At 32.6% G+C, this 549,269-nt stretch overlaps 4 protein-coding genes and 1 non-coding gene across 13 annotated transcripts; 1 reads left to right on the top strand and 4 right to left on the bottom strand.

Moving 5' to 3' along the window:
- Positions 1-10,531: 10,531 nt before the first annotated feature.
- bur (GMP synthase burgundy) lies at positions 10,532-62,622 on the bottom strand. 2 transcript variants are annotated; one of them, XM_035364666.2, is made up of 16 exons: positions 62,441-62,622; positions 61,325-61,427; positions 57,347-57,438; positions 56,670-56,784; positions 53,454-53,551; positions 53,240-53,343; positions 42,873-43,066; positions 42,298-42,463; positions 39,236-39,387; positions 34,505-34,565; positions 33,831-34,049; positions 27,037-27,152; positions 26,749-26,874; positions 26,416-26,534; positions 15,744-16,047; positions 10,532-11,603 (listed from the first exon to the last, which is right to left on the bottom strand). In XM_035364666.2, exons 1-16 carry the CDS (start codon positions 62,518-62,520, stop codon positions 11,502-11,504), a joined length of 2,151 nt encoding a protein of 716 aa, XP_035220557.1. In that variant the 5' UTR covers positions 62,521-62,622; the 3' UTR covers positions 10,532-11,501. The 2 variants fall into 2 exon arrangements, with proteins under 2 accessions (XP_035220557.1, XP_035220558.1); XM_035364667.2 differs by having other exon boundaries at positions 62,348-62,584.
- A 29,656-nt stretch (positions 62,623-92,278) lies between these two features.
- On the bottom strand, positions 92,279-138,879 carry LOC118193558 (protein LZIC-like). Of its 2 annotated transcripts, XM_035364665.2 has the most exons (6): positions 138,658-138,879; positions 136,506-136,641; positions 124,857-124,955; positions 105,881-106,058; positions 100,972-101,055; positions 92,279-92,481 (listed from the first exon to the last, which is right to left on the bottom strand). In XM_035364665.2, exons 1-5 carry the CDS (start codon positions 138,756-138,758, stop codon positions 101,009-101,011), a joined length of 561 nt encoding a protein of 186 aa, XP_035220556.1. In that variant the 5' UTR covers positions 138,759-138,879; the 3' UTR covers positions 92,279-92,481; positions 100,972-101,008. The 2 variants fall into 2 exon arrangements, with proteins under 2 accessions (XP_035220556.1, XP_035220555.1); XM_035364664.2 differs by lacking the exon at positions 100,972-101,055 and having other exon boundaries at positions 138,658-138,876.
- A 513-nt stretch (positions 138,880-139,392) lies between these two features.
- On the top strand, positions 139,393-184,474 carry LOC118193557 (vesicle-associated membrane protein 3-like). 4 transcript variants are annotated; one of them, XM_035364662.2, is made up of 7 exons: positions 139,393-139,544; positions 146,387-146,492; positions 152,286-152,364; positions 162,404-162,483; positions 165,327-165,378; positions 175,216-175,243; positions 175,345-177,215. In XM_035364662.2, coding segments are annotated over exons 1-6 (336 nt in total). In that variant the 5' UTR covers positions 139,393-139,542; the 3' UTR covers positions 175,233-175,243; positions 175,345-177,215. The 4 variants fall into 4 exon arrangements, with proteins under 4 accessions (XP_035220553.1, XP_035220550.1, XP_035220554.1 ...); XM_035364659.2 differs by lacking the exons at positions 175,216-175,243; positions 175,345-177,215 and adding an exon at positions 181,466-184,474; XM_035364663.2 differs by lacking the exons at positions 152,286-152,364; positions 175,216-175,243; positions 175,345-177,215 and adding exons at positions 151,250-151,328; positions 181,466-184,474.
- Positions 184,475-197,428: 12,954 nt separating this feature from the next.
- On the bottom strand, positions 197,429-489,956 carry LOC118193555 (uncharacterized). 4 transcript variants are annotated; one of them, XM_085821089.1, is made up of 7 exons: positions 489,720-489,956; positions 412,400-412,488; positions 353,501-353,690; positions 281,882-281,969; positions 248,041-248,135; positions 216,787-217,069; positions 197,429-203,672 (listed from the first exon to the last, which is right to left on the bottom strand). In XM_085821089.1, the coding sequence occupies exon 7, from the start codon at positions 203,379-203,381 to the stop codon at positions 199,869-199,871; it is 3,513 nt and encodes a 1,170-aa protein (XP_085677215.1). In that variant the 5' UTR covers positions 203,382-203,672; positions 216,787-217,069; positions 248,041-248,135; positions 281,882-281,969; positions 353,501-353,690; positions 412,400-412,488; positions 489,720-489,956; the 3' UTR covers positions 197,429-199,868. The 4 variants fall into 4 exon arrangements, with proteins under 4 accessions (XP_085677215.1, XP_085677216.1, XP_035220547.2 ...); XM_085821090.1 differs by lacking the exon at positions 248,041-248,135; XM_035364656.2 differs by lacking the exons at positions 353,501-353,690; positions 412,400-412,488; positions 489,720-489,956 and adding an exon at positions 305,258-305,279.
- A 5,308-nt stretch (positions 489,957-495,264) lies between these two features.
- LOC118194689 (U6 spliceosomal RNA) lies at positions 495,265-495,371 on the bottom strand. Its single transcript, XR_004759132.2, has one exon. It is a non-coding gene; the product is annotated as a U6 spliceosomal RNA (small nuclear RNA).
- Positions 495,372-549,269: the final 53,898 nt, after the last annotated feature.

The raw sequence follows: 549,269 nt of genomic DNA, 5'->3' as shown, positions 1-549,269 counted from the left end.
ATCATTTTGTAATTTAATTTTAAGGCAAAAATTATTAAAGTCCACTAGAATTTTCATGAAGATTTATGTATTTCCAGAGTTTTACAAAAGAAGTATGTTTCAATAACTTATTTTTAAAAGAGATATAAAATATTGTATGTTGCATTTTATCAAGATACACTATTGTAGCAATTTATATATACTACACATGTGCATCATGAAACCAAAAAGTTGACTTTTAAAGTATTCCTCGTATTCTGCAATGTATGAATTTTAAGTTCAAGGCTTGCCATTATTTATTTCATTAAACTAAACTCAGTGGCACAACAGCCCTAGTGGGCCCCGATATTCTGCTATCATGACCTAGGTGCATTAGCATATGCCCTGGACAGGTTGTCAACATGTCACAGGACCTCCGGTATTTAGTTCCCAAGCGAACTTGGTACTCATTTTATCGACTCACAGCAATGAAAGGCTGAGTCAACCTTGCTCAGCCTGGGGATTGAACCCTGGATCTGTGGTACAACCTGCTAGCAATTGTGCCAATGAGCCTTATTTATTTCATTGTAAGGCATAATAAATATAAGGTCATCTGGAAAGTTCTGCTGTTTTTCGAATCAAAACACATTTTCTTATAATTATTTTATTATTCCTGTAAGGAGTGAAGCAGATGTTTAAACTCTTCTGCTTGCATTGTATAATTCTAGCATGTGCTGTGACATAATGTTTTGTTTCACTGCAGTGCTATCATTTTTGTAATATTATTCTCTTTTATTTTAAAAAATGAACTGTAACATGTGCTGTATATGAACAAAATTCTGTTTCTGATAACACAATTCAAAAATGGTTTGAGAAGTTTAAACATGGAAATTTCAGCTTCAAAACTGTTGCCCACTCTGAATGAGTGCCCTCTACAAACAAGGAACTGTTAAAAACTATTTCTGAAAATCTGTTCTATGGTTCAGAAACGATCACACAAACTAAATATTCTAAAAAATACAGTATATGGAAGAAGACTGGATATAGAAGCCACTGTATGTATAAGCACCCATACTTTCAACAGAGCAGCGTGAGCTTACTCGAGTTTTGGCATGCAAGTCTTTGCTGAAAAGAAATAAAGAAGCTTCTTTTTTTAAACGATTCATTACTGTACATGAGAAGTGGTAAGAAAAAGATAAAGTAATCAAAAGGAACTTCCTTTTAATAACAGGGATTGCATTCCAAAGTAGTAATGTATTGCATATGATGTAACTACAGAGGAATTATATGTATTTTGAATTATTTTCATCAAATCGGACAATAAATTTAGAAAAAACCTTTTCCAAATGGCTATTTTAAAAGTAAAAATCATATCCAAAGCATCTAGAACTGACCAGCCATCGAGGAGATGTTTTCCATCATGATTATACTCAATCCAACATTTTGATGAATGTCAGACAAAAATATATTGGGTATGGTTGGAATTTTTCGTACTATCCTCAATATTCTCAATTTAATACAAATATCTCAATTTTTAAATATCTTCATTTTTTTCATATGAAAATCATATCATTTTATTTATTATTAATCATCAATCATTTATTATTAATCATCAATCATTTTATTTTTAGAATGAATATAAATATGTTAGCAATTGGGGACATATCTAGAGAAATTGGGAGGGGGGCATTTAAATGCATTGGAAGGTTAATTTACAAAGTTGAAATTTTCAATTAAAAAAGTAAAAATGAATGTGTCATTTAAAACATTTTTATAACTGGAAGTACATAACTACGATCAGCAGTTGCAAAAATAAAGGCTGGATAAGGAGTTTGATAGACACTTGTCTATATGATACTCAAATTATAATGCAAATTCTGATTTTAAAGCATCTGCCAGGATATTTTGACAGTGATTGGCTTTGATTTTCTCATATAGAGTAGGTTACCCAACCAGGTAAATATTGTCTAGAGATTATCAACTGTTATTACTCATGAGGTGGAGCAATCTACAGTGAATGAGGACAGCCCATGAGTGGATCAAGATACTTAAAACTCATGCCAATAGGGAGCCATCCCCATTCTTCACAATTGGCAAGAGGCAATCTAATATATATGCTTCTGTGGGTGTTTTCCAAACATAAATGTATCCAGTGCTCTGAAATAGGATGAATGCTGTTTTGTCAAACCAGATACTTATTGCCACTGCTGTGGTACTCAGCCTTCATGAGCTGCACAGCACTGTGATGAACACTCATGAACAATTTATGGCTTGCCATTCTGCCATAAATAAATAGCATGGAGTTCCATTTGGCAGTTTGGCTGAAGAAGTTCTGGAGATGAGAGTTAATTCAGATAGCAATTGCTTCTCGGTCACTATGCATCAACATCTGTCTATCCTTATTAGTCACCTATAGCTTTGCCTTTTGTCCATTGTTGTGGTTTGAAAATGCCATCTTATCATGTATGCTGTTATTGTGATCAATATTATGATCCTTGCCTACCCAAAAAGCTTTGCTACTTCCATAATTGCAGTTCTGGCTAAATACACTCCAACAATCATGTCTCTTCTGGAAACCTAACAGATTTAACATTTCAGTGCCTCTCAGAGTTTCATGGAGACTCGTATCATCACCTCAATGCTACTTAAGTTAGACCTCTAATGCAGAATTGAAATGCAACACACACATTCGCTGGAGTTTGTACCCTCATCAGTACATGTATACTTATATTGCTTTATATTAAAATTTGATGGATTGTTTACATCAGATCATTCTTTCTGAACTCTTTTACTTCTATAAGTATGTAGAATTTTCCACATATATGTACTGATGCATCTGAAAATTCCTTTTAATTATAGTTATGCTTATAATTTGATAACCAGTCCTCAAATATTTCATTTTTTCGTGCGAGTAATTATAACAGAATATTTACACCCAAATACTTGAATTATACTTTTTGGGATGCTGATAACCATTGCATAACTATACGGTATGGGAAAATGTTATATTATTTAAGCTACTATGATAAAAGAAACAAATGCCAAGTATACTGCCATTAACAAAATATGCATATTAATAAATGGATGATGTTCTCAAAATGTGAAATATGATAATTATTTTAGAATAACAGCTTTCTTAGCTATTTTCTTTTCCAAGTAACTTCCTATGGCTATTTTTACAAGTTTCTAAACTTAAAATTATAAATTATATACAGCAGCCCGTCTCAAAATTTTTACCACAAAGCAAAAGCTCTACAGTAGTATGTCTAAAGATGCTAAACACTGATAATATTCCTGGTGATAAAAGTGTAATTTAAATAAAACCCAGTTTCATAGTCTTCCAAAAGGAATGTTTTTGTGAAAGACTTTACAGGCAAATAGTCTAATAATATTTTTAACTTTTGATATAACTGATATGTACACGTGTCAATCATTTATAGAGGATTAAAATTGCTTTTCAAAGTGCAACAGAAATGAATAGAAATTTTCATGCTCATTTAATGGTGCGACAGGTTAGGATATTTCAATATAGCAAAGCCACAAGGATTATCTGCCTAAGAGGAAGGTAGACAACTTTAAGAAAAACTGGCTTGTACTCGTGTTACCTACGGAGAAAGCATAAAAATAACCATGCAGTCAGATCATTAATGGTGCTAAGGGGAGATAAAAAGATACTGCACCTGGTACTTTTATTACTCACATTTACTTGTGCAAGTCCCATAACTATTTGTAATTACTGTCTCTCTGTAAAACATCTACCATACGAGAACTTATTTATATAAGATCATTTGAATTTTATTAAAATATTTAAAATGACTAATTCTAAGTGCAGCAGAATAAATTGTAAGTTATGTACTTCATGCATAAACTAAACTGGTCCTTTTTGTACAGCTTGGCCATCAAAACAAAATAATTACTGGATAATGAAATCTGTATTAGGTATTCAAAATAATTTCTACTAGAATTTTCAATAAGCCCCATTTCTAATTCAAAATTACATTCCGCAAGATTATGATGTTAGCGTTTTGAACGTAAAGCTCGATTTAATTTACTGTTTGAATTTCAGAGACTGGATATCGCAAGCCTCGTTTTTTTTTTTACTCATCGTCTATTCTGCAAATGCCCCAAGACCTAACGGAACACTTAAGATGTATAGCAATTCACTCTCTCACATTCTTGATATAATTAATTTTGTTCAGAATAATTTGTAGGAGTGTGTTTGTATTTTCTTTTGAAAAAACTGTACTTGTATGTCCTGTATAGCTTTGTGCACACGAGTGTATAAAAAAATAAACATGCCCAAGTCTAAAAGCATGCTCTAAAAACTGCTGAATTGCATTTTATTATAAATTATATAAATAAGTTGAGTTTCAGTGAGTACCTTATGTAATTTGTTTTGCATGTATATAGTCAAAGACATCGTTTCCATTGATCAGTTTTTTTGTTTTGTGCACACTGAGGATTTTTTTTTTATTATATGCATATTTTCTTCTATTCTTTTAAAAATTTATTTAAATTTTAGAACTAAAAAATCTGATGTGTACACCACGACTTCCTTGTACGGAATATTAAATTATAGGCATTTTTTCTTGTATTTTGTTTAAACTTATTGGATTGAATTAAATCTACTTTGCCGACTGTGCATAAATCACAATAGCATAAATGCATTCTTTAAAATTCACTCTCTTTGTTTACCATAGAGACACTCTGGCACTAGGTTCACTTAACAGTATTATATTGTGTTCATATTATAACTCAGAATGCACAAAATTTATGTCATTCAAAGAATTATCTAATCATTGCCACATGTTCTATTCAAATACTATAATAAAGCTAGAACGATGTATAAAAGAAATTAAGCAAACAAAAAAAAGAAAAAAGAAAACACAGTTTTTCACATACGATTGAGTATTTCTCATTCAATTAATTCAGTTCTCACTTTGCGACAAGGCAAAAATACATAAAAACTCAAAATATCTGTATTAAAAATTACGAAGTAAATCTTAACTTATTTCCTCGAAAAAATTCAAGAAAGGATTAAGCATGATTTAATTCGCTATAATAAATGAAGCCGTTATTTTTGTTGTTGCGAAGCTACGTTTCTCTGGATTGGCAACAAATTCACTACTCTGCTGTTTCAAATGTAAACATGGAATGGCTGCTATCAAAAAAATTATTAGGCTTTGCGGCACTTAAACAACTTTAAAATTATCGATAATTTTTATAATTTTAAAAATATTTAATACAGATTTATTAAAGGCATAAAAACCTTAACCGGAAGATAAGAACAACATAATCATTTTTAAAGCAAAAAATGTATAAGAGTAAAGAAACAGAGCTGGGTAACAGAGTGGATATATATATAAATATATTGATATACGTTTGGCGTGGCCTTTTAAAACCAAAATACGAGGTGCACATCTACATGTTATAGCAGTACTATATACAAAATTTCAACGTTCCGAGGCTACTTGTTTTTGAGTTATGCGAGATACGTACGTACGTACATACATTCGTATAGACGCCACGGAAAATTCTCTTCAGAATTCATTTTAAAGCAGTTTTATAATTTTTTTGGAGGAAAAGTCTTTTATTCTGTCCTTACGTACAGATATCATGCAAAAACATCGTTAAATTTCATTCGAAAGCGGTCAAAATGGATATTTTCGTTGAAATATGCTGCCTGAAACTTTTCACGATTACAATACTTCCTTTTTACTTCGTACAAGGAAGTAAAAATGGATAAAGAACATGTTACAAGTACTAAGCAGAAGAAAGCTGTTTTAACCAGAACAAAAATTTTCATTAATCGAAGGATTTGAACATGGGGAATCAACAATAATGCTTACCAAAGAATGTCAAACTGGCATTCAAACTGTTCATGATATTGTTAAAAAAAAGTTAGAGGCCTTTGCGAGAGATTGTAAGTTGTCCTAAACAAAAGAGCATAAGCTCTCTACTTGCGAAAACTCAGCTTTGGTAACGTGCTTTAATCAGAAATGAGCAGAAAAAGTGCCAATCAGCAGTCAGCTTGTCAGTATGGTTTACAAGATTTAAGCAATGACATGGTATTCAAAAATTCATCAATCTCTGAAGAATTTAAGAATCATCCGTATTCATCAATTCAAGAATTCATCCGTAAGAGATATTCAAAGACTGGTTAAGTTTTCCCTTTTTTATTGTAATAATTTACAGGGAGATTTTTCATTTTGGTCCCTTTAAATGATCTAGGCTTTTCTTTTCCGAGATGAGTACAGAAATATTCGAAGATTGGTTCAAGACTAAAGGGTTCCTGAAATGAGAGATTTTTTAAAAAAGTCATGGGTTACCAGAAAAAGTAGTACAGTCAAAAGTCGTTAATTCGGACACCCATAATCCGGACCTCAAAGCTAAAAACTCTGCGCATGCGCCGCGTTGACACATGCGCATAGGCATTTACGCGTGCGCGTAAGACCTTTACGTGCACACGCGTTTGCGTGTGCGCAAGTGTAGAATACGTTTCCGCGTTTGCGTTTAACGTATAACGAACGGTATAAGCTAAAATTATACAATTATGTATTTCAGTTAATGTTGATGCTTGCGTTATTCCTTAATCTTCAAATTGGATGCAGCTTATTATTTTTTGCAGACTGTAAAGAGCAATTTTATAAAAGTAAACTTGAACTTTCGATTATGTCAATTTCCGATTCTGGAGCTCCCAAAGGATCTACAAAACGAAAGTATGTCTCGAAGTCCGTCAAACAAAAAGTGGAATTGCTGCAAAAAATGGATAAAGACATGAAGAAGGTGACAGAGAGGTTAGTGAAAACGAAAAAATTTCGATTGACAAGTTAGTCGGTATTCTCGGCACAGCAATTACGGGACTTGAACAGCGGAGCTTTTTAACTGAACAAGAAATTATGTCTGTTTATAGAATTAAAGAGAAAGTATTATCACATAAAACGAAACAACTTACTTTGAAAGAAATGTTTAATAAAGTAAACAAATAAATATTAAGCTTCTTTTTTTGTAAATTTTGATACCCTTTAGATCATAATTGTTCTTTATTTCCTAAAATACGGTTTCATATTTTTAATTTTAGAATTTGTGTATGCCATCTTACGAGATTTAAACTGATGATCTATAATCCGGAAAAATCGATAATCCGGAATCGCCGAAGTCCCGACGAGTCCGGATTAACGACTTTTGACCGTACTGTTATTTGATAATACGTCTTCTTATCCAATCAAGACCGTTTAGAAAACAATGGACAGTCTAATGATGGCTAAATTATTATTGCCAAAATGTTACCTGTTTAATTTATCATATGGACCAAGGTGCAATATTATCAGTGAAATGACTTTACTGTTCTGGTCTTTTCATAAGTCTTGCTGAGGAAGATCATGAATTAATGAAGTTCTGAAAAAAATTTATTACAATGGATGCCATATATGCGGTAGCAAAAACTTGGTTGAAAGTAAAACCAGTAAAGCTGGTTTGATCACAGAGATTCTTCCATTATAGAATTTGGAGATTTATCTAATTGTGAAGAAGGTTAAAGTATTAACTAAAGCTGTATGCCAAAAAAACTTAAAATGTAAACTTCTTCAAAAATGTCAATCAGAAGAATACTGAGGAACAATTCAATTGTGATTCATCTGACCCCAGCTCTCGATGTTTGAATATGAAAGATATCATTTCAACTGCCACAGGAACTAAACAAGCAGAAAGTGATACTGATGATTACATTTGTTCCTAAACAGCAATGACTTATGTTGAAACTCTATTAGACCTCGACGACCAAAAGGAATTCAAATACAGTTATAAAATAGCACCTTAAAAAATATGCAGAACAAAGCTACTGATTTTTTAAGGAAATAAAACGCATGCATGAAAATTGATAATTTGGATTATCTGTAGCCTGTTTCCCTGGCATTAGCCTGGATAATCAATCCACAGTAAGCTATATGTAGCAACAGTTCCAGTTCCGTGTATTTATATTTCTGGATAGATAAAACCACATTTCTTCAATCATTATATATTGTGTTCTTATGTGATCATATTAAGTGGCGAAATGCAATAAATAGCATGACTCCTTTTACTATTGTAATGTAATGTGATTTAACCTGCAAGAAGTTATATAACCAATATGAGTAATCATATTAGATCTAAAAGGCATGGTAGTACTTTTATATGATCTGTTTTCTAACTAAATTAATTCATGTTTTGTTAATACTACTATCTATAATAAAATGAGATTATTATATGAAAAATATATCCAGCTTTGTACCAAGAATGGCTTCAAAAATACAAATATCCACGAGTGATCATACTGCCCAAACATATCAATAATTTGTGCTATGAGAGGACAAATGTAGGCTTTTATTTCTGTTACTTCATGGCATGAGCATTTCTATTTTTCTGAGTATAATGAGCAATCACCTCCCTTGATAGAAATATTCAAATAATCCCACAAGTTACTGATAAGTCTCATCAGTAAAATGTTGACAGGAAAGCAAATATTTCTGGAAATTTCATATTTTAATATATCAAAAGCATTTCTCATATTTTCCAAGATTTTTTTTTTTACTTTGTTCCACTGGGTAGTGCTGTGTTTTTCTGACATAAAATGAATGAGATTTGCATTACATTTTTTTAAATACAAATTCCTCTTTTGATCATAAAGGTAAACATCAAAGTGTTCCTTGTCAACTATTTCTTCACTGCCTTTCTTTACTGATTCTTGATAAATTAAAACTTATGTTATGTCTCTAAACATTTTAGCCTCATACCAGAAAAGTGATGTATTTATGTCTAACACTATTTATACTTAAAATTATTATTTAAATGCAAATGCTTGGTCTGAAAGGTCTGAGAAATTAGTGTATTTCTATGCATATTTTTATACCTTTATTTTCATGATATTTTTGGAAGAAAAAGTAAAATTACTATTTTTTATATGAAAAATACAAGATTAGACAAGGCCATTGAACTGAGAAGTGTAGCAAGTTATTCAAGAAAGACTAACATATAGCTGGAAACTTCTTGACTAACATATGGCTGGAAACTTAATCTTACCATCACTTGATGCTTCAGTTAAGCATTTCAAAGACTTCAAAATTTTATGCATAATGGATAAAATTTTTAAGTCTGAAAGTTTAAAGTTGTCTTTAAAGTTGACTAACTTTTGAAAGTTTTTTAAGTCTTTTAATCTTACCATCACTTGATGCTTCAATTAAACTTTTCAAAGACTTAAAAATTTTATGCATAATGAATGATTGGACATAAAAACAGCTTACTGTGTAAATGTAAAATACAATGGCTGGGTGCAAGAAAGATGAATAATGGGGTTGTCGACTTAACAATAACAATTGAGGAAATGTTTCAAAAGGATTTCCAACTGTATAGATGGTTTTCATTATAATTTAATATGGAAAAATGCTAAAAATATTTATGACTGTATATGTCAGACAGGAAGAACAATATAAGAAAATTACATCTATTAATATTTTGATTTAATATGGTGAACAGAGTTCATTAAGCTTTGTAATAATTTTTTCCCTCCTTATCTTTCATTTATTGAAAAAAACTGATTGTTTTGAATATGTATGTTACATTTTGAAGCATTAAATCTGCCCTCTGAAATTATGAGGTTCATCAATCAAAGGACTCTGGAAGAATATATATTTATGTAACCAAACCTTTTAAAATTTTATATATTTTTTTTTATCCCAATGTTGCATTAGGGGAAAAAAAAAAAGCACATAGTTTTACAAAGTATGGTAATTTTTGTTTAAACCAAGGTTATGAAAGAATTTTTTACTATAGTACAAGGAAATTTTGATGACTGATTTTTAAATGATCTGTTTTTATTGAGAATAGGAATAATTTGCAGTCTACATTTAAAACATCTGAATATATTTAACCCACAGCATATTCTCATAAGTTAAGATCCAATGATTTTATTTTCTGCTAGTATTTTGTTTTATAGTAAGTTTCTAAAAATTATTTAGGCAGCAAAAATACTTGTCAATATTTTGTATTGTTTGTAAATTAATTTCTGCACTTCTAATGCTCTGAACTACATATACTGCATTTTGTCAGAATACAATAAAATATTCTATGTTTGAACGATGATGTTCACATATAGGTGGTTTCTACCATACTTATTCTTAGTCAATCAAATCTGACAACTTGAACACACACCTTCATTCACAATAAACATGCATACTTTTAAAATGATTATTATTTAACAAGTAGGAAAAATTCCAATATGATAACCTGAATGGTAAAATGTAAAAGTCCCACACCTACAACAGAGCTGAAGCAATAAATTTAACTGTGTTTGTAGCATAGTGCTGCAAAAGATGTTTCTGGGCATGCTAGAATGACTCGGTGTTGTCCAGAATGGAAATGGAAATTACTTTCAACATCTATTGTAACAAAAACAACATACATCCATTATACAATAAAACTGATTCAATTATTACTATTTAAATTCTAACAATACGGTTTTCTATCCCACTTATTTATTTATTTATTTACTGGACATTTCAGAAGGGTACTCTTTGTTCAATAAATTTGAGACCATGAGTATAGCAAACGTTTCTTTATTATTATTTTAACAAAATGTTTGCTGCAACAGAATTTGTTTATGATTTACTGAATTACTATTTACAGAGTGCAAAAATTTTCTGCACATATATAAACATTTGCACAGGCTTGTTGTTAATTATGCCTTCAAGCTCCTATATTGGTATTTTTGTGCATCTTCTCAAAAAGATGGAATTATAAACTTAAATGCATATTTGAAGAAATATGTCTTAAAAAGGCAATAAATTAGCAGTTTCTAAATGTCATGATTTCCAATCTGTTCCATACATTTAATTCGATGCATTCTTCCAAACACAATCAGCATCTTAAATACACATTCAAAGAACTATTTTCCTGAAAAGACACCATAGAAATACCTTCCAAATTGTCCTTACTTCCATTGTTCCAGCATATGTAATAGTAAGGTAAATTTATGGAATTGAAATAATTCTAGATAATTACTAGAAAATTGCAATAAATGTCTCTTCAAAATTAAATTTTAGTAGATTGGCAAATCCAGTTTATATGTCGGAACATATTTTTGTTTTACTCTCCTTTTCCCAATATAAAATAGAATATTCCATTTTAAAACCAAACTTATAAATATGAGATACATTAAGATTTATTAAATTAAGGTGCCTTAAAATAAGAACCAAAACTTTCATCTTATCAAAATTAAATAACAAACCAAAATAGAAGTTGCATTCTATTTTTATAACTAATTAGAGCAATGGAAGAAGGTTATCATAAACAGCTTTGAAGATTTAATTTTGTTACTGCTGTATGCACATAAAATTCGTAATTGGAAACAAGTCATTTTTCATAATGTATTTCAAAATAATTTTTTTGGTTTGCTTTTTCAAGTTCCAGCTGACTACATATTAAAAGTAAGGCTTTATATTTACATTTTTTTTCTCTTGAAATCTTTAAAGATAAGCCCACACAATTATATTAAAACTCTAGGGAAACTTTCACTCCCATTCTGTAGTTCCAGGAGGCTTAGGAGTTAGGTCATACAGGATTCTTGATATTCCGGGAACATTTAACATCTCAGCAACCATTTTTTTAATAACCTGTAAAATAAAAATCAAAAATTAATTAAATATGCACATTTTTAAAGTTACTAAGATAAGTCAAAGTTAGTTCATTAATTTTGAATGATTTAAGTTATACTGCACTTGAACAGTACAGCACTTCACAGAGTAATAGCATTATATGTAAAATGAATTTATTTAATAAAATCAGTTTGACTATTTATTTACAGCCTAAGCATGTTACAAAATGTTGAGTGCATTAAAACTGTCAATTATGTTTTGAAATAGGAGATGAAATACTTTAGGAAGATGGATGTATGTAAAAATAATGAAAAAGTAAAAGAATACAGAATTTCTTTTCTCAAGTTCACTTTTTCTGACCATAAAAGTAAGTTTGTAATGTTTTGCAATCATCTAATAGTGTCCACTCTTGGTAGATGTTAAGTGAATTATCGCCGAGTCTAAAATAACAACTGAGCCTTGAGAAGGGTGTAAAAGTCTTTTATTTAAAACTACGAAGAACAGAAGGCACACCTGATGCTTACAAGCTCAACCTGCACTTATGATGAGATAAGATAACACTGAGTTCAAATCTAAAATTAAATTAAACAAATGTTAAATAAACTAACAGCCAAAAGCTACACAGATCAATTTAATGCATAGTCGGTTCATTTATCTAAGCGGCCACAGATTCAGTACTGGTAACAAGGCCAAAGACTGTGCTAGCAACCTAGTAATGTGACCTTGAGAGGAAAGACACGCTTTGTCTCAAAATCCATATATGCAAACTAATTTGCATTCTTGCAGGAAAACTGAAGGAAGAAGTGACAATAAAGGCTAGTGATGAGTCAGTACTACCGAACCGGGTATTTTGTAACGGGTACTGAAAATCGGTACATCCAAGTACCCGTTACTTCAGTACCGAAATTAGTACTTTTCGGTATTCATTACTTCTGTATCGAAACGGGTACTTTTCGGTATTCATTACTTCTGTACCGAAACGGATACTTTTCGGTATTCGTTACTTCTGTACCGAAACAAGTGCTTTTCGGTATTTGTTACTTTGTAATGAAAATACGCGTCTCTTCTCGGTATTTCGGTATTCGTTACTGGAGAATCGATGAGGGTTCAGCTCACTTCGGTTTTGGTACGAGGACAGTAGTATCTGGTTGTATTTGCAAAATGGTGATATGCGCTCCTTGTGTCCATGAATGGTCTGCTCCTCAGACACTTCCGTAGTTGACATGTTTTCTGATATTCAAAATCTTACTCCGTACAGATAAAATCAAACACGTGGTGACATAGCAGAGTTCCTTCAGTGCACAATATCACTAGCTGCGTGTTTCGGTACTCCAAATCATTACTAGGGCACTTCGGTACTCCAAATCGTTACTAGGGTACTTTCGTACTCCAAATCTTTACCAGGGTACTTCGGTACTCCAAATCATTACTAGGGTACTCCGGTACAGCAAACCGTTACTAGGGTACTACGGTACAGCAAACCGCTACTCCGGTATTTCGTTACTTCGGTACTCCAAATCGTTACTTGGGTACTCGGTACTTTTCAAAGTAACAGTTACTTGAGTAACGGGTATTTTGTACCGGGTACTTGTCTGTACCCGTTACTCTCGTACCGGGTACAAGAATGTACCGAAGTTGCCCATCACTAATAAAGGCCCAAAACATAAAATAACTGGTTAATTAACATAACGGAACCTTACAAAGTATTTCATTTGATTTTCATAATAGGTATTGACATTTTCATGCATATTTTCCCCTTATGTCATAAAAGCAATTGTTCTACTTTCATTATTTATAGTAATTTATATTGCAAAACTGAAGAATTTAAAGCTAGGAATTATACAAATGTTTAAAGTCGTATGACTATTCTACAAAGTCATAGGAAATGTAAATACATGAAACTGATAGGTACTGGTTGCAAGGGTTGAATACAAAACTTTTTTTAAAATGCATAACTCTGCAGTTGTTCATGTGAATTGTCACTTTCTAGTTTGCTATTAACACGTTGTGAAATTTTCAGTTAGATGATTTCCAAATATAGTGGTGATAGTAAGAAAGTGAGATACCTAATAACACCATGTTTCCCAACACACATATTACATATCTATAAACGCAGAGGGACTGCAATTTGGTTTTATAAAGACCAATCCTTTCAGATAGCTCTCCTTTTTTCTATTTGGTTGGCTCTTCAGAATTTACTTAGCATTGTGGCAGCTTTTTTTAATTTTCAAAATTATTTTCATGAAAACCATATGTACATTTTGAAAAATCTTTCCTCAAAAATATTTATCATTTATATGTGATAATATTTTTACTTTCAAAATGAAACATTTACAACTTTAACCCTCTTAATTTCCAAAAATGTATCTTAAGATGCAAAATCAAAATTAAAAATTTAGTTTGTCACTAACCTGCAAAATGCTTAGATGTGATACATAATCATACAAATAAACCGTAAAATGTACTTTCCATCAATATTGCTTTGTTTAAAAACTATAGATTAGTATTCCTATTGTTAAGAGGACCTTTTTAGTTTGTTTAAAAATAAAAGCAAAAACAAAATTGTTGCATTTTATTACGGAAAAACATTTAATGGCTGCCTGCCATAAAAAGAATGCTTTTCATGTTACATATGAGAACACCTCAAAAATCCTATACAGTAGCTGGAAACCAAACTCAGGAGAAATTATCACTCTTCAACGACATTATCCATTTTATTACTGGTAGGCATGTGATGACTGTAATCCACTGCAAATCAATAATTACAAAATAATAATGAAGTTAATCACATAAAACTTTGCTAATTATCCAGCCTCTAATTTTATTTTTCAGTTCAATATAGAACTTTCTCTTTATTTAGCCTAAATGTTAACCCATATTCTCAAAATATAAACAATAAATGGAATGAATTTTCAAAGCAGAATAATTACAATAATTCTGAGATAGGAGAAAGGAATATTTTTTTTTTTCTTTTTTATATTAAGATTATAGATGTGTTAAACATTTCAATATATTTAAGTCAAATTTAGTTTTTAAAGTTGATGTATTATTATTAATAATGCATAGAAATAACAAAGCAAGAAATTCTCTCCCCCCTTTCGCTTCAGCATTTTTTACATAACCAATTAAAAAAAAAAGTATTAGAATATTAAAAAATTTTTTAATACAGTCAAAAGTCTTTAATCCGAACTAGTTGGGTCTTCGGCGATTCCAGATTATAGATCATCAGTTTAAATCTGGTAAGATGGCATGCAGAAATTATAAAATTAAAAATATGAAACTGTAATTTATGAAATAAAGAGCAATTATGATCTAAAAGGTATCAAAGTTTACAAAAAAAGCTTAATATTTATTTGTTTACTTTATTAAACATTTCTTTCAATGCGCGCATGCATAAAGCATACATTACGCTTAATTAATCGAAATTAGAAAATGGCAACCAGAAAACTATTTGATCTGTATTCGTGATATTTATAACGACAAGGAATTTGATTTAAATCATATCAAAGACGGAGTACATTGAGATGAAATACTACATTTAGTAAGGAATTATAAGCCGAATAAAATAAAAACATCTGCCCTGAAGATAAGGATAGTGCTGACAGATCAAATTCCAGTTAATTGCGCGCCGCGACGTCCCCCCCACCCCCCGCACAGCAGCGTGAAATTGATAAACAGATTTCGGAATGGTTAGAGAAACAAAGGATATGCCTTTATCCATTTTTTTGCAGCAATTCCACTTTTTGTTTGATGGACATCGAAACATGCTTTCGCTTTGTAGATCCTTCGGCAGCTCCAGAATCGGAAATTCTTTTTGACATAATCGAAAGTTCAAGCTTACTTTTATAAAATTGCTCCAACAGTCTGCAAAAATAATAAGCCGGATCCAATTAGAAGATTAAGAAACAATGCAATCTGCAACATTAACTGAAATAGATAATTAGATAATTTTAGCTTAACTTATACCGTTCGTTATACATTAAACGCACATGTGTAGACGTATTATGCGTTTATGCACGCCCAGAAAGTTTGTAGCTTTGAGGTCCGGATTATAGATCATTCCGGATTATGGACATCCGGATTAAAGACTTTTGACTGTATTAAATACATTTTACTTTCAGAAAAGAGAATTCATAGAAAAAATTAAAATATACTTACATCTAAAGGCAGGTGCTTATTTGGAGTAGCTGGTATACCTGTCATAAAATCATGAGTAATAAATGTCCTGATTACAGCAGACCTCTGGCAAGAGGGATTTCTTGAAACTACGTCTCTATCAAAATGTATGGGTATAAGGATAATAGGCATTTGAGATATACTACCCATATGACCACTACTTTGCAATATAGAATGTGCAACATAGTCAACTTGCCGTAGAGTACTTAGAACAATAGGTGTCAGAAATGTTGGAGTTATATCATGAACTGGATATGTTACAGGAGGACCAAAGATGAAACACACCCTAAAATGAGAAAATAAATAAATAAAGGAAGCAGAACTAGTACTTAAATAATGAAAGACATCTAAAATCAATGAATCCAATTACAAGTTAAAAGCAAAAAAATAATATGCTCATTTTAAAACCTAGTAATTAACTTATTAAACAGACAAAAATGGCCAGTATTAGAAAACTTGTCTTAATCAGTAGAAAGTAAAATCTGTTTTACAGCAGACTGCCTGAAGTCTCAAACTGTCAAATTTGTTACCCTCCGACATGTCTCTGAGAGGGGAAATGCATGTATGTTTAGATAGTAACACATATGCATTGAGATATCTAAGATATACTCAGTTAAACTTTTATCAAAACTGGCAGCCACTTATTTTTCTAAATGCTAGCTGATCGCAGATATTTGTGAAAAATTTTGACCTTCGACTCCTCTGTTAACTATTTATCAAAATGGAACTGCTACTTTCAGTAGTTCTCATATTAATTTAATTTTTCATCAATTTTTATTGATTGACCACAAAATTTATCTCTTCTATGTTATTCATAAAGGTAACTTCCTAAATTATTAACTTCCATTTTTAAATACATATATTTTGGCAGTATAAGAATGAAACATGGACAATGACCTCAACATACCTAACAGCACCCTTTAGAATTACAGAAATACCTCAGCTTTGCAAATGAATTCATTTTAAATAGTGTATTTTTGTATAGCAGAAGTTTGTGAAATAAGATATACAATTTTTAATTTGAATTCTATCTGAGATGAAGTCATAGCAGTGGTAAGCTAATAGACTATCAGTTTGTGTTAATAGGGAAAATTTGGATAATTTTCCAGTTTGACTTTTGATTTCTGCTTTCAAAAGTCAAGTTCATAATATCAAGGTCCTATAGAGTAGACACTTGTAAAATGAGATATGATCAGCTTTTTCTCTATAATCCAGTTTCCCAGCTAACATGGTATGTTTGAAAAATTCCTAACTGGAAGGTTTTTTTTATAACTATAGCCTTCAACTTAATGTTTTATGCATAATATTGTTGATTAAATTTATTTTTAAACATGCTTTGATAAATGACCTATTTCTCCTAGAGTTCACTGAAAATATCTAAAAATCACAGTTACATGTTATTTAAACAGGGTTGCCACTCAAACAGGAGAATGAAATTCCCTGACTTTTCCAGGTTTTCCAAGTATGTTTCGAAAAAATTCCAGTCTATCCACGTAATGTACGTTGGCTGTGCTAAGAGGTAAATTAATTATGGTATTACTTGTACTGTATAGCAAATTCACTTAATTATTCAATAAATCCCAGAGGAAATTTATTCTTAATTATTCTTGGTACACTTTGTTTGATAATTTTGTTTACTTTTCCGCTTAAAAAAACTAAATAAAATTTAAGATATATACAGTGGATAACAACTGTACATTTTATTTAATTATTACTCATGATCATCCCCAGTTCAACACGAGGCTAATGCGGTTTTTATAAATCACAATGCAATGCTAAAAGTTAGGTTAGATTTTAGATAAATTTAATTTGTGTGAGGTGTATTCTTAAAAGGCACCTTAACACTTGAAAACACAAATATTATTATAATACGAGTTGTTTTCTCCACTGAAGATTGAGATTAGAATCTGCCCAATCTGGAATAAAATAAGGCTTTTTTTTTTGCAGACATTCTGCAGCTAAACGAAAGAAATCTATTTAATGATATTTTTTAACTAAATTGAGGTATTTTATATTTATTTCGCAGTATACATAAGGAAAAAATATGTGCATTAAATTTCGTGATGTCATCATACTGCTAGAATTAATTTCAGGATTATGCCAGAGAAAATTTCCTGAAATTTGGAAATATTATTTACTAATGATAAATAAATTTAGAGGGAAGAAGCAACATTAAATGATATGAATAACATAAAAATAAAGATAATTACTTAAAAATTTAATTAGAATAATCAACGATATTTTAGCGAATATAGTTATATTACATGGTTATCCTAGATGATTACTATTTTTTTATTTTACTGCAAAATGACAAGGTATTTATTAAAAAGAAAAGAAAAAAAAAAAAAAGATTTTGCGGTAAAATCCTAATATACGATACGGCCTTCGCATGATTTTGAAAATTGTCGCCAAGAACAAAATGACCCGTCTACTGCTCATCATCATGTCGCCAAATCCCGCTGTTCCATACATGGAGATTATTCTAACCAAAAGAACATCTATGTAAAAAGCGGAGGCAAAATTTGCCAAGGGATTTGGCGACGGAACCTGGCAGCCAGAATTTCCCTCTCTGCGATGTGTACAGGAAATTGAGAAACACGTGTTAAGAAGAAACATTCTTAGACAAAAAAGAAAACTACGAAAATCCATTTTTAAATTATTACGAAAAATCCAAGAAGAAACGTTTTATCAAAGAACGTTTTTTGTTGGATTTTTCGCAATAATTTTAAAAACGGATTTTCGTAGATTTCCCCCCCCCCTCAATATAACTAATCCATGAATTAATTTACTTGCGCCAAAAAATATTTTCTTTTCCTTTAGAGTTTAAGGAAATTTTAAACTATATTCATTTTATGAACTCTTGATAACATGACCTTCGAACTTCGACACCAGTTTCGAGCTTTGGCGACAGATATATCGCGAATGCACAGCTGTTTCCCGCTATGATGGAATGGAGAAACGTCTGTTGCAAAGAGGTTTTCCTTCTTTACAATACATATTTTTTGATTCTAACTTTCATGGTACCGTATAGTAGGATTAAACCCATTTTGTTTTATACGAGAACAGGTACTTTCTTTAGTTCATGCACTGCACATGCGATTCTCGAGGTTACTGGAAACCAAAAGTTGCGGGAAACTTGTTTTGCCTTTCGAAAAAGACCATCAAATTGGAGCTGCGAAAATTGGCTCTATGCCAGCTGCCCGAATGACACTCGCGTGATACACAATTCGCCAAAAAAGTGATCTCTTCCGAAGTCGGTGCAAAACTCGCCTTTTTTGGCGAGATCGTTGTATGAAATTCCTGACTTTTCCACATTTTGACTAAAACACTTAAATTCCCTGACTTTTCCCTGAATTTTTTGGTCAATTTCCGAATTCCCTGACTTTTTCCGGTTTTCCAGGTAGTGTGGCAACCCTGTTTAAAGCAAATTAATTTCTCAGTATCACAAGTAATCTTAAAATGGCAAAATCTATGGAATCAAAATGATTCTGCAAATATAGTTTCAGTTAATCAGAACATTAGAGCCCAACAATTTTATATAATGATAGTCCTCCACATATGAGCCAATAAAATAGCTCATGTTGGGCACAAATGAATGCCACAGATGTCATGAATAAGATTTATACAGGCATTTAGTGTTTGCTTGGTCAAGCAGCTTCTTTAATTCCTCCAAGTCACAACCTGAAACAGCCTAAATTTATTTTGCTGCCCCAATAAAATATTTTATTCGCATGATATCAAAAACAATTTAAGGGCCAAAACAATGCTGAAACTCTTTCTCATATTCAATATACCATTCTTGAATAATTCAGGTTATACAGTTTTACACGTTATTCTACAGAAAGAAAGCAGCCCCTTTGCTTTCTGTATCAATTATCACTTGTACTGTATTTTATAACAATTAACATTTTAAGTTAATTTCACCCTGCAATAAATGAAATACACTGGATCTGATAATAAACAAAAAGGAAACAATTTTAAGGATTCCGAGAAGAACATTAAATATCTGTACAGCAATTAATTCTGAACTGGATATAGAGTTCCAACTTTGAAATGAGAAAGCACAAGTTGAACACAAACCACAGTTTAAACTATGAAAGAAGCCTTTTACATTATACAATTTTAAGGATTCTGAGAAAAACATTAAATATCTGTACAGCAATTAATTCTGAACTGGATATCGAGTTCCAACTTTGAAATGAGAAAGCACAAGTTGAACACAAACCACAGTTTAAACTATGAAAGAAGCCTTTTACATTATAAGGTATGTCACCCGCCTTCTTGGCATGCCTTTATGGTGTAGTGGTCCGCACGCTGGTTGCATATTCCAGAGGTCTGAGGTTCAATTCCCGTTGAAGGCGTTGCTAATTTTTCATTTTGCCTGCTTCCAAAAATATACCCAATGTCTCTACACTAGCGCCCAAACTAAAAAGGTGCTTGATATGATTCTCCTCACCCAGGATTTGGAGATTGGGTCCCCTTAAACCCCAGTCGCCCTTTAAAAGAGGGAGTATATAAGGTATTTCTTCTGCCTTCTTGGCATGCCTTCATGGTGTGGTGGTCTGCACACTGGGCGCGTATTCCAGAGGTATCCGGTTTGATTCCTGGCGAAGGTGTTGCCGAGTTTTCATCTCTTCTGCTTCCAAAAATTTCCTAATGTCTCTCCCCCTTTATCATGCAAATATAAAAGGAACAGAGGTATTCATCAACAATGTTACTTCCCCCTCTTCATTATTTTTGTTTTAATGATTAAAAATAATATCAAAACTGAAGCTCTCTAATCTCATGCTGCATAATTCTCACATTAAGGGTCTTTACATCTCTCCCAAACTTCTACAGTGATGATGCTTATTAAAGTTGTCAGGTTACATGAAATAACATATTTTCCTTGTTAGCAGTTGAAGAAATTAAAGTTAATAAGTTTTACACAACAGAAAATAAATCAAAAAGTGACTTATAAAGCTTAACAATTTAAACATTGATAAAACTTGTTAGATTTTGAACATTTATAACTTGTAATTTTATCACAGTATACACTTACATTCACCAGCAGAAAGAGTTCTATGCTATAATAACTACCATGTGCTTAATTCATTAAGCAATAAAACTATTTGTTAGTGATTTTCATTGAATTACCTAAAAATAGCACAAAACTTCAAGCAAGAATTTGAAGGGGGGAATGCTATGACTAATGTTTGTGATCATTAAAATTTTTTCATTAATTCCAAATCATGAAAAAAAAACTAAATTTCTGTTTTATGAATGAAGAGAAAGATCTGAGAAGAAGTATAACACACATACTCAATATTTTGTGAGATAATACAAATTAAAATAATAAATAAAATTTGCATAATTACTTTTAAAATTTAATATGGTTAAGTCAATCAATTATTAACAAAGATGACACAGATGGAGCAGCAAAATGTTTTATAAGATACTAGATGAATTTACATTTAGATTAGATTAGATTTGAGAACAGTATATATCTTTTGAAAACCAAAAATATATAACATAATTCTATAAAATTATTTAATTTTTAAAATTAGTTACAGTGGCTTACATTTGTTTTCAGACACTAGTATTTTTCAATTTTATTTGCAAAGTAAATAAATACTGGTGAAATAACTTTATTTTCTTTTCACATATATTATTGATTAAAAAAAAAAAAACTGCTTGTTCTGAAAAAAGTTATTCAAAACAAATAACTTGAAACAAATTGTTTATATTTAATAAAAACTTGAAAATAACTAGACAGTTAATATTTTGGTGGTTAATCTATAGCTAAGAGGTCCGGTGGCACAGCGACTAAACACTGGGGGTCCTGCGACAAGCTGACCACTTGTTCAGGGCATATGCTCAGGCTTCCCAGGGCCTACAGTCAAAAAAGCAGATTTTGGAGCACTGCAAGTCTTGGCCCACTACAGCTGTTGCGCCACTGTGTTTAGTTTAGTTAAACCTTTAGCCAAAATTGGATTTTTCATGCACAGAAAAATTGCTTTTAGTTTTTCTGAAAAATGTCATCTTTAGTCGTTCTCGAACTCACTCCATATATGTTCAATAGGATTTCAGTCTGGAGAATACAGAGGAGTTTCTACAACTTTAGGGCAGTTGTATAATCACCCCAAATTAACATTTACGGCTGTATATTATAGTTAGGAGCGTTATCCTATTAGAACATGAACAAATTTTGCAGAAATGGCTGCTACAAAACGTTTAGCGATTGACAGAGAGTATATTCCTGATGACTTATCAGATTCTGAAAGCGATTTTAGTTTTGATAGCAATAGCGATATAGATTTTTCGGACTGCTCCTCAAATAGCAGATCATGATTCAATAAACTTGCAAAGCGTTACGCATTGGTGCAAAATTGATATGAAGATTATTCCTCCTCCAGTTCCTTTTCGTGGAAATTTGGGAATTACTGTGAACATAGCTAACAGTGCAAGTATATTGAATTATTTTGAATTTTTTTTAATGATCAAATATTACGAATGATAGTCCAAGAAACCAATAGATAACACTGAACAATATATCAATAAAACAGTTTGTAAAGAAGGATCACGTTGGAAAAATTGGACAGACATGAATGTTGATGAACTGAGACTATTTTTGCCAATTTTGTTACTCCAAGGAGTCATAAAGAAGCCAGAACAAGAGTATTATTGGTCTAAGTGCCAAATATTATCCACACCAATTTTTGCAAAAGTAATTGGAAGGAACAGGTTTTTATTGCTCATGAAGTTTCTTCATTTTACTAATAATGAGGGATTTGATAAAGATGGACACTCATGGCCGAAATTGAATGAAATTTATGAACTAATGGAACATTTTCAAAGCAAATTTCAAGAAGTCTATATACCAGGGAAAAATCTTAGTTTAGATGAGAGTTTGATGCGGTTTAAAGGCAGGCTCAAATGGAAAATGTTTATTACCAAAAAAAGAGCAAGATTTGGTTTGAAGTTTTTCATTCTTTGTGAAGCAGAAAGTGGATACATTTCAGATTTCCTCATATACACAGGTGATGGAACAGTGTATAATCTGAAATACACCCAATATCTAATATCCACCAAAATTGTTTTACGCTTGATGGATTGATTCCTGGGAGAAGGTTATTGTGTCACTATTGGTAATTTTTATATGTCTCCACAGCTTGCAGACATCTTAGTTACAGAAAAGATGGACACTTATGGGACAGTGAATAAAAACAGAAAAGACCTCCCTGTTAATTTTTCAAAAGAGAAAGTCCCTAAGGGTAAAACTGTTGCTTACCAAAGACGTAAAGTTATGGCCTTGAAGTGGCAGGACAAGACGAATATCTGCTTTATGAGTACTATTCATGATGCAAGCTCTAATTTGGTGACATGTAAATCTAAAAAGACTGTTATGAAACCAGTTGTCATTTGTGACTATAATAATACAATGGGTGGCGTCGATTTATGCAACCAAGAAATGTCTTACTAACCTACGCTCTGAAAGCAATAGGGGAAGTATTATATAAAAATTTTCAGGCAGTTTTTAGATCAATCATTGTGGAATGCATATATTCTTTACAAAAAGCAAAACCCAACACAAAATATAAAGCTTTTGAAATTTTGTTTGCAAATGGTTGAAAAAAGTATCCAAAAGTATTCTGATAGAGATAAAAGCGATTGTCGTGGAATACCGAGTCCTACTCTGAATCCTTTCAGATTGACATCTCATCATTTTGCAAGCCACTACCACCTAAACCCATAAAAAGAGAGCCTTGAAGACAGTGTGCTGTTCAAGAAAAGATGCAAATGGGAAAAAAAAATTCAAAAAGAAACACGAATCTGGTGCAAAGACTGTGAAGTTGGACTTTGCCTTGAACCTTGTTTTGAACTCTATCATACTAAACTGCATTTCTAAGGCATTTTTTTCTCAGTGCTTTATATTTTCTTAAATTTTATACATTTTACTTTTTGTATTACGTAATAAATAGAAATTCAACTGAAATTTATTACAAAAAAAAAAAAAAAAAAACCTTTTTTGAATGATAGCATCTGAAATTGGTTTTTCTGGCAACTTAGTTTCTCATGATAAAAATCTATACAAAATATTTTCTAGAAAGTAAAAATGCATTTTTCAATTCTCCAATATATATAGATTCAAAATATGGGGGGGGGGAACAGCAATTTTTTAAGCTGTTTCGGTTTACAAATTGGGCAGTCAGAGGGTTAAATAACTTAGTTTGTTAACCAATAACAGGCAGATTAAATTTAAGTGATCTTACATTTTGCCAAATGGTAACAGACATGAATGAAAAGTGAAACAACACACTTAAAGAGAATCAAAGTAAAATCATTATTTTGAGACTAATAGCCTTTTAAACAATAACATATGCAAATTATTACTTCATTTAAGATTTAAAAAATAATATATTATGGCACTGGAACTGCCATCTAGTGAAAACATATATAACTTAAGAGAGGATTATAAAACAACAATTCTAAATTGCATTTCCCAAAGCTCATATACCTTTGAAATTAATAACACTTACTGTAATTACATATCTAATCTACTAGATATATAATTACAGTGTTATTAATTCATTTATTACTTCCTTATTACTCATTTATTATTATTGCTTTATTTACTTATTACTTAAGATTTTAAAAAATAATATATTATGGCATTATGAGGAACTGCCATCTAGTGAAAACTTATATAACTTAACCAGGGATTATGAGACAATTCTAAAATTGCATTACCCAAAGCTCATATACCTTTGAAATTAATAACACTTACTGTAATTAAATATCTAATCTACTAGAAACATTCTTTAACTACAGATTTAGGTGCTTTTCTCAACATTGGCTTTTATATCATAGAAGTGAAGCATCTCATGCTTCATTTCTACTACAAACCTGATTCTTCACTCTTCTGTAGAAATGAAGGGTTACATGCCGTGTGCTATTTTTAAATGATCTAGATTTAATGGAAGCTAAGTTCTTGGCGATGCTTAAACCCAATATAGTACAAGTTCACAGAAAAAGTATCTAGCATCAAATTACAAAACTAAAGCCGTGCCCCCTTATTCATTGACTTGATACCCATGGTTTATATAAAGGGAGAGGGGACTTTGAATTACAGACCAAGTGATAATAAGGTTACAAGACAAAAACCAGCAGCTTATACATGTAGAATACTGTTGTCTAACCACACTAATCATGGACATCTGCATAATTATTTTTTAATCAATATAACTAAATATGGGGGGATGATAATGGTCACTGCAGAACCTTAAGTGTATTTACAGCCTATGCCCACTGACTGCACATCTCTCTACTATATTGCATCTACTTTTCTTCTAGAAGTCTCTTTATTCTAATTAGTGCAGAAATAACTATATGATTTATCACTACTTATTTGATAAAGAATGAATATGATTTCTACCATCCTTTGAAACAATATACTATACAATATAGTATATTCTCCTTATTTCTTACTCATCTTTTGTATATTAAACTGAAACATAAAAGTTTCTTACTTTCATATGTACAAGAAAAAAAGTAAAAAATAGATTGCGATATACAGCATATTTAGCAATACTTTAATATCGCAGTATGTAGTGTCTTTATTATTACTTTATTTAATGCTATTAATGTCTTAACAGCAAATACTTAATAATTAAACTTGACTGTATTTTAAGCACATTATAAGAATATCTATTTTTAACAGCATTTGCAGTTATTTTCAGCTTCACATATCTACAAAAAATCTGGGAATGTATTGCACATAGATACTAATGTATACATCATTCACTTAATTCATTAAAAGTCAATACAGACTTTATAAATTAATGATAAGATTCCCCTGACTGCATCATATTGAATGTAAAAGATTTTAAGTTTTTGAAAGACACCTCAAAGGAATAAAATTTAACTTACATAAAACTCAGACTTATATAATAAAGTACCTTCAAGAATAATAGCTTGAAAAAATGCCATACAAATGGGTTTTCTATTTAATTTAAACAAGATTATATTTGATTAAATTAAAGCAAGATACAAACATTTTGAGAAAATTTAATTTTTTAATCATTTACAATACTATACTTAACTCTTTCACATTGATATAGGACCAAAGCTCTTTTCCTTAAACATTGAAAACACCCATGTATACAAATTTCTCTAGGAATGCTTTTCCTTTCCCCGTGACAAATTTAATACTACTGCGCTAACAATAACCTACTTAAGTAAAGCGACAACTTCTTTCTTGGATGCTTTCACTCTAAAGTTCCCCCTTGGGATGGGATTACAACTTCGGGCATCAATAGCTAAACATTGATAGTACACAAAGGAAAAAGAAGGGAAAGACATTAAAATAACAAAACTACTTTTAGTCACTTCAAAAGAATTATTGGCATGTCATTTAACAACTCCTGAAAGCAATGAGCAATGCAATAACGTGATTGGGGGAAAGAACTAGGTAGAAATGGTTCAGGCAACCTGCCAATGTCTGAATGGTCGGGCATTTGGGGCAATATCGATACGAAACAGTTAAATACTAATATTACCTTTTCAATGCACTCTTCATATTAAAATACAAAATTTAAAAATACTTTTATTGAATTAGTTTACAAACAAAATTTACATGAATGGTACACACTTAACTAACAGAACTGTTTCTCACCTGTTTACATTATGACAAACACGAGGGATTATTTTTGCTAATGACATTAAATCCTCCCATTCAGTGATTTCTTCTTTTGAAGATAAACCTACAACATAACTATAGGTTCGTTGATCACCCTAAGAATAAAATAATGAATTAAAATTTAAAGTGATGATATGAAAATTATAATAGACTGCAAAAATTAAAGTAACACGTTGAAAGAAAATTTTAATCAAATCAATTTCAACTCAAAGCAAATTTTAAAAAATATAATCAATTATTAAAACAAAGAGAAATTTTTATCTTCTAATGATCTTAAATTTTAAGATGTTATAAAATAAAAAAATTTACTTGTACTCCAACACTTTTGATTGGTAAAAGTGTAGATGTAAGCTTATATTTAGTTGATACAGCTGACAGAAATGCTTGTTCTTCTTCTGATGTGCTATCCTTTATTTTATTAATAAGAGTATGTTTCTGTATAACAAAGAAATATCAATTAAATGCATGAAATATTACGAAAATTAAGCAACTGATTACATAAATAAAATGATACCAGCAAATAAATTTTTGCTGCTCATAAAACAAGTATGCAGGAATTTCAAAACAAAAATATTTCGTCTACTCTATCCAACTTACTTTTTCTACAGATGTTGCATATTCTATAATAACTTTAATAAGAACACCAGTTTCAGAGAAAAATTTATCCATAAATGGCTCATCAGCACAAATTACTCGAACAGCAAGACCTGGACCTAAAGAAAACAGTTAAACAACATTTAAGCTACACATAAACGAAATTGAACTAGATCAACAGCTCCCAAAGCTTGGGTTACGAAAAAATTTTTAGATCACGAAAAGTTTCAAGATATTATTTTTCTTACTGCACTATTATCTACAAGTTACTATGAATTAATATATAATTATCAATTAATCATAAGTAGCTATACATGCTTTATTATTTTTTCATCACTACCAAATTTTTTTCAAAGAATCTATCCCCTCCAAAGCAATTATATGCATGAGAGTCGTGATAGATTACACCTAGGTCATGAAGCTAAAATATTTGGCACCATTGATCTAGATCATCATGAAAATACCTTACAGGTACGAAAAACTTTTGATTAAATAGAAAGTTAAAGCTCTTATTTTCCGCATCATCATCATACTTTAATGACAAAAAAACTAGTTTTATATGATCAAATTAAGGAGATATTTGGAATTTTATGTATAGTTAGTTATACATAGTATTAGAATATTCAACCACACTATACCTCTCATAACTGCCTTACAGCAACTTCCCAGTCTGAATGTTATTGCCCACCAGGAGGCACTGAAGAGGTGTAAAAGAACATTGAAAAGGAAGTGGGTAATATGAACAACCTACCAAAATTTGGACAATAAAAACACTTTTGAAACACACATTTACATATTCCTTGATTATAAAAATATTACAATTGTGGATCTTTATCCGATTCATATAAGTTGGCACATCACCTGCATTGGTCCAAATTGCATGCAAGTTCCTTATTTTCATTAATATTATTCACATCATGCCATTAAGATAAAATTCTAAAAATAACAGGTATTTATGTATTAGCACAATCACCTTTCTGCAGTTTAGTAATTTTTTACTGAAGAAACAGAATAATGACTTGCAACTACAAAAAATTTTTTATTGCTACAAAAATTTTGATGCATATAATTATTAGGAGAGTGAATAAGTTTATGCTGTTTTCAACAGATGGCGTTAGTAAAACTGTGTGCATGTAGTTTAATATGGTGATGCATCTATATGAAAGTATATAGGCTAGCTTAAAGTTTAGTGCTTGTCCTTTCACCAAAGTGCAAAACAATTTCCTTTTTATAGCGTTAAATATGACAAATTTCATGGCAGTAAAAACTACAGCTGAAGGGCACAGAAGTCTTGTCAAGACTTACGGTAACCATGCTCTGTCAGAAACAACATGCACAGATTGGTGCTTTAAAAACAATTATTTTGATTTTGAAGATCGAGAATATTCTGCCAACCAGAAAAATATGAAGATGAAGAATTGAGTCATTGCTCCATGAAGACTCATGTCAGATGCTAGCGGTATTTTCAGAATCTTTAGCTGATTACAAAACAGTTCCAAAATGTTTCAAAGGATTAAAAGTGATTCAAACGCAATGCCACTGGATGTCGTATCCGTTGGACATTTAACAACATCTTTTCATGTGTGAACCAGCTGCTTCAGTGGCAGAAAAGGGGAGTTATTTTGCATTGTATCATGACTGGTGATAAAAAATGGATATACTACAATATGTGCGCATTTAATTACGGCAAAGCATATTAGGGCTATCTGCCTAAGGGGAGGGATGCCTTTCATGGAGGACTTTCTAAGGGAAACTGGCTCGTATACACGTTACACATGGGGAAAACCACGAAAACACCCATGCAGCCAGCCCGTTCGCGGGATTCGAACCTCGGACCGAACTACCAGTGTTCAGCGTCTTTACCGCTCGGCCGCTGGTGGGCTACTATACTACGATATGAATCATGAGGTAAGCCCAGCTATGCATCAACATCATCAGTAAAGGCACATATCCATGTTTCCAAGCTTCTGTTCTGCATTTGATGGGATCAACTGGTTTGCAGCATGGCAATGCTAGGCCACATGTTGCAAAACCAGTTAAAAACCCTCTTGAAAATGCTTAATTGAGAAGTCCTACTCCACCTGCCATATTCATCAGACATTGCCCCTTCTAATTATCGCTTGTTCCCATCAATGGCACATCACCTGATTCAGCAACACTTTCATTCTTATGAGTAGGACAAAAAAAAAAAAGAGCCGACTGCCTCAAAAGATGTGTCATTTTTCTAATGTAGGATTCAATTGCTGTCTAAAAGTTATGTCTTAAAATTTTTCAGTTATTTTGTACTTTTTCCAACTTAATCTTTATTTTAATTTAATTCAATAGACGTTTAGGGCAACTATTATTGCATTCCATGATCTTTTTACAGTAAAATAGACTTACTCCAATTCTCTATGTTTGATCGCAATGTTATTCCTTTTTTAATCCCTCCCCCAACCAATGCCTGATTTGCAAGTAGATGCACTTCCTTTACAGGTTCACCATTGGACAAGACGACCAGTAGCTCCGCCCCCTGCAAAAAAGTACCTCCAGAGACAGCGCCTTTCTACTCAGAGCTCTCGCCATTCTGACGATTGCACATAGCACAAGATATACCTTATTGCATGTTTAGGGTAACGGTAGGGAAATTGCATTTACACCACCGGATATCTTTAGGAGAACTATCTCAAGGCCTGCTGTATCTGAAGGCTCAAACATCGCACTTTTACAAGATTTTTATCTTAACTACGAACTTCGTCCTGTTAGGGTAGAAAAGTTATGCCATTTTCGCACGTGCTCGATACAGGATGTGGTTTTATCACTCGGGTGACTGCTGACAAGTGTTTCTAACACCTGAGTCTTCAATTGCTACCAGAAAATGCTATGGGAAAAAATAATGGCTAACAATGGACAATACTTTTTAGTCATATTTTTTACTAATTTTTTTTAAAACGCATTAATTTTCACAAAAAAACAGTGAAAATTGATTCAACAACCCAATACATATTTTACATTTTTATTAGATATTTATTTCAGAAATCAACCATATACTTTCAAAATATACATACAACTTTCATTCCTTAGATCTGACAGAAATTTCAAGTACTGTCTAACCACACTAGAAAGAGCAGTTTGGCTGAGAACCAAGATGGGTCAGTTTAAATGAAGGGGTGTGGGTGAAAAGTGTGGGTATTTTTCTCCTTTGGAGGTCGTAGCAGTTGTAACAGCTTTAATATTGTTATTAATCGCTCACAATTTGAAATAGATGAATAATAAATAACAATAACAATAATAATGAAAATGCAGGCTCAAGAGCTGCATGCATTTTCTCGTACAAAGCATGTAATTATTTTTTAAAAATAAGTTTTTATACCTTCTCTTGTTTGTATGTCGCCATTTTTTTTTTAGTGTAAAATAAAAGTTATTGCTGTGTTCTATCATTGGAGTTTACTTCAAATTGTTTAAGAAATAGCACAGCGTGTGAGTGAAAAGCACGGGTATTTTTTACTCTCAGAGGTCGGGGGTCATTTAGTGCTTTTTCTTACAATTGCTGAGCATCGCTGTTACTGACCTTCTTTTACTTTCAAATCTTCATTTTTACGATGAGTTCTAGTGTTCTAGAAAGCTCTACAAATAAACCCTTCCGCAGCGATTTTAAGAAATTAGTGCATAACGTGATTAAAGTTTGTGATGAAGAATCACAATTAGGAAGACTGACCATCCCAGTTTCGCAGCCAACACGCAGAGCGAGTAAGATGACTGGAGTTTCTATTGTCAACATAAACAGAATCTGAAAGTAAAGAAAATGTTGAATTCTCTTTCCCTAAAAAAAGGAAAAATGAGAGAAATTGTTGTAAGTACAGGCTTAGATAATTTTGATTTGGATATTTTAGGACAAGCAGTTCAAGACTTTTATGTCTTTAAAGAAATGAAAAGAAAGTGCCAACTATAACCAAACTGCTTCCTATATTAAAAGACACAATCAATTTTCCTTGGCAAAGAGAAACGCTAAGAAAGATTCTCCAAGAAATTGGTTTTATCTGGAAAAAGTCCCGGAATAAAAGTAGTGTTTTATTAAAAAGAGCTGACATTGTTTTGTCAAGAACAATGTATTTGAAGAATATTAAAAGGTACAGAAGAATCCCGTTCCCTAATTTACATAGATGAAACATGGGTGGACAGCAGTTTAACGTTTGGAAAATGCTGGCAATCAAATGAAGTCAGTGGGATTTTAGAAACGTGAAATGCCGCTCGACGTATAATAATTTTATGTGCTGGTGGTGAGATGGGTTTCATTCCCAATACTAGTTTAATTTATAACGTGAACTCTGAAACTGGCTATTATCACAGAAAAACGGGCAAACGAGAAGTTAATTTCAAACCTACCGCCAAATTCCGTTATAATTATTGTTAATGTACCTTATCATTCGGTGCAGCTAAATAAAACCCCTAATGCCTCCCCCAAAAAATGATATAATGCAGTGGCTGACAAAAAACATTTCTTTTTGACTGAATTTGCGAAAAGGTGGTGCGAAAATCTGCTGGATTTAAGTGAAACAAAATGCTCTTAAAGTCAAAACTTTCAAATTTGATTTGTATAATGAAAGAAAAAGGCCATACAGTTCTGCGACTCCCACCATATCACTGTGACATAAACGCCATAGAAGATGTACGGGCTGAAGTAAAAAATTATGTTCGAAGTCAGAAAACGACTGCAGATATAATCATGTTGAATTTATTACGTTTCACAAATGAGGCTATTGAAGGTATTTCGGTGAAAAATTGGAAGAAGTACCGTGATCATGTAAAGAATTTAGAAACTGAATATTGGAGAAAAGATGGTATTAGGAATTGTGTGAACTATTGAATTTTACTGTCAGCGACAATTCGGATTCTGAATTCTCTACGAATTCCGAGGACCCTTAATGCAGTGTCACCAAAATAAGTGCAAAGGCGGAAAAAAGGTATGGTATGTCTAATTAAAACTAAAATAATTTTTATGCAACATCTTCTCATTAAACTGCTTCTTTTATTTATAAATCATTTGATTATTAATAAATGTAATTTATTAAAGAATATTTAACAGATAAAAGTTTTTCTTTCAATGTTTGAAAATATTAAAAATTAACTAAGATGCATTATCTAAATTATTAATTTGTTATCTATTAAATTATTATTAAAATAATATTATCTATTAAAATATTTACAAACTGATGACGAATTGTATAAGGGCAAATAGTTTACTATTACAGTTCTTTTAATGGTTTTTCTTTGAAATGTCACGATCTGATGTTTCTATGCCTTTTAATTTAATTCTATAATTTTAAAATTTCACGGTACATCACCTTAAAATGTATAAAGCGCAAACAAAAATTTTCTGTTGCGCAGCACTCGAAAGATAGAGCGTGAAATGGAAGAACCATTTAAATCTAACCGGACTACTGCACTCAGCCCTACATTACAGATAGATATGCCCATTTCTGCCCCAAACCGGATGTTTACATAAATCTGAAATATGTGGTTGGACAGTAATTACTTTAGGAATGTTACAAACACACACTTTAAAACAATGCAAAGCAACTGTTATAAACACAAACTTTAAAACTGAGTTTAACATAAAAAAATTAATAAAATCTGAAAGGTTTCAGATTTTAAATTACGTCCAAAGGGGTGTTTTTTTAATGTTTTGTGTGTTAATTTTATTTATTAAATATCATGTTCTTTGCACTTAAACCATAAAATTCAGTTCAACAGCAATGTCGAAAAATAATTTTAAAATGAAGACATCTTTAAAATTTACGATACACAGTTCCACATGCTGGAGATACAAAGGTTTTTTCCCTGTAGAATGTTGCCATTACTCACTTTTAAATTGTTGAGTTTGTTAATCAAAATTTCGTTAAAGTTTTACAAAATATGAAATCGATAATAAAACAAATTCCAAATCTCAAATTTGGGCTTTCAGATGCCCATGTTCACAGTAAGATTATGTCATTCAAAACTGGACGGCTCTAGGTACTATTGTTTTATCACAATGCGAGAAACATACATACATTTATGCAGATTCTTCATTATTTAATTTCTTCAAATATAATACAGAGCGATAGTATTTGGTGGCAACGATTTGAAAAGTGATACATCGTTTATAGGGTTCCAACGCAAAATCGCAAAACGAAAACAATAGTCATTCAGGGGCATAGCCCCTTTGGACTAACACGAAAAAAAAAAAAAAAACTGAAAATCAATAGAACTTGGAATTTAAAAAAAAAATAATAATAATTAGAAAATGATGTTGCTAGTTAAAATAGAGCTGTTATGTGCATGATTGCTAGAGTTTGATGCACCTTGAAAATTAGGTAAATTTTACTAAGATAGTTGCACTAATACTGTAAGTACCAAAGGTACATTTTTGTTAGTTAAGTTAAAATGAAGATATCTTATTAAATATTCTAATGTTAATACTACTATGCATCTTACTGTAATATGTGAATTTTTTCAAAGAAATAATAATTTTGATAGTTACTTGTAGGTTACCTACGGCTACTTTTCATTTTTTATGTTCTTACTATAATCATGCCCTTCAGAAATTAAATTATTCACATAATTTTCACCTCAATAAATTGGTAAAAAAGGGGGGATATATGAAGAAATACAGTAGTAAATGTTATAAAAAATAACTTTAGATACATCAAAGAAATAATAATAACTTTAGCTACTTAATGGTAATTTTGATATAAAGAAGGAAACCAATAATATAATGAATAAAGTAACATCATGAGATATTTAAGTAAAGAAATGCTAGAAAATTTTTTACCTACCTGGGAATGGATGTCGTTGAACCACTTCATCAGGCAAGCCTAAATCCTTTCCCATAATTCTAACTTCATCTTTATGGAAATCTTTTAAAGGTTCTATAACACGTCCCTCTGCTCTCAATGTACGAACTAAATCTGTATCATTGTGATGTGTTTTAATAGCATCAGCATTACAACTTGCCAATGCTGAGGCACTCTCAATAAGGTCTGGTCTGAGGGTTCCTATATGCATTTAAAATTATACATTAACACAAATTTGTAGAATAAAAATATATATATCAAATATCTAAGCAATGAAAGCAGATATAAGAAATATCTTTTTTTCTTATTAACAATGTAAAAGATGGAAATCAAAATTTTAAATAATTTTATCGCTGAATTCAATTAGCATGAAATTAGGATCGAATGTATGCATTAAGTTTGTTCATATTCAACAAAAATATCCATTTAAATGTTTATTTATAAAATTATGATTATTTAATTAATTAAAAAACAAGAGTAAAACATTTTACACATTAAAGAAATATAAGCAGAATACATATACTAACATTATTTGCAGATAAACAGAGAATATAGACTTACAAATAATACAACAAAAATGAAGCTTGATAAAGGTACATTTTTAAAATATAACTTTTTTTCTACAAGTATTTGAATACTACAATTAATTTACTTACCCTGGCCTAGCAAAGTCTCTTCGGGTTTTAAATTAAGATCGGCAATAATTTCATTTGCAACCTAAATAAATGAAATGATTTCTATATGGCTTTCGATATTAATAAAATCAATGCATATGTACTAGTGAGAGAAATCAAATACACACATAAAGTAATTTATTTACACAAATTTGTCCATACATACCATATTGCATTTGCATACATACACAGATGCCAGCCTTTGACAAGAACTACCATTAATATTTAACTGAATTATGATTGTGACACTCAAGTGTTCGCCAGATTTGGAAGGACAAATTTAACAGCAAACTGGATGTTACATTATATAAAAGGCATGACTTTCAATGTACATGAAACAAAAGATTAAACAGTAAAAAATTTAAATACATTTCTCCAAGGAGCTGTTCAGAACCTGATACTCAACTTTGTTGTACCTTTTTCCTGCAGCCAACTCATCAATTACATGCTTATTCTAGTAATAAATAGTGCTTTGAGTAATTAATTTCACTTGCTGCACAAAAAACATTCAGTGTGTTAGTGAATAAATTGAGCTTAAAACTAAATTTGATTCTTCTGCACAATGCTGAATCTTTCAGTTGGTGGATTGCCATGCGGAACTAACAAAACAGCCAATATTATTGAATCAACCAAAAAGTTCTATGATTTTTTTATGATAAATACAAATACATAAGAAATTTTCATAGAATCAAACAAGTATCATTTTATTTTATGACTTTTTAATACCTCTTTGGCAGATGGAAAATTTTTCTTTCCCCCTCCCTTTTTTTTATTTATTCATAAAGAATGACTTTGTTTATTAATAAAGAAATTATTAACATGCTAATTCAGAAGTCAAACAACAAAATTCAGCGTTAATTTGCAAAATTTTCACAGTGAAATCTGTGAAAATTTTGCAAATTAACGCTGATTTTTGTTGTTTGACTTCTGAATTAGTATTTATTCGGCGTGTTATTGTGTCTTAATTATTAACATGCTGTTTGACAGTTTTTGAAGAAATGAACTCCAGGCCATTTAGACATGTTGAAGTCACCTGAAGAAATGAAAACCCGAGAGGAAAGACTACGTTGAAAAAGATTTTTAAAAAATGAATTCCCATGCAGATTCAGCCCGATTAATGTAGAGAGTTTATCCATAAAAATACTCATCAATTGTTTAAGGTAATAATATGCATATAAATACTGCAGAAAATGCAGAAATTAAATGTGCTACAGTTGAGAGATTTAATAAGATTTTCAAAGAAACCATTAGAAAATATGTGGATGCAATTGGAAGTAAACATATATAGTCATGTTAGATAAATTACTTAAAAATTATAATTCATATCATCGATCGATAAAAATGACCCCTGTTGAAGATTCCGATAAAGATAACGAAGCTCTAGTTATTAATAATTTATATTAGCCCAGAGAAATCAAAAAGGCCAAAATTTAAAATTGGTGATTCGTTCGTATTTATAAATTTAAAACGGTTTTTAAAAGAGGATATGATAAATCCTTCGAAGAAGAGTTAAGTACAACAGATCCAATGAAAACTCAAGATGAAATTTATAAAACTGAGAAACTAGTGAAAAGAAAAGGGAAAAAAATTTTTGTTAAATGGTTAGGATATTCAGAAAGTTTTAATTCTTGGATAGATGAAACAAATCTTTTAAAATTTTTTCTGTTCAGATTATTTTTATTTTAAGCATTTAGATTTTTTAAAATTAAAAATTTATTTAACACAGAATTTATTCTTGTTATTTTTTAATTTGATTTTTTATCATCATATTATTTGAAATTCTAAAAGTCATAAAAAATTAAATTTAAATATGTTGTTTTAAAAATTTCACAATCACATTTAATACTTCATTTTTAATTTTTTTTATTTTGAAGATTTGAATCTCTTTCACGGTGCTCTTGTTCAATTATTGTTTTTTTTTAATATGGAATTTGTTCTGATAATTTTTATTAGAAAAATCTTGATCCCAATTTGAAAAATTGAGCCTGTAAATAAAAGGAGGTTCGGAAATTTATTAAAATGGCTAAGTTGTGTATTTCTTTATAACTCTTTATTTCTTTTATATGCTTTATATTATAAAAATGACATTTCCTTTTTGTTACCCTTAATTTCTCCTCATGTGATAAGTTTTTATCTACTCACATGTACTCACTAGTGACAAAGACTTAGTTGCACACAGCACAAATGGTGACTGTACACAGCATGTATTTTCTCAAAGGTAAAAAGAAATTAATGTTGTATAATCGAAAGAAATATCAAATTCATTCATGAAAACTGATAAAATGTATATAATAAAAAGTCAAATGCTATTTTATAAAATTTTTAATTCAGCCTTCCAGTTTCAGTTGCCAAATATTCAAAGCAGGTTTTACACGCATTTCCAGATTCTGCCACAGTAAAAGAAAATTTCAATCAAATGCAATTTTTAAAAGAATTTTTTCTATTACCAAAAATAAATAAATAAATAAATAAATAAATAAATAAATAATATGTACTGCATTTCAATCAAATTTAGACATGAAACTCATAAAACTGTTCTCATTGGAAAAGTATACCTACAGATAGATAAACGAAGAACCATATTATATGAAAAGATTATCCGATTCTGAACTTACACTTGCGAAGCATGCTACTTATAAATCTTAACATTCATAATTTATATATGAATTATAAATATTTTATTGATGATTACACATATTTTTTGCCTCTCTATAATGTAATTTTCCCTTCATTTTATTTTCTTGCAGAAATCAGAATCCCCTAACCTCATAAAAATATATAAGTATATATGGATTCTAATACACTCTATGATTATTTGAGATTTAAATATTGGAGCTTTAATAATATAGTGATATAAAATGAAAATTTCTATTTAAATATGTTACAAGAAGTATTTTGAATGCTTCAGATTTGTTATATTTGGGATATTTAGATTTCTTATATCCTAAATAAAAAATGTATTGATTTAATGTATTTAATGTTAATTAAAAATTAGCAAATCTTTATCTAAAAAAATATGCCTTCCATGCACATTTTCAAAGTAAAAAAAGAGTCATTTACACATTTAAGTACTGACAAATTTTGCTGTAGGTTGAAATCTATGCAAGTACATTTATCATAACATTTTTAATAAAAATACACATTTACTATTTTAACAAGCAACATATTGAAGCCTGACATAACACATGCATGTGAAGTTGGCATGTCAGTTTGAGTTGAAATATATCTACTATGGGGCAGAACAATTTGGGAATCAATCGTAACAGCAGTACAATCACAAGCTTTGATCTTTCACATTTGTTCATTTGCATAAAGAAATCATGCAATTCAAACTGCCATTTTCTGTAGCAATTCTTGTCACATATGTAATTCTATCACAGAGAGCACATATCAGTAATAATTACTGAAAATCCATAATAGTCGCATCTCTATGCATACAGTACACGAAAGCACAAATGAAGCACACCAAACAAGCTTTTACAAAGGTAAATGTACATTAATCTAAAATAAAACTTGAGGTATTTTAGATTAATGTACATTTACCTTTAATGTACATTTACAAGAGATTTTGTATTTTTCATAAATACAAAATATTCAAAACTACTGAGTGAAAATGCATGATTTGACATCACACCCAAGTTAAGCATAAATTTTATAGCATTTTAATGAAATAACATAAAATTAATATATTGGCATGAATATAAGACAGCTTCACATTTTCAAAGTTCTGTACAAGAAAAGGAAGATTTTGCATGCAAAATGATCTCACACACAAGTTTTGAAAGTACTGAATGTGTTCTTCGAGTCTATATACTATACTAACTAAAATTAGGTAATTATGTATTCATGAATTATATAAAATGGCATCTAATTATTTACATTGCTATAAATTATAAATATAATTGAAAAGCATTTGCTGTAATTCATTAAATTTACACAACCACAATTAGGAAAATTGACCAGTAGTTGTTCTGTGAAAGAGGGGATTCTTATTGTGAGTTAAAATTAAAAAAAAAAAAAAAAAAAAAAATCTTAAATTTTTCTCGCAAAGGAAAATCCTTTTTTCACGAAGGAGAATCCACTTGTTACATGAAAAGCAGAATTTCTTGGTACTAAGCACTTGGGCACAGCACCTTTTTTGGCCCTAGGACTGTCAACAAGATTTGTTACTTGTTACATGTATTTAAGTAGACATATTGTTTTACTTATGATTTGATGAATGAACTCTAAAATAAAAACATAAAACCTATAGGAACTATCTGAGAACAATAAATCTATAACTATCCACTGATGCTTCTTAAAGAGATGAAACTTTCTTCAAATTATTCTTCTCATTTTCCAATATAGTATAGGGGTGTCATTCATTGAAATACTTTTTTACCATTAATATTCATTTAGGAACTTTCACAACTTTTGAAATTTTGATGCGTATGACTTTTGTATCACCCTGTATAAAACAAGTATAGCTTTTAGGAGGGCAATTTATCTATAAACGATTCATTATGGATGGTTTATTCACATTCATAAATTGTTGATTTTACAATACAGGAGAAAAATATCTTATATTCAGACTGCTGTGATATAAAAAAGAAAGCACAAGCTACAAAAACAACTATTAAAAAATAAAAAAATGATATATAAAAATAAATTAGTTTAATGAAAAACAGCATACTCAATCTAAGATACAAAAACATCAGATCGTTAAATGCTTACCCTCATGAAAGTATCGCCAATAATTTTTCGTTTTTCTTCTGGATCTGTAGTCATACATAACACTAGCGTGTCTCGTTTCCTACTATTTGGATCTTTTCTGTCGACAGGAACGGTAGTTGAGCCATTGTAGAAATTCTGGGATGCATTCAATACTAATATGGCAAAAAGGAAAATTAGTTTCAAATTACATTTACCAAATATATATTTGGCATAACAATTTAATACCTAATGAAAAATGTTCAGTTCACAGTAATATTTTTTTACACTGCAAAAGTAATTATTAATATAATTTAAGAGCAAATAATTTAAAGTAAAAATTTAAACATGTGATTCATAATTTCAAATTTTCAGTAGCATATCTGAATTTTGATGGACAGAAAAATATTATATTTCATATTTAAGAACTTTTTCTATAAATATTGGATATGGAAGTAATAAACTTAGTTTATATTTTAGGGTACCACTTGGATTATTGCCAAGTTGTTGCTTCATTTTATGGTAAGAGCATTTTACATTAAATGTTATGGAAACCCTATTACGAAGATTGGTTGTAAAGCGTGATTGCAGTGGTTTTAACTGTTGGGGAAAATATTTGTAAGGGCTTATTTATGAGTTGGATGTTGGTTACAAAGTACGTTACTTATTTTGTGCTTTACACCATAAAATGCCTGCTGGTGGTACGATTAACTTGAAGTTTCTGTACACTTTGGAATGGGAAAGAAAACATTGATCGACTGGTGTGTAAATGAAAAATGAAGATTTAAATGGCTTCGTTCACCTCTTGGTAAATTATGCAGCGAGATTTAAGGATTTGAAGATTTGAAAACCGGAGATCATATCAACACTATGGAAGGTATGTGGGGTGTAATAAAAAGGGATTTTTGAAAGAAATGTCACTGACATTCCGGCAGTATGTAGGATATTCTTTCATTTATATATTCATTTTACTTTTGCCAATTTATGCGGCGATGGCAGTATACAGATTCTAGTTTAGATAGTTTTAAGTAGTTTTTGGATGCTGTTAAGGAATTCTGTGTGTCACACATACTGAAGAAACAGAAATTTTTAAATAAGGTAAGTCGATATTTCCTTTTGTATTGCATAGATTAGATAACATGTATTTCCTTGTTTGATTTAAAATGCAGTCTATTGAGATTATATATTTTTTGTTTTAGTTAAGTTTCATTGCATTATGTTTTGGATGCCATTTTAGTGGGCAGAGTGTCGGACTTAAATAGGAATGGCACCAAAAAATCGCCAATTTTCACCAAGGTGTACCTTGAAATATATTTTTACTCCAAATTGCATAAATGATAATAAAATATTCAGAAATCTGAATTATAATTATCTATTTCTCTATTACATACTTTAACTTTTTGATAGTCATGAATGAGCTCAGCTCACATTCCAGCTACTATTCGAATTTTTGTAAGCCTCACAACAGCTTTCTTCTTCCCTGCTATATGACTCACTTAAAAATTACTCTGTCATTTTTCTTTTAGACATTGAAAAAAGTTGGGGCAACAACTTTAATACAAAAAAATTTCAACCATTTGTCACTACCGAAAAAATATTAAGAAAAGAAGAAAATGATTTTTGAATCTTGCACCCTTTCTTAGATATCGTTGTTGATGATTTTTAAACTGAATGCGTGTCCCAAAATGTTTCATTCTGAACTCCTACACCCAGAAACAACGTATGATATAGCAGTGCTCGTAGCCTAAAGAAGATTTTCTTTCAAACCTGCATGGCAGTTAATGTGTTAATGCTTAAAAAATGATGAAAATTATTAATTTATCAATGCTTAAGGCCAAAAATATCCCTGTTGCAATGTGAGTACAAATGAATCAGTTCGTAATACAAATTTACGACATATAGCATGTATTTGGGAAAAAAGAATTGCTGGTACTCTTCTGTTATCGGGACCGGATTCAGAAACGTATCCATGTATATATGCATGCATGCATGTTTGTATATATGTGTAGACACAAACATTCATTACAGAAGAGTACTGAAATGCTTAATCTCGCATATATCAAAGGGTTAAATAATTATTTAAAGGTAGAAATTGAGGTAACGGATATTTTTGGCCTTAAGCATTGATAAATTAATAATTTTCATTACTTTTTAAGCATTAACACGTTGACTGCCATTCAGGTTTGAAAGAAAATCTTCTTTAGGCCACGAGCACTGCTATATCATACATCGTTTCCGATTGTAGGAGTTCAGAATGAAACATTTTGGGACATGCATTCAGTTTAAAAATCATCAACAACGATATCTAAAAAAGAGTGCAAGATTCAAACATTTCCTTCTTTTCCTAATATTTTTTTGGCAGAGACAAATACTTGAAATTTGTTTGTATTAAAATTGTTGTCCCAACTTTTTTCAATGTCTAAAAGAAAAATGACAGAGTAATTTTTAAGCGAGTCATATAGCAGGGAAGAAGAAACCTGTTATGAAGCTTACAAAAATTCAAATAGTAGTAATGAAGAACAGTCTAGATTTTTCAGAAAGATAATTATAAACAAAATTATATCTACAGATTCTGATTTGCGTGCTGATAAATGTAATGTAGATACAACTAATCATATTTACAAGAATTGGTTGTTTAGGAAGAAAAAAAGTTGATACTGAAGAAAGGACAATTCAGTTTAGTGAATGGAATGAATTTAGCTGTCAGCAATGATAATTTTCATTTCTTCCAACAAAACAATTATTTTTTCAAATACCTACTTTACCTCGCATATACTCAAAGAACTGTCACCCGAATACGGATGGTGCACCCTGATCAGAATTTTTGCAATCACCTGAATACGGATGAAGCGGCAGTCAAAGTATTAAAAAAGTAAGCTTATTTGCTGTATATTGACTGATTTTAAACAAGTTTATTTTTCATTACTTCCAATTTTCATAATGAGTACTGTATTTTCCTACTTTTTCCCATTGCTAAAATACGGCATTTAAAAAAAAAAAAAAAAAAAAAAAAAAAAAAAAAAAAAAAAAACAATATTATACATACAAAATTACACACAAGGCACATAAAACAAAACAAGCCATACCTCTTAATTTTAAACCCAGCTTCTTGAGAGAGAGTTCAACCTGCAAACTTTCATTTTTTCTCATAAATCCATTGTCTATATGAATAGCTATCACTTGATCTTCTTTCAAAGCTTGATGTAGTAATGCAGCACACACTGTAGAATCTACACCTCCACTTACTAACATCTTGAAAATAAAAATGAAACAAATTCATATTAGTCAGTTTTAAAAATACTTCTAAATGAATATAGCAGATATATATGTTTTTAAAATTTTACAGGACAGATTTCAAAATTCTAATCAGATGACTAAAATTCTGCGCAGCAGAAAATGCTATTAGTAAAAATAAAAGGGGGGAAGAAAAATAGAAAAAAGAAAAGGAAAAAAATCTTAGGAATATTAAAAAATAAGATTTTCACATTAAATAATTTCAGAAGCATATATCATATAATCAATATAAATTTATAAAGCCATTCAGCACAGCACATAATTAAAAAAAAAAAATACTACTCTGGGGAGGGACTTCAAAACTCTACTGATTTCAAGCTGAAATATTATTAATAAAATGTAATTTATCATAAATACAAAAACTTACTAAAACTTTATTTTTCCCAACATGTTTCTTAATATATTCAATACATTCAGCTTCACGAGACTGCATGGTGAAATTTCCAGACAGGCCACTTATATTATATAGAAAGTTCTTCATAATAAGCTTCCCATTTGTTGTCAAATCAACTTCTGGGTGGAACTGAACACCATATATCTTCAACTTTTCATTAGAAATAGCTGAAACATTATAAGAACATTACAGAAAGAGAAGCAACTGTCTTTAATATCAGGTTAGCAAATCACTGTCAGAAAAGTTTGTTTTGAAGCAAACTAAACTTTTAATAATGATCTAAATGTTGCAATAAATCTAAATGCAGCAATCAAATATACACTGAGCTACCATTATTAAGTTCTAATATAAAGAAAAATAGACTCTTAATCCCAATTGCATGAAACTTCTTTAACCATTTACTGAAACTATTAACAGTTACAAATACATAAAATACTTTAAATGCAGTCTCCAACAAAACAATAAAACATAAGGGTGAACTTCATTCTAATTTTGTGTATGTGCATGCACATAACAACAGAAAACAAATCATCTTCCAAAGTAAGAAATTCTCATCAGACGCATTCCATAAAGACAGAGCTGGATTTAGACTTGATAAGGCTCTTATCTATTTGAGAGAGGGGGCCCTTTATAAGTCTGTTATACTATATAATTTTTTAGGGCTTCCAAGAAAGTGGGGGCTCCAAGCTATAACTTGTGTAGCTTATACATAAATTGTGCACTGCATGAAGAACTGAATTATATAATATTCCTTTATCAAGTCCTGTTACTATACAACACTTAATATGGCTAATATGAATGCTTAGAATTTTACTTAAATATAAAAAATCTAGTATGGACACCACATGACTTCCTTGCACTAGCCTATTCAATTATATACATTTTTTTGCTTCACTTCATTTAAATCTATTTTCTCAAATTTCATTAGAGATATGTTTCTCATTAAATCAATTCAGTTCTCAATCCGCACAAGGTAAAAATACATAAAAACGCAAACCACCTCTATTAAAAATTGTAAAAAGGAAAAAACTAAAACACCAAATATAGTTAAAAATGGCTTAAAAAATCACTTTTTCAATTAAAATTAAGAGGTTTTATGCAAAAACAAGCAATTCAGCAAGTGGGCAAGAAAGACACTGAAGTTTGTGCACCAACTGACTTAATTCACTAGAGCAGCCCTAAATCCCCAGATGTGGAGGGAGATCACAAGACATCTATTTCTACATGAAGAATGATGCCACATCAAGAATACACTCTTTTGCATGATTCAGGTTTGTGAAGTAGAGAAATTCTGCATGAAAACTTTTAGCATGTATATCTTCCCAATACAGTCTTGTGTTTATTGTAAGTCACTGTGTAATATATGAGATTTCAGTCTGCAAGTCTATGTTAATATTTGCAATACTTTTCACCTAATAATTAACATTTTGAGCTTGAATTTCTACACAGTATTAGGGGAAAAGTTCACATTTGCTTATCTATATATTATTCAAATGAAGAATGAAGGGATTTAAAATTATACACCTTTTTTGTAATAAATGTGACATCCTTTATTATTTTATTATATATCTGAAAGAAATCTGGTTTACATACAGATTATTTATATAGTGTTTGGATGGAAGAACTATCATGTAATATATTTAAACAGAAGACATACTGGAAGGTGCTTTTTTTTAATAGTTTTATATGTTCATAATTTTTTATCTGTACATAAGCTTGTTCTAAATAGTTTTTAAAAATATATAGCAACCACACTTTAAATCAGAAATTTAATGACACTATTTAAATTTTAAAATGAATGAACCTCCATGAAAATGTTAAGGTGACTTCATTGAAAGTTAATATCAATTTAAGGCTTAGAAATGAATTCAAAAATAGATCCCGTGCTTTTCTAATGTTTCTAATGTGGATACAAGCTATTTTCCCTTAGAAAGTTCTCCATAATGACATCCTTCCTCTTAAGCAGATCGCCATATAGAAATAAATGAAACCCAGCTTTAGTAAGCATGTAATATTGTTACTTCCTTATTATTATGAGCCCCATTTTGTAAAGGGGCCAAATTTTTTGATAAATTGCAAATGTAAACCATCTTCAAACATTTAGCAGTTCTAACAAGAATTATTTAAGGTTTGCTTCTGATAAGAAGAGCTTTAAGTAAACTATATTATATTTTCTTATTGTAAATCTTAATAATCACTCATATTTCTCCCATCACAAAAAGACCTGTCAGTATTTCCCATATTCATGTAATTTACTTTTTATTTTACTATTTTAAAATTTTTAATTTGCTGAGATGTAAGGAAGATGCTTGCCACAGCTTTCTTTCAAGATTTACTTTGCATTCGAATATGCGAAAATGGCCGTTAAATTTAACTTTACATCACGGAAAGCATTTAGAGGTGCAATTGAAGGAAAAGTATATGTTTTAACAACTGGCTCAGTGGTTATGTTAGAATACCGTTTGTAACAGTGAAGTGATTTATTTAATGTTAAGACGAAAGCAGGAATACAAAAATAAGACTATTCACTGGAACAGTTCTATAAGAAAGATTTATTTTCTGCATATAATTCAATATTCAAATATGTGAACAGGTAAAACAGGCCATGAAAAAATTGTGGAAATCTGTTCATATGGAGAAAAATCAAAGCTGGCAAGATTCTTTCATAATACTGGACATTTGATAAGTTATGGCAAGAAATTGAGAAATTCTTTCTCACTCTTCTGAATAGAAAGAATCATACTCATTGTAAAAATTATCGAAAATATACAAGGTATAATGATAATTTATTCAAACTTTTGGTGTGCATATAAAATAAACTAAAAAAAGAAGCTGACAGATATTTTACTGAGAACCATAACTTTCATTTTGTTGATCTAACAACATCTGTTTGTACACAAAGTACTGAAAGACTATGTAGCTCCACTAAGTGGTGGAATAAAAATTGATGAGGCAAGTTTCACTATCACCATGAGTCTTAACTTGCAGAGTTCATGTGGCGAAAATATTTGGAACCATGAAATGTTTCTTATGCCGCCAGCTTGGAGTTTAAAAAATGGAAGCCGCAATCCTAAGAAAGTACTTTAAATTTTTTAAACTAAAGTTCCATTTATTTTTAGTTGGTTTGGTTGGCATATCAACATGTTTTGTTTTTGATGTAGCCCAATTATGAATGTTTCCAATTTCTTTTTTAAATTTAGTAGTGTGTCATTATAAAGTGTACCATATGTTTGCCAGTTTCTTTAATAAAACTACATTATGTAGCAAAAACTTGAAAATTTATAGAAGTCTCTTCACAGGAAATCCCTACATCTCCAACTGTCTGAGCAGAAAGAGGCTGTGAAGTAGATGGAGGATTTTTGGCTGGTGGTAAGGGCAGTCACTGCATTGTCCCTTAAATACATAATTTATCTATTTCTGTACAACTGTAATATATTTTGGCAGTTAATTTTTTTGACACTCCACCAATAAGCCATAAAAAGTACTGATGAAGCAGTGCACCATGTCATCTGAAAACATTCCTGTGGCAAACCACAATCTTGCAGTATTTATTGTGCAACCCAGATTTGTGTGTAGCATTCCTCTAGATGGTTTGCCCTTCTCTGGACATTTTCACTTGTGTGACTGCAGATTATGATCCCTCCTATGGGAACTATATTTTTTTTTTTTTTTTAATAGCTTAGTGGTGGATAGCATATTGCAGTTTTCATTGTCTTTGGCAAAATCTCAAAGTTGGCTTTCTGCATGCATACAGCATAATAGTGAATGAAGTCATAAAAATGTTTTAGTAGCAACTATTATAAATTTCATTTGAAAGTGTGCAGATAATGCTGAATTATGTAACATAAGGGGGGGAAGCAAATATACGGAAATGCAGTTGGTTACCATTTTCAAAAACTGTAGAAAATCTATTCTTAAGATCTGATTACAAAATAATAGAAAATACTGCTTATTTATATATTGTTAACCTGGTTTTATTCAAGTCCAGTTCCACTGTGAATTAAATCAATCTTATTGAGATTAACACAGTCCCAGTTTAATTCTGTATATTCTTTGAAAAAGATAATTTATAAGCTAATTTTTGCTGTAAAAGCTGATACCTAGTAAACTTGACAAAGCAACAATACCAATTAAAAATATGAAATCTACAAAATAGGGTTTAAAAAAAATAGCTTAAATGTGGCTTAAGTGCATAAAATTGTTGAATATCAATGGTTTAACTCAAATTCGAACCTTGGATGGCTTTAGGGGTATTTTTGGCAAGGAGTCAGTTTTATTGAAAATATCTGATACTAGAAAGTCTTACTAGAGTATTTTTTACATACACTACATTTTCTATATTTGACCAATCCTCAAAAATTATCACTAATCATTCTTTTGCTTTCATAAGATTTTAATTATGGGTATTTATCTTCTGAAAGATTTACATACTTTTCTTTAAACATGTTTTAACATATACTTTTGCAAATCAGTCACATCTAGTTGAAGCTCTTACAGAAAGTCTTCAATTATACAGTCAAACAGATATTGACACACAGAAATGTCTGTTGTGGTTATATCAAAATTTAGAAAAAACTACTGTAACTGTAGTATAAGTTCAGAAAATATATCCTTCACCAATGTTTTTGTAAATGAGGATTTCACTAACATTTTAAATTTTTTACAGCATGGAAAATGGTCAAATTTGTGTAATGTTAGAAGCGTTTCAAACAATGCAAATTTTCGGTGATTTGCCCAGTGACAAATTTACATATAAGCTGAACAAGTTACAGCTTAGGGCCCTCACTTTCTTCCCCCCCCCAAAATAATGTAACATATCCCATATTAATTATACAGCATATTAAAAACAATATATAATTTATACAATATTAAAAATATTGACTCATATCCATCATAAAAGGCCCCATATCTCAAATAGCTTAGGATTTCGTCAAATCTAAATACGGTCTTGGATATGCCTTTAAAATAAAATACATTGCACATACAAGTACTGTTTTGCTTGTAATTTTAAAATAAATTTGTTAAGATATCTCACAACATCTGTGGCAAATGCTCATTTTGAAAGAGCCATTCTCTGTTCAATAATAAAGACCGTATGCAATTTTTCTCATTTAAAAGAATTACTACAACTTCTCTTCATTCGAAGAATCTCAACAAAACATTTCCATTGCTGAGCCATCACGGACTCCGCACGACTTAATCATACTGCCTATTAAATTATATACATTTTTTGCTGCACCTCATTTAAAATTACTTCCTTAAATTTCATTACAGATATATTTCTCATCCACAGATATGATATTACAGATATATCAATTCAATTCTCACTTCATGGCAATGTAAAGATATATAGAAAACTGAAACACCAAATACAATTTTAAAAAATTAATTTTTTTCCCAGTTAGTTTCTATGCAAAAACAAGCTATTCAGTCGGCTGGCAGGAAGACAGATTTTTTTGTGCACAAAATTGAAAGTTACTTTTGATCTTACTGGAGGGGGGGGGGAACCCCACTGAATATGGTGCACAAACTGTCTTAATTCACTACATTACTAAGTTTCAAATGTACTAAATCTAAACAAATGCTGCTTCATTAGGCTTATTACCACTTAAACAACTTTTAAATTGTTGATAATTCTACAACTAATGCATGCAGGTTAACTAAAGGCATAAAAACCTTAACTGGAACATAAGAATAAAATAATTCAACCAATTTTTAATGCAAAAAACGCACAATTTCCCAATATATAAGAATAAAAATACTGAGCTCACTAAGCCAGGTAACATGGTGGAAAAATATATATATGTTTGATGTGGCTGGTAACAAAAAAGGGACATGTACAACTACATGTTATAGCAAAACCATATATAAAATTTGAACAGCTACTCATTTTTTAATTAAGCAAGATACAATATGTACAGAAGTTTAAAAAAAAAAAGAAAAAAAGAAAAAAAAAGAAAGGTACTTATGTATTAATACAACCAGGCCAAAATTCACATAAATCGCCAAATTTGGTGACCCTTCTTACGGCAACCCTACGTGTTATACGTAGTTTTTCGTAAAGAAATTATTTTTCTTACTGGTTAGATTGAATGCCCTGAAATACTTTAACTATGGGTATTTGGGATCTGCCTGCGAGTGAAAAAAGATGCTGTTGAATTGTTGCAGGGATATGGAAATATGCCGAACGAATGTACTTGTAAAAATTCTCATAAAATGAAACTGTATTTTGGAAAGCAAATCTTCTGGAAATGTAACGTCGAAGAGTGAAATCAACATTTGGGTGTGAGACCCGGAAATTGGTTTGAAGGTAGCTGAATTTCATTTGTGACAGCGGTGCGCTTCATTTATTGTTGGTGTAAAAAGTTAACCTCAATTAAACTTTGTGCAAAAGAGATGGGAATTGCTGACAAAGCATTTTATGGCACCAAGCTCAAGCTGTTAATGGCGAAAACGGTTTTCAATCAATGCTAAAAGCAATAGCCAAAAGATTTCCCCGAAAAAATAATTCTGCAACTTATTCAAATTCGAAACCGGAAAGGTTTAATTGCTATTTTATATTTTAAAACAAAATAATATAAAAAAACTGTATTAAAAATTATCTGTAATTAATAAATGTGTATTTTCTTTCTATTCATACTTTTTTACTCAAACTTATAAATCGCGCCAACCTGGCTGCGAGATTACGTAAGTACCAAAAAAGCTCTTCCGAATCTACTTTAAAAGGTCCCTCTTTTGGAGAAAAAAAAATCCTCTATTCCATCCATATGTACAGATGTCCCGCTAAAAAATGATTAAATAGATATTTCCATTGAAATACGATAGCCAAAATTTTTTGCGATTACAATGCTTACTTTACTTCGTAGAAGGAAGTAATTAATGAAACTGGAGAGAGTTCAGTCTGCGAGAGAGAATGCAGTTTACTACTGATGTACTAACTGGTTTAATAACGTAACAGATAAAGGTGCTTCCTAATAACCTTACTGGTGAATAATACAATGAATTACTAGAGGGTTTAAATGGTTAGCATTTTCAAAAGCCTACAAAATTTGCCCAACTAATCTTTTCCCCGGTTCAAACATATTTTTTCCAACATCAGTCATGATGCATTTTAACTGTACTGCGTTGGTGTTTCCTCAACTTTTCTCAATATATTTTCATTTGTGGTTGTTCCACGTAGACTATTCATAGAAGCTAACTCTTCAATCAACTCAAACTCAGTGCCGACGTCTCGAATAAACACCAGCAACTGGGCAGTATCAGTAATATCTGTCGACTCATCAAGAACGAAACCCATTTGAATTTTTATGTCCTGTCTTTTGACTCTTTATGTGGCTTTCGATGTCCTCAAGTCTTTAAAAAGTTGTTCACACCTAAAGATTGACAGATAAAAACATATGCATTTTTTCAGGCAAAATTTCTTTGGCTGCCACAGGAAAGCATGATTTAATTAAATCAACATCAGTAAATGGGTTTTTTTCCTGGCTAATAAATGAGCTACATGTAAGATGACTTTAGATACTGCTTCATTATCATTTTTTATTTTTACGAATAAATTGTGTTATAAAGATGCATTCTTAACTTTCCAATTTTAATGATTGTTCATTTTCTATGAGGTCCGAATACCGGGTTGTGTGCTTAGTTTGGTAATGATGACATATACTGCAATCTATTTGTACAGTTATTATGTCATCACGTATTAAACACATAAAACTTAGTCATTTTAATTCCACGAAAAAATAATTGGCACTCCATTCTGCTTTAAAAGCATGATATTCAAGGTCTCTTAATTTGATTTTGAGAGTAACACAGTAACAGTGGGTAATGAATAAAATAAAAAGAACAAAATATCCCAGAGTACCTTGACAGGCAATACCACGTGCACCATTACAGTAAAATGTCAATATGCTCACATAACGAACAGTGCACGAACATTTGCCTGTTCAGAATGCTTTTAAAAACAATTAAAAATGACAGAAAACAACAGTTGTGTCACTTGTAGTCACTATTCACAACTTTTCAACTCAACTGTCGGTCATTATGAGGTCATGGGTAATGAATAAAATAAAAAGAATAAAATATTCCAGAGTACCTTAACAGGCAATACCACGTGCACCCCTACAGTAAACTGTCAATATGCTCACATAACGAACAATGCACAAACATTCGCCTGTTGGGAATGCTTTTAAAAACAATTAAAAATGACAGAAAACAACAGTAGTGTCACTTGCAGTTATTATTCACAACTTTTCAACTCAATTGTCGATCATCACGAGGTCAGCAAACCTCATGATATAAGCCCAGACCTCATGATATAAACAATATACCACAAAAGAAAACCATCTCTATATTTATCAATCTTATTAACTAAATATATATATATAGTTTTTTTTTTTTTTTTTTTTTTTTTCTGACACCAGTTGTTACATTATTTTCTTCCTTCACGTTCGTACGGGGTTCATGTGGATTTGGAGTGAATAACGACAACACTTGATGAAGTATTGAAACACACTTTATTTACCAATATTAATCAGGACAGCTCCAAAACACTTTTACAGTCGTCGAAGATCCACAATAAACACGCTGGAACAATCAGCGACACAGCCTTCACACTGTCAGGCAATAACGGTGGAGACAGCTTCACTGCAAAGCACCAGAGTACAGCTCCTGACTTTGTTCCGTCGTTCTCGGAACTCTCGAGACTCTCCACGCTACAACTCGCGATACACGAGCACAGCTCCCGACTCTTCGGTTCAGTCGTTCCCAGAACTCAACACACTCTCTTGACGATGCACTAACCGCGATACACAAAGAGACTCCTTTGGTACACTTGACGACCCACTTGGCACTCGCTGCCCGGCTGTCAACTCGATCAACTTCACACGGACTAACTCGAGACTTGCACTAACTCGTAACTAACTGACTATCAGCTCGCTAGGCGAGGCACACACTGACTGCAGACAAGCAGGGTTTATATAGCTTTTGGCTTGTGTTCGAGAACATTCTGGGCTAAGCTGGTAAGAATTCGTTCCAGAAGGTTCTCCATCCGTCCATGGTATATCGCCACTTTTGTCGGCAAATGGGCGATTTCTCACCAACTGTGGCAACCCTACATTCCTTCGTTATGTAGTGGCAACCCTAAAACTGCTTTGCGGGGAAGCCATCTTACCACATCTGTACACTTCATAACAATATATATCACAAATGCAAATACCAGTGAAACAGGAAGTCAAAACAAATGTTGGTACACTACAATACAATAAGAGTAAAAACCGAAATGGGGGAAGACCTTTACCTAACTAACACACTAAGGTAAATCATTGAAACCTGTGTTACATTACAACTGGATATAAATCTCTAGATCTAGAGTTCCATCTTCGATAAACTCTCTTCTGTTATCACCGATTTTAGATAATTATGTGTTAGCTTCAAATCCTGATTGAAATAGTAATAACACCTCAAAAAGACAAAAACTGTTTTATTCCTCAAAAACCACTAGAATCACAAATTTTTAACAGCAAAAGACACACAAAGTTCTGATTTGAAATATCAAGTCCTTATATGCAATAAAAAATATAAACACTTCAAAAAGGAAACATCATTCTTAATTTGAAAATTTTAAAGGGCAAAATTAATCCGTAAATAATATAAACACACAATGCTCTGAACGAGAGACGAGATTTCCAAAAACAAACATAAAATACCATGTGAAATGATTCTATAATAGTGAGTGTACCTACAAATTTTTCTTTTGCTAAAGTCTTGTATTTGGCAATAGGATTATTAAAAAATGTCCATGACAACAGGGCTTAGGATTTTTTTTCACAGACAAAGAAAAAATATTTTTATCGTCCAAGTGAGCCAGTCAATGCCCTGCAATTTGAAAGAGTTCTCATTCTTGAAATCTTCACCGAAGAGCTCTTTTGTTACGATGGTAGAGGAATTGCACTCCTATGACAGACTCAAAAATCTGGCTCTATGAAGCTTGGATGTCTCACATCACACTTCCATTTCGAGTCAATAGATGTCGCCAGAAGCTAGTTAAAATAAAAACAACAGCAAGCCATCAATCAATAACTGTACCACAGTCAGCACAGGGGTAGACCTTGATCATGATAAAGAACATGCACCTCCCCTACCTAGGAAACTAATGAACGATGCCACTCGTGCCAATATGTGTTCAACGAGCCTAATTAAATACACCCAGAGCAGAACAAGAGCCCACCAGTGTGAAGATCAAGCATGTCAACACAATAATTCCTGTATTGGAAAGTTATCCATATTGAAAAAGAAACCATAAAACCTTAAAAATTGAATAAAATAAAAATCATATCAGATACCTGCAATATGATGGCCAGATTTTGCTATAACTTTAAATGTATCGGCAACTTTGTCCATGCTATCTCCATGAGTTAATAAAACTGTTTCTTCTTTATCTAAGCCCCTAAATATACAGAATATAACAACAAATCAAATAGGAAAAAATGGTAAGATCTTATCAATAGTTCAAATTTAGGTTTGGATAGATTTCAGTTATAAACAAATTTTTTTTACTTAAATAATGCAGATGATGTATCAACTTGAACTGTAAACTGTCCATCTTCTCTAGAATCTTTCTTCTGAACTGTTCCCCCAAAGTGTTTATTAATCATCTGTAAATATATACAAATTAATAGTTCAATTTACTTCCAAACTTGAATTAACCGACCAATTATTTGTGTAATCAATGTAAGTCTACCTGTATTCAGGCACTGTTTATACCCTTCACAGAAATATATTTAAATTTTCAAAGTTTAGCAGTAATAAAACTTTCTTAAGAAAATTTTGTTATACATTTTTAAAAATTTAAACATACATATATATTTAGATTTTTTAAGTGATATATTTTAATAACACATTTAAATGTTTAAAGCAAAGCAATTATTTTATTTTGAGCTATATCTATTATTTATTAGATAATCATAAATAAACCATAGCTAACTTTTTGTAACTTGTAGTTAGCTATCGTAAATTGCCAGATTCTGTTCTTTAAAATTTATTGGTGATTGGCTCAATTTTTGGATCATCTTAATAATTATTTTTCATTTAAAAATAATATAAATACAGTCAAAAGTCGTTAATTCGGACACCCGTAATCCGGAATGATCTATAATCCGGACCTCAAAGCTAAAAACTTTCTGCGCATGCGCCGCGTTGGCAAATGCGCACAGGCGTTTTACGCGTGCGCGTAAGACCTTGACTACTGCGCATATGCGTGTGCGCAAGTGCAGAATACGTTTTTGCCTGCGCGTTTAATGTATAACGGCCGGTGTAAGCTAAAATTATCTAATTATATATTTCAGTTAATGTTAATAATTGCGTTGTTCCTTAAACTTCGAATTGGATCCCACTTATTATTTTTTGCAGACTGTAAGAGCAATTTTATAAAAGTAAACTTGAAACTTTCGATTATGTCAAATAGAATTTCCGATGCTGGAACTTCCAAAGGATCTATAAAACGAAAGTATGTTTCGATGTCCAACAAACAAAAAATGGAATTGCTGCAAAAAATGGATAAAGTCATGAAGAATGTGACAGAGAGAGTGAAAACGAAAAAATTTCGATTGACAAGTTATTCGGTATTCTCGGCACAGCAATTAACGGGACTTGAACAGCGGAACTTTGTAACTGAACAAGAAATTATGTCTGTTTATAGAATTAGAGAGAAAGTATTATCACATAAAACGAAGCAACTTAAACAACTTACATTGAAAGAAATGTTTAATAAAGTAAACAAATAAATATTAAGCTTTTTTTTTTTTTTTTTTTGTAAATTTTGATACCCTTTAGATCATAATTGCTCATTATTTTATAAATTACGGTTTCATATTTTTAATTTTAGAATTTCTGCATGCCATCTTACGAGATTTAAACTGATGATCTATAATCCGGAATCTCCGAAGTCCCGACGAGTCCACATTAACAACTTTTGACTGTATGTAATTTTATTCAGAGAATCTAATACCTGGTTATACTTTGTTGTGTTTTCATATGCAAACCTACATTAGAGGGTAAAATGCATTTATATACTTAATGACAAATTTGAACTATAAAAACAAACAAGAAAATCTGTAAACTAATTTCCATCCTTTCTTTGAATCAACTTTATTTGTCAAATTAGGACTTCTATTGGGCAGATTTGATCTAGTTTTCACAAAGGAAGTACTTTCGTTTCTTAGACAAGCTACACAAAAGGAGCTTCCCTTTCCCCCATTTAAAGTTATATTTGATAAATAAGATAAATATATTGTTGATGCCTATATTAAATATATGAATGTTAATTGTATTTATCAATATCCCTCATATTATTCCATTTTCAGAAAGATTACAAAATGGAATGGTAAATCAAAGATATTATTAGCAGTTATGAAATCCAGACTAAAGATTTTGATTAACAAGAATATGACATGCAATGCAAATTTCGTCATATAATGGTTAAAAAGAAAACAATATGGACTATTAAAAAATAGTCCAAAATATAAAGACAGTTATTAGAAAATGTTTCCCTAAAAATTCTGAAAGCACAAAGTAAGCTGCTTCAGTATTTATAATTGAAGATATAATTTGATCCTAATAAAAATCACTAAAAGCATTAAGGTGCTTTTTGCACTATTAACAATGTGCCTTGGGAGAAAGTACTACTGAATATTGGTCAATAAATCCCTCAACTGAAGCACTAGTATTTTCAAAAACAAATTTTTCAAAACTTCTCTAATAGAGCATCAATTATTTTGGACAATTATTATACAAGTTACAACACAACCTATTTACACAGAACATTTAATTCTGTGAACAAACTGAAGCAAGATATATCCCAAAGTGAGAGTATTTTATGGTGCAGAAATCTAATCTACATAATCCAAGCAAGATCAACAAATATATATATATATATATATATATATATATATATTTCTCAAGGCTAGTGAGTGTAAAAAACACTTAAGTCAATCAGTAATGTAACATTTTTCTACCGGAAATGTATCGAGCTTCAAGACTTGAATTAATCAGTAATACAAAATACAACATCTTATTAATGAATATCTAGTAACTATGCAACTAAACCCTGGAAAGAGGTCAAACACACAGAAAATTCTCAAAAGGGTAGTTATGAAAATTCACTATAAAGCAACTCCAAATTCACAAAATGGGATTCAATTTCGTAAACCTATGAATAGATTGCAGAAATTCGCGAATGTTTAATATTTACAGAGAAACCTTGAATGTGCCATTTTACGAAATCATTCACAAATTCCGATTCAGGAAGGCCCATTAAACCAGCATGACAGAATGTGCACCACTAAACTCACAGTCTGTCCATCAATAATTTTAGGACTAGTGGCACCAAAATGACCAAGCATAATCTGCTACAGGAGATACTAAATTCAATGCAGCAAATTCTTTTTCAGAATGACATTTCTGATTTTCTTACTCTGTAATTCAATTTTTATTATTTTATTTTTCTTAAGTGAGCATGAGGCCCCAGAAAATGCACATGGAACATAGCTGGAAATCTTTGCCTCCCCAACAAGAAACAACAAATGTACATATAATTTGAAAACTTCAAGATTTAATGTATTTTGACTTGAAGATATTTAGAACGTTTACTTTCTCAAAACGTTTAACAGTAGGTCACCAATGTAATATTAACTCAAATTTATCTTAAGGTATTGTTAGAATTTTCACCGAGATTTTATTTTCACTGTTTAAATAGAATTTGATATGAATTTTTACCTGCATTCCATAGCATATGCCTAATATTGGTAAACCACACGTAAATATTTGAGGATCATGAGAACAAGCATCAGCAGCATTCACAGAACTGGGTCCTCCAGATATAATGATGGCTCTAAAATAAAGCACATGATAAATGAAATAAACATTGACACTAACAGTTTTGACTTAAATATTTCCTTTTCTTCTTTCAATAAGCAGAAAATCTATCAAATGTAACTTAGCAAAGTAATCATCCAATTGATAATAAGTAATATAATATTCTTCCTCTCTATTTCAGGTACTGTTCCACATAATACTTCCATACATGAAACACATTACAAAAATCATACAAATGCATTTACCCTATTCTGGATTACATACACAATAAACATACCATACAACAGTTCACTGATCTTCAGATTAACATTTTTACCACAATTTTTTTTAAATGCCTCATAGTAATATATAATAATGAAGCAAAAATTCTAATAAACATATAAATCACAATATAATTCTGGTACGTACAGTAATAAATACATTTTAAACAACCACAGACTTTTCTGCAAAAACTCAGTACTTACTTAATACATTTACTAGTTTAGTTGCATGGGATTAAAAATAATTAGGTCTTTATTAAACATTCACCTATTTTACATTTCTCTAACAAAATAATTTCATTTAAAGAAAATAATCACCTATAGCCTTGAGCTAATAAAGTTTCAGCAGGAGTATTCAAAGGAAGAATTTCAGTTTCAACACACAATTCTCTCACTCTCCTATCAATAACCTGAAAATGCGAAGTCGAACTGAATTAAAATCATTTGTAAAACAGTATAATTCTTCTAAATTGCATAAGTTTATAATTTAAAATAATTGCAAATGACCAACATCTCCATTTTCTATTATGAATTTTAAGTAATAATTATTATCAGAAATTTTTATTTCTTTAACAATGCTGTAAAATAATATTAGAGAAATTTAACTTTATTTTGGATAGTACTTCACTACTTAAAATATACGACACAGATAATTTTTCGAGGATAGTAATATTTTTTTCCCATTTGATTTTCATGAACCACTTCCATGAGTTACTTGAATACAGTAGTTATTTGTCACAGAATAATCAGTGTCTTAATAAATATAATGAAGAATACATATATATGAGAGAAATAAAAAGAATGCCAGCATTTAGTCTCATAAAATAAAAACCATTTATAAATACTATGAAAAGATTGATCATACAAATTGTGTTTACTAAACTTCATTTTTTTTAAATAATCAATAGAACAAGTTAAATTTGATTATTATTTTGATGAGAAATTTAATATTAATGCCAGTTTGATACTGAAATATTTTTACTTTATATATAACACTCAACTTCTTAAGTACTAAGATTTAAAAAATAATTAGCTAAACTGGCAGTCTATTATAAAAAAAAAAAAAAAAAAACTATATACTGAATAAGGAAAGAACTTTCCTTATTAAATTTCCTCAAAAAATAAATTCAATGAGAGATTTCATGCATATTTACATATCTATTATTAAATAATGAAGAATCTGTATATATATATTTTTCTCACTATGGAAAAAAAAGAGATTACGTAAATATGCCAAATTTTGAACATAAAAAAAAAAAAAAAGTTAACATTTCAAAGGATTCTTTTTAAGGTCTTACCTGCTTTCGCTTACATTACATCTTATCAATTTGCTGTTGGACTCATGCTAGTCGACTACTCTTTTCTGTTATTATTCTATTCTCCCATACAATGGAAAATGATAAACGATATGTGCTCATTTATGCATCTGTTCTTATGATTTATTAAAGTGATTAATTAAAAATACCGAATTTTGCATGAATTTAATGACATTATGATTAACAAACTGGATGATTTAAAAGCAATATGTTGCTACTCAGTACAGCAGAAAATATTTCAGTTTTAAATTTATTCAGAAAACTCAGATTTAAAAGAAATAAGATTTCATTGCCCAAAATAAAATACTTTTTTTTTCCACAAATTGTGCTACTATTTAACAAAGCATCTACTATTTAATTCTTTGCTCAAATTTAATATGCTTCTTTTTAACAAACCAAGCGATAACCCAACAGAAAAGAAATAAATGCAGTTCATCTCTAATATTAGCAATTACTAACTGAACCCGAGAAATTACACTAGCTGGACTAGCTAAAATCATTATATACTTTTTAGTTTTCATAATGACTATTCCTAAGCAGCTAGTTATGCAAGCAGCTAGTAATATAGAGAAAAGCCACACTGCCAGCTTATTCTATTAGAAGTTACAAAAAATTGAAACATGAAACATTTTCACATTTAGTAATTTTTAAATAACTACGATAAAAAGTTTATATATATGCATGACTGCTTACATATGAGCTATAATATGTTGACCCGAAAGACATGAACCAGTAGAGAAAAATGCCAACGTAAAATTTAGGCAAAAAGCAACCATAAATTATGAAAGACTACTTGATGATCAGACAGTAAAATCTCAATGCAAGATAAAAGAAAGGTTCTCTTCCTCAATCCCAATCTCATTAAATATGAGTAAGCAAAAGTAATCAACCACACAGAATTTATAAGCAATGGAAAATGGAATGAAATAAAAACAAGAAAGATAAGTACACAGTGATATTTAAAAAAAAAAAAAAAAAAGACAAAGGGAGGAGAAAGAAAATTTATAAGGAAGCAAACCACACAAAATACAAGAACATAAACGAACAAAATAGACAATAATTAATAGAAAATTTATTGTAACTTTAAGCATATTTTATTTTTCACTGCAGCACAATAAACTAATGCTAATATGCTCATACAATAAAATTTACCAAGGAAGCACTTCAGAGAACCCGGTAAATGTAAACATTGCCAACTTTGGCGATTACAGTTCAAACCTGGTAACCCGTTGGATGTATCCTATTCGCTTGTTCGAAGTTTGCAACCATTCCTCTTGCGTTTATTTTGTTGAATTACCACCGTTGTTTTTCGCATTTGCAGATTTATATTATTCTTCTCTTGTTTACTATTATTTTTTCTGAATTTTTTAACAACGAATAGATAGAAATATTTTCATAGATAGATGCCGGTACAGCTCTAAGAACCATGAGGTTTCCAACGTCTAAAATAATTTGTTTTCGTAGACTGCAAAAATGTGCATGTGCATTTTAAATAATTAAGTAATGCTTTTATTTTTATTATTGGTTATTGTCATCTAAAATTATGAGAATAAATCAATTTTTATGGCGTAAAATTTTAATAAGATAATATATTGTTAATGCTTTTCTAACAATAACCTTTCAGAGGATGGCAGGTGTGATATAAATAGATGATTAAATTGAAATAAAAAAAATATTATTGAGTACCTAAGATGACAGAATAGTTTGATGCATCACCATGGTCATCAAAATTAGCAAATCACTGCTGGTGTAAGGAATATATTGTTTTCTGTGTTAACTGGAATTTAAGACAAATTTTTTTTGTATATCATGTTTAACCAGTAAATTTCAGTACATTAATACTAATTTATATTTTTTAAATGATTTTTTATTTCCGTTATAAATGCTTATATATTGTCTTATGCTTAATAATATATTTTTTTCTGTGCTAACTCGAATTTAATACAAATTTATTTTCGTATATCATGTTTAACCGGTTAGTTTTATATCTACATGCTTATTATCTGTAAATTTTTACTACTATATGCTTAATATATTGTTTTATCTGCTAACTTGAATTTACATGCGCTAAAAATCACGTTTACGGCTCGCCTCATCGTCAATGAACCACGAGCTTGGCGAGTAAAAATGCAATGCCGCCAACGGGTTCTCTGTGGATGAAAACCCTTTACCAACAACAAAGCAACTATCAAGTATTGAATTTTAGAACTCACAAAGTACTAACATCAGAAAATGCATTAACTAAAAATAGTTAAATGTTCATAAGTTTGCAATTTAACCCATTTGTTACAAAAAGTTTAATTTAGGCAAGTTGTTTTATGTGATTAAATACACAAGACAAAATGAAAATAACAGATTTGGAATTTCAGTTCTCACATTAACCATTGAAAATATTTTGAAATAAATTTATAAAATACTACTTTTACTCTAATGATACAAGCTTATGACAAAGTACATAGAGCTAAATATTAAATACATTGATCTACTATTCTCAAGTTATTTTACTGAAGCATTAAAATTTCTTTAAACAGAATTGAAACATGTTATCTCCAGTGGTCAGACTAGTTACATATATAATTTGTACATCTTAAATATCAAGATTTATTATAAACTAGTTGTTTCTAAAAACTCTGGAATTAAGTTTTTCAAAATAACAAGCCTATTTGATGCACCTACATTTGATAGACTTTTTATTACTTGGTTAAGACTGAAGTTGAAAAATTTAATATTTCAGAAAAATGATCATTTTTAATAGTTGTTACTTCAGAATTCTAGCATAAAAATAAATGTACTAACATATCATTAGTTCTACTGCACCTGTTAATATGACAAAAAATTAACTAACATAAAAGTATACAGATGCAAATTCATATGCTTTACCAAATACTATATTTATAAACAATAAAATTAATTTAAAAAATATATTACAAAATTGAGAAGAAAAAATTGAACAGTAAAAGCTAAAATATTTTAAATTTACCTTTCCATACTGAGCTCCAGCATCCAATATAACAACTTTTTCAGAATGGAAAACTCCATTAACACAATTTCCAGACTTTGAGTCCTGCATGGTGCAGTTCTCCCTACACAAATAATATACATATTATAAGTTGGCAAAAAGGTATAGCACACAATATCCCAAATTCAGAAGTAATATACATGAATAATTACTACCCTTAGCTGAATCTATGAATTACATTCCAGAGACAAAAGAATGGGGAAATAATATAACAAACATCAAAAAAAAATTTTTTTAATCTATTTTAGCAAATTAAATAGCAATTCACTTGCCATTTGAATTTTAATATATGTATATATAAACAATCAATCCTCTGCTAAAAATCATGCAATGGGGATCATTAGAAAAGAAAGAAAGAATGAAAAAAAAAAAAAAAACTGCAGATAAAATTACCACGCATAACAACAGAATTCTAAATGAAAATCCACACGAACTTTTTATTTATATTGAAACAACTAAATCATACGTATAATTTTGATTTAAATAGAAAAGATGAAGAAATAAAACTTATTACAACAATAAATAAGAAAAACCAATTGGCTGACATGATACTGCACTTAATATAAATCCCGGAATGCAATAAAATTTAAATTAATTTGCAAATATAGCCTTTAACTTGGCTTAATTTCGATACTTTATCATACATAATGCTTCATGACAACACATATCCATAAGAATTAAGAATTACTTCTTACAACATTAATGCGGTCTTGGATAAATTTAAATTAAAGTACGGGTTTTCACAGTAAAACTGAATACTGCATAAAAGAATATGTCAGATATAATAGGCAACTATATTTAATTAAGAAAACACGTAAAGTTTGAAGCATAAAGCAGAACACAGAACTCATCTACAGTACAAATGTAGTCAGAGTTAAGATGACGCTGACATTAATAGTGTTTTGCAAGTCATTGTAACACGCCTTCACATAGCAAAATGAAGAATTTTAAGTTAAATTTATGCACAGAATAAAATATTAATACCAAAACGTTATTTTCACACGCCTTAGCGGTAGGAAATTCTATCAGTGTATCATTTTCCGTTAGGACAGTCCAACTTTGGGGTTACAATCTAACCTGTTTTTTTTCTTCAGACTGTCTTTATTCTTCCAAAATTTCAAAAGTTTTGGCCTGCTGCTGCGACATGCCGGCCACATAAAATTTTTTTGCGGTTTTTTACCACAATGTTTCTTTAATTCAATTCGCTGCTTAAGACTACATGCAGCACAGCACGAAACGCACTTGTCCAACTCCGTACATATTGTTGCCAGCCAAGTCGGATTTCGCTGTGTGAAGTAGTAGAACTTAAACCGTAAAACTTCTTAAGTTATTATTTACAAAGGGACAGAAATTGATAATATTATTACTATTTTAAATTTTTTTACTCATATTACTTAAAAATCATTCTTAAAATTTAAAGTACTTTACAAAAAGAGAACTAATTAACTATAAACTGCAAATCGGACGATAAAATCTTTCTTGAATCAATTTTAGTTTGCACAGAATTTTAACCATTACAATACCAACAAAGAAATACCAGCCCCTTCTAATTACTAAATGTTTTAATAACGTTCAGTAACTACATAACTTGATAATGTAAAGCTAGAAACTTTGTATGAAGCCTAAAAATTTTATTTCCAGCTTAAATTCAGTAAATTAAAGATGGGAAATTGCCTCAAGACCAATGAATAAAATTTCCCATTAAAATAAGAAAAAATAAAGGATAAAAATTGCGAAATTTTATTATTGAGAATTGTGTCTTACCAGAAAGAAGTCACTTAAACGAGTGAGATAGTTCTTCAGAATGAAGTGATTAAATAATTCAAGTGAAGTACTGATATGATAACCGTATCAGCTCGTACGACGTTTAGATCTGTCAAGTTAATTAAATATTAAGATAAATCTCAATTCTTTTTGTTTTCTAAACTATTTGTATAGATCTTGTACTAAATAGTGAAACATCAATTTTTCCGCCTAATAATTATTTTTTCTCTGATTTAAGCCTTGCTTGTTGCGCAATAAATACAATCACAGATCATCATTCGTGTAAAAGGCATACGGTCTGTTGAGGCCTTTCGCAGTCTATATTTCTTAAGTTCCTAATGGCATAAAAATGAGGAAAAAAATCCGAACAAGCGGAAAGTCTTAAAGCACTGGGTGCGGAATCTCACAAGAGAAAGAAGCAATAAATACAATAAAAATATCCATTCTTTGTAATAAAGTAATCTATTCAAAAGTGATGATTATTACTTGTTTATTTATTTTGAAATTATTACTTGTTTAGCTAAATATATTAATATTTCCATATATGAAGTGAATATGATAAAAAGTTACAATTTAACGTCAAATTCTATTAGAAATTTAATTATTTACCGTTTTAAAGATAGTAAACGTATTTGAAATAACTAAAAAATCCTTGGTGTAATGCGTTCAACTATCTTTAATGTTATAAAATAATGGAAATTGCCTAAAGTTGTTGAAAATGAAGTCTAAGCTCCATACCAAACTAACACCAAGAAATCAGAGATTTATCTTATTAAAAATCAAACTTCAAAAACTAGTGCTTTAAAATTTGAAGCAGATTTGGTAGAATTGTTGCAATAAATGTTAACTTAGGGCCTATGGATACAGTGGGCTATTAACAAGGAGAAAAAGTTCCACTCGATGGGGGGTAAAAATATGCTTACATTGACAAAATCCACGATAAGCAAAAATTTATCTCATTGAAACAATGTTATATTTGCATCTCAGTAAAAATTTAATATATTTGGGTTCCATGTACAAATTATTGTGTGACGAAGCCTAAATGAAGAATTTAATCTAAAACAATGCCTTGCGTTAAACAAGGGAAGAAAGGCATAGTGGTTCGGGAACGTTTCGCTGCTTCTGGGATAGGAAATTTAATTTTTATAGAAAATAATACGGATCAGTATAAAAGTACAAATATTCTGAGTGAAACCCGAAAACATTTGCAGGAAAACTTGGAGTGCAAAATAAATTCAAGTTCTTTCAGAATAATGATCCTAAATAAACAGTCTTAAAATTTCATTTGTGATTATTAGACAACTGTCCTGAAGTAATCAAAACTTCTCCATATTCTCTCCTACCGGACGTGGATAGAGTGAGTTGAAGAAAAGAATAGGGAAATGTTACATTACTTTCAAAGCTCATTTAAAAGCAGGAATTACACAGCAGGAAAAAAAGCAGAAATTCTAAAAGCAGTCATTCTTACGAGGAAATATAACAAAGTAGAACATTTTTGCACGAAAAACATTTGCTGAAACCAAGCCAAAGCATATGTAAAGTATAATTTTAGTTTAAAAATATGTAACGAAATATTGAATGTTTATTATTTTCATGCTCATATTAAATATAAGCTGTTTGTTCAAATACTTATATGAGTTCATGTCCAGAACTTTCTTATTCATTTTTTAATCAAAAACCTTTCGAATAATTTGTTTCACAAGCAAATTTTAAAGTTTAAAACTTGTATACGTGAAAGAAGAATAAGCTTACTTCACTTTTTTATTTCAATGGCGGGGCCAAACCGTCCGCAGGCTTTGACCGCTACTAAGGCCAGAAGCAATGGTCACTTTATTATGGAGGCGATTAATAGGTTGGGGGACGGACAAATACAGCCATGCCTTCGCGGGATTCGAACCCGAGCCCCTTTGCTATCTCAGTCGGTTTTCCTAACCCCTGTACCTTCTGGGCGGCTAGGCTATTTCACTAATATTTAGTTATTGGTACTTACAAATAAAACTGAAAAACAAATGACCGAAAACAAATATAAACCACTGTACACGATTATCTATGATTCGCATGGCTTCAATTTTCTCTAAAAGTAGATAATTTTTATTTGATTGTGAGAGCCCCAAATTAAGAAAAGTTTGATTTTTTTTAATTAATGCATATCAGAATATTATATAATATAAATAATAACTATATAATAAGTAAAATGTATCAGCAGCTTTTTTTTTCCTTTCTTAGGATGTTTTGCTTAATTAACTACATTAGATACTTGAAAATATTTGCTTAGAGAAGGATAAAATAATAGACAGCTTTTTGAGATAAGCTATCCCGTTTTTGCATTAGATATGTGACAGGTCTTATGAAAATATACCTCTCGAAGGCATCGGCCCTTCGTCAGATAGTACTTACATGCTCTACCATAATTCAAAATGGCAGCTAATTGGTCCAATCTTAATTGCAAGTACATTAAAAACTTACGCAAGAAATGTTTTGAATATTTCAGCCGATCTCGTGTTATTATTCAGTTTGTATGAAACAGAATGCAGGAAAACATGTGCGCATCAAACTATGAGCACATAAAAATGTATAATTTTTTATATAAAATGCAGCTGAGTCCATAAAAAAATAAGTGAAACTTATTCCCGTAGTTTCATTTCATTAAAAATGACTAGACAATAACTTCTATGGGTAATTGCTTTCAGCAGATTTGCGTAAAATGTATCAGTAAAAAAAAGGCATATATATAATAATTTTAGAGTTTATCGCAAATATTTAAATATTTTTTTCTTAATTTTTAACTCAAATCCAAATAATTTAAATAAAAGTGTATTCTCATTTGAATCACAAAGATATAAATACAGAAAACATAGCTACATGATTTTTAAACCTACTACAGAATTTCTTAGCTTTTTCAGGGGGCTGGAACATACATGTCCCTCACGTTCACCAGTTTAAATGTGTGTCAGGAAATTTCAGTAAATTGTGGAGATTTAAAATTTACTCTTTAATATGGAGTAGAAAGTGTATGACCCTGTTGATTTGTTTTACTGCTCCTTCCTGTAAAATAGCTGACTAAATGGCCCTAATACAGAAAACATTGGTCCCTATAGGCCACCCGAAAAGGTTGAGTGACAAAAACATACTGTAGCACAACAGCTAGGTTTCTTTCTACGAAGTAGTTAGACCTCCCGCTTGAGACGATATTTGAGTTATCGCCCTCTCAGTTCCAATCATAAAGCTTAAAAGATACCAAAACGATACATAAGATAATAAATTAAAATACTATGATTATTTTTGAAGTAAAACTTCAGCTTTAAGATTATAAAATGCTATTTATTCTGCATGCAGTCGTCAGCAGTGCTACAGAATCTATGATAGGAGTGATTCTGTTGCGGACTGTATTCGGAAATAACAAAATCAACTACCTCAATAAGTAGTTTATTAGAAAGCAATGCATATTTGCTTAAAATTATAAAAGTGTTCTTTTAGCAAATAATCCAAAACCCTGATTGAAATTCCTATAACTGAATGTATATATTTCACTATAAAAGCAAATTTAAAACAATTCTTGCCTTTAAATGCTAAACAATATAATGTTCAGAAAGAAAGGATTAGAAAATACTTCTTCATACAGAAATACCCAGTTATAGATCTTGCTCCAAAATTAAGTTTTTAAAGAAATATAAATACTAATAAACTGCACTGTTTATACACTGACTACCAATAAGTATTTGGACACCTGTGATAGAAAAGAAAAACTAACTTTTTTCAAAATCAATAGTTGGTAGAGCCTCCACGAGAGGTAATTACAGCGTGGACCCTCCGGAGCATACTTTCCACAAGTCTTTGTATGACAGCTAGTGGTATTTTCTTCGCACTCGGCTTGGAGAAGACATAGTAGTTCCTTCACCGATTTTGCACGGGTAGTGCACCCCTGAATTCGGCGATGCAACTCGTCCCAAAGGTTCTTGATAGGGTTCAGGTCTGGACTCTGGGCAGGCTAGTCCATTCGATGAACTCCATTGGCACCATACCAAGCCTTGGTTAACGTCGAAACATGACAACTGGCATTGTCGTTCTGAAAATAACAGGGGTCCAACTCGTAAAACTGCCGCAACGTAGGAAGCACATTGTGATACAAAATAGTGCAGTAGGCATCGGAGTTGAGCTTACTATGAATGGGGACCAAGGGTCCCAGCCCATACCAGGAGAAACACCCCCAGACCATAATTCCACCTCCGCCGAACTTGACTGTTGGCACAAAGCATTCTGGCAGGAGACTTTCTCCAGGTAGACGCCAGACCCAGACCCTACCATCCGAACGGTAAAGTGTGAACCTTGATTCGTCACTCCAGAGAACCCATTTCCACTGATCTACGGTCCAATTTCGATGTGCTTTGCACCACATTAACCGAGCATATGTGCTTCCTTACGGATGGTATTCATTGAAACAATACTCCCGGATGCCTGTTGAAACTCCTCGCGGATGGGGGCCATCGGTTGGGTGCGGTTTTTTCGAATTTCTCTGGACAGCACTCTTCGGTCTCTATCTCCCAGTTTCGTTGGTCTGCCGATTCGGGGCACATTCCGACAATCACCGCTCACCTTCCACTTCTTAATCACATAGGCCACTGTCGATTTTGGGTACTTCAGATCGCTAGATATGTCCCTTAAGGATCGGCCACATTTGTGATACCCGATAATTATATCTTTCTCGAAATCTGAGAGGTCCGGACCGTGAGGCATCTTGCATGCGACTAAAGCCTATGCTGTTTCCTACACGATATATACCGGCGGAGTCCGTGACGTACCTTAGGACCCCAGATATCGTCATTTGCATAGGTGTCCAAATACTTATTGGTAGTCAGTGTATAACATACACTTTATCAAGAGCAAAATATACTTAATAATTATTCCATAAAAGCTTCCAATAGTTACGACCAGCAAATAAATTTATAATTAAAAAAAAAACGTATTCTCTGACTACTATAGCTAAGGCCGTCAAATATCCTTCAATCATGGCTCAGCTAAGCATTTTAATTCTCGACATACTGATAAGAAACTAAAGATTTTAAAGGAAATGTTTAATTTAAAAAGTTTGGAAATCACGTGCAATGATAATTTAGAACAAGATAAGCTTTTAGAGAATGCGAAAATTCTATAAAAATCGTTGATTCATTATCAAGTTAATCTTTGGAATAAGAATGTTTCACCTTTATCCGATAATTGATTCCAGAGCTGAAGGACTTAAAAACTGGTTAAAAATTTAAGAGAAATTCTTCTTTTCTTAATCAGCAGGTAGAAATTATTTCGAAATAATGTAGCAGAAGAAACAACAGAAAAAGCTGATTTAAGTGTGAATAAAAATAAAACTAAAATTTATTATATACTTAACGAAGCAGTAATTCGGGAAAACTAATTAACTGCGAAACAGCATTGTTTTACTGCTTCATCTTATGCTCTGAATTCTGCTTCCCACAATGATGTTTGAATCGAAGTCCGAACTTAACACTAGGTTTTGTTAGCGTTACTTTTGCAATTTATATTGAACAAATACCGTCTTGACAGCTGATATTGAAGGTGCATTCCTGCAGATAGCATTAGCTGGGATGAGAGAGATGCTATTAGATATCTGTGGATTAAGAATAATACGAATATGAAATCAGAAGTTCTTTGAGTGACGCGGGTCAGTTTTGGATTAAGATCGAATCCATTCTTGCTAAATGCAATGATGAAACACCACATAAAACGTACAGAGAAGTTTACGCAGCCGTATTCCGCATCCTGAATAATAAATTATATATTGATGACCTTATCCACAGTTTGCAAGTTGAAGAACCAGCCTTTGAAATGCATCAGCAGGTGCAATTTACTCTGGGAAAAGCAGGATTCAACATGAGAAAGTGGGAAACGGATATACAGCTACTTCACTACAGATTCAATGAGAAAACTGTTTCTGCTATGCTTGACCCTATAATATAAGATTCTTGAATACTGCTGGAATTCAAAAGACAACTGTAAAAACATTGATAACGAAAAATTGATGAATTCGATATATGAATTCAAATTGTCTAAGAGAGGTGCAATAAGAATTGTGAGAAAGATATTTGAGCTCACTGGACTTGTTTCTCCGTTCACACTTTGAGCAAAAATGATACTTCCAGAAATTTGGTAAAGGAGACATGATCCGTTACCACAGGATTTGGCGAAAATTTATGAAGACTTGCAAAACTTAAACGAAGTTACATTATTGCGACATTTATTTGCATTAAAGGAAACACACAAAGTGACAAATTCATTGTTTTGTTGATGCAAATCAAAGAGCGTACAGAGTTATGGTTACAGAGATTCACAGTAAGTAGCCTCAAAATCAAGAATGGCGCCAAATACATGAAATTATATTGCCTAGATTAGAATTTGCTGCAGTTCATGTAGGAGCCAGATTACACTGACTACCAATAAGTATCGTCATTTGCATACACCTATGCAAATGACGATATCTGAGGTACTAAAGTACGTCACGGCCTCCGCCGGTATATATCGTTTAGGAAACAGCATCGGCTTTAGTTGCATGCAAGATGCTTCGCAGTTCGGAGCTCTCTGATTTCGAGAAAGGTATAATTATCGGGTATCACAAATGTGGCCGATCCTTAAGGGACATATGTAGCCATCTGAAGTACCCAAAATCGACAGTGGCCTACGTGATTAAGAAGTGGAATGTAAGCGGTGATTGTCGGAATGTGCCCAGAGTCGGCAGACCAACGAAACTGGCAGATAGAAACCGACGAGTGCTGTCCAGAGAAATTCGAAAGAACCGCACCGAACCGATGGCCCTCATCCGTGAGGACTTTCAACAGGCATCCGGGAGTATTGTTTCAATGAATACCATCCGTAAGGAAGCTCATCTGCTTGGTTTTCATGGTCGTGCTGCTGCCCATAAGCCTTTGATCACCGCGCTGCTCGGGTAATGTGGTGCAAAGCACATCGAAATTTGACCGTAGATCAGTGGAAACGGGTTCTTTGGAGTGACGAATCAAGGTTCACCCTTTACCGTTCGGATGGTAGGGTCTGGGTCTGGCGTCTACCTGGAGAACGTCTCTTGCCAGAATGCAATATGACGGGAGTCAAGTTCGGCGGAGGTGGAATTATGGTCTGGGGGTGTTTCTCCTGATATGGGCTGGGACCCTTGGTCCCCATTCATGATAACCTCAACTCCGATGCCTACTGCACTATTTTGGATGACAATGTGCTTCCTACGTTGTGGCAGTTTTACGGGTTGGACCCCTGTTACTTTCAGGACGATAATTCCAGTTGTCATGTTTCGACGTTAACCAAGGCTTGGTATGGTGCCAATGGAGTTCATCGAATGGACTGGCCTGCCCAGAGTCCAGACCTGAACCCTATCGAGAACCTCTGAGACGAGTTGCATCGCCGAATTCAGGGGTGCACTACGCGTGCAAAATCGGCAAAGGAACTTCTATGTCTTCTCCAAGCCGAGTGGAAGAAAATACCACTAGCTGTCATACAAAGACTTGTGGAAAGTATGCCCCGGAGGGTCCACGCTGTAATTACCTCTCGTGGAGGCTCTACCAATTATTGATTTTGAATAAAGTTAGTTTTTCTTTTCTATCACAGGTGTCCAAATACTTATTGGTAGTCAGTGTATTTCAGTACTTTCGAAACAATTGAAATTTCCAAAAAATACTAAATTTTATTTTTGTTAACTTTCTTGATTGTTATTCATTGGAGAATCAAAGTCTCGAAAGTTGGATGTGTTTGTTAAAAAAAAAAAAAAAAAAAAAAAAAAAAGATAGAATTGAAGAAATAAGAGCTTTTTCTAATTCAGATTGATGGAATCACTCTTCCTGAAAAAGAAACCCCGAGAATTTGTTATGTGGAGGAGACAGCTTATCTGAAGGACAGGAAACTCTGGCGGAAAGGACGATTTTGAATAAGGGAAGATGAAGATTATTGGCCGCCACCGAGTATTGAAACTTCTTATTTAGTTGATTTCTTAATCTGAATCGGAATAATCCACTACTTTTATTTTGCCGGTAGTGAATCAGAAACTCTTTCTGATGTAGAGACATTCAGCAAACTTAACAAAGTATTATAAATCATAACTTGAATACAGAGATTTATTAATTTGGGTTTAACAGAAGGAAAAACAGTGCCAACAAATTCTATCATTAGCTATGACGAAAGAGGAACACTTTTAATCGGAGAACGTCCCCGGCATGCTAGTACTTTCCCTCAAGAAGCACTGCAGATTTGTTATCACTTGTCAGAACTTATCATTGAGGATTACCATGAAAGAGTAAAATATGAAGGTGTAGGAGAAACATTGGCCCATCTTTAGGGAGAAGGCATGGATTTTAAAAGCAAAATAAAGAATTAAGAGGCCAGAAATTTTTCCCGAAGACAGTGACGATTCCTGAGCCACTCCGAGCATATACACTATCAGAAGAATATCTTTTTCAAAACTGGACTAAATTATATTTAGGCCTGTTATACATTAAAAATCAAAACACGATGAAGAAGACACGTACTGTTACGCCCTAGGCCATAATCAGAGCAATGCGTTTGGAATTCACACTTAACTTGAGTACTCAGTCATTTCTATTAAACCTTTCGAAAATCTGTTAGAAGGTGGTGTAGTGTATTTACTTACGGCAAAGCACAGTAGGGCTATCTGCCTAAGGGGAGGGATGCCTTCGTGGAGGACTTTCTAAGGGAAACTGGCTCGTATACACGTTACGCATGGGGAAAACCACGAAAACACCCATGCAGCCAGCCCGTTCGCGGGATTCGAACCGAACTACCAGTGTTCAGCGACTTTACCGCTCGGCCGCTGGTGGGCAATCTGTTAGAAGGAAAAGGATTTATTGCACAATTAATGGTGATAATGTAAAGATATTCCACAAAGCAAATCGGAAACTGAATTTGCTGCGGAAAATCATAAAAGATAAAGTGCAAAATTTGTTTTGGAATTTATTTCTCAAATAAAAATGTATCGTCGGAAAGACCATTTGGAGGGATTGTTTTGGGAATGATTTAAGGTGTCTCTGAGAAAAATTCTATGAAGAATATCTGTTCCATTTCAAGAAATGGAAGTTTTGTTAATCGAGAGAGGAATTATCAACTCCAGCCCTTCATTTATGTTTTTAGCCATTCAAATCAGCCTGAACTGCTTATATTTGGCTATTTCTTAATTCGACGACAGTCACTGACGCTTCCTGAAGTAAATAAAAACACTCTTTCCTCTCAGCCTCGCCTTCTAAAAATGAGAAGGTAAAAAGAAGATTTACTTGGAAAAGATGAAAATCCTCTTATCTTCTTGAACATAGGTCAACTCATCAGTCACGACCTGTTAACCGACCCACGAAACTTCGAGAAAGTACCACGGTTTTGATAAACGATCGTAAAGCACCTAGACTTTGATGGCGAAAGGGCATTGTGCATTCTGGACGTTATGTACCTGCCATGCTTTTTGGCACCGAAAGAGAAGCCAAACACATGGTGAGACGCAATGATAACGCCATTTGTGGACCAAGCCATTTGTGCATGTGTGTGCGCTTAATTTAACATGTTTAATTGTGTGTTTACACTTGAGCAAACCACCAAACAGAGTGTGCAGGTGCATAAGGAAAATATTTTTTTCTCCATCTTTTTTTAGAGCCTTTATATGTTACGATCAATTTCAATTACAACTGCAATTGTCGTAATCAATTGCAATTTATGCCTGTGAGTCGCAATATAAAATTGGTAAACTGATTCAAAAATTTCAGTCACAGTGGACAAGCTACCAGGTGACTCTTGTCTTCTGGGACGACTGATGTTTTAGATTAATGAATTCAGCATTCGCAAAAAATTTTGATATTCACGAAATCCCTTAAAATTCGCATTGCGATAATTTTACTAACCTAATGATAGAAAGAAAAATTATACATTCCCTCACACTTTTCCACGTTTATTATTCGCGTGTTTAATAGCTGTGTGATCACCTGCTTCTTTTTTTTATACATGTATTAGTCTACTTTTGGGGAATAAGAAAGAACATTACATTTTGAGATAAGTAAAACTTTGCATTGCTACGCTACCAACATAATAACATAATACCAGTAAGAAACGTAGAGAAACCTCGCGCATAAAATATCCGTGTTTGAAAATGCAGGCTATGTTAATGCTAATGGAACGCTTTGAAATCGTTAAGTTTAAAATTCGTTAAAGTTTTACAAAATACGAAATAGATAATGTTATTCAAACTTTGATGTCTCTAGGTACCATTATTTTTTCACAATGCAAGAAACATACATACATTCATACAAATTCTTCATTATTTAATTTCTTTAAATATAATGCAGAATTCTAATATTTGGTGGCAACAATTTGAAAAGGGATTTAGACTTTTATAGTGAACCAACGCAAAATGCCAAAACGAAATTAATAGCTCTTCTGGGCTAACGCCAGTTTGGCTTAAAAAAAGGGGTGGTGGTGGAGGGAAGGTAGAATCAGTGACCTTTTACTAATGCTTTGACATTGGTCAGGGCTAAATTAATTATTAAGCAATATAACAACGATTAAAAAAAAGGTAAAGTGAAAAATGCATAATAGACTTTTTTTTTTTTTTTTTTTTTTTTTTCAAGAGAAATTACGAAGTGCCCATCCCTCTCTTTTTTGTTTCTGTATTTTTAGGTCAACAAAGAGTGAAACTTGGAGTCTCATTCCTGGCGTCAGTTCACTTTTAATCCAATTTTATTGCTTTGAGGGATCTGAATTTAATGAGATTTTCCTTTCATCAAGAATGTATAGGGAACAAACAAATACATCTATTAGAGAAAGATGCTCTAGATTAGCGAATTTTATTTTGAATTACTTATGAAATTTGCTTCAATCTAAGACTTCTTCATCATAATTATTAGTATTAACTGTCTTTAAGAAATGAATAAGACAGACTAACAAAAAGACAGCATAATTAGGTTGTAAAGAATCATTTAGTTTTAAACTAACCAAGTTTTGTTCAGTTATTTATCTTTTTTACTTTACCTCATTTCCATTCTGTGCCAAAATGATATTTCGGTTTCGCGTGATATGCAAAGTTGGGTGAAAGATAATTAAGATAGTGTCTGAATTATTTCAGACAGAACGTGTTTTGCCACGTTGTTTCGCTGATTTAAGTTTTCTATTTTACGACCATGCATATTAATTGTCGATTTGTCTACGTCGGTGGAAGGGGTAAGAGCCAACTCGCGTTAATTATCTCTGTGCAGCTTCGGCGAATTGTTTAACTAAGTTTTCATTTTATGTTTCTATTTTCAGTTGCAGCTAAAAGTATTGGCTAAGTTTGTAACCACCAAGACTACTGTCTGTAAATTCTCTACCTTTTTGTCGTTTGACTTCTAAATTAATACTTGTTTGGCGTGTTATTGTTTCTTAATACATTATGTGTACGAGTTTCTATAAATAAGTACAAAATTTTCAGAGGGATATGAACGTAATCGTTTTTTCCGCTTTTAAATTTCAATTATTATTAACATTATTACATTATTACCTATTATTCATAATTTTGCACATTTATATTAAACATCGAGTTTTAACGAAAGTTACCCGTCACCGCAAATATTGTGTGTTCAAACAGTTCGCGTTGGTTAATCATATTTTGCAAATAATCTATTTGCAAGGGAAAAAACTTGCTCTTTTTTACTTGAGCAACTAGTTCTTCTAAATGTTTGGCGCAATCATCAATTCTCTGTTTAACTGTATTATTTGATAATGGTATCGCCGAAAATAAATATTTTTCCTTTATTCTGCATAAATTAGTTGCGACAATTTTCAAAGCGGGAAGTATTAATTTTTCTCCAGCAATATGAGGATACCCAGTTTCAGCTATTAATTTGGAAATTTGAAAAGATGTCAAAGTGAGGTTTTTATTTGACTGGTGAGGTAAGAGTGTATTTTTCATTCCCCCCTTTTTTTTTGAGCAGCAATCAATTTATTTTTTCTTATCAATAAAAAAGTTAATTGGCTTATCAGAGTACTCAAAATGGAGTGTGTTTAAAATGCCGTTTCAATTTTGACGGTTTCATACTTTCATTTGAAAGTTGCTCATTGCAAATAACACATAGGGGCAAATTATTTTGACTGCCACCGTCAGTGAACCCAAAACGTAAATATTCGTCACAATAGTTGCGAGTCCAAGTAGTTTTACTCTTGTTATTTTGGCGCTATATGCTTTAGGCGCAGTTTCTTTATTAGGCGCAGTTTCTTCACGATCAAGATGTTCAGCTTTGCTCGTGCTTGGTTAATTATCATCATTTAAATCTGTGGTTTTCTTGATTAACCATTTATACATTTTAAAAAAGGTTGAAAGCTTTAATAAAAATAATTTGTTTATCAATGATTTATAAGAAAAAGTATTTTTATTACTTACCAATATGAAGTTGCTATTAATAATAGGTAATAATAACTATTGTCAAATAAATAGGTAACAAAAATTCAAACATAACCTAGTTTTGATACACGTGAGCTTACGGCGCATGTACCGGAGAAGGCACTGAATAACAAATCGAAATCAGCCAATCAGAGCATCCGAATTTAAACGGTCCGGTAGGAAACAGTGGTAAAGGGTTGCCACTTGCAGCACTTAGTTTCGAAAAATATTAAATTTAGAGCAAAATGTTATAGATTTTTTGTGTTTTTACAATTTTTGCCACGACCCAGCTGAATTTTTCTGCGACCCGGTGCCGGGTCGCGAAACACAGTTTGGGAAACGCTTTGCTAGTCCTTGTTGACGCTGCCATCAAGGAAAACCCCCGAAATGAATTCAGGTGCAAAAAGGTAATGTTCCATCAAGATAATGCAAGACCACGTGTGTCAGCATTCACCGGATAGACTTTACAGGGTGTTTCATAGATCATGGGACAAACGTGGAGGGGTGGTGGAGCGTACTAAAACATGCATTTTTTGTATAGGAATGTAGGGTCTAAAGTGACGGGTTAAGGCAGGAACGGGAAAAAAAAAAAAAAAAAAGACACGAGAGAAAAATGTGTTTGCACGTCGTCTGCAACTAAGTCATTTCACCGTTTGAAGAGTATTGCATGAAAATAGTTTGCACCCATACCATTTTCAGAGAGTCCAAGCCTGGCAAGAGACAGATTACCCTCTTCGAGTTCATTTCTGACATTGGTTCTTGCAGGGAGTGTGCGGCGCAGGCGGATTTTCCATCGAATGTGCTATTCACGGACGAGGCAACTTTCTTCTCACAGGACGGTATCTTCAATAGCCACAACATGTACGTGTGGGCAACTCATAATCCACACGGCACACGTCGGCATACATTCCAAACCCGCTTCTCAGTGAATGTGCGGGAGGGTATTGTTAACGACTACCTCATAGGCTCATACCTCTTACCTGCACGTACAAATGGCTTGTGTTATCATATTTTTCTGCAAGAGGTGCTACCGGAATTGCTGCAGGATGTTCCGGCTGTCGTTCGTGATCGCATGTGGTTCCAGCATGATGGTGCACCAGGCCATAACCACGGGCGGGTCCGCGATTACTTGGATGGGACATTTGTGAACCGATGGATTGGCCCGTTCGATGGCCACCCAGTTCGCCAGATTTATACAGCTTGGTTTTTTTTATGGGGCCATCTGAAGAGCATCATTTACGAGACTCCGTTGACTTACTGGAGGACCTTGTTGCACGACTATCCATTGCGGCTGCAAGCGTGTGCGAAATGCCTGTCGTTTTCCCAAATGTTCGTCAATCTCTTCTGCGACGTTACCAAGCATGTATTACTGCTGATGGTCGCAATTTTGAACATTTAGTGTGAATACTGTATTGCTATGAAGAAGCACTTTGCGTTGATTTTGTACATAAACACATTTTCGATCTATCAAACACCCTGTATATGAATTCAAATGGAATTTTTTGTCACACCCTACCATATAGCCCCAAACATTGCTCCTTCGGACATCTACTTTTTTCACACCTGCAGTTACATCTTGCTGATGCTATCTTCACTTCTGCACAGGACGTTTAAAATGAGATTGATCTCTTTTTGGACTCGCGGCCGAAGTTTCTGGACCGAATGCTTTGAAAAATTATCCAAAATGTTGGCAGAAAATCATAGATTTGGGTGGCGCTGCTCTAAAGATACTGCTTTCCTTCCCCCCCGAACTTTATTAAGAACGTTTTTTGGGAGAAAAATTTCAACTTTCGTTACATATACTATGACCACAAAAATGTTGTTTTATGCTATTTATTATTTAATATCTAAGAAAACAATAGCCTAAAAATGCATGGAATTCAGTTAAGTATCATGTGAAACATACAGTCTTTCTCGATATGCTTTAGTGCAATGTGTGAAAGCGTTTTAAGTCCTTAAAATGAATAACATAAGCTAATAAAATTTATTTAATTTTAGTTATTCATCGTTCGCTATTTTACTAATTTATTTCTATTTACATTTCCTGGTGGACAACCACAGGTCTCTGGTACTTCTAATTTTAGAAATGAAACTCTGTGTCTTCTGTATCTCTTAGATATATACAGAAGTTGAAAAACAGTACAATTCCTTTCAACAATTGTTTGGATATTCTTACATCATAAAAAAAAAAAAAAAATTCGCTGATAAAAACATTTTTTATGACATAAAATAAACATGTACTTTATTGCCATGATAAATAATTAATTATATTACATAATTAGCCAGATCAACGATATTAATAGTTATCTGTGGCAAATAACTAGAAATCCATCAATTAACCGATTGTTCGTCGAAACAACCAAATTTGGATCAAATAAGTTTTAAACATTTTTAAGTAACCAATGTTACTCACTTAAGTAAGCAATGCTAATCACTATCGGGAAAGTATTCAGTGAAAATGAAAAAGGAAACAATTTGTTGCAACATCTTGCTTTGCTGCAATTGTCATGGCAACTCCAGTCACGAGTGTCAAGATATGCTGTATTAGCCATGTCTAAGGGAACATAAGATCTTATCTATACACACAGAACTAAAGAACTATGAGATAATCCACTGCTTCACAAACTGTTTATAGATTGTATACCTTGGCCAATGTTAAAAGTTAATGCACTTCCAAAATAAAATTTTCCTAGGAAGATTTTGAAAGATATTTATAGGTTATAGCAGGTCCAGCAACCTATAACCCCCGGGTAACCGAATGACCCATTTCATAATTTGAAGAGACCCATTTGAGTTTCGAAAATAAAGTGTAATTTATAAAAATAAATTACAAAACATAAATATGAAACGAAAACTTGAAGAATACATAAAAAAATAAACTGAAAATAAATAATAACAATAATATTTTTGTTTGATTACAAAGCTGCGGTAACGAACATGCATTTTTATTTTTAGCCCACAGGGCGTTAGCACACAAGGGCTATTAATTTTGTTCTGGCATTTTGCGTGGAATCACTATAAACAGCGTATCACTTTTCAAATTGTTGCCACCAAGTGTTAGAGCTCTGCATTATATTCAAAGAAATTAGTGAAGAATCTGCATAAATGTATGTATATTTCTCGCACTGTGATAAAACAACAGTACCTAGAGCCATTACATTTTGAATAATATAATCCTCTACTGAATATGGGCATCTGGAAGCCTTAATTTGGAATTTGTCTTATTATCGATTTCATATTTTGTAACACTTTACGAATACGAGCTTTAATTCACAAATTCGATGATTTCCAAGCGAGCAATGGCAACACTGTACGAAAAAAAAAATCATCTCCAGCGCACGATACTGTGTATCGAAAATTCTAAAGCTATCCTCATTTTTAAATTATTTGAGACATTTGTATTGAATTGAATTTTATAGTGCGAAATGCGAGGAACATGATATTATTTTAAGTGCGAAGAACATGATATGTAATAAATAAAGGCAACACACAAAAGTTAAAAAAAGCCCCTTTGGACGTAATATAAAATCTGAAAGATTAGTCTAATGAGGCAACAATTTTCCATTCTCATAAAGATGTTGTTTTATCACAGTGCGAGAAATATACATGCATTTATGCAGATTCTGTAGCGCATTATGCGTTCTGCAATATGTCGTGGCAAAAGACGATGATCGCCTTTTTAAGCTTCAAATCAGCATTAATCACTTTGTTCACAGTTGACGCTGAGCATTTTAATAATTGCGCAACTGTCCTCTGACTTGGCGGATTTTCTTTTAGCATTAAAGGTATTACTTTTGCAACATTCGAAACATTCCGTTTTTTCCTTGAGTAACTATTTGGAACAATTTTTTCACATGAAGCTAAATTTTGACGTTTTTATCCTTTGTTGTTGACAACATTACCTATCGCAGCATTTATATAGAAGAAACATGGCTTTCACAACGTTTTTTAATAACTAGACACGAATAATTTCCTTCTAAAAGATCGCAAACAACTTCCAACCATTGCTTCTTTAACAGCGACATTTTGCATGAAAACAAAACTGTCAAGTATCAGACGATAATTTATACTTTTAAAAACATAGTTGCAGTTAAGAAATAATTTCCAAGCAGAAGAATTTGCTTTCTTTTCTTTTTCTTTTTTAGCAAAGCAAAATAGTCTAAAAACTGTGCGAACAGCCTCTATAATGCTTGTTTAATAATACAAGAATAGTGTTTACCACGAATGAATCTAATAAAAAGAGAAAACAAAATTTTGCAAGTATAAATTTCATGAAACATTTGAATCCTGGCTTTTGAATTTATCATGCAAATGAATACGCGTCCGCCTTTTACAGGACTTCGATAAATATGCAGCCATCTTTTGGTTACTCTAGATCAGTGATGGCGAACCTATGGCACGCGTGCCACAGCCGGCATGCAGAGCCTCCTCAGCCGTCACGCGACTAAAATATTACTTTTTTAATCAATAATCATAATAAAATGATACTATGTAATTTAAGTAAGTGTTTTAGTCTGCTCTTGAACGTTTCACTTATTTACTTATCGCATAATACCACTGGCATTGGGCTTAAGTCTAGATATAAGATTTTCATATATCGCCATAGAAATGATACACATATTTATTGACCCAATTTAAGCCGTTTCAATTGTTTGGGCCAATCATATTACTTGTTACATGGCACAGAATACGCCAAAGTTGAAACAGAGTCGTAGCTAGGGTTTTCAGCGCCCAGGGACAACTGAATATTTCGCGCCCCCTACTGCTTGCCAAGAATGGAAAACATTTAATTCTAAAATGTCGTAACATCAGTTTGGCGCCCCTTGGATTTTGCGCCCGGGGACAGATGCCCCCCTCTAGCTACGCCCCTGAGTTGAAACGAATTCAAATTTATTTTGAATTCGTTTAATTGTTTGCTAAACGAATTCAAATTTATTGCAGACTGCTGGTGAGTTTTAATACTTTCATTGTTAAATAGATTCCAGTTTTCAGATCTAAGAATTTTGAAGTAACTCTTCTATTTATTTATTTTGAGGTAATAATTCTAATTTAATATCTTAAATGGAATGGCACGGGCACGCAGCCCCAAAAAGGTTCGTCACCACTGCTCTAGACCATAAATTCTCTGTACCTCAAAAACAAGACAAAAAGTTAAACAGGGAATTGTTGATTAAATGTCTTGGCGAATGTGTTTTGGTCACTTGAAGATAATCCTTGCGACACAGGACGCACGATACACAGCTCTTGACTTTTTAAAAGCTGATAAAATTACTTGACGACATTTTCGATTACAGACGTTTGAAGTTTTGTAATTTTCTTATCTGGTAGGAGAGAAAAAATGCTCATAAATATGTTGTGACACAAAAGATAAGATTAACATCGTCTTCTGACGTTGAACTTGGAAACTGTTTTACGTCTGCGAAAAACCGATTTGCATATAAAAAACCGATTTGCTTTGCGTGCGTACGGGTTCATAATGAACTGAATGCGCACAGAAGCGATGATAGCTTGATGAAATTCATTTGACCAAAAGAAACACTTTACAGTTCTGGAACTTTCCAGGAAAATACTCGTACAGCTCTTCTCAGTATCAAAGAGCATAATAAGTAGTCGCACTTCAAACTACTAAGACGTTAAACAAACGCGATACAAAGCGCATCTAAAGAGCGAAGCTCATGCGAAGATAACTCAATACTCTGAAGTCGACTCTGAGCTGAAAAATTGAGACCTGATATTTTTTCTGGGGTTTTACCCCGGCTGCCCAGAAATCTCTAGTACCTTCCATTTTTCGAAATTGCTGGAAAGCATACTTGGCGACTTTTTACGCTTTCTCGCCAAATTTGGTGACCCAAACCATCTCCAGCTTAGCGATATCTCGCCCATTTAGCGAAATAACCATTCGCTCAGTGCTGCATAGACTTGTCCTTGTAATATTATTTTTCCCGCAAAACTTCTCTTCTTTAGACTTTTCATGTTATATTATACAAAATTCGTAAAAATATATAATAAAAACAGTTGATTAAATTTTCTCCAATTGATAATCAGTTAGATTACAATTATTATTACATAAAAGTAGAGCCGCCCCCATGAGGACAAAGCGCCCTTGTGCAAGGTTCTATTTCAGAGCCCTCATAAAACATAGTGATCTACAAATTAGAACGTAATTAATTTCAAGAAATTTCTATTAATTTAGAGTATTAAATACAAGTTATATGAGTAAAAATATATCATCTAAAGTTTAGATTGTTTTTACTTCCTTGTACGAAGTAAAAAGGAAGTATTGTAATCGCGAAAAGTTTCAGGCAGCATATTTCAACGAAAATATCCATTTTGACCGCTATCGAATACAATTTAACGATGTTTTTGCGTGATATCTGTACTTAAGGACAGAATAAAATACTCTTTTCCTTCAAAAAAATTATAAAACTGCTTTAAAATTAATTCTGAAGAGAATTTTTCGTGGCGTCTGTACGAACGTATGTACGTACGTATCTCGCATAACTTAAAAACGAGTAGCCTCAGAACGTTGAAATTTTGTATATAGGATTGCTATAACATGTAGATGTGCACCTCGTATTTTGGTTGCAATCGGCCGCACCAAACGTATATAATTATATTTATATATATATATCCACTCTGTTACCCGGCTCAGTGATCTCAGTTTCTTTACTCTTATATGTTTGTAAATTGTACATTTTTTGCTTTAAAAATGATTGTATTATGTTGTTTTTATCTTCCGGTTAAGGTTTTTATGCCTTTAGTAAATCTGTATGCAATATTTTTAGAATTATCAACAATTTTAAAGTTGTCTAAGTGCCGCTAAGCCTTTTTTTATGGCGGCCATTGATGTTTACATTTGAAACAGGAGACTAGTGGATTTGTTGCCAATCTAGAGAAACTTAGCTTCGCAACAACAAAGATAACGCATTCATTTATTATTGCTAATTAATAATGCTTAATTCTTTCTGCAATTTTTTCGAGGAAATAAGTGTTTAAGATTTACTTCGTAATTTTTAATATAGATATTTTGAGTTTTTATGTATTTTTGCCTTCTCGCGAAGTGAGAACTGAATTAATTAAATGAGAAATACTCAATCGTCTGTGAAAAACTGTTTCTTTTTTGTTTTGTTTGCTTAATTTCTTTTATACATCATTCTAGCTTTATTATAGTATTTGAATAGAATATGTGGCAACGATTAGATAATTCTATTCTTTAAATGATATAAATTTTGTGCATTATGAGTTATAATATGAACGAAATATATAAGTTAACTGTTATATAATTATTGGATTATATAACAGTTAACTTAGTTTCCGTTATATAATTATTATATAAGTTAACTGTTATATAATTATTAATACTGTTAAGTGAATCTACCGCCAGAGTGTCGCTATGGTAAACAAATACTAGAGTGAATTTTAAAGAATGCATTTATTCTATTGTGGTTTATGCGCTGTCGGCGAAGTAGATTTAACTCAATCCAATAAGTTTACATGAAATGCAAGAAAAAATGCGTATAATTTAATATTCCGTACAAGGAAGTCATGTGGTGTACACATCAGATTTTTTAAATTAATAAAATTTGTTTGCTTAGATTCTAAACAAACAAATTTTGATTCTAAACAAACAAATTTGCTCAACTATTAAAAAAAATAAATTTGGTATAGTTAATGCGGTTTGCCTGTTATCACACTTTTATTCTTCTAATTTAAGTTGCTACAGAATTTTTAATCAGATTTTTTATATCTAAAGCATTTATAATGTCATTTTCTATCGATATCATTGACAAATAACACGTTCTTCTGACACTCAAATAATTCCTCGTTATTTTCAACTCTCTAAAATTTCTTTTCCCGGTAGTTATTTATTCATAGATAACGTTAACATAAATATGCAGTCCTATAGAAGTATTTGGAATATATCTTTTAATTTATATCCATATAACACTGTAGATACTGATTTTTATTCCTTAAGAAAATATTTCGTATAACATGGTCAACATTTTATAAGCTTTCCAAACGATTATGGCAACGAAAATAAGGATTATCTGCCTTTTTTAAACTACTCTAGCAGAGGTACCAGATTTGCATCAGTTAGTTCCATATGATAGAATTAAGGAACATTCAAGAGTTGTAACTATAATTTCTAGGACTCAGATTTATACTTTTGTACAGTTTGTATAAAAGTAGCAAAATAGCTTTTGAATAGTACAAAATATATGCAGTAAATTAACACGGATTTTGAATGTTTTAATACGGCGGTTATAAATTACCATTGTTTATTACAAAAACATCTTGTTGATCTTTCTCTCCCTTCAGGAAAATCTATTCTTATGCTTTAAAAATTTCAAACTTTTTTGTGATAGAATGAGCCTTCTTTAACCTTTTCCTCAGACAGAAAAATCAGACAGAAGTTTTTTTTTTTAGTCCGAAGGGGCAGTTTGCCCAGAAGGACTGACTATTAATTTCGTTTTGGCATTTTGCGTTGATTCACTAAAAGCATTGTTTCATTTTTCAAATTGTTGCCACCAAATATTATCGCCCTGTATTATATTTAAAGAAATTAAATAATGAAGAATCTACAAAAATGTATGTATGTTTCTCGCACTGTGATAAAACAACGGTATCTAGAGCCATCAAGGATTTTAAAGAGAGCAATGGTAAGGTTGTACAGAAAAAAACATTTTTATCTCCAGAGCGCGAGACTGTGTATCGAAAATTCTAAAGATATGCTCATTTTAAAATTATTTTGCGATATTGCTCTTGAACTGAATTTTATGGTTTATGTGCGAAGAGCATGATATTTAATAAATAAAGATAACACACAAAATGTTAAAAAAACGCCGCTTTGGAAGTAATTTAAAATCTGGAACCTTTCAGATTTTTATTTCTTTTTTCATTTTCATTTATTTATTTATTTTCGAATTCTTCCCTCTGGTTATAACTGTCAATTGATTTCAGAAGGAATAAAGTGATAATGAAGAACATACAAAGACACGTTTTTTCACACTAAAATGTATGAAGCTTTTCATTCAAACGAAGAAAAACGCAGTAATTTGTGGGGTGGGATAGAGAGAATTATAGTGAAACGATGCAAATAAACTTTCAGATTACAGAGATTTTGAATAAACGTATTAATTCAAATTTTCCCCGCAACAATGTGAAAAATTATGCATATCAAATTTTGACTTAAATCATTCAGTTATGTAAATCGTTTGATTAGAACTGGTCGTAAGATATGTTTTATTTTTTTCTAATGAAATTACAGTTGTGCACATTCGTCCTGCTTTCTGTTAAGATATGAGGTGCATTATCAGCTCAGCGTATTCCCAGAGTATTTGCATTTTCTACAGTTCCGATAGCCCATTTTCTTTTGTGATAATAGCCATTCTGCTGACGTCACGACGTTAGGAAATCATAGAAACGAATTTATTTGCCTTTCGTTCCTTATTTTGTGGATTAGCAAACGACGATTGGTTTGGAGTTGATCCAGACTGATTTTTTTTTTTTTTTTAAATTTAAAACATATACTAAAAAGTTTATACATTTAAACATGTTATACAAATTGTGGAAAGCAAAAGATGTAATATATATATTAAATTTAAAGAACAACTCAAATATTAAGAATAAAAGTATTTTATAAGAAAATTTGCAGCCGATTCCATAGGAAGATCTTGACTTTCAGTATGTTTATATATATATAGAGAGAGAGAAAGAGAGAGAGATAAAAAGAAAGAAATTTAAAACTAAATTCACAAAAACATGAACGAAACAGTGCATCCCTTTGACTCAGCCAGTCGCCATCCGATCTCTATGTCAATACGCTGAAAATTCTTTGAAACTATAGTTTCAAAATTTTTAATGAAGTTTTACTGTGGTTGTGAGAATATTTATAATTATTTTTGCATTTTATTTGCAATAATGTGAAGCATTATCCTGTTTCCGTGGATTACGACCAACTGCCAATGTTCTTCTTCTTTTAGTATTCTACAGTTACATTCCAGTGATTGAGTTGTTAAAGAATTCTGAAAGCTGGAAGTTTCGTCTTGGGTTCGGACCCAGACGAATGAGATAGCTGCATGATTGATTACCATGATTTTCCTTATGTGTAACGTGAATATGAGACAGTTTATTTCAGAAAGTTCTCTACGAAAGCATTTCTCTCTTCACGCAGAAGCTCTTGTGTACTTTTTCAGATTCAGATAACCTAAACATTAACAGTCCCATAAATCCTCAAAGAAGGAATCGAACAGTTACTCTGTAAAGTGTGAGATTTGGTACTATCTACCCCCCTCTCATATTTTCCATTAGAAAAGGTGCTACACCAAAAGAACTTTCAGGTTATCCAGTTTTTTCTTTTTTTTTTTTTTTTCCCTCCCTATTCTTCTTTCACGTTTTAGCTGCTTACTCAAAACGTAGGCAACATCTTTAAGACAAGTTGGTAAACTTCTTCAAATCCATTTTGCTTAGTTCACGAGCGGCTGAACAGTAAAAGCTCTGATTTCGGGTAGTTTGATCCAGATTCAAATCAAGACAAACGAGCTGGCCGTATTTGAAAGTTCCTCGTTTTCCTCGTGTGTAGTGTAATACCAGGCAGTCTTCTTTTAAAAAAATCATTCATGAAGACTGATCTCCTTAATAGGTATATAAGGTGTATTGCGCCCCAGTCTACCGCAATCTAACTACTTTGCAAAAAGCAATAATTTCCATCCCTTCCTTATTTGTAGCTGTAAGCTCTAACATAAATAGTTCAACTCTCTAATATGCTATCAATTAAGTAAAACGTTCATGTTGGATCCCCCCCTCTCTGAATGACTCACCGAAGTCGCTCGCGCCCAGTACTGGATGAAGGTATTATTGTTCCTAACAAAAGAAATCTCTAGCATCCTTTAACATGATACTGATCCCAGGAAAACACCACAACGCAAATTAATATTTGGATAAGTTTGGCGCTTCATGAAAATTAATAAAACTCGCATAATCGTGCGCTAGTCGCACTATCTGTGCAATAAAGTTTTGCTTCTTAATTAACCAAACTGAAATAAAAATTTATTATTGCACATCTCCTTAAAATGGCTCGCGTTCTGACGAAGCGCCTTACAGCGGGGCGCAATTTGAACATCTTCATAGGGTGGGCTTATATGGAAGTTTACTGCACTGCTTTAGATAGCGTAAACAATCTTTTTGAGTGAAAATGAGATAAAAGAACAATGAATGTACTGAGGACACTGACAATCAAGCTTATCAGATAAAGCTAAAATGTGGAGATTTATCTATGAACTGAAATTTCGCGTTGCCGACATACATCTTTAAGGTTTATGATTTATAAAAGATCATTAAAGAAGCATTGCAATTTCAGATTACCACGTTAAAGATTTTAGCATTAAAATTTTAAAAAGATTAAAAAGATTTACAATTAAGAATAAAAAGAAATCCAGTCTGATCTTGGTAGGAAGATTTCAATTTAACACTTACAACGATTTACGGGAGGCTTATTAGTTTAGGAATTAGTTCTCCAGTAAGCAAAGATAGGGAATAAAATTTTTGAATAAATTTTGAATAAAATAAAATTTTTGAATAAAATTTTATATTCAAAATGAGCTGTTCAAAGTGGCAGAGCCAAATGGTAGCTAAAAATTGCCGTGATATTATTTCATCATAAATTAATGTGTGGAAATTTGTGCCTTCATTAATGGACGCGATTGTAAGACGTGAAATACACGAGGAGCTGGAAATAGTAACATCTTGAAGAATATTTTTCAAGGTATTGGAAAAAAAAATAATAATAATTAAAAAAAGGAGGTGGGAAAAAGAAGGATAACACCTCAGCCTTCATTTATTTCTGTACAGATCTATTAAATTTTTCGGAGCATCAAAACATGTAAAAAATCGAGCTCTTGTCCGGGGGAAAGGATGTGATTCTTTATATTTTCAAAGAACACTAGAAGTCTATATGATCTTTAAAAACCACTTATGGATTTAACATAAAAAGTTCTAAAAATTATTCATAAGTTATTTTAAATAGCAGAAAAATTCAAACAATGGAAATAAATTCTTATTTAATTATGACAAATTAAAAGACGTCAATGTCTTTCACTTGCGGTCTTTCTTTTTACTTCCTTGTACGAAGTAAAAAGGAAGTATTATAATCGCGAAAAGTTTCAGGCAGCATATTTCAACGAAAATATCCATTTTGACCGCTATCGAATGCAATTTAACGATGTTTTTGCGAGATATCTGTACAGAATAAAAGACTCGTTTCCTCCAAAAAAATTATAAAACTGCTGTAAAATTAATTCTGAAGAGAATTTTTCATGGCGTCTGTACGAACGTATATACGTATCTCGCATAACTCAAAAACGAGTAGCCTCAAGAACGTTGAAATTTTGTATATAGGACTGGTATAACATGTAAATGTGCACCTCGTATTTTGGTTGCAATTGGCAGCACCGAACGTATATAAATATATTTATATATATATCCACTCTGTTATTCTAGCTTTATTATAGTATTTGAATAGAACATGTGGCAACGATTAGATAATTCTATTCTTTAAACGATATAAATTTTGTGCATTATGAATTATAATATGAACGAAATATAATACTGTTAAGTGAATCTAGCGCCAGAGTGTCGCTATGGTAAACAAATACTAGAGTGAATTTTAAAGAATGCATTTATTCTATTGTGGTTTATGCGCTGTCGGCGAAGTAGATTTAATTCAATCCAATAAGTTTAAATGAAATGCAAGAAAAAATACGTATAATTTAATATTTCGTACAAAGAAGGAAGTCATGTGGTGTACACATCAGATTTTTTATTTCCTATGACAGTGATTATGATCGTATCTGCAGTCTTTGAATTTCTGCAATATTATATCCAGTGTTTTTCTTCAAGCAAAAGGTTGCAACAATATTCTCAGATTTAGATCCCTCCTTGTTCTTTGAATTTTGCTAGCTCTGTCAACTCAACTATCAACTTGAGACTAACAAATATTCTTGATGGCCCATGAATTTGTCTTTGATGTAGTAAAAAGCAAGAACCTGCTGCGCTATGAGAACTTTGAATCCAAATTTTTTAATCAGAGAATGGTGTCTACCGCATTTTACACACAGATTTCTCAACATCATAATAAGTTTCTATGCAATTAGTTTTATAGGCAAACATGCTCGACGGATTTTTGGATTCCCACATTTATTCCAAAAGAATTCCCCTTCTTTCAATTATTATAAACTGAATTTAAAAGTAATCATTCTAGCCCCTGTCAATTCTGATTATGATACTAGTATCTTTGTAAATGAGCCATCTTTCAAAACAGAATAAGCAATTTATCAGATTATTACAATCATTCCGCCCACATTTTCAGTGAGACAGACATTTCAGATCTAGCATTTTCAGAAAAGGCTTTGCAGAAATATAGTTGATATTTCAAGCATGCAGTGATTAGGGTCGCCAAGTCCGCATACAATTCTTAACTCTTCAAAATTAAGCAATTAATACCTTACTTTTGGCTACAAACTTTACCAACTTAAACATCAGATTACCAGATATTATCTACGTTTTGCACTTAGGCAGCTGAGGCAGATGGTTCTATAATTAAACTATAGAAACTAGTTCAGCAAAATTTACAAATATAACGCCGATTCTTATTGTTCGACTTCTCCAATAACATATTACCTATGTTTACATGCATTGAATGCTGCATTCTTAAATTAAAATCTGCTAGGCAAAAGAAAATTTTACTGACATGGAAAATCCATCTGTAATGCTGCCATGTCCATAGAATAAGCTAAGACTGTCTGCTGACAAGAAGAATGTCAACTTCTCAATACAACATAACATTTTATCTTACAGGTTACAAAATGTTAGCAATGAAAAATGCAAACTTTATGACAAACGAAATATTTGAAGATTCTACAGAGCATAACAATCATTCAGCTTCTTCAATTGCATGGACTGTATTGTTTTGATAACAGCAAAGTACACTATGGTTATCTATCTATCAGAAGGGATACCTCTATGAAAGACTTCCTAAATGAAACTAATTTGTATTCACACCATACAAAACCACAAAAACTTCCATGCAGTTAGCCCGTTTGCCAGGATTTGAACTCTGATCGAGCTACAGTGTTCACTCAGCCACTGCTAGGACACAAATGGCATGACATTGATTCTTAGAAGGAATGCAAGCATTTTATATGCAAATTATTGTATTAAGATCTGTAATGATGTGCATTACACAATGAAAACTAGCCAATGAAGATCATGTTTAATTACAAGGGCTGAGATTACTAGATTGATGAATTGTTCAAGAGGAGATGAATAGCATTGTTTGGAGCATTTTAAGCAGAGCTTGAGTTAACCTTAAGATTAGCAGTAAAGGCTGGCTGTAGAATTACTGCAATAGCACAATACTATGTAGTTCAATAGTAAGTTCATTTATTTATTTTTTTTTACTTTTTTTTTTTTTTTTTAATTTCAATCCACCAGTAGTAAAATGTGAAGTTTAAAAGAGTTAGTGTGCTAAAATGAGCAAAATTTTAACTTTTTATAAAAATTCATTCTTGTTTTATGGTAATAAATCATAGAATAGATTATAAAAATATCTATGTACACTTTATGCACTCATAACATACTTAACATTAAATTTTTTTTAGCATTTGTAGATTATATAATTTGACTGACAGATTTTTTTTTTCAAATGTTGTAAATCCTGCAAAAAAGTTTTAAACTTTAAAAGGTATTTCTATTGCCTTCTTAGCATGCCTTTGTGGTGTAATGGTCAGTACGCTCGGCGTGTATTCGAGAGGTCCAAGGTTCGAGTCCCAGCGAGGGCACTGCTCATTTTTCATGTCACCTGCTTCAAAATAACCTAATGTCTCTACAACATATTAAACAAAAAACAGCACATAAATGAAACCTTGTGATTGAATCCGTATTATTCAAGGGAAAACAGTATTTATAATTGCGACTCTTAGCAAAAATATATTTATTGTTAGTTATTATTCCTATTTATTTCCAACTTCCTGCTACAAATGACTGCATTCTTAACCAGTTATTTATATATTGGAGATTTGTTGCACTTAAATACCTCTCCGCAAACACGTTTTTTGAACATAAATGGTACTATTTAGGACAGGTTGAGTCAATTTACCAATTTCACCTGTAAATTCTTGCTGATGCTTGCAAGCTTATTGATGTTATAGTAAAAAAATACAGTAAATCTTGAAAAATTTTGTTGGACTAAAACAGTAAGACATTCATTAAAGTTTTGTGGAATACACTCCTTTAAAGAAACAGAGAATGGACATATTGGTACTAGTATCTATTGCTCCTATACTAGTATATTGGTACTAGTATCTATTCTCCTTTAAAGAAACAGAATGGACATATTGGTACTAGTATCATTGCCAACTGAAATATCTGAATGGATTTTTATTCAATTATGAGTGTTATCACCTTAATTGAAACTTGTAGACATTCAGTGCAGATTTCTCATCATATGAGGATCAACTAACAATGCAATGGTAAAATTGTGCTGGGATATTAATTACACTTTGCTCAACTAGCACACTCCACTAACCTCTTTCTTAATTTCCAGATTTATTTCCATGCATGCATCTAAGCTTTCCATTCTTTTATAAAATTTCCGATATGTGTCTTTATCTTAAATTTTTCACAGATAATGATTAGTTCTCTATTAACTTTTTTTAATAACCTCAAATTTTTCCTTCACTATAGCTATGATTATTTTCTCAATATGTTTTATTTCATCAAATCAGTAATAATGATAAAAATTGCTTTCACTTTAGTTAATCTATCATCCATAGCTCCTACTGCAATAGATGAATTCCAAGCGGCAAAGATCATACCTATTTCAATCTCTTCTCAGTTTTCCCATTCAATGCCATTCATTTGAGATAACATTTCTTATGCCTTCTTTTAATTTTAGCCTTAGTAAAAACTAAATGAATTCAACTAGCAAAATGACATCACTGAGAAATTACTGAAAAACTACAGAAGCAGATAGAAGTGATTATTGATAATATCAATTTTATTTCTTCTCAGAATTATCTATGATAATAGTTCTTAATATTGCTGTATGTTAAAGTGATACTTCACTATTCTTAAACTGAATCAAACCATAGATTTTCACTTGATTTCAGCTATTATTTACGCATTAAGTGAATTGAAAGTGTCACTTAGTTTACATGTCAGGGAAAAGAAATGCACATGAATCCTTACATGAAAATATAAATGTTTCTTTACCTTAATTTCTGTTTTGATACATGAATACATAAAAAAAAAAAAAAAAAAAAAAAAAAAAAAAAAAAAAAAAAAAAAAAAAAAGCAATGAATCTGTTAATTGAACTATACTGACATATAAATAGTTTGCTTATTATGTCCACATACAAACAGACTGCTTATGCCTCACTCATGACATTTCAGAATCCTGAAGAATAAGAAAATTAATGGTTTATTACAAATAATTTCTTTATTTTATTAATCATTACTCATTTATCGCAGCTATGGTTATATGTTTAAAAGCAATACAATGCTGATTACATCTTGAACAATTGCATTACTCTTAGTCAAGTCTTCCTTAATTTAGCAGTCTACCTTTTAACAATTACGTGTAATTTTTTCATAACATTTTATATTAGGTATCAAATATTTTCTTCTCAAATTGAAAGCAATGTTTATATTTTCAAATAAAATAAACATACAAAAAATATTTTGACGAACAAATTTTATTTGTGACAAAATTACACATAGAAATTTATAAATAATTGACATAAAAGCCATCAAACATTGATAAAAAAAGGTTTAAAATTCAAATAAATTCACAACATATGTAAAATTACAATGCAGGGCAATAACAACTAGATTTTTTTCAACTGACTTGCAGCAGCTTCCAAGACCTTTTCACTCGTACCTTAAAATATAAAATAATTTAAGGAATTTTGACTTTAAAATTCAATAAAAGTGAAAGAACAAGAATAAAACTTGAAGGTAATAAACAAATTAAAAAACACAAGTTTGTTGTTTTATTAAAAAAGCTGCATTAAAAATTCTGAAATTCGTTTTAAGAATTAATCAGTATTTTAGCTATATTATTTCTCACTTTAATCTGGAAGTGATGCTTTCAGATATTTTTAAATATCGAAATCCATCAAACTTTCATCACTTCTTGAAGCAAGACAAATAAAGAAACGGGGGTAGTTTTCGCAAAAAATTAATTCAAGATAATTTTTTCTCTTCATGGGTTACATATTTGTGTTAAAAACATAATGTATATGATATTATACAACACAATGACATCCTTCAACTCCACTTCTCATCTAGTTTAATAATTTTGAGGATGAAAACAGATTAAAGACTTGGCAACTTCATTATCTCCATTGCAAAAGAGTGATCAATTTAAGATGTTTAATAAGTATCAGTATTCTACAATGTTTAACGAGTATCAGATGTTTTAATAAGTATCTGTACTAACTCAACCTCAATTATTTTCTAAAAGATTATATGTTGGTCGAAGAAATATAAATTTTTGCAGTATAAAATATTTCTATTCATGAAACTTATCTGTTTCTATAAATGGAATGCTGAACAGTGTTCTACTAAACTGTACTTTTTCAAAGATTTTTGTTAATGATACATTAAAAAACTTCAACACATACATGAGTTGAATAATGATTTATTTATTATTTTGTTATCCCATTTTTCCAGTTTCCGAAAAATATATGTCTTTAAATTTTAAAAATTTGATAGTAAAAAAATGAACATACATATCATTTAAATCAATCTATTTATCAATATTTAAATCTTTACATTTTTTTATATATTGTGCACCACTAAATTTCTTTTAAGAGTTTTACATAAAAGATATGTAAATTTATATTTAAAGAAGTATTAAAACATTATATGAAAAATATTGCATCAAATTTTTATACTTTTATAGTTTCCATTCAATATTAAAAGAACAAAATATACAAAATGGACTAGATGGATTACATAATAAATATTGAGGAATTGCCATGCAAATTATTTCATGCAAACAATTCAAACAATTAATTACATAGCTAAAGATGGACTTGCCAGTTTAACATGCATATTCTTTACCAATATTAACAAAATGACATTATGAGTGAATTAATAACTTTGCTATTACAGTGAATGAGCAGTGCATTGAAATGGAACATAGAACCATACTCAGTAAAATTTTGACTGTGTTGAGACTAATTTGTGTAACAGATGGCAGCACTTGTCACACTAATTTTTTAATTCTGTAACTGACCCTGTACTGTCTGTTAGAATGAAAGGCCTGCACATTAGAATGAACTGTGATGTAGTATAAGTTTGTACAAGGAGAAAAGTGTAATAAATGTAAATACCATTTTTGTAAATTCTTTTCTGAACTAATTAGACATGTACAGACCTGAGTAGTTCTTTTGTTTTTAATTGCCGTCCACAAAAAGATACACTAATAAAGTAAACAATTTTGTTTGTTTTGGAAATGAATATAGAGGGGTTAAAATTAAAACAAATTCCACTGCGCACAGCCTTTATGAACACTGCTGTTTTAGAATTAGACTTGGATATTCTAGTAGATAAAGAAACCATGTACAACAATTAGATGATGTAATACTTGACCTTCTATCAAAACCCAAAGCTTTGCAAGAAGAGTATATTTAATTTGTGATTAAGTGAGGCTTACAAGGAGAAGCTGATGAGCACTAAATCAAAAGCGTAGCAATTTACATTGAAACAGGAAATAAATTTGCTGATGCATTGATCTGTGAATGAAACCAGGACTACTGTTTCAAGAGTAATGTCAGTGAGTTTGAAGTTTTCAAAAATTAATTTGATCGAGTTTGACAGTGATCCCAGAGAATGGCTCAACTTCTGGAGTAATTTCAGCAAGATACAGGAAGATCCAGTTCTAGATGATCATTTGAAATTTGTGTATTTAATATAAGTCACCTCATCAAAGTCAGAAGTGCAAGAAACGATTCAAAATTAGCCCATGATGAATGAAAATAAAATTACTGAATGTTTAAAGAGTGGAGAGCTCTTTAAACATTCAACAATTGTTCCACAATGAGTAGCATTGGCCGACAGGATATTCCGTTTACATTCTAGTTTACATTCACAATCTATTGAATGTGTTAATAAATAATAATAATGCAACAAAGACTTCAGCCTATCTTCCTTATATGACAGTTTAGTAATAAAATTGCATGCTCTGAAATCTCTCCTATACAGAAAATAAATGAACTATTGTTATTTTTCCAATGATGAAATCATGCCTTTCCCCCCTCTCTGATATTTTGTGTATTTGGAAATGAGAATGGAAGAGTTCTTGTCATAAAGGAAGGAAGATCTCGAATCTATTCTTTCGTTTTTGAAAATAAAGCTATATCTGAGGAAAGAATTAAATTAGAGCATTTTTCTTGTAATAAAGCATAAAATCTTCCAAAAATTGTGTTTGTAATGAGTCTAATGTTCATACATATAACAATTTGTATATAAGATATAAATTTAAAGAGAAGGCTCCAGTTAAACTGTTTCAGGTTTCATGCATGTTTTGGGATAATCACATTCAATAGATAAACTTTTAAAACTAGTGTGTTTATATATCACAATAAAAAAAGAGATTCAGTTAAGAAGGGAGCAAGTATAATATACTTAAAAAGAAATCATACTTCTCATAAATGTAAATCAAAAGTTAAATGTTTAATCTATGGGGAAAGGGTAGTGGTAATGTGATAACAATTTCCTTCCTATTAAAGGAGAACAAACAAACCACTTTGGTAGAAGCAAAAAACAATGTCATTGTTTTGACTAGCTGAGTCATGAACTTGTATATTTTATCACAGATGTTGTTCATCAGAATAAAAAATGGGAATCGGGTAAAAATCATAAGAGAGATTATTGACACAGTCTGTGTGCAAAGTTATTTTGAATTGCAAAAGTATTGAAGTAAAATTAATTCATAAGTTATTAGGAGAGATAGAAATAAATGAAGAATTGCATTCTAAGTATACAGTACTTTTGAGTAGCATTGATAATAAATATGAATGTGCATTGTTTAAGTGAATCAGTCATTTGCTCTGATGTAAAGAAAAAATCTAAAGGTCCTTGGTTAAGAGAACCAAGTAAATATCATATCATTGTGTTGGATATAGAGAAAGACACTCCCAAAATCAAAAGTGACATTAAATTGCTGATAGGTTCTGATATCACAGTAAAATTATTTACAGAAATATTAAATGTTTACAAAGTAGTCTGGTCACAATGCAGACACATTTATCATGAGTAAGATTATAGGGAAGGAAACCTCTAATGTAAATGATTCTCTTGCATATGTTTCTTAGTTTATAAGCAAAAGATTGGCAGAAAATTTCTGGAAGTGCGATGTCATCGGTATAAATGCCCGGTTGAGTCTAAAATGAAAGCTGAAATTCATGAGAACACCAAGCAGTATTCTGAGGAACACTTAAAGCTAGATTTACACATGAGATAATAACTTGCATTACTTTGGAGAACACCTCTCAATTATTTGATAATAAAGAGTTGGCAGAAAAATATTTGACTAATACAATAAGGAAATTAATAGATTTGAATCAAATTACAGTTTATGGGAAGCATTTGATACTTATTTGAAGGAGCAAATTATTGAAGAGGTTACAGAAGGAAAAGTATGTAAAGGGCTCTAGATGCCTCATAGGCCAGTGTTTAAAGAATGTAGCAAAACTACGAGACTAAAGACCTCATTCAATTGAAACATTTAGTGATCGTTAGTCATGATACGTCATCAGTTGCGACTGATTTTGCTGTTTTGGTATTCAATTGAAACACAACGATCACTCTGAGCTCGTAATCGATCGTTCTTGTAGCAATCATTCTGAACCCATCATTCCGCAGTGAAAAATGATCGATTCAATATGGGGGCTGTGTTGCTTGTGCTTTCATGAGGACAGACTTCAAGTGTGCTAAGGAAAATGCTTTAGATCTACTGAGTGAGCAGCAATTTATATCACAGTATAGGGTGTATAAGGATCTTAGCAAGGGGAACCAACTTCATCATCTGTGTTGTATCCAAATTAAGGGCACTTGTTACAAGTGGACATTGATTTAGCATTGTGTTGTTTCCATTTGTGTTGATGGATTGTGACCTAATTCTGAGAAATATGCGTGGATGCACTGCATCAAATTATTCATATCATTCTGGAAATAACTTTAGTATGCTCTGTTCTCCGAGAAATGAAGAAATACGAAGAAAATGGGTAATTAATTCTTGTCCATTGGAATGGATTCCGAGCACAAGAAGCACTTCCCTTTTGAAGTAAGTTCAGCTTCGTATGTTTTCATAATTGTTAAAAAAAAATAAGTGTTCATGTTTCAGCGAAATGTGTATTTATTACTAATTAATGACAAATTGATTTATATGTACAAAATGAATATCAGAATGTATCTGTATAGTCTTTATCGCGAACGGATAAAGTTTAAATAATTATATTTTACATTTGATTTCAATTTTGTGTGTGATTATAACTATGAAGTGCACTTTTATTTAAATTTTAATGCGGGATTCATGGTTTAAAATTGTATGTTATTTTTTTACCCTATTATATTGTCGCCAAATCTGTCAGTTGACCCCCAATGTAAAAAAAAATGTAAACGTAGGATAATATGATTAAAATTATGCATTATATAATGTTTCCCTTAAAGTAACATAAATATATAGTATTTATATTCATTTTGAAGAAGGTAAGCATCAATTTAGGTATTTAATGAATAATTTTGACCGTATTTTATACATCATGTAGACTACATTTGCAGCTCTTTCATTTAACTGAAATTTCTGTCAATTCATTTCCAATGTACTAACATAAAATATGTTTTAAAATGCTGTACAAGTTTAGTCACTCATTCTTAATTTAATTCAGACATTTTTTCTTAATGTGTAATTAAAATAATTTAATAATATATGTTACTGTAATTTACTACTTTTGATTTTAATGTTTTCAGAAATTTGCTAAATCAAGTTTATTTTTGTGTGACCTTGCATCAGAGGTGCCAATAATAAATCTGTTTTGGCATTCACTGCTAAATTTTTTAATGAAAAACTTATTAATGTAAAAGAATGAAAAAATTATATTTACTTCCTAATTAGTGTCTTATGATATTGCAATAACTTAAAAGGCTTCTTATTGTTTCTTAAGTTACACAACTTGTTTTAATATTTTTTGTCATCTTTATGTTTTACTCTTCTATGTTATCAAATAAATATAAAAGGTATGTTTCTAATTAAAAATTCTTCCTTTCATAGCTGTGTTATATACCCTGATGTGATATGTGTTGGCATTTATTATATAGTTATAAACATTATTCATTATAGAGTTTTATGTATTTATTAAATATATGTAATTTACATCATTATGTATTATATAAATTTCCTTTTAGAATATATTACATTGTATTTTTTGAGTTGTTAAATGAACTAGGTACATTTTTCTTTTCTTTTCCTTTAAAAGGTCTTTTGAATCACTTTTTTTCAGTATGCATGTAAAACTTACTTGACCTATATTTTTCACATATATGTGAATGGAATGTTTCTTTTAGGTTAGCTGTTTTCATAAAGGAATAAAAATAAAATGATGCCCTTTGAAGACTTTTCATGGATGAAACTTTGAAACACTAGCGCTGAAAAGCCAAAGAGGGCACACCAAACTTGAACTGCAACCCTAAAGAATGGATACGAGGAGTCAGCCTGCACATTTAGTAGCTCTATCATTGGTTATTTCGAAACCAACGCAACTTCCAACCTCGTGATAAACAGCATCACGCATTAAGTAACCTCTGGCAACCCATACGAGTTCATCTGGGAGGGAAGTGTTTCAAATGAATACGTAAAATCACTCATTTTCAAAGGTGACCGCTAATGCTGGATGCAATGATCGCTGTTTGAGCGATCATTGCTATTTCAATTGAATGAGGCCTTAAGACTGTTTTTTGATGCTTCAGTACATGGCAAAGAACTTTCCTTACATAAATGTCTGGAGAAAGGTCCTAACCTGATTGAAATAATTCCAACATAGTAATATCATTTTAGGAAATATCCTATTGCAGTAATTTCTGACAATGAGAAAGCCTTCTTGCACATAGGTATACAACAGGTGGAAATTATCTATGTTTCTTATGGAAAGGTGCAGAAGAACAGAAAATGAAAATTTATAGGCTTTGTCATTTGGTTTTTGGGCTTAATTGTAATCTGTTTTTGTTAGTTGCTACATTGAATTATGACTTAAATTATGCCCTGAAACAATTTGCAACTATGGCCAAAATTTTGAAAGAATCCTTCTATGTTGTTCATTGCCTGACCAGTTTTAAGAATGTTAAAGGATTAAACATCTCTGCACTAGAATCAAAAATGTTATTGTCATTGGCAAAGTTTAATCTTAGATGATGGCAGTCAAATTGTGAAAATGAAAATAATCTCAAACTCAAAACTAGAAATGCTCATTTGCATTTTGGGGTTACACTGGGATTTAAAGGATGACATGCTTTCCTGTAAAATTGAGTCATAAAAGAAAAACGAGATTATTGCCCGAAAATTTCGAAAAGGAGTCCACGAAGAAGGTAAAAGAACTAGAGGTGTTGTCTGATGTCAAAATTCCTAAATGGTTTAATTGGTGATAGATTGGTTAATGAAGAAGTTAGTCTCCGTGTTTTCAGCGATGCCAGTAAGCATGGCCATGCTACCTGTATTTTTTTAAGAGTGAAGATTGAGAATCAGGTTTAGCTAAATTTTGTACATGCACATACTAGAGTTGAGCCTTTAAAGAATGTGTCCATCCCTTGTTTGGAATTATTGTCCTTTGCTTAATCATACCATGATTGGAAAGTGCAGTCATTTCTGATTTGAATATACCAAATTTAAAAATATTTTATTGGACTGCATCGACAACCTTTTGTGCTGGATCAATCAAGACGTACAGTGGAGAACTTTTGTTTGAAATTGTGTCTAAGAAATCAGAACACTTTCAAAAATAGAAGAGAGACACTCCTCTTTGGAGATGAATGCAGCTGATGCCCTTCTAGATGTTCTTCAGTTAAACAGTTTTTGCAATCAAAAGGGTGGGAGGGATGAGCATGGCTGTTAAAACTAGAGCAGACATGGTCTAAAAGCACCAACTTGCCGGACGAAAAAGTCATTAATTCAGAAAAACATAAATCAGTATTGACAACTCTTAACAAAGATTCTATGCCTGACAACTGGTACTGTAGGTACTTTTCATCTGTAAAGAAAACTGCATACATGTTAGCTTGGATCTTAGATTTTACTTTAAATTATGAAAAAATACTAATTAAACCTTCAAAAATTTGCCACTTTCAGAAACTGAAAGAATTGAGGTGCTCTTTTGTTACTGGTTCAAAAGAAATCATTTAAGGTGTGAATGATGATAAAATTAAAGACCTTAGACAAAGTCATGGTGAATCTATCACATGCATGTCATAAGTTACACGCGGACCCATTTTCAGTGACAAGAGTTTCCAGAGTCCTTGACAGAGACACAAAATAGAGAAAAAAAAAAAAAAAACTCTCACAATAACCTTGTTATTGCCCATATAGGCTGAGCTTACCTTGAGTGCATTCTTGGCAGGTGGATGACTTTATATGTGACACAGCACCAGGCTTATATTAGAGTTTTCCTGAATTTTGGCATGCCAAGTTCAAAAGGTTTGTCAACTCTGCCTTAGACTACAGTTGATTGTGATAATCTGATTAGAAGCCAAGACAAATATTGTTATTGATGATGTCAAGTTTCCTGTTATTTTGCCATGCAGTAAAATTACTAAATTTTGTCATGGAATTTCAGTAAATATTTTATTGCATTTTATTTTATATCTTCTAGTGTTTGTTTGAAGTATTACACACTGTACTATTAATAGATATATGAATTTACTTCCCAGTAAATTCAAGAGGGGATGTTAAAAATAATTTTATAATTTCCTTTGCAAACGACAGCACTTGTCAAGCTAATCTTTTATTTGCTGTGTCTTTTAACAGAGCATGCACATCAGAACCATGGTGCAGTGGTGTAGGAGAAAAGAAATATAATTAACATCAATACAATTTTTGTAAATGAAGTCTTTTCTTAACTAATGCAACATGCAGAAATACATACAGACTTTGAATATTTTTTCTTTAGCAGAGACCACATCAAGATGCATGGCATACTTCTAACTATTTGGATATTTGTTTACTATTATAAGTAAACAGAACAGAATTTTAACTTTTAAAACACAAGCATTACAGTTTTTTCAAATATACCTTAATATATTTCAATTTAAATGTGTAAATAAATAAATAAAGAGGCAGAAACATGACCACACAACAGCTATTGTGAGCACTTACTCATCATTCTCTTCACCAGAGCCTGCACCCCTTTTTCTCATGTATAGTGTGAGAAGTGTCTACAAGGGAAAACCGGAATTTGGACTGTTGAAAAAAGAATGGACGTTCGAGTTGGTTTTGATGTTTGGAAACAAACCAATTTCCAGAATAAATAACATGTAAATAAATAACATTGCATTCAAAGTCCAAACATGAAGATTTATTATTGAATAATTTTGACACACATCAATTTTACTTGCTCTCCTAACTGATTTATTGTGAAGACTGACTGATACCTATTGATATTAAGTGGTGCTCTGACTACGGGACTTATAGATTGGAATTCAATTATTGGGAAAAAGTGGATTTTTAAATCAGGAAGTATCTTCAATAAAGCTTGGGAGTAGGTCAGTACAAATATCCCTTAAATTTTTGACAATGGAAGAAACTCTATAGAAAAGTGGTGTTCTGCACACAAATTGCTTCTACAAAATTATTCTAAAAATATTGCAAATTCTTCAAGTAAACAAGATTGCTTAATTGATATTTTAAAACTGGCACAATTAAATGTTAAAGAATGCCACTCTGAAAGAATCAAATACTGACATTGAAAGTCAGATTAAAGAAAGATGAAATTGAAAGTGAAATTCTGAATGACACAGAATATGAAGTAACAATTATTTTCTTTAAAAAAAAACTGAATAGATGTATTAAACAATTAAACACTGCTAATTATTCAATTATTAGCATATATTAGCAATAATTATACATCTCTAAGCACAATTCCCAACATTTCGAATAAAAAAAAAAAAGCAGCCAAATAGTCCAAATTAGTTATAAACAAATCTTGTAGAGAATCTGAAACTACTCAAATTTTGGAACCTATATGAGAAGGCAATCCATAATAATGCCTCCTTATCTGACACTGAAAAATTTGATTATATAAAGTCCTTATCAGGTGGAACAGCAGCCAATGCCATTAGCAGATTTAGCTCAACTGTAAAGAATCATGCTGCTGCCATAAAATTGTTATAGGAATGTTTTAAAAGGCAGGATATGCTTAAACATGCTCGTTTAAATAATTTGTTGAATATCAGTGCTATAAAAAATTCTGATGATATACACAGATTACATAATTTATATGACAAATGTTAAACATAATTTTGAAGTTAGGAGCACTCGTATTGTCATCAAATACATATTGTGGTTTGCTTTGCATCACATTATTGAAGTTGTTACCAGCTGTTTTAACATCAGAATTTAGACAGATTCAAAATAAAATCTTGAATGTTGCATTAGATATTCATGGAATAGAGATTATGCAACCTAGTTATCAAAATAGTAATAAATTTAATAAGAAAAGCAAATATATAGATAAAACCAAAAATTTGAGGATAAATCACATTCAAGACTGAATATTGGCACAGCTACAGAATTAATTTCATTGGGTGATGATATATTTGTGTATATTTTACACCTGTGAGCATAATGGTCAGATGTGCGAATTCAAAATTCACATCAAAGAACAGGATTATTGAAAACACAGAGTACATATTACTTGAGTTTAGAACTGTAACATAAAATTCAGTATTGGCCAAAGAATGACTCATGTGTTTTCTACTGAGGAAAATACTATATAATTCCATTACGAAAAAACAGAAGTCTAAAATCAAAAATACTAAGTTAAATAAAGCAGAAAATGCTATTTCAAATCATATTGCAAATGAAAAAATAATTAGTATATAAGCAATGCAGAATTAACAGGTCAAATATTAAATAAACATATTATTGAGCATATGTTTGCTCAATAATGGAAGACAGCATCTTTTATTAAATGGAAGGTAGTCTGATTGTTTAGAGAATTATTTATTCATAATTTTGTATCAAAGCAGCCAAACATCAGATTCTGTCCAGTTGACAAAAATGTCAGCTAATAAAAAAAAAAAAAAAAACCATTTTGAATAGAAGGGAGTCAACTATATATGCATTAAAAATCGACAAAGTGTCAAATGCAGCTCTTGAATCACCTGTGAAGATTTTTGACTTTTTGACTACTGAAGTCCAGAAGAACTGCCTTAACAGGAATTCAACATTTAATAAAAATACGTCACTGCTACGTACAGAACAGTAATCTTCTCCATTGCAGTTTTCCAATGATTATTGGAAATCCATTTCCAATAATCATTGGAAAACTGTAATGGAGAAGATTCAGCAACTAAATTGTTCTTCAATGGCATTAGAAACAGAAATAGGATGCCTTTTGATGGAGAAACTATGCAGTAAGAATCAGAAGATACAAATTGAAAATCTTGTCACTTCTGCTTGCACCATGATGCTAATGTTGATTGAACACACAAACAGTAAAAACTTTGGAATTTTGATTTTTGGAACATTTAGGATACTGAACAAATTAAAAATTACCATGAAAAGGAACTAGCTGCCCTTGTTCATTGTAAAAGCATGGTTACTAGGCACGGTGATGGCCATTAGTTACGAAATTAGATTATCTTAGGTTGGAGAAATAGACTTAAACAAACAATTTAAACATAGCTAAACAACTATGCACAAACCCTGTAAAAAAACTGATTCGCCTACAGAAAACTGATGAATACAAAAATATTTTTTTTTTAGTGTAAAATAAAAAAGCAACTCAAGGTTCTGTGTTAAAAACCCAAAAAAACATCCATTATCTACCACTCTCAAAAAAAAAAAAAAAAAAAAAGTTGTTTTAGACATTAAGTTTACTATTCTACAAGCTTTTTTTCAGATATCTATAGCCAAAAACGATTACAATTTTCTGTGTAATTACTCTGCCTGGCAAAAATTCTTGACACTGATTTGTGCAAGAATCTTCTCAATTGTTAAATTACGCTTGTTTCTATTTGTAATGGTGGGAGCACACATTTGTAGAATCTGAAAATATATTATGCAAAGCTGTTTTTGTACTTGGAATAATATGGAATAAAAATGAAGACATGATGTTCTGCATTGTGAAGGATATTAAGCCTCAATTTGAAAACTTTACTAAAGGGAACATCTTGTCCATCTTATTTTGGCTGTCACACAATCTTATTTTGGCTGTCACACAATCTCTGAACTTAGAAAAAATCCCAAACTATTACTAGACCAAATCTCCTATAGCACTTGCAAGGATATAGGCACAGGTAGAAGTGGAAGGAACAGCAGAATTTCACCATTGGTCGTACAAGTATAGTCAAGACATTCTTTGCGGAGTATTTGTACAAAATAGAATTGATGAAATGCAGTCATTATCTTCAAGAAGCAGTTGGAAACAAGTGCCTGGAGATCTCAACCCAGCTGACTCACCTTCTTGTAGGCATCTCATAAAAATTTTGCTGAAATTTGAATGGTGGCAAAGTTCAGAATGGTTGAGGAAAAATATTCTAAAGTAAAGGTGATGTCTAGAAAAGGTATTCTTTCCAATTTTGCTTGCATGCTTGTAAAAGAAAAGTTGTACTTCAGGTATTTTTCAAGATACTCTCTTGGATGTTGCACTTTATGTGAAATTGGAAATAAAAAGAAAGAAATTTAAGGAGAATTGACAAAAAAGAATTAGAAGTGGCAGAAAAGATATTATCGAAGATTGTTCAGTTTGACTCATTAAAGGGAAACACTTACCTCAAAGGATTTTACAACTTTCTTGATAAAAATGGAAAAGCTCATTAGAAGGGATGATGAAGAAAATTTTTGATGCCGTATAGTTTTATCATTGAAGTATGAACTGACAAACAGACTGATCTTTGGGTATCACATACACGCTGGTGCCATTTCTACAGTACATTTTCACAAATCTTTGAAAGAAACTTTGAATTTTAAGAGAAAGGAAAAGGAAATCTGTTAGCAGAGTGTTATAAAAATGCATTTGTTGTAGAAGATATAAAGCCTACTACTCTCCATGAAGATAAAATTTAAAATATGTTAGGTTTTAAAGTTACAGGAGTTGATGCATCTGGTTCATTACATTTAAAGAAAGGGAAGAAAGTTTGGATTTTACCATTCATGTATGCAGTGTATTGTAGCGTTTTATTTAGAACTGTTAGAAAATTTGTTTACCAATGGTTTTCTTCTAAGGTTTAGAAAGTGTTTAGGATTTAGAGGGTTTTAAGAAGAAGGCATACAGAAACTGCCCACAGTTACAATGGAAATAATTTAAGGTGGAAATCTAGAGATCTATTGATTGAAGTCAAATCCATTGCAGCACATCTACTGTGAGAATTCAGTGGAAATAACATCCCCCACCCCAAAACACAGTTTGGTAGGAGATTGGTGGGAAAGATTGCACAAATAATAGAAAGATTATTGAGAAGAGTTCTTGATAAAGCCTGTTAGACATATGAAGAGTTGTTAGCTATACTTTGAGACACAGAAACTGTTGTCAATGTCTAAGCTCTGACATACTTGTCAGAAGATTTAGATGTCATTGCACCATTATCATATTCAGTATTTATTCAAGACCTGCAGATAAAGAATTCCTCATTTAGAGAGATCAAGCCAAGTTAGTACATTGAAGAAATGGAAATATCATCAAAGACTAAGACAAAATAAAAAAAGATTTTGTCATGAGTACCTTAGTGTTTTACTGTAGCAACCACATAAGAAAATCTTACATGATAGGTCTCAAGAAAGATGTTTAGTCCTTGAGATAAATGATAATAAAATGCAGACTGACTGGCCTGTGGGTCGAATTGCAGAAATGTAATCTGACCAAGAAAGAAAAGTTCAAGTCAGTAGAAATTTTGTTGCATCTGTCTTTTAACCATTCAACTCGTATAAGGATTAACTAAGTATAATCTTCAATATTCAGAATTGTTTCGATTTTCCTCAAAAATCAAAATGTTGGAGGATTGCTTTCCAATTGACTTGAACTATCTCATACCCTTCAACAACAGCTAATAAATTAATAACTTACCTCCTTCATTTGAGACTCGCTCAAATTCCCGCATAGAAGCAGTTGAATGATGCTGCAGAAAATCCATTTCTGCTGGACTTAAATCCTCTCCTAGTTTTTTTAAAGCAAAAAGTATCTCAATCTTTTGTTGATATGCAATATCTTTGGATAATTTTCCTATTTTTGCATCCCGCTCTAACTGTAAATGAGAAAATTCTAAAATATAGCTATGAAAAAATTTTTATATCATACTTTTATATTGTTACTTTGAATTAAAATGCATTTACTTAGATTTTAGTTTCCAGTTGTTTAATATCATACATACCAAAAATAACATTCAGATTCTTTTAAGGCATTTAGAAGAGAAAACTCTAGCCACAATAAAAGAAATACAACAGATACATATGTTGAAATTAAACTTCAAGTTTCTTTTAAATAGATAGTATGATTACTAAAAAAGGCAAGCCATTTCTGTCATTATCAAATCAATCAGAATAAACATGATTATAAAAATTGATGTTGTTATTGTTAAGCATTATGAAACTATAAAATTTCAAATAATGATTAAAAAAAACTGATGCACAGATGGGGAGTAGGCACCAAGTTAGGTATCACATATAACTCCTAATAACATATAACACTATAACATATCAATAAATTTCAAAATGGCAGAAAACAAACATTTAACAATATTTTCTTAAGAGTTTGTTTCATGTTCTTTCCCTCTTTCTTTTTTTATTTGTTTATTTATATTTATCTTAAATTCTAGAGAAATCACAAAAAACCCAAGACAGATTCTTGTTGCAGATATTATTAGAACACAACCTTCATCATCATAGATTTTATGCTAATTTAGTTGTTAGTGCTATTCTATTCAAAATAGTTTAATTAATTACACTGTAAAGAATATCACAAAATTATGCATCAAAATAATGAAATACTCCAGATTTACCAACAAAACACTGTAAGAATTGTCAAAGAAATGTAACTGTACAACAAGCAAAGACTAATATAGGATATAGAATTTAAATGTTTCAAGTTACTAAAACTGCAGAATTATATCTGAGAATCAACCTCTTCAACCATATAAAATTTACATACATCTCCAGAATAATTTTAATTTGCTTTTAAGTTAAAAATTTAGAAAACATTTATAAATAAAACTTTTCTCTACAAAAGATGCTTTACAATGCATGCAAGAGTAACATAATTCAACTCATTTCCTGCCTCCTGCCCTCCTCTCCCATCCAAAAAAATCAACATAGAACTTATTCGATGCTTTATTTTACACAAAAAGGAAATGTAATTTATTTTGTATCATATGACACACACACAAACATATATGTATTCGAAGTTTTGAAATGCTGCAAAAATGAATCAGCACAATCCCTTGCACACAGTCAGTTTTGTTTGTGAAAGGTCTGTGAAACACTTCACATAGAATGAAATTTTTTATTTGTTGTGTATGGTTGTTGCCTGACTGCTATAATTTATATATTATTTCATTTTACTTTTAATAATTTTCTTAATTATATGGCCTACTTTAACTGTTTTAATAGCTTTCAGAGTTTGGATTTGCATGTAAGGAAATCATCTTGTTTCCATTTCATAATGTGAATTTCACTTATTCAAAACTGGTCTAAAGAGCTCAAGATTTCAAAAGCAATATGGCTACCATTATCTAAAATTCTATAGGCACTTTTTGAGGTAAACTGCAATACTGTAGGGATTCTATGTATTTGCCTTATCTAAATGAATAAAATATCTAAAATAGAGGCCGTCACCAGCAACGTTCATATTTCTACTTCCATTCACTATCATTTGCAGATATGGAATTGTGATGATTTTTTTACAATTCTATAACATTTTAGAAGTAAAGAAATGAAAAATTTTAATTTACTGCTTGGTTAGTGTAATTTTTACTCTTCAACTGTACGTTCAAATAGCTATTTACCGAACATCTGCAGAAACATTAGGCTGAATTAATTTTCTGTCAATAAATCTTTTTTCTCATATTCTATAACAGACGGTGCTAAATGAGAGTATTTGTTTATTTAATTAAATATGTCAAAGCATACAAGGGCTATGATTATTTTCCTAAGGGAAATAATGCATTCTTGAACAGCTTTCTTTATAAGGGAAACATGCTTATATTCATGAGAAAAATCTGAAACCCCCCCTGCAGTCATTCCTTTCACTATGATTTAAATTTAAGTAAAACTACAAGTGTTCAGCAGTTTGTCCTCTCAACCAGCTGATAAGATTTAATCAAAACTCATGATAATGATTTTTCCAGTTTGGAAGCATTTTGCACCTTTTAATCTTTGACGGAAGGTATTTCTCTCTGCTTTTTCATTGAACATACTTCTAACTTTCCAGCAACATCTTTAGACAAAGTTGCATTACTGCATAGTGTACCACCATAGACATATTTTTACTTCAGAAGTCGTGTGATAACTACAACTTCTTCATATGGCCTCTCCAATGGTTGAGTGGTTAAAGACTACTGAATACTAGTATGGTGGCACCTTTGTATACATCCACTTTCAACTTGGTATATACATAGCATATTTTTAAAGTAAGGGCTGGTTTGTTGTATACAGTAATATGAGTTGTGCACTTGGCAACGAGCGCTTGTGTCCTGTTCTGGCATCCTTTGGAAACAACTGTGCTCAGTTGAAGCTGGGCAGGTAACTTGTATGGTCTGTCCAGCACTTAGTTATTTATACTGTGTGCTGAATACAATGGTGTTTATGATTTGACAAAAAAAGAAGATGCTATTAAGTTGGCTAACTCTGCAAAGGGGAAAATTAGTTAAGTTTGATTTTCTTAGTACTCTTGAGTTCAAGTCCAAGTGGAGGCTTTTCTGTACGTCCTGAGAAAGAGGTTATCTGTTAATTCTTATTTTGAGCAATAAAGGGTAATGAACTCTTCTTGAGTCTACGTTTCTGTTTCCTGAACTAAAGCGATATTCGCTTACCAGTTCTCAAAGTTCCACACACACAGCTGCAAATTCAAGGTTGGAACCCTGTAACTTCATTTAAAGGCAGAACAACAACGCACTAGTACAAAACTAGTTGTACTGCCCTATTTGCTTTCTTCTCAGATAACAGACCACTTAGTTTCTGAAATGTAGTGAGCCTTTTAGTAGAACTAAATACTAAACTAAAGCAGAATTTTGACAGTTGTAAAAAATAAAAAAAAATAACTCATGTGTTGAATCATTATCATTATTTTTAATTATGTTTCTCACATTTATACTAACACACTATTGATTTATAATAACAAGGGTAACCACCGTGAGGGTTGCAAGCTGTGTGCAACTCTCGCAGATAAACAGTGCGACTCATATGCAAATAAAATATATGTATGAAATACGGTAAAATAAAACTACTTAATATCAAAAATAAAGTAACTTGTTTATTTAATTTCTTTTTACAAAGTAAACATAAACTGAATAACATCTAAATGTAATTATTTTATTTAACTTCTTGTTAGTTAAAAAACTTAATAATGTTATTCAACATAAAATAAATAATTAAAAATAAAAATATTGTACTGAATCTATCAAACAATTCTGCTATGAAAATCTTTAAAAGTTGGATTTGCTTGTGGATGCTTTGGATGCACGCTTGCTTGTGGATCTATCCATCCAATTGTAAGGATCTGTTAAAATCTCTGAATCATTAGTAGTGGTATAAACTAAATCAGAACAGAAATTCATGTAATGCAGAAATATAAGAGGAACAGAAAATCATGCAATGCATCAAGGTTTCCAGTTGCGTCTGGTGTAATGCATCATGGTTCATGGTTAATATCATACAGAATTTAACACAAGTTAGAAGTTGATTTGACGTCCAAAATCATGAGAAATTTGTGGCAATAAAAGCTTTGGGAATTTCTAATAAATTTAATGAAAGTCGTAGTCTACAGGATGATTTTGCTTTTAACAAATGTTGAGAATTGATAAAATTTGAGGGCTACAGATATGTGGCTTGCTTCTCATGGAACAAGCATGCAGAAGAATTAAAGGATAATTTAGAAATAGCACAAAAACGATTTGAGTTGCTGTGATGTGGATTTTAGAAGAATTCAAAGTTTCCTGATCATTCAAGCTGTGACAGATCAACATTTACAAGAAGATATGATGGAAGAATTGGGGTACCTAAAAACTGAAAAACAGTACTTTTCATCATATCAAGCTGCAATATGAGAAAACAAAGACATCACAAGCCTTTGTTATCTTTGACACATCATTATGTGCAGGAAAACGTCAATAACTGCTTCAGGTTAAGGACCGAATGCAGCCGGGCATAAAAACTAGCATATTATGGATGCACACGATGGATTCTTTGCAATAAATTTGCCAGAACATCCTTCCATGTGTTAGCATTCATTATTTCTCTTTCAGGTTAACATCTTTACTTTTTCAATGTTTTCATCACTACAGGAAATTGCAGGCCTTGCAGTTTGAGCAGCATTTTGAGTGGAATTCCATCCATATTGAAAATGTTTAAACCATTCATAAATACATTTTAAAGAAATGGTTTTATTTTCATTTACTTGTTTCATAATGTCATCACTTTGTTTTACAGATTTACCAAACTTGAAACACAGTCTTAAATTTATTTACTGCTTCATGGAGTGTTATTAACACAAATCCACAATGCCTATTCCTAGGCCTGTCTAAACATGTTATGGAGTATTTTTTCCATGTTTCTTATTTGCAAACTACTGCACATACACATCCTATAGCATCATTCTCTGAACTTTATTGTCATAACTTAATTTATCTACAAATGTATGCATATAATCACCTGATTAAGAAAACACAAACATGACAAACAGAATAAAAAGCAGAAAGGAACTAGTAGAAATGAACTGAAGAAGCTGTAAAAATAAAATAGTGACAGCACTATTTTGTTTTTCAGCAATTTTGTTCAAGCCCTTAAACTGAAGTAACATCATTCTAATAACTCATTTAGCTAATGAAATGCTTAATAAATCAAATCATTATTAGTTGGAATATGATTAACAACTACTCTACCATAGAATGAATCAACATTCAGCAAACAAACAGAGCTGAAAACAAATTTTCTAATATTGATTTATCCTGATTCATATTCTTCATTAAATATGAGAAAAAAATGCTAATTATAAATATTTTATGGCTTTACCCACTCAGCTGCAGATGAGCCAATTTAGATCTAAAGAACAGAAAATTCATGGGGGGGGAGGGGAGGGAATTATAAAACAGGTAAACAATCACTAAGCTGCAATACAAAAAAATCTGATGTGTACACCACATGACTTCCTTATATCTGATATTAAATTATACGCATTTTTTCTTGCATTTCATTTAAACTTATTGGATTGAATTAAATCTACTTCGCCGACAACGCATAAACCACAATAGAATAAATGCATTCTTTAAAATTCACTCTATTTGTTTACCATAGCGACACTCTGGCACTAGGTTCACTTAACAGTATTATATCTCAGAATGCACAAAATTTATATCATTTAAAGAATTATCTAATCGTTGCCACATGTTCTAATCAAATACTATAATAAATCTAGAATGATATATAAAAGAAATTAAGCAGACAAAACAAAAAAAAAAAAAAACAGTTTTTCACAGACGATTGAGTATTTCTCATTCAATTAATTCAGTTCTCACTTCGCGATACGGCAAAAATACATAAAAACTCAAAGTATCTGTATTAAAAATTACGAAGTAAATCTTAAACATTTATTTTCTCAAAAAAATTCCAGAAAGGATTAAGCATGTTTTAATCAACGAGACATATACTGGTAGAGAGCTTATTGCAACCTCTAACCAGTTCCAACAATAGTGTCACGTGACACTGGTCGAATTCCGAAAGTACGGAAATACTTTACATTCATTTCTATGGGATGAAAGACGTCTGCTCTGCTTGGTCACATAAAATTTAAGAAAAAATTATTATCCGCTGCGGTGCCTATGTATGTAAAGAAAGTTTTATAAAAGGAGAACCTGTAACCTTTTATAGTTAAGTTACAACTGCATGATTTATTATTTTATTTCCAGTATTTTTGTCATTTTACTATCTCTGTTGAATTGGTTGGAAAGTTTCAGCCATGTTGTACAAGAAAATTGCCGCTGTATATGACATTTTCAGCATGTATTAATAGCATCAAAATGTATTAAATACTGCGACATTATTTACTGAAATCACCTTTTACAAATAATTGAATTTTATGTTCTTTTTCCGTGTACTCCGTTGAAATAGAAAGCTGCGCCGATTGGTGCTAACCTTTCTTCACCAAGTCGTATGCGTTTTGGTTTCGTAAACAAATACTAACTGCGATTTAAAAAAAAAAAAAAAAAACTATTATTATTAAATTACTGAGATAAGATTGTGCGATATGTTTATTTTGTTAAAAAAAAAGAAAAGCTAATTCAAAATCTATAAATGAGCCGAAAATTTGTATACTAGTGTATCTTAGCTAATAATGCATGAATAAATCCTAAATTTTTTTAATTTAAGCTAATGCATAAGAATGATCTGGTAAATCAGGAATAAAGTGGCAGTGAATTCGAACTTACCAAACATTATAAGGAATAAAATGGTATTAACTCGTAATGTCAACAGATTGCCTATATTTAAAAGTGCCACCTATTTATAACTTAATCACCTCAATATTTGATTACAGAGTTTTTCCTTTCATAGTAATATTTGTTTTATTTAAGAATTTTTAAAAACCTTTTTCTTTAAAACTATTTTTTAGCAACATAAATATATCATAACTATAGAATTTTCTTTAATTAATAATGAGGATTAAGTGTGTATTAAGATTTTTAGTAGGAGTTAAATTAAAAAGAAATAATCCTTGAAAACAGGCCTTAACTTTTGTTGCATACAAACAGTATATATATACAGTTTGTCAAAAAAAAAAAAAAAAAAAAAAACCATCAGAACTATATCTGAGTGAACTTTTGCAGGTTTGAATGAGGCTTTCATCATTATATCTTTACTAGTTTTCACTTTCTATTCATAAAAGCTTTTTTCTTTTCTGTGAAACTGTCAGTTTTATTTAAGCCCTGTATTTGTTAAAATTATATTTAAATTAGATTATTTTTTAAAAGTAAATATCACATTCTTTATATATCTATAAAGATTACCATGGTTTAACAACCTTTTTTTTTTTTTTTTTAATTTATACCATCTTTAAAAAAAATGTTTCAAGTCAAATTTCCCATATCAGAGTCATATATAGTGTATTTCATAAAGTTATTCATGTAGTATATAATAATGTTTAGTTTCTATATTTAGGCCAAATTGCGTGTTTTTGTTTTAAAAAGCTCATTTCTTATTTACAAATCAAAAATAGGAAATTTGGAATATACTTGACTACCAGTTTGAGTAGGTGATTTTTGGTACTTTTTCCTGATATACTTTAGGAAAAAAATTAAATAAATAAAAAATAGCATTAATCCACTTAAAATAAAAATATACTATTTTGTATGAACACCAAACTTTTAAATATGAGCAGGACATGCTTTTCAAATGAAAAGCTTTATTTCTTCATCAGATGCAAGTTGGATCCTTTGCAGCTGGTGAAAAACGAAAGCTTTTTGTTCAAAATGTGCGTCTTGCTCGCGTTTAAAAGACTGGTGTTCATACAAAGTAGTATATTTTTGTTTTACTTAATTTTTGAGTGTTTTTTTGTAATTAAATTACTAAAATACTGGTAGAGAGCTCTTTTGGGTTAATGGCTAGCCATACAAATCTGGGCTAAAATTTACAAAAGGATTTGTCATAAAAACAATATCTAAGTAGCTAAACAAAGTATTGAATCAAGTAGTTTCCATGGTTAATTTTATTAAAATGAGATGGATGAAAAGCCAAATTTTCAAACAACTTTGCTCATCTACAGAATCAGGCTACAAATGTTTACAATGTCATACAGTAGTGAGGTGGCTATCATATGGAAAGTTTTTACATTATATGTTGCCATTACAAATTTAATTACTGTTTTCCCCCCTTCAAAAAAAGTTTGGGGAAAACATCTGAAAAATGAAAACTGGTGCAATAATTTAGTGTATTTGGCTAATATTTTTGCTACTTTAATATTGTTAATATAAGTATGCAAGGAAACAATGAAAACATGCTTACATCAACTGACAAATTATGTGTAATGTGAAAAACGTTTACTATGGAAAAGAGAGAGGAGGAAAAAAAAAAGTTTCTTTCTGTGCAGGATACAAAATGGAGCAATCATTTCTTTAACAACTGAACATTTTAACAATAATTTTTTTTTTTTTTTTTTTTTTTTTAAATATTGGTACTATTCTGTAATTGGGACCAGATTCAGAAATGTATGTACATATGTGTGTGTATGTATGTATGTTTGTGCATATATGTGTACACATATAAACACACATTTGTGCTTACATATATACATGAACACAAACATACATTTCTGAATCCATTCTCCCTGACAACAGAACACTATCAAAATATTTTCCACTGTTAAACACTTAACAAACAGACTGGTGTGATACTTCTTTGACGAAATGAAGCAATTCCAATGATGGAACACAGCAATAACTTTTATTTAACACTCAAAAAAATGGCGACATACAAACAAGAAAGAGAAAACATATTCTAACATTTAAAAATAAATTACATTCTTCGTGCGAGAGTCGCACGTGGCACTCGAGTCTGGTTTCGAATATTGCCATTCACAAATAACTTAATGTTCATCTATTTAAATTATTTAAACTACAAGATTTTAATACTATTTAAAGCTGTTACAACCTCTCCCCCAACGGAGAGACTTTTTCCGAAGGGAAAAGTTCTGTAAAATTTGACAGTTTAATAAGCTCGGCTTGCTCATTTGCTTAAAGAGCAAAGGTTATTTCTCTTATAAATTTCTAAATTTCAGGCCAAAAAATTTTAAGTTTTAAACAATACTTTTACACTACATTTAAAAAGAAAGAAATGGAGAACGTTCAAATACATTAGTTGAGCATACATTAAACAATAAAATTAATTCTAAACGTGGTTACATACACTAAGAGTTACATTACTTAATTCTACTCAGAACATCTACGTTCTTGTGCAAAGATCCTTTGCGATGAATGACCTTAAAATTATAAGGTTGTAATGAGAGTGCCCAGCGCATCAATCTAGAGTTACATTTGGCGTTGGATTGTAGCCAGACCAAAGGATTATGATCAGTTTGAATCAAGAATTCTTGCTGACCATCCAGATAAAAATGCAGTTTCTTGATAGCGTAGATGATAGCAGCGCACTCCTTTTCAGTAGTACAATAATTCTTTTCAAACTTAGTAAATTTTTTGCTTATATACAAGATAGGATGTTCACGTTGTTCATCATCTAATTGGCATAGTACTATACCCATGCCATTGTCTGAGGCATCGGTTTGTATAATAAACCTTTTATCAAAATCGGGAGCATACAGAATTGGTTTCTTGCATAGCAACTCTTTTAAATTTTTAAAAGCTCTGTCACATATTTCAGACCATTGTATATTTCCTTTTTTTGTTACCCCCTTCAAAGCGTCCGTGAGGGGTAAAGCAATTTCCGAAAATCTCGGTATGTACTGGCGATAATACCCTACCAGTCCTAAGAAAGCACGTACTTCTGTTTTGGTTTTAGGTGTAGGATACTCCTTTACAGCCAGGATCTTTACTTCATCCGGGGTTCGTTGTCCTTGTCCCACAACATGGCCTAGGTATCTCACTTGATCTTGTGCAAATTTACATTTTGATGGTTTTAGTCGTAAATTTGCTTTCTGTATTCTCTCTAGAACAGAAGTTAAGTTTTTAAGGTGCTCTTCCCAGTTTTTTGAGTAAATGGCAATGTCATCCAGGTATGGTACAGCGAAACCTTCGCATGCAGCCAGGACTTTAGTCATAACTTTGCTAAAAAAATATGGGGCATTTTTTAATCCAAAGGGTAAACGTAGAGGCCTGAAACTTCCAAAACTAGTTACAAATGTTGCATATCTTTGGGCTCTTTCTGTTAACGGAATTTGCCAGTAGCCTCTAGATAAATCTAATAGGGTAATATATTTTGCTTTTGCTACAGTTTCGATACGTTCTTCAATATTAGGCAAAGGATAGTATTCAGTTTTAGTAACAGCATTGAGTTTACGATAATCAATACAAGGCCGAGGATCCTTTGATGAAGATTCTATCAAAATCATGGGAGATGTATAGTCCGATTCTCCCGGCTCTATAATTTTAAGATCGAGCATTTTCTGTATTTCCCCTTTGAGAATTTCAGTCTGTCGGGGTGACAGTCTGTATGGCTTTATTTGTATTGGTTCGTTATTTAATAGCTCAATATCGTGACAAACTAAGTTTGTTAGTCCAGGATTATTTGAAAAACAACCAGAATATTTCCATAAAATCTTTCGTAAATCTTCTATTTGCTCGGATTTCAACCTTTTCTCGAGTTCATTCTCTTCTATGATGTCCGAGAAATTTAATATACTTGGATTGGAAGGTAAACGAGGAATGTCCATTTCTAAGTCTCCTTCCACTTCAGTTATCATATTAATCATTTCTGGTCTTTTGTAATATGGTTTAAGCATGTTAATGTGATATACTTGATTTGGCTCATTTTGTTCCTCGAAACTTACAATATAATTGGTTTCTGAAATTTTCTGCTCTATTTTTCCAGGTCCTTTCCACTGTACTTCTAGTTTATTTTGACGATTCGTTGATAAAACAAGAACTAAATCTCCTCTAGCAAATTCTCTTTTCACTGCGTTTCGATCGTACCATGTTTTCCTCCGTTGTTGAGCTTCTTTCATGTTTTCCACGGCAAGTTCCTGGCATTTCTTCATTCGATTAATAAGTTTGAAAACGTAACTGACAACATTATTACTTTCTTCAATCGGTTCTAGCCACTGCTCATAAAGTAAAGTGACTGGCGTTCGTAGGTTTTTGCCATGAACTAATTCTGCTGGTGTAAAACCAGTGCTTTCGTGTGTGACTGTTCTGAGAGCAAAAAGAACTGATGGTAGATAATTCTCCCAATCCGAAGTCGCTCCTATACATACGACTCTTAACACCCTTTTTAGCGTTCTATGGAATCGCTCAACGGGATTACTCTGCGGATGATACACAGAGCTTCTTACATGTTTAATGCCGAAACGCTCCAAAAATTCCTCTGTCAAAGCACTGACGAAAGAGGTCCCCTGATCTGTTTGGAACACTTTTGGGAAACCCATACGACTGAAAATCTGTAAGAAAGCATCAATCACAGATGGCGAAGAAATGTCTGTCACCGCTACAGCATCTGGATATTTGGACGACATACACAGAGCTGTAATAATATATTTTTTTCCAGTCTTTGAAATAGGTAGCGGACCAACGGCATCGACATTTATTTTAGTGAATATTTCGGAAATTACTGGTACTAATGTCATTGGAGCCTTCTTTTTGTCATTTCCTTTTCCAGCGCGCTGACAAGCATCACAGGTTCTTACAAAATCTTCAGTTTCTTTGTAACACCTCGTCCAGTAAAAATATCTAGCAAGTCTGTCTTTGGTCTTTTTGACACCCAAATGACCAGAAGTTCCTTCGTGGCACATCTTTATAATTGACGGCTTGAGTTTTTCAGGTATAACGACAAGCTGTCTTTCAAAGCCCATTTTATCCGTCGTTTTTTTAACTAAAAGTTCTTTTCCTGTCAGACTATAGTTCTCATTTTTGCATGTACCTTCTTTAACTTCTTGGATGATTTTAGACAGTTCCTTATCAGCAAGCTGAAGTTGTGCAATTTCTTCTGAGTCAATTTTTACCAGTTTCATGAGAGCTTCATCTTCCGTATTTAGTTCCGGTAAATTATCTTCTTCTTCAAAAACATATCTGGATGCTTTATTTTCTTCCTTCATCGGTTCCAAGAGCTTCTCTTCAGCTATTTCTCTTTTCCTTTGAGCTCTAGTAGAGACAGCATTAACCTGGTGAGGACAACTATCAGGCTCCTTTCTTTGTTTATTCAACAGTGCAAAAGTTCGATTGCCTAATAAATACCTTCCTTTGTCGAGTTCATTTCTAATAATGGCAGCCTTAGTTATTACTCGCCCAAGATCGCAATTTAGTTCGATCTCAGCCAATGGTAAACAGGTTGGATTCAAGTCTAATGGCTGTTGCACCCACACATTTTCACCTGTCAGCATTTCCGGCGTGATGTATTTGCGACAAACTATATCAATACTAGCACCTGAATCCCTTAATATAGGAATTTTATGACCATTTACGTAACCCATACTAGTATAAGGTAATAGAAATTTATCCTCTGGTTTTGCACTAATTCTGTTAAGATTAGCAGGAGATTCAGTACTATTCTTAAGTTTTGGACATTGGGGCCTTAAATGTTGATAGGACCCACACTGATAGCATTGTGGCGTCTTTCGTTTTTCATATTTATCATCTGGACGTGGACTTCTAGGTCTATGAAACAAGCTTTGCGTATTAAATCCTGATGACATTTTGTTTTCAGTTTTATTTTTATTATCTGAACTCAATTTACCTTGAGTTAGTGCATTGTATCTTTCTTTCTGCCTATCCACTACAGGCTTTTTTTTAAAGTTTCCGCAAACGTTTTCATAGGCATCAAGTTTTTCAGCTAATTTTTTAGATGAAATCATCTCTACCCACTCATCAAGAAAATGATCTCGAATTTCAGGAGGAACTCGACGCTTAAGTTGGTCAATCACCATCAAATCTAGCAACTGATCAAAAGTCTTAACTCCTAGACCAGTCACCCATTCCTTGCAATAATTTTCTATTTCATAATTGAAATCCACCCATGTGGATTCGGTACTCTTTTGATGTTTCATAAGTTTCTGCCTAAACTTTTCCGGGCTTAGTTTAAACCGTCTTAACAATAAATTCTTTACGTGTTCATAGTCTTTAGCTTTATCGGAGGGTTCTCTAGCTATTAACTGGGTTACTTCGTAAGGAAGTAGTCCTAGTAAATGAGATACAAATTCTTCTTTATCAATTTTAGCCCATTCTGCTTGCCTTTCAAACAATAGCAAATATAGACTGATATCTCCTTTCTTGTCATCGAATTTCTGCATAAGGTGACGCAGCTCCGTTTTCGGCCGGATCTGTCCGGTATTTTGAGACTTTGTCTCTGCTTCAAGTCTTAATCTCTCTAATTCATACTGTTCTTTCCTTCTCCGCTCTTCCGCTTCTTCCTGTCTCCTACGTTCTTCTCTTTCCCTTTCCTCCCTCTCTTTCCGTTCTTCTCTTTCCCTTTCCTCCCTCTCTTTCCGTTCTTCTCTTTCCCTTTCCTCCCTCTCTTTCCGTTCTTCTCTTTCCTCCCTCTCTTTCCGTTCTTCCCTTTCCTCCCTCACTTTCCGTTCTTCTATTATTGTGTCTAAGACTCCTTTGACGAATACTTCATCATAATCTCTACTTTCAACAATTTTCTGTTTTAAATCGACTATTTTCAAATCTGCAGTCACATGAACTCCCAGTTCAGCCGCGAGATTTTGCAAATCTTCCTTACGAGTTCTTCCTAAGTAAGACATTGTTTCTATGTTTAAAATTAACGAACACTGTTTTCTTTATATTTCCTCAAAATAGCTCAATTCAATTACTTTAATTAATTAATGCAGTCAGGAATCACGAAATTAAATGCACTTTGTTAAGTACGTATACCTTAAAAATGAAATATTTAAATTATATGAAGTTCATTCTCTCTACCACATTAATTGTGATTAAAATAAGAATAATAACATAGAGCAATATATATATATGTCTACCGTCTGCACAACTAAAATGAATATTAAATATAATATCAAATACGGTAATAAAATAAGACAATTTAATATTAACAGGAAATAATAATCTGGTATCGCTAATATTGCGTTCAGTGATGAACTAATAAAATAAAGCAATTCTATATGAACAGGAAGTAATAATCTGGTATCACTAATATTATGTTCAGTGATGAACTAATAAAATAAAAATACGCACGATTATTCGATCTTGGTCGGTGCCTCCAAAATAATTATGACTGTGATACTTCTTTGACGAAATGAAGCAATTCCAATGATGGAACACAGCAATAACTTTTATTTAACACTCAAAAAAATGGCGACATACAAACAAGAAAGAGAAAACATATTCTAACATTTAAAAATAAATTACATTCTTCGTGCGAGAGTCGCACGTGGCACTCGAGTCTGGTTTCGAATATTGCCATTCACAAATAACTTAATGTTCATCTATTTAAATTATTTAAACTACAAGATTTTAATACTATTTAAAGCTGTTACACTGGATGAGATATCTGTTTGTTTCTACTGCCTTTTCCAGTTTCACTCTGAAAAACTGTTGATGTTGCTCTCTTCAGACTGTGGATTAAAACTGAATTTCATTGAAAATACTGAAAAATTTTGGATCTCTGTTAAAGACAAATATCTAAGTTTAGAGAGGAAAAAAAAAAAAAAAACCACTAAGCATATTATTTTCCACATCATATATTTGCAAAGCAGGACTTTTAACAATGGCTAATTTTAAAACAATGAAAGGCAAGAGCCTGGGAATTTTTTTTTAAAAAAAGAACTATAGGTATGGGGAGGTAATGTTATTGATCCAAAATTTCAATATTTGTAGGCGTTTCCCTTATTTTGCATAACAAATTTATTTTAAGTTTGATACCTTTACTGAACTTCTCAACTTCCCCTCAAATTCAAATTCTCTCAACAGGATGTAAATTTAATGGTAAGTGAAGTGCGTATTCAAAGAGGTGAATCTCTGAAAATTACAATTAGGATCCATAAAACATGCTTTTACTAATTTTATAATGATGTCTATCTATCAGCACACCTGTATCTGAGACACAATTTTTTTTTTTGTCATCCGCAATAACTCTTACACGAAACTTCCACAGATTTCTGTTTTTTGTATTTAAGCTTACATCAGCATGTACAGTTATCATAGTCAATTGTATGGGGGAATAGAATAATGAAAAATGAGTAGTATTTATATTTAATATTGAACTATAAAGTTTGTAAACAGGTAGATTTCATTTACAAATGACCAACCAGAGGTTGATAGTTTATTTAAAGCTCAATGTTATTCTGCCTATTCCCTGTCTTAACACGGAAGGTCATGCGCTGTCCACATCAGATTTTTTTCTCTTCAATACTGGAGTCAATTTGAAAGCAATGCCCTTTTCTTCCACTGGAATTATTTTTAAGAGCGATACTTTTAAAAAAGAGCAATGCTCTTTTTTTTCTGCTGTGCCTGATTTAAAAAAGTTTGTTCACTCCTACTTTAAAGCTTATGCTTAATTTTAGGTGTTCTATGAAAAAAAAGAGGGATGGTTTAGTAAACTCCCATACTGAGAATCAAAGAAGATTAAGAACTAAGTACATAGCCAGCAGGATGGGAAAGATACGATGTTTCAACCTGGCTTGAAGAAACTCTGTCAAGCCCTAGATGAGCAAACATACCAGCAGCTGCCCGAACATCTTCAGCAGTTAAGATACAATAACAGGCCGAACAAATATTAATTTAGAAGTCAAACAACAAAAATCAGCATTATATTTTCAAATTTTCACAGGGCTAGTTTCGATGGTTTTACCAAACTATCAACCTCAGCTGCAAAAGCGCAAATGAACGAGATAAGATAAGAAAGCATGGACAGGAGATAAGCTACTGGCGCCATCTGTTGATGAAACCAGAACTAAAACATAATTTCTTTAAAGTCTGAAGGCAAAGATGGATTGGAATTAGGGTCGTTAACTAGAACAGAAAGATTTTTTTTTTTTGAATGTGAAATACCTCTAAAAAATCCAGTTCACCAATGGAAGATGTTTTTTGAATAATTTTGGCAGCAGAAAAATTGAAAGTGTGATTTTTGGACCAACAATGTTGGGCAACAGAAGACTTCTGTGTTTCCTTTTTTCCAACATATGCCTCATGTTCCTTAACAAGAAATTTTAAGGCTCTCTTAGTTTGGCCAATGTAAATTAAACCACACTGGCAAGGAATCCTGTAAATACCCCAGGAATTCATATTCGGAATGGGGTTCTTGAGTATGGAACTCAGAATTTTATTGATGGGAGAATATACGACCCAAAAGTTAAATTTCTGAAAAATATGTGCAACTTTACAGCTAATTAATGGAAAGAAGGGAATGACAACAGAATTTTTATAATCTCCTAAAATAAGAGTGTGCCTTTTGGTGTGTTGAGATGAGAATTTTTTAACAGCTTGATTAATAATGTTGGGTGAAAAGCTCTTGTCAATACCTATTGCTTTTAAATAATTTAGTTCTTCATCAAGGGATAGTTTGGAGGAGCAAACTTGAAGAGCATGGAAAACATAGGAATAAAATGAAGCTAACTTTTGTTTAGTCGGATGACATAATTTGAAGTGTGGTGGAAGGCAAACCGATGAAGGTTACAGTAAACTGTAGTACTGAAGTGTTACGTGTGACCAGAATGTCGAGAAACGGAAGAGAATTGCAAGTCTCAAGTTCAAAAGTGAACTGAATAGCAGGATCATTGGAATTCATTATTGAAAGAATTTTATTTAAATCATCTTTATTACCTTCAAACAGGGTAAAAGTATCGTCTACGTAGCGGAATCATACCGGGAAGTTTAAAGTTTCAAACAATTTTGATTCATAATAATGCATCTTATCTAATAAAAAATATACCTTATCTTATCTAATCATTATATCTTATCTCGTACATTTGCGCTTTTACAGCTGAGGATGATGGTTCAGTAAAACCATTGAAACTAGTCCTGTAAAAATTTGAAAATATAACACTGATTCTTGTTGTTTGACTTCTAAATTATTATCTTCAGCAGTATTCTGCAGCCAGAAAAATGGAAGAGCGAAGCCAAAGTAGCATAAATGCTGTATTTTCAAGAAATGCCTCTCACTACATCTCCCTCCCATCCTTCCATCCCTGGATAATAAACAACATGCCAACTATTGTAACCCTGCAGCTTGACAAAAGTGAACCACACTTCTTTAATGTTTGTGGAGATAGGACCTTTTCAAAAGAAATTTGTCACTAGTTTTTTAATATTTGTTGCCTTTCTTTGTTCAACTATTGGCATGTTTTCCCAAGATAGACAATACAGACTCAGAGAATTCAGTAGCTTTCTGAATGTTGTCAAATCTTTGATGCTTTATTTTGTATAACCCCCCCAAAAAAGAAATAAGAATTGGAAAGAAAGGTCTTTAGATAAAGAAAATATACTCAGAATGTGCTTGAACATTTGATGTATTATTTAGATCAACATTATCTTCTTGAAAAAAAAAAAAAAAATCACGAAATTTCAAATTCAATTTACAATTGATCAGTAAGAGCACATTAATTGTTAATATTATTATTTTTATTACTGACATAACTGAACAAACAGAAACAATTCTTCAAAATTAAGAATCTCAGCTAACAACTGAAATTTATCTGAACTTACAATTATTTACTAATTAGATACAGTCCATCCAAAATAGTTTCATAAACAAAAATGACAAGTTACCTTTGTTCCAAATGCATTTAAATAGTCTTTTTTTAATTTTCTAAATTTTACAAAGTCACCATTTTACTTTGTGTTACTGTTGCCACTGGACCAAATTTTAATTTTTACAAAGCCTAGTAAGTAGCCAGTTCTCAGCAAACTGCCATTTGACCTGAAATATGATCTATAATTTATCTTTCAGATTAACAATTAGCAGATCTGCAGCTGTTTGGCGATGTAGGCGATGAAGAAGCTGTCTCCGACTCATACATCATGCCACGACAAATCCACCCCATTCGTACACCATGCACTGAGCACTTGCACTCACGTGTTTGTGCGAAATGACGCGGTAAAACCACCACTCACTCCTCCATACGATGGAGTAACAATAAATTACTTCATCGTATGGAAATATTTATTGTTACGTGCACTCCTCCTGTGCACGTAACAATAAATATTTCACCATTCTTGTGCGTGACAAGGAAACCGTTCTGGGAATAAACAGACTGAAGCCTGCCTTCTTTGAAGCTTCAAACACTCAGGTTCCTGTGACCAACGATCCTCCTGGTTTCCCGGACCCAACTGTTTCTCCAGATGATCCTCCTTCAATCGACCATACGCTTCCTCCCAGTGCTCCACCAGTTGTCACACAATCGGGAAGATGTGTGCGCTTCAACACCAGATATTTATGAACTGATCTTTTCATTGTACCTTTGGTACTCAGGATCGGGGGAATACTGTGGAGAACTCTTTATTATTATTATTATTATTTGACCACTGGCCCAAGAGAGGGCGCTACCAGCTTTCTCCCTCTTCTCCACCAGGGGAAAATTCGGACTGGTTACTCTGTTCCTGGCTGCCATCGGTGAAGCACGCGCTCTCTTCCGCTTCACTTTTGTGATTTTTCACATACGTGGACTTGCTAACTATAAAAATGCTTACCATGCGAACTGTAATCATTGTGACTGTGTATCAGTGAACATGTGTTAAAATATATACCTTTTTCTAGTGTTAAATAAAACTGTTAATATTACCAAGCCAAGCTACTATCGTTATATCTACAGCAACAACATACACCACCAAAAATGGCATTCAAAGACAAAAGCCTTAATATGTTTAAAATAAGGGAAATAGCAACCTTGGTTTCATATTGATTTTGAATAAAACTCTGTCAGTTTTAAAGGTAGTCTAACAGAGGCCCTGGAAGTTTTTTTTTTTTTTTTTTTTTTTTAAACTTAAAACAATTAAAAGTTTTTTTTTTTCAGCCTAAGTTAAAATTTCATTTAGACATTTTTCTCTATAAATTTCCCTCACCTTTGTGTTAAATTTAATAAATTATTAAAACAATCTTTCTTTCATATTTTATAACAAAATCTGCTACTTTCAGCTTAGCAAAATATAAATACATTGCAATAGCATATTAAAACTATACACCCATTCATTGATCTGTTTAGAAAACATATATGAATAAATTACCTCTGCTAACTTCTGTCTTAATTGTTCAGGTTGTTTCCGAGCAAAAAGCTGAATTATTTCAGGAGTTTGAAAAGCATTGCTAATAGCTGCTTGAATTGCCTGTAAATATTTACATCTGGATATTTTAAACATGCTGCTGCTTATATAAAATGAAAGCTTCATAAATAAAAATATACACATAAATAATTCGTAAATAAAAACATACCTTCAAATCATTCATACATAAACATACAAAAATAAAGGGATGCCCTCTGTTATGCCACTTCACTAGATATATCCTTAATGACATTAAAGACAGAAAACACTCTACAATACTATTAAGTTTGAGGTGGATATAATTTTTCTGTATTTTGATAATGAACTAACTATATTTTCAGTTTGAAATTTGATACTAATCACAAAAATTATAAATATTTCATTGAATAAGAAAAGTTTTCCTAACTGGTATATGAATTAATTACTTACATTAAGTTAAATAATTATAATGTATTAAAATTTTACCTTTGTAGATGTAGAAATTTTTCTTTCTTTTCAGTTTGTTAACCATTTGAAAGAATTATTGAATAACAAGTTTTAACTAAATAATGCTCTGTACTGTTCTGTTATCAGGACCAGATTCAGAAATGTATGAATATCTGTATTCATGTATGCATATACATGTATGTATATATGCATTTGTCTATATACACATATACATATAAGGACATACATACATATCTTTCTTAATCCAGTCCCAGCAACAGAAGAGTACCTAATACTCTAACAAATGCGTGCAAAATTACAATTTTGAATTTTTTACATATAAGTACAGTCAAAAGTCGTTAATTCGGACACCCATAATTTGGAATGATATTTAATCCAGAACTCAAAGCTACAAACATTCTGTGCATGCGTCGCTTTGACGCAAGACCTTTACGGCTGCGAATATGCGTAAGAATATGCGCGTAAGACCTTTACGGCTGCGAATATGCGTGTGCGCATGCGCATAATATGTTTATGCATGCGTGTTTAATGTATAACAGACAGTATAAGCTAAGCTAAAATTATCTAATTCAGTTAATATTGCAGACTGCGTTGTTCCTTAATCTTCGAATTGGATCCGGCTTATTATTCTTTGCAGACTGTTAGAGCAATTTTATAAAAGTAAGCTTGAACTTTCGATTATGTCAAATAGAATTTCTGATATATATTTACTAATATGTATAGGATCTACAAAGCGAAAGTATGTTTCGAAATCCATTAAACAAAAAGTGGAATTGCTGCAAAAAATGGATAAAGGCATATCCTTTGTTTTTCTAACCATTCCAAAATCTGTTTATGAATTTCATGCTGCTCTGCGGGGAAGAGGATGGTCGCGGTGCACAATGAACTGGAAACTGATCTGTCAGCACTATCCATATCTTCAGGGCAGATGTTTTTATTTTATTCGGCTTATAGTTCATTACTAAATGTAGTATTTCATCTCGATGTACTCTGTCTTTTATATGATTTAAATAAAATTCATTATAAATATCACGAATACACATCAAACAGTTTTCTGGTTGCAATTTTCTAATTTCGACTATGCGTGATGTATGCTTTACGCATGCGCGCATTAAAAGAAATTTTTAATAAAGTAAACAAATAAATATTAAGCTCTTTTTTTGTAAATTTTTATACCCTTTAGATCATAATTGTTCTTTTTTTCATAAATTACGGTTTCATATTTTTAATTTTATAATTTCTGCATGCATGCCATCTTACCAGATTTAAACTGATGATCTGTAATCCGGGAAAATCAATAATCCGGAATCGCCGAAGAGTCCGAATTAACGACTTTTGACTGTATTTTATTTTTCGATATTTATTTTAGCACAACTATGAATTGATGCAATGCAAATACCAAAATCCTTAAAATATATATTAAATATTAATTAAAAAAATTTTTATGTTTACATTTTTTAAAGATTTCTTTTTTCCTCTATGTACAGCTATACACTTGATGCAAATAAGTTTTTTACATTAATTTATATTTGTGACCAAGAGATGATAGTATATTTGGTTCTTTTTTAAACAGCATTTTGTGTTTATTTATAATGAATTCTTTTATATTATATAAACCCTTAGAACTACAGTTTCTAGTTTACTGAATGAAACTGTATTTTCAAACTTATTTATATATTTTTAAACTACTTAGATAAATTCCACCAATATTACATTCTCTCTCTATATATATACAATCCTCCATCTTTATACAGATATTTCAAAAGTAATTTTTTTTTTTTTTTTTTTTTTTTTGTAAAAGATACTTATAGCATTACCTCAATTTAAAATACATACAAGCGATTTTGATTATAACAGCCCAAATTTTTGTCTAACTCTCTAAAATCAAATCTCCTTGTATACTGAATACGGCTCTTATACACTCATCATTCTTCATATATTTTCTTTTTAATGAGAATTTAGATTATTTGAAATGAGTGTTTGATTTCATGGTACTTATGTATTATCCTGTTGATCATGAAACTGTTATCAAGCAGCATGATCTAGAGTCAATTATAAATAAATATGATGCAATAATGCACTCATAACACATGTGTTTTTGTTTGATGATAGATTCTTGATAAACCACAAGGATATAAATTCACTGTTATTGCTGTATTTTTCCCTTGTATTTTGAAAACATGATTAAAATTTGGGACCTGCCTTCCAGCAAGCAGTAGATTACTTCCGAAGTTATGGCATGCTTCCATAAAAAGAGTGTTATTAATGAACATACTATGGTCAGTTGAATATTACTGAGAAAACAGTAATAGATTGGAATAATTATCTGTTGGAATATACACATATAACATTCTAAACAGAGCTTCCAGTAAAATTAGAAGGTCTAACAAAACAGTAGAAATGGATGAAAATCTTTTCACGAAGTGCAAAAACAGACAGGGTTGAATACCGATTGCTTATTAAATAAAATGGCATAAATTCTTTCAGAATTCCACAGGGATGATTGAGACAACTTCCACAGTCAATGGGATAATACATAAGTACTCATTTCACTAATTAAAAGTGCAATTCTTAAAAAAAAAAAAAAAAAAAAAAAAAAAAAAAAAAAAAAAAAACCTGTTACACGTGCATTTCATTTTTATTTGGTTTCATTCTAAATTTTACACCTGCCAGCTTGAGTTAGTATTAGAATACGATCATATAAGACATTTTCTAAACAATAAAGCAAGAGATTCAACCAAAAAAGATACAATCACACAGACACACACCATCACACGCACGCACGCACGCACACACACACACACAGACAAAACAAAAAAAAAAAAAAAAAAAAGATCATTTATTTGAACAAAGCCATACTAATAAGTTCTTAAATCCTAAACATAAAATCAATTGAAATATTGTGATTTATTATGTAAATGTAAATGTGTGCACTTACTTATATTACATTATAAATAAGTACAAAATACATGGTGATTAGAAAATTTTTGTGTAATAGTACATTAAAATCATGCTTTAAATACATATAAATAATTTGATGTTAACATAAAGGTTAAAAAAATCTTTTTTAAATGCCTGCATAAATAGTACTAGTTAAGTACTTTTTGGGCACATCCCTTTTACATTGGGCTTGGCGAGAAATAATAGGTCATCAATTTGCATGTGAGGATATGACTTAAGTTTCTTCAGCTAATGAAACTTTTCTCTTTTGAAATATACCAGTTTTTTGTAGTTAAATATTTAATTTGTGCATTGTTTTAAAAATATTAATTTTTTGTTAAATATTTAATATGTTATTAATTTAAAATAACATGCTGAAAAAAAGTGTTGGAGATACTGAAGCAACAAGAATTAGCATAAATTTGCAAGAGTAGTTCTCAGAGCCATGCCTACATATTTTTTAACCAGAGGCAAAGAGGTAAATGAACACCCCCTATATTCAAAGCAAGGTATCTGACCACGAAAACATACAGGACACACTATATGTATATAGTAGACATATATAGACAAAGACTCTCATATTAACATTTAATTACAGCTTTATATATTCAGAAAAATGACACTTATAATGATTTATAATTCTTAAATGTAAGACATTAAAAATAGCAAAGAGTATTGAACAGTATGAATAGTGATGTAGCTCATATAAAACTATCACAATTTACTTTTCAAGTATTTTTAATTTCTTAAGTTTTCTGGCTTTTAATGAAGAAAGTTAACAATAATTAATACAAAACTAACCTCGTCACTTCATTCCTCAATATCATAGAATGGCCATGCTTGAAATAGAAAAGCTATGTTTGAACGAGTAACCATGTTGCCATAGAAAGGCGATATTTGTAAGATCAAGAGATCTTAAACAATTTTTCATTATAAATTTTCTGAAGCTCCTTCTTCCACTAGCAATGAAAAATTGGCAATATAAAATATTCTTAACACTATTTCCGAAGTCAGATAAGACAATTAAATTACATTCATGAATTATTTTTAAATGATTCAAACTTATAAAGTATATAACTTATAAGCACTTTATTTAATGTCTAAAATCATAGAAATAAAACATCCTTCTTCAGTCTCCCGATATCATTCAAATGAGACTTAGGTCTCATTTGAATGATATTGTTAGGTCTTCTGTTAGTTAGGTCATTAGGTCTGCTGCAACAAACTGCAAGCTGTTGCACTGCCACCCTTATTTAGTTAGACCTTAAAAAGCATTCCATGGTGAAATAATAAAGTTCCATAGCTCAAATTAAAGGAAGACAGTACAGAATTACTAATGTCGAAAGAATGGGGTTTTCTAATCACGTGGTCTATACAGTTCATTACAAAAAATAAATTAAACTTCAGTATGTCAGTTCTAATAATAAATTTAAATGTTAGAAAACAGTATGTACAGTATGAAAACTATGAAACCTTGGTACTTTTGAAAACAAATTAATGTTATTATTTATTTGTTTTAATTTTTTTTAATTCAACTGAGTTAATTTATATGTAATAGAAACTATGCAATTAAAAAATATCTTTCAAAGAAACATGACAATGGTAATGCAATAAAATAAATCAGATAATTTATATTTTATTCATTCTGAGTCATATTGTAATGTATTGTACTGTAACTGTCCTACTGCAATGTGTTGTTGTAATACTGTATGTTACTACTGACAGCACACTGCATAAAGCATAAATTCAGAGGTGCACTCCTGATCAAGAAAAAAGATACCACAGAAAGTTAGGTTAGTTGCTTAAGGAAAAGCAGTTCAAAGTCTGTCTGCCCATTGGAAGGGATGCCTTCACGGAGGACTTTTTAAGAGAAACTGGCTCATATCCATGTCATCTATGGTGAAAACCATGAAAACTCCCAAGCAGCCACCTTGTTTGCTTGGATTTGAACTCAGGTTGAACTACTAATATTTTGTGACTTTAGTGCTCAACTACTCATGAACAACATGAAAGAACATAAATGGAAATCAAAAAGTCAGCTATACAATACAGAGGATAAAAGCAGTTATGTATGAATACATGTTTTTAAATTATTATAAATAGTGTTAATAAATTACATTATTTCAAATACATTTTAATACATCTTAAAATATTTCAAAGTCGAAAGTTAACAATAATTTTTTAAAGAGAAATTTCTGACTTTTCTTAGCTAATATGGTGCTCCTTCTAATTAGTCACCTGAGGCTTATTACACCCTTACCCCAGTTCTGTTAGTTCTAAAGACTTTAACAGAATTTTCTTCTTCAGATGGAGGGATGAAAATGATGAAGGAGAAGCCTTCTGTGCTCATGCAGTAACAGTAGACCCCCCCCAAAAAGGACAAAAGCACCATCTATTGACATAAAGTGAAAACAATAATGAAATAAATTTTTTAAAAGATGAAGATAAAGATGAATTAGAATTGGAATCATTAACTAGAACTGAAAGATTTTTATAAATGTGAAATGCCTCTAGGAACAGACAGCAGAACTTGTTTTTTGTAAAATTTTGGCTACACATGTGGTTTTTTTAATAGTAGTGTAAGGTAATAGGAGATTTATGTGCTTTTTTCTTCTAACATATGTCTCATGCACTTTAGTGCAAAATTAGTTTGACCAATACATATAAAACCACATTAACAAAGAATGGAGTATATATCCCAAGTGTTCATATCTGGAATGGGATCTTTTAAGTATGGTACTGCAAATTCTATTGATAGGAGACAAAACAACATGAAAGTTAAACTTAAATAACTGTAAAATGTGTGTAAGTTTATAGCTAACTGGAGGGGGAAAAAAGCAATGAATACAGAATTCTTATAAACTTTCAAAATGACAGAATGCTTTTTATTATGCTCAGATGAACATTTTTTAATCACTTGACCAATAATATTAGGCAGAAAAGCTCTGTGAAATTCAGCTGCTCTTAAATAGATTCACATTTTGATGAAAAGCTAACTTAAAGGAGCAAAATTAGAGAGCACAGAAAACGAAGGAACCCCCCCCCCCCAAAAAAAAAGCCAACTTCTGTTTAGTTGAAAGGCAGGATTTGATGTGTGGTGGAAATTAAACAGGGAAGGTTTACAATATACAGTAGTACTGAAATGAAATACAGTTTGTATGACCAAGATGTCAAGAAACAGAAGGGAATTAGGTATCTAAGTTCAAAAGTGAATAGAATAGCAGGATTAATATAACAATGAATCCTGTTATTCAGTTGATTCTCGACCACTGGTACATGATGGCACATATGCCTTTTCTTCTTATATATGAGGTACCAAGTTAAAAAAAGTTTAAGATCCATTGACCTAAGGTCATACCTAGAAGAATCCATGCCTGTTGGCTACAGGCATCTGACAGATCCTTAACAGCAATTGCTGAACAACAGCTATTAGAAAGCTTCTCTTACGATTGAATTTTTTGGTATGTTTATATACATGTTTATTTTAAATTGCATATTATATCATATTAAATAATATAACAAATATAAATTCATATTAAATTTCCCATGCATATATGTATGTACATGTTTTCCACAAAGTATGAAATAGGAGAATTATTATGTACTTTACCTAGGCATCGTATATACAGTTCAAAGTCTTTAATCCGGAATGGTCTATAATCCAGACCTCAAAGCTACAAACTTTCTGCGCATGTGTAAACGCATAATACCTTTAAGCATGTGCATTTAATGTATAACGGACGGTATAAGCTAGGCTAAAATTATCTATTTCAGTTAATGTTCCAGATTGCGTTATTCCTTAATCTTCTAATTGGATCTGGCTTATTATTTTTTGCAGACTGTTAGAGCAATTTTATAAAAAGTAAGCTTGAACTTTTGATTATGTCAAAAAGTGTGCGTGTGTGTGTGTGTGTGATTATGGCAAAGCCTCGAGGGCTATCTGCCTAAGAGGAGGGATGCCTTCGTGGAGGACTTTCTAAGGGAAACTGGCTCGTATACACGTTACACATGGGGAAAACCACGAAAACGCCCATGCAGCCAGCCCGTTCGCGGGATTCGAACCTCGGACCAAACTACCAGTGTTCAGCGACTTTACCGCTCGGCCGCTGGTGGGCTATGCCAAAAAGAGTAAGGATTTACAAAGCGAAAGCATGTTTCGATGTCCATCAAACAAAAAGTGTAATTGCTTCAAAAAATGGATAAAGGCATATCCTTTGTTTCTCTAACCCTTCCGAAATTTGTTTATCAATTTCACGCTGCTCTGTGGGGGGTACGTTGCGGTGCACTATGAACTGGAAGTTGATCTGTCAGCACTATCATCATCTTCAGGGCAGATGTTTTTATTTATTTGGCTTATATTTCCTTACTAAATGTTGTATTTTATCTCGATGTACTCCATCTTTGATGTGACTTAAATCAAATTCCTCATCATTATAAATATCACAAATATACATCAACTAGTTTTCTGGTTGCAATTTTCTAATTTCGACTATGCGTAATGTATGTGCATTGAAAGAAATGTTTAATAAAGTAAACAAATAAATATTAAGCTTTTTTTCGTAAATTTTGATACCATTTAGATCATAATTGCTCTTTATTTCATAAATTACGGTTTCTTATTTTTAATTTTATAATTTCTGCATGTCATTGTTCCAGATTTAAATTGATGATCTATAATCCAGAAAAACCCCTAATCCGGAATCGCCGAAGTCCCGACGAGTCCGGATTAAAGACTTTGTACTGTAATTCCTAAGCATTCTATAGAAAGACATTCATTTCTCAAAAATACAGATATTCTTTTGAAAAAATAATGAAAGAGTACCATCAAAAATTTTTATTTCAAATACATAAAAAAAAGTGAAAGTTACACGAAACAAAATTTACGCCTTTATATCAATGAAAGTATAATTTTCACATAAAAAATAAGAAATTAAAACTAACCTATTTATTGCAACATGGTAGGCTTGAATGATATTTTGAATTCATTCATTATTTTTTTACACAAAGACATTTCATATTTCGGCATTTTGTTTTACACATACACTTGACAAATCCTTACTTTTATTGAATTGAGCAACTGCAACTAACCAGAGAGGAATTTCATAACCAGAAATGCCTTCAATTCTTAGAATTCTCAAGTTCTTAGAACATAAAATAAATTTTGATCTTCTATATAGTTGTTTTAAAATTCTTTCAGAGGTTCCAAGTCGGTAAAAACTATCCTCCATTAAATTTATTACAATTGCCAAAATATTGCATGCATTATTATATGCTTTCCTATTTATTGTGTATAATATGAATATGTATTTCATATTTCTAAAATAAATCCTTTATCTAAAGCGTGGTTTCTCAGTAATTTGAGGCAGAGCCCGAAATGAGACCTCTGATTAAAACAAACTGCACATTTTGAAAAGAACCAAGAACTTGGTCCAGTTTAGAGTCATGGCAGAGTTTTCAATCTCTATGCATTTCGTCGAAACTGAGAACGCATATTTTTTCTACAGAATACAAATATTCACCTCTTTCCTTCTTTAGAGTAAGAACATCGCTTTGAATTCTTGGATTACACTACAATTTAGCACACCATTTCTTTAATTTGCTAATACTAGGTAAAGATATTCCAATTTTTTTCTTAATTTTTTTTCCTTTCCAAAAATCATAGCTTTAAGATGACAGAGCTCTTATGACAATGCAATGTGAAATATCTTCACTAGTCCACCTGATTTTTTCCTTCTTTTTCAGTAGTACATTATTCTTTGTCTTTATAAAAATAGGCTTTAGACATTTTTTCAAATTCTCCGATTTGTGCTTCCCTCCCCCCCCTAAAAAAATTCGCTATTTGAGATTTTAATTTCTGATACCAATTTCTGTCTAGATGTTGTCCACCTTCTTTGCCGCTGAACAAACATTCTAAAATTTTTCTTTTCTCTATTTTTCAATGCTTTAATACAATTTTCTAATGATATTATTTTGTTCTTCAAATTATTAATGCATTCTTGTTTATCCTTCAACTTAGGGCATTCAGGAATATATTCCCTCCCCCCCCTAAAAAAATTCGCTATTTGAGATTTTAATTTCTGATACCAATTTCTGTCTAGATGTTGTCCACCTTCTTTGCCGCTGAACAAACATTCTAAAATTTTTCTTTTCTCTATTTTTCAATGCTTTAATACAATTTTCTAATGATATTATTTTGTTCTTCAAATTATTAATGCATTCTTGTTTATCCTTCAACTTAGGGCATTCAGGAATATCTACATTTTCATTTGTGAGTTTTATTTCAAAATCATTAAAATTTGATTTATTATTGTCATCATCAATTTCAATTTATTATTATAATCATAATTTACTTTCGACACAGCATTTCATTTCAACAGTTTCTTTTTGTATGAAATATGTTTCTTTTTGTATTCTTTTTGTATGATTGATATGAAAACAAGCGATTTTTCATATCATCTTCATAAACACTGCATAGAAAATGTTCACTGCAGATTTTTCCGCTCTTCACATTAATAGAATCTTGCCTTTGACATTTGTGTATCCATTTTTTCGTTGAAAGCAAAATCTCATTTGGATCCTTTGGTCCCATGAAATAAAATATCCTTTCGTACTACTATAAGTGCTACAGCATGTTACTAATGTTACTACAGCGCAAAAAGCCATATTACGTAAACGGTACTTTACAATATAAAATTTAAAATAAAAACTCACTAAAATTGCATATATATAAATTATTTTAAATATATACATTATAAGAAAACAGATATATATATGATTAAAATTAATTTGGGATATGTAACCTCTAGAAAATCGTATTGCAGCTGAATGAAACTACAGTTTTAAACGCGGGAAATCAGAACAGGTGGCATCACAGTGACGTCAGATTACTGCCTGTTAAGTCCCCCATTAGACTCGCGTCGGCGAGGAGTCAAACAAAGAAATGAGCTAGCCCTTTCTATTTATCCCTGGAGAAAACTTGAGGAGCAAATGTGTCATGCAGTATGTATGATAATATACACAGCTGCCGAATTTTAATACTTTTCTTTTGTAAACAATGATAGGTATATTGTAATGATACTTCTGAATTTAGAAGGACTGGCGAATATTGTTTGCGGATCGGTGGCACCGGTCTGTGCTATGGAGCTACAGAATGTCTAGGCAGTGAAATGTTTAATCATTTCATACATTGCTGGCCAGTTTTTGGAATTCTATAAAATACCTAAGTATTCTATAGAATACCAGATTTCATACTTTGCCAGAAATCAAATAAATTGTTTTATGTAAATAATTACTAAAATTATGATTTGCATGGTTTAGTCCAGTGATTCTCAAAAAATGGTATGCATACCACTAAAAAATCTGGTGAAGAAAAAGAACAATTGATAGAAATTTCCTGTGATTGAACTGTAACTGAAAATTTAAAAAATAACACTCTTGTTAACTTTTGACTGAACCAAAATAATAATAATAATAATAATAATAATAATAATAATAATAAATACCAAACAAAATTAAAGTGGATTCTAATTTAAGGTTCAAACTAAGTGAAATAAGACATAATGAAACTGATTTCAATTAAACATACCCAAATTTCACACTAAATTTTAGAATTAAAGTATTACAACTTAAATTTTGATAATTAAAATGGCAACTAATATATTAATCTAGCATTTTTATGTGTGCATATTTAATACAAATATCCAATAGTTTGTGTAAATGGCAATTGAGAAATTGAAAAATAATCATTGTAAAATGTAGTGATGGTACTAAAGTTTTCACGTTTTTGTTTAGATGGTACGTGTTAGTCAAAAGGTTGAGAACCACTGGTTTAGTCAGTTTCATTTTCACAACTTCTACAACATTAGGCAACAAATCACCCTTTTAAGTCTGAATTATGCCAACACCACTATAAGAAGGAAGTGCCACTTATTGTACACTTTATTAAAAATTATTTATATCAATCTACTTTTTTTTAATTGCATATCACTATACATGATGAACTTTAATTTAAAGTCAATACTGATATATTCTTTTCAAGGAAAGCAAAATAAAATAAAAATTAATATGAATCAAACAGATGTTAATATATTATGAAAGATTCAGGACAGTAAGATAAATAAACTAAAAATAATAAAACAGAATATAAAGTACCAGATAATAGAAGACAAAAGAAAAGAAAAAAAAAAAAAAAAAAAAAAAAGAGAGAGAGAGAGAGAGATACATTACCAACTGCAGGCTTCCAAGTTGATCAACAAGAGTCATATTACCAGATATTATTTTGCTCAGAGATATGTTAAACTCTTTCAGCTGCTCAATAGTTTCAGATTTAGTCTCTTCATATTCATCATTATCTAATTCATTTCTATGAAGCATAAAACAGAAAAATGTTACACTACTTTGAAGATAGAGATACGAAGTTTTGAAGATTTTTTCAATATTACAATGCATAATTTAAAAATATTTACATTCCTGATTATTTTGAATACACAATTACAATACCTAACCTAATGAAAAAATTTTGCTTTCTAAAAATTACATTATACATTTATTTATTTTAATATAGAATTTTTTAAATGCTATTATTTTATCTTAAAATGCATAATTATCTTAATTCTAATATAGATTTTAATCTCTTTGAATTAAAGACAGCATTTCTCAGTATGTATTCCTTATAGTTATAAGCAATAACTGGTAACTGGTGCTTAAATGTGGAATGATTATAAATAAAATATCTATTCATGAAGTTCTCTGGAATTTACACTAATCAACATATGTTGATTAACTTGATATATATGTCATTTAGATATGTAGAAAAGATATTTTTGAAAACAAAAGTTTAATTTAAATAAGCAGTTTAAGTTATTTGAATATGGCAAATCATAGGGCTATCTGCCTAAGGGAAAGGATGCCTTTTTACAGCATTTTCTGAGGAATTGTATCTGTATTCAAGTTCACACATAGAGAAAATTGTGAAAACCAATCATGCAGCCAGCCTGTTCACCTGGCTCAAACTACCAGTACTCATCAGTCTTAACTATTAAACCATCAGTGAGGCTATTTTACGAGCAAGTGAAAATATAGCACTTCGAAGAACAATTTGAACCAAGAAAGCCATAATTTTATTTTTACAATTTTTAGCATATGTGCCATCTTGAAATCATTGCTTGTTAGAACATAATCTTAAATGACTAATCACACAAAGCAGTAAGGAAAGAGCATCAACTGCCATGTCATATTATGTGGGGTAAGAAAGATATTCTCCTCTAATAAAATGAATGATTCAAAACAAGATTTGAGAAAGGGGGGAAAAGCATAACTATGATATTTTAAATACATCTATTAGGTTACATGATTGTTATGAATATACACTTTGTTATAAAAGTGCACAAGAAATATAAAACTTTGCTAACGTTTATAGATGACTGAGATGTTATGTATACATGGTGGACAAAACTAAAGTTGCTGTTTCCATATCTGTCTGAGAGAAATTATGCAGTAAGAAAAAAGACTATAATGTATTCAGGAATTTTCTTGAAATTCAAAATACTTTTATTTATCATGCTGGAAAAATATAAAAAAGTAATACCTAAAATTATCCCCCCCATACCCCCATATTAAGGCAGTGCATCTCATCAAAATATCTCCTCCAGAGGGATCCTTATGTGGTGGAGAAAAAATAAAATAAAAACATTCATTTGCATCACCTTCACTAATTGTGGCATTCAGTTATGTATTACTATCAATACTGCAACTTTTACAATATTTAGCAAAAACTGAAAATTGTTTACTACTATTCATAATATAAATTTATTGGAATCCTTTCACAAGTCAAGTTGCCCATGTCATGTTACTGGTTACAAAATGTGATAATTTACAAATTATGATAACTGATAGAAAAGAATAAAATGTTTGAAAAATGATGATATAATAAAATAGGCTGAAGAATTAAAGGCTCATGTGAATTAAATGAAGTTAAACAAAATAAAATATTTTAGGCTGACATGCCCCAAACCAAGTTCAAATACCGGTTGCATATCAACTTCTAGTTTTCTAAAGGAAGGAAAATATATTTTCCTAATACGGAAACAAATGCCTTTTAACTCGAATGAACTGTTTTCAGTCTCTATATAAAATTAAATACTTGACTTATACAGGTTTTAAAACTTAAGTTTGATATATCAATATTGAATCCAGACTTAAATTACCTAAAAAACCTTGAAAATTGCTACTTTAAAATTATGTCATGTATGATACACTTTTACCGGAATAAATGTGTAACAAAAATTATTTAAAAGATTTTTTTTAAGCAGAGAGATTTTAGTTATTATACTTTCTAAATTAATCGCAATATGAATTTAGAAAATGTTTAGTACAGTACTTGCACTCCTCCAGATCAGTTAGCTGAGCCATAAGTCTGTCTAATTGATCTTGAAGATTATGCTTCAATCTACTGGTTTCTAATAATCCACGAGACGCCATTTTTAGTATTTAACTGAAAAGCAACACTGGATAGTTAAAAGATTAGACACGAGGACGCTCTTTTATTGATAGATAGCTAGGTTAATTAACCATACAGCATAAACAAACAAACAGAGAGAAATTTAAAGTCTTTCTACCCGCTAGAAGAAATAAGAACGAAAATTAAAAACGAAATAAATTGTCATTAGCAAATATTGAAAAGTCAAAAATATTATAAACGAGTCCCAATTAATTCTTTTTTAAACTAAATGAATAATCTGTTGCAAATATTTAAATTAATAGTTTAATCTCTTAAATGCAGCTATTTTTTAAGAATTTTCTTTTAGACTTATTAAAAATTCTATAAATCTACTATTAAAAAACCATGCCTCTTTCATTTGTATTTTTAATTAGGATTTACGGATAACTTATCAAAAAATCTAAAAAATAATCTTTTTATTCTGAATCTTAAAATTTAATTTTTTGTTTTTGTTTTTCATCAAAATTAGTTGATATGACTTTTTATGTTGAATATCAATTTAATATATATACTCTTTATCAGATATATTGGGCGATATTTCCTAAACTTTTAATGCTAACAAATTCCCTGTATGAATTTTAATTACTTTAAAAGCATATTATATATTCATTATGATTTAATGTGGCAATAGTCTCTACATTTCTTTAATTAATTTAGTGGGCGACGTTGACCGCCATCGACGTTGTGAGGGTGAGAAGTTTACGAACTAGGAAGTGAAGATTGTTGGAGATTGTAAATTATTTGTTCCAATTTTTAAAGGGCACCATGTGAGTAACTTTGTTCTGAGATTTATATTTTTAAAGCTATATAGAAGCGCGTTAAAAAAAAAAATTAAAAGGTGATATCTCTAAACAAACTATCAGTATGACTCATGAGAAGAATGACACCCGGAAAATTTCTGCTACTGCATTACTTATGCACTATGTAAGACGGATAGCCGTTGACTATTGTATTGCGTTTTAAGGATTGTTAAAGAACTATTTAACTATTTTTAAAATGAAAGTATCGATTTTCAAGTTATTTTGTTAAACAAAATAAATTTGTATTGTACTTCGTCATTTAAATATCTCCGTTTCTTTTTATGTATTTGTTATTATTTTCCGGTTACAACATAAATAGTATTAAGAATATGTAATTAATGTATTACATTTATTCAGCATTTTCATAGTTTGATTGCCCGATATTTGTGGCATAATTTGTTTGATCAGGTTTTGTAAGGAAAATTATATTCGTAATCTTTAAGCAGTTTTAATAATTTGTGTTAATCTTTGGTTTAATAAAGCAGATAATTCTCAGACATCAGAAGTAGTCCCTTATTTTGAAGTTATAAGTTGTCATTTTTCTTTTTGTCAGTATAGTATGTAGTGCAAAATATGTGCATGAAATTGCATGACATTTATTTCGCATATAGTAAATCTTATCTTTTTTCCATTTTATAGATATTTGCAGCGCAAGTATTCTTATTCAAGAAAGTACAGTTTTTATACCGATTTTAATTTTCTTCAACAATAGTGTTAAAAACCCATAAAATGAGAATTTTGGTAACCTAGTGACATTTAGCTTTGAAATCAGTCAATTTAAAGTTTCCTTGAAATCATCAGATTATATTATCATCTAACATCAAATCTGCAATGGAATATGTTTGTTAACTACTGTATTGGTTAATTCCAGATTACTACTATAATTTGTTATTGATTTTTTATCTTTTGCACATAATAAAAGGTTTAAGAATATTTTTATTCATCTTGCTTCTCAGATAACAGTTTTTAATTTTTTAATAATATTTTTAATTTTCATGTAGTTGAGTCTGATTGGAAGATTTTAAAAAGAAATTCCTGCTGTTGTTATCATTTAAGTGGATAAAATTTGATATTTTCAGATTATTCACATCAAGTTTCAGCATTTGGTAGAACTGTAGTGTATTTGGCATATTTTTTAATATTATTTGTGACAACAACTAACCTGTACAGGCATATACCAGATACCTGTTTGAGTATATGTAAAATTATATGTTTTACTTTGAACTGTCATTTTGCTTAACAATATCCACTAGCTATGAAAAAAATATAAATGTTGACATTATAGATTATCTTTGCTCATAAAATTTCTAGTATTTTAAAGTGTTTCTTTTTATTATGATTCATGAATAGAATAAATGAGTCATAACAATAGCCAAACAAATGTTCCTGATTTTTTTTAAGTCAATAATGAGTTACTGACGTTTTATAGAAAGCAATGTGTGTAGTCAGAAAATGCCTAAATATTACAAGTTAATTGCAGCGAAAATGTATACGCAAAAGCGTCAAGTCTAGCAAACGCACCCATTTAACAGCGCGCCAAATCTAGCGTACGCGCTGGTTTCAGATTGCGTAAGTTTATGTAGTTCTATATTTCTTAAGACGCCATTGAAATACTAGTTTAATTTTTAAATCTTTTTCCGATATCCTATGGATTTAACAATTTGGGAGTTGCCCATGATGAAAAGTCGGCAATAGAATTTTGGGTAAAGTGCAGAATCGCTCACTGCTTGACGCGTTTTTAAGAATTGGACATACTCGGTATCCATGTGCACATCGACCTAGTTTCACTTAAAAAAAAATCCCAGAACTGCACAAAAATGGCACTGCGCAACCCTTGACTTTATCTATGTACACATCAACCTATTTTCATTTAAAAAGTAAAATAAAATTGACAAAAATCCAATTGTTTTTACCCTTGTAAAAAGTGACAAACAAATAAGTCAGCGATTCTGCACTTCTGAATTCCGATTCTGAATGTTTTCAAAGAAAAGGCATCATTCATTATAGAAAATTACATTTGAACAACCAATGAGATGAAATTATGCTTTAGCGATAAGTCGTCATGAAATTGCGATGCAGGCATCCATTCAGTTATGTTTAGCAATTTTTATATAAATTATAATAATGATCTGAAATAGTATTCACTCTTATGCTTCCATTCAGTCATGTTTAGCCTTTTTCATATAAATTATAATAAAAAAGTATTATATGAAATTAACCTTTCATTTAAATTAAAACATCAATCTTAGATAGTTATTGACTATTATACTTCCTTTCTTGCCGCAATTATTTTTTGCAGCATTGGCATCAACAATAGTTTGGCGTTTTTTTACGGCCCTCGAAAACAAATAGTACCATGTTCGAGAACATTCTGGGCTAAGCCGATAAGAATTCGTTCCAGAAAGTTCTTCATCTGTCCATGGCATATTGCCAAGTGGGCGATTTCTCGCCAAGTGTGGCAACCCTGCCTTCCTTTTTCAATTTATGGCAACCCTAAAACTGCTTTGTGGGGAAGTCCACATGTTCGGACACATGATCACAATTTTCATAATACAGTACAACCTTTTATCCCTCTTACATCCAAAGTCCAAGATCTGGACTTGTCAGGACTTTGGCAATTTTAGATCATCAGTTAAATCTAGTAAGATGAGATGTATAAATTATAAAATTAAAACTGTGGAAGAGTTTTTTTATGAAGCAATGAAACGTTTATGATCTTAAGAGAGCCAAAATTTCTAAAAAAGCTCAGTATTGATTTGATTGCTTTATTTAAACATTTCTTTCAATATAACATGCTTTAAGCTGCTTCATTTTTATGCAAATACTTTCTTTTTAATTTTATAGATAGACATATTTTCAAATTTCCATTATTCAAGTTCGGTTATTGCTGTGTCAGGAATTCTCTCTAAATTGTCAGTCAAATTTTTCTCATTCTCAGCAGCCTCTTACTTTTTTTACTATTGGCTGCTATATTTTCTGGATTTAGATCCATTTAATTTTTATAACCTCACTAGTTTATATTCTAAAGTACTTTCAAGCAAAGAGGTTATTGAAGAATTTACTGTGACATTTTAGCCCGATTTGAGTGCTCAGGTTGCTGTAAGGCAATCAAGCAGTTAGAAATCATGTGAAACTTGCAGAACTACGATAGTTCGCACCCAGTGCAAAGACAGTATAGTGAATGTACTTTCTGCTAAACTTGTTAATCATCTGTTGGCTTTGTCTGTGTTTTCTCAAGACCATCTTTCTTGTAACAGGCACAGGACGTTGCCAATTTCTTTTTTCTTACACATATCATTGCTTTGTGGCTTGCTTGTTTCCGTGTTTACTTGATTGTTCACGCATGTTGAATTAAAACAATTATACCTCCTGCTCAGAGAAAAATTTGTACAGCTGTTTAAGCTTTTAGCAGTGAAGAAAGCAACAGAAATTGGAAATCTTGCTGCAGCTAGAGAATTCGTTGATGAGAGATGGATTCGGCAGTGGAAATTCAGACAAGAAAAATTGGAGGAAATGCCTAAACATTAACATAACTAACATGTCTAAACATAAATACGTATTCATAAAAGATCTTGTCGGACTGCCATCATAACCTGACCGTTTTGGAAGACAGTTTAAGATAAAAAAATGGACGACAGAGCAAATAGAAAAGGGATTATCAGTGTCAACAATTAAAATTTATGTTTAAGCAAAAGTAATTGCTTAACAAATTGGCATTAAAAACTTTGTTGGAGGACCTAATTGGTATTTCACGTTTATGAAATGAAAGAATTATCAATCAAGATCAAAATAACAGTTTGGCAGCAGCTTCTCATGGACTTTTTTTTGGAGTACGTATCTAAGAAAATTATAGAATAAAATTTGAATAGAAGGCAAATAATTAATATGGAATGTCCATTACTTTTAATTATGCTCTGAGCAGAATTGTTTATTCAACAAGTGAAATAATTATTTCAGTATTAATAACCAGGAATAAAAAGATTTCATTTACTTGTCTTTTGGATTGTGACAACAATGGAGCAAAGTTAACTCCTGTGATAATTTTCAAAAGAAAAACAGTTTGGAAAGGAAACTGTGATAAAGCGTTCATTATTTGCATCAGCGAAAAAGTATGGATGTGTGAAGAAGCAATGTTATTTTGGTGAAGAGAAATTTTATTGAAAAAGGAAAGTTGCTTTTTCCAACCTCAGGGACTTGTAGTTCTCGATTCATTGTGATCCCTTTTAGTGCATACTGTAAAATCTAAACCAAAAAACTCATCCCCAATGTCTCAGTCATACCAGGCGAGTTTATGCAAATTTTACAGCCACTGGATCTCACCATCGATAGAATTTTTAAACGTGAACTAGGAAAGCAGTGTGAGAAATGGATGCAAAGTGGATTTTATTCCTTCACAAATTCCAGATGGACGAGGAGGTTGCCTTGTGGTTTGAAAAGCATGGCAGTCAATCCATTTAGAACAGAGTGATGAAAGTATTCTTGATGGTCATTTGTTAAGTTTATTAATTTCTGACACTGATGAATCAGCTTTTGAACGTTTTGTATAAATAAGGTAGTTTAATTGTAAAATTCTGTTCCATTACCTAATTTATGTATTCTTTTTCATGATATGGTAATTTGTGGTGATAAGCAAAGTTTACTGAAGCTGTAAAAATACTGTTAAAAAGTAGCTGAGTTCATTTTTGCAAGTTTCAAGGTAAGGCTTTGCCGGTGCAGTTTATTTGAAGAATGTGATTTTTTTTTTTTCTTTTTTGCTTAGTTATTGTGTATGCAGCATAGATACCAGAGTGACTTGCTTACCTGTCTGAAATTACGGTGCACAGCAATCTTGAAAACTGAGAGACATTGGAGAATCACTGAAAAAGAAATTGGAGAATTGCACTTTTTCCTCATTGTGCAAATTAAGTGTTACATATATTATCATTGCAGAGATGTTCATCATGCAATATGAATAAACTACCATATTTGATGCTTTGGTGCACATATGGTGACTAGTGCCCCATTAACAGAAAAGCACCGGAGAAGTAATTTTAAGAAAAAAATTATAACAAAATCTGTATGTTTGTATCTTTATTTTTATTAGCAGTTTTTGATATAGCTTTTGCACAAAATTAAGTCATTTAGGAAGTAGAGTTTTATAGAACATGAATTTTTATATTCTGTATTTTTAGGCAAACCACTGTATTTCTAAAGAAATGCAGTTCTTTTTCTCGTTCCATGATCCTATTAACCCTGAGATCCACTTAGATGAAAAAACAGTGATGAATGAGGGTGGACACTGAAATAGTGGTTAGCTAGAAAGCATATAAATGCACATATATTCAGACACATGTGTGCATGATTTGTCTATTGATGATTGTATGCTTGAAAATATGTCTAAAACCTCACAATTCTAACCTTATTGGAAGCTGGAGATACAGATTGTCAGAGAGTGTCCACGATTTTGTTTTATCATGTTTTGTGCATATTATATAATAGTAACTTATTTTTAAAATCTTTTATTTATTTATGTTTTATTTTATTTTTAGGCCAAAGGGCATTAGCCCAGAAGGGCTATTAGTTTCGTTTTGGTATTTTGGGTTGAAAACTTTAAATGTTTGTTTCACTTTTCAAGTTGTTGCCACCAAATATTATTGCCCTATGTTATATTTAAAAAAATTAAGTAATGAAGAATCTGCATGAATGTATGTTTCTCGCATTGTGATAAAACAGCGGTACCTAGAGCCATCAAATTTTAAATAATGTAATCCTCTTCCAAATATGGGCATTTAGAAGCCCGAATTTGAAATTTGTTTTGTTATCAATATATTATATTATTTCATATGTAATACTTATGTTATTTCATATTTTGTAATACTTTAACGAATTTTTGATTAATTCAATGATTTCAAAGCGAACAATGGCAACATTGCACGAAAAAAACATTATCTCCAGCGCACGAGACTGTGTATCGGAAGTTCTAAAGATATTCTCATTTTAAAATTATTTTGCAATATTGCAATTGAATTGAATTTTGTGGTTTAAGTGCGAAGAATATGATATGTAATAAATAAAGGTAACACACAGAACTTTTTTTAAAAAAAGCCTCTTTGGGTGTAATGTGAAATCTGAAAGCCGTCAGATTTTTTTTAAAATATTTTGTTAAAATTTTATATTTTTAATCTTTATTGTCTGTTCAGAATTATCAGTTTTTAACTAAAATGTAAGAATTTTGTAATTTTTATGCAAATGAGGCAGTGTTCTAAGTCTCTAATGCAATATACTTTATTTAATATTAGTTGTATCTTACCATAGTTTAGCAATTAAACTATCAAATTTATGTACATAATCCAAATATTGTATGGTATTTAATATTATCAGTGATTTTTTTTTATAATTTTAGAAAATTCTTAAGTGATGTTTTTGAACTTTCATATGGCTAGAATGATATTTAGTTTTTTAACCACTTGCGCTACAAAACCACTAAACACCACTTGCGCTTTTAACCACTAAACTTCACGGTTGCGGTGCTGTGTGATACAATATAACAAGCAGTAAAGTGTCTCATTTACGTCGCTCCGCGTCTGGGAGTGCAATTCAGAGCTGTAACTCGAGAAATAAACAATCTCGTGCACGTAATTTTCATCTTTGCGATAAATGCCTATCGACGTGGTGTTCACGTCGCTCGCGGTTTGAAACAAAAGCATCTCGATGCGCGTGGCATGTCTTTTTAGCGCAAGTGGTTAATAATTCACTTTCATTATTATAATCAAATACTACTCAAATATGTATACTTTTCATTTTTATAATAAAAAATGTTTTCAAAATAGGTCCACTGAGAAAAGTGAAGCTCTTTCTCCTCCTACGAGGCAACCAAATCCCCAACAGGCTGCAGCATCTAAGAGGTTGCAGCATACGCAAGCACAGGTTGATGAGGTAATTATTCTTTTTTTTAAATTATCATATTTATGATATTTCTATTAAAACTGCATTTTTATGCCATATTAAATTATCCCATTGCTTAATATAAGTTGCTTCCCCCACCCATGAATTTGTATTTATTGTGCCAGTCTGCATCTATTAAATAGTAACTAAATTATTAACTCCTTAGTATATCACTAAAGCACTGGTAACTGACAGATTTGTTGGTGCTTCCATATTACATCAGAGATTTAAAAAATTGTACTGTTAAAATATACACCAAAATGTGCGTTCTCGAAAAAGTTGCCAAACATTTTCTTTTATAAACATTTTGAGATTGTTGACATTTTTTTGCACAGGAATCAGGCTTCTACACTCATTTTCAAATAAAAAATATTCTAATTCCTTTCAATGAAATAAAGGATTATTCTGAACTATTTTTCTTAACATCCTGAACATAAGATGGGAGATCAGCACCAAGGAATTAAAACTGCAAGAAAATTAAAAATTATAATTGCATGTTGCCATTTGAGGTGTTATATTCTCTTCTTTTGTTTTCCCAGTTTTTTCCTCATTGTATTCATCTAGATTTTATTTTACAGATGTTCTTGATCTTCCATTTTTAAATTTGCGCTTTTATATTTTGAATTTTTTTAGACCCTCCTTTTTTTTCTGTTGTATGGATTTATCTTTTATGTAGTATTTCCACTTATCTCGTAGTTCCAAACTTCTACTCTTCTGTATGTGGAGCATGAGAAACTTAAAGTCAGTATTTATCCTATCCATTTAGATGCGTGATGTATGCTTTCCAAAGCAATAAATTTTGTAACAGCATCCTGAGACTAAATTACTTACTTGTGTAGGCTAGGACTTTAGAAAAATTATCCAGAGGATCTGTGTAATGTTTTTAGATACAACAGAATTTTTAATATATATGTATATATATTATATAAATTTTATGAAAGTTTTTATTCTCGTGATGAGAAAACGTTTTGGGAAATGTCAGTCATATTTGCCATTATACAGAGGATTTAATACAGGAAATGAAAGTATGTAAAATTCTAGCGTGGGAAGTATTTTAAGAAGCTTTAAATAACTATTTTTTGATTAAGAAAAAATTAATGGGGACTAGAACATGCTAAATGGCATTAATTTTTATTTATTATATATATTTTTGTTTTTAGTTGAGAGGATGCTTCTCATTTAAGTTTAAATTCTTTGGAATAAGATTAATATTGTACTGAGCATATTCTTTGTGAATTCTTTTCTCATTTAATTGAATGAACAGTAAAAATGATAAACTTGGGATAGGAATTTAAATATGATTTGATAAATCAATCAGCACAGGAATTGCATGTATCTTTGTTTAATGATGCATTACATAGTCCAATATCAGGACATAACGCGACTTTGGCGATTCTGAATTTGAGACTATTCTGATAATTGATCATCAGTTTAAATCTAGTAATGTGACATGTGGAAATTTTAAAGTTAAAAATGTGAAATAATGAAGCATTTGTGAATGTAAGGGAATCAAAATTTGTAAAAAAATCTCAGTATTTATTTGTTTATATTATTAAACATTTCTTTGAATATAAGTTTTTTAAGTTGCTTCATTTTTTGTACTAATATTTTTTTTTTTAATTCTATATCTAACATAATTTCTTGTTCATTTCCTGTAATTGCTGTGATGAGAATTTCCACTAAATTGTCAATCAGAATTTTTTCATTCTCAACAACCATTCTGTCACTTTTTTTCAGTATCCGGATTTTCTGGATTTAGAACCATACTATAGATTTCGCCATCTGTTAGCTGACTGATGATAGGGGCATTGCCATCAGAATGAAAAACTTCTGTTATGTCATCTTCATTTATTACTGTTTCTCCACATTTCTTCACAAATCCCATTAAATGAAGAATTTCAGTTTTTCTTTGCAATATCTGAAAATTTTCAAATTCTCACTATAATTATAAAGCTTAGCTAGTGTCTACTATATACTATTGATGATGTATTAAGATTGGCTGCTAAAGATGCATTGTTCCATTAAATTTTGACATGCTTCTATTATATGCTGATGAAGTTAAGTCTCAGTAACATTAGTTATTTATTATACTAATGGGTTTTTTCTGTACGTGCTTAAGACTTATCTGAGTCATGGATAAATAAATTCCCACATATACTTCAAGGATTATCCTAGGCCACTACTAGATATTTTGCGGCCTATTGCAGTCTCCGAGAGTCCTAAACTTTGCTACTAAGCACCTCCTTAAGTTCTAAAAATTTTGCATGCCCAGTACCTTCGCTAAATTCTAAAAGATTTTCTTAATTTTGTTGCTTGATGCTTCTAAATTATAAAAATTTTACCTTTGCTAAATTCTGCCACTCAGTGCAGTTACACCAGCCCTATCTTCAGTTCTGGGCATATCTGAAAAACAATTGTTATTCTCAATTCAAACAAGATTAAGTGTAACCTTTTAGCCTCTGAATTTCATTTACAAAATCTATATTTTGCATTATGGAAAGAAATTTCTGTTAAATTTCTCCTCCTCAACATTTAGTACTTAAATGTTGAGGAGGATCAAGTCTATGATCATCAGTAAGTGTAATGTTGATATAAAAAGTTACTGTGCTCTTTGGTTTAATGCAACAGTACTCAAACTTTTCCCCTTGCATACCCCTTAATGAGACTTAATTATTTCACATATCTCTTAATGAGATAGATTCCTTCTTCTGTGAGACCGACGGTAATTATAGAGTATCTCTAACTTCTCCCATAAGAATGTACGACCTGCTAACTCTTCGTCAGTATTCTTGCACTGTATCTTATAATTTTCTTTTAAAAAATATTTTACAACTAATAGCCTGCATTGCTTTGAACCCTTTCTGGCACAGTGTGCCTAGGTTGGGCACATCCAAAATATTGCCTCAGTACACACAGAGAAATTAAATGGAAAACCCTTTATAGGTTACTTTTAACCTACTTTATTTTTACTAGATGACAGTGCAACACAAACCAATCCATGCATTTTAGCCATGTTTAGTTTTTTTAAAGACCTTCATTTTTCAAAGAAATCTTTCAGATTTTTTTTAGGATTGACATTCATTGGATTTGGAATATCTTCTTTTTTCTTGGTACAAATCTCTGCAGATCAGTCATATTAAAAGCAGTAGTAGTAGCAGATCAGTCATATTAAAAGCAGTAGTAGTAGCAGATCAGTCATATTAAAAAGAATTAGATCATTTAATTTTATCTTCTGAAAATATTGAAGTGTGTTTTATACACGCAAAAAAGAGATTTCTTTTTAAACAAAATAAACTTTTATGCATCAAAATGTAAATAATATTTTAAGTATTTAACACAGAAGGCAAAAGCTTTTGATTAAAAAAGCTTTTTAATTAATAATTCAGTATAATACAGTCAAAAGTCGTTAATCCGGACTCGTCGGGACTTCGGCGATTCCGGATTATCGATTTTTCCGGATTATAGATCATCAGTTTAAATCTCGTAAGATGGCATGCAGAAATTCTAAAATTAAAAATATGAAACCGTAATTTATGAAATAAAGTATAATTATGATCTAAAGGGTATCAAAATTTACAAAAAAAAAAAAAAAAAAAAAAAAGCTTAATATTTATTTGTTTACTTTATTAAACATTTCTTTCAATGTAAGTTAAGTTGCTTTGTTTTATGTGATAATACTTTCTCTTTAATTCTATAAACAGACATAATTTCTTGTTCAGTTACAAAGTCCCGCTGTTCAAGTCCCGTTAATTGCTGTGCCGAGAATACCGACTAACTTGTCAATCGAAATTTTTTCGTTTTTACTAACCTCTCTGTCACATTCTTCATGTCTTTATCCATTTTTTGCAGCAATTCCACTTTTTGTTTGTTGGACATCGAAACATACTTTCGTTTTGTAGATCCTTTGGAAGTTCCAGCATCGGAAATTCTATTTGACATAATCGAAAGTTTCAAGTTTACTTTTATAAAATTGCTCTTACAATCTGCAAAAAATAATAAGCGGGATCCAATTCGAAGTTTAAGGAACAACGCAATCATTAACATTAACTGAAATATATAATTAGATAATTTTAGCTTACACCGTCTGTTATACATTAAACGCGCAGGCAAAAACGTATTCTGCACTTGCGCACACGCATATGCGCAGTAGTCAAGGTCTTACGCGCACGCATAAAACGCCTGTGCGCCTGTGCCAACGCGGCGCATGCGCAGAAAGTTTTTAGCTTTGAGGTTCGGATTATAGATCATTCCGGATTATGGGTGTCCGAATTAACGACTTTTGACTGTAGTTCATTTTGCAGGAATAAAAAATTTTAAATTATCAGATTAGGAAATTAGTTATTCCATGTAAATTGGTATTTTAAGAAGCTGTTGAAAGAACTGTTAGGAAAAAGATAAATTTTTGTATAAGTTGTCTATGTAAAGAATTTTTTCAGCCTTAAGCTGTTTATATATTAAAATCTTAAATAAAGATATATAACTACTGTTATTGTTAATGGGTCATATTTATAGATATATTATTCATACATCTTAATGCAGCAGCTCATGTTAATGCTGATTTTAGATTTATTTTAATTGCATGTTATTCACCGATAATTTGATCTAATAAGTATTATATATTAAATTTTGTTTATTATATTATTCAAAGGAAAAAGAATATTTATTTTTTTGTTTAAAAAATTATTTGTTCCAATTTAAATTGTAATAAGTAGCAGAAAAAATCTGGAGGAATTTTATTGCTGCTATAGGTTGTTGGAATTATGCGTGTGAATGTAGAGAAAGTTCTGGAACGTGATCAGAAGCTGTCTGAACTGGATGATCGCGCAGGTGAGCTGCTGTATAAACAGTGTACAAGAATGAACTTGGCATATTATTGTTGGAAAGCAAATATGCATTATAATATTTATAACTATTTTTTATTTCTTGCATAGTATTGTTTAATTGAAAATGAAAATCCCAAATTAACTATCCTTAGTTGTTTTGTACACACCCATTAGTACAGTATGTTATATTTATGGTTAAATGTATCTATAAAAGGTTATTTAAAAAAGAATAAATTATTGTGTGGAAAAATAGAATTAATTTGAAGTTGCGTCTGAAAGGGAAATTTGTAATCCAGTGTCGCATATTTCTGAATAGATTTTGAGCATTATGTGCTTTAACAAATATACATTTTAAATTATACCATTTTAATATTTTGAAGTAATTGCTTATAGAAAAATAATTATGTGTAGCAAAAAGTTTGAAAAAGGCAAGAGATTTAGCTTTAAAAAATTCTTAGTAATATACTATAATGCCAAACAAAATATGCATTTTCATTTCCTAGAGAGAGCAAGTGCCTGCTATAGATTACAAATTTTGTGCTGTAATTTAGGGAAAAGAAGATTCCTGTGTCATAGTCTAAAGAAAAGGAATATTATATGCTATATGTTTTTTTTTGTGAAAAACTTTCAGGCACACATGTTACATTTCTGTGTGCCTCTCTTCATGCAGATGGTAATTCTATTGCATTCTGTTTGGTTCATATTAGTTTAAGGTAATAAAACTGTGTAAATGTTCAAATGTAATATGCTGTATCAAGGTATACCATTGATTGTGAAAGAAGTAATGAAAAGTTCAATTTTATTTAAAAAATTATTGTAAATTTATGTAAAACATTTGCTTGGAGAAAAATGTTTCCAGTTTTTGCCAGGTTCATTCTTTGATAAAATTATGTCCTGTGTCTTATAACCCTTTTTTCATTTTTGTGCATTGCTGCGTTTTTGGATCACCTCCTTTAATTAGGTTGTGGATATCATGCGTACAAACGTGGAAAAAGTATTGGAAAGAGATCAGAAATTATCAGAGCTGGATGACCGTGCAGGTAACTTCTTTCATATGGGGACTTTTTTTTTAAACTGTTCTAAGAATTTAGAATAAACTTTGCAGGCTGTATGATTATCCTGTCCTTATTCTTGCATGTGTGCCAGAATTATAGTTATCTTCATATTTTTTCTTCCTAAGAAAATTCATAGTTGAACAATGCTATCTTTATTTAGTAAAATATGTGAATTTATAAAAATGTATAAAATAAAATGTGTAAATTTTCCAAATAGTTTTAACATGTAAATGATACTTTTTCTAATATACTTTTATAAAATTAACTAAATTTCATAGGTACATATTTTTATTGTACCATTGGATAAAGTAGTGAATGATTCAAAAAAAAAAAAAAAGGTGCATTTCCAGAATTTTTATATTATTTTAAAAAAATGAATTATGGTTTGCATTAACCAAACTTGGAATTTCTGAATGCTGCTCAAGTTTTTTTTTTTTTTTTTTTTTTTTTTTTTTTTTTTTTTTTTTTTTAAGTAGATTTATATAGTTATGAAATAAACAAGGTGCTCACATGTCATTTAGATTAACAAAAATTTTGTTCCCATCTCTGTCTTGAAAGAAATGCATTTTACTTTACAATTGCTATCAAAGCTATGAAAATTTGTCAAATTAGCAGTTTAATAAGCTGACTGGGATTTTTGTAATTTAAATCATGTGGGACATGAATAGAAGCATTTAAAATGTTCCTTGCAAAGGCATCTCTTTTAACCACTTATCAGTTTTGTCCTCTACCTCACACAGTGATTTTTTTTTTTAAGCCCAGCATGATTTGCCCTTATGTGGTGAGGTCATCATATTTCAAAACTCATATTTTTTCTTGTTGTGTCTAAGTTATTCTAGTTCCCTTTTTAATGCATAGAGGGCAGTAATGATCTGTAGAACAGAATTCCTTCCTTTTTTTGTGCTTTGATTTGTTGTGAAATGCACACTTTTGTTCAGGTGTTGTATACTACCGTGTGGCGTTTTTACTAACCAAAACTTATAACTATCTTGGTGGTTCAGTTTGTACGTAATAGGCGATGAAAGGCTTAGTTTTGAACAACAACAACAAAGAAATTTATTTTCATGATTACTGAAATAAAGTGTAGTGTTAATTGTGCCGTTAATTATAAGGGCCAGTTACTCCCTTACAAGCATTCTTACTCATAGTTAAGCACATCTACACTGAAGAGCACAGGGTACAGTTCCCTCTACAGGCATTTCTTAACACTCCCCACATAAACTCTTAACATAGAGTTGATAACAATACTTACCAATTTCCATAATTTGGATTTACATCAATCACATTGCAATAAAGTAATTACCATATTTTTACATGTGCTCTTCTAAACAAGTTTTCCATACAAAGCTTTCTTGAATAAACTATTAATACAAAGAATAGAGGAATAAATATACTATTAGCACATAACAATTAAAAGAACACAATAATGAAAAACAAAAATAAAGTTTCAATCTTATGAATATCATACTGTAAATTTTTAAATTTTAGACTCAGTCATTGAGCTCTAAATTGTAAATCAGTTGAACTGGCCTTCTTATTAGTCCACTGCCAGTTTTGATTGAACATGAGCACACTCTGCCATCCCTTCCAGGGAAAGTCTCTATAATTCTACCTAGAGACCACATATTTCTTGGGTAGCGTTCTTCAGAGATTAACACTATTTCATTTGGTTTGAATTCAGTTGCCTTTGAATTTTGCTGGCACATATTAGCAGATCTTAAATTTAATAAATAACCCTTTCCTCCAGCATTTCCAAAAAATATTTAATATATTCTGCTGATGTTTGAATTTTTTCACAATAGATTTTCTCGATCCTGATAAATCACCCTTAGTTATTCTAGTTGGAGGAAGGGATAGCAAACGTCTACCTATCAAAAAATGTGCAGGAGTGAATGGAGAGGGTTCACGATATAAGTAAGTAATGGGCCTAGAATTGATCATGGCTTTAATCTCAATGAACACTGTTTCCAGTTCATTGAGAGAGAGAGAGAGCGATGAACGGCCAACAATTTTTCTAAGACTTGTTTTGATCGTTCTGATCATTCTTCCTCAAAATCCTCCCCACCATGCTCCCCTTTCAATTATATATTTCCAATAAATATCGTGAGAAGAGAAGAATTCTTTACAGAAGGATCAGAAATGCAAGTCCACAGTTTTTTTTAGTTCAGTGTCTGTGCATTTCAATGATTTTGTGTTGCCACTGTATGTAATTGAACACAGTCCTTGTCGTGCTGTCTTCTAAAGGCCAATAAAAACACTTCCGTATTCATCGAAGTTACCAGTTCTAAATGAATAGCATGCGTTACTGCATAAGTGAATACTAAAAGGCAATTTTTATTGTTGCTTGCTCCCTTTAGTGAAAAAAGGTCCAGCATAATCCAATCCAGTTACCGCGAACGGTGGTGACTGAAGAATTTGATCTGGAGGAAGTGGAGCTACGTTTTGAACTGCAGGAGCGAACACTGTATCTTTTGCAAATCACACATCTGCTCAACAGGGATTTAATTCGCCGCCTGCCTTTGACAACCCAAAATTTTTCCCGCAGGTGCGTCAGAGTTGAATCCACTCCGGAATGAAATGCCATTTCATGTGCGTTGAAAATTAACAGATCGACGTATCGACACTTTGACGGAAGTATATATATGTATATATATGGAAGGTATCAAGAACCAACGCAGAGCTGTAAAGAACTTATTCTGATTAAGCATTTTTGCTAATTCAATTTTGAGTGAAAAGCAAATTTATGCAGTAAAATTAATAAATTATTTGAGTAATTGTCCATGTATTTTGTCCATAAATGCTTCTTAAAATTTCAGCAATAATCATAATAAAAAGTAAACATTTTGGGGACCGGTTTAAAAAAAAAAAAATTAACTGCTCAGTGGTTAATCTTGAATACTTTGCCAAAATTAAATTTCTTTCCTTCCTCTAGTGGTGGGGCAGCTGATCAATTGTGGCAGTTAGCATATTGGCCAGGTGGCCCCACTGACAGAACTGGTTTTGCTTCAAAATTTCCTTGATAGTGCTTTTCCCAGGGCTATTTTTGGGGCAAGTAAACTAATGTGTTTCAGTTTTTTTTTTTTTTTTTTTTTTTCTAAAGTCAGAGTTCAGGAAAGGGGGAGAGATATATATAACAAGTGAATGGTTCAGGGATGATAAAAGCGTGAATGAGTGATTTGAAAAAATTCAGTTGTCACATGTGTAGTGCTAGAAGTGAATAGATTCAACTTAAATATTATAAATGGCCTTCCACAGCATGAACAACTAATGACTTTTCTATATATGCACAATAGAAGTATATTGAATTACATGGATATGCTTGGCACAATCAGTTATTTCAAACAATTTACAGAGTTACCTATACAAAAATTCAAACACAGTGAAATAAGTTTAACGTGAAAACGCTTAAGACAAAATATTGGTCAGCACGAAATAATACAAACTAGTATGCATTTTCATGCATTTTTTTTTTTTTTTTTTTTTTTTTTCTTTCTTTCTTTTTCTTTTAACACGAAATAAAAATCGCTTAACATGAAAAGATTTCCCTTCTGGCAATGAATGAAATACGGAAAACACCAGCCACACAGGCGGGATTTAACAGGGGTGTGAAATGAAAGAGAGGTGGTTTTGCATGTTTTGTAGAAAGGAGGCTAACTAACTTTGAAATATCCTCGGAATAGCCTATGACTCGAGCTAATTTTATTTATCTAAGATACTTTCACCCTGTACTCCTATAAACGCCACACATTGATTTTTTATTAAATACATGCATATATACATATCTATGTAAGTAAAATGTACTCTAATAAACTTAATTTTGTTGAATATGTACACTGGTATGCAAAAATTAAGGATGAAGTCGAAAAATTAGCATATCAGCTGAACGAAGAGGCAGAGCAGACAGAAAGACCAATCAGGAAATTAAGTAAGGTGATGTACGATAGCACATGCGCAGATATGCAGGTAGACGTAATGGGGGGAGAGTCTGAGTAGTATAAAGCATGTTGTCGGTGTAAGATCAGTATTTCTGGCAAAGAGATTGTACGCCGTATAGCAGTTAAAATCACACCGAGTTGCTGCCTCAGCGAGAAATAGCGAATAATCAATCTGTTAGATGACATCTGGATGCTTTTACCCGAGGTAGAATCATTGGGAAGTTGGAGGAAGGCCGCAGTGTGAGAAGTGTGGCTGCAGAGTTCGGAATTGCTCACAGTTTTTCGTTCCTCGTTTCACGACTTTGGAGACAATTTCAAACTACAGGAACAGCTATCCGGGGGTTTAGTAGTGGTCGTCCACAAGGAACCACACCCACAGATGACCGGTATATTGCGTTACAGGCCAGAAGAAACAGGCGGCAGACAGCGGGAGAAATTGCTAGACACACGATACAGGCGACTGGACGACCGATATCGCGTTTTACCGTGTCCAAAAGACTGCACGGTGGTGGTCTGTTTGCACGACGCCCTGTACGGTGTGTACCTCTAACGCCTGCCCATCGGAGAAGGCGTTCTCTGTGATGCCGGGAACACCGGAATTGGAGAGACAATGAATGGGGACGAGTGCTCTTTACAGATGAGAGCAGATTCAGTCTGAGTAGTGATTCTCATCGCATACTCATCTGGAGAGAGCGGGGAAGCCGCAATCATCCCTCGAACATCATTGAAAGGGACAGGTATGGAGGTGGTGGTGTTCTCATTTGGGGAGGCATCATGCTTGGTAGTCGTACAGACCTTCACATCTTCGACGCAGGTTCAGTCAACAGGACCCGTTATTGTAACGAGATTCTTCCATATGTGCGTCTTTTAGAGGCGCTATGGGTACGCAGTTCCTTTTCATGGACGACAATGCACCATGTCATCGCACAGTAGCTGCCGAACAGCTCTTAGAGAGTGAGGATATTGAACGTATGGATTGGCCGGCACGATCTCCGGATCTCAATCCCATCGAGCACGTATGGGATTTTCTAGGCAAACGCTTGGCAGCTCATACCTTACCACCAGTAACGATTCCGGAGCTTCGATTGGCGCTGCAAGACGAATGGGCAGCAACGCCTCAACAACTCATTGACACCATCATTCTCAGCATGGGCATACGCTGTGAAACCTGCCTAGCAGTCAGGGGAGATCATATCCCGTATTAAAGATTGGATGTTTCTTGCTGGACACCCATCACAGGGATGTTTCGGCCTTCAGTCGCATTGCGCTCCATGCTACTTTTTCAATAAAGCTTCTTTTTATCCCTCTGATTTCTCTTTTAGTAAGTGTTGCTTACATTACTCATGTCCTTACGTATTGGGGATCTTACGGTATTAAATGTGTTGATTTGGAAAGCTTTTGTAGAAAGTTATATTGAAAAAATCGTCTCGTCCTTAATTTTTGCACACCAGTGTATATGGTTTGGCTTTGCACTTGATTTACTTATACTATCTGAATTTAAATGATATTGTAGAATAGTTCGAAAATCAAATCTTTTATATGTTTGCACATTTTTTAATTATTTTAACTTTAAATTTGCTTTTTACATATATACATGTTTGTTAATATATCTATCTATCTATCTATCTATATATATATATATATATATATATTGTTTGCAATATCCATTAACATGAAAAAATATTTCAATCCCCTCAGTTTCATGTTAAACAATTTTCACTGTAATACATTAAGTAAGGTAACAAAAGATTAATTTACAGTAACTGATGTTAATTTAAAGGTATGTCAAATACCTACACATTTAAACTTAAAATATAATACTAAAACAAAATACAGTTAACACAAATACAGAACATGTAGAGGTTGCGCTGACAATATCATTGGCAGCTGAGAGTTATTCCAGCTTGTTTGAAATATTAAATGCAATATTCATGCAACTGTGTATTCATTTTAGAGCATAGTAATTTTTAGCCCATGCACACTGCTAGCTGTTGTGCAGTTGAACGCATAGTGATCCAGTCCCCCTGCCATCCAGAATGAGCACTGGTTGTTTTCACATCATCTAAAGTGATGCAGATAAGTTGTTCAAGGCCAGTGCCCTGTTAAAAACTGTAAGGTGAAGAGAGCCCATTTTGGAAAGCTGACCTACTTTTGTGAAACAAAATTGTTTTGAAAATTTGACTCTTTTGCCATTAATCTCTGTTTCTTGCATATGTTGCAAGGATGTCAGTAATTCTTTCTTGAGCTCAGCTTTTTAGAATAAACTAGGGAGGGGCACATCAAGTGTGCATACGGGATGCTCAGTCACTGCTCTTTTGCTTCTTGCATCTGTAATTTCGTTGCCCAGTATTCCAGTATGGGCAGGTACCCACCGGGGTTTGGGTTTATAGTTGTCTGATATACTAATTAAAAAGTTTTTTGTGTCCTTGATGAGTGGATTTTCATGTTATGCGTCTTGCATTGCCTGAAGGCAGAGTCTGCATATATATATATTTCTGAACAGTAGACACTAATTTGACTTGTCTGCATATATATTCAGATAGTCATAGACAAGATGCTAACACAACCTAAGAAACTGAGTTGTGCTACCTGAGCTTTCATAGTAAAGTCTTTATGATCTGGCTTCTACGTAGTATGCAATATCCACTACCAGTGCTGCATTCTCCTTCTGACCCATCAGTGTAGATTGTGGTAGTTTTGAACCAAGCTGGAGATTTAACAGTTATTCGAAACATTAAATTCAGCCAGTTAGGAGAGTGGCTCCAAGATACTTTGCTGATAGTCATTATATACATAGGTCCTATCCCACACACTTGTTTCTTCGAGTCTGAGCACATGTACTGTTGCGTTCTTGGGCAGTATTGTCAGATGCAGAGGAGGCAGTTCTGGAAGCACATTTAATGAATTAGTAGGTGAATTTTTACATCCCCAGTAAATGCTTAGGATGTGCCGAGCATAGCAGATTCTCCATTTTGGTGGTGACAGTTATGTCTACATTGAGGCCCCATGTAATACAGTGTGCTCTACAACTACTGTGTACCGTATCCTTAGCATCTTTGAAGAAACCCCCATGTCCGAATGGCTGTCTGAAGCATGGACTGGAATAACCTGTGTAGTCATCCCTTGACCTCTTTCAGGTGTAAGATCTAATTGAGTGTCATCAATTATGACCCCCAAGGTATCTCATGTTTCTAAATATTTTTATTATGAAGTTTGATGCAGGACATTTGGAGATGGCACTTCTCTTCACTGTGCAGACAAGCATACCTTGCGTTTTTGTATTGGCATTAATTAATGGTCATTGGTTTATTTGACCATGTTGTTCATTGTTTTTTGCACTTTAGTCATGTATGTACTGTGACCAAAATTAACTGAACCTTTATGAAAAGAACTTGTTATGTGCATTAAGACTTTTATAATATTGTTTTGGCTTTTTTGGCTTTGTGTTTTTAGACTGCAGCTTATACAAAAGCATAATCTTTACATAATTCAAGACTGCAGTTTATATAAAAGCATATAATTGTTTTTATTTCTTACTTAAAATAAAAATTTCTTATTTTTTAAATTGTCAAATGCTATCCATTATTGCAGTAAATATCGTTGTTTTAAGTGTCCTGCTCATGCTTTTGTTTTTCATACTTACTTTTTTTTTTGTATATCTGATACCACTAGTGCTGAATGATTAAAGCAATGGAGCACTCTGTATTTGCATTTCGCAGTTAAGTTGCAGCAAATAAATTTTAGTTTTGAAAATTACATCCTTTGAATGACTACCATTTTGCTTTTCACACTGATATGCTCTTTCTGAAGAATAAACCATCACCTGTCATATTGATTCTTGATTTATATCTGCAATTTCTTCACAGATGTTTTCCTTCAATTGCTCAATCGTTCAAGGATAGTTTTATTATATTTTCTGTTTCAACTCTAGAGCAGCTAAGTCAAGAAATCTAGAGCAGCTAAGTCAGGTCAGCATGGCAAACCCACGATTTCAGAGTTTTGCAAAACTATCCTTCTTCTAAAATTTTGTCTTAAAAGTCTGAAACTCCAAAACTTGCTTGACAACTAAACTCTTAAGCCAAGTTTTTGGAAGAAGGATAATTTTGCAAAATTGTTCAAGTGGCTATCATGTGTTCCTGACATAATTGCCTCTGGCTGACCTTGGAAAATTGGAAAGCATATACCATAACAATCCTCAAACCATTCAGCAATTGCAGGCCAACATCCATGAAGGTATTGCAGAAATAAGCCAACAAACATTATGAGATATGATGATTTATCTACTCAGAAAGAGTGGCAGTGTGAAGAGCAAAATGATGGTTGTTTAAGGAGTGTATTTTTCAAAGATGAATAAAATTTATTTCCGAGAAGTGTGTTTTCTGATTATGAAAGAATAAATGTATATTATTGCTAAATAATAAGTTATTTCATTTTAAAATGGTCTAGTGACTTTCAGGCCACCCTGTACATAAGTAACAAAAACACTGAGTGAAAGTGTGAATCCTATGTCACTGTAATAATTTGCTTCTTGCCTTGCATTTAAAAAAAGTTTCTCCGTGGTAATTTATTTGTGGCATTTTTAAGAATATATATACAAAATTTTATGATCCATAATAAGAAAAAAAATTATACTTTTGCTTTTGATAATGCAGCAAAATCTATTGAGTTTTTATATATCTGCAGAGTAATATTGATGTTATGAACTTAAATATACTGCAGAAAAAATTTTGAAACCAATTATTTGTAAATGCAAATGGTATTAATGATTCATGGATGACTGATACACATTCACCATTATATTTGTCATGAATATATATCAGCTCTTTGTAAAGGATTAAAAAAAATCAAAATTTCTGGATCAGTTCAGTAACATGTATATACACATGTGATAATGCTGTGTGTGTTCGTGTATGTACAGTAGAAGCTTTCATGGCAGTCACTGCCCTTAGAGACTCTCTGAAAGTGATCACTAAAGGTGTATATAAACCTCAGCACTTTCATCACAGGTAATATCATTTTTTGAAGTAGTGGTGGACCAAACTGATTCAAAGAATGATTTACTGTACTGAGTGAGAGAACATGATTCTATAAAAATGGAGTGTTAGCTTATTTAGATTTCAACCACTGAGAACTCTTGTTGGATGTGTGCCACGGCAGTTTGATTCCCATTTTAGGGGAGGGAGATTCTCCTTCCATGTTAAAAGCGAGTTTATATTTTTAACATTTCCCAAATTTTTGAACATTTTTTTTAAAATTCCAGACTTTTATTGGTAGTCCTATATGAAAAGGAGGTTTTAAGGAATTTCAAATGTGCAGTTGAAAGAATCAATTGAATAAGTCAGACCTTCAATTGAATCAAGCTTGCTGCATGTTCGATTCTTTCCACTCTTGCTTGATTGTCACACATTGCTCTCATTCACTTCTTTTTCCCATCTTATTCATTAAGCTTATTGTTAGTTCCATAAAAAATTAGTTCAGTGAAAAAATGGCTTTGATCTGATTACATAAAAGAGTGGTTTTGCCCATCTCTGTTCTAAAGTCAGTCATCTTTTTAGAGAACCGCAACTGTCTGCAACCTGGGAGGTAGTTGTCTGAGGGAATTTTCACAATATATGTATATATTCTTCCAAAATTCTTGTTTAATTTTAAAACATTTGAGAAAAATCTAAATCCTTTTTGAAAATATTTATCAAATATCTTCTTTTCTGCTTGTTTTTCTGATATTTTAATTTTTTTTCAAGATGTACATTGCTGTTCCTTTATTTTGGAAATAATTACTAATTTTTCACTTTCTTGCATAGAAATAATGTCCACATTATTTACAAATAAAATGACCACATTAATCACAAGCTGTAAAGCTCAATAAGCCAAGTAAAATGAATTAGGTTAATGAAATTTCTTTTAAGTATTCCAAAACTAAAATATCCCAAGATTTAAGAAATTTAAGAAATATATCTAATGTATCTTAAGATATCCCAAGATGTATGTTAAAAAACCTTCATTGGTTTGAAGCACCCAATTTTAATAAATGAATGATATCTTTTTGCTTTAAATTTTCTAATTTGCATTCTTATTGGTGCTGTTTGTAGATGCTTTGCAGCAAGGTGCATCGCAATTTGAACAGCAGGCTGGAAAACTTAAAAGGAAATTTTGGTGGAAAAATTGTAAGGTAAGCATTTTATCACTGTAATCTTTAACATTTCACAATGGAAGAAACTGGAACATTGAATTAAATATATATATATACTGTTATCTGAATTTATAAAAAGTAGTTTTATATACGTATTTCATCTAAAAATTTAAAATACTGTATAATTTCTTATACTCTTCGGTAATTTTTGCATGCACTGAAAATCAGTTTGAGATAAAGTTATAAAAAACTAGCTTTTGAAAAATAAATTATTACCACATTAAATGTTAACATTTTCTATGAATCACAGTTCTTATTAATTGCAAATTCATTAGTTACTCATAATAATTTTGGTTTTCCCTCTTTGCTTTTATATCCCGTGCAGTGCAGTTTACAGTAGCTTACAATAATTACTTTTTAATAACTGTGTTAAATTGTTTTGTGTGGGTCATTGATTAATCTGTGGGAGGAATAATAATAACAAGATTATACTGTTCTGAAGTAGGGAGTTCTTGTCAATGAAATATCTTTCATGGCATAGAAATTCCAGTAATGGTGTAAAGCATAGCTGGCAGCTCTCTGTTTTTCGAAATATCTCCCAGCCTTCTGATTTTTAACTTTTTGGCTATACTATGGAAAGTGTTCTCTAGCAATAAATGAAATCTATTGAATTAATGAAACTTAAATTGTCCTAATTCCATTTTCCCACCCTAGTTATTTTCAGTATAATTTGGCTTATTAAATTTTATTTGATCTGAAATGTTTTATGTATTGTAGATGTTTGTCAAACATTTTATGAAATTTTGACCAATGTTTAATCAGTTAATGTTTGTATTTTATTTAATTTTTATATTATATTACTAAGCTAATCCATACTCTAGGTTTTCCCAATATAAAAGTGAGAGAATGCTGTGAAATGATATTTGCTAAAGAGCATGAATTTTAGATGTTTAATTAATTATTAATTTAATTAATTTTTAAATCCCTTGCCTATATGGATGATGAAACACAAATTGAGTAATTGAAGATTTAGGTTTTGGGGCAACTTTCCCTTGATAAGTCTGTCTCCTGTCACAAGCTGATCACTTGCCCAGGGCATATGCTGATGCACTCTGGAGCCCAAGGTCAAGATAGCAGATTTCGGGGGCACTGCAGGCTTTGGCCCACTAGGGCTGTTGCACCACTGAGTTTAATTTATCATAACTTGACCTTATTGGTATTCTACATATTGAAACTTTATTCAAATGTATAGAATTCTTATAAATTGCAGATTTTAAGAAAGTTGAAATTTTTTTTTTCATTCATTGACATAGAATTTTCCTTTGTCATCTATTGTACTTGCAGGTAAGGTTATAGTTTGAAGTTTTGGGATTAATAAATACTTAGCATAATTAATGTGAAGTTCTGCTGCGATTTCAAAGATATTCAGTCTGTGATTATTTTAATATTTCAAATAACAAATTGACATTGTATTTCACAGGTGATTGCTGTTTTGATGTTTTCTTTCATTTGGAACTCTGCCATTCTCTGAATATTATACTGTAGATTATTTTGTTTTCAATCTGAATAATATATTTTTTAATAACACAATTTTTATGATAAAGAGGAAAGCTATTAATTTTCAAGTTCAACAATTTTTTAGAGAGAAAAAAAAATAGCCTGAAAGAAAAAAATAAATGTTTTATGATTTCAGTTTCATTCAATTAAATGTTTTAATTTTATTTATAAAAATTAAAAATGTCCCATCACTTTTGTGAGACATTATACATATAGGTATATAATCAGGAATAGAAAGAAAAATTGTAGTTTAAAGCTAAACAAATAGCATTACTCTGAAATTTTATTGGCATATTGCTGTAAATACATCCATTTGTGTATATGATTGGATAGTTTCTTTTCTTTCTTTTTTTAAAAATCTTATTGTTTTATTTTTAAATTTTAGCATTTTTATTGTTTTAATTAAAATTTTTTCTCCTTTCATTTTCTTTTAAACTTATAATCAAACCAATCCAGGTTCATAGAATTACTGCAAGGGGAGTATTTATTATTTATTCCACATTTCATTCCCCCCCCCCTTCACTATATAGTACTGGTAGCCAGCCTTCATGTTAGTAAGAGCCGCATGCTGAAATTCAGGAAAGTTCAAGAGCTGCAAGTAGATTTTCCAAAAGCCACAAGTCCATATTTATGTCATTTAAAAGTAGTGAAACAGGTGTCAAATTGAAAGAAATATCTGATAACTTTGTGAAAAGAAATTAAATAAAATACTTAGTACTTTTGGACAGTGAGTAGTTTTAGTTTACTATATTTAATGCATATATTTTTATTGCATAAGAGCTGCACCACTTTTGTTGCAGAGCATCAAGAGAGAAGAGGAACATGGCTAAGTAAAACACAAAAATAGTTTTAATTAAAATACATACCAGAATACTTGCTTTGCCTAATTTTGTATCATAACGCATGTTAAGTTTGCAGGATACTTCAATGTTTTATCTGAAACAAAGAATGCTTGTTATTATTTTTCATCCTATGTTCTAAATTTTTTAAATTTTATAACAGAAGCCTGAGTGTATTTAAATGTTATTCTGTTTAATTTTAGATGATTGGCATTATGGTTGCTATTGGTGTAGTAATCGTAATCATTATTGCAGGTAAGCAAGTTTTCAGTGAGCTGCAGGAAAAAGATGATTTCCTGCTACAGGCATGAAGAAAATTTTAAAACTAATGCTCATTTGAATTGCACAGATCTTCAGTATGTTTATGTGTTTATAAAGAAGTTAAATGTTTAGTGCCATATGCATATATTTAAAATTTTCTTCATGCGTGTAAGCTCACATTTATCTTTTTTAATGTTTCTTTAATTTTCTTTTCTGTTGTTTCAGATGTGGGCTATCATAATCGGAGTAATTATTGTTATAATTATTGTAATTGTTGGTAAGTTTTATTTAGTTTATTTTTTGTTTATGATTTCATTTCATATTTCTTTGTTCATTTTTGTTTCTCATTTTTATTTTGAATTTACATGTGTATTAAAACATTATCAAAGTTATGTTATGAATTCCTAAAATTATTTAACTTCCTGTACATAGTGAAATTAATCAGCATTTTAGAAAAATGAACTTTGCTGTATTTGTAGGTTATCCCCATTCTACACACACACATAGAACATAAGCTTATTGATTTGTCTTATTTTCAGTTTTTATATCCAGTTTTATCACAAAATCTAAAAAATATAATTTTGGTGCCAACAGTGACTAAGACCATTAAATATTAGTAGTTTAAAAACTCTAATTGAATTCCCAGCAAATAGGCTGGCTGCTTGGATTTTCATGCTTTTTTCTATGTGTTATATAAATATGAGCTAGTTTCTGTAAAAAAAAATCTTCCATGAAAGCATCCCTACCCATAAGTAATTAGCCATTAAGTGCTTTATCTTAATTAGTTTAACAACTAACCTACCAATATATGATTTTGTGTATTCATCTTATCATTTGTACTTCAATGTTTCTATGAATCAATTGATTTCCTTTTGAAAGTATAATGAAAAAGTGTTTTCTTAGTTTGTAATTGCCTTTTAATCAATGTAATACATAATTTTATCATATACATTTGCATCTTTTCTTTTTTTAAGAAATTTTTTGTTTGTTCACCATAACTTGACCTTGAACATTAATGAATTTCCTTTTTCAATGAGCATATTTTCGTGACTTCTTGTGTAAGGAAAAATTTGTATGATAGTAAAAATTATCAGTACTATCAGCACAGAACAAATCTTAAATTGGCATAGTTCCTAATTCAACCCGGAGCAACTACATTATTTGAATCACAGGCATTATTATGCACGTGATATAGAATGCGCATACACTCTGCAATTTCTTCCCCCTCTGGTTCCAGAAAGAACATGAATTTATGTAATAAATTTAAATATTTAAACGATATGAATTTTTATATAATGGATATAAGGAATTATATATAAGGATATGAATACATAATGAAATATATACACACATACACAAATATAAATACAGTCAAAAGTCGTTAATCCAGACTCGTTGGGACTTCGGCGATTCCGGATTATCGATTTTTCCGGATTATAGATCATCAGTTTAAATCTGGTAAGATGGCATGCAGAAATTACAAAATTAAAAATATGAAACCGTAATTTATGAAATAAAGAACAATTATGATCTAAAGGGTATCAAAATTTACAAAAAGAAAAAGCTTAATATTTATTTGTTTACTTTATTAAACATTTCCTTCAATGTAAGTTGCTTCGTTTCATGTGATAATACTTTCTCTTTAATTCTATTAAACAGACATAATTTCTTGTTTAGTTACAAAGTTCTGCTGTTCAAGTCCTATAATTGCTGTGTTGAGAATACCGACTAATTTGTCAATCAAAATATTTTCGTTTTCAATGACCTCTGGGTCACTTTCTTCACTATCGGAAGCGAATTCTAATGACGAGGAACTTGAGTACATCGAGATGAAATACTATACTTAGTACGGAATTATAAACCAAATAAAATAAAAACATCTGCCCTGAAGATAAGGATAGTGCTGACAGATCAACTTCCAATCCGCAGCGTGAAATTGATAAACAGATTTCGGATTTCAAAACAAAAAACTTTGTAGATACAAATTACATATTAGTAAATATATATCGGAAATTCTATTTGACATAATCTTTCTAATCTATCATAATCTGATAATGACGTTTCTGCCCCCCCCCTGCTGCAGAGCAGCGGGAAATTGATAAACAGATTTCGGATTTCAAAACATACTTTCGCTTTGTAGTAAATATATATCGGAAATTCTATTTGACATAATCGAAAGTTCAAGCTTACTTTTATAAAATTGCTCTAACAGTCTGCAAAAAATAATAAGCCGGATCCAAATCGAAGATTAAGGAACAACGCAATCTGCAACATTAACTGAATTAGATAACTTTAGCTTAGCGTATAACTCCGTTACACATTAAACGCGCATGCGCACAAACATATTCGCAGCCGTAAGGGTCTTACGCGCTCTCGTAAACGCCTGTGCGCATGTGTGAACGCGACGCATGCGCAGAAAGTTTGTAGCTTTGAGGTCCGGATTATGGGTGTCCGAATTAACGACTTTTGACTGTATATGCATATACACTGCTCGACATTGAAAATGCAACGCCAAGAAGGAGTGGTCAGAAAGTGATGAAATATGGAAAAAAAGACAGAGACAGCAACAGCAATAAGTGATCTTTATTTCAAAATGATAGTCAGAATACAGAGCGAGAACGGCGTCGGCTCAGTAGGATGTAGGGCCACAGCGGACAGCGATGCATGAAGAAACACGTCTAGGCATAGAGTCAATAAGAGTGCGGATGGTGTCCTGAGGGATGGCTCTCCATTCCCTTTCAACCATTTGTCTCACTTCATCTTCTGAATGAGGCAGGGGTAGAGTCTGCAAACGCTGTCCAATCACATCCCACACATGTTCGATTGGTGACAGGTCAGGAGAGTACAGTGGCCGGGGAAGCATCTGTATACCTTGCAGAGCATGTTAACAGATGCGAGCACTGTGTGGTGGGGCCTTTTCCTGCTGAAAAATTGCGGTTGATCTTTGGATTATGGTAACTTGGCGTTTTTTTGGCGAAAATGTGGCGACCAACTCTGCTACAGCAACCCTCTATTTTTTTTTTTCACCACCATTTTGTCTTCACGAAGTAAAGACATGTTTCTTTTCTTTTATTTACTCAACACTTTTTCCAACAATCTACTAGCCGAATTACACTTATGCTAGAAATTTTATGTAACAAAACTGCTTAATCATGACAAATATTAACTCCAAAATTGGGAAAAAGTGCACAATCGCAAACTCCTTGCGCGTTTTTCAGAATAGCACATACACATAAACCATTTACACATCGACTTATTTTTACTTAAAAAAACATCCCAGAATTGCACAAAAATGGCATTGCGCACACTCTTAACTTTATCCATCTACACTGCTATTTTCTCATAAATTACAAAAATTTGCACGAAAATGCAGGTAAATTTTCTGAATCTTTAAACTCTGTAAAAAGCACATATATGAAATTACCTGATCACGAAAAAGTATATACCCTTTCCAAGGATGAAGATTTCGTTGTATAAAATAAATAAAATATCCAAAAACTTTTACCTCTAAATTATCTATTATATTATAAACGTCACCAACGAATTTCTACCGCAAACATTAAAAATGGTTACAAATACTTAGTGTCAAATATTTAAATTCTTTCCATGCACGTTTACTTTAACTGAAACGTATACCAAATTGCTACAAACATAAGATTCACAAAATAACTATCATTTAATTAAAATATCACTAAACCATGTACACGTCGACTTATTTTTACTTAAAAAAAATCCCAGAATTGCACAAAAATGGCATTGTGCACACTGTTCACTATATCCATGTACACTGCTTTTTTCTCATAAATTAGAAAAATTTCACGAAAATACATGAAAATACTCAACGTATACTACTCAAACGTATTCCAAAATACTACAAACATATAACTCACAAAATCGCGATCATTAAATTAAAATATAATTAAATTAAAAAACACTACTTAAAATATAAATAAGCACATACATTAAATTAATAAAAATTAGATTACAATCCTAATTACTTTAAACTAAATCATTGCTAATAACAATTTTCCAATAATACCATATTAATTTATTTACTTCTTACATTTAGAACAATGCATAAAAATAATATCCTCAAATGATTAAAAATACTAACTTACCTAATCTTCTTCAGAATCTTCATTACGTGGCACGCACACTTCCCTACAGAAAGAGTTCCAATCGGCTGCAGTACTACTGCTGATTTTTAAATCCGAAATCCAGTAGTCAACTGGCAGTCTATTTACCCAGTAATAAGAAATTAATAAAATTTCACCCATACTCAAACTACTTTTAGCAAACCACGTATCCTTCCTTACACTCCGTTTCACAAAATGTCCATTTTCACCAGATTTCTTGCACCGCCATTTAAACTTTATCTGTAATATCCTTCCTTTCACATAATCTCAATTTATTATTATTATTATCAGATAAACGCATTAAAAATTTAGAATTCACTTTACATAGCACCATGCAATTCGAAAATTAATCAACACTATTTCACACAACACAATGAAGCTGAATACAAAATAATATAGTATTACAGATATTTTTCTAAATTTTACCCCCTTTTCCGATTACAGAAGTGTAATTCGTCCATTAATGTCACATGACATATCTCATGATCTCTCATTTCCCTCACACAAAATAATGCGTAATCGGAACTGAGTACTTCTCACATTATTACCAAAGTCCTAGGTAGTAACCTTTATCGCCTCCAAAATGTCGCGAAACTACCTGTTACCATATTCCAAAGATCAGCCAAAATTGCATTAGGCAGCCCCTGAAAGTAGGGGATTGCCACCGGCCACAGTATATTATCCAAGTATCGTTGGGCCATCATAATGCCCTGAATACGAACTAGAGGTGACCTGGAATCGTAGGCAATAGTGCTCCAAACCATTATTCCCCATTGTCGTTTGGTGGGGCGTTCCACAGTTACTGCCGGATTAAATCTGTCTCCACGTAGACGCCACACACGTATGCGGCGACTGCCACTGGATAAACAGATGCATGACTCATCTGAGAACACGATGTTTCACCATTCTGTCATCCACATCGCTCCAATCCGGCACCATTCTAAACGTTCGTGTGTATGCTGTGGGGTCAATGTCAGTCTTCTTAACGGACGCCTTGAGTGCAGGCCACGTTCAACCAATCGACGGGAAATGTTTCTGGTCGACACGGGATCATCCAGGGTATCTTGCACATGCTGCAGAATCGGCATACAAGTGACTTGCGGGACCGCCACAGCTTGTTGGTGGATGCGTCGATCCACGTGTGCAGATGTCACTCTGGCTGCTTCTGCACCCCTCCTTCTACCCACATTTCCTTGTTCCAACCATGTTCGGCATAGCCGATGCACAATGCTCGCATCCATGTGGGTATCAGCTGCGATTTGACATAAGGACCAGTCCGCCCTTCTCAGTCCAGTCACCATACCCCTCGTAAAATCGGCTATCTGCTGGAAGTGCCTTCATTGACGGTGGCCTGGCATTCTCTCCTATTACACGCGTCCTCCAGGACAAAATCCAACTTTCTTTGATAATTCATCTGGCAGAAATAATGTCACAGATATTGCCCATTCCTTCCTTTACTTCACGTGTGTCGGAGAGCTACGCATTTCACATTATTCGCAGTGACGTGCGTCTACTCTAAAATTTGCATAAATTTCTGACCACTCCTTCTTGGTGTTGCATTTTCAATGTCGAGCACTGTAAGAAAAATAAAAGATATGTAAAAGATTAAATTAGCAACATAAATTAATTTCCCCTCTGTATTTTAAAAATAGTAATCTCTATTTGCACTGCGTCATTTTGAGACTAATCCGTGTCGTATGATTCTTGCGTAATTCTGATGATGTAAATGGAACTAAAACAGCCAATAATCATTTTACAGCAACATTAATTATCCAATCAAATTGCATTGAGAACCAAAGCTAACTCACTCTGATTTAAAATTTCATTGTGAACATAACACACTTGCTCATTACTCGTTGGCCTAACTGGTCTGTTATCTGCTGCTGACTTCTTACTGCTAAGTTATCAAAAATGTAAACCTCTTTCTCTGCCTATGCTTACTAGCTAAAAGACATCTCTTGCTTGGCTGCTTCTGTTAAAAATGTAATGCATCATCATCAAAATTGTGGGGGTGTATATTGACTCTATTGTAAATATACCACGTCCATAGAGCAATCAACAAGTAATAAGATATTTGATTATCTCAAGTGATTTTGTGATTCTTCAAACGTTCTCCGCATCTTCTACTACATAATTAAGATTTTCAGTGATTTAGCCTCGATTTGGTCGTGATGACAAAATAATGGCTTCCCTAGTCAAGGTTTTATCTCTTATCAAATTTCTGCAAGAGTCTTGGAGCACAGTTAGTAGCTAGCATCTGAAATTACAGTAATAAAATGTGTATCTCATTTGATTGCTTTGTAGTCCCATGCATTTTTGTCATTTTACCGTCAAGGGTGTTTAAATATTCTGGAGTGTGAACATTTTTATCTGAATGTTTTAAATGTTTGGAAACTTACTGACATACAATCATGGAAGTTTTGTAAAGTATTCATTTTGACCATAATTAAACTTTTAACACAGTATTTTAGTAATCTAGTCTGTAATTACCTGAAATTAAGATACATTATTTAAATGTACAAAAATTCAGGAAATTTTCTCCATGTTTAGGAAAAACTTGTTCAGTCATTAGATGAACTAATTCATAAGAAATGATATATTGTCTGACCATAAGGTCTTTGTTTTTATTTTAGAAGACCTAAAAATTGATGTTATGGGAGGGGAGATAAAGCAAAATTATGAAATGTAACTGAAAAAATAATTTGCATGGCTAATTTATATTTTTTTTAAAATTATTTTCTTTTAATATTACCTTTTCCCCCCCCCCCTTGTTTTTTTTTTTTTTTCCCCATCTCCAAATAAATTTCAGTTTACTCTGAATTATAATAGCTCACTCCCAAACATATTAGCAAAGTTTGCTGCAAAATAAAATGCTGCAAAGCGCCTTTTATGATAAGCTGATCAGATATTTCCCAATCTTAAGATCCACAGTATTTGATCCTTATGCATTTGAGGTTACGCGAAAATACCTCACAATGCAAGTCCCCCCCCCCATTTAGAGGAAGATCCAGAAAACTTTTTGATTAAACCACGCAGAGAAAAGAGGATATTTTCTACCAAAAAGATTTTTAATTCAGGAATAGGGCATTGTTGAAAAATAAAAGTAATAAGCTGAATGTATGAGTTATTAGTAACATTCAAATATAAAAAGCTTTCCTTGTTTTTCTCTATATTCTTTCTCTGCTCTTAAGAAAAAAACTTGTAACATCTGTGAAAAATAAAGCATTTGATATCATTTTGAAACTGCAGAAGTTGTTATTCTAATGTATTTCAAAAGCTGTATAAATTATGACTTCTGTTTTGTAAAAATATAGTTTACCATGTTGTAAGTTTGGAAATAACTATTGAATATGCACAATTATTGTATCTATTAAGTGATGATATTTTATATTAATTGTTGCATAAAATATGAGTATAAACTATACTTGACAAGCATTAATGCAAAGAACTGAAGAGTCTTGTTGACATGGGTCATCTGTAACTTCAATAATGTTGAACTTCTTTGCATTAAAGATTTCATAAGATTTTGGCACATAACAAACTGACCAATACACTGTAATAAATTCCTTATATATATATATATATATAAATTGCCTTATAAACTAAATAATTATGTGTAATGATTGTTCGTTTAGTTCCAAACACAATTTAAAATTTGTTTTCCATTTTGGAGATTTTGTCCTTATATTCATTTCAATATCTGATCAGCTTATTCTGTAGAGTTTGAAATTCATTTAGCATGATTTTATCATTCATTAGCAGTGCTATTTATTATTATGGAAGAATTCTTTTAATAAGTGTTTTAATAATATGTGATTTTAATCAAGATATTTAGAAAAGCATGAATTAAAGTGTCTTTAGATTGATGTGTCTTATATGAACATATATTTGAATAAGCATCTCTGGAATTTAAAAATAAGAGGTATGTGGAATAAGTAAGTGTGGTTTAACTGTTAAGAAGTTCTCTAACCACATTGCTTCTGTTATATTGTAAGTTTTTTATAAATAAAAGCCCCCACCCCAGAAAGGATGTCTTTTTCTGTCTGTAGTATTTCTGAATCATTCATTTAACCACTTAAAAGTTACAGCATATTTAAATCAAATCTGAAGATATTCTTGATCATTATATTGGGAAATAATAAAGCTGATTATTGAAGTATATATTAAAAATATTAATTTTATCCATGCAAAAATATAAAGAAGTAGTGTATCTTGGCTCTGAGACATTAGAAAATAAGTGAAAATTTCATGTTTATATGTGAGAGATATGTTAACAATATCAAATGTTGTTGCCTTCCTCTGCATTAAAATTATTAGGGAATGCTGTACTTTTGTTATTTAAAAAAAAAAAAAAATAGAATGATTGAATTGTGAAAGTATACCGACACCTGAATAAAATTTTGGAAACCTTTTTGAGACTTGAAAATTTCTTCTGTGAACTAATATCAATTGAAATTTTAAAAAAAGTACGCAAGGTGGCGTTTTAATAATTTTTACGATCACCTTCAAATGACCACAGGCTATATAATTATAAAGAGCAGGTGAAATAGCAGATTCAGATCTGGAGAGTTATTAAAATACTCTTAAAATGAGATAAAAATTAAATGAGTTAAAAATCAGTAATGGAGAACACCTTAGTGTGCAGCATCAGAAAATGTCAAATTCTTAGGAATGTATGGTGAACTTCATTGAATGACTCTTCATTGAAGCCTTTCATGAACCTTGCAGTAGTAATGTTGGTTTAATTTTGTTCTTGAGTTAATTCCTTGTTGAATAATCTCTTGACTCAAGTCAGAATTGCTCTGGTTTTGAATTTTCTTTGTTTTTGATGCATGAGTTGCTCATACATAACTCTTGCTTTGACATGAGATAGTTTATTTCCTGGTCATGTTAAAAAAAAAATCTAGGATTTGTTAGCAGCTTTGACTTTCTTGGGAAAATTCTTGTGTGTTGGAGAAAATTCAAGCACTTTTTTTTTTTTTCTGTTCAACAGTGGGTAATATTGTGGATCTCCCCTCCAAATTAGAACCAGTTTGGTGGTTGTCTAACCTAGACATTAGATTTATAGGTTAAAATTTTTTGCCTAGAAATGATATAAATTTAACTAGTTGTCTTTACTATTCAAAGGTTTGGTAGCAAAAGACTTTTTTCCCCCCCCTCACTCTTATTGCATTTTTAGCAATTTTGGACAAGCTTTTCTAGTTGTCCAGAGTGGCTGTCATGTCAGCAGTTTCTTGGCTTTCTGGAAAGCCTTTGTTCTACCTGGAGACTTGTTCATGTGCTTGGTATGCTTGTTTTATGTTTTTTAAAGTGTCCATTTCATTTTCTTGAAGCTTCACATTGTTGAAAAAATAGGTGTAAATAGGCATATCTTTTACAGCAAAGAATAAAAATTCATGCATTTATCTCTGTTCGTATGTTGATGTTTTCATAAAAGTGTACCAGTTTCATAAGCTTTGTCATGATGCATGTATTTAATTTGGGTGATTTTTATATTACTGACATAAAAATACTAAAACTTTTCCCAAAAATAATATGAATTTATTGATTGGTGCAAGTGTGATACTTAATAATTAGAATAAAAAATAATAAAATGATGTAAAAAATTTGATTTCTCTTGAAAAAATGCAGTTCTTTTTTATACAGCATGAGATTCTCCTTTGAGCTGTACTAAGCTTTTCCATCTGAAATCAAAAATAAACTCGGGTTTAAATTTATTTAATTTCAAGAAGTATTAATTTATTAAAGTCTGGCTTTATTAATTCATAAAGGGAGGTAGAAAATTTCATTCTCCTGGTATTTTAACTTTGTTGCTTTGATACTCTTTTTTTTTTTTTGGTGTATTCAGTTGTGCAAAACATATATGATGTTGCTAAAATAAATCTATTCATGCTTTTCTTTCTCTTTAAAATTTTATTTTCTTTACTTATCTCGAAAGTATCTATCTCTGTTGCTTTAAAACCTATTTTTTTTTACAGCCTCTCTTACTTGGTGAAAAAAAAGGGTGTAAATATGTTTATTTACTGTCAAATTTGCTGAATTAATCACTTTTCTGCTAATTTCTTTTACTGCTTTCATTTCTAACTAACTGCACTTTAATTTTTCAGCATGGGTGTATTCTTAAGATAAATGAGCTGATTTGGTTTCCACACCTTATGTGCTCACAGAATAACATCTACAGATCTTCACAACCTAACAAAAGAAAAAATATCGTGCATGTCTATTGTTTTTTGTCTATGTGTATTTTATTATGCATTTTGCTAGGTATAAGAGGTTGATGTTTAACAGTGTTACGATGATATGAAACTATATGCATAAATTACACATAGTGTTAGCAATTATACAAAAGCAGAAACACAGCTATGCTGTAATATTGTGCAGTGAATGTTAGCATTAGGTTAGGGATTAAGAATTACCACATATGTAAAAAGGTATTCAGTTTATATGACGTTATTTATATTTAAAGGATTCAGAACATATCGTTTATATAATAGTAAAAGAAAATCAGAAAACTAAATTTTTGATTGCCCTTCAAAAGGCGTTTAATTTTTCAAAAAGTTATTCAAATTTAATATAAGCTATTAAAGAACATAAAAGTGAATTTATTTTTGGAAAGAATTAATTTTACTATTAATTTTTATACTTGTAGCTTAGATTTTTAAAATATGAAAACAGCATTTTATGTGATGAATATCAATTGAAATAATATTGTATACAGTTGTAATTTCTTACTTTCTTTTTGATAATCTTTATTAATTCATAATAAAATATAACACCAGGAAATATTTATAAAAATATTTTGGATCTAGTTTTTATATCGAATATTCAATAAAGATATCAAAAAAATTTTGGAGCATGAAATTTAAGCCTCTAATTTTACAGTTAAGATTGAAATATCTTGAATTCTAGTGAACCTGTTGTTATTTCTGTGAGAAAACTTTTATGTAAATAGTTGGTGCTTGTATTTCTGATTCAAAGAACAGAGTCTAATTTTAGGAGTGTGAATGCAGAGTTTAGTTTTGAAATATTTATGACTGTATTAAATGTGCATAAAATTATGCTATGAATGTTTATGTGCATTCAAACTACGAGTTTCATGCCACTGTGTAACCATGTATTTTTTTAACATTTTGAAGGCCTCCAAAATTAATATTTAAATAATACATTGTGTTATTTTTCTGACTTGCATTGTATTTTCTAGCTTTTGCTAAGCTGTGTGACAGTAAAATTTTTTAACTGTTTGAAAATACTTAAATGTCAGAAAAAGTGTTAAAAGTTTGGCTTTTTAGCATTATCCTTTTTATACTCTGTCTTCAACTGAATGGTTAGTGTTCTAGTGTGCATGCAAATTTAAATGATTTTGTGATGTTCATAAGTATTTGCTAAAAGAGTAAAAAAAGCAGTTAAACAATTTCTTACCCCTTTCAGGACTATGATTAATAAAAATAAAGTATTGAGTGCCCAAAAAGTGTAAAACGAGCAGAGCGGAGGTATATTATTAAGTATTCTATTTCTTTTTCTTTGTTCTGTGATTGGGTTATAGAGATATGTACTTATGAACAGTTTCTATGACTTGGGCAGAAGTAATGATATATTGTTACATAGCACAGCAGACATGCTGTGTTTTTCAGTGAATAAGAAGCTTTTTAAGATATCAGATGCTGCTAGTTAATTTTTGTGTACAATGCATTTTCACATTAGTCCTCACTGTATTGGCAGTTTTACAATTTTTACATATTGATGGTTTTACACTATACTTATTCTTGTGCGGCCTTTTTTATTTCTATTTTTAAATGAATGTTTTATATTTATTAAATATTTTTGGCTTCCTGCATTTTTACTTTTAGAGTAGCTCTATATTTTGAAGTTTCTTACTATGCTGTGAAGGAACTATACTTTGTATATAACATAGTTGGTATCCATTTATTAATATAGTGTTCTTTATCAGAAGTAAAGAATTAATGAATCTACACACACACACACACAAAAAAAAAAAAAAAAAAAAAAAAAGAAAGAAAGAAAGAAAAGAAAGAGAAAAAGGGGGGGCAGTTCTATATCTCCTGTTCTACCTAGCCGGTTGACGAAATTCAAATTGCATTTTTTGTCTCTGAAAAGTGCAGCATAGGCTATATATTAGATTTATATATAGCATTATTCTAACATAGGTATTTTGACACAAAGTTTGACTTTTTCTGAAATAACACATCAATTGTTTTTCCATATTTCGTTTCTAGGACTCGTTGCCTAGATATTGAATTTTGTCATTTTTGGTGAAAAATTTATGGAGAAATTTAAAAGTTTATCTTGGCGCATGTTTTCAAGTTTGCGCCAAGAATAATTCACTTGGCGAGATTCTTAACTTATAGCAAACTATTTTTCTTTCCCTTTTCTCCTTGTGCATGAGAAAAAAAATGTACATCATTCATTCTTTCAAATAATTTTAAAAGTGCATAAAGCATATTTGGCATTATTATCAATTATAAAAAATATGCCAAATTTCAAAATGTGCCAATATGTAAATTCATATATATCTTAGGAAATTTTGAATGAAAAACTCTAATTTTTTGCATGCATGCTTAGAAATAAATCTTCTTTAAGATGATAATAGACATTTTATAGGTCATAATCCAAAATTATTTTTGAAAAAATTATAAAAATTACTTTAAAATACAAATTTAAAAAATAAATAATAAAAAATGGGCAAATTTTATTTGGAATAAATCTAAATTTCGATATGTGAAAGGAAGAATCAAATACATTTAATAAAGAAAAAGATATTAATAAATATATACCAAATTCAATTAACATTGAGAAGGTAAAATTTTGAGAACTAATTTTTTTTAAAATCTACTAGTGCGATTTTTTACAGAATGTGGCAGTTTGATGTAATTTGAGTTGTAGAATCGAAATATGGAAAAAAATGGCATGTTATTTCAGAAAAGGGCCGATTTTGGGTCAAAATATCTGTATTAGAGCAATGCTCTATGTAAATTTAATACATATCCTAAGTCACGCTTTTGAGACATGAAAAACGCAAGTTGAATTTCGTCAATCGGCCCAGTAGAACGAGACGCATAGAACTGTCCCCCCATTAATTTTTTTTTTTTTTTTTTTGTGCGTAGTGTACAATGCTTAAAAATGTAAAACATGCCGTCTGGTATGGTAAGACAATAGCATCAGCATATTGAAATTGATCCTTACTATTTTTCCAGTCATCAGAGCTATTGTTAACAAAATTGTGATATAACTGATGAGTGTCATTTGTCAGTTTTAAACTGTCTGCTGCCAAGGTTTGAATCATTAGTTAATCTTTCCTTTATGACTGAATATCTGAATATTGTAATTTATTCATTACTTTGAAAGTGCTTTTTGTGGATGCCAGGTGGAACCACATTTTAGTTTTGTCTTTGTAGTACATTTGGGATTTTCTCTCTTGGAGTGCTTTCCAACCAAATTTAATGTAACTATTTTTATTCTTGGAGGTACCTAAATTTAAACCTCAAATAGTAAACTGTTGCTGAATTTTTGCATAATGCTATAATAGTGTATAAGATGCATAAAAAAATAATAATTTTTCCTCCTTTCTTTTCTAAATATTTTGGAAATATCAAAATCCATTTTCCTTTACATGATTACATTCCTGTTTTCTTTCTCTCTCTGTATTATTGTTTAATAGTTTCCTTCATGTTCCTTTTTTTCACTTTTTAGGCACTTAATCACTGTTAATATTCTTTATATTTAGTTTATAATTATGTATTATATAACATGTGTAAACAGTTTTTGTTTGTATTTTGTTATAAAACATACTAAATTTAATTATGGTTTATTTAATTATTCTGTATTGAGCTTAATGTTTTAAGTTATGTTTTTATGACTGTTTTAAAATAATTATGCTATAATACTAAAATAATCTTTTATTTCTTTCATTTAAAAAAAATTGAAGTTTTCTTTAGAAATATTTCATAGATGCCTCAGCTTTCCATGTTTAGTGGGATATAGGCATGAAATGTAATTAGGGAAATGTATGTGTTTCAACTTTGCATGCATTCTTATTTTCTGATACAATCCAGTTTATATCAAATATTCTTTGTATTAAATATATGATATTCTTTTATGGCAATTGTAACTTTTTAAATAAACAAAGTTTAATTTTTGCATTTGAAGTGAAGGGGAACACCATTTGAACCTAAGCTGTGTACTAAATATATTTCTATTTTCTGATTGTATCTTATTAAATATGGGCATGATTCTTTCGCTGAATTTTTATATGGAATTGTATCCTCTAGTCAACTTTTGTGTGCCATTTCATTGTACGAATTTAAATTCCAGGTAACATGAGATGCCATTTTAGTAAGAAAACTGCTGATAAACGTACCCCTTTTTCTCTGTCACATAACACATGTATATATGTATATGTATAACTATGAATACATATATATATATTAAATGTAGTGAAATAAATTTTCTATGTGCTCTTGGGTAGTTAATGTGCATATATACAACAGATGTTTCTATAAATGTTTATATTTTAAATTTTGAGAAAATTATATTGACGTGTTTGCAGTTTTGATAAACTCACTTATTTTTAAAGACAGAATTTCATATTGATTTTGTATAGCTACTCTGAAATAAGGGATTAGATTTTAAAACATACATTTATGATAAATTTGTTGCATACTCACAAATTGGCTTCTGCAAGCTAACATTTAAGTAAAAAGTATTCTTTAACTTTTAACAGTTGAAATTTGCATATCTAATTGGATTTGAAAATTGCATATTTTTAAGAAAATTTATGTATAAAGTTTGAAAGTGTGGAAATGAAATGCTTTAAACTATAAAGATAATTCTTCAATAATTTTCTTTATAAAAAATGAATGAACATATCCAAATCAAATATCATGATTTAATTATGTATTTGTAATGGTTATTAATATAACAGTTTGTATATTATACAGTGATCTTGTGATAATTTGTTTGATAGTTTGTATGGGTATTTTTAAAATTCATTGAATTAATTTCTGTGCATGTCAAGCAATAATATTTTTTAAAAAAATTACATTAAATTTTTTAGTTATAAATATTTTAATGATTTTTCTCAACACAACTTAATATTTACAACATAATATACAACTGAATCATTTACTTTCAGTTTCTGTCTTTTTTGGTATAAGTTAAGAGGATTAAGGAAAGCATATCACTTAACTTCTAGGGTGTTCAGTGTATTTAATTCTGGAAGAGAACATCTGTTAAGTAGACGAGGAATACAAATTAGAATTGTGATTTAAAGTGTTAAACCATATATGGAAGGAATATTTTGTTTAATAAATTAAAAATATATGCAAGAATTAATGCATATATTTAGCTAATTAGAATTTGTTGTCAAAATAAGAGGTTAGAAAAATATATTAATCCTCTATGTGGATTAACATTGGGTTGAATTAAGTATATTTATCATCATGAAGCTCATTTTATTTAATGCTGAGCAAGTTATGTATCTTTTATGAATTTTTTAATTGACCAAAATTAGAAATATGATTCTTAGATCCTTAGTTGCTTAAAAGGATGGCAATGAGTTTTAAACATTTCAGTGCCTAAAATCAGTAGAATAGTGGCCTTTTTCTTAATTTAAATTTCTTTTAATGTATGGTGTTAGAAGGAATGTTATAATTTTTGATACTTGTATATTTTGCCGTTCACCATAATAATCTGTGGTGGAGATTTCACATAATTTGTGGCAGTCGATCGGGGGAGGGGGGGAGTTTGAAGAAACAGATCATACTTTATTTAATTAGCAACAGATAAAAGATATGAATATATAGCAAAGGAAAACTGATCAAGGTTATATAAAACTGAGTGTATCTTATGAGTGATGTCCTGGTTAAAAAATTACATTGCTTGGTGACAGTTTTTATTTGTTGAAAATGGTCAATGAAAAAATGCAGAGCTGCCTAATTTTTAAATCGTAGAACTTTTATTAATTTTGCAAATTTAAGTTTATTACCGTATGTATATTTCAGCAAATTTGAACTATTTATTTTTCATTTTTAGTATTTTTTTAAGTTTATCTGTTTTGAAGAACATTTAATAAAATAAAATTTTAATAATTTTAGTTATAGTAAATAAGATTTGAGATTTACTGTAATTAACTCCTCCCTGTTCAGCTTTAAGTTTGCATGATTATTTTAAATGTTGCTTATATTTGTGTTTATTTTGTTTTTTTCCTTTCAGTTGCTAGTGTATCTTAAACTTATGGAATTTGATGGCTTCCGATTAGTTTTACTTTGCTCGCAATGCATGCATACTGCTCACAGCCAATTTGAAAGGGATGATAGAAAAAGTAACTCATTTTCAACAAAATTAAGCTGATGTGATGGCATTTTTAGCCATAAATCAGTTACTTCGCCGTCTTTTTATAAAATAAACATATTCCCATTTTGATTTCTTATGAATGTTTTTACAAATTTATCTGTAGCTTTGGATTAATAAATTTCTTGGTTAACTTTCTTTTAGAAATGTTAGACATTTGAAAGCTGTGGATGATTCACTGTACTATTAATTAGTTTTATATGAATTGAATGTAATTTCAGCAGTATTTTTTGCCCTTTACATTTTCATTTGTTTTACAGCATAAAAATTATTTTAATTTCTTTGTAAATGTTTTAAATTATATTCTTATTAACTACTGTTTGAATACAGTTATATTAATATGCATTTAAATACTTTTAATAATTATAAAACAGCTTTTATTCCTAATATTACAGAAATCCTTTTTTTTTTTTTAAAAAAGAAAGTGATTTTATTTTTTGTAAAGATATTATGTATTTTGTATATAATAATCATAAAGATTGTTAGTGTACTGAAGAGAGTTATAATATGATGTTTGTTCAAAATATCTTATTTTTGACATTTTACTGCTACTATTAATTTAACTATCAGACAAATTAAAAATTCTGCCTTTAGTGTATTAGTGAGTATTATGTCAAAAATTTTTTATTTTGATAGCTTTGATATATATATATATATATATATACACACACACACACACATGGAAGGATAATCTTCTCTTCCTGTAAAAGAAATTTGAACTTCGAGAAAGTGTCTATTCCAGTTTATAAATTTCATCAATTCTTTACAAAAAATGAAAAGTTAAAAGTGGGTTCATATAAAAACATTTTTAAGATATTAATGTATTTATTTTAAAACTTTTATAGTTCTGCTAATTAAGTCAAATTCATAGACATTCCTAAATGTGTTGAAATATATGTGTTTAATATTGGAAATGGTGGCTTTTGGTGTAAGTATATCTATGTCAGACTTTTTACTTTGCCCCTCCTCTAATATCAGCTTAATCTAGCATAACTTCTGTTTTTTTTTTTTTTTTTTTTTAAATTTGCTGTTACCTTTAAGTTAGCAAAATATATGTTAAATTTTTCAATTATCCTTTATTTTTAACTTATAACTGGATATGCATATGCATTGGTCACATGAAAGTTCCCATTTCTTTAAAAATAGGGGTGCTAGAGGTTTGGTATAGCAGTAAATAGTAAAGCATTATAATGATTAATATTTATGTGAATTTTGGACATAACTTTAAAATGTGTAAATATATACTTTGCTATATTATATTAGAGAAAAAATTGTCATGATTTACAGAAATTAAACTAAAAGATATCATAAAAACATTTTTATATTTCATATGTACCACATAATCTCGTATAATTAATGAAAAAGGATGTTACAATCCTTTATCCCATCACTTTTAATACTATGCAATTTATCTCGCATTACTATGACAAATTTTAGCATTGTCTTTATAAGAAACATTTCTTGCAATTGTGACTAGAAATATAAATTAAAATTTCTGCCATCACTTACAAAAATTGATCAAGCATTTTGATAATATACTTTGTTTCTATTTAAAATGCTTCCTATGTATGTAGTCATTTCATTCATGCAAAGTAATTATTGCATTTTTTAAAATTTAGATTTTTTAATTTGGGGGTTAAATTTGATTGTAGAAATTTGGCAGAAAAGTTACATTTGTTATTGAATTCTCTCCTACATAATCAGTACTGTGCGTAATTGTCATAATTGTGTGTGGCCAAATGTGACATTAGACATTTGACTTAATTTGTCATGTCCTTTAAGTTATGACGTGATAATGCACTTTATCTTCAAGCACTTACATATGATAAGTAAATCAGTGACTGAGTATCTAGGATTCCTAGTGCATTGAAAGTTGAAATTAGTCTTGGAAGTTTAGATTTTCAACTTTCTGAACATTTAATTTTTAATACTGGTTTTTGGTATTTAGATTTCTTTTGAAAGGTTCGGATAACAAAATGCTGCAAGTGCTCTTAAAATACTTAGCTAAACAAAGGGTTTCCTTTTAATGCAGGAACAATTTTTCTGTGCATGTGTTTACAAAAAAATGCAAACACTTTAATCATGCATATCTTATATATCAGTAGAATTCAACTTTTTATGAATCACATACAGATAATGAAGTAAACCATTGACTTTGTATCAAGTATTGATACTAGGATATAGATTGGTGAAGCACAGCTTCTTAAAGCAAGGCAGTATACCACTCTTATGCTGTATGTGGATAATTATTTTTTTATGCGTTTTTCAATGATATTGTGTAAAATATTTGTTGTATACATGATTATTAAAAAATTAAGGAATAATTAAAAACACTTATCTTGAAATGTTTATATATGGAGACCTTGCTTTATTTAAAAATATGACTTCATAACTCTTTGTATCGCATATAACTAAATATGGTAAAAAATATTTGGAATGCTTTTTAAAAGTTGAAAAAGAGTTTCAAGTTATGATTTGGAATTCTTGTTTGGCTGATAAGTATTGGTTCCATAGCTGTTGAATAAAAACAAATTTTTTTACAGTTTCTGAAATGTTTTTATTTATTGCTATACAAATTATCTCTGAACCCCTAATTATTTATTGTATTATGTGCTATGTGTAAAGGGTAATCTATTATAGATGTTGGAAATAGACTGGTTATATTATTTCGTACTATACAGTTCTTTATTTAATGTTAAGTTCCAGTTTCACTGCAGAATGTACATAGGATAAATTAGCTGCTAATTTTTGTTACGGAATATGATAATTGGTGTTTTTTTGTTTTGATGTATAAAAACTATAAATCAGTATTATTTAAATAATCTGATTGTATATTATTTGATGGATGTTAATAAATGAATTTTCCTGAGGGTTTTTTTTTTTTTTTTTTTTTTTTTTTTTTTTTTTTTTTTTTGTCATTTCAGTGAAGTCAATTTTTGTTATAATTTCAGTTACATTTGAAATTTTCATTATGATTTAGTGTTTGAGCTTTTCTGAAATCATTATTTGAACATATATATATTTTAATCCTTGAATGAGGAAAAAATACAAGTGATTCATTCAAATTGCCTGGATATGTCTTCAAGGTAATACTTTTCGTATTAAGACACTGTGTTAAATAATGGGGTCGGTAATTGCAAAAGATAGTAATTAAAATGAAAATTGGCCTTTAGACATTTAATATACTTAATTGATGCTTTCACCTTCAAGCATAAGACTTACTATATAATATGTCTAATTTCATTTCGAATAACAGAATCATTTTATTTCTCTATTTGATTAGTATGTGAAGAATAGTGATAAATTATGGGAGATAATTGAATAAAAAGGCTGAAATTTTCCATTTCCTAGATGATGATAAAAATAAAGAGCTTGCATTATTTGATGATAGGAATGATATTGAAAATTATTGTTTTATAGAAGGGGAAAATTTGATTCTTCAGCATAATTATTAAATATATTTGGTAAAGAATAAAAAAAATTTTTTTTATTGTATCAATTTCAAGTCAGGTATATTAAAACAGGGTTCGTACGGTCCTTAAAAGTCCTTAATTTTGGCCAAACTTGGCAGAAGGTCCTTAATTTTAATCATCTGAAATTTCTGTCTGTTTTTACGACTGCCATTTTGAGCATGAATTAGCATTTTGGAGGAATATTTTTGGCAATTCACTGACATATATGATTATCTTTTGAATGGGTTCATGGGTTATAATTTTTTTCTATTTCTTATATAAATAATGGGATACTCAAGTTTCTAAGCAAGAAGTGAAACATAAGCATTTGGAAATTCGTTTTTTTTTTTTTTTTTTTTTTCCAATAAAGAGCTTTTAAACAACTTTTCGCTTTTGGGGATGCAAATTCTTTTATTAAACGGTTCTAAATTTGGCAACTTATCAACATTTTGAGATCAGTTTCTATAGAAAATTTTTAATTCTGAGATCTGAGAATTTTTCGATGATTTTTTTAGAACATTATAACGTTGATAAATGTCATTAAAATAATGGTAATGTATTGTAATTATTTTTAAGAAGCAACATTAAAGTAAAGCATTTTTTTTTCACTGCCATATTATAAATTCCATTTTGGCCACTTATACAATATCTTGAATCTGAAAAAATAAATGAAGTATAATGTTATAAAGCACAATTTACGAAACATTTCTTAGCAAAAGCAAAATAGCTATGCAATTAAAAATATTTTCTTTTTAATTTTTATATGGTAAGAGTTTTCCCATGTTTATTGACTCGGAATATGCATCAGTTTTCTCTCTGAAATTAATTTTACATTTTTCCCCACTGATTTTTTTTTTTTTTTTTTCTCAAAATATTTCTGGCTTTTTGCTGTTATAGAATTCGTACGAGTAATTTTTCTTTAGGATTTTAGACATTGCAGCTTGGAAGGTTTAGAAGAAGGCAAGATTTATAGACCCACAATTCTAGAAATATGTGACAAAATTTGAAATGTCTCCATGGTATCAACATGTAATGGATCAACTTGGAAGGTTTTGAAGAAGGCATATTTATAGACCCACGATTCTAGAAATATGTGACAAAATTTGAAATGTCTCCATGGTATCAATGCGTAATGGATGTATTTTACAGAAAGTTTACAATGAATTTCTTAATTTTTGGAGAACGTCTGGAAGAATTATGAAAACATTGTATTTGAATGTTTTAACTTCTGATACTAGAATCTTTTAACATGTTTATATTCCCTTTATTTTCTCTACTTTTCACTAGACTCAAGCATGGAAAATATCAAAAATGCTTCTAATCTTATCACATGGGCAGGCATTACAAAAAGAGATTTTTTTATTAATAAAGAAATTGAAAACTTACAATTTAAGATTCATCTAATATGTCTTAATGATCGTCATACATATAGCTGGCACTAAGCATTTTCCCACCTGATCCAATCTCTGTGGATCCTAAATTCTGCTTCCAATGCCTCCTCTAAATTCTAAAAGTTATGTTATTTCTAGATTTTGTTGTTTGGTGTGTCACTAAATTCTAAAAATTCTGCCACATCAGCTCTGTAATCTGCCTTTACCATATATATTTCATATTTCTTCTAAATGTTCATATTACTAAAAAAAATTAGCCACTTTTTCTATACATCCTAAATGCGTTTAGTGGTTTTTAGAATAACAGAAATCCTTAATTAAATCCAAAAATTCTAAAATGAAAAGGAAACATGTTTAAGAAAGAAACGGTATACATAAAACAAATTATTCTTCAAAGATATGTGCAGTTATTATTATTATTATTATGTAAATTACCCAATTGTTTATGATCTCAGCCTTTACTATAATTTCCCATTTCTATTTCCTTATATGACAGAGTTACTGAGCCAGATTAAATTAAATTGTTTAGTCTTTGACCACTACTCCACATTTTTAGTTTAAATTTGACTGTTCTTGTTTAATTACGTCACCATGAGCTGTACTTGATTTTGTTAGCATCAGAACGTGCCTCTTTATGTTCTAAGTTCTTTTTAAATAAGCCTCTTATTTAAACCTTTGTCTGATATTATAGTTACTTTCAGACATAGCGATAATATGTTTCACGTCTGTCGGGGGTTTTGGACTATTTAACTTTTAGTAGATAAAGTAAACCTTCATAGGTACATTATGGAGAGGTTGACAAGTTAGGAGATAAAGCATGCAGAAACTAGCGAGGGCATTGTTTTGCATTCTAACACAAATCTGTAATTTTTAGAAAAGATGCTTAAAGAGAAGGAAATCGATATAAACTAGCCAAAATGTTTGGGAAGGCTTTAAATTAAAATGACAGATAAATATTTTGTTGAGTGTTTTTAGCTTTTAATGTGTAATAATCCTAATATCGTTTAAGAATCAATGCCATAAATTACATGTATTTTAAGCTATGAAATTTGATTAAATTTTGATTTTAATAGGGCTTTTTTAACAAATTTTGTTAAAAAATAAAATTTAATAGTGGTCATGTAAATCCATAATGACTAAGGATATCAAACTACCTAATTTATAACTAACTGCTTACCCTTAAAAATTATCTCTACATATTAAAGTGAGTTATTGCCTTTCATTAATACCCACTGTGGTCACAAGATAAAATACAAAAATGTAAAAATTCGAGTAAAACTTATTCTTTGCATCTAGTGAGACTTAAAATAATATAAAATAACTTATCACCTCTGGTGCTTTAATGGCTTATTGGAACCTTAAAGTATATTAACTGGGTTATAATCCCTGGAATTCTACACGAACCTATGACACTAACTGCATTAAACAGAGCCTGACTAACTTTCAACACTTGCCAACCATGCCTACAGCAGGCCTTTCAGGTTTGTTTTAATCAGCAGGTCTCTCTCTAAACAAGTAGCAGCAGTGACAACATTCAGTCTTTTGTTATGAATCATGCTGATTATGATCTTACTTCTCATTTTAACCTATGCCATTTGACATAAAATCTACTTGCTATTTACTAAACCTCTAGACTGACCAAGTATGTGACATCATGAGACATTAAAAAAAATCAACATAAAGCTGTTAGTAAAATGTAAATGTCACTTATTTCAAATATGTCCAACTATTATAAGTGTAAAATATTTAATGCTACTTGATAAATTGTTTAAAGTTTATTTCATTTTCAAGCTTATTAATAATTATGTTAATTCATGTTTAGTAATAATGCATATTACTTAGGGATCTATTTTATTTTTAGGATGGTATTACAAATGTGAAATGCTGGCATCGATAATATTTTTAATTGAATTTATTCAGTTTGCATTTGCTAGTAGGTCCTTAATTTTTTTCATTAATGGTCCTTAAAAGTACTTGATTTCTGTGTGCAGAAATGTGTATGAACCCTGTAAAAAAAAAAAAAAAAAAAAAAATTCAGCTTACTGTGCCTGCAAAACATTTCAACGTGCCTATTTAATCTTTTTCAGTTGTTTTAAAGTACTAAGTTTCTAAACTAACAATGAATTCTTTGTGAAACATTTTCTGTTCAGCATCACCAGCTGGAATCTTGACATATAGATGTGAAGAAAATTGCTCACAATAACAGTTTATTCAGTATGCATATGATTTAATAATTTAATACAGTGTGTAGAAAATTTAATGATCTTACATTCCTCCTTTTTTTCCCCACCCGTATACTAGCTCCTTTAAAATTTGAATGGTTATATAAATGCATAGCTGCAACAGTACTTTTATACTGAAATCATGAAAAGCAAGAATAAAATATCTCCAATTTGATTTGTATTTGATAATGTCATATATATGTCAATATGAAAAGATAACTTAAGCAGATAATCATAAATTAACCAATTAGTTCTGAAAATTAATAACCAGCCTTTATTTTCATAGAAAAACAAACGTACAAAAAATTTGTTTAAAATTATTCATAGTTCAAGTAATTTATTTGAATATTGATCATTTTTATTTCTGTAAAGATAAAACATTTCTTTATAATATGTTTGTGAATTTTCATAATAATTTAAATAGTGAGAGAGTAAGCAGAAATCTATTAAGCTCTTGGACTTCGTACTGAGCTAATCTCTAAAGTAGATTGAAATTAGAAAACTCTTAATATTTGGTATTTATAGTTCATTCATTTTCATATTTCACAGATTTAAAAACCTTTTTTAGCAAGCAAATTGTTACTTGCAGTTTTTCATCAGGCTAAAAGATTTCCCAACAAAAAATATTGGTAGGTGATTCTGGGGATTGTGAATGCACTCGTGACAATATGAGTTACACAGGCTGATATTCCTTTATTTGATATGCGAATCTTTGCTTTCAAATTATATTTTTTAAATTTAAGATCAAGGGAAAATATGTAAAAAAAATAAAGATGAGCATACTAAATAATAAGTAAATAAAAAAGTATTGAAGATAAACATTCTAAATAATCTTGCTTATAGAAATTGTATAGTTTATGTAACTTTACTTAATCCTCCCCCCCCCCAAAAAAAAAAAATTAATGAAACTCACTAACACAATATTCATTATCAATGGCTTCTAATTTTTTTTTTTTTTTTTTTTTTTTCTATACTTCTATAGTTAACTGAAGCTGGTAAGTAGAACATGATTACAGGAAAAGCTTGCTGATGCAGTCTATCAATATAACTCATGCAGTGTGGAAGTAATTTGTAGAAGTCTTTGTGATTGGTAACTGCAGCAAACAGATTGAATCATTTACCTATGGCAAAACATATTATGACCATCTGTTTAAGAGATTCTTTTGAAGAAAATATTTTAGGGAAATGGACTTTATTTGTATTTTGTTTGGGAAAAATCTAGGAAACTATTCCGCTACACTGTTTCATTACCTCAATAGAACCCAGTGTTTTATGGTCTATCCAGTCACAGGTCTAAGGTTGTTTTCATTAATACCCCTCGCATGTTTTCAATAATCAAGTAAACGAAACTTTTTGAAGGTACTTAACCACACAAGTACCAGCAGAACTGTGAATAATTTTTAATGCAATTACTATGTCATAATTTTTATTTCTGATGATTTATCCTACACCTCCTTACAGCAAAAACTAATGTGCACTAGAATCAAAAACTGATTGCAGTGATTAACAAATCTGTATTTGGTTCCTTATTAACTGAAAAGAGATATGGACAAATATCAAACTGACTACAACTTTTATTGGTTTAGTTTTGTTAAGGCAAAAAAGGTCAATGTTTGGTTTATTTGATTATGGCAAGGTCAATGTTTGGTTTATTTGATTATGGCAAAGTATGCAAGAATTATCTAAAAGATATGCATAAAACAGCTAGGAAAGACAAAATTGAAGTCGGGAGTAAAATGTTGCAGTCACCAAAAAAAATAATGTGAGAAAACTGAAACAACAATAAAAGTTAATTCAGAAGTCAAACAACAAAAACAATTTTTGTTGTTTGACTTCTGAATTAGTATTTATTCGGCGTGTTATTGTGTCTTAACAATAAAAGTTATCGCATGGGATGTGTAAAGGCAATGAAAAAGCGGGGATAGTTTCATACTCACATTATACATGTGGAAAATGCCCATGCAGCCAGTTCTTTCGCTTGAAATCAAACGCTCAAACTGATCTCTTGAACCATCACTCTTCAGCAAATTTAATATTTGGCTGCTGGTGGGTGCTTGCAAAGAGTCGAGGATAAGAATAAATTATGAACTTTCTACAAGGAAGTGACCTTGCAGTTGAATTGTTCAGGGAGAAAATACAAAATATGCGGGCAGCTAAGCAAACTCTGATTGCATCTATAAGTGTTTCTTACCATCCATATTTCATTTGCTACCATTGAAAATTTTACGGCATATTGTGCCTAAGACAATAGCACTTCAGCTGAAGAAAAGGAAGTTCATTTTTAATTTAACAGAAATGGAAGTTCATTTTTAATTGGTGCCATTTAATACCATCAATAACTACTTTTTTAGTGTAATTCAGATTTGTGTTGTGTAAAGAGTATCATACGGGTTTAATATCGGATGATGATTTCAATTTATGTAACTAAGCCAATAAATCTGTTGTTACTGTAGTTACTTAAATCTAAACAGTAGCTGAATGGTTAAGAGCACTGAAAGCTGATACCAGAGTACCCTATATTAACGAATGCTGGATATTTGCATAATAAATGATTATATTAATTGAGGAATTAAGTAAGTAAAACATAACCAACATTAAAAAATAACAATGTTTTAAATTGGGGGGGGGTTAGTTTGAAGTAGCTTTTGAAGAAAAACTTGAATCAGTTTGAGAGTGGGTCTCTCTTCTTCAAGAGCAAAAAAAAAAAAAAAGAAGAAGAAAAAAAAATTTTTTTTTAAATTGGGAAGATATACTTTTGTTTCGTATTGAAGGCAGCAAGTGAACTAAAGCAAGCACGAACTTAGTGTCATCTGTTGAAGAAAACTGTACAAATGTGAAAACTTATAAGAATTCTGAAAGCAGTTGTAAGGACCGAATTAGAATTAATATTGTTAACAATCGTTGACAGATTGCGCTACATTGTGTTTAGGTGGATCCAGGTCCTTCAAATTTCTTTCTTTCTTGAAAGAATATATTTCCTGATGGAAATAGCCAGCCCTTTATGTTCGCCGATGTATTCAATTACAGAAGAATCTGCTGGGTATAATTAATTTTTCTACCAGTAATAATATAATAAATGAAGAAATCAAGTTTACAGTGCAAACCTCAACAAAATGAAAACGTGCTAAAGAATTGCTTTATAGCATTATGAACAGTTAAATGTTGAAAAACACTAATTATTTTACAAAATTTTCATCTTTGGAGACAGCGAAACTGAAAGGAAAAATCCACATTTTCCTTTTTGTTTCAATGAGATATAATAGAGCTAATTTAGACCAGGTTTTGCTGAAATTAGGTTCTTTATCACATAATCCATTTTCTAGATTCAAACTGGACGTTTGATAATATTAACTATTCACCTATCAAACAGGCTGAACATGGAAATAAGCAGACTTAATAATCGCAAGGCCCATGTAGGGAAGTTGTTGCGCCAGTTAACGACTGTGGACAAATGCCATAGTTCAATAAGCTTTCTCTCACTTTTATAGCGCATAATAAATAAGCGCTGGAATAATGACTAATTAGTGATAAATGTATGAAACCTGGAAGATTTTGAATTCTAAAGTTATTGAGGTACTGCAGACAGTTTGTAGACAACTCATTAAAAAATATTATAGATCGCTTCATGAGGTCTAAATTTCTCTAAACAAATATCTGGAAAACAATATAGTTAGGAATAGAAAATACAATCCGGGGGGGGGAGGCAGTTGTGTATCTTCCGTTCTACTGTGCCGATTGACGAAATTCAATTTGCGTTTTCTCGTGTCTTGAAAGCACGACTTCAAAATCGGACTTTTTCTGAAATGACATGCCAATTTTTATCCATATTTCGATTCTACGATTCAAATTATGCCTAAATGTTAAATTTTGTCAAATTTAGTGCGAAATTTACGTAGAAATTCAAAAATTTCCCTAGGCACATATTTTTCAGTTTGCGCCAAGAATAATTTACTTGACGAATCTTTTCCGTTTTTACATTGTGCATGAGCGGAAAAAAGTGACATCTTTCCCTATTTTCAAATGATTTTAACAAAGTGATTAAACCACACTTGACGTTATTATCGCTTTCAACAAATACGCCAAATTTCAGAACACGCCAATATATAAATTCACGTATATCTTCGGAAATTTTGAATAAAAAAATCTAAAACTGGTATGCTTAGAAATACATGTACTTTAAGATGATGGTAAAATTTTTATAGATCATAATTCAAAATATTTTTCGAAAAATTTATAAAAATTTTAAAACTAAATCGTAAAAAATGGGCGAATTCTATTTGGAATGAACCTAAATTTCGAAGTGTGAAAGGAAGAAATAAGTTTAATAAAAAAAAAAAAAAAAAAGATTAATAATTATACAAATATCAATTAACATTGAGAAGCTAAAATTTTGAGAGCTAATTTTTCAAAAACTACTCGTGCGATTTTTACAAAACTTAGCAGTTTGGCACAATTTGAATCGTAGAATCGAAATATGGGGAAAATTGTCATGTCATTTCAGAAAACGTCCGATTTTGTGTCAAAATACCTATATTAGAACAGTGCTGTATATAAATCTAAATTCCTAAATTATGCTTTCGAGACATTAAAAACGCAAGTTGAATTTCGTCAATCGGCCCAGTAGAACGGGAGATACAGAATTGTCCCATTTTTTGTTTTGTGCAGTGTATCTCATACTAATAGTTAACAGTTCTGTATCCTCAACAAATGGATTGACTGCTACCCACTTTTATCCTCAGTTTTTGCTTTCTCACTGTTCATGTCAAAGTTTATGTTTTAGCAAAATGAAACAATTTCTTCAAGCTTTTTGCTAGATGTGGAACATAAAATTAGAAAATAAAATATTTCTGTACAAACGTAACTTCGTAACTAGTAAGTGTAGCATAGCTGGGCTAGATACAGTAATTATAACTATTAAAAAATTAAATCGACACGATATTATTAAACCACATTATAGAAGCTAGTAGTAATCCGACAAAATATTTAAAAAATTTTAATGGACATATTATTTATTATTTATTTTTAGTTGATAAAACAAAAGTCCTATTACTTTAGTTAGCATTACTTTTTATTCTAATATGTTTTACGTTATTTATATTCAGTTTGTACTATAATGTTATTTCAAAATATATGTTAAAGTGTACAGACTGAAACGTGATGAAAAAGTATTAATTTTATGTTGTAATCATTCAGTTAGGTTAGCTTTACGAAAGGCATCAAATGTCCGATCACTTTTGTGAGATACTATATGATTACAATAAAATGTATATTTTTAAATGCAGAACAGCATTAAATGTCGTAACTATATATTTTTGAGTTAATAAACAATTACAAAAAATACGCCTGATACGTTTTACGGAAGAATTTCTTTTGTTTTATTGAGAAGAAAATTTATTCTAGCAGATTTAGACTTAGCTTAATAATTTTTGTTTTTAAAGAACAAGAGATTACGATTTTCATATCAGGTTTCCTTTCTTTTCATTAAACTTAAATCTGAAAAAAATATGAATTTAATAAAGCACTACCGTGTCTTTTTTTTTTTTTTTTTTTTTAACAGTCTCACCAGCGACAAATCGCTGAACACCGGTCGTTTCAACCTGGGTTCAAATCCAGGCGAATGGGCTGGCTGCTTGGGCGTTTTCACGGTTTTCCCCTTGTGTAGCATGAATACGAGCCAGTCCATTAGAAACTCCTTCACGAAGGCATCCCTCCCCTTAGGCAGATAACCCTAGTATGCTTTGACATAATAAACTAAACCAAATCAATCTTTTTAATAAAGATGACGCCCAATTCAATGATCATCTGTTTAAATTCGTTGTAATTAAAGTAACATACGGGGTAGTTCACATATGATTATCCTAGTCATTGCATATGTTTAGCTTATGTATCGTGTAGAGACATTAAGTATTTTTTTGGAAGCAGGCAAGATGAAAAATTAGCTACGCCTTTGCCGGGAATCGAACCGAGGACCTCTGAAACACGCGCCCAGCATGCAGACCACCATACCACGAAGGTATGCCAAGAAGGTGGGAGAAATACCTTATAGATGTTTTGATGATTTTTATGATCAGCTTACTAATCACTATTTCTTGCAGAACGCATGGTTTGGCAGATCCTCTTTCAGCTGAATAAGAGACTGTTTCTGCTCTTTTAATTAAGCAAATATAAATGAAAGATATAGTCAAGACCTCACATGAAGGCAGTAGGTGAATGCTAAATAAGATTATGCAGAGCTGTCTTTTAAACATTTACTTGCACTACAATTGGAAATCATTGGTAACTAAGATGCTATGAAAATAAGACAGTATAAAACACATGAAATTCTTGTCGAAAATGATATGTTTTTAAGACCTCTCTGCTTCTTGTTGGCTTTGTTTAATTTTCGTTAAAAGAGACCCAACGTCGCTAACTCTATTATATGTATAACTACTTTCCAACTTAACTACGCCATTAAATTCTGGCATAGTATAAAAATAAATAATATTTCTGATAAGGTATCAAGGATATTATTTACATATTTTTCAAAGAAGGAGAATAAATCCTCCTCTCCTCTACAACTAATCGACAGTAACAAAAGTATCCCAGTCCCGTTATCCGGCCAAAGTCCTTATCCGGCGTTTATTTTCGCACTCGCTGGTCGTAGTCATTTACTTCCAGTTAGAGAAGTGCTTTAAATAACGAATATATTCATGTTTTGGGAATGCCAAATTAAAATATATATATATATATATATTAATTTTGGACAAATAACGAAATCTAACTTTTAATGCGGTCTGCCGGTTACTATGCTTATATTTGGGAACGTTTTATACTCATTATGAACAAATAAAAAAATATGGGAAGTTTGATTTCTCTACGACAAAAGTTCACAGAGATATTTAATTTAAAAATTTGGAATTTTTGATGTCATTTTCAAATTGCCTTGCAGAATCGGTAAATTAAGTTAGAATAATTGGAGTAAATAAGTTTAAATGAAGTGCAGCAAAAAAAAAAAAAAAAAAAAAAAAAAAAAAATGTATATAATTTAATAAGCTGTACAAGGATGTAGTGATGTTCACATCAGATTTTTTCTGAATGCAAAATGGATATATTTTACAAATTCTTAGGACGAAAAATAAATATTTGGGACTGAAAGGTATCACACAGAACGATTTTTTACTCATTCTGGTGCTCTAAGTTCTGCACAATAAATGAAGTATTGCCGGGAACCCTTGTTCGTTATTCAACACTTCACTTAATTTCAAACAGATTCTGAGAAGTTACGTTTTGTGAAACTTTTTCGCGTGTTCAAATCAAGGTATAATTTGGTAGAAATAATTTATAAATATTCCAAGACAGCTATTATATAAATGGGATATGACTCGCGGCTAATCGCAAAGTTTTCTGCTTTCGAATTAAATATTTAGTATGACTCTAAATTTATATTTTCATGAATCAGTTGCACAAATATCCAGATACGTTGCTACCGGTCATGGAGACCTAAGCACATGTAGTTTCGTCCTTTGCCGTACAGGTTGGTTACCTGGGAGTTTTCGTCTTTTTCTCACCTGTAAAGTAAACGTGACCAATTTCTCTAAAAAGAGTTATATGATGGCAGACCTTCAGAAGCAAACAGAAATTAAAAAGCATACTATTTAAGTGTAATCAATTATCCTGCATTCATAACACGTTTTCCCTTCCCCATAAATGTGTTCCGTTTCGTTAAGAATACAAAAATAACAAAACAACTGAAAGATTTAAAACATTACAAATAAATAACAGTAAAATAAACTATTTTTCATAAGTGAGAGCTTTTTTGACTGTAATAATAATCTTTACCACTGTTTAAGAATTAGTTTTCATGAGCTTGAAGTTTTATTCCAATATGAAATAAATGTTAGTTCTCTTGAGCTAACCTCTAATTCAATTCAAGAAAGCTATTAAGGTATATAAACTCTATGAATTAAAATTTCAATGTATTTTTTTTAATAGCAAATCTGTATGTCATACAGTTGGAGGAAAATTGCTTATTTTTATGTTTTTATCCAATAAACTTAAGGATTATTTACCATAAAAGTTTTATAAATAAACGGCAATATGAAAGATTAATATACCAACACAGGATATTTTATGCCGCGGTCTTCCTGGTGCTTCCTTCCTTTTTAAGGAATAAAAATATTCATAACTTTGGTATTTTTCTGCCAGTCTTTATTGATAAAAATATAGTAATATATTTACTATTTTCTCATAGCAGCATTTTTCTTAGCAATAAATGATAGATTCTTCACTAACTCACACATAACCAGTTTCTGAATATATATCAAAATATATGAAGTAATGAATAGTTGGAATTAAGAATAAAATTTATTTGTATAGTAATAATTTTTGATGTGTAAATCCTATGTGATCAGATTCAGTCAGATTCTATTAGAATCATTCAAAATTTTCCATTCCTAACATTGCAAAATACCTTTTGCTTGTTTCAGAATTTACAGTTAATATCAGAGACATTATAGTTTTCTAATCGATATTTCTAAAAAATGTTCTTTCTCCATCAGAGACATTATAGTTTTCTAATTGATATTCTAAAAAAATTTTTTTTTGTCACCGCTTTTTGTAACATCTTATAAACAAATAAAAATTTTTATTATTCACTGAAATGGCTCTTAACTGTAATATATGCATATTTATGTAACTTTCTGAGGTTCTACAGAGACTAAAAACATGTGTTAGGTTTCAGGAAGTGTGTGAGTGTTGTATAATAATTGAATCACATACAAGTACTGAAAAATCATATATTAAATGAAAAACACTTTTAGCTTGTGCAATTTATATAACTATCTAGCAACATACAAATTCTTATATCTCTCTTTAACAAAATGCAATATAACTAAAATAATATTTTCACTACCTTTGACTTTACATATCATTTACAGATCTATTTATATTGATGGTAGTGTAAGTAATTTTATAAGTGTGTTGTAACATTATGTACAGGTTATTTTATATATTTGATCATACACATTGAACTCCGATACACTGTAGAAATGTTCACAAAATTCTCATTCAAAAGCTCACAGATACATGAACGTATTGCAACAATTGGTTCTTTGCGTACAAAAAATTGTTTACTCATAAACAAAATCTATAGGCACACGGCAATATTAATTTTTTTGTTTTTAAGTACAGGATCAAAAACTTCTGAGAGAAATAAATGTCATCTATATTTTGGGCTGAAAAAGCGATCGAAAATTTCGATTCGCTCGGAGAATGGTGTTATTTACAAGGAGTTTACATATAGGGAAAACAATGCCAATAAAAACTTTCTATGTTTGAGCGATTTGTAGAATTTAAGCTCCTAACATATGGATGACCTTATTTTGATCATACTGTTACAGAAGAGTCTAAATTTTTAAACTTTTTTAATTATAATATAATAATAATATAATGAAACATCTAAACATCTATTGTACTGTTATCATACGAAAACTTAACAACATCAAATGAATTCAATTTATATAATTTTTAGGAAACTCTGTATACAGCAATTTTCTGACGTCTAGAAAAAACGCGATATGTCAGATATGTGCTTTTTAAGTATTATAAATCACAGGCTTCCATATATTATGCAATTAAAATAAATTTTATATGATAATAGCATAATTTTTTAACTATTGTATGATGGTTAATTATAATTCAGATTTATCATTTACCAATGCAAACTCAAAAATATCTATGCATCATTTTCTTCATCATATATGAAATATATCTTTTTTTTTTTTTTCCTCAAGTTAAACATTAAAAACCAACATCTATTAACTACAGGAAAAAAATATATGTCCTTTAACATTGTCACTCTACTATTTATAATAAAATTTACTCTTTTTCAAAAATAAATTACCTTTTTATTCTCTAAAAATCTTCGAGTGATTACATGCTTTTTTCGATATTTTAATAAGTCTCGTCGCCTATGTATATCGGAAACTGTCACTGTACAGCTATGTGTACTTTTATCCACACAGGTAAAATAAATTTCTTTTCTCAGAAAACAGCAGATTCGCTGGTAAAACTGGAAAAGCCAAAAGCGCGATGTTCTAAGCGAGTTAAACTAACAGAGAGACTGCTAGATTTCTTCATTCTATCTGATGAAGTTTTATGAGGCCTTTCAAATAACTTTTAAGACTGCTTTTCACTTAGTTATTTAAGCGCTTCCCATTTTTCCATCTTTTACTGTAACTGTCGTATTCAGTAATTGCTACTGATTGTCGTATGATTTGATCAAATTCAAATAGATAAGACAAATTTAGTACAAACGTTAAAGTATTTAAAAATACTTTTAAATACATTCAATTATTGTGTCTATAGATTTTACATTTGCATAGTTATAACAATACAAATAAGAATAAGAGTCAGAGATTATTGTCACTTATTTGTGGAAAAAATAAGTTAAAATGACAAAAGTTATATAACATGAAATAACGTTATATATCCTAAGATTACACATGACACAAAAAGACTTCATTTGAAGGATTTATAATCAGTTTGTCAAATATAATATTAAATCATTAAAAGCACCTTGTATATCAAGAATACAGGGTAAAAGGAAAGAATATTTTAAAGTCCATTTTTAAATATTGTCAGAGATATATTATAAAAACAGATTGAAAATCAGATAGAAGATCTCATATACTTATCAAAATAAAGGCATACAGAATTTTATATGACTGCATTAAAAAGGGAAAATAAACACACTCTTTACAATTTATCTGTTTTTTTCCTTTTCTTAAAAGTAGCAAAAACCAGCATTCATGTAAGACAATACATGAAAGAATATATTAAAAATTAAGATAGGATTTATAATACTTTATGAACAAGTAAAGCAGTAAAAATTTTTTTTAGACATATGAACACGCTTGCCTTTCACGTAACACTATGTATGTATACTTAAATAAAACTATCAGCAGTCACTTACCGTTAAACAATCAGACTGATTTGCTAAAAGTCGGTATTCGGAAGACTTTCTGTGAAATGAAAATTGTCTGCATGTAAGACCCTTGAACTAAAAGTGAATTTTGTATGTTTTACAGAAATGGTGAATACAAATAGATAAATGCTGTTACAACACGTTCACTTTCATGTTTCACACATTTCGGAAGACCGCACATCGCTGTCAGCGTCCTTTATAAAGTAACAATCTATCACTGCAGACCATAAAAGCACGTCAAACATTCAACGAGTAGTAAATGACTCCATCTTCTTTACGCGACCCCCCAGTCGCTATAGTATCAGGCACAGGAGCATGGTACAAAGAATCAGATGAGATTTTAGGGGATGAGCTAGCCCCCTCAGGAACTCCTCTTTCGTCTTTCGAAGCTATGGGATGAGGAGGAACTTGTAACATTGGGGGTGATACTGCTGGTAATGGAACAGTTGTTATTTGTAAAGTCTGATGAGCTGCTGAAGGTGCGGGTACATTATGGCATATTCTCGAATCAGGTGGCATCCATCCTTTCGTGGGCAATGTCCTTGTACTTCCGTACATGCTCTCAGCGTAAGAATGGTACCTGGTATCCGAATGGGGCTTTCGATGAGTGTAAGGTATTGTCGCGCTTCCGGGGAGTTCTGTCAAAGCAACTGAAGCCCTATGAATGTGCATGGGTACTTGAGTTCTACCAGTTTGCTGTGAAGGTCCGTAAAGTTGAGACTGACTGATATTTTCTGGTCTCCATTTTGGATCACGGTTCCAAACTCTTGACTGATCAGCACTATATGAAGTAGGTCTCGGATGATGTAAAGGTGGTCCCTGTGCAGTTTCTTCGAATACTGTATAAGGATCTACTTTGTTTGTACCGTGGCCTTGAATAGTTTCGGACGGGTTGGACTGGATTTGGCTTTGAACTCCGCGTACCGAGGGCCTTCGAGCGAATCCAAAAGTCGGATCATCTTCTTCTTCAGCCACACTGTATCTTTTACGTATTCTTTCTATTCGCTTAGAATCCTGCTCTACAAATTTTTCTAACTCATCTTTATTACCTGATGTTGGAGTTGCTCTGCTTACATCAGGCAAAACATTAACTGGATAGGCAGAAACACCACCATTCGGACATCTAATATAATCAGCTGGTACTTGTGATGGTCGAGAACTGCTGTCACCATTCCTATTTACCATAACTCTTTGAATCACCCTCCAATCACGAAAATTTCTAGGCACAGTCATGGAGGTCATGGGTCGATGCTCAGGCCACTGTACCTGTGAAGTCGGATGAGACACCATACGATTAGGAGGATACGGGGATGTGTGCGGCATTATTTGTGGTGAATGTCCTGAAAATGGCATTCGTTGACGGGGTAAAGAAGGATGATGAGTTGGAGGATAACCATCATGTCGCACGTAATAGCCACCTTTACTATTATGCGGCAGAACAAGTCTCGGCTGCATTTGATAAAATTGTGGATGCTGATAATTCAAAGAAGACTGGTTGCCTATATCGTCCTCAGATGAAGCACTGTGACCCATAGAACCATTAACAGGTACACCACCAGTGGAAAGAATAACATCTGGGGGTTTGGAATGAAAATTTAAGGGTGCATCAACATCTTTGTGTTCATCAATTGTTGTCAACCATTTGAGTTTCTCTACTAGAGATTCTTGGGAAAGCAAAGGCGATTTAGGTCGCGGATATTTTGCTCCTGGTTGTTGACGACGTTTCGCTTCTATTCCTCTAAACAGGGAACACTGCAAAGCATTCTTTTTTATAATTCTCCTAATCTTTGAATTACCATGAGCCATACCTCTGAAGCTCTCTTCATCATAATCATCAGCATCTTCCTCATCATAACCAATGTCATCTAATCTGATTTCTTCTTCCACTTCACCACTACGAGAATCGGAAGAAGTAGAGTCATCAGCATCTTGAGGTGGATCTTGAGAATTCCCACTATTAACTGACTGTTCACCAGAACTTTGTCTGCTCAAACTTTCTTCATTGACTTTATCTATCTTAGTTGAAACTATTTGTGCATTTTTGGGCAACAGCGATTCCCGGGGCAAAGGACGTGGTTTTTCATTTGAAGACAGGTTATCCGAATTTTCTCTGAAGACCTCGTCATAATTTTCTTTTTTCTCGCTCAAGATAGCATCACAGTTATCGGCAGACACTTCAGGGACATCGATCTCTTTGGCTTTATCAGGGAAGTTATCATTCAGATCATTCGAATTTTGTTCATTTTCTTCATCACCTAATCTCACAATAATTGTGTCCTGAGATGATATACTACAATCACTATCAGCTTCAGAGAGAGTTCTTGAATGAGTTTGACTGTTATCGTCATCTTCTATTTCGCGATCCACATCTTCTGATGAATTCGCGAATTTTGTAGATGAGAAAATGTCACCATCTTCAACTGTACCTTCTCCTTCAGCAGAGGATAACAGACTAATTAATTTTCTAAAAAAATTATCGTCAAAAGCTCCATTTCTAGCATCATTAGAGAAATCACTGTCAAGCTCATGGAATACGCTGTTTAGTTCTTCATCAACAGCAAATTCCCTCTCCGCTTCCAGAAACCTTTCAAAAAGTTTGTCACTTTCTTCACTGGACTCTTTCTGAAGCTGATTAGAGTCAATACTATCATTTTTAATCTCGTCAGCGGCACTGTCGATATTTTCCGTTTCGAGAGAAACAGCGACGTCACTGCGATCATCTACTGTTGATGAGAGTTCTGCCACTTTGGCATCTAGAACATCAGTAATAACCATTTCTGGGGAACAATTATCATTCGCTACTCCATTTGTTAATTCATAACTATCAGAATCATTCTGAGCAGGTTGGTCAACATTTTCTACGGGTACGCGCACTTCGGGAGCGGACATTTCATCAGGATCTCGATATTCGGCGGGAGGTTCAAAAGGAGGCACATCCTGGTATTCTATCGGAGGTTCAAACATATAAAATACTTCTGTGCATACTATTTCAGGCCCTGTGGTGAGGGGTATTAATTGGACATCTTCACTTTCGTCCGAATATAACGTAACTGCTTCATCAAATGTCACTCTACCTTTTTGCCTATTACTACATTTACTACTTTTCTTTAAAAGGGATCTCAATTCTTTCGTAGTGGAATTTGGCTCGCGAGAGCCATCGGCGGCGGCATCATCGAAACTGACCTGCCTTTTGACCGCGTGGCTCTTAGAAATCGCGGAAGCTTCGGAATCACTCATGTCCGTTTCGCGCGAATGTTGTGGAAGTTGGTTACTCACCTCCACTGGGTTGTCTCCGGAACATAAATCAGAATCCTTCTGCTCGCTGGAAAGATGGCTGCCCGACGTCGCACAGTGTCGCGGCGGTGGCATACCGTTCGTCCCGTTGACGAATGCAGGAGTATTACAGTTTGCCGGGGCTTCCCCCGTCGACGTTTCGGTCGCCGGCACATCATCTTCCAGGAACTCCTCCTCTTCGTCTATGAACTGAAAGTGTTCGCAGTCAAACACGGATGTCAGGGAAACATCGCCGTTCGTGTTGTTTTCGCCAGTGCCGCTCGAACCACACCCACCGCATCCCGGCGGTGTCAGCTGCCGTTCGGGGCGGTCGATCGATGATCGCTCGCTGTCCTGCGCAATGGGAGGCAGCCCTCCGCCGTTCACGGAGCATCCTGTCCCTACCCCGCCGCCGCTCTTACCTTCCGCGGAAGTGAACGCATATAGCGAATGGTCCACTTCCGTTTCGATCTTCATCTTCCGGTGACGTATCTCCTGTGAATGACCAAACAAAAATCTCTGCAGGTTATTTTTTTATAAACTTCAATCGAAATGGAGACCAATGCTTATTGTATTGTCACTTGTTCTCTTGTATCGAAGTTTTACGAGAATTTGATTCTGAGCGATCTGAATTTAACGATCACATGCATGTCCCCTTTTTTTTTTGCCTATTTTTTAAATACGTGACCTCTGATGGTCACATGCTGTTAGAAAATGATGGCAGTTTATCTTTTCTTCCTCACGTTAATGAAAATGTTGGCGAAATTCCTGAAAAATCATAAAAACAGACATTCAAATATGATAATTACCATTATTTTTATTATATATAAAGAATTATTTATTTACATAAAAATAAATTTAATATTGATAGGTATTCATAAATTGTATGTATGTTAAGGGAAGTTTTTAAATATGAATTATACAAAAAGTATTTAAACAAATATACTACAAAATATTTCCCAATAATAAAAATAGAATACAGCTTTTATATTATAAGTGCTGCTAAGAATGTGTGTAATAGAAACAGACAGGGTAGTTAACATAAAACTGAATATTCAGAAGCAAAACAATTTTTAATTATAATTTATTTAAGAAAATAAATATGCAATTTCTTTACATAATTAACAAAGCTTTATCGATAAAAAATATGCCATCGATTAAAAATATTTAGGGACGAAAATCTGCCAGCACGGTTCTGACAAAATGTTTTTTTGGCGTAAAATAAGCAAGCTTCATTATAATCTGTGAGCAATGATGAGGTAAGCTTTGAAATGTGACACAAGATGATAAAACATTTAAATAGTTGATTGTTTTCCAATTAAAATGCACTATTTTAAATATCAGTCTGAAAAACAAAATAATCTTAAATTAAACTATGATTGCATTATTTATTCGCTCGATATATTTTATGAAAATAATAAAGAAAAGAACTTTATTATTTCTATTACATTACATAACTTCATTATTTCTTGAAAGAACAGTTTCTTTAAAGGCAAATATATTATAATTAAGAAAAAATAATGCATCCAAAAGGAAGAAAATTATATTGCAGATGAGACAAAACAGATGTTGAATATCGAAGATTATTTATTAAAGCAGTAATTCCAACCACTCAGACCATATGCTTCTGAGAAAAAGAAGAAGAGAAAGGGGTAAGGGGATGCTAAAAAATGTGCTAATTTTGACTGTAATGTAACAGAGAAAATAAAAATAATTCTAAACTTAGGTTATTTAAACGTCTCCACTAATAATACAGAAATACTTTCAGTTACCAGTTCAGACACTTAACGCTGCAAACTTTACAAATTGCTATTAAATTTAATACTTAAAGGACGAGGGTTCAACAGCGCGATTTTTTTATATGTTAGCTGTCAAGTACTCGTAGACTTTACACATAAGAGAAACGGTTTGTGTTTAATTGATTATGCCAAAACATGCGAGGGATGTCGGAGTGACGTCTTCGTGGAGGACATTTTTAGAGAAACTGTATCGTACTCATCAAAATCACGAAAACGCGCCCTCAGTCAGTCTATTCTCGTGATTTGAACGTGGGATGAACTAACAGTATTCAACGGTCTGGTGAGTCGTAAAAGAAATCGAAACAAACTTACAGATGCAGTATTAAATATGTCCTCATAAAATCCACTTAGTCGGTAGTAGTATCCACTTAGTAGTCGGTTTTCATAATAATTCTGGAAGTCACTTCCTGCTACTAGTACCGTGACTAGCTCAAATATTCTGAATAACGTCATTACAAACTAGTGACTAAAAATTAAAAATCATTCCATCTGGTTTTTACATTTTTAACCTCTAAATTACATTAAACCAGTGTTGCCAGAAAATTTTCAACTAAAGAAGAAAAAGAAGACTAAAAAAATCGCAAATGACGTCAGAGATCACGTTGTTTTTGTGACGTCATAGTTACGCATGCTCACATGACCTCTGACGTCATCACAAATTTACCGTTTATTGGTTCTGTAAGTTACAGACTGTATTCAATTCTTAGTCTTTTTAATTACATATCTTAACTTTAACGAAAATTTTAAAACTATATTGCTCATTTTCAATTGTTTAAATATCCATTTCTTTTTTAATTAATTCTCATTTAATTTAGTTTCAATTTTTTAATTAATTTGCAGATATCCATTCCTCACGTTTAGACGGTTAGTTCTTTTGTATTAAATTTTTTTCGTTGGCAGTTAATTTTTTTAATTTATTGTTTTTTTCCTTAATTATGAACATTTTAATTGAGGAATGTTTTTCAGTGATCCACCGTGTGGTGGATCTGTTTCAGATTCTGATTACTTAAGAAAGCCTTGTTCTTTCACCGTTAAATTTAATTTTGTTATTATTTAGAAAAATGCCGCTGCTTTGATTTTCAAGTCATTCCCATTGCTTAGTTCTGAGCAATATTATAATCAGGAGTATGGATTTATATATTTCTCTGTTTGGGTACCCAATATATGGCGCGCAAGCTACAAGTTCTTTGGTTCAATTCATTATCACCATAGAAGGGGGGGGCAGACCTAAAAACAAAATGCACGGGCGACGAGGGGGGGGGGGTGAGAGGTCCCGAAGCATTTTTTTTCTTTCTTTTTACTTTTTTCACTTCCCTTACCTCTTTTTCATTATATCAGTATCAGGCTGTGCAGCCTTGAAAAGGAAAGCCCACATCTAAATAAGAGTGCCAGACGTCAACTTCTATTTAAGCCTAAATAAACTACTTTTTAACATAAATTTACGTTATATTAAAAAAAATCTTTGAAGTCGCAAAAAGTAGCGTAAGAAAATGATGGATGTCGCAAAAATTTCGCAAATCGCAAATACTAAAATTTTAGTAGCACAAGTCGCAAATTTGAGCAAAATCGCACGATCTGGTAACACTGCACTAAACTATTTGATAAATAAATTTTGCCTTTTAAGCGAAAGTTATTAGTTCTACAAAATAAATTACTATTAAATTTTTAAATAATTTAAAATCTATATATACCTAAAATTTAAGTACTTTCACTCAGTATTTTCTAAAACAAACATCGATATGCTCCCATTAAAAGCTTTGGATTCTTCCAGTTTATATTTACTTTTGGTTTAAAGGAATAGTCGAAGGTAGTCGCATAGTTTATAGAGTAGTTTGTTTCTTTCGATCAAATCTTGAAACAAAATTTGGATCCAACTCTGCTGAGCAAAAAGTTGAAATATGGCATGTACTTCTAATAATGGCATGTACTATAATATGTATATGTACTTCTAATGGTATATATGTTATAGCAATTGTTTTTAATATTTAAAATTTTTTTATTGATAGCTAGCTGCAAGTATTTTTTATAGATATTTTACTTATATCTTTGCGTACAATCAAACTAACCACTGCAAGATTCCAAACTTCGCCACATCACACAGATTAAAAAAAAAAATTACAAATGAAATTTTTTCGTAACATCTGACATTATTTCTTGATTTTTGACGATTTTTTCCAGGGCTGTGGAGTCGGAGTCGAGTAGAGTTTTGGGTAAAAGGAGTCGAAGTTGGAGTTGCTAAAAAAACACGTCGACTCCGACTCCAATTTTTGTTGAACAGTTTGAATTAGAAATGAAATTAAAGTGAGTTGAAAAAAAATAATGACCAACTGAGTCAATGTTTTTATTTATGAACTATATACATTAATAAATAGTTATTTTCCATTTTATTGACATATTAGTAAACAAGGGAGCAGGAGGGATGTGATATTTGCCATTATTGATTAAACTGATTCATTTAGTTACTAATCTCATTGGTGAATTTAGGTAAGCTGCAAGAACTCCCTATATAAATACCATTCTTAGGAAGCGAGCAGGAAAAGTAGCAACGCATTGGAGAAGTGCATATTTGATGATATAAAGTGGTTTTTAGGATTAAGAACTTTTTCAGAAGATGTAAATGACTCTAATATTTCACTAACAGAAAGACTGTGGAATGATCTTGCAGAACTGGAAACCCTTCTTTCTATACCGTATATAGCCACCAAAAAGCTACAGTCTGAAGAATTAACAAGAGGCAAGACTGGAAGAATGTGATGTTTGTTCTTTCAGAAATGAAGGGTTTATTGCAGAAGGAATCTTTTCTTCAATAAAGAAAAGAGAAATTAGTTTGCTGGACGATAAGATAGTGCTGAGTTCAATATATGTAGATCCAAAATGCTGAATTTTGTTAGAAGACAAACAAATGAAAAAGGCAAAGAAAGTCATCTATGAACTTTCATTAAGAATGAAATTATTCTCAGAATAACTGGAGTATTCAAATCAGACAGTCAAACTGCAAATATTGCAACTGAGTCTCTATCATCCTCTTCCACTGATGAATTAGATTTTGAGAAATATTTGGATAATATTCAAAAGGCTAAGGCAAAGAAAGCGAATGAAAATAAATAACCAAGAGCCTTTAGATATAAAAATGAAAAAATACAAACAAGATTTCTACACGGCCTTTGAAGAAATAGATAAGTATAATTGCTCTTGGTAGACACCTCTTTCAGAACTTATAAAAATCTATCCTGAAAAGTTAAAGGAAGTAGCCCTAACAGTAACAGCTCTTCCTCCTACTCAGGTCCGTGTGAGAAGACTCTTACTGTTTCTTAAAAATTACTAATGCCAGTTTTTCCATTTCATAATAAATACTAATTAATAAAAAAATTTGCTATGCATCAATTTTTTCTGTGGCATCTATTACTTCTTTTACATTAAAAAAATAAGCTGTACCCATGTGTATATGTTTAAATATATATGAAGGAGTCGAAGTCAGAGTCGGAGTCATTAAAATTCCAGGAGTCGGAGTCGGTCATTTTACCTACCCGACTCCACAGCCCTGACTTTTCCAATGGTCTCTGATCGTTGGGTTGCTAATAATCATGCAACTTCTAACAATGTTGAATTTTTAAATACGTGAAAAAGAAAAATTCAGCTGGGACTAACGTTCCTTTTGGTCTAAAAACTACGTAATTATAATTATTTCTTTCCTTTAGGAAAAAATCTTGGCAGATTCTGAACCAGCTTTTACACTTTATTTCTGTCTAGGACAGTTTCAAAAATTCTTTTTTGTTTTACTTCATTTGCTCAGTTTATTACGAAGTACGATGGATTGGGTACAGAAATCTTGAAAATTAATTTAAAACTATCATAAATTTTAAAATTACAAATTTTCAAAAAAAAATCTAAAACTAATATTTTTTTAAAAGATATTGCATTACGTATTGAATATACAAATTATTAGGGATCATCGACACCAATCAAAAACTCGTACATCTCACTGATGCAAACAACTACGAAGCAAATCATATTTTATAAAATCTTGCAAGAAAAGAGCTATAGTGTGTATATCTGAACAGTGGATAACTGTTGTCGTTGTGAGTACCTCACTTGTCTGACAGTAACATCAGCCCACGAAATTCATCGTGCCAAGAAGTGCAAGATTGCGGCTGCCGTTGGCAACACATTTGAGCACCATACAGTACGACTCTGCTGAGCTTCGCCTCTAGTTTTGATGGAAAGCCCCCCCCCCGGGGAGACGAGCCCGAGGGTCTCCCACGCCTTACCATCAATCTCTCGGGAGGACTTTCGGCTCGCCGATATTTAGAGTGCCCCCTTGCCGCACAGATAATATACGTTTACGAACATCCGATTCGAACCCGGGCCCTTCCGTACGACCAGTCAGCATCGTTAACCACTATCCCGGCTGGGTGGCTGTAAGATGGGATAGATGCGTAATTTAACCGAATTCGGAAAGACGAACCACAATGGTTGCTCGAAGTTTCGGAGTAATCTGCTTCAAGAATGGTAGAATTGAAAGGCTTTCCACAATATACAGAGTTTACAATGACTGTACTTCCAAAAAGTAAAAAATAATAAATAAGAGATTTTTTTCATGGATAGAAACAAATACTCGATGATTAACGACATCGTCCTTTGTAAAGAATTATAAAAGGAAGCAGAAGTGCACCAGTTTATCGAATAATACAGCAACATAACAGCGATAGTCAGGAAAACCATTTCCGTTGAGAGAAGCCGGAATGTTTTGTCACTGGTGAAATTATAAAAAACACTAGAATCCAGCTGAGTTCTACAGAAAACTGGAAAATTCATTTACAGCTGCTGAGAGATCGCCAAACTTGGATCCAAGACGAAAAGAAGTAATATATTATTTATTTATAAAACCTTTTTGTCTTTTCCCGAATACTAGTATGAACCTGGATTTATTGGGTACATAAAAAGTATCATATAAATATGTACGTTTTTTTTTACTCTCCTTCTACAACTTTTTGAGTTAGGCACGTTATGATTTTTGACTCATAAATTAAATGTACACACATAAATAGTAACAAATGGAAAGTAGTTAAATACGACTGAGAAAAAGTCAGAACATTTTTTTTAATAATCTGAAAAATGTTCCAACAAAATTTTACATCGGAAATTTTCCAGATTCCCCGTGTTTCTAATAACTACTGGCCCACCAGCTGCCGAGCGGTAAAGTCGCTAAACACTGGTAGTTCGGTCCGAGGTTCTGATCCCCCGAACAGGCTGTCTGCATGGGCGCTTTCGTGGCTTTTCCCATGTTTAACGTGTATACCAGCCAGTTTCCCTTAGAAAATCCTCCACGAAGTCATCCCTTAGGCAGATAGCCCTAGTGTGCTTTGCCATAATTAAATAAAACAAACAAAACCATCTAATACCTACTGAACAAGAAAGACTAGCTTCCTAATACACTGTTCATTGTTATGAGTTTTTTATTTTCATATTTAGGTTATTTTCATACGAAGTTATTTTATTCAATAGTTTTTAGAGCCATTAGGTCATTTTGATACTGGAGACGTAAAAACTGAGCAATACCCTCGCCGGGACTCGAACCTGGGCCTCTCGAATACGCACCGAGTGCTACCGTTACACCAAAGGCATGTAGAAAGGAGGGAGAAAATACATTATTTACTCCCCCTTTTAAAGGGCGACTGGGGATTAGGGGACCCAACTGCAAAATCCTGGTGTGGAGAATTATCATCCACCACCTATTTTAAGTAATTTAAATTTTGGAGTTGGTGTTGAAGATTTTTTGAAATATAATATGAAATAAAGGATTATCATGCTAGACAAAGTAATCAAGTACTGATGGCTTCAGACAATATTTATCACATTAGCATATATGCTTTTATTTCAGGTCTCGAAGATGAATTAATATTAAGATAATTAGTCATGATTTTATAAGATTATTAGATTAAGATCGGCTCTAAAATGCAAAGAATACTCCTTCGAAAGAAAATGTATTTTAGTTTACCTTGGTTCTACTTCTAAGGATAACAGAAATGAAGATGCTTCCAAAATATCTCTCGATTGTATTATTTATCTGTTCTAACATATGATGAGTAATTACGTACATAGTGTGAAATGTTTTTCTAAATATTGCCTGGTTGTTTTATCAGACTCACAAGTGTGCTTGTCGTTGAAACCTCTTGTTAGAAGGTAATCTTTCTAACTTATATCGTCTCATTTAACCCGATTCATTTCCAGCTTTTGTTAAATAAAAACACAAACTAGTCATATGAAAGAATGAGCTAGCGATTCGCTGCAGTGAACGCGAATGAAAACGAGACAGGAAGCTGCATTTCCGGCTTCGCCCCTTGTGTTCAAAATTGGGAATTAAATCCTCTGAACCGCTTACATTTCAATTCTTTTACTGAGATAAATGTTTTTCATGCGCGTAATTTCAAAGAGAAAAAACACTGATATTTATTCGCGAACTTACAAGCTACGAAAATTTTGATTCGGATTTAAGAAAACAGTAAATATTAAGAAGGATGTCTTTCACATTCTGGTCCCCGTCTTTAACCATTTCAAGGCAAACATTAGGTTTTAAATGAGTCAAAGTCCTGAAAAAAACAGGCTTCTTCATATCGGAATATACATTTACTTTTAAAATACATTACAAATTGCAAGAATATTGTAACAGGAAATGTTTTAATAAAACACGGTCAAATGCAAAACTGAATTTTACATTTCGGTATACTTATTTCTCATAGATAGTGAGTGGTAAGGGGATGGTAAACTATATAAGTATATATCTCTAAAAAGAAAGAAGATGAAACCACACTTCATTTGGAAATCTCAGTATTATTATAACATTATGAATCAATGTAATATGATTGTTGAACATTATTTTAAATGAAGATAATTAACAATATATCAGCTGAAGTAACGAGAGATATCAGCGATATCCAGCTGAAGTAACGAGCCTACCTCTTCGCATGATAGTAGTGAAGGCGGCTGCCATAGCCTTTGGGCCTGTGTTCAACCGTAGAAGCCACGGATGTTTATAAGTATACAGTGTTTTTGCGGTGTGAGGCACTTAAAATGCTGTCGAGCAGAAAACTCTCTTGAGAGGCTGATGGAAAGGGAAGAGAGATAAGAGACCCTCGGATTTGTCCGCAGTGGAATTTTCCTTCAAAACTGGGAAAATTCGTCTTATAACCTATATGATGCGCAAGGCACAAAGTACAGGTGCAAACTTTGTGCTCTAACCACGATGAATTCCGTAAACTTACGTTGGTTAGACAAGCGAGAGAAGTCACAAGACCAACACAGTAGTTAACCTGCTTATTCAAGTTAGCATGCATTCCAGAGAAAATAACACGAGGTGAAATGTCATTATAAACAATATTGTAACGCAATGTCCAGGCGCGGTGAGATGGCTTTCCGGCAAAGCAGGTTTAGGGTTGCCATAAAATAGCAAGGGAAGTCAGGGTTGCCACATTTGGCAAAAAACGCCCATTTGGTGACATTTGGCGACTTAGCGATAAACCATGGACGGTTGGAGAACCTTCTGGAACGAATTCTTGCCGGTTTAGCCCAGAATGTTCTCGAACACAACCCGAAAGCTATATAAACCCTGCTTGTCCGCAGTCAGTTCGTGTGTGCCTCCAGAGTGCGAGATAGTATCTCGAGTCGATCCCGATTTGACAGCCGGGCAGCGAGTGCCGAGTGGGTCGTCGAGTTCATCGAAGGCGTCTCTTAGTGTATCGCGGTTAGTGTATCGTCGAGAGAGCGTGTTGAGATCCGGGAACTATTAAACCGAAGTGTCGGGAGCCGTGCTGTGTGTGTCGTCGAGTGCATCGCGAGTTGTAGCGTAGAGAGTCTCGAAAGTACGTGGAGTTCCGAGAAAGACCGAGCATAGTCGGGAGCTGTATTCTGGTGCTTTGCAGTGAAGCTGTCTCCACCGTTATTGCCTGACAGTGTGAAGGCTGTGTCGCTGATTGTTCCAGCGTGTTCATAGTATATATTCGACGACTGGAAAAAGTGCTTTGGAGCTGTCCTGATTAATATTGGCTAAATAAAGTGTGTTTCGATAATTCATCAAGTGTCGTCGTTATTCACTCCAAATCTGCACGAACCCGTGAAGAAAATTAAACGTAACAATATTTTCTAGATCAGGTGTCAACAACTATTTTGTTCTTTTGTTACTAGATTTAATGCCGATGGTTTAAAAAAGAAAGAATTCAAAAATAAACCACCGAGAGCGCTTACTTAAATTTTTGGGAAAAACAATCAAATTTGCTAACTTAATTTTCTAATCATAATGTTGTGACAACAAATAAAGTAATTATGTTTTTAAATGTGTACATCTGCTCAAAATAAAGAGCATAAATGCACGTAACAAGTAAAAACAAAATTATAAAGTATAAAATCATAAAATATTAACACACATTTTGATAACGAGGGTGCATCTGAAACGTGCCCGCGGCCTGCGTCAAATCTCTCTAAATATCCGTTTCACTTTTCAAACTGACGCCACCAAAAATTATTCTATTGCATTATATTTGAAGAAGTTAAATAATGAAGAATCTGCATAAATGTATGGATGTGTCTCGCATTGTGATAAAACAACGGTACCTAGAGTCGTCAAATTTTGAATAACGTAATCCTACTGCGAATATGTGCATCTGGAAGCCCAAATTTGGAATTTGTTTGTTGCATTTTAAATCTAGGCGACTGAAAACATGTCGACGTTAGTTGTTGCTTCTGAAACATTTCGATGTTATATAGCGAAATATTCACTATTATAATACTTACTGTAGAGTCCTTAGGTTATTTTGGAGCAGGAGATATGAAAAATGAGCAATGCCCTCCAACTTGAGCCTTTCGAATACGTGCCGAGTGTGTTACAGTTACACCACGGAGGCATGCAGAAAGAAGGGAGAAAATACCTTATATACTCCTCTTTTTTAAAGGACTCAAATCGGCAAATTTTGGTGGTGAAGAATCATTATCCACCACCTTTTTAGTTCGGGCGCTACTGTAGAGACATTAGGTATTTTTGAAGTACATGAGAAAGGAGCAATGCCCTCGCCGTGACTCGAACCTGGACCTCTCGAATACGCGCTGCGGGTGCTACCGTTATACCACGAAGGCATGCAGAAAGGGGGGGGGAATAACTTATAGTATTACATCGAGATGATGATGCTTCAAAAATATTCTTGCGATTTAGCGGATTAATAATAATCTGCGTTAATGAAGAATACTCTAAAAGATAATGAGTTCGATCAAAACAAAAAAAGTTTGAAACCTACAAGCTGAAAAATGCAGAAAACTAGCGCAGATTTTATTTCAAACACAAGCAGTTTAACGCTAAAATTATGATATATACTACTTATGAAAATCAAACAATTGCTATTATAATTAAAACTGTGAAGACTAAATTTGCAAGATGATCTGTCATACTGCTTAATGTCGATCTGAAAGCAGTCTTAACATTGTATCTCCCTACTGATATTAAAATACAGCATCATTCTCTTTCCATCAGAAAAAATCAGCAATAAATAAACAAGGAAATATATATATATATATATATATATGTAATAATAAAATTATAAAATATAAAATCGTGTAATATTAACACACATTTTGATAACGAGGGTGCATCTGAAATGTGCCCGCGGCCTGCGCAAATCACTCTAAATATCCGTCAAAAACACACTTAAAATTCTAACTGTATGTTCTTTTCATTTTTAATGGCGACGGTCTCTTATTTGAAAGTACGTGGAACTAAATCTACAGTCCCGTAGTCAAATTATTTTTCCCGCCTTTTCTATACGTACAGTTATAGAATATTCTGGAAATATTTAAAGCGAACTGGATTGGCTGACGAGGCTGACGTCATTTCTTGGAAGCCCCGCCTTTCCAGAGGTTATAAAAGGACTCGCAAAGGAATATCGGAGGCTTTTCTTTATTGTTACGATGCAGTAAACGTCATACAAAAAGTTATTAGTAATTCTTTTTATTTACTCCGGATTTTGTAACTGCTATGTCTCCTGAATAATAATAAATGGATCCTGTTTTTTAAACTTATCGTCTGATAATTTAAGCTACGACTACATTTATGATTCCTCACCAGTCTATTTATTCCGGACAAAAGCTGGTACATCACACATATATATATATAGATATAATTCTGAAAAGGCTTATATTTTAACGGTAGCCCAAAAGGGTTTGTTAAGGTTTTCTATGCTCTCGCTTAGCTCGCAGTCTACAGTCTGCTATTGCACTCACTCCTGTTAACCCATTTCTTTTTATGTTTTTAGCTTTTTATTATTCACGTTTTCTGCGTTGCATTTATTAATTAAATATCATGTCTTCGCCCTTACGCCACATAAAATTCAGTTGAATAGCAAAATCACAAAATATTTAAAAATAACATATCTTTAGAATTTCCGACGGACAATCTCAGGCGCTGGAGGCAACAATGTTTTAATCTGTGCAGTGTTTTACTGCTCGCTTTCAAATCGTTGAATTTGTTACAATTCATTAAAGCTTTACAAAATATAAAATTCGAAATTAAAAATTCGGGCTTCCAGGTGACCATATTCGCGTGGGGGACTACGTTATTCAAAATCTGATGACCCTAGGTACCGTCGTTTTTTCGCAGAGGAAGAAACACACATACATTCATGCAGATTCTTCATTATTTAATTTCTTTAAAATTAATATAAGGCGATAATATTTCTTGGCAGCAATTTAAAAAGTGATTCAGACATTTAAAGTGATACGCCGCCATGTGTCGTTTGGAGACTAATAGCCCATTCGAGCTAAAGCCCATTTGGGTTAAAAACAAGCACAAAAGACAAAGAGCATTACGTAATTTTTCAAAGCATTTATAAAGAAATTTCGGAAACTAATAAAATATGCAAGATTGCTAAAATTACTATTTATAATAAATTTCAGATCTAGAAGGATGAGTTTAAAAATGTTTATACTCTTAAAAACTCAGGTAATTTTCCACATTTTCTTCGAATTTTTTTGAGGCATAAGGTTCGTAGTGAAGAACAGTAAGGAAAACGTAAAAATCTCCGTGTCCTGTCTAAATAATTATTTTGGAAAAAGCTGTTAGCGCTGTCAAGCTAATAGCTATAGGCTATCCTCATCTTAGACAGTTTTCTTTATTTTATTTTAATACAGACTTAAAAGTGAAATTTTTAATTTTCATGTTTTAATACCTTATCGCATTGGAAGCGGTTAGCATACCGCTTCTGTATGAATGTACGTACGTTTCTCTCTCTGCGAAAAGACAACGGGTACCTTGGCCCATCAGATTTTGACTAACGTAGTCCTTCACCCGAACATGTTTACCTGGAAGCCCGAATTTTGAATTTCGAGCTGCAAACAGAAAATTAGAAAAATAAGTTATGTGTTTGAACAGTTTCAACCATTTAGATTCAGCTATCATTTCAAATAGTTAAATACTGTTTCTTATTTAGCGTGGCGCAGAATGTTTACGAAATGATATCGTGTCTCAGTTTGGGACAGGAAAGTTTGAATTCTTCATAGACTTATTTTCAAGTAAAACATTAAAATTACCTGCATTTGGCAATTCAAGACATCAGTATATTTTATTTATCAACATTTGTACAGTTTATTTTATTAAATGTCTAGCAGAAGTAACCACAAAAGATTGCTATCATTTTAATATTCTTTTCTTTATTTATTTAGTTTACATTATTAGTTTTGAAATCAGAGTTTAATATATTGTTATTAATTTGTAAGTAATGCATAGCAATTTCTATCTAAAGTCTGAATCCTGTAAATTTTATAATTCTGAGCTCATATAACGAGTCCTTACCAAATGTTTTGTAAATTTCTTTATTAATCTTTCGTTTTGACTGCCCATGTCAAATCTCCTAATGAACTTCAAGAGCAAGATTTTAACTATTATTCATACAATATATGAAGTTTTTATTATATAAAAAGAAGCAGAAATAATTTCTTGCAACTCCAAATACAACATAGCAACAACTAATGACACTGTGGAAACCGATAAAATTTTCTGTTCTGCAAACGAAAAAAAAAAAAAATAAGAAATTTGTTTTTCTTACACCAAAATGATCTTCATTTTGCTTCAGTTCCTAAACGAAGAAAGGCGTAGTACAACTCCAGATGTTACTTCCTACTCATTTTGTGTCCGGGAAAATATTGGACGAGGCAGTTCGCAATAACTGTTGCGTGCAGGCTTTTCCTGTTGGATAAAGGGGCTCGGAATTTCTCCTTCTTCCTTTTCGTCGTTGCCAAGGCAACCACAAAAGCGGATAAACAGGAGACACAGAAGCTTGGAGATGCCTCAGAGTGCTGTCCGATTACTCACTGGGAGTATCAGAAACACTGAAAATATAAATATGGATTACAAGAACTATATGCATAATAATAAGCCTGCAGAATTTCGTTTAGATTGAAGCTTTTCATTTAATTACAACAAAGTTAACGATTTAATAATGCTAGTTTTATTGAAACGAAATGTGAAATGAATTGAGAATAAAAAAATCTGATGTGTACACCACATGACTTCCTTGTATTGGAATATTAAATTATACGCATTTTTTCTTGCATTTCATTTAAACTTATTGGATTGAATTCGCCGACAGCGCATAAACCACAATAGAATAAATGCATTCTTTAAAATTCACTCTAGTATTTGTTTACCATAGCGACACTCTGGCGCTATATTCACTTAACAGTATTAATAATTATATAACAGTTAACTTATATAATAATTATATAACGGAAACTAAGTTAACTGTTATATAATCCAATAATTATATAACAGTTAACGTATATATTTCGTTCACATTATAACTCATAATGCACAAAATTTATATCATTTAAAGAATAGAATTATCTAATCGTTGCCACATGTTCTATTCAAATGCTATAATAAAGCTAGAATGATGTATAAAAGAAATTAAGCAAACAAAACAAAAAAGAAACAGTTTTTCACAGACGATTGAGTATTTCTCATTCAATTAATTCAGTTCTCACTTCGCGAGAAGGCAAAAATACATAAAAACTCAAAATATCTATATTAAAAATTACGAAGTAAATCTCAAACATTTATTTCCTCGAAAAAATTCCAGAAAGAATTAAGCATGATTTAATTGGCAATAATAAATGAATACGTTATCTTTGTTGTTGGGAAGCTAAGTTTCTCTAGATTGGCAACAAATCCACTAGTCTCCTGTTTCAAATGTAAACATCAATGGCCGCCATTAAAAACAGGCTTAGCGGCAATTAAATAACTATAAAATTGCTGATAATTCTAAAAATATTGCACACCGATTTACTAAAGGCATAAAATCCTTAACCGGAAGATAAAAAAAAAAACATAATTCAACCATTTTTAAAGCAAAAAATGAACAATTTACAAACATATAAGAGTAAAGAAACTGAGATCACTGAGCCGGGTAACAGAGTGGATATATATATAAATATATTTATATACGTTTGGTGCGGCCGATTGCAACCAAAATACGAGGTGTACATCTACATATTATAGCAGTCCTATATACAAAAGTTCAACGTTATGAGGCTACTCGTTTTTGAGTTATGCGAGATACGTACGTACGTACATTCGCTGGTACAGACGCCACGAAAAATTCTCTTCAGAATTAATTTTAAAGCAGTTTATAATTTTTTTGAAGGAAAAGAGTATTTTATTCTGTCCTTACGTACAGATATCACGCAAAACCATCGTTAAATTGCATTCGATAGCGGTCAAAATGGATATTTTCGTTGAAATATGCTGCCTGAAACTTTTCGCGATTACAATACTTCCTTTTTACTTCATACAAGGAAGTAAAAATGTACACAATATTTTCGCAATAAAAGCAGACTGTTCACAAATGCAATAGACCTGTTTTAGTAGGTTTAGCGTGCCCTGTAAGTGTAATTCTAATGCATTAACATATAATTTGACAAGGATGATAAATAAACCTTTTCCATTTGTAATTCGACTGCTCAAATAACGTTTCAATCGTACATAATTTATTTACTTATTCTTTAGCCAGAAGGAGCAATTTGAACAGAAGAACTATTAATTTCGTTTTGGCATTTCGCATTGGTTCACTATAAATGGTGTTTCACTTTCAGGTTGTTGCCACCAAATATTAGACCCTTACATTATATTTAAAGAAATTAAATAATGAAGAATCTGTATGAATATATGCATGTTGCTCTTCCTGTGAAAAAACAACGGTACTTAGAGACATCAAATCTTGAATAACGTTCTCCACCCAAATATGGGCATCTAAGAAGCCCAGGTTTGGAATTTGTAATTTGTTTTATTATCTATTTCATATTTTATAAAACTTTAACGAATTTTTGATTAACAAACTCAGCGATTTCAAAGCCAGCAATGGCAATACTGTGCGCAAAAAAAAAAATATCTACAGCTCGCGAGATATGTATCGGAAATTCTAAAGATGTGCTCTTTTTAAATTATTTTGTGATACTTCTATTCAGTGATTTCAAAGCCAGCAACGGCAATACTGTGCGGAAAAAAATATCTACAGTGCGCGAGACTGTGTATCGGAAATTCTAAAGATATGCTCTTTTTAAATTATTTTGTGATATTTCTATTGAATTGAATTTTATGGTTTAATTGAGAAGAACACGATACTTAATAAATACAGGTAACACACAAAACATTTAAAAAACGCGCCTTTGGATGCAATATAAAATCTGAAAGCTTTCACTTTTTTATTATAATTATTATTATCATTTATTTTTGAGAAATGAATATACGCTAGCAAAATAGCCTAAAACTGAAATATATGTTAAGAATTATGATTACAAAAGAAAGGTTATTGGTAAAAAAGAAAATTTTTCTCATTTAAGGAGAGTTTTCTGCGACATGTATTTTAGATTCGCCAATTAATTTATTATAATTTGTATTGCTATTGTAATTTGCAGTGCTGGGTTCCTGTGTCATTTGAAAAAGGGACTTTTTGAATCTAGTTTTGCGATTTCTGCACCTTACATTATCTTAAGAGCTCGAAATACACGGATTTTCACAATTTCAGCCTGAGTAAAAGTAATAATATTTTTATACGGGATCCAAAAATCTCTTACAGAAGGTTCTGTATATTTTTCTCGAATTTAGCTCCCCCCCCCCGTGAATGAAAATTACAGAGTATTTATTTTTTCTTCTTTTTTGTCTTTATAAAGAACTAGAAGGAAATTGGTTTTGAAACTCTATTTGCTGATTTTCATAGCATTTTTTAAGTTACATACATTGACAACTTACATTGCTCCATTACAAGTCTAAATAAGCACAACAGATTATTTAGATTTACAATCACAAAAATAAAATTTGTTCGCCTACTCTATTTCGAACTGATGGTTTTCTACGCCTCCTTTCTTTCGTAAGCCCGACACGATTGTATTCTCTATTAATATATAAAAAAAAATGCTGTACACCACTATATAAGTAGAAAATAACTTGAATATGCTTTGTGGCTTCAGTATACAAAACAATATCCAATGAAAGTGGATAAGCACAGTAGGCAGTATCAATGCATTATTACTCAGTTACGAGCGGGGAGAGAAATCTAGCTGTGGATGATCGATCATACAAGGTCATAGCGCTTCTTTGCGGTTACGTCGTAAACTACCTAACCTGTTATCCTGCGCCCAGAAATGCCACATTTTATAATTAATTTATGAGAATAACTTCTTATTTGTATTATGATATATTACAATCTGTAATTTTACATTATAACTTGTATTGTTATCATACTGTTGGTATGTTGTCCATTTTATATTATTATAATTATTATTATATTTTTCATAATAAATCTTTTTTAAAAGAGTTTGATATTAATTCAAAATGTAATTCCTCTGATGTAGACCAACTGCATAAATACATAAATATAACTATACAATACATAAATATAACTGCAAAATTAAAAATTTTTGTAATGATCTCACAGATCAGCGAGGGATTCAACTATGAATAACTAGCTATTCAAGGAAAACTACGAAATTAAAGGCTACGATATCCTGAAGGTGAAATGAAACACAGGAATCTAACAGACACAATATGCCAGACAAAACCAAGAATGAGAACAAACATTTCATGGGAGAATTCAAGTGAAAAAGAGAGAGTGAGAATGGTTTGCAAAATTAACGTTTTTCCAAGGGGAAAAAGAGAGTTTAATCAAATAATTCAACTGTAAATAAAAGAAATTGCTTTCGAACTTAATACTCAATTGTTTATCAATATTGTAATGAGAAGAAAGATTTTTATGTTGACTTATTAAGTTTTTTTGGGGGGTAGGAAATATGAAAAATTTGCAAAGCCCTCAGAGGGACTCGAATTTCGGATCTTCAGATGTTAACCGGAGGCGCTTTCCACTTATACCACGAAAGCACGCGGTATCGAAGGAGAAAAATACCTCTACCACTTAAAGGGCAACTGCCGAGGATGAAATCCAATCGACAAATCATAGTAATAGCGAATTACTGTCCATCACATTGTAGGGTTTATATTTATTTTAACTAACATTTATTTTAAGTTTAAGCTATCTTTCCTGTCAAGCCTTTAATTTTCCCTGGAATTGCCAATGCCAGAGTATGTAAATTTTAGTAGAACGCGCAGAGTATTCAAATTTTTAGCAGAAGTAATTTGAGTTAAATAGAAGGGAAACGAGTTTGTAAGTGTGCTTCTTGATTCACGAGCGTGAAGGTTGCTTGGTAGAAGTTTAAGAACCGCGCGTTTCGGCCTGTGTGCTTACTTCGGCAGTTAGTTGAATTCTTTCAACGTCTTAATCAGAAAGTTTGCTGAATCTCAGCTGTATCTTAGAACGCGGTTAAGATAGTTACAATTATAGAGCCTCGTAGATAGTGACTTCGTTAGTTATGCATCCTGTTATTTAGTTTTAGTTGTACTTTTCTATTTTTGGTTACACCGCCGGGTCGGCGTAGTTTGTGAGCGTTAAGTGAACGCAACTGTAAGTTCTAAAGTGAAATAAAAAGGGATTAAACCCTTCTTACGAGTTTGTGTAACTTCCAGTTCATAGCAGTCACTACTACTGTTGCGGACAAGTTGGGGCCACGCAACATCACAACATTTTTAGTTCGAGTGGCACTGTAGGGTCACGAAGAATGGAAAATGAGGATTTTGGAATGGGAAATGAGGATCTTCCTATTGGAGTCGGAAGTGCTTCCACAAAGGCACGCGCTAAAAGAGGGAGAAAATACCTTACGTTCTCTCCTACTTAAAAGGCGACTGGGAAGGTGAGGATTCAGACACCAAATCCTGGTAATGATGAATTATTGTCGCCACCTTTTTAGTTCGGGCGCCACATGTTGAGGTCTTCTAGAATTTTTTCTGAAGCCAGGAGACCGAAAAATCCGCAGTGGTTTTAGGTGGGACTCGAACTCTGGACCTTTCGATGCTAGCTGGACGTGGTTTCTAACTGCTATACGAATGCACGCGGTTAGGGAAGAGAAAAAGGTTACAACGTAATGTTCAGCAGCATCCGATCGAAGGCTGAAAATTATTCAAGATTCAACAATTTCTTACAGACTTTGAAATTTCGCAAAATACCCCGGAGAAAAACACTACAATCTGTTCCAGGATAAAGAAGATTACAAAAAGCCTTCAAACGAAAGACTACTTTATCCAGAAGCTATTATTTTCTATTAACGTTTCTTCAAAATAATTCAAAGAATGCCAGAGGAATGCAAAAAGCGTTCTACAACTGGGAAGTAGAATAAATGCAAATTATTTCTCATCATTTTAATGAGCTCATTTATTTTATTTATTTTAGGAGTCTATATTCAGCTAAGAATTAATCTGCAGTGTTTGATAACAGCAGGCTACAGAAAACAGACATCTCGATGTTGAAAAAAGGCTGTCTGTTCTGCTGACCGATGAGTCTACAATCAAAGTATACTCGGATAATTGAAGAAGTTTCATCTGCCGTTAAGAAGGAAATTCGCAGTAATCCTTCCCATGTGCAACAACGGGTTCCAATCGATCTATATAATGGTTAAAGGAGTCATAACATCTAGTGGTCATCCTACTCTCTACATAATCAGATAGCATTCAATGAGAAGCGATGGAAATTCTTCCCTTGTAATGAATAACAAAGTGCTTTTTCAAACAGTATGACTAATTACAGATATGCAGAAAAATGAGGATCTAGAACACGAAAGCTATTCAGCACATTCACGGATGATTTGAAGAATTCAATTCGACATGTATAAGATATAATGGAGGTAAAGATATGTTGTCTGTTAACCACCTAAACATAACTCAGCTAAGTTGGAATGCGCTGTTCAATCGGAATGAATAAATGTACCACAAAAAGTTTACTCATGCCATAGATCTGTTATGAATATAGCATTTCTCGAAGATCAGAAGTCCCGCTAATAAAATGAGTTTGCTTGACTTTACTTGACTGCACCTAGCTAAAATCTTTTGAATTCAGTTATTTAAAGTTTACAATCACACATTAATTCAATTTAATACAAAATATTTTACGCATTTATTTTTCTTTTCATGTACTTCATATCAAAATTTACACTCATCCCGTTTCTAAATAAAGTTCATTTACCATAAGTACCCTTTTTTTAATTTACTGCATTACACCATAAGATTTGCAGAGATATTACGCAAAATCATTTTAAAATTTTAATATAATTTTATCCTAGGCATGGAAGAAGGTGAAATTATTACGTCTCAACTAAATTATAAATAGATTTGTTTCCTTCCAAATGATGTTTTAACACGAAAATGCGAGTATGGTTAATGAAAATTTAAAACTTCTCTTTTGATAATGGGAAACGAAATGGGAATGAATGGAACTGCAATCGGAAATGATTGAAACAAAATTCATAAGCTCAGTAAAAAGTTTACAATTATTTAATATATTAAATGCTTAATTTTATTTTTAAATCTATCCTATTTTTGCAAAATTTGATAAAAGAATGAATGACTAGTGTTTAAAACAAAGAAACCTATTTGTTATAAAGACGTTTAATAAAGGAAACACGAGGATGTTATCCGCATCAGATATTTCACCACACGTATTTTCAATTTTGATTAATTAAAAAACAAAATTTTTATTAATTAACAGCAAAATTTTTATCGAAAAATTCTATATATTACAACTTTGAACATAACCAAATTAACCTTTTCTGACAAATTAACAAAATTTAATCCTTCGGTGATATCAAATCGAACATTATCACAGAAAATGTTCAAAAAATGTAATTTTTCAGTATTACTAAATAAACTCTGACAGAGAGATTGCCAGAATTTTTATTTTTTACCATTTCTTAATAATTTTTTATTTGCATTCTTCTAAGCGATTTTGAGTCATTTCGTATCGTTTTACATTTTTTTGAAAATCTTCAAAGTGTAGCAGATAACCAAACAAGTTTTTAAGTTCTCCTAAGCCTTCGAAAGACAGACCACCAGCCCTAACTCAAAACGTGTTCCAGACGAAACGCAAAATATTTCTTCAGACGAATTTAATACAAGTTCTACTAAACCCAGCATCAGGAAGTGAAAACCCCAAGACACATGGGTGGTGTGGCTACAGCAGACGTGGTTAGAGCGGATACATACGATTTCGTGCTCAGAGCGGACACATCTTTTCCCCATCTTAGAACAGATAAAAGGCGCAGATAAATAAGTAAATATATACACTTAAAAATCACAAATATAATTTAAAACAGTATTTTAAGTGCCAAATCTCTTTCAAATGGGACAACTTTATTTTTATCGAAGTTTTCTGTTTTTGCACTCGATTATCGAATTACAAGGATAAATACATTTTTGCCAATCAAATTTAATTATTTATATTTAAATTGTTATGATATTATAGTGCGAATGCATTTTAAACATAGCGAAATGTAATAAAAATAAAAACTTTTAGAGACGTATTTAAAAATTAATGGTCAGTAGAATGAAGGGTATGAACAAATTTTAGGGATTTTGTGGAAAACTGTATTTTAGAGTCAAATAAATATTAGAACAGGTGCAGTTGTCATAAAATTAATTAGTTTCATTAATGTAAGTAAAACTAAATACTAGAAGTAAAATATACAAAACAGGTACAAGTAAATAAAACAAAAATAAATACAAGTAAATAAATATTAACTAACCTTTATTATAAAGGCATAAATATCATTTACCATTGGATTTATTCCAACCTAATTACAAAAGATTTTAGACATTTTTCTAAATTGTTTGATGTTTCGAATTCTTTTAGGATGTTTTCAATTCTTTCATCCAATTTTACATATGCTTTTTTCCTTTTTGTTCCAGGGTCGCCTAATTCTCTGGCTTTCAAATTAAAAGACAATTTTCGTGTTTCTTCTTTCAGTATTTTAAACTAATAAGTGCACATTAGGCTGGTTTCTGCCAGCGGTTGCATTTAATTTGGAATTCTACCCTTCAGCAGAATTATTTCTCCTATGATGCTGTACATATGCATTCCATACTTTAATGAGCATATCTGGATTGTCCATCTACTGCTCGACAAAATAATCAATGAATATGGTGCGTTTGTCAATGTTAAAAGAATTTCTGCATAAAATGCTCTAAGCATCATCTATGTGTTCTATTAGCAAGTAAGGCTAATGCAGAAATCATTCAGCAGACATTTCTTATAATCATCGTTCTCTTTATGTTCCTTTACTAGACCCATTTCTTGTATTTTACGCCACGAACATTGATTAAAATGAAAGTTACAACTGGAAATAGTCGAATTGCGAAATTCTAAGGTACAGCTGCGGCTTCAAAATCCAATTTAATAATGTCCGGCTTCCACTTAGGGCACCAACATTTCACTTCCTGAAACATTTCAATGTAAGTTGCTTGTCTCTTATCAGGCAGAAATGCAAAAAGCGCTGGATAGATGTTGGTCTCAGTTGCTGAACTCCTTAAGTCGACGTGTGTTGTATGTATTTGAGCAAATTGTTTCGGACAACTTTTAAATGTTCCATCTAAGAAAACAGTCTCTATTTTCCGAAAGGTATCGAGATTCTTCTCCTCCAAATACTAAAATCCTGTTATCTCGGTCATTTTTAAAGTCTAAACGAAGAAAGTTTTTTTCCCTCCATTAAAAAGCATAAGTGTATCGTTTGCAAACTGACTGTCGTTGGCATTTTGGGTAGCTCCCAAAGTCTTTCTTCTCTCCTTACATAAAACAGCCTTAGCGCTGGAGTGTATTGGTGTTTTAATAACGAAATCATAACCTTTCTGATATAATTCTGAAAGTTCTTCTTGAAATATCTTGGGAACGGGAACTGATGTTTCTTCTCGGACTCTTTTTTTCTGTAAGTTTCTAACTTCCTTTTAACTTCGATCTCAGCAATCTTAAGCACGCAGGAATGTTCAGTTTTCTTCAGTAGTTCGTATTGAAAATTTGTCTTGACATTTCCTTTACAATGATGTGTCTTTTACACATACCCAACTCATTCCTAATTAATTTTTTCGGTGTAAACGGTGTGGGTAATCATCTACAATTAAACATTCTTTTTCTTCTTTTTTTTTTTTGTAGAGAGTAATTTTGTTGAAATGGCTATGGGGTCCATCATATTAGACTAGACACAGATTTTTTCGATGCTATAAAACGACATACACATCACAGATTTGCTTCGACGCTATAAAACGACATAGACACTTCATAAGGATCAAACATCTACTGAGAAATTGAGAAAAACGTTTTTTCTTATAAGTATCGGCATATCTCTACAGCAGGTGCAAAGCTCGAAACCACACAACAGATGACATGTGACTGATTAGGGAAACAACACAATAGGTGCAAGAATGTCCCCTCTGCCCACCCAGCTACGCTCAAGTGTCCGCTGTAGCCACTGTCCGCTCTGGCCACGTAACCGACACATCTTCTTAAAAATAAATTGATCATGTGATCAGACGACCGTTTATCACGCTGAATGTTAAAAATAAAATGATCATGTGACTAGACGGTTTGATCAAAGGTCGTCTGAATTCTTTTCCCGGCAGACCTTGCGGCAAATGTTTATGAAAATAAAACTTTAGAATGTGTGGGCAACATATTTCTTGGCTTACTAGGTTTAGTTTATTCTTTTTCTAGGATGACCTGATTAATTATACTTGGTTTATAATTCAGTCTAATAAGTTATGTACGAGATGTGTTATGAATTAAAATTACAAAAACTTGAACAACACTGCCTTACGAGAATCTCGTTTAATTTTCTAGTGATGATGTCGATGTTATTTTTTTCACATCTAATAATAATAAAACAAGCAGACCAGAATTTATGGAAATATTTAGTTACATGAAAGAAATCAGTAACATGGTAGGAAAAAACAAACTCACTTTTATAATCCAAACCATTAAGAAATCAATACCTAAACTCAGAAGACGCAAGGACCGGGTAAATAAAATGAAATATTTGAAGTGCTGAATGAAATTTGTGAATACTCTAACTATAAACGTCTGATGTTTAATTTTTAAGTATCCCAGATTCCAACCTTTGATTTAAATGCTTTCTTAAAACTTTTCTTATATACTTTTCACTTCTCTTTTTACCACTTATTCGGCTATCCCATTCAAAATTGTATGGTATTCTATAAATAGTCTCCCCCCCCACCCATCAATACTTGTATTATAGAAAATGATACGGTTAATTGTTGTATATTGTTCTATAGTATATTGTTCTATATATATAGGTTGTTCTATATATATAGGACTAGACACTTCCTAGGAGCCTGTACAAAATAAAATAAAAAAATATGAGGAATAACAGTTATTATTTATGCTAAAGGGGATGAACTTCGATACATATAATTAAGAAACTATACTGTTTTTAAAACTGTTTTCTATAAGCAATGCCCTCTTATAATTGGAAAAATAAAAAAAAAATAAACTCTGTAGTGGAGATATATATTCCATATTTTCAGAAATTTCTCTTGTTAATGGTATAAATTTTTGTGTTATTAAAAATTAAATACATTGATTTTAACTTGCTCAGTTTGTTTTATAAGCAGCACATTGTTATAATTCAAAAGATAAATAATTTTATACCATAAGAAGTGGCAACAGCTCACACAAACGGAAAACTTCTAAGTTACATGGAATCATTAAAGAAGCAGATGGCAAGCTGGTAGCATAATGTAAAATTAAGTGATGCGAGAAATGGAAAGACTACACAACAGATATTCTTAACGTCGAAAATATATTTCTTTGATAATATGAAATGATCACTGTGGAGCAAAAGTCAGAAAAAATACAATTTTTAGGTAATCATCGTTTAATTCTTCAGAAAATATTCGCAAAACAACAGTTTTATGCAATCGTTTGCTTTTTTTCGTTTTAAATGCGGTCGAACGCCCGCAAGTAGATTCTAAGGATTCAGAAAAATATCTCCCTGCCATTTAATCCCTTAAGATCCCTAAAATTCGATTCTGCGCATCGGACACCGGATGCATTATTCAAAAAACGGTGAAAATGCAATTTCATTCCTTAAACTAGTTTCTCTTTTAGTTTTGGCAGCAGTTCATTATCCGTGACTTTGAAATATTGAGCAACCAGATTGTAAGCTTCACTGCATGCATACTGATGCAGCAAAGAAATTCATTTACAGGCGTTAAACGTGGCCCACGAGATGTTTTTTTTTCCAGAAAGAGTTTTTGAGACTTCATATTTTAAGAGAAAAAGATCCGATTTGTTGGTTTGCAGTGAATAATAATTTAGGCAACCAATCGCAATGTTAAAAAATAACTGTTAGAAAAGCTTCTATAGCTTTTAGAATGAAAGAGCAATTTATATGTTTGGGAAGGGTAAGTGCTGATGTTATTCGAAAGATTGTAATTTTGCGGTAACAACAACAACAACAACAAAAAAAACAAAAAAAAAACAAAAAAAAAAAAAATTGTTGAATTCTGATACGAGATATCTATTTATTAAATGTGAAATGCGCATGTTCTTGTATTTTTACTTTTCCGGGTAGCTTTCTCTTAAAATATGTTTCATGCTGCATTTCACGGGGATATAAAACAATTTTAATTACAACTCTACTAAAAATAGCTAACTAAATACAAAATCCGTAACAATATTCATTTTGCAGCGCGCAATGTTCAAAATAGATAATTAGTAATATATTAGGAAAGTATTTGAAGACTGCAAGATCTACGAAAATAAATTTATAAAATAAAATATCTGAAAATAAATGTGAGTCCCTGTAAAAGCAAAGTCCAATAATAGGCAGGATGTCTATAAATATAATTGATCATATTTATTTTGATAACGATATTAATATTCAAATAATAGAATAGATAATAATTGGTTTCGGACATGTGTTTCAGATGTGTTTCACAAACATAGTGTTTTTTCAAGTCATAAAAACAAGAAAAATGGTATGAAGATGATGTTTTCCCCTATCATTTCCATGTTTATTCCTTTCTCTACATGTAAAAGTAATATATCAGTTTTTTAATAGAAACGGAAGCAGTTTTACATTTTGCTTTGTTTTATATTTTTTGTTTGAGCCATAATAATTTTTTTATAACTAAAAATAACTTTAGAGAAACCTAAATTTATAGGCAAATTATAATAGTTCTTTTTTTCCAATTTATTGCCTCCGCTTATATAACATCTGAGAGCCTATAGGGAAACAATAGCACTTTTGGCTCAGATTTATATTCCAGTAGTCAAAAGAGCTAAGTGCGGAGATAATTTTATAACATTTCCATGCATAAATACGAACTGGTATAATCTGCAAAGTCCTCTATAAGGGAATCTATCTCTATGCATAGGTAGCTCTCCCATTCTTTGCACAATTAAATTACCAACTAGTTCTGACTAATTAGAATAGTTATTATCATATAATAAATACTTCAAAGGATTACTTTTCTAGAATCGGATAAATACTTTACTTTCAGATTTACGTCTACTAAATAATTCTTTTCATCATAACAATACTTATGTACTTTTTTTTTAATTAAAAAACATTCTGACGCGGACACGACATAACTTCCTTGTACGGAATATTAAATTATGCTTATTTTTTGCTGCATTTCATTTAAACTTATTTCCTCGAATTTCATTAGCGATATTTCTCATTCAATTAATTCAGTTCTCACTTCACGGCAAGGCAAAAATACATAAAACCTCAAAATATCTTCATTAAATTGAAAAATATAGAAAATGATAAAACACCGAATACGGTTAAAACAATTGAAAAAACAATTTTTACAATTAAAATTAGAGTTTCTGCGCAAAAACAAGCAATTCGGCCAGCGGGTAAGAAGGCGCACAAAACTGAAAGTTTGGACCCACTCGGCAAAAAGACATTTTGAAGGTGCAGCAACTGACTTAATACACTATTCTGCTAAGTTTCAAATGTAAACAAATATGGCTGCTATGGTGAAACAAATTAAGACTTAGCCGCACTTAAACAACTTTTAAATTGTTGATAATTTTACAACTATTGCATGCAGATTAACTAAAAGCATAAAAACCTTAACCGGAACATAAGAAACACATAATTCAATAATTTTAAAAGCAAAAAATACACAATTTACTAACATATGATAGAGCGAATTAACTGCCGCCTCGAATAAAATACTCAGCTCACGAAGCCGAGTAACAGAGTGGGTATATATATATATGCTTTTGGTGCGGCCGATTGCAACCAAAAAGGGAGGTGCACAACTACATGTTACAGCAGTCCACTATACGAAATGTCAACGTTCTGAGACCACTCATTTTTGAGTTAGGCGAGATACATAAATACGTACGTTCGTACAGACGTCACGAAAAAAATCTCTTCTGAATCCATCTTACAATGCGCTTGGGGGAAAAGAGTCCTTTATTCTGTCCTTACGTACAGATGACAGGCACACATATCGTTAAATTGCATTAGATAGCGGTCAAAATGGATATTTTCGTTCAAATATGACGGCCGAAAATTTTTGCGATTACAGCATTTCCTTGCTTCGTACAAGGACGTAGAAATGAAAGGGTTCCACAGTTCATCAGTTTGCTGTTGGACTCACTCCTGGTGACTACTCTTTATTATTATTTTTTTTCTATTCACTCATACAGTGGAAAAGGAAATCTATACGTGCTCAAGCAAACACTTATGTTATCACGTTTTGCGAAAGAGAATTATTAAATAACAGGAATCTGTATGTATATATGTACTTGCATTGCAGAAAAAGCCACCACCAAATTTAGAACGTACATAGTCCTCCACGTGAACATCTGCACTTCGAAGCCCAAATTTTAAATGATTTTTTTATATATATTTCATATTTTGTGCGGAATTTTTGGGTTGGCAAAAAAAGTAATTTCAATTTTTCACAAACAGATAGCGTTATGTCAGTTTTGTTATTCTTCTCTCAATCTTATCGTTTTTTCCTTTTCAGATTTGACAGAATTCACTTTTAAATTGCTACAGAAACAAATTCCGTGTACGTTTATTTATAACTACTAGTTTACGGACAGTTTTAACATGGACTGCAAAAATAAACATTTCCGACGTATTTTACTTTTTATTCTCATACAAGCAAGAGAGCGGCTGAAGCTCACAAAGAAATATGTGAAGTTTATGGCATTGATTGATTAACAGAATGCATGTGTTTGAATTGGTTTAAAAAATTCATTCTGGAGTGTTTTCCCTTAAAGATGACAAACATTCTGGGCAACCTCCTGAATTTGATGTTGAGAGTAAAGCCACAATTGAATTGAATCGTCATGTAACTCTGAAAGAGATTGCAAAAATGTTAAATGTATCACACACAACTACTGAAAATCACATAAGATGCCTTGGACTCGTTAAGAAGCTCGATAGTTGAGTTCCATATGAATGAAAGGATTAACAAAACGAATCAGTATTTGCTGTACGCTTTAAATGTAATACAATCGACATTTATAGAAATGAATTATCATTGTAATGAAAAATGGATATTCTACATAGCATTAATCGAAAATTATCATCGTCCAAGCATAATTAATCAGCAAAAATCACACCGGAAGCTAAATTTCATCAGAACAGATCATGCTGTCCATTTGGTGGGATTACAAAGGTGTTGTACATTTTGAGCTCCTTCCAAGCAAGCAGACGATCATCTCAGATATTTACTGCCACCAATGTATGAAATTGGGAGGAAGCAATCAAAGAGAACATGCTAGAATTGCAAATCGCAAAGGAATAGTGTTCCCCAACGACAATGTGAGGTGTCATATATGTATTAAATTACTGCAGCTTGACTGGGAAGTGATGTGGTATGCGCGGTATAGTCCCGACTTTGTACCATGGGATTATCATTCATTTCGAAGCTTACAGGAGTTCTTAAGTGGTAAAAGTTTCAGTAATAACGATGATCTCAAATTGTACATGGTTGAGAGTTTTGCTTATAAGGACCAAAAGTTCTATGAGTGTAGAAACATAAAGTTACGAGAAAAATGGCAAAATGCTATGGAAAAGAAGGGAAGATATCTGACTGATTAAAGTTTCATTTTTGTATAGATTTTGTATGGAAAAAATTGAGTTTTATTTCACACTAAAAACTGAAATAACTTTCTTGCCAAACCGATAACAAGATTATGATTAAGATGGACGATTTAAAAGCAATATATTGTCACTCGGCAAAATGTGATATATTTGTATTTAAAATTTTATAAAAAATCTCTGCGATTTAACAGGAATCTGCTTTGCCACTCGGCAAAGCGTATTACATTTGTATTTCAAATTTAATAAAAGAAAGCTATTTAAAAGAAATGTGGTGTTACTACAAGAAATTTTTAAAAAATGTGTTAGTGGAAATGTGTTGAAATGCCCAATATAAAATATTTTTATTTTCCATGAGCCAATTTGTCTCCATTCGATAAAAAATTTAATTTTTTATTTGAAATTTAATCTGTCTATTATTGATTAACAAACTAAGCAATTTAAAAGCAATACACGTAATTTTTTACCTCTATTATTATTATTAATTACACTGAAGCGCCACTGAATTAGGGATAGCTAGTCAATAACGAGTTAAGCCTCATCTGGCCTTTATAACAGCTGACAAACGACCAAGCATTGAGCGGTCTATAATTTAGGAAGTGAGGTTTTAAATCTTTCTCTAAAACGTCCGAAAGATGCTCAGTAGAATTTAAGTTGTAATTTATGATAGTAGTAGTTAAGTAGGTAATTTAACATGATAGGCCTTTTAAGTAGGCAATTTATGATAGAGAAGTCAGACGAATGCTCATACAACCAGGCAGTAGCCAACCAGGAGCCGTGAGATGTGCAGTTACCTTGCTGGGATACTCCATTTCCATGTGAATGACAGAACAACATATATAGATGGAGAGTATCGCCCAACAACTCTACGTACCGAATAATATTGAAGGAAGCTAGTACAAGTACCAAAGATACCAAACACTGCCAAAAAACATTCCAGACCATGATTAAGCCATCATGGCCTTGTACAGTTACAATTTGCCATACAGGATTCATGGCTTAATGAGTCTGACGCCATATTCTCAGCCTCCCATCGGCATTAATTAGTCGGAAACGAGACTCATCCCTCCTTGCTACTCATTTCAAGTCCACTAGAGTCTATTCTCTGTATTCTCTAGCCCAGGTAAGAAGTGCAGCTCGATGGCATGCATTCAGCAAAGGTACTCTCGTGGGTCTACGGTTTCCGAAGCTCATATGGTGAAGCGAGCGTTGCACGATCCTTTTACTGACTGTACGACTGTCGCCCTGTTTCAGCTGAGTGGTAATTTGGTCTAATGTTTGGCTTCGTTGACTATGTACAATACAGCTGAGCCGTCTCACACCACGCTTGTTCTAGGTTAAATGTCCTTTGCAATTTGCTCGATAGCTAGTTCTTTTTCCCACCATTCGAGTATTCTCGGTATACTCTTGACACTGTTGACCTTAAAAATCCTAGCCCGCTGAGGATTTTGGAAATTGAATGGCCCATGGCGTCGAATGCCTACAATTTGTCCGAGATTGAAGCTGTCTAAATCAGAAGTTTTATCCATACTGGTAATTGTAACGACTGATTAACAACAGCCATAGTAGTACCTGTATATGCATTTACCACAACTTCCTCACGTGAGCACAGATGTCGCGCAGCGCTATAAAATTTGCATAGCCATGTCTATTCCTAATTCAGTGGCACTTCAGTGTATTTGTTTGACTGTAAAATGACATTAGTTGCATTTATTAAAAGCATTATATATATTACAATTATTTTAGACGTGCCAAGCTAGTTATTTAAAAAGCGAAACGGATAATAAAAGTGATTCGACACAAAAGTGAAGTTTTAAACTAATAGTCCTACTAGGCTAATAAAAAAGAATATATATATAATTTTAAAGATAGCTCAATATTTTATTGTATATTTAAGACATGTATTTATAGACAGCTCAATATTTTAATGGAAATTATGCAAAGGTGTAGCAATATAAGAATAAACATATTTTAAAGTAATACTTCCCCCCCCCCAAAAAAAAATATATATGATTTAGAGCATGCAACTGCTATGAATACCGAAATAACAATTACAAAATTTCAAATAGAATTTTAATGTAACTTAAGTTATAACTTTTTTTCATGGTCTTTTGTTTTAATAATTAATTTAATTTATCAATTTATTAAATCATACCTGTGTGATTTGAACATAACATATATTGTAATAATTTGAATCATATTAGAGAACATAAAAATTTAATTTTTAACAACCCAGAACTGATCTGGAAGATTTTAGAATTAAGAAACTGTAGAATTTATTTGATTTGTTTACAGCGTCTAGTATGCTTAGGAAGCATACTAGACGCTATAAACTAGTATGCTTAGGAAGCATACGAGCTATAAAAAGACTGTACAAGAATTATTTTCATATCTTATGATACAAAAAAAGTCAGAAGACGGGCGTATAAGAAAGACACTTTAATTCAAACACAATGATCTTCACAGACGGCTTCACTTGGGCTTACATAAGCCAACACTTCTGGCTTAACTTAAGCAAGTAATGTTATACTAAAATCAAATGTAGTTGGATTAGTCTAATGGCTCACAGGATAAAATAACACGCAGAAAGGCTGGTTTGTAAAAAGCCGGAGAGACAAGCCTTATGGCTAGAAGCACTCAATGACACAGAATCAAATCGCGATTTTAGTCACAGTAAAACGTGGCCTCAAGTAGGCGAAACACGCTCTAATATTAACTTGCAAAAACTTCGCTTGAATAGCATTTCTTTCTCTCTTAGTCTGAATAAGCGTTCGCTGTCTCATTTACATTCCGGCATGAAAAGCGTGGGTGAAAAGAAGAACGACAGAAAAGTACTTTAACTGAAAATTAACTATTTGTCAAAAATATTAAGATAAATCCTCACATGTTTAACCAGATATTTGTATGCTAAGAATCTTTACTGTCACTTATCTCTTTCCGTTTTCCCGTCGGAATGCAAATTGGAATTCCCGCCAGAGTTTTTAAATGAGGATTTAAGGTGGTTTAGACAGAGCATGTTTTGTCTAGTGAAGGTCACGTTGCTAGGTGTTCTTTTCTAAGGTAAGAGTTCCTCTCATCGGCCGTGCATTATAATTGGCAATAGTATTTCACACTGGTGAAAAAGAGCCAACTTTGCGTTTAAATTACTCTGCGTAGCCTTTGGCTATTAGCTATTTAGATTTAGTTTCACAATGAATTTCTATTTTGAGTTCTCGCAATAAATGCTGGCTGATTTTTAAGCACTAAGTGTGTTTTCTGTTCATCTTACTTAGTTTTAAAATAAAGGGTCCTTTTACACCCTTCTCAAATATCTTACTTTTGAAGACTTAGCGATAAGCTGTTTACAGTCTTATTGAGCATTTTCCGTAAATTACATTTAGTGAAAGTCTCATTTCTTACAACCCACCCTGCAAAAAAGTATCTTTAGAAACGCTGCACGATGTGGTTAAACAACCTCTAAAAAGGTAATTACTATGAAACCAAAGCATTATGTGCAAGATTTAATGACAAAAGTTCCTAAAAGAGGAAACTGTACAAACATTAGGTTATTTCGAAGCAGGAGACATGAAAAATGAGCAATGCATACCGTTGTCGGGAATCGAACCTCGGACTTCTCGAATGCGCACTGAATGTGCTGAGCATTACATCACGATGCATGCTAAGAAGGCAGGAGAAATACCTTACATACTCCCCCTTTTAAAGGGCGACTGAGGATAGGGGATTCAGTCGCCAAATCCAGGTGGTGGGGAATGATCATCCACCACCGTTTTTAGTTCGAGCGCCACTGTTGAGACATTCGGTTATTTTGAAAGCAGGAGACATGAAAAATCAGCAATGCCCTCACTGGGACTTGAACCTCGGACCTCTCGAATACGCGCCAAGTGTGTTGACCATTACAGCACGAAGGCACGCTAAGAAGACAGAAGAAATACCTTATAAAGTTCTGTACCTATTATTGGTACAAAAGTTCAACAATGCTTTTACATTTACGTGTACAAGCCAATTACCTAAAAGTACGATTTCACCTGTAATCTGTAGTATTTAATACAAAAAATATTATATTGAATAGAAATTTAAATAAATTTTCCAGAGCAAACATTTTATAATAATTAGATCCCTTATACTCATTGCAAAAACAAAATTCTTCAGAACTGCATTTAGTAACACACGGAAGTCGATATGTCATTCTCAAAAATCAGGAATTAAATTATTCATCTGGAAGAAAGTTTAAAACAAGGACATGAGATTCACTGAGTTAATTTTAAAATAACTCTCCCCGCAATCTTTTTAGCACAATTAAGCAAAATGATAGGATGGTAATTTTTAAGTTGAAATGACCTTGTTTTGGCTCCGAAAGAATGATAATTATGGCTCCCATCAAAACTGATAAGTAATAATTACATTTAATAATACAGATATCGCTAGTAATCGCTTCAGTAGGCAGACATTTGAGAATCTTATAAATTAGGACGTCAATCTTTAATGGCGTTAGCCATTTAGCATTAAAGAATAGCGTTAGTTTTGAAAGAGGGGAACAACTGCGTTGAGGTTCAAATGAAATTTTAAATAGCTATTTAAAATTTACCAAACATGAACGGTGTATGAGCCTGAAAGGTTCATACGCCGTTCAGGTTTAAATGGAATTTTAAATATGTTCATAAAATTTACCAATTTAATAAAACCCAATTTAATATGAACAAGTTATCTGATATGTTCAGTGACATAAAGTACAAAATTGTGCATTGAAAAGTAAATTCTGTTACGTTAATAAGAGACAGGCTGTATCTGAATTCGAATTAAGCTGTTCCTCATCTTCAGTAAATTATGTACACGTATATTTATTTTTAAATTTACATTAATTTCAGTGATTTACGAGAAGGAATTCTAATTTTTAAAAGTCTCGAAATGTATGTTAAAATATGTCGAACTATATGTCAAAATGGATATGCTTTTGTGTAGTTCAGAGAGATTTCATAAAAACATGAGAATCTTTTAGCAAAAGTGTTTTTTATGCCTGGCTTCGTACATCGATTTTCCTCTATTTTAAAAAATGTAACCTAAGAAGTGTATAAAAAAAACTGTGATTTTAGCAAGTCCAGTGTATGCACCGGTTAGCGAAGGCAGTCCGGGTTCGAATTTCGGATAACATGCGGAAGAGGGACACGTCAATTCTGCAAGGAGTTTTTGAGATGTTAGATTATTTGAATATGGCAAAGCAGACAAAGGTTATCTGCCTAAGCGGAGGAATTCCTTCGAAAAGGACCTTTTACGGATACTGGCTCCTACTTACGTTACACATGAAGAAAACCATGGAAAACAACCCTGCAGCCATCCCTCAAACCCGGGCCGAGTTATCAGTATCCAGCAGTTTTTAACCTCTTGGCCATTAATGAGGATTTGAGAGAAATGGTGATGGGACAACAATGGTACCACACCGTCAGGTACCATTACCTAAGGTTTCTCCATCCAAACGTGAGCATTAAATAAAATCTAACAATTATTATATTATTGCATAAGTGTGCGAACAACGACAGACAGCGCCTAATCCCCCCTTCCCCTGATTCTTCATAGTCTTCTGAGACTCGACAGTAAATACACAAATGATTTTAACATGATAGTTAAAAAAACTTCAGCTGAAACAATTTATATTCGGTTCATATTCGGTTCTTAATATTTCATGTCTTTTCGAGTCGCCTAAAATAATTATTATAAAAAATATAGGTGCTCTTTTATTATCAGAACCGGATTCAGAAATGTATTATGTATGCATGTATGTGCTCTTATAGGGATGTATATATATGTACATACGAATGAATGTGTGTGTGTAAACACACATATATACATAAACATGCGCATGCATACATTCTGAACCCGGTACCGATAACAGAAGAGTACCAAAATATGTAAAGATTATAATAAATCCATTTAGTGTAATTTTGAGGTCCAGCTTGTAATTAATAAAAGTAGAGATAATGAACTATTTTTGTTTCTTTTAAATCGCTTAGTTTGTTAATCAATAACAGACAGATTAAATTTGAAAGAGAAATGAAATATCTTACGCTTTGCGGAATGGCGAGACACTGGTGCGTGTAAGATAAAAAATATTTTACTTCGGGCAGAGACAACACGTTTCTTTTATATCGCTGAGTTTTCTGATTAAATTTAAAACTAATATTTTATCAAATGTATTGTCGACTAGCAAAACATTTCTTTCAAATCACCAAGTTCTATGAATAAATGTAAAATAAAAATATATTATGGTTTGCCGAGTTGCAAGCAATACACTGCTTTTAAATCGTTGAATTTGTTAATCAAAATGTCATTAAATTCGCACTAAATATCAAATAAATAAATAAAAAAAAAATAGAAATTCAAAACTCGAGCTTCAAGGCGCACATATTTAAGTTATAAGTCTCTCCCGTCTTCTTAGCATGCCTTCTCGGTGTAGTGGTCAGCACGCTCGACGCGTATTCGAGAGATCCGTGGTTCGAGTCCCGGCGAAGGCATTGCTCATTTTTCACCTCTCCTGTTTTCAAAAAATACCTAATGTCTCAACAAAGTGAAGAACTGTGTACGTTCAAAAATTGTGGCTTTAGCTACTGCATTTTGAGGAATATACATAAATACATAAAGATTCTTCATTAATTAGTAATAGAGATTTATGCCACTAATAATGATTCATCCATTATTTCATTATATTACAATTATTGTTGATTTGTGGGTAACCGAACGTGAAATGATTTAAAGTTTTATTAATGAAATTAAATCCGTTAAAAGAAAACAAAATTAAAAACAAATAGAAGCAAAAAGCTCATTATTGAAATAAAATTAGATCAGTATGAATAAAAACACATGTTTATAAAAATAAATAACACGAGTTACACAGAGTTGCCACTGTTGAAATTAAATAATCAACACATTTTTCACCTTTTCAGATAATTCAGCAAAATATTCGTATGATACCATTTTGAAAGGAAGAAAAGGAGAACAAATTCTTGCATGATTCTCACGTCTTTAGGTTTATTCATTTGTTATTAAATATGCAGATAATTTAATATTTTACCTACACAGAGATAAATAATAACGAAACAAATATAAAACAATAACGGAAGTTTAATACAAATGACAATAGTTTTAATTTCCCAAATAGCTACTTTTATGCCAAGCTGATTTTAGAATTTCAACACAGGTTAAGGTAACTTAATTACATTTCGCGACAAGACAGTTTCAATTCAAGACAGTTTAATTATATTTTATCAAAAAAGATACACGCTATTACCAACAACAAGTAATTTCCAATTAGGAATTTTCGTGAAGACTCTATCATTGCCAAAAATAATTAATTAAAAGAGTTTATTCCTGTACGAAAAGAAAAAAAAATCTGGAAGAAGTGGGCGGCTGTCACGACAATAAGAGCGATTGCTCGGCTCAACTAAGTTTAGTTTTTTAAGGGTTAGAGTAAAAAATTAAAATGTTCAAAACTTTCATGTTCTTATTGACTTGGGAATATTTTTAAATGATATCCAAACACTCACAAAAAAAAGAAAAAAAGAAGTTTTGTAATTTTCAAATCACTTCAGCAACCTGAAATTTTTTTTTAAATTTATTTTTCAAAGTTTTATTACGAAAGTAAAGTATATAACAAGCTGCAATTATGCCACACTAAAACTTACTTAATACATACATATCAGACCAACGGCATTCAGTTCATGTTCAGTTCATTTTCACAAGAACTCTCATCAATAAGACTTTGCGAACACAGTACAATTGTTCTCCCAGAAACACTGATGTAAATTCAAGGGAACTCTTACCTAAGAATTTTAAGGACTTAGCATTTTATTTTAAAGAATTATTTTATAACTAATGTAAAATTTATGCTTCAGTCATTTCAGAAACTCCTACGTGAACTTCTGTCTCTGAGAATCACATGATATGCATGTCCATTCCTATTTGGATATTAACTTTCAGTTTATAAAACAAGTTCCATGTTGTTTACCTGTCCCATATAAATCCAGCAAATGTTCAGTTGTATTTTCAGAAGCAAGGAGGAGGTTAAATTACCTACGAACGTTTTCATTGATATTCTGGTTACTGTTTCTAAACTTGAATTTGTATATTTTATTACCAAATTTTACAGTTTTCTCTACTGCTATATCACGCATTGTATTAAGTATCACAGGTCTGTTTATATTGCCCCCTTCATCGCGGCCAAAAAAAATCTTATATACAAAATTTGTCCTCCTACAGGAAACTTCTCTGAAGATTTGATTTTGTCATGCTGCCAAACACGGCATAATACAACTGAATAAGTGACAGACCATGAGGGTTATACGATCATATGGTTAAGTTACAGCGAAAGTTTTATATTATTTATGCCTTTTACAGGTGTAATATCGGCCACCTTTATCTAACAGCTGTAATTTACCTTGATGACTGAGCGATAGTTCTAATAAATTTGGGCAGTTGTTTTGCTGCGTAGCTTGAATGATGCACAACGAAAAAGAGACTTGTAGACGGACGTTGCAGAATTGAACATAATTTTTATTGCTGACAACGAACTAATTATCGAACATATTCTTTAGACATGATCATGGGCCCAATATGCACTCCATAGTTTTACATAGCATATCACATTTTAGACAGCGGTGTAGTTAGCAATAAAACAAAGCAAAGAGAGCGGCGAGCCAAAGAGCGACCAGGAAGAAGAGTCGAAACAAAAGAACGCGAGATTGCGTAGCAAAGACCTTTTATACCAGATTACGTTTCAGATCGCATAACAGATTAATATTCATATGTTGGGTTAAGATTTCATCGATACGCTGCGCAACAGAAATAAGATGACGCATCTTTTTCCGAATTAAAGGGAGTAAAGATTAGAAAAGTTACTGCTTTTTTTTTTTTTTTTGAATGAAGAGGGAAGTTAAAAGGCTAGTTTTAATTGATTATTAAAAAGGTAGATATTTTTTACACACACACACATATATATATATAAATGAATAAACACAAAGTAAAAAAAAAAATTCAAAACTTAATCCAGTTGCGCGCTGATAGCAGCAACAATTAGTGGTAGTAATGCAAAATAAAATAAAATAAAAAATATATTTAAACATGGGATGAATTTTAAACGTATATTTTTATTTTATTTTGCAATTTCTCTCTCTCTCTCTATATATATAATATTAATGTTATTATAGTGTTCTAGATATACATATAAAGAAAGAAATTTAGAACCAATTTTTCACAAACGCCAAAAATTGAAATTCAAATAAATAAATTAATTAAAAAATTAAATTCAAATAAATAAATTAATTAAAAAAATTAAATTCAAATAAATAAATTAACAAATTAATTAAAAAATTAAATTCAAATAAATTAATTAATTAAAATTTTTTTAAAAAATTATAAATTTTTAAATTAATTTATTAATTTGAATTTCAATTATATATATATATATAATGTAGAATATATGTAGTATAATAGCATAAGTAACATAACATCGTTGTATATTTTTGTGTAAACGTACGCGTTTTCAGCTAACCATGCTGTTGGCTAAATGACTTTCGGCTAATGTCCGTGTCAGTGACATGTCTTGACGCACGGTACATCGCTGGTTCCTCCATATTTTTACCTGTTCCTGTACCTATGAATGCAAGCGTAGTCTAAACAATTAGTGATGTTAAGAGCCGTACCGATGGGCCCGGGTTCGAATCCCGGAGGCGGTATGGATATTTTTAAGCATATAATGCCTGTACAACAAGGGGGCACTCAAAAGGCAAGGCAAGCCGAAAGAACTCTCGAGTGCAGGTGGTAGAGGAAGAGGGGTGGGAACCCATCAAATCGTTCCCTCCTCCAGGGTATTATTCTCTGTCAACAACTGGGCCGGAGTTGCACAGTTAGTGCAGTGGACCGCTACAGTCAATGGTGAAATTCTGGTGTCTTTTTCACTTAACATCTCCACCTACGAATGCAAGCTTTGCTAAATTATGATTCTGGGTAAGCTGATTTCATTGAAACTCACGATGTTCTATTCAAGTTGAGTTTGGCTGAATGCGCACTTGAAGGTTATTGCATTAACGCACACTAAATGAACTTAAATTATCAGACCTACTTATCATGCTTACATATAAACTAGATAGTTTACAAGCATATAATCATGCTTACGTATCAGTATGATAGGTGTCTCAACACGAACTGAAGATATATATTTCTCACTCAGGATAAACTGAGATACGTCTTTATACAGTGTTATTAAGATTTCGGATACGATATGTTTCGAGAGATAAAGGAATTTGAAGAAAAACCTTCGACAGTATAGAAATAGAAGAATAATTTTCTTAAGGATAAAACACAAATTCACTTTTTAATCTCAGTCTCTGTTCCTCTGAAAGAGCACTTCTGAACAATCCGTTCACAAAAGCACCGTTACCGGTTTCATTATTAACTCAAATAAATGATCCCGAAAAATTTCCCTCTTCTAATTTCCGGCCCGAAATCGCACACTATTTATTTTACCCGACCTCATTAAAAAGCGAAGAAAATTTTTATGAAGTAATTGCTCGGAGAAAACTTTTCTGGGAAATATCTTTCATCCGCGCACGCGAAGAAGTAATTAAAATTCTACTCGTTGCTCGTCGAGTATATTAACTCGATGTGATGTACACGTTCGCGTTACTTGCCTTGCGTGGGAAACAAAAATTACCCGCTTACGTCAAAACCGTAAAAAAATTATCGCCTATAAAGGGTGTGATATACTGACCGGCAAATATTCGAACCATAATGGATGTTATTTAATGAAGAAAGCACAATACTAGCACTCCGGAATAAGTATCTTACTACTGGCGTAAAGCTAAGATCATTGTCAAACGCAGAAACCCAATTTTAGATTTCTTCTTTCTTCGTTTAATTAGATTCCAATGAAGGAGAATTTTTATTAATTGTAATATTACTGGACGACTTTTTGCGGATGCTTGAAAATTTTCACACTATAACAAATCCTTCAGGCAGATATTTCAGTTCAAAGGATTTTTAGTTTTCAAAATTACCACAATCGACTAATTATAAAACGTAGCATATTTGTTTTTGTTAAATATGCCTGTTAGAGCAAGAACTATTATAGAATCTGTTTCAGCTAACACTGCGCTCAGTTTTTATAAACATTACTAACTTCAGATACTTACACAAAATGCCTAATTACTAATGTCTTTATAATAGGAATAGTATATGATATAAAATGAATGAAAATATAGTAAGGACTGTTTAAAAAAATTTAAAATTAAAACTGTCATACGGATGGAATAAAAGTAACGCTGAAAATAAATGCTTAAATAACGCAGAAAAAGAAGGGCCTTTCATTTTTGTAACCACAAAAGAGAAAAGTAAAATGTATTTACATGTTCCCCTATTCGAATATTTTGAGATTATTATATGGTATTTTCTCCCTCCTTTCCCCGCATACCTTCGTGGTGTAACTCGACGCGTACTCGAGGTCCAGGCTTCGAACCCGGCGAAGGTACTGAACATTTTTTCACGTTTCTTGTTTTTTAGTCCAAAGAGGACATTTGCTCAGAAGAACAATTAATTTCGTTTTGGCATTTTGCGTTGATCCACTACAAGCGTTGTTTCACTTTTCATATTGTTGCCACGAAATATTATCGTGCTGTATTACATTACAGAAATTAAATAATGAAGAATCTGCATGAATGTATGCATGTTTCTTGCATTGTGATAAGACAACGGTAACTAGAGCCATCAAATGTTGAAAAACGTAATCCTCTTGCGAATATGGGCATTTGGAAGCCCGAATTTGGAATTTGTTTTATTATTGATTTTATATTTTGTAAAACTTTTAACGAATTTTTGATTAACAACCTCAAGGATTTCAAAGCAAGCAATGGCAAAGTTGTACAGAAAAATATTTTTATCTTCAGCGCGCGAGACTGTGTATCGAAAATTTGAAAGATATGCTCATTAAAAAATTATTTTGCGATACTGCTCTTAAACTGAATTTTATGGTTTAAGTGCGCAGAACATGATATTTAATAAATAAAGATAACACACAAAATGTTAAAAAACGCCCCTTTGGACGTAATTTAAAATTTGAAACATTTCAGATTAAAATTTTTAAATTTTTTTTCTCTAATATAATAACTCTACAAGTGGCGTCCGAACTAAAACGGTGGTGGCTGATAATTAGTCACACCTACATTTGGCGAATAAGTCCCCTAATGCCCAGTCGTCCTTTAAAAGGGGGAGTACACAATGTATTTTTTCCCTCCTTTCCGCATACCTTCCTAGTATAATTGGAAATATACTCGATGCTATTCGAGAGATTCAAGATTCGAGTATCGGGAAGAGCACACTACGTTTTTCATTGCTCCTGTCTCCCCCCCCCCAAACTGAAGCCTTTCAGATTTTATATTACGCCCACAGGGGTGTTTTATTTCATTTACAGGCACATACACGTTTCGAGAGAATTTGAGTTAAAATATTTAAAAACAGCATATCTTTAGAATTTCCGATACACAGTCTGGCGCGCTGGAAATAAAAATGTTGTTTATTTCCGTACAGTGTTGCCATTGCTCGCTTTGAAATCGTTGAGTTTGTTAATTACAAATTCTCGGAATTTTTACAGAATATGAACTAGATAATAGAACAAATTCCATATTCCAAATTCGGGCTTCAAGGTGCCCATATTCGGGTTGAGAACTACATTATTGAAAATTTGATGGCTCTAGGTACCGTTGTTTCTTCACAACGCGAGAAACATACATACATTCATGAAGATTCTTCATTATTTAATTTCTTATAATCTAATACAGGAGGGGTAATAATCTAATACAAAAATAATAATATATTAATTTTTAAGCTAGATGCACATATAGATGGTCATTTTATACTCTCACAAAATTTATACAATAAGCCAACACTTGAAATCCAGTTGAATGGTTTCAGAGATATCATGAACGTAAGCAGGAAAAGTGCAAGTTTGAGAAATTCTAATTTAAGAGTTATATAATTTTTTTCAAATCCTGCAAATATTTATTATTTTTTAATAAATAATATCATTACATTATGTTTACTACCTTGTACGAAGTAAAGGAAGTACTGTAATCGGGAAAAAATGAGGTATCATTTTTCAACAAAAATATCCATTTTGACAGTTTCCGAATCCATTTGAACCACGTTTGTGGGTGACATCTGTACGTAAGGACAGAATAAAGGACTTTGTTCCCTCCCAAATCGGAAAATAAATTGTGAAATGGATATGAAGTAAATCCAAAAGGGATATTTGTGTGTACGTTTGTATGAATGTATGCATCTTGCATAATTCAAAAAAGATTATCCGTAGAACGTTGAACTTTTGTATATGGGACTGCTATTACATCTAGCTGTGCACTTCCCTTCTTTATCGCAATCGGCAGAGCCAAACGCGCGTGTGTATGTAGAGAGAGACACACACACACACACGTCTTTCCTTACTCGCCTTAAAATTTCTACACAGCCTTCATCTTTGCAATTGTTGGTCGTAGTCATATTACCTCTAGGTACAGAAGTGTTTTAAATGACGAAATTATTCATGTTTTGAGCAATGTTAAAGGTTTAAAAAAACTTTCGACAAATAACAAAATCTAACTTTTAATGTGATCAGACGGTTCTTATATCTGGAAAAGTTTTATACTCGCTACGAAAAAATAAAATTAACAGAAATTTGATTCATGTACAAGAAAAACTGATCTGGATATTTAATTTCAAAATTTTCAATTTTTGATGTCGTTTTCAATTTTCTTTCAGGCAGTGCAGCAAAAGATAATTTAATAGGCTGTTCAAGGAAATCATGTGGCTTCCGTATCAGATTATATTTAATATTACTTAACAAATACAAAATTACATTTACAAGTTTGTAAGCATGTATAATTTATACATTTAAACAGTATTGCATACATAATCATTACTTTTATCTTAAGAGAGACAATGAAAAGTGCCGAATCGAAATTTTCATGAAATTTCGAGTTTAATTACAGTTCTAACAATGTTTATGTCATCAGAAGCACAGTAATTGGCCATTTTATGCAGATATTATGTTTACATAATTCATCAGAATTTTTGAAATTTTAATGGGCCAGTTCAGAGAAATTATACACGCAAACATTAAAATTGCATTTTTATGAAATCTTAAAACTAAAAAAATGAAATTTCTTCGAAATCCTGTAAAACACTCTACTTTATTAAAATTAATAAATATGTAGATAGATATTTTAATAAGTTAACTTTTCTATCATGTGTAATAATATATTTAGCTGAAATTGCACACATATGCATTTAACGAACAGTTCAGAAAATTTATTACGGGGAATTTGCTGAAATATAAATATTAACAAACCATAAGACCCTTCCAATGGCAAAAGGATAGAACTATTTTTTATTTACCTTAACTTACGTTTTTTCTAAAAAAAATTTTTACAGGAGATTTGTTTAAAAGTACTAGTAAGTAAGTAACACTTTTAAGTGATAGTAAAAAAATCACTTGAAATGTTTACTATAAAAATATGTAATGTTTTCTGCTAATTAAATGTATCTAAGCCTTTAAATTAAATTTATTATGATTGGGAGATGGCAACACTTGTCAGCCCACAGATAAATTTTCTGGTAGTGTAACATAATGGTACACGTGGTATGCAATAAATATTTCTAATACCAACATTTTGTATATTTATTTACTTGGTAAAATAACGCAAATATATACGTAAAGAGAGTTACAGCACAGTTCTGTAGGCTAGAAAATTAATACAGAAGTTTTAAACACATTCCATTGTTTACACTAACGGTATATATTATATATCGGATTCAGAAAATAAATACTGCACATAAGTCGAAGCTTGAAAAGCAAATTTTCTGCTAATAAGCTTGTTGATATCCGTTGAGTATCAAAATAAGGTGGTATGTTACATCTAAAAAAACACGCCAATTTCGAATTCAGAATTACATAAAATTCAACTTAACACGCAAGTTGATTCATAGGAAGAGCTTAGTGTTCGTCTTTCGCGAAACGAAAAACTGAATCTTGTTTAAATTTGAACAATTTTATTGATACCAAATAGGCCGCTAATAAGTAAAGTATTGTCATAAATTGAAAAACAGATTTTTTTCCCTACGTGGGAAGACAGAAATTCTGCCAAAAGCATGACATACGAATTGGTAAACTTAAAAAAACTGTTTCCATGCCTTAACGTCAAAATGTAAAATTAAATTTTGTGAAATTTTAATTAAAAAGTTATTCAACCACACTAATTTCTTAACATAGAAATATTCTATTCAATTCTAATTTCGTTACATTCGATTCTATAAATGGATTAGAAAATTTATAAACGGCTTTCAATTTATAACTAAGAAAAAAAATGCCTGTGTCTAAAATATTTAAAAAATTTTATTCAAGTCCTGACAGTTCAAATACTCAATGATTTATATTGAATTTAATATATTCACTCAAAATAATGAAAACCTATGACACTCGTACATAACAAGAAATATTAAATATTAATTTATAATCGAATAAAAATGTAACTTTTAACATTTTGTACTCAACGAATCAGGGGATAGAAACTTTCATCAGACGCTTTAGAGAAAAAAAGAAAGACAGAAAAATGATTTTCCAATATTTCATTTCGTGTTTTGAGATTAAAGTACTGAAGATTTAAAGATGAAACCGATCTGAGAACAACTTCTAGTGCGCCCAGTTAAAATGAGAGATAAAACATATGGCGAATGGAATAAACAAAGACAGAAAAAAGATAATCAAAACTTAAAACACGGAATCGATAAAAGTATTCGATTTTAGTACTAACCCTGAGATTCTGCTAAAAACAATCCAATTAATTTCGCAATCTTGGTTGGCAGTCAGGAGGAAAACAACTCAAACCGGATGCATCGATAATTGCAGCTGTAAGAGAAAGAACATTCGTTTTAAAAATTTGAAGTCAGAAGAGTATCGAATAACGCTTTCAAACAGTCATGTCAATAGAAAAGTTGCTTGTAAACGTATTTTCTAAATGACAATTTACCTATTAATCGTTTTTAGAAGTATTTTCTGATCTTTCTTTTCCCCAAATTGCTGTTATTATGAAGAATAAATGAGAAACATAATAATGTATGAGTTATTTGCAAAAGTAAACGATTATTATATAACTGAGGTACATAATATATGGTATTTAAAAGGTCTTGCATAAATTACAATACTAGTGTTAATGTTCATAAAAACTATGCCCATTCAATATATTATAGCATATTAAAAGGAATGGTAATTATAAATACTCTGTTATTGATATTTATGCAAGTAATTAGGAAATATATAAATTAAAAAAACAAAAATGATTTGTTTTACAAAGGCAAGAAATCTAAGAAAAAACAGAAGATTAAATAACTGTAAAAATGTTGCAAGTATGTTGCTATAGTCTCTAACTTTAGAAAAGGTACTTCAAAGTCATTTCTTTTTTCCAAGCTATGACTCAAACCATGGCAAAGACAGCTGCGAAAAAAAGGTCGAATCTTCTAATTTACTAAAATAATTCCCACGATGCAGTAATGATAATGCACGTTGTGATCGTAAATGATAAGGGGTCTCAATGGCTTTGATGTGCTTATTTTAAAGTACTAGACAATGGGTAAGTAGTAAACTATCATTCTAAAATTAAATCACACCAGAAATAATGTCTTTTAACTACGTTAATAATACAAACGTTTACATAATCACGCAAAAAAATTGAAGGGAGGCTGTCTGTTACATTTCCAAACGGCCCCTAGGTTTAGATACATAAGACTAGTTCCTAAGATTTTTAAATATTTTGTACATAACTGATCAATTTTTTTTATTTGACAGGCACCGTTGAAGAATCGCTCTACTATAATCTGGTAAAGACACAGCGAAATTTGACATAAGAGATATATTATTGGCAACAGTAGAAGAAGTTGAAGCACCTTGATTTATTTGAAAACTAATAGCTTCAGTCGATTTTAGTTTCTTCTTCTTATATTCATAGCATCGCTTGTTGCGTTCTTTGATTTTTACAGCTAAACGTTCTTTATTATCTTCTTTCAATAAATTTTCTTTAATTTTTCTGTTTGTCTCTTGCGTTGTATTCTTAGTGAATCTTTATGTTTCAGCATTTATATATTGCACAAACCAAATCAGTACTTCGCTCGCACAACCGCTCGTCGTCTGTTCTAAACTAACTCGCGTGCGCGCGTCATCAAAATACTGCGCATTTTTGCCTACCTTTAAGACCCCACAGTAGTTCAATAACAATTGCAGTTTCCAAAATTGTTCTTAAGTTTTGTATTGGTATTTTTTAGATACCAAATAAGCCATATACGAAAGCTATAGCTTTTGGGGTTATTGAGACATAAGCATTCTACTACGACATATTTTGCTTCTTAAAAAATTGTTTGTCCCTGAGACCGTCATTGAAGAACATAGTCCTATATTAAAAATTAGACAATAAATTATATGCTATATCAAGCACCTATATTAGTTTCAAAAATAAAGAAAAATATCTGATGCGGACATATCCGTACGTACATTACTTCCTTGCAAGGCCTTTTAAATTGTACACATTTTTTGCTGTATTTCATTAAAACTTATTTCCTATAATTTCATTAGATATATTTTTTTCATTCAATTAATTCAGTTCTCACTTCGCGCAAAGCAAAAATACATAAAAACTAAAAACATCTTCACTAAAAATTGTAAAATACAGAAAACGGAAAATCCCAAATACAGTTAAAACAGTTAAAAAAATTAGAGTTTCTACACAAGAACAAGAAATTCAGCCAGCTGGCAAGAAGGCAGATTTTTCGTTACACAGAACTGAAAGTTTACTTTTGGTCCCACTCGGCAGAAAGACACTGAAGTTGGTGCAGAAACTGAATTCACTAAGAATTTCAAATCTAAAGTACTGGAGACTTCATTAGGCTTATTACTATTTAAACAACTTTTAAATTGTAAAGGGAGGTGCACAACTACATGTTACAGCAATGACGCATACAAAATTTCTGAGAAACGCACACAAAATTTCCGAGATTACTCATTTTTGAGTTATGGGAGATACATACGCACGTTGCTACGTCCATACTCATTTTTCAGTTATGGGAGATACATACGCACGTTGGTACGTCCAGACGTAAAAAAAATTCTCTTCTGAATCCATTTTACAATTCGTTTTGGGAAAAAGAGTCCTTTGTTATGTCCGTACGTAGAGATGTCACGTAAAAACATAGTTGAAATGGATTCCAGAGCGGTCAAAATGTACATTTTTGTTGCACTATGATAGCCGAAATGTTTCGCAATTACAGTACTTCTGACTAAGTACATAGTTATCAAATCGCTCTAGCTGCAAAGCACTTTTATAATTTTACACACGATGTTCTTTTATAATTAAAAAGATAAATTAAACATATCCCAAAATTTAAACATCCATTCTTAGACTCAGCAATTTGTGAAGAAAGCTAAATTAAATATCTAACGCAAAATTCTCAACAGACCTTTAGAATTTGCAGTCTGCCATGCAACCTGGGTAATTAATACTGCGATAGTGTTCCACAATTTAATAAATATAACGACAAGCGAATATTGAACAGATTATAAAAATTTCTAACATCTGTAAAGAATCATTTGCGGTTTTACAGCTGAGGATGGTGGTTCGGTAAAATTATCGAAACTAGTCCTGTGAAAATTTCGAAAATATAACGCTGATTTTGTTGTTTGACTTCTGAATTAGTAATTGTTCGGCGTGTTATTGTGTCTTAATCTGTAAAGAAATTAAGTCTTTCAATCCACGACCTTGCTAAGAAATATACGGCTAAAATTTGAAGAATAAATTAAAGATTTTATGCCCAGGAAATGGCAACAGCTCTTAAGAGTCGGAAACCTGTGAGACCGTGTGGATGATTAATGGTAAGATAAAGTTACATCACGCAGCGTAATGTGAAGTGAAAATGTAGCATAGAAAGATCAGACAATAGGCGTTTTTAATACCAATAAATTAACTATTCGAAAATGAAAACTGATTTTAATACTGAAATCTAAACTCGATGAATAAATTACAGCTGTTCAACATTTTGTTTTCATAAGCAAAAGAGGGGAATGGTAAAGTAAATGAAACAATGCTAAGAAAACGGCATTTATTTACTTTCAAAGCTCGTTATCTCGTTACATTATCGCTTCAATGCAGCTAAATATATATTATCTGCATCATTTGCATATGTACGAAAACATTTAAATAACAGCATGGAAGACAAACAAACGGTTAAGAAAATACGCTTTTATAACAAGTGGCTCTGAAAGGGTCAAGAAACTTCTCGAAGCAAACATTTCCGCGCTCAAAAATTGCTGTGATTCGCTTAGGTGTAAGGAATGGTCTTCACACAGCTAATGTACCGGTTGGCAGCTTCAGCATCTATGGGTAATAATTGGTACTTAGAAAAAAATGGGTATTCCTTATAGGATTGTATTATTGTTTCATGTTTACTTACTTTACAAATTGTGTTTTCATTGCTATTAGATTGTGCAAAACACTTTTTTCTTTCGAGTTTCTTAATGAAAACAGGCGAAATAGGTAACAGACATCAACCTTCAATCTATATTATTTAATATTGAAGACTATGCATATATATATATGTGTGTGTGTGTGTGTGTGTGTGATCCGGAGGTAGAAGAACTGAAATGAAGTAAGTGACTTGAATGTGACAGAAAAGCAGAAATTTGCTATCCTCAACAAGACGAGAACACGTCAAACAAATGGGTTACTTATTTGGCTTTTAAAGGTACGGATCGGATGTAGCAATTATTTTCTAAATCATATATACCATGACCAGTCTTAATGCGGCGTTTGTTTTCACAACCGTTGGTCTTCTTATACTTCTAATTACCAAAAAAAAAAAAAAAAAAAAAAAAAAAGCTTTTTGATTTTATATTACGCCCAGAGGGGCGTTTTCTTCATTTATGCACACATACACGTTTGGAGAGCATTTGGGCTAACGCCCATTGGGCTAAAAGTATCTAAAAACAGTATATCAATAGCATTTGTCTCGCGGGCTGGAGATAAAAAATATTTTATTCCCTGCAGTGCCGCTGCTGGATTTGAAATTGTTCAGTTTTTTAATAAATTTCGTTAAATTTTTACAATATACGAAATAGAAAATAAAACAAATTCTACATTCGGGCTTCTAGGTGCCTACATTCGGGTGGAGGATTATGTTACTCAAAATTTGATGACTCTAGGAACCGTAGCTTTTTCACGATGCAAGAAACATACCTACGTTCATGTATATTCTTCATCATTTAGTTTCTTGAAATAAAATAAAAGGCGATAATATTTGGTGGCAACAGTTTGAAAAGTGATTCGGATATTTAAAGTGATTAATCTTACGATCTCTATAATTATCTTTATCACACTTATTATTAAAAATAAAATATATTGACCGTCCAATAAGAATTAACACAGATACTTAATTCCAAATTTGAGTATTTTCTGTTATCTTCTATAGCTTTCCTTCTAGGGTCGAGAAAAAATAAACTAGAATAACTTGAGATTGATTTTTCGAGCTTTAATGTTAGTTATGGACATTCTTTTATGATTTAGCGATTCTCTAACTTATAATTTTGTTATATACGGTGATGCCTAAATAATTATTTACACAAGTAATTTCTAAGTTTTCAAATGCTAAAAAACATGTTATTAATATTCATGTGAAAATTTATTATTATAGAATCATATTATAAAAACCATACAGAAATTTATTAAAATAGAAATATGTTTCGCTTTAAATTTAGGCAAATAATATTGCGAATTGGGTAAGTTCTATACTCCATAGCAAAGATTATCACTTAATCTATTAAACCTTCAGAAACTCTTATAATAACATCTTATAACCCAATTTCATATTTTTTTTTTTTTTTTTGTAAGCACAAATGCAAACATTTCGCTTTTAAATTTAAGTACGACCCCTGTAAAAATCTCTCAAATTTTAAAATTAATTATATTGGTGAATTTTCGTCGTACGGAAGAAAACGTTTTGTGTTTTATTTTTTAAAATGAATATAATTTTTACTAAACATAACTATAGAGATCGGGGCATATAAAAAGTTGCATTTCGAAAGTTTTATGAAATTAATTTTAAAAATAAAAAATGCCAAAGAATATTTTTTAAAAATTGTTTGTGACATTTAAAAAATATTTGTAACTAGAAGTATATGCTTAAAACCAACGGTTCGGGAAATAAAGATCACATAACCTTTTTTGTGAACATGGTGTTGTAATAAATTGTTTCAAGTCTTACAGTTAAAGTTGTTATGTATTAAAATCAATTCACTGATCTCTGCAACTACGATATTAATATACAGTTTGATATTACTAGTCATAATAATGGCTGCCTTGGTTTGATTATAAACAAAGATTTGCCTTACAGTGATGCATTATTAGTACGACAAACTAGCGATTAAAATGCGATATTCAAAATTCTTGTGTAAATATTATTAGCATCTGTATAATAAATATAATGTATAAAAAAGAAGTTTCTAAATGCTAAATACTTTGGCTACAGAATGCGTTATAAAATAAATATTAATAAATCTTTCTCCTGTCAGAAAATAACAAAATGCTTAATTTTAGATAGCTAAGTAAAATATATTTTAAAGTAATTTTTAAATAAAATACAAAGAATATTTTTAAATTACACGGCTTTTAACCAAATGTTCTAAATATTTAGTTATTATAGTATTCTTAAAATCAAATAAACAAAAAAAAAAAAAAAAAAAAAAAAAAAAAAAAAAAAAAAAAATTCGAGGGATGCTTGAGTTCGGGAATTTTAAAATAAAAATAGTCAAATAAAAATTTAAATAAATTGAACGCAATATTTTTTTTTATGTAAGTAGACCATCACTTCCCTTTTTCTTGAAGATTTATTTATGTTCTATTACAATTCATATATGAATCTTTAAGAAAGAAAAAATATTACTTCTAATCAGAGTGAAGATGAAACATGGATGACGTCATCCCCTCGTTCCCAAAGCCTTCCAATCTATCCGATGGCGTACACTTACATTTCATTCATTCAAATTTCTCTTTGATCTCGAAATCCAATTTCATCATTTCTTTAAAATCACAGAGCTGCTAATAGTAAAGAGTAAAAACTTTTTATTTACAAATCGACTTTAGTTAGCAAATGCATGACAGCTAACAAAATCAAACGCTCTCTGAAAATTCGCTACAATTATTCCAAAAATTCCAAAACACTGTCGTTTGGAAGATCACCTTTTGTTCTACCCAAACGGTGTAAAGATCGAAATTTTGCGATTTTTAGTTCGATCGTCAAATAAGGATATGCCAGAAAATTCAACATTCATTAAAATAAAATTATGCAAAATTTTAAAACCATTCTTACAGAATAGTGTGTTGTCATAGCAAATACGTACATATCAAAGTTTTTAAGAAAATCGGGTCAGTAGATAGGGATAAAAATTAATTTCAGGACTTGACTCAAACGAACAGGGAAGGTACATTAAATTGCAACCATATATTAAGCTAAATAATATTTCAACAAGTAAAATGGAATTCCGAATGAAAGAAAATGCTGAATGGAATTCTTAACAAGCTTTTTAAGAATTAAGAGAGTTTTTTCAAACCCTTAATAGTTTTAGTTAAGGAATTAAAAATAGTACAGTAGAATTGTCTATCGAAGCAGAAGATCATCATTCGAAAAAATAACACTTCACTTTCTCTAAAGCGCTCACGAGTTAGCGCATTTATGGCGCCAGGTACTTCAGCGCGTCTGAAAGGCAAACGAAAGTGATCCCAATCAACCATCACTTCATCATTCAGATTGAAACCAGACGAAGCACGCGTTACAAAGAAAAGCCTTCTTCAGAATCTTTCCACGAAGAACAATGGCAGCATTTTTAACGATGATTCAGCAAAAAAATGAATAAAAAGATGTAGTAAAAAACCGCAGGAATTTTTTTCCATTCCATCTTTCAAGAGCATTCGCTTTTTGCGAAAAATGTGTGGAAGGTTAGAGAACATTGACCTCGGTGTGAAGCTAATAATTCTAAGCTGTTTAAATTATTACCATAATATATAATGAAGAGCAATACTGAACTAAAAAAAAATCATATTTCAGAGGTTGAGGCTATTTAATACACCAGAATGGCGCCCAACGGGGTGTACTGGTTAGTGACTCTCACTGTCGTACCCAAGTGCTCGGGTTCGAATCCCCAAAAGAATGCACGGATGTTTGTAAACGTTTACTTACTTACTTACAACCAGCTGTACCGCCTGCTATATTACTATTAGCACTTGTACTCAAATGGTGGAATTTAGAAAGTTACTTCGCAAGATAGATATTTGTGACCTGTGGTTATTAAAGAGACCATGGAAAGATTTTGACTGCGCTGGATGAGGATTTCAGCAATATTTTATGCATTAAGATTCTGAGTTTAGTGGTAACTTGGATATAAGAAATTATTTAGATGCACTATACTGAGCAATATCAACTGGGTATATTAATGTAGATCATATGTGCTGTTCACATATTTGCAGAGTTCCTGTGTAATATTTGCTTGCCACATTCATAGTAATCACTTGTGTTATTCTCTTATTTACCGTTATCTTACAATTCACTTATGTATAGTCTGCCTGATAACTGAGGGTGACGCCGAGAAATACAAATCAGTGTGTAGAGTTGAAAATTTATGTGTTCATTGAAAAACACGTGCGGTTTACGTATACACAGAGCATCATTTTAAATCTGCTTGACATTTTGTACTGGTTATTGGTTCAAACACTTGAAGATTGGACAAGAAGTAAATATATACTGCCTGTGCTGCATGACGGCGCTCAAAATATGCTGCAAACCGAAAGTCCTCTGAAGAGGTTGATGGCAAAGAAGGACGTGTGGGTGGCCCTCGGACTCCTTCCTCCCCCCCCGGCGTCTCTCGCTCAAAACTGGGGGCGGAACTGAGAGACCTGTCTATCACCTATATGGTGCTCAAGGCTCATTCCGACGACAAGAGCCTTTGATGCCTTGCCAAGATGAATGTTGCGGGCTTGTGCTGACCATTGTCAGGCAAGTGAGATTGACAACAACAACATTATACTACATTAATCCATTTCACATTTCTGACTATTTTTGAATTTTTTTTAAAGCGTTTGAGATGGGGCGGAAGGAATTGATATCTGAAGAGTTCAGATTGCATTCTAACACCTTAAAGAAGAGTTTATTTAAAAGAATCTTAAAACCCATAAAATATACAAAATTAACAAATATTAAAATCATATAAATATTTCGCAATTTTTAACTAAAAATACCATTTAGCATAATCAACTTATCTCTTATTAAATAATGAAGAATCTGTATGTATGTATGTATGCAATATGTATGTATGTATGCATGTATGCATGCATGCATGCATATATGTATGTTACTCGCCTTATGCAAAAACGGAAGCACCTTAAACAACCAAATTTTGAACATATGTAGGTCTTCGCCCAACCATGTTTGAGCAAAACTGATAAAATTTCGATGAAAAAACTCGACGATTTAAAAGCAATGTGTTGCCACTTGGCAGAGCATTTCAAACAAATGTATTGCTAATACCCGAAAACAAATACTATGTTGTATTACCATTCGGCAAAACGTAATATACTTATTTTTTCTTTGAAATATCATTCCTCAATTATTGATTAATAACAGAAGGATTTTAAAGTAATAAACGAAGTTCTTTACCATTACTGTTATTAGTTAGTAGCTGATCCCCTAAAATGACACTAAGCTGAACTCATGAAAATCATTATATAAATATATTATATGTTGTTCCTCATGGTTTTATTCAGAAATCAGTTGATTTATATCAGGCCACTCGCCAAAAACAAAACATTAAATTAAAAATTATATGTTAAAATATTAAAAACAGTTAAAAATTACAACAGTAAAATTCAAATATTTACAATACCAAAAATATACATAACTCATATACATAATTCAGTATAGTAATATTCATATAATAATTCAGTACAGTAGAAGAAAAGATGAAGGAAACTATTTTCTAGAAAATTAGAAGTGAAATTTAGAAAAGTGTGCTACTGCGGTAAAAGTTGGCAATTAAGAAAGAATTTTAGACAGCTAATACGCACTAGCGTGGAAATATAATTGGAATGAATGAAGATATAATAGTGTAAATTAAAAAACAAAACAGTAAAATAAATACACACACACAAGAATCGTGTTAGCTTCGGCTGAATCTCTTTATAGTTAGTCATTAATTAGTTTTTATGTCTTACATTTTGTTTTTAAGTTCAAGTGGAGGCTTACTGAGAAAGGGGCCAACTGTAAAATCTTTATTTTGAGCAAATAAAGGGTAATTAACCCTTTTTGAGTTTAAGCAATTATTCGCTTAGTAGTCCACTAGGTTCCTCGACAGATAAGAGGGATGATCACTACAGTACATTTATTTATTATAATAACTATTATTATCATTGGCCATACAAGCGCTTAATAAACTAAATATTTAGTGCTGAATAAAATTAAAATTAAAGCTAATTTCATATTTAAAAGCGTTTCATATTTAAAAGCGTTTTCATATTTATTTCGTTTTCGAACAAACAGAAAAATATCAAAATATTAAGAATATATATTATCATTGGTACAAAATTATACAAAGAAATACACACACATATATATGCATACATATAGATACACGTATATATAGTACATCACTTTGGAAACAATAAGACACAAATTTAAAATATTTCTCAAACATAATTAAAAATATTATACAAATAAAGAACTTGAACGTAATGGTTACCAGAAATAAACATACACTGCGATAAATATTTGCCTATTTTTGTACTATTACCTTGGGCATAATCATTTATTTACTACTAAGCTGCGAAAAATTATTTTTCGCGATATAAATAAAAATGAGACAAACTTTTTAGATAATAAATCAACGCGAAACAATTTAACTAGGAAATAATATTAAACAGCACAAGCAATAAAAATACATATGCTGAAAACATCTGTCACAAGTAAGTTATTTACTTCATAGAAGTCTTTAAAATCACAAAAAGAACATATTTTTGTATATTCTTTTCTACTACCGTTAGCAGAACAATAACAGCTTTGTAGACATTTTCCTTTGATATTGTTTTCGAGAAATTTTAACAATTCTTTTTACGAACAATTCGTAATAATTTTAACAAATGTGATCTTCTAGTATTGTAGCTTTCGCTCTAAAATATGGATGTATTTATTGCAAATAAAATATTACAATTTTATTTGCAATAAATACACATTGATTTACAACAATTAAATGCACATTGATATCACTGTGTGTTTCTCATGTTTTTAACATAATAGCATGAGAAGTGTCGAGGATTGCAGCACTCTTAAATTTTGAACAGCACAAAAAGCTAAATAAAATGGTTCAAAATTGTCTCCTGAAAACAAATTATGTTGTAATTAAACGTAAGAAATACATGCAGAAAATTTTAAAACGAAAAAAAAAAAAAAAAAAAAAAAAAAAAAAAAACAGTTTTGGGGAAATACATTGAGGTGACAAAAGTCATATGGGATAGCAATATGAAAACAGATGGCAGTAGTATCGCGTACAAAATGTATAAATGGGGAGTGCATTGACATGACTTATCTTCAAGTTATTCATGTGACAAAGATTTCTAACATCACTATGGCCGCATGGCGGGAATTAACAGATTTCGAACGCGGAATCGTAGTTGAAGCTACACGCATGGAACATTCAATTTCGGAAATCCTTAGGGAATTCAACATTCCGAGATCCAAAGTACCAAAAGTGTGCCGAGAATACCTAATTTAGGCATAACCTTCCACCATGGACAACGCAGTGGCCAACGGCCTGCACTTAATGATCGAGATCGGCGATGCGTGCGTAAAATTTCAGTGTTAACAGACTAGCAACGCTGAGTGACATAAGTGCAGAAATTAACGTGGGACGTACGACGGACGTGTCTTGTATGATAGTGCGACGAAATTTGGTTTTAAATGGCCTATGGGAGAAGAAGACCGAGTTGAGTGCCTTTACTAACAGAACGACATGGCCAGCAGTACCTCTCGTGGGCTCGTGACCATATCGGTTGGACCCTAGACGACTGGAAAACGCGGCTTGGTCAGATGAGCCTCGATTTCAGTTGCTAAAAGCTGATGGTAGGGCTTAACTGCACCCATTCATGACTTCATGTAACCAAGAAACGAAGGAATTTCTATGGATGAGAATTTGCCATGTCACCGGGCCACAGCTGTTCCGTGATTGGTTTGAAGAAAATTCTGGACAATTCCAGCGAAAGATCTGGCGACCTAAATCGCTGGACATGAGTCCCATGGAACATTTATGGGACATAATCGAGAGGTCAGTTCGTGAACAAAATCCTGCACCGGCAACACTTTCGCACTTATGGACGTCTATAGAGTTTGATGTTTGTACTGCAACATGGCTCAGTATTTCTGCAGGGAACTCCCAACGACTTATTGAGCACGTGTCTTGTCGACTTGCTGCGCTTTGAAAAGGGAGGTCCGACACTACATTAGGAGGTATCCCATGACTTTTGTCACTTCAGTATAAAGCAAAATGCTGTAATAAATTGACTGAGTAAATACAACTTTGGACATGACAAAAAATCATAAAACATATATGCGTAAAAATTACAGTAGCAATAAACAAAAAATTGTGGATGGGAAAATATGTCATTTTACATTTCACATCTTAAAAAGTAGACAGCCTTCCCCCCCAATAAAAATGGTTAAAAATTTAATTTGTAAACATGAGTGAAATGATTTTTTTTTAAATTTTAAAACCAAATATTGAGACATTTGTCAATTTATTGACTAAATACGCATAACGGATGTTGAATAATTTTCTGTTTTGCATATGACACTGACTAAGGCCGGGGCAAAAGTGAGGCGCGTGCAGCATTAGCCTCAGGTGAATACCTACCAGGGTCATCAAACTATTTATAAACAATAAACAGCATCTTAATTAAATATGAATTACTTTACATATTAAAATGCAGAAATTAATCTTTAATTTCATAGTTTGGTTATTTGAATACGACAAAGCAGATGAGAGTTCTATGCCTAAGAGAAGGAATGTCTTCGTGGAGGATTTCCTATAGGAAACAAGGAACTGCTCGCATTTACGTTACAAATGGGGAAAATCACAAACAAACAAAAAAAAAAAAAGTTTTTAGCTGGGCCTTTTGACTGGGTTTATACCCTGGTCATTTGTGTGCAATAATTATTTCTGAATCGCAAACGAAATTAAGAGGTAGTTTTTGTTACAAACATCCTCCTCGAATAACGAATAATAATGGATTAACATTATTAATTCGGCCGTTGTAAATGACTTAACATAGCCGAATTAATAATATTAATCCACTCTTAGAAATGCTGCAACAATTTTTACTGTATAGTAACAAGATTTTCTCTGAAGGCCATTTTACAGTCTCTTAAGTCCTTTTTAATTTTCATCTCGGGGCGTTTTCCATCAGAACTGCGACGCTAGCTTAGATCTATGCCTCTGTAAGCTTTTCTTTAATTAAATAAACCTAATTCTAAATTTTTCAGTTTTCCAGTGAAATGCTTCAAAGTTGCAGAGGCAGCGTCTGCTGATAAGAAAGTAAATGGTACGTGCTATTTCAGAAAGTTTACTGCTCCTCTAGTAATTAAAATTAGAATTATTACCTAAAAAAATAACACGAAAGTTTCAATTATATTATAGCGCTCTGTATTTTAATGCGAAAAGACATACAGTTTATGCATAATACTTGCAGGAAATAATCACATTCCCTTTACTGGGGAAAGATCCGCGTTGTCGCCATTTAAACAGAGGAAAACGTAAAAAATAACTATAACTGTATTTCCTCGTGCGTGCTCTTGTATTGTAACTGGTTAACACCTACATTTCAAGATTCAAGATTCGTGATAGCTGGATGTCCTTCGTGATGTCACAGTTGTTTTTTAACGTTTCATTCTCCAAGGAGCTTAACAGTCTGTATAATAAAAAATGTTAGTTATGCAAACGCAACGAAGTACTTCTGAAAGAAATATTCAGAAACACTCATGGAGAAATAATAATCCGTTTTAAAAGGTTGCAAGATTCTAGCTAAATTAACTTTACTTTGCTAGCTAGATCTTTACTTTAACTGCAAAGCGATTATTCGCTAGTGCAAACTGTATCAATGACAACAAGTAAGAAGGGTGAAAAAAAACCTATTTATTCAATTCAAGAAAGAATTTAAAAACGGCATTCTTGGTGCTTACAAACTTAGCCAATACTTTTGGCTGTAACTTAAAACAGAAATATAAAATTAAATCTAAATAATCAGCCAAAGCTGCACATAGATAATTAACGCGAGTTGGCTCTTAGTCCTATCACCGACGTGCACAAACCGGCAATTAATATATGCACGGCCGTAAAACAGCATGCTTAAATCGGGGAAACAACATAACGTGGCCGAACGCCAAAACACGCTCTGTCTGAAGAAACTCAGATATCAGCTTAAATGGTACCTTTCTACCCTACTTTGCATAACATCCGAAACTTGAAAATCATTCTGGCAGGAGATGAAAATGAGGGAAGACATAAAAGATAACTGAATAAAACTAATTAAGTTAAAACTAAATAATTATTTACAAGGTGATTTGAAGTATCATGTCTGCAGTAAAATAATAAACATTTTTGATAAATTGTAGACAAATATGAATTACTTCTACGACGCCGTCCTTTAAAAAGTACAAAAAAGGTTCGTTAAATTCTAGTAGTCTTCATTCTAGTCTTCCTATCTTTTTGCTATTACCAATAAGATTAGAAATTACACAATAACTGTGAAAGGGGGGACTTATCGTTCCGTTACCCTTCATACGAGGTAACGGTGGCTGCCTACTAGGTGCCTCTACAATAAAATGGCCACCACTTCCGGCCTTAGGAGTGGCCAATGTCCAAAAAAGAGAAAATAGTGCCTGCTGACCTGGGAAAAATATATATGACTGTTGCTACGTTCCTTTTTTCCTAATTCTTAGATTTTGGTAACACGGGCTTAACATAACGCCATCAGCGTTATCATATATTCGACATCAATATTTTTCCGTTTTCTAAGATATAATTTTCTTTAATATAGACAGCTCTATCCACTTTAAAAACGACGAGAAAATACCAGATTATAGAAATGATCTTCAGGAAAGTAATATCGTAAACAGGATTGATGTCATTCTTCTTTATTCTATTTTCATCCAAAATCGATTTAGAAGTACCATATTGGAGAGTATGGAATGGTATATAAATGTCGACATACAATTTTCTTGATACTTCATTTCTTCTCAACTTTTTAAATATCCGGCTATGAAGCACTAGAGCCCCAGCCACATTTTCAAAACCTTTTTTTCATATATTTTACATGCAATAAAGTTTGTCGAATTTATGCCCTCAGGTGATTTTTGTAAACGATCAATTTTCAGCAACAAATATACCATCCGATGCTTGATAGCGTGTTTTCTTCTGTATTCCGTTTAGATATTTCTTTTCGTCTTTGGTCATTGAGTTTACCTATTATTCAGTTTTCGTGAAGAATCTGATGGCAAGAACCATGAAGTATTGTGAATGTTACTTACTCAATATGAGAGAAAGAAGTGATTCAAATGATGCAGTATACTAGATTATTAGTGCCAGGTGGTATGTTGTGACATTCAATTATGAGACATATAAAGTATTCAGTAAATTTTATATTATGCTAGTATAAAGGGAAAATTGGTAAATTAAAATACACAATAGCTCTTCGTTTATTAATTTAATTATTTATTAGCCCAAAGGGAAAATTTGCCCAAAAGGGCTATTAATTTCGTTTTGGAATTTTGCGTTGGTTCATTATAAAAGTCTGAATCCCTTTTCAAATTGTTGCCACCAAATATTATCGACCAGTATTATATTTAAAGAAATTAAATAATGAAGAATCTGCATGAATGCATGTTATGTTTCTCGCATTGTGAAACAACAACGGTACCTAGAGCCATCAAATTTTAAATAAGGTAATCTTCCACACGAATATGAGCACCTGGAAGCACTAATTTGAAATTTGTTTTTTGTGTATTTCATATTTCTTTAACGAATTATCTATTAACAAGCGCAATAATTTCAAAGCGAGAGATGGCAACACTGTACGAAAGAAAAACATTTTTATCTCCAGCGGGCGAGACTGTTTATCGGAAATTTTAAAGGTATGCTGTTTTTAAATATTTTTAGAGAGACATATTAGCCCAAATGTTCTCGAAACGTTTATGTGTGTGTAAATGAAAAATGCGCCCCTTTGGGCTTAATATAAAATCTGAAAGCCTTCAAAAACAAATATTTTTTAATAAATCGTACTGATATAGAACTTTCGAAATCATTTGTAAGTACGGAACGATCTAAGTTGGGTCTTGTAAACACGGACGTGTTGAATAATAGTAGCCGAAGAAAACTTACAAGCCAAATTAATTAATACTTGGATTAACTTCTATGCAATAATGGTGAAAATTTTGAATTTTTCTGAGAATTACCAGAATGATATGGAACAAGAAAAGAGCAAATGTGGTTGGAAAAATGGCTCCATTCGATGCTCGATGCAGAGTTGTCATAGATCTTTCAGTTATGAAATGGCGTAATGTCGCGACGTTAAAAAGAATTGCGCCAATAATATAACTCAGTTGATTTTCATAGCATTGTGGAAAAAAATAAAAACAAACAGTTGAATCTTTCAGTCTACTTCGTGAAATCTATTAGGCACAGATAATAATTGTTTTAGGGTGTTGAAAATACATAAAAATAATGCCAGTTCACATTGCAGTCGTTGTAAGCGCAACAACTTCCGATGCAGGATTTCAAAATAAGGAACTGACTTTCACGGAAATCAAGCAGGTATATAATGTATTCAGTTAAGGCACTCAGGTGTTTATTAGTGTATCCAGCTACGAAAAGACACAGATTTGGATACTAACAATGGAATGCCCTCGCTAGACAACAAGAAATGTTCCGCTAGGTTTTTCATTTGCTTACATACACCTATAAAAATGCTAAGGAATAGTAAAAAGTTCGCAATTAAATATACAGAGAACATGAAGAATAGGGAATAAAAGAAATTAATGCGTTGCAAACTCACCAGTGCAAAAATGCGTATAGGTATAACAATGCAACTTACCAAAAATAAAAGAAGAAACTAAAAATCCTCATTTCTCAAGCAGTCTTAAGCAGCTTGCATTATAAGCGTCGGACAATCTTAAGGTATTGAAAAGAACTTGCATTGGTTATATATCTTTGCTTTCTAATTCTCCGACTTCAATTAGGCGTAGTGATTTAGGAGCATTATGAAGTGATCCACGGCTGAGTTATCAACAGGTACTATATGCTTCTATTAATTAGAAAATAAATATAAATGGAGGCAAAAAATCAATCCTTATACTTTTTTTTTAATGGTGAGCACTAGCCATTTCGGCTTTCACCATTACTACGGCCAGTAGTTTTGGCCATTTCATCATGGAAGCGCTTAACAGGCGGCCACAGTTTTACCTCCTATGAGAGGACAGACAGTTTATATCCATGCCCTTCTCCGGGATTCGAACTCGGGTCCTTCGGTATCGCAGTCCGCTTTCCTAATTACTACACCGTCTAGGTGGCACCCTTATAATGATGCTGAATGAACGTGGAATCAGAATGTATCTGGAGATACTTTGACACAAGTTCCTCTTGCTTGGGAAAAGAACGTATTCTGCAAAATAATAATTGGCACAACTTTTCTAATCTTTGGAAAGGAAGAATCTTCATCAGATTCCATCAAGATAGATGCAGTTTTTTACCTTAATTTAATACCTTGTACAACAGCAGTTTAAGGATAAGTTTTACCTCTTGAATAGTTTATAGTACAGGCAAGGTTCCAGTTAAGAAGTTAAGCAAATCACGCTGTCTTTCAGACTATGACAGTTGGTCACGAACCAAAATTTAATACAAATTGTCAAAATTAAAGTTTTTATAAAGGTGTTCTGCGACTGAAATTCCAGTCAGCAAGTTGGTGCTCGTTTTAAAGATCTTTAAGGAAGGGAAAAAAGTATTCACAAATTAAGTATTCACAAATCGGCCCCCAAAAAGACTCACAAAATTAAATGACTTAAATAGATTTTGCCAAATAAAAAAGCGTCTATTCTAAGAAAGGTAAAACTGAATCGTATTAAGCACAATATTCCCAATTTTCTACGAATGGTAGAACATCGAAACCGATATTATTTCCATACTTTCCCGAATGTAAATAATGTCTAAGAAATCTGCATTCGAAAATTTGATAGTACTTATATTAGGTCTTCCAAAATCTTAATTAATGCTACTTGAAGTAAACAGTATGGTCATCAAAGGACTTTTGTTGGATTGACTATTTGAATTTAGAAAACAGTTTTAGACTAAGAAAGACATATGCAGACAATACAGATATATAGACCACAGCAAACTGACTACAGATGAAGTTTGTTCCCTATGAAGATTACAAAAGCAAAAATTAAAATTTTACATGCTAACACTATTTTTTTAAAGGAGGAAATATGAAAAACCAAGTATGCCATCACCAGATTTCGGGTTATGGATCTCTTAATTGCTAGATGGATGATAACCACAAAAGAGTGTTCAGTTCTTTTTGATCTCCGCCACCTAAAGGGAAGCATAAGACCCAATCGATCAAATCCAGTAGGTGGCGAATCATTGTCCACCACATCTTTAGTTCGGCAGCTATTGCACAGGCTTTTATGTTTTTTTTTGGGGGGGGAGGAGAGAGGCAGAAAACAAGAAAAATCAATTACGCCCTCGGCAAAATTCGAACCGATCTTCCAATTACCAGCTTGACGCACTGACTACATCTCGGCAGACGCATGGGGGAATGCGGTAATTATTTTACATGCATAATTAAAAGGCATCAGTAACCAAATGTAATTAAAAAGCCTCAGTAAACAAAACTGTAGTAGTTAAAAGCCTACTTTACCTGATTCATTTTTTAGATTGCCATTACTGGTGAACGATTAACCATTTAAGAGTATTTGCCACTCATCTTTTTAAACCACCCTGCATAATGTTTAATCGAGAGAAATATAAACCCTTAAATATATGCAAAATTTATTTTTTAATAATTATTTATTTGAAGGCTTCTTTAAAATTTCGCAACTACATAATTAATTACTTTTATTATTGAACGTAAAAGTACACATTTAATAAATAAAAATAATTAAGCATTTATAGGAACACTGTTATATAACACATAAGCTGGTAGCATCAAATTTATATTCAGCTACACAAATTGTCTTTCTCCGGGATTCAGTTGATGTGAGAAACTCAGAGATTAACATTTAACAACGATTTTAGCCCTGTAAGCAGACGTTACTGTATTTTAAATTTCAGTGATATGAGTTGATTTCATATGCTTTAAGTACATCCCTAATGAAAGGACAAAATTTACTTAAGTCTGTTGCATTACTGGACCCTGAAGGATTTGTTAGCTTTGTAGCTAAAACTAATATTAAATTTTTCGCGCGGAAATTCGATGTTAGAATTAAAATAATTTAGAGGCAAAATTTATTATAAAGTGTTTGCAGTGTTAGCATCTGATTACTGAATACGAGTGATTTGTGGAGAATGAAGGCGGAAACGTAATCTGATGGGTTTAAAGTTCGAGAGTTAGTAATTTAATTGATTAATTAAATTCTTCTTCCCTCGAAATTAGATAACGCTTTTGGCTTAGTTTAAAATTGCGTTTGGTCTGGCTAAATAATTAGAAGCGATTTTAATATTTCTCTCCGTGACTTTTAAATTCTCTCCGTAATGATTTTGATTTAAGAGAAAATAATTTCAACCCATAGAGATTTATTATTCTACTGAAACTTTAATTTTATATTTACGCACCATAAAATACAGTAGCTCCCAAAAGTGTTCGTACATTTACGAGTTTCAGTGAAATACTGCTTTATTCATAAAATTAGTATTTCAGAATGAGAATTTTTAATAATATCTATAAATTTCTCTTAGCAAAACAATATTAATTATTTTATGAACATAGTAAAACTTTGTTCTGGAAAATCAATTATAAAAATGTAACGGAAAAGTTACCTCTTAGAAGTCTTCGTACGCTTCAAAGAAATCTGCATATATTAGTAAATATTGTAGCATATCTGTCAGTTAGTACTTTGCAAGATATCCTCAGCATTTATGGCAGCTTTCAAACGTCTGGGCTTAGAGTTCCATTATCCTGATAAAAAGTACATTTGTTTCCAATACCCAAATTTTGGGTGAATAATTTAAAATTATCTTTTAAAATATTTAAATAAAAAGAGAGTGGTTTATTACTCCATCAATAAAAATTATTTAATCCTGAAGCTGACATGCACTCTCATACAAGGATACCTCCAGCGCCATAATTTATTTTTCCAACCAAGATCTTGGGTTTAAGTTCATTTTCCCCCCTCCAATTATACGCCCACGGGAACCAAAAATGTTAAATTTTCTTTCATCTGCAAATAAGACATGATTCTAATATGCTGCTTCAGGCTTATTTACCCCTGGGCTTTCGAAGAAAAGCCTAAGCTTTCTATTTTTTTTTTTCACTTAAACACTTTCCGTCAAGCAGATCGTCTATGTAATCCAGCTGATCTGAGTGCTGGTTGAACAGTTTCAAGTGAAACTGGAGTAGAAAAGTTTTAGTAAATTTTGAAAAAAATTTCTACTCCAATTTCACTTGAAACTGTAAAACTCTTTACAGCTCTCAAACGTGGATTTTTCACAAATTTTCTAACTATAAATCTCTGATCATATTGAGTCACATCGAGTCCTTTTTGCCGGACAAGCACTTCTTAGTTTAGTTTGGATCCGAATTTCTTCTTTAAAGCATTTTATAATATACTGCACCACAAAATGGGATAAATTTACGAATTTAGAGATATCCCGAAACGAATTTCCATTCTTATGATGAAAAATTATCAATTTTCGAATGATATTTGTTGTTCCGTTACGACTACGAACAATTTTTAAATATTAAATAAAATATTACGAAGTAAGCAAGCAAAAAAAAAAAAAAAGCCGAACACATTTTTAAACGTTATCAAAATGCAAAAAATAAAAAAACGTGGTAGACGATAATTTTACTTATGAAATTTTACGAAAATGTTTTGGCTTACAATCACTTTTATGGCGTGTTTTATCTACGCATCCTTACATTTTCAATTTTAGAAAAATAAAATAGGTCGGTATTAAAAATTTAAAAAATGTGGTTTTATTCAAAATTACATGGAGATGATATAAAAAAACATTGGACTTTATATTCGGATTCAATTCTGGGTTACAGTGCTTTTTCTGCAAATTCTTAAAATGTACGAACACTTTCGAAGCCACTGTACTGTACTTCTGACAATAAATATAGGAATCGGTGCATGCTATAGAAAAATATGCTTGAAAAAAGTATACAACTTTTGCTTAAAAAGTGCAATTTTGAACGTCTAGTGTGATTTATTGCATATAATATACACTCAAAATTAGGTACTGAACGTGATCGAAGCATAATTCCTTTACACTAGTTTAATTTTTATTCTTCGCGCAGCATGAATAATGTACCATACCTTCTAAGAGATTAGGTGGAATTTAAAAATCATTTTAAGTACATATAATGTACACTCATATAATGCACACTCATATTATATCTGCCCTACTATATAAACACACTCCAATGGAATATCACTACATCATTTAATCACTTAAATTATATAAAATTGAACACTTGAAAACTAGAAACACAGCTAAAAATAATACATAGTGTATCAGGTTCAATGTTTCTTCTAACCTTCTTCGGAAACATACAATGACCTGACTAGAACAGAGAGCTTACTAAAGCTATGTTCACTAATTGTAGTAAGTAGACAGGATACAGACGAAGGGTATACAAAACCCTTTATTTTTCTTTATATACAATGACTTCCGTACTTCGGAATACAATGACCCTCCACTCGGGGTCTAACGTAAAAGATATCAAAGTAAAACTAAACTCTAATTTAACTTTAGAATAAGATTGGCCTTATAATAACAGGAAGCGTATGTAGCACAGAGACTGTGAACACTACAATACGTTTAATTTATCAAGAGGATTAATACCTCTGGCCTGGAAGGCAAATAGCAACTGCGTAACTTCTAAGGTAAGCGGCCTGCTTCGAACTCACTGCTTCCTCTCTCCTGCTTGGCAAAAAGGCCACACTTAAATACTTGGCGTTCGCCAGACAACTTTGCATAAAATCCTTCACGCTTATAATTCTGGCCGGAAGTAGAAAATAAGAAGTGATAGTAAAGATTTAAAATAAAATAAACGTTAGTAAAACTTAAGATCCTTACATACCTCCCGCCAGAGTTAATTAGTTTGAAACTGAGGTCTAAAACGACCTTGTTGAAAAAAACTTTTAGCTCTAGAATATAACGCGAGGCCAACCTTTTACAATCATAACTTCGTTAGTAACTAGAAAATTTAAAAGAAAGACATTTGTTACAATAGCAGCTCCCAGGATCTACAACAATCTTTTTTTTTTTCATCTGTACTGCATCTAAACAGGAGCTTTATTCAATTCTGGTTCCTTCCAGAGATCTGGAAGGAAAACTAGTTTAATGAAATGTTACACAATGACATTGCAAATAACATATAGAATATACTTCTCTTAACATTCTTATTTCATTCATGACTATTTTAATTATCTCTCCCCGTGCTCTCTGACATGTGTTGTAAAAGAACACCAAACACGAATGTGTTTCTGTCTACGTGTGCCACACTTCCTCCTACAATCAAAACACTAACGTGTTAAAATTCAACATAACGAGACCTCTTAACACACCCTACTTTCAACTCTAAACCCTGAGGTACTATTCTAAAAGTGGCTAACTCTAAAGTGTAGCGTCAGAGAGCCTAACTACATCATTCAACCTTTACCACATATTTGCCATGATTTAATCTTTACAGTCACACGAATAACAAATTTTTAACATTACTTTCACTTTTACCATATCACGGTATTTCTTAACATTTAAAATAACAGTTCACATGTATATAAGAACCTATCAACCTGCCGTTAATTTTACACATTTGAAAACATACATTAGTAGTACATTGTTAACTTCTATTCTTTTCAAAGCAAGTGCCAATTCTTTCTACATTGAAATAATACTACATTTCAAAAAGTCTTTCAGACTAAAACTTCTTTCTTGCTAGAATGTTTTAAATAAAATTTATACAATAACTTTTTACAATATTTAAGTCTTTACACAACGCTATTATACATCAACTTTAGTTTTACGCACGAGTAATTTAAAAACATAATACGAAAATCGGTCACAACTCATTTCTCGCCCTTTTGGCGATAAAGGTAGACCTCGCATGAGGTAAAACTTCTTGAAATCTGCCACTTGCAGTAAGAATGAAAGATTAACTTAAGTTTGCAAAGTAACATAAAATTTTACTTATCATTGTAATATTCAGACATCCTTTTCTGGGCCCAGTCTTTAAAGGTATAGCAGATAGTAGCTTGGTTGATCCTCCTTCTTGTACGGGCTCGCCCTTCAGTGCTTTCCTCTGGAAGCTTCCGTTTTTCACCAGTACGGCCACCCTTGAACACCTTCCTTTTGTCCTCTGCTTGTGGTCTTGGCCGTTTGAAGGCAGCTGGTCTTGGCCGTTTGAAGGCAGCTGGTCTTGGCCGTTTGAAGGCAGCTGGTCTTGGTGGAACCGGGAAACTTCTGTCGTGATCCTGCTTGGACCTCGTTGTTGGCCGTTCAAATTTTTCTTGTACTTTTTCCTCCGCCGCTGATGGCCCTTCCGCAGTTCGGCGACTTTTGCTGCGGAGAGTTCTGTCGGATGAGTCGATCCTCCGTTTCAAAGCCGGGTTATAGTTGCCGTCATTTCTCCTGGTCCTCTTCACATACGTCGTCCTTCTCCCTTCTTCATTCTGGGGGTGTTCGTGAACTCTGTTTTCTGGACGGTGGAACGGCTTCTTTTTCTTTTTACCTTCAATTTTTCCGCGGGGCAATTTTCTTTTCACTTGCTTCTGTCTCTCGTTGGCTTGCCCTTGTACTTGTCGTTTTCCCCCCTCTGGAACTTGTACCTGCGGTGTCTGCCGTGCCGGATCCTGCAAAAGATCTGAAAAGATTTGCATTTTATTACGATCGAAGTAGGGCTTAATTTGATCAATATTTGCGGAACAGATTTCACCATTTCTGGCCTTTAACACTACAACAGCGTGAGTTATTTTTTCTATAATATATGGTCCTTCAAATCGTGGAAAAAATTTGGCAGTTTTATCTTCTGGTGCTGAAGAAAGTGAATGCTTAATTTTTAGTACTTCATCCCCTACTTTGTAAGTTACTCCCCGTCGTTTCAAGTCATAATACAATTTTTGTTTTCTCTGTGCTACTTCAATATTCTTCTTTGCTTCTTTTATTAGTTTTTCTATATCACCCATTTTAAATTCTGGGGCTCTTTGTTGCACATAAAATAGTTTATCTAACGGTGTTATAATCTTTCTGCCTAGAAATAACTCAGCAGGAGTTTTTCCCGTTGTATCATGTTTTGCGGTCCTAAGGGCGAAAGCAAATTCATTGACATAGTTATCCCAGCTTTTATGAAAATTTTTAACATAACTACGGATAATTTTCACTATATTTCTGTTGACCCGTTCCGCTATATTTGGTTGCGGCCGATACGGGACCATTTTTAAATGACGTATGCCCAGTTTTTTGCACATGTCTTCAAATATATTACTTACAAATTGAGGACCATTATCCGATATAACTTTTAGGGGCGCCCCGTATTTTAAAATATATTTATTTAAAATAGAATCGGTAACTAATTTCGCGGAGGCTCGTTTTAAGGGAACAATTTCGGTCCATTTACTAAAATGATCAACCATAACAAGGAGATAGCGACTTTTGTTTAACTGACTTTTTGGGAAAGGGCCCAATAAATCGATGCCGATTATTTCATTTGGAAATTCGGATTTAATACTATTTAGAAACCCGGCCGGGCGGAAATTAATATAATTAACGGCTTGACATGTTGGGCAGGACTGGACATACGCCCTTGTTAACTTTTGCAGTTCAGGAAAGTAGACTGCCTCGCGTACGCGTTGAGTAGTTTTTCGAATACCAGCATGAGAAGCTAAAGGGCTGTCATGGAGCTCTTGCAGGATATTTAATCTAAGACTAGCTGGGATAACAGGTCGAAATTCGTTGTTGGAATTCGTAGTTTTTGTATAAAATAATAGACCATCTATTAGTTCGTAATGGGCCGCCCTATTTCTTATCGCCACAATATCTTGGTGGCTAAAATTTTCAGGATCCTTCAAATACTCATAAATACTTCCAAACTCAGGATCCTTACCCAGTTCGGTTATTACAGTTTCTCGGGAATTTATTGTACACGCTGTCAGCATTGCAACTTTTACGGTATTACCCTGTTCGTCTAATTTAATTCGTGATAGGGCATCTGCTACGATATTTTCCTTTCCGGGGGTATGCTTGATTACCAGATTATATTCTTGCAGCTTGAGTGCCCATCTTATTAACTTTGGGGATAAATTTTTCCCTGAGTACAATCTAGTTACCGCCGCATGATCAGAATATACTGTTATCGGCGCCTTTCCAAAATAGACTCGGAACTTTTGCACTGCTAACAGAACTGCAAGTGCCTCTCTCTCGGTCGCGGAATAGTTTCTTTGTGTTTGATTTAAAGTTCGGCTAAAAAATGCCACGGGCTGCTGATTTTGCGAAAGTACCGCTCCTACCGCATAATCCGAAGCATCCGCTGAAATTTCTAAATTTTCATCCTTTTCAGGAAATTTCAACACAGGGGCTTGCGTTAATGCTTGTTTTAATTTTTCGAAAGCACTATTGGCTTCGGCCGTCCACGAGAATCTTGCCTTTTTCCTTTTTAATTTTAACAATGGCTCAGCGATAGCCGCAAAATCTTTTATAAAGGACCTATAATATGAACAAAGTCCTAGAAAAGAAGAGAGCTTCTTTGCCGTGTTTGGAGTCGGATACATTTGTACAGCGATTATTTTTGATTCATCTGTCTCGATCCCTTTTTGCGATATTTTGTAACCTAAATATTTTAATTCAGGGGCTGCAAATTTGCACTTTTCGACATTAACTTTTAGACCGGCCTCATTTAATAAAGAAAACACCTGTCTTAAATCCTGTATATGTTGGTCGAGATTATCACTAGTAATAATGATATCATCTAAATAGATAAATGTGGACTTTCCAAGAACAGGTCTTAACACAATGTCCATGCATCGCTGAAATGTTGCTGGGGCGCCTGAAAGGCCAAACGGCATACGCAAAAATGCATAAGTGCCAGACTTGGTTATAAAAGCAGTCTTAGGCACGTCCTCAGGCCTGACCCCTATTTGAAAATAACCATTCGTTAAGTCTAAAGTCGTCATAAATTTGGTTGATTTTATGTTCCTTAAAATTTCTTCTATGATCGGTAACGGATATACCGGATATTTCGTTATGGAATTTAATTTACGGTAATCAATAGCGAATCTCCACCTTTTTGGATGCTCCAAAGGATAATCATTATTTTTCTTACATAAAACCACCGGGCTAGCATAACTACTTGAGATGGGCGTTATGATCTTTTTACGTAGCATATCGGTAATATGCCATTCTATAATTTTTTCCTTATTCTTATCATACCGGTATGGTTTTTGACGAACCGGCAATGCATCTCCGGTGTCAATACTATGGTTAGTAACCTGAGTAAATCCTGGAATATCACTAAATAAGGAAGCAAATTCACTTACCACTTGTCGGATTCTATCTTGCTCGTCATTAGGCAGGTGGTCAAGATTTAACCTTGGCGGTTCAACCTTTTCTACACGCACTGGTTTCATTGTCAGCCTAAGGGACGCTTCATTAAAATCCAGTGTAGCTTGTGCGTCTGAAAGAAAGTCTATTCCTAGGATTAAATGTGCTTGCAAATTCTTTACTATAAAAAACATCACCTTTACTTGTTCGTCCTTGATACGGATGTATAAAGGTACTTTACCTACGCACTTACATTCTTCTCCTTGCGCCGCTAATACTGTCGTATTATCCGCATTATATATGCGGTATTTGCGAAAATACTTTCTAAAAAAGACTTCTGCCACACAGGAACACTGCGCGCCGGTATCCAGGAGTGCGGTGGCCGGGATATTATTTACCAAGACTTCAATCTTCGGAAGAGTTAAATTTTTCACCATTACTGTATTTAACTTGTAGGAAAAGGGATTTTCGTGGCCTTCGGATTTCCGCACCCTCTCGTCAGCAGAAATCCGTTTTAGTTTAAATTATTTTTCCTTTCCGTGCTTTCCTTCTTTTTCCACTGGCCTTGAGACTTTTTTCCTGGGTTGCTATTGAACTGTCGACGTTCGCCGGCTGTTTTTGAATGCTCGGGTTTCCTTGCCCACTGATTCGCTTTTTCTCCGTAGCCGTATGCTTGAGTTTGCTGTAGTCTTGGCGTACCAAATTGGTTTCGCTGTTGATATTGGCGTCTTCTTTCGACGTCCGCCGTTCTTCTACTTTCAAACTGGATTGCTAGCTCAAATAATTTTTCCAGTGTAGTCGGATTTCTCAATTCAATAAAGTCTTGCACTTGGGGTAGTAACCTCGGCAAAATCACTTGAATTATTTCAGGATCCGGACGGTTTCCATACAAGAGCTTAAAAACGTGAATTTTTCTTAAAATAAAGCTCGAGAGGTTTTCCATTCTTTGTTGATATATACTGAAAAGTTCTGTTTCTAATTTCGCACGATCCCTTACAACAGGGAAGGCTTTTAGTAGGGCAGTCTTGAAATTTTCGTAAGTATAGGTGGGACTTCCTGCTTGACCCAAGAGACTTCTGCCGATACATTTGAACCAGTTAAGCGCTTGGCCCCTCAAAGCGCTGGTAGCTAAGGTAACTTTTTGAAACTCGTGCACGGGGTAGAGCATGAAGTGGTCATCCAATTTTTCCAAAAAACTGGTTACCGGTGAGTTTCCATTAAATGTTGCTTCTGGTTTCATCGAAGCGCGCATGGTCTGGACGATGTACCCAAATCCTTCCAGGGCGGCAGCCGGCATTTCTGGATTCTGAGCCGTTTCTGCAGGCAGCACAGGTTCTTCTTGAAACTCGGCCATGGTTATTCTTCTTCTTTGGGCGCCACTATCAGGTTCAATGTTTCTTCTAACCTTCTTCGGAAACATACAATGACCTGACTAGAACAGAGAGCTTACTAAAGCTATGTTCACTAATTGTAGTAAGTAGACAGGATACAGACGAAGGGTATACAAAACCCTTTATTTTTCTTTATATACAATGACTTCCGTACTTCGGAATACAATGACCCTCCACTCGGGGTCTAACGTAAAAGATATCAAAATAAAACTAAACTCTAATTTAACTTTAGAATAAGATTGGCCTTATAATAACAGGAAGCGTATGTAGCACAGAGACTGTGAACACTACAATACGTTTAATTTATCAAGAGGATTAATACCTCTGGCCTGGAAGGCAAATAGCAACTGCGTAACTTCTAAGGTAAGCGGCCTGCTTCGAACTCACTGCTTCCTCTCTCCTGCTTGGCAAAAAGGCCACACTTAAATACTTGGCGTTCGCCAGACAACTTTGCATAAAATCCTTCACGCTTATAATTCTGGCCGGAAGTAGAAAATAAGAAGTGATAGTAAAGATTTAAAATAAAATAAACGTTAGTAAAACTTAAGATCCTTACAAGTGAATCAGAATAAAAACAACTCTAATTCAGTTTCTTTCTATATTACAAAATAACAGTTTAAAATAACTTCTTTCACAAAATATTTTAGATTATATGTAAAATGCATAATTCTACATCACAGTGCAAAATTTCGACATAAAATTATACTGCTATACTATTTGAAACTCACGTTTTTTAGCAATTGCAGTAAATCTATATCTGCAACACTAAACTTTTCGAGTTTAATGTTTATATTGTCGAGTTTACATGTCTGATTTGATTTCACGGACATATTTACAGAAAGTATACTGTACACAGATTTCTTTTAACACTACCTATATCAACAGCATGATATAAATTAATTAGCAATAGATATCACAAAATTATATTGCAAATAAATAAATATTTACAGACTACAATTGCAAATTTACTTAAATATTTACCGTTTACTGTATGAACAATAATGGCGCAGCATATTACCCAATTCTATGACAAGACTGAACGCATCTAAATTCTACATATAGTAAATGGTTTAGTGGTAATTGTATTTTCAAAATACCGAATCTAGTTTCAAAATAAAATTATTAGACTATCAAAAAATTATAATCCAAAATATATCCCATCAGTAGCTATCAAATATGAAAATAAACTGAGTGTTCTATTCACAGTACCGCCACTTATCGCTTTCTACATCAATGCGCTTCTAGAAATTTTTGCATTGCCACTCAGAGGCATAGAAAAATGTTTTATTCAAACGGTTTTTAATTTGCATAAAATTTTTGCCCATTTTGGTGTTTAATTAGTTTATAGAGTACGAAAATTCATGCATATAATTACTGAAAGTTTGCAAATAGTTTGTATGCACGCAGAAAATCTATCGTTTCATATTTGTTGACAAATTTGTTGTCAAGATCACGACTTTCTAGAGTGAACGTAGGACAGATCTGAAGAATTTCAGCCATTCACTTCCCTTCCGCTTTATTCGCGACGCGAATGTAAAAAGACAAAACAAAATAATTAATACTCATACTTTTATTACACTATATAAGATAATTAGTTAATTCTTCTTTATAAGTCAGCTAAAAATCGTTCGTCCAAGAAAAAAAGTACTTGAGAAAGACTTGCATGCAGAATTGCACCCAGATATTGCCAGAAAAAAGGTATCGGAAAAATATACTGTAATCGAATCCAAAGTTTAGCCACGATTTTGAAATATTTTTAAAAACATGGAGATAAGCGTTTGAAACACATCAGAAAGAATACAATAGTCAATCTAAAATTTTTTACAAAAACTTTTATTTACCATTCTAAGAAATTGTGAAAGGCTTAACAAAATTCGTCGGTTTAGGAAAGATGCGATTTGCTATATGAAAAATTACTTCGATGCCAATATTTTTCAGGGAGCTCTAAATAAACAAACAAATACATAGAAAACCGTTTTACTCCGAAATATGGTTCCGCTGAAAAATGTTTCTTCGTTAAAGATTTTCGCTTTCAAAAATGGCGTACGTAAACAGTTTACTTCCGTGTTTACGTGACGAATCTCAAAATAGAAACGCTTTATTCCATCCCTCTATGTATGACGCATTCTACGGAAAAGCACGAATTCAATTCCGAGGGAGGATGGAGCATTCTGCTGTTATTGTTTTCCGCCGATCAACTCCAGAAGCAAGGCCAGGCCACCTGGGAATTTTTAAGAGGCCGTCAGCACCTAATCCTGGCACTTATCCAGGAAGGGAGGGACGTTTCGAAGCATTTGGTTTTATTTTGTGCCGCACATTTCTTCTAAAACAGGTGCTGTTGATATTCAGCAGAAAAAAAGATTCTAACGATACTTTACATAGAATATTTCTCCTTTAGTTCCGATTGTACGAAAAAACAGCAAAAATGATGTCCGAAACATAAACAGTCACAATTTTCGTAACTGTTTATTTAACAATTAGCTTATTAAACAAGTTTTAAAAAATCTGAGAGAATCAAAGACTGGTGCTTCAATGAAATATTATTCAGTGGTGCAGTTATTATTCAGTTAGTGGTGCAATATTATTCAGTTCTTGTTACAAATAATTTTTGTGTCATATCTCTGCGGAATAAAATGTATATATTCTTGATTATCAGTAAACGTCACGATGAAACGATTTTATAGCATATCAAAAAGTTAATTAAATGCAGAGGTACTAACTAAATAGGGTCTACATTAGACGACACGTGGGAGCATGGTATTAAATGTGGCACCAAATTATGTTTTCGAAACATAATTAACTAGTCACCCAAACCAAAACATATGAACTCGTTGTCGCTGCCATCTTAAGTATTACAAATTCGAAAAGGAAACGCATTTAATATCGAGGATACAAGAAATAAGTCACAGTTTGTTTTTCGATGATATTTAATTCAGCTTAAAAAGAAACTTGGCCATTAAAATATGAAATATATACGAATCCGATTATATGGAAAATATGTTTTATGTGTTATTATAAAGAATAGTGATTTTTAACATAATTGTAATCTACTATTATGAATAATTATTTTTTGTTGTATGTAACATAATTGTAATCTACTATTATGAATAATTATTTTTTGTAGTATGTATTTATTTTTAATATACTTACAATATATTATTCAGACAAACTATTTTGATAAACTATACATTTAATTTATTTTAATATACTTATATTATTCTATTATGAAAACTATTTTAATAGATTATATAGATTACAATTTCAGTGTACTATTATGAGTAACTTTTAATTTACTATGTTACTATGTACTAATTTATTTTTATGAGATCTGAAGTATATATGACGCTTGCACATGTAATTAATGCAACATAAAGAAACTGAAATATATGCTGCCGTTTGAAAATAGATGAATCTACAAAATTAAAATATAGCTTTGAGCAAGAGATTTCGTCACAGCCTTCTTAGTTAATTTCGGTGAAGAAAATTTCTCTTACACATACATCTAAAATCAGTTACGAAACACTTCAGGATCAGATCACTATTTCTTAAGATCACGAAAAATTAATAAAAAGAATCTAAGAGTTTTGTTTTGTCTTAAGCTTACCAGATATTCTGGTTAGAGCATCTTACGTAACTATTAGGATATCAGCTGGATAAAGAAAGATAAATTTATACTGGTGGTAAGCTAACCTAAAAACAAGGGGAAAAGTCACAACCAATGTACGACCAACAATAAACATACGGCCGCTAAATAAAATATTTCTTAAAGATATTTGAGCGTTTTATTGATAATCTCAGTTATTAATAACCTCGAGTTTTTTATATTTTTTTAATCCTTCCACGATGTAAACAAAGTATGAAAACTGTAACGAGGACTCCTTGTTTTCCATCCAGACACTCAAACTTAGAAAAGCCTTTAGAAATTTCATAAAAGTTAACTTTTATCACTATTTTTAATTGTTGAATACTTATTCTAGGTTTCAAATCTAAATATTTAATTATCACTTTCGATATGCCAACACAGCATTAGGCAGTAGATGGCGGATGACAATTTTTACTAGCAGAAAACATTGATCTGAAAGCCTCGAGGGAAAAGTGCCTGTCAAAAATGTCAATGTAGTATGTCAATTTTTAGAACTGTGCTCGTAAAATGGTCGCAATTCGGTCACTCCATATTTGACCGTATTTTCATGTAAGATTTATAACGTGTGTAGCTTCAAGATAATTCTACCTGGAAGCTAATTATTCATAAATTAAAAAAATAAAAAAAATGTAGCTAAATTATTACATTTTATCTTACTAATTACTTGCATGGTTTCAAACAAAATTTATACAGTTGCAAGCAAGGCTTGTGTGTTAGTAAATTAAAAAGAGGTGTATAAGTATAGCAGAATTAAAATTTTAAAAGCAAGTTCTTCCTATAAATTACAGTATAATCGTAAACATGAAACAAAGAAAATAACTTCACCGGTTTTAACTTCCAAATTTAATCAGAATTCTTATGTTTTCTTCTGCTTACTAATCATATGTGTGGCTTTAAATTGAAGCAGGAGGCTAAGACCGAACATTACATCAATTTCTTCAAAGAAGTTGTCCGTGCTTTATTATCAAGTAATGTAAAATAAATAAAAACAATTTATATGTGGATATGAAAAGACTCTGTCTGAAGGGATGTAGAGCCATTAGGTTTTTTTCGGAGTAGGAAACATGAAAAATCAGTGATGCTCTCGACGTCATTGGAACTCTAGACCTCGCGTTTGCCAGTCGGGCGTACTTTTCAATTACATCAGAAAGGTACGCGGTAAGGAAGGAGAAAATTCTTTACATTATCCCTTGCTTAAAAAACTCCTCATTTGCCCTTAGCGCAGACTCCAGTGCCAAAACCCAGTGGTTAACAATTATTGTCCCCTATATTTTCGTAGCGCAGAGCTTTTAGAATTTTTCAGACGCAAGTAACATGAAAGATCAGCATGACCCTCCACAGAATTCAAACTCCGGACCTTCCGACTGAAAGCCGCACGTGCTTCCAGTTAAACCATGAAGGTGTACGCAATGGGGAAATTCTTTACAGGGTCACATATAAAGGTAGTTGGACAGGTATACATAATGTTTTTATAACCAGGGACAGAAATGTTTTAACGTTCTCTGAAAGTACACACTTTCAGAATCAAGAATAAAAGAAAAAAAGATGTCCCCCAATTATTTTCAGGCCGTTTGGCCATAATAAATTCTGCTAACATAAAGAGAATTAATTTAAGATGGCCAGAAATCACACAAAATCAGCCCATAAATGATAACACCAAATACGATGGAGGACGTCAATGACTTAGCCAAATAGAAGCGAGCGAGAAAATAGAAGCGAGCAAAATGTAGCGAGGGAATGACTTAGGTCATTCCCTCGCTACACGAATTTCCCGATAATTCGAGCCAACTGAAATCGAAATTCCTCAGTAGCGTGATACGGTTCCGATATTCTATATTCTAAGCTTTGTGGTGACAACATCTTTGTTGTCGATGCTCAGGAGTTAATGACAGATATTGCAATGGAATTCTGCCACCATTAGCTTTCTTGCAAATGGTGCCTCCTGACATAACACGTACAGAATATGTGCGTAAATGGTAAAATCAGATAGCAAGTTTGCTGGTGTATTTACAGCAGCTCTCTATTTCTCATGATTTGTCAAGATGTTGTCATCATAGGTTTGCCACTGTCGTCATGAATGTTATGATGTTTATGGATGTCTCGTTAGAACAATTGGAAACAACATCGTCTGACCCTCATGCCACGTGATTTGTTGGTACAATCAGCCCGCTACCCTGAAGGCAGAAATAGGAACTCTGTCAAACTCCCTCCTCGTTATAACCATCGTCGGAAGGACCATCGAGGGATTATTATTTGCTAACGCAAACAACGTTACCATATGAATAGTACAAATTAATACTGAGGTCCAACATTGTAACTTATTCGTGCTTTCAAGTAAGCAGTTTTCGTGCGCTTTAGATCTGCTGCCTGCGTTTACTGGCTGTGCCTTTTTCCTTATTTCTATATCTGGCTTAAAGCTATTTATATGTTAAGCTCTGAAATTGTAAGGTGATATTTGTAGAAGGAGGTAATATTGTAGGATATTTTGATATAAAGTAAAAGTAGAGAGAGAAAGAGAGAAAAAATTAACACTTGAATACCATAAGTGTTAAAAAGTGATCCTTCGCACTATCGAAAATTGAGTGTAACTTCCCAGAAACATGACTACTAACATGTAACTCTTGACAAGAAATTCTACCAATAGCATAAAACTTCTGATTAATACACACTCTGCATGATGTATTAAATGTTGTATTCTAAGCAAAAACTATAGAAAAGTAAAGCGAAAATGTACTTACAGAACTGCTATGTATTCACAGATACTTGTGGCCTTTGCTTGCAAGAATCAGCAATCACTCTGTACTTACATCAGTATTGCACTGCAACCTAAAGAAAGGGTGGATATTATACATGTTACTCCATACCAGACATCACAAATACAAAAGAAATTTTTTAATAACAGAGTAGTCATATTTTATAGTAATAAATGACATAATAATTAGTACTTAAACACAGTTTGTACATTCATGAGTTACACCATTTTTAGTTAAATATTTTTACATGTCTAGACTATGTGGCCAGTTTCAAAGTTTTTCAAGTGATAGAATAGGTTTTTGAAACTCGCAGACTTCAAAAAATTTAAAAAGAGCCCTTATTAAAAAAATTCGTACGTCAGTGGAGGGTTGTGTTATTCAAGATGAGCCTAAATGTTCTAAAAAAACAATTTCACAATATTAGGTCATAAACAAGCAATATACAGATATTAGAAATAATTCTGCATATATATCTCTACTACGAACTTAATAATAATTCAAAAAATGAAGCAGGTATTCTTTAATTAAAACTACAGAACCTTCGAAAAGAATTATGCGACTATGACAACGGAATGAATATTCTGTGATGATTTAATTATCGTATAAGATACAGATTATTTACCTCATAAGCTTAGATCAAAATAATAGGCATATTTACGTAAAATCAGACTGACTTTTAATTTAATGAATATCTGCCCATTTATAACGCAAAAGTGAAAACGTAAGTTTTTATTAATATAGCTTTACTGTATTTGGAAGGCAAAGAATATTAAAGCAATAAAACAATTTTCTACGAAATATTTGCATAGCTGAATGCTCACAGCTGTAGTAATTAGTAATTCCAGTAGAGGAGTATAAGGAACGGCGGATTAAAAGTATGAGAAAATCCCGTTACTGAGCAGTATATAACATTAATCTAATGAAATACAGAGACGAGAAAATGCCATTTCCGGAATCTCTTTTCCATAGAATCCCAACACGTCAGGAGATTTGTTATTAAAATCCTGCGTGCCTCTCCATGACGTATCCACGAGGAAATTTCTTTCCCAGATATTGCGAGAGCTTAGAATAAATCAAAGGCAAGCTCCGAACGGATCTCACGTTCTAGATCCTCCACCCTCTTCCCACAGGACAGCTCTTTGAATAAACGATACTCGGGATACGAGACGGTAGAAATGTCACTCACTCCGGATTTATTAGGGGAACACCTTGCACGAGGTATTTTATTCAGTTTATGAAGAGGATTTCCAAGTAAACTCCGAATAGGCAATGAATTTATTTTCTCGTTTACTGAAGTGAAAGCGAAATCCGAAACACCAGTCATAGATTTTGGGAAACTGCTGGTGTTCTTGGAAAATGTTGAGAAGAAGCTGGATCTTTTCATACCGCATCTAATAAGTCTAGAACTGAAATACGAATATATATCGGGAAATGGCATACACAAAGATAATGGGTAAAGGTACACAAATGAAACAGCTACTTCGGGAATTTATATTACTTATCCGGACAGTCTTTATTAAATAAATATCGGATAACTTCTGGATATAAGCCAAGTATTTTTAGCAAATTTTTGCGACATTAAGTTGAAGGTCAGCTTATATAAAAAATTCAGAATGATTTACAAAAAACATTTCATCGTAAAAGTGATATTATAGGCTAAATCAGTGATTCTCAATCTGGGGGCAGAGGGCTGCAAGTATTCTTCGCACTCTGCTCTTGTGGTCCTCTTAGATTTAAAAAAAAAAAAAGACAAAAAATAAAATTGGAATTAACTGCACCTGAAATTTCAGAGTTTGGAGCTGAAAATTTCAGAGTGCGAGTACCACCTGCGGTTAGAGGGCCACAGGTGGTTCTCGCACTCTGTTTTTGTGGCCCTCTTAGACCGCAAGTGGTCCTCGCACTCTGCTCTTATGGCCCTCCTAAATTTCCCAAAAAGCAAAAAATAAATAAATAAATAAATAAATAAATAAATAAATAAAATTCAAATTAACTGCAGCTTAAAATTTCAGAGTGCGGGACGTCTTATGGTTCGTCCTCGCATTTTGCTTTTGTGGCACTGCTAAATATCCAAAATAAATAAATAAATAAATAAATAAAATAAAAATAAAAATTTAAAAAAATAATAAAGTTCAAATTAACTACAGGAACAGGTAGAAGCTAGGCCAACCACTGTGATTTTATTAATATCTTATTTAAAACGTTTTCATTTGCTTATTCGTTCAAGTTAGTATTAAATATCAATTTCAGATATTTCATATTACACTGTATATATGGATTAGTTTTAATTAACGTTTAAGTAAATACAGGCTAATCTGTTAACCTCTAAAGAAATTAATAGACGTAGTGCATACTATAGACACTATAGACGTAGTGCTACTAGTTTATACTTGTTGTTTACTCTGTTCCATTCGTATCTTACTAGTGATTTAAATATTTTCCCATTCTACTTGATTACTGCTAAAATACGAATTTACTACAAACTAATACATTAAATGCTAAGCATCGAAAAGTTTAAGTGTGCGGAAAGTGTATAAAAATTCTTTCATAAGAAAGAACAATCATGACAATATTCTTCTGAAATATTCTAAGGAATATAGCAAAATTTAATAATTATTCCAGCATAAATTTGTTTCAGAAAACATCAGTTTAAGAAAGTCCTGTATAAAAAATCTGATGTTGACACCACATTACTTTCTTGTACGGAAAATAAAATTATACGCAATTTTTTGCTGCATTTCATTTAAATTTATTTCTTCGAATTTTATTAGAGATAGATTTCTCATTTAATTAATTCAGTTCACACTTCGCGGTAAGGTAAAAAAAAACCTGTAGTTAAAAAAAAAAAAAAAAACTTTAAAGGTATAAAAACCTTAAAAAGATAACAATAGCATAATTCAATCATTTTTAAAGCAAAACATACACAACTTATCAACATATAAGAATAAAAAAAACAAAACTGAGTTCCACTGAGCCGAATAACGAAGTGGGTTATATATATATATATATATTGCATTCGTTATATATATATATATATATATATTGCATTAAATTGCATTCGATAGGGCTCAAAATGGATATTTTTGTTGAAATATGACACCCGGAATTTTTCGTGATTACAATACTTCCTTTACTTCGTACAAGAAAGTGAAAATGACAAAGGAAAAGTGGTAAAAGATTGCATGGAAAAATGTATTGATAAGCTGATATAGTTAGTTCAAGCATTATGTTTAAGTTCATCAAACAAAACGTTTAGAAATAGGTCTAGGCTGACTTTTGTTATTTGAGAGCACAAAATAATGACTTTATTTACAAATAAATCATACAAGTTTGGATGTCCCATTTAAGAAAGGACACTGATTTATTTGACGGACATAAAACTATTGGTGTCAGTTCAAGATAGTATAAACAAACCGGAAGGCGATGAAAGTATCTTTTAATATAATCTCTACGTGAGAAAAAAATCATGCAACAGAATATTTCTTAATCAAATCTGGTCACTTTGTCTCTGCATAAAAAAGGGTATCTTTCAGAAATATTTTGAGAACATATGAGCTAAAATATTTGAAAAACTGAATCGAATATTCAATCTTATGACTGCAAGTACTATTAAGTATAATACCTTAGTTTTGTGCTTCAATACAAAGGCTTTAGTTCTGTGGTAGATAATATAAATAACCATGAAAGAAAAAGGTACAAAAACCCGGATGTACTAACATTCAGTTTTGTACTTCGAATGTCTTGTCGAAGTGTTCAACAGGATGCGTCATTTCAGCGTAGAACCCATAGCCCATTTCTGTTTCTCATGGATTGTCAATCTTTCATTTTGAAAAATTAACGTAACTTCCCGCAAACAACTTATATCTCTTAACAAGCCCCAAAGGCCTTTGCTAAGATGTGGAAAGACAAGGCTCCACAATTTAACTAAAGCGGATCACAGCTTTAGTCAGTGGAACGAGGAATGCCGAGTTCTCTGATAATTTAAACACAGCTGATTTGTCTCGTTTAAGCTGCCTTTCCCGCTACTCTCTGCTCATCCCAAAGTACGTCGGAAGAGAATGGTGGTCTGTTACATTAAAATGGGATCGTAAAATGTATTTAACCGCGAAGTATTTGGGAGAGGAAATTAAAGCAAAGCTGCAGTTGGAAGCTTTCTCTCAGAGCTTTTGGGAATGAAGACTTAGCCATTAACTTCATTAATTAAGAGAACGTTCTTTTGCGCCTGGAACTGAGCAGAATTTAATACTCTAAATGCAGGTGCTCGTCTCTGGGCATAAAAGATTATTGGAATCATCGTCCATGATTAAATCAATAAAAGAAAATGCACCCAGAAATAAAAATTCTTTTACATGACTTTTATTTAACACAAGTTAGAAAAAGATTGAGACTTTTTTATGCGATGTATTTTGGTCTAGCGTAGTATATTCGGTGCATTTTCAACATATATTCATTTTAATTTAATAACTTTATTTAATAAACGTCTCAGAATTTAAATTTCTGATAAAAATACGTCATCAATCTGTTCCCAAAATAAAATTCTTTGAAGCAGTTTGGTTTATTAACACATATACATTGCTACAGCACTTCAATTATCCAAATAAAAGTTAAAAAAAAGGTAACTACACAAGCTTCCGTCACTTAATTCTGCAAAATCAAACAAAAATTCTTCTTTTTTTTATCAAAATTTTATGCAAATCCACTAGCTTATATGTAGCAAAAAGCAGGTTTACACTTTTTTTTCATATTACACAATAATACGAAAAGGTGTTCCTGTAAAAATCATATGAAATGTATTTCATAGCAAGCAAATCATTACTTATATTTTTTGTACAAGTTTTGTATTCTTGAATTAAGGATGTATTAATTTTCTGATGAAGGATAACTTTTTAAAAATATTCTTATATATCTATGTAAGGAATTTTAAGCACGTCAGGCTGGCAATCGGAGGTCTGGCGCTCGAATCCCGCAGAGGTCAGCTCTGATTCTTCACGTTTCCTGCTTCAAAAAGTTCTAAAAACTCTACAAGAGGGGCCTGAACTAAAATAAGGTGGACAATATTTCCCCATCACTTGGATCTGGTGGCTGGGTTCCCCATTCGCAATCACCCTTTAAGTGCGGGAGTGTGTTAGGAATTTTCTTCTTCCTTAACGCGGGCATTCATGGTGTAATTGGAAGCATATCCGACTAGCAATCGCAACTTCCGAACTTCGGATCCTGGCGAGGGCAGCATTCAGTTTTAAGTTCTCCTGCTCCAAAATAAAATTAATGACTCTACATCTGAGTATTTTAAAGGTTTAAAGAAAAATCTGCTCATTTTGAAGATAACATAGATCTTTCTTCTCTAAGCAGGGCCCACCAGCGGCTGAACGGTAACATTGTTGAACACTGCCTAGTTCGATCTGGGTTCCACTCCAGGCAAATGGGCTAGCTGAATGAGTGTTTCCCCTAAGTATACTACACTACAAGGTTTGATCTCGTATAACGTCAGTAACTCCTGATCTGCTAAAAAACAATTTCTTGCATATTACTTTTGTGCCTCATTTCTCTCCGTTCTGTAAGTAACTGACACTCTCCTTCCTAGTGTTGGGAAGAGCCTTACCTTGCTCGTCTACTAGCCTTGGTTTTCCCAATGTGCAACGTGGATATGATCCAGTTACCTTGGTAACTTCTTCACGAAAGCATCCCTCTCTTTACGCAAATAGCCCTCGCGTGCTTTGCCATATTCAAACAAAGCAAACCAACCTTTTACAAACAGAAAAAGAAATGTCTATTTGTAAGGTTGGATTTTGAGTTTCCCACTTTCTTATATGTTATATTACATTTCGATACTTAATCATTAACCGCTCATTTTAAAAACTTTCACATATCGTTTTTCAATTTAAATTCAGTATTTACGATCATTGACGCTTTCTAGTGAGCTGTGTAAGGTATTTCTCCCGCCTTCCTAGCGCGCCTTCGTGGTGTAGTGGTTCTACACGCTGGGCCGGTATCCAGAGGTCCGTGGTTCGATTCCCGGTGAAGGCGGTTGCTAATTTTTCATCTCTCCGGCTTTTCCAATTAACCTAATGTCTCTACAGTGGCGCCCGAAATAAAAGGGTTGTGGATGATGACTTTCCACACCCAGGATTTAGCGATTGGGTCCCCTAAAAACCCCAGTCGCCCTTTAAAAGAGGCAGTTTGTAAGGCTCCCGCCTTCCTAGCATGCCTTCGTGGTGTGGTGGTCAGCATGCTGAGCCGGTATTTCAGAGGTCCGTGGTTCGATTCCCGGCAAAGGCATTGCTAATTTTTTATCTTGCCTGCTTCAAAAAATAATCCTAATATCTCTACAGTTGTTCTGGAATATTTTGCAGGCTTTGAATTTTTATTCTTATTTTTTCCTACCTTAATTATTTTTGTTTACTTCTCTATTACATTTTCCAATTGTTTTTCTCATTTCAGTTACTTATTTGTTTCCGTCTACGAAGCTGTTAGACGTCAATCGCTTCGCAAAATATTTTTGCTTCATGAAGATGAGAAATGAATATTGCTTTCCCTCGAAATGCTCAGGTTTTCGATAAATACATTGGTTGAATTTTACCTATTTTAAACGCAGATATATATTTAACATTAATAATTAACGAAAAATCCTATGAACATATAAGATATTTTCTTCCTCCTTTCTGCATGGCTTCGTGGTGAAACAGTAGCACACTCGGCGCGTAATCGAGAGGTCCAGGTTCGAATCCCGGCGAGGGCATGCTCATTTTTCACATCTCCTGCTTAAAAAAATGCTAACGACCCTACAGTGGCGCCCGAACTAAAAGGTGGTGGATGATGATTCTTCACCTCTTCACCACCATGCTTTGTCGACTGGGTCCCCTAATTCCTATTCGTCCGTTAAAAAAGAGGCGTATATAAGGTGTTTAGCATGCCTTCGGAATGTAACGATAGCACCCTCGGCGAGTATTCGAGAGGTCGAGGTTCGAGTCCCGGCGAGGGCATTGCTCATTTGTCAAGTGTTTTGTTGCTTCAAAATAGCCTAATGACTTTACACGCATAAATAAACTAAGAAATTACAATTTTTGTTTTGTTGCCTGGTTTTTGTTTTGTTTAAAAAAGCATTTTAGGAAGCTTCAGATATTTACAAATCAAATTTGAAATTTAAAAATAACATTTTACAAAGAGCATATAATTAATCATACAAGAAAAAAATGGAATTATATGTGAAAATTAGTTATGTACTTACTTTTGAACAGGTACTACGCTTTTAACCAGCAAAAATGAGCTGTTACTCGTAAACCAACTGGAGTTAACGTACTTTAGGACTTGAAAGAAACTTCCAAATCACAACGTGCTTGACTTGGATAAATGTAAACAAACCGGAGCTACTGTATTTTAGAACTTGAAAGAAACTGCCAAATCACAACGTGATTGACTTTGATGAATGTTTTAGACGTTGTTTTAAGGAAAAAAAAAATTAGCAACCTTGAACAGTTTGAAAATTTTGAGTACCTGCTCCATTTACAGCTCTTCGAAATCTAAACTTCATTTTCTAGAACGCAAGCCTCAAAGGATGATTAAAGTAAACATGTTGTCAGAAAAGTATGGCAACGATGGGAAATAACTGCTCTTTAAGTCTTTCATACCTTTCTAACCTACGTGCTGAAAAGTGGGGAAAAGTGGAACGACATCTTTCAGCGTACCTCTTACGTTTTGAAGCTTTTGGATAGAGTTGTATGTTCAGACAAGCTGTTCCATATACATGTTTTTCTGCAGGATGCTTATGTTCTTTTTATAGCAAATATTTAAGCAAAAACTTTCAAAAGAGGTATTGTAGGTTACTGTTAAAGAATTCCGCCGAAGTCCAGAAAACTGTATATAAGATAACATGGGAATTTTCATAGCTGTTGTTTAAAATTATCACGAGGAAATACGTTTAATGAAGTTTAACTGTAACTAGAAGAACGAATTCAACATAAAAACTGGCACAACTAAACATGAAATTTATTGCTCCCAGCAGTTTTGTTGGAACTCAGTCTTATTTGATCAAATCTCGTTGTTAATGCTAACATTAATGATAAAAGCTGGACCGAGTTCCGATGATATTAAACTCAGCAATAAAATGCATGTTTTTTTTTCCGTAACTTGATTTACAGCATTTGTTTACTTTACAATTTTTTATTTTACACGAGATGTTTAAGATTGGTGGGTACAAATTTAATTTTCTTAAAAATCTTGAACCTAAATATACTCTAACTGCAAAGTTTCTCAAAGTAAGATATATAAGGTATTTCTCCCGCCTTCGTGGTGTGGTGGTTTGCATGCTTTGCGTATTCCAGAGGTCCGTGGTTTGATTCCCGGCGAAGGCGTCGCTCATTTTTCATCACTCCTGCTTTAAAAAATAACCTAATGACTCTATAAGTGGCGCCCGAACTAAAATCGTGGTGGATAATGATTCTCCACACCCAGGATTTGGCGATTGGGTCCCCTAAAACCCCAGGCGTCCTTTAAAAGGAAGAGTATGTAAAGTATTTCACCCGCCTTCTTAGCGTGCCTTCGTGGTGTGGTGGGCTGCACGCTGGACGCATATTACAGAGATCCATGGTTCGATTCCCGGCGAAGGCCTTGCTCATTTTTCATCACTCCTGCTTTAAAAATAGCTTAATGACTCTAAAGATATATTAATTTATGGGAACACTTTCATTATTGGATAAAGATAGAATATTTTCAAGAAAACTATTAGTATATAAAGAAACTAAATAATGAAGAATCTTCATGAATGTATGTATGTATTTTCGCACTGCGAAAAAACAACGATACCTTGAGTCAAAAAATTTTTAATAACGCAGTCCTCCACCCGAATATGGGAACCTGGAAGCCCGAATCTTGAATTCCGAATTTGTTTTATTACCTATTTCACATGTTTTAAACTTCCACGAATTTTGATTAAGACACCCAACAGTTTCAAAGCGAGCAATGGTAACACATTGTACGGAATAAAATATTTTAATCACCAGCGCGAGAGACTATCTATCGGAGATTCTAAAGCTATTTTAAATATTTTTAGCGCAAAGACCAAAGGGGCGTTATCCCAAAAGCTCTCAAAACGTGTATGCATGTATAAATGAAAAAAAAAATAAATAAATAAAAGACCCCCTTGGGAGGAGCATAAAATCTGAAAGCTTTTAGAATTTTTTCTAAATTCATTTATTTTCATTTTTGCCATTATCAGTAATTCATACTGTCAAAGATTCTAATAAACCTGATTGTGCAAGTTCAATTTATATTTTTTCCAAATAAAAACAAAGTTCTCATAGCCAAACTCCGATGGGGGCACTAGAGATTTCGGATTAGTTAACAATTCGGCAGATTTAACTACAAAACAGGCAAATCAACAATCTTGTATTCGGTGTAGATTTTGTTGAATCCCACGTCTAATACATGGTTCTTGATTTGCCTGTTTTATTTTCCACGTCGGCGTGCTTCTCTTGCATCCGGATTTAACTTTTTTTTTCTTTTTTCACATTTGAAAAACTCTGAGAAGATAACCTTATAATTTCAGGTTACACATCCATACAAGCCAAAATGAGTTTCAAATTTTACATAGGTTATTTAAGTAAAATTACTTTCGTTTTCAAGCACTGTGTCTCTGGAAATACCGAGCAGCGTCTCAGAGAGCCCCGATGTGAAACATTACATTCTGTGTACAAATTCAAAAACAAAATAACAAGAAATCGTGTCAAATAACGCATAAATAACATTATCTAAAAACATCTTCGCGTCTATAAACTTACATTACCCTGACTTATACCTTGCATGTGCATTTTAATAAGAAGCTATTTTTTAATACCCTAAAACTATTCCTTCGTAGTAATAAACAAATAACTCTGACAAAAACCAAGATGTAAAAAGCCATTAACAGACTTTTTATGTGATGACTTCCACAGATTATTCTCAAAAATTAGAAATAATAGAGCAATAAATACGAAATATGCATTTATATCTCTAAGGATTCCATTATTGTGCATCCAGAAAGAAGAATCAGTTTAATGGAGCGTATATTCGAAGAGCTTCTACCATTACTTAAACAATTTAACTTAATGTCTTCGTTGCGTCAGAACACAATTTATCTCCAATGATTATGGTCTCAAAATAACAGCATTTTAGGTCACTTGCTAGAAAATATATGTCTTTTTTCCATTAAATGTCTTAACAGAAGTCTCAGAAACAAAGCTGTGAAATAATAGAAGCTTGAATGGAAGAGTTAGTAAGTTGTTATCAAGTTGATCAGCAGACCATAGCTGTTAAACCTTACGACATTCTGATTATAATAGTGATTCAGCTACAAAATGCTACAAATACTAAAAAAAATGACACCATTTTTTTTCCTTCCTGTTTTTGCTGTAACCTGTGTCTCAAATAATTATTTTATTTAGCCCAATGCTTCATTTCCAGGCCATTTAATCGGAATGAGAGAGAATAATTTTTTATTTAAGCAAAAAAATGGCGCTTTCTAAAGTACTGATGTCAAGTGTATTATTATGTATTTGAAATTTTGAATCGGGCTGATGCAAAAGAAAATTGCAAATAGTGATCTACTATTTAACCAATTACTGATGACAAGGTATTAAATTAATTATTATTGAACGTAAAACCGAAGATCTCGAAGTTTATGCATCAAAATGCCTTAAAATGAAAAAAAAAATATTTAAAATTTTTGCGGGGTTGAGTTAATTTTAAAAAACCACTGCATAAATCATTCCAGATGGAAACGAAGCATATTTTCTGTCCATCATTCAAAGAAACAATCAGCTGCAACCATAAACATCGCTGCATGAAATGCCTTGTAGAAAGAGTTATGGCCGTCACACCCCATATCTTTCCGTTAGGTGCTTTCATGGTCACTGGTCATCGGAAAAGGTCAAGATCATTTGCGGAACAACAGATCCATAGCGAAATTTCCTCTGGCGCTGAAATTAAAATGCTTCGCACGCTCAGGATAACACTTTGTTGCTCGAGTTGTTGTTGCTGGGATCGGTTTGTGAATGAAATAGGAAGTTCCGCTACCATCAACCACAGCGCAATTAAAAAGGAAAACAATATAATGTGCTAAGTCAGGTATCATCTTTGAACCTGACGCACCTGTGTCTGGCTGATACGCGACAGGTGAAATTTCTCTGATAAATATCTATAGTGTTTAATTAAGAAACCAACTAAGGTGTAATGAAGCTCGCAGAGGATAAAGGGGATAAATGGTTGCCATTGCACGTGCAAGACATGCATCCAAAAGCGTATTGTAGATGAACGATTGCCCATGACATTTACCACTAGCTCTTAAAAAAAGCTGTGCTTTTTGAATTTTCGCTGAAGATTCCTTCTTAGAACTTATTAAATTTATGCTGTAAAGTTTTATGTTAATTAGTCAGTTATCATAATTCTGACCTTTAACGTTTTCTTTACGTATTTCTGACCAGACTGCTTTAAGTGTATTTAAGATGAATTTTTTTTTTATCTTAGGAGAGAAAAAGGCTCTCGCGTAAAGTAGGAGTTTGCCAGCTCTATAATGTCTTGCAGCCAATAACTTACGCGTTGGGTAAAGTCAGTTAAGTTAGCTTATAGCTTTGTTAATTGCCTGTGCAGTCTCAGACTACCTTTTATCAACGTTTAAATTTATGTACTTACTATTGATTAATTTACATTGCCACAAGTAGTGGTTTAATTATAGCACAAGTCCTGCCATTTTTTTGTTAAATCTCTGTCGTACTATTTTCAGACATAGCGATAACTCGCTACTTGTCTAGTACGATTGTAGGACTCATATTCAAGCAACAGTTCAGGTGCAACCCTACAGTGCCTTTTAAGAAGTAATGTTAAAAATGTAAGGTAGTGTGTGTTAATTGTATATTTGCATTTGCAGTGGCGTATGCTTGAACATATGCTGCAACTGTCTTCGTAATGAACAATCATTGCCCGGAAGGTCGTGAGACCATAAGAATAGATCGCCAGACATAATTCGAGATGGCCAGACATAATTTCAACACAGCACCGTTGTCATCGGCTATGAAAAGGTGGGAAAGTCTTTATTTACAATGGAAAAACGCTCAGAATAATTTTTGCAGTAACATCGTTAAGGAATAGACGCACTCGAAACGTCGCATATTAGTGAGTTTCATTTAAAGACTTTCCATTTCTAGTACCTCATTTCCTTAGCCATAACATTATTATCACACGATACGATACAACTTGTAGCAACATTTCTAACCCACTCTATATAATATACGAATTTCAAAATAAATTTTCACGGAAATGCTATGATAATAGTTAAGAATGAGCTATTTCTCATTCAGAACACCAGGATTTTTTTTACATTTAAAGCCCAATACTAACACGTTTATTTACTGATGGAAGATTGTCTTTTAAAGGAGGGTGATACTGACTGTTTCCTTTATGAACAACCTGTTTATTTGGTTTTCGATAACAAACTGATATTTTTTACTTCAAAACAAATAACAAATATTTATTTTTTATATCTATATCAAATATTTTTATCTGTTTTCAAATAAGAAATAGCTATTCATTATTTCTAAACAAACGCCTGGTAACAGACAGTTGAACTTCACAATTGAACAGGTTTCAATGCTTGTTTTGATACAAAGAATAGACAAATCATTTGGAAAACATTTTACAGCAAATGAAAACAAAATCATGTGCATCATAAATAAATTTTCCTCTTAAGAACTGTATATGGAATAAACTATTACGCATTTTGTTTTCAACTTTCTTGATATAATTGGTAAAAGCTGCCAACTTGATGTAATTCTTTAATGTAATTTTAAAAAATGGACTAATTAGTCAATTAGCATTTATGCAGGAAAATGTTAATAAGTTCCCTCAATTTTTCTAGCTGCATCCGTTAATTGGTCAACTTTTTTTATATATGGGAAAAGCTGCTAACTTGACGCATTCTTTAACATAATTTTAAAAACAAATGGACTAAATAGTCAATTAGCACTTATGCAGGAAAAAGTTATGTTCCCTCAATTTTTCTAGTTGCACCTGTTAATTGGTATTCTTCCGGGGATCATGCGTCATATTTTCAGTCATTTTAAAAATCAAACAAATTAATGCGCTAATCGGTATAAACTCAGTCACGTTAATAATAAACTTGAAAATATGTTTCTGTATTTTTCTCTCTTATGCATTTTCCGAAATATCGCATAAATTAGTTTTTTTCTTGTTTAGTATTCCAATTGAATAATTAGGTCCCGGTCGATATGGAGGTTAGTAAAGCCTGGTTGCCGTAGCGATGGATTTGAGTTCGACTCCCATGTATGGTTTCGATATTTGTGTTATCTCCCTGCTTTGTGTATGCAACCCCATGTGTGCAACTACAGTAACAAATCAACATTCTCAATTAAAGACCGTGAAATACGACATAGGTTAGGTAATCCTCCAATGAATGTGCCATCAGTAAAAGCATGCTCATTGGTATAATATGAGTGCAAATCACGCCTTTAAACTAGTAATAACCAATGAAATTATTTTAAGACTCGAACAGATATGCATGTACTTGACAGATCTATCAGTTGTATTTTGTACTACTACCGTTGTTTTCGAAACTGCTGGTCATAAAAATATACAGGTAGGCATCCTACAGCGCGGTACTTTTACAACGTGTTTTCGCTCCAACGTGATAGGGAAAATTCGGAAATTCTCTTACAACGCTGTACCTTTACAACGCGGCTTAGGAAATGTGCGGCGGCTCAGTTTAGAAAATGGTTTCTGATGTCTAGAGATTAAGTACTGATCATTTCGACGCAAAGTATTGTGAAAAACATTGATGTCTAAACTTTTTTAATGGATATCTCATTCACAGAATCTTACAGAATTCGAGTTCTAGAAAACACTGGTAGCCTTCAGCATTAGCCCTTAGCCAACTCGTAATATCATTTGCATTATTTAAAAAGAAAAACATTATTTGTAATTTAATGAATTTTTTGTATGATTAACAGATTGTGATTCTGACGTAACAAAACATCATCAGAATACGAAGAACGTACTTTTTAGACTACAGAAAATTTACAAATTACCTGTGAGAAAATTCTGTTGGCCTACCAAATGTAAGGAAACTATAAACTGAAGACTCCAATAAATCGCAAAAGAATGTCACTAAATGGCACTCAACCTTGAATTATTCTAATTTTTTTGCCCGCTAATGCAAACTGAAAATGACGTCAAATTCGCAAGTTTTGAAATTAAATACCTTGGAAAATATTTGTCAATGACAATAAAATTTTCCAAATTATATATACATATAAGGACCAAAGAAACGTACAGAAGTTATATTTTGTAATTTATGCCAAAACATGAATATTTGTGTCATTTAAAACATTTTTGTAAAGTATATGTCTACAGCAAACAATTGCAGAAATAACCGCTAGGTAAGGACCTTGCGGACACAGGGTACATAAATCATTATTTTTATTAGTATTGTAACATAAAGCAATCAAATACTTCAAGAAGTATATTATATTTCATTATTTATAGAACTTATTCAAAATTTCGAATTCTTCTGAAGAAAATGAGTGGCATATATTTCAAAATAATATTATTCGATTGAAGAAAACGGGCGAAGGGTAAAGAAAAGAAATATATCTTAACGAATCCAAAGAAATATTTTTTACGCAGTGAAATAAAAAACGAGACACTCTTTCTAAGCTATAAATATTTCTGTGAATACAGAATCAGCTTTAGAAAAGAATTTTATAGAAGATACGACCTATTTATATATCTAGAATTTTCTCAGCGACGAAAATCTCTTCTAGAATGATAAAAAAAAAAAGAAAAAGAAAAAGAAAAAGAAAGAAAGAAAGAAAAAGGCGGGGGGGGGGAATGAAATGGTAGCCGAATTTCAAAATACCGTAATTTTCAATTACTGATTGTAGGAGATGTGTTGTATAAATTTAGAATTTCTTACAATTTGCAAGCCGCCAGTGTTCTGATAATTCAACTACAGAATATTGGCACTTTAATCTGGGGTTCGATTCTTGATAGAACAGTTTATTTTTGACAGGTGTTTCTATTGTGGTTTTAATTATATTTACATCACTATACATGAATATAAAAAGTAACTAACATTTCTTTTGGAAGCTTTCCTTTTCCGAATGTATTATTTGTTATAAAAATATGATGTGGACACCACATGAATTTTTTGGATGAAATATGAAATTATACACAATTTTTGCTGCATCATTTTATCTCCTCGAATTTCATTAGAGATGTATTTCTCATTCAGTTAATTCAGTTCTCACTTCGCGACAAGGCAAAAATATATAAAACCTCAAAATATTTTTGTCAAAAATTGAAAAATATAAAACAGCAAATACAGTTAAAAGAATTTAAAAAAAAATTACAATTAAAATTACGAGTTCCTATGCAAAAACAAGAAATTCGGCCAGCGGGCAAGATGGCAGATTTTTCGGTGCACAAAACTGAAAGTTTACTTTCGGCCCCACTCAGCAAAAAGACACTGAAGGTGCAGAAACTGACTTAATTCACTATTTTGAGAAGTTTCAAATGTAAACAAATATGACTGGTACGAGGGAAAAAAAAAGCTTAGCCGCACTTAAACAACTTTTACATTTTTGATAATTCTACAACTATTGCATTATTATTAAGTAAAGGCATAAAAAACTTAACCGGAAGATAAGAACAACATAGGTCAATCATTTTTAAGCAAAAATTCCCAATTTACCAACATATAAGAATAAATAAAAACTGAGCTCACAGAGCCAAATAACAGAGTGGGTATTCCCGCTTTCTAAAAATAGATTCTCAAAGTCCCCGACTGACGCTAACTCATTCTCGTCCCTCCTACTCTCCATCCTGGATCGAATTCCAAATTCCATTCTGGGTACGAAGACGTAACGGACATATCTCAATTTTAATTCTCACAAGTACATAAGTTAATTAATTCGTCTTCTGGCCATTTATGTATATTATGTACATTTCCTTTTGTACATTTTATTGGGCCTTATTATCTGCTGTAAATAATAGTTTTTCAACTTTGATATTTAATAATTTTTTTACAAAATTGCTGTTTCTCATTATAATTTTTTCTTGTTTCTTATAGTTCTAAAGATTTCTTTGAATTAACATGATTAAAAGCGAGGGTGTCGGGGAACACTTATTGAAGTAAAATATTACTAAACAATAAAAGCTCATGATATTAATAAAATTTATAAACTAACGGAACTGCCACGTTTATAATGAATTCTCATATAGTACATTAACTTCAATTCATCTCTCTTAAAATCTACCTACTTGGCTTAACTTACCTATTACTACTTTGGCATTATAAATTTTACTTGAGTAAAAGGCGAAATACCTTCGCATTTATTAATTATTGTTAATTGGTTGGCGGTTGGTTTAATCCCTTTGAAAAGTTAACCGATTTCCGATCAATGACGATAATTACTTGGTTTGTTGATTACTTTTCCATTTTCTAAAAGTTTCCATTTTCACTTTTTTCATGATTCATACTTGATTTTTCATTTTAAAAAATTTGCAAGTTTCATTTTTAAATTCTTACAAATTACTTCATTCAACTAAAATTCTACTAACTCTCTCAAAAGAGATAATATACTCAATAATCTATTAGTAAATATATATATATATATATATTTAAACAAATTTAAATTCTAAACAAATACGTATAAAAGTAAAAAAGTAGAAAAGCAAATTTAAATTCTAAAAAAAGGAAAAAAGCCAAAATAATTTAAAATAATTTAAAAATATGCAAACATGTAAAAGATTTAATTCTCGAACTAATCTACAATATCATTTAAATTCAGAAGCACAAGCAAATCAAGCGTAAAATCTATTCATGAAAATAAATCTACTAATTTAATAAATTAAAATTAAATTAAACAATTTTTTTTTTAAAAATGCATATGTGAATGATCGTAGAGTAGGCAGGAGACTGACTTATCAAGATGACGAAACACGAATTGAATGATTGGAGAGTTAGGTTTGGAGGCAACTTCCCCTTGATAAGTCTGTCTCGTGCCTACTCTACGATCATTCACATAGGCATTTTATAAAAAAAATTGTTTCATTTAATTTTAATTTATTAAATTAGTAGATTTATTTTCATGGATAGATTTTACACTTTATTTGCTTGAGCTTCTGAATTTAAATGATATTGTAGATTAGTTCGAGAATTAAATCTTTTACATGTTTGCATATTTTTAAATTATTTTAAATTATTTTGGCTTTTTCCTTTTTTTTAGAATTTAAATTTGCTTTTCTACTTTTTTACTTTTATACGTATTTGTTTAGAATTTAAATTTATTCATTCCTTGCAGTAATGGCGCAAAGAATATTTAATTAAATATGTATTTTAATTTAATATTTTAATTAAACTCAATTTATTCTTTTCAAATTCTTGTTTATTCATTCTCTTTCCTCCAAAAATTTTGGCACTTTAATCTTAAATACTTTTGTGTACACAATTTTAAATTTTAAATTTCTATAATGGCCAATTTTACTGCTTTTATTAACAAATCGGGCTTTTTTCATTTTTCATAGTAGCTTGATAGCCCGCTAGCTTGAAGAATTACGACTTTTTAACAAATGACTGTTTTTTCCTTTTTCTCATGCTTTAATGGCCAAGTTTTTATAGTTTTAGCTGAATTTGCCAATTTCACTTCGAAAAAATGTTTTCCATCCTACTACAAGCCAAGCGCCATTTTTTGATATCTTTACACGGTTCCCGAGGTTTCCGGCCCCCTTCGATAATAGGAGACGAGTTGCAGACAACGAAAATCACTTCGCATTGGCTAAACGCCCACAGCACTTCGCTCCCCTCCGTTCGTCATCCAAAATAAGACGCTAGAAGCTAGCAGCCATTTTTAAACAAGTTTCAGAGGGACAGCTTTGCATCGCCAAAGGTCAGTTTTTTTGTTTCTTTTGTTACAACTTTTTCTTGGTCTTAGCAAGACCCACTGAGTTTGTTCGTTTTTTTTCCTAATTTTTTATTTTATATTAATTACAGGTTTTCTTACAGTTTTCTAAAATCTATTATTTTATAATTAAATAGTTAATCTTTAAGCTTGCAGGCCCAGCCCGTATGTTTTTGTATTTTTAGGACTAATAGCTCATCGCTATTTATTTTCGTTTTGATTTTAATTTTAGACTAGATTTAGGAAGTTTTGATTTTGATTAACATATTTTAACACCTTAATGTGTCATTCTGAGCGGACGCGTCGGGAAATTGGAACAGAGAATTGAGACTATTAAAATTTCCAAGACACTTTGTCAAAAAATTTTTTTAGCGAAAAAGTTTCAATTGTCTGTTTCGGCGAAACGCGTAATGGGGTTAGCTTGATTCGACGTTCAAATAAATGAAATTTCCCTTGAAAAGCCTGTTTGGAAGTCGAATTTGGCTAATTTACCCTTTTCCGCTTACTTTTTAACTTTTTCAGTTTTTTAATTTTATTTATGTTTTACATGTCTAATGATTTGCTTTTCATGTGTATTAATTTTTGAAAACGTTTTAAACCTTTTGGAGCAGCAGCTCTTGGTAACTTTTAGGCGAGCTTTCTACAATTTTTATATTTTACTTATTTTGCAGCATATTGCGCAAGATGTTTTCAAGACCAAAATTGGTTTTTCACAAATTGTTATTACTGCTTTGCTTGATATATATATATATATATATATATATTGGTGCGGCCGATTACAACCAGAAAGAGAGATCCACAACTACATCTTAAAGCAGTCCTATATATAAAATTTTAACGTTCTGAGGCTACTCGTTTAAGTTATGCCAAATATATACATACATACGCACGTATGACTTACGTACATACAGACGTCACGAAAAAAAAGTCTCTTGCGAAGGGAAGAGTCATTAAATACTAGTGTTCAACTGTTTTAAATATTTGGGATTTCGTAATTTCTGATGATAATGGTAAAGATACTTTTGAAAATTACAATACTTCAGAACGAATATCTTTTATATTAGTGCTCGTTGTTGTTATCGTTACTAACCGCACTTGCCTGAATACAATCAGAAAGAATATCTTTTATATTAGTGCTCGTTGTTGTTATCGTTACTAACCGCACTTGCCTGAATACAATCAGAACGAATATCTTTTATATTAGTGCTCGTTGTTGTTATCGTTACTAACCGCACTTGCCTGAATACAATCAGAACGAATATCTTTTATATTAAAGCTCATTGTTGTTATCGTTACTAACCGCACTTGCCTGAATACAATCAGAACGAATATCTTTTATATTAGTGCTCGTTGTTGTTATCGTTACTAACCGCACTTGCCTGAATACAATCAGAACGAATATCTTTTATATTAGTGCTCGTTGTTGTTATCGTTACTAACCGCACTTGCCTGAATACAATCAGAACGAATATCTTTTATATTAGTGCTCATTCTTGTTATCGTTATTAACCGCACTTGCCTGAATACAATCAGAACGAATATCTTTTATATTAGTGCTCGTTGTTGTTATCGTTACTAACCGCACTTGCCTGAATACAATCAGAACGAATATCTTTTATATTAGTGCTCGTTGTTGTTATCGTTGCTAACCACACTTGCCTGAATACAATCAGAACGAATATCTTTTATATTAGTGCTCGTTGTTGTTATCGTTACTAACCGCACTTGCCTGAATACAATCAGAACGAATATCTTTTATATTAAAGCTCATTGTTGTTATCGTTACTAACCGCACTTGCCTGAATACAATCAGAACGAATATCTTTTATATTAGTGCTCGTTGTTGTTATCGTTGCTAACCGCACTTGCCTGAATACAATCAGAACGAATATCTTTTATATTAGTGCTCGTTGTTGTTATCGTTACTAACCGCACTTGCCTGAATACAATCAGAATAAGCCCACAAATTATTATTGTGACAAAGAGCACAAGATTGCGTTTGTCATACAGGTGACAGTCCGATTTTGTGCTCAGTTCCGCCCTCAGTATTAAAGAAGAGCACTCCGACGGAGGCTGATCCGAGGGGTATCCCACCATTTTCCACTACCATCAACCTCTCGAGAGGACTTTCCGCTTGCAGCATATTTTGAGGCACAAACACTATACATTTACAAACATCCATGCCTTCCCCGGGACCGGGCCTTTCGGTACGGCAATCAGTGTCGCTAATCACTTTCCCAGCTGGGCGGCATATTAGCGCTTAAAATGTTTCGCATAAAGAATAGCGCATGAATGTTTGCGAACAAATAGTTAAAGATGTAAATTATTGCATTTATGCAGACAGGTTGCATATATATGTAATAATAAAATCACAAGAAAAAGGAAAAGACAGAACACTGTAGATGCGTAGTTATCCTATATTGAAGAGGAAGTAATCTGATTGCGTCGTAAGCTAATGTGTTGACTTCGTAAATAAAACTTGGCAGTAGAAGCGATTTTAATTCCATTTTTATTTCCAATTGATATTTGTGGCCACAATCACCTTGGCACTCTAGTTATGCCTATTCAAGAACATTACATTTTTGATATAATTGAGAAGGAAAGCAAGCCAGCGAAATTACATCTTAGCAGAGTAGAGGGCAAAAGCTGAAGTGCTTAGTTATGAAAGATGGAAGCACGCGAAGAGAAAAGTTTCGGTTTGCAATTTGGTGATTGGTCGAGAGGGGTCTGCATTAACGGTTACGTAAGATCGCATGATTAATTTGAATGACGCAATGCAGATAAGTTATTACGATTTTAGAATAGAGAGGAAGAATTAATGTTTATAGTTATATTATAATTCTGATTCATACATTTTTATCTTACATATTCGCCCCTTCAAAAAGAAAAAGGCGTAGCGACAGAGAAGCCTTTTTAAAGAGAGAGTTAAAGCACTAGCAAATAAAAAACAAACATAAATCATAAAATTTTGATTCTATAAAAGTATAACTTATAAATATAAATTTTTTTTAAAATAAATTTTTAATTTTTAGAGTCCTATTGCATTTTTCAGCATTTCAGTCCAAAAGTCTTTTTGTTTGAGAGTTCACATAATCATAATTCTTCAGGGAAGGTTCTTGTTATTACAGAATATCACAAAAACTTTTACATAATCATTACTTATAATTAAATGTAATGCACATAAATATTTATGATATTAATTTTCATATTGATAAATTAGATTTTAATACCATATAATAATAGGAATAAGCTTCAGAAATTAAGGTTTCACCGTTATCATCTTTCATTTACAATTCCTGATTTTACCAAACTGGAAGCCTCGCAATACTTCTAAACAAACATATCCATCAATAGGGCTGTCCTCTTGAGCTAACCAGTGTGTTCTATGCACTGGTGGCCTAGGGTGCCTAGGCAGTTTCTTGAAAAGGCCTCCGTTCCTTGCATAAAGTAACTGACCTTTGCGAACTGCACTAATACATTCCATAATAAAAATATAATAATAATAATAATAATTATAATATAAAAAAATTACACACACTCATAAAATGAGAGCCTCCAACATTATCTTATTTGAAGAGGGTAAAAGGAACAACTGTACAGAGGTAATTACAGGCCTCTGTGTTAAGAACCCAGTACTCCCTCGACATACACTATACTTAACATACAATCACCCATAAATTTAACATGCATTTACCATAATTTCATATTACGTATCTGTAATAATTTCACTTATTTTTTACACCAACTTCATTTTTAGAATAATTATAAAATTCGTATTCAAAATTCTCAACAAAATTTCAAAAACATAAAAACTTTTCTTAATATCCTTCCCTATGAATAATTTAAATAGCTTAAAATTAATTACTTAATTTGCTCACACATAATTATGAAAAAATTAATGAACAAGAATTTCAGATTTTCTCAAAACAAATTGCAGAAATTTTAACCAAAGTAGAAATATAAACTATAGAATCCGCAACACATTAAATAATTTAGTTCCTGAGCTAGATTCACACGAATGTAATAATTTTTGAGCTGTTGAAAAAGCGGAAGTGCAAATAATTTTCTGTCGCACATACTTGAAAACACTAACTCAGATCGACCTTGAACTCGCTGTAATGCTTAAATTCATAAACGGTTATTCACTGATGATTTAAAGCACTTTTTTCTAAATATTGTAGAGATCGGCAAAGCAAATTCAATATTCCTTTTCACTAAGCATTCGAACTTCTCAATTTATCGAGAGATTACTTTCAATCTGGAAACACTACACGAGATTATTTTTTGAAGCACTTGCAAAACACCACAGCAGAAGAATGATCTGTTATTTTATAAACACTGAAAAAACAAATTTCTTTTCCTTTTCTGGAATGTTCTTTGCGGCACATTTCTCTTCAAACAATAGAAGATATTTGTCTATTGGAAAATTTGTACTTGTGCCATCAAAAATAGGAAATTGGAATTTTATTGTATCCACAGTAGCTACGGATTCTTTCTTATCAGTTGACATTTTTGCCGTTTTTGAGCGTGTTAACATTCCAATCACAAAATCTTGAATTTAAGAGTTCGCATACACATCAATTTGAACACTAAAATCAATAACTTTAGAAGCACTTGATAAAACGCATAACTTTGGAGACGAGGGAAAGTATTTAAGAATCGCCGGAAAAGAAGCACAAGCATCAGACGATCACACACTGTCCTTGACCCACTGTTGAATTTAGAAGCGCGTTATAAATAAATCCAGGAGCTTTTTTCCCACGTAGAGGATAAATCCTACCGGCTTTATTGTAATAATAAAATCACAAGAAAAAGGAAAAGACAGAACACTGTAGATGCGTAGTTATCCTATATTGAAGAGGAAGTAATCTGATTGCGTCGTAAGCTAATGTGTTGACTTCGTAAATAAAACTTGGCAGTAGAAGCGATTTTAATTCCATTTTTATTTCCAATTGATATTTGTGGCCACAATCACCTTGGCACTCTAGTTATGCCTATTCAAGAACATTACATTTTTGATATAATTGAGAAGGAAAGCAAGCCAGCGAAATTACATCTTAGCAGAGTAGAGGGCAAAAGCTGAAGTGCTTAGTTATGAAAGATGGAAGCACGCGAAGAGAAAAGTTTCGGTTTGCAATTTGGTGATTGGTCGAGAGGGGTCTGCATTAACGGTTACGTAAGATCGCATGATTAATTTGAATGACGCAATGCAGATAAGTTATTACGATTTTAGAATAGAGAGGAAGAATTAATGTTTATAGTTATATTATAATTCTGATTCATACATTTTTATCTTACATATATATATACGATAATGATATAATTTGCAATAAAACAGATGATAATGATTTCTGAATTTATAATATAAGAATAATGATGTGCAGCAAAATACGTGAAGAATATCTGCTTTTCAATTAATTACATAAAGGTAAAAAATTCGTTATTTTCCCTCCAATGGCGGGCTCCAGCCCTTTAAAGCGTTGCACACTGTTAAGGACGAAAGCGGTAGTCTGTTTATTATAGAGTCACCTAATAGCTGGGCAGCCTTTTAGGAAAAAACGGACAAAATACATCTATGCCTTCTCTCGCATTCGAACCCAGGCCCTTTGATATGGGAGTCAGTTACCAACCACTTTCCTGTTTGGGAGCCAAAAAATGATTATTAGATAGTGGACAAATGACGGTTTCAAACAAATATATGACCATTAATTAGCAACAAATTTGATTAATTAGAATAATGGTATAGGTATTTCTAAAAAAATTCAGTTAGGTATAATGTTATAAATCATACGAATAAGTTGTATTGTAAATCAAATCAGTTAGAATTCAGAAAAAAGACCCATTTTTTAAAGACCTATGCTAGAACAATGCTATATATAAATCTAATACATATCTTAAGTAGCGCTTTCGAGATATGTAAAACTAAAATTGAATTTCGTCAATCGACCTAGTAGAACTGGATATATATAATTTTTCTCTTCTTTTTGTTTGTAGATGGTACATGTTTTATGAAAACAGTGAGCCCTCTTTTAAAGCGGCCATCCACGGTTCTAGAGGATTTTGTTCCTGCAGCATTTGATGTTCTCGTGAGAGGAGATGTTCCGAACCAATGCTTATTCATGTTTCCAAAAATACCGGGTTCTTTCAGAAATCTCGCTTTAAGGAGATCACCACTAAAGGGTTCATAATAGTTTACTTTCTAACATGTAATGGATTTAATTAATCTAATGTCAGGTAAAAACTGCATCTTTATTCTAAGATAGATCTAAAAGCAACATAACTGAAATTTTTCTTCCACAATCAGCTGTTGTATTGTTTAATTGTTTTCTATACAGTTTTCATTGTATATATAATTGACATATGTCTACACACATTTAACAAATATACAACATACGCACTGTAAATTATTAAAACTTTAAAGCATTAACAATAATGTTTCTATTATTATACATAGTATTATTCATAGATGAGGAATTTAAGTACTATTAAATGCACTAAATGCAAAAGCTGCAACTATTAAATGCAAAAGCTGCAACTATTAAATGCAAAAGCTGAAAACGCACAGCTCTGAATATTTTTATTCATATAATTATAAATGCATATTCACATAATTACAAAATTTTATTCCGATGTCTATTATATATATAATTATCATTTGCAATCATTACGATGTCTATTATATATATATATAATTATCATTTGCAATCATTACGATGTCTATTATATATATAATTATCATTTGCAATCATTAAAAACGGTGATTGCAGGATGCTCATTTATCACTACAGCCTATCATGGCTCAACTGTGCCATCTGGTATGTTTTACATACACATAGATATAGATTTTTAATATTTCTTACTACATAAGACTTAAAATTTCCAAAAGGTACGAATGCAATTTAAAACTCAAATTTAGAGATTTCTGCAATAAAATCCTGTCCCAAATTTCGTTTTGGTGATAGGGCACCTTTAAAAAAATTGCTAAATTGGGAGTAAGCTCATCACTAACCCATTTCCCCCCTTTTGAACTTTGTTATATATTTCTCTACCTCTACCTGAGCTAGGTTAGGAAAGCTAGGTTTTTTCTTTCTTGCAATACATATCATCTTCAGTAAAGTTCCGTTCCAGTGAATTTCTCGGTAAATCCAACATTCATTGTCATTTTTTAGATTCCTTTTTAATGATTATGATCTACCTTTCGAGTATTACCACGGATGATCTCGTTTGATTTCAACAGATTCAGGTTTCGATAAATTCAAGATCACATTATACACATACATGCATGGAAAAACCAAAATGCAAATTTAGAATAATCATATGTAGCTGAAAACAGAATTGCATTCTAGGTATATGCATTCTTATTAAATTGCTTTACAGTAATTAGCGCATTGATAAGATTGTTAAGTACGACAAGTCAACGGGCAATTTATCACGTAATGTTCCCTGTCTCAATAAATGACTCGATCAGCAACAACTTTTGATTAGAAAATGACCCGGAAAAGATTCCGCTTTCAGTCTTTAGCCGTGACATGGAGGTGGGATTCCTACCTCCATGATTAGGTATGAGGGAGGTGGGGATAGGTAAGTGGCTGACTAATCTAGACTGGAATGGCAGAAGTCATACGTTTCTCACTAGAGCTCAACTGTTCCATTAACTGGTGGGCTGGTTAATTTATTAAGGCAAAGCATTCAAGAGCTATTCGCTTATGTGAAATGATGTCTTTGTAGCGAAACTTTCTACGAAAAACTGACTCGCATTCACGTTAGACATGAGGAAAAAATAATATAAAAATCTCATAGTTCCAGCCTCACCATGAAGGAAACCTGAGTCGAACTACCCAAGGTTCCATTTCTATATTACAAGGTTGCTGTTACATGACGTCACTGATTCTTAGTTTAATCAAAAGCAATTACTCCCTTTGTGGATTCTTTCTACCACTTCTGTTAAGTAAGCGATGACATTAGCGTTGGGAAGAGCCTAACCTTGTTTGTTTACTGACCTTGGAATTAATATTGATAGCTGTCTTACCCACTCGGCTATTAGTGGGCCAACTAGGCCTTTGACCAGCAATAAAATGTGCTTATCATTTCACCCTCTTTCTTCATGGACTGCTGGAATACGATCAACAACAAATACTACATCCTTCCTTCATAAATAAAACTTAGAACTATTTACTATGTGGATTAAAGACCAATTTTGCATTGAAAAAAAATCAAAATCAACAATGCGTTAAACAGAGATTACACGGAAATAAGGAGTAATTTATTGCGAAACATGCACAAAAAGTACATCCTTTGGGAATTCTTTACATCATTGCTTTTTTTCACTTCAGCGATTAAGTAACACTGTCGGTATTAATACAAATCATAACGCATAAATTTTGAACTTATCAGTTTTCTTTATTTTTCCGACCTTCAAAACTGAATAATCCTACCGCTTTTCAATATTTTTGTACTTTCTCTAATTTTCACGCCCAAAGCGATGCTTTTGCTGATTACAGAATAAAAATCTCAATGAAAACAGAAATTTCCCACACCTAAACTTGATCCATTCGCACCGCTCCATTTGATTTATCCTGTTTTATCGCGATAACTCTTTCTTCCATGCGTATAAAGAAGTGAATTCTTGTTTGACATTTATTAACATGGAAAACAATTCGTAAACACTGCATCGGAAATATAAAACTGCTCAGGTACTAAAATCTCTATTTTGTTACTAATAAAGCTTTGATTTTATATAAAACCAAAACAATTTAAAAGCAAAGATTAAAATTTTGATATAATAAGCAGTAAGATTTTAATACGCGTTTCATACAATCTCCAAACGGGCTATAGTTGCATACATGATTTCGTTGTTTCCTTCAGTGTAACGTAATACGAGCACAGTTTCTTAGCAAGTCCTCCACGAAAGCATCCCTTATTCAGATAACACACGTGCTTTGCTGTATATTAACAAGCAAATATGTTAGATTAATTAAAGAACGTACTTAAATGCCTATTGTGTTCTGTACTAATTTTTACTATAATTTTAATCAATGAAAAACAAAATTAAACTTCTAAATTAAAAAAAAAGCTTAATTTTACTTGTCATAGAAAGGAGAACAAGTGATTCACAGAGTTGGAATTTCGAATATCTGCAAATATCTTTATTTCATACAGTACAGATAGTTGATATTTTATCGTAATTAATATCGGGATTAGAAAACTATTTACTTCTCGCCCATCATAAAATGTGAGTAACAGAGATGATGAGAATCTAATCTTCTAAATTATAAACAGACATGTAAACAGACAAACACAAAACACACGGAAATATACATTTATATTTAAATACACTGACACTCAATAGAACAACCGCTCACGATTCAAGAAGTTTTTCGATCTCCTATGGCAAGGTTTCTCAAACTATGGTACATTACATTATTTTTGGTGGTACAATCTTTATTCCAAAGATTTAAATAAATGTTCAGTATGGTGTGCTTTTAGGTTTACATATTGATACATAATGGTACAAGTATTTTGTGGTCTTATGTGGTTCAAAATTTAAAATGTTTGAGAAAAACTGCTTAAGAAGCTCGTTATCTTAGAGTCTATGATTATCGGTACTTCGCTGTTATGCTGGTTCCAGCCTACAGTTTATACGCTATTACTAGTACCTTAACGAAGAACCATGCGACAACAAGAAACCATGAAGAACAGGTGACAGGTGAGAGCAGGTCTGGGCACCCGGACGGTTTACATAGACTAGTATCGTCCGGATCTCGCAACTATCTGAAGCTACACTCCGAAAACAATACAAGGCCAAAGTACATGGCCATACAAGGGCAAAATATAGATTTTTCTGCGTGCGAAATTAAACATTTCCTGGTTACATCGCATGATAACACATTGCTACATATACTTGCTACAATATACATTTCATAATATGCATTGCGTTGATCATTGCACTGTACTTAAGAAAACCATGCGGACGGAAACCTAAACGAAGATCCGAAGAAGAAGATGGTGAAAAAATGCAGGAAGAGAAATAAATAACATGAGGCCCAGGACTCAAACATAATGCTATCGGTAATAAATCAATACGTACATATTTTTATATGTTTTCGGAAATATTAATCATGTTCAGAGGCAATGGTCACGAGAAATTTCACTGTCACGTTTCACTGGACCCGTCAGTGTAAAATACAAGATTTAAGAGAATAAAATTTTACGGTGAGCAAAAATTAAAAGAAGATAGATAATTCGCATGACTAGCTTTTATTTCTGTAGAATTAAACTGGGAATTGAATTCTCAGATATCTTTTACACTGAAAAGGACTAAAGCAAGGAGATTCTCTTTCCTGCCAGTTGTTTAATATCGCCCTAGAAACAACAATAAGAGATTCGGGCATACAAATAGAAAAGACAACATTCATAAATTTTGTGGAATTCTTGACCTTTGATAATGACATTGACATTGCGGGAGGAATGGAGGCGGCAATAGTTGAGGCATTTTGTGCTCTCGAGTCGGCAGCAAAAAAACTATTGGTTTGACCGTCAATGAAGAAAAAATATAAGTTCATGACAGTTACAACCAAAAGACATAACCTAACACAGCTGAAACTAAATGAATGTTTTTGATGAGTTGAACATTTTAAATATTTGTGTACAGTTCTAAATAATACTAAAAATATAACTACTGAAATCAAGAACAGAATCGACATGGTTAACAGATTCTAGGCATTATGGATTACGAAACCAGTTCAAATCAATATACCTAAGCAGTAAAACCACAAAATACTGTTGTATAAGACCTTAGTAAGACCCATGGTGTTGTAGGAAAGTCAGTGTTGGACAATGAATAAAGCGAATGATGATAACAGTAATGAAATCTAAACGAAAGATTTTGAGAAAAATTCTTGGAGCAGTAAGGGAAAATAAGAGTGTGGAGAATAAGATATAATTTTGAATCACAGTAAAATTTTAGAGAACCAAATATTATAAAAGTTATTAAAGCCTGTCAACTAAGATGGCTAGGCCATATATACAGATATGGGATGAAACCCCAGTGAAGAGAACACTCCAAAAGACAGAGGGAAAGAGAAGGAGAGGAAGGCTACGGACGAGGTGGCTAGATAATGTGGAAAAGCAGTTAAAGAACGTCGGTGGCAATAAGTGGAGGACTGCGGTACCGGATAGGACAAGATGGCGGAAGCAGACTGAAAGAGCCTTGGCCGGAAAACGGCTGTACAAAGTAAGAAGTAGAAGAAGCTTTTATTTCTGTACTAATCTACTATTGCTTTAATATTATCGTTAAGCTTGTAGAGTCATTAGGATTTTTTGAAGCATGAGACATGCAAAATTAGCAATGCCCTCGTCGGGTCTCGAACCTGGATCTCTTGAATATGCGTCGAATGTGATAACTATTACACCACGAAGGCATGCAGAAAGAAGAGAGAAAACAGGGCGACTGGGGAATTAGATGACCTAATCGCCAAATTCTGGTGGTGAAGAATCATCATCCACCACCTTTTATTTCGGGCACCGGTGTAGAATCATTAATATATTTTTTAAGCAGAAGTGAAAAATGAGCAATGCCCTAGCCGGGACTCGAACTGGGCCTCTCGAATACGCGCCGAGTGTACTAACCATTATACCATGAAGGTATACAGAAAGGAGAGAGAGAGAGAAAATATTACTCGAAGATTTTGGTTTTAATACCATTTCATAAAACCTTAAAATCTTTGTTTGAAGTTGTTAACTTTTCAAGGCATGTCATCCAAACATTTGTTTTATGTAAATATTTCTCAACAAAGAAAAATGGTTGTATACTAATTAAAAACATGATGATTTGAAAATTACACATGCTAGCTGTAAAATGTAAAACGGAAACTTCCTATTCAGAGATATTTAAAAATATTAATTAAAAATACGACTTGTATTACCCATATAAAGTTAAATAGTTCATATTTTCAGACCTTCGTTACACTACATGGAATGTTTTCGGAAAGATATCCAACACACAGACGAAGATTAAGTCATGCAACAGGTCGGCGTATCTGCTTCCGTACAGAAATAACAGTTTGCCTGCCCCCGGTAACAAAATAATACAATACCTTGAATAGTAGTAGTGAGGATAATCTTGCAAAACCTCAAGGATATCTTTTACCATCAAAAGAAGAATAGTAATCCAAACAGCAATCTTGTCAAATCATTTCATATCAGGTAGCTCGATGCATAAGTATTATCTTTTTCTAAAGAAGTATTAAGCTGAATATATGCATTCGGAACCAATACAGAAGACGTTAACAATGTAAGAGATTAAAAAATGACGGTAGAATTAAATAACGCAGGTAATGTTACACAACAGGATGAGGAAATGGTATAATTAAACTCAATCCCTAAAATGGAAACCTACAGCAATAAAAATAGGACAGCATGGCAATGAACGTTACTTTCTGCTATGCAGAAATTATAATTTCAGAAGGTGAATGTGATATTGAAACTAGATAAAGATTATTAAACTGTCATTTCTTTTTCCATTTGGTCGGATTACAATATTTTCCAAGTAAATAAATACAAAGTGCTTTTTAATGAACATAATCAAAACCGATTTAGTGAAATAATACCCAATAATGCACAAGGGAATTTTTTCGTAAGAAGGAACAAATATTTATGAATGATTTTCATTCATAAGCATTGAATTTTGTCATAAATATATTGTTACGAATTTTGTATTTAGATAGCTAATGTTAGTAAAATTATGATTAAAATTGTTTTTTTCCCGTGCGATGCAGCCCGAGACGAGCTTTAAGAAAAAGCTATGCCGGATAAGCAAAAATACAGGAGCAAGTGCATTTAACATTGAATAGAAGTTTATTTCGGTAATTTACATTTAACTTGAACACATGTAATTGATTGCTATGTTAGCTGTAACCGTAATTCTACTCTTTTGCTTTCCAGAAATCTCGAGAAGCAGAAATTTACTAGAAATTTCTGGCGATCGATTGAAAGCTATAAAAAGGCAGACAGAGAACATCTCAGCTCAGTTGTCTAGTTAGCTGCTGTTGTTATTGTTGATCAGATTAGCTTTCTCTGTGATGTGCTTTGCGTTCTATTTAACGTTTTTAGTAGTTTAAAGTATAACAACTGATTATTACTGCGTGGTATTGGGAACACCTGTACAAAGATTTCTGAGAAAAATTCCAGTGTTTACATTGCTTTTGATAAGAATAAATTTTATTACCCTTTTACCGGACTTGTGCATTCAATTTGTTACGAACCCGTACGCACGCAACAATATATATCAGCAATAACTATTAACATATATTCTCTCTTTTTAACATATACCATTACACTCTGAGTTCAAATGAAGTGAAAAATGTACTATTTTTGTATACTTTGTATTCCAATGGTATTCAAACTTTATGGGAGTGCGACACCATAGAAATGCAAACGATTCCAAAACTTTAGTTAACCTTAAGGATCGAACCTTAGTTAGATTTACTATCAATTCAGACGTTTTACGATTTTTATCCACCTTGTGACCCCCACCATTTTCGGGAGGTATGCCTTCGTGAAAACCTTAAGCACACATACAGATACCTTAAGCACACAAACATCACACATACAGATATTTAAAAAGAGAAACTCTTTGGTGGAATTTTTTTTCTTGGTAACTTGACAAAATACTACCAACCATTGCAAATCCCTAGGATTACCATCCAAAGGAATACAGGCATTCCATAATAACCACAGAGATGGACTTTTGGTTCAAGCAGATAATGAAATTCAAACTACAACTTTTTGCGCAAGGGATCAGAAAGACGAGCTATTTTTTACAATAGCAAATACAGCAGAAAATTATTCGAAGCAAGAGAATGTAAGAGTATTGTGGGATCTAAGTTTTTTTCGCTATCATAAAATGTAACTAGATCTACCTAAGTGTTAATCCTTGCGAATTCTTGCACAGGCTTGAAGATGAACACAACCAGGGAAAGGATGTAAAAGACCCTTTTATTGAACACAATTTACCTTACAGACGACTAGGATTTACATTCTAACTGACACGGACCACTTCCGGTGAGAACTTAAAAGATTCATAATACTAAATTTAAAGATAAGAGTAGTACAAGGCTAGACAATTCAATTTAATCTAACAGGTTGACTCAGAACCGAACCTACAGCGGCAGGATAATAATTCGAGGCAATAATGCGCAGCCAAGGTTAATAGATGGAAGAAATAACAACGTGCTCTCACAACAGCGAAATCACGCTCTGACTAAACTTTTCGCTACATCCGTTTAAATATATGTGCTCACCCTAGCTAAACATTCTGGCGAGGAAAGCTGAGGGGAATAAGAAAAGACCGAAAAGGCTCACAAATTAAAATAATTATTAGTAAAAATAAATGAAACTCTACAGTGCTTTTAAGAAAGCTGAATTGTAAAATCACATTTTTCGCATACTAATAAAAGTCTCAGCAACCCACTCAACCGCCGGAAATAACTCGGGCGAATTACCAGATTTACAAGTCTTTAACCACGCCGACAATGATCAATCTCAAGAGAAAAAATTTTACGGGGTTGTTTTGGGATCGTTTTTATTTCAAATTTCTTGTTCTAATTGACCAAATTCATCCCCCTTCGAAACTGTTTTACTTCTTCAGTTTTTTATGCTCCATTTTATGTTTTAAATTGAAATCTGAGCTCTGATTTTCTCGTATTATTGCGCCTTGAAATCTTAATGCTAGTTAAAAAAGATGCTCCCATCAGGACCAATTTTCATAATGCTAAAGCACATTGATTCAGTATTCATCTGAGAATACCGAAGTCTAGCTCACATGTAGAGGTCTTCCAAATAGGCATCGTCGTAGATGTTGAGAAAACGACGAATACAATTCATTTTATTTCTTATTATTCAAATATATGGTGTACTGAATATTTCTTGCTGTTTAATTACCTAAAACCTATTTTAGTATTCAGCTTTCCTTATTATTTCACAAGATACAATCATTGCTTCGAGACAAGAACAAATTCATGTATATATCATCTACATAAACGTGTAATTTCAACTTACATAAAGTGGAAAAAGGATTCAAAGAAACTAATTTCTTCTTCTGCTGCGGTGGAAAGAAAATGTTGAAAAGTTCTAAAATAGTAAATATACCGGAATTTAGGGCCTTCTTCTGAATGAGAATTGCATTCCATTATGTCAGGTGGTATAAATATATAAAAAAGGTAATGAGAGAAAGAATAATCTAAAGAAAAGGCATTGGAAAATGCATACCACCAAATGAATAACGACTGAAAAAGGCCAAGAAATTCTGGCAATTGAGTTTTTATGCAAATTAAAGCATTTACAAGAGATTCGTTCCGTTTTTTATTTGATTCTCATCAAAATAAAGGAAATTTTATAATTCCCAACCTTATAATCCTAAAAATGGTACGAAAATGATAGACTTACATGTAACGAAATGACAAACAGTAGCAAAAAATGAGTTTTTTTCCAGTAAGATATTTATCAGATTTATAACTATTATTTCTATCATATTCATAATGTAGTTAAAAAGAGAGCTTACATTACCTAATATGAACAGAAACATTACCTTCTACGATTTGTTTCTTAAAAAATATAAAATCCACTTCAAATAGTTCATCAAATATAATGAAACAAAAATATTCTCCATTTTATAGAGCAAAGTGGCAAAACTTCCACTACATACCACCTTGAATTTAGGGCAGAGTTACGCCCTAAGAAATGCTTTGTAAACTAAAAATATTGAACGCCGAAAATACATCTAATGCTTGCTTGTTTGTTGTCGTGTCCAAGCAGTTAAATGGTACCATAGGCGGTGCAGACCGCCTCAGCTATCTCGAGGTTGAACCTCAGCCTCAGCTTTTCTTCATATAGGTCTTCCTGGGGGTAATGACTAATCTACTGCACTGCAGCCAAGATGGGGACGCAGGAGAAGATGTGGTTTGGTCCAAGTTCGATTCCAGGAAGTTTCTGAAGTCACTGTAGGTTCTTGTTTCGTCTGGCAAGAATTCCATCCCTCTGAAATGGCCAGTTCTAAGTCTTACCAAGGTTTTGGAAGCAATTCTGTTGGCGTTGAATTAGCATAACTGACATTTCTGCCTGATGGTCGGGTTTCTAAGTTTTGACTTAGCAACAGAATTCATGTCATTATATGAGGTGGGATGATGTGATTCTTTATTTAGTTGTCTCGGTTCCTTGGCCAAGGCGTCCGCAGCTTCATTGCCGTCTATGCCGATGTGAAATGCATCTAGTATCTCTTAATTTATCAAACATCATAGCTTACCTACTCTAAAACTTCTCTGAATATTTTAGAAGACTTACATCAGTCTAGAACTGGATAAAGTAATTTAATGCGAACTTATTTTATAATAAAGTATTGTTTCATTTAATTTAATGAATATTGAATATTACACAAAAAACAGGATGAGAAGAATTTTATAGCTCATCATTAACGCAATATATTATTTAAAACCAAGCTGTTTAACTGAGCTAACAAGCTCTAAGCTGAAAACAAAACTGTTTAAATTGGTAGCTGGATAGCACAAATGCTATGGTAATAAAATCATCAATTTGCCATTTTTCTCGTAAGGTTCAGGCACTAGGCCATCGAAATTTATCGAGGACTAGCAGACACAATATTCTTATGGAAGTAGTTAATTTCATACTGTACAATTTACAGGCAACTGCAACTTTATTACCTTACGCTCTAGATATTAACGGAAAAGGACCTCATAGGTGGAATGCGGTCAGCAAGCCTCAAGCAAGACCATCCTATATCTAAAGGAATTATCTGTACTTATTATTAGAATCTAAAGGAATACAAAGGAAGTATGTATGGGTACGTCATCCTAGTAGAATATTATGGTTATCAAATAACAATAGCACAATTTCGATGAGCCGCCGAACCCGGATAGTGGTTAGCGAAGCTGAATGCTGTACCGAAGGGCCCAGGCTCGAATCCTGGATGTTTGTAAATGTATGGTGCCTGTGCGGCATGGGAGCACTCTAGGCGGAGAGTCGAAAGTCCTCTTGAGAGGTGGAGACCCTCGGACCCGTCCCCCTGGGCTGTGGCTGTTGTTTATCAGACCTGGGGGCAGAACTGAGCAAAATCATACTGTCACCTATAATCTGCTGAAGACTTTTGCCAACGAAAGGCGCAGTCCTTGCCCCGATAAATTTCGTGCTCTTGTGTTGATGTTACTGTGAGACAAGTGAGATAAGTCACAATACAAGAAATTTCGATGATGAAAACTACAGAAAAAACAACATACAAATTTAAAAATAATAAAAGATAACAAATACTACTACTCTCCAAAGTAAACCATCACCGCAGACGAGTGAAGCATGGTAACAGAAAGCTTAAAATATAAGCATTCACGGATATCTTTACTAGAAATTCAGAAATTAAAATCACTTTATCTAAAGTAATATACTGTCTGATAACCGAGTCTCGCTTTCTGATTGACATCAAGCTACGATGATGATGTCTTTGATTTCCGACATTTGGAACACAGCAAGCTTATTCAGCAATCATGCAATTAACATTTCAAAATATCTTAGTGCTTGCATCTGAATAAGCAAGTCTTTCGTACTTGACCTCTAAACTGAGAAAGCAGAGAATTTAAAGCGTTTAAAACCGTAATTGTCGACACATAATATGAACTTTGCTCCTTCACAAGTGACCTAATAAGATAACCCATTCTCTTCGTACAGACACTGATAAGATCAAAATTCTTTCGCATGGTGTATTTTGAAATTTACTTTCTTTAGACTACAAAAAAAGAAAGTACCCATTCATACAATTAATCCGTTCATCCGAAATAAACATTCAGGTCAAGCCAGCTCTTCACTCGTTTTGGCACTTGGAAACAACGAGCCGAAACATGCTTTCGAAAGTTCTCAAGAAAATGTCTTTCAGTTTTTCTCAGAAGCCGCATAACCTCACCCCACTGTCTTCATGTAAAGGAGCTAAGAAGGGGTTCAAATCACTTTTCCAGCTGAAGCATGAAAGAGATGCTTGATTTAACGGCAATTAACTCTTTTCCTCGGGGACATAATCTGAAGACGAACAGACAACGAACAGGCAGCGCATACGTTTCCTGCTGCCATCCGTGAAGGAACGTCAACTTCCTAAAATTGTAGAATGCAAGCATGGCACCATGTTTACGGTCCAGTAGTAGAATGAATAAGTAATGCCTCGACCTGTTAGCAATATTGTTTAAATTTCGAACCATTCGGGAAGGGGGAAGTTCTGGGGAAGGGGGGAATGTTATGTATTTAAGCATCGACAAGAAATAAAATTATTAGTGTTTCAAAGCAGATGAACACAGGAACCTGTTTCAATAAATAGCCATCGAATGGTTATTAAACACCTGTTTGATTTTAGTCTTTAATTTCTCTGACAGTATCATCAGATCAAGTGCAAGAATTTTAATGTAATTAACCCCCAGGCACCTGCACCTTATATATGACAGGATGAATCTTCCCAAAGATGTCACAATTTTGAAGAAGAACCCTTCGAGGGACGGATACGAAGATCTTTTAACCCTCTTACTCATTTACACACCTTTCGACAGGACTTTCGGCTTCTCACGATACCCGTGATGTTTCGTATGACGATGTTGTCGGCAGACACCTCGGATGGATAATATTGTAAGTGCACAAACACCGCAAAGACACTACACACTTATAAACATAGCACAATATATTTAATTTTTCTTTCAATGTTAACCTCTCTGTTATCTCTCTATATAAAAAAGAATGGGTGTGCGTTTGTTTGTTCGCGTTATTGATTTCTGATCAATTGTGATAAATCTTTGGTCACGTTTAATCGACTAAAATTGAATATAGGTGAAATAACTAATGGAGCTTGAGCTTTTACGACCATTTGATTAGAAAGACGAAAGTCATTAAAAACTGCATGCCATTGTTGCTGATATAATGAGAGATAATTAGCTTATTTTTCTATGGAAATTTTTTATGTGGGTTTCATATCGCATCCGACTGAAAAATGCATGACTATGAATCGTATTTTTTGCATCGTTATTAGCGAAGGATTACAGCGGTATCGCTTTCTCTGTTGTTAGACACATTACTCTTAATCTAACTTAACTTGGCGTCGGGTACTTCCGCTAGTTGATTAATAAACGAAGGAACATAAAAGCAATTAATACAGTTCTCCATCTGTTGGTATTAATTACAAGTGAAATTACACTATATTTTATCGTATATTATATAAAATTTTCAAAACAATGTAATGGAACCTGCGTTCTTTACGCTGCTTTCGAATGTAATAAATACACGCGGCATCAAATTAATATTCATAAATACAACAAAATTACGAAAACTTGAAAAAAAAAAAAGAATATATAAATTCACCAAATATTAACCGCAGTTCTCTCAGTGCTGTAAATGACACCCGATAGGATAGAAATGCTGTTTGAAATACATTAAATTTGCTAAAAGGTCACACATACATGGACTTCCAATCGAAAAGCGACGAAACTCATCAGAGAATTCTACAATCCTCCATCACGCACACAAACGTCATCAAGTCTGAGTGAATGAAGCAATTCGCGATATTAAACATCCAATTTCTTTATTTCCCGTGGAGATATCCGAGATTTAGGTAGCAACATGAGATTCTCACATAAAAATAAATTAATATGACACCAGCGTACGTAATGTCTTCGAAAATAGGCAGCTTTGAGACGCTGTTACCAATTGATTGGGCGGCCTCTTCACACCCAAGATGAGGGAACAACTCCAAAGTAAAACTTTATACACACATTAAACACAACTTTCCATCTAGCCTGTTAGTCAATGATTGCAAATATTATGATCACAATTACAAAATTAAGCAAACTGAGAGTACAAAGTACATTTGTAAACTAGATCTATTGATAGAAAGTAAACTGAGGGTACAAAGTGCATCTATAAACTAGATCTATTGATAGAAAGCAAACTGAGGGTACAAAGTACGTCTGTAAACTAGATCTATTGATAGAACTACGTGTCTACATATGTATATAAATAAATAAAATTGTTACTTATTTTAAATACTGTTTTGGTTTGCCACGCGTAAGATTTTACGCATATAATTTTAAAATTCTTTGCCACTAGTTGAAAGAACTGTTTAACCACTTCAATGGCCTTTTGAAATGTGTCAAGTATATGAATAAATGAAATTTAACAGATATCTTCCATAATACGTCGAATATTATAATCTATATTATTAAAATCTTTGCGCGTCGGTATGTTTGTTTGTAACATCATCTCCTCCAGAATGGCGGGGAGTTTCGAGAGAGGTTATCTCCTGATTCCAAATTTCGAACGTTCTCATCTTTGTACGATTTCAATCAGACGAGATATTAATTAAAAACTCTGAAAACGCTATACTGGCTATACTGGCAACAAAACAATTATTTACAAATTAGCTGCTGCGGGTTCTGCGAGATATTAATTATTGATTGCTGTGGGTTGTTGCGAGATATTAAAACCCTGAAAACTCTAATTTGGCAACAAAAAATTTATTTACTAATTGTTTGCTTGAAACGCCCGCTAACATGGTGGCCGGCTTGTCGGTTAGTAATATATTATTAGTATAAAGGGGCTTTGTCCCTGAAGGACTATTGTTTTCGTTTTGCGATTTTGCGTTGAATCACTATAAAGGACTGTTGCCACCAAATGTTAGAGTCCTGCATTATATTTGAAGAAATTAAACAATGAAAATCTGCATAAATTTATGTATATTTCCGAAGAACATGATATTTAATAAATAAAGGTAACACACAAAACATTAAAAAACGCCCCTTTGGATGTAATTTAAAATCTGAAACCTTTCAGATTTTTTTTAATTGTGTCATTTTAATTGTGTCATTTTAATTGTGTCATTTTAATTGTGTCATTTTTAATTGTGTCATAAGTCCAGATTTTAAAATTAAATAAAGAACTGCAATAACTGTGGTATGTAACCTCCATACATAAAATATTCGTAATTTTACTTCATAAAATCAGAGTACGAAACTGCTCTATTACAATGATGTAAATTAAAACTTCTTATAACAAATAAATATTTGAAAACGATCCCCTTACACTTTTTTTCTGAAAATAAATAAACGATTCGTGGCAACATAGCGAACAGCGAGGCATATTCCTCGTAATTAATTAAACATGTTCTCGCTACTAGAAAATTATTACCATCAGGGAGCTCAACCCATAATGATCATTTAGCGGTGGTACCGTAATTACTAAAAAGCTTGAAATTCGAGACTTCTGGCCAAAAAAGCTCCTGCTATAATGTGTGTGATGTTGAGATGTCACTAATATTTAGGAAAATGAAGAGATTATTAATGCCGTACTTCGTTTCCCGACGGATATTTTCATTTGCGAATTAGACTTTGCTTTACTCTAATGCACAGAGCCCTCTTATTTCCATTAGTGGTATATCAATATAAATTTCCATATAAACTCACGTTAAGATCATCCAAGCATAATAAACGGAGATAGACGAACGTGAAATATAAATACCATTCTACAGAGAAGAGACTTATTAAATAAGCTATATATTATTATTGCCATCTCATGAATCAGTCTGTATAAAGATGTTATGAAATGGAAGTGTTTCATTTAACATTATAGATATTTTTGTGTTTGAAAAGCTTCATCTAATATTCCATCAGCAGCGTTTCTCGTAAAATATATCTCTTTTTTAATGCCGAAGTTGAACACAAAAGTTTTTTAATTGCCGCTTAACAGACATAGTGGTTAGTGACTTTGAGTGCCGCACTTAAGGGCCCGGGTTCGAATCCAGGAGAAGGCATGGATGTTCGTAAATATATAGTGCCTATGCGGTATGGGGGCACTTAAAATATGTGGCGAGACGGAAGTCCTCTCGAGAGGTTGGTGGGAGGGGAAGAGGGGGTGGGAGGCCTTCCGATCTGTCGCCCCGGGATGTTCTCCTTCAAAACTGAGGGCGGAATGAGCAAAGTCGTACTTGTCAGCTATATGGTGACCAAGCTTCTTCCCAACGACAGGCGCAGTATTGCCTCCATGTCACGATGAATTTTGTGGGCTAATTCTGATGTCAGACAAGCGAGATTAGACACAATAACAACAGTGTTAAATTAATTCTGCGAACTTACTTAAAAAAAACCCTTATTGAATTCTAGATAAACCCTTAGAATTTTAAAAATTTGTTCAGAACTTATGAGGTGTTTTTTCCCTCCTTTCTGCATGCCTTCGTGGCCTAACACAGCACACTTGGCGCGTATTCGAGAAGTCCAGGTTCGAGTCCCGGTGAGGGCACTGCTCATATTTCATGTCTCCTGCTTCAAAATAACCTGATGACTCTACACACTTGCCGTTAGAAGTTTAGACTCTATGCTAAGATGAATATTTAGAAACTGGAATTTTCTTAGAAGAGTTAGAAATGCTGTTTCTTAAACATGAAGCAACAGTAAAAAAAAAGCAGCTGTAATAGTTCAGTTAAATCTGGCGCAGCAAATAAACTCAGCTAAAAATAGATGTTTTTCTTAAGTGCAGTTTTAACAACGAAATTTAAAGCATTTTGAACCATTTTTAATCTGTTCAGCAGCCTAGATTTTAATTTCTCCCAACGTACAGGAAATATGTTCAGTTTTCGTGAACTTGAGAAAGAAACAATATATATATATATATATATATATATATATATATATTTCGTATACCTCGAATCTATTCATGCGTCCAAACATGGTCTCACATACAAAAAAACTTCCGGAAAAAGAAAAAAAATCTATTATCGGCGCTTTCTTGATTTTCGGAAGCCGTCTTATCTGTTACCAGCAGCATCTCTTCGTAAATATGAATGAAGCGACTGTCATCTCTATCTTATCGCATGTGGGCCAAGCTATTCCTTACACACTGACAACGGCATTTTGCCAGAGGCACGTTGGAAATAACAAGGCATCCCAGAACAAGTTATACGAAAATAAACGGGAATCGATTCTGAATTATTGTTGCCAAACGATAACGCGTCTGCAGGTTGATATAACTGTCACAAACTTTCTAAATGTCTGGGTGGCAACGAAATATGTATGGGAATATAGAACTTCAGTATGAATTTGTAAAGGCAAAGAATTTAAGAATATGGTGTAAATTTACAGAAACGTCAAAGAAATGATTTTCAGTTACTATTTGCTTCCTTTTTGCTCTACATATTAAATGTGAATACAGACTATGTCAAAAACAATAGTAAAGAAATAAATAAAAATAAATAAAATCTGAAAGTATGTTTCTTTAACGTTTTCTGTGTTACCTTTATTTATTAAATATCATGTTCATCAAACTTAAACCATAAAATTCAATTCAACCGCAATATCGCAAAATATTTAAAATGAGCATATCTTTAGAATTTCCGATACACAGTCTCGCGCTGGAAATAAAAATTCTCCCCCCCCCAATACAGTGTTGCCATTGCTCGCTTTAAAATCGTTGAATTTGTTAATCCAAAATTCGTTAAAGTGTTACAAAATATGAAATCGATAATACAACAAATTCCAAGTTAGCGCTCCTAGGTGCCCATATTCGGAGGATGATTACGTTGTTCAAAATTTGATAGCTCTGGATACCGATGTCTTATCACAATGCGGGAAACATACATACATTTATACAGATTCTTCATTATTTAACTTCTTTAAATATAGCACAGGGAGATAATATTTGGCGACAACAATTTTAAAAAATGAAACTGACATTTTAAAGTTTTTGACGCAAAATGCCGAAACGAAATTAATAGCTCTTCTGGGATAACGCCCTTTGAGCTAATAAATAAAATTTGAAGGAATCTTCAGATTTAGGATTACGCCCAAGCGGGCGTTTTGTTCATTATGTTCACTTACATTTTGTTCATTTATACACGTTTCGAGAGCATATGGGCTAACGTCACATTGTGCTAAAAATATTTAAAAACTGCACATCTTTAGAATTTCTGATTGACAGTCTTGCGGCGTTGGAGATAAAAATGTTTTATTTCCTACAATGTTGCCACTGCTCGCTTTGAAATTGTTGCGCTTTTTAATCTAAAATGTTTTTTAAGTTTTACAAAATAAACCAAATTCCAGCTTCCAGGGGCCCATAGTCGGATAGAAACATACGTAAATTCATGTAGATTCTTCATTACTTAGCTTCTTTAAATATAATATAAGGCGATAATACTTGGTGGCAACAGTTTGAAAAGGGATTCGGACATTTAAAGTGATTCGAGGCAAAATGTCGTTTCGAGACTAATAACTCTTCTGGTCTAACGCCTATTTGAGCTAAAAATAAGATGAAAGTGTTTACGTATCACTTTCGAAGTGAGAGAGGTAAACCTAACCGATTAGATGATAATAAATTCAGAAATAGTTCATTCGTAACCATTCGTTACTTTATAATGACAGCTAATAGAATGAACACTTCTGTTCACATTATTAGCTATTATGAGAGTATCGAACATATGGTAATCACGGAAAGATAATCCAAGTTGTTTAGAGCGAAATTCTCAGATCTGTTTTTAGCGCGCCATGACGTTCGACTAATGCACAAATCTACCAGATTTAAAAATGGATTCTATTTAAGTCCAAAAGAGTTACTAATTTGTAGAACGTCTTTGAAAGATTAACTGCTTCTTCATATCAAGAAGTAAACTGTTCAGCAAACTATTATCCAATACTAGATTACAAATACAGAAGACGTAACGCCATCTTTCGCGATGTTGATTAGTAAACTTCTTTTTAAATTTTACTGAATGTCCTTCAACTCGACCATCCTTCAGCACGGACTGAAATTAGCATAAATGCAGATACATATGTTCTTCGCAATTAAACCATAAAATTCAGTTCAACAGCAATATCACAAAATAATTTATTGGGACATTATATTTAATTTTTGGAGTTTGGTATTTAAAAAATCCTGATATAAAAGGAACAAAGTCTCGCCCGCAGGAGATAATTTTTTTTCCCGTACAGTGTTGCCACTGCTCGTTATGAAATTGTTGAACTTCTTAACCAAAAATTTATAAATACTTTACAAAATATGAAATAGATAATAAAACAAATTCCAAATTCGGGCTTCCAGATGCTCATATTCAGGTGGAAACGTACGTTATTCAAAATTTGATGGCTCTAGGTACCGTTGTTTTATCCCAACGCGAGAAACATACATACATTTATGCAGATTCTTCATTATTTAATTTCTTTAAATAAAATGCGGGGCTCTAACATTTAGTGGCAACAATTCGCCACTTAGTAATTCGCATTTTATAGCGAATCAACGTAAAATGCCAAAACAAAACTGATAGCCCTTCTAGGCAAATTGCCCCTTTGGGCTAACAAGTACAGGTTGACACAAAGCGAGCGGCTGTGGATCTATCTAGACGTACTAGGTATTGCTGGATCTTGCTAACTGCTAAGCTTCCACCCCTGATAGAATTTCGACAGAAAACATCCTTGGGGGGCCAAAGGGTTTTCCATCCCTCTTTCCCCTAACATCACCTTTTCGAGGGGACTGCGGCTCGCCATATATTCTGAGCGTCCCAGTGCCTCACACACAGTAATACGCTTGCAAGCACCCGTATTTTATCCGGGATTCAAGCCGGGGAAGGGGCCCTTCGGTATGTCAACGTTACTGACCACTAATCTCGTCCAAGCGTCTCTATAATTATACAGGAGAACTACGTCGTTCGCAAAGCTTTCGATGAATAACATATTTTTTAATCGACGTGGAATATTTACGAAAATTAAATATACACATAAGGTATTTAATTTTTTGTTATTCGAAGAAAATATTAAGTGGATAATTCATTATTTTACGTGGCAATTTGCAACGTAAGATATTTAACTTTTCCTTCTATTACCTTCGTAAGATATTCGAGGAAAAAATTAAATATCTTACGTTGCAAACTGGCCGCCTGGAAGATAAACATTTTTTATATTAGGCAATGGCAAAACATTTCTTTTAAATCGATGAATTCTTTTGTTAAATCTGAAAGACAAAATTTTACGATTTGCCGAGTGTCAACATATTCCATTTAAATCGCCGAATTTTCTGGTTACATTTGAACCTTACGCTTTGTAGAGTGGCAGCATATTGCATTTTAATCGCCGAGTTTGTCAATCAAGAATTCATTAAATTCGCGTGTGTTCACGTGTTCGAATTCTACGTGTGTTCGAATTTTGATGGCTCTAGGTGCTGCCATTTTTCCGCAAAATCTGAGTATCTCTACAAATATACAAACGAACAAACAAAAACTTTTTTTCCAAGTCTCTCGCATTGTCTCGCAAACCGTGTATTTTATTACAAAATACTTCAAAAAAATTAAAGTAACAGAACTACTGAAAAATACTACCTGAATCACTAAATTTGAAAGAGAATGGTTTTAGTACCGGTTACACTGTTCTCCTTCAGAAATATGTAAACAGAAAATACACAGATTTTCCGTACAGAATAAAATACAAATTTTTCAGGCATCAAGTAACTCAAATCTTGTACTGCCTTTTTAAATTATAAACATTATAAAATTATAAACTTATTTATTTCAAGCTGAAACTTTCTTTTATAAAAATTACACAAGCGGGTGTAGAGATATTAAATTTCTAGCTAAATGCTACCCTCTTTTGCTATCGATTTTCGATTAATTTAATTTCGGAATGTTCATACAAAATTTCATACTGAAAAATGATTAATAGTTCTGAATTAATTTAAACGCCTCTCATCATTAATTCCTGTCATATTGAAATAAATCCGTGCTTCGTAATTAATGGATCCGTCAAGGAAGACTGGAGTTTTATGCAGTGCAAGTGGGCTAGCTGGAAAGTTTTAATTGATTTTAAATTTCATAAAAAGTAATTTTTGGGAGGTGATTTTTAACGAAGTTTCCAAATTTTATTGTTCTTAAAAGGAAATAATTAATGCATGCCCTTCTAGCTTTCAACATGAGAGTTTAATATGTCTACAGAATATTAATTAGTATGCATTAGAGTAGAAAAATGTAATTAACTGCCTATATCACATTTTTGTTATTGCGGTAAGCTTTAAAAAATCATTTTGTAATGAAATAAAATGATTAATAAATCGTGCTATAGAAATTTAGTTGCTACAAAATGGCAACAATAAGAAAATGTTCCGTAACGTGACAGGTTTAGGGGTAAAAGAATATAATCGTCATACACACTTTCGAAATTACGTAGCTCACAACTCAGAAGAATTCTCCTAGGCGAAGGCCTTACCGATTAGTTCGTAAGCAGAGGCTTTCGTGGTCCAAAGTTCTACTGCATTTTTAAAGAAAAAAAATTTAAACTCCAAGAAAAGCACACAGACAAATGATACAAGAAACGAAGATGATATCAAAAAACTTATCAAATGGATCACTAGCTCTGTTGTTCAAATTTTAAAACTATTTAATAAAATTAAGAATCTTGTCAAGAAAAAATGTCATGTATAACATAAAGGCAGCTTTTAAAGGCATTTAAATATCCTATTCTCAATGCTTTATAAACAAAGGATTACATATATGCAAGCATTGTGTATTAATATATACATATATGCAAAGATCGGTTATTTAAATTGCAGTAATGTCAACAATCAAGTTTTTAAACTATCGTAATTTATGAAGGACACTATAACATTGGTGTGTTCATACAAAGTAAGACTCGTCTGGCCCCATATGAACATCTTAAACTGTCAATTATTAAGCATACAGACAAGATCACTTTCATAACAAAGGGAATGGTGCATATTAATTAAAAACAGTAAATATATTTCCATATGGATTTATCAGCATTACGATGATTAGAAGTACAGCAGTAATATTTTCTCATGCATTATGGCAATCTACAGACCTTCTAATCAGAATCTATATATTTAGAATTTAGATTCCATCAGAACTTTAGGATATCCCTCGTTACTCCAGAAAACATAACAATAATAATAGAAACCTGCTATTTAAGTGTTCATTCAAAGTCTGTTTCGTGTTTTCGTACCAGAGGACCCGACAGAATCTTCATTCAGTGCGTCGGGTCCTCTGGTGAGCCTCTTCAAAAATCAGCAATATTCCAAAATGTATACTGGAAACTAGTATGTTCCATCTTCCTACTGTACGCTGTCATTTGTTTATGAAGTTTGCCATCTTTCATGTCCTGTAATTGCCGTAAATTGGAAGAAAAATATAGCGAACCTTTCTAATCGACTTCTAGCAACAACTATCTTTGAACCGCATCAAACATAGAAATAACAGTTAATATTCTAATCTTTAAAGTTGTTAAAATATCTGAAATTTAAAATCTTTAAAATTTCTAACGTTATTGCTGAAGCTACCTACTAATATAAATATAAATTTTACCCTAACTGAATAATTCCCGAAATAAGGTACAAGAGGAGACTTTGCAAATCTGACAAATGTCATAAAATCCACCTGAAAGTAAAAACAAACAAAAAATTCTACGTTCTCAATGTCTACGTTCAGGCCTAAAGATGGGTAGTGATTTTGACTGCTGTACCAAAGGGCCCGGGTTTGAATCCTAGAGAAGGCATGGATGTTAATTGTCTGGCCCTTCCTAGGAGGGAACGATGGGGCCTGTTAAGGGCATCCATAGTAAAATGATCACCGCTTCTAGCCTTGGTAGAGACGAAAGCCTACAATGGCTGGTGCTCGCCATAAAAAAAGGTCTACGTTCAGTCTCTTGTAACAACAGATGGCACGAATCCATAAGTAATCTCTGTAGCAAGGACTATTCAGTCTTAAAAGTTAATAAACATCTAAGCAAAAGTGCTAACAAAATAAGCTCTAGAACTTTCAAAATTCCCACTCTCCTACATAGCTGGCATTCTTTCAAAATACGTTGTAAAACAGGTCAGAAATTAACTTGATGTACTATATACCGCATCGGTACATAGTATATAGAGTATAATTCATTATTTATGGGCCATTAGGGAAAAAATGTAATACACTTCACCATCAAACCTTGTTGAATTCTAAAAATATTCGCTGCATCGCTAGTAAATCAAATCTCAATTACTTTCTCAGTTTACGTGACAGACAGCAGAAAATCTGGTAATAAGACACATAGCAACACAAATAAAGGAACTTCAATAATCCACCTTATGGATTCTTCATATTATATAATGGAAAATATTAAAAAAACAAAAGAAAGAAAATCATTTTTTTTCAGTCGTAAGAACATTAAACTCATTGCACGATTTATCTGTACAGAACGATTCAAAAGCTATGATATTAAATGCTCTTTCCCCCTTTAAATGGATATAGAAGTCTGTTATAACTATAGAAGTTTATTAAATACTGACCTCAATGTACAACCCGTTTACTCGAATGGCAGTCTACATGTGTGATATTTTGTAGATCTTTATCTGTGGTAAATACCATGTAAACATAAAAGACAACATCGCACATTCTTGCAACAGATCTCATTTTAAGCATTCAAGAAATTTCGATATGGAAATATTCGACCGAGGTTTGGGAAAGAAAGGAGACAGAAAGAAAGAGAATTGGCTTTCGCCATTGAACTCTTAACGCAGCTGGTGTTCTAGTTCAATATCTTCTCGAATTTCGACTATCGTCGATGCTCCAGAGCGCAGCTGCAGCATCTCGTAAACGGCACTGATTTAAAATGAGTATTATCCCTTCAGGTCTTAGAATTCAATGTTCATTTTTTTTTTTTTTTTTTTTTTTTGTAAATTCAGCTACATGTTCAGAATGTAATAAATAAATATGTAAACGAATTCTTAAAGGAAGATTCTTCTCAGCCATTTACAAATATGATGCCAGAATTACTAACTTTCCAAAGAAAAAGCAAATGGCAGGCGAATGTTAATTAATGGTTAATTTGGAATAATAAAGCCATATAAACTCGAAACAGGTTTGCATAAAGTAAGCTTAAGGAAACCTAGAATTTAATGCAGTCCCTTATAGTTTCAATGTTAAAACAGCGTTAGTTGATGCAACGTTTCTATACTCTAATTAACAAAGGAGCGATTGATTGTTGGAATAACTGTAGGTACTCTAAACCACCCAATTTGTTCTAATTCAGAAGACAAACAAAATCAGCGTTATGTTTACAAAATTTCCACAGGACTAGTTTCGATGGTTTTACCGAACCACCATCCTCAGCTGCAAAACCGCAAATGAACAAGATAGGAAAAAATGATTAGATAAGATAAGAAAGCCTGGACAAGAATAAGGAAGTGGCGCCATCTGTTGGTGAAACCAGAACTAAAACATAATTTCTTTAAAGGCCGAAAGCAAATTTGGATTGGAATTAGGATCGTTAACTAGAACAGAAAGATTTTTATGAATGTGAAATGCCTCTAGAAAATCCAGTTCTCCAATGGAAGATGTTTTTTGAATAATTTTGGCAGCAGAAAAATTGAAAGTGTGATTTTCGGACTAACAATGTTGCGCAACAGAAGACTTCTGTGTTTCTTTTTTTCTAACATATGCCTCATGTTCCTTGACGCGAAATTTTAAGTAAATTACTAAAGAAAATTACCTTTAAATTGGGAATACGACTAAATCCAGACCAGTTTTTATTCAGTTTTAAACAGGATAAGTATTAGAAAATGGTATTATTAAGTCCTTGACGCGACTTTATATCTTATCTAATCATTTTTTCCTATCTTGTCCATTTGCGGTTTTGCAGCTGAGGATGGTGGTTCGGTAAAACCATCGAAACTAGTCCTGTGGAAATTTTGTAAATATAACGCTGATTTTGTTTGTCTTCTGAATTACTATTTATTCGGCGTGTTATTGTCACTCAATTTGTTGTCAGCTTGCGTTTTTTTCGGCTGGGGTATGGATCCAGATAGATGGTATATTGTTAACTGTTTCTAAAAATGCAATAATCGTTTTACATGTGCAAGTAATATGCATAAAAGCTGTGGATTAAAGCCATCTCACCAGTTACGAGGTGTTTATAAAAATGTGGAACAGCAAATCCATTAACTTCGAATTATGAAGATCTACAAAGGCTTGATACCGGTATTTTATTCTATTTGTATAAAAATTTAATTGAAGGCGTAGATAAAATACCTAAGCTTGAAAATAAATTTCCTCTCACAATGACAATAAGTACAGAAATAAGAAGAAATTAACATAATGTTTTCTTTGAAATAGCCGTTTATTAAAAATAAATAAAAATCGACGTCGTGAAAAAATCGATTATTTGAACTCATCTTTCTTCTAGTTGTTTCAAATAAGACACTATTTAATTTTCATTTCACATACCAGAATATGTTTAGTTCCTCACTTCTAGAGGCTTTCCGCTCAGCATGCGTTACAGTTACCGGAACAATGGAAAGAGGAATTACGTTTATTATCAATCAAAGCGGTTGACGTTTTCAAAAATATTATTTCGTGTACTTTTCTTCAGCATATGTCCTTTCGTCACCACCCCACCCTATTTGTTCTTATTTCCCCACGCGAGAAAGACCTCAAAGCACCCCTACGCACACATACCACCATCAGCAGAGGAAACACTCCCCTGCTCACCTCATCTCCCTTTTGGAGAGAATGTTCGACGCACCCTCAGAAAACTCCCCGCTTTGCACCATGATGAAAAACATGTGTTCATATCCCCGTTAAAAAGAAACCGGGCCCCCAGGAACGTCTTTTGAAATTTAAGGGTTGCCATGTCTTTTCGTAAGATGCAACATTTAACATTTATTGAGCATTTCCAGCACACTATACCATTCATTCTATATTATTATAATTCAACAAGATCTATCATAATTATTCTATCAATAACGAATTTAATACAGTTATCACTTTAGAATAAGTGCATTTTAAAATTCTGTTAAATCTCTACTTAGCAATTGCCAAGAAACTAAAGAAAATGATCTTTAAATTGGGAATACGACTAAATCCAGAACCAGTTTTTATTCAGTTTTAAACAGGATAAGTATTAGAAAATGGTATTATTTACCAATTATTTAAATTCTTTCTATTTTAATAACACAATCACAACAAAAATATTCCTTTTTAAGAGGCTTCTATTCTTGAGCGAATTCTTAAAATGGGTATTGGAAACACAATTCTAAACACTGTAAATGTAAAATAGAATTGGTTCAGATAAAATTATTGAATAGTAAATATAAATTTAAGAAGAATTATGATACGATTTATGTCTGCATCATAACTTTCTTCAGAAGACAACAAAGTACGTGTGCAGCTAGTTGATGATATATATATGTGGCGCGATTATCAGTTATGAAGAAATTCTTTGAATCTTATCGAAAGATAGAAGTATCTATCATTTCTACGAAAGTGAAATGGTGGAATACGTAGAATTCGATAAAGAGAAGCTGATCATTCTAAATAATGGATGCTGTCGAAAAATGAAAGAAGCGGCAGGTTCTTGAAAAGAATATATATTGGCAATCGAAGTCTTTCTAGTCTCGTCGTTTTTAAACTAAGTTATTGTAAATCAGGTCCTTTAAATCCAATGGAGATTTATTTATAGTTGCTTGTAGAACTTCGAATTGATAAGGAATTTTTCCAAAGACTATAAAATCCGATATGAAATATCATTTAAATTATCGTACCAATTTGTTACAGAAAATAAATAACTGTAATTTAAGAAAGAAGAAATCAGACAGATATTTTGTGTTTGATCATTTTTAAGTTCATAAATATTTACATTTCTAAAGCAAATTTACATATATTTACATAGACAATGATTTCTAAAGTATGATAAAATGATTTAAATATTTACTTATATGTAATATATATAAAATGATTAATATATGATAAAAGTATCAAATAAGATATCCTTATTTTCTCCAGCTTTATTTAGAACCAGATGGAATTTAGGAAGTTTTTTACGTGTGTGTGAAAATCCAAATCTAGCGAAAAGTTTTATTAACTTCATTCTTAATGATAACCGTACTTAGCATATCATATAGCTCATGACAAGAAAATTTCACAATCGTTAAGTTCTAAAAACCAATATTTTATATTTATTTATGACATAATGTTACAGCATTATAATTAAAAATTTAAAGAAATATTATCTTGTTAAAATTATTTCACGTCTTTCCGAAATTATGAGATCTGCGATTATTGTTTGTAAAAACAGAGTTAGTATATTAAATATATACACTGGTCTGCAAAAATTAAGGACGAAGTCGAAAAATTAGCATATAAGCTGAACGAAGAGGCAGAGCGGACAGAAAGACCAATCAGGAGATTAAGTAAGGTGATGTACGGTAGCACATGCGCAGATATGCAGGTAGACGTAATGGGGGAGTGTCTGAGTAGTATAAAGCATGTTGTCGGTGTAAGATCAGTATTTCTGGCAAAGAGATTGCACGCCGTATAGCAGTTAAAATCACACCGAGTTGCTGCCTCAGCGAGAAATGGCGAATAATCAATCTGTTAGACCACATCTGGATGCTTTTACCCGAGGTCGAATCATTGGCAAGTTGGAAGAAGGCCGCAGTGTGAGAAGTGTGGCTGCAGAGTTCGGAATTTCTCACAGCATCGTTTCACGACTTTGGAGACAATTTCAAACTACAGGAACAGCTATCCGGGGGCTTAGTAGTGGTCGTCCACGAGGAGCCCCACCCGCAGATGACCGGTATATTGCCTTACAGGCCGCAGACAGCGGGAGAAATCGCTAGACACACTACACAGGCGACTGGACGACCGATATCGCGTTTTACCGTGTCCAGAAGACTGCACGATGGTGGTCTATTTGCACGAAGCCCTATACGGTGTGTACCTCTAACGCCTGCCCATCGGAGAAGGCGTTCTCTGTGCTGCCGGGAACAACGGAATCGGAGAGACAATGAATGGGGGCGAGTACTCTTTACAGATGAGAGCAGATTCAGTCTGAGTAGCGATACTCATCGCATACTCATCTGGAGAGAGCGGGGAAGCCGCAATCATCCCTCGAACATCATTGAAAGGGACAGGTATGGAGGTGGCGGTGTTCTCGTTTGGGGAGGCATCATGCTTGGTAGTCGTACAGACCTTCACATCTTCGACGCAGGTTCAGTCTACGGGACCCGTTATTGTAACGAGATTCTTCTTCCATATGTGCGTCTTTTTAGAGGCGCTATGGGTCCGCAGTTCTTTTTCATGGACGACAATGCACCATGTCATCGCACAGTAGCTGCCGAACAGCTCTTAGAGAGTGAGGATATTGAACGTATGGATTGGCCGGCACGATCTCCGAATCTCAATCCCATCGAGCATGTATGGGATTTTCTAGGCAGACGCTTGGCAGCTCGTACCTTACCACCAGTAACGATTCCGGAACTTCGATTGGCGCTGCGAGACGAATGGGCACCAATGCCTCAACAACTCATTGACACCCTCATTCTCAGCATGGGCAGACGCTGTGAAACCTGCCTAGCAGTCAGGGCAGATCATATCCCCTATTAAAGACCGGATGTTTCTTGCTGGACACCCATCACAGGGATGTTTCGGCCTTCATTCGAATTGCGCTCCATGCTACTTTTTCAATAAAGCTTCTTTTTATCCCTCTAATTTCTCTTTAGTAAGTGTTGCTTACATTACTCATGTCCTTACGTATTGGGGATCTTACGGTATTAAATGTGTTGATTTGGAAAGCTTTTGTACAAAGTTATATTGAAAAAATCGTCTCGTCCTTAATTTTTGCACACCAGTGTAATTTAAAATACAAGACTACTAATATACGTGGGAATAATGAAACTTATATTCATAACTTAATAATCGTCTGTAAATAAATGGTAATGCTGCGTAAGTTTTAAAAGAAAGAAACCTTTCTGAAATTGGCAACGAGTAGAGTTTAGAATTTTAAACATGTAAGACATCAATTGCATTCTTAAATGTATATGTATTTGTAGCTTGTATTTATCTTCTCCAATTAAAATGCTTTGCAAGCCAAGAAAGTATTAACTCACTATCTCTGCCTGAGAAGCAGAAGTCGAACCCACTATATCGTGTTTAAAGCTCTAAGTTTAGCTTATCAGAAACAGCAAAACGAGGTTAAATCTGCTTTTTTCTTCCTGACAGTACTGAATAAGGCCTTCTAGTACTTAATAGAAAAAGTGTGATCCAGTGTAATTTTTCTAAAAAATAAAGGACTCTGTTTCAAGTACGTACTACATGGTGCTTTTTTATTTTTATATATTTTATTAACTACAATAAAATCTGCAAAATTTTTATAAAATTTATCAAGAGGGCATACCATAAGTAAAATGTGTTTAAATTAATATCAGTTACTCGTATTATTTAAAAACAAAATAACGATTTAAATTATATTTAATTAAGCAATATAAATTATATTTATATTGCTTAATTAAATATATTTATATTACTTAATTAAATATAATAGCAATATAATTTCTTAAGCGACTCTGCGAAATACGTTTTTATTGCCAAGACACAAAACGATTGAGGTAGATTTTCTTTTCCTCTTTTCACTCAACTGAAAATGCAATCATATTCTAACTGATTATGTGTTTGCTGTCTAGAGATATTATTGAAAATTAACATTCAATTAACTATCTTAATTTGCTAATAAATAAGACCTTCTTAAAATAGCCCTTCAGTTTCTGATACAAAGCTAATTCATAATTAATGTCAACATATTAATAATGAAATGTTACTCAATTTTTGACAACAAACTCAGAATAATTTTATCAAAAGACAGGCCTCGTTCGAAAGTTTAAAGTTATGCATAATTTATTGAAATAAATAAACATAACAAGATATTTAAATTTTATTAGAAAACATGGAGGTTACCAGACAACGCTACCCGAAAGAATAAATTAAAACATTTTAGAAATTTAGAATATGCATATCTGTCACGTGTATAAAATATCGTGCGAAATTTAAGCATGCAGAAAATGCAAATTCATTCGATTATGCTTTGATGTTTTATTAAATAGTTTGTTTTGAATAAAATAGCTGCATTTACGTTCTATTAATGAAAATTGCTTTTTTGCATGACAGAATGAGAAATTTTTTAACTAAGAGAGGGAGCATAAAAATAATCGATTTATTTTAAGAGCAAAATCTAAATATATATATATGCTGTTCATCTAAAATATACGAACGCAAAACAGACTATATGTATATTCCTTCAAAGTAGTTTACGAATTTAGTAAGAATCTATTTATTTTTGGATTTCTTAAATAATAACAAAAAATGAGGAACTACTCATTATTTTCAAATTTAAATAGCAGAGCCGGGACAAAGGTGAAGCTGGTGCCTCGAGTTAATTACTAGAAGGTGTGCCAAATTGGCTATACGAATTCCAAAATTACTTTAATTATGTTTTTAAATGTGTCAGTTATTATAAGGGGAAATGAGCTTCAGCAAACTTAAATTAATAAAACAAGAGGAAAAACTGGTAGAAAATCTGGAAATTAATGCAATGGGCATTTTCGTGTTATTTCCTATTTATCAAAAAATAATTTTTCAAATAATTACATTTTCATTTGAAAGTTATAATAATTGGCTCTATTATTTTTCTGAATTTATAAAGCTACGATTAAAAATACTTTAAGAATTATGGTATAATTTTTCTCTCATTTACTTTTGTTTAATAAAAATATAGCGATTTTGATATGTATATATATATATGCATATAGGGGCGCGCATTTACCTTCTTGCCTCAGGTGAAAAAATATCTTGGCGCGACTCTGTTAAATAGTACAAACATTATACAAAAAGCATTTCATGAAATCTTCAGATTTCAGATTATATAATAGTGCTTACATCCAGGAATTTTGGGTATAAAGAAAAGCATACCTATACATTTACCCAAGAATTATTTTTAAAATACAAAAAATCAAAAAATCTTAATCTGTTTTGCTGCTGCCACAAAATATTGGATATTTTATTAATATATCCTTCAAAGAATATGCCTGAAAAACGTATAATGTCTATACGAGTGTTCTAGAAATAAGAAAAAATTAAAAATATTTGAATGGAAACTTCCATTATTCTATTTGACAGCAAAATGTTTAGGTTAAGTTTATGAGAAATCCACAATAAATAAAATATTTTATCAAATGCATTTAAGATGCAATACGGTACTACTAGAAATCTATGCAAATAATATCACTTACATGGCCCACCAGCGGCCGAGCGGTAAAAGCCGCTTAACACTGGCAGTTCGGAACGGGGTTCGAGTCCCGGTGAACGGGCTGGCTGCATGGGCGTTTTCGTTGTTTTCCCCATGTGTAACGTGGATACGAGCCAGTTTCCTTTAAAAAGACCTCCACGGGGCATCCCTCCTTTTCCGTGTAGTGCCTAAGGGCGGAGCTCGTAATAAGCCAAAAAATAATATCAGTTAGGTGACTATTCCATATGCATAAGATATTACATACTGTATATTTTCAAATATAAGTCGACCCATGTATGAACCGAGGAGTAATTTTTGCCCTAAAAACTGACCCAAAACTGAAAACCTATTTATAAGGCAAATTTAAAATCCTGCGACAAATATATGATCAATTCGTTATCTAACTTGAAGACCTATTATATTACGTTTTAAACTGGATTTAGTTTTCCCTTGCAAAATAAAAGGGTAGTTTGGCGGCCCATGGTTTCCTTATTAAATTTTACCAACTTTTTGGGCAAATTCATTATTTAGCGCTTCTGCTACAGCGTGGCGAATTTTATTTTGGTTCTCAGTAACCATCTTCAAGCAGTCACATGACTTTTTTTCATCCCAAAAGCGCTCTTATTGTTGCGAGTAAAATCTAATTTTTCGTGTTTGTTACAAAGTCAAAGAAGTGTGTGTGTATTTAATTATGGCAAAGCACACTAGGGCTATCTGCCTAAGAGGAGGGATGCCTTCATGGAGGACTTTCTACGGGAAACTGGCTCGTATGCACGTTACACATGGGGAAAACCACGAAAACACCCATGCAGCCAGCCCGTTCGCGGGATTCGAACCTCGGACCGAACTACCAGTGTTCAGCGACTTTACCGCTCGGCCGCTGGTGAGCACCAAAGTCAAAGAAGCTCGGATAAAAGAAGAGGGGGACTTCATCTTCTGCAGTTTTAAACTATAATTACCACTTTTACTGAGTAGCTATGAACGAAACTCAAGATGAATTTATTTGCAAGGCACATGTTAACGATGTTAATGGTGAAACAGATGACGATGCCATTCTCCTGGGTTTGATTCTAGCAAATACAGATTTCCGAAAATAGCTAGAGAATTCCAAGTTCGATACCTTGGTTGATTAATATACACTAGGACGAAAGGCTGATTAATATATATTACGACGAAATAAAATAAAAATAATATTTTTCTATTATTTAACTTGTGGTATCGTCATTGTGAATCACCTAAAGCTCATAAGCTGATATATCTATAAGCTGATATAAGCTCATATATCTATAAGCTGATACTCAAGACTCTACTGTAAAAAAAATTGTGAAGCATTCTTGGCGCATAAATGAAATCAAAGTCAGTAAAATAGGCGAAAATTAGTTTTTGTTCCCAAAATACAAGATAAAAGATAAATTTAAAATGTTTCAAATCTTTAAAAATGCATACAAATGGTAAGAATATCTTGCAACTAATAGCTTTAACACGAAACTAATAGCTTTATATTTTTTCATTCAAAAATTAATTTATTTATTGTTAATTAAAAAGTACATTGTACAACTATAGTATATTACTTCAACACTTCACGATAAAAACAAAACTAAAAAAAAGGGGGCACCAGGCAATTATTTTATTTTTACTTTGTACACAGATGGGGAAAAACTGAGAAAAATAAAACGAGTTAACTTCCGTGCCTTCATTAATTAAATAACAATTAAGTTCCTGGCTTTAAAATTCTAATTAAGTGAAAACAGAGCTTTTTGGCTCACCAGTGACTCATTTTCATTTCCTTTTTTAATTAAAGAGATGAAAGAAAAGTAAAAAAATTACGCACTTATCATACATTCATATATGTCATTTAAACTTAAATCCCTGAACCACTGTCAGAAGGAAAGTTATAACTGTTAATTTCGTTTTATAAATCAATGATTAAACTACCAACATTTAAATTCAGTTTTGAGCACAGAAAAAACAATTCAGGTATTGCACAGATTGAGTACACGTTACAAAAACCGACACTATTAACAAAATAGCGGTTTATATTGACCTAAAAATCTTCAAAGAATACAAAGAGTAAAAAAAGATAAATATAAAACTTAAGCTTCAATAAAACTGGTAGCTTTTAATTAGTCGATTATAGTTTCTAATAATATAACGCAAAGAAAAAAAATTCTGCTTTTGGAAATTTAGCACGGCTGCAGCTATTTCTCAATATATTCGAGCATAAGTTCTGAAAGTTAATAAACTGTGCTAAAATAATAATAATGAAGGAAAAAAAAAGAGGGAAAATCTAAAAGGATTCAGATTTTAATATCGCATCAAGAGGCTTGTTAACGTTTCTTATGCTCTCACTGAGCACTGCTATTACTAGCCTGCTCTTGGATTCTCACCTGCTAACACAACCTTTTCATCTTTTTTGCATTATTATTAAGTATCGCTTTTTTAGCATTTACGCCACATATTATTCAATAACAAAAAAAAAAATAATAACTCCCGATAAATAGTTAAATGTTGGCATATACAATGTTGTTAAATGTTGGTATATAGTTAATAACAAATGTTTGCATTCAGTTATATGGAACAGACTATTTCATCAGTCTTTTCTTAATTCATTATATCAATGTTCAGTTTTCTTGCTAAAATCATTTACAAAACGTTTTTTGACTATTTATAATTAAGGTTTTATTTGCGTAACTTCATTTATCAAATATTAGATTCTACACATTCACGCCACAAAAGATCCAATAGCAAAATCTTAAAATATTTAAAAACTGCGTATCTTTAGATTTCCGATAGATTGTTAGGAATTGAAACACATTTTGTTATATACAGCTACCAAAAATAGTTATCATAAAATGAAAAAAATCTGATGTGTACACCACATGACTTCCTTGTACGGAATATTAAATTATACGCATTTTTTCTTGCATTTTATTTAAACTTATTAGAATGAATTAAACCTACTTCGCCGACAGCGCATAAACCACAATAGAATAAATGCATTCTTTAAAATTCACTTTGTTTACCTTAGCGACACTCTGGCGCTGGTTTACTTAACAGTATTATATTTTATTCATATTATAACTCAGAATGCACAAAATGTATATCATTTAAAGAATTATCTAATCGTTACCACATGTTCTATTCAAATACTGTAATAAAGCTAGAACTATGCATAAAAGAAATTAAGCAAATAAAACAAAAAAGAAACAGTTTTTCACAGACGATTGAGTATTTCTCATTTAATTAATTCAGTTCTTACTTCGCGAGAAGGCAAAAATACATAAAAACTCAAAATATCTATATTAAAAATTACGAAATAAATCTCAAACGCTTATTTCCTCAAAAAAATTCCAGAAAGAATTAAGCATGATTTAATTGGCAATAATAAATGAATGCGCTATCTTTGTTGTTGCGAAGCTAAGTTTCTCTAGATTGGCAACAAATCCACTAGTCTCCTGTTTCAAATGTAAACATCAATGGCCGCCATTAAAACAGGCTTAGCGGCAATTAAACAACTTTAAAATTGCTGATAATTCTAAAAATATTGCACACAGATTTACTAAAGGCATAAAATCCTTAACCAGAAGATAAAAACAATATAATTCAATCATTTTTAAAGAAAAAAATGTACGATTTACAAACATATAAGAGTAAAGAAACTGAGATCACTGAGCCGGGTAATAGAGTGGATATATATATAAATATATTTATATACGTTTGGTGCGGCCGATTGCAATCAAAATAAGAGGTGCACATCTGCATGTTATAGCAGTCCTATATACAAAATTTCAACGTTCCGAGGCTACTCGTTTTTGAGTTATGCGAGATACGTACGTACGCATGTACGTACATACGTTCGTACAGACGCCACGAAAAATTCTCTTCAGAATTAATTTTAAAGCAGTTTTATAATTTTTTTGAAGGAAAAGAGTATTTTATTCTGTCCTTACGTACAAATATCACGCAAAAACATCGTTAAATTGCATTCGATAGCGGTCAAAATGGATATTTTCGTTGAAATATGCTGCCTGAAACTTTTCGCGATTACAATACTTCCTTTTTACTTCGTACAAGGAAGTAAAAATACAAAATGATTTTAATGAGTCCAGAGAGTGCAACTTCATAAAAATATTCCAAAGAACTGTGTTTGTTACTTTTAAATCGCTTAATTTCTTACTGAGTAACCTTCCAGACTAAATCTGAAAGTTAAATATCTTAAACTTTACTGAATGACAACATGCTGGGGCGTGGAAATTAAAAGTATGTCCGGCAGTGGTAACACACTGCTTTCAAATAGCTGGAATTCGTTGATTAAAATTGCAAGATAAATATCATACATTTTTCCGAATGGCATCAGTCTGGCGTGCTGAAGATTAAATTTTTTTTATTTAGAACACAGTTAAATGCGTGTTCTTATACTGTAATTCGTCGCATATTTTTCATGTTAGCGTTTTAGCGCTAGGTTCTGTAATTTTTTTAATTTTTTTAACTATTCCAAAAATTCTCCCCTTCTAAATTTGGCATGGTATATTGCATTTCCTTAATTATTATTATTAATTTTATCGTTACCCAGTGTAGTCAATTATACGTGAATTCTTCTATTAGCATTTCATTCATTTGGTCTTCCTTTAAACATGTGATTTCACATTACATCTATTATTTACGTTCCAGCTAACTGTATCTTTATCTAATGCTTATATGTTAGATCTTTCAAAATCCAGGTCTTTCATCAACCCTTTCTCCTCTGTTCCTCTTGAAAACTGTGTTCAAGTTTCGTTCACGTGAGGTATCCCTTGGACTTTATAAAGTAACTAGAGCGCGACGTGTTCCTCTCATTTAAGGTCACATATTGCAATGTTAATATAACTATTATTAACATTGCAATATGCGTTATTATTGAAATGCGGGTTTATTTAAAAAAATGGTATTGTGCTGGTTACCACCAGTAGTTTATCCATTTGGGAATTAAACTACTTGGATAATTTTCTCCTCTCTCTATTTTCGGACGTTAAAAAAAGGGGAGGACGTGAGGAAACATGGTATATATTTTAAATGCAAATCAGTATTAGTTCTAGATATAAATTCTCCAGAAAACAAGACATGAAAAAAAATTGCTCCTCGATTTATTTTAAGCTTAAATTTACCAGTTTTTGTTTTAAGCTCTTCTATTCTTTTCTCTCACCTTTAAACACAATCCTACTTCAGACATCTGGAAATTTGCTTCATATTTAAGGGTATGTAAAGGGCGTCAAGAAACGACAGTACTTCACAAAGAAATGGAACACTTGTGAGTTCCGGAAATAATGTCCAGCTCTTTCATGCATTGAACTGGAATTACGAAACGTGATTTTCTTTGAAGTAAACGCTTATTTAGCTTTCTTTTTAATAATAAATAATTTTACGATAATTAAATATAAGATGGATTAACATTATGGCATTTAAAAGGAATGGGATACTACACAAACTGCTAAAGTACATAATAAATGCAATATATGCACCTAAAACCCCTTTTAACATTTTAATTCGGAAAAACTTTGGATAGATTATATTTATTAGATTATGATTAGTAGAGATACTGACCACAAAAAGAAAGCGATTATTGCAATTTTCAGTGGACCCGGATGACCTCTCGGAAGTCACATTCTTAATTTTATGCATAGAATTAATTAAGCATTCTATGTTTAGCGTTGCGTTAACTCTTGAAATAATCCTTGCTCTCAACAGATGCTTTGATTCAGAAAGATCCCGAAATCTGCAAAATATCTGAAATGTTACTTAAATTTTTTTTTTATCAAATTACACAATTTATTAAATTTTATTTGTATCTTTGCAATAAGTATGCTTTTAAAAATTGTATTCTGAAATGTGTTGTTCAATTATGTAATGCAAAATTTTTATTAAACTTCTAACATTAATTAAAAGTCTTCAACTTTCGCGATTCGAAAGTTCGATAGATTTAAAGATTCGAATTCAGATTCGAAAAAAATTAAAAGTCGCCACATATCAGTACGATCAAGAAAAATGCAAACTCCCATCGCTGCACTATATTAAACACGCACTTGGTTTAAAGAAAAACTAATTATCCTGATTTATCAAACATTCAAATGGAATTGAGGTTCCGCATTTCGGATATTTTGGAATTTTACTGCCGTGCAGCCACGCACTGCAACAGCATTAAAGCGAATGGCTGCCCGAAACTACAAATAACCATTGCGACTCAACGCTATCAGCTTACAGTTATTTCGATGCGTCATCCTTTCCCAAGAAATTGCCTTTCCAGAAATCAATGTTTATAAATTCTGAAACACCCTCGCGATAGCCCTTTTTCATTGCTATAGTCGTCTTATCAAGCTGTCGCCAGAAAGTTCACATTCATTCTGAGGTCAAAAGAGAAAGAAAAAATGGTCCAGATGATTACTTTTCGTAAATCATTTATAATTATTTTAGTAAAGGAAGTTCGAAACTGACAGTGAAACGCTTTTACAAATACCAGATAAAATGACAGTTATTTTAATTCGCGCTGAAATGCAATGAACTAAAGAAAGGTTACCAATTAAATTGTAAACGAAACACGTCAATGTTAAATTTTAAATCAGACAAAAAAAAAAAAAAAAACTCGATCAGCGTACTTCTCCTGAAGAAGAGGTACTTGTGTCATATTATCCTCGGTGTTAAAGTATATCGAATCTACGTAAGCCTGTTGCCTTTTAGTCCAAAGGGGCTTTGTCCCAGAAGGACTATTGTTTTCGTTTTGCGATTTTGCGTTGAATCACTATAAACGGCGAATCACTTTTCAAACTGTTGCCGCCAAATGTTAGAGACCTGCAATATATTTGAAAAAATTAAATAATAAAAAATTTGCATAAAATCCGTAAATTTATCGCATTGCGATAAAACAACGGTACATAGAGCCATCGAATTTTGAATGACGTAATCCTCCTACAAATATGGGCATGTGGAAGACCAAATTTCAAATTTGGAATTTGAATATCTGCTTTGAGACTACCTTTGGTTGTGATGAGTATCTGCTTTGAGAAGAATTACATATTCTGTTAAATTCAAACTCACACTGTGAATTTAATTAAAAATTAACTTTTTTTGCTAAATCATTTACTGGTTATCTTACAATTATCATAAAGATTTTCTTTTATAAATTTCTGCGCAATTTCGAAGTATTTCTTAAATATTAATTATATTTTCTTTATTTAAAATTACAGACGTTATTACTGTCAGGTCTTTAAAAATATCCGTATAAACATAAGAAAGGGTAATTAGCGAGAAACATGTTTTTCAAAAAAAAAACATTTAGCCATTTTTAAGCAAATTTGTGTAGCTAGACGTAATTTTATATTATTTTATACAATTTTGTGAACGAATACATAACACCGAATTACCTTCGAAAGATCCCACTAATAACTATTTCCTCAAATTAGAATCCAATAGATCAAAACTCATATTTTCCAGCAAATGATTGGAATTTTTGACTAAAAAATAATTATTAAAATTTATCTGTTTACGTTTGTCAATGCCAAGCTTTACGACTGTATTCGAATACAGACGATGATGTGAATTATATAGTGGTCTTCTTTTGTCTGCTTTTCATGCAGTTTTTCAGATGATAACCTATAAAATGGAACGTTTAATAGAAGTTTTATTCTAAAATCACCAGCACTTTGTACCACTGGATCAGGTATCATTTAAAGCTGACACTGTGACAAAAATTGATTCGTCATTGTTTTCAGCCTCACGAGCTAAAGCAAGAATGAGATCGGATCTTTAAATCAAACAGAAATGTAAACAAACTTTGAATATAATTTTACGCTAATGAATAGATGCGAAGACCCTCAAAGAAAAGCGACGTCAAGCATTTAGTTACTATGGTTAGAAGGAATAATTTTCCTATATTCATAGGTAGTTATTTTCTTTCTTTGTTATATTTTCCTCTTCTTTCGAAGTAGAAGTATTTATATTTCGAAGTAGAAGTCATGCAAAATGTGCAATGCCCTCACCGGGACTCGAACTCGGACCTCTCGAATACGCAACGAGTGTGCTGGCCATTACACCACGAAGACATGCTAAGAATGCGGGAGAAATACCTTATATACTTCCTCTTTTAAAGAGCGACTGGGGATTATGGGACCCAACTGCCAAATCCTGGTGGTGTAGAATCATCATTCACCACCTTTTAGTTCGGGAGCCACTGTAGAGACATTAGGTATTTTTCGAAAGCAGGAGAGATGAAAAATGAGCAATGCCCTCGCCGGGACTCGAACCACAGACCTCTCGAATACGCGCCGAGTGTGCTCACCACTACACCACAAGACATGCTAAGAAAGCAGGAGAAATACCTTATATACTCCCCCTTTTAAAAGGCGGCTGCGGATTAGAAGACCCAGTCGCCAAATCCTGGTGTTGGAGAATCATCATTCACCACCTTTTTTAGTTCAGGCGACACTGGACCTCTCGATTACGCGCCAATCGTGCTGACCACTACATCACGAAGGCATGCTAATAAGACGGGAGAAACACCCTATATAGTACAAAATAACACGTATAGAAGGCTTTTGCGTAACACGGTTTAATTAAATGTACCAAAAATTAAAAAATAATGCTTCTATCTATCACAATATTTTGGAAGTACATGCGATTTAATGCAAAATCATGCATCTGTTCATAAAGACGGCTTTGAAATCGAAATTATGACAGCCAGACGATTTTATTATTAATCAAGCATGACCAAGAATCCTGTGGTAAGTAAAAAATATTTTTACTTTTTTCTGCATTTAACTAAAACTATGCAATTTAAAATCCTTTTACACATTTTATTTTTGCGAACAAAAATATTAATCCTTGTTTAAACACAAAGCTCTGTTACTGCAAAATTGAATTTTAATTGTAATATAACGGTTACAAAAGGATCGGGTGACAATCATTATTATCATTGTCATTAATTGCATAAGAAATATCTTGCTAAATATTACCTATTACGCTATTAACTATTTTACATTCTTTCATCTGTAGTCATTCCTAAATACCAAAGAGACATTTTGTCGTTTACTTTAGAAGCTTTTATGTACTCCAGTCAGTGCAGTGATCTCCTCTCATTAGGTATCAATACTATTTAACATTTACGTGACCGCCATAACGCAGTTGCCAAACACTTCTCTTGCATTCTGTGGACACCGCGATTCCGTTTCAGCATATAAAAACTTCAGCTTATTTATAAAAGCACCACAGACGTCGTTCACTTGCAAAAGAATTTGGCTTTTAGTAAGTTCACGAATGCAATCAACGTCAAGAAGTCAAATGTTGCCATTAAGAAAATCAAGCCAGACGTGCCATGTATCCGAATGTGCGACAGAAAAGTATACTGGACAAAAAGTGCCAGGATTTTGATATAATTTCATTTGCAATTTCAGGTTCATCAGCTACACACGATAAACATATATTGCCCTCAATTTTCGAGTTTCTAAAAGAGGGATTTGCACCCTGATTTCTCACAATTTTCTTCTCGTCATTAATAGCATACTGTTCGTTTGCGATTAATAGCATACTGTTCTCACTTGTGTTTACGCATATGAGTCTAAAATACACACCATCAAAACAGTACCACACGAATTATGATTAGTCACTCGTTCTCAGAGATACATAAAAGTTTCAAAATTCTCAAAGATTCAGTAAATTCAAAATATACATGAATATTCTAAACCATGGCAAGGAAAATGATACACAAAATAAATGTTATTAAAATATTGTTACGAAATGTCCAGGCGTGGTAAGATAGCTTCCCCGCAAAGCATGTTTAGGGTTGCCATAAAATCGCAAGGGAGGGCAGGGTTGCTATATTTGGAGAGAAATCGCCCATTTGGCGATAAAATTGGCGATATGTCATGGACGGATGGAGAACCTTCTGGAACGAATTCTTACCGGTTTAGCCCAGAATGTTCTCGAGCACAAGCCCAAAACTATATAAACGCTGCTGGTACGCGGAGAGTCAGTGAGTGTGCGAGATAGTTAGTCTCGAGTTAGTCAGTCCGTGCGGAGTCGATCGAGTTGACAGCCGAGCAGCGAGTGCCGAGTATGTCGTCGAGTGCATCAAAGAGTCTCTTAATGTATCGCGGTTAGTGCATCGTCGAGAGAGTGTGTTAAGTTCCGGGAACGACTGAACCGAAGAGTCGGGAAGTCTTTGTGTGTCGTCGAGTGCATCGCGAGTTGAAGCGTGGAGAGTCTCGAGAGTACGTGGAGTTCCGAGAACGACCGAGCAGAGTTGGGAGCTGTACTCTGGTGCTTTGCAGTAAAGCTGCCTCCACCGTTATAGCCTGACAACCTGAAGGCTGTGTCGCTGATTGTTCCAGCGAGTGTATAGTATATCTTCGACAACCGTACAACGTGACTTTGGAGCTGTCCTGATTAATATTGGCTAATTAAAGTTTGTTTCGATACTTCATCAAGTAGTGTTGTCATTATTCACTCCAAATACGCACGAATCCCGTAACGAACGTACCTTTGCAGCTACTACTTACAACTAAGATTACCGGTTGTGGTTCAAACCACGGATGGTCACTGAAAGTCTTACAGGTGCTTAAAGTCTTCTCGGCACCTTCGTCAATCCCGTTCTTCATTAATCTCCGCCAATACAGCTTTGAAAGGTATCTCAGATCAAGTACAAGAATTTATCGTGGCCAACAAGAAATGATCACGCTTGTTGTTGGCACGTCTTTGAGAACTTTCCATCACAATTAGAGATTGCACAACTCTCTCCATAACAATTTGAAAGATTCCAAGATCTGGTACTCCTCTTCTCTACCTACTTTGGCGTTGACTTTCAACTTAACAATTTTTAAAGTGCTGTTATGCCAACGATAAAGCACATCTTATTCCGTTTTCCGGAGTTATTAAAATGAGTTAAAGAACATTGATGTATCTCACAATAAAATTCGACCAAAACAAAATCAGCCAAAAGAATTGTGCTCTTCGAAAGGTTTGCACATACTATAAATTTTTTAAACTGAAGGCAAGACCAAAGTTCTGGGTATTCTGTTAATGGAATGATTTGAAATTACTTTCGGAAGTATTCACTTTACATTATTATATTACTATTGGACTTCTGTAACTAAGTTTTAAACTGAATTAATTTTTAAAACTTTGTTTAAAAGCTTGAAAAATAATAAATTTAAATTATTTTTACATTTTACTGATTTTTGCAATGAAGTATAACAAAGATCATGAGATTTAAAGTACCTTATTCTCTACTTTAGAATTAGAGAAACCATTCACAAAAAGCCTTTCACAGCCGAAACTTACCCAAAATTCATTTAATCAATACCGATGATAAACATAAGTATTAGTAAATAATATGATTAAGTAATATTTTACTATGCTACGTAACTGTGCAAGGAATCTGGCCTTTGAAATAAAGAGACAAAACTGCAAAAGCAGATAACCCTTGATCTCCCCCTATCAACATTCTATGACGATAAAAACTGAAAGACGAAAATTCGTTTCTCGTCAGTGTCGTGTGTGGGTTGAAGTATTAAGCAGTGAAAAGTTCTTTCTTAAAATTCCAATAGCAAGATAAATTACAAAATAGGAATATCAATAACAACAGATGTTAATAATTAAAATACAATTGAAAAGTGAATGAAGTTACTGCCTCAGAAGTTCTCCATCCCAACAGTATTAAGGTTGTCTCTGTGTCACCATGTAGTATCTCAACGATTCCAATTAGGCCTCTGTTTGTAAGTTTCATCACATTACAAAGAAAACGTTACAGATGGTCATGAATAGCAATACGATGGGAGTACCCTCTCAAACAGTCATTATCTGGCAAAAGACCAAGCTCTCTTCAATGCCCTGTAAATAGCTGGAACTGGTTTACAGCTTCACATCATGGCCTATCATGAATATCCACAATACTTTGTACACAACTCAAATATAGTTTCTGTAACTCAAATATAACAGCTTTTTATTTATTTTCATAAACTTTACACGGTTCATAATCATTCGCAGCCATGAATTCTATCAACAGTTTTTAAAATATACAATCTCTCACGCAGTCAATCGCATAAAAGCATAGCAAATTCTGCGCAAGTACCGTAATGCGTTCGTAAACGCAACAACCTACACTCCTCCCTCACGTTCTAATGACTCTGTCTTGCAAATGTACTTCAACAAAACAGAATATCAGGGCAAGAAAATTATTTCTCACATCGAAAGTTTGAAGTTATTTTTTATTATAAGAAAGAGTTCGGAAGTTGATTTCTGATCTTCCATTCTTAAATGAACATATTAATAAATATGACACTTTGCTGTTCACTAATATTCACTCATGAAATTTTCAGCACTCTCTTTTATGGAAACGAGGAAAGGTAGATTTCTCATCTAAATCTATAGGTGAATATATATCTAAATCTATAGTTGTTGCTGTTTTACCCTCATGTCCATAAATTAAGGATAATTCGGAGTCACGCGGAAATCGAACTCTAAAATAAATATATCACCTGTAAAATCACTACACACATCTTCAAGAATCATACGCAAATTTCAGGAAGTAACCAGAGGACACCAATGGTACGTCACAATGACAAGAGTGTAAGAGAGTGATATATAAGGAATACAGGCAAAGAAGTAAAATTGTTCGCAGGCGCTTTATAAGCATTTCAGTGCAATAACCGAATAGTTATGACACAAAGGACGCATTTGGATGATTTTTTACGTGGTAGAATTATCGGCCGTCTGGAAAATGGGCGTACCCAACTGGAAGTATCAGACGAACTTGGAATTGCCCATAGTGTCATCTCCAGGCTTTGGCAACGATTCCAAGATGATGGTAATGTGATTAGACGTTACAGCACAGGTCGCCCCAGAGTTACAACGCCGAATGAGGACCGGTATTTGGCAGTTACTGCCAAAAGAAACAGGCGGAGCACAGCCTCAGACCAGTCTCGTCAGCTCTCTTCAGCCACTGGTACGACAATTTCAAGTCAGACCGTGTACAGACGCTTAGGGCAGATTGGTCTATATGCTCGTAGACCTGTCAGATGCGTTCCACTTACTGCAACTCACTGTCGCCTGCGGTTAGCCTGGAGTAGAGAGCATGCATTGTGGACACCGCAACAGTGGGTTTGTGTGATGTTTTCCGACGAGTCCAGGTTTAGCTTGCAGTATGATTCTTGCCGAACTTTCATATGGAGAACTCCAGGTACTCGTTACCACCAAGAAAACATCATTGAACGACACCGTTACGGTGGTGCAGGAGTGCTCGTTTGGGGTGGAATTATTATGGGTTCCAGAACTGACCTGCATGTTCAAATTGGAACCATGACAAGCCAAATCTATCGGGACGTTATCTGGACCAACATATACGTTTGTTTCGGGGCGCCATGGGCGCACAATTTGTGTTTATGGATGACAACGCCCGTCCTCACCGTGCAAACATCGTAAGCGAATGCCTTCAATCGGAGCATATCACCCGTATGGACTGGTCAGCATTCTCACCGGACTAGAATCCAGTAGAGCACGTGTGGGACATGCTTGGCCGACGAGTTGCAGCCCGTCAACCTCCTCCTATATGTCTACCGGAACTTCGGAGAGCATTGCTTTTTGAGTGGTGTAATATCCCCCAAGATCAGATCGATAATTTGATACTCAGCATGCCTAGGCGTTGTACGGACTGTGTTGCATCGTCTGGGAGACATACAATGTATTAACAATCATACCAACCATGTAATATTGGTTTTTTGTAAATAGGTTTTTTTTTTAATTTTCTCCAGGAAGAAAAAATCGCTAATTTTTTTAATAATATCAAACATAATAGCATCTTTCTTTGCTGTTTACCTTTTGTTTAATAAATACGCTTTACAAATAAGTCAAATTTGCTTTGCTTCTAACTCTTCCTTTGCCTGATTTTGCATTATCCTTAATTTATGGACATGAGTGTATGTGGATCATTGTATTTTGATTCCCAAAACTTCAATCCCGATGTTGTTGTCATATTTTTCAAAGCAACTCGGAATGATCCATAGTTTATTTTTTTTTCTTTTCTCCTTTATTTTTAAGCAATTTTATTTAAATACATTACGTACCTTTCAAATCTTTATATATTTTAAAATATCTATTAATTATTCCAACTATTTTCTAAAATAAATAAGTTTCTTCCTCCTAGAAAACAATTTTGCAACGATAAAAAACATGACTTTAAATAATAATGCTCCATTCACTTAACGGCAATAAAGCGAAAGTAGAAGCAAGCGCGGACGCGATAGCACAATTGATGCACTAATCATAGTGGGAGGCACAATACAAATAACACTCGCTTTATTCATATGCATTAATGATTTGCTGACATCGTAAAGATGACAACGAGTTTATCGTTTTCGCTAAAGGTAGCGACGTATAAGGACATAATACAAATGATGATGAGATTTTTATTGAATATTTATATGGTTCATTGGAATTAAAGTAGAGACACCATCAGGTACGTATGTAGTATATGCTGTTTAAATTTGAAATCAAAGAAAGTAATCATAGAATATTTATTTGATGTGTCGTATACGCCAGTTTGTGAAGCTACACAAATATTTATACATGAAAAGTTTTTAAAATAACATTGCCATTTTTAGCCCAAGGGGCGTTAGCCCAAAAGTGCTACTAATTTCGTTTTGGCATTTTGCGTTAATTCACTATAAACGGCGAATCACTTTTTCAATTTTTAGCCCTGTATTATATTTAAAGTAATTAAATAATGAAGAATCTGCATAAATGTTGTGATAAAACAATAGTACCTAGAGCCATCAAAATTTGAATAACGTACGTCTCCACCCGAATATGGGCATCCGGAAGCCCAAATTTGGAATTTTTTTATTATGTATTTCATATTTTTAAAATCATTTAAGAGGTTTTGATTGAGAAACTCAACGGTTTCAAAGCCAACAATGGCAACACTGTACGAAGGGGAAAAAAAAAACATTTGTATCTCCAGCGCCGCGAGACTGTGTACCGAAAATTCTAAAGATATGCTGTTTTAAATATTTTGTGATATTGCTGTTGAACTGAATTTTAGGGTTTAAATGCAAAGAACATGATATTTAATAAATAAAGTTAACACCCAAAACGTAAAAAAACGCCTCTTTGGGAGTAATGTAAAATCTGAAAGCTTTCAGAATTTCTTTTAACATTTAAAATTTATGTCCTTTTCTTTCTTTCTTTCTTTTTTTCTTTTTTTTTGGGGGGGGGGGTTAGTTCGGTGCAAACAGGTGAAAATGATGAATCATCTAAATGAGTATACTGAGATTACAAGAGGAAAATATGTACATCTTATTATTTTTATAGTACGATAATGGTCAGACAAGTAGGCACATATGATTCCTTGTGTGTTTGTAAATGTGTAAAGCACATTTCATTGGTTATATAGCAATTCAATAATTCGAAGGCAAACCTTAAAATCTAAAATTACATGCTTATAAAAGATCGTTGGATTTTAAATAAATTATAGTTACTGCAAATTAATCGTTCAATTTTTTAAGAAGCACAATTAACATGAAAATGCGATCTTAAAATTTATCTATGACGCGTTAAGAAGCAACACCATTTTTTACTACCTTGTACGAAGTAAAGGAAGTATTATGATCGCGAAAAATTTCGGGTGTTAATTATTTCAACGAAAATATTCATTCTGACCGCTCTTGAATGGTTTCTACACTGAAGATAGGAAGGTTTTAATTTAAAAACAAATTCTTTTTAAAAGAGAGGCAAGTCTAATTAGCAAAATATTAATTGTACTTAAATTTATGAGAGTCTTTATTCGCAAAATTCAAGAAAGACCTTAAAAAGATTTTATTTGAATGTATTATATTATTTTATTTTGTGGTAGTATAAAAGTATTCATTTCTATTGTGCATGCTTAAACAACACATTCCAAATGTTAGCTGAAATATATCGAGTTCAATCCAAGTGAATGTTATTGTAGTTGTTTTGACTAATCTTGCTAGTCTGATATTAGAGAAGCGCACGCCTTGAGTACCATATACTTGACAGCCTGACTTAAGCTCAGTTCTGCTCCCAGTTCCTTTATTTTGCTAAAATTTGAAAACACATGCCCCTAGTATCAATATTTAAGGAAGTAATACTTGTTGTAGCCTCCTTATTCAAATGCATGGAACTATAAGCCTTCATTCATTCGTTTCAGTAAATATAATTACATACTAATGGTTAGAGTTACTTCTCTGAGATTAGTGTTTTGATGCCAAATATCAAAACAAAAACTTTGAAGAGATATATATGATTTTATGCTTCTAAAATCTACTCATATATCCCGAATTTAATTTTGTTGCATAGCATTTAAAAAATGCTTCGACAAATGGTTACACAAACTTTCTAAATTCCTCTTAACATGCAAATGTCACAATATTATCGAATTATACACTTTCCCTAAAGCGCACAATTATACTGATAATCTTTCATAAGAAATACGTACAGTAATAAACTGATACATGACTATATAATGGATAATGCAGATGTTTATTTTAATAACTACAGAACAAAAATAATGACAGTCTTACCCCACATTCCTATTTGATACACTCATAAAAATCTGAAAAATCTTGCTTTTCGTTTTTTTCAAGCCAAGATGAGAAATCAAATAAATCCAAACGATGCTGTATCAGTTGCTGCAGTCCAGAAGTGAATTTATTTCTTTTAAGATTCAACTATTCACATGTCGTTCATATTCCACATCACGCAGCGACTGTTCTGAAAAATGAAATGTTAATATGAGAAAGGAGAAACAGGCATACATAGAGTATTTATTTGTATTTATTTTATTTAAATTAATTATAGCCAAACTTGAGGGACGACCTCGTAGAGGACTTTCTAAGAGAAGCTGGCTCGTATAATCGTTACATAGCTGGAGAGCGCCCATGAAGCCAGCCCATGATTGGAACCCCGAACCGAACTACCAATGTTCAACGACTTTAACTCGGCCGCAGGTGGGCTCCATAGATAGAGATTGTTAATCATGAACAACTGTACAGTCAAAGATCACTTACAAGAACATATAGAAAAAACATAATGTAAGTTATTTGAATGCGGCAGAGCACTAAAAGGCTATCTACCTGAGAAGCCTTCTAGAATTTTTTTAATATATAATTGTATCATTTTTAAAGCAATTTACTCTGTATTAGGGGTTGCAAGAGTCGTAAAGATAACGCAATAGTCACAATAAACCTAATCCGAGGATGCCAAAGCGCTACGGTCCAAAGATGCCAAAGCGATCATTTACGCTTCTTCTTATCATTTCTTTATGCAGACTTATTTTAGAAATAAATTTATCATACTAGCACTTTTATAACGTTTGATTAGTTCACTTTTGCCCATTTATCGTTTTATAATAATACGTCTTCTTTTCCATATAAGGAATTACAGTGTTATGCAATTCATAAGCTGCGATAGTCCATGTAATCCACACTTTCAGTTCTTAGTTTTGACGGCTCTCTTCAATTTCAAATTAAAAAAATGACTGTTAATGATACAATTTTTCATTAAATTTCCAAACATTTCAACTGAAATTCGGGGAAGGAAAAAAAGCCTTTTTCAAAAGCTGCTATGAAGAATTACCTTCGAATTATGATAATTAAAATAAAATTAGTTCGCCGTTATGATATCAAAATACGAATTAATGAAGAAATTGTAATGAACAAACACAAAGCATAGTGATTATTAAGAATTATATAGACTTGCATCAGAATGTCACATATTTGTGCACTAATGCTTTTCTACGTAGATCACACACTAGTACTTTTTATGGAGATATGCTTTATTAAGAATTATGCAGATTTGCTTTTAACATGTAAAAGTTCGATGAAGATTTCAGACAAATAGTAATAAATCAGGTGCGTAAATGGTAAATGAAAAATTTTATGTCGTCTGAAATGACAATATTTACGGCTTGTTTGTTTACTCAGACATGAGAAAAAAAAAACACGAAGGAAAACTGCATAACGGGAAGATGTCATCGTGGGAGATTTCCTAAGGGAAAATTATTCGTTGTTCTCACTCAAAAGGAGAAAGCACGAAAATAACCACGCAGCCAGCCCATTTGGGGTTCCCTTTGACCACCGATAGATATCCGAGCAGAATATAAATGCTCTGGTAGCATAACATTAATTAACAATGAAGTTGAAAAAAACAGCTAAAGACATTTCTAATCTCCAAAAGTATGAAAAAATTAATTCAGTTATAATTTTTAACTTAAAAAAGATAAACCTTTAAAATAAATTCATAACTTATCTCATACTACCACAAAAGTTTTATATCCTCAAACTTTATAGGTTCTTAGAAAAAGATACAAAAAGAGGGCGGAGGCAAAACTTTTCAAAGTCCCTCTGAAATACTAAATTTGACTTCAGGATAAGATCTGCATAAATTTCTTTCCCTATGTTATCCTTTGTTTCTTTTTCTCCCTCTTTCGCGTCTCTATTACACAAAATAAGATGAATTCTTCGCCTTCTAATGTAGACTTTTTAGAGAGCATTCTTACAAATTAGTACGTAACATTCTTTGTCGAAAAGTAAGGCCTTTGTATCTTCGTCGCCATACAAGGGTATCTGATTTTTTTCCTGCTTTTAGCAGTAACTTCCTAAGATCAGCTGTGCGATCTTGTTCTTGACAGAGCCAATTTACTGCCATTTGTGTATGGTTGCCGAGATCCGAAGTGAAGGGAACGACACAAAATTGAGCGTAATGGTCGTAAATCAACGTTGACAACGTCAATTTCTTCTTTTCTTGAAACGCTGGGAGAGGAAAAACAGATTGCCGGATTGTCGTCAAGTAATTTTCCACGACAATCTGCGAGGAACATTTGTTTCCCTTTTTTATTGAAGGGGGGGGGAAGATAATGTGGCCTTTTCGCTGAGATCTTTTTCCTGAAGGCAAGTACATGACTGCGATCGAAAGACCTCAAAAATTATGTTTCGTGTTATGCATACATTCCGATGCTCCGGCACGCTTTGCCATATTCCAAAAAAAGTTTTGAATAAATTTAGAACAGTTTTAAAACCCAATTTAAATTTAAGAAAACATAAATAGGCACTGTTCACAATTTGGTTTATTTTATTTAAAGAGAGAACGCACATGAATGAACATTTGTAACAGAATAGGTTCCAACGACAGTTTTATTAATAGCTTACTTCAGTTAACTTGCCATTCTCTTCTTTTTCAGAAATTACTATTTAAGCTATTAGTAGCTTTCATTAAGCATTTGACATCTATTATTCTATTTTAGTTAACAAGTTCTTTGTTATGATTGATGAATCCCATGTCATGATTTAACTTGCGAAATTTTGCGCAATATGAAAATAATTACTTAATTGCACGTTACACTAAATGTTAAGAATATCTAAATCCCCAGATCTTGCATATTCTACATTAATAATTAATAATAAAAAATAATAATAATTAATAAAAAAGAAAATCTGAAAGGTTTCCGATTTTAAATTACGTCCAAAGGGGCGTTCTTCTTAACATTTTGTGTGTTACCTTTCTTTATTAAAAATCATGTTCTTCGCACTTAAATCATGAAATTCAGTTCAAGAGCAATATCCCAAAATAACTTTAAACTGAGCATATCTTTAGAATTTCTGATACTCAGTCTCCCGCGCTGGAGATAAAAATGTTTGTTTTTTTTTTGTACAATGTTGCCATTTCTCGCTTTGAAATCCTTGAGTTTGTTAACCAAAAATTCGTTAAAGATTTACAAAATATGAAATCGATAATAAAACAAATTCCAAATTTGAAATTTGGTCTTTCAGATGCCCATATTCGCAGTAGGATTACGTCATTCAAAATTGGATGGCTCTAGGCACCGTTGTTTTATCACAACGCGAGAAATATACATACATTTATGCAGATTCTTTATTATTTAATTTATTTAAGTATAATACACGGCGATAATATTTGGTGGCAACAGTTTGAAAACTGATACAGCCGTTTATAGTGTTTCAACGCAAAATCGCAAAACGAAAACAAGAGTCCCTCAGAGACAAAGCCCCTTTGGACTAATAAAATATTAATAATTAATAATAATAGTAATAATAAAATCAATAATAATAATAAAAGACAGAAACAGAGTGAGCAATCTGAAAACTTTAGATTACACTTTAAGACCTCAAAGAGTTTACTATTAAAATTTCAAAATGATAAAATTATTTAAATTACATAATGTAAAAGTCATAACATTGTGGGGTTTTATTTAACTTTCTTAACAGTTAATTTTATTTCGTAAACAACCTTTCCTATAGCTATTGTTTTCAACCCCTTCTTTCTTGCCAGAATGAGAATTTCGTTTCGCGCATTATGCAAAGTAGGATAGAAAGCTACTATTGAAGCTGGTGTCGGAGTTACTTCAGATAGAGTGTGTTCTGCCTTTCGGCCAAGTTGTTTCTCCGATACTTAAGCTTATTTTACGGTTGTGCATATTAACTGCCGGTTAGTCTACGCTGGTGGTAGGGCCAAGAGCCAACTACTTGTTAAAATATCTCTATGCAGTTCCATCGATTATTTCACTTAGGATTAGTTTTAATATAACATTTCTGTTTTCATTTGCCACGAAAAGTATTGGTGTGGACATGTAAACACAAGAAGTGCCAATATCTATTTTTCTTCAGCTGAATAAAAGAGTCTTTTCACCGTTCCTACGTCTTGTTACTGATACAGTTGAACGTAGTGAATGCTATATTCATAGGTCAAATAAAGATCTAGACTTCGAAGTAGCTTTAATTTAGCCAGAATTTTATAATATTAAAAATAAATAGCAGTATAATATTGAAACTCAGATTACATATCTAAAGCAGTTTTAACCTGATCAGTTGCGACAGACCTATTACAATCTATTGCCTTACAATAGGCCCTTCAAGTCCATTGTAAGGATCTTAAGTTTTACTAACGTTTATTTTATTTTAAATCTTTACTATCACTTCTTATTTTCTACTTCCGGCCAGAATTAAAAGCTTTAACTTATTTATGCAAATTTGTCTTGCGAACGCCAAGTACTTAAGTTGTGGCTTTTTGCCAAGCAAGAGAGAGAGGAAGGAGTTAGTAGAAGCAGGCCGCTTGCCTTAGCAGTTTTACTCGGTTGCTGGTTGCCTTCAAGGCCAGAGGTTTAATCCTCTTGATAATTTTAAACGTATCGTAGTGTTAACAGTTCTCTGTACTACATACGGCCTTTCTGTTAATATACGGCCAATCTTCAAGTAGACCCTTGTTTATTAATCCAAAGTTAGTTTAGTTAGAATTTAGTTAATATTTTTATATTCTTACGTTCAGACCACAAGTGGTTGGTCTCTGTATTCCGAAGTCCGGAAATCATTGTAAAGAGAGAAAAATAAAGGGTTTCGTATACCCTTCCTGTGTATCTTGTCTGCTTCCCACATATATTGAACATAGCTTTAGTAAGCTCCCTGTTCCGAGTCAGGTCATTGAATGTTCCCCAAGCAAGTAAGGAGGAACATTGAACCTGATACCATAAACCATGGTAATGATTACTGAGGAAAAGAAATCGAATCCTCTTACTTGCTAAAAATCCCTTAATTCTCTCATTGCGGAATGGCGACACACGTTACGATCATAAATGACGAAAGGATCGCTCGCTACAAGCTGGAAGTGCATACAAGGTGTTGCGAAATTTTTCACTAATTACTTTACAAAAGAATTAGAAACAAAAAGAATTAGAAACAATCTTCTAAATAATATTCTGTACAGGTCATTAATTCATTTTATTCCGCGTATCCGACAAGCGTTATACAGACCCCGAACAAAAAAGTATCAGTGCATGACACTGTAACATTCCGCCACAGACAAAAAAGATGAAAATATGAGCAAGTTTTGCGGAATTGCGGAAGAAAGATAACATATCAAGTTTATAGAAGCTTAGGAATTGCATTACTATGGGTAATAACAACTTATATTTACTTCATCTTTCGCATAGATGTTGATGCGCAATCAATTCGCAGACACTTCAACTGATAAAACTGAAAGATAGTTTTAAAAAAATTCCTGCAAAGCGTTGAGACGCTAGGCAAAAACCGCGATCGAAATCAAATTTCTATATTTATTTTCTTGCCTTATTCTCCATGACACTCTTTTTTTAGAGGATAACTACAACAAACAACGTTACAATCAAAATATAAATATGAATCCTCTCATGCCAATCACCTCCCTGAGATAACAACCTCTGAAAATGACCAGTATTTCACAGTTAAAAACAAAACCAGTTAAAACTGAATATCAGCTCTATAGGATGACTATCTCAACAGAAGACTTACTAGAAGGGAAGGTATTCGTCTTAGAGGGTATTTACTGTATATCAGTTAGATACAGTGAATCATAGCGTCGTCACCATTCCCATAAAATGACCACCTCTGAAAGTGATCAGTATTTCAGAGTACATAAACAAACACTGGTATTAAACATCAGCTCCATAAGACGATTATCTTCACAGGAAACCAAATTCATTTGGAACCTGGGGTGGTCGTCTTATAAAGGATTCACTGTATACTATTTAAAAAAATAAAAGTAAAGCATTTTTACGGTACATATTTATTTCTTTTAAACTGCTTAGTTAATTAATTTCAGTTTTAATTTGAAAGATAATTTAGAAACCTTATCCCTGTTAAATGACAACCTACTCTACCTGTAAGACAACCTAGAACTTAAACTAAAGATCTCATGCCTTTTGATACAGCAAGAATTGCTACGCTGCATCAATGATAAATGCCCAGGTAATATAATTTAACCCATTGAAGGCCAAAACATTCTAGATGGCCTTTCATTCAAACGACTACAACCGCCCGAAACGACTGAGACTGCGATGTTGTTTTCCCCCTTCCCCTAAGGTATGCAGTAGCAGGTGCAGTTTCCTCAAATATATCAGTTTATAGCAGACAGCCTTTCTTATAGGCTAATGGAAGGTTCTTTGTTAGGAATTAAAAAGGATGTCACTTGAAATCTTCACACTTCTTTGTGCGTTAATGGACGGAGAAGAGAGGACATGGATGGAACATGTAATGGACAGGGACGGCGTTTTGGAATTTTAAGCATATATGTTCGCGAAGGCTTCGGTGTTCTAAGAGTTAAAGGACCCAAAATTGGAAAGATCCACTATAGAGAAGTTTAATATCAATAAAATAAATGATATAACTTATTTATATAGATTTTAATTAAGTTGAAATGCAGAATCAAAACAACATTACAGAATTTCAGCAAAATGCGATCATTGAAAATATTCTTTATTTCGAATTATCTTTTTTATCTTCAGCTTAAATATAACAGCAAATCATTCAGTAACTTCAAAAAAAATTTTAAATATAAAATTCAAATAAAGCAAATCAAACCAAGATTGGAATCCTCTATGAAGTCAGCGACTGCTTTTGGTTTATTTGATACTCCAGGGTTATCTACTTAAAGGAAGGGATGCCTTTCTGGAGGACTTTCTAAGGAAAACTGGCTCGTTTACACGTTGCACATGTGGAAAACCACGAAAACGCACATGCAGCCAGCCCGGTCACTGGATTCGAGCTTCGGACCGAACTACCAGTGTTTAGCGACTTTATCGCTCGGCCGCTGTGGACCTGTATATTTTGAACCGCATTTAAACCTGCCAGATGCAACTTGTTATGTTTATTATGTTACTTATTTACTGACCAGACGCGAAATTTTTTGGCTTAATTTTTTTTCCTAGTTTTATTCTAATTAAATATCTCAATTCATATATATAAATACATATATTTTTATTATAAGAATTTTAAATTCCTTGTGCACCACATAGTGTTACATAAGGCTTACAGAGGTAAGTAAAAAAACAAACAAATACAACAATACAACACAAAATAAAATAAACTTACAAATTCACAACCTTTCCTATAGCTGTAAGACACGTAAGAGATAAATATATATATATATATATATATATATAAGAAAATTCCATTTTATTCAGAGCAAATTCATGAAGAGGGGGAGGAAATGTGCTGTTCACAGAGATTAACTTATAAATGAGTTCTTTTCGTCCTTCCGTAAGCTACAATAGAACAACAAATGTTCGAGATTTTGCACTCCCCCGAAGCTGCGAGAACACAAGTCTGCATTAGATAGATAAACAAAATCTCTGCAAATATGAGTTGAAATTACCATGTCCTGTTAGAAATTTATTAATTTTAAAATTGCAGAAAAAATGTTTATTAGTCAGTCTGTGCGGAATGGAAGCAAAAAATAATTTAGTCAAAGAGGCAGTAGTAGAATTTCTGTATAATGCATATATTGAATTAAAAAATTCTTTCATTTTTGTTATGTGTCAAGAAAAGGAATTAAGTAATTTTATGAATTTAAATAATAAATTAAAAATCAACAAAATGAAAAAATATATTTTCATGCATTTAAATTCTATTTAAAATATATTAACTTATAAATTGAATCCATAATCATTCCATTTTACATTTTATTGATTTTTATCTTACTATTTAAATAAATGAAATTAAAATACTTATTTAAATTAACAAAAATAAAATGCCATACTTGACATTCAGCAAGAATAAAATAATTTATTAATTAATATACTTAAATAGAATTCATATTTATAATATTGTGAAGATGATACAATGAAGTGCACGTGCACATTCCACCATCTTTAAAAAAGTTATATTCAACTATATGTCAGGCATGATTAAAGGGCACTGAATATGTTTTGTTGAGTGGTCAAAAACAAAACAGGCGAGTTCTTAAAACTCAAAGATTCAAGAAACCCAACAAAGCTAGCTTAAATTTAACCCATGAAAAGGTATATTTCTCTTAAAAGAGAGATTTGACCTACCTACAAACATAACGGACGTCTGACCTGAGACCCGAAGATGTAGGTAGGTCAACAGCCTATAGCTAGCGGAGGTTCATGAAAGCTTGACCTGTCAAATCAACCATCGGCGTAAAACGCCTCTCATTAGCAAAGATGAGATGATGGGAGATAGAGCAAACAAAGTGTAAGTTTAATTGGCTCTTTAAAAATACGCATGCACGGTTTCCCAGGATTACTTGTGATGCATTTTCTGTAGCCTTTTTCACCTTTCTCCATTTTACTTTTTATACGCTCACGGAAATTAGGAAATGGAAGAAAATTAAGTAATTTTTCTTTTAAATTGATACAAATTTGAAATACGACTTTCAAAATTTCGTGTTTCAATAAAAATATCATAAAATCATACCTTAGTTCGTGAACACAAAATAAAAATTTGTAATAAATTGCGACCACTGTTTGTTTCTATGACTGCAGCTCATTCGCTGCTTCGGGAAGTGTTTTCAAGATCTGACTAAAAATTCGATATTTATTCAAAATCATTTAAAAACTAGAGTTTATAATTTTAGAAAAATGAAACGAATTAAGAGTTTTAAGAATTACATCTAAATATATATTGGTATTTCAAACTTATATTGAAGTTTTCACAATTATAAAAATGAATATCTGATACATATTATTTTAAAAAAATTTGATGTGGACACCATATGATTTCCTTACACGGCCTATTAAATAGTACAATTCTTTTGCTGCATTTCATTTCAATTGCTGCATTTCTCGAATTTAATTGGAGATATATTTCTCATTCAATTAATTCAGTTCTCACTGTGCGGCAAAGCAAAAATACATAAAAGCTCAATATATTTTCATGACAAATTGAAAAATATGGAAAAATATAAAACACCAAATACAGTTAAAACAATTAAAAAAGCAGTTTTTACAATTAATTACAATTTCTATGCAAAAAGAAGGAACTCGCTGAGCAGACAATAAGGCAGATGTTCGGTGCACAAAACTGAAAATTTTCTTTTGGTCCCACTCGACAAAAAGACACTGAAAGTGTAGAAACTGACTTAATTCATTACTGTGCTAAGTTTCAAATGTAAACAAATATGACTGCTCTGTTAGGCTTAGCCGCACTTCAGTCTTGTACTGAAAGAGGGCGAAGAGTTTGTTGGGTATTTTATGAAATTCAAACAGCAATTTCAATTCAAATTTCAACTTATTATAGTACTAGAACAGTCGTTAACATTATAAGGTATTTCTCCCGCCTTCCTAGTGTGGCTTAGTGGTGTAGTGGTTCTGCACGCTGGGCCAGTATTCCAGAGGTCCGTGGTTCGATTCTCGGCGAAAGCATTTGCTCATTTTTCATCTTGACCGGCTTCTTCAAAAATATACCTAATGTCTCTATAAAACTTTAAATAATGTTATCTTAAAAAATTCCAAAAAGTATTATTTTTATTAGGCAGAGAGGTTTGGTGTACTTCAAATTGTCGAACAACCTATACATGTAATTTTGAAATGTTGGACATTTACGACATTGTAATGCTCTTTGCTTTGGCTTCTTCATCAAAAAATTATTAAATGCTATAAAACTATTTTGAAAATAATAATAATGGTATTTTGATGCTATAATAATGTTATAATGCTATTTTAAAACGCTAAAACTGCAGCTCTTTTCCTTTTAAAACTCTATTTTTTTTGGGGGGGGGTGGAGTGCTTACCTCTAATCTTGTTAAAAAAAAGTTGAAAGCATACCAATATCGCACGCATTTTATGAGAAATTTAGAAAAAAACTTATTATTGTATATTATAATATCTACTTTTAAACAATGAAAAATATGTGTATATGTCACTCACATTAATCATGGTAGCCAGCACCTAAAAAGAACCCCCAAATTTTGAACACATATATTCTTCCACATGGACATATGCATATGGAAGCCCGAATTTTGAATTTCGGATTTGTTTCTGATATGCTTCTCGTAGTTTCTGAGGGTTTAGACAAACAAACTCGTCGATTAAAGAACAATGTGTTGCCACTCTGCGTGAAATATTGCTGCGTGCGTACGAGTTCGTAATTGAATGCACACAGAACCGGTGACAGGTTGATAAAATTAATTTTACTAAAAGAAATACTTCGAAGTTCTGGAACTATCCCCAAAAATACTCGTACACCTCTTCACAGTATCACAGAGTACCAGTAGTTACACTTCAAACTACTCCAAATGTTAAACATCACGCAATGCAAAGCTCATCGAAAAAGCGAAGACGGATATTTCAGTGCTCCAAATTCATCTGTGAACTAACAACTGATAAACTGATGCTCTCTCCAGTCTTATACAGTTTTTCCCCAGCCGCTGAAAAATCGCTAGTGCATCTCGAAATTACTGAAAGGGATATCAAAGCCGGGTACGGTTACAGCTACATACAGGATTATTACAGTTATACAATTACAATACCCAATGCAGTTATTACACAGACAGGACCCAAACGTCGCCAAATGGTAGCCAAGTTTGGGAACTTTTGGCGATTTCTCGAAAAATCTGGAGACAAAAACCATCGCCAGCCCGGCGATATCTTGCTAATTTATCGAGGCAACAGTTTAGTCAATGTTAAAACAGACTTGACCCCTGTAATTTATTTTTCTGACAGAGCATCTTCTCTTTCAAGCATTTCATGTTACATTTTACACACACACAAACAAACAACAAAAAACAAAAAAAATTCAGAAAGCTCTCAGATTTTATATTACGCCCAAAGGAGCGTTTTTTTTTTTAAACGTTTTGTGTGTTACCTGTCTGTGTGTTTTATCTATTAAATATTATGTTCTTCGCACTTAAACCATAAAATTAAATTCATTAGCAATACCACAAGATAATTTTAAAAGAGCATATCTTTAGAATTTCCGATATACAGTCTCGCGCGCTGGAGATAATTTTTTTTTTATTTATTCCCCCCCCCCCGTGCAGTGTATCCGTTGCTCGTTTTGAAATTGTTGAACTTCTTAACCAAAAACTTATAAATACTTTACAAAATATGAAATAGATAATAAAACAAATTCCAAATTTGGGCTTCCATATGCTCATACTCGAGTGAAGGAATGTATTATTCAAAATTTGATGTCTCTAAGTACCATTGTTTTTCACAATGCGAGAAACATACACACATTTATGCAGATTCTACATTATCTTACTTGTTTAAATATAATGCAGGGTTCTAATATTTCGTGGCAACAATTTGATATTAACTAAAGATAGATCTCCTTTATTTTACTTAACAAACAAATAAAAATTAAAATATTATTTAATCAGTGGCTCTAGATGGTATTTTCACGATAGTGAAAAATTCTTCCGAACTCTGATTTTGACTTCGGGAACCATTCAGTCGTTTCATGGAATCCCAAGGTTCCATGAAACAGAATCAGAAGACCGCTGCTATAGATGATCATCTCATTTAGCTCGTACACTACATAGAAATGGTTATTTTCTACCTCAAATATCCGGTTTTCTAAATTGATCTTCCACCAGTATCCTCAACAAAATGGCTATCGTGCTCTCCGTATTTACTTGTAGTTCATCTACATGCACATCACCAAAGTTCTACGAAACCACAAATAAAAAGGGATAACAAGGATGAATAAGGCTTAGGCATACTTCACCGAGTTACTCAGACACTTGCAGAGAAGGCAACCGGATAGGGCTGAGGAAGAAAAAAAAGCAAAGTAAAAATAAGAATGCCACATTGATCGAACTAAGGAAGCCGAAACCAAGGAGAGCGGAATAATGCATGAAGTTCTCCCAGCAGTTTCTCCTTTTGAAGCTCGCATCCAAGTTGAGACTGAAGATTGCAGAAAATTTCCTGTAACTCAACTCCCGAGGTGCCATCACGGACCATGACCAGAAAGCGAAGATCGTTTATGCCTACCGCTTCGAGTTACCATCCGAAAAGAGAAAGGAACATGGACGGTGGAGTTCGAATTCTCCAGTCCCTCCCCTTTCTCAACACGCACCAATATCATGTCCCACCCCTTCATTCCTAAACTCATGCAATTGCCTTTGTCATTGTATTCCCCGTAAGATAGCGAAGGAGAGGTTTAGATTTCACCGATTCACTAAAGAAGCTATCAAATGTTTTAAATGAGGCATCACAAAAAGAAATTCCTTGAAAGAAAAATGGTTCACGAAAGGCAATTTTTCTTGTATGCTTTTCGAACCTTGGATGCGACAATGGAATAAATGTCCATAACAGCTATTTAGAACTTTTCATTAAAGTAAATTCTAAATTCATTGATATTATACAAGGGAAGAGCAGCAAGTTTGCATAATATCTGACCACCGTTAAAAATGGAACAAACTCTTGCTTCTTTAAAAGCAATGCAAACACGATGTACGGAAACACAATTAGTTGCTGAAGAATTTTGTTTAGAGCTATAAGGAAGAAAAAAGAGTAGAAAGCGAAAGAAGCACTAACAACGCTTTTTTCAGTCTCTATTTCTGAAGGACAGCTTGCTACATAAAAAATTTAAAGATTTTTTTTCTATTTATAAGGTATTTCTTCCACTTTCCTAGCGTGCCTTCGTGGAGTAGTGGTTCTGCACACTGGGCAGGTATTCCAGATGTCCGTGGTTCGATTCCCGGCGAAGGCGGCTGCTATTTTTCATCTTGCCTACTTCCAAAAATACCTAATGTCTCTACATATTGATGTTGTTTGGAATGTCAGAAAAAGGTCAAATTATTATTATTTTTTTAAAAAAAATCCAAAGACTGAAGGATGCACAGTCTCGCGCTCATTTCGATGAACAATTCTACAGAGATATAATAGAATGTTATTAAAATATTAGACAGGTAAGAACCCAGGTACAACTTAACACCCCCCCCCCAAAAATGGGACAGCACTATATCTCCCGTTCTATTGCGCCGATTGACGAAATTTTCCTGAAGTTTTTCATGTCTCGTAAGTGCAACATAGGATATGTATTAGATTTATATATATAATTTCGTCAATTTCGCTTTAATTTTGGTATTTCGACATAAAATCGGACTTTTTCGGAAATAACCTACCGATTTTTTTTCCATATTTAGATTCTATGTTTCAAATTATATTTAAATATTAAATTTTGTCAAATTTGGCCAGAAATTTAAAAAAAAATTATCTCGGCGCACTTTTTGCAGTTTTCCCCTAAAATAATTCCCTTAGCAAAATTCTTAATTTATAGTAACCTATTTTCCTTTCCTTTTTTTATTGTGCACGAACGGAAAACAGATGCATCGTTCATTCTTTCATATAAACTTAACAAAGTACGTAAAATACGTTTGATGTTATTATCATTTATAATAAATATGCCAATTTCAAAGTGCGCCAATATGTAAACTCACGAAAATCTTTTGAAATTTTGAATAAGCTCTAATTTTTTGCAGGTATGCCTAGAAATACATCTGCTTGAAGGTGACGTTAAAAATTTTATAATGCAAAGCGTTTTTCGAAAAGTTTATAAAAATTACTAAAAAACACAAATTTTAAAAAGAAATAAAGAAATGTCTGCGGATTTTATTTGGACTGAACCTACGTTAGAAGAAATCAACTAAGTTTTTTTTAAAAGAAAGATAATTAATAATATATATCAAATTCAATTAACACTCAGGAGCTAAAATTTTTAGATCTAATTCTTTTAAAACTATACCCGCGATTTTTTACAAAACTTAGCATTTTGACATAATTTGAGTCGTAGAACTCAAATATGGAAAAAAAATCGATATATTAATATTTGTATTAAGAGATATTGCTTAGTTCATTGTAATGTTTTTATATGTAATACATTTTTATTTATTTATTTATTTATTTTATAAAATTGTTCTGCAGAGTAAAATGCATGAGATGCCTATAAAATATGACATTCAATGCTGTTTACTTATTTTATTACATTATTGCATTTACATTATTGCATCAATCACTTTTTTTATTGCATTTTATTTACATTATTGCATCAATCACTTTTTTTATTGCATTTTATTTACATTATTGCATTCTCCTATGCATGATATCTTGGTTTAAATAGTGAGCGCATTAAACCAGAAAGCACAAAATCAAGGGTTCACATCAAGCAAAACCACAATTTATTTTTTATGCTTTTTGTTTCGAAAACCCTAATGGTTGCTGCAATTTTACCTGTTTCCGAATCGAATATACCTAGCATGAATTCTGCTATAAACTCACGATGTTTAATTACGCTGTGACTTAATATTAAAAGATACTGTCAGGTTTCACATAAATTTGTACAGTGGAATCTTGGATCACGAAAAGATTATCTGAACAAAAAAAAAGCCTTCGAGGGCGAACGGTGTCCAAAGGTATTGCCAAAGTATGAAGTAATTTATGCCGTATAAGTTAGGGCTCAGAGACCTCTGGAAACATCATTTTAATATTTACCGTTGCTTAATTCTCATTACGTCTGGCAGCAAGTGATTTACAGGACTATGAATTCGGCCTCTCGGAAATTATGGCCAGAATGGGTTGCAAGCAGAAGGCTTTCAGCATTAAGGCCTTGTTTTCTATGATACTGTGTCTCTAGGTAAAAAAAAAAAAACAAATAGATGTTAACAATCAAGACGTGAAGAAGTTAGCTACAGGACCATAAAAACGAGCTACAACTGAAGAAGCAAGAAAACTGCTATTGCAAGACAAATGTCTTCAAAAGAAGCGAAAGAAAGAAAAGTTATCCTAATTCTCTAATGTGTGAAATTTTTGCAGAATGAGATACCATACAAAGTTTTCGTATAACGGTACCATCCCGATAAAATAGCAGCAAAAGCTACAGCTAAGTATTTTAAATAACATGCTACGTTTCACTTTAGAAACACGTTAAAACGTAGGTAAAAACAAATCGGGACATATTTTGAGTAATGCAGAGGGCCAGTGAGTCTCAAATAGTGTCGAGTAGTGCTTCGAGATACAGAAAAGATAAAAGATGCTTCCTAAAGACAATGTGTTTATTTATTTATTTATGTTTTACTATATTTAGTGATTGGGTTTATAAACCTGCGAATTATTTTAAAATTTATATAAAACATCATCTTTGGTACAAGTATGAGTTAATCCATTTTACATCAGTTCCTAAACAAAAAATTATTTCGGAACATTTTGGTTGACGACTGGCTTCAGGAACAAAATGAATTCATGAACAGAAGTTTTACTGTATTTGCTATAAACATTCTGCACGCAAAACGATTTTCAAAATTTAACACACTTTCGCCACACATTCAATCACTTTTTTTTAAAAATAAAATAAAGAATATCTTTCACAGAAAGCTGCATAGAATAAGAAGAGAAATTTTGAAATCTCTAAAAAAGCCAAGAACGTATATGAGGAGAAATTGATGCTATGGGAAAGTTATAGACATAAAAAATATTCAATAAAAGGGTTACGAAAATGGAACAAATATTTATGCACATTTAATAAATGGACAAATTTAGAACGCCAGCGCCGCGCATTCTGTGAAATGGCCGCGCAGCCATTATATATATATATATATATGTCATAATAAAAGCAAAGGAAATGACGGAGCAGTGTAGATGCGTGATTAGATCCATATTGAAGAAGACTTTTGATTGCGTAGTATTTAAAGAACTTGGCAGTCGAGGCGGTTTTAATTCCATTTTTATTTCCAATTGATATTTGTGGCCACAATCACTTGGCACTCTAGTCGTGCCTTTCCACAGAAGATTTACATTTTTGATATTGTTGGGATAGAAAGCAAGCCAGCGAAATCACATCTTAGCACAGTAGCGAGCAAAAGCTGAAGTGCGTAGTTATGCAAAATGGAAGCACGCGAAGAGAAATGTTTTTGTTTGCAATTCGGCGATTGGTCGTCAAGAGGCATCTGGTATTAACGGTTACGTAAGATCGCATGATTAATTTGAATGACGCAATGCAGATAAGTTATTACGATTTTAGAATAGAGAGGAAGAATTATGTTTATAGTTTAATCTATAATTTTGATTCATATATTTTTATCTTACATATATATATATCTACAAATCTAAATATAACCCCCACACAACAGTCGTCGGAATGTCAAAATTCACGGTCGGTGCGTCAGCAATAATAGGAAACTCGGGTAACAGCTGGTTTTCTGGAACGCCCTGCTCTACATTGTCTTTTTTTCTTTTAAACTTTCTTTTTCAAGAAAAAAGAAGGTGAATGTTTTCTCGTGTCACGTGCACGAAAACTACCTTACCGAGAAAATCGTGACAACGCAGATTTCACAGAAGTTTGGTAAGAAAACAAATTATTAAAACGCCAACTAACAATGAGATGGTTGATAAGAAAATGGCGTCCATATGACCTTGGAGAGTGATGTCAGCATCTTCATAGGTAATTTAACAGTTAAGAGGTGAAGGTCGTGGATTGTTACCGTGAAATATGCGTTTGCAGGTGAGAACTGAATGTAGTAATGAAGTGTAAATAAAACAGTGACAGCAACTAAGACAAAGCTTCTGTTAACACTTTGCGCATTCTTTTGGCTAAGAAGTTCAGTCGACTATTACATTTCTGAAAATGTAAAAGCTTAAAAAATACAACAATTAGGAATAATAGATATTCGATAATGCTTTTTTTCCATACTAAAATAATTCAAAGTTTTAGTTGAGCAGGATTAATGCAGGATGCGGAAAATTTTCTTCTGCCACTACTAAAGAGTGCAAAATATCTGCTTCAGTCCACTCCCATTCCTAAATGATGTTGGACAACCGTCCATCGCGGCCCGAGATATTCCGGGTTTGAATAGAAACTTTTCTCTGTTTCGGAATGGCAACAGTTTGAACTTGAGAATTTGATTTTCGATTTGTTTTGATGCAGCTCGAATGCTGCTGATGAGATGTTAAACAGATTTCAGATTAGATTAATTTGTTTGGTATTTTAATAAATTTCTTTTAAAACTATGTAGATCGAGTATTTTATTTTGAATACAGAATTATCACTGAATTACTACTTGTAGAATTTTATTGCTTGTCGAACTACTTGTTTCAAATAGAATTGTTGTAGAACTTAAGTAAGATGTGCAGCGCCAGCGTAAATTATCACGTACAGGGGGAATCAAAAATTAGAAATTGGCGTATTGGGCTTAAAATTACACAAAATCATTTTCAACGGCTTTATATAATTAGTTATACACAATTATTTTGAACGAATCTCTTTAACTAATTTCATAGAACAGCGAAAACCTTCTGCAGCAAATATTATTTTCTTTTTCCAAGTAGAAGTTAGCGATTTGACCCACGTCAGGATATACATACACCATCATAAAAATTACTAAACATATTAATATACAAAATTATTTTAGATGTTTACTATATTTTATCTAATTTAAGTCACAGTATGAACAAAATAAAAGATTAAAGAGTTATACTTGCTTAATAAACATTTTAATTATTCACTAATTAAAGCTGTACTTCCTATACGCTTTTCAATTTAATTTCCTATTATAGTTTACGGAAACTTCTAATTCAGTTTGTGTTATTATTAACATCCTCTCTTTTATAATCAGAGGAAGAAATACTATCAAAAGAATTAGATTATGAAGTGATAAATTATAATTGAAAAAAAATATTTTCGATAAATAAATATTATAAAGATTAAAACTTCAACACTTCCTCCTCCACAAGCAACACAGACGGCTTTCATATAAGGCCAAACCACAAAAGTTTTAAGTACTTTTGCCTCCTTTAGAAATAGAGCTCTCAGATAGCACTCTTATCAGTGCACAAAGACCGTCTTAGTTTTTGAAGATTTGGGACAAAATACGACCACTTCAACCATTAGGAAAGCAGACGCCTAATATTGTATGCGTCAAATACAATTTTTCTTGCGCCTTTTCTCGCTCGAGCGAGGAAAAAAACTTTTAACGAATTATTGGAAGATCTTGAAAGTGTCTTGTTTGTTAATGCCCCCCCCCAAAAAAAGGGAAAGATGGATAATAATTTTAATTTTGAAAGTGTCTTTTAAAAAAGGGCTACGGTTACAGTTAAAAAGCGATTCAAAGAATAAGCTGCTTAGAAAATGAAAAATAAAGCTTCTAACTGTTCCACTATAAATAGCTATAAATATAAAAAATAAAAAATGGTGTTCATAAAATAAATTTTTATAAAACTCATAAAATAATTAATGAACTTTAAAGAGAAAATTTATTTATCCTGCTGTTTAATGGGAACAAGAGATTACATAATTTTCTTTACAAAATTCATCTATAATTTTATATCACGAATAAATTAAAGCGTGAGCAGTTTCTTATAAATTTACGAAAGATAATAGCTTATATTTTGACAATGCAGATCAGTTAATGCATTTTGTTATTTAGGTAGCCACGCTTTTATTATTCGTTATATACAATTGTACATGAATTTTGTAAAGAGAATTATTTGATCTCTTGTTCCCAATTAAACAATATGAAAAACTACTTTTACCTTTTTATTTCCCTAAATTATTTCTGACTTTTAAACAAAAACTTATAGTTATTTTTTATTTTTTACTTTTATCTTTATTAGTGTCAATGACAAATGTCAATCAAATTATTAATTTGAAAAATCATCTTTCAACAATGAAAAATCACTTTGTTATTCTGTTACGTCAAATGGTCAAACAAAGCCACAGATTTTGTCAAAACATCAGATAAATTAAATAAAAATTAAGGAAAAATACTTAGCAGAAGTTTTAAATTGTAATGAAATTCACATTAAAAAGCCCAAAGTGCTAAAAAATGCATATCAAAATAAAAATACAGATCAAAAGAAAATAAATTATTGTTGATCCTTTGGAAGAGGCTATTACAATTTGAAATTTCTACTAAGTGCTTTTCTTTCGTTTTATCTCATTTTTTATCTTTTTAATAAGATTTTACTATAGTTTTTGCTCTTCATTTCCTAAAGGATAATAGAAAATAAAAAATTAATCATTAATATTAAATTTACAGTTTTAGCAGCGATAGCACTAGATTTTTAAAGTCCCTTTATGAATTCTTGCTTATTATTTTGTATAAGTATCGATAGTTTTTTAATTGTTTTTACTGTTTTTACAATACTGGAAGTGTGTGGGGGGACATTTTTTCTAAAATAAGGATTTCATTTAATTCAGTTCTTAACGAATACCTTAAAGACGATCAATGACACCAGCTACGTTTTCAGTACTTTTAATTTTAATTTTAATACTTAGAATTTTTAGGGTTGAAAATTTTTTTCTATACAGATTTTAAATAATTTTTACTGCAATAGAAATCTAAATAACTTTAAATACTAACTTAAAATACTTACTAAAACTTTTTCTAATAATTCATAGCTATAATTCAATTTCTTTTCCTTGGAGATGATAAATGAAAAACCTTTTCTAATAATACATATATGTAAGACATAACAAAATACGACAGCTCCTTTAAAAATAACTGGCGAACTCAAAATTAACATTCTAGATTTGGTGCTCTTCCCCTAAATTCATCTGTTCTCCCAAATTCGAGAACCTTCTATGTTATATTACAACCTCAAATTAACCAATCACATATTAGCTCTACTTATACTTCAGAATTAGTATAAATACCGCTGGCGAGTTAATTGCGTCATTCTTCCTTTCGATAACTGCTGTTCTGCCAACACCGCGTCGCTATACTTTTGCTTAAATGCCGACGTCATTTCTTTTAAAAGCCAATGTACAAAGAAATTTATCATATTTAATTATGATTGAGTGTCTACCAAATTAATTGGACATGTGTGAGAATAAAGATTGGTGATTTATCGAAATCCAAACCGTTATCTTCATCTGTATGCCTTAACCACAAGCCATAACGGATATCGAAAGCTGTTAAAAGAGTTCCGATGTTTTCTTCAACGCTTCAAAATCATTACATATATATATATATATATATATATGTATGAGTATAAAAAGAAAATGTATTAATTTTTTTAAAGACTGTCCTATTTTTTTAAGTTAAAAAAATTAATACATTTTCTTTTTATACTAATTGCTTTTAATTCGATCCTTAAGCGCAGGAATTTTTGAATTAAATGTATCTTATTTTCTTTTCATACTATTTGTTTTTCAAATATACATATATATCGTTAACGTAACATATTTGTATAACACATAACTTCATGCATTTGTTAATGTATTTACGTGTGTAATAACATATACACGTATAATATTTTTGATGTAATAAGATATATTTTGAAATAATACCATGTGGTAATAAAGTTTTTGATATAATGAAGTTTCAGTAGCATGAATAACTAATGTTTTGTGAACTGAATGACGCCAGACCTTCAAAAAAAATAATGCTATGATATATAGTCCATTAAAAGTATTTTCTAACAAATTTACAGAACTGCAGTGCACGTAGGTACTTATACTACTCAGCTTCATTTCTGAGAACGATATGTGATTTGTTTCAAGACAACAACATACAAAAATTCTTGTTTTCTAGGAAATCTCCGAATTGTATTTTTTTCTTTACTAACGAACAATACTTGTATCTCGTCTTTGTAACAATACTCCTTTCCAGTAACAAGCCTTCGAAAACAACAAACAATAAAAAACAAACAAACAAAAGTCAAAAAATCGAAATACAGTAATCGGTAAATCTAGGGAGGGATGAGCTTGAAGCTCAGTTGCCCCTCCAATGTCTGGTAAGAACCCACTTTGCCAGAATAAATTGCACGGAGAAAGGCGGGAAAAAATACCAGAAAAAAATTATTACGCTTCGGTAGTTTTGGGCATCTTGCCAAATGGCAATTCCTTTTTCTTTTCAACTCCTTTCAACTGCATGCTATTGTCGCAGCAATTTTTTTTTATTGCTGTTCGGCCATTGTGTGTGACGTCACGAATGGAGTAAATCACGGTAGGATCTAACAGGCTGCTTTATAACGTCATAGCCACTTACGCGGCAGTTTCTATGTTGCAATTTTAGATTCTGTTATTACTTAACTTCCCCCACCACCACCTCTTTGGGGGGACCGAAAGGGAAACTAGACAGACAGATTTCTCGGGTCATTAAGGGTTTGTTCTTTCTAACCAGACACCTTGAAAAATTCGTTTTTGTTATTGCGGTCGAGTTACGCGTGGCTCGACAGCAAAGAAATTGTTTTAAAGTAATAGCAAACGGATACTTAACAGACATAAAATTTTGTACCGTATTTTCTTCGTAAATTTGCACAAAATTATTGATTAGGATGGAATTTATGAACGTCCCCCTTTTTTTTTTACTTCGCCTATCAAAATCCCTTTCTTTTAGCGTTTTTCTGCTTAGGCGTACAGTGCACCCTTGCTGTAACACGGGTAGCGGCACCATAATTACATCCGCATAATAAGACCACTCGAATTACACTAAAAGAGAAAAGCACCAGATTGAAGAATCCAGCATTTTTCTAATATACGGAAATATTATACAGATATAAAATTCAATAATTTCAAAAAATTTTTTTATGCATTTCGATTGCCAAATTATTGAAATTAAACGCAATAAAAAACAGAGCACAGAATACATTATTTGCAAAAAAATATCACGAAAGTTTAATTAAATTGTTCATTGATCGACGCATATAGGAATCTGAATCACATCATGCACATTTGTATACATTATTATTTATTTAAAATTTTAATTGAAATTTTTGCGCGCAACTGGATTAATCGGCTCCTGTGGACTTCAAATATCATCATGCTTTCGCGAACACTTTTTTAATAACATAATCAGTAATTCACAGGTATAATTAAATAACGCACAAAGAAGGGGGAGTTAACGTTTCGTTTGTTACTTTTAACTATTAAATACCATGTTCTTCGCACTTAAACCACAAAAAAATTCAATTCAACAGCAATATCACTTATTTTAAAACAGCATATTTTTAGAATTTCCGATAGACAGTTTCGTGTTCTGGAGATAAAAATATTTTTCCCCGTACAATGTTGCCATTGCTCGCTTTGAATTCGTTATGCTTCTTAATCAAAAATTCGTTAAGTTTTACAAAATATGAAAGAGATAATAAAACAAATTCGAAATTTAAAATTCGGACTACCAGGTGCTCATGTTCAGGTGGAGGATTAAGTTATTCAAAATTTGATGGCTCTAGGTACCATCGTTTGTTTCACAATGAGAGAAACATACATACATTCATGCGGATTCTTCATTATTTAATTTCTTTAAATATAATACAGGTTCTAATATTTGGTGGCAATAATTTAAAAAGTGTTTTCCCGTTTATAGTGAAACGCCACAAAACGCAGTTTTGAGTCTAATACTTCTTCTGGGCTACCACCCTTTTGGGAGGGGAATAAAGGAAATTAAATCTTTTTCTTAACTTTTAAGTTTTTTTTTTTTTTTTTTTTTTTTTTTTTTTAATTCTAAAATACAGCATAAGCTGTTCATACCCAAATATCAAAACTATATATATAAAATATTTTCAAGTATTCCACCTTTTCATTCTTATTATTTCATGAGTATTAACGGTATCTGATGACGTATCATTTACGAGAAAATTGATCACGAGAACCTTTTTATGGGAGGTATCATAAAACGCCGGAATTAGTAACTTCTTCTTCATAGTGCATCTAAGATTGATATTCTGCTTTCAAGACATCCCACGTAAAAGAGTGAAATGCACGTCAGTTATCTACAGAGTAATTAAAAATTGAAGCCGCAGCCAAAACCATGTTATAACTTACTTACCAGTGGATGGACTATGCGAAAGATGCCTTGTGTATCACGGATTTAAGAAATGCGTTTTTTGAATAAGCGAAGTGCAAGAAATACAGATTAGCCTTAACCGCAAGGCAAAAGCCTTGACTGTCAAAGACTAGAGTGATTAGCTCGATAAAACATAAGTGATTGGAGGAACAGGGAAAAACTTAGATTAAAGCCAGTTCAGCCTCATTCAAAACATCAAAATATTGGGTTATATTACTTCCCAGAAATATTTAAATGTCGCAATCTTAGCTGCAAAAATGCTGACGAGGAAGACAAGATACGCACCGAAGTGTTATAAATTGGTTAGCAGTACAGAATCAGTTATCCGAACTTCGATTAGTTGAAATATGAAAATGTTTTGGAAATTAGTCTCTGTTACTAGACACCATACAAAAGCCTTCAGGTCCAAATACCGAGTTTAGAAAAAGACATGCATTTTTGCGTAATTACTCTTGAGTAAAAGCTTATGCCATCTTTTGTGCTGCGTATACTCAATATCAGAGAGCGGAAATCCGTTACACATGATTCCGCATAATGTTTCAACCGTACCAAGCCTAGTGGGCAAACTGAACACATTTCGTAAGATTTGTATCTGTCGAAGATGGTATATGATGGTAATGACGAAGCAGCTTTTGAAAACGCATCATTTTATACGGACGTCTGCAATGTAATTTAGTTTACTATGGACTGGTATAAAAAATAAGCCTAGTATGATACAAAAGGTTTTGTTGTTCTACATTCTATAGACCCTGCGTGATCTGGCAGCTTAAAGACGTCAAAATTAGCCAAACAAAGCAGCATACACTCATATTTCAATCAGCAACAGGATTTTAACTAATTTATAATATTTTTGCTCACCTCTATAATTATTTATATATTGATTGATTTTGATTGCACTCTACTGCATTGTACTGTGTGCATTGTACTGCAGCACTACATTTTACTGTGTCCGGATAATCCAGGTTCTGTTTTAATTTTACGATTTAGAACAGCATTTTTAACTCTCTTATTTAAATCCCATTGGGAAACAGAATACTTTTAACCCTTAAATGCATGAATTAAAAAAAAATATTTAAGTCAAAAATACATTAGAACTGATGTCAAATAAAATAGGAAAAATACTAAAAAGAAATCTAAACTAAGTTTTTATTCCAATTTTTGAAAAAAATATTATTGTTTCCAAATGGCTACATTAAGCAAAAACAATATGATAGGCAAATGTGTAATAACAATTTTAAGTAATAATACATACCTTATAAACTTATTCAAACAATTTTAAAACTTTGAATACATCCAAAATAACAACAAACACAAAATCAAAAATTCGTAAATACAAATAATGTCCACATCAACTCACAATAATGGCCGTTACAGCGTTAGTGCTGCACTGAAACTTTCAAAACTATATACGTAAACAGCACGTATTCAATTGTAGAAGTTCATTATGTAGTAAGCTAAAATTTGCGTTTTGATTTGATTTACATGTCTAAATATGAGTATGCTTTAAATCCTAGGAGTACGTCTCCATTATTCGTTTATAAGTTTCTCTCAGAAACGTTCTTCATAAAGCAATAATCCGCAAAGTAATATTCATTATGAGGTAACTATTTTGCAACAATACGCTGAGTAATCAACAAGTTCTCCTAGTAAGAATTAACTGTCAAATAGAAAACGGCACTTTCCTTTGGGAAAAAAGACGGATAATTGATATCTCAAAAGCTCTGAGAGAACGCAATAACGAAATATTCTATGACGAAACATAATTTGAAAACAATTACCTTTGCAAAGAAGTGCACTATTAAATGTTATCCAATAATGTATGTGCTACACGTACAAGAATTCTACCCATTTTTTAACTGTGACATTAAGGGTATTTCGTTATTCAATGAGCGAAGATCATTACGTGTGGGCATACTGATGATATCTTGTCGTCTGGGAGCGCTTTTTGTATTATATGGAAGAATGCTTTCTGCGTTGCAGCAAGCGGTAGAATGTTACGCAATAGGTTAGCATTGGCATATTTGAACATAAACTACAAGCTACTAGATGTGTAGATTTTTAAGTTCTTTAAAAAGAAACTTATTACCATTACATTTCCTGATGTTAAAAATAAATTTAATCGTAGACCAATTTAAGCATTTTGTTTCAGTGGCATTTTACTAATGGCATTTCTAACCAATGCAATCCTAAGACAATACCTCAAACATAGGGACAAAGTTGCACGTTCTTCACCAGTGTATAAAATAAAGCAGTGGTCTTTACACTGTGATCCGTGGAATCCCGGGGTACCGCAAGTCAAACCCCAGGGTTCCACGAGTCAAAATTAAAATTCGAAAAGGAAACTGTCAAGCACTCATGCTAATTAGACATGTAAACTGTAAACATGTTACACGGTAAAGCACTAATTACTGTTTTTGGCATGAATTATCCTGTTTTTGTTAACTCCTTTAATAAACTTAAGGGTTATAATATTCTCAAAAACTTGAGGATTATAATATAAGTCATTACCTCTCCATTCTGACGTTCTCATTTAGGAAATGACAGATCCTCACAAAGTGGCTCTTATCGAGTACGTTTTTTCCAAGACGGTCAATGTGATCATAACGCAAGTTCGTATGAACGCGTTTACTTTATTCCACGCCATTACAAAAAAGTACGGCTGAAAAAACAAGAGAAACTTCGGCCCGTTGACAGAAAAGCACCAGCAGAATCGCAGAGGAAAACATGCAATTCCTGAGGAAACTATTTTTACAATTATTGAGTTTAACAGCTCCCTCTAGGGGAGAAAGCCTCCTTATTTCTTAAAAACAAGAGTACGAAAATACACCTGCCGGAACAGTATTTTGTAATTTAGATTTACAAAATTACATGTATAAAATAAAAAATCCAATGTCAGATGATGAATTCAGATATTTTTAATTCTAAGTTTAACATCATATTCGATTACACAAGAAAAGGACACTTGTAGTCGTTGTGATACATTAAAATCAAAAATTGATATGCTTGCCAAAAAATCGAAAAAAATTGCTGAAGGAGAGAAAAAAAAGGACACTTGTAGTCGTTGTGATACATTAAAATCAAAAATTGATATGCTTGCCAAAAAATCGAAAAAAATTGCTGAAGGAGAGAAAAAAAAGGACACTTGTAGTCGTTGTGATACATTAAAATCAAAAATTGATATGCTTGTACATTAAAATCAAAAATTGATATGCTTGCCAAAAAATCGAAAAAAATTTGCTGAACGGAGAAAATAAAAGGACACTTGTAGTCGTTGCTGATACATTAAAATCAAAAATTGCTGAAGGAGAGAAAAAAAAGGACACTTGTAGTCGTTGTGATACATTAAAATCAAAAATTGATATGCTTGCCAAAAAATCGAAAAAAATTGCTGAAGGAGAGAAAAAAAAGGACACTTGTAGTCGTTGTGATACATTAAAATCAAAAATTGATATGCTTGCCAAAAAATCGAAAAAAATTGCTGAAGGAGAGAAAAAAAAGGACACTTGTAGTCGTTGTGATACATTAAAATCAAAAATTGATATGCTTGCCAAAAAATCGAAAAAAATTGCTGAAGGAGAGAAAAAAAAGGACACTTGTAGTCGTTGTGATACATTAAAATCAAAAATTGATATGCTTGCCAAAAAATCGAAAAAAATTGCTGAAGGAGAGAAAAAAAAGGACACTTGTAGTCGTTGTGATACATTAAAATCAAAAATTGATATGCTTGCCAAAAAATCGAAAAAAATTGCTGAAGGAGAGAAAAAAAAGGACACTTGTAGTCGTTGTGATACATTAAAATCAAAAATTGATATGCTTGCCAAAAAATCGAAAAAAATTGCTGAAGGAGAGAAAAAAAAGGACACTTGTAGTCGTTGTGATACATTAAAATCAAAAATTGATATGCTTGCCAAAAAATCGAAAAAAATTGCTGAAGGAGAGAAAAAAAAGGACACTTGTAGTCGTTGTGATACATTAAAATCAAAAATTGATATGCTTGCCAAAAAATCGAAAAAAATTGCTGAAGGAGAGAAAAAAAAACATATTCAGGACCTAGAGGGGGGGGGGAACTGACGAAAAAAGAACTTCGTTTGAGGAACAGCCAATTATGACAGCGACAATTTTTTACTGCTAATATTAACAGAAGCAACTGGGGGAAAAGTATTTTAGTTACCTACTTACCTACCAAAAAAAAAAAAAAAAAAAAAAATTTTTTTTTTTTTTTGTACATACATTTTTTTTCTTTATAATACACACAAAATTTGAAAATTTATTACTAATTTAAAATACTATCCTATTAAATTACTAACTATTACCTATTAAATTATCATTTATTATTTATTACTAATATTATCTATTAAATTACTAACTTACAATTTTAAATTACTATTATACATTAGCATAATTAATAATGATTCTAATGCCATCCATTATGCTGTCGACTGTAAAGTTATCATCTAAGCAACATGTCTGCCTCACTTTTATATTTTTACCTTTCATATTACGGCAGTATATATTAAATACTTAACAAAACTCTCCTGTGGACACCACGACTTCCTTGTTATGGCCTATTAAATTATACATATTTTTTGCTGCATTCCATTTAAACTTCTTTCCTCGAATTTCATTAGAGATATATTTCTCATTCAATTAATTCGCGGCAAGACAAAAATAACTAAAAACTCAGAACAACTTCATTAAAAATCGTAAAATACAGGAAACCATAAGACACCAAATACAGTTCAAAAAACAATTTTTACCATTAAAATTAGAGTTTCTACGCAAAAACAAACAATTCGACCAGCGGTGAGAAGACAAATTTTTCGGTGCACAAAACTAAAAGTTTACTTTTGGTCCCACTCCGGCAAAAAGACATTGAAATTGGTGCAGAAACTGACTTAATTCAGTATTATACTAAGTTTCAAATGTAAACAAATGTCGGCCATAACACCATAAACACGAGGGTGTCGGGGGACAATTACTCAAGTAATTTATCAATTTTACTGCATAAATTGCTTTTCACTCAAAATTGAATTAGCGAAAATGCTTAATCAGAATGAGTTCTTTGGTGCTGCGCATTGGTTCTTGATCCCTTCAATTCACGGAAATATTTGGCCTAACTTAAATTGACAGTTTGGCATCGCCTTATTACTTGAGTAAAGGACGAAACACCTTCGTATTTATTTCTTAATTATTGTACATTGAACGGGAGTTGGTTTGTTCCCCTTGAAAAGTCAACTAAATTCCGATCAATGTTTGCCACATTTGGCGAGAAATCACCCATTTGGCGACAAAATTGGCGATATGCCATGGACGCTTGGAGAACCTTCTGGAACGAATTCTCACCGGTTTAGCCCAGAATGTTCTCGAACACAAGCCGAAAGCTATACAAACACTGCTGGTCCGCAGTCAGAGAGTGCCTCGTCTGGAGTGCGAGATAGTTAGTATCGAGTTGGTGTCTAGCGAGTCAATCCCTGCGAAGTCGGTCGAGTTGACAGCCGGGCAGCGAGTGCCAAGTGGGTCGTCGAGTGCACCGAAAGAGTCTCGTAGTGTATCGTGGTTAGTGCATCGTCGAGAGAGCGTGTTGAGCTCCGGGAACGACTGAACCGAAAAGTCGGGAGCTGTGCTCTGCGTGTCGTCGAGTTCATCACGAGTTGTAACGTGGAGAGTCTCGAGAGTACGTGGAGTTCCGAGGACGATCAAGCAGAGTCGGGAGCTTTACTCTACTGCTTTGCCGTGAAGCTGTCTCCACCGTTATTGCCTGACAGTGTGAAGGCTGTGTCGCCTGTGTTTATAACAGTTTGACGACTGTAAAAGTGAGTTTGGAGCTGTCCTGATGAATATTGGTAAATAAATTGTGTTTCGATATTTCATCAAGTGCTGTCGTCATTATTCATTCCAAATCCATACGAACCCCGTACAAACGTGAAGGAAGAGAAGAAAATAACGCAACAACTGGTGTCCGAAGAAAATAACGCAACAACTGGTGTCCGAAGAAAATAACGCAACAATATTTATATACGTTTGGTGCGACCGATTGCAGCCAAAATAGGAGGTGCACATCTGCATGTTATAGCAGTCCTATATACAAAATTTCAACGTTCTGAGGCTACATGTTTTTGAGTTATGCGAGATACACACGTAGGTAAGTAAGTATAGACACCACGAAAAATTCTCTTCAGAATTCACTTTAAAGCAGTTTTATAATTTTTTTGGAGGAAAAGAGTCTTTTATTCTGTCCTTACGTACAGATATATGGCAAAAACATCGTTAAATTGCATTCGCTAGCGGCCAAAATGGATATTTTCGTTGAAATATGCTGCCTGAAACGTTTCGCGATTACAATACTTCTTTTTTACTTCGTACAAGGAAGTAAAAACTGTCATATGAGTTTATGTAAATATTAATAATAAAGTATTTATAAACATAGTTTATTGTTACATTGCATATAACATTAAGCGAGAATTTTTATGAATATTTACACAATCAACGTAATTAATAAAAGACGGTTCGAATAACACATTTGATATTACACAGAGGAAAAGTCGTTTGCTTATTCAAACAGCACACGTAGATATTTTGCACAGACGATGAGTTTTGGGAATAGATTAGAAGCTGTTAAGTAACGTTATCACGATTGTTATAAAATATAAAGGCTACATTTTAGCCTGGAGAAAAAAGCATTCTTTACATCTGTACCTTGTCCGACCTAGATTTAATATTTGTTTACTAATCTGCTCATCTTCCCCAAGGCTGCAGTATAATTTCTCTCACAGAATGATTTTCCTTGTACTAAAGACATAATTGAGAATAATAACAATAGCTTACATGTAAAACAAACCTGATAGCTTAGTAGTATAACGCACACAAATCAACACCTCTTTTTTTTTTAACATCTGCATTTCAAAACACGAACAGTCATTCATGAACATTCCCATCAACAATAAAAATAAAATAATATTAGAACGAAAAATAAAATATGCGTGACAGACGAATAAGTGGGACGGTTTTTCTTCTTCTCGCCCCCCCTGCCCCTTCAGAAAGCGACGGGAGGAAAAAAAGGTATAAATATAAAGGTCCAATGGGTTTGCGGAGGCCCCGGGAGAAATAAAGAAAGAATCAGGAAATAGGGTACGAGCCTCAAACTAGATCAATGTCAAAAAAAAAAAATAAATAAATAAAATGAAAAGAATCATTTTGGTCAATGGCGTGAACAGGTGGAAAAGAACAACTAACTGAGCGAGAACTAAATGTTTGTGGACAATTGCGTAAACTGTGACAGATGACTGTATTTCTCTAACCTAAAGCATTTATCCAGTAGCGGTAAATAAATAAAGATAATGTGTCACATGCAAAAACTACCCACGGGCCAAATGGCATTCTTTTTCTTTTTTCATTCGTAGCAATGCATACAAAATGCCGCTTATCTGGTGCGATCTGTGAGAACAGTTAGCGTGCACTAGAAAACAACACAGAATATATTTGAGTCTTTTTTTTATTTGCATATTTACCTGAAACTAGGTAATTATTTATTCCCACAGCTAATTTAATAAAAAAATGTCTGAAAGCTTTCAGAGTCTTTTTTTTATTTGCATATTTACCTGAAACTAGGTAATTATTTATTCCCACAGCTAATTTAATAAAAAAATGTCTGAAAGCTTTCAGATTTTATATTACGTTCAAAGAGGTGGGTGTTTTTTTTTAAACGTTTTGTTTGTGTGTTATCTTTATTTATTAAATATCATGTTTTTCGCACTTAAACCACATAAAATTCAATTCAACAGCAACATCGCAAAATATAAAAAGAGCATATCTTTACAATTTCCGACATATAGTCTCTCGCGCTGGATATGTATTTTTTTTTCCTAATTATTATTATTTTTTTTCGCACATTCTTGTCATTGCTTGCTTTGAAATCATTGAGTTTGTTAATCAAAATATCGTTAACCGCTTTACAAAACATGGTTTGGTTTATTGGTTTATTAGATTACGGCAAAGCATTCGAGGGCTATCTGCTTTAAGGGAGGGATGCCTTCGTGGAGGACTTTTTAAGGGAAAATGGCTCGTATACACGTTACACATGAGGAAAACCACGAAAACACCCATGCAGCCAGCCCGTTCGCGGGATTCGAACCTCGGACCGAACTACCCGCGTTCAGCGACGTTACCGCTCGGCCGCTGGTGGGCTACAAAACATGAAATACATAATAAAACAAATTCAAAATTTTGGCTTCCAGATGCCTATATTAGAGTAGAGGTTATATTCAGATTATTCAAAATTTGATTGTTTTTTCGATTCTTTATTATTTAATTTCTTTTAATATAACACAGGCTCTAATCGCAGTTGCATTACGGTGACAGCTAACGGAGAGAAGAAGTATAGTACAGATCCAAATTATAAAAACTGGTTAATTAACATAAAATACCTTACAAATGACAAGGACACACAGCATGACACACAATAATGACAAGGACACATAATGTTATGCAGATATCGTGGAGCTGCTGCATCATTTTTGCGCCTGTGACGACGTTGCCATACAGCTGTAGCTGGAAATAAGCCCTTCTAGGAATCTTTAAAGGCCATTCGCACTGGGGTTTATCTGCGCTAACGGAGTCAGTTCCATGTGGCGACTAGCTCCGTCATACGTGAAGTTCAGACTTTTCAACTTACTTTGCTATGAAGAAAACTGGTTTTGGAGCTGCGTTGGGTATGTCAAACGTCTCCATTAGCTCAAATAAACCTCAGTGTGAACGGCCTCTCAATAGTAACATGGTTCAGACGCCTTCGAACGAAGAAATTGAAAATTAGTTAGTTCAAGAACTGTAATTTTCTTGTTCCTCAGAGTTACGAGGATGGCAAGAGTACACGGGTAGCAGAAAAAGAGTAAACCAAGCCAACTTGCAAGGGGCAGCCTGTCTTGAAGCATTCGCGAAGGCTCAACTTACATTGCCGAAGACACCGAATCTTAACTTAGATGACCACCTAAATGAATGAGGGGGGGGCCAGTCAGGCTGTCAGCATGTTAACTATGCAGCGCTTGCTTCACCTTATGAGTCGAAGAGCCACGACAGAATCTCTTTTCACTGCATCGCAGTGTTCATACGTCTTGCATGAGCCAGAAACGCCATTATTCGATTATCCACGATTGGAAGAGCTGTTTTCAATAACATGCGTTTATAAGTAGATATTTCTTATTAAAAAAGCTTCCGATCGACTTGCAAGTTTCACAGTGGAAGGATACAACTTTACGCCACCTTTAATATTTTAAGTTGGAATACGACTACATAATTTTTATTTATTTACTTGTTTATAATTCATGTGGAGTAAAGATATGAGTGTATTATGTAATATAACTCATTCATGAAACAAATTATCATAAAAAAGTGTTTTCTAACTATTATACAAAATTATTAAAGTTACATACTTTTAAAGTAACAAAAACCAGGCCAACCTAGATAGTCAGAATGGGAATTCTCTTCTGCTATGCGGTATTGCTGTAAATGTTTGTAAATATTTTAATCTTTTTTACTGTAATTATGATTGTGTGTATTACTGTAGTACTTTGTATTGCTTTATTTGCTTATTTTATTTAGTTGTTTTTTAATCGCAATTTTATGTTATGTTTTTAAGTTTAATCTAATTCTAAGTGCGATGACTTTGGAATTGTAAAAATAGCTCGAACTCAAGATATACGCAATTTCGTGTCTGAGGGGCCTTTGCAACTATTTCTGTCACCAAGCTGGTGACATTTCTAGCGATTTTTCGCCAACTTGACGATTTTCTGGTAGATTCGAGAAAACACAGTTTCGAAGCCCTACACTACTGATTCTTCTAGAAGTTTCAAGAGTCCCTGCTTCAGAGTATAAATACGGATGGATGGTTGGGGATTTCAGTTTACAGGAATCAACATGTTGATGAAGAGGTAATTGTTTTTAATGAGGCAGTTCCAAAATTGAACAAAGCAACATATTTAGAGGTTCACGTTAATACCATGTTAACTTGGAATGCATATATCACATTTACAACTGGAAAGGCTACTGGAGGTTCCAGAAAACTCAGGTGTCTGATAGAAATTTATTAACACTGGACTTTGCGAGGAAAAAGCGCATCTATACTTCGATATTAAGACCAATTCTCAAATATACTTACTCGCAGGCTTGGAGCAAGGCATCCAACACCGATTACAAAAGCTCCAAACCTTCCAAAATAATTTTCTACGTAAAATGTCCGGTACCCCTGGTTCGTTCGCAATAAACAATTACATCGTAATCTTAAAGTTCATAACATATAATCATTTATCAACAAGCTCAATAAAAATTTCTACTACACAGCCGTAACAAACGATCAGGTAAATTATCATCACAATTTCAAACATGAACTCACTGATATATATAATTATCTTAGACGATGTACCACACATCAGCTTAGGAAACTTGCATTCAGTAATCAACTCCCCCTCTAATTAACATCACGTGCAGCCACATCGTGAAAAGTCCACATACTAAGGCCGGCTTCCTTCTTTATTCCCTGCAGTTCACCAAAAATTGGCGCTTCCTGCGAGAAAACGTATGTGTGGTAGTCCCTAATCGAGGTTAGTTGAGATCTCAGTAAAAGCAACATAAAATTCTTTCTAAAACTGGCATATAACGCTAGCATCACACACCCATTTATTTCAGACGAACAACGGTTTCAAACAATTTTCCTACCTGCTTTACCACTAAAAGAAAAACGTATGATTTTTTCCTTTTTTTTCGCAAAAAATTGGAAGTTGTTTGTTTTCAACAACCCATCAGCTATCAGAATCGAATCTTCCATCATCAATCATCATTTGTAATGGAGTTTCCCCTTTACATGGTAAACCCAAAACGATCTGCGGTGATTGGCGGTTTCATATCGTGTGACAATGCAGAAGAATTGTTTTTAACAGTTGTACTTCCGAAATGTTTTGAAGTGTAATACTAACAGGTTCTAAGAAGTAGCCACACTTGGCAGTTGTAAAGAAAATTAAACTGCTAGGCTCCAGAAGAAAGACTATTGTAATTTTATGCAATAGTGTATATGAAAAATGAAAAACAATTGGGAATCCTCTGAGAAAAAGAAAAATTATATGTGTAACTATAGAGATTTATAAAGGAAGAAAGAGCTATAGTGATATAGATCTCAATCAGGTTTTGACGGGACATGGGCGCTTTCCCATGTACTTGAGTACATTTGTCTTGCAAGAAATATGTAGAGCAAGATGTCAAAATGTTCACTTTGTTGAAACATGTGGCCTGTTTAAGGACTATATAGTAAAATGCTACTTTATTCCAGTGAAATAGTAAATATTATCAACGCACACAGATAATTGGCTGGAGTAGATGTCTGCATGATGTGTATCTGTTTTCTTTTCTTTATATATCGTTTTATTACATATTTAACTGTTATTCTTATTTTTTTTCACTTCGTTTTTGTCTTGTCGGACTGCCCTCAAAAGGCTTGACTGAATCACCGGCCGGGAGAGCTAGGACCTTCGCCCTTGTAGTAACTACCTTAACAAGTGTTCAGTTGTGAAAGCTGTGAGATTTAGCAGTTAGTTGAATTACGAGCTAGGGTTACTCTCAGAGCGATTTGACGAACTTCACGATTCCTATGGTGTGTTAAGGAGGAACTGCTGAATATCCGCGTTCTTCTTAAGCTATTTCCGGCCATTATTGTGCTGTGTGTACTACTTACTTTGCTTATTTTCCTAATAAATTGTTCATTTTTTCCTTCTTATCTGGACTCATTAACGAAACATCAAAGATCCCGTAACTCGCTATAATAGGTTCATTCTTTGCTACCATTCTGAAAATTTCGTCCAAATCTGATCGATAATCGTAATTACTTATTGTTGATAGACGATATCAAACACTGAGAACATAATTCACTGCGGTTATTATAGCAATCACCTCCACGATATATGGTCCGCTTCTTCAAATACTTTTTTTCCGCGTTTATTTAAGGGATACTTTTGTTTACAATAAACAGGCTTATAAACACCTATTATCTGTAGTTTCACTGATTACTTTATAGATGCAACTTATCGATTGTTTACTTAGCGGAAGGATAAAATATTATCATCAACTTTATTTCATGGCACGATGAAAAGTAAGCACGGAATTGGTATAAGAAAACTAATAAATTTTGATTTCTCTAACGCTAAAGGTTCGTAATAAATTATATCAGTGTCATTAAAGTTATCGCAAGGTTTATATTACTGCACATTCCTCGATAACAGAAACGTAGAAATTTTTCTTCCGCGCATCTCCAAGTAAACTTTGATCGATGGAAGTGCTAAAGTTCATTAAAAGTTTCTGTAGAAATCACAGTGGGAAATCAAAAGTTCTGGCAAAATTCATCAGTTAAGAAACTATTCGAAAAATTAATTAATTGTTAGATGCAATTAAAGCGTCATTTTCAGATCACCATTTCCTCCACAGATTTGAGAATAATCGATAGGCATAACAGTCAGATTCCTCAAATTCCATATCTGAATGTAGTTAAGTAAGAAAAGGGTGAAATATAGCACCGAGGAATATACCTCCAAAAGTGTAGGAAGTTCATTCAAATGGCTAATAGAATTAATTTCATAGAATTCAACCTGTTTCATTAATAAAATACAAGTTAGACATATTAAAATAATAAAATTGTTGCCAGTTTCTCAGAAAACATCAAAATATGGTTTTGCTACATATGAGTTTGCAGTTCTACAAATCTTTGGATATTGTTTAAGAAAATACCAATTCATTTTTATTGAAATTGAAAATTTATATAATATTTTCTTTCCTATAATAACATATCACATAACCTCACGCAACCGTGTCGCTGTTCACTTGTATTCGACACATGGCATCTACCATTAATGCGGACTGCCAGATTGTTAATCCACACGGCATCAGGCATGTTATTAATGTTTACTTTTTTGTACGAAGTAAAGGATGTACTGCAATCACCAAAAATTTCGGGTATCATGTTTCAACGAAAATATTCATTTTGACAGCTCTCGAATTCATTTGAAGTTTTTTTTTTCCGTGACATCTGTACGTACGGACAGAATAAAGGACTATTTTTTTTTTTTTTTTTCAAAACGGATTGTAAAATGGATCTGAAATGGATTGCGGTGACATCTGCAGGTATGTACGTACGCACGTATGCATGTATCTCGCATAACTCAAAAACAAGTAGCCTCAGAACGTTGAAATTTTGTACATGGGACTGCTATAACATGTAGTTGTGCACAGTGATCCTAGATCATCAGCCGTCCACGTGCTAATAAAATTGACCGCAGTTTTCTACAAAAATATAGCCGCCCACGTGCTTTGTATCATCTTGGCCCAGCTAGGATCGGTCCTGGTTGTGCACCTTCTTTTTTTTTGTTGCATTCGGCAACAATGAACGTCCACTTTCTTACCTGCCTCGGTGAGCTCTGTGTTTTTGTACTTATATGTTAGTAAATAGTGCATTTTCTGCTTTAAAAGTGATTGAATGGTATAGTTCTTATGTTCTGGTTTTTATGCCTTTAGTTAATTTTCGTACAATAGTTGTAGAATTATCAACAATTTACAAGTGGCGCTAGGAATAACGACGGCCCCAATTGTTTGCATTTGAAACTTTTAGTAAAACAGTGAATTAAGTCAGTTAGTGTACCAACTTCAGCGTCTTTTTGCCCAGTGAGATCAAAAGTTAGCTTTCAGTTGTGTGCACTGAAAATTTTGTCTTCCTATCCATTGTCCGAATTGCATCCAACTGATATAATTAAGATATTTCTAACATCATGTATTTTGTAGTTGGCACAAAATCGTTTGGTTTTCATCAACTCTTTCTAAGAGCTTTCAGCTTTTGGTGTTGTGAACAATTAATAGTAACATTACACTTATTTTATAATGTTTATTTCAAAGTGGTTTATTTAAAAGAGTTATTGCATTTTTAAAGATAAATGAGAGAATAGTACAAGCAAACGTAATTTTTCAACATTCATAAATAAAAAAAATATGAAACTGATACTTTTCACTATGTGTCAAAGAAAACAAAAAATGAATGCATGACTATTATTCTATTTTCTTCAGTAGATGGCACTTACAGAGCAAGAGAAAGGCAGCGGTCGCTATAGGAAAATCCCTTTAATTTGTCCCTCAAAATGTATCCAGTCTTTTCATTTAACTGAGGGTTTGATTACAGAAGAGTGAATAAAGCCGCAATACTGGTAGTTCAATCCAGGTTCGATGGCTGTATGGTCGTTTTCCTAATTTCCACCATATATACCATATATAACGTGAATACGGGCCAGGTTTCCTACGAAAACCTACCACGAAGATTCCATCCTTCTAAGTTACGTGTGTCTTAGTGTGGTTTGCCATAATCAAATAAATAAAGCCAATAATGAAATTTAGAATTTATTATAGTTAATGATGTCATCCAAAAAACTCATTAAACTGCGCACAGAAATCCATAAGATAACAAAAATGACTGCTAAAATGGTAAAATTCAGCATCTGCTTGGATTTTTGTGTAAGGCTAAAAGCTTTGTAATTTCTATGATACTAGCGCACAAGCTCACCAGATTAAAGGATTAGGGCCCAAGCAATATTTATAAGTTCTACGTACTCAAAATAAAATGAACTAATAATTTAATATACTGTATACAATGTTGTTAGCTGCGACCAAAATTGATGAGTTCTAGAAACACCCGAAAAGAAAATACATAAAAACATTTTAATGTGATGAAGTCAGTTCATTCTTTCCAAGCAACAACTAATTCGTAAATAATTCTTTTGTTGTCAAACCAAAAAACAAAAACTTTGTACACTTCAGGTTAATATGTATACGCATGACGTCATGAATTAAACTTGATTTAATATAACACCTTTTTCTCAATATCAATAAAAGAATTAATGTGGCAATAACATACCGTGTCAGTTATCCAAACCTGAAACAAAAAAGTTGCCAACAGCACTTATTTATTTAAAACGCTGATATTAACAAAACATTTTCGACATACAATGAGGTCACATGAAATCGCGTGCTTTCTTCAAAGTCAAAACATGACCTTATGTAATAACAATATATTTAATGCTTAGCAATGTTATTTTTATTTCATATTTTGTAAAACTTATAAAATTTTTATTAACAAACTCTAAGATTTGAAAGCAAGCAATGACAACACCTTTCGAAATAAAGCAGATTTTTATCTCTAGAGTATAAGACTGTTGCCACTCCGAAAAATGAGGGCGAAAACTATCGTTATCAGAGTTTTTAATTATTATCTCGGCTGATTAAAGTCGTACAAAGATGAGAATGGTTGAAATGACTTCCAACGAATGTTTGGAATCCGGGGTTAAATTATTAGTTCGTTTTATTTTGAGTACATAGAACTTATAAACATTGCTTGAGCCGTAATCCTTTAATCTGGTGAGCTTGTGTGCTAGTATCATAGAAATTACAAAGCTTTTAGCCTTACATACAAATCCAAGCAGATGCTGAATTTTACCATTTTTAGCAGTCATTTTTGTTATCTTATGGATTTCTGTGCGCAGTTTAATGAGTTTTGGATGACATCATTAACTATAATAAATTCTGAATTTCATTATTGGCTTTATTTATTTGATTATGGCAAACCACACTAAGACACACGTAACTTAGAAGGATGGAATCTTCGTGGTAGGTTTTCGTAGGAAACCTGGCCCGTATTCACGTTATATATGGTATATATGGTAGAAATTAGGAAAACGACCATACAGCCATCGAACCTGGGTTGAACTACCAGTATTGCGGCTTTATGTCTCGAAACTCAACTCCCCGGAGAAGATAATGCTACAAACAAACAAACAGACGCGCACAGATGTGAATACTGCTACGAATTTTGTATTTAGAGAGCTATTTTTGTTAGAATTATAACTAAAAATTTTTATTTCCCGTGCAATGCAGCACGAGACATATTTTAAGAGAAAGCTACGCCGGAAAAGTAAAAATACAGGAGCACGTGCATTTAACATCTAATAAATAGATATCTCGTAATTTATATTTAAATTAAATTAATCTAATTTACTTCTGTGTTAGCTTTAATTCTACTCTTTCTAATTCTACTCTTTTCCGGCCCACCAGCGGCCGAGCGGTGGGTTGAACACTGGTAGTTCGGTCCGAGGTTCGAATCACGCGAAAGGGCTGGCTGCATGGGAGTTTTCGTGGTTTTCCAGATGTCTAACATGTATACGAGCCAGTTTCCCTTAGAAAGTCCTCCACGAAGGCATCCCTCCCCTTAGACAGATAGCCCTTGAGGCTTTGCCATAATCACACACACACACTCTACTCTTTTGCTTTCCAGAAATCTCGAGAAAACAGAAATTACCAGAACGTTCTCGCGACCGATTAAAAAGCTTTAAAAAGCCGGAGAGAAACATCTCAACTCAGTTATTTACTTAGTTGTTATTGTTGATTGTAGCGAATTCGCAGTGAGATCTAATTAGCTTTCTCTGCGCTTTAGACTGCGTTCTATTTAACGTTTTAGTAGTTTAAAATATAACTACTGCGTGATATTGTACGAATATCTTTGAGGAAAAATCCAGCATTTTGTTATATTTCTTGTGACAAGAATAAATTTTATTAACTTTTTATCGGGTTTAGGCATTCAATCTATTACGATCCCGTAGGCACGCAACAGCAGTATAGATAATTTAATGATCTATTTAGATTTCATCTGAATACATAATATTACCGAAATATTGATACAGTTTATGAAAGTGATTGACCACCCGATATGCATTGTGATCAGCGGCCGAAGGGCCAAGACAGATAGCAGACACCATATAAGGCATGAATGTTTGCGATATTCAATCAGTGCAGAATTTGGGCAGCTAAAAACCTATCAATTTGAACGGACTTTCAAGAGATTAAGGGTATATGAAACCCTCCTACTGTGTATTCTCGATTAAAATTAGGATGTAGGTAGACATCATCCTACTGTCACTCACTACTAGTCCTCAAAGATTAGTAGCGAACGGTAAGGGCTGTTACAGGCACTGTGGTTATTCATGAAACTGTTCGTGCCGATGGGCGGATTTATGTAAAACAACTAAAACGACAACATAATAATATGTAATTCAAGCGTTTATATGTGTGCAAAGCTTTAGGCCGCTTTAGAAAGGTTTAAGGAAAGTTGAAACAAAAATGCTACGGGGATTTAATCATAAATTTCAGCAGCTCAAGTAAACCTGATCAATGGAATTTCGAATTCGAAATTCTAATGTAGAAAGAAGAATTTAAATCGTAAAAGATTATATATAAAAATGACTATTTTTATAATCTTTAAAAGAAAATTGCTCATTGTTAATCTTTTTTTCGAATCTTCTAAAAGCTCTCCACAACGAATTGTACGTAACCTTTATTGCACTTTCCATAACTATTCATTAAATCCATACATTTCAAATACGAACTCTACCAAAGTGGTATTGATACAAGAGACAGCCCAATTTCCGCTCTACATCACTTTTCCTTACAAATATCGACCCTATTGCGAGGATTTATGATGAAAAGGATTGTTACACTTTATTAAATTCGATGCACTACAACACACAGTGCTTTCATGCATGTGATAAATCCGCCGGGCATATCAAATACTTATCATTCGATATAAAAATAATACTTTCTGCAAGCTATAAATTAAAACGGATTACTTTATATAGGCGCTTTATAATACATGGATGTAAGCTTCACATCCATGATGTTTGAAAAGCCCGTTTAGTAAATAGTGTACAGAGTCCTAATTGTCTAAACACTGAATTCAAATCCTCCAGATCCTTTTAGATTGCCAGGTGAGTTATCGCTCCGTCTGAATTATAAAAAGTCGTTAAGAAAGTTTCATAGCCTTTTTATAAACTCTTTGAATGAGCAGAAAGCACAAATAAACTCCGCCACTTGTTATTTATAAGCTCAAATTAAGTTTATCGCAGTCGAGGGTTACACAAAGTGGTCTGTTTAACCTGTATTCAGCATTTTTATAACTGCATAACTGTGCATGCATAACAGTGCATGTATAACTAACTGTATTATACCCTGCGCATGCATAACTGTGGAGACAATGTATGAATACTGTAATGCACAATTTAACTTTCTCTACGAAAAGCATCAACATCAATGTAAATATCTGCTACCCATGTATGACTAACCCATTGCATTTTGTTTCGCATGTTAAACGTAATGTGCCTACGTGCGTTCATGTTAAACATAGTGCGTTTTGATTCTCACGTGCTGTCATGTGTTTTAAATTTTCTTATATAAGTTATGTGTGTTTAATGTAATGTGTGCGTTTAACGTAATGTTTATATATGTTTTATGTTGTTTAATGTCGTATTGTGTGTACTTTGTATCGCGTACTGTTATGTTTTGTATATTGCGTGTTGAACTGTGTTTACTCTACGTGTATTTATTTGTCATGTATTTCAAATGTGTATGCTTAAGCTGCATGTATGTCGTACCATTAAGATGCCAAATAATATGTTTACCAAGTATCCATTGTACACTTAAGGCGCCCCTGTTTGTCCACGTGAACAAACTTACGTATTTTGATACCTCAATAAACTCCCGGTGCGGGCCTCTTGCGGCTCCAGGGAGTTATTGCCTCTAGGTAGGGGAAGGCGTGGGACACATGCCTGTTTACCTCTGTTAAACATCAGGCTCCTCCGTCACCTGTCATCTGTCTCAGCATTTTAATAGCGCGTTCTAATGTCGGCTAGCGAAATAGCTAAAGCCGAAATATTCAATAAAAGAGCTGGGACATATAACGTAAACTTCATTTGGCGTTGCAAAAGCTCTAACATTAAAACATTCAAAATCCTCGACTTAAATACTCTACCAACTAATTTGCATCCCGCTAAGGACTACGAAAAACCAGAAATTACAGTAGAAGTTTAAATTGTAATAACTCGCTAATTAATACAAAATACTCTACAAATGCAGCCACTTCTACTCGAACTACTGGTTTTCAGCTTCATTTATACACAGTTTTTCTTTTCAATTCAGTCTCAATGTTAAGCATAATTTTCTCTAACGGTTTTTACTGTATCAGCTTGTGTAGACGATCTTGTAATTGACAAATGTATTAAAATTAAATGTTTATGTATCATACAGTTTGTAATGTATGTAGTTTTTCTCTGTTGTAACTTGTGACTGTAAGCAAATAAGCAGTGAGATCGTAAGTGACTTATCGCTAAGTCTTAAAAGTACTCCAGAGACTTCAGAAGTATGTAAATTATCCTTTGTTTTCAACTAAAATAGATGAACATAAGGCACAGCTGGTGCTTACAAATCAGCCAGCATTTATGGCAAGAACTTCAATTCAAATGTAAAACTAAATCTAATATCTAATAGTAAATTAATCGCGAAGTTGGCTCTCTAAGATTTTCACCGGCGTGAAAAAGACTATCGGCAATTATAATGAACGGCAGAAGACAGGAATTCTTATATTGGAATAGCAATCTTAGCAACGTGGCCTTCAAAATGCAGAACACGTCTCATATAAGTGAGGGTTTGAGACTGTTTAGAAAGAACGCCGATACACGCGAGCTAATTTGCATTCTGGCAGGAAATCGGAAAGAAAGAAGTGACAGTAAAGATTCAAAACCTAAAATAGCTGGTTAAACAATTTAAATAAGCCCTACAAATTTTCTAATGCATTCCATCAAACACTCGAGGAGATGAGGAGGAAAATATAAAAATTGAAAAATGAAATTTTCTTAAAATATGTTAAAATGTTATTACTTTAATACAATTTTGAGATATTGTACAGACATTAGGACTTTTGGAAGCAGGCAAGACGAAAAATGAGCAAATGTCTTCGCCGGGAATCGAACCACGGACCTCTGGAATAACCTGCCCAGTGGGCAAAACCACTATACCACGAAGGCACACTAGGAAAGCGGGAGATATATTTTATATACTCCCCTTTTTAAAGGGCGACTGGGATTTTTAAGGGACCCAATCGCAAAATCCTCATTCAACACCCTTTTAGTTCGGGCACCATTGTAGAGACATTAGATATATTTTGGAAGCAGAAGAGATGAAAAATTAGCAACGCTTTCGCCGGGATTCGAACCACGGACATCTGAAATATGCCGCCTCAGTGCGCTGACCACTACACCACGAAGGCATGCTAAGAAAGTGGGAGAAATACCTTATATACTCCCCTTTTTAAAGGGCGACTGGGGTATTTAGGGGACCCAATCGCCAAATCCTGGGTGTCGAGAAACTTCATTCAACACCCTTTTAGTTCGGGCGCCACTTGTACAGACATTAGGAGTTTTGGAAGTAGGCAAGATGAAAAATGAGCAAATGCCTTTGCCGGGAATCGAACCACGGATCTCTGGAATACCCGGCCCTGTGTGCAGAACCACTACACCACGAAGGCACGCTAGAAAAGTGGGATATAGTATTACCAATCAAATTTAATAGATAATTTCATAAAGAATAAAATCTCCAGAATGGTCGTATTGTTTAAATAGAACCTGAAATCTGTTCCGTCCTCTTACAGTGGACTGAATACAGTAAATTTACTGCTGTCTAAGACTGTTGAGTTCCTAGTGGAATGATAAAAAGAAATATGCTATTAAATATTCAGATTCCTTATTGCTTCTTAATTCATATCAGACAAGTTAAAGAACAGCCACCTCGTTCAAATATACAATAAATCTCTAAATTGATTTTCTAACTATAATTAACTTCTTTAAAAACTGAAAAGTATTGTACAATAAGAATTCAAGAAATTTTCAATTTAGGATGTAGTCTTTATATAATTGACATAGTCTTTATTTCGCAAATGCGGTGTTTTTAGCCTGCAGACTGCAAAATAAATTAAGAACAGAACAGCAATTTTAAATTAACTAAGAATTAATTCCATATACATATATGTGTGTAAGATAAAAATATGTAAATCAAAATTATAATTTAAAAAGCCTGTTGATCGCTCGTTTTTAACTTGGGTACTTCCTCTCTAGTAATAACGTTATCGAAAACTGCGTCATATCTGAAAACTAATTCCGCATTATGTCACCTTACACTTTTCTGCATTGCCTGTAAGTTTTAGCCAATCAAATTAACGGAAACGTTTATTATAAATAACTTTGCAATCCTGTAAATTGGTCCCACTGTGATGCACCATGCCATAAGGCAATCAACAAGTAATAAAGAGATATTTGGATTATCAAGGGATTTTGTGATTCTTCAAAAGCTTTTCGCATCTTCTGATATTTTCAGTGATCAGTGATCTTCAATTCTTTCAGTGATCAGTGATTCAGTGATCTTCTAATCTCAATTCACTGGCGACTGCAAAATAATATTGTTGCGTTTCTCTTTTCTGACACCAGTTGTTACGTTATTTTCTTCCTTTACGTTCGTACGGGGTTTGTAGATTTGGAATGAATAACAACGACACTTGATGGAGTATCGAAACACACTTTATTTAGCCAATATTAATCAGGACAGCTCCAATAACAGTCCTTGAAGATCTACTATAAACACGCTGGAACAATCAGCGACACACTGAACTCTGTCAGGCAATAACGGTGGAGACAGCTTCCTGCAAAGCACCCGACTCTGCTTTCCGGAGTACAGCTCCCGACTCTGCTTGGTCGTTCTCGGAACTCCACGTACTCTCGAGACTTTCCACGCTACAACTCGCGATGCACTCGACGACACACGAGCACAGCTCCCGACTCTTCGGTTTAGTCGTTCCCGGAGCTCAACACGCTCTCTCGACGATGCACTAACCGCGATACACTAACAGACTCCTTCGGTGCACTCGACGACCCACTCGGCACTCGCTGCCCGGCTGTCAACTCGATCGACTCCGCAGGGATCAGCTCGAAACTAACTAACTCGCACTCTAGACGAGACGCACACACACTCTGAGACGCACTAAGTGACTGCGGACCAGCAGGTTTTATATAGCTTTCGGCTTGTGTTCGGGAACATTCTGGTCTAAACCGGTCAGAATTCGTTCCAGAAGGTTCTCCAAGCGTCCATGGTATATCGCCAGTTTTTTCGCCAAATGTGGCAACCCTGCGCTCCTGTGCTGTTTTATGGCAACCCTAAAGCTGCTTTGAGGGGAAGCCATCTTACCGCGCCTGTACATTTCGTAACAATATCTTCCCTAGTCAAGCTGTCATCTCATATCAAATTACTGTGAGAACTTTCTCTAATCAACAGTCGCAAGAGAAATATGAAAAGCCCTGCTACAAATGTTTCTAACATTAAAAGTAAATCAAGAAAAAGAAAGAAAGATAAAAGAAAACTGAAATGTTTCAGATTTTTAACGGTCGCCCAAAAGGATTTGTTAAGGTTTTTTAGGAAATCGGTGACCTGCAGCCTCCTAGTCTTCTGTTGCACTCACTCTTACCAAACCATTTTTGTCTTTTTACCTTTATTATTTAGCATCACTTTCTTCGCACTTACGCTATAAATAATTCAACAACAGAATTGCATAAAATTTAAAAGCAGCATATCATTAGAATTCTCAATATAGTGTTAAATATTAGCACATATATTTTTATTTTTTTCAGCCTTTTCTCATTTCACCATATCAATGTTCAATTTTCTTAGAAAGAACAAAACTCGCAAAAAAGTTTTTTTTATTATAAGGTTTTGAGTGTGAACTTATTAAATATATCGTTCTTCGCACTTACGCTACATAAACTTCAGTTTAGCAGAAAAGTCACCAAAATATTTAAAAACAGGATATAGACTATCTTCAGAATTTCCGTAGATGGACGCTGGAGATAAAAATGTTTTATTTTGTACAATGCTTGCTTTGAAATCGTTGAGTTTGTTCACCAAAAATTCAGTAAAATTTTACAAGACGTGAAAAAAATAGTAAAACAAATTAGAAATTCAAAATTCGTGCTAGGTGCAAATGTTCGAGTGGAGGACAACGATATTCAAAATTTGATGTCTCTAGATACCGTTTTTTTCACAATGCGAGAAACATCATACATTCTGCAGATTCTTCATTATTTAATTTCTTTAAATATAATATAGGGCGATAATATTTGATGGCAACAATTTGAAAAGTGATTCGCCGTTTATAGGTACCACAAAAATGAAAACCAACGTAAAACCTTATTTCGACACTAATAGCCCCTTTTAAGCTTAAAAAAATTCTACAAGGGTTCGGATTTTTGCGTTCGCGCAACGGGACTTTTAAAATTCACCATGGTTTATCAGCAGAGATTATCGATAAAGATGGCCCAGGTGGAATGGCGAAACATTTTGTAGATACTGGGTAAATATACATTTACACTAACATGGGAATGTCTTATATGTTCTGTATATTTGAAAAGCGCAAAAATAATTAACGTAATTATATAAAAATATCTAATGCTTTACTTAAATACATGCATTTTTATCTAACTGAATCACCCCCCCCCCAAAAAAAAAAACTAACCTTAGAACTGTTTCTATTGTTTTTAAATAATTTCGTTTTTAGTTTGCTCACCAACAATAGACAGATTAAATTGAAAGAAATAACAGTAACAAACTCCAATGAAAAGTGACAGAATGCATTAAAGTGAAACACGGCAAAATCGCGTTTCGACAGGATCCTTTATTTTGAAAGCAGTACAAGTCCTTTTTCTGTCCTTGGGTCAAAATACCGAGATCAAAAGTATGGGAAATGTTTTCATAGAACATCAAATTTTGATTTATTGCTCACTATTTATTTAATCCCCTTTAAAGTAATCCCTTTCTACTCCAATGCACTTATGCCACAGTTCTTTTTTAGTCCAAAGGGGCTTTTGTCCTTGAAGAACTATTGTTTTCGTTTAGCGATTTTGCGGTGAAAAATTTAAAAGGCTGTATCATATTTCAAATCGTTGCCAGCAAATACTATCGCCCTGTATTATATTTGAAGAAATTAAATAATGAAGACTCTGCATAAATGTATGTATGTTTCTCGCATTGTGATAAAACAACAGTACCTAGAGTCATCCAATGACGTAATCCAACTGCGAACATGAGCATCTGAAAGCCCAAATTTGAAATTTGGAATTTGTTTCATTATGGATTTCATATTTTGTAAAACTTTTAACGAATTTTTGATTAACAAACTCAATGATTTCAAAGCAAGCAATGGCAACACTCTACGGGGGGGGGGACATTTTTATCTCCAGCGCGTGAAACTGTGTATCGGAAATTCTTAAAGATACGCTCATTTTAAAATTATTTTACGACATTGCTGTTGAACTAAACTTTATGGTTTAAATGCAAAGAACATGATATTTAATAAATAAAGGTAACACACAAAACCTTAAAAAACGCCCCTTTGGGCGTAATTTAAAATCTGAAACCTTTCAGAGTTTTTAATTTTTTTTCCCTAATCTTCAAGATGTTTCTTAAAACCGTTTTCGTGAACCCCCTTTAAGACGATGCGCAAATTTTCCCCTTTTTTAAATCAATGGACTAAAAACGGTGAGCAAGAAACGGCCATTAAAACCATAGAAATAAAAATTAACGTAGTGTCATATGAGATGAATATCAACGCTCGCAGAATGGTATTTGTTGAATTTTTGTCTAACAAAAGCAGATACATCATCGTAATGCAAACCCCGTGTGTCGTCTTGCTGTAATTCACATCGTTTTCTACGAACTGTCTCACTCAAGTGTCTCAAAACACTGAAATGGCATTCTTTATTTACAGTTGCACAACAACATGACAATCGCAGAAAACAATCAGCATTATCTTGATTTTAGACATTGACGTTGTTTTCAGAATTATTATTATTATTTTGTTACACCATCCGAGGGCCATTTACTTGACTGCTGAGCCGTTTTTGTATCAAAAGCAAAGATCCGTGTTTCATTACCGGTAATAATGCGTTTTAAAAAAGACTTGCCTTGAGAAAAGCTCTCTTAAGCCACTTGACTAGGCTGTTGTTTATGTTAGAAATTTCACTATTTTTCGGAAGAACTTGACGCGCCGGCGACAAGATCCACATGAAAAAGTAACTTGCTAAATAATAACCCTATTTGTTTGGCAACGATCGCTAGAGCAACAAATCTCTGGCTTGATCGATGTTCCTCATTCGTTGAAGTGGATAGTCCACCACAGCATAATTAATCTACAGAGTATTCTTTGTCTTCCTTATAACGCTTTGTTTTCATCAAAATGTTTCCTTCAAATTGTTTTGTAGACATTTCAAAAATTTCTAAGTAGAAATTGCATTAAAAAAAATTTTTAATACATATTCTTAGATCAGTTGCATTCGCAATTTTGGTAAATCGCCACAGCAAACATCCTTTTAATCATTAAAAATTAAAATATCAGCGAACGAGAAAAAAAAAAAGATAATATAGATTTCTGGCACAAATTGTAACAAATTCTGAAAATACTTTGCATTTGAGCCATTGCATTTTGCGCCTGCATATTTTAAATAACTCACTACCGATACTTTTAAATCACAATCATATTTCTCAATTAATAATATTTCAATCGATTAAAAATTGATGAAATCTGCAAAGTTCTCCAAGCTTCTAAATTATGCAATTGATTTTTTAAGAGAATAAACTAAACTAAATATTGTTTTGAGAGGTTATAAATAGGTTTTGAACAACTTCCATAATTATTAAATTTTTCATATAATTTAACTATCAGTTTTCCCTAAATTAAGCTGCAATTTTAATTAACTTGTGTTCATAAATAAAAAAAATCCGATGTGTACGCCACATGATTTCCTTGTACGGAATATTAAATTATAAGCATTTTCCTGCATTTCATTTAAACTTATTTCCTCGAATTTCTTTAGAGATAGATTTCTCATTCAATTAATTCAGTTCTCACTTCGCGGCAAGGCAAATATGCATAAAATTCAAAGTACTTTCATTAAAAATTGAAAGATATAGAAAAACATAAAACACCAAATACAGTTAAAAGAGTTAAAAAACAATTTTTAACTTAATAATATTTAAAAAATTTAACTTTTTTAAACTTTAAAAAAATTTACAATTAAAATTACAGTTTCTACGCAAAAACAAGCAATTCGGTCAGCAGGCAAGAAGGCAGATTTTTCGGTGCATAAAACAAAAAGTTTTCTTTTGGTCCGACTCATGAAAAGACTCTGAAGGTGCAAAAAGACTTAGTTCACTATTCTGCTAAGTTCCAAATGTAAAAAAATATGGCTGCTATGGTAAAAAAATGAACTTCGTACAAGGAAGTAAGAAGAAACAATATACTATTTTTTAACTTCATCATAGGGCATTTATACGTTTAAACATTAGAATTCGTTTTCTCTTTTGGTCTTTATATGCAGAAGTTTGAAATATTCAAGGGTAGAGTACAAACTGCGCGAAACTTGATCGAAGATCCCCCTTTTATCTAATCAACGAATTGCGCGTCGTTTCCCTGTCCCTTCTTTCTAAGAACTTGAATTCCCAAGAAGATTGGGTGCTACAAAAAGTTATTTATCGCCATTAATGGGACATTTTATTAAGACTGCAAGCCTCTATTTTCGTTTATCAATATTGCAAAAATTGTGCATACAAAACAAATACTAATTTAAAATCTGGCGTGTGCTAAAGTAAAAATGAATTTCTTTTACACTCATTTTAAAGTTTTATGATGCTTAAAAGGATAATGAGCCAGATCTCTTTTATTCTCTGTAAGAATTAAAAACTTTCCAAGAGGTAGATTTTAGTCGCTGATATACATATATAATCAGTTTTGAATAATAAAATTAATTGTTTAATCACATACACAAAACTGATACATAATCAACCTATCAAATATCGGATTTGTAGCTCACCTTAAATAAGTTTCTTGTCTAGATAAATATTATGTGTGTGTGATTATGGCAAAGGCTCGCGGGCTATCTGCTTAAGGGGAGGGATGCCTTCGTGGAGGACGTTTTAAGGAAAACTGGCTCGTATTTACGTTACACATGGGGAAAACCACGAAAACGCCCATGCAGCCAGACCGTTCGAGATATTCGAACCTCGAACCGAACTACCAGTGTTCAGCGACTTTACGTTCAGCTCGGCCGCTGGTGGGCTCTAGATAAATATTAACAAATCTTCTTAGATAGCAGAATGGTTTTAACTTTTAAATTTACAATTTAGGTAAACAGTTCTAATTTAATTTAATCAATTCTCTCTATTACATCTAAAAGTCGGATTTCTTAAGTGGTTCTAAATTCACACTAATATTATTGCAATATATTGCCGTATTAAGTTTTCCATTTTTAGTCATTGAAGGTTATTTTAAGGTTATTTAACTTTATTACAAATTCCATATTTTAATACTAGAAACGTTTAAATATATATTCTGTTCTCCAGTTACTCTACCTGATGTACTTTGACATACATTTAATTTCTAATACAGATTTACAATTAACCAAAAAAAAAAAAAAAAAAAAAATTGAGCTTCCTTATATTTATATCTTGGGATTTTCAGTTTCCTTTTTATCCATTCCTTTTTGCACATATTGTTGCCCTGTATTCAAGTTTTCATCCATGTAGAATTTATATATTTTGTACTGTATTTATGCCAATTTATAGTTAAATGATAATTTTTACAAATTCTTGCACCATAACTTTGAGCCAGATCTGAAAATACTTTGCATTTTGCAGTTAAAAGAAGATATTTCTAACACCTTGGTAAAGTTTAATCTTTAGCATGCAGCTTATTTTCTAACCCAGTTTCAGGCTGAATTATTTGTAAAGTTAATTATTTGAAATTATTTGTTAACAAAGATAGTCGCTAAATCAGGCTAATAATATTTCTAACTGTTGTAATTTATAATGCAACAAGTTCGTGTGATTTATAATAGAATTCATTTATAATTTTTTCAGCAGTACCTTCTGACATGTAGTTATTCTGTCAGAAGGTACCGCTGAAAAAATTATATTTATTTTATACGCAAATCTACGTAAAATAGCAATAAAACTTAAGTTATGCGGAGCTTCTGATCGATTGCTTGTTTTAGATTGAATGAAATTAAGCTTAATGTTACTGTTAATTAGCTTGTTACTAATTTAATTATACGTTTCTAATTAATTATATGTTCAGATATTTCCAAATATATTACACAAACTTTTGCTTCCCAATTTTTAGTTCTTGGTTAAAAAAATAAGCTTTTATTTACTGAGAGGCCTCATTGATTATATCAATTTGCAGTACTGTTTATCTAATTCTTTTCTTCTAGATAAATTTTAGAAAACACTTCTTAGCATAATAATTTAAATTTATTTACAATTTATACGTCAGTGTTCCAAACGCATAGTAATGTTGTTATAATAGATTTCACGCTAAGCTTTTTTTTTTAATTTAACTATTAATTTCTGCAAACATTTACATAATTACTTTAATTAACGGAAAATATTTCTAGCACACTTTAACACACTTTGATTCGGAATAATCTTTTGCACGCCAGTGAACTTTTAAATTTTCCAGTCTAGTTCAGACACCTTGACTATTATTGATGTAATTGATAAAAAATATAATTGGTATGCTTTATAATTATTTAATTCATGATATTATTATAATAATCTTTCCTCTAATATTGTAATTAATTAAGGATGTTTGTAATGCTAATATGTATGTTTACCAATATCTTTTATTTTCTTTGTTAGCTCTCGCACTTATTACTGTTATTCAAGTAATTAGCCTGCTTTTTAGATATTCTTGCTCTTCTGATTGTGATATACTATAATTATATTTCTTTATTTTTACTTTCTTCTTGGATACAATTGGCTTCTAAAAGTTAAATTGTAACCCTGTAGGCAACGGGGGAAAGAAATTTTGATTCGCGCAGTTGGACTATAGAAGGACCCGGGGGGATTTTCATTTGCGCAGTCGGAGTCCACTCTATTCAACATTCATGATATTTATGAGATATGTTACGTAATATTTGTATTCTACTGCAGTTCATATTTTTATATAAAAATGTTAGCGTCGTTTTGAAACTTCTCTTTTGTTGTTATAAATGTTTTTAAAATTATGTCTCTTCCATTAATATTTTCTACAAAACACTATATGCAGTATTTTATGATTTTGTAAAACTCTATCTAACATACCAATATTTGGAATAAATGAAACTTGATTTTCATCGGTATTTGCAAATTCCTTTGTTTTACTATTTAGCAGAGTTGCCTATAATCCTTGTTTCACTACTTACAGCTTAGCAGAATTATCCCACTATTTAGCGAACGAGTCTTACTAACTTAATTAAGAAACTCCTATCTCTTTATTAAATAAGGCCTACCAGCGGCCGAGCGGTAAAGTCGCTGAACACTGGTAGTTCGGTCCGAGGTTCGAATCCCGCAAACGGGCTGGCTGCATGGGTGTTTTCGTGGTTTTCCCCATGTGTAACGTGTATACGAGCCAGTTTCCCTTAGAAAGTCCTCCACGAAGGCATCCCCCCTTAGGCAGATAGCCCTCGTGTGCTTTGCCATAATTAAATACACCACCACCACACCTTTATTAAATAAATCACACAAACAATCCGTATGTATGTATGCATGTTTCCCGCACTGTAGAAAACCTGTGACTACAGCCATCAAATTTGGATACACTTCATCACAAGTCCTTCATCACAAATATGCTCCCCGAATTTTGGATTACGAATTTTACTTTTTATTTATTTCTCATGTTTATTGAAAAATTTACGAGTTTTAGATTAACAAACCCAGCGATTTATAAGCGATGTGCTGCCACTGCACGAAACAAACTATTTTTATTTTCAGTGCGCCATTGTGTTGCTAATAAGCGAAGATTTATCTTTCAAATTTAATTGGCAAAAGCAACGTGGCTGTGTAAAAGCAACGTGGTGCCATGCAACGTGGCTGCATAAAAGCAACTAGTGCTTGAAAGACAAAAAATAAATATTTTTGTCTTTCAAGCTCTAGCGTGTTGTTATTTGGCAAATCGTACGACATTTAACTTTTAAATTTAATCTGATTGCTTATCAACAAACTAATCGATACACGAATTTTTAGCCCAAAAGGGACAATTTGCCCAGAAGGGTTATTATTAATTTTGTTTTGACATTTTGCGTAGTTTAATATAAAAGAGCGTTTCACTCTTCGAATTGTTGCCACCAAATATTAGAGCCCTGCATTAAATTTAAAGAAATTAAATAATGAAGAATCTGCATACATGCATGTATGTTTCTCGCACTATGAAAAACCAACGGTGCCTAGAGACATTGAATTTTGAATATCGTAGTCCTCCACCCAAATATGGGCATCTGTAAGCGTAAATTTGGAATATGTTTATTATCCATTTCATATTTTGTAAAACTTTAAAGAATTTTTGATTAAAAAACTCAACGATCTCAAAGCGAGCAATGGCAACATTGTACGAAAAAAAAAAAAAAAAAAACTTTTTATCTTCAGTACGCGAGACTGTGTATCGGGAATTCTAAAGATGTGCTCTTTTTAAATATTTCATGGTACTACTGTTGAAATGAATTTTATTTATTTTCTAAGTACGAAGAATATGATATTTAATAAATAAAGGTAACATACAAAACTGTAAAAAACGCTCCTCTGGGCGTAAGATAAAATCTGAAACCTTTCAGATTTATATAAATGTATTTTTTTTTGCGAGGGGGGGTATAATTTCTTTTTAATGTTCTTTTGAATAAGATTTTTCTAACTCTCCGATTAAAACTGCATTTTATTCACGAAATCATTATCATTTAATTCACGATATCATACATATTACATAAAATAATTAAAAACGTTACATATTTTTATGAATTTATTAAAATCATTAGTTTTTTTTCTTTTATTGTAATAACTCTTTAAGGCAACTAGACGCGCAGACGAGTAGTCACTATCAAGAGAAATGCGATTTTATTCATCGAAAGATTCAGTTCATCAAAATACAGAAATTCTTTACAAAAAAAGTAAATTATTTACAAATAAAAATGCTGATATTGAAAAAAACAAATACTCGAATTTCTGTTTTCTTCGGCTTCTATTTTTACAGAAATGAAGTTAACCGAGTTCAAAATAACCAGTTCACACATAAAATAAACAGTTTGTTTAAAGATATACCACGATCGCAAATTATGAAAGCCAAAGTTAGTGAAATACCGTTCAGATTAACGTTAACTTCCAAAACATTTCATATCAGCGCTCTCCACCAACCCCCCCCCGAGCTTTTCCAACCTGTAGTACTGGATAGCAGCCAAAATGATGCGCATAATCACCATTAAACAAAATGACAAAGGCCACGTTTAAATATCATTTTCATAAGAGATTATGAAAGCTCATGGGAACAATGGCATTCTATCGCATGCTCACAGCGATCCGAACACCAATCGTTTGCTTAAAAGAAATTTTCCTCCTCAGCGATAGATGGCGCATATCGCAAATAAGCAAACAATTGACTGCTGCTTGCTCTTGAAACACCATTAGTTTAGGAATTGAGAATTTTAATCGACAGCTAGGTGTACCAACACTTTTTTTTTTTTTTTTACTACAACAATCATTCCATAGAGGTGGCTAATGGTATTTGGCCTTGGCCGTAAGTTACTCGTGTTATTTTCTAAAGAAGCTTATTTAGTATTTGGCATACTGCCAAGGAAAATTTTCATCTTGCTTCATTTGTTTATCACGCTTCTATTATGCTTTTGAGAAAAATTCTTTATTTTGTAGATGAAAGTAAGACGCAAGCAGCTACGCGCAAAATTACAAGAAGAAATTTTCAAAAATATCCCGAATACTTTCTGATAAAAATGTCATTTTGGAACACCATTAGGTTGATTTGTTGACCTCGCAGATTTGTTTGAACAACGAAAATTATCCCGGAAATGATTTTAGTATTTTCCATAACTTACATCTACAGTTTAACATAAAATTATCAAATTTCGAAAATTAATGAGCGTTTGCAGCTTTACTTTTGGAAATCACTTTGTTTCATATTTCATTTGCATATTTTCATTGCAAACACCTTATTTCATAAAAATGATTGCTTATGAATAGTATTTATTGAACATATTTATTAAGGATCAGACGCATTCGAAAACAAAAACACAGTTTTAAAGAAAAGCTTTTATTAATCAGTATGGTTTCAATAGTCATCATTTTTTCCCCGCCGCTTTTTACCATTAGACCCAGGAAATAACAGTAGCAATAAAGACGAAATGCTATTTTAAGAATTATCCCATCACTTAAGCAAGCCTACTTCCTTTTCCCACTTATGTCACATGTCTGTCTCGTCTGTCAATTACGAATAAAATTTCGGCAACCAGCCAAATACTTTCGCAACGCGAAATTATTCTTCGGACTTTAGAAGGCTGCAGAGCTGAAACTGACGGAGTTAATTAAAATAACCTTAATACCGCTTTTAATTTCTTTCGGCATTATCTCCACAAATTCCTAAAAATAAATAGGTAAATCATACATAAAACACGGATAAAAATAAATATCAATAGAAATGCATCATGTAAAAAATAATCTGTGGAATATTTTGAAGGTTTAATAATCTGTAAATAAACTAGAATATTTATAAAGATATTAGAAATATATTTGCCACAAACCAAGAAATTTAAAAGCAAGTAAATATTTCTTAATAACGGCATAAATGTTAATACCATTAGAATACTTAATCAGGATTAATATATAATATATAACAATTAATATATTAAATATATACATAATTATTATACTGTATATTAAAATTAATACAATAAGTAGTACATTCAATTCATATGTTAAAGTCATTCTGCAATAATATTTTTAATTATATAGTAATTGCATAAAGGGGAATCTCGTAATCGAATGGGATTGCTGTTCTTTTAGAATAATTACTTTATTAAGAAAAAATCAGGCGCATAAATAAAATATCTAAGTAATTTTGAAATAAGCAATAGGAAGAACTTGATTTAAATATATTTAAAATTTTATAGCTAGTTATAAAATAATTAAAAAGAACTTTAAAAAGCTGAAAGCTATATTTTATACTACGACCAAAGGGGCCTTTTTTTTTTTTTTTTTTTTTTTTTTTTTTTTTTTTTTTAACAGACACATACACGTTTTGAAAGCATTTGGGCTAACGCCACATTGTACTAAAAATATTTAAAATCAGCATATCTTTAGAATTTCCGATAGACAGTCTCGCGCGTTGCAGAAAAAATTTTTTACTCCCTACAATGTCTCCACTGCTCGCTTTGAAATTGTTGAACTTTTTTATAAAAAATTCGTTAAAGTTTTAACAAAATATGAAATAGAGGATAAAACAAATTACGAATTCGGGCTACCAGGTGCCCATGTTCGGATGAGGACTATGTTATTTAAAATTTCATGACTCTGGGTGCCGGTTTTTTTTTTTTTTTTTTTTTTTCCCACTATGCGAGAAACATACATACATTCATAAGATTCTTCATTATTTTATATGGTATTTTCTCCTAGCATGGCTTCGTGGTGCAACCATTAGCACACTCAGCGCGTATTCGGGAGGTCCAGGTTCGAATCCCGGCGAGGGTACTGCACATTTTTCACGTCTTCCTGCTTCAAAATAACCTAATGTCTCTACAGTGTTGCCTGAACTTAAAAGGTGGTAGATGATGATTCTTCACTACCAGGATTTGGCAATTGATTGGGTCCCCTAATCCCTAGTCGCCCTTTAAAAGGAGGGATTTTCTTCCTCCTTCTAGCATGCCATCGTGGTGTAACGGTTAGTACACTCGGCACGCACTCTACAGGTTCAAATTAGAGTCCCGGCGTGGGTATTGCACATTTTTCACGTCTTATGCTTCAAAATAACCTAATGTCCCTACAATTTAGTACCTTTAAATATAATACACGGCGATAATATTTGGTGGCAAAAATTTGAAAAGTGTTGGACGCCAAATTCCTGCCTATTTTATTTGAGAATTGAGGCAGATTTTTCTGTAAGGAAGTATACATAAGAGATGGGATGTTCAAATCTCACAAATCTTGAGAAAGATTCAAAAACCCGTATCTTAACTAATTTTTCGTATTCGAATCTTTGGAACCCTAATTTAAAAATTTATCATATGTTTTAACCCAGATCAATTTCGTCTACGTTAAATAGTATCAATCATTAAAAAGAACAGTAAGAAAGAAAAGAATGCAATTATTTGTAATTTTAACTGAGCTCGATTGCCAATAGCTTCTTAATATCAGTTTGCCAGATAGAATTCGGTGTTCCAGTTAGCGTTTATTTACATTAACTCTTGAACTAATCTTCTTTCCTCTTACCCTTGCTTTGATTTAGAAAGACTACAAAATAAATAAATAAATAAATAAAATTAAATTACATTAAATTAAAATAAAAAAATGAACTCTTATTAAAATTCAAGAGTTTAAAATTTATATATGTGATATTTTAGCAGTCGTGGACATGAAATGACGAAGCTTGGCATCAAAGTCCGGGTTGGTTGAGTGATAAGGCAGCAGAATGATGACGCAGAAGGATTTTGCTTTTTAATGGCACATCTTTAGTCAATTCCAGTGGCAGATAATCTTTCTTTTAGATGAAATCTCCTAATTACATATCAAATAGTGTTTCAAACTAAATACGATGAAATCTAGGCTTTTGATATCATAATTATTCTAACAAAGGGAAGAAAGATGAGAAGCGCAGCAGCATAGAACTTACTAGCAGAGGGTAAGTGGAGCTTCTGTCCGCAAAATGGCACGCATTCGTTATTTATAGTAGCGGTTACGTAATAGGCGTGAATATTCTGGAAAGTACTGGTCTAGGAGAAGATCTGGAATTGCAGAAAGTTAATTAAAGGTTGCTGGTTCGCAAAGAGCAAAGCCATCCTATTTTTTATATTTTACATACATATATTTCTTTTGTTAAATTTCTTTTCTATCTTTTTAATAAGTTGGCGCCTTAAATAATTATTATAAAAAAGAAAGAATACATAATGGTTTGGTTTTGCTTTTTTTTTACTATGGCAAAGCATGTGAAGGCTATCTGCTTAAGGGAAGGGAGGACTTCATGGAGGATTTTCTAAGGAAAACTGACTCTTATTCGCGTCACACGTGGGTTTGGTTTGGTTTATTGAGATTACGGCAAAGCTCATTAGGGATATTTGCCTAAGGTTAGGGATGACATTCGTGGAGCGCTTTCTAAGGGAAACTGGCTTGTATACACGTAACACAAGGGAAAAACCACGAAAACAGCCATGCAGCCAGGTCTTTCGTGAGATTCGAACCTTGGACCGACCTACTAGTGATAAGTGACTTTACCGTTCGGCGGCTGGTGGGCGTTGCACATGGAGTAAACCAAGAAAACGCCTATGCACTCATCCCCGTTCACCAGGAATCGAAACCAGGTCGAACTACAAGTATTCAGCTAATTTACCACTCGGCTACCAGGATTATAATGGTTTTAACGAGGCAGTGTAATTTTACGTCTCCAGTTAAGTTATTAATCAACAAAGACGAAGAACTTCGTTTATTGCTTTTAAATCGCTTGCTTTGTTTTTCATCAAAACACAGATTACGTTTAAAGAAAGATGAAATAAATTACACTTTTTCGAATGGCAGCTAGCATGCGAAAGATAATAATATTTTACATCCAGCAGTGACAATATATTTCTTTTAAATCGATGAGTTTTCTCATAAAATTTGAAACAAATTTTGCCGAGAGGTAATACATTGCTTTTAAATCGTTGAGCTTGTTAATCAAAATACCACTGAATTGTTGTAAAATAAAAAATGAACAAAAAATCAAATTCAAAATTCGGGCTTCGAGATGCGCATATTCGAGGATAGAGGATTACATTTGGTCAAAATCTGGCGGCTCTACATGTCACCATTTTCCCGTAATGCGACGAACATACACACATACATGCTGATAGTTCATCGTTAATAATAGTAATTAAATATAATATTATTTTGTAAATTAATATTAAATATATAAATACCTCAAAAGAAAGCAGCGAACGAAGTGAGCCTCCATAACAGTATATCACTACGATTCCATATGAATTTACTCTTCTGTTATCCGTCTGACCTTAAAAATATAATAATGAATTACAATTAAATATATAACTGTCATAAATATAGTAATACACCTTAAATTTATAGATATTCTTAGAATAGAACAAAATATTTTGTTCAATATTACGTAACATTGGGAATGCTGTTTTCAAATCAAAATTTCTCTGACACGTGTAGAGAAAAGGGAAAGGAAGTTGATAATCAAAAGAGTAAGTCAAGCTATTTCTTAAATTTTGAAATGTTGCAGCGGTTAATCAAAAAACTGACAATACAACCCATTTCTGGTAAGTTAGAAACCCACTGTAGTTAACTGACTGATTATGACAAAGAACACAAGGGCTTTCAGCTTAGGACTTCCTAAAAGAAATATACACTAGTGTGCAAAAATTAAGCGCGAAGTCTAAAAATTAGCATATCAGCTGAACGAAAAGGCAGAGCAGACAGAAAGACCAATCAGGAGATTAAGTAAGGTGATGTACGGTAGCACATGCGCAGATATGCAGGTAGACGTAATGGGTGAGTTTCTGAGTAGTATAAAGCATGTTGTCGGTGTAAGATCAGTATATCTGGCAAAGAGATTGCACGCCGTATAGCAGTTAAAATCACACTGAGTTGCTGCCTCAGCGAGAAATGGCTAATAATCAATCTGTTAGACGACATCTGGATGCTTTTACCCGAGGTCGAATCATTGGGAAGTTGGAGGAAGGCCGCAGTGTGACAAGTGTGGCTGCAGAGTTCGGAATTGCTCATAGCATCGTTTCACGACTTTGGAGACAATTTCAAACTACAGGAACAGCTATCCGGGGGTTTAGTAGTGGTCGTCCACGAGGAATCCCACCCGCAGATGACCGGTATATTGCCTTACAGGCCGCAGACAGCGGGAGAAATCGCTAGACACACGACACAGGCGACTAGACGACGATATCGCGTTTTACCGTGGCCAGAAGACTGCACGGTGGTGGTCTGTTTGCACGACGCCCTGTACGGTGTGTACCTCTAACGCCTGACCATCGGAGAAGGCCTTCTTTGTGGTGCCGGGAATACCAGAATTGGAGAGACAATGAATGGGGACGAGTACTCTTTACAGATGAGAGCAGATTCAGTCTGAGTAGCGATTCTCATCGCATACTCATCTGGAGAGAGCGGGGAAGCCGCAATCATCCCTCGAACATCATTGAAAGGGACAGGTATGGAGGTGGCGGTGTTATCGTTTAGGGAGGCATCATGCTTGGTAGTCGTACACACCTTCACATCTTCGACGCAGGTTCAGTCAACGGGACTCGTTATTGTAACGAGATTCTTCTTCCATATGTGCGTCTTTTTAGAGGCGCTATGGGTCCGCAGTTCCTTTTCATGGACGACAATGCACCATGTCATCGCACAGTAGCTGCCGAACAGCTCTTAGAGAGTGAGGATATTGAACGTATGGATTGGCCGGCACGATCTCCGGATCTCAATCCCGTCGAGCATGTATGGAATTTTCTAGGCAGACGCTTGGCAGCTCGTACCTTACCACCAGTAACGATTTCGGAGCTTCGATTGGCGCTGCAAGACGAATGGGCAGCAATGCCTCAACAACTCATTGACACCCTCATTCTCAGCATGGGCAGACACTGTGAAACCTGCCTAGCAGTCAGGGGAGATCATATCCCCTATTAAAGACCGGATGTTTCTTGCTGGACACCCATCACAGGGATGTTTCGGCCTTCAGTCGCATTGCGCTCCATGCTACTTTTTCAATAGAGCTTCTTTTTATCCCTCTGATTTCTCATTTAGTAAGTGTTGCTTACATTACTCATGTCCTTACGTATTGGTGATCTTACGGTATTAAATGTGTTGATTTGGAAAGCTTTTGTACAAAGTTATATTGAAAAAACCGTCTCGTCCTTAATTTTTGCACACCAGTGTAAGTTACATATGAGAAAATTCACAACAATCCAATACAACCAAGCACGTTCACAGACGATTTGAGCCTAGGTTGAAGTATCAGTGTTTGTCGATTTGATATTTTGAACACTGGTGAGTCGTAATTCGGGTCGAATTATGATTATCGGCACGCTAATCTGCACGGCTATTGGTTAATTTAAAATAATAATAAAGCAATTAATTATTAAAAAATTATGCCGTTAATTATCTCTTGAATGGCTGGTTTCAGAACAGTATGGCCAACTTACGAAATGAATTAAGTAACGTAAGACTACATTAATATTGATTGTAGTCTTACGTTACTTGAACTTCCCACTACATTAATATTCATCAGCTGATTAAAATGTACGAAATTTGAGCTTCAAAATATAACTTTTACAGTACATATACATTTAAAGTACTCATACAAAGAGAAAATACTGGAATTTTTACTAAAACGACATCGCAATAAAAACAGTAGGGGCCCATTAAAAATGGGTCATTTAGTCAGACTAGTAAAATGAAGTCAGTTTATCGCCAAAACTTCATTAGATTACATGAAGCTAGAATAATGCAAATTTTAAAATATCTGATGTAGACACCATATGACTTCCTTGTACGGCTTATTAAATTATGCACACCTTTTGTTGCTTATGGACACTTAAAATTATTCCCTCGAATTTCATGAGAGATATAATTCTCATTCAATTAATTAAATTCTCAATTCTCGGCAAAGCAGAAATACATAAAAACTCAAAACATTTGCATTCAAAATTGTAAAAATGGCTGTTCGTTAGGCTTAACTCGCCACTTAAAAGTTTTAAATTGTTGATAATTCTAAAACTACTGCATGCAGATTAACTAAACGCATAAAAACATTAACCGGATCATAATATAATTAAATCACTTTTAAAGCAAAAAATACATAATTTACCAACTTCTAAGAATACAAAAAAAGGATAACAGAGTGGGTACATATATGTCTGGTGCGGCCAATTGCAACGAAAATGAGTTTGCATAACCACACGTCATAGCAGTCCCATATACAAAATTTCAACATTCTACGGCTACTCGTTTTTGAGTTATGCGAGATATATACGTACGTATGTACAGACGTAACGGAATAAATCTCTTCTAAATTCATTTTACAATCCGTTTCGGGCGTCCTTTATTCTGTCCGTACATAAAGATGTCACGAAAAAACATCGCTCAGATGGATTCGAGAACGGTAAAAATGTATATTTTCGTTAAAATATATGACACTCGAAATTTTTCGTGATTACAATACTTCCTTGACTTCGTACAAGGAAGAAAAAAGGGAATGGGATTTTTTTTGTATGATTTAAAACGAAGATATTATAAGTTAGATGTCGGAGTTTCTTAATATAAATTAAGTATAAAACTTTACCAAAGTCATTTTCTCACCTCCGACTGTAAATATCTTTAAAAAGTTTTACTTTCTCGTTCAAATGAATTAAATTTTGCATCTTAAATTCTTCTTATTTCTATATTATTTTACTTCCTTGCTGCTACCGAATAATTTTGCAATTATACCTCGGATTGAACATACTCAAAAATATATCAGACGATACTACATTAATAAGGAAGTACTCTAATGGAAAGTAAATGTGCTGCAGTGGAAAGAAAAAAAGGTGAAAAATAGAAAATTTGTTGAAAATGGATCACGTGATTTTCTCTCTTGCACTCGTTAGCGAAAAACTTTAGTTGGTAATAACAGAACATAGTCCCTTTGATACGAGTGCACCAAGTCTTTGAAACGAAAACGCAATATCTGGTTTATCGCGTGGAGATAAAAAGATTGTTTTTTCTTTGTGTCACGTAGTAACACCCAATGATAAAAGCACTTCTTCAAATGAATGGACACTGCGAAGTTTCCTTGTTAGAAGAAAGAAAGTCACTTCTTCGAAGTTTTGCAGCAAATCATCATCAGCTAAACAGTTCACAACCTCACGTTTTTCTGTTTTATTTTTTTTTCCGCTTCGTTGTAAGTTCTAATAAATTACTCCATGAAGTAAAATTAAAGAACTTCTGTCAATTGCATAATTAAGTTGGATAGCGCAATTACGAGAAACATTTTGTCGTAATGTCAAACTACGGAGAAAATTTATGTTGCTAATTAAAGTCATTAATTAAGAGAGAAAAAACTTCGATCAAATGAATACTTAGGTTACAATCGCCGTTACGTAAGCTGAAATTGTATATGTTACAGAAAAAATTGAAGAATGTAAATATAAGCAATAAAGCAGCCAGGAATGTTTAATAAATTTTAAGTACCAGGTAATCATCAAGTTTTTTATGCATATTTTACAAATGCTTATTTACTAGCATTCCTGATTGCTGATAAGGAAGCCATCTCGATGTGTTTCGTTCCATATGTATATCAGTATATAACAGACGAAATCACAATATCGGTGATCCTGTACATTAATGGCATCCTTAATAAACTGCACAAGCCATGTGGGATTAAATCCAAAGACTGAAATCTTGAAAATAGGGACATTATTTATATTTTTATGATGATTCAGCTTAAAAAATGACGAGTAACAAAACCTATTATGGAATATGGCTTATACTTTTTTTTTAAATTTTAGCTACTACTTTTAGCGAAATTCCTTCTGAATTTACCGATTTTTGTCCAACTGTTGATCAATGGCACCATTGCTGAGTAAGCGAAGATAATTATGTTTACAATAATTAAAAATTGGCGGGATGACAATATCACTTTATTGATATTGCTTTGCGTTTGCCGATTTGTTCTTGCTTTTCGTAAAGTTCCTTTTCAGTGATATGGAAAGGTGAAGCTTTCTGTACAAGAAGGTAAGATTTTTGTACTTTTCATGTAATTTTTCAATGTGAACGAAATATGTGTAGTTTTCTGATTATTATTGTATAAACGTACTAACCTTTTTTTTGTAATCCATATTAGTGGTTTGCCAAATATAAAATTATAGTGATTTGTGAAGTTCTAAGGGTTGACGACCGTTGATCTTGATAGCATTAACAGATCGTCTCCTCGTCCTGTGCTTTCCCTGGGCCTCAACTTACCTTTCTGTCAAATTCTGATTGAGATACTCTTCCAAGTGATCTCTGTTTTTATACCTAATTCTGACTGAGGTATTCTAACAAGTGGTTTCTGTCTTTGCAGACAATTTCAATTAAGATTTTCTTGCAGATGCTGTCTTTTTGACAAATTCTGACTGAGATATTTTTCAAAGTGGTCTCTACCTTCGTGGCAAATTCTGACTGACATACTCTTGCAAAAGGTTTATCTCTGTCTTTGCGACAAATTTCAATTCAAAAATTCTTGCGAATGGTCTCTGTCGTTCACAGAAAATTTTGATTGAGATTTTCTTGTAAATGCTGTCTTGCATATTTAAGTATGCGTTTTTTAAAGATTATTAAGGCGATGACATAATACTCTTAGACAAAAAAAAAAAAAAAAAAAAAAAAAAAAAGACGCACCGAGAAGATATAAAGCATATTGGACACAAATTGATATGCATATAGGTTTCGAAGGAATATAGGTTTCGAATGCGCTGTAGCGGCTGCCGCTACAGCGCATTCGATCTTCGCAACTTGTAGGGTATTTAAGAGGAGAAATTACGATTCCAAGTCATAAATTCTTCACGAATTTCATTCCGTGTACTCTGGTAGACAGTAACTATGCCTCTCACACAGCTGCGCGAACGATAAGCGCAGATGTCAGAATTTGATAGAGGTTGTATAGTTGGGCTCAAAGAAAGCGATTTGTCTTATCGGCGAATAGCTCGGACATTTGAATCGGCGAATAGCTCGGACATTTGAGCAGGAGCGATGCCACTATTAGACGATGTTGGCAGGAATGGATGAACCATGGCCGCACACAGCGTCAAGAAGGAAGCGGTAGGCCTAAGCGAAACGACAGAACGTGAAGACCGAGCAATCGTCAGAGCGGCTCTCACAGCCCCAGATGCATGATTATCATCGATTGTACGTGCAATTAGTGCTTCAGTGACTGCAAGGACCATTCATAGGTGGCTCACAGAAAGGGGGCTGAGGTAACGGCGCCCCTTACACCGACTACCATTGATCTCTGTACAACGTCAAGCCCGTTTGCAGTGGTGTCGGGCTCATTCGCATCAGAATGTCATGACTGGAGTAGAACAGTCTTCAGTGATGAGCCCCGCTTTGACCTCAGCCCCGATAATTAGCGAAGGCGTGTCTGGAGACGCCCCGGACAGCGGTGTGATATCAATCTGACGGTCTTCCGGTAGACAGATCGACAACCAGGAGTGATTGTCTGGGGTGCCGTTTCATTTCATAGTAGAACCCCTTTGGTTGTCCTCCGTCGCAACCTTACAGCACAGCGGTACGTCGACGAAGTTCTAAGGCCCGTTGTGTTGCCCTTCCTGTCACGCCCTGGGCTTACATTTCAGCAAGATAATGCCTGCCCCACACTGCACATGTTTCTACTGCTTCTCTTAATGCTTGCCGAATATTACCTTGGACAGCAAAGGTCGTCGGATCTCTCCTATTGAGCACGTTTGGAGCATTATGGGCAGGGCCTTCCAACAAGCTCTTGATGTTGACGATCTAACGCGCCATTTGGACAGAAGTTGGCACGATATCCCTCAAGAGGACATCCGCAACCTCTATCAATCGATGCCAAGCCGAATAACTGCTTGCATAAAGGCCAGAGGTGGACAAACGCGTTACTGACTTTTTCACTTTGTGAAGCTCAATCACTTCAATAAATCATCCAATTTTTCCTCAGACTGTAATCATTTGTTTTTCTGTACATGTATATCACTTCTACTGATTCCATTCGGATAACTCCCTTCTTGGTGCGTATTTTTTTTTTTTTTTTTTTTTTTTTTTTTTTGTCTAAGAGTGTATTTTAGCAACAGTCCAAATATTTTATTTCCAACAATCTGATTAATTTTTCATACTGAAGGGGAATTAAATATTTAAAATAGATTTTTTTTTAAAAAACTATGTTCCCTTTACAAAATTAAGAATGTGACATTCAGGGTTATGGCAGAGCTATTTCGCCAAAAATTCCTGCCTTTCATCGACGGGTAAAAATTCGACTTCACTCTGATAGTTTCCGTTTCCCCCTATTGACTCCTTCGTTCAAATCACTAACTCCTATCCTCACACAGTCCACCCACGGTGGAGTGATAGTTCCGTCCGGTTGCTGAACACCGCTGATAGTTCCGTCCGGGTTTCAAATCCCGGTGAACGAGCTGGCTGTAGGGCGTTTTCGTTGTTTGTCGATGTGTACCGTGTATACTAGCCAATGTCCCTTAGGAAATCCAGCACGAAGGCATAGCGAAGGCTCTAAGAAGTTTCCACTAAGGCACTTAGGTAGATAGTCCTCAAGAGCTTTGCCATAATCAAATAAACCAAACCCTTTCCCAAACTCGAGTTATTTCTCCGATGGCACCCGCTTACACTTCATTCTGAAGATTACTCTTTTTCTCTCTGAAGGTTTTTCTGCAGCGAGTTAAGATACTCTCTGCTTCAATTGTTCGTACAAATTCTTTGCATATATTATTCTACATAACAACACAGCGCCGTATTATTATATACCCAAATGATTCTAGTTAAATAAACATGTTGCGGTACTCCAAAATTTATTTGCTAATTACCGACCTATTTAAATCATTTTCGCGACTTCAGAAACTAAATTAGCATTAAATCATGTTTGTTGATTTAATGCTAATGTAAAATGCATTTGAAAGCTAGACTTATAGCAAAAAAAAATGCTTCTTCAACTTATTTATTTACTATTTGTAGAGTCGTTAGGTTTTTTTGAAGCAGAAGACGTGAAAAATGTGCTGTGCCCTCGCAGGGACTCGAACCCTGGATCTCTCAAACACGCGTCGAGTGTGCTACTGTTACACCACGAATGCATGCGGAAAAAAGGGAAGAACTACTTGATGTACTTCCCCTTTTAAAATGCAACCGAGGATTAGGGGACCTTATTGCAAAATCTGGTGGTGACGAACTATAGTCCGCCACCATTTAGTTCGGGCGCCACTGTAGAGTCATTAAACATTTCTGAAGCAGGAGACGTGGAAATTGTGCAGTGTCCTCGCCGAGACTCGAACCCTGAACATCTCGAATACGCGCCGAGTGTGCTACTGTTACACTACGAAGGCATGCGCAAAGGATGGAAAAAATACCTCACAAATTTAAACATTATATTATAATGATGAATAACTTGCAAATGTCAAAAATAAAATTTTCTACAGATGCAAACATTTATAAAAAAAATTGTAGTTTAAGCACTATTCTTAAAGAAAATCACTTTGAACATCTATTTCCGATGAATGTTCTTTGATACAGCTCAACAATTTAAAATTCAAATGTGCGTAATTCCCAATACAGATGAATAGTTTCAATTTTAAAGCAATTTATTGCACAACATTATTCATTTCGGGGCTCTGGAATAAGGATTTGCATATTTTATAGAAGCATATATTTATTGGTTTTTGATCATCAGCTTAAAAGGAAGATATCCTTAAATGAGCTATTAAGTATGTTGCAGAATGTACTCTACTCGTACTTCACGATCTAGTTTTGGTGACCACTGGTTCCAGTTATCTCTTACCACGAACTGTAAAGACTTTTTCATTGTACATATTTCAGGGATAAAGCACGATAATGAATCGTGAATTGTACAGCAATGAATGACAATGATCGTAAACAGTACGATAACGAATGAGAAGATAAATGCAGATCTGATTCGATATTTAATTTAATCATGGGTTTGGATTAAATTTTAAAATCCCATTCCTGACTGGGGTGTTTACCTGGGAAGAAGACTGTGCGTTTGATTAACTGCAAGGCAAGCGAAAGCTATCAGCCTCATAGGACGAATGTCTTTATAAGATGCGGTTTAGGTTTCATAGTTTCTGTTTTCCAAAAGAAGTTATTATAAAGAATTAACCACTTTTCCGTGTGCGTACTCTCATAGTGTAGCTGATAGCACAGCCGTTTGGCCATCGAAGATTCCAGACGTCACAGCTCCTTACTTGCTCTTTACTCCTTTCTCGCTTCAAAATATTCAAATAGCTCTACAGTGGCACCCGGTTACAATTGTGGTGGACGAAACTGGTCACCACCTGAGTTTAACAGAATGTAACTCGTTCCCTCTTTCCAGTCGCCCTCTAATTAGGGGAGAATATAAGGAATTTTCACCCTAATAAATACACTTTTGTGGTTAGCACGTTTGACTAGAAGCTGGAAGATCCGGAGTTTAAATCTCAGTAAGGTCAATATTTATTTCTCACATTTCTCGCTGTGGGGAATTACTAGCTTCCAGTGACTCCACTAAATATGAACGATAATTTGTCACCAGCTAGTTTTGGGTGCCTGGGTTTTATTCCTACCTTCTCATTCACCCTTTATTAAAGGGGGGGGATATAACGAATTATCGCTTTTCCTGTGCGTGATCTCGTGGCGTAACCAAAACGCGACTGCCTAGAAACTGGAGGAAGATCCAGTGTTCAAATCTGTGAAAGTCTCCAACATCATAAATAAACATAAGAATTCTATATTATCGATAGTTCATGTTCTGCAACTGCACCAGTTTCACGCAATAAAGCGTCATATTTGAACACCCAAAAATTGTATTAGAAGCATGGGTGGTCGGTCGTATTACGGAGATTTCGCTGCATTATTATCATTGCTCTAAAAATATGTAAGCGTAAACAAATTACTCGTTTTTCAAAAACTGACATCTTTCAAATGGAATGATTCAATTTGCTGTTTCCACTTCAAAACACATGGAAAAAGAATGCAGAAGAATTTTTTTAAGAATCATTTCTTCAACAATAAAAAAAAAGCTCAAAAATAGTGCTTCAGTTTGGTTACGCGGCATTTTTTTATGGTACTACTCGTACGTTCTCAGAAGAGTATTCGTGGAATAAAAATAAAATAACATTGAAATCCTTCGCTAGAAAAGTTTGTAAGCAGAACTAGAGTAATTTGGGGGTAAAAAAAATACATAACAACAGAACACTCTCTCGCATTATCTGAAGAGGAGGAAAACATTCTAATCCTAAATATAGAGCTAGAAGAAAACTCATTTTTACAAGAATATTCGGGCTGTCTCAAAAACAGATAGCTGTTGAGGGGCTGTTCAAGGGTAATCGGATTTCATGTAGCGTACCAGAATTTCTCACAGAATAGTTTTTCCAAATTTTGAACGGAAATAAGAAGGGAGGAAAAGAAAAATGAAATAAGCAGTAGATTCTCCTGAAAAAAGGGGGTGGTACAGTAACAAGAATGAAAATTACTTTTCTTTCTTGAAAACATAAATTCTGGGAGTTCTGTATTTTGATAAATAAATTCATGACCAGCATCTTTCGCTTTTGACATTAGAAACATCTATAATTTATTCTTTTCATGTATTTATGTATTGATTGATTAATTAGTCATCCACACAACTTGGATAATTGATAATTTAGGCAGCTGTTTTTTTCCTAAAGCATAAGACCTTTAATCTGCGTTTTAATTGTAATAGCAAATTACGCTTTTCTCCTAAAAACTGAACGATTTTAAAAACACTAAGCATACTTAATGACTTTTATATTCACTTTATTTTTTGTTGCGAATTTTGTATATATTTAAATAATTTAGCAAACTTATTTGTGAAATTGCAGTATTTTTTGTACAATGTAACATACAAAGACTGATGAGACGAAGTTCCGGCAGAAAAATAACTTTACAGGGGCAAATCTATTTAATTAACATTGAAGTAAATGGCCAACTCCCTAAATTCACAAGATGTCGCCAAGGTGGAGACGGTTTTAGTTGCTAATTTTTGTTGGCAAAACAGCCGACGAAAGAATTAGAACCGCCAAAAGTCGCCAAACTTAGGCAACTATTTGGACATAGTTTGGTCCAGTCCCAGCAAAACTATAATTGGTACTATAACTGAATAACTGTAATTGAGTCCTATGCGTAACTGCTACCGTATCCTGCCCTTATATATAACTTTGACCCTATATGGCGCCATCCAGTAATCTTCAAAAATGGAAGGTACTAGAGATTTCTGGGCGGCGTGGAAAAAATTTTATATCAGACCGGAAAGAGCATCAGTTTTCAAATTTTTAGTTCAGAGTCGACTACAGAGTATTCAGATATATTCGTCTGAGCTTCGCTTTCAGATGCGCTTAGCACTGCATTGTGTTTAACTTCTCAGTAGTTCGAAGTATAACTATTGATTGTGATACTGAGAAGAGCTGTATGAGTATTTTTGTGGCAAGTTCTTCAAAAGGTAGGTATCTTATGTTGGGAACAGCAATACAATACTGCATAGACTATAAAAATATTTTATTTTTGGCAATGGCAAGACATTTCCTTTGAATCGCCGAGTCTTCTGATTAAATCTGAATAAAAAATTTCTTTGTTTGCCCAGCGCTAACCACAGTTCTTAAATCGTCCAATTTGCTAATCAAAATGTCATTAAATTCGCATCAAATATGAAAGAAACAGACAAACAAAAAAAGTACCAACCTCAAGGAGCACATTTTCGGATGGAAGACTATGTATGTTCAAATATGGTGGCTATAGGTGCCTCCGTTTTCCCACAATGCGAAGAACACACATACATACAGTAAGACCCCGCTTAACGCTGTTTCGTTTAGCGCTGTTTCGGTTTAGCGCTCTTTTATTTCAACCCGGGGATTCCACGAAATCGCTCGCAGCATACGGGGATTCCCCGAAATATTATGCAGCGATCATTTCAAATACATATTCAATATTCATACAATACAATTCATACAATATAAATACAATTCAGCGATATTTCAAATACATATCCGAAAGAGTGTACTTGTATTTCTTGTTTGGTGCGGTATTGTACAGACATATTTTGAAGGGGTAAATGTGGAAGATGTCGAAGAAATAATTCAAGAAGCAGCGGCTAGTCTTTCTAATGATGAGCTCAAGGAATTAACTGAACAAGAAGAAAACAAAAATGTTGACAGCAGTGATTCAGAAGAAGAGCAAAAAGAACTTTCGATGGCGTTTGTAAAAAGGAGTTTGTCTACCGTAACTGAAATAATGGATCAATTCATTGAAAATGATCCGAATTTTGACAGGAGCTCAAAAGTAAGGCGTGGTGTTAGAGATGCTCTATCCGTTTATGAAGAACTTTTAAGAGAACAACGCAAAAGAAAAACGCAAACAACATTAGATGCTTTTGTCACAAAAAGGCAGAACACTGAAAACGCGGAAGGCTAACTAAATATGACTGACTGAGAATTTTATTTGTTTTTTTTTAAGAATATTCGTTTTGTTATTTATATTTTGTTTTTATTTTTGCAAGAAATAATAATGTGGTATTAATTTGGGCTTTAAGAAATAAATGTTTGGTTTTATTTTTATTAAAAAAACATACTTTTTAAATTTAATACCTAACCAATTTCCTAGCCATCTTTCCCTAACCCCAATATTTACATGTAAAGATAGTCTCGTTTAGCGCTGTTTCGCATTACGCTCTACTTTGATGGAACGTATCCCCCGCGTTAAGCGGGGTCTTACTGTACATGCAAATTGTCCAAACGAATATTTTAAAAAAAGATGAGTTCTAACAAAGGAATCGAGCCAGCTATACACATAAGCCAAGTATTATTTTATAGACTTCCATACGGATATTCTATATCAAAGGCTAACACATATGAATAGTGTTTTCGTCAGCTTCCGATTTTGTTCGAACGTAACCCCAAAACTTCGCAGAAGTATCACGTATTAAATAGTATGTTGCGGCAAAGTATGAGACGCCGGCATTCTATAGAATACTTAGGCATTTTACAGAATGCCGGACGTTTTGAGGCAAACTATGAAATATGAGAATTTGTATATACTTTACCTAAGCACTGTATATAATTCCTAGGCATTCTTTAACATGACAAATGCTCTTTCGGTAAAATATAATGATACAGCTATGATACAGCTATGATTTAAAAAGACGTTCATTCCTCAAATGACTGCCATTAAAATTTTTTATTCGAAGTATAAAAAGAAAAATGAAAGTTGTACGAAACAAAAATTATGCTTTTCTAATTATAGAAGACAAAATTTTCATATAAAAAATTAGAAATTAAAATTAAGCTATTTCTTGCAACATGGTAAGCTTGAACGACATTTTGAATTAATTCATTACTTTTTTCTTACAAATACATTTCATATTTGACAGACAATTCATTTATTTTACACATACACTCGACAAATCCTTAAAAATGAACTGTGATCTTGTTTATTACAGCTGTTGTAAAATTTTTTCAGAAGTTCCAAGCCGGTAGAAACTACCCTCTGCTACACTCATTACAACTGTCAATATATTGCACGAATCAATATATAGTACTTTTTTACGCACTGTGGATAATTATCGAGATTCATTTCAAAGTATGAAATTCATCTCGATAATTTGAATTTGGTTTGGTATAGGGCATTCTTTAGAATGTTTAGGCAATGTGTGAAACATTTAATCGTTTCATACATTGGCGGCCATTTTTCGGCATTCTATAAAATGTCTAGCTATTCTATAGAATGCTGGATTTCATACTTTTCCGGTAAACATATACAAATAATCGTTTCAGGACCATCTAGTAAAGAGTATGCTGTGTTTCTATTTTATTAATTCACTGAATGTTAATTCCAAGTTTTTGGTGTCCTAAAGACTTTTAAAAATGCAGAAAATTGAAATTGTTATTTCGCTAGCAGATAATAAACTGCTCTTAATATTTACAACAACAACAAAAAAATAGTTCGGAAAGTAATTATGAGTAACATATTTACAATAGCACTTGCAAACTGAGTAAATAAAACAAAATCATTCTTTTAAAAAATTTCATCTCTTATAGAAAAGAAGCGCATACTTTACAAATTTATAAATACGAATTCAGAATCTAAAAAAATAATCAAAAATAAATGCAATCAATTTTAAAATGTAAATTAAAAGACTAACTAAATAAAATGAAATAAAAGAAAATATTAACTACAGAATTTCAATATAGTTTGAAATCAGCATTACAGAACTAGATTTCGATTGCTGCAATAATAACATGCCCCGATCCAGTTTCGAAACAACATTTTTAAAGAATTCATTATCTATTTAAAATAAACTGCAATTTATTTTGAAAAGAGGTAAATACTCTAACGACTTGTATAGCAGACACAGTTCTAAGTGCTTAAAAGTGTAGGTTTTTTTTCCATTGAAGGCAATTTCTATTGTGATTCAGTAAATAGAAACAATAATAAAGGAATGAGTGATGGATGCATAGTTTGGCCAATTTACTCACTTTTATGCCTGTATGATACCATAATGGAAGAAAAAAAAATTCTTTTCCGAAAAGCACTTGCCCTAGTTTAGGGAATCAACAAAGGTAAATTTTATAAGAAATCTATAAATAATGCACATACAGACATTTCCACAAACAGCAGTTATCTTTCCTTCACTGTCCATCCAAAAAAAATTAAATAATTTTCAAAAGAATGAAGAAAAAGGGCATTCTTTTCGGCAGTTACGTTGTCAGAAACGTCTTTTTCGAAATATTTCTGCGTTGAGAAGAGCAGCATGGAGAGAAAAATAACAAAAATAAGAATTACCAATGATTTATCATGTGGTCTGGAGAAGTATGCAGTCGGTAAATCTCAATTCGATATTCTATACTCCGTGGTTCGCTCGTTAATGGTGTAAAGAGGAAAAATCGTGTTCCTTTCCAGAGCTAACTGCCTGTTAAATGAAATAAATTGGACCATTTATTTCAATGTTGGTTTGTGACGTCGAAATACCGCCGATGGTTGACAGAAGAGCGTTTAAGAACAACAACATCAAAACAAAGTTCCTAATAGTATGTTAGGATAAAAATACAAGCATGAAGAAAAGATAAAACTAAATACAAATTTTCAGCAGTTTTAACAATTAGTCAAAGCAGAAGTTGCTAAAAGAAAACCAGCATTTGAAAGATACTGATTTGAATTTTTTTGCGAAGTTCTAAGAACGGCAAGGAACTGATTACTTGACTGCGAAGTAGAATTTTTAATAAACTAACAGAAGAAGGTTCAGAGGCAAATAGAGAATCTCAAAGTTATTGAATTCCTAAACTACTTGTCACTTACTATTCGATTTTTATAACATCGCCTATGCAAATGCAATCACTAACTGTCTACAGCTGTTAATGATTACGAGAGTTTATAGCGTTTTATTTGAAAGCTACTATAGAAATTTAATAAGTTGATAGAAACATCCATGTGCATCGGGTCTCCTTAGGTCTTTGATTCATTTAGTCGTACATCATGGAATTACAGTTAACTTGTTCTTTTAACTTTCATATCTTTATGATAATTCTCACAAACTTAGCTCATTTTGTGTCTCCTTATAAATTAATGACGGTTGAATTTTATAATAAATAACTAAAAAACAATTACTTTGCACTGCATTTTTTCCTATGGATTAGGCAGACTTTACATAACGCAGTCGTTAGAGTATTTACCTCTTTTCAAAATAAATTGCAGTTTATTTTAAATAGATAATGAATTCTTTAAAAATGTTGTTTCGAAACTGGATCGGGGCATGTTATTATTGCAGCAATCGAAATCTAGTTCTGTAATGCTGATTTCAAACTATATTGAAATTCTGTAGTTAATATTTTCTTTTATTTCATTTTATTTAGTTAGTCTTTTAATTTACATTTTAAAATTGATTGCATTTATTTTTGATTATTTTTTTAGATTCTGAATTCGTATTTATAAATTTGTAAAGTATGCGCTTCTTTTCTATAAGAGATGAAATTTTTTAAAAGAATGATTTTGTTTTATTTACTCAGTTTGCAAGTGCTATTGTAAATATGTTACTCATAATTACTTTCCGAACTATTTTTTTGTTGTTGTTGTAAACTACTTGTCACTTACTATTCGATTTTTATAACATCGCCTATGCAAATGCAATCACTAACTGTCTACAGCTGTTAATGATTACGAGAGTTTATAGCGTTTTATTTGAAAGCTACTATAGAAATTTAATAAGTTGATAGAAACATCCATGTGCATCGGGTCTCCTTAGGTCTTTGATTCATTTAGTCGTACATCATGGAATTACAGTTAACTTGTTCTTTTAACTTTCATATCTTTATGATAATTCTCACAAACTTAGCTCATTTTGTGTCTCCTTATAAATTAATGACGGTTGAATTTTATAATAAATAACTAAAAAACAATTACTTTGCACTGCATTTTTTCCTATGGATTAGGCAGACTTTACATAACGCAGAATATGTATTTATAAAATGCAGAATATGCTTTTCCTACTTTTACATGAACAAAACATAAGAATTCGACTTCGTTGGCCATTTATCACATCCTTCGAGAACATTGTAAAAAAGGATTTAGTGCCAAGACTCTATCCATCAATATTCCCAGCTGCAAAACAAGAACATCTTATTTCTAAATAGCTAAATTTCATCTTGAAATCTACATTTACTTCGTCTTTCTGTTCTGAAGACTGGTGAAGAAAAAATACGCTGTCATTTATTATAAATAGGTTTCACGAAATTAAGACTCATTTTGCGATGTCATGTTTACGAGAGACAGAATTCAAATGTAAAACAAATTCTATAGAATAAGATAGGTATTGCCAGTATAAGAAGTTTCCAGACTGTACGCATACTTGAATATTTAATAAAGACAAGTTTTTCTACCTGTTGAGTTTCTGATTTAATATAAAATTTCTTAAAACAGCATGTTAAAATTTTAATAAACATGTTTGAGCAAACAGCTTGATAAATTTCCGATTTTGATGAAAGTTTTTAAAAGTTTTCACACAAACTTTCAATGTATTCCAGGATTACAAATCATATCTGCAAAAACATGTATAAGTGAAAAGACTTTTACGTGTAATATTTTGAATTTTACGAAAATTTGCGTAGAAGTGAAGAAAAGAGTGCAGTCAAAAAATTTTAAAAGCTTTGGGTTAGACTCTATTTCTTGCCTCTCTAACGAAGACAATTGTGTGACCGCCGTAGATCTTCCTCCTAGAAACAAGTTTAGGTAAGATAGAAAAGAAAATAATAATTAGTATATTCATAATAGCAAACAGGCCCACCAGCGGCCGAGCGATAAAATCGCTGAGCACTGGTAGTTCGGTTCGAGTTTCGAATCCTGCGAATGGGCTGGCTGCGTGGGCGTTTTCGTGGTTTTTCCCATGTGTAACGTGAATATGTGCTAGTTTTTCTCAGAAAGTCCTCCACGAAGGCATCCGTCCCCTTAGACAGATAGCCCTCGATGCTTTGCTATAATAACGTAAACCAAACAAATCATATTAGAAAATATAACCGACTTGCGTGGATTTAACTAAAATCTAAATGTAAATAAATTACCAAAGAAAATATAAAAATAATAATTAACAACGATCTGTTCTAGCAAGAGTTTCAGTTTCTTAAACTAAGATTCTAGCTTTCCATCAACATTCCTAAAAAAAGAATGGCTGTTTACTTATCAACTTACATATTTTTAAGTGCATCTTAATTATGAGCTGTTGATTAATAATTAATTCATATATCTAATTTCACAGAATGAATAAATCACAGATACTTTAATCAAACAACAACTGTACTATCAAATGGTATAATTTTAACAGGTGATTTTTATTAGTTTTAAATAATTCTACTAGGCTATTGAAAGGAAGATTCATTTACATTGAAAAGAAATTTAGTTTAGCCAGTAATTAAAAAAAAGCCATTCCTTTCGTTCAAAAAAACGGAAGCTGACATATTTTAGTTTTTTTCTGTTTTTTTTTTTTTTTTTTTTTTATCAGGAATACTTCGCCAGAAATATCTACAAAGAATTCCGCAAGAAAAAATTTCAGTGTTTTAATTTTCTAAAAGATTAGGTTGCGTAAGAACAATAACACTACTCTAGCGTCAAAAATTCAGAAAATTATTTTCTTCAACTAGGCGTAGGTTAGCAGCCGGATTTGCAACAGACAATAAAAGTATTTAGTAGAATTCTCATACGTTAATTTACTGTTTTGCATTAAATTAACGAAAGAATCAATGTATAGATAGCGGACAAATCGTTTTCACTCTTCAATTACATAAAATTCTTAAATGCGACAAAAGATGCATTTAAGTCAGCCATGCATAGTGCAACGGACTTAATCCTTTTAAAATGCTTCAAAGTCAACTTCAAAAGAAGAGGTACTTTGAAATTAAATTTTTATTAGGACCAGTAACTTCCTTTCATGCTTTTCACAATATAGAAAGTAGGAAGACATTAAATAAGATACTTAGCACATTCAATACCCAGTTGCAAACAGACTTACAAATAAATTTACCATTTTTTTACCCTATCTCATTTTTACACATAAATTATACTTTCGGAACCTATAAACCAATTACACAAAGCGTAGAACTATTAGGTTATTTTTAAAGCCGGAGAGATGAAAAATGAACAATGCTCTCGCCGGAACTCGAACCACGGGCGTCTCGAATACGCGTCGAGCGTGCTGACCACCACACCACGAAGACATGCTAAGAAGGTGGAAGATATACCTTATATACTCCCCCTTTTATAGAGCGACTTGGGATTAGGGGGCCCAATCCCCAAATTCTGGGGGGGTGAAGAATCATCATTCACCAGCTTTTAGTTCGGGCGCAACTGTAGAACTATTAGATTATTTTTAAAGCAGGAGAGATGAAAAATGAGCAATGCCCTCGCCGGGACTCGAACCATGGGCTTCTCGAATACGCGTCGAGCATCCTGACCACTACACCACGAAGGCACGCTAAGACGGCGGGAGATGTACCTTCTAAAAGAATATCGCTAATTTCAAGAAATGAATCAAGATATTACAAAACATTTATTAGTTTGGACTAATATACGTGTTGAGGCACTATTTTAGAAATTCTTTTCAGGCAGGAATTACAGTGACTGATCAGTTGAAGTCAATTCTTTAATTAAGCAAGTTCATATAAGTTCTTCAAAGTCGTATCGACCCTTCCCTTATTTACGATTATAATGTGCGTTGTCATTACCGCACAGAGAGAATTAGGATATTTTAGTAAATTAAAGGATTCGACTAAGCAGTCATTACAATGGTTAAGGGGGAAACGGTTTTCATACACCTATTCGAAAGTAACAGACTCTACAGAGGGAAATAAAATCATAAAAATCAACTTTCTCTACCATCGTATTTTATATACTCCGGTCTGAATCGCACATGCGTATTTATACTGCTATATGTAAACAGATATATATGCATGTGATGAAAATGCGTAGTAATGTTGATGGCGTAGAAAGTAGGTTCATACTTATGAGGAAACTTGGCTGTCGAGTAAGACTAAATATTCAGCTTTATTTCAATTGACATTTGTAGCCACAATTTACTTGTCACATGCCTATTCAAGAACATTTACGTTTTTGATACTGTTGCGATAGGAAGAGAGCAGAGCGAAACAAGCGGCAACCGAGGTAGAAGCTAAAGTGCGCAGTTATACAATACGGAGGCTCACCAACAGATATGGTTTTGGTTTAGGTTGCTTGTTAAGAGAAAGGTTTCAGTTCTCGAAATTTTGAGTTTAGGCTCCGAATCAGCTACGTCATCAGCGTTACACAGGCCATGTGACAAAGACTGATCTAAAAATGGCACAGTCCAGAAACGTTATTACTATTTTTAGAATACAGAGAAGAAATATCCAAATAAAATGTACACATATTTCTGTGAATGTACACATATTTTAACACAATTTCTTTTGCAGCACCATTAAACTGTAATAAAAATTATTTTCTTATATATTATCGACATTTAGTAATACTTCTAAAGTCAAGTGAAATCACGGATGCTCAAGATATTAAAGAAGTAATAATAAAGTTTAACGCATAAGCAATCAAACGGGTCTGAATCGCGCTCATTGGAATGCTCTCTCTGTTCCTCCATGATAAGGCTCATTCTTTTTTCGAAGCACGTTTTGTAGTGCATGGATCTTTCTTTTATTTACTTACTTATATATTTTTTCATTTTCAAAAATTTTTGACCATGGTAAACCATCGAAATTAAACCAGGAAATATGAAGGTAAGTTAGTAGATTTGACAATAAGTATTGCTTTTATAATTTTTAGATTTTAATTTCACATTCCTTTAATACTTATTTTTTATTTTATAGGATATTTTAAAATTTATTGGTATTGAATTTCATTTTGTAACTGTAATAAAAATTATTTTCTTATATATTATCGACATTTAGTAATACTTCTAAAGTCAAGTGAAATCACGGATGCTCAAGATATTAAAGAAGTAATAATAAAGTTTAACGCATAAGCAATCAAACGGGTCTGAATCGCGCTCATTGGAATGCTCTCTCTGTTCCTCCATGATAAGGCTCATTCTTTTTTCGAAGCACGTTTTGTAGTGCATGGATCTTTCTTTTATTTACTTACTTATATATTTTTTCATTTTCAAAAATTTTTGACCATGGTAAACCATCGAAATTAAACCAGGAAATATGAAGGTAAGTTAGTAGATTTGACAATAAGTATTGCTTTTATAATTTTTAGATTTTAATTTCACATTCCTTTAATACTTATTTTTTATTTTATAGGATATTTTAAAATTTATTGGTATTGAATTTCATTTTCTGCGGTCTTTCTGTAAAAATAGGTTTTAAATTTCTTACTTTTTGCCTAGCAAAATACGATGGCTGTTTTAAGGAATAATTGGCGACCTCAAAATTAACTATTCTTAGATTTTATGCTCTCGCCCTAAATTTATCTGTTCTCCCAAATTCGATATATTTCTATGTTATATAACGCTGCTTGAAAAAGGTAACTAAAACTAAAATTAAACAATCACAAACTAGCTGTACTTACGCACCTATCTAGTATAAATAGCTACTATTCTGCGTAGTCTGTCGCCTCTTCGCATGCCTGCTGACAGAGTGTCGCTCAGCCTCTGCTAGCTATTCGCCATTATTTAAAATGTTATTGCATATCTAAGTTTATGGGGCGCATTTAGCACCCCTAATCTTTTATCAGTTATAAAGATATGTGCTAGGAAATTCGTCATCCAAAAATAAATTATGTTTAACTACCAAGCTGGTCGTGCTTCTTCTAAAATTCCATCGGATCATTCCACTAAGTCGCAAATTCCATTCATCTACGCAGCAGTATTTTCGGCCATGAATAGAACGTGATTGTTTTTGTTTCGCGCTAAAAGTAAAATATTACATACATATGTCTATTCAGTAATCTCGGTTTCTATCTATCTATCAACATCTTTTGCGCAATCTGTGAGTATACACATATTTTAATACAGAGGTTGTTCGCACCTTTTTTAGATGATTTTCATTGTATTTAGAGAAATATTTTACCTAAACTTTTTTGTGTTTTAAATGTTACATTTGATAACCCTTATTCTTCATTATCTCTATACACCGTAATTTCCAAGACAATAAAAGCCTTTTTACTTCCTTGTACGAAGTAAAAAGGAAGTATTGTAACCACGAAAAATTTCGGGTATCATATTTCAATGAAAATATCCATTTTGACCGCTATCGAATGCAATTTAACGATGTTTTTTCGTGACATCCGTCCGTAAGGGCAGAATAAAGGACTCTTTTTCTCCCCAAACATTATAAAACTGATTTAAAATGAATTCTGAAGAGATTTTTCCGTGGTGTCTGTATGTACGTACATATCTCGCATAACTCAAAACCGAGTAGCCATAGAACGTTGAAACTTTGTATATATAGGACTGCTATAACATGCAGATGTGTATCTCGTATTTTGGTTGCAACCGGCCGCATCAAACGTATATAAATATATTTATATATATATCCACTCTGTTACCCGGCTCAGTGATCTCAGTTTCTTTACTCTTATATGTTTGTAAATAGTGCATTTTTTGCTTTAAAAATGATTGAATTGTGTTGTTCTTGTCTTCCGGTTAAGGTTTTTATGCCTTTAGGAAATCTGCAAGCAATATTTGTAGAATTCTGAATAATTTAAAAGCTGTTTAAGTGAGGTTAAGCCTAATTTTTAAATAACATGGCGGACATGCTTGTTTTCATTTGAAACAGCAGAATAGTAAATTTGTTGCCAATCTAGAGAGACTAAGCCTCGCAACAACAAACATAACGCCTTCATTTATTATTGCGATTTAAATCTTGCTTAATCCTTTCGGGAATTTTTTCGAGGAAATAAGTGTTTAAGCTTTACTTTGTAATTTTTAATAGATATTTTGGGTTTTTATGTATTTTTGCCTTGTAGCGAAATGAGAACTGAATTAATTGAATGAGAAATACTGAATCGTCTGTGGAAAACTGTTTCTCTTTTTTTTTTTTTTTTTTTTTGCTTTCTTTTATACATCGTTCTAGATTTATTATAATATTTGAATAGAACATGAGGCAACGATTAGATAATTTTAAAAATGATATAAATTTTGCGCATTCTGAGTTATAATATGAACGAAATATAACGCTGTTAAGTGAACCTATCGCCAGAGTGTCGATATGTTAAACAAATATGGTAAATTTCAAAGAGCGCATTTATTCTATTGTGATTTATGCGCTATCGACGAAATAGATTTAATTTAATCCAATAAGTTTAAATGAAATGCAAGAAAAAATGCGTATAATTTAATATTCCGTACAAGGAAGTCATGGGGTGTACACATCAGATTTTTTTGTATTAAAAGAGGAATTTTATCCCATTCCTCCAAGTAGGGTTGTAGATCGATGTTTGGATCATTCGCTTCATAAAAGTCCAAAAGCGCAAAAATCCGTGGATAATACATCAGAACATTTAGTTAGAGATATGAGTGAAGACTATGGCCTTGATACTTGTTTCTTGTTCCATTTTTTTCCAGGAAATTCACAGATTTTAATTTGAGGCTGTCTGCTTTGTCTTGATGCAGTTCTACTGATTGATGGCAGTGTGGGTAAAGAGAAGGTACTGACCTTAACAGTTTTCTGCACTGTCTTTAATTTTTATTTGTGGTTATATCAATAACCAACAACAATCATAAATCCCTTGGGAAAACTTTCTTTAGATTCTTTGAACCATGTTCTAAGAATTTTCTCTTCTGTTTCATAATAATAAATGGATCTCTTTTTTATTGCGGTCATTTAAATATACCAAATATTCATCTATTGTGACAACATTTTTCCATTTTTGTTCGAATAATTGATTCTCATACAGAATTCTGCAGCGCGTTCTGCTTTCGCAATATGTCGTGGAGAAACACGACGCACATTACGCTTTTTATCGTTTTAAAACTCAAATCAGAATTAATCACTCTGTTTACAAACGACAGTGAGCATTTTAATGATTATTCAACTGTCTTTGCAGATTTTTTTTAACATTAAAGTTCTTAATTTTGCAACATTCGAAACATTCTGGTTTTTCCTTGGATATGTATTTTGAACAATTTTTCTCCCTGAAGCCAAACTCTGACGTTTTCCCCTTTCTTATTGACAATATTATCTATCGTTGCTTTTGATACCGAAAAATCATGGCTTTCACAGAATTTTATAATAACTAAGTACGAATAATTTTCTTCGGAAAGAGCAACATAGCCTTTCGCCAACTGCTTCTTTAAAAGCGCCATTTTGCATGAAAAACAAGCAGCAGGTGATAGTTTACACTTTCAAAAATATAGCTGCAGTTAAAAAAAATTTCCTAAGCAGGCCGATTTTTATAGCAGAGCAAAGATGTCTGAGAGAACAGTTTCTGAACCCTTTCTTTTCCAATGCCACTGAACTGTAATTAAATATAACTAACAATGTAAATTTAGTAATAAACAATAGTTAAACAATAGATAAATAAACAATAGTTAATTTTTCTTATTTTGAATATTAATTTAATTTCGAAGTGATGGACAATGTGAAGCACACAATAATTTATAATGGCATGATCGAAAACATCATCATTCAAATAAAAAGAATTAACTGGAGGATTTTACAAATCACAATTCCATTCTCAAAAGTACTTATTGATTTTTCTCAGCATCAAAGAGAACAAGCACGAACACGTGTTCAGACAATATAAAAGTAAAATTCCATTATTGAGCAAAAAGAACAAAAGAAGAACCAAACTTTTCAACTTATGCAAACTAAATCGTTCAGAAACAAAAGTTCCATTCTTTTAAAGAACAAACTTGAGATAACCCGAGTTCAAAGGAGACGAGGCTTCTAACACGTGCTGATATAACAGAAGCATAAATGCCATAATCTATATTTCCTCTTTACTTAGCTGCGACTGTAACTCGAAATTATTCACGAACATTTCTGCTTTTGGAAGAGCACGAAACGTACCCATCTTCTATTTTTAAAAACCGGGTCACGCGTTTTTAACAAGGATAAAATGTGTAGATTTAACTAGTCTAATGTGCGGCATTTCTGAATTAGCGACTACGCATGCGTGAAGATGATAGCGATGCCACCGCTGCGAAATGGAAAAATGTCCTGGAGCGTATAAAAAGAACGTCTATGAGGAAGATACGCATTCAATTACATGTTTTGAAAGCGGAAACTACTCATAACGTGTGCAGCGTGGAATGAGTGCTCTTTACATGGACATCTTATGATACAGATCAAAGAATATGACAATCACGTCGCGTGTCACATTTCAAATAAGGCACCGCAAACGATCCATTTTCTAGAAAAATTACCCGTTATTTCTATTTACGTTCTTTCTGAGTAGCACTCACTCGAATACAAAAGTAAACAACGAAACTCCTTTGTAAAGCTTGGAAGAGCTGCGTTTGAGCTTTCACAAAAGTAATCACAAAATAGGAAACATAAAAATATTTACTGAAAAAGAATAGTAAAAACCGTATTTAAAATACATTAATGAATTCCTCATATGCTGATTCAGCAATCGAGGCTCAATATTTTTTGAAAATTAAAGAAATAAATGTTTCATAAAATATAAAATATGCACTAATCATAAATAAAAATGGTAAAATACAGCTAACCGAAGTGCGCACAGTACTGTATTTCTGGAAAACCAGCACCACAGATAATCACTGTTCTCTGGGTCTTACATAATACTAATGACGCATGCACTCACATAACTTTTCAGCCAATAATAATTTTAAATTTGGGAATCGAAACTTTTAACAACCAATATTGATTAATCTGAACTAAAACCGATTCTTTCTGAAAGGATATTTCATCTTGAACCAGTCGCATTCGTTCTCCACTTCTCTTGCCAGTTTGCGGTCACTGTCTTCCTTCTTACTGCAACATATTAAAAAACGTAAAATTCATTCAAGATGGGCCATGTGTAATGTGGATACTAGCCAGTTTCCTTTAGAAAATCCTCTACGAAGGCATTCATACCTTTAGGCACATAGCCCTTGTAAGCTTTGCCGTAATCAAATAAACCAAACCATTCTAGGACTAGCGCGTTTAAACGCAATTTATCTATGATGCACCAAAGTGTCTGCCAAAAAAAAAAAAAAAAAAAAAAAAAAAAAAGAAAGAAATATTAAATCGGTTACTACGACTGCAATTACTTGTTCAAACATCTTTACATGTCTTCAACATCCGGATTATTTCATATACACAAGATAAAAAATATGTAAATCAAAATTCTAACTTTAATTTTCATAACTCTCCATAACTCTCCATTTTAATTTGGATATTTTCCCTTTCTGTTCTAGAAATAGTAACTGCTTATAATAAAACTCTCTAAACTGCGTCATTTCAAAATTAATAGCCATCATATGATTCTTGCATAAAGCTCTGATGCAAATAACTTACGTAAGACAACAGTCAACAGCAATTTTACATAGTTATTACTTAGCCAATCATAAGACATGGAAATCGAAGCTAACTTATATGGCAACCATATATGTTTCTTCTGTCACACACTTTTACTTTGACTGTCATATTTTTCGACCTTATTCTGTCCTGAAAACTGCTTGCGCTTGCTGCTTTAAGCGTACTTCAGTATCGATTTAGTTCTCCAAGAACAGGCAAGCTTATAGCATCTATTTATCTATGTTGGCTTATTAAAAAATTTGGCTAACGAAAAATAAAAAGAAATATTTTAATAGCCCTAAGTGCAAGTTTCTTCACTATGCATCTTCCACGCCACCAACTTTTCAAAATTATTACTTACACGCATAATATATATATGTAAGAAAGATAAAAATATGCGAATATAAATTATAATTTAAATTAGCAACAGCCTTTTAATGCTTAATTTTAATTTCGGTATTTATCCTCTCTGTTTTAAAATAGTAATACCTTTCTCTGCAGTCCGTCATTTCAAAACTAATCTGTGTCATTATGACTCTTACATAAAGCCGGTGACGTAAATTGAATTAAAACTCAAGCAGTCAATAATATTTTTCCAGCATTATTATTATCCAATCAAATGCATTGAAAACCGGAACTAAATTAAAATTAGTCACTCATTCTAAAACTCATTCTAAATTAGAATTTCATTCTGAACGCAAGATATTCGCTTTCTGCGCCTCGGCCTAGATAGACTGCTGCTTGCTGCTTCTATTTCCAAAATGTAAATGCTCTTGAAAAGGCCATAAGTAGTGTGCCACTTTGTTTGTCCACCAAAATATTTACAGAAACCAAAATGAATATTTAATTGATGTTCATTACGGATCATCATCTACGAAATAGTGCGTCTTCAATACCTTCGCAATCACAATTCCTATGTCATTACATACATGTACTCATGTATATGTAATAAAAAAGAGATTTTGCAATATTGGTGGTGTAGAATGTAGACTGTTGAATCCGTAATGAAGCGAGAATTTTGATGTCGTAGAATGCTGAAATGCCGATCCACAATGAACAGGAAACTGACAGACGAGGCAGATAAAATCTTTATTTTATTTCAGTGATCATAATGCGGCCACAAACAACTTGGCACATTATCTGTGCCTATTTCAAGAGCTTTTTGTTCTTGATAACTGTGCAGTAAGAAGGAAATAGCAGACAGTAGTCCAGCTAGGCCGAAGAATAGCGACCGAGTGCGTAATGTTCAGGACATAATCCAGGCTGAGTTAGTTTAGGTTTTCAATGCATTTTGATTGGATAATTAATACTGCTGTAAAATTATTATTGGCTGGTTGAGTTTTACTTCCATTTACATCATCAGAATTATGTAAGAGTCATATTACATGGATTAGTCTCGAAATAACGCAGTGCGAAGAGACATTACTAATTTGAGTTATTATTTATTACCTTTTACATACCTCTTTATTTTTCTTATATATATATATAACAATGTAAGTGTATATATATAGGTTAAAAGAAAAATCCTAGTTCATATATTTACATTATTACGCACTACTTTTAATAAAGAACGAAAGGAAATGAGTTTCATTTTTAACTTGACAAAGATTTTAGTTGTCTGATTTATCTTTGCCGTAAACTTCAAAATGTTGAGAACGTCCAAGATAAACAAAATTATAACAGCCAAGAAGATTAAAAATAAAACAGTCACTGAAAGATTATGTGAAGGGCATGAATTATAATTCAGAAATTCAGACAAAGCAAAACAGAAGGGAAAGAGAAAATGCATTAAGCGAAGTTTAAAATGTAAACATAGCAACTGATAAAACCGACGCAGCTGGCAGGAGAGAATTCAGCTTTTTGTGTTCTGGTTTAAGATTTCTCACAAACTGTCATTAAATATAAATGAGATGCAGATGCAAAGGAATAAGAAGATGTATGAAATGTCTGAAAATATCCAAAAAGAAAAAAAATGATAATCGAAAACATCGCATTGACCTGCTCAAGCAGTTGTGAAATTTTTTAGTATAATTGTCTTTAAACGAATGAAGGGGAAAAAAAGGTCTTTCAAGTTTTCCATCAAAATTTGATTATAATGAGAATATATCATTACTCCAATGAAGAAATCTTAAAACAACTGAATTAAATTAATAAATTACTTATACCTACAAATAAAATTAATCAGCTGTGTTAGAAAATAGAACACACAAATTAGTTAGCATTTACTGTAGCAAAAACTAGGCCCTTAGTACAAACTAAGGAGTATACTTTGTCTCGTTAGAAAATAACGAAATTTCAAATACATTCACATATGCATAAATATAACAATTTCAGTGACTAGAATAATTATAAATACTATTAGAACTCCGGCCATAAAACACTGATAATTTTGCTTCGATATTTTACTTACATTCGCTTTTTTATTAAATTCTGTTAGACAAGCTGAAATTAAGGTTGAACATTTCGAAATAAGTTGGAATTGTACTTCAGGTTCGTTTAGATTATAATATAAATCAGCTGTAATCAAGCAAAGAAGAGTTTTAGGAATTCGGAATTGAGGAGGTGAATAAAATGGCCTATTGGTTTACCTTTTTGGTATTCAGTCTAGATGGGTGAATGACTCAATAATTTAATAATTAAGATACTCTCTTCAAGTTAAGATATGGTGAAGTTCGAATATTAATCAAAACCATAAAAATAGTTAGGATAGTAAAAGGCAGTAAGCAAGATAAATTAAATGAACAAAAAAACTAATCAAAGAAAAATTGTTCCAACCGGGATAGTAGTTAGTGACGACACCTGCCGTACCGAAGGGCCCGGAATCCCGGAGAAGGCATGGATGTTTGTAAACATTTACAGTCTGTGCGGCATGGGGGACACTCTAAATATTCGGCGAGCCGAAAACCCTCTCCAGAAGTTGGTGGTAAAGGAAGAGGGGTGGAAGACCCTAGGACCCGTTCCCTCCTCGAGGTGATCCCCATCAAAATTTGGGGGAAAATTGTGTACGCCTTGCCACAATGAATTTTGTGGGCTTGTTCTGAGTTACTGTCACAACAATAACAAAACAGTTCCCAATAATTATTATATATAATCTTATACATATCACAAAAGATCCAAGAGTTTGAATATATGACGAAAATATGTTTAATTTTTGTCCGTGTAACGTATTTTCTTCCTCCTTACTGCGTGCCTTCGTGGGAAAATTGGAAGCATCGGGAGTTTCGGAGTTCAAAAACCGACGAGAGCTTTGCCCATTTTTACGTTTTCTGCTTCAAAATCAAGTACTTAGGAATTAGCGCAACCTCCTTGGCGCGGTTTGGCGATTTTTCACAAATAAAGGTGATTCAGTGAATTTGGCGTCTTCTACTAAGTTGGTTGCGGTAGTACGTAAGCACTCAAAATAAAATGCTTAATGGTATCTACACGTGATACGCTGTTACTTATCAGCAGCTTGAACACTAGAGTCTTTTGGTATATTATCTTAATCACTAAACATCTGTGATGATTAAGTAAACTAATCTGTATAATGTGTACCCGAAAAACGAAATTTGAATTTCAGAAAGAAGTATTTAATCTTACTTTTAGAATAAAATGAAAAGCTAAAGTCATTTAATAATACTTGTGAATATAACAACGCTATTTCCTATTTCAAATGCATTCTGAAAGCTTTCTTCTCGAATGCAAATGTTTTCTGCTACTTCTCATACATATTTATACGACTCGAAATGGTTGAAAACCACAGGGGTTGACTGAAGCTGATTAATCCCTTCAGTAAGAAAACTTTCAGGGTTATGGCAACAAATGAAAGATGCTGGAGGGATGCTCCAACAGCCTGCCCAAAAGTTTTCGTGGAAAATGATACCCATTGATGACCTAAGAACTAGCACTACAATTTTAAATGAAAGAACTTACTCAGAAGACAGGTCTCACTCAGATGGTATTCTGGAGTTCTCCGTATTCTCTTGGATAACTTTGTAAAATCATTATACTGAAGAAAGGAACGTGAAAAATGTGGTATGCCTCACTCGGATTCGAACTTCCCAATAATTCGTCGGGCGTGCTTCCAATTACACCAGGTAGGGATGTAGAAAAGAGGAAGAAAGTACCTTACAACTTTATCAGTACTTGGGGAAAAATATGTTATAATCTTGGTGTCGTATATAGGATAAAATTCATGACTTTGACTCATCCAACCTCATAACATGCAAGACAACGTTTTAACTCACGCACTAAACGCGCACAGAGCATCGGATCCCAACAAACAAGATTCGTGTTTCTTTATCAGGGTAGGTTCAAATTATATTTATATTACATTACCACTTCTTGTGAAAGGTAGAATACATATATGACATTTCAGAAAGTTTCAAAATAAGGATTTTTAAAGTACAGCAATTTGATATGTTTTTGTAGAGGCCACACATAAGTCCTTATCTTCGAAAAGGTAATTTAAATGCGTTTTTAATTTCTGTTATACTACAGGAACAAAAATATTAAATAAATAAATATAAGTATTGTGTAGGACATTATTTTAGATTGCCATAAATGCTTTAATATTATGCCCAGCTGTTGACTGCACGCGCGGACACTAAACGCCCGTATTACTAACAAAAGTAATCACACACAAACCACCTTTTTCACAAACTAAATCACACACCGCTTTCACAAATTAAAGGAAATGCTGCTGTAGGTCACAGAAGCAAGATCACACAGCCTGGTAAGGCAGTTATTACATTAGGTTCAAGAACTCGGAATTTAAAGTCATGTTCTTAGTTTCTACTAGCTACTACTAACAGTACTTAGATCTTTCACTTAACGAGGGAAGCATCATAGAATTCAATTTACGAATAAGTTCCTGCATATAATGAATATTCAAATTAGTGACGATTCAACAAATTTTTAAATCTGTACCAAACCGAAGCACGTTCAAGATTCTAAAAGAAACAGCTCTCAGCGGCAGCCAAGGACCTCCTTATTAAGAACATTTTCATCAAGAACTGCAGTTCCCTTTAATTAAGGTATCAATGAAGGCTTTGTAGTAAGCATCTCTCGCCGTTATGAATGTTCAGTAGACAAACTAAAAGGTTATTATTTTCCAGGTTAAATCCTTCGAATGACCAAAACATCCAACCTTGAATTTGGCAGATTTGATAACGGAGCTATCTGCACACAGAATGCATAGAGTTTTAATTTTTAAAGTTATATATTTAGCTATGATTATGTGGTTATACATGTCAAAACGTATATGGCGTTCTGTCACATAATATATTTTTTAATATTATAGACTCTCACATTCCAAGACAAAAGAACTAAGCAAAGTATCGCTATGTCTTGCAAGAAAACTGTATTAAGACTCAAACAGCTGAACAGATGTCACTCCTTGTGCTTACAAAACCAGCTGGCATTTATGTCATAACTCAAAAGTAAGAAATTCAAATCGAACTAAGTTAAATCTTATGATAGCGCAAAGGTTACACAGAAATGATTAACGTGCAAGTTGTCTCTTGACGTATACGACGTGAGAGTCACTGCTAGCAAAGCCAAAGACAGACTGATATTGCAGAATTTCAACTAGGAACGTGGCTTTCAGCAGGCAGAACACGCTCTGTCTAAGAAAACTAATCCCTTTAAATACTATCTCTTTCTAGCTCATTTGAATACGCGCGAACTAAAATTAGCATTCTGGCAGGAAACCGGAAAGGGAGAAATGACAGTATAGATATCTGGTTAGATAAAATAAATAAATAAATAAATACTTAACAATATCTCTAAGAATTTAATGCTGGACAGCTACTCATTTAAAGCGGTTTTCTCACTGAAATTTGCACTGATTACTTTTGTGACATCGACTTGTATACCTTATATGCCTCTTGTGCCTTATACTCTGTACTAAAATATTATCAGAGACTAAATTTTAACTTTATCTTACATTCGATGTCACGGATCCCAGCAATCTGAGTCTGATTATAGATAATATTTGGTAAAATTAAATATTTCTGTACTTTAAATTCTTAAAATATTCTGACTGAACCATCATCTAATTAAAATATAATTTCGATTCCAACAGAGTCCAATCAATTGAGGTTTAATACAGCTAAGCAGATCTCACTGAAAACTTCAGTGCGCCTCCGTACTTGAGCATTACACATACAAACGCTTCTACTTAAAGCCTCTAATTAGGAAAAAGTGCTGCTTTATAAGTAGGAAGTAATCTGTTTTCCTTTCCCATTACCTAAGAAGTATTGTAAAGAGAAATCAAGAGAAATTTTAATTTGTAATCGAAAAACGCCCAACCTCACAGCGAGAATACGTCTACCTTTAAAAGACTTGTGACCTGTAATAAATTATTTATCTTCATGGGAAATGTGTTTCGCTTTGGCATCTTTTCAAAAAAAAAAAAAAAAAAAAAAAAAAAAAAACGATTTTATTCGCATTAAACAGTATGCATTATGGTCGGTTACACCCAACTCTTCCTCAGAATCAGCAAACACATTAAGAAATGCTTCCTACTGCCTGCACTTCGTGAATTCTTCGATACACTTAAAAGAGGTATATATCGACGTAACCAACCATAGCCTGTTATGAAAGTATGTTTCTTTTCTACATGTTCAAAACTGGATTAGCTTTTTCTCTGGAATCTGTACTGGGTCAACTGGAAAACAATGTGTCAGGTTGTAATATTAGAAGTTCCACAATTTCTGCATCATCTTTTTATAATTATGATTCACCATCGCTGTTTCCATAAGCAAAACTTGATGTTTTACTACACAGTTTTATTCTTAATAAGTACTGCAATTGTTAATTTATCCATGTTCAAACATATGCCCTAAATGAAGCGTGCTTTTGACTCTTTATATTGAAGACTTTGCGAATTTCCTCTTGTCTTCTTGCTTCAATTTTGAGATAAAAAATAATTAAAATTAAAAGAAAGACTTGAAATTTATTAAGATTTAAACACTCAGCATGTGTTAATCATCAAGACCGTGTGACAATAAATAGCAGTTTTTAAATAAAATCTTATAACGACATTATGTAAATTAGTCTCTCATACCTTATTTAAAGATTCGCGTTCCCACGACTCCATTATTTGATTTTAATATACAGAAGTCATTTATATGAAGTACCGGAGCAATTTCTACTCGGCCAGAGCCAGGACTGATTTCATAGAACAAAACTGTTCATTTCTGAGCATATCGTTTTGACAATAATCTTAATTTGGAACACATTTAGAATAATAAGAGCTTTACAATTTATACTTTAAACGTTTCCTTTCAATCAAGAAAAAATAAATAATAGTAATTACCCCAAAAGGAATAAATCTGTAAGGCAAGATTTGTATTATTGTTATTTGGAGATTTTTCCTCCTCCATCTCAGTACGTAAATAAGTTCCAGTCCTCAGTACAATGGTAAAAACTTGAAGCAAGATGTTTTTCGTAATTTACTGAGAATTGTTTCATAATTTACTGACGCTTTTATCACCACAGTTTACAAAGTTCAACTCAGAAAATGTAAAGGGGCAACACTAAGAGTTCCTATAACCTTCATTCCGCTGATCAGGAAAAAATTTTTCCTTTCAAAGAATTAAAAGGAATGCCCCTCAGTTTTATCTTCAACTAGCCACTTAAAGAGCTCAAATAATGTAAATTGAGAAGCAGTTAGTAATTACTAATAATAGACTTGAAGACCTGCATTTATTGCTTTTAAACCACTTAAGCTTTGTCCAATGGCAATATACTGGCACGTGGAAGATAAAAATATTTTTCCAGCAGTGGCAACATATTTGTTTTAAAGCCTTGAGCCTGCTGACTAAATTAGAAAGAGTTAATTTGAAAGCCTAAATTTGAAATTTGATTTATTTTTTAAAGCTTTGGGAGTGGCAAAACAATTCTAGTAAATCTCTGAATTTGTTAATCAAGCCGCCCAGACAGTATAGTGGTTAGGAACGCCTACTGCGATACCGAAGGGACCGGGTTCGAATCCCGGAGAAGGCATGCATGTTTGTAAACGTACAGTGTCTTTGCGGCATAGAGACACTTTAAAAATATGGCGAACCGGAAGTCCTCTCGAGAGGTTAGTGGTAGGGGTAGGAGGGGTAGGAGACCCTCGGAGCCTTCCTTTCCCCGGGGTGCTCTCCATCAAAATTTGGGGGGAACCGAGAGAAGTCATACTGTCACCTACATGGTGCTCACGGCTCTAGTCAGCGACAGGCGTGATCTTGCTCTCCTTGCCACGATGAATTTCGTGGGCTTGTTTTGACGTTCCTGTCAGAGAAGTCAGATAAGTCACAACACAACATTTGTTACTCAAAAATTTATTAAACTTGCCCGAAAACATAAAACGATTAAAAAACAAACTCAAAATTCAAAGTTTGGGCTGTGAAGTGAACGTGTTCGGATGAAGATCTTTGCGCGTTGAAAATCTGGTGGCTCTAAGTGCCGCCGTTTTTCTACAATGCAAGAAATGCGCATACATACATGTAAATTTTTCATTATTTTTTTTTTAATTACAGATTAGCATTAGTATTATATTAGTCTTTCTTACTAATTTTGAGTTTAAAGTTTATTACATTGTACGAACGGGTGCTTTACAGTTCCAGTATTTTTCTTAATCATTAACACAATATCAAATTATTCAACAATGCTAAAGCAGAGCAAGAAGAACATGGTTTTGGGCACTGATGTCAAATTTTACATCATCTTAAGAAAAATAAAGATACTATTAGAAAACGTATTCTTTGTCAAACAAAACTGAAATCAATGTCGTTAGAATACTTGAGTGATATCGTAAAAGTTAAGAAGGGAAAGATACTAACTTTGTGGAAAAGACTAACCGTTTGCGGTGAGGAAGCTATGGAAAACCGTTAAACGGATAAAACAAAAAAGGTACTGAAAGAACATAAAGAAATACCGTTAAAGCAGATGTATCGTAAAGCATTGTAATGCAGATGTATGTAAAGTATCGTAAAGCATCGTAATGCAGATTAGGAAATTTATAATCACGTTTAATAAACAGACTATTATTTCAATATTTCAATTAAACAGAAAAAAGGTGGAAAAAATGAATGTCTAAAAGCTTTCAGATTTTACGTTACACCTAAAGGGGCGTTTTATTAACGTTTTGTGCGTTACCTTTATTTATTCAATGTCATGTTCTTCGTACTTAAACCATAAAATTTAGTTCAACAGCAATATCGCAAAATAATTTTAAAATGAGCATATCTAGAATGCCGATACACAGTCTCTCGCGCTGGAGATAAATTGTTTCTTTTTCACCGTACAGTGTTGCCATTGCTCGCTTTGAAATCATTGAATTTCTTAATAAAAAATTTGTTAAAGTTTTACAAAATATGGAATGGATAATAAAACAAATTCCAAATTTCAGCTTCGAGATGCCCATATTCGGATGCAAACGTGCGTTATTCAGAATTTGATGGGTCGAGGTACCGTTGTTTTATCACAATGCGAGAACATACATACATTTATGCAGATTATTCATTATTTAATTTCTTTAAATATAATACATGTCAATAATATTTGGTGGTAACAATTTGAAAAGCGAACCGACATTTATAGTGAACCAACGCAAAATGCCAAAACGAAATTAATACTCCTTCTGGGCATATTGCCCCTTTGGAGTAAAAATCTGTGAATATTTTTTGTACGTACAGATTAGCTTAAAGGATCCAAAGTTATTTCAGCAACGTAATAAAAAAACCTTATATTCAAATTAATAAAAGTAATATAGATTTAACTAAGGATTCTTGTGTACAAACATAATATACTGTTAGGCAGCGTAAGAGAATACAGGATTCAGAAGCAGGCGAGATTTGTGTGGTTGATGTAATTCTTAATGGGACAGTCAAGATTTATTCTAGCACCCGCATATATTCATTCAACTGTTAATTCAGGAGATTTGAAGATATACTTGTTTAGAGCATTAATGAAAAATTTCGAGATTACTTTATTGATCGATGAAAAGTTTACAGTACATACAGATGTTCCTATTACTATGATGGAAGATTTCAATGCAGACGTCAGATGAAATGAAAAGCATTTGATTTAATTAAATATCATTTTAATTTCAATATTAAAATGATATTTAATTAAATCAAATGCTTATAATAATTTAATGAACCATACCAAGTAACTATCCAAATACGCTTGGCAAATACTCATTTATAGATTTGACATTTACTACGAATAAACCTGCAGACATCTTAAATTATGTATCTCATTTCTCATATCACCGACCGGTTTCATATACGTTCATTTTGAATGAATAAATGAAAATAAAAAAATAAATAAATAAATAAAAATAAAAAAATCTGAAAGCTTTCAGATTTTATATTACGCCTAAAGGAGCGTTTTTTTAACGTTTCGTGTGTTACCTTTATTTATTAAATATTATGTTATTCGCACTTAAACCACATAATATTTAGCTCGACATCAATATCACAAAATAGTTTAAAATAGCATATCTATATTTTAAAATAGCATATCTTTAGAATTTACTATAGATAGTCTGGAGATAAAAATGTTTTTCTATACAGTGTTGCTATTGTTTGCTTTGAAATCATTGAATTTGTTAATCAAAAATTTGTTAAGTTTTACAAAATACGAAAACAGATAATAAGACAAATTCGAAATTGAAAATTCGGACGTCCAGGTGCCCATGTTCGGAAGGAGGATTACGTTACTCAAAATCTGATGTCTCTAGGTACCGTCTTTTTTTCACAATGTGAGAAACATACCGTCTTTTTCTGAAAATAAGACATCCTCCGAAAATAAGCCCTATTGTGATTTTCGGAACCTTTTGTAAAATAAGACATCCTCCGAAAATAAGCCCTATCGTGATTTTCGGAACTTTTTGTAAAATAAGACATCTCCCGAAAATAATCCCTAGTTAAAATAATGTGACAAAAAGAATTCGTTAAAAAATGCTGTTGATTTATTAAGTATAAGTAATAATATGTTTAGCTTTCCTAATACTCGTATTTCAGAGAAATGTTTGAAACAAAATATTCCGAAAAATTCATTGTTTACCTCTACAGTTCGTTTCAAATTAATTCTTGGAATTTATCTTAACCAATTCACCATTTGCCCCGAGAGATATACGTTCACAGGAAAGGCATCGTCATCCGTTAGCGTCGGCAGACTCTCGTCGGGGTGAAATTTGGGCTGAACCGTAGCCCCCGAGACACATACGACGCAGCGACCTTTTTCCAACCCCCACAGAATGAGTCGAAAATCAAAAGGGGTGATTGATGGGTAAAAAATTCATGGGACGAAATAACTGATAGTGATGTTTCCAATGCACTACGAACAGGCTACTTAAAGAAGAAGTATTCATTTAACAATAGCTATATCGCAAGACATGAGAGATTCGAGCCAATGATTCAACAGGAAATGGATTTGGAAGAAAATCAGAATATAAGTCAGAATTTTATTTATGACGATGTTCCAGAAGAAGATGACATGACTGTAATTGAATAAATTTAAATTTCTGTATTCTGTGTAAAATAAATATTAAATAAAAATATATAAATATACTTTTATTTTGCCCTTCCCCGAAAATAAGCCCTAGCGCGAATTTTGGACCAAAAACGAAAGTAAGACAGTGTCTTATTTTCGGAAAAAGACGGTACCTACATTCATGCACATTCTCCTTTATTTTATTTCTTTTAAAATAATACAGGGCGATAATATTTGGTGGCAACAGTTTAAAAAATGATTCGTCGTTTATAATGAAAAGCCACAAAATGTCGTTTTGTGACTAATAGCCCTACTTGCCTACCACCCCTTTGGGCTAATAAAATAAGGGTGTTTTTAAAACCTTTTGTTTGTTTTATTAGTTCTATAACATCCTCACACTTCAGTTAGTAAGCCTAGGCATTAAAACCAGCGGATCCTTAAATTAAAAGAGACAGCCTATCGTCAATTTTTATCGTTTAAAAGTTCTGTTTTATCCTAATACTTATACTTTTACCGAGAAGAGACTCATGCATTTAACTAACTTCTAAATATCAATCCCAAATTAAATTTTAACAAAGTCAATTACTCACCCAGTATAATCTCAATTAGAATGCAGTTCGAAGTAACTATCTGGATCGAAGCAGACGGAACAACGCTCGTAACTGTGATGACTGACAGAAAAATGGCCAGAAAATATTCGAACCAAGCAATCCTGCTTAGTATGACTTCTGTATTTTTTAAAACTATTTTGTCGTTTGCATAAATCTGCATTACCATCGTAAAAGAGTCTGAGAGGTAACAAGAAACATTTGAACTGAAACAGAAATGGTTAGCATAAGTAAAACGCTTTGCACTTCTGTCATCAATCAATGCGTGATTTGAATGCAGTTTAGGAGGCTACGATAAATTCCATTTCACAGGACACTCATTCAACAAGAATATTTATCAACCTCTCAATTTCACATAAAAAAATTCAAGTATAGAAAAGCAAACAGTTGCAAAGATAAAGCGCATATTGAAGCTATGATCTATCCCGAAGATATTACCCAGATAAAATTTTGAATCATTTTGACCTCCAGCCGAAAAAAACGATCATCCGACACTCGTGAAGACACCATACCCTAGGATCATTCTAATGGAGGCAATACACAAATATCACCCATTGCTTCATAAATATGCTGAAATCAAGATGAGAAAGGGATGATTTTGAAGTTCTAATTTTCTTCTTCTGTGGGTTAAAAAAGGCCCAAGGCAAATAGCTGTCGATGCGTAAACATCACCATACTTTCAGAAACTTAGCACACATTTGTAATTCAAGAAATCAGAATTGCATCCCTCTCTCTTTTCTCTGAGACGGTACACTTGAGAAGAAATGCTTCTCAATTAGAAAGGAAATGAGTCATCTAGAACAATAACGAACAGCAAGGAACAAGAGTTTAGGAATATAATATTAGTTTGGTAATAATAATTTGCCTAGGTCTTCAACCCCAATTACGATTTCTTTTCTTTACTTCATTTTTATGCTAGGAAGTTTCGGATATATCGTTAATTACAAATTAATATATTAGCCCTTTAACTGTCAAGTTATTTTGATGATTTGGGTACACAAATTGTCAAATTTTTTTATTGAAAAAATCAAATGTTTAGTACAAAATAAAATATACTTAAGTAGTTAAAAATTGATATTTTGTAGTACATGGGTAAAATTTTTAAAGTTTTGTAGCCACTGCATATTTGCTTGAGGCGGTTGCCACTCAACATGGCAGCTGTAAAGTTCGCTTCTAGTGGAGCATTATTTTCTAAAAATAAAAATAAATAAATAAATAAATAAATAAAATAAAAAAAATATTATTTTCTAAAAAATAAATAAATGAAAAATAAATAAATAAAAGTGAATACCTATTAGTAGTTCAGTAATTCAGTCTTGTGTGGTACAACTGGAAACACTTTTCCAAGCACAAACCAACTCCACAATCACTACACCAGAATCGTGTTTCCTTCTTTATCTTTTTCCCGTTTTTATCCTTTTTCGAACAACACACTTTGCACTGTCTTGTAGGCTCACGTTTCACAGGAGTAGGAGGAATATGGGAAATAAAATGTAGTTCAGTAAGACGGGCAGGGTTATCTATTGTAGGTGGTCTGCCAACATTCTTTTGTCCAGAAGCTGCACCATCATATTTATGTAAAAGCTCTTCTACAACTTGGATTCGAAATTCTAAAAATGTATCCCAACTACATTTTTATAGAGCAAATACGAGTTCCAAAGTACCTTGTCTAGTAAATGTAAAAATATCTTTTTTAATATTTTTTCTCACGTTTTCGGATTGTTGGATGAAAGGATATTTCCTAATCACAGCGATCTACACCACCCATAGTTAGACTGTAGTCAGAAACAATCTTCGGCTTCAGTATATCTTCATTTTCTTTATTTTTGAGGCTGACCATGTAAGTATCATGAATACTGCTCATCAAACACACATCCTTCATCTTCGGTTGAAGTATCTAAATCATCTATATAACGTTTCAAATAACTGGACGCCATTTTACAACAAAAAGATCCCGTGCACTTTGAACCAAAGAACTTATAACCTCCAACCTCTGAAATCTTCAGTAAAGTGCTGTCATCTATTAAATTGAGCGCACATTAACTTTTCCCGAGATACAGTCGGGTTTGACAAAGAGATGAAGCCGAAATATACATATCCTGATATATATTCGGGTATAACAATACGATGCACTCAAAAAAAAATTACCCCGAGTAATACTCGGGCATGATATTTTCGAACACCAGTGCTGTACCCGAGATTTTCTCGGGCATGACAGTTAAAAGGTTAATGGCCGCACTGGAAAGTGTAATGGTCAACGAAGGCTGATTGCTAGACAATATCAAGAAGATGGGTCCGATTCTGAGGTAAAGTTTGATTGTATATTTACATCTTTCCCTCCTTTCTCGGGATGCAATATCGATCTGCTCTCTATGATACCTCCTAAACAATATCAACGGTGTTAAGATGGACAAATAGTAATAGATAGATTGGGCCATTTCCAGTGAATGCTTTTGAGTAAGAGTCCGGCCATTGAAAACATAATAATAATATGTTAACGAAACCATCAAGATAATATGCATTAACAAGCAAAATAAAAAGTGAAATGTGATAAAAATATGTTAGAGATTTAACGAAAATAATACGTATTACGATGAATTTTCTCTGAAATTGTTCCAGCTGTGTGGTGTGCAAACATAGCTTTGCAATTCTTGTTAGGACCAACAAGAATGTTTTCAAGCTGATGCTATACTTTGTAACGAAATCTTACCAACTACACACCTAAGGCTGCCACTTTAACAATGCATAAAATTCCGAAACCCTACAAAGAAGAACACTGTCCATTTCGATGTCGCAAGGTAAGAAATAGCTCCCTAAGTGCAAATAAATTTACGGGATGGTGCTAAAAATGGTTCCCAAGTTCTAAAAAGGGTTCCGTGGAAGATAAATATATTTAAAATACGATAAAAATACACATGTGTAAAGTGACAAACATCTATTTCTCTTCTAAAGCGTCAGCAGAGCTGTCACCACATTTTCTTCCGTGTCGACAGAATTATTCATTGAGTAAAATCAGCAGTTGAAAAACTGTCACAGAGTAAATATTTGCTTACTTGAAAACAATATTTACAGGTTTTTCTTTTCTAAGTTCGCAAGCAACACGTAAGTTATTTCCGTAGACTTTTAAATACACAGGAACGTTCTATTGGATTAAAAATACGATGAAAATATTCTCAATTTTTTAACCAATAAAAAAATCTAAGTCTGTTTTTACGATTTAAAAAGAAAACTGCCTAAATCAAGTTTGCTCACAATTTATTTGTTTCTATGCTTTAAAAGTCTTTGATTGTTCTGAGGGATTTTCTTCTAACATGAAAGTGCTTTCCTGTAACATAGTAATCTTGAGCTTATTATGAAATCAAATAAAATTTATTAAAGTTCTTTTTATACATAAAATTCAACAGAACTTTAAATTATTTCTGACGAATTCTAAATAGTGTCGTTTCCCTGAAAAAACAACACATACGTATAATAAATATAAAATTACATTAATATGCAAAAATATGTTATCAGACAGGAAATGAATTACTTTAAAATATCATATACAGGGTGGACTTATAAAAAAACGTCCCCGAAATATGAGCCCTTAGAGGCCTATTCGCTCAACCAATCGAAATGAAGTTTCAGCTATTGTTAGTTAAAGGCCGAGATTGTGTGATTTAAAACAACACAGCTCTTATGATTACGTTACAATGAAAATGTTTCGCAATTTTCGAACGGCAACACGACCTATTTTCCTGCGCAAATTGATCAGTGCTTTGAAAAATCACAAATGGCGTTGGAACTCTTCTCATTAACAATCATTTATTTACTAGCGGGCAAGCTTGCCAGATAAGTGGACTGCGGCCAAAGCAAAATTTATAAGTTCTATGTACACCTGAAAAGAAAAATGTATAAAACCATTTCAGTACGAATGAAGACAATTCATTCTTTCCAAGCAACAACAAATTCGTAAATAAATTCTTTGTTGCCAAACGAAGAAACACTTCATTTTAGTGCGTATACGTATGACGTCATGATTTAAATTTAATGCAATATAACGACTTTTTCTCAATATCAATAAAAGATTAACATGGTAATAACATATCGTGTCAATTATACTAACCCGAAACATAAAAAGTTACAAATAGCAGTTATTTATTGAAGATGCTGACATTTACGAAACATTTTTGACATACAACGACGTCACACGCAATCGTGTGCTTCTTCAACGTCAGAATATAACCCTAATAATAATATATAATGATAATGTGTTAAATGTTTGGAAATGCTATTTTTATTTCATCTTTTGTAAAACTTAGAAATTTTGGATTAACATACAAAACTATTTGAAAGCGAGCAGTGGCAATACTTTTTCGAAAATAAAGCATTTTTATCTCCAGCGCACTAGACTGTTGCCACTCGGAAAAATGAGAGCGAAAGAAAAATGCTTTCAGAGTTTTTAAGTAATATCTCGGTCGATTAAAGTCGTACGAAATGAAAATGGTCAAAATGGCTTCCCATGAATTTTGAAATCCACGCCGTTCCGGGGAAATAATGTTACAAACAAACAGAATAGCATAGGTTTGCTTCATTTGATTTTATTTACATTAAACATGATAAATATTCACACATCAAAAACGTCATTTAATCTATTTTCTTACTGAATTTTAGCAATGTGTAAAAATCATAACGTTTTTAAAAAACACTATCTAACAAAAATAACGAAACGCAAATTCTTTTTTAGATACATCAGAGTATCTCTCAAATAATTCTATCCAAAACTTATTTTAAAATCGGCTTTTTATTGTGATTGACAAAATAGACCACTTTTCTTTAATTTGAATGAACTAAGAATTTACGCGTTTAATCATTTACTGAGGATAGCGACGTTATCTCACAGATTACATAATGCTTTTTCTGCTATCTGTTTTCACTTTTCTAATTTTATGTCCTATTATGTTTCTGTAAATTTTAAAAATAAATATGTCGTTAAAAAAGTATGCAATGCTTTTTTTCACTTCAGAAAAAAATCCACATTATTCTGTTCATACCAAAAAGACACAATCTGTAATTTTCAAAAATTACTTGTAAAAAGAATTATAACGACTGCAAACTAAATAAATATGACAATATATTCCCAATTTTCAAACTCAATTAACATTTTTTTTTTTTTTTTTTTTTTTTTTTTGTTAACACAAAAACATCTGAAACTTTTAAACATCTAAAATGTAGCCCTCACCAGAATACAAATTAGTTGCTTTGGGTATTTAAGCTAAGAACTTTAATGTTTAGATAAGAGCTTTTGCCGGCCGCTGTTACTATCGCCAGCTCTGCCTAATCGTGGCAAAAATATCGCGGACAAAAACGTCGCAGATAAAACAAACGCAAAGCGAAAACATCGTCGTACAAAACACAGTGGGAGAAAAAAGAAAGCAAAGAGAAAACATCGCAGTTCTGAAACATCGTCGTCGAAAATATGGTAAAAAATAAAGCACCTACAAATCATCGCATGACGATAACATGGCAGACATGCGTTTTTCAGGCTTTAAAAGTAGTAAATATATAGTCGTATAATGATATGTCATCGCAAGAAGGAATGGGGAATATTTTTGCCTCTATATTTCATGTTTTTGAATTAGTTAATTTTTTTTTTTTTTTTTTTTTTTTGCTAAAAAGTCAGAAAGAAAACTTAAGCATTAAAAAAAAACTGAAAATGAGTAGAAAATTAATGCTGTGTAAAGCAGTTAACAGAGTTTTAAATTTACGTCCTGAACTATTAAAAGTCATTATTTAACTAATCTCTTTTATAAAGTTGTACTATCAGTTTTTCATGAAAAATATATCCCAAAAAAGATCAAAAAGGAAAGATGAATAACTGCATGTGGTTAGGTGTATTAAAATTGTTTAATTAATTATAAATTTGAAAAATTATTTTCACTTTGTTACTCAGCTATTGGTGATAATCAAATTATTTTGTTTTTCAGTTTATTCGTCTTCTTAAAGCGTCAATTACATTTTCGTACACAAACATTTGGATGTTGATTCGTTAGTTACGACGAAACATATCAGGTGGTAGCTGCACAATATTTCAGTAGGGGATATGGATTTGTTTAATTATGGCAAAGCAAATTCGAGGCGCCTGTTTAAGGTGAGGAATGCATATGTGGAGCATTTTCCTAAAAACTGGCTCATACCCATGTTATAAAATAGAAAAACCGAAAAAAAAATCTCTTTCAGCCAGTTCGTTCACTGGATCTAATTACTAGTGCTCAGCGGTTTTACCGCTCGGAAACTAACATTAATGGAAAGAAATTCGTTTTTACACCATCACCATTTTTTAACACACACTACTGAAACATTATAAGTGTAATTTCCTGAGAAATACCAAAAATATTTTGCCTAACTGTGTTGCACTCAATTTTAATGTTTCTATTAATTCAATCGGCGACATATTAGAATAAATTACATGCGTTTTATATTTTGTTGAGCTTTAATATAAAAGCCTAATAATATTTGAAACCCTTAATGTCACATCATATTGTGAAACCAAATTTTAGATTTGCTTGTTATCCAAAAATCTATTAAATCGTATTTTAATCTTCCCTCAAATCGCATACAATAGTGCTTTTAGTAACTTTTGTTCAAAGTTACACAGTATCTCCAAACAATATATCCTCTTTCAAAGATTCTGATAATCGTAAGAGAAGATTTTGTTTAAATCAAATTTAATACTGAGTTATCAAAATACACTTAACAAATTAGTTAAATAATCATTGTACTTCTTGGCTAATTTGTATTTCAGAATGTTCTTGAAAATATAAAAATGAAATGAATTCGTTGCTATGGCGATGGCTAACGATTAACATATAACCGTGTACATACAATTTGATATAGATAACTGTTTATTAACTGCGATAATAATATAAATATTTATAAATATTATATATTAAATATAACGTAAATTAAATATAGCAGTTTTCATATTAAGAAAAAATAATAAAAAAAAAACTATTAAGCAGCATTTATATATTTTTAATCTCTCAATTCGCTAAATTTATATACAACATTCTACTATAATCTGCACGACAAATTAAATATCTTTTTCCATCAAAACTGGCAATAGCTCTCAGAACTGACAATTTTCCGGTGCGTATGACTGATTAATGCTTCGACAGCGTTACGTAATGAGGTAAAAAATGGAAAGATTGGACTTTAGTCGTTTTCAACATTAAAATTCTTGTACATTTAAACTAGTCTTACATAAGTCACATTCAGTAGAGAACAGTATATTACAAATGCAGAATTTTCGAATTAAAAATATTCTAGTTTTATCAAAAACAGTAATTAAAAAAGTATTTACACTTATATCAAACTTCATAATCTGTTGTTTCTTTTACAAGCATTATTTATTAGTTTTTCGGGTGAATTTATGTTTGCTTAGATGACAGCAATCGCAGCTTTTCTTATGACAATTTCTTAAAGCCTAACTAGTTTTTGTATCAAACCAACCATCACAGCCACAACAAAAAACTGACTCGTTGCAGTAGCTTTTATTTTGTGGGTTGGTCCTCACCTCAGTAATGATAAGAGTTAGTAGAATGAGACACATCATTAACATTACAGTCTGAACTTTCGTAGGGTCATACTAGCGCTTAGAGTCTTTTTGGTTTTGAACACCTATGCCTTGAATTATCGTAGGTCACTAGCCTAAAAGAATTACGTGAGAATATAAAGCCATAAATCCAGAAGCGTTTTACATTTTTACTCATAAAGTCTCTGATTTTCCTTGACAGCATTTTCGAGCGTAAGCATTGTTGCTTATTCTAACCTAGAACGAAAGTTTTACCACTGTGAATACTAGGATTGATGCAAACACTATCAACGATGCAAACACCTATATCAACGTGACTCTACAGTGTTTATAATATATTTACGCATTTTTGAAGTATATGTACATTATATGTGTAACTAACCATTTACTTACACATTGTCTTCAATATATTACCCATTTTTTAAGTATATGCACATACATGTGTAATTAACTATTCACCTACACATTGTCTTCAATATATTTACCCGTTTTAAGTATATCTGCATACATGTGCAACTAACCTTTCACCTAAACATTGTCTTCAGTATATTCACCCATTTTTATTACTTCCTTGTACGAAGTAAAAAGGAAGTATTGTAAACGCGAAAAGTTTCAGGCAGCATATTTCAATGAAAATATCCATTTTGACCGCTATCGAATGCAATTTAACGATGTTTTTGCGTGATATCTGTACGTAAGGACAGAATAAAAAACTCTTTTCCTTCAAAAAAATTATAAAACTGCTTTAAAATTAATTCTGAAGAGAATTTTTCGTGGCGTCTGTACGAACGTATGTACGTACGTGCGTACGTATGTATCTCGCATAACTCAAAAACGAGTAGCCTCAGGACGTTGAAATTTTGTATATAGGACTGCTATAACATGTAGATGTGCACCTCGTATTTTGATTGCAATCGGCCGCACCAAACGTATATAAATATATTTATAGATATATCCACTCTGTTACCCGGCTCAGTGATCTCAGTTTCTTTACTCTTATATGTTTGTCAATTGTACATTTTTTGCTTTAAAAATGATTGTATTATGTTGTTTTTATCTTCCGGTTAAGGTTTTTATGCCTTTAGTAAATCTGTATGCAATTTTTTAGAATTATCAACAATATTAAAGTTGTCTAAGTGCCGCTAAGCCTTTTTTTTAATGGCGGCCATTGATGTTTACATTTGAAACAGGAGACTAGTGGACTTGTTGCCAATCTAGAGAAACTTAGCTTCGCAACAACAAAGATAACGCATTCATTTATTATTGCCAATTAAATCATGCTTAATTCTTTCTGGAATTTTTTCGAGGAAATAAGTATTTAAGATTTACTTCGTAATTAATATAGATATTTTGAGTTTTTATGTATTTTTGCCTTCTCGCGAAGTGAGAACTGAATTAATTAAATGAGAAATACTCAATCGTCTGTGAAAAACTGTTTCTTTTTTTTTTTTTGTTTTGTTCGCTTAATTTCTTTTATACATCATTCTAGCTTTATCATAGTATTTGAATAGAACATGTGGCAACGATTAGATAATTCTATTCTTTAAATTATATAAATCTTGTGCATTATGAGTTATAATATGAACGAAATATATACGTTTACTGTTATATAATTATTGGATTATATAACAGTTAACTTAGTTTCCGTTACATAATTATTATATAAGTTAACTGTTATACGAGGGCTATCCAGAAAGTAGATTACGTTTTGGAATAAAAAAATAAACAAAGTATAGGAAACAAATTTTATTATATACAGATGAAAGCCACACTCAAATACTACTTTTCTACATAGTCACCATACAAATTAAGGCATTTATCGTAGCGATGTACGAGCTTGGAAATTCCTTCGTCGAAAAATTCGGCCGCCTGCGCCTTCAACCACTTCGTTACCTCTTCTTGCAGCTGTGCGTCGTCATCAAAACGCTGCATAGCCAGCCACTTCTTCATTGCTGGGAATAGGTGGAAGTCGCTCGGTGCCAGGTCGGGACTGTACGGCGGATGAGGAAACAACTCCCACTTAAAAGATTCAAGAACTTTACGAGTGACATTTGCCGTGTGGGGCCGGGCGTTGTCGTGAATCAACAAGATCTTAGAGCTCAACATTCCTCTGCGCTTGTTTTGAATTGCTCTTCTGAGTTTTTGGAGAGTTTGGCAATACCTTTGAGAGTTTATTGTAGTGCCTCTTTCCAGGAAGTCCACCAAAATTACACCTTTTCTGTCCCAAAAAACAGTCGCCATCATCTTCCTTGCCGACATTGTTTGCATGCATTTCTTGGGTTTTTGGGGAGAACTTGTGTGCCCCCACTGCATTGATTGCAATTTCGTTTCACAGTTCACATGTTTCACCCATGTTTCGTCACCAGTAACGATGCGATCGAGTAAAGAGTCACCATCCTTATGGTAAGCGTCCAAAAAGTTCAACGCTGCAGCCATTCGCTGATTTTTGTGGTCCTCTGTCAAGATTTTTGGAATCCATCTTGCACAAAACTTGTGGTAACCAAGCTTTTCGCTGATGATTTCGTGCAACAAACTTCGCGAAATTTGTGGAAAACTCAAAGAAAGTTCCGTTATTGTGAAATTTCGATTTTCACGGACTTTAGCATCGACTTTTTCGAGAAGTTCGGCGGTCACTATGCTGGGTCTCCCACTTCGATCTTCGTCGTGAACATTGGTTCGGCCATTTTGAAATCTTATGACCCACTGACGCACTCCACCTTCAGTGATAATGTTGTCCCCATACACTTCACGAAGCTGCCGATAGATTTCTATCGGTTTACAGTTTTTTGCAGTCAGAAACCTTATTACTGAGCGCACCTCGCAGGATTTTCAATTAACGCAGACATTTCAAACCGTCACAGTATCTGAACGGAGCACAGCACGAACCTCTCACTAGCACGGCTAGATGCAGACTGAGCTGCGCAACGCTCTGACCCCAAGATCGCCGCGCTAGCCCCGCCCCTAGCGGACACAGACGGAAACGTAATCTACTTCCTGGATGGCCCTCGTATAATTATTAATACTGTTAAGTGAATCTAGCACCAGAGTGTCGCTATGGTAAACAAATACTAGAGTGAATTTTAAAGAATGCATTTATTCTATTGTGGTTTATGCGCTGTCGGCGAAGTAGATTTAATTCAATCCAATAAGTTTAAATGAAATGCAAGAAAAAATGCGTATAATTTAATATTACGTAAAAGGAAGTCATGTGGTGTACACATCAGATTATTTAAGTATATGTACATACATGTGTAAGTAACACTTCACCTACACATTGTCTTCAAAAGGCTGAATGAATAAATCATTAAAAATACTATTATAACATGAATGTTATTAAAAGCGTTCTCCCTGTACAGGGTTTCTACGTGGAAACCGAATAACTATACTTTCAAATAAAAACCTTAACGGAAGGCATTCCAAAAAAATTATAAAAATGTATATATGTGTGTAGTGTATATAGGGAAGTTTATGTAGTAAGCATTGTTAAATATGTTTAATTTTCTCAAATGCCTTCTGTTTATGGTGTGTGATAATTTAGAGGTTCGCAGTCGTGGAATGTTTCACTTTTCAGTCGTGGTCGAAGTGGTAATAGATGTGACGCACATGTAGACGGCGTAATAAATGTCTTGAACTCATAGAAGAACAATAAAATCCTAGGATAACCACAATATATCTTTATTACTGCGATGTTCAAATTCATATTGAATATTACAGCTTAATGGGTGCAATCTGTGAACTAAAATTTTTAAATACGCATTCACATTCTTTTAAACAATACAGAAAGAAGGCGAAGCGATAGCCGTGGTTTATTCAAGCAACAGCAGTGAAAAAATGTGATGTGTACTAACTGCGGTCGTATTTATAAGCCGGAAAGTCTTTGTTTTGTTCCTAAGCAGCCGACTCGGCTAAAGATTTCGCAATGCGCAGAAATAGCAGGGAAAGTGTGACGTAATACGTAGCAGACTGACGTAAAATGATGCAAAGCGTACCTTTGAAGCGGGGATGTGTGGATTTAATTAAAATTTATGAATTAGAAGGTCTGGGTTCAGTTTGTTCCGATTAAATTTAATAATAATTTTGTTTCATATTTTATATTTTACATATATACTATAATATTTTAAGAACTTACTCCTCTATTTTTAATTTAATTTATATTTTTAGAACAAATTTTTAATTTAATTTTTTTTTTCTTTTGTATATGTTGGTTTACATTTGTTTTACCTATTTTCGGACTTGGTCCATTCATATTGAAAACATTTCTAAAAATGCTATTAGATTTTTTGGTCTTTTTTTTTAACTTGTTTATGATTTATGCTCAAAATTTGTAAATTTGCATACAGTTTTGTTTTTTCCAATTCTGGATTAAAGAAAATTTGCATATTTTTCCTCAACTACTGGATTATTATTTTTGCAAGTTTTGTTTATGGACTTGATCCACTCAATTTGTTTTTCAGTTTGTCTATTATATCGCAATTTTTGCCTTTGTTTTTGATGCTTTAATTTTCCATTTTTAGCACTGCTTAACTCGGCCGTTGGGCTGATAAAGATGGAGATTACGTTGATTGTTTTTCTAAGATTTTTTTTTTCAAATTTTAAACTTTAATGTTTGTTTTTGTCAGTTCAGAAAAAGGCTGCTTTATTTATGCACTTCTTTCGTAGCATCAACTTCTCTGATGAAGATGAAGCTTTGGTTTTGTCATATTTTGACACCTATTTTTTGCAGTTTACCACCGTGCTTCTGTTTTTTAAGTTTTTGCATGTGGCTTATTCCGGATTGACTGAATATGAGATAAATTTTAAGCGTACTTTTTATTTCACTTTATTTCGCATTCCTACCACCACCTGTTGCTATCAGCGCGCAAATGGATTAGGATTTGAACTGCTTTTCACTTTGTATTTATTCATTTATATATAAATAAAGAGTTATTATAAAGCTCTTACATAAATTTGTTGTTCTAAATTTTCGTAACTTCAATTTTTAGAGATGATAAATTCAATCTGTAAAGGATTTACATCACGCAAGTTATATGAGTACAAATGTTCTTTATATTCGAACAATCTATCTATAAAGAACATTCAATACTTAGGATTTTTCTCGTCAAACATTTTCGACAAACAAAACTGTCGGCGAACAATGCGATTTAGCGCCAATAATGGGTAAGCGTGACATCACATCTTATTCATACGGTCTTCGTTTTAGATTTATGTAACCACGATTAATTTGTCAATTAGTTTAGTTCTTGTAAATAAGTTAACTGCTGTCTCTCCGTTTTCCTCTTGCATTTTGGGGAGAAAAAAAAAAAAAAAAAAAAAAAAAAACTAAAAATTTTAGATCTTCCTTCTACCGCACAGCAAGCAGTGAGTGAGCACTCGAAAGGGATAAAAAAATTCCGTTTCACTGTAATAGATACAGCAGATATGAATTTTATATTACGTTTCAACTATTAGGTCGCTCAGTTATCAATTATAAATTATACTTGAAAATTTAATTATTAATTAAAAGTTAGTTATTAATTAATTAAAAGTTGTTAATTAAAATTAAAATTTTCTTCTTCACCTAAATTTTTCTAAAATGACCACTCATTGTTTCGAGAGACGTAGCCACCTCTAGAGGTAATTGCCTCATAGAATATCATAATTAGTGATGTTTAAGACCAATGCTTTTGTATATTGTCAGGAGTAACTGTTATTTTCAGAGAGGATCGTCTGCGGGAAGTGCAGCGTGTTAGTGTTAGAATATCATAAAAATATCATGTTAGTGTTAGAATATCATAAAAAAAGCTTAGAAAAATTTAAGAAGATAACTAATTTTCCAATGCCATGATTAGTTGCGTAATTATTGCATTTTGAAAAAAAAAATATTAATTTGGAGGGAAAGACTGATTTATCAACGCAGTGGTTGTCTTTTGTTTAAAACTTTATATCGAAAATGTATAGTTTTCATTGAAAATATCAATACTTAAGTATCATACATTATTTAAATTTAACAGAAATCAAAATAACAGTCATTTCATTAGTGGCTTATAACCACACAACACTATGAATATATACACTTCACATCTATCTTATTTCAGAGGAAGTTAATGCAAGTGGTGCTGTAGTTGTAAAATTTTCATTATTATAAGCAGTTGTTTGGAAGTCAGATCTTTGTTCCACAACTTGAGCAATACGTTCTTCGACTTCAGCAATATACAATTCAGCAAAAGTTATTTATGCACATAGTAAATATTTTCATTACAGGTCTTGATTTAGCATTTTCTGACGATGCTACTGAAACGATTGCTATGCAAACTTCTACTTAATTTGAGACCGAAAACAAAGCGAGAAGGGAAGCAAGAACACGCTCCGCCTATATTTGACCTCGGCAGCTTATCGCATACATTACTCATCTGATTGCCGTACTGATGTTTGACATTAGTAAGTAGAACAAGAAAAGTAAACTTATTGCCAATTTGCTACGAAACACTTGGTTGAACTTTTGGCAATAAAAGGACCAATTACCAAAGTTCAATAACACCAAATATATGAAGATGTTTTGCGGTTTTCATTAAGGAATTTGGTAAGAAAATAGTCTATTTAAATGTGCAGGCTAAGTGGAATTCGAGACCACATTGTCACCACGTTATTGTGATAGTTGCAGTTCTGCCTCAGGAAGGAATTGTGGTTGAATTTTAGTACAGAGATAACAGCATTTCTGCTGAAGACACAAGAGTTATCCATTTAGAAGATTAATTATATTTTAGACCGTTACCGTACAATTATATTGTAGAACAGACAGAACGGATCCTTATCGGGTAAAAGTTAAGAATGTATGAAACTGTGATTTAATATAAAATAACTTCTCTGTGTTTTGTTAAGTAATAAATGAAAATCGGTAGCTGCAATATTATTTAGGACTTCATACTAAATTAGCGAATTATTATTTGATATGTGCACCGTTTTATACAGGTTAGGTTAGATAATTTAAATATGGCAAAGCCACGATCGCTATCTGCTTAAGAGGAGGGATGTTTTCGTAAGAACTTTCTTAGGGAAACTGGCTCGTTTTCACGTTACACATGGGGAAAACCACGAAAAATAACCATGCAGCTAGTCCGTTCGCCTGGGACTGAACCCAAGCCAGGTCGAACAACAAGTATTCAGTGGTCTTAACACTTGGCCAATGATGCGTACCGTTTTCCACAAAAACAGAAATAAAGAACATCTTTCGTTTATTTGATGTTTAGTGGTCTGTCTGTAGAATTCTACTACTTTTTACTGACTTAAAATGGGGAAGGGGCTGAGGAAAAGAATATTAATTTTTTTTTTACATGTGGAAAAGTTTTATAATTACAAATTGTAGAGACATTAGGTATTTTGGGAAGCAGGTATGATGAAAAAATAGCAAACGCTTTCGCCGGGAATCGAACCACGGACCTCTGGAATACCGGTACAGCGCGCTACCGTTACACCATGAAGGCACGCTAGGGAAGTGAGAGAAATACCTTATAAAATTATTAACAAATACCACAGTCTGCCTAAATTATTTAAATAAAATGCATCATAAAAATACATAAAAAGTGATTTTATAAAATATATTTCTATTTAAAATACACAAAATCATTAATATAAAAGTATATATAAAAATATTTTAACTAATTTACTGGGAAAACGAAATTAAATAATTCTCTTTACAAAATTCATTTACAATTTTATATCACAAATAATAAAACAGTAGGGCACCCTTGTAAAATTTACAAAAGTAATGGCTTATGTTTTTGTTAATGCAACTCGATTATTGGATTTCTTTATTTAGCCGCCCAAACTGTTATTATTACGCCTGATGTAATATTATACATGAATTTTGTAAAGAGAATTATTTAACGTAATACGGTATTTCTCCTTGCTTTCCGCATACCTTTGTGTGTAACTGGAAGCAAACTCGACGCCTTATTCGGGAGACCTGGAGTTCGAATCCCGGCGAGAGCACTGCACATTTTTCACATTTCCAGCATCAAAAACCTAATGACTTTACAGACTCTTTTTTGTTAAATTATTTTATTAATGTTTTTTTTTCATACTGATTTTCTGAGTTTTATACAAAAGCTTATTTTATAAAAACGTTTTTCTTTTAAATTTTTTTAAATTTTCATTTTTTAGTCTCAATATCACGTATTTAGTCAAATTATTCAACTGAAAAATAATTTTTTCAACAATGAATAACCATTCCTTTACTTCCAACAATTCTGTTATGTCTGCGGTCGAAAAAATCAAGAGATTTTACCCAAAATCAGAAATTACATTAAAATCTCATAAGCTTTATTTAAAAAAATTTTTCCACTTTACCCGTGGCTGCAAACAGTAAAATTTTGAGCGTTTCTGTTTGTTCGTTAAACTAAGATATGTGTGAAAAATCGTTTCAAAATTGAATTTTAAAACCCTAAATCAAATTTTGAAAAAACACGCTTCGCCACATTGTATTGTTATCCTCAATGAGAGTATATGCAAAATCTGGGCCCCGTAATTTATCAGGGATTAGTTTAAAACTGGATGGCAAAGTTTTGTCTATAGTGAAAAATGCCTTGGTCGAGTTAAATAAAAGCTTCTAAAAACTCGAGTAGTCTTTTTAAAAAATTCTAGAAAGTGACATAATTAATACCTTTTAATCATTTTTCTTTTAAAAGATGGGGAAGATATTGTTTTATAACCATACAAAATTTCATGTTAGAATTTTAAACGCTCATTAAAGAATATAAAACGTAGAACAATAAAAGGAAAAATCCCCTTGTAAAATGAAGTACTGGGAAAAAATGTATATAAGCTCTTAAAATGAAAAATGCTCTTAAAATGACGGGGTAATTTAAATTATTTATCGATCCTGTTGTTTTCGAAATAACTGGAAGATTTCATTATGATGTAGGAACATATCTTTGAAACTAGTATGTCTCCTAACAATGCTAAAAGAAGACATTCCATTTCACACTGTAGCATATTTTTTTTTAGTGTAGAAAATTGCCAATTTATTTTTTTATCATCATTCTTTTTTGAAAAAAAGGGTGAAAAGTTCCTTTTCCAATATGTGAAAATACCAAAATTTTGTAACCTATTTTAAAATTATAAATATGAAATAAATGGAAAAATCCGAAAAATTTTCGAAAATTCATCGTAAAAACAGAAATGATGTTGAAAGTTTTATACAAATTTCATACTATAGATTTTTTTCCGCACTACCCTATGGTACAAACAGTGTATTTCTGAGATATTTGGTATTTTCGTTAAACAAAAATATGTCCCAAAATCATTTAAATTTTAAAATTTAAAGCATTTTAATCGAATCTGAAAGTTTGCTTCATCACGACATTGTACTGCCATCCACAAACAGTGTGTGTCCAAAATTTGAGCTCGAAAGCTTATCAGGAAATAGTTTAAAAATCGGTCACAAACACGGTAAAACTTATATTAATAATAATAATAAACAATAACAATAATAGTTTGCAAATTAAGATTCGCATGACATCAAAAGACCGTCACGTTGGAAGCAATAATTTATTTTTGGACAACTTAAGAGCAAGATCATGAAATGTAGAGGCTTGATTATGGAGCAAGAACTGTTATATAGAACTATTATACATATACAATTAGCTAGAAATTTCTAACACCTATTCTGCATATACACACCTTTATTATGCATTTCACTGATTTCTTCTGCAGTACAGAAGGCATATTTTGCAGTCTGTTTATTAGCTGCAGTTTAAAACTAGACTGAACTAGTAAGATATTGTTTTTTGGCTTTGTTTTAAAAGATATTATTATACCAAATCCTACTAAATTGAACATGTTGGAACTTAAAATAACAAAGTTCATAAAATTAGTGACACAGCAGCAACCTTGAGTTTGATTGACAGTCAACAATCTTGCAGATTTCTTTGCTCCTGATGAAGAGGAACCTGTGCCTGTTTGCCAACGAAATCGATTGAGATCTTGAATTAAATCTACGCCAAACTCAAGGTTGTTGTGTTACTAATTTCATGTTACTTCTGTGTTACATAAATGCGAGCCATTTCACGAATGCATGCATCCTTTTACACCAGGGATACTCAACCAGGCGAAGTTCTTCCTTGGGGGAAATTTCATAGTGTCAGGAAGAATACGGTCTTTTTTAATTTATTAAGTAAATACAATAAAAATAAGTATTATACGTAAGTAAGCATCATAAATTATATTTTAATAGTTATTTTTATAGTCCTAAATTATATTTTAATTTAGGACTATAAATTATATTTTAATTTAGGACTATAAAAATACACTCATGTCCATAAATTAAGGATAATGCAAAATCAGGAAAAGGAAGAGTTAGAAGCAAAACAAATTTGACTTATTTGTACAGCTTATTTATTAAACAAAAGGTAAAGAGCAAAACAAGATGCTATATGTTTGATATTATTAAAAATATTAGCGATTTTTTCTTCCTGGAGCAAATTACCAAAAAAAAAAAAAAACCTATTTACAAAAAAACAATATTACATGGTTGGTATGATTGTTAATACATTGTATGTCTCCTCGACGATGCAATACAGTCCGTACAACGCCTAGGCATGCTGAGTATCAAATTATCGATCTGATCTTGGGGGATATTACACCACTCAAAAAGCAATGTTCTCCGAAGTTCCGGTAGACATGTAGGAGGAAGTTGACGGACTGCAACTCGTCGGCCAAGCATGTCCCACACGTGCTCTACTGGATTCAAGTCCGGTGAGAATGCTGGCCAGTCCATACGGGTGATATCCTCCGATTGAAGGCATTCGCTTACGATGTTTGGACGGTGAGGACGGGCGTTGTCATCCATAAACACAAATTGTGCGCCCCGAAACAAACGTACATGTTGTTCCAGAATGATGTCCCGATAGATTTGGCTTGTCATGGTTCCAATTTGAACATACAGGTCAGTTCTGGAACCCAGAATAATCCCCCCCCCCAAACGAGTACTTCTGCTAGTGGTCGAATGGTAAAAAAATACAAAATATTAGAAATTCGACCTCGGTTTCGATCTCAGATGAACGAGCTGGCTGCATGGTAAAGTTTTCGTGGTTTTCCGCATGTGAACGTGAATACGAACTAGTCGTTATAAGTTCTTTAAAAAGACATCTCTCGTCTTAGATAGCCACAATCCAATAACCTAACCTAGCTTACTCATCGAATAAACAAACAAGCATTCTTACCCTATCTAAATATTTAAATAAGCTTGCACAGATAAATTTCGTTTTTCAGTTCTTCCATATATTAATACATAAATCGATTTTCTAAAGTCAAAGAATCAGTACTGATATAGAGAAAAATAATGTTTCGCATAAATTTTAACGAAAATCCTGAAGAAGAAATTTGCATAAATAAAAAGCTATGTTCTGAACCGTTTACAGTAACTTCGATTTATTTTTAATTTTTGTATGTTGACTCTAAGATCAAAACACGTCATTCACATGCGTAAAATAATATTAAAATCAAATTACAAAGCCCTGTACGCTTATGTATTTTGACCTAAATTCGATAATAATACTAACAAGATTAATAATAATCTCTTTTTCAAGATATTTTCGAAAAAATAATTTTAATGTAGCATGGACTATTTTCGTAAATCTCATAATAAAACAAAAGCTTTTTGTTGACTTTTTGCCTGATTTCCTTCATTCCTGCTTTTAGAACAATAGCAGTATTTTTCTTCAACTGTAATTGATTTATTATGAAACGTTTACCATTCAGGTATTTTTTCCGAACGAGATAAGATAAATATACTTTAATCACAACAATAAATTAAATAAATATTTTACTTCCTTAATGACAAGAATTCGTCAAATCAATCAATGAATGTTTGCGAGACATATTTGGAGTAGAACGATTGACACTGCCAACACTTGACACGCGTACTTGGAATAAAATATTCGACTATCGCAAAGCCCTAAAGGCATTCTTGAAGCAGAACACTCTGCATCGCTAATGCTTACGAAGCATACAATAAACAGCAAAAAGCATGTAAACAAATCTCAGAAGAAGAATAAAAGCAGAGTATAATACAATCACAAAAAAAAATAAAATCTGAAGGCTTCCAGATTTCATATTACAACCAAACGGGCGATTTTTTCATTTGCAGACACATACATGCTTCGAGAGCAGTTAGGCTAACGCCACTTTGGACTAAAAATATTTTAAAACAGCATATCTTTCCAATTTTGGATAGACAATCTCACGCGCTGCAGCTAAAGATATTGTATTCTCTACTGTGTTGCCACTGCTCGCTTTGAAATTGTTGAGTTTTTTAATCAAAAATTCGCTAAAGTTTTACAAAATATGAATTCAACATAATATAATACATAATAAAACAAATTCAAAATTCGGGCTTCCAAGTGTCCACGTTTGGGTGGAAGTCTATGCTATTCAGAATTTGATGACTCTAGGTACCGTTGTTTTTTCACAGTGCTAAAAACATGCACACATTCGTGCACATTCTTCATTATCTAGTTTCTTTAAACATAATACAGGGCGATAATATTTAGTGGCAACACTTTGAAAAATGATACATCTCATTTAAGTGATTCAACTCAGAATGCCATTTGAGACTAATAGCCCTTCTGAGTTAACGCCCCGCTGGGCTAATCAATGGTAACTAATTTAAAAATAATCAACAACGAAGCTATCAAAACACGCGATATAAAAAAAATTCGAATTTCTTATGATAACTCAATTTTTTTATTATGTTCAGGTTAATCTAATATTTAATCTATACTAGCCCATGCTATTCGTTCGATGACTTTTTAACAGATGAAATGGAACAAATTGACAATTTATTGGAAGAAATGACACTGCAAGAGCAACATTAATAGTTATAAATAACTCAACGGGAATACATTTATTATTATTACATTTATTTATTTTCCTCCTTAACACGCGAGAAATACCATATATTATCGATTACCCTATATTACCATTCACAGATAACTAACAACCAGTTCAAATCCTTGTCAACGGCAATCTTTCAGAGCTCGACAAATGACTCTCGTTAGCTATATTTATTACTATTTATGTGTTCCGCCCTAAGACACAGCACAGAAGAGAGGGATGCCTTTGCGGTGGACTTTCTAAAGGAAACTGGCTCGTATCAACATGCTACACATGAGGAAAACCACGAAAACACCCATGCAGCCAGCCCATTCGCGGGATTCGAACCTCGAACCGAACTACCAGTGTTCAGGGACTTTATCGCTCGGTCACGGGTGGGCCTCATTAACTACAGAAGTCATATTTATATGGTTTTGCATGCAGTTCTTGAAAGTTTCAGGAAAACTCGCTCCTACAGCTTCGAAAATATATTTTTCCGATCAGAATAAGGAGATTGGCTATTCTATACGAGAAATAATTAATTATATACAAAATACGCGGCCAGAAATTTATTTTCACAAAACAAAACCCCCAAAATTATTACCCTAAACGCAAAAGTTAAACGAATAAATGAATACAACAAACAATACACAAAAAGAATAAAATAATTAAATACACACAAATAATTTACAACACTTAACACAGCATAGGCTGTGGGCTTCTAAACTAATTTAATATAATGCAATTAAAGCTATAATAAAATAGATTTCGTTTTTTGATTGCATTTAAAAAAGAGCAAAAAACTGCTTTTAGTATCGTATAACCCTAAAAATCGCAGAGCGCCTTCAACGTAATGTTCTATTTAGAATTAGTGCATTTAAATCCTTAGCGAGAACTCATTAAAAAGTCATGTTGAGTTTCCAAAAACAGTGCTTCAAATAATTAGACATGAAACAGATTTGTTTCGCTAATTATGTAAGAAAATTCCTAAAAATGTTACCTTACTTCACCAAATATTCAACATGGATACCTTTTGTTACTCTTCATACATCCTAGCAAAATTATTTTTCTTCATTAAATAGCGAAGTTATACTTGATGGTTCATCCCGTAAATGGCGTAATGCGTCAAAGTCGGATGGTTTGAATGTTGCCGGTGGATCCCGTTTCCGAATTCGTCTACGACAAATGAAGGGCTAAAGCTTTATCCTTCACATAGTCGCAGAAGAAATCAAATCTTGCCAGACGTCCGGAATAGAGGTGGTCATGACAAGATCTTATCGCAGACGAGTTTAAATCGCTGACGAACCAAATGCTCATGCAGACGCATATGGCTCTAATGTTCAAAAAACACTATTAAATGTCCGTCACCATTTTTACAACTGTCGTAGTTAAATGCACTATGAACAAAATTATTACAAAAAACCAAATTCCTTTTAAATAACTATGTACTTAAAAATACAATACATCGAGAACATACAGCCACTTATTTTATCGAAATAAAATTCGCAGCCACAAAAATTCGCAAACTGAAAAGTTGCCTGAATGTCTAAATCATAAACTCGGGCTCTCATTGTTATTATCAGTTTCATGGAACAACTACGTAAAGGTCATAAGTGTTTTAGCGAGTATTTTGATAGATTATATTGAGATGGATTTTGCATCAACAATAGCCAAATACAGCACTGGGAGGTTAGGTACTTTTATTAGGTTAACAGATATACCATTGTAGTGTATAATAAGTAATTAATACGTGATAAAAATTATTACGTTTTTCGCTTGTTCATTGTGCAATAAAATGAAATAAGGTACATAACTTTTATCGTACTTTAGCCCAGATGGCTATTAGTCTCAAACGGCAGTTCGCGTTGAATCACTTTAAATGTCCGAATCACTTTCTAAATTTTTTCCACCAAATATTATCGCCCTGTATTATATTTAAAGAAACTAAATAATCTATGTGAATGTATGTATGTTTCTCGCACTGTGAAAAAACAACGGAACATAGAGTCATCGAATTTTGAATAACATAGTTCTCCACCCGAACATGGGCACCTGGAAGCCCGATTTTGTTTTACTGGCTATTTCATATTTTGAAAACGTTAAAGAATTTTTTATTAAAAAAACTCAATAATTTCAAAGCGAGCAACGACAACACTGTACGGGATAAAATATTTTTATCTCCAACGCGCGAGACAGTCTATCGGAAATTCTAAAGATATGTTGTTTTCAAATACTTTTAGTCCAAAGGGGCATTAGCCCAAATGCTATCGAAATATGCATGTATGTGTAAATAAAAAAATCTGATGTGTACACCACATGACTTCCTTGTACGGAATATTCAATTATACGCATTTTTTCTTGAATTTCATTTAAATTGATCGGATTGAATTAAATCTACTTCGTCGACAACGCATAAAACCCAGTAGAATAAATGCACATTTTAAAATTCACTATATTTGTATACTATAACGACACTCTGAATGCACAAAATTTATATCATTTGAAGAATTATCGTTGCCACATGTTCTATTCAAATACTATAATAAAACTAAAACGATGTATGAAAGAAATTAAGCAAACAAAACAGAAAAGAAACAGTTTTTCACAGACGATGAAGTATTTCTCATTCAATTAATTCAGCTCTCACTTCGCGACAAGGCAAAAATACTTAAAAACTCAAAATATCTGCATTAAAAATTACGAAGTAAATCTTAAACACTTATTTACTGGAAAAAATTCCAGAAAGGATTAAGCATGATTTAATTCGCAATAATAAATAAAGGCGTTATTTTTGTGTTGCGAAGCTTTTAGTCTCTCTAGATTGGCAACAAATCTACAATTCTGCTGTTTCAAATGTAAACAAATATGTCCGCCATGTTATTTAAAACTTAACCGCACTTACACAGCTTTTAAATTGTTGATAATTGTACAAATATTGCTTCCAGAATTACAAAAGGCATAAAAACCTTAACCGGAAGATAAAAACAACATAATACAATCATTTTTAAAGCAAAAAATGTACAATTTACAAACATATAAGAGTAAAGAAACTGAGATTATACGTTTGGTGGGGCCGATTGCAACCAAAATACGAGTTGCACATCATGTAGATGTGCAACTCGTATTTTGCAGTCCAGTATTTTGCTCCGTATTTTGCAGTTTTGCAGTCGTATTTTGCAGACTCGTTATAGCAGTCCTATATACAAAATTTCAACGTTCTGAGGCTACTCGTTTTTGAGTTATGCGAGATACGTACAGACGCCACGAAAAATTCTTTTCAGAATTAAAGCAGTTTTATAATTTTTTTGGAGGAAAAGTGTCTTTTATTCTGTCCTTACGCACATATATCACGCAAAAACATCGTTAAATTGCATTCGATAGCGGTCAAAATGAATATTTTCGTTGAAATATGTTGCCTGAAACTTTTCGCGATTACAATACTTCCTTTTTACTTCGTACAAGGAAGTAAAAACGCCTCTATGGGCGTAATATAAAATCTGAAAAAGCTTTCAGATTTGTTTTCTTTTCTTCTTTTTTTCTTTGCAATTGATTATTTATAATTAACATATTTTACAAACTATTTACCAAATAGAGCAATAACTGGGAACACCATATCAAATTCACCTTTAAAACTTACAACGAAGTGGTAGGCTTATACAATCTTAGGGCTGCCACGTATGAATTTTCTTCTTCTGTCCATTGAAATGCAAAACCGCAACTGACTGCAAAATGTAACTAACTGCATTTAAGGATAAATGCGTAGTTGAAACAAAATTATCTGCAACAGAATATCTCAAGTGCCATTTGTTTTTTACTTTAGAACAAAATTTCTCAGCAGTTTTAATTTTTTCAATGAGGAAAATGGCAGCCCCCCCCCCTCCAAATAAAAAAGTACACTACTTAACTAGCAAAATATGCTAAACATTATTAGCTGTGGAAACTGTCACTTTATACTTTAGCGCATGAGTGTCCAGATGTGAAATATAGCCATTTAGTTGTTGAGAAAAATTCTTTGGACGAACGCGGATTTTCGTACGGCCTTTAAAAAAAGCAGTTGATTCTGAACTGACAAGGCCATGACAAAATCGTGGGAATACACTACAGGAAAAAAAAACTGCAATATGTTTATGAAAAGATTTCTTTTGCAACGTCATAAAATAATAAAATCTATTAAAACAAAAGTTACGCAGCATTCTAAATAACTACATACTTTCATTACAAAATACGACTGAAGACGTGAATTATGGTGATGTCCCAGTTCAGTCTTCTTCCAAAACAGCATGACGATTTTATTCCCAGTTCATCCTGAACTAAAAATATTCCTTGGACATTATTGCCATTTCATCCTTGTTTTCCACAATTCCTATAAATATAGAGGAGCATAAGTTTATGATCCTCAATCCGCCGTTATTATACCAAAACAATCGCGGGATTCACATGAATCTATCTTCGCATATAACCTCGCTTAACGACTAATTACTGGTAGTAATTTTTAGCCCAAAGGAGCGTTAGCCCAGAAGGGCTATTATTCTCGAAACGGCAGGTTGCGTTGAATCACTCTTAAAGTCTGAATCACTTTTCAAAATGTCGCTACCAAATATAATCGCCCTGTGTTATATTTAAAGAAATTAAATAAGGAAGAGTATGCATGAAAGTGTGCAAGTTTTTCGCATTGTGAAAAAATCTGATGTGTACACCACATGACTTCCTTGTATTGGAATATTAAATTATACCCATACTTTCTTGCATTTCATTTAAACTTATTGGATTGAATTAAATCTACTTCGCCGACAGCGCATAAACCACAATCGAATAAATGCATTCTTTAAAATTCACTCTAGTATTTGTTTATCATAGCGACACTCTGGCGCTAGATTCACTTAACAGTATTAATAATTATATAACAGTTAACTTATATAATAATTATATAACGGAAACTAAGTCAACTGTTATATAATCGAATAATTATATAACAGTTAATGTATATATTTCGTTCATATTATAACTCATAATGCACAAAATTTATATCATTTAAAGAATAGAATTATTTAATCGTTGCCACATGTTCTATTCAAATACTATAATAAAGTTAGCATGATGTATAAAAGAAATTAAGCAAACAAAACAAAAAAGGAACAGTTTTTCACAGACGATTGAGTATTTCTCATTAAATTAATTCAGCTCTCACTTCGCGAGAAGGCAAAAATACATAAAAACTCAAAATATCTATATTAAAAATTACGAAGTAAATCTCAAACACTTATTTCCTCGAAAAATTTCCAGAAAGAATTATGCATGATTTAATTGGCAATAATAAATGAATGCGTTATCTTTGTAGTTGTAAAGCTAAGTTTCTCTAGATTGGCAACAAATCCACTAGTCTCCTGTTTCAAATGGAAACATCAATGGCCGCCATTAAAAACAGGCTTAGCGGCAATTAAACAACTTTAAAGTTGCTGATAATTCTAAAAATATTGCACACAGATTTACTAAAGGCATAAATTCAATTCTTAACCGGAAGATAAAAATAACATAATTCAATCATTTTTAAAGCAAAAAATGTACAATTTACAAACATATAAGAGTGAAGAAACTGAGATCACTGAGCCGGGTAACAGAGTGGATATGTATATAAATATATTTATATACGTTTGGTGCGGCCGATTGCAATCAAAATACGAGGTGCACATCTACATGTTATAGCAGTCCTATATACAAAATTTCAACGTTCTGAGGCTACTCGTTTTTGAGTTATGCGAGATACGAACGTACGCACGCACGTACGTACATACGTCCGTACAGACGCCACGAAAAATTCTCTTCAGAATTAATTTTAAAGCAGTTTTATAATTTTTTTAAGGAAAAGAGTATTTTATTCTGTCCTTACGTACAGATATCACGCCAAAACATCGTTAAATTGCATTCGATTGCGGTCAAAATGGATATTTTCGTTGAAATATGCTGCCTGAAACTTTTCGTGATTACAATACTTCCTTTTTACTTCGTACAAGGAAGTAAAAACGACGGTATCTAGAGCTCGTGAGCATATCGGTTGGTCCCTAAACGAATGGAAAACCGTGGCTTGGTCAGATGAGTCACGATTTCAGTTCGTAAGAGCTGATGGGTAGGGTTCGAGTGTGGCGCAGACCCCACGAAGCCATGGACCCAAGTTGTCAACAAGGCACTGTTCAAGCTGGTGGTGGTTCCATAATGCTCTGGGCTGTTTTTATATGGCATCTGGTGCAATTGAACCGATCATTGACTGGAAATGGATACGTTCAGCTACTTACAGCCATCACTTACAGCCATTCATGGACTTCACATACTCAAACAACGATGGGATTTTTATGGATGACAATGCGCCATGTCACCGGGCCACAATTGTTCACGATTGGTTAGAAGAACATTCTGGACAATTCCAGCGAATGATCTGGCCACCTAGATCGCCCGACATGAATCCCATCGAACATTTATGGGACATCATCGAGAGGTCAGTTCGTGCCCCTGCACCGTCAACCCTGCACCGTCAACAATTTCACAATTATGGACGTCTATAGAGGCAGCATGGTTCAATATTCCTGCAGGGGACTTCCAACGACTTGTTGAGTCCATGCCACGTCGAGTTGCTGCTTTTCGCCGGGCAAAAGGAAGACCGACAAAATATTAGGAGGTATCCCATGACTTTTGTCACTTCAGTGTACGTTTCTCGCATTGTGAAAAAACAATGTACTTACATCCATCAAATTTTGAATTACGCAATCCTCCATCCCAAACATGGGCAACTGGAAGCCCGAATTTGGAATTTTCAACTTGTTTCATTGTCTACTTCATATCCTGTGAAAGTTTAACAAATTTTTACTAACGAACGCAACTATTTCAAAGCGAGCATTGACAATACTGCATGGAATAAAACACTTTTATCTCCAGCGCGTGAGACTGTGTATCGGAAATTCTAAAGATATGCTGTTTTTGTTTTGTGATTTTGCTCTTGAATCTAATTTTATGCGACACAAGCGCCAACAACGTGATATTTCATAAATAAACACACAAAACGTTAATAAAAAACAAAGAAAGATTTTGCAAAGCCATCCTAGAAAACTGAACATAGATATCATAAACTGAGAAAAGTCTGGGAGGACAGAAAAAAATGTATGAGAACACTTAATGTTGCATCCGAAATTCTATACGTATATTGCTATGTTGCTTTTCAAAGTTTTGTAATTTTGCTGTTGAATTGTACATGGCGTAAGTATAAAGAAAATTATGCTTAATAATAAAGCTCAAAAGATGACAACAACAAAAAAAAAGAGGTGTTAGTACGAGTGAGTTTAAAAACAGACTGGTCGACTGCGAGCTCAGCGAGAACGTAAAAAACCTTAATAAACCCTTTTGTGTGACCGTTAAAAACTGAAACCTTTCAGTTTTTTTTTAAAATTATTTTATTATCTTCACGGGTTTTCGGGTTTAAGAGCTATAAATTATGGTAGAACGGCGATACGTAAGATCTGAACTCTGAATAATACAGAGCCACATAAAAAGCATAGAATCTAAGTAGTTAAGAAATACAACCATCTTTTATTCTCTAAATATCTGGATAGCAAAGGAAACACTGTTTAACGGAGCTTCTCCAGTGCCGCTTAGGTAGTGAAACAATAGAGAAAGGCAGCACTGAAACACGATATTAGTCATCTCTAAGTTCTCAACAGTTCGTCTCAGAATAGCGAACGTGAAATAGGAAATGGTCAAAAGACTGGTCTTCCAATACAGCCGCTCGTATAATGGTTCCTAAAAGAAGGGATGCCTTCGCGAAGGACTTTCTAATGGAAACTGGCTCGTGTACACGTTACACATGGGAAAACCTCGAAAACGCCCATGCAGTCAGCCCATTCGCCTGGAATCGAGCCCAGGTCGGAACTACCAGTGTTGAGCGATTTTACCGTTCGGCCACTGGTGGTGTTTAGAGGAAAGGAAAAGATAAAAGAACGACAGTTAAATACCTGATATTTTTTTAGTAGAACTTGGCAGCCAAATAATATCTTCTTCTTCCTCATTTTCCACTTGCGCTATCCGTTCATCTTTGCACAGGCACAGTAAAATTAAATTGAAATTTTTTGTCTATTTTATCTGTTTGATACTTTATTTATCTTTTTTGTTTTATATTAATTAATATCTATTGGTTTTGGTTACATACAAGAGCACAAAGTACAGCTGCAAAGTTTAAATAAGCAATCATCTGTGGTCCAGGCACGAATTTATCGATTTTGCATGATTCTCATGGAGAAAATTGATTCGACTTACGAACATTTCGGTTGACGAACAGCCTTCAGGAACGAATTAGTTTCCCGAACAGAGGTTTCACTGTATATGCTTGTAAAATACAAAATATGAAACAAAATTATTAAACTTAATTGGAACCAATTCGCAATTTCTGGCATTTTCCACTTCTCGAAATTACTGGAAGGCATATGAGGGCCGAATACGGTTACAGTTACATATAAGAATTAATTACATTTATTCGGTCACGATACCAATTACAGTTATACATAGAGCGAAGCAAAATGTCACCAAGTTTGGCGACGTTTGGCGTTTTCTCGCCAATTCAGTGAGATAGCCATTTACTCAATGTTAAATAGACTTGGCTCCTGTAATTTATTTTTCCGGCAAAGCATCATCTCTGCAAAGTTTCATGTTAACATAATACAAAAAGTACTCAAATTTTACATATATAGAAAACTTGTAATAACATTTATGTATTTAACTGCCACAAATAATTCGTAGGTAACCTCATACTGGCGTAACACCAGTTAGTACGGATAAATAAGGTTCTACTCTACCCATAACGTATGGCACAAAGGTGAGTCTGGAAAGTGCTACAAAGTATCTTTTAAATTTCTTTCTAGAAGAGGCCGGCACGTGCCCCAGAGCATGACAATGCAGCACACCAGTTTGTGCACTCATAATTTCAGCTTAATGTCTTGAAATGACTTTACGTATCGGGGAAACGAAAACACAGAAGAAGAGATAAGTTATCGCATAATTTATAACATCGTAAAAATAGCGGGAATCTTTAATTTCTTTTTTTTTTTAATTTTATGTTTTTACGCACTGAGTAAGTAGAAGAGTTTTAAATGCAACACATTTGCAGTGTCAACGTCATAAAATTATGGCTAGTAAAATTTAAAATATGTATGTACATAACATCTTTTATCTTGACAATTTTGCTAAGAAAATGATGTAGGAGATATTTATTGTAAGACATAGAATAACATTTAAGTAAAAACATTAATGATCGAGATAAGTTTTTGCTTAAGTTCCAAAATAATTTCTTCTCAGCGCCGCATTTTTATTTCTCAGAAGAAAAACTCTTCACAGTGATAAACGGTCACAAAGTCACAAATTTATTCAAAATTTAATATTTATTACACTCTCTATCATATTTAAGAATTTTAAGTTTAAAAATAAGTCTACGCAAATAAAAAATTGATCAAAATAATTCATAAATACGCAAATAAAAAAATTGATCAAAATAATTCTGAAATTTTGTTCTTTTATTCATTAGAAAGAATTTTTAAGTACAAAAATAACGTAAAATGACTTTTAAAATAGTATACAAATTTAGAATCAGACTATTCTTATCTGCATTTGCCGTATCAAGCTATTTTCCATTCTTATTCTAGATTTCACACTCGTATCAAGAAGTCTAAGCAAATCGTCTGCTTCATATGCCTTGTTCGTCATTTGTCTCTGTATATACCAGGGATGGCCGACTTTCAAACCGGTAAAAAGACGAATGTTGGAATTCAGAAAATTCGAGAGTCGTAACTAGATTTTTCAAAAGTTAAGTAAACCTTTCTTGTTTCTAAAATTCTACAATGAGATGAAATTTATACTGATCTTCTCAAACTTATTTCAGTGAAGAGAAAATTTGGTTCTTATCAAATAAAAAGCTATTTTCCATAATATTAATAAATTCTCTTTAGACATAAGAAACACAAAAATATAACTCCTCCATCTTAAAAAAAACTACTAGTGCAAACTTTCAGATTAGACCTTTAGAACATCTTCTGATGTTGCCATTCCGACAAAGCATGACTCTATTTCCTTTATTTATAATTCACGATATTTACATAACTTTAGTCAGATCTTAGAACACTTTTTATTCTGAAGTTTCCATTTCGGGAAAACTTAACTCTACTTCCTTTATTTATAATTCACGATCTTTACACCTTAACTCCATATTTACAGCATTTTGAAAGTCCCACGGTGGGCTCTAGCCGTTTAAAAGCATTGGCCACTAGTGAGGCCGGAAGCGGTGGCCACTTTATTAGGGAGGCACCTAATCGATGGGCCACTGTTGCCTCCTATGAAGAGAAGGACAAATTAGATCCCTGCCTTCTCAGGGATTCGAACTTGAGCCCTTCAGTGCGCTAGTTAAAGTTACTAACCACTTTCCCGTCTGGGCGGCAGATTTTAAAAGTAGTGAGGCAGGCTTCAAATGGAAAGAAACGTCTAATTCTGAACAATCATTCAGAATTTATTGCAAGTTTCCAAAGCACAAACTCCACATCAATTGGCCGCAAATTTCTCATCAATTTGGACGTCTAACTAACTTCTATATTATTTTTAACTTGTAACTATGCATGATACTAAATATTTCTGATCCATTACATGCGTCTTCTCTTTCGCTCACAGACACCCAATTTAGTTTCTACCGCTACTATTTGATTCAGAAATTCGGTAGAGTCTTCCTATACAGTATCATCCACCAGTATCAGTCTATCCATTCGTATAGAACCCACAAGCAAATTTAACTTTTAAAGATTTTTTTAAAATAAAATACTTTGATAAAATGAGTACAGTGTTTTTGAATAACAGTACCAAATTTCTGAACGAACAAGGAATGAAATAAAATAATTACATTTGGGCTCTGATCAGTTTATACCACTCGCGTGCGAAAGCCGCGCTATTCCCCCCCCCCTGGTATACACAGTCGAGCACATTTGTTTTCGGACACATGTGTTTTCAGTTTTATTCGCAAACATCAGTCAATAAATATTAGCGAAATGAATTTGTCTTTCTTTCACATTTATAAGGTTATACTTGATCTAGTACTGCTACTTTAGTCTATAACCCTAAGAACATGTAGCGCGTTACCGCTATGTCTGAGATAGCATGACAAAGTCTTACAAAGGTTTTAAAGCACCCTTCTTATCTAAAAAGAATTTGAACATAAGAGCACGCCTTTGTGCTATAAATAACTACAACTTGTAGAAATGCAAATTAAAATAAGAAGAGTCAATTCAATCTAAGCGTTGATCTGTTGTCTAAGACTACACAGTTAAATACTAAGCTATAAGCTAGCTCAATAAATTACCAGCGCATCAGATTCAAGCACCGGCGGCAAGAGAATGCAAAGCCGAGAATAGTTAGATTAACTAGAGCTGGCAGAATCTAACTACGTAGCACGCATGCCAGAAGCACACTCTCTCTCAAGATACTGATTCTGATGCTAATTATGAAATGCTTATGTGGCTCCGACAAGACAAAAAAGGCTTACAAATTAAAATAACTAATCGTAAAATTAAACGAAACCCTACACTTTTTGTCATGTTCACTTCAAATACAGAAATGTTAAAAATTTTGCTAAACGCAAGTAATATTTCCAAATGTAGACCATAATTCTTCTGCAGTATTTTCATTAAAAAATTATGACAAGAAACTTCGTTTCCCAAAACATCTCAACAAAACTTTCAAGTGTCCGAACTATTATATGCGTTACTTATTAACACTCTTCAAATAAACTATTTTTATAAGGGATATTTTAATGATATTTATTTTGTAACACACCAAGCTTAAAGAAAAGATAATATATTAGAAAAAACTTGGAGTCTATGTTTCAATAATTTAGTACATCTATGCAAATAAAAAGCATCAGAAAACAAATGTGAGCCACTGTATATGTAATTTTAAGAATTCTTGGCAGATAAAACTAAGGTAAAACAGTTGTTCTAATTAACTGCAGTCTTCCTCAAATAATCGATAGGTTCTAATATATGCTTTGCTGATGTATCAAAATTCTAGGCAGCAGAGAATCAAGAACAAACTACGTAGATTGAGCCGGAAGTTCGGATTCCTGAAAGAGATTGATTATTTTGTAAGAAAAGAACGACACAAATTAGGTGGAGACTCCAGATTAATGATAGGTCTCTAAAATGATCGTGAGTTACCCGAAACTAGTAACGAAATTCACATTTCTTACCAGACATATTTGGCAACTGTTGCAGTCACGCTTGAAATAATATACCCGAGTAATATGTCATGGTGAATTATTTCAAGAAAGTTAATTCTTCCAACCACTTCCCAAAGCGAAAGATGGTAGTTTTCTTATTGCTCGAAATGGTAGCGCTAAAATTCGATAGGAACTGAAGCTTAACTTTCAAGATCTAGTAACTTATTAAAATCTAGAGCTGATATGAAACAACTGTAATAATAATACTACAGAGTTCATACATTAATTCATGAAACTTTGTTTATTAAACAGTAAGATTTTCTCTTACAACTTGTGGCACCATATATTATACGAAGTAAAGGGTTTACATTACTTGAATTTTTGAGTGCAGCCGACTGCAACGAAAACGGGAGATGCACTACTATATGTTATAGTAATTCCATATACAATATTTCAACGTTTCTACGGCTACTCGTTTTTGAGCTATGCGAGATACATATAAAAGTACGTACAGACGTCACGAAAAAATTCTCTTCTGAATCCATTTTACAATCCGTTTTGGAAAAACGATTCTTTTATTCTTTCCGTACATGCAAATGTTAAGCAAAAACATCGTTCAAAATGGATATTTTCGTTGAAATGTGATAACCGAAATTTTTCGTGAATATAATACTTCTTTTACTTTGTACAAGGAGTTGATTTCTTTATTCTTTCCGTACATACAGATGTCACGCAAAAACATCGTTTAAAGGCTTCGAGAGCGGTCAAAATGGATATTTTCGTTGAAATGTGATACCCGAAATTTTTCGCGAATACAATACTTCTTTTACTTTGTACAAGGAAGTAACAATTTATCAGTTACAAAGTTCTGAGATTTTCACAGATTATGAAACAAACTACTCTCCCTCTTTTAAAATAATATAAAAAAATATATTAACTGCGTGATTTTCTATATTTTTTTTAAATAAGCTGTGAAGTAGAAGGGAAAAAAATCAAGTATTCGAATCTCGAATCTTTTGGAGATTTGTACACACACAAGGCATTTAGTGTTCCCATCCTTATTTAAAATGCAATACATATATATATCTTTATATATACAAGCAGCTAAAGTGTGCGTCGCCGATAGTTTATTGTTGCTCCTCGGAAAAATGAGCACGGAAATTAACGTTTCCGCAGTTTTTAATTAATATCTCAACCGATTAAAGTCGTACGAAGATGAGAACGGTATCGATGGATTCGAAGAATTTTTTGGAATCCGAGGATACGCGTCTCGAATTTTAACTCGGCGCCGTTCCGTAGATATTCGAAAAAAAAGAATTTGGCATGTAGCCGAATCCCTCTAATAGGAAAAACCCAAGAAAGAACGTGGAAAATAAAGGGAAAAATTAGTTTTTAATTAATATCTCGGCTAATTAAAGTCCCAAGAAGACGCGAATGGTCAAAATGGCGTGCCACGGACCTGCGGAATCCAACGGTGTGCTTCGCTAAGCCAGCCGTTTCGAAGGAGATGATGTTACTTCACCCTACATATATATGCGGCTTAAGTTTCTGTTTGTCGTCGATAGTTTATTGGTTGCTTGCGTAACTGTACTAGCCAATGGTGTGAAGTTGCCACGGCATAGGGTTGCCGTTTCAATTGAGACGTAGACAATTTCCTGTAAAACTTGCCTTTGCTATGACCATAAGTCTCAGGGCCAAACGCTTAAGCGCGTTGGTATTTTTTTACCTGAGCCTGCATTTAGACACGGTCAACTTTATGTTGCCTGTTCAAGAGTTCGTGAAAGAACGGACATAAAATTAAAAATATTGGATGGTCCTCTGCAAGGCGAGCTTAAAAATGATGGAAAGATCTACACAAGAAATGTTGTGTACAAAGAGATCTTTGACATGTGAATTAACATTTCATTATTTAAATCATTTTTATTGATTGAGCTAGCGGTGGACTCTTAAGAAATGTACCGCCAGAGGTTTCTTTCATTGTACTTTAAGCAATTAAGCAAGTAGAAGGTGTGTGCGTGTGTGTGTGTGATTATGGCAAAGCCTCGAGGGCTATCTGCCTAAGAGGAGGGATGCTTTCGTGGAGGACTTTCTAAGGGAAACTGGCTCGTATACACGTTACACATGGGGAAAACCACGAAAACGCCCATGCAGCCAGCCCGTTCGCGGGATTCGAACCTCGGACCGAACTACCAGTGTTCAGCGACTTTACCGCTCGGCCGCTGGTGGGCCGCAAGTAGAAGGGGGAAACCCCGTGGGACAGTTAGCAAAGGGGCGTCCTCGCCGTCTGCCCTGGGTAATTCAGTTTAAATTAGCAGACACCTTTGAACAAATCATTTTAATAACAATTTATAATATCTACAACAGCGGTCATTTCGTATGACCGCCCGGCTTTCTAGTATATATATATATTAAAAATATAAAATCTGCTACCACCGAAACACTTCTACCGAAACACATCTGATGCCGATTTCTTTTTGTGGCAATCAGTCTTATAATCATCTGAAGAAAATTAATCATTCTCAGTGTGGTACAATTATGAGATACTATGTTGAATTTATTCGAAATATCCTTCCCTTACAGAAATAACACTAAATATAAACGCAACAAAATTTATGCTTATGGCGAAATTTACCAGAAACTTATTATTTGAGTAACACAGATTGTAGAGCTCTAATTTTCGCCCTCATTTTTCCGAGTGGTTACAGCCTCGCAAGCTGGAGATAAAAATCTACTTTATTTCTTAAGTTGTTGCCACTGCTCGCTTTCAAATCCTAGAGTTTGTTAATAATAAATTCTAAGTTTTACGATGAAATAAAAATAGCACTGACAAACATTAAATACATTATTCCCGATTCCAAAAATTCAGGGGAGCAAGCCATTTCGACTATTCCCATCTTCGACTATTCCCATCGTACGACTTTAATCAGCCGAAATATTAATTAAAAACTCTGAAAGTGCTAATTTTCGCACTCATTTTTTCGAGTGGGAACAGTCTCGCGCTTTGAAGATAAAAATGCTTCATTTGGTAAAGTATTGCTACTGCTGGCTTTTAAATCGTTAGGTTTGTTAACCAAAAATTTGTAAGTTTAACAAAATCTATACATGCAAAGAAGAATGTCTGTTTGTATGTTTGTTGGCGTTATTGATTTCTGATACATTATGATATATTTTTTGCCACATTTAATCGACTAAAATTGAATATAGGTGAAATAGTGAATGGAATTTCAGCTTTGAGGACCATTTGATTAACGAAAATCATTAAAAACTGCGTGCAATTGTTGCTGTTATAAAGAGAGAGAATTAGCTTATTTTTCTATCGAAATTTTTTTTGTGGGTTCATTCCATACTACATGAGACTGAAAAATGTATAACTATGAATCATATTTTTTGCATCGTTATTACAGAAGGATTACAAGCGGTATCGTTCTCTCTGTTGCTAAATGCATTACTCTCAGTCTAACTTGACCGGCATCGGATACTTTCGCTGGTACTAAATAAAGTTAAAAAAAAATAAATGAAGCTAAATATTAATGTTCTTACGTTGGATTTAATTCGCATTTAAATTTTTAATTTATAACTTAGATTATAACATTAATATTAGCTCGGGAACAGCATTTTAAATATCTGACCTTGACTACAACAATTTCACGATGCGCCAAAATATTAATGTGTTTCATATCGTCAAACTACTCTGGAAGTATGATGCTTAATGAAGGCAAACTAAATACGTACGCCATCAAACAACATTTTCAACTGTAACAGCTTACCAAAATGGTATCACTCAGAATTTGCCGATATGACTGATCTTCCGACAGATTGGTAAATGAGGTTCAAGCGTGCTCTACTGTCTGACTTCATTTCTGAAGCTGCTCTCGGTTAAAAGTCGGATGAAGATTAGGTAGATATCTCTCACTTTCCTCTCCAGATTTAAATATCTGGCTGTAACGAAAGGTTTCCGCCAAGAAACGTTTTTAATAAACTTAGGAAAAAAACATAAAAGCAATATCTTTAGTGCAGATAGTAATCACCACACAAATCTATGATTTTCTGCCAAAGTTTTGGTAGTTTTCAAAGACTTCGGCCTAAAAACTTGGTGGCTGCGAGTCCAAAAGCAAATCAACCTTATTTCGGACATCATGTGCAGAATGGAAGATAGCACCACAAAGATGTAGCCTCAGGTGTGATAAAAGGTATAAGTCCAAAGCAGCGATGTCGGCCTACATGGTGGGTATGACTAAAAGATCCCATTCAAGTCCGTACAGAGTCCAGCCAGTGCATACATGTGGTCTTGCATTATCTTGATGGAACATTACTTGTTTTGCGACGGAACTCAGTTCGACGTTTTTCCTTGATAGCAGCGTCAACACGGAGTACTCGCTATACACCTTAAAGTCAACAGTTTTACCTTTTTCCAGATACACTTTGTGGATAATACCATGGCAATCCCACCAGATACAAAGCATGATCTTTTTGTTAGTCAAATTGCGCTTTCCGTCACTGCCGACGGGCTCACCGGCCGCACCCTAACCGCCTTTTTGGCCTGTGTTTTTTAAATAAATCCCCTTTTCATCACAAGTGACGATCCTGTCAGAATTTAGTCCTTGCGTTGAAATACGAGCAGATTAAGCTAAGTTTAAACACGTGTATCCTTATCTGCTTGAGTCTGCTCAGGCGGCACCCAGGGATTTGTACTTTAAATTTATGCGATTCATATCGCGACAATGGACATGGCATAGCGTCTAACTCCTTACCAAGATCTCGAGTGGTTTTCACGCTGATCGTTTTCCACAAGTTCTGGCAGGCGGGGCTCATCAACATCAGTAGGCCGGCCAGAGCGCTCTGCTTCTTGAATGTGTTTTTTAACTTGCGGTACCAAAACTTCACAGTGTCATATGATACAACATTAGTACCTTAAGCTGTACACATGATTTGGTGACATTCTATAGCTGTATTTTTGCAACGGAACTGGAAGTAAATGATGGTTCTACTCTGGTAGCTTTATAGTTCCATTTCAAACACCTTAGCGATAATGATATTCTTTTTTACAAATTTCACTCTCAATCAAGTCTTTTCCTTTCAAATGCCAAAAAACCTTTGACAAAATATGATTAAATACTCCAACGTGAACTGTTTGCGCAGACGATATTTGCGGTGGCGGGAAACTTTCGTTAAAAACCCAATATAACAACAGCATGACGTTTAAACACGAACCTGAATTTTTGTCTTCATTTACATGCTTCTCGTACATCGCTGTTCGATGTTTTGCAACATATAAAACAAGAAAGCTGTATATTTTCTGAAAATCGCGTGAAAGAATATTACGCAAAAGTCTGCACCACTTTTTTTTAGCCCAAAAGAGACATTGATCCTGAATGAGATATTAGTCTCGAATGGCATTTTGCGTTGAATTACTATAAATGGCGTATCACTATTCAAATTGTTCCCAACAAATATTATTTATTATAATTTTTGTTATACTCTGTATTATATTTAAAGAAATTAAATAATGAAGAATCAGCATGAATGACTGCATGTTTTTCGCATTGTGGAAAAACAACGGTACCTAGAGCCATCCAATTTTGAATAACGTAGTCCTTCACCATAACATGGGCACCTGGAAGCCCGAATTTTGAATTTCGAATTTGTTTTATTATCTATTTCATATCTGCAAAACTTTAATGAACTTTTGATTAAGAAATTCAACGATTTCAAAGCGAACAGTGGCGATAGTGTACAGAATAAAACATTTTTATCTTCAGCGAGCGAGACTTCTATCGGAAATTCTAAAGATATGTTTTTCTTAAATTATATTATTTTGTGATTTTGCTGTTGAATCTAATTTTATGTGGCCAAGAAAGTGATATTTAATAAATACGGTAAACACACAAAACGTTAATAATAATTTTTTTTTTTTAAAGAGAGTTTGTAGAGCCATTTAGTAAAACAACGGAGCATTGATTCGATAACCGAGAAAAGACTGAAAACAAACAGAAAAATGTAAGGCAACACTAAACGCTGCATCCGGATTTCTAAACCTACTATAAGACATACCGAAATAGTAGTGCAGATTAATAGTCTAAAAATGTAAAAAAACTATTCATTTTAATGATTCGATAATAACTATTTCGACCAGGCAAACAAACTGCAGTTCCTATTTGTAGTATCTTAAGTGCAAAGAACATGACATTTTAATAAATAAAAGCCCACACAAAATGTTAAAAATACGTGTAATATAAAATCTCAAGTTTTTCAGAATTTTTTATTTTGTTTATTTAGTCAGGTAATACTGTTGTAGCTAAATTGTTTACTTAATGAGAAAAATTAAATGATACTTCAACAAATGGAATAAACTTAATAAGTTAATATTCCTAATATAAATTAATTGAACAAAATTTAAATATCTAAGGAAAATAATAGCACCGATATTAGCTAGAAAATTAAAACATTCCCCCCCCCGTTTTCTGCCTTTAGATTTCTGTCAATATATCTATGTAAGAAAAATGTTTAATTAGATTCACAATTTTTTCCCCAAATTTAATCTTTTTGTAGTTCTTTTTAAAAAAAGTAGTAAGAGAATAATTAAGCAATCGCCTTCTATAAAGTTCTTTGTAAAACGGGGGGGGGGCGGAGTGAAAAAAAATCAGCATCAACAGAAGATATTTTAATTTTCTTCAACCCAGATTGTTCAGAATTACAAAAATTTGCATTTTAGCCTTAGTATTTTTCGGCAGTTTTAACCCGGCAAATTTCAAAATAGGTCAACATTGACACTTTCATGCTTCTTCAAACGGCGGCACTTTGCATAATTCGAATAAAATATAAATAAAACAAGCTTACCTTTGCCTCTCTCAGTGGCACATTTACCCCAAAATGTGTTCGGAAGCACACGAAGACCTGGTAAACGAAGAAAAAATCCGAAGCGGTAGAAAATGCAGCACTATCCACAAAAAAATTTGATTACGCTTTTCTGTTCGAATTCACTCAAGAAGTTGCGCAAGAGCCACTCAGCACGAACATTTCGTACGACGTAGGACTTTCAGCCTGCTACTCGTCTGTCTTTCTATCTGTCACTGTTTTTCTCTCGGCATCATCCTCGGCACTTACAAAAAGGAAACCACGTGCTTTACACTATAGTCACGTGATTTTACGAGTTGCAGCTGTTGGATACGCAAGCTTGATCTTCCATAGCTGGATGTGGTAGGTTGCCAGATTTGGCGAAAGTCGCGTTTTTTCTTGCTTTTAACGTAACTCTGCTTAATAGATAAAATTGAAGAGTTGCCGCTGGATTATTAATTTGATCCGAAGGATGGAACCTAATATCCGTATAAACTACGTTTCTGTTCAGAGAATTTTTGTCCCTTCATTTACTAAGCTATGCAAATAATGTAATTAGTGGAAAATTTAAGTAACATTTATTACATAATTAATTATGCTTGCATTAATTCGAGAAATAATTCCCAAAATATGAAATTAAAATTTTTAAAATGCAGCCTCAGAACTTTAGGTTAATGTCTGTCATTTGAAAAATTTACCATTAAAATTAACATTCGCATTTAATTTTAAAATTAATATTTTCGTCAGCCGGTTCGACCGGAATCGAACCGAGGTCGGAACTACCAGTGTTCAGCAACTTTACCGCTCTGCCGCTGGTGTGCCCCTTTTGAAAGCTTGCCTTCAATGTTTAACAACATAATTTGAATTTAAATATGTAGATTAAAAGAATAAAATTCTCCAATCAGAGATTGATTTCATCTGTTCAGGCAGAATTTAAAAAGGGAGATATACACAATCAACAACTAAAGTGATACTCAAATTCTGTCTTTTTAATTACAAACGGCAACAATTTTAAATTCGTATAATTATCAATCCGAATAATGTGCAGTAATGTAACTATTTTAAAGAAAGTAAATTTATTTTTAATTCGCAGAATATGTTAATTGGATATACTTATTCACTGAGAATAAAAGCATGAAATTTTAATTTACTTAACTAATTAATTTAATGTTTTTTTAGAATGAATAAAATATGATTATGCGCTAAAACTCAAGGAATTCTAGCACTCAAGGAGTCATATTACTCGGAAGTGGATTTACATTACTTTAAAGCACTTTAGCTTTATCACTTGTTAAATGTATTGATTTCAAGGTTCTGGGCTAAGTAATTGGGATTATTTACCCCAGAACAATCTGTTTTCATTTACTGAGTGCCATTTTTGTTATCGCAATACCGAAATCTTACAAAATTGCAAAAGAAGCTTTTCACTTACCCGCTATAAAATACTTTCAAATTTTTTTATGGCAGCCGCTATGAGACGGTACTTGAATTTCCTATTATTTAGTTGCCTTCCAAAACAATATAAGCATTCTATAAAATATAAATATTTTATTTATAGTATTCTTCTAATATTTACATGCAAGTTATCGTTCTCTTCCTCATTCGAAGCTATAAATTCTGTTTTTATTTTTGAGTATTGCCATTCAGTAATGTTAATTTATATAAAATGTATAAAAATGTTATATAAAAAAACAAACGATTTCGTTAATACATAAAAAAGCGAGTTATTTTTATTTGCATTAAAAATAATAGAAATCTAGATTCCGAATTCAAGATTTTGCTCTAGTAAGCACTTTATAATGAAAGGAATATAAAATGAGTTCGTGTATTCCTGATATTTATATATATATCCAATCTGTTACCTGGCTCAGTGATCTCAGTTTCTTTACTCTTATATCTTTGTAAATTATACATTTTTTGCTTTAAAAATGATTGAATTATGTTGTTTTTATCTTCCGGTTAAGGTTTTTATGCCTTTCGTAATTCTGGAAGCAATATTTGTACAATTATCAACAATTTAAAAGCTGTTTAAGTGCTGTTTAAGTGTTTAAGTTATTTCAAATGTAAACAAATATGTCCGCCATGTTATTTAAATAAGTTTTAAATAACATGGCGGACATATTTGTTTACATTTGAAACAGCAGAATTGTAGATTTGTTGCCAATCTAGAGAGACTAAGCTTCGCAACACAAAAATAACGCCTTATTTATTATTGCGAATTAAATCATGCTTAATCCTTTCTGGAATTTTTTCGAGGAAATAAGTGTTTAAGATTTACTTCGTAATTTTTAATGCAGATATTTTGAGTTCTTATGTATTTTTGCCTTGTCGCGAAGTGAGAACTGAATTAATTGAATGAGAAATACTCAATCGTCTGTGAAAAACTGTTTCTTTTCTGTTTTGTTTGCTTAATTTCTTTCATACATCGTTTTAGCTTTATTATAGTATTTGAATAGAACATGTGGCAACGATAATTCTTCAAATGATATAAATTTTGTGCATTCAGAGTGTCGTTATAGTATACAAATATAGTGAATTTTAAAGAGTGCACTTATTCTATTGTAATTTATGCGCTGTCGACGAAGTAGATTTAATTCTATCCAATCAATTTAAATGAAATTCAAGAAAAAATGCGTATAATTTAATATTACGTACAAGGAAGTCATGTGGTGTACACATCAGATTTTTTTTATACATAATAACAATTTTAGGCTGCTGGCAGAGCAATACACCAAAACGGGAGGTTTTTTTTTTTTTTTTTTTTTTTTCCCGTTTACAGACACATACATGATTCGAGAGCATTTGGGCTAACTCCACTTTGGGTTGAAATTATTTAAAAATAGCATATGTTTAGAATTTGCGACAGACAGTCTCGCACGCTGGAGGTAAAAATGTTTTATTCCCTACAATGCTGCCACTGCTCGCTTTAAAATTGTTGAGTTTTTGAATCAAAAATTGTTAAAGTTTTACCAAATATGAAATAGACAATAAAACAAATTCCAAATTCGGACTTTCAGGTGCCCATGTTCGGTTGGAGGACTGTGTTATTCAAAATTTGATGACCCTAGGTACCGCTGTTTTTCCACAATGTGAAAAACGTACATACATTCATGTAGATTCTTCATTATTTAATTTCTTTAAATATAATACATGGCGATAATATTTGGTGGCAAAAATTTGAAAAGTAATTCGGACATTTAAAGTGATTCGACGCAAAATGCCGTTTTGAAACTAATAGCGCTACTGGTCTTAACGCTAATTTGGGCAAAATAAAAAGGCCAGTGCAATGTGTTCAGTGGTTGATGACGCTATGTGTCCCTGTCTTTCCATGCATGAATGACTGACATGAATTTACTCACGGATTATTCATTGTTTAATAGCAGATGTATCATTTTAAAATAGTAAAGGCTAGAACGCTGGAAAAAATTGACTAAACTTCAAAAATAATATCCCATTTATTTACCGCATTCATGCGCTCATGACTAAGCGAAAATCCAATTTTGAAAAGATGCAAGAACCTAAGTTTGATACGCGGAGAGCGAGCGATCTTTGAGAGACGAAGTTTTTTCCTCTCTTCTGCTTTCCGTACGCATTTCCGGGAAGAGTCTCCCTAGTACCGGAAGCGTCCTTCAATAAATTGCCGGCTTTACAATAAACTTTCGGAGGGAAACAGGAAAACCTTGTTGGGTGGGAAATGGCGCTCTTAATAAGTTTCGCTCATTTTATACAAAGCGATTCTGAATTATGAGGCACGAATAAAGAATGAACGTAACTGTTCAGAGTTACAGTTTTAGTTTGCGAACAGCCATAACAAAGATTTTAGCGCAACTAATTGAAAATGAATTATACTGAGATGTATTAATGCAAACACGTTTCTGAAATAACTTGCGAACTGAATTTAATATTTTTATGCAGTATATTAAAGGTTCAATTTGATTGTTTTCAAAATAGTACCTTTATATGTATGCAATGGCGTTCTTCCAAACACGCTCTATACAAATGTTTGACCAGAGACAATCCGGATATTCAAAATTCTTACCAAATTTTTTGGATGTTCGAAAATACCAGGTAACCTTTTCTTTGCGGCCCAAATGCGTGCATTTTTTTCAACTGCAAATGAAGGTTTTTTTTTTTTTTTATTTTTTTATTTTTTTTTATTTTTTGTTGTTGTTTGTTTGTTTGTTCAAAATAGCATCTCTCTTGGCCGGCAGCAATTAGAACACCTCTCTGATTCCGGATAAAAGATATTTCCATATGAACGATTATAAATTCCTAGAACTTATTTGTTCATCTTTCGTGATGATATATGTAGGAACTGCAGCATGCAAAATACTTTGGTTCATATTTTTTTTTTTTTTTTTTTTTTTTAAAGTGCAAAGGAGCGTTAGACCCAAAGGGCTATTTAGTGCCAAAACGGCATTTTGCGTCGTGTATTTTTCTAAGTTGATTCACTTTTCAAACTGTTGCCACCAAATATCGCCCTGCATTATATTTAAAGAAACTAAATAATGAAGAATCTGCATGAATGCATAAGTGTTTCTGGCATTGTCAAAAAACAACGAGACCATCAAATCATTTAGAGCCATCAAACTTTGAATAACGTAGTTCTCCAACCGATTATGAGCACTTGAAAGCCCGAATTTTGAATTTCGAATTTTTTTATTATCGATTTTTTTTAACGGAGGACCCTTACCATTATACCATTACCCTTACCATTATGATTAGTCGTGATTATGATTAGTCGGTTTTGCGCCACGTCCTCCTTTCTCGAGTGAAACCCTCCAATAAAATACTGAAGGGTCACACCATCATCCCTCACCATCCCTTCGTCTCGAATTTATTGTAAAACAATAAAGAATTTATACATGGCCAAACAGTGGCAAACTGTGACATAAGACATTTACATATTTGTTTAACAATATTGGTTAATAACAATAGTTTTAAATAGAAATTTTTGAATACCTAAATATAAAACTGAATTACTTTGAATACCTAAATAGAAAATTTTGAATACCTAACATATAATCAATAAAATTTTATACGTAATAAATATAATCTATAAAATATAATTACGCTTTCTCACAATCTTTTACTTTCCTATACATATAAATCTTGATCAAATCTTATTTTTTCCTATTTATTATAGTCTTAAATATTTATATTATTTGAGACATTATTTCTTACTCTTTCACAATAGTCATTATTTTCAATAGGATAATCATTATTTTCAATAATCTTTGAATCATGTTATGTAACTTGACATAAATCTATACCCAATTTAGTTAAAATATCCATTGCCTTTCTGATTTTCCTTATGATGTGCTTATGCTTTACTAAGAACTTTTTAAAGGCTGAATATTTGTAGATGGCATTCTAATATGGAAATCTTTAGTAACCTGGGAGCTCGTTATATAGTGATCAGGTGATCCTATTTGTCCACAAATACAGATATTTGTGTTTATTATTTTAAATCTTTCAAAGTATTCAGGAAATGGTCCATGGCCTGTGATATACCAGACTATTTGGGGATCTGTAACGAGTTCTTTTAAAAAATGTAGAACGCTTCACGATTTTGCGTGTTATCCTTGCGCAGGGGCCATACTAATCTTCTCTGTATTGTTCCAATTTTAGTATATGTACGGCCGAAGAAATTACTTATTATCTATTTCAAATTTTGGAAACCTTTAACGAATTTTTTTCGATTTCAGCTCGAGCAATGGCACCACTCTAAGGAAAAAAAATATTTTTATCTCCAGCGGGCGAGACTGTTTATCGGAAATTCTAAAGATATGCTGTTTTTAAATATTTCGTGGTACTGCTGTTGAATTGAATTTTATGTGGTTTAAGAACGAAGAACATGATAGTTAATAAATAAACGCAACACACAAAACGTTAAAAAAATGCCCTTTTGGGCATAATATAAAATCTGAAAAATTTCAATTTTTTTAAAATCTATCGACCACAGATAAATACATAATATCCAAAATCGTAAGAATTATTTGTAATTAAAATTCATACACATGATTTTATATTTCAGAAAAGCAAAATCAACCTATTACACGGCCTCGTTCAAACACAATAAGCTGCTGATACTGCCTTCTTCGTCTCCCGAAAGGCATTCTTGATTCTAATTTCCCTCACAATACGCAGTCTGGAAAATAAATAAAGCACACAAAATAAATACGTAATTAAGGTATTTAAAGCAAATATTTAAAACACGTGAAGCAATTTATAGCAAATGTGATTTGCATGGTCATCGTAGCGCTACTATCTCCATACTTATTCTTCTAAGGCCAAATTTGAACAGACCTCATCTTTTAGATGTGCAAATACGCCTCCCAAATTTAGTTTATCTAGCACAACTCCTTCTTGGTGTTGGGATTTCATGTTACATCAGTGTGTTTTCCAGAAATTTCTCTGTTTACTTCACGACTGACTGCACGCTGTTTACTTCACGCCTTGAGTTTTGACTTTTCTCTCCCTGTAATGGATCTAATATCCAAATTATAACCTTTAATAAAATTCATTTATTGTGCATAACGGCAGCACAACAGTAGACAATTCGTTTGCATTCTGTACATGATAATTGCAGAAATTTATCGTATTCTTCCTCGTGTATACTTTTATCAAATGCAGTCAAGCGTTTGACAGTGTAATTACATTATGTTTTTGTTTAACTAACACTCTGTGGGATTAACTTGAACGAGTGATAGACTTTGTGCGTGAACATAGGATGTAATAAACACAGCGAGATTTGTTGTATTTTCTTCTCATCGATCAAAAAGGCAATACCACTCAACAAAGTTATGAAAAACCATCTTTGTAGGACGCGAAACTAAGTAGTGGTTTTCGTAATGCGACTTTAACTAGTGATGCAAGAAGCTTTCTCGTCATGACGTTAAACAAGAAAACACGAAAACAAAAACGCTTTGACACTGACAAATGCATATCCTACTAAGAAGTTTTCCACATTATACTAGGATGATTTAAAAAATAAAATAAATAAATAAAAAAAATCTGAAAGCTCTAAGATTTGACATTACGCGCAAAGGAGCGTTTTTTTAACGTTTTGTGTGTTACCTTTATTTATTAAATATCAAGTTCTTCGCAATTAAATCATAAAATTCAATTCAACAGCAATATCGAAAAATAATTTTAAAATGGGCATATCTTTAAAATTTCCTATACACAGTGTCGCGAGCTGGAGATAAAAATGTTTTCCTTTCCGTGCAATGTTGCCATTGCTCGCTTTGAAACCGTTGAGTTTGTTAATCAAAAATTGGTTAAGATGTTACAAAATATGAAATCGATAATAAAAAAATTCCAAATTAGGGCTTCCAGATGCCCATATTCGCATGGAGATGTACGTTATTCAAAATCGGATGGCTCTAGGTACCGTTGTTTTATCACACTGGGAGAAACGGACATACATTTATGCATATTCTTCATTATTTAAGTTCTTTAAATATAACACAGGCGATAATATTTGGTGGCAACAATTTGAAAAGTGAAACGCCGTTTATAGTGAAACGCCACAAAATGCCAAACGAAATTAATAGCTCTTCTGGGCTAATGCCCTTAGTTTTTGCTGAACTCAGATAGAACACAAATAAAATACAAATTAAAGCTGCCAGTCTTTACAGGCATTTAAATTGAAGTATTTAAAAAAAACTTACAAGATATTTATTTATAAGTCTTAAATATGTTCAGTCTTTTCTATTAGGCAATTATCGTAGGAATATATTCCAAAAGGAGAACGTAACATGCTGGAAAAGGAATGAAGCACAAGTATCACGCAAGTACAAAACCTTTTTAAGACTTCTTGCACCAAAAAACCTCCATCCAGCTCGCACACACGTAGAAGCCATTCGCGTCAATATACAAGGCGAATCTGAAAAGAGGGAGAAACTTTAAGGTGTAATCGAAGCAACGGTACGAGCAATATTCGTCATAGAATATTCGTCATAGAATATGTGGTCGGAAGGCAAGCAGTGAGAAGTTAAAGTGCACATTTAAAAAATTAACACAGGAATGAGAGAAGATTCTACAGGAAACATTTTATTAACAGAACGTGTACATAGAAATCTCTCAAAAGACCTTCCAACAGCTGTAATGCAGTTTTTACACCAGCGGGATCTGGATTGACGCACATTTGCGAAGACACTAGGTATTTACCGAATATCGCCGGCAAGAACGGCAATGCTGTCGGCTATGATCCATTCTGATTTCAATGGGACACTCGTTGATTAGGCTTTTCATATGGCCCCCACAGGAAAACTTCCAAAAACGAGAGCTCTGGAAGAAACGAGAAAACGTGAGAAGTGAATTAATTGAATGAGAAATCTATTTCTAATAAAATTCGAAAAAATACGTTTAAATGAAATGCAGCAAAAAATGTGTACGGTTTAATATGCCATACAAGAAACTGATGTGGTATCCACATCAAATTTGGTTTTCATTTGTAATCACAATTTAACTACATAAAGAGTAAAACATTTATTGAAATACTAAACTCAAACTTCATTGATTTTAATAGCTATAAAAACAGAACAAACAGTGAAGTTTTTTCTTACTTTTAGAATTAAAAGGGAAAACAACGTACATTTTCTTTTAATAGAATTAATTGTAGAATTGTAGTTTTTAGAGCATTGATTTAGAAAAAAATTTTAATATTAATAAGATTTCCAGATGATTAAGAACACTGTTGTATGCTAACCTTTACCAAAAGGACAATCTAATTATATTGTTATTTGGAAAGAGTAAATAATTTGTTTTCGTTCAGTGTAGAAGAGGCTGTAATAATCTCATTATGAACTCCATTTGGAAAGGATGAGCCGATTTCCTCTCGTTCCTTTAGAGAGAAAATAATCTGATTGTTTTCCCATCAACAAGTCTGCATTACAACAGTGATCAACCGGTCATTGAATTACCGTTAAAGTAAATAAAGTTACCAGAATTTCTTCTGGGTTAGTAATTTAACAGAGACACAAATTTATATGTATGAAGCTAAACAATGAACACGTTTTTACTTTATCTTGTTTAAGAAATAAAACATCCCTTGTAATATATAATAAAATGTAATATTTTAGGCAATTGGACTATAATAAAATTTTAGTCCACACAGCTTGGAAATAATTTGCTAAAAATTTGCTTAACTGAACAAACCAAAGTAAAAATAAATTTTGGGGATATACCTCTGACAAAATGTTTATGGAAAATCAAGTAGCATGCGCATAACTTAATAATACTTGAATTTAGCTGACAAAGGGCGTTGTGATAGTCTTAACAGAAGATATACCGTGGATGTTCTATAAACTCAAAATTTCTCAGAAAAGAGTTCGAATTATTCGATGTTAAGAGGAAATAAAACTTTAAAAGTGGATGACTGAAGAAGAAAAATCTCCTAGTATGTATAACCCCAGAAAATATATTATAGAACACTATCTAAAATTAAACATATTGTTACGAATTTTGTATTTAGTTAGATATTTTAGTAGAATTATAATTTAAATTGTTGTGTTTCCTCCTCTTGCAATGCAGCTCGAGATAAATTTTAAGAGAAAGCTACACCGGGAAAGTAAAAATATATTTGCATATATAGTAGCAAATGAATATCTCTTTAATTTGTATTGAAATTGAATAAATCTAATTGACTACTGTGTTAGCTGTAATCGTAGTTCCAGCCACTTGTTGCTTTTCAGAAGTCATCTCGAGAAGCAAAGAAATTAATAGAAATTTTTCGTGATCGATTGAAAGCTATATAAGGACGGAGACAGACATCTCAGCTCAGTTGTTTAGTTAGCTGCTGCTGTTTTTTTTTTTTTTTTTTTTTTTTCTTTTTTTGAGTTCAGCCTGAGATCAGATTAGCTTTCTCTCTTTCTCTTTGAATTGCGTTGCACACTAACGTTTTTAGTAGTATGAAGTATAATTACTGATTACATTGCGTGATACTGTGTACTTGTACGAACATCTCTGAGGAAAAATTCCAGCGTTTGTTATATATATTTTGCTAAGAATACATTTTATTAACCTTTTATCGGACTTGTGCATTCAATATATTACGAACCCATACGCACGCAACAATATTAAAAAACAATAAAGGCTTACCTTAATCATAAAATGAAGCAACAGATATGCAGTAGAAAGTAAACTTTAATTAAAAATATAAATTACTCTTTAAGGTAAAACTGTAAAATGGGTGTTTGGTTTTGTTTATTATGCCTACATTTTTCAGCCAGTTTCTCGATTCGAAGTGAACATCTCAATTCATTTTCAGAGGAAGTTTCAATCTAAATAAATGCTTTCAGAGTTTTATAGAGTCCATTATGGCTTGATCATTAGGAAGCTTAACATTCTCTGCATTATCTTCTGAATCCAAAAAGATCTCTTCTTTATCATCTTCTTGGATAGTTTTTATTATGTCATCATCGCTCAGTTTCCCTCAGACTTTTAAGTCTATTTTTTGAATTCATAAAAAGCTGTATCAGTATCGCCATATTCTTCGATGTGATTGTTATTTTCAGCGCGCATGAATTTAGCATGACGAAAGCAGTTACTAATTGTGCGTTCTTTAACAGCATTCCATGCGGCGTATAGATTATTTACAGCTATTAGCAGAGTAATGTCGTAATTTTCACCACAATCTAAAGAAAAATTGATTTGCTGTAAGTCTCTTACCATAATTTGTTTTAAGATTCTGTGTAGCTTCGCAGTTGTGTTTGGCGATAAATATTCAACCTGTATGGAAGGTTCTAGAAGGTTATATTGACAGTTTTCGTTATGCAAAAATAACAGAATTTAACGCTTTCCTCTCTATTCCTTTTAACCAGTTACTCACGATGTCTCGTGTCATCCATGCTTTTGTTTTGGATACATAATCAACTGGAAGTGTTCGAATTGCTTTAAAACACAGTAGATTTTGGGACTTTCCAATAACTAATAATTTAAGTTTTTCACGCCTACCCATATTAGCACAAACTAAAGCTGTAATTCTCCCTTTCCTGTTTTTACCTCCGTCGCAAGCATCTTCTTTGAAATGTAATGTCTTGTTTGGTAAGAGTTTATCAAAAAATGTAATTTCGTTCGGTACTAAAAATATCTTTCGGCAGGTAAGTGGAGAAAATCCCTGGCAGTCTTTCCTATCGAAATTAGTGCATAGGTCTTTGTTTATATCAGAGCTTTGGCCACATACAGTTTGATAAGAAATATTGAGAAATATTGTGCCTTGACTTGAATCGAGAAAGTTATCCATCACTGCATTTAAAAGCATCACCCATTCGGCTTGCCATTTCATCAGCCTTGGACTGCAATAGGGTCCATTCATCGGAAAATTTTGAGATCTATAGCAGTAGAACTTTTTCTAGATCTTCTTGGGACGCATTTCTCATTAGTTTCCTTCCTCTAGCAAATTTAGATTTTTCTCATGAATCTAAAATTGATTTCTTGATATTCAAATAAGTTTACAATGTATTTTTTAATTCCCTAGCCAGCTGTTGACTTTGTTTTACATTCGCCATTCTCTAGTTTCGTTAAAATTTCAACTTTGGTCACCGAAGTTAGGTTTTTGTACTTTCCACGTGTAGGCATCCTGAATTTTCACACGTTCACACCACACATTGAGAAAGAAAACTAGAGTACATGATATCGATTTATCTCACGAAAAAACAAACAAAAAGCCAAAACTAGTGCTGTAAAATTTGCAGGGTATTAAGAAGAACAGTTTTCAGTAAAAGTTAATCCTAAAATTGTTAGAAGATTCATTACAGAAAATGGATATAATGGAAATGATGAAAGAATGAAATTTCTTCTTCAACGAGAAAACAAGGAAAATAAGCCTGGCGTTAGCACAATACAGGGTAAGAGATATAGTCACTTTACTTAACCTGTTCCGCCAAACTAAATTAATGGCACTACAGGGTTAGGAAGTCATCCTAGTCGTTGCTAGCAATCTGACGGTTAGGCCACCTTTCTACATTTTACATTAATCTGTAGTTTCTTGGATATAATTATTTTCATTCACTTGCTTCATTATCTCTTGCTTCATTATAAGATGCCCTTGTTGCAGTAATAGTCCGTGAACAGTCTATTCACAGGATATGTGATGTAGTCGGAAGGAAAGAACTGCTGTCGAAGGTGCTCTGTCAGAGAGCAGGAGAGCAGGTTATGAAGTGCGTTCGTGTCTTCCCCGCGAAAACCGCAAGAACAGTTGACGTCCCGTCTGAGGAATCGTCTGTAATACGCTGGGAATTTCTCGTGGTTGGTACAGGCTTGGAGGAAGAGTCGGTTGCATTTGAGACAATACAGGGTAATCAAATATTTATCGTATTGGAACAATGTTCTGTTTAAAAACGAGTCAAAATTGTATATATTTTGGTTCAACTCACGGATTATTATGGGCTGAAACCATGAATATGAGACTTAATGACCTGAGGATGTGTCGCTGCTTTGGGATTGGAAATTAATTTTTTATGGAAAATAATGCGCATCAGTATAAATCTATAAATATTCTTAATGAAAACCTTAAAAACATCTGCAAGAAAACTTGGAATGCAAAATGCATTCAATTTCTATTAGGATAACCTTCCTAAACATACAGCCCTAAATGTTTGCTTGTGGTTATTATATAATTGTCTTAAAACTTCTCATATTCTCCAGACTTAAATTTTATCGGACATGTATTAAGTGAGTTGGAGAAAAGAATAAGGATACGTGATTTCTTCGAAATCTCTGCTAAAAGTAATTCTTAATAAAAAATGGAATATAAATGTAGCATTCTTACACTGACAAATTAGTTGAATCTATGCTGTGAAAAAATAATTTATAACTAGTGAAATATTAAATGCCCAACTAATTTCATATTTTTTAATGTAATCTGTTTGCTGAAAGTGTCCGAATACAAAGTTCATTTTCGGAGCTTTTTGAATAAATTAAAGTTTTTGCCAAAAATGTATTAAAAATATTTTTCAAAATACGCAGGTTTTAAAAATGATAAGCAGTAGTATTTGAAAAAAAATTAAGTAATTTCGCTAATATTTAGTAACTGGTACTTTCAAATAAAACTGAAAAACACAAATATTCTATACATTATTTTATTATATACACTATTTTATTTTGAATCAGACTTCCGATGAACTGGTCCGGAAAAATATAATTCATTTCTAGTTTTGTTTTTAAATGCGATGATAATCAAGTCTTAACATTATTACGGAGAAATAAATAATATCACACATGAAATTAGTGAATATTATTTCTTTCAAGGTGTTACTTTTTACAAGAGTGGGTAAGTAAAATTTTCTATTTTATTAATTTATCGGGTGCAAAATGTAATTTTTAACCGCCAATAAAACTAAAATGCGTTTTCTATAAATTTTCTAATTTATTATTATTAACCTTATTAGTGTGGAACGATTTAATTCTAAGAAAAAATCATTTGTTTTCCAACACTAAAAATATCGCATGGGTGATATAGTGGGACATTTTCTAAGGTAAAATGTCTAATATTCGCGATACTTACAAAAGGGATGGGACACTTGTGCTTTACAAAAAGAAACTGTAATAAAACAAATTAAAAAACATGTAAAAATTTTTTGTGGGTGTGTTTCATACTTAAATTTAGTAACAATTATTACATAACATACATTTTCTCAAAATATTAAAATAGTAATTTAATAAAAATACAATTGTTTGGAAAGGAGCAAAAAATGGCTCACATAAATGATGGGTCACCATTAGATACTACTACGTACTACAATAAAAATATTTTTTGGGGTTTTTATTTTTACTCAAAAGTAATTGGCAATAATTTATAAAATCGTCTGCAGTCTTTCTCTCCAGTTTGGTTTGGAATTTTTGTGTGTTTTAGCTCTGTGCAGCCATGAATGCTAAACGAAAAGAAACTTTGCCTGAAATTCGAAAATTAGTTATTAATTTGCATATTGAAAGTGAAAAATCTATTAGAGAAACTCCTGAAACAGTTAACTTGAGTCATTCAACAGTTTACAATATCATTAAGCGATATAAAAAGAATCATATGATTCAGAATAAAAGAATACCAGGCCGACCATCAAAGCTATCCAACTTTAATCCTGAGACTATTAGAAGAGTAATTCGATCTGCTGGATATCACGGTAGAGCAGCCAGGAAAAAATTCTTCGTAAGTGAAAAGAATAGAACACTCAGACTGGCTTTCGTAAAATCCAACATAAATAAGAATTCTGATTACTGGAATGAAGTTATATTTGCTGATGAGAGTAAATTTAACATATTTGGTTCTGACGGTAGAATCTTGGTGTGGAGAAAACCAGGGAAGAATTTCGCAAACAGAACTTTGTGCCAACAGTAAAACATGGTGGAGGAGGAGTTATGGTATGGAGGTGTATGTCGTCCGCTGGAGTTGGTAATCTTGTTTTTATTGACAGTATAATGGATCAGTACAAGTATATTGACATTTTAAATCAAAATTTGAAATCTTCAGCACGAAACTTGAACCTTCATAACGATTTTAAATTCTACCAGGACAATGACGCCAAGCACAGTGCTTTGAACGTTAGACTCTGGCTGCTGTTTAACTGTCCTGAAATAATAAAAACACCCCCATAGTCTCCACAATTAAATCCCATAGAGAAATTTTGGCAAGAATTGGAATCAAGAATTCGCAAACACACCATTTCTTCAAAACAACAATTAAAATCGGTGCTTCAAGAAGAATGGGATAAAAATCCCTCCAAAAATCACAAAAAAATTAGTCGAATCCATCCCAAGAAGATTAAATCATGTTTTAAAAGTAAAAGGAAATCCAACAAAATATTAAAACCTTTTAAAAAGTAAAATTTTTGGATAAATATTTGATGGAAAAGTAAGTGTCCCATCACTTAAGTGAGCCATTTTCTGCCCCGTTCTAAATAATTGTACTTTTATTAAATTAATATTTTAATATTTTGAGAAAATGTATGTTATGTAATAATTTTTACTAAATTTAAGTATGAAACACACCCACAAAACATTTTACATGTTTTTTAAATTAATTTTCTTGCAGTTTCCTTTTGTAAAGCACAAGTGTCCCATCACTTTTTTGAGACTCTGTAATTTATAGCACTTCTTAGTAAAATAATAATTTTTCTGTAACTTCTTAAATAAGATGATTATTTTATTCATATAGAACATAATATTGGCTGATTAATAATTACGCTTTCAGAGTTTAATAATTGTTTCTGTGGGTGGTAAATCTCGGAATACATTGCACAACTGCACACACATTGCTTCCTATGTGTTCCTACGTTACACACATTGTTCCTACGTTAGGCTGTTTGAATACGGCAAAGTCCACTGGGGCTATCTGCTTCCGATGCATTTCTCTCCTAAGGCAGATGGGCGTTTGTAAGGGGAACTAGCTCGTATTTATGTTCACCTGGGATCGAACCCGGGTCGAGGTCCTGGTATATATAAAATTCTAGTTGTAATCCCACGGCTGAGTGAGCGCCACCTAGCGGCCGCTGGGGAAAACACCGATCAAAAAAAAGACTATAGCCATCAGTCGGTGTACTGGAATCTAGGACTAAGCATGGTGTATCCCGAGATCTATTTTGTAACCTAAATGTGTAATTCTAACGTCCTTAATTGTAATGTTTTCTTTTTCTTTTTTTAATAGTGTTTTCTAATTAAAAAATAATAAAAAGCGCAGGTGAACCTTTTGTTTATGGTAGTTTGGTTACATAGTTAATTTTAGTGTCCTTGTCTAGGAGAAGAGTTTAACGACTATTCGCTGGTCTTCTTATAACTATAAAGACAAGTTAGGGTTAAAATACCCTTTTATTCACTCAAAATTTTGAAGTTTTTTCTGATTATAAAACAAGTACTTTACCATCTTTCAAAATATTAAATTATTTTTCTCATTTTAGTTCGTTAATTATTTTTTGAGTTTTGAATAAAAGCTTATTTTTTTAATATTTCTATAGTGCTGATTCACTTTATGAAAAACAGGAAGAGCCCGGAAGACGTACGAGCAAAACAAAATTAGTTTGGAATGACAACCCGTATATGAGTAGAGCACGACGGTTAAAGGGTTAACATAGAATAAAATACTGAAAAAATTGTATAGAAAATAAATGCGAGTGAAAGCATAAACGTAGATGCGTGACTCTGGAAGGAAAGATAAATTAAAGATCTTATGTCTCGAAGAATGGTCGGTCTAATAGAACCGACAATTCAACGGGCTTCGTAGATGTTAAATAATAGCGTAATGCTTAATTAATTCTCTAAAAAATGAGGTGAATAAATTGCATGCATTTCTAAACATTAAAAAGTAATTAGTTTTTATAATTAAAATTTATTGTTAGCAACTTTAAAAATCTGATTTCAAAAGTTTTAGAAGTGTCATGGCAATTCGTTTTACGTAGATAAATAACTAATACATCACGATGATTTTTCAGTATCTAACCTTGATTTCCTTCCACTGTTAAAAATACTTTGCAGAACAATGGATTTAGAAGACCTATATGACTGCAGTAATGAATAAATACTGCGCATAACTTGAAAGTTAAACGTAAATTATAGGTAGTTAAGTGCGTGCGTAGCGTTATCTGCTATTAACATCAAACGCTTCGAGCATCTGTTTCTTCATATTTCTGTAAGAGAACAATACAGCTTAAAGAATGTTATCAAAACTAAACTGCTGTCCAATTCATTTTGTCATACCTTGCCAGGCGGGTTCTGAATGAATTTATACCTTTTCCTGGATAATAGTCTGCGAATAAAAACACAGTGAGGTTGACGGTGTAAATAATAACTGGAATTAAAGCAATTATGTAAGAAGATAAATACTGCGTGAGGGAATTGAGCGGCTATTTCTATTATGATTAAAATTTTCGTTTTCTTTATTATGCTCACAATGACATTGAATGATTTGGAATTTTTAATACGGGACCACAGTTACAAAGGATTGCTTTCTACCGTTTAAATCAAAGGTGTATTATTATCAATTACATAATAAGAAGTTAAAACTGTAAAATAAAGGATGCGAGTGGTAATTAATTAAATTAATATTTTTGCTAAAATTTATTGGCATTTTTGACTTCGCTTGCTTAGTTTAATTGTGTGACTATGGTAAATTTCATTTGTCACTTGTGTTTCAGCTAACAAAAATGCAATATGTGGAAAAGTAACATTCGAATTTAAGCTTTCTTTAAGTTGCTCAGAATCCAGGCTTTCGTTTTATAGAAAACTTATAAAGTATTTTCTTCCTCCTTCCAGCAGGCCTTTGTGGTGTAGCAGTTAGCACACTCGGCGCGTATTCGAGAGGTTCAGGTACGAGTTCTGGCGAGGGCACTTCTCATTCTTCACGTCTCTGGTATCGAAAATAACCTAATGTCTCTACAGTGGCGCCCGAACTAAAAAGTAGTAGATGATGATTCTTCACCATTAGGATTTGGCGATTGGGTCTCCTAATCCCCAGTCTCCCTTTAAAAGGAGAAGTATATAAGGCATTTTGTCCCTCCTTCTAGCATGCCTTCGTGGTGTAACGGTAGCACACTCGGCGCGTATTTGAGAGGTCTAGGTTCGAGGTCTGGCGAGGGCATTGCATATTTTCACGTCTGTCTGCTTCAAATAAACCTAATGAGTTGCAAAGAACCCTTTATTAACTCAGTATAATCACAGATGGCACCTACTTGTGCTTACAAAACCGAACACTTTCGGGTTAACTCAAAAAGGTGAAGATGAACTTAAAACACATGATACGTAATTTAACGCGACGGACGGCTCTGATTCATAAAAGTCGGCGATGGCTAGAAACGCTCAAAGTCATAGAAATCTAATCGCTAGTAAATCAAGATACTCAACGTGGCCTTCAATAAGGCATAAAAAGCTCTAACATCACCTTCCAAAACATTCTTTTAAATCAGAGTTTCTTAAATTGTGAGTCGCGACTTGCAGCAGGGGGCAGCCAAAAATTTTAGCAGTTTTGATATTTCTTTAACTTATTATAATAATTTTACAATTACCAAATATTTTTACACAATGTATCTGAAAATACATAAAGGTAAAACTATGCATACAAAGAAAAAACGAAAACGTTTCGACCCATTCTTTTTATAATGTAAATGTTCATTTTACTTGCTTTTCACGTGACGCTGTCATTTCGTCTGTTACTTGTTTAAAATTTTCGCATTGTTCAGAGTCGTAGCTAGGGTCTTCAGCGCCCAGGGACAACTGAAGATTTCGCGCCCCCTACTGCTTGCCAAGGATGGAAAACATTTAATTCTAAAATGTCGTAACATCAGTTTGGCGCCCCTTGGATTCTGCGCCCGGGGACAGATGCCCCCCTTGCCCCCCTCTAGCTACGTCCCTGGCATTGTTCTTTGCCTTAAAATTAGAAATTAAAGTTAATGACCTAAAAATGCAGTAGTATATTACAGTAACAAGAGAAAAAAATTGACGGTTTTCGCGTGTGTCGGATTTGCGCAATGCTTATGGGGGTCCCACAAAATTTTCGTAAATCTTATGGGGTCCAAAAAGGTCGCGGCTGAAAAAGGTTTAAGAAGCTTTGTTTTGAATACGACTTTTTTCTACCTCATTTGAATACACACCCGCTAGCTTATTAAAATTCTGGCAAGAAAGCGTAGGTAAAAAACGAGAATAAAAGGAAAGTTGCTTTAAAATAAAAATTAACTGTTTAATGAATTAAATGAATCCCTATAAGAGTTTCATTATAATCATTACATGTTATGTCTTTCATAGACGATAGTATACATGCAGGGAAGTTAGAAAATATTACAGCAGAAATAACTAAATAATGTAATGCATTAGAAACATCTTTTGTTAATTAAATTAATTGTGCAAATATGTATTAGGTTTTTTAATCACTGAAAGTATCCAAATGCTTTTAAAGTCTACTTATTGTTTTTATTTTATTTTTGTAGTATTCTTGCCGCAGGCAATATGCTATTATGTTTTGGAAAATAAATAAAGATTTTTTTGTCGTGTATATTAGGAATAACGTTTCATCCGGCATGCTGTATTATTTGAGCAGTTGCTCAAGAATGATCATAAATGGGCTTAAATTTTAATCCGCAATAAACAAAAAATGTTATGGATGGAATTGTTTATAATCACCTACATTCCACTGGACATAGCGGCGGAATACCTTATTTAGCCCATTTGCCTGCGTGCTTTCACGAAGATAACTAAATAATGTAATACATTAGATTTCACGAAGATAACGACTAACATAGGCGCATGAAAACTTGATGGTAGAACAGTAGCGTCTGGTCAGGTGCAAGGAATCAAAGTTCCACTTATCCATCCTGAATAAGAATGTGCATTAAGCTTTCTGAAGCCAGGTTTTTATCTATAAAGCGATCTGTATTTGTAAAGTTATGAATCTGTTTATCTATACATGTAAAGTTTCTTAGAAAGATTCTTTCTGTAAAGTACGTTTTGGAGATATATGGTGGCGTACATAGTCCACATTGGATCTCTCGTTCGTCTGAAGCAATCGTTGACAGATGGCACTAGAAGGATATATATCAGATCACTTGCTATCTTTCGTGATTCTCAAGTATTCTGACAATCAGTGAGCAACCCAGAAAGGTAATGAAACGTTTTTTCTTGAAGGATACTCCGTAGACTTTAGAGCATTGATCTCTCCAGAACAGTTTCTGATATGACTGCCTTGAAGCATTTGCTTAGCGAAGAGAAATAAAGTTGTACTAATGAGTCCAGTTCTATCCAATACAACACAGGTGATAGTACGGGAACGAAGCCATCTATTCCCTTAGGCAGATAGCCCTCGATTGCTGTGCCATATTCAAATAAACCAAGCCAAACTTATGATGTGGATATTCTACGCTTATTTGAGGAAGGCTATTGAGTCTATTGAGGCAGAATTTCAGGATAGGATAGCAATCTTTGTACAATGGTTCCAGCATTACTTGAAACTATAAATTTTCTTACTTTGAGGTTTCGACTCAACCAAAGTTTTTCAGTTCTACGGTTTGAAATAGCTTCTAAAGTTATTTCGTACGAAACACAGAACAAGCTTTTATTTTAAAGATATGAGATTTCTGGAACTGTGCAGACCATATCACAGCCACAATCTTCTTTGCAGAATGTATGGAAATCCCTGCTATTAAAAAGTGATGCTAATGTAGACCATTGATTTTATTTTGAAGTCATCAGTAGATAGACTACCCTTTAACATCCATTTACAACTGTGAAACTTTTTACTCTTATGTTATAGTTAATACGAACATGCTAGGATTTCTAGCGATACGGTTACAGAACTGCGGAAAATATTCCGCAATAATTTTGTGTTAGATGGTAATGTAATTAAATGGCTTTATAATTAATAAAATCTTTAGTTTGGCAATCGTTGTTTTGATAAATAAGAAAGCAACTTATAAAGAAATCATAAGTCTGAGTAAATCTTTAACCGTAGTGCGCATCGCAATACTAGCGCAATAGAATTTGTTTTCCTAAGTATAAAAGAGGAATTTTAGTTATAGGGAATCTTATGTTGATTAACCAGTTATTATGATTTCAGTCTCTACTATAACTTCTCCTTTCCGTATTTCTGATCAGAATGCAAATTAGTGGTCAGTATTTAGATTGAGGTCTAGAGGCTTGAGACAGAGAGTGTTTCTGGCACTCTCTATCTCAAATTCGGCACCAGGTAGGCTACACCGGCACCAGGAAGTCCAGTTCTGGACTTCTGCTCTTCGAGTTCATCTTAGACACTATATGAGTGTCGATGGAACTAGAAAATATTTTGAATGGTAGAAGTTCGGTAGCAATCTTTCTGAAACAGCTAAAGACCCAATTTCTTCTTTACTCGGTTGCAGAAGTACAAAAAATTCCCATAGCAGCCGCTTCGCTTCAAGGAAAGCCACTGAGCTGAAGCAAAGACATCGGTTAATTTTTGTTGGATGAACTAAGTAATGAGAACTACAAATTTGAAGTGTTTAAAATCATTCTTGTGAATAGAAAGAATGCCCAATAGTGAAAGATAGAGCGAAATTAGAAGTGGAACTGTTGGTATCTATGGAAATAGGCCTGAAGATTGATTGAATTCATATTAAGGAAAACACAATTGTGAACTTATTGTATGGGAAAAATCGTGATGCGGAGGTAATCCAAATAATATTGGCTTGGCATGCAACATTTTAAGATGGTTTCGTATCGACCACAGTGGAATATTGCAGAGCGGATGAATAGAAGCGTAGTTAACATTATCCTCAGCAATGTAAAAATTACCTCCATAGTTGGGATGTATAAACGAACTCTCATTTGCATTGGAGGATGACCAAAGATGATAATATGGAGAATACTCCTACTGAATTATTTCTTGGTAGAAAGTTACGAGGGCAATCCCAAAAAAAAGGTCTCCTATTTTTTGGGGACGTACAGAAAGTTTTAATACGGTTGTTGGCAACACTGTTGTGAGTGGTGGCTTCTCCGCTACCACATAAGCACGCAGGCGCTTCGCTCGGATACTCAGTCTTGGCTTGGCAGCCATTTGAAATGGAGCTTTCGATAAACGTTGCCGCCAAGTGCGAAGTGTGCGCAGTTATTCGATTTTTGAACGCAAAAGGCGTTAAACCGGTTGAAATTCACCGCCTATTGACGGAAGTGTACGGACAGTCGTGCATGGATGTCAAAATCGTTCGCAAATGGTGTAGAGAGTTTACAGCAGGTCATACTGAAATTCATGACGAAGAAAGGAGCGGGAGGCCCTCAATTGCCGACGAGACAATCGCGAAAGTTGAGGAACTCATGCGTAAAGATCGGAGGATCGCTCTGGATGCTCTCTGCATTTTGGTTCCTGAGGTTTCCAGAAGCACCATCCACAGGATTTTAACGGAAAAGTTGCAATATTGGAAGGTGTGTGCAAGATGGGTGCCGCGTATGCTGACAGAAGACCACAAACGGCAACGGGTTGATTCTTCCCGCGAATTTCTTCGCCGCTATGGAGACGAAAAGAACTTCTTGGACTCGATTCACGCTTCCTGAAGGGCATGGCGGCAAACTGGTATGACATGGGCATTGTAAAACTGCCACAGCGTCTACAAAAAGGCATCGACCGAAATGGCGATTATGTTGAAAAATAAAGCATTCTCCAATCTTTAAAGTGATGTAGCAATTATAGAAAATAACGGTTCTTTGTATATCTAAAAATATAGGAGACCTTTTTTTGGGGGGGGATCGCCCTCGTATTTATACCCCCATATAAAGCATTTTTGTTCAAAAGATGTCTGCGGAATTTAAGATGGCTCACGTCCAGAAAATAGTGGACAAGCCAATTACAAATTCAGATATGGCCACTGTAAAGCAAAAGGTTTATTATTATAAGAAAAGGTGAGAAGTTGACTTTAAGGTGGCAGTTAAAATCAGGAAAATTACACAATCTCTTTAGGGTGCGCCAGAAGGAAAGATGGGAAAGTTTTGCGATACGTTCAAAGGGCTATTACTGGTTGAGCGAATAAGGGAAACAATCAGATATCTGAAAGGCCAAAATGGTGAAAGTACCAAAGCAAATGTATAGTAGTAGTAGTAGTAGTAGTAACGGAGGACGTGGGCACCATTACCTCTACCATTAACGGTTAATCGGTTCTGCCCACGTCCGCCCTTATCTAGTATTTATTAATAAATCAAAAGTTTTTACATTGCCATATAGTGTGGCTGATTTACAAACAAATTCTATATAAAGCATACTTTTAACACATGGTATTTTTTACATTGCCATAAGACGGCTATTTTTAACATATTCTTTACAGGATTCAATTTATTCATCAGTTTCAAATTATGTATTAATATCAAATTTCTATCTATGTTTAACATAAACTTGAATATAGAATTTTCAACGTATAAAAGAGGTACTAATAATCATAATGGATGAATACATAATAAATCCAACAATAATAGATATATACATAGTAAAGGTGTAAATCCTAATACTTTCAATAATAATACAAATTTTGATCAAAACTTATAATGGCAATAAAAATAGTAAGTGTGAAATAAATACTTTTCTTAAAGTCCATAAACATATCTATCATAACATACTTCCTAGTTTTAAAGAAGTTCTAATTTATTCTTGAATATAGTACCAGGAATTAGCTGTTATATTAGGTATGTAATTGTTGTTAATGTCTTTTTTAAAAAAAATTGGAAAACTATGAATAAAAAAAATAAACAAAAAAAAATCTTAAAGTACTATGAACTTACTATGAACGCGCTGATATGCCACTGCAAAAAGAGATTTTGCAGGAATCACCTTGTGTGAGCAATGGAGGGCCATCCAGAAATGCAGTGGATACACTGCCAACATCAGGAATATAATATCTGCAAGGAAAACGAAAAGAGGCCGGAAAAAATGAAATAGACAAGAAAAAAAACCTACTTCGAAGGATCTGAAAAAAGCAATGCTACGGATAACGGGAAGCCAAGAAGGCAGGAAAAGAAACTTTACTAAAAGGCATGAAAAGTGCAAAGATCTGGCACATGCGACAAACCAAGTTAGCAACAACAACTGTTGGAAAGTCAAAGAACGAGAAAGTAGTTAGCAGAGAAGCTTACAATAACTGAAAGAACCAATCCAGAATTTACGCCACCAACGATCGATAGATGACTAGCCAGGGCAGCCGGTGAAGTTCCAGATGAACCAAAGGAGCTTTCCGACAGCACTTAAAGTAGCTTGAAAGTGGCTGGTGATAGCAGAATTCTCGTATCCCCAGAGGAAATCCAGACGAATGATACAGGGCCCAGAAGCACAAACTACCAGTTGACGAATCAGGAAATCAACGGGCGAGACAGAAACAACAAATTCATCCCGCAAGTATTTTATCGTCCTGGCAAGAATTTGTAGAGAAAATAATGCTAGGGTGTCGTCGAAGCAAAAGATAAGTGATTTTATTTATTTTCTTTAAACATTCAGTTTTAGTTTATGTCTTAAGTACAAAAGTTGCTTTTTATGTTGAGTTTTGTCTCAAATGAGGACATCTTACATTTTATTCATCCAGAAGCTTGTACAGACATTAGGTATTTTTAGAAGCATGAGTAATGAAAAATCAGCAACGCTTTCGCCAGGAATCGAATCATATGTTTTGTAAAAATTCGCTCATGTTGTGGGCTTAGAATTTAAAATCTTACCAAAGTCGTTAAAGACCTTCGTTACGATTGTTTAAATTCTGGTGGGCAAAGATGTAAGGTTTTTACTTAAATTAACCAGTTTTTATGATTTTGGTATTTACTATAATTTGGCCTTTCCGCATTATTTCACCAGAAAAAAATGAGTTAGCCAGTATTTAATCTGAGGTCTGAGAATTTTAAGACAGAACATACTTCTGGCTTCGCATGTGAGTTTCCTGCAAGCTCTGGTAATTGTATTTATTCGGCTTTGCGTTCTACGGCTGATTTTGACTCTCCAGTAGTTATGATAGCTTCTAATACATATTTAATTGTGTAGTCTTTTACTACTGTTCCACGTTTGATTTAAATTTGACTGTTCTGTTTAGTTGCGTCTATAAGAGCTATGACTGATATTGTTATATATATATATACAGTAAGACCCCGCTTAACGCTGTTTCGTTTAGCGCTGTTTCGGTTTAGCGCTCTTTTATTTCAAGCCGGGGATTCTCCGAAATTGTGCGCAGCGCTAGGTTTCCAAATAACATATCCGAAACAGTGTAGTTGTGTTTCTTGCTTTTTATCATTTGAAACAACATTTGTTGACATTATTGTAAGTTTAAATTTGATATATAATACTATAACGATTAATAATACAGTGACAAATAGTATATATGATCTTTAGTTTTTATCATGGGTGATAATACGAGTAAAACACAAGAAAAGAAAGCAACCAGAAAAAGCATTTCACTGGAAACTCAAATGCAAGTGATTAGATTCTGGTGAACGTCAATCTCAAATTAGCGCTGCATTGATTTTGGCAACTTCAACAATAAGGACAATTCTTAAGAATAAAGAAAAAATACTGTCATCGGAAACTGCAACTACGTCGAGCTCTGCAACTAGAATTACCCGTTCTGAAAATAACATTATAGAGGAAATGGAAAAACGACTGTCTATATGGATTGGCGAACGAAATTGAACGCAATATGCCATTAAGCCAATCTATCATAATGCCTTCTTGACAAAAAGGCAGAAAATTGGAAACCCAGAATAGACTGAATGATCTGACTGAGAATTTTATTTGTTTTTAAAAGTATATGCGTTTATATTGTTTTTATTTTTGTAAGAAATAAATGTTTGATTTTATTTTTATTAAAAAAAAACATTATTAAATTTAATGCCTAACCATTTTTTATTCGTTTTCCCCTAACCCCATTATTTACATGTTAAGATAGCCTCGCTTAGCGCTGTTTCGCATTACGCTCTACTTCGATGGAACGTATCCCCCGTGTTAAGCGAGGTCTTACTGTAGTTACGAAATGTACAGGCGCAGTAAGATAGCTTCCCGGTAAAGCAGTTTTAGAATTGCCACATTTTGAGGAGAAACCGCCTATTTGGCGACGAAATTGGCGGTATGCCATGGACTGATGGAGAACCTTCTGGTAAAGCTATATAAACCCTGCTGCTCCGCAGTCAGTGTGTGTGCCTCCGTCTAGAGTGCGAGTTAGTTAGTATCGAGTTGGTGTCTCCTCTAGCGAGTCAATCCCTGCGAAGTCGATCAAGTTGACAGCCGGCCAGCGAGTGCCGAGTGGGTCGTCGAGCGCACCGAAAGATTCTCGTAGTGTATTGTCGAGAGAGCGTGTTGATCTCCGGGAACGACTGAACCGAAGAGTCGGGAGCTGTGCTCTGTGTGTCGTCGAGTCATCGCGAGTTGTAGCGTGGAGAGTCTCGGGAGTACGTGGAGTTTCGAGAACGACCAAGCAGAGTCGGGAGCTATACTCTGGTGCTTTGCAGTGAAGCTTTCTCCGCCATTGTTGCCTGACAGTGTGAAGGCTGTGTCGCTGATTGTTCCAGCGTGTTTATAGTAGATCTTCGACGACTGTAAAAGTGTTTTGGAGCTGTCCTAAGAACACTGGCCAATAAAGTAAGTTTCGATACTTCATCAAGTGTCGTCGTTATTCACTCCAAATCTACGAATCCCGTACGAACGTGAAGGAAGAAAATGACATAACAACTGGTGTCAGAAGAAAAGAAAAACGTAACAATATATATATATATCTACAAGAAAGTGCATTTATGTTCATAATTCTGTTTGACTAGAAAAGCTATTTAAACCTTTTCACAACTTTATTAGCAATAGTTACTTCAGACACAGCGATAATTCGCTTTACCTCTGTTAGGGATTTTGGACTAAATGACATTACGAGATCAAGTAAAGCCCTGTAATGTAATTAATGAGATTCGATAAGAATGAATTTAGTTGCAAAGAGGGCAGAATTATCGTCAAAGTCTAGCGAAATACAGAATTAGATTGAAAAGGAAAGGCAAGAAGAAAAGAAAAAGGTCTCCTAAAAGGAAGGTACTTTCAAACCTTAAAGCACTGGAGTTGCATTATATGCTGAAATAGTAACATGAAGCTCAAAATGAGAAAGTACTTTACATTACTGAAAAAGAACATTAAAACCATGCAATGATCCGTTTTCAAAAGTTTATTTTTACGGGGAAATATGAATGATAAATGATCTTAAATATTCTTTTAAATAATTTTATCATGATATGATGAGATTTTAATTTGAATACAGGTCTAAAGTGCAGAATCGCCCACTTATTTGGCGCGTTGTGTTTGGCACTTTTTACGAGATTGATAAGTGCGCCAAATGTGGTATCCAAGTCGATTTTGCAGTTCTGGAAAGCGAATTTCAGAGCATTTTCACGCATACGTAGTATTTATTTTAAATTGAGAATTTCTTTTGAGCGCGAAATTCGGAGCATTTTCGCGCGTGCTCAGTATGTATTTTAAAATTTAGAATTTCTGATTGGTGTAGGCGATAATAGATGGTAGAGGTGCAGTTATTTTAAACAATAATTCGAGAACATTTTGAGAATTCGTTACTTTTCGTTCATCGGCTGAGCGGAGCGGCTTACCCCTTTTCAGGTAAGTGAAAGTATTATAAATTTTCAGTGTTTCAGTTCAGTTGTAACGATTTTAAGTGTTTGAAACTATGTTTTAGAAACGATTCTTAGTTTTTTAAAATTATGTTTCTGTAAGGACTGGATTTTCATATTATAAAATTTTTTGGAAGTATTAATTTTTCAGGATTTTGTAAGGATTTTATGTTCTTTAAACTTATTATGTTTTTGAAACAATTTTAGCTTTTAAAGTTATTAGGTTTTTTTGAAAGGATTTCCAGTTTTAAAAATTTCCCACTTATTTGTTTGGCGCTTTTTACAAGAGTAATGACTGGTATTTAATCCTGCGAACCTTAAAGGTATATGCAGGGCTTATTGAAACTACTAATTGATTTAAAATCAACCACCATACTGTACTCGTTACTGGCCGGAAGATCCATTAACCTCGCCAACAAACTAAAATACTTTATTAATGAAATAACTTATTACAACAAAAAATATAATAATACATAATTTTTAATCAAATTAAAATTAACATATTCCTAATTTAGGGAATAGAACACTTTTCCATATAATAGTACAACATATAACAAATGACATCCTTGTCGTAAAAAGATTATTTGTACAACAATGTATAATCTAATATAAGTTTTTATAATACACAGAGATCTCCCAACAAAATGAATAACTTTTTCAATTTGTTTTTAACATTTTTAAACATAAAATTTACAATTGTCAATAATAATTCACAATCCAAAATTATTCACCATTTTTTTTTCTTTTACTTTCTTTTCCTTCCTTTTCTTTTTAAGAGAACATTACCCATAGTCAGTTCTTCTTATTATAAGATCCATTTGTCTTCTAAAACAGGAACAATTTTTATCTAAGCTTGAATGCTTAGTTTCTAAATCTAATTTATGTTTATTGTTCGCTTGTATGCAATTAATTCATTCAGGTTCATTTTTGCATTCCCAACAAATGTGTCCTTTTTTCGAACATTTCCCACATATCAAATCTTTATCACATTTACTTTGAAAAAGGCCATACTCTTAACATTTAAAGCATCTTACAACATTTAGATATTCTTTTACTGTGATTCTATACCATTTCAAATTAATTTTATTTTGGTTCATAATCGGACCAAACTTATCTGGTTGAATATTTGCTACCCAATGTACTTTTTGATTTTTAGCTTTTATTTTGAACAAAAGTTCAATTCCGCCATTTTCAAATATTTGATTTTGTCTCTTAATTGCTTCCAAAATTTCACCTTTATCCAATTCTTCTTCCACATTATACAATATAATTTTAGGTTGTTTCTTTTTAGGAGCTTTTACTTGAATTTCATCTCTTAAAAGAGAATTCATTTTTATTTCTCGTTCTAATGAAACAATATCTTCTTTTTTCGAACATTGTACAACCAATCCACCATTATTCACTTTTCTAACATTTTTAATACCAATCTTCAACTCAACTGGATCAATAATTTCTACCACTTTTGATTTAACTTCTTCAGAAGAAGTTCCTTTTTTACTTGGATACAGTAGAAAAACATGTTCTTCTATTTTCTTAGTTTTTCCTTTATTCTGATACGTTTTCTTATCACTTATTTTCTGCTGTTTTAAAACCTCAGCAAAAGATCTTTCATATTGTGGTTTCTTGTCCAATATTTCTAATTTTCCTTTTAAATTTTCGATCTCCAATGATTGAGATACCAAATAACTAAACAACACTTCTTGTGTGTTAAAAACTTTCTTTCTTATTGCAATTGTAATTCTACTTGCATCTTCCAAACAAGTCTCTAGCTCGCTAATTATAGTCCGAGCTTCTTCGATCAAATCACTTTGCACAACAGTCTCTGTCTGAACTTTCTTATCCATTGTCAATCTTTTTTGGGGTTTGGATTTAGACCACCTCCCTTAGGAGGTGGAGACCTCAGACCACGACAAGGTACCAAACCCCGGGAAGTGTTTCTATTGATTATCAAAATTTAAGTATAAAAATACTTTCCAATAATAAACGCTTTTCCAATTCAATCAAAATGAGCCAATAACTTCCCCTGAGGGTTTTTTTTTTTTACAAGAGTAAGAACAATTGGATTTTTGTCAATTTTCTTTGACTTTTTAAGTGAAATACTAGGTCGATGTGTACGTGGATAAAGTCAAAGGAGTGCGCAATGCCATTTTTGTGCAATTCTGGTTTTTTTTTTTTAAGTGAAAGTTGGTCGATGTGTACATGGATACCGAGTTTGTAAAATTCTTAAAAACGCGTCAAGCAGTGGGTGATTCTGCAATTTGAATGAATCTTAATTCTTCAGGGTTTTGTAACGATTTTAAGTTTTTGAAGCTTACTATGTTTTCTTAACCATGTTTGTTTTTAACATTATTATGCTGTTTTAAAGGATTTTTGGTTTTCAAAATTTTGCTTCAACTTTTATTTTGTATCTATTTTACCTGTTCGCCATTGTAAATGTCGCGCCTTGCGTAGTGTCTTCTGGAGGGGTTGCAAAACCAGGAGACAAGACGCGAGAGCGCGCCAAGTTGGCGATTTTGTAAAACGCACCAAGCAGTGGGCGATTCTGCACTTTCCCCGAATACACTTACATATTTATGATAAAATGCATTTACTTTTTGAATATATCGTTACACTTTGGATTTTTCTAATTCTTTGCTGTTGTTCCACTTGTTTATTGAATGACATGCACATTTTTTTCAAGTTCCCTGCACATTAATGCATAATTTCAGTATTCTATCGATATATTCAAATTTTTTTTCATTGGTAAATCATTCGCTTTAGGGGTACAACGTAGATTTAAATTTAGTACAATGTTGGTTTAACTCAATAGGTGGTAACTCGACGAGACATTGTACCAAGTGGTGAACTATAGCGAGCTCACGTGAACCTGTTTATTAAATTTGCCTCCAATTTTCCCTCCCCTCCCCCTTTTTTACTTCCTTGTACGAAGTAAAATGTAATCGCGAAAAGTTTCAAGTAGCATATTTCAACGAAAATATCCATTTTGACCGCTATCGAATACAATTTAAAGATGTTTTTGCGTGATATCTGTACGTAAGGAAAGAATAAAATACTCTTTCCCTCCAAAACAATTATAAAACTGCTTTAAAATGAATTCTAAAGAGAATTTTTCTTGCCGTCTGTACGAACGTATGTGCGTACGTACGTATCTCACATAACTCAAAAACAATAGCCTCAGAACGTTGAAATTTTGTATATAGGACTGCTATAACATGTAGATATGCACCTCGTATTTTGGTAGCAATCGGCCGCCCCAAACATATATAAATATATTTATATATATATCCACTCTGTTACCCGGCTCAGTGATCTCAGTTTCTTTACTCTTATATGTTTGTAAATTGTATATTTTTTGCTTTAAAAATGATTGAATTATGTTGCTCTTATCTTCCGGTTAAGGATTTTATGCCTTTAGTAAATCTGTATGCAATATGTTTAGAATTATCAACAATTTTAAAGTTGTTTAAGTGCCGCTAAGCCTAATAATTTTTTGATGGCGGCCACTGCTTGTTTACATTTGAAACAGCAGGATAGTGGATTTGTTGCCAATCTAGAGAAACTTATGTTCGCAACAATAAAAATAACGCCTTCATTTATATTATTGCGAATTAAATCATGCTTAATCCTTTCTGGAATTTATTCGAGGAAATAAGTGAGAAATAAGTGACAAGATTTACTTCGTAATTTTTAATATAGATATTTTGATTTTTATGTATTTTAGACTTGTAGCGAAATAAAGACTAAATTAATTGAATGAGAAATACTGAATCGTCTGTGAAAAACTGTTTTTATATATATTTTTAAAATTTTATTTATTTATTTTTTATTTTGCTTGTTTGTTTCTTTGTTTAATTTCTTTTATACATCGTTTTAGATTTATTATAATATTTGAGTAGAACATGTATCAACGATTAGATAATTCTTCAGATTATATAAATTTTGTGCAGTCTGAATTATAAAATGAATGAAATGTAACGCTCTTAAGGGAACTTAGCGCCAGAGTGTCACTATGGTAAACAAACATAGTGAATTTTAAAAGAGTGCATTTAATCTGTTCTGGTTTATGCGCTATCGACGAAGTAGGTTTAATTCAATCCAATAAGTTTAAATGAAATGCAAGAAAAATGCGTATAATTTAATATTCCGTACAAGGAAGTCGTGGTGTACGCATCAGATTTTTTTATCTTCATAAAGGCAAGAAAGCGGTTCAGGCTTACAAAGAGCTACAAAGAGATGAAAGGGGGCATTTTCTCCCACCTTTCAGCATGCCTTCGTAGTGTAACGGTAGCACCCTCCGCGCGTATTCGAGAAGTCTGAGTCCCGGCTAGAGCATTGCTCATTTTTAGCGTTTCCAGTATCAATATAATTTAATAAGTCTACAACAGTATAAAGAAAGCCGAAGTTATTAAAGAGACTACCGCTGTTGGCAACTCTGTGTTGAATAACATGAGCTTTGAGCTCGATGAGCAGCGTTTTCAAAACGAAAAAGATCGTTTTTGACAGTACAATATATTTCCCATTTAGTAATAATTCTCTTAGAATTAATAACTTTAAGAGAATTTAATCAAATCTTATGTCAAAACATATTAAAAATTGTTTCAAGGTCTTACAATTTAATACAGAAGAAGCTGACGTGAAAGAATGAAATTATGTGACTCAGCTTCTGATATAAATTGTGCCTTAGTGAGTTACATTTACTTATTATTTTATGCGATTTCTATCATATTTTGCATTTTTAAATGCTTTAACTTAAATAATATTTTTTCATTCATGCACAGTTATTCGTATTTTATGTTTTTGTAAAAAGTAAAACATTTAATTGGAATTTTATATTTTTGCATAAGGTGGAAAACCTTTGTTAAAATTTCATACTTCACCACTGTAATATTCCTTAATACCAAAGATATTATTTAAAAAATAATTTTAATAATACTATAAATATCGTTGAAGCGTAAGCATTCTTTTCTATGACACATTACGAAATGTTCTACAACTACAGTATCTTTAAACATTTAGATACAACATAGTTGAGTCATTTCAAATAATTAGCCTAATAAATCAAAACTTATGACGCAACTCAATAAAAAGTGCTGATCAAACAACCTTCAGATGAAAGTCTTCAGAAAATTCAAAATGCTAAAATGATAGAGGAGGAGCTCCTTCACATTGCTAGAATGTTAGGAATATGAATAACTAAGCTGATCTGCGTAACAAGACATGAAGGCGGACAGTCGATTTATTTATGAACTTCAGTATCTGCGTTCACCTTTTGAAGAAATAACATCTACCTACCTTATATATATATATATATATATATATATATATATATATATAATAATTTATTTCTTAAACAGTATTGATTAATTGATTATATTATCTCCTAAGTTTAATTATCCAAATTGAATTGACTAAAATGCTTCATGAGAATAAGTTCTTTGAGTAGCAACTATTCGCGGAAATATTTGGCCTGACTAGTATTGCCGGTTTGGCTTTAACTTATAACTCGAGTAAAGACGAAACACTTTCATATTTACGCATTTTTATCAATTATTGTTCATTGAACGGGAGTTGGTTTGTTCCCCTTGAAAAGTCAACTAATTTCCGATCAATGACAATAATTACATGTTTTAATTTTCCTTTTACAATTGAAATATTATTCTTCGTGATGATTTAACTCCAGTCCCCGTTAAAACATTATTAACGTTTTGTTTTCAAATTACTTCAAAACATCTTTCAAAATATAACTTACCAGTATGGATGCACACTTTTAAAATAATTCTACTTTAATTAAACTTAGGAGATAATATAATCAATTAATCAATACTGTTTAGGAAATAAATTATTATTAACTAACTTTGCAGCAATTGCGCAAGTAATAATAACTTGTATTCGCACTAAATGGATTTAAGTTTATACAACATATATATATATATATAATTCAGAGTGTATTTTCAATTATCTGGGCTAAGGTCATGAATAATTGAAGGATAATTGAAAACACAGATAATCCAAACTACAAACTGTCATTCATATCGTATATGTTTGTTTCTAAAAAAAAAAAAAAAAAAAAAAAAAAGTGTAATTTTATTAATCCAAAAGAACTTTGTCCCTGACGGTCTATTGTCTATATGGAATAAGTATAGGTTGAAGCAAGGCCGACACCTGCGCATTTCCACATATTAGGTAACGCTGGACCTTGCTAACTGTTAAGCTTCCGTTGCAGATTTAAGAGAGAACAAACACCCTAGGCGATCTGACGGTCTCCCACACCTCTTCGCCTACTCTCAACCTCTCGAGAGGATTTTCGGCCCGCCGTATATTTTGAGTATCTCCTTGCTGCACAGACACTATACACTTACAAACATCCCCATCTTCGCCGGGATTAGACTCCCTGCCCATCAGTACAGCAGCTAACGTCACTAACTACTGTATTGGCTGTACTGCATTTTATACGGAACAACAACAAAATTTAAATATGTAAAACTAGGAGTCGCACATATCCGTTTTACTCTAGACCATTTATTAGTTATATATGATATAACGACCTAAGTACTTTTGACTTCACTTGATGCATGCGAGCAGGTCTATTAACATTAAAATTATGAATTTTCAACTATTTCATTCGTCGGAGAGTTTATTGAGCTTTCACGTCCAACTTGGCGCGTGTCTTGTTTGGGAGCGAAAATGTTTGTCTGGCATATACGACATTTGTTTAGAATACATCTCGAGGTCAATAAGTGAAGACTTTTCGCACTACACTCGTTCAATTCTTTTGAGACAATGCTACGGCTGTCCATGAGCGTCAGTACGCATGTCGCTACAATTCAGTAAATGTAATGAAGTTAGAACTCTGAATTTGTAAGTGATTTTGTGTTTTTTGGTCCAAAGGGGCTTTATCCCTGAAGGACTATTGTTTTCGTTTTGCGATTTTGCTTTGAATCACTATAAATGTCCGTTTCACTTTTCAAACTTTTGCCACCAAATGTTAGAGTCCTGCATTATATTTGAAGAAATTAAATAATGAAAAATCTGCCTATATGTATGTACATTTCTCGCATTGTGATAAAACAACGGTACATAGAGCCATGGAATTTTGAATGACGTAATCGTACTGTGAATATGGGCATGTGGAAGCCCAAATTTTAAATTTGGAATTTGTTTTATGATCGATTTCATATTTTGTAAAACGTTAACAAATTTGTGATTAACAAACTCGATGATTTTAAAGCGAGCAGTGGCAACGTTGTACAAAAAAGACATTATTAACTCCAGCGCGTGAGACTGTGTATCGGAAATTCTAAAGATAAGCCCAATTTAAAATTATTTTTCGATATTGCTCTTGAACTTAAGTTCAAGTTTGTTTAAGTTATTTAAAATCTGAAACCTTTCAGATCTTTTTATGTTACTTTTTGAGAATGTCTAAATATTTGTCGAATTTCAGTGCATATTTTTTTAAGTGTTATTATATTCCAAACTCCTTTGGTCAACGAAATCCAGCAGAGTTGCAATAGAGGTCACTGTTATCTTAAGATCAATTAATTGTCAGTATTTTCTTCTTTTGTATTTTCTGTATTACTCTCTTCTTCTTCTATTCTTGTAACATTTTAAATGATATCCTCATGATTCAGACATTAAAAGCCGGCTCAGTTTAATCGCCTTTAAAAAAATTCCTCGATGTTTTCCCAATCGACATATTCGTAAATACGAGAAATACATACGAAACAAAAAAATCGCAGTGATCAACGGGAATGGTGCCTTCAACTATGCAAGTGTAGAACGAATTATACGAAGAAATCGTAGAAACTAAAATTAAAGGCGCAATTCAGAGGTTCTTCAGAGCTCGGATTTGCACGTGTTTGTTTTTTACACATTCTCACGCAAAGCTTTAAGCACCGAAACATACGGATAATCCCCAAACCGGATAATTCACACCGGATAATCTAGAGTACGTTGTATGTATAGATATGCACTCAGGTCCAAATTTACCTTTACATATCCAAAAATAATGACATTCCATGAAATATCCATTCGATGTAATCTAGAGTACGTTGTATGTATAGATATGCACTCAGGTCCAAATTTATCTTTACATATCCAAAAATAATGACATTCCATGAAATATCCATTCGATGTAATCTAGAGTACGTTGTATGTATAGATATGCACTCAGGTCCAAATTTATCTTTACATATCCAAAAATAATGACATTCCATGAAATATCCATTCGATGTAATCTAGAGTACGTTGTATGTATAGATATGCACTCAGGTCCAAATTTATCTTTACATATCCAAAAATAATGACATTCCATGAAATATCCATTCGATGTAATCTAGAGTACGTTGTATGTATAGATATGCACTCAGGTCCAAATTTATCTTTACATATCCAAAAATAATGACATTCCATGAAATATCCATTCGATGTAATCTAGAGTACGTTGTATGTATAGATATGCACTCAGGTCCAAATTTATCTTTACATATCCAAAAATAATGACATTCCATGAAATATCCATTCGATGTAATCTAGAGTACGTTGTATGTATAGATATGCACTCAGGTCCAAATTTATCTTTACATATCCAAAAATAATGACATTCCATGAAATATCCATTCGGTGTAATCTAGAGTACGTTGTATGTATAGATATGCACTCAGGTCCAAATTTATCTTTACATATCCAAAAATAATGACATTCCATGAAATATCCATTCGGTGTAATCTAGAGTACGTTGTATGTATAGATATGCACTCAGGTCCAAATTTATCTTTACATATCCAAAAATAATGACATTCCATGAAATATCCATTCGATGTAATCTAGAGTACGTTGTATGTATAGATATGCACTCAGGTCCAAATTTATCTTTACATATCCAAAAATAATGACATTCCATGAAATATCCATTCGATGTAATCTAGAGTACGTTGTATGTATAGATATGCACTCAGGTCCAAATTTATCTTTACATATCCAAAAATAATGACATTCCATGAAATATCCATTCGATGTAATCTAGAGTACGTTGTATGTATAGATATGCACTCAGGTCCAAATTTATCTTTACATATCCAAAAATAATGACATTCCATGAAATATCCATTCGATGTAATCTAGAGTACGTTGTATGTATAGATATGCACTCAGGTCCAAATTTATCTTTACATATCCAAAAATAATGACATTCCATGAAATATCCATTCGATGTAATCTAGAGTACGTTGTATGTATAGATATGCACTCAGGTCCAAATTTATCTTTACATATCCAAAAATAATGACATTCCATGAAATATCCATTCGATGTAATCTAGAGTACGTTGTATGTATAGATATGCACTCAGGTCCAAATTTATCTTTACATATCCAAAAATAATGACATTCCATGAAATATCCATTCGATGTAATCTAGAGTACGTTGTATGTATAGATATGCACTCAGGTCCAAATTTATCTTTACATATCCAAAAATAATGACATTCCATGAAATATCCATTCGATGTAATCTAGAGTACGTTGTATGTATAGATATGCACTCAGGTCCAAATTTATCTTTACATATCCAAAAATAATGACATTCCATGAAATATCCATTCGATGTAATCTAGAGTACGTTGTATGTATAGATATGCACTCAGGTCCAAATTTATCTTTACATATCCAAAAATAATGACATTCCATGAAATATCCATTCGATGTAATCTAGAGTACGTTGTATGTATAGATATGCACTCAGGTCCAAATTTATCTTTACATATCCAAAAATAATGACATTCCATGAAATATCCATTCGATGTAATCTAGAGTACGTTGTATGTATAGATATGCACTCAGGTCCAAATTTATCTTTACATATCCAAAAATAATGACATTCCATGAAATATCCATTCGATGTAATCTAGAGTACGTTGTATGTATAGATATGCACTCAGGTCCAAATTTATCTTTACATATCCAAAAATAATGACATTCCATGAAATATCCATTCGATGTAATCTAGAGTACGTTGTATGTATAGATATGCACTCAGGTCCAAATTTATCTTTACATATCCAAAAATAATGACATTCCATGAAATATCCATTCGATGTAATCTAGAGTACGTTGTATGTATAGATATGCACTCAGGTCCAAATTTATCTTTACATATCCAAAAATAATGACATTCCATGAAATATCCATTCGGTGTAATCTAGAGTACGTTGTATGTATAGATATGCACTCAGGTCCAAATTTATCTTTACATATCCAAAAATAATGACATTCCATGAAATATCCATTCGGTGTAATCTAGAGTACGTTGTATGTATAGATATGCACTCAGGTCCAAATTTATCTTTACATATCCAAAAATAATGACATTCCATGAAATATCCATTCGATGTAATCTAGAGTACGTTGTATGTATAGATATGCACTCAGGTCCAAATTTATCTTTACATATCCAAAAATAATGACATTCCATGAAATATCCATTCGATGTAATCTAGAGTACGTTGTATGTATAGATATGCACTCAGGTCCAAATTTATCTTTACATATCCAAAAATAATGACATTCCATGAAATATCCATTCGATGTAATCTAGAGTACGTTGTATGTATAGATATGCACTCAGGTCCAAATTTATCTTTACATATCCAAAAATAATGACATTCCATGAAATATCCATTCGATGTAATCTAGAGTACGTTGTATGTATAGATATGCACTCAGGTCCAAATTTATCTTTACATATCCAAAAATAATGACATTCCATGAAATATCCATTCGATGTAATCTAGAGTACGTTGTATGTATAGATATGCACTCAGGTCCAAATTTATCTTTACATATCCAAAAATAATGACATTCCATGAAATATCCATTCGATGTAATCTAGAGTACGTTGTATGTATAGATATGCACTCAGGTCCAAATTTATCTTTACATATCCAAAAATAATGACATTCCATGAAATATCCATTCGATGTAATCTAGAGTACGTTGTATGTATAGATATGCACTCAGGTCCAAATTTATCTTTACATATCCAAAAATAATGACATTCCATGAAATATCCATTCGATGTAATCTAGAGTACGTTGTATGTATAGATATGCACTCAGGTCCAAATTTATCTTTACATATCCAAAAATAATGACATTCCATGAAATATCCATTCGATGTAATCTAGAGTACGTTGTATGTATAGATATGCACTCAGGTCCAAATTTATCTTTACATATCCAAAAATAATGACATTCCATGAAATATCCATTCGATGTAATCTAGAGTACGTTGTATGTATAGATATGCACTCAGGTCCAAATTTATCTTTACATATCCAAAAATAATGACATTCCATGAAATATCCATTCGATGTAATCTATTTTTGCACGAAATGTCTGAAAGATAAATCTAATTAGCATTATCCAATCAAAAGTGATCAAACGATTTTTGGTATGCAAATCAAGACGTTATATCAACTGACGGTGAACTAAGAGCTTTGTGCAAAGAGAATATTTGAGTGAATATCTTCAATACAGAATTTTAATGTGTAAGCACTCAAAACGGTTTGCCATGAATTTGAAGTATCATTTGGAAAAACTTGTGAAGTGACGAATCATCCGCTGTTTATGACAACCATGGACATAGTAAAATGTGCGAATATTTCAAGACAGTCTCTCCTCTATGGAAACTTTCAGAACACAAAAATTGCTGAAAGGGGACCTGGACAAGATCCTAAACGAATAACAACTGATTCTCAATATCGAAATCTAACACTAGCTGCAGGTCGTAATAAGAAATCTGTTGCTAGATATTTAAGACCGGAGCTTGCAGCCGCCACTAAAACTGTTGCATAATGGCAAATTGCATATGGAAGGCTTATTGAAAAGACCAAAAAGCAAAGATATGTGGTTCACTGTCTTAACCACAAAAGACGGATCACTTTAATTGGTGCCAAGTACATCAGAACTAGGGTGTACACATTCCACATTCTCTTTACTGATGACTCGAGGTTTAGTTTAACATTTGATTGTAAACATGTTTACATCTAGAGAAAGCCAGGAATGCGAAATATTCCTTCCAATATGATGTGAGGTCCATGTATTTAATTTTTAACTAATAATTCCTTTTAACTTAGCACTTTCCTATTACTCTCTTTTCACCCACGCTTTTCATGCCAGAATGTAAATGAGAGCACGAGCGTTTATCCGGATTAAGGTGGAAAGAAGTGTCGTTTAAGCAAGAGTTTCGGAAGTTTTAAATCGCATCTGCTTATTCCAGGCCGCATTGTGCTGTGATTATCAGCGACTTGGTACGGTTGAGTACTTCTAGCCATCCGTCTTTGTTTTGCCGGTTTTCTACAAACCAAAGCCTTACATGCGCGTCAAATTATCATGTGAGCCGTTATGCTAAAAGTGCTTGACTTGTGTAAATCCAAGTAGGATAACTGTTAAGTTGTGTTCGAATAAAAGGGTCTTATACACCTTTCTTCTGACTTTTCTTTTGTATTGTTTCACAAGGCTAGAAGGTAATTCTTCATTAGTATTTTTTAAAGTCTATAGTGTATGTTCCCTAAGAGACATAAACTTTACAATGTATTGCGACAGTTTAAATATTGCAGATATAATGGTATGGGGAGAAGATTGATGGAAGTATGCCGTCAGAGGTTTTTAGTAGCAGATCCGTGATTGGGCGAATTTGAAGTTACGCGAATCCTTATTTGAATTGCAGAATCATAGAATAAAATTTTCCCCAAAACTTTGGATGATGTCAAAAACTATGAATGATTTTTTTCAGAAGCTAGAAGAAATCAACTCCAGAAGCTGATCAAGTCACTCATGTGGGAGAAGCTGTCAATCTCGCCAGGCAATTTCATTTGGAAATTGATAAAATGACGTCAGAGAACTATGACACTTGCATAGCAAAGAGCTGACAATCGATGAACCTCTAGAGATGCGTGAAAAAGTCGCTACTGAAAGAGACGACACTTCAGACACATATTCACCAGAAAAGAATATGACAGTTGCAAACTTGACAGAAAATTTCGGCCCAGTTGAAAGAGGGTTTCAAATTTTGTAAAACATAGATGCTGCAAGCACTTCTTTGCCATTCCACGATTCGTTTCTGAGGGATGACAACAAGGGGAAAGTGGGATTCGGACTGTTGGAAAAGAGAACCGATGTACGGTTTGATGTTTCTTGAAAACAAATCAACTTCCAGAGTAAATAATACGTAAATAAACAGAATTTCATTTCAGATGCAAACTTTCAGATTCATTTGCGAATACTTTTGACACATAGATTTCGTGCTCACAATAGAGTTTAATGAAGAACCCGTTTTAGCTATAAGGGAAGGAATAAAATAATTATTAGCTTTCTACTAATACATTTTACGTGATAAAAAATCGCTGAGTCTTCAAACAAGTTTTCAAGATTTTATAAAGCCATCGACTTCGAAACAACTCCATTTTATGTCGCTCACTTATTTTACTACTATTTCCTACGGAAACTATATTCCTCATGACATACTTTTCTTGTAAACAAGTGTTCTTCTAGCTGTTAGTCTTATTTAATTAAATTCCACGTATATGTTGTTGTCGTGACTTATCTCACTTGTCTGACAGCAACACATCATAACAAGCACAAGAAATTCATTGTGGCAAGGAGTGTGCAAGATTGCGCCTGTCGTTGGCAAGAGTTTTCAGTACCATACAGGTTACAGTACGACTTCATTCTGCCCCCCCCCCAGCTTTGATGGAGAGCACCCCGTGGGGATGGGTCCGACGTCTTCCACTCCCCTTCTCGTACCTCTCGAGAGGACTTTCGGCTCGTTGCTTACTTAGAGTTCCCGCATGCCTCACGGGCACTATACATTTACAAATATCCATGCCTTCTCCGGGATTCGAGCCCGGCGCCTTCGGTGCCGCAGTAGGCTTCCCTAACGACTATCCATCTGGGTGGCATTCCATGTATAGTCAGATGAACAGTTAGAATGTAGAGACATTAGGTATTTTTCGAAACACTTGTACATTTCATCAGGGCTAATTATGTACTTCTGCTGGTTTATATTATTATTTGCTGGTTTTTATGGAAATTTGATCTACAGTTCTATTTTTGTGTATTGTTTTTTTTATAGGGATTCTGTATATGAATACCGGTTCTATGTACGATTTTATGTACGGATACTCTGCTATGGTATAATTCTATTGGTTTCGTTTATGGGTTTTTGTCTCCTGTTTTGTGCAGCGATTTTTCCAAGAGGTACCTTTATTGGTCTGTGGATTTTTGTGTACTGGTGTTTACAGGGATTTGGCTTATGGGTACCTATATAGGTGTACGTGTTTTTGTCTACTGGTTTTCACAAGTCATAGACCTACGGAATATCCATTTTTTAATGGAGATATGGCCTATGGATATGCATAAAGTTATGATTTCTGGCTATGGGTTTTTATTGGGATTTCGTTCATGGTGCCTGCAGTTCTATAGGTTTCTACAGAGATTTGACCTACTCGTATCGGTACAGTCGTACGGATTTCTGTTTATAGGTTTTTGCGGGTATTTGGACTATAGATAGCCGTACAGTTATACGGGTTTCTGTTTATGGGCTTTTACGAGGATTTGCCCTACAGGTACCTGTACAGCTCTACGGCTTTTTTATGGTTTTTTACGGGGATTTGACCTACGGGTACCCGTACAGTTGTACGGGTTTCCGTCTGTGGGTTTTTACGGATATTTGTTCTACGAGTACCCGCAGAGCTGTACGGGTACTCGTAGGCCAATTCCCCGTAAACAATTTTATGGATTTCTACGGGGCATTTTTAGCAGGGAGGAAAGATAAAAAATGAGCAACGCCTTCACGGGAATCGAACCACGGACCTCTGGAATACGCGCCCAGCGTGCAGACCACTACACAACGAAGGCACGCTAAGAACGCGTAAGAAATACCCTATAAGAAGACTTAACGCGAATCGGACTTATGTGCATTTGTTCGGTCTCATCTGTCACTTAACTTCGAGATATCCCTGTATAGCAAAAGCTCTTGAAAGTGAAAAAAGGCAGTGATATTTTCTGACAAATTATAAACGATCGTCTTAATTATTACTTTAATGTACAGTAAATCGGTGGGTGTAACAGATTTTATATAAAAATTTCCTGAAAGCTAAAAATTATTTCCTACATTTCATCAAGGAAAATCGTTTTAAAAACATTTTTCACTAGCAAAAGGTTAAACACCTCATTCCTACAGATATTTTCTCGGTATTCAACAGCGATCTGATACTTCTGGATCCTCAGATTTTAAACATCTAATAAAATACCAAGTAATAGTTGGGTTTTAATGGTGAGGTCCGCTGAGCAAATGCAGAATGGCATGCCCAGCTGCGTCGGCAGTGTCCATTGCTTCACTATTTGCGGAGTGTGATCAAATATAATAGACGTAGGCAGCTTCCGTATGGATTTATTGCCCGATTAAATCACGAGCGAGCAGCAATGAAAGAAAAAGTCAAGTTGAATGAACTTTATTCCAAGCGTCAGTTTAAATTACACTTAATACGACAGGACTTAATCAGCAGATTTATTTGCAGCTCTTTTCATGTAGAATTAGAAAACTTAATATATGCCAGGAAATAAATAAAAGCTTCGTTAAAGCATTACAACTTTGGAATGTTACTGTCATGAGCCGCTGCCTGGGATTTAAAATATATTCTGCACATATTTTTTTGAATTATCCATTTTAAATAAATTCTCATATTTTTAATATTTGCGTATTTGCTAATAAAATAATAGATCTGGGTCTCCGGTTCCACATAAACTAATAAAAAAAAAGAAAGTTAAAAAAAACTGAAAGCATTCAGACTTTACATTACGCCTAAAGGGGCGTTTTTTAACGTTTTGTGTGTTACATTTATTTATTAAATATCAAGTTCTTCGCACTTAATCTATAAAATTCAGTTCAACAGCAATACCACAAAATAATTTTAAAATGAGCAATCTATAAGATGTTCTTTAGAATTTCCGATACACAGTCTCGCGTACAGCGTTGCCATTGCTTGCTTGAAATCATTTAGTTTGTAAAAGAAAAATTTGTTAAAGTTTTACAAAATATGAAATAGACAATATAATAAATTCCAAATATGGGCTTCCAAATGCCCATATTCGGATGGAAACGTACATTATTCAAAACTGAATGAACCGTTGTTTTATCACAATGTGAGAAACACACATACATTTATGCAGATTCTTCATGATTTAATTTCTTTAAGTATAATACAGGACTCTAATATTTGGTGGCAACAATTTGCAAAGTGAACCAACGTAAAATGCCAAAACGAAACTAATAGCTCTTTTGGGCTAATAAATATTTTAACTTTGTTGAATAATAACAAACAGGTGCGGGAAAGATCAAAACATTTTATTTCGGAAGTGGCAACACATTTCCTTTTAATCCCTCAGTTTTGCGATTAGATTTGAAAGATAAATATTTGACGCTTTGCCGACTGGCAACATATTTCTTTTAAGCCGTCGAACTTACTGATGAAATTTGAAATATAATCATGATACGCTTTTCCAAGTGGCAACACATTGCTTTTAAATCGGCGAGTTCGTGAATTAAAAAAATAATTAAATTCGCACAAAATACAAAATAAATAAAAAAGAAATTCAAATTTTGGGTTCCAGGTGCGCGTATTCGCGTGAAAGAATACGTGTGGAATACCAAAATTTGGTAGTTTTAGATGCCATTGTTTTTATCCAAAAGGAAGGAGCATACATACACACATACAGATTTTTCATTATTTAATGATAAGAGATGTATGGGCAAAGTCTAAAACATTTTTCAGCTGAAAACTTAAGTTTCGAAGTTTAATTAGCAAGTCAAAATGTTGCAATAAATCCACCACACATCCAGAAACTGAATTAAAGTGGAAAGTATAAAAATACTTCCGACATTAGGAATTTTATTTCAGAGCAGGTGATGTGAAAAATGTGTAATGCCCTTGCCGGTATTAAAACTCTGGATCTACAAATGCTAGCCGGACGTGCTTTCCGGTTATACCATGAAGGGACGCAGTAAGGAGGAACGAAGGCGAGTCTTACGACTTTATCTTGCATTTTATAATCCAATACTTACAGTAAGTAATGCAAATTCGTCCCAAGAGTGCGTGCAAATAACCTAATATAAACAAAAATGTACTGGGTTGGTAAAAACGTAATTTCAGTTTGCAGAAATAAATAGCGTTATGTTCGTTTTGTTATTCTTCTATCAATCTTATATATTTTTTTTCTTTTGCGATTTGCAGCTGACACGTTTAAATTGCTATACAAACAAACTCCATATACTTTTGTTTACATTTGTTAGTTTATGATAAAATAAACATATTTATGCAAAACAACATATTTTACTTTTTACTTTCTTGTACGAAGTGAAAAGGAAATATTGTAATCGCAAAAAATTTCAGGCATCATATTTCAACGAAAATATCCATTTTGACCACTATCGAATGCAACTAACGATGTTTTTGCGTGACATCTGTACGTAAGGACAGAATAAAGGACCCTTTTCCCCAAAAATAATTATGAAACTGATTTAAAATGAATTATGAAGAGAATTTTCCGTGGCGTCTGTGCGTACGTACATACGTATCTCGCATAACTCAAAAACTAGTAGCCTCAGAACGTTGAAATTCTGTATATAGGACTGCTAAAGCATGTAGATGTGCACCCCGTATTTTGGTTGCAATCAGCCGCACTAAAAGTACATAAATATATGTATATATATATATATGCACTCTGTTACTCGGCTCAGTGATCTCAGTTTCTTTATTCTTATATGATTGTAAATTGTGCATTTTTAGCTTTAAAAATGGTTGAATTATGTTGTTCTTATCTTCCGGTTAAGGTATTTATGCCTTTAGTAAATCTGCATGCAATATTTGTAGAATTATCAACAATTTAAAAGTTTTTTAAGTGCGGCTAACCCTAAATATTTTTGACATGGCGGCCAAGTTTGTTGACATTTGTAACTTGGCAAAATAGTGGATTTGTTGCCAATCTAGAGAAACTAAGCTTCTCAACAACAAAGATAACGCCTTCTTTTATTATTGCGAATTAAATCATGTTTAATCCTTTCTGGAATTTATTCGAGGAAATAAGTGAGAAATAAGTGACAAGATTTACTTCGTAATTTTTAATATAGATATTTTGATTTTTATGTATTTTAGCCTTGTAGCGAAATAAAGACTAAATTCATTGAATGAGAAATATTGAATCGTCTGTAAAAACTGTTTTTATTTTGTTTGTTTGTTTCTTTGTTTAATTTCTTTTATACATCGTTTTAGATTTGTTATAATATTTGAATAGAACATGTGTCAACGATTAGATAATTTTTCAGATGATATAAATTTTGTGCATTCTGAGTTATAAAATGAATGAAATGTAACGCTCTTAAGGGAACTTAGTTCCAGAGTGTCACTATGGTAAACAAATATAGTGAATTTTAAAAGAGTGCATTTATTCTGTTCTGGTTTATGCGCTATCGACGAAGTAGATTTAATTCAACTCAAAAAGTTTAAATGAAATGCAAGGCAAAATGCGTATAATTCCGTACAAGGAAGTCGTGGTGTACACATCAGATTTTTTATAAGGCAAGAAAGCAACTAAGGCTTACAAAGTTTACGTGACGTATATGATGCTGATTGTTTAACAGAACGCATGTGTCAGAATTTGTTTAAAACATTTTGTTTTGGAGATTTTTCACTTGAAATTGACCAGTGTTCTGTCCGACCTTTCGAAGTTGATAATGACAAAAATTAATGCCATAATTGAATCGAATCGTTATATAATTGTGCAAAATAGTGCAAAAAAGGTTAACTGTATCACACGCAATAATTGAAAAGAATATAAGATGTCCTGGAACTGTTAACAAGCTCGGAATTCTGGTTCCGCATGAATTAAAAGAAATTCACTTAATACAACGGATCGATATTTGTGGTACACATTTCAACCGTAGCACAATCGACCCTTTTTTTTAACGAATTGTATCTGGGGATGAAAAATAAGTTGTTTATGATAACATTTATGGAAAACGATCATGGTCCAAACATGACAAAGCAACACAAACCATATCAAAAGGCAAACTGAATCAGAAAAAAGTCATGCTGTTAATTTGGTGGGATTACAAAAGTGTTTCGTATTTGGAGCTGCTTTCGAGCAACCAAACGATCAACCAAATGTTTAACTGCCCACAATTTATAAAACCTGAGAAAGTAAACAAAACAAAAACAAGAAAAAGGTCCAGAAATGTCAAATCGCAGAATAATCTTGTTCCACTACGACAATGCGAGGCTCACACATCTATAGCAACACGCACGAAATTATTGATGCTTGGCTGAGAAGTGATGTCTCATCCCCCATATAACCCTGACCTTGCACCATCGGATTATCATTTATTTCGAAGTTTACGAAACATCTTAAGTGTTAAAAATTTCAGTAATAACGATGACCTCAAGCCGCACTTGGTTGAGTTTTTTTGCCGATAAAGACTAGAAGTTCTGTGAGCGCAAAATCATGAAATTACCAGAAAGATGGCAAAAGGTCATCGAACAGAATGGAGGATATTTGAATGATTAAGTTTAATTTTTATAGAGAAAAAAATAGAGTTTTATTTCACACTAAAAATCGAAATTACTTTTTGGCTTGAGGAAAAAGAAGCTCAAGATGAAGAAATTTGCGTTCAACAGTAAGCATTAAACGGAAGATTAGTCTAACAAGCTATAAAATGTTCTTTTTACATGGTTATATTTAACTTGGCTTCTCTATTTTGATCGTGGACTTAATTTTTGACTCTCTATTTTGATCGTGGAATCAGCCCGATTTCGTTGAAGATGTTTATATATTTGCAATGACACATCAAATCCCATATTTGCGTTTACAAAGCAATATTCCACGAGAACTAATTCAAACTTTGATACAGACAGCTTTTCTTTAAAAGCTTTTTCATTGAATTTTCTTCACAAATCCAAACAGTCAAAGTAATCATCGCCAAATTTCGGTATTTGCATTGTCAGATTGAGGGAGAAGTAGGAATTTGAGATAATTCCTGTTTATTACCAAACTTTTTTGAAGACCCTTGTGTGATGCTATATATGGCTAAAAATGTCACACAAAACTAGGTAAAGTTGAAATGAACTAAAATAAATTGTATGTAAAGGGGAGAGGAGTTATTTTATTTAAATTTATATTTCAGCTCTGCTTTTGAAGTTTTCTAACACTACCTTTATCTATCATATAAATGAAATCAAGGAAAAAAAAACGTTCGAGAAATTTGTACAACGGCGCCTTCTATTATGAACAGAAAATCGGTACAGGGTTCATTTATTAAATGGAAGATGAAAGCTGAGATCCAAGATAAAAGCAAACATCGTCGTTTATGGATGAAAAATAAAAGCAGAGGCAGATTATAAAGGCAAATCAAAAATTAATCTGTAGACGTGGAAAAGAGGATTAGAATTTAAATCGTTAAAAAAGTAAAAAGATTTTTATAAATCTAAAATTCTTCAAGAATACAAAATTTGCCAGATGATTCTTTTTTTTTTTTTTTTTTTTTTTTTTTTTTTTTGAAAAAATTTGATAGAAACAAACTGAAATACATGACTTGCAGAACAGCAATTTGTCTAAAGAATTTTCTTCTCTCGCGCATGAAATTTGTTCGCAGGCGAAGAAGGTAGTAGAGCTTCAGTTTCAGAATCGTTCCCTGAAGAAAAAATAACAAGAGTTTTAACTACAGAACTTATAATAAACAGAACTTATAATACTTACAGTGTCTCAAAAAAGTGATGGGACACTTGTGCTTTACAAAAGGAAAACGCAATAAAATAAATTTAAAAAACATGTAAAATTTTTGTGGGTGTGTTTCATACTTTCATATTATTTCAGGACAGTTATACAGCAGCCAGAGTCTAACGTTCAAAGCACTATGCTTGGGGTCATTGTCCTGGTAGAATTTAAAATCGTTATGAAGGTTCAATTTTCGTGCTGAAGATTTCAAATTTTGATTTAAAATGTCAGTATACTTGTACTGATCCATTATACTGTCAATAAAAACAAGATTACCAAGTCCAGCGGACGACATACACCCCCATACTATAACTCCTCCTCCACCATGTTTTACTGTTGGCACCAAGTTCTGTTTGCGATACTCTTCCCTGGTTTTCTCCACACCAAGATTCTACCGTCAGAACCAAATATATTAAATTTACTCTCAGCAGCAAATATAACTTCATTCCAGTAATCAGAATTCTTATTTATGTTGGATTTTGCGAAAGCCAGTCTGAGTTTTTTATTCTTTTCACTTACGAAGAATTTTTTCCTGGCTGCTCTACCGTGATATCCAGTAGATCGAATTACTCTTCTAATAATCTCAGAATTAACAATTACTCCATATAATGCTTGTAAATCAGCAGCAACTTTAGGAGCACTCATTCTTGGATTTTTTTAAATATTTCGAACGGTAATTCGCTTTATTCCATTGGATGGCTTTGATGGTCGGCCAGGTCTTCTTTTATCCTGAATCATATGATTCTTTTTATATCGCTTAATGATATTGAAAACTGTTGAATGACTGAAGTTAACTGTTTCAGTAGTTTCTCTAATAGATTTTCCACGTTCAATATGCAAATTAATAACTAATTTTCGAATTCCAGACAAAGTTTCTTTTCGTTTAGCATTCATGGCTGCACAGAGCTAAAAAACACAAAAATTCCAAAACAAACTGGAGGGAAATACTGCAGACGATTTTTTTATAAATTATTGGCAATTGCTTTTGAGTAAAAATAAATACCCCAAAAGATAATTTTATTGCTTACTTCTGGCGATTTTTGTTGCATAGTACGTAGTGTCCCATTACTTAAGTGAACCATTTTCTGCTCCGTTCTAAACAATTGTATTTTTATTAAATTAATATTTTAATATTTTGAGAAAATGTATGTTATGTAATAATTGTTACTAAATTTAAGTATGAAACACACCCACAAAAAATTTTACATGTTTTTTAAATTTATTTTATTGCATTTTTTTTTTTTTTTTTTTTTTTGTAAAGCACAAGTGTCCCATCACTTTTTTGAGACACTGTATATTTTAAACATAACTTATAATTAATTTATTGAAATAAGATACTGCGCGATATGGATAAAAAAATGACGTTAGAAAAATTTTTTATTAATGTTATTCTTCAAGTTGTGTAGTGAAACGTTCATTTTTAAGCATGTAATATTTTATGACATTCAAAAAAATTCTTCTAAAAAAATAATAAATAAATAAATAAATAAATTTAGTTAATAATAAAAATAGTAATTTTTAATTTCTATGTCGTAATATGAAAAGTTTATCTCTAACGGCGACAATTAGAAGAATTGTGTTGAGAATCTATAAACTGTGATGTAATTACTGAAATCGAATTGAAAGATTTTCAAATAAATTTTTAATATTCAAAAGAAATAAAAATTATACACCATAGCGTAAGTTTTAGAAGTGTGTTTTTTTAGCGGGGCAGCTAAAGAATATTTTTTCTCGACTGCCGGCCGATGGAAATTAGACGTTAATCCTTATGCAGATAGTTAAATTTTCTGCTTTAAAATTATAAGAAAAGCAAAACTATTTCTGTGAATTCTGTATATTTTGCGGTTATGTCAATATTTTAAGATACATATTAGCAAAACTCTTCGAATAGATTTTAAATTGCAGACGATACATCGCAAATTCACGAGTAAAGGAAAAAAAATGTGCTTCTCTGGATTGGCAACAGAAAGTATTTTATGGACATTTTATTGCATGTACTATTAAAAATTTCAGATAGAACATTGTAAACCACTAATACTTTGGTGCTTGAAAATTTTTTAATGAATTTCGTTGTCAGAAATGATTATTTCGTTTGAAGAACCACTACAAATTTTATTTGAAGAACTAAAATAGCGGGAAGAATCCTTCTCGGTATGGAAGAAATTTTAAATGCAACTTTCTTCCGCGTCACGTTATTTATTCTCTTCTATTTCCTGAGCGATTACGAAATATTCATTCTCTTTGTTTGTTATGTTACTCATATCCTATTTCGCTTCCTGCTCCTTATTTATTCAAGATCATTTGATCAGTGTTTAATACCTTATTGTTGAAGCAGATAAGTAAAGAGAAACTAGAGTAAATTTCCAAGTTAGTGTCTTCTGAAATATCAACACAGGGATTTAGGGTTGCCACAGAGCAGAGTGATGGACATTTTCGCCAACGAGAAGACAATAGCGCCAAATTTCCCTACTAAATCATCCGCAAAGATTTCCAATAGATCCGTGGATTCACTGAATTCCGAATATTTAACTTCCATACGTTTCGACTGTTTTAAGAGATACCGACTTAACAATCAATTTCGAATTAAAATTATTCGAAAGCCGCAATTTTTTTAAAATAAAGATTCCTTAAAATGTCTGTATAATTTATTTAGTGTACGATTAAATTATTAAATGTGTTATTTAGTGTACTATTTTTGCACAGTGTTTTATTTTGAATAAGAACATTTTAGAAAATTATTGTTATTTATGTAAGCACAGGTTCTCGGCCTTTTCTACCATCAACGGATAAATTTACGGTATATAAGATTATCAGGCACCATCTTAGTGAAGGCAAATTAATAGAATATAATTCACTATGTATAAAATATATAAGAAATGCATATAAAAATTAATAGTTATGATGATGTAAATTAAATGAAAGTTAAGAGGAATTAGTGTATTTAAGTGTGGACAAAGCGTGATTTTCAGAGCTACACTTGATCAACCAGAATTCCGCAAATCGAGATATGCGAGATGTCATATAAATTTGAACACATTTTAAAAATTACAATAAAAACTAACTTTACCATTGTCGGGTGCAATTATTGAGTCTACTATGTCATTATAAATGTTGTCATCAATAATAGTTAAAATTAGAGTGGTTGAGAACAAAGCTAAAGTGTGTAGAGTAACCCTTTTAGAAGACCAACCTCCGAAAAAGACGTCTTTTGTGGGATTTCTGTGCGTGTAGAAATTAGGACAATCCGATGATATTCAATATGTAGTTGCTTAATTATAGTCGCTGAAATATTGGTCATTTTCAAAGGTGGTCGCCATGAAAGATTTTGGAATAATTATACTGCAAAGTTGTTGTTGTACGAACATAGCGTCTAGTGCTAGTTAAATGAAATGTGCAGTCTTACAGACACCGGTGATCTTGGAACTTTTATAGATTTAACAAGAATAGTTATAAACTTGAAATAAGAATGTTTATTAAATGCATATTGCTATTTATTTCATAAAAAATGTTAAGCATCGCCAAATTCAAATTAGATCTATTTCAAAAACTCGTTGCTTTTGCTAGTTCTCCTCAAGGTGATGGGAATTTGTGAAAACCATACACGTCTAATTTGACAACATTAAAGCAAACAATGATAAATAACTTTAAATGGGCTAATGTTATTAATATTTTCCAAACTTGTCCACTCTCTTACTTACTTTATTATCATTACAGACAGAAACATCTTAAGCCTAAATAATTATGCAAATTTATGCATATGACAATAACTTAAATTTGTTTTAATCTCATCTTAGAAAATCACTATCAGGAAGTTGCTCTGCAGTTTGCATTCTGACAATAGAATAGATAATTATGTTCAATTGCTTTCAGCATTAAATTAAAAAATACATGCCTTTTTATCCTAAAAATTATCTTCTAATATAACTTGAAAAATCAAACTTATTCCAGGAAGATATGGGCATATAATTGACTTGCAGTAGCTACTAAGAACTTTTCACAACTCCACTAATCTGTTATGATTTATAATAATCACTAAATATTACGTAGCAAACAATCATAATTTATATACAATGCCTGCTTGCGTGGTCAGACTCTTAAAACAATTATTACGAAAATAAAAAAAATACATAAGGATTTTAATCAGTTCGATTAGTTAAATTTCATTGTGTCCAGTTACTATAATTTCATAAATATATTTAATTATTTATAATAATAAATGGAAAATGCTGCCCTTTTATTACAGTAATTTAATCAGTTGTTCCAGTTCAAGGATTTTAAAGTTTAAATATAATAAATACTATAAAATTAGCTGTAGTTAATACTGCAGATTACTGCAGTCGGTATTATAATTTCGTTAACATGACGACCACTTTTCATTATATTTAAAAAATGTCTGGATCGGAAAAAAAATTAAAGCTTTTTATTTTTGAGTGTAAAAAAGCATGTTATTGTTTAACAATTAAATATGGAATATGAAAAATGGATCGGCTTATTTCTTTCCTTTAAATTTGAACTATTAGCCCAAAGGGGCATTAGTCTTGAAACGGCGTTCTGCGGCGTATCACTAAAGCGTTGAATTACTTTTCAAATTGTTCCCATCAAATATTATTGCCCTGCATTATATTTAAATAAATTAAATAATGAAGAATTTGCATGAATGTATATATTCTCGCATTGTGGAAAAACAACGGTACCTATAGCCATCAAATTTTGAATAACGTAGTCCTTCCCACCCCCGAATATGGAAACCCGAATCTTGAATTTCGAATTTTTTTATTATCTACTAGGTGTACCCGCCCGGCGTTGCCCGTGAATTTAGAAAATGCAGATAAGTGAATAGCGCAGGAATAGTAGTGTAGGACATGTAGACTGTCTCTCTCTCTTCCCCCCCCACAAGCTACAAAAAAGAAATGAATTGTAATTAATCGATTTAATGTATCGTCAAAACAGCAAACTAACGCTAGAATAAAGAAATCAATTGTTACAATCGAACGTTATTTGAAAACAAATAATAATATCAGTGAGTCAAAAAAACCGTGATTAATTAATTATAAATAATTTTTTTTAAATTTTTCTAATTCAAAAATCGAAAATCGGGCTTCGAGGTCTGGTGGCCAGCCCCTTTGTGCTTCCGTATAAAAAATTCCAGGTCCCTGCGTGCGATAGATTTGGCTGGAGAGCTCGGTCAGACAGACAGACAGACACATTACACTTGCTTTTATTATTATAGATTTGATATTTTATAAAATTTTAACGAATTTTGGATTTAAATACTAAACGATTACAAAGCGAGCAGTTGCAACACTGTACGAAATAAAGCATTTTCATCTCCAGCGCGAGAGACTGTCAATTAGAAATTCTAAACGTATGCTGTTTTTAAATATTTTCAGCCCAAAGGGCCGTTAGCCCAAATATTCTCGTAACGTGTATACGTGTCTAAATGAAAAACAAAAAATCCCTTTGGGCGTAATATAAAATTTATATTATTTTTGGCATAGTGTTCTGCTTTTCACTATATATTGGCAGCACTAATTTTGACTCCAATATCAATTCTTTCATTTTTTTAGCTTTTGTTTTCATTGAATAGTTTGATAATAGGGGACATAATAGTCATTCAGTAGCAATTATCATATATGTTATTTCTGCATAATTTTACTTTTCTTTCTACCTATGTAACGAAACCTGGCGAGTTTTTCTCAAAGCTAAAGTGTCTCACAAAAGTGATGGGACACTTGTGCTTTACAAAAGGAAACTGCAATAAAATTAATTTAAAAAACATGTAAAATTTTTTGTGGCTGTTTTTCATACTTAAATTTAGTAACAATTATTACATAACATACATTTTCTCAAAATATTAAAATATTAATTTAATAAAAATACAATTGTTTAGAACGGAGCAGAAAATGGCTCACTTAAGTGATGGGACACTTAGTTTTCCATCAAATATTTATCCAAAAATTTTACTTTTTAAAAGGTTTTAATATTTTGTTGGATTTCCTTTTACTTTTAAAACATGATTTAATCTTCTTGGGATGGATTCGACTAATTTTTTTGTGATTTCTGGAGGGATTTTTATCCCATTCTTCTTGAAGCACCGATTTTAATTGTTGTTTTGAAGAAATGGTGTGTGTGCAAATTCTTGATTCCAATTCTTGCCAAATATTCTCTATGGGATTTAATTGTGGAGATTTTAGGGGTGTTTTTATTATTTCAGGACAGTTAAACAGCAGCCAGAGTCTAACGTTCAAAGCACTGTGCTTGGCGTCATTGTCCTGGTAGAATTTAAAATCGTTATGAAGGTTCAAGTTTCGTGCTGAAGATTTCAAATTTTGATTTAAAATGTCAATATACTTGTACTGATCCATTATACTGTCAATAAAAACAAGATTACCAACTCCAGCGGACGACATACACCTCCATACCATAACTCCTCCTCCACCATGTTTTACTGTTGGCACAAAGTTCTGTTTGCGAAATTCTTCCCTGGTTTTCTCCACACCAAGATTCTACCGTCAGAACCAAATATGTTAAATTTACTCTCATCAGCAAATATAACTTCATTCCAGTAATCAGAATTCTTATTTATGTTGGATTTTACGAAAGCCAGTCTGAGTGTTCTATTCTTTTCACTTACGAAGAATTTTTTCCTGGCTGCTCTACCGTGATATCCAGTAGATCGAATTACTCTTGTAATAGTCTCAGAATTAACAATTACTCGATATAATGCTTGTAAATCAGCAGCAACTTTAAGAGCACTCATTCTTAGATTTTTTTTAAATATTTCGAACGATAATTCGCTTTATTCCATTGGATAGCTTTGATGGTTGGCCAGGTCTTCTTTTATCCTGAATCATATGTTTCTTTTTATATCGTTTAATGATATTGAAAACTGTTGAATGACTGAAGTTAACTGTTTCAGTAGTTTCTCTAATAGATTTTCCACGTTCAATATGCAAATTAATAACTAATTTTCGAATTCCAGGCAAAGTTTCTTTTCGTTTAGCATTCATGGCTGCACAGAGCTAAAAAACACAAAAATCCAAAAGAAACTGGAGAGAAATACTGCAGACGATTTTATAAATTATTGCCAATTGCTTTTGAGTAAAAATAAATACCCCAAAAGATATTTTTATTGCTTACTTCAGACGATTTTTGTTGCATAGTACGTAGTGTCCCATCACTTAAGTGAGCCATTTTCTGCTCCGTTGTAAACAATTGTATTTTTATTAAATTAATATTTTAATATTTTGAGAAAATGTATGTTATGTAATAATTGTTACTAAATTTAAGTATGAAACACACCCACAAAAAATTTTACATGTTTTTTAAATTTATTTTATTGCAGTTTCCTTTTGTAAAGCACAAGTGTCCCATCACTTTTTTGAGACACTGTATATAAAAAAAGCCAAGAAAAGAACTTAAAGCGATACAAAATATAAGATAGACTGGATGTATTAAAAATAGCGAATACTGAAGAATTTCTCTACGCAATATTAGCAGGAGTTTAGCTACGGAAGACAATTGAATGCACTTTTTGTGTAAATCAATCGGATTAAAAAATTGCTTTTAATAAAAGCGTTTATTGCTTTTAAATAATTTAGTTTGAAGTTGTAAAGAAAAATGCTTCAAAAGCATTCATCATTACAATGATAGAGAAATTGAACTTATGCATTCAGCAGAGAGGGAAAAAGGTTTTGTAAAAGTTCATCGTGGAATTTTCTCTATCAAAGGAACAAACCGAATTTAAAAAAACGCTGTGGGAGAAGAAAGAGAATTTTTTTCTCATTTTCCGCTTTGATTAACGGAGAATGTTTTCTATTTGAACCTCGTGATGTGGCATCAAGTTCTACTTTTCCCTCTATTTTTTTTATTATTCTTTTAATTCCCTCGCTTACTCACCTAGGGCGTTCTAGACTTGAAGTGTCGCGAACGCAAACATCGAAGTTGATTGAAGGACAAAATTTTCACTCGAATAAATTTCCGTTCGGCGATGTGTAAATATTTTTCATACGCGAATGACACTCGAGTTCGCCGAAAAAAAGGTCGCACTTGGGTTTATTCCCTTATTTGCGAAGTATGACGCTTTATTTTCCCCTCTTTTCTCTTTTCCTATACAGTTCACTCTTTTTTTTTTTTTTTTTTTTTTAATTTTAAATAAGAATTACTCACGAAGTCTTATTGTGTTGTATAAAATATAAGTGGTTAAATTGTCTGAATCAATTAGATGAATTTAAAATGCAAAACAGAACTTGAATTAGATTTGGCTGTTGCCACTGAGCGTATTCAATATTCATTCAATTTGACATGATGTTGGAAAGCGAAACGAACTTTCATGTTGTCTAATTTTTACAAAATTTAGTGTTTCGCTCCATAAACGAATGAAATTACTTTTGCTTTAAAATATTAAATAATACTTGCATTCCGTTTATCGTATTTAAAACGAATCTGGACATTGAACGAGGTTTTATAATTCATTTTTAGAATTGGTATCATTGAAGTAAATTTTTAATTGAAATGTTTTTACTTGTAGGAGAAGATAACAAAGTTGACCTTTTCCTCGGAGAAAAATAGAGCTAATCTTTCTATTTTGTAATGTTCATTCTTAAAAAATTAGTTTTCAGTAATTATTTAAACGTATTGCATAATTTCAAGAGGAAATCTCAAATTATAGTAAAAAAATATCCTTATCTTGTGGTTGTTCTAAACGTTTGGCATTAGAAAGGTCTTTTATTAATTACACTTGTGATATAAATATTTTAAAAATTATTACCTAAGTATTGATAATACATGTAAAATATTTGTCTTCAAATTACCGAATTCCTGAAGATTTTTCGGTAACAATGCAATATTAGTTAATTATTTATTTTTTAGATGGCGACACTAAAATTGGTTGTTAAACATTTATTTTTCCTGCTATTTTATCGAAGTTTTAAATTTTAAAATATCTGATGTGGACGCCATATGACTTCCTTATACAGGCTATTTAATTATAACATGTTTCATTTTTCTTTCATTTAAACTTATTTTCTCGAATTTCATTATAGAGATATACTATTTCTCATTCAATCAATTCAGTTCTCACTTCGCGATAAGGTAAAAGTACATAAAACCTGAAAATACCTTCATTAAAAATTATCAAATACGGAAAAACAAAGCCAAATAGAGTTAAAACAACAATTTTTCGGTTAGCAAGTAAGAACACAGGTTTTTCGGTGCACAAAACCGAAAGTTAATTTTTGGTCCCACTGGGTATAAAGACACTTAAATTGGTGAACCAACTGACTTAATTCACTATTCTACTAAGAGTTTCAAATGTAAACAAATGACGGCCTCATTAGCTTAGTGCCACTTAAACTTTTAAATTGTTGATAATTCTACAACTATTGCATGCAAATTAACCAACGGCATAAAAACCTTAACAGGAATATAAGGACAATATCATTCATTCGCTTTTAGAGCAAAAAAGGCACATTTTACCACCTTAAACTGTATGTTATACCAGCCCCATATACAAAATTTCAACGTTCTACGGTTACTTCGTTTTTGATTTATGTTATTATCGTTTTTGAGTTTTGCGAGATACATACGTCTCGAATGTATACGAGATGCATACATCACGTACAGACGTCACAAAAAAATCTCTTCTGAAACCATTTTAAATCCATTTTACAATCCGTTTTGGAAAATATCTGATGTGTACACTACATGACACCCTTGTACGGCCTATTTAATTATACACATTTGTTGCTACATTTCGTTAAACGCATATCCTCAAACTTCATTAGAGATATATTTCACATTTGGTTAATTCGGGACTCCCTTCGCGGCAAGGCAAAAAGACATAAAAACTTAAAACAGCTTCATTAAGAGTTGGAAAATACATAAAAATATAAATCACCAAATACAGTTTAAAAAAACGTTTTTACAAATAAAATTAGAGTTTCTATGCAAAAACAATCAATTTAGCCAGGGGACAGTAATACACATTTTTGGGTGCACAAAATTGAAAATTTACTTTCCGTCCCACTTCATAAAAGACACTGAAATTGGTGCACAACTAACTTAATCCACTCTTCTACTAAGAATTTCATATAGAAACTAATGATGGCCTCGCGTGGCATAGTACCATTTTTAAATTGTTGATAATTCTACAACTATTCTATGCAGATTAAATTAAAACTTAAAAACCTTAATCGGAAGATATGAACAAAACAATTCAATCATCATTTTTAGAGCGAAAATGCACAACTTATTAACTTTTAGGGGGGGAAAACTGAGCTCACTGAGCCCAGTAACAGAGTGGGACATATATGTGATGTACCAGCTTTAGTCGTAGCTTAAATTATCAGACGATAAGTTTAAAAAAAAACAGGATGCATTTATTATTATTCAGGAGAAATAGCAGTTACAAAATCAGATATCCGGAGTAAATAAAAAGAATTATCAATAACTTTTTGTATGAAGTTTACTGCATCGTGACATTTAAGAAAAAGGCCCCCGATATTTCTTTGCGAGTCCTTTTATAGCCTCTGGAAAGGCGGAGCTTCAAAGAAATGACCAGTTCGCTTTAAATATTTCCAGAACATTCTAAAACTGTACGTATAGAAAAGGCGGGAAAAACAACTTGACTACGGGGTTGTGGATTTAATTCCACGTACTTTCAAATAAGAGAACGTCGCCATTAAAAATGAAAAGAACATACAGTTAGAAATTTAAGTGTATTCTTGACTATGGAATTTTATTATTACATATATATATATATATATATATATATATATATTGTGCGGCCGATTGCACCAAAAAGGAAGGCGCACAACTAATAAAAGCAATCCCATATAGAAAATTTCAGCGTTCATATTCTTATCATTTATGAGGTATGTGAAATACATACAGACGTACGTACATACAGACGTCACGAAAAAAATGTCTTCTGAATCCATTTTGTAATTTTGCTTTTTTTAAAAAAAATAATTAACTATCTCCGCACATACAGATTTCGTTCGGGTGGATATCGTTCAGATGGATTCAAGAGCGGTCAAAATGCATATTTTCATTGAAATATGATACTTGAATTTTTTTGCGATTACAATACTTCCTTTACTTCGTACAAGGAAGTAAAAAGTATCCTTTACGCTATCCGTAAGTACAGATGTCATGCAAACAAAAATCGTTCATATGATTTCAAGAGAGGTCAAATATGATATTTTCGTTGAACTATCATGCTGGAAATTTTTCGCGATTGCAATTCTTCCTTTACTTCGTACAAGGAAGTAAAAAGCGTTTTAATAGCGATATCTAATAAATAAATAAATAAATAAGAGCGATAAATCGCATACTACATGATTACTGACTTTTCCATCAGAAGAGAAAATAATAAATAAAAGAATCATACCACAAACTGTAGTGAATCTTATCGAAAGCAATATCTTTAACTTATGTTTCAAACTGTAATATTATGCAGCAGATTCAGCTAATAATTTAGCTGAATTTTTAATGCAGGGGATTCAGTTCACGTGCTTCTAAATGAAGTTTTAATGCATACTATGACAATATGATTGTCAATAAAATAAATATCTGCTGCTTAATAACAAGCCCAAGCATTGCATTTGTGTTTATACTGTATTGAAGTCATTTATGCTTCTCAAATTCCTTTGAGCAAAAATTAA

Source organism: Stegodyphus dumicola, chromosome 7 (genome assembly GCF_044657685.1).
Source record: "Stegodyphus dumicola isolate Sdum_Otavi_A_Nest chromosome 7, ASM4465768v1".
NCBI classification, from domain to species: domain Eukaryota; kingdom Metazoa; phylum Arthropoda; class Arachnida; order Araneae; family Eresidae; genus Stegodyphus; species Stegodyphus dumicola.
The sequence above is the reverse complement of the archived record's forward strand: the minus strand, read 5'-3'. Positions and strand labels throughout refer to the sequence as shown.

Excerpts from the sequence above, each read along its gene's own strand:
- bur (XM_035364666.2), bottom strand. The coding sequence starts at position 62,520 with ATGTGGCCGGCATGTCGCAGCAGCAGGCCAAAACTTTTGAAATTTTGG. Across the intron at positions 42,464-42,872 it reads TTGGGAAAAATAAAGTTTTA|ATGTTAGTAAGTGGAGGTGT; the intron begins GTAAGTTTTTGT and ends TTTATTTTCAAG. Across the intron at positions 16,048-26,415 it reads GTTTGTCATAATGTAAACAG|GGTGTGTTTCATCTTTGGTC; the intron begins GTGAGAAACAGT and ends TTCTCATTTTAG.
- LOC118193558 (XM_035364664.2), bottom strand. The coding sequence starts at position 138,758 with ATGGCGTCTCGTGGATTATTAGAAACCAGTAGATTGAAGCATAATCTT. Across the intron at positions 136,642-138,657 it reads ACTGATCTGGAGGAGTGCAA|AAATGAATTAGATAATGATG; the intron begins GTACTGTACTAA and ends TATGCTTCATAG. Across the intron at positions 92,482-105,880 it reads GCGAGTCTCAAATGAAGGAG|GTACGAGTGAAAAGGTCTTG; the intron begins GTAAGTTATTAA and ends TTATATTTTAAG.
- LOC118193557 (XM_035364659.2), top strand. Across the intron at positions 146,493-152,285 it reads CGCAAGCACAGGTTGATGAG|GTTGTGGATATCATGCGTAC; the intron begins GTAATTATTCTT and ends TCCTTTAATTAG. Across the intron at positions 162,484-165,326 it reads TTTGGTGGAAAAATTGTAAG|ATGTGGGCTATCATAATCGG; the intron begins GTAAGCATTTTA and ends CTGTTGTTTCAG.
- LOC118193555 (XM_085821089.1), bottom strand. The coding sequence starts at position 203,381 with ATGAAGATCGAAACGGAAGTGGACCATTCGCTATATGCGTTCACTTCC.